The sequence below is a fragment of the Elephas maximus genome, chromosome 1 (assembly GCF_024166365.1).
Source record: "Elephas maximus indicus isolate mEleMax1 chromosome 1, mEleMax1 primary haplotype, whole genome shotgun sequence".
Lineage (NCBI taxonomy): Eukaryota > Metazoa > Chordata > Mammalia > Proboscidea > Elephantidae > Elephas > Elephas maximus.
Window position 1 is genome coordinate 152,320,666 of NC_064819.1, and position 529,846 is coordinate 152,850,511.

General features: G+C 38.3%; 3 protein-coding genes across 9 annotated transcripts; 1 reads left to right on the plus strand and 2 right to left on the minus strand.

Annotated features, from left to right (window-relative positions):
- Positions 1 to 39,192: 39,192 nt before the first annotated feature.
- RNGTT (RNA guanylyltransferase and 5'-phosphatase) lies at positions 39,193 to 395,367 on the minus strand. 7 transcript variants are annotated; one of them, XM_049897145.1, is made up of 17 exons: positions 390,818 to 391,581; positions 381,207 to 381,316; positions 372,301 to 372,404; positions 372,120 to 372,208; positions 362,106 to 362,181; positions 360,627 to 360,867; positions 351,771 to 351,880; positions 350,494 to 350,595; positions 348,727 to 348,768; positions 279,734 to 279,869; positions 256,477 to 256,548; positions 253,909 to 254,073; positions 208,335 to 208,403; positions 174,966 to 175,066; positions 106,256 to 106,322; positions 43,467 to 43,590; positions 39,193 to 42,013 (listed from the first exon to the last, which is right to left on the minus strand). In XM_049897145.1, the coding sequence occupies exons 2-17, from the start codon at positions 381,291 to 381,293 to the stop codon at positions 41,850 to 41,852; spliced, it is 1,749 nt and encodes a 582-aa protein (XP_049753102.1). In that variant the 5' UTR covers positions 381,294 to 381,316; positions 390,818 to 391,581; the 3' UTR covers positions 39,193 to 41,849. The 7 variants fall into 7 exon arrangements, 6 of the variants coding, with proteins under 6 accessions (XP_049753102.1, XP_049753081.1, XP_049753113.1 ...); XM_049897124.1 differs by lacking the exon at positions 390,818 to 391,581 and adding an exon at positions 395,089 to 395,367 and having other exon boundaries at positions 39,194 to 42,013; XM_049897134.1 differs by lacking the exons at positions 348,727 to 348,768; positions 390,818 to 391,581 and adding an exon at positions 395,089 to 395,367 and having other exon boundaries at positions 39,195 to 42,013.
- A 67,075-nt stretch (positions 395,368 to 462,442) lies between these two features.
- PNRC1 (proline rich nuclear receptor coactivator 1) lies at positions 462,443 to 466,184 on the plus strand. Its single transcript, XM_049897211.1, has 2 exons — positions 462,443 to 463,139; positions 465,267 to 466,184. Exons 1-2 carry the CDS (start codon positions 462,609 to 462,611, stop codon positions 465,708 to 465,710), a joined length of 975 nt encoding a protein of 324 aa, XP_049753168.1. The 5' UTR covers positions 462,443 to 462,608; the 3' UTR covers positions 465,711 to 466,184.
- Positions 466,185 to 478,983: 12,799 nt separating this feature from the next.
- On the minus strand, positions 478,984 to 496,769 carry SRSF12 (serine and arginine rich splicing factor 12). The gene is made up of 5 exons (XM_049897225.1): positions 496,608 to 496,769; positions 487,175 to 487,281; positions 485,722 to 485,823; positions 485,235 to 485,376; positions 478,984 to 480,464 (listed from the first exon to the last, which is right to left on the minus strand). The coding sequence occupies exons 1-5, from the start codon at positions 496,670 to 496,672 to the stop codon at positions 480,095 to 480,097; spliced, it is 786 nt and encodes a 261-aa protein (XP_049753182.1). The 5' UTR covers positions 496,673 to 496,769; the 3' UTR covers positions 478,984 to 480,094.
- Positions 496,770 to 529,846: the final 33,077 nt, after the last annotated feature.

Consider the following 529,846-nt stretch of genomic DNA (forward strand, 5'->3'; position numbering starts at 1 on the left):
AGTCATCTAGTGCTGCTCTAACAGAAATACCACAAGTGGATGGCTTTAACAAAGAGAAGTTTATTTCCTCACAGTAAAGTAGGTTAAAAGTCCAAATTCAGGGTGTCAGCTCCAGGGGAAGGCTTTCTCTGTCAGCCTTCTCATCAATCTTCTCCCAGACTAGGAGCTTCTTTGTACAGGAACCTTGGGTCCAAAGGACGCACTCTGCTCCGGGCACTGTTTTCTTGGTGGTATGAGCTCCCCTGTCTCTCTGCTTGCTTTTGTCTTTTATATCTCAAGAGATTGCCTCAAGACACAATCTAATCCTGTAGGTTGACTCCTGCCTCACTAACAACTACCGCCCATCCTCCTGCATTAACATCATAGAAGAAGGATTTACAATATATAGGAAAATCACACAATACCAGGAATCATGGCCCAGCCCAACTGATACACACATTTTTGGGGGGACATAATTCAATCCACAACATGGCCCATTTCATATAAGTTGTCAAATCTATGTGTGTAGAGTCATTTGTAGTATTCCCTTATTACCTGTGTAGTATTCCCTTATTATTGTCTGTAGTAATACTCTCCTTTTCATTCTCAATATTAGTAACTTTTGTCTTCTATCTTTTTTCACTGTCCGTCTTTTTCCGGAATTCCCAATCTTTGCAATATTTTGTTATGATCCACACAAGTTGAATGCCTTTTCATAGTCAATAAAACACAGTAAACATCCCGCTTTCAGCTAGGATCTATCTGACATCAGCAATGATATCCCTCATTCCAGATCTTCTTCTGAGTCCTTCTTGAGTTTCTGACAGTTCCCTGTTGATGTACTGCTTCAGCCGCTTTTGAATGATCTTCAGCAAAGTTTTACTTGCCTGTGATATGAATGATATTGTTCAATAATTTCTGCATTCAGTTGGGTCACCTTTCTCGGGAAAAAGCATAAATATGGATCTCCTCCAGTCAGTTGGCCAGGTAGCTATCTTCCAAATTTCTTGGCATAGACAGGTGAGGACTTCCAGCACTGCATCCATTTGTTGAAACAGCTCAGTTGGTATTCCATCAATTCCTGGAGCCTTGTTTTTTACCAGTGCATTCAGTGCAGCCTGGACCTCTTTCTTCAGTATCATCAGTTCCTGATCATTTACTACCTTCTGAAATGGTTGAATGTCGACCAGCTTTTTTTGGTACAGTGACTCTGTGTATTCCTTCCATCTCGTTTTGATGCTTCCTTCATCATTTAATACTTTTCCCCGTAGAATCCTTCAATGTTGCAACACGAGGTTTGAATTTTTCTTCAGTTGTTTCAGGTTGATAAACGCCGACCGTTTTCTTCCCTTTCGGTTTTCTAACTCCAGGTCTTTGCACATGTCATTTTAATACTTTACTTAGTCTTCTTGAGCCACCCTTTGAAATCTTCCACTCAGCTCTTTTACTTCATCATTTCTTCTGTTTGTTTTAGCTACTCAACATTCAAGAGCAAATTTCAGAGTCTCTTCTGATAGCCATTTTGGCCTTTTCTTTCTTTCCTGTCTCGTCAATGATCTCTTGCGTTCTTCATGTATGATGTCCTTGATGTCATTCCACAACTAGTCTGGTCTTTGTTCATTAGTGTTCAATGAGTCAAGTCCATTCTTGAGATGGTTTCCAAATCATATGGGATATACTCAAGGTCGTACTTTGGCTCTCATAGGCTTGTTCTAATTTTCTTCAGCTTCAATTTGAACTTAAATTAAGAGCAATTGACGATCTGTTCCACAGCTGGCCCCTGGCCTTGCTCTGACTGATAATATTGAGCTTTTCTATCGTCTCTTTCCAGAGATGTAGTTGACTTGATTCCTGTGTATTCATCTGGCAAGGTCCACGTGTATAGTCACTGTTTATGTTGTTAAAAAAAAAAAGTATTTGCAAAATACTATCATGTGATCTCCAGCATCATTTCTAATCGCCAAGGCCATATTTTCCAACTACCAATCCTTCTTCTTTGTTTCAAACTTTCTCATTCCAATCACACTAGCAATTATCAAACAGAATAAGTGGCTACTTCATGGTTTAAAGTCAAGAAAAGTGTGTGTCAGGGTTGTATCCTTTCACCGTACTTATTCAATCTGTATGCTGAGTAAACAATCCAAAAAGTTGGACTGTATGAAGAAGAACCGGGCGTCAGGACTGGAGGAAGACTCATTAACAACTTTTGTTATGCAGATGACACTACCTTGCTTGCTGAAAGTGAAGAGGGCTTGAAGCTCTTACTGATGAAGATCAAAGACCACAGCCTTCAGTATGGATTGCACCTCGACATAAAGAAAACAAAAATCCTCACAAATGGACCAATAAGGAATATCATGGTAAATGGAGAAAAGATTGATGTTGTCAAGGATTTCATTTTACTTGAATCCACAATTAACATCCATGGAAGCAGCAGTCAAGAAACCAAAAGACGCATTGCACTGGGCAAATCTGCTGCAAAAGACCTCCTTAAAGTGTTAAAAAGCAAAAATGTCACCTTGAAGACTAAGGCACACCTGACCCAAGTGAGGGTGTTTTCAATTGCTTCGTATGCATGCGAAAGCTGAACATGAATAAGAAAAGATGGAAGAAGAATTGATGCTTCTGAACTACAGTGTTGGTGAAGAATATTGAATATACCACGGACTGCCTAAAAAATGAACAAATTTGTCTTGGAAGAAGTATACCAGAACGCTCCTTAGAAGCAAGGATGGTGAGAGTACATCTCACATACTTTGGACATGCTATCAGGACTGATCATTCCCTGGAGAAGGACATCATGTGTGGTGTAAAGTAGAGGGTCAAGAAAAAAAAACAGGAAGACCCTCAACGAGATGGACTGACACAGTGGCTGCAATGATGGGCTCAAGCATAACGATTGTGAAGACAGCGCAGGACCAGGCAGTGTTTAGTTCTGTTGTACATAGTGTCGCTATGAGTTGGAACCAACTCTACGGCACCTAACAACAACAGTTTTGTTAGAGGTTAATCAATTTTATTGATCTTTTCAAAAAACCAGTTTTTAGTTCGAGAACCATTTAGTTTAGAGAACCCTAATTATGTTCTCTGTTGGTTTTCTGTTTTCAATTTCATTGATTTCTGCCCTTATTATTTCCTTCCTTCTGCTTACTTTGTTGTTGGTTTGTTTTATTGTTGTTGTTGTTGTTTCCTCTCTCTTGTTTTTCTAGTATCTTAAGATGGAAACTTAGATATTGATTTGAGTCCTTTCTTCTTTTCTAACATAAGTATTTAGTGATATAAATTTCCTTCTAAGCACTTCCTTAATTGTACCCAACAGATTTTTATATATTGTACTTTCATTTTCATTTAGTTCAATATATTTTTAAATTTCTCTTGAGACTTCCTCTCTGACTCATAGATTATTTTGAAATGTGTTGTTAATTTTTATGTGTTTGGAGATTTTTCTATTATTAATTTAATATTCAGAGAACATACTTTATATGGTTTCGATTTATTTAAGTGTGTTAAAGTTTGTTTTATGATCCAAGATATGGTCTACCTTGGTGAATATTCCATGTGTACTTGAAAAGAATGTATATTCTGCCATTGTAGGGTGGAGTGTTGTATAAATGTCAATGACATTCTGGTGGTTGATGGTGGTATTGAGTTCTTGGCTAATATTCTGTCTAGTAAGGTTCCTGGCTGACATGAACAGTTTGCACTCATCTACTAACAGAAAGGTTGGCAGTTCGACCCCACCCAGTGGTACAACAGAAGAAAGGACTGCCAACAGGCTCAATTACTGAGAGAGCAGTGTTGACGTCTCTGACTACCTGTCTATTTTCTCACTTCAGTTATATCAGTTCTTGCTTCAAATAATTGAAGTTCTGTTGTCTGATACATACACACTTAGAATTGTCATGTATTCTTGGTGAATTCACCCTTTTTTCATATGTAAGGATTTCCTGGGTGGTGCAAATCATTAAGTGCTGGGCTGTTAACTGAAAGGTTGGTGGTTCTGATTTACCCAAGGGCAGCTCATAAGAAAGGCCTGGTGATCTATTTCCAAAAAGTCACAGCCACGAAATCTCTATGAAGTGCAGTTTCTACTTCCAAAAAGTCACAGCCACGAAATCTCTATGAAGTGCAGTTCTCCTCTGAAACACATGGACTTGCTGTGAGTCACAATTGACTCAATGGCAACAGGTGGATCATATGTAATGTCCCTCTTTTTCCCTCATAATTTTCTTTACACCAAAGTCTACCTTGCCTGACAGGAATCTAGCCACTCCACCTTTCTTTTGATTCAGTTTTACACAGTGTATCTTTTTTCATTCTTTTACTTCTAGCCAACCAATATCACTATATTTGAAATGAGTTTCTCATAGACAGCATACAGTTGGATCATGTTTTTTTGCCCACTCTGCCAAAAGATAGATTTGTCTTTTAATTGGCATATTTAGACCATTTACATTTAAGGAAACTATTGATATTTCCGGATTTAAGCCTGTCACTTTACTATGTTTCCAGTTTGTTTCCCCTTTGTTTTTTGTTCCTTTGTTTCTCATTTCCTACCTTCTTTTAAGTTACTAGAATAATTTCTAGTATTGCATTTTAATTTACCTACAGTAATGTTTTTGGAGGAGCCCTGGTGAGGCAGTGGTTAAGCGCTGGCTGCTAACCAAAAGATCGACACTTCAAAAACAGCCACTCCTCAGGAGAAAGATGTGGGAATCTGCTTCCCTAAAGATTTACAGCCTTGAAAACCCTATGGGGCAGTTCTACTCTGTCCTGTAAAGTTGCTACTAGTCAGAATCAACTCGATGGCAATAGGATAAAGTTTTTTAGTGTATCTCTTTGTACTTTTTTTAAAATTACTGGTTTCTCTAGGGGTTACAACATATATACGTAACTCATTACAGTCTACTAGTATCAACTACTGTCTTAGTTATCTAGGGCTGCTATAACAGAAAAACCACAAGTGGATGGCTTTAACAAACAGAAATTTATTCTCTCACAGCCTAGTAGGATAGATGTCTGAATTGAGGGCACCAGCTCCAGAGGAAGGCTTTCACTCTCTCTCAGCTCTGGAGGAAGGTCCTTGTCATCAATCTTCCCCAGTCGAGGGGATTCTCAGCACAGGGACCACAGGTCCAAAGGACATGCCATCCTCCTGGCTCTTGTTTCTTGGTGGTATGAGGTCCCCATGTCTCTCTGCTCACATCTCTCTTTTATATCTCAAAAGAGATTGGCTTAAAACACAACCTAATCTTGGAGATTGAGTCCTGCTTCATTAACATAACTGCCTCTAATCCTGCCTCATTAACATCATAGAGGTAGGATTTACAACACATAGGAAAGTCACATCAGACGACAAAATGATGGACGATCACACAATATTGGAAATCATGGGCCAGCAGAGTTGACACACGATTTTGGGGGACACAATTCAATCCATGACAAGAATTCACTACTTCAAGTGGTATATTAAAATATTAAGACCACAATTTAGGTCTATTTACCACCACCACTTCCTTAATAATATAGTTGTCCTAAATATTACCTTTACATACATTGAGACCACATCAATGTTACAATTTTTTTCCTTTTAATATCAAAATAATTAAAAAACTCAAGAGAAGAATAGTCTTATCATATTTACCTAGGTATTTACTCTTGCTTTTGCTTCATTTCTGATAGCCCAAGTTTCCCTCGGTTATCATTTCCTTTCTGTTTGAAGAACTTCCTCTGGTAATTCCTTTACAGCAGATCCATTGACAACAAATTCTCTTAGATTTCTTTCATCTGAGAAGGTCTTACTTTCACCTTAATTCCTGAAGAAAATTTTTGCTAGCTATAGAACTCTAGATTGACAGTTCCTTCCTTTCAGCACTTGAAGGATGTTCTTGCTCTTCCTTCTGGCCTCCGTGTTTGCTGAAGAGAAATTCACTGTCATAGAACCATTGTTCTCCTACAGGTAATGCATCATTTATCTATGGCTGCTTTCAAGATGTTTTCTTTTTCTTTAATTTTCAAGGAATTTGATTCTGTGTCTGTCTATGAATTTCTCTGGATTTATCCTTTTTGGGATTTGCTTAGCTTCTTGAATCTGTAAGTTTATGTCTTTCACTAAGTTTGGGAAGTTTTCTGCCTTTTTTTTTAAAAATATGTTCAGCCTCTTACTCTCCTTTTCTCCTGAGGCTCTGGTGATATGAATGTTAAATCTTTTGTTATTGTCCCACAGATCCCTGAGACTCTACTCATTTTTTAAATCTATTTTCTTTCTAGTTGTTTTTTAGGTTGGATAATTTTTATTGACTTATCTTCAAGTTTCTGAGTCATTCCTTTATCGTCTCCATTCTGCTATTGAGCCCATTCTGTGACTATTTAAATCCTGGTTATTATATTTTTCAACACTAAAATTTCCACTTGGTTTTTCTTTATATCTTCTGTTTTGTTCTGAGAGTTTATTATTTTCTGTTTGTTTCCAGAATATTCATAACTGCTTGTTGAAGCATTTTTATAACAGCTAATTTAAAATCCTTGTCAGATCATTCTGTGACATCTCAGTGCTGGCATTTGTTGATTAAAGCTGGTTCTTGGTATGAAAAGGTATTTTGGGTTACACTGTGGACATTTTGAGTATTATGAGATCCGTTACCTATTTATATATAAAAAAAATAATTAAAATTTTAAAATTTAAGTAGACAGTTAACTTGTTTAGGTTCAGAACACACATCCTAGCCCATTTCTGTGGGCTGTGGTTTAAATGTTGATGTCATTTTGAAGGCCTTTGTAGTGCTATTCTGGTCTCCCCTATGAATGTGCTACCCAGAGGTCAACCTGAAACCTGCATAGTATTAGGTCCATTCTCAAACCTATTTTTTGTTGATTTTGGTCAGTTTTACTCATGGGCCACTTGAGAGTCTGCCCAGGACTTCATTTTCACAGACTTTAAAAATCGCTTTCTTTGACTCCATTTTCTCTATAACCCCCTACCCAGTCTTAAGTTGGAAGGGAAAAGGAGAGGGGCACCTCATCTTTGCAGGCATTCATTTAGTGCAGGAAGGTGATGGTTAAGAGGGTTCCACCCTACCCTCTTGTCTTAGGTTGGGTTCTCTAGAAAAGCAAAACCAGTGAAGTGTTTGTATAGAGAGAGAGAGAGAGAGAGGTTTATCTCAAGGAAATTGCTGATGCAGTTGTAGAGGCTGGAAAGTCCCAAGTCTGTGGATCAGGCATCAGGCTGGAGACTTCTCCTGACTCTCGTAGCTGTAGGGGCTGATGAACCCAAGACAGCAGGTCAGATGGCAGGCTGCCGGCTCAAGTTCCAAGCACTGGAGGTTAGATGATGACGAGCCAGATGCAGGAACCAGAGAAAACAAAGGTTGGCAGTTCAAACCCACCAGCTGTTCCACAGCAGAAAGATCTGACGATCAGCTTCTATAGAGATTACAGCCTTGGGAACCCTATGAGACAGTTCTACTCTGTCCTACAGGGTCACTATGAGTTAGAATTGACTCAACGGCTATGGGTTTTAGAAAGAAGGTATAGTCAGAAGAGCTCTGTCATGTAGGGCTACCCTTTTCTCTGTTGCTTGGCTAGAGGGGACAGGCTTTTCTTCTTTGTTTTGTTTGTTTTGGTCTGAGCCAGTTGGTGTTTCCAGATTTTTGGCTTCCCAGGATTTATAGGAAACAACCAATCAGTTGCCATTGAGTCAGTTCTTACTCATGGCAACCCCATGTATTACAGACTAGAACTGCTCCATAGGGTTTTCAAGCATGTGGCCTTTTGGAACCAGATCACCGAGCCTTTCTTTTGAGGCACTTCCGGGTGGGTTCAAACTGAAACCTTTAATAGTCTACTGCTTGACAATTTGTCCCACCAGTCTCCTTATTCTCAAACTGCAAGGTCCTAAGCCATCTGTCTTCTTTGATCCACCTTTCAGAGTCTTATGGTGGTTAATGCATTATGCGTTTTGTCCAGAGTTTTTAGTTGTAATCAGCAGGAAGAATAGGTAGAATGTATTTACTCCATTTTGTCTGGTATCAGAAGTCCTCGTCTGATTTTAATAGAAAGTCCTGTGCTCAGACATCAGGGTAAATTTAACCTTGTAAACAGGAGCTCAGTGAGGTAAGCATTGATCCATAGACCTTCTCTTTCACTGAGGATATCTCTGATGTCTGTGGGTGACTGTGATGCTTAATTTTATGTGCTCACTTGGCTAGGCTATGGTGCCCAGTTGTTTGGTCAAATACTGGTCTAGCTACTACTGTGAAGGTATTTAGATATGATTAATATTTACAATCAATTGACTTTAAGTGAAGTGGCTTGCCCTCCATAATATGGCTGGGCCTCAGACAATCAGTTGAAGGCCTGAAGAATAAAAACTGGGGTCTCCTGAGGGGAGGTTTCCTGCCCCAAGACTGTAACATAGATATCCTGCTAGAGTTTCCAACCTGTCTCCTGACCTATGGATTTTGGGCTTGCCAGCCCCTACAATCGCTGAGTAAATTTCTTAAAATAAATATATATATTCAAAGAGAGAAAAAGGACATATATATTTTGGTTCTGTTTCTCTGAAGAATTGTGACTAACAAAGTTACATTTTGGCAATACAACTGCATCAATTCTTACTTCTCTACCAAACACAGAAAATAATAACTATGTTTTGTTTTTCTTAATCTCACGAGGAAAATTAATTCCTGTTGCCAGACAGTATCAGGGTGCAGACCAGCATTTGGTGAGATTTGGGAGATGATTCAGTTAGCTAGACAAAGCAATAACAAGCCCACAGAGGCTTCAATGTGCTCAGAGGGTGCGTGAGAGAGGTGACAAGAAACGAGGCGAATGGAGCACGTTTGCAACTTCCCACTTGTAAACAGCAGTGCTGGGAAGGGGCTGAGAAGCAATGCCAGGCATTTTCCTTTGGTGGGAGAACTGCAGTTCTAGTTCATGCACAGTGCACTCCAGCCATCTCCAGAGAGGGGACGTGTGTGACAATGTCATAAATTGGATGCACACCTTCCAACTCCTTGCTGAGCAAAAGCAACTCAGCTCTGATTTTGAATACAAATTGGCTCCAGCAACTTGCAACAGGCAGAAGCAAAACCAAACAAACAAAAACAGAAAATCCTACAAAACTATTACGGATAGAATCGTGTCTCCAAAATATGTGTGTTGAATTCCTGGCCCTTGTACCTGCAGTTGTGATCCTGCTTAAAAACAGGGTATTTCTTTTGTTATGCTAATGTCATACCAGTGTAGGGTGGATCCTAAAACTAACCACTTCTGAGTTACAAAAGGACCAGAATACACACAGTTACATAACATACAGGAGAAGACAGATGGACACTAGGTAAGAATCATCTACAAGCCAAGGAATGCCTAGGAACCAAGGAACACCTGGGGCTACTGACAGTGAAGAATCAACATGGCTGAGACTCTGATTTGGACTTTAGACTCCAGAACTGTGAGAAAATAAATTTCTGTTCTTTAAAGCCACCCACTTGTATTTGTGTTACAGCTGCACTAGGTAGCTAGGAAGGTAGCAAGTCACTTCATCACTGCAGATTAGTAAAGTTGAGTGAGAATGGTGCAAACAACTGCAGCGTCACCCAAGAGTCTAATCATCACTCCAAAACCAGCCTTCAGGATGACGTTGGTTAAGGTGCCTAACCTTTATGACCTTGAGGAACACTACAAGATAGTGCTGGGAATAATTTAAAACGAAAACAAACAGTTGCCATCAAGTTGATTATGACTCATGGCGACCCCATGTGTGTCAGAGGAGAACTGTGTTCCACAGGGTTTTCAAGGCTGCAACCTTTTGGAAGTAGCTCTCCAGGCCTTTCTTCTGAGGCACGTCTGGGTGGGCTCAAACCGCCAACCTTTTAGTTAGAAGCAGAGCATGTAACCATTTGCGCCACCCAGGGGCTTCGCTGGGAATAGTGCCTCCTCCGAAAAGGCACGAGTAGCCTTTACTAAGCAACCATGGCAAACTCTGCTGGGGAAAATGCAAGACAGAAGCTGAGCTTTCTCGGCTTGTCACCCTAAGGAAATGCGGTTTCTCTTCTCCCAGCTTTAGCAAGTGAATTCACGTTTCTACTGTTTATGTGTCTTAAAAGCCAACATTTTCAGTGTGTTTTTGGAGTGGAAAATGATCATCCCACAATTGGCACTGAGATTATTTCTTAGGCGAGGCATTTCCTTTGAGACTCAACTGCCATTTGTAGAGTTTTGTTATTTAAGACAACACATTGCCTGGCTGCTCAAAGAAGAGAACATGAGTAAACTGACAAACTTCTTCAGGAATGTGAGAGCCAGCCTCAGCTCCTGATGAGACAGAAAGCTGGATCTGGGCGGGCACCAGGCAGAAAACACCCACCTGCTTCACTGTTCATCGGGCCCCATGCTCACCCAGCCCAGGGGATGCCCTCACGCACAGGCCTCCACACCCCCTGCCTTTTCCTAAAAATGGCTTCCTGCTCTGGCCACTGATAACAAAAACCACTCAGGGCAGAGGGACAAAAAATGGCCATTTTTTGAGCCAAATCCCAGGAATTTTATTTAAAATCTGTGCATTTTAAATGCAGATGGACATGCTTTCTCTCTTAATGACTCCAGGAGATCTCATGCACCTCACACACGTTCTTGATACCTGTTTTCTTCCCTTCTATGTTCTTCATGGCCTCAGAATGTTTTCCTGAGGAAGGTGGCTGGATTAGAGATTAATCTTAAAAGTACAGACACACACATCTGTGAAAGAAATGTAATTGGGGTATATAAGCTGCAAAATGAATTTCTTATGTGATGTTTGGTGATCATACCTCTAGTGGTGAAGGAGTTAATACAGGATATTGGAGAATTTCAGTTAAGGGCTTAAGGGTGATGAAAAAATTTGGAAACAAATAGTGAAAATGGTTGCACAATATGGGAATGTAATTAATGTCCTGAATTGTCCCATAAAAATGATTGAAATGGCAAACCTTTTGTTATATTACATATATATATATATATATATCTCAAACCCAGTAAATCTTCCACTGAATGGACAGCAGTGGCTGGACTGTGGCTCTGGCTCTTAATTTTTCCAATGGATCTTCCATGAAATTAGATTCCCTCCAAGACTAAAACTACACCTGAGATTTCCCCGTAGTAATGGCCAGCCACCTCATGGGAAAGCTGGGCCTGACTCTACGGCCCTTCACAGTAAACTGGACCATGTCATCCTTCGTCAGTCACCTCCTCCTTGGTGCTACTTCACTGTGCTGGACTTTCCTCCATTCACAAACATGCCACATTGCAATGCAATCTGCTGAAGAAGTCACCCCCTCTGGACCATGTGTCTACAAAAGCTTCCTAACAAGTAGTTACAGAATGGGTGGATGGATGGATGGATTGTTGCTGTTGTTGTTGCTGTTAGTTGCTGTTAAGTTGGCTCTGACTCATGGGAACCTTATATACCACAGAACAAAACATTGTCCAGTCAGTCCTGCACCATCTTTATGATCGTTAGTATGTTTGAGTCCATTGTTGCGACTATTGTGTCAACCCATCTCATGGAGGGTTTCCCTCGTTTTTGCCGATCCCCTACTTTCCCAAAGATGATGTCATTTTCTAGTGAATGGTCTTTCCTGATGATGTGCACAAAGCAAGCCTTGCCATCTTCACTTGTAAGGAGCATTCTGATTGCATTTCTTCTAAGAACTGATTTGTTCTGGCAGCCCGTGGCATATTCAATATTCCTGACTAACACCACAGTTCAGATGCACTGATTTTTCTTCTGCTTTTTTTTCATTGCCCAGCTTTTGCATGCAAATGAGGCAATTGAAAAGACCATGGCTCGTGTCAGGTGTGCCTTAGGCAGCAAAGTAACATCTTGGCTTTTTAAAACTTTAAAGAGATCTTTTGGATGGATGGATTTAGTAAAAGGGAGCAAGAGCAGACTCCAGGCCCCTTGAAGCACCTGTGTGGTGAGTGGCTGGGGAATCCACGAGCCTCCCTGTCTTCAGTGTCCCAGAGGAGAACCCAGCTCCTACCTGACCCAGCCCTGGCTGACCATGATGCCTAAAAAATGAGCACTCTCACCCACGTTGGCATCTATGTCTCTGCCTTGGCTAATGCAAGAACATGGTGTCTTTCAAGAAGGGAAGATGTTGTTAGTTGTTGTGGAGTCGATTTGACCCCATGTGTGCACAGTACATCTTGCTCTACAGGGTTTTCAAGGCTGTGACCTTTCAGAAGCAACCTCCAGGCCTGTCTTCCAAGGCACTTTTGGGTGGGTTCAAACCGCCAACATCTTGGCTAGTAGTCCAGCACTTAATCATTTGTGCCATCTAGGGACTCCTGAATCATAGGAAAAAGTCCTCGAGAACCAAGAAACACAGCTCTTCAATGTCAAGGCTAAAATCAACCAGCTACCACTGCTCTCTTCTTGTTTTAAAAGTGGTTCATCAGAACAGGGGGAAAAAAATCTGTGTTTTCTGACCCTCCATGGGCCCTCCCAATCCCAGCAGGAACTAGAACGCTCGGGTTAAAATGACCTGTCAGCCTCTTCCCAACAGTTGAGCAGCAGCATCTCTGCTCTCCCCTAGGCACCAGGTCCCTGTGGGGGCTCACAGAGAACAGCCCAGCCTCCGCGTGGGCAGGAGCTGGGCTGGCCCTGGGACCTGCTTCCATCTCAGAGCCTGGGTAAGTGACTCTGGGGGCGTTGGACAACAGGACCCCTCCCGGAGCAGTGCAGAGAAGAGGCTGGACAGCAGGGAGCGCTGAGCAGCTCCCGCTCCACTCTCCCCAGCTCACCCGGGAGCTCTGCGGGGGCAGGACCAGCTCTTCTCCCAGACTTCTTCCAGCGAATGTTCCCTCATTGTCACATGCCTTGAGGAACACACATCCTGGCTCTGAGCTGGCAGGTAAGGTGGGCGCGTGTACTGCAGGGGCGAAACCACGGAGTGCAGCCGGGGCCTTCTGGGGTGTGGCCTCCCACGAGACAGTTTTCTTTTTCTTCTCACTCTTTACATGACTTCTCCAACTTTATGCTCAGTCTATGTTCTGGTCTTGAGGTGCCTGCTAGATTGTGGAGGAGGGGGGAATCTTCCCGATTTATCTGCTCCCGCCTACCCCCTTCCCCTCCCAACCACATCACCAGAACCTGCTGGATCCAGCTTCCTCCTCTGTAAATTAGGGCTTGGACCAGATGCTGGCTAAGCTTCCTTGGAGCCCTGGCATTTTCTTTTAAAGGGTGGATAGTTCACTTCTTCCTTCGATCTCCAGAGCATAGGGAGCCTGCCACTTCCAGGCCTCAGGAAAACCCCAGAAGGAAAATAGAACAATCTGCTCAGGACAATCTCTACCAGTGCCATCCAATACCATGGTAGCCACTAGCCACAGATACGATTGAATTTAAGTTAAAATTACATAAACGTTAAAATTCAGTATGTCAGTCATACCAACAATTTTTCAAGTGCTCAGTAGCTGCCTGTGGCTACCATATGAGACCCACAGAAAAGCATTTCTATCATTGCATCCAGTTTTCTTGCTCCAGGGCTGAGTCACGCCCTGCCATGTGGAGTGGCAGGTACTGTCCCAATGACTCTGTCTCCTAAATTTCTCTGAAATTCCTCAGCTCCTCTCCATCCCTCCTGTCACGGATGTCGGGCCCCCATCAACTCCACTGGATCATGGCTGCCCTCCTTTCCCCCTTCCCAGTGGTCACTCAGGCCACCGTTTGAATGTACCTCAGATCATACTATAGCCCTTTATTCTCCTGATTAGGACCCTGAGTATCAGAGAAGTTAAGGAACTTGGCCAAAGTCACACAGCTAACTGGAGGCAGAGTCAGGGCTAGAACTCAGATCTTCTGGCCACTAGGGCTGGGCATCTTCCACCTTCATCACTGCCTCTGAGGGTAAATCTTGGTTGTTCTTGGGAGGACATTCTCCCACCAGACGCCTGGGATAGTCCATTCCAGGCCCCATATACAGTTTCTATGGCTGGATGTTGCAAAGAAATTGTGGCTCGAACAACAAAAAGCTATTTTATGATTTTCTTTAATCCAATCTAACATTTAAATAGGTATTTCCAGATTTCTGGGTGTCATTCTCTCATGAAGGAACTATTCTTGCTCTTAAGGAACTTCCATTCTAAAATTATACAAGACACAGGCAGAGGAGATAGACACACAGAGAGACACTATGCTTTTCTTTTTTTGGTAAGGGCTGGGGGAAGCGCAGAGAAGGGAGAGAAAATAGAAAGTGATAGAGAAAGATCAACACTGTTTGGTGGATGAAAATAGCAGGAGAAACAGCAAAGAACTTCATAGAATCTGTCCCCAAGAAGAAGGAATTTCTAAGCGGCACAACTATTTATTTATTTTTGCATATGGAATCAGCCATTTTGTGTGACTGATAAAATCAAGGACAATTACACCAAATTGAGCTTTAATTTTGGATTGAAAGTGTGATTCTTCTGCCGAGAACTCCCTCCCACAACAGCTGAAATTACTGACTAGCTTGGTAAGGCACCCAGAGCCATCAGCCCATATAAGTGTGAGCTTATTGCTTGTCAAACACATAGATGCTGATAAGACCTTCGTGCTCCTACAGGAGCGTTAGAAAGTCTAGACGAGATGCAGATGAAGGACACACATTATTTAAAGTGTTTGCTTGTTCACGGTTGGTTCAACTTTGGAACTGAGGGAGAAAAAGGGAGCCCGTGAGTTTCTGGGCTGCTGGTTGCCAGTTTGGGAGGTTCAAGGGGGCCTACCCTCCACTCGAGAGCTAGCTTCTTCCTTTATAATTTTCATTCCCGTCCATGTGCTAAGCTTCCCCTAACCTCTAAAAAGAAATTCTGTCCCTTCTTTTCTCTTCTCCACACCTCCCTGCTTTGCCAACCTGGCCTGCAGCAGTATATCAAAGTTAAAAGCTCAGACTCCTTTAAGGCCAGAGAGACCTAGGATGGAGTCGCTCCTCACTCGTCATCATTGTGTGACCAAGGTGGTTGATGGGATTAATGAGATGATGTAAATAAAGCATTTAGCCCCATGCCTGGCACAAAATCTGGGTTCAAAGCATGTTTGCCATCACCACTGTATTTTTACACAAATAACATGCACTATGTTTTTTTTTTTTTTTTGCCAACCTAGCCCTCCTCCACCTCAGGTATTTTGGTACGCACTATGCAAATTTTTTACAGCAACGTGTAAAAAAAACTAGCCCAGTGTGCTTACAAAAATAACTCGTGGAGGGAGGGCATGGCAGACCAAAAAAAGGTAGAATACTTGCATGGTATTTTTTTTTTTTTTAAGGAGCCCCTGGGTAGTGCAAGCCATTTGTTTAGCTATCTGAAAGATTGGCAATTCGAACCCACCCAAAGGTGTCCTGGATGAAAGAAAGGTCACAGCCTTGAAGACTTACGCAGTAGCTCTACTCTCCTACACAGGAGGTGGTCACGAGTCGGAATCGACTCGAAGGCAAACTGAAAAAAAACAAACATTGTTTTTATTACCATCATCAGGGACCCTGATACCTCTCAGCCCCTTTCCCCAGGTGCTTGCTAACTGTTGATGACTATTTCTCCCTCTCTTCTCTTGGCTGGGCATCCCTTTGGAAGGTTACGGCCCTGTAGGGAAGTTGGGGTGCCTAGTCATCTAGTGCTGCTATAAGAGAAATACCACAAGTGGCTAGCTTCAACAAAGAGAAATTTATTCTCTCACAGTCTAGTAGGCTAGAATTCCAAATTCAGGGTGTCAGCTGCAGGGCAAGGCTTTCTCTGTCAGCTCTGGAGGAAGGTCCTTGTCATCACTCTTCCCCTGGACTAGGAGTTTCCCCGTGCAGGAACCCTGGGTCCAAAACTGGTACAAAGTGCCCCCTCCCCCTTCATTTCCCTTTTGTTTTATCTCTTGTAAGATAAAAGGTGGTGTGGGCCACACCCCAGGGAAACTCCCTTTACATTGGATCAGGGATATGACCTTGATAAGAGTGTTACAATCCCACCCTAATCCTCTTTAACATAAAATTACAATCACAAAATGGATGACAACCACACAATACTAGGAATCAGAGCCTAACCAAGTTGACACATATTTTGGGGGGACACAATTCAATCCATTGCAGGTGTTTTTTACTGCAAGGTATGTGGGACTCTAGATGGCTCTCTTGCTTGGGACTCTTGGCCAGGCAGAGAGGAAGACAAAGCTCTTCATGTGTGCAGCAGAGATGGGTCCAGCTAAGACTGGGGTGAACAGCATTCCTCTATGGTCTTTATTCCCCAGTGTCTTAGTTATCTAGTGCTGCTATAATAGAAATATCACAAGTGGATGGCTTCAACAGTTTATTCTCTCACAGGTAGAAGTCCAAATTCAAGGCATCAGCTCCAGGGGAAGTCTTTCTCTGTTGGCTCTGGAGGAAGGTCCTTGTCATCAATCTTCCCCTGGTCTAAGAGCTTCTCCACGTAGGAACCCTGGGCCCAAAGGACGCACTCTGCTCCCAGTGCTGCTTTCTTGGGTATGATGTCCCCCTGTCTCTCTGCTCACTTCTCTCTTTTAAATCTCAAAAATAGATTGGCTTAAGACACAATTTAATCTTGTAGACCTCATCAACATAACTGCCACTAATCCATCTCATTAATGTCACAGTGAGAGGATTTACAACGCATGGGAAAATCACATCAGATGAGAAAATGGTGGACAATTATACAATATTGGAAATCATGGCCTAGCCAAACTGATATACACATTTTGGGGGACACAATTCAATCCATGACACCCAGGAAGCAAAGCGCGAGCTCACTGGCTAGGTGATGCTGGTGGATGAGATGTAAGGCTTCCCTCTTCCTGGAGCACCTGGGGGCTTTGGCTTAGGGCGCGTGAATGGGTAGTTTAACGGGAGACCACGTGGAGTAGGGGGAACATTGGCAGGCCTTCAATGTTTGCCATCTGCGCTGGAGGTTGGTGTCTGGGAGAAAGGAAAAAAGGAAGAGAGGGAGGGAGGAAGAAAGGAAGGAAAGATTAAAACCAAAACCAAACCCATTGGTCTCGAGTCAATTCTGACACATAGGACCCTATAGGACGGAGTAGAACTGCCCCGCAGGGCTTCCAAGGCTGTAATCTTTATGGAAGCAGACTGCCACACCTTTCTCCTGTTGAGCAACTGGTGGGTTCGTAACACCAACCTTTCAGTTAGTGGCCAAGCACTTTAATCACTATGCCACCAGGGCTCCCCTGTAAAGGTTACAGCCTTAGAAACCCTGTGGGGCAGTTCTACTCTGTCCTACAGAGTCACTATTAGTCAGAATCAACCTGACGGCAAAGGTTTGGTTTGGTTTAGGACACAAAGATGAGTAAGAATTAGGAGTTAGCCTAGTTACAGTGGAAGAGTAGTCTAGCCAGGAGGGCAAAGAACTGCATAGGGTGTCATGTGTGCGTGTGCGTGTGCATGTGTGTCCGTGTGTATGCACATGTGTGCATGTATGTGTGCGTGTGCTTCAGTGCTACAACCAGTGTGTTAAGTCAGTGCTACAATCAGTATGTGTGTGTACTTCAGTGACCCCTTGTGTATATGCTTTTCAGTGCTACCATGTGTGCGTGTGTGTACATTAGTACTACAGTGAGCATGTTTGTGTGTATGAATGTGTTTACTGCAGCGTACCATCAGTGTGTTACTTCAGTGCTATAGTGTGTGTATGTATTTCAGTGCTACAATTTGTGTGTGTGTGTACTTCAGGACTACAATCACTGTGTCTATGTGTGTGAATGTTTTTCAGTGCTACAATCAGTTTAGGGTAGCTGAAGTCAAAAGTGTGAGGAGGGCAATGATAAGAGAAGCAGCAGAGAGGTTGGTAGGGGCCATATCACAGAGGCCTGGGAGGCTGGTATTGAGGGACTTGGATTTTATCAGGAGGCAATGGGAGGCTCCTGAGGATATAGAGACAGGTGAGTGCCACATAAGGACTGCATTTTAGATCAGACAAGACTACCTTTGTCCTAGCACTTGTGCTTGGGGGATGTGTGGGTCTTGAATGGTAACGCACTCATCTGCTACATTTCTACTTTGGCAGACAAGAGGCATATTATTTGTGCCTTTGCTTAGCAATTGAAGCAAAAACAAACTGCTCTTCCAGGTCTTCAGAGGCCTTTTAAAATGTATTTTTATTTTTATTAAAGTAGTACATATACATAGGTTAAAAAATGAAGTATTACCATAAGGCATTTAATAAGAAAACTGCTGTCCTCAGCCCTGTTATCTTAGTCCCAATTCTAACTCTCCTGGTATTTACCTCTATATTTATAATGTGCTTTGAATGCTTTTTTCAGTTTTAGATTTATTATAAGGAGCCCTGGTGGCACAGCGGTTAAAGCGATGGACTGCTAATCAAAAGGTTGGCGATACACCAGCGTATCTGTGGGAGAAAGATGTGGCAATCTGCTTCCAGAGAGATTTACAACCTTAGAAACCCTATGGAGTCGCTATGAGTTGGAATTGACTCAACGGCAGTGGGTTAGATTTATTATGGAAGGCCATGTCTTCCCTCCTATATATACAGTTGTCCTCATCTCCATTTCCCGAAATAGTTGTGTCATTGCTTTTGGCCAACTCGGTGTCTTCAGTACAGCTGAGCCACCTAGTATACTAGAATGACATTTTTAGTTCAACTTTTGTTTTCTTCCAAGTTAGTAATTGTCAGTTTGCTTGGTTTTTTCAGGCAACTACCCCTGATTCACTCCCAAAATCTCCAGCTGAGCCAAAATGCTTCTCTCACTACCTTCAAGCACAGCAAGCCTTCCGTATTATTGTTGTTGGGTGCCGTCAAGCTGTTTTCCACTCATAGCAACCACGTTACAGAATAGAACTGCCCCATAGTACTTTCTTGGATGTAATCTTTATGGGAGCCGATCGCCAGGTCTTTCTCCCACACAGCCACTCCACAGAGTCCCACTTTGTTCTTGGAAACATCCCTGTGGGAGCCCTCCTTCTCCATCTTCAGGCTTTTCCTTTGCTCTTAACCGAGACATCCTCTTTGTCTTAGAGGCCCTTTTAGGGAACGTACCCACTTCCTCACTTAGAAGGAGCTATAAAAAGCTAAAAAGAAAGCTGGAATAATTTTGAATTTTCCTTTCAATCACACTTGAAACTACTCTTACCCACATGCATGTCTTAGACTGTGAGGGCAAAATTGAATATCCTGTTTGGTTTCAAATCCACTAAAACCTCTCTTTGCAAGTTGATTTATACAATGGCATACGAGAAATGGAGCTGTTATTACTTCCAGGTGCACACATAGTAATTTAACGAAATATCATCAAAGCCTTTCCAAGTAAAAAGGCCTCCTGGGCTTGCTTTAATGAATAGATAAGCCTAATTTGTAATTAGTACATTTTGTGGTTAATATGCAAATGAAGCCTGCTGTTATCTGTAATTAGCACCAAATTCTTGGTTGCTAAGGATGCAGCTGCTATCCATAAGGTTTTCAGAACGGGAATTCCAGAACTCTTAATTGCGCTCATGTGAAACCTGTACATAGACCAAGAGGTAGTCGTTTAAACAGAACAAGGGGATACTGCATGGTTTAAAATCAGGAAAAGGTGTGCATTAGGGCTGTATTCTTTGACTAAGTCTGTATGCTGAGCAAATAATCCAAGAAGCTGGACTATGTAGAAGAACTAAAAAAAGAACTAGGCATCGGGATTGGAGGAAGACTCATTAACAACCTGCGTTATGCAGGTGCCACAAGCTTGCCTGCTGAAAGTGAAGAGGACTTGAAGCACTTACTAATGAAGATCAAAGACCACAGTCTTCAGTATGGATTACACCTCATCATAAAGAAAACAAAAGTCCTCACAACTGGACCAATAAGCAACATCATGATAAATGGAGAAAAAATTGAAGTTGTCAAGGATTACATTTTACTTAGATCCACAAGCAGCAGTCAAGAAATCAAATGACATATTGCATTGGACAAATCTGATGCAAAAGACCTCTTTAAAGTGTTAAAAAAAACAAAGCTGTCACCTTGAGGACTAAGGTGTGCCTGACCCAAGCCATAGTATTTTCAATTGCCTCATATGCATGTGAAAACTGGACAATGAATAAGGAAAATCAAAGAAGAATTGATGCATTTGAATTATGGTGCTGGCAAAGAATATTGAGTACACCATGGACTGCCAGAAGAACGAACAAATCTGTCTTAGAAAAAGTACAGCCAGAATGCTGCCTAGAAGCAAGAATGGCAAGACTTTGCCTTATGTACTTTGGACACGTTATCAGGAGGGACCAGTCCCTGGAGAAGGACATCATGCTTGGTAAAGTAGAGGGTCAGCGAAAAAGAAGACAACCCTCAACAAGATGGACTGACATAGTGGCTGCAATAATGGCCTCAAACATAGCAATGATTTGGGGGATGGCACTGAAACAGGCAGTGTTTTGTTCTGTTGTACATGGGGTTGCTATGAGTTGGAACCAACTCAATGGCACCTAACAATGACAACAAGGATGCAGCTAAAATATTTATGAAAGTCTGTTATCCTCACTCAAGCCTCCAACTACCTGAGGCCCCTCTAGATCATACCTCCAGCCCAGATTCCCCTTCTGCCCCCTCCCAAGTGTCCAGCTGCCTGCTGGACCTCTCCAGCATGCCACAAGCACCTTGAACTGATCTAAACCTGAACTCATCAAGTTTTGTTCCCTCCCCACACGTGTACCCCCTTCCAAGAAGTCCATTCTCTGGCCACTACCATTGTCTTCCCCTCTTCCACCTTCTCCTCCAACAAGATCCCCATGTCAGTGAGCACACCACCATCCATCCATTCACTCAACCCAGAAACCTGCGTCTAAATGCAATTCAATTCAATTCTGACTGTAAGTGTGATACGACTCTTTCCCAGCACTGCTATCTGGAATTAGGTTGAATTTCACAGGCCACCAGATTGCCAAGTCTGTTCGAGACTTCAGACACCAGCCACAAGTTCAGGGGTTTCCAGGCCACCTGCACTTCTGACAGCTGTCTACAAATTCAGGGGATTCCCACTACAGCCATAAGCTCAGGGGTCCCCAGGACAACCAAACTTCTGACCTACTAGCTACAAATTTAGGGGATTCCCACTGTCCCCTCAAGTTTAATAATTCTCTAGAACAACTTACAGAACTCAAGAAAGCACTATACTTGTGATTGCAGTTTTATCACAAAGGATACAAATCAGGACCAGCATAAAGCTGAGAGGCATAGGGCAAGGTCTTGCAGGGCCTTAAATGTGGAACTTCTGTGTTCCCAGGAACATGTTACCCTCTGCTATACTGATGTCTGTCACCAGCCAGGAAACTTGCTTGAGCTTTGGTGCCCAGAGTTTTTGTTTGTTTCATTACGTAGTAATGGTTGATTGAATCATTGACTATGTGATTAAACTCAATCTCCTTGATCAATTGATCATGAATACTGAATTAGTAAGGCTTGAGTAAATCGTTGACTCTATTTTTATTGCTACTGCCAAGTAATTGCACAGTCCACTCTGGGAGGCAGGGTAGCATAGGGTCTAGAGCCATTGGTAGTCAAGTGGTCTGGGATCTTCCTATCTCCTGACTGTGACACCTTGGACCAACCAGCTTCCCTCTCCAGCCTTGATGGCTTCAGTGGTAAGGGCAGCAGGTAGACCAGATGAGCACGGAGACCCCACCAGCTCTGCCATCTTGTGTATGAGTTTCTTGCTTCTGATCACCCACATCTGCAGCCACCAACCCCAAATGCAGATTAAGTTCTTTGACAGCAGGTTCTAAAATCCAGAGGAAGATTTTCTCTTTGGGAGGAACATTCAAAATAACATCTTTTCATGTGTATCGAAGATCAGAATATGAATAGGCTGGGGGTGTGGTAGGAAAGGGCTGTGAAAGGAGGGGGATAGAGCCCACAGCTTGGACTATTCTGAAAAGGGTAATGGTGAAGCTTGCTTTCTTTTTCTACAAAAATAACAAAATCACTGTGGGGACATTTACAGCCAGAATCTCTTTGACGTTTTTAAAAATCTTTGAAATCATCAAAAATAAAACATTATGCCATGTGCACTGGCAAGGGAAATGGTTTATGTCGTGGGGTTGTTTAAAAGACACCAATGTACCCTGGTTAGTTTAGTTGAGATTGCTCTCTGCATTTTTGAACAATTGAAGTAGACATTGTAATTTCCTGAACACATTTATTTCATGTGGAAGGTGGGGTGAAGGGGATTCACTGCTTACTTACAATTCACTCTGCAGGCATGGTGAGCATGTCAGGTCCACATCTTCCCTCTTTTGGAATGGAGGGGAAGGGACAGCAATAAAAAATTCAAGGTGAATATGAGAATAATGTGCAGTCCAACCACCATTCACTGAATTAAACCAGCCTTCACAGTTGGGTGTTAAGAGGCCAGCCCTAGATCCATAACTTACCCTAGGAGTCCAGAAAATGAAGTCTTGGCTTTCCATTCGGAGGGGATAGAAACGGAGCCCAGTGATCCCTGGAGGGTTCTGGAGCCTTTGGTTCTCTTCCCTCATACCCTCTGCCCCTTGGGATGGTGACTTGTTGGACAAAACTCATTAACAAGCACTTGGTCCAGAGGTAGGGAAACAATAGACCTGAAGGTCCAGTGAAGGGGCAAGCTGGCTTTCACCCCAAAGCCATTTGGCCACCTATAAATCAATTAGCTACTTTCCCTGTTCTCCATCTAAGACTCCATGATGGTATCAGCCACAACATTTTTTTGCCCAGTTAATAGTGCTTTAGGAGCCAATGTGGTGCCAAAATCCAGCAACCCAGCAGCACTCAATGACAACTCCCAGGAAGGATGCTGACAACAGGGAAATCCTTCAGCGTTGCTGAATATGCTCTTCAGCAAGAAGCAGCAGAAAAGGGAAAGAGAAAAGGGATCCCAGCCTCGGAGGGTGGGCCAAGGTGGGAAGTGTAGCTGGAGCCTGAAACAGAGTCTTTAGTCCAGCTAGGACCCTAGATTGTGCCCTTCTGGGAAACCCAGGACATACTATGGGCTGCCTCTGGGGCACCCAAATCAGCAATGTATGATTTTGTATTGACAGAAGCTTGACTTTAACCTCCACATCCTAGAGGGCTTCTGAGTAAAGAGTGGGGGTTGGTCATTCCATTTGAAAATAGAAGACATGGTTAACTGTGTGCCTGGGATTCCTTCTCTGTTGTCTTTACAAATGCACAGAAAGAGGTTTGGTAACTTGTTAGGTGCCACAGAATAAGGGAGTCTCCCAACCAGAACTCTGGCCACAGCCCATGGCCTAATGCCACGGTAAGGGGCAGTTCCGCACTGCTTGGAACAGGTGTGCACCAATATTCCAGCTCCAAACTTGCCCCCAAAATTGCTTCCAGCTTCTTATATTTTTTGAATTAAAGAAACCTGGAGTATTAATTCGGCAGAAGCTCTCAACCCCCATTTCTGAAAAACTATGCATATACACAACTTTTGCCTATAATTTTTCTGGAAAGCAGGGACCCTCGGAACTCATTCACAGCCTCCGGGTTAAGACCCTGGTTTAGGAGAAGATGCTTCACTGTGATGTGTAGAATACATTATGAATTATTTGTCTTACCAAAATTCAAAGTATCTACAATTTCTCAGGACTGTCTCTGCTGATGAAGCAAGATACACCTGTAGTTGGAAGCAAAGCTTGTCTCCGAGGGAGACTAGAAGTAACTTTTTCCCCAGACTTTGCAGCCACTACAGTCCTGATGGCCTCGAGAGATTGTCTGATGAGTTGGAGTGCGTCACTGATGTTTTCTTAGGCATCTCGTCTGCTTCTAATAATTCATATGAGCAGTGTTTGTCTAGGGTGTGTTTAGTGACAATGTTAGTAATGAATTTTGCACAGGTTCCTTCACCCTGCTGTGATTTATTATTGCCAATGAGCTGAGCTGTGATTTTGTGCAGCTGAAGCATACATTCCCTCGCAGCTGAAACAAGGCTCCAGGGCTTGGGCTCCTGGTTCCCATCTATTTTGTTGCCATCTCTTTTTCCCCAACACCCTAAATGCACTGTCCGGAGTGGTCACCAGAACCACAGGTTTTAGGAATCACTGTCCAATCTAAATTCTTGGCTGGGATGATGCAGGGGCTAGGTTTTGTGAAGATGTTTCTCCCTGGGCAGTTGGAACAGAGTAAGATGCTCCACAGGGCCTTGGCTTGCTCCAGGAAGAGCTGAGAGGGAGGCCCAGTACCACCGCTTATGTTGTGTGGCTTGTGCCCTACCGAGGATACAGGAAGGGGCTGAGAGCCAGCTCACTTTTGGCTTGACCAGCTCTGCAGCCTGGTGCTGCAGCTGCCTCAAGAGGCGGCTTTTTCTAATTCCCACAGAGGCAAGTTGTGGGCTAGTAGGATGCTGAGGATGAGGCTCTTGCTGATGGGTGTGATGGACTCCAGGCAGGGTGGGGAGGAGGGTCCCAGGAATGTGTCCTTGTCTGACAACGGTCCAGACCTGAGGACAGGGTGCCCATCTTGTTCAGCATTAGTATCTGGAGCAGGCTTTAACTTTAGCACTAAAGGAAGTTGTCCTCTTAGGGGAAGACACTGCTCCCAGTCAGGAAAACTTTGAGTTGGTAACAGACATAATCAATATTCCTTCTGCTTACAAGTTGCTGCAAATCACTTTCCAGAGTCTTCACGGTGGACACCTTATCTTCTCAACCTTGGAGTAAGCTCCAGGAGAACTGTCTCTTCTGTTTTTCTAAAGTGCACCATGGCACCAAACCTGGCCCTGAACTTGCAGAATTTAGTGTCCCCGGGCTCATGCCTTTGTTCATGCAGTCGTAAAAAAAAAAAAAACTAAGCCCATTGCTGTCAATTCCAACCCATAGCGACCCTATAGGACAGAGTAGAACTGCCCCATAGGGTTTCCAACGAGTGGCTGGTAGATTCAAACTGTTACTTGTTAGGGGACAGCCCCAGCAAGGGAAGACCCTCACTGTGCGTCCTGGCAGATAATCTGAAGGACTGATTCATAGCCCTTTCCAGATTCAGGGAAACTTACACGGGCAAGCAGTTGCTTTCCTGTGGCGGCCAGCTGGAGCATTTTCCGCAACCACCTAGCCTTGACTCAAGCTTATATACCATTCCAGTTGGGACCAAGGTTCATTGTTTTCTCCCACACCCTGGGGCAGTCAGTGTTCCCAGGGACTTCATGTCCAGGCCCAGAAATGCTTTCTCTCTTGTTGCTAAGGCATTCTTCAGCCTTGGCCACTGGCCCAGTCATGCTCCTCCCGGCCTTGTACCTTAGCCCGAGTCCATCCTGAATTCATCCCCAGCATGCTTCAGGGAAGAGCAAAGATGACTCCATTAGGGAAAGGATGCATATAGCTGAATAGCATTACCCTGCACAATCTTTTGGTTAGCAGCCATAGCTCTTAACTTCTGCACCACCATCTGAGATGACTAGACTACTCTCCACCCTGAAGACCCATGTCCAGTGCCACTACAAGGCTATGTGGAGAAAGAAAATGAGGGGCCAACTCCCAGCTCCACCTCTTCCTGGCCATGTGACCTTGGGCAAGTCATCTAAACTCTCTGAGCCCCGCTCCACTCCCCTACACAATGGGAATAGTGATGATGACTTGCCAGAGAGGCTGTGAGGGTCTCGTCACAAAATGGATGTGGTTGGTGCACTAGAAAGCTTTGAATAGTGTTGATTTATGGTATGCCCCTTCCTCCAGGAAGTGTTCTCCCGAAACCAAAGATCATCCCTGCCTCAGTGGAACCTCTATAGCAATGTGCACCCTTCATCACTCACTCTCGTTCTACCTTGTATTTGTTATTATCATCTGTACAATATATATTTGCTGTCTATCGCCACCCGCCACCCTTGGCCCTAACACACATTCAAGTTTGTAAGCTATTGAAGGCAAAGTTGACAGCTAACTCAGCTTTACTTACACATGATAGAGCCTACAGCATATATAAAATCATTTGCCATTGAGTTGATTCCAACTCATGGCAACACTGTGCATCTCAGAGTAGAACTGTCCTCCATAGGGTTTTCATTGTTGTTATTTTCTTCTATTATTATTATTTTTTATTGTAGTTAAGTATATAGGTGTCTTAGTCATTTTGTGCTGCTATAACAGAAATACCACAAGTGGATGGGTTTAACAAAGAGAAGTTTATTCTTTCACAGTCCAGTAGGCTAGAAGTCTGAATTAAGGGTGCCAGCTCCAGGGGAAGGCTTTCTGTCTGTTGGCTCTGGAGGGAGGTTCTTGTCATCAGTCTTCCCTTGATCTGGGAGCATCTCAGTGCAGGAACCTCAGGTCCAAAGGATGCGTTCTGCTCCCGGTGCTGCTTTCTTGGTGGTATGAGGTTCCCATGTCTCTCTGATCGTTTCTTTCTTTTATATCTCAAAAGAGATTGGCTTAAGACACTACCTAATCTTGTAGACCTCATCAGTATACCTGCCGCTAATCCATCTTACTACATCGTAGTAATAGGATTTACAACATACAGGAAAATCACATAAAATGGTGGACAATCATACAAGGGAATCTTCACCCAGCCAAGCTGACAGATATTTTTGGGGCACACAATTCAACCCATGATAATAGGTAACAAAATATAGGGTTTTCAATGGCTGATTTTTCAGAAGTAGATCACCAGGCCTTTCCTCTGAGGTGACTCTAGATGGACTCCAACCTCCAACCTTTTGGTTAGCAGCCAAGCATTAAACATTTGCACCACCCAAGGATCCTTCCAGCACATATTAGGGTTAAATCAGTACTCTCCAAATTGCATCATTTACTGTTGTGGGATAAGTATATTCAAATTCTAAGAAGAAAAGCTGCGTAGATATACACAGTGGTGATTTTTCAGACTTGAAGATTTCCTCTGCAACAAAATGTTTTTTCTATCAACAGCAGGCTTAGCCAGACATGTGAATAATTTTAAACAGCCTGAAAAATTACCATTGATTTCGAAGCACTGATTTTCTGCATCACAGTAACACATTAAATCTCTTTTCTGAAAAAGACAAAAGAGAACTAAAAGAATAAACTTTCACTCCAAGGGGTGGGGAACAGGGAGTACTTACACAACTAAACAAATTTAATAAGTTGCCTATTTTTATACTGGGTGACCTGTTAAGGACATTTTGCTTTCATCCATAAAATCCTGTTATATAAGAAGTGAAAACTCAGATTGCCCCCAAAGAAGAGGGAGCTGAGGCCATCTCCTCTACAAGAGTAGATGACTGTGTGGTGCAGACACTAGGCCTGGGAGCCCCAGGGAGCTGGTTGTGGGGGGCTTGAGTCCCTAGCCCCTCGCTCTCACCCAAGCCAACTAGGTTTACATGCAAACATGAGTCCTCATGAAGGCAGATGCTTCCTCTCCAAATCTGTGTCCCATGAGTTGGGTCATCACTGGGTTTGACTTGTTTCGTTATTGGAACTACAGGTTTGAAAAAAAAAGAACATTGAGACTTTTGGAGCCCTGGTGGCATAGTGGTTAAGAGTTTGGCTGCTAACCAAAAGGTCGGCAGTTCAAATCTACCAGCTGCTCCTTGGAAACCCTATGGGGCAGTTCTACTCTGTCCTACAGGGTCACTATGAGTTGGAAATCGATGCAATGGGTTTGGGTTTTTTTGGTTGAGACTTTCATCGTGGTTTTCAATTCAGAAAAAGAAATCTCTTCAGGCATATGCTCAATGGTTTAAATTCATAACTACCATTCACAAAGTTTTTCTAAGCCAACTTTTTTTCTGTGACCTTTAATAATCTTGTTATTCCCAGTGGAAAATGCTCATAGCTAAAGCAGTAGTACCGTTATAACTTACAACTTTGTTTTTACATAGAAAATAAGTTTTCCCATGTCTCTTACCTCTCCAAACCCTTCCAGCCCCCCTCTCAAAAGAAATCCTAAAACTTTCTATACTTGGTTTCAGGCTCAAAGCAGATTTTATTTATTTATTTATTTTTAGACTGCGTCAGTTAAATCTGTTCATCTCTTCTGAGTTGAGGGACTGGAAGAAATCACACATCGTTTCTGATGTGATATACCCATGGGCGGTTTTGCATCCTTCCCAAAGATAGCTCAACTTCATTTTAAGACGTTTGCCTTCTATGGCAATCAAGATCGAACTTATGCAACTCTGAGCACACACCAGTGTTTGGAGTGGTCTTTAGTTCACTTTGGATAAACTTCTAAGCCTGGAGGCATGTGTGCAGATGCACTGGTGTTCTCCACGGGCAAACTAGTACCCCCGAGCTGCTCAAGTTTCAAGATGAGAAGAGGGTAAATAGCATATGGGTTTTGTCAAAGGTCAAACTGCCTGCCAAAGTGGAGTCATTTTTTTTTTCCCATCCCCATCTGTATTTCCACAGGGAACAATGCCAAGTGAGCAAGGAATCAGAGTTAGGAGACTAGCTGTGTGACCTTACATAAGTCACCTACCATTTCCAAGTCTCACTTTGCTCACCTATAAAATGGGACCAGATGCTTTGGAAAAATATTCCAGCTCAAATTCAGTCTCATGCTTTTCTTCTCTCTGGAAAGAGCCCATGAGGCAAGCAGGGTCCATGAAATAGCTCTGCCCTCCCCAGACCTGCTCAATCCATCCAGCCTCCTGCTTACTTTCTTCCTGGTTCTCACCCTGGGCCAGTGTCTTTTCCTCTGGGTTCCCTCCAGCCTTGGATACCCCATGAGCAGCCCCTTCCAATGGGCTCCATAAACAAGATATCTGGGGTAGCATATTCGTAATCAAGGTCTAACCTTGGTCACCATTGCTAACACACTTGATTCTAGTATGACAAACTTCCTTGTAGCCTTATCAGTTTCCTCAAACTCTCTGCTTACCTCCTCTGCGTAAGCAAAACCTGATCTTTTTTCTAACAGTAATAATTTCTTTGCAACTCTTTTAAGGCCATAGCTTTCATTCAGGACCTATTATTTGTTGAGCTCAAGAAATGCTTGTTAAGTGAATAACTGAATGGACAAATGTACCTTGTTAAGTACTATAGGAGATTCAGAAACAAACAAGAACTATGCTCAGCTTCAAGGAGCTATGTTTATCTGTGGAGGTGGAAAAGACTAAAAAAAAAAAAAAAACACATCCAAAAATAGCTAGAATATAAGTAGCTCCAATATTTGTAGTACAGCCACACTGGCTGGGAAATAGCCACTTCCCTAGCCATCCCCTGCAATTACCTCCCTCCTCCCAGCTGTCCTGAGCCTCCCCTGAAGCTCCTAGACCTCCCACAACCTAGCAATCACCTAGTTTAACACCAAGCTTGGCCAGGAACCTCCAGTACTCTGCTCCAAAGCTATAACTGTTCTGATAGCTCAATACCCATGCCTATCAGTTGGTAAGTATTTTGTTACTACTTAGTTATCCGGAACCCTGGTGGCACAGTGGTTAAGAGTTTGGTTGCTAACCAAAAGGTTGGCAGTTTGAATCCAACAGCCACTCCTTGGAAACCCTAAGGGGCAGTTCTACTCTGTCCTATAGGGATGCATGAGTCGGAATTGACTAGACGGCAACGGTTTTTGTTTTTTGCTTTTTTTAGTAATCTAATGCTGCTATGGAAACCCTGGTGGCATAGTGGTTAAGTGGTACGGCTGCTAACCAAAGGGTCGGCAGTTCAAATCTGCCAGGTGCTCCTTGGAAACTCTATGGGGCAGTTCTACTCTGTCCTATAGGGTCACTACAAGTTGGAATCAACTCGACAGCACTGGGTTTTTGGTTTAATGCTGCTATAACAGAAATACCACAAGCAGGTGGCTTTAACAAAGAGAAATTTATTCTCTCACAGTCTAGGAAACTAGAAGGCCAAATTCACGGTGCCAGCTCCAGAAGGCTTTCTCTCTCTGTCAGCTCTGGGGAAAGGCTCTTGTCCTCAATCTTCTTCTGTCCTAGGAGCTTCTCAGCACAGGGACCTCAGGTCCAAAGCACACACTACCCTCCTTGCTCTGCATTTTGGTGGTAGGAGGTCCCCATGTCTCTGCTTGCTTCTCTCTGTTATATCTCAAAAGAGGTTGATTTAAGATACAACCTAATCTTGTAGATTGAGTCCTCCCTCATTAACATAACTGCCTTTAATCCTGTTTCATTAACATCACAGAGGTAGGATTTACAACATATAGGAAAATCACAGCAGGTGACAAAATGGTGGGCAATCACATAATACTGGGAATCATGGTCTAGCCAAGTTGACACACATTTTCGGGGGATACAATTCAATCCATAACAACTACTAAATATAAGTGAAGCTCAGGTAGGTGTCAAGAGGAAATTACAAAAGAAATAAGTAGAGAAAGATCAGGAAAGTTGGTTCCAATCTCGGCTACAGGGATGCGCATCAGACATAAGCCTGGCCAACCAGAGAAGGCATTTCTTTCCTCTGGCCACAATGACTGGTTCAGGAATGGGCAATGAGATGCAGTGAAACTTTTGCTAGGACTGTTGGGAAAGAAATATTTATTTCTGCTGGATGTAAACTGAGATGTGACTCTTGATTTAGGAAATAATATTGGAGTCATTATTCCCTGTCCTTGAGCATGGAGAATGTGACCTAGCTGGAGCTGGGCTCACAAGGACTCACAAGGACACATCGACTGGGCCCTGAGATAAAGACAACAGATAGAATAATCTTGGTAAATATCTTTTAGGGAACGTTTCACATAAGCCAGAACACAAAATACCTTCCACTCTTATCTTTTTCTATTAACACTCAGTGAATAGAAATTTGTTGGACCAATGAAGACCCTCCTGTTGGTTACTGAAACCTGTACCAATGATTGTTAAGAAAGACAATTCAAAATGTAGGATCACAGTTTCTGCGAAAAGGTGAAGCTTTCAATGGTTCTGCCCATTTGTAATGCTGTAATATTCTCTAGACTTGGGCAGACATGGCTCTAGCAACATGCTTGTCCACTTCCCACTTTTGTCTTTTTGAATATACGCCAAATAAATCTTTCTTTTTGCTTTACTAAACATTGTGATTTTTTTTCCCCTACAACACTCTCAACACACTAGCTTCAAGCCATACCTACCTTCTGGACTATTCCGTTACCTAGGGTAGATGAGTTTTTCTGTCATTCGTAACAAAAAAGTCCTGATAACTAGAATAAGACAGCAAAGAAGAGAAATGGAAAACCATGCCCTGCCATTCTCATCTTCTTTCTCAGTCTTGTGGAGTCATCTCTACATTCTGATCTTGGGAATTGGTCCCTTTACTCTTTCCTATCCTGCCAGGTCATTATCCCCTTCCAACTTCACTTGATTTCTCACCCTGCCTAGACTACAGGATCCTAAAGTCCCTCATTTTTTCAAACTTCTGTTCCCACTTGCCATTCTCCATTCTTGGGACATCAGTATAACGCTTCCCAGCCCTTTTCACAACATAGGACACATAGAAAATGAAAATATTTGAATGGCACCCTGGGGCAAACTAAAGAATTAGGGTATCTAGATGGGTCTTGGTGGGAAAAAAAAATCCATTATATTTTCTTTATATTATAGAACTGTGATAAGAAAAAGTAAAATGCAAAGTACCAGGGGAGATATGGCTTTGTGTGAAACTATGAAATAAAATATTTTCAAAATGTTAAACGAGAAACTTGAACTTCCTTCCATGAACATGACTTTTTAAATAAGGTTTAATGCCTCAAACAGCTACCCTCAAATTCCAATCAAGGCTTTTTAATAATGGATCTCTTCAAATTCTCAGTAGTCACTACCAATGAGAAATTTTGCACATGTCGGTGACAAAATTAAAGCCATTTTTTAAAAAAACCTTTCAAAAATGTTGAAATTGTACTTAAAGAATCAAACATCTTTTTTCTTTTTCTTTTCTACATACAAATGTAATGCTCATACTTCTTGTGATAAAGTAAATGGACTTCCAATCCAACAGGATTATTTTTACAGTCAGTACACACTGTTAAAGCACTCCCTGTTCCGAAAGTGAATGCTACCAGAATGGTTCGCCAGCCACACTGGATAGAAGTTTCTAACATATGTGAAGCCGGAGACCTGGGGCCACACTCTAGAGCCCCCGCCAGCCTTCCAGACAGCCCCCTGAGCAGCCTCGGCAGCTCCGTCAGCCCCTTCCGGGGTGGGTATAGTATCATGCCCTGCCGCTGGCCTGGCCCAGTCATCACGGTGGAGCTGTGTGCACTTGATGTTGGTCATTGTACTTTCTGCGTGTGGGAACCATTGGATTTTCCCTTTCAGGAGCCCACAGGCGTCTCCTGGCTAGAGGCAATGGTCTAGGCCTCACTAGGTCCCCCTTAGTGGCCAAGAGCAACAAGTCCTGGCACACCTAGTGTCGTGAAACGCTGCTTGGGGAGCTCTGTATGGCTGGATGTATCACCACAAAGTGAACACGCACTGTGTAACAACTGTCCTTGGGGATATTAATTCATCTGTTGCCACAGAATAAACCCTAAGCAACACCACCTCCGTTTCCTTATATTTCCTCGTTTTCCCCTTGACCCCAGCCATCCTCATCATGCTTCTTCAACTCCTTCTGAGGTTCACCGAGAAGCCAAATTCCAGGCCTTTTTCTTAGTTCTTGAGTATTCTCAACTCTTTTATAGCAATCAGCACTATTTCCTTCCTCGTTTGTCAGGAAACATTTATTTCTCTTGGCCTCTGAACTGTGAACTGGCACCTTCTTGAACCTCTTCTTACTTCCTGACCTCATGTTACTTTCTTTACTGGTTATTTTTTCTTCCACTCATTGATGCTGGGGTCTCTGACCCGCTTTTGACTTCAGAGCTTTATCTAGCACTGTTGCATGGACGAATTTAAAATCTTGCCAGTAGGCCGTAGCCCTAACTACCTTGAGTGGCAATTCTTAAATTCTGCCTTCCCTTTGGACAGTTCCACTTGAATCTCTTGACAGCACCTCCAGGCTCATCATGCTCAGAAGCCCCTTCTTCCTTCTAGCCCCAAATCAGCTCTTCACCCCACTTGTGTTTCTGTGACGGCATCGTTTCCCCACCTAAATTTGAAACCTTGAAGGTAAGCTTTGCTTCTCAACTGACTGTTCAATCTTGATGATTCTCCCCCATGAGTGCATCTCTCATCCATCTTCTCTATTTCCGTAGATGTCACCCTACTCCAGGTTCTTTACGTCTCACCTAGATTATTACAATAGCCTCTCAACTGACCCTATCACCTTTTTTTTTCTTTTTGCTACCTTAAACAGACTACCAGATTACTCTCACAAAGAACTCCCTTGTTTAAAAGTTTTCACTAGCTTCTTATTGTTGACCAAATTTAGCCCAAACTTCTTAGCCATTCAAAGCTCTTCATCATCTGTCTCCAGCCTATCTATATAGCTTAACTTCATTCATAGATTCTAGAGTCTGGGTGGTGGAAATGGTTAATTCACTCACAGCTAACAGAATGGTTGGTGGTTTGAGTCTACCCAGAGGCACCTCAGAAGAAAGGCCTGGTGATCTACTTCCAAAAAATCAGCCATTTAAAACCCTATGACAGCCATTGTGGAAAACAGTGTGGTGGTTCCTCAAAAATCTAAAAATAGAACTACCATACTACCCGGCAATTCTCCTCGTAGGTATATACCCAAAGGCCTTGAAAGCAGAAACTCAAAAAGTGACTTGTACACCAATATTCATTGCAGTACTATTCACAATAGCCAAAAAGTGGAAATAATCTAAATGTCCATCAATAGGTAAATGGATAAACAAAATGTGGTACATACATACAATGGAATACTCCTCAGCCAGTAGAAGGAATGAAGTATTGACACATGCTATGGTATGGATGGAGCTTGAAGACATTATGCTGAGCAAAATAAGCCAATCACAAAAGGGCAAATATTGTAGGGCTTCACTTATATAAAAAGACAGGAAAAGGCAAATGTATAGAGACCAACATTTATTAGTGGTTACCAGGGGCAGGAGGGAGAGGGAAAGGGGGGTTAACAGAAATGGAAAAATCACATTGATTAAGGGTAGGGTTGCACAGCCAATTATTATAATTGCTGTCAATCAGTTATACACCTTTAAAAAGTTGAACTGGCAAAGATTGTATGATAGACATATTTACAATAAGGACCAAAAAAAAGGAGTAGCTGCTGAGGCTGCTTATATACAACCAAATACCTCATGGGATTTGGTTCCTCGGTTTGGAGGTTTAGGGTCATGGTTTCATGGAACATCACAGTTAATTGGCCTAATAACATGGTTAGTGCTTCTGTTCTGCCTCCTAGTTTGCTGCACAGTGCCTGGGGTCTTAAAAGCTTGCAAGTGGCCATCCAAGGCACAATTGGTCTCTATTCACCTGGAACAACAGAGGAATAAGAGTCAGGAATAGGAGGAGGATATGGAACTTGTGGCTAATTGCCTTCATGAACAACTGCCTCCTTTGTCATGAGACCAGAAGAACTGGATGGTCCCCAGCTACCACTGGTGAACATTTTGATCAAAGATTCCAAAAAAAACTATCCTGATCAAAAGGGAGAAAATGCAGAACAGAATTTCAAATTCTCATGGTCTCTAGACTTTCTGGAGCCACAGATGGTAGATGAATCCCTGACATTATTGCTCTGAGATAATCTTTAAACCTTAAACCAGAAATATCCCCTGAAGTCATCTTAAAACCAAACAACAGTTAACTAGTAAAAAAGGTCTGCCTTGCAAAAAAAAAGGGTGTTGGGGAAGGAAAAAAAAAAGTCTGCCTTGAGCATTATGCTCTTTTAAGAACTATCTATATGGGATCAAATTGACAACAGCAACTTAAAGATTAGATAGGAACATTAGGGGGCAGTGAGTTTATGTTAATGAGGAAGAACAACTCAGAAAAGTAAGGAAAGGTCAGATGACAAAACCTGGGTCACTACAATATGTGCAGTTTGGGAAGGTGAAGAGGGTTCCCATACTGAGAAGGAACAGCCAGTAGACAGAAGAAACCAAGAGGCTAAAGTGGCCTGGAAGCCAAGTGAAAAAGGGTTCCAAATGGAGAGAGCAGTGTGAGACTTGCTTTAAAATCGTCTTGTTTGTGTGCGTGTGTGTGTGTGTGTGTGCGTGTCTGTGAAGGAGGATGGGGGATTGGTTGGTATATAAATGAGCAGGAATGGACACAGATTGATCATTGCAACGTCTGGGTATATGGGGCACAAACCAAACCAACTGCATTGCCATGGAGTCGATTCCGACTTACAGTGACCCTACAGGACAAAGTAGAACTGCTCCATAGGGTTTCCAAAGAGCAGCTGGTGGATTCCAACTGCTGACCTTTTGGTTAGCAGCTGAGCTCTTGATATGGGCACAGGGCGTTCATTTTACTTTTGTATGTGTCTGAAATTTCCTATGAAAGAGTAAAACAGAGGGAGTGAGAGGCTGTGTCAAATGCTGCTGACTGGTAGATTAAGAGTTGACTTTACTGTGCAGGACACTTGCAGCACAGGTAGGAGCAGTCTTAGTGGAAATGAAAGCCTTTTGGCCGTGGGTTAAACAGAAAAGGGGAGGAAAGAATGTGAAGCGGACACATGCAATTAACTCCCTCAAGAAATCCTGAAGGAAAGAGGAAGAGAGAACGGATTCAGTAGTGGAGGGAGAAGAAGCAGCCAAGGGCAAATGGTTGGTTAGCTTAGGTGGAGTGATTACAACCACATTTCCTACTATCTTTCACACAAGCTCTAGAGAAACCACTCTAAGACTTCTGCAAAGAGCTCATAATACCTTCGCCACACTCCCTGATCACACCTCCCCTCATCCCACCCATTCATCAGGGTCTAAATCACCTCCCACCCCCTGCATCATGCCAATTACATGTGATGTTTCCAGGTATACGGTTTCTACCTATATGTAGGATTTTCAAGAATTTTTTATAACAGCATTTTTGTTCAGTTGGGGTGTCTGTAACCCTCATCTTCAGCGTGCATCAGAGCACGCTGTGTGTTTGCTTACACTGTAAATTACAACTATACAGTGTTCCCCTGACAGCTTTCAGAAGGGAGGCAGAGCTTCCACAGTTCTTTAGATGCTGGAAGATAGCATTCAATAGTAGCAACAAGAACAATATCTCTCACTTGTCTTTCCCACTCTAAAACACACGGCTAGAAGCACCGATTCACACTAAGGGATCACAGACTAGAGTTTATTTTGAAAATGAACTGAGAAGCCTTAGCAGTTACCAAAGGACTTCTCTTTGAAAACATCAAAAATTGGGTGGGGGTGGGTGGGTAGGGAGAAGTAGACTAAGATATGGCAAGCTCAGTAAAACTGAAATAAAAAATAACACTTGTGATTAAAAACACTACTTCTTCCCTCACACCTCCCTCAGAGCACATCCCAGCGAGGAGCCCAGGGCACTTTCTTAAGATCTTTCCTTCTGAGAAGTTCCCCTCAGAAGCATTCATTTTCAGTGCAAAAGGCAAGAACAGGCAAGACACTTCTAATCAGGATTAAGTAGGACATGTATTGGAGATGGCCTTTGAAAAGATTTTTAAGGAAAAAGAGATGTTATTAGTGCTTCTTGCTGAGTCGGAACGGACTCAATGGCAACAGGTTTGGGTTTTTGGTTTTATTATGGTGAGAAGGCTAGAGTGACAAAAATGATGTCTCATACGTAGCTAACTTGAGGAGGATAATCGCAAATACAACTTGTCTGAGTCTCCATAGCAAGTACAAAAGGGTGTTTGAACCTCCTGCCCTAATTACTGGGCACCCACACAGTCACTGAGTGGCTACTATTGCCTAACACTCTGCTTGGATCACAAAGATGTCACAATCCCTTCTCTCAAGCAGCCCCTGGTCTAGAAGGGAGACAAGCAAACAGACTATCGTACGTAATGGACTATCTGGGAGGCTATCTATCTAGGGGTCCCTGGGTAGTGCAAATGGTTGGCACTTGGACTACTAGCCAAAAGGTTGCTGGTTCAAACACACCCAGAGGTGCCTCAGAAGACAGGCCTGGCGATATACTTCCAAAAGTTCACAGCCATGAAAACCCTATGGGCCAATTCTACTCTGTGCACACGGGGTCACCATGAGTAGAAAATGACTTGCCAGCAACTAACAACAAGGAGGCTATCTCTAGGAAGGAATGCTCTTGATCCTGAGATCAAGGGAGGTTGGGGATTTTCTGGCAGAAGCAGTACCAGCACCATGTGCAAAGATACTGGGATTCTATTGGAGAGCATGAAGTTTTAGAAATAGCAAGGAGTCACATCACTCTGTCATAGGGCAGGGGTGAGATTCAAACCTGGACATTCAGACTGAGGCCAGATTATGAAGGGCCTTTTATGTCATGCACCAAGGCCCTCTTAACAGAAGGGAATAACAGGAGCAGGTTGGCAGTCTTGAAAGATCACTCTGGTGGCAATTATCTAAAGCAGGAACGTTCAATATTGACTTTGTGCCAACTTCAAAGTTACAAAAACATGACTGGTCACGTTCTGTCGGTTTGATCTGTTCGCAAAACCAAGTTCTGTCTTTCCATGTTGTACTTGGCCATGTTTATTTCTGCCCCTCAAACAGCCAAGGATTTCATTTTATTTGTGTATTTTTAAACATTTGGGTAATTGCATTTTCACTTATTCATCTTACACCACAAGGGCACATGGTTTATGTGGTCCTCTATAATCAGCCATTGCAAAGTAATTTTACTATAATCAACTGTGGTTATGAAAATGACCTTTAGCTCTGGAAGCGGGCTGCTGCTTCTCTGAGGGTTTCCTTGTCTTCCTCCCTGCTTACAAGCTCCTGCCTGCAACTTCACTTAACTGTACTGATTCCTAACACCAGTCCATGAAAAAATTTTCACCAGTTTGGGGTGAAATGCAGACACAAAAGACAACGTAGCAGATTCTTCATAAAACAAAATTTATTCTACAGAAAGGCCGGTTCTTTATTCTGAAATATGTCCTGTTTACTTAAGATTTCCTTTATGAAATTATGGAGCATTAATTTTTTTTAATGCTCTTTCATGGCAAAATAGATAGCAGGCAACCAAAGATCTGTACACTGTTTTTGAAATGTGGAATCTAAAAGATTGGTGGCCCCTGCTTTGAGTCCCCTCCCCATTCCCACCTCTTAATCATACACAGTGGTCACCTGACATTAGAGCCAAGGACAGTGGTGGGCAGGAGCACATCTGGATTAATCAAGGCTGACAAAGACCTGCCAAAGTGTCAGAGTTGACAGCTAACTATGTGCAATCAGGAAAATGCTGGCTTAGTATGTAATTTAATCACTTATTTTTCCCTAATTACATTTTTGGAACCCACAATCTTAATGAGAATATTAAACTCCCCTTCATGGCCTCTGCATCAGTCACATTATATGTTAAATAAGGCACTAAAAATGTATTTACTTCCCTGCTTTCAACTTCATCTCTTTGTATCGGACAGAGGTACTTGAAGCCAATTATGCTACTAGCACCAAAGAGACTGCAGTTCTACATGCAGGGGCCATTAACAGTTGGGGGAGGATTGTCCAGTCTTTTAGGTGCTAGAAAGATCTGCATCTGAGTCTCAGCTCCACAACTTACTAGCTATGTTACCTTGAGTAAGTTACTTGACCTCCCTGAGTCTCAGGCTCCTCATGGGGATAATAATGGTACCTACCTGCATGGGGTTGTTGTGCTTAGGACAGTATTGGTACTTGGTGAATATCCAGTAATGGTAATATTGTATTATATTGCGAATACAGAGTATTTACAAAGCACTGGCTTTTACACAAGAATCATGTTAGACCTGAAAATGTTCTATTTGATCACCTGGTCCAATCTTGGCATCTTACAGATGGGGGAAAAAAAAGTTCCAGAGAGATTATAGGACCAATGAGAGGAAGAGCTTAGACATGGTCTCTGGATCTAGACCAGGGCTTTCTCTACCACATCACTGTTGTCCCCTGTTAGGAATATTTCGTTCTTGACTTTCAAGGTTTTGTAGCTAGAAAGAACTATATATATAGTTGAAAATGGCAGTAGCATTTAAACTTTTAAAGATGGCAAATTCCATACTACAAAAATGTACAGTCAACCAAAAAATTTGATAGTTCATTATTTTATCACTTCAGAATATTTACTGCTGAATATTTCAAAAAGAATTAAACACATTAAAAAATAATATAACAATATGTACTCATACAGTAGACTGTTAAGATGAGATGGATGAACAGAAGTATTATAAACATCACAGAGATGTACTTCCCCCCCACTCCCCTACACTCCAAAAATAAAAGGTGCAAACTACACCCCGCCCCCCGCATCAATCAAACTTCTTCGTTTTTGAGGAAGAAATATAGAGGATTTTCCAAGTCTTTATGCTAATCTCTAGAGTGCAACAAAACCAGATGGATTATATTGGGCTGTAGTTGACAGCAGCAGGATCTGATGCCAGCAATAGAAGGGACAAAAAGACATTAGTTAATAAATGGTTAGCACAAAGGCATCACCAGTAAAACAAAGTAGATACATTTTCTGTTATTTTAAATCAGTAGTTTTATTACAATGCACACTGACACACAATTAGAGAAGGAATGTCCTGACATTTTCTGAGCATTTCATGGGAAGCAAATGTAACCATCCAGGCAGTAGGCATCCACACCTTTTCCAGATACAAACCAAAGACTTTTAACATGTGATAACTCAGGAAAGCAAAGTTTTCTTATTCTTGTCTATAAAATTTCAATCTCAGAAAATAGCTATTGTCAAGTGGGCTGGAAAGGGAAGTGTTTCCTTCATGATATTCCAAATCCTGTCTAGCTTTCCCACCTGACCTTCTAGATGACTTTTAATGAAGCTGCAGATGACAATGTGTTAAGGAGCTAACTGTGATCTAGTTATAGGGCTGACTATTATGCATCACTGTAATTGAAAGGAAAAGATAAATTAAGAAACTTAAGTTCTGCTAAAATGCACAAAGATGAGGAGAAAATATCTGGATGTACTCAGAATGAGATGCTCTTTTCACATAATTCATTTAAAAGGTTACAATTACCATAAACATTTTAACTCCATTAAAGATCACTGGCAAAGGATTGCTGGTATCTCTGCAAAAGGGCTCTGCCTTTACACAGGCTCAGAAGAAAGCAACATACTGTGTGGAAAGAGTCACTCACTATTCCAGGTGAAATAGACATCAGACTATTTGGAGTTGCATAGGATTTTTTTTTTTTTTTTTAATCTACTTTGTAAAATACACCATGAAACCTTGAAATTTTCCCTCTTATCAACAGTCACTGTAGCAGTCAGGTGTTTTAATCTCTTTAGCGCCCAAACACACAAAAGCACTCTAGGAAAGAAACACTAAATGGCATTTAGATAAATTCACCATACATTACGTAACTTGAGGACAACAAACAAAAAAAGCCCACGCATGACTCTAGTATTTCATGTAGAAAAGCACTGCAGGAGAAAACTTTCCTTAAAAACATTAAAACTCAGGTGAATATAAATACATTTTTGGTTAATCTGTGCTATCTCATATAGAAATCCTGTCAGATATTCAGTCTATCAGGTGACCCATTTAGATTTTCATGTCTGACTGTATTAGTAGAAGAATATACACTGTTGCATATACTCACATATATATGCATATACATATGTATACATATATAAAATTCAGATCATGAAAATTTGTTTTAAATACATATACTTAAAACCTGTACCTCTAAAAATAAATACATAAGCCTTTAACTGGCTAATTCTCAGAGTTCCTTCAAAAACCAGTCAAAACAGTTTCTCAAAACAATGGCAGGTGACCAATTAGCTGCTCTTTAAATCCAATACCTATTAGTCAATGTTTTAAAATCCAGGAATATAACAGAAATAACAGCCCCAGAACAGAATATAGATGCAATTCTGGCTTTGAAAATAAATGTCTTGGTTTCCTTGATGTTCAGTTCCTATAAATGTCTACTTCTTGCCTCTGCATTTATCTAGCAGTGGGAGACCATTTTCTAGTGACAGCATTCTATTCTATTGACATTCCCTTCTAATCAAAGTCAGTTGGCATTTCCTTTGCTGTTTTGTACGAGGGAACTAACACAACATCATTTGTATTTGATATCACTCCTATAGATCACAGTGAGTTGTGTGTTTTATTGTAATTTACAATGTGCTGATACCACTGAGGTACGGCAGAAGTAGCCTTGGCATTTAAAAAAAAGAAAACACTCCCAGAACAACACATAAAGGACTCGTGATGTATATCCAAGCTCTCTGAAGCAACTCAAAAGCATTGCCAGAATGTAGACAACGGGTATCTATGTTGTAGTTCAAACATAGAAACAGATGAAAATAATCAATATTCTTCCTCTAGAAAGGATGCAATTGACAAAAATGGAGCTTTACTTTCTACTTTTTCCCAAAAAAATTTTTTTTAATTCTTGATATAAACCAGACCAAGTTGTTTAATATAGTACAATACTTAACAACTTTGTCGTTTGTTTTGTAATACAGGAATCTCAAAATGTAAGAAATCCATGATAATGATAGCAGAATGTTTAACGCTGTTGCCTAAAATTTTTAAAAGGAAAATTGATCATAGTTGAAACGTTAACTTCTAAAAAATACAGTGTTCTATGCTCTCACAATTCCAGGTTACTAACTTTATAAATTAAAGGCGAAAGTTATCCATATATAAACAAGGCCTCTTTTTCATTGATTTCGATCTTGTTTAAACCTTTAGGTATTTCGATCTTCAGATCCCACAAGGTAAGGCTGAGCTTATCAGATATAAAGAAAATGTGTAAGTCCACGGTGTACTGTAGCACTGAGGAAACAAACACATCAAATATTTACAGGCTGGCTACAATACCTTTCTTAAAAAAAAAAAATTCAAATGTGTGTCAACATCAGCCACATTCTTTCTTCAATTTCTCTGGCTGCGAAAATGCGGTAATTACGTTTTTCTCTCATCTCTCCTCTCAACCCTGAAGTCAGGCTGGTCTTAGGTCAAAGGGTGCGGTCTTTTTGGAGGTGGTGGTGGCATAAGCTCTGTGTCAGGATCCAGGTGAGCCTTTCTCTTCTGCCCTTGAGAAGCTGCAGCACATCTGTCGATAAACTCAAAGAGCATCTCCTTGGTGACAGGGTTTGAGATGCTGTTGCACACAGCTGTGGACAAAGGGAGACGTCGCCTCACGTGAGGGTTAATTAAGCCAGCTGACTCATCCAAAACACACAAGAAAGAGGAAAGGCTTATCATTCCAATATGCTAAGCACTCCATTTTACAGATTTGGGTGACACGCTTCAGATTAAACTAGTCTCCTCTCTCCCTTGCCTCCCAAATGAGTGCTTTTCTAGGGGCTACTCTTTATTGTACTATTAATTGTAAAGCAAAACTTTCAGTATTTCGGTTATAAGCATGTCTTCACTATGGTTTCTGTATCCCTTCAAAACAGTTTTTATGGGGTTTTAATGTAACACAGTGCGTCACACATAGACCATGCTCAACCAAATTTCTACAGGACCTGTGTGCTGTAGTCCTTCACTCTCTTTCCTAAGGAAATCCACTCAGTGAGTCATCTAACAGGCGAGCACCATCCACCACTCCCTTTGAATTTGGAGGTTTCATTGTAGCTGGCTGACCGTATTTTTATAACTTATTTGGAGTACGATAACAAGATTACCTAATAAATAAAGCCTCTTCTCTTAAGTGATCAAAATTTAGTACCAGTCCTTTTAATTTTATTTACTTATTTGGTTTTGGAACAAAAGACATTGGCTTAATTATTCCTACTTTAAAAATTAACTCATCTTGTCTGAAAACGGATGCTAGTTCCAACAAGAACCCTTAAATGTACAGCAGTACCTTTTAAATTATAAAACCCATACTGGCAATTTCTGTATTTTCTCAGAAGCTTATCATATCATCGTCATCATCTACTGAGTACTCAAGAAGTACACAGTTCTATTAACCTTTAAGCTTGGCTTTTAGCTGTTTTTTCAACTCCACTACAAACGAATCCAGAGCAACAACAACTACTAGTAGTAGTTTATCATATCAACTTGAATCTGTGTTGATCCCCAGGAAAGATTTCACTACCCTGAATTCCCAAAGCACTCACATTGTACCCAAAGAACTCTGACAGCTACGACAGCATAGCAGGATTTTTTTTTGGATGATTTTCATTTACTTTGTTCTCCATTGTTTGTGAAGCTATTTTAGGAGCTGGAAATTACATTTTCCCCTGCTAATTTTGTCTTTTACCATCTGGCAAACAATGGTTTTTGTAGTTTTGAATAGATCTGAAATTATCATGGCTTTTGTTGTTGTTGTTCAACAAATTCAACTTGTATACAGCCCATTATCCTGCCCTTTAAACCTCTCTCTTGGGCGCACAAGGCCAAGCCCCCCAGTCTAGAGAGAACAACATACTAGTTGACTGGTCTCAAACAAGGTACAGCCCTGACAAAACACTATCCCATCAAACGAGTATGATGTCCTAGTGACTCTATGTCCCATCAAGCAGAACAACAAAGACAGCACAGTTTGGTTCTAACACCTTAACTCTTTTTTTTTTTTCTTCTTTAAGTGTAACAAAACTGATAGGTTGTCATACTTACCCATGGCAGTGTTGTAGGCATTAGGAAAACTTTTGTCTGTTCTCTGTCTCATGAAGACCCAGCTGTTATTCTCAAATTTGCATTCTATAATTTTATTGTCATATTGTTTTAGCTCTTTTGTCACCTGTTTTATAAGAGAATTGAGAAAAATATTTAAATCATTTGAAAGGCTTTGTGCTTCACTATGTGACAGACACATTAGGAAATGCCAAAAACAGCCCAGTAACTCTTCATGCAGCACTCTGTCATCTTACGTGTCTAATCAAGCCTAAGGATATGGTGTGCATTCCCTTGTACACACGCTCATTTATCCAACATTTTATAAATAGTCTTAAAAATGGCTGTCAATATATAGCAATTAAAAGCAGCTTAAGCAGAAACCAGCCACTTCTGGGCCAAATGCAAATATGTTACCATGGGGACCAACGCCTTCAATACTGCCGGTTGTCCCTATGGCTTTGGAAGACTGAGTATGCTGCTTAGGTTTCGTCAGCTTTCAGAAAGGTCTCACCACCTAAATTTCTATGTCAAACTCTGAGGAATTCCCTTTACTAGTTAAAATAAAAAGTCACACATAAAAAGTAAACACAAGGGTCAAATTCAGGCAATGTGTGTCCTAAATATTTTGCTTTTCAAGCAGTAATAACCAAATATCTATTCTTTAGGCTACTTACCCTTTCCATCTCCAAACTAGTATGAATTTAGAGATGAAGCTACTTTTGACTTTAATTGGTGGGTTTTTTGGCTACTTCATCTCAGATGATTGAATATGGATTACAACTTACTCTATCAAAGCTAGCAAGTATCCATGGTAACTATAAAAAAAACCTTCTAAAACATATTTCATCAGGCAGTGAGGATAGCTTTCATAAGTAGGAACCTAAGCTTATCTTTGCAGTTTTCAAATCAAATGCCAGTCATGGTAATATTTTAATTCTGTCCTCATCTTTCGCAGCTAACAACTTTTCCTCACAATATGGTAGATTGCAATCATTTAACTTCATTAGCATTATTTGAAATGCTCTCATTTTTCTACCCATATATTCACCACCACCTAGGAATATGAAGGGAAGCAAATTTTAAAAGATGTTTTCAATTCACAGATTAGGCAAGTATGTGTCTTCAAAACACTATCAGATTGTATTCCTACTCCCTTAATGAGTATTACACTTGATTGGAATATCTGCATGTTCACCAAATCCAACAGGCCCAATACATTCAGTGGCTCCGGAACTAGACCCGCCCCAAAAGGTGATGTTCCACTTAGTAAACTTGATAAATTTATTCTCAAATATTCATTATTTTAGTCTCAATTCCCTTTTCTTCCTTCCTAGGGATTCGTCTCCTTTTAGTTTTGATATGTTATCTAAATCCAAGTATTAGGCAACCAACACTTATGTTATATAGTATGTAGGGTCTAACAGAGACAAGTTTGTAAACCTTTCAGAGTATCTATTTCCTAATTTTTAAAATGGGCAAAGGAACTCCTAATTTATTGGGTCACTGGAAGAATTCTAAATGAAAGTGCCTGGCACACAGTAGACAACTAGTAAAACTGTTAATTAAGTATAAATTTAGAAAATAAAGGTTGCTTATTTAAAAACTTTGTAAGTAAATTCCAAAAACAGAACCATAATAACATGGAAAGGTATACTTTGAAAACAGTTGCCAAGAAAATTATGTCATATGCATTTTATAAGAATGGCTTGGTAGTCAACAATGTGCAGTTTGTACTTTTATGACTAGCAATTTCAGTAAGTCTTTATCAAATATTTTATCGTTCTTCTGTTCCCAGTTTCAGAATTGCTATAAATTATGTCTTGCCCAATCTGCTATAGCAATTAAGCAGTATTATAAACTATCTGTATATCTGCTTGGACATGCATTAGCAATCTGGGAGCCAGAGCTTTCCAGAAAAATGCATGCACCTGCCACTCTATTAACCTAAATGCATCTTCATGTTTTAAAACAGTATACCATTCTTCATTGATCACACCAGTTATATTTTGCAGATAGAAATACAGCAGGATACTCATTGGTTAGGTGGTACAATATATGTAACTGATAAAAATACCTCCCGTATGTGTGCAAACTAAAGACAGTTTTCACTAATGGTCAGATCAAGAGAATGACTGGCAGAGAGGGGAGGAGTTTAATTTTAATATCCAAATTCTAATTTGTTATGATGACAATAATCATCCTCAGCCAATTACATATTATTATTTACTAAAACAGGACCCTATTAGGCCTTCTAAATCAACTCTGTTATCTTTGCTAGAGCTAATGAGAGATTGAAAGTAGTAAGAATAAAATACTTATAAATCAGGATTTTACACCTGTACCTATAATTATATTGGATTAATGAGATATTACTGTTTTGGGGGAAAAAAAGAAAAGAGCAATACACAGTCTAATTCTATATTAGAAAAAAAATTTTTTTTTTTCTCTTATTAAGTACATTTTCATACTATTTGAATCCACCAATACTCTGTGGTCAAGAGACTATCAGATGAAAATGGGTCTAGCAGTGCTGAAGATTTTAAATGAGCAGTTCAAAGGTAATACCTGAATTGAACGGCCCGTAGCAGAGGCAACTAAAATCTCAATTGCTCCACTCTACCACTTTTTTTAAACAGAATACTTTTTTGTAACCTAATTGCTGAGTACAGTGCCAAGTCACAAAAGGCACACAATCAGTGTTGGCTGAACTGCCTGAACAAAGCAGGCAAAGATGCATTTCTGCTTCTAGCAGTGACCAGAAGCCTCTAGAATTACTGTCTCTGTTCCATGAGAGTACATATAAGAAAGAGCTCATCCTTCTGTTATAGAGACTGCACAAAGACTTTGGGAGGGGGATTTCTCTGAACTAATTTGCTCAGAAGACATTTTAAAATAACAAATACCTTAAGACTGAGAAAACTACCAGGGAGTTTGTTTGTTTTTAAACTTTTTTTTCTCCTTTCTCCTTCTCCCACCCCTGGTAGCCATTAAAGAATGTTTCTTTCTATGTATAAATCTTTTCTTGACTTTTTATAACAGTGGTCTCATACAATATTTGTCCTTTTGTGATTGACTGACTTCAGTCAGCATGATGCCCTCCAGATTCATCCATGTTGTGAGGTGTTTCTCCAGCTCGTTATTCTTTAATGTTGGGTAGTATTCCATTGTGTGTAGGTACCATAGTTTGTTTATCCATTCATCCGTTGATGGGCACTGCTATGGACTGAATTGTGTCCCTCCCAAAATGTGTGTCAACTTGACTAGGCCATGATTCCCAGCATTGTATGATTGTCCATCATTTTGTCATCTGATGTGCTTTTCCTATGTGTTGTAAATCCTACCTCCATGACGTTAATGAGGTAGGATTAGCAGCAGTTATATCAATGAGGCAGGACTCAATCTACAAGATTAGGTTGTGTCTTAGGCCAATCTCTTTGGAGATATACAAGAGAGAAGCGAGCAGAGAAACATGGGGACCTCATACCACCAAGAAAGAAGCAATTCCTTTTGAACCCGGGGTCCCTGTGCTGAGAAGCTCCTCAACCAGGGGAAGATTGATGACAAGGACTTTTCCTAGAGCTAACAGAGAGAGAGAGCCTTCCCCTGGAGCTGGCACCCTGAATTTGGACTTCTAGCCTCCTAGACTGGGAGACAATAAATTTCTCTTTGTTAAAGCCATCCACTTGTGGTATTTCTGTTATAGCAGTACTAGATGACTATGACAGGCACTTAGATTGTTTCCATCTTTTTGCTATTGTGGATGATGCTGTGATGAACATGGGTGTGCACGTATCTATTCGTGTCGTGCCTCTTATTTCTCTAGGATATATACCTAATATTGGGATTGCTGTATCATATGGTATTTCTATTTCTAACCTTTTAAGGAAGCACCATACCTTTTTCCATAGTGGTTGTACCATTTTACAATCCCACCAGCAGTATATCAGAGTTCCATTTTTTAAGCTTTTAATTTAAAAATAATTTTACATTTACAGAAAGTTGGGAGGACTACAGAGTTCCTATATACCCCTAATGTTAATATCTTACATATCATGGTACATTTATCAACTCTAAGATATTAACACTGGTACAACACTATTACTAAAGTACAGACTTTATTCAAACTTCATCAGGTTTTCCACTAATATCTATTAGTGGAAAATTACATTTTATTTAGTCATCATGTCTCTTTTAATCTGTGATCGTTTCTGTCTTTCCTTGACGTTTTCGAAGAGTACTGGTCAGATATTTTGGAGACCGATTCTCAATTTCTCATGAATAGGCTGATTTCGTGAATTTTTGGGAACATGCCGCACAGGTGAAGTGCTCTTCTCATTGTATCATATCTGAAAGGTATATGATCTCAACATGACTTAATATTGGTGATGTTAACCCTGGTCATTCGGTTAATTAAGGTTTCTCCACTGTAAAGTTACTCTTTTTTTCCTTGCCACTCTCTGTTGGTTAGTTGAGAGTCACTACACCCAGCCTCCCTCAGGAGAGGGAAATTAAGCTCCACTTCCTGGAAGGAAGAGTATCACCCAAACTGCAGACATTTATTAAAACCACCCAAAAAATTAATATATTTCTTCGGAGAGATGCTTTGAGGCTATACAAATATCCTAGTTCTCCTTAAAGTTTCACTCATTAATTTTGGCATTCATATGTGGATCCTGCCTGCAGTAATTATAACTGTAGTATTATAATGGAATTTTCTATTTCCTCCATTTCTTCTCTATTTATTATCTGGAACTTTTCTCTAAGGAAAATCTGTCCCTTCTCCCCATTTATTTATTTATTTGCTTATTTGTATCAGCTTGGACTCATGGATATTTATTTCTTTCTTTGGTTTATAATAAAATACTACCATCAATCATCTATTGCTCAAATTGTTCCAGTTTTGGCCAATGGGAGCCCTTTCAGGTTGGCTCCTTTGTCCTTTTGATTTACTCCCACTTTTTTTTTTTCTCTTTCAAGTCATTTTGTCTTTAATAACCCGACTGATTCACAATATTAAGATACAAATTTGTTCCCTTTAAAGAAGATGCTACCATGATTCCCTCACACAAGCATGATCAAAGGCTGGATTCCAAAGAGCAAGGGTGGTAAACAGGGCTTCAAGGCTCACAGACTACAGAGCTTGGTTACAGAAAGTCTCCAAGGGGTAGCAGGGAGCAGAAAAGACATGAAATAGGAGGGACCTTCAGTACACAGGGTGCGGTTGCTGGGTCATGAGCATCTTGAAGTGTTTCTTGATGGTAATTCAGTGTCACGAACACTTGTCGTCCGGGGAGGACAGAGCAGGATGGGCTGAACAGGTCTGTTGGCCCATATGGTCAAACTTCTTCAAGCATATAGACCTAGTCTCCCTCCTCGTTAATACTGGGGAAACATGACCAAACTTCTGGCAGATGTTCCAATTCCCTCTGCAATAGCATCTGCAGCTTTATCTCCTACTTTTTTTTTTAAAAGCATTTACTTTGTGACAATACAAGATACTCTAGGCTCATCTTGTATTTTCCCTACCCCAGCCCTAGAATCAGCTATTTCCCCACAGAGCCCTCTACCAGGGATTTTTAAAGAACAAGATTATCCTTCAACAATCAAGGCTATGCTAAAAAGTATCACCACCACTTGTTCTGGTCAGAATTTCATATTATTATTTAGAGGGAGGGAGGGATAAAGGAAGGAAGAGAAGAAAGGAGAGAAGGAAGAGGAGAATGAATAAATACGATTATATGTATGTTTATACACAGAGGTTTCCACACTATCCTTTTGAGTTGCTGTATGGAGTTAAGTTAGACTGGCCTTTTTCGTTTCTGAAGTTGTAATTCTACTTTTTGATAATTCAAACTCTGCCTCTGTAGTATGGCAGAAGGCCGATTTTAAAAACATATCTCAGGAGATAAACTCAAAAATCTTGCATTCATGTAAATAACTTCAGTTTCCTAGAATAAAAGGAGAAGCTCTGGTGGTACAATGGCTAAAGCTTGGCTACTCACCAAAACTTCAGCAGTTCAAACCCACCTAGCAGCTGTGTGGGAAAAAAGACCTGGCAATCAGCTCCCATGAAGATTAATTACAGCCTAGGAAACCATATGGGGCAGTTCTACTCTGTCATATAGGGTCTCTATGAGATGGAATCAACTCAACAGTGCACAACAATATGAATGAAGGTAAAGAAAATAAAACAAAAAATAAATCAGAAATGATATGGAGTTATAAAGGTTTTCCATGTGGTTTCCGAACAATAAATAGAACTTAAATCTGAATTATTAGATAAATAATCTTTTAGAACTATTGCATTACAGTAGGGCAATGACATATCACTTTTAGAAAGTGCATTCATCTACCAAAGTAAAACACTTGACAAGTGACCCTTTTTAAAAACATCCCAGACCTGACTTACCACTTTGAAAAAAGCTCCTCCACTAAAATCTATTGGTGTTTATACCTCTATAATGAAGAACTACTGTGTAAATAACACACCTTGCATTTGCTGGGTTAGAAACACAGCAGCAGGAAGTCTCCTTCATGAATGGTAGAGTCTTTAAGCCCTTCAGCTGGGCGTCTGATTAATGAAAGTAGCCAATTAAAAAGAAAGCAATTAGAACTCTCTTATTCATCTTATTACAGACAAGTTACACCTCCAAGGTGTATGAAATTCACACTAAAATACAGTTTATTTTCTACTAATAAAATCAGAGTTAGTCATAGTTATTATTCAAAATATAATAAATCTTCATATAAAATATCTGGACAAATAAACAACACGTTAAAGCCCGTTACTGTCGAGTCAATTCAGACTCATATCGACCCTATGGGACAGAGCAGAACTGCCCCATAGGGTTTCCAAGGCTTAAAAAAAAAAATTTTTTTTTTTTTTTTAATCTTTACAGAAGGAGACTGCCATATCTTTCTCCTACCGTTAGAAGCCAAGAGCTTAACCAATGTACCACCAGGGCTCTTTAAACAATAGTTTAGTATGGTGAAATTAGGAAAGACTTTTACTTTCTTCTTTGTGCTTTGTGCTTTGCTGTATTTTCCAAGTTTCCTACATTATACATGCTTAACTTTCACAGTTTTTTTAATAAAAAAAATTCTAAAATGTTTCATAAGTGATAAACATCAAGTTGGTTTTTAATGTAGAAGTAGAAAATGATAATAAGAAAGAAACATTGAAATGGAAATGGGAAACAAAAAATCTTGGGATAAGGCCTAAATCCACAATTCCCAAACTCCGATAATGTGCCCCAGGGTGCTACAGCAAACTCACAGGGGCACAGGGGGGTATTTTAAATTTGAGGGGAACACAGTGACAACTGTTGGACACCATGCAAACTACCAGTTAAAGGGAGTTGAAAATTGCAGTACTAGATTCCTTTAGATGACAGCATATCTTAGAAAAGCTGAATTTTCAGCAGTTACTCTGATAAAAACCAAGTACTGTGTGATAACTCAATGTGGAACAGGAATGGGTGTAGTGATGTCCAATCTGATTCTAAGGCTTGAGAAGTTATGCAGTCCTAACATGTGCTATGTTGTTAGGACTTAATTAGTTGTTTGGATCCACCTATTTAGTATATGGAATTGTTAGATACAAGTGGTCCCCGACTTACAAGGGGATTCCATTCTGATGACTGTAGTACATTAGTTCTGACATAAGTTGAATACCTTTTTTTTTTTTTAGTTCTCATAGCCTGTTATATGGCTGTGTTTTGAACAGTAAATTGTAACACTGACCTGCAAGTGGACACCTGAGAATAACATCAGCAAATTACATGCTGCAGCATTGTATGTAGTTACTAACCATAAAAAAAAAAAAACAAAAAAAACCATAAGATGTACAAAAAACTCAAAAAACAAAAAACAGACAGTCTTAAGTCCAGTTCGTCGTAACTTGAATTAAGTGGTAAGTCGGGGACTACCTGTATTTCTCTTGGCTTACAGGTGCTGTGAATGAGGTACATTGAACCAAGAAAATCTGGTAATCTCTACACTAAGTCTTTCTCATTCATCCTCCCCCAGACCCTAATCTCTAAGCCCACACATAAGTTTATATCTAGCACTTAGTGAAAACCAACCAGAATAGTGAAAAGCTTTGCTTGAGGTACAGAAACCAGGTCATGGCACAGAATGAGAATTTCCATTATGTTAGTTTAATTTTGTCTAGAGCATTAAAATATGTACTCCTCATTGATCTTCCCTCCCCATTGTCAGCATCACAGCCAGTGTAAAGTAAACTTCCAGGGAAGATGTGTACTGAATTTAAGAGAACCATGAACCTCAGCCTATTCAACCAGTTTCTGCTTTTTATGGTTGGTTATGTAAAGTAAGCCAGTACTATCTTAAGACTCTATGTCCCTCCCTCCCTTAATTTTTCTCCTCCAAAACACAAGGTTTCAATGCAAAATATCCTGTTTGTCACATGAACGAACATAATGCGTTTATACTTCCCATTTCCGGTTGCCTAACATGAAGGCAATGGCACTAGAAGTCTTTGCTATCATGGGATTAAAAGCCACATTTTCCCTTTTGACAGTGAAGAATGTGTACAGGAAAGGGAAAGATATGGAAAATTTCTTCATTATTTCCTCCCTTTTAAACTGGTCAGGCAATATCAACAATTTCTGGAACTGTCTGATTATGTTTATATAAATAAATATTTATAACTTACTTTCTGAGCACTTAGTATGTGTTAGGAGCCCTGGTGGCACAGTGGTTAAGTGTTTGGTTGCTAACTGAAAGGTCAGCGGTTTGAACCCACCAGCAGCCCGCTCCATGGGAGAAAGATACAGCAGTCTGCTTCCGTAAAGATTTACAGCCTTGGAAACCCTATGAGGCAGTTCTATTCTTTCCTATAGTATTACTATGAGTTAGAATCGACTCAATGGCAGTGGGTTTAATTTTTTTTTGGTTTTGGTTTAGTATGTGTTAAGTGTTAGTATGTGTTAAGCACATTAGTGACTTACATACATAATCTCAATTAATTTGAACTGCAAATTTATGAGGTAGGAATTACATCACTGCCCCTTTTACAGGCATGGTGACTGAGGCTTAGAATAGTTAAATAAGCCACCCAAAGTCACAGATCTAGAAAGTGGCACAGCTGAGTTTACAAATATAAAGTTTCAAATATATGTTTTCCTGTCCAATGCCACACTACCATTTCATATCCTACCACCTATTTACAGGGCCTGGAAGTTTATGAAACAAATGTAGAAGGAAAAAACAAAATGAAACAACAAAAAAGGTCATTTCCTGCTCAGATTTTCACTGAAATTGGGTACAGAAACCTCTGCACATATAAGCATAAAAAACCAGTCATGAAAACACAAAAACATCAGGCCTCACTCCGCCACGGCACTTGGCGTTCTTGCCGCAGGGAGTGTGTAGGCATACTTTGGTAACCTAATCCCTATATCTGTCTTAATATCTTAAGGCAACTCCAAGAACGGTGGAGGCAACAAAACAGGGCTCCAAAGTATTAATACACAAAACCTTTCTTGAGACAAGTTTTTTTTCTTTTTTTGCATCTGCTGTTATTTTAAGTTTTTAACAGCCTGTTCTACACTACAATCGAAAGAGAAGTAAATGTTTCTAGTTAAAAGTAAAGTTTATAAAATATTCTCAATGATTAAACATCTATATACCTAGTGGGCATATGAGTACTAGTTATTCTACAGAATTAAACCAAAGATAGCTTTGCTGGATGGTAAGCATCTTAGAGCCAAGTATCCAACCACTTTGTTATTTACTATGATCACTGGCATTCTCTAATCTACTCCAGTGTGGCTTCCTCTTTCTCTACCCCAGTGAAACTCTTGCGGAGGTCATCAATAACCTCTATGTTGCTAAATCTAATGGATATATTTTATTTGACCTCTCAGCATTACCTTACAGTTAATCACTGACTCCTTATAACATTTCTCTTTTCGAGGCCTCAGGATACACAATCTGGTTTTCCTCCTCTATCCTCTGCCATTCCTTCTCAGGCTTCTTTGCCAATCTCCTCTGAAGCTGGCAAGTCCCTCAGGGCTTGTTACTGGGCCCTTTTCTCTTCTCTCTCTACACATGTTCTCAAGGCAATCTCATTTACTTCTATAGCTTTAAATACCGTCTATTTTTTTTTATATGTAGATAACCTCCAAATTTTATCTCCTACCATCTTTTCTGAGCTCTAGACCCATTCTTCCTTCTAATCAACAAATATTATTTTGCAGCCATGTGCCAGGCACAGTGTTGTGGACTAGTGATTCAAGGGTAAACAAGACAGACACAACCCCTGCCCTCTGGAATGTATTGTCTGGTGGGAAAGGCAGATAATAGACATGTAAATAATTACAAATTGTGATAAAGGCTATGAAGAAAACAGTGTGTAACTGAGACTAATGAAGGAAGAAAGATATCTGGCTTTAGGCAAGGTAGTCTGAGGAGACATTTGGTTGAGACTTGAAAAATAAGAAGCCAGCTTATATAAGGAAGGAAGGGACAGAAAGAAAGAAGGAGAAAAGTAAGTAGCTGTGTATGTTTGGGGAGGGTGGGAATATACAAACTTCAAGCAACGATTAACAAGGTATCCAAAAACTTGATGTACAAAAGTTCTTAAGCTCTTAGCATGTTGACAATAAAGAATGTTCTCCACAAGCCTTTGGAGGGAGTTTCACGTATACCTGACCCATTCCCAAACTCTTCTTCTTATACTCCATATAGCATTTTGGCCAGCTGCTTATTTGATACCTTTGTTTGAATGCCCCAGATTTCTCAAACCCAACAGGTTCAAAACACAGCTTTGTATCTTCCCCAAAATCTATTCTTGTTTTCTTCATCTCAATAAACGACACCTCTATTCACGCAGTGTCCTCCCTGACCCCTTCCTTTTTCTTTTCCTGCATATTCAGTCCATTACTAAGGCCTACCAATTCTACCTAAAATATACTCTGAATATGTCTGTTTGTCCCCAAATCATAGCCCAAGCCAGCACGGACTCTCAGATTTCTCCAACAGGTTCCAAACTAGTCTCTTCTATTCCCTACCCCCCGCCCCCAATCCTTCAATTCTTTACACTGCAGCCAGGCTGATCTTTGAAAAAAAAAATGTAAATCCAATCAAGTCGCTCCCTGGACTAAAAGAAAAGGATTTAAAAGACATACAGATTGGAATGGGAAAAATAAAATGGTCTCTATTCACAGATAACATAACTGCTTACATAGGAAACATCCACAAGGAGGCTCCTGGAACTATTATTAAGTAAGTTTAGCAAGGTTACAGAATACAGAACTAATCATATTTCTATATATTAGCAACAAACAACTGGAAGTTTAAAATAAAAACATACTATTCACTATAGCACTGAAAACCATGAAATACTTAGGTATAAAAATCTAAAAAAAATATGTGCAGGATCAGTATGCTCACTACACAGTGAGAGAAATCAAAGAAGACTTAAATAAATAGAAAGATACACCATGTTTACAGGTTGAAGATTCAATATTGTTAAGATGTCACACTTTGCAAAGCGATAGAGATTCAATGTAATCACAATCAAAGTCCCAATGGAGTTTTTTCACAGGTATCAACAACCTCATTCTAAAATTTACATGAAAAGGCAAAGGAACTAAAATGGCCAAAACAGTTTTGAAAAAGAACAAAGTTGGAGAACTGACACTAACTGATTTCAAGACTTAAGTAACAGTAACCAAGACAGTGTGTCTTGGTGAAAGGAGAGCCGCACAGATCAATGGAACAGAACAGAACCAGATCCACAATAGAAGGTCAACTGATTTTTGGCAAAGGCTATGCAATGAAGAAAGAACAATGTTTTCAACAAACAGTGCTGGGACAATTTGAAATTCATATGTAAAATAAGGAACCTCAACCCGTATCTTTTACCTTACACAAAAATTAGTTCAAAATGGAAAAGAGACCTAAAACTATAAAACTTAGAAAAGAAGAAAATATCTGTGATCTAGGGGTAGGCAAGATTTCTTAGAAATAACACAATCCATAAAATTCAAAATCAATAAACTGGGCTGCATAAATATTAAACACGTATGCTCTGCTAAAGATATAGTTGAGAATGAAAAGACAAGACAGAGACTGGAATAAAATATCTGCAAATCACATATCTGACAAAGGACTTGTATCTAGAATATAAAAAGAACTCTCAAAACTCAACAATAAGAAAACAACTTAAATTTGGTAACAGCGGTGATGGTTGCACAACCAGGTGAAAGTAATTAATGTCACTGAATTGTACATGTAAAAAATGTTGAAATGGAAATCTTTTTGTTATATGTGTACTCACCATAATAAAAATAATTAATTTAAAAAAAGGGGGGGAATGGGCAAAAGATTTGAACAGACATTTCACCAAAGAAGATATATGGATGGCAAATAAACACATGAAAATATGCTTAACATCATATGCAAATTAAAATCATAAAGAGATACTACTATACACCTATTTAGAATAGCTAAAAAAAAAAAAAAATGACAACATCAAGTGCTGGTATGAATGCAAAACGGTGTAGCCACTTTGTGAACAGTTTGGCAGTTTCTTTGTAAACATACACTTACCATAAAATCCAACAATCCCTCTCTAGGTTATTAACCTAAGAGAAATAACTTATGTTCACATAAAAAACTGATACAAATGTTTCAGTGGTTTTATTCATAGTCACCCAAAACTAGAAGCAACCCAGAAGCCCTTCAATTGTTCAAAAGATAAACAAAATTGTGGTACAGCCATAAAATGTAATATTATCCAGCAATAAGGAAGAAATAACTATTGATAAATGCATAACATACATGAATTTCAAATGCAATATGCTATATTTAAAGAATTCAGACTCAAAAGGCTACAGGATATGTATGAGGATCAACTGCAATCTATTCCATTTCTCTAACACCAACTAAATTGAAACAATTCAATTCTACTTTAAAGCTATTCAATTCAATTCCAACCCAACTGCAGATGCAGTACTTCTTCCTTTGTTCCTAACCACAAGAGCCAGGTCAGAATTCACAAATAAAAAAGGCACAGTCCTCAAGACTACCAAGTCTGCCCAAGACCTTAGATGCCAGTTGCAAACTTGAGGGTCCCCACAATACCCTCACTTCTGTCCTGCTGGCTTCAAATGAGGAGTTCCCTCTACCACCTAGGATATCATCTGTAAGCTTGAGGGTTCCCAAAGCTCCTCTCACTTCTGACCTGCTGTCTCTCACTACTCTCTTGGGTTTGATAATTCACTAGAATAACTCACAGAAAGCACTGTACTTATGACTGCAGTTTTATTATAGCAAAAAGGATATAAATGAAGAAATGTATAGGGCAAGGTCTGGAAGGGTTCCCAACATGGAGCTTCCATGTCTCAAAAAGGGAGCACTACCTTCCCATGTGAATGTCATCACCAACCAGGAAGCCGAGGGAGCTTCCATGTCCAAAGCCTTTACTGGTGCCTCAATACATAGGCATGGCTGATTGAATCATGCCCTCTTCCCTAGGTCAGCTGATATCACTCGGTGGGCCTGTCTGGCATGGTCAGCCCCCACTTGAGCCATTCCCTTAGCATAATCTGTTAGGTAGGTACAATCTGGACCCCACCTCAAACGTTCTTCAGTCCCTGGGAGAAATTCGAACGTTTAGAGGTTTCTCTCTCCGGAACCAAGGACAGAGACCAAATTCTTGGGGTAAAGTTAACCCCACACTACAGAATTCCATTTACATGTCATTCTAGAAAAGGCAAAATTGTAGGAATAGAAAACAGATCAGTGCTGCAGGTGTTGGGCATGGAATGAATGGTTGATTACAAAGGGGTAGTGTCATAGTTATCTACCGCTACTATAACAGAAATACCACAAGTGGATGGCTTTAACAAATAGAAATTTATTCTCTTCCACAGTTTAGGAGGCTAGAAGTTGGAATTCAGGGTATCAGCTCCAGAGGAAGGCTTTCTCTCTCTATCGGCTCTAGGACAAGGCCCTTGCCATCAATATTTCCCTGATCCAGGAGTTTCTCAGCTCAGGGACCCTGGGTCTGTTAGAATTTGGTACTAGGAGAGTGGGGGTGTTGCTCTAACAGATACCTAAAATGTGGGCTCAGTTTTGAAATTGTGAACAGGTAGACGCTGGAAGAGTTTTAAAGTGCCTAACAGTAAAAACCTAGGTTGCCTTGAAGATACTGTTGGTGGAATTATGATATCAAAGACAATTCCGTTAAGGGCTCGGAAGGAAATGAGGAGAGCTATAACATCAGAGACGGTGCAGATGGCAGGCAGCAGCAGCAGAACCAGGAGACTGGGGAGACAGCACAGAGGCTGACTAATGGAGCAAGAGTGCTGAGTGCCTTCGGGTAGGAGGGTTCCTGGAGGAGTGGGATGCCTCTGGAGAGGAGAGGACCTCCTACACCAAGAGAAGAGAGTGGGGAGCAGAGCACCCTCCCTTGGGACCCAGCATGTCAGTGCTGGGAAGCTCCTAGACCAGTGACTGATGATAAAAACATTCCCTCAGAACTAACAGAGAGAGAAAGACTTCCCCTGGAGCTGGTGCCCTGAATTTGGACTTCTAGCCTCCTAAACTGTGAGAGAATAAATTTCTGTTTGTTAAAGCCATCTACTTGCGGTATTTCTGTTATAGCAGCACTAGATAACTAAGACAGGTAGCATATGGAATTTTTTTGAGGGATGATGGAATTGTTCTGAATCTTGATTCTAGTGGTAGCTATACACCCGTATGCATCTATCTAAACTTTATACCAAAAAGAGTGAATTTATCGTATGTAAATTTAAAAAGGCGTGTTAAAACAAAAAGGAAGTTTAAGAGACATGTGAATTATAAAAAGTAAACCCAATCATGCCATTCCCATGTCAATGGCTTCCCATTACAAGGTCCTAACTGACAAAGCCCCAGCTTATCTTTCCAGCTCTTATAAACTGTTGTAGAATGCCCTACACTTTTCCATTATATTATTTATTATGTATAAATTTTTTGTTGTTATTTAATATCTGACAACCAGAATCATTAATAATTACTGAACACTTACTAGATGTTGAGTACTGTTCTAAGTGCTTTACATGCAATTTACTCAATCCTTGCAACAAGCCTAGGAAGTAATTATTTGTTCCGCATTTTAGACACAGGGGAGTTGAGTAATTTGACCAGGGTCTCAAGCTAGTAAGTGGCAGAGAAACATACTGTAACTTTACTAGGTTCTCTAATTTAATCTTTATAACAATTCTAAGAAATGTCCAGATATAAAAACTGAAACCCAGAGAGCTTATCTAACTTGCAGAAGGATACAGAGCTAATTTGTTTTGGTATCAAGATTCAAATGCTAAGTCTTTGTGAATCAAAAACCTGTGGCCTTCTTTTCCATAGGAATCAAGGCTCTAGGTTGAAAAAGTATTAAAAGAGGCAAAGGTAGACTACACTTATGGAGAATTTTACTTCTTATGTAATAAGCTGTAATTTAAGTCCTTATTTCCAAGGGTTACTTTCTACTTGGGAGAGCATGAAGATGGAAGATGAAGTGGTGTGTGACTGCTTAAAGGTGGAAGGAAGGGTATAATATACTACCCTGAACCAAACACAATGTCTGTCAAGTTTCTTTTCCTTCACTCATCTTTCCAAATATACTTCATTCTGACCTGCATCATCTCTGCTGTTTGCTATTCTAGTTGCAGCACAAACCATGAATCATGCCAAATTGCAGAATTTCTCAAGCCATTAAGGATTTACAATAGGTCAATTGTTAAATGGGCTGCACTTCACAGCTGCAAAGCTTTTGTCTGATTTCTAGATCAAATGAGAAACCATTATTGGATTGAGTGACCTTTCCATGGGCATCACTAGCAAAAGGAAAAGGTCTTGTGGACAAAACAGGCAGCTTTGCCAGTTAAAGTAAGGTGATGGTAATGGCTACTAAAGGGACAGCCAAACTCTATGTCACAATTTATTGGCTCCTGTTTGTTTAATATCAAGCATGATGAGAATTATAAGCATATCATAGATTGATTGCATGTTTGGGATAATAAAAACAACACACAAGCAATGAAAGCTTTACAATCTAACATAAACATGGGAGGAGGCTAAAATTCAATATGCGTGCTTAACACTTTTTTTTCTTTCTAAATAATTATAAGTATGACAAGCTAATCTGATGTTGCTCGTTCTCTGAGATATCTGTCCCACAACCAATGCAAATAACTGATAAAGTATATTTATCATATTTAATTTGAAAAACAATCCATGTACTTTTGGTAACTTAAAATCATTTTAATGATTAAATATTCACTTTTAACAAAGTTCACAAATATACTGGGTGTAGTATTTGGGCAATTCATTAAAATGTATAGTTCAAATTTACTTCAATAAGTCCTTTGTTGACTTTCAAGGACTTACTAACAATTTGGACCTAATAATGCTCAGTTTTAATTTTTTAGCAATACTGCTGGTTACATATATCTTATCTCCTCTCTCTCATCTATTTTAAGCTCACCTACTCAACTTTGCTCTTCTTATAGAAACCTCAAGAGAACTGTCTTTCAGATAGATCTATGTGAGTGTATGGCAATAAGCCAACATGCTATAACAATAAATGAAGATTTCCTTCCTGCTCTGCCTACCACTTAGAATACCACCAATAATTCTGAGGTTCTTCCCTTCTGATCATCTTCTCAAGTCCATCTCCTTAAAATGACTCAGTTTGGTCTAGTGGCACAGGCACCAGGCTCACAAATCCACACACCTTGAAGCATTAGATGATGTGCACAGAGCTTCTTAGTTTAGTAATAATGTTTTTATTGTTAATAGGACTCATTTGGGCAAACAAAACTTCTAAGATTCCCAACTTGCAAGTCTACCTCAAGTCAGTGCAGACTCTCACTAGGACCTTCCTACCACAGCACCTGTCACTTGTCTTGTTATGTCCAATTAATTAGTCATTAAAAAAAAAAAAAAAGAGCCACTCTTTTACTTTTGCCATGGATGAACCATTCTATTTTTGTACATGCTTTCTCAACAACTATATTTTTTCTTCTTTGAGAAAGAAACCCTGGACTTACTGACAGAGGCGCTATGTACTAAATGAAGAGTGAAAGTTACACTGCTCAGAAACCAAGGGTTCCATTTTGTGTCTTTACGTACTCCTTGAAAGACATTAACGACATATTTATTTAAATCTGCTTAATCAGCTCCAGGTATTGGGGATTCAGAATATCAAAACCACACTAAAAAGATGTTGAAAGTTTGAAAATGATTACAAATAGATTATTTGTATCAGGTGTCACACTCCCTAAATATCTTCCTCAAAAAACTTTTTTTTTTTTTTTTTCAAAACAACCACAATGACCTCTCTCATAGAATCAAACATTTTGACGTTGATAGGAAACTTGGAGATAATCAAATTGAGCCCTTTTATTTTGAAATATCCAAGTACTATAGTGCCCCCTCCCCCTGCCATCTCTATTAATCAGTGTATATGTGTAAACACTCATGCATTGGGGTGGTGTAAAACCAAGCGGAAATGCAAATTCACTATTTTGGTAACTTAAAACTACTTTAAACTTTTCTAGTGATATTTACTTTCATCAAGATATTTACTTTTAAAATTACTGACTGAAGACAGAACAACCAGAACAGAAAAATTGACAATGTTCACACATTGTGAAGAATGTAAACAATGTCACTGAAACACTTGTGTAGAAATTGTTGAATAAGAACTTAAACTACTGTGTAAACCTTCACCAAAACCTCAACAAAATATTATTAAAAAATTTGACTAAGATAGTTTCCTTCACGGAGAAGGAAAGGAGAGGAAACTAACATTTATTAAATACTATGTACCTGGCACTGTGCAAAGCACTGTACATACATTATCCTTTTTGTAATAATGAGGAAATTAGGGGTAAGAGTATTTAAGTAATTCTTTTAAAACAAACAAAAAATACCCATGTACCTCACGTGTCTTGAGCTGGCTAGTCTGGGGAAAAGAGATCTGGAAAGAAGTTAGGATGTACAAAGTAGAAGAAATCTCAAAAGTGGGTAGGGAAAAAATGTGGAAGAGACAAAGAAGGTTCTACTTGTCCTAACCTAGGTCTGTGAAATGGAGATAAAGGGTTTTTCAGTTGGGTAATATACAACAACCCCCCTGTGCCTGGCAGTTTGTCGTACAGTGGGGGCTTGTGTGTTGCTGTGATGCTGGACGCTATGCCACCAGTATTTAAATACCAGGAGGGTCACCCATGGCAGATAAGTTTCAGCTGAGCTTCCAGACTAAGACAGACTAGGAAGAAGGAGCTGGCAGCCTACTTCTGAAAAGAATTAGCCAGTTCATGAAAACCTTGTGAATAGCAGCAGAACACTGTCTGATATAGTGCTAGTAAGATGAGCCCCTCAGGTTGGAAGGCACTCAAAAGAGACTGGGAAAAAGCTGCCTCCTCAAAGTAGACTCAACCATAATGATGTGGATGGAGTCAAGCTTTCTTTTTCTGAGGTAGCATGACTCAAAATGAGCAGCTACAAACATCCATTAACAATTGGAACCTGGAATGCACAAAGTATGAATCTAGGAAAATTGGCAATCATCAAAAATGAAATGGAATGCATAAACATCAATATCCTAGGCATTAGTGAGCTGAAATGGACTGGTACCACCCATTGTAAATCTGACAATCATGGTCTACTATGCCAGGAATGATAACTTAAAGAGCAACGGTGTTGCATTCATCGTAAAAAAGAACATTTCAAGATCTATCCTGAAGTACAATGTTGTCAGTGACAGGATGATAGTCATATGCCTACAAGGAAGATCAGTTAATATGACTATTATTCAAATTTATACACCAAACACTAAGGCCAAAGATGAAGAAATTGAAGATTTTTTTACCAACTTCTGCAGTCTGAAATTGATCAAACATGCAATCAGGGTGCATTGATAATTACTGGTGATTGGAATGTGAAAGTTGGAAACAAACAAGAAGAAGGATCAGTAGTTGGAAAATATGGCCTTGGTGATAGAAATGATGCCAGAGATCGCATGATAGAATTTTGCAAGACTAATGATTTCTTCATTGCAAATATCTTTGTCCACCAACATAAACAGCAACTATACATGTGGACCTCGCCAGACAGAATACATAGAAGTCAAACTGACTATATCTTTGGATAGAAATGATGGAAAAGCTCAATATCACCAGTCAGAACAAGGCCAGGGGCCGACTGTGGATCAGACCATCAATTACTTATATGCAAGTTCAAGCTGAAACTGAAGACAGTTAGAAGAAGTCAACTAGAACTAAAGTATGACCCTGAGTATATCCCACCTGAATTTAAAGACCATCTCAAGAACAAATTTGATGCACTGAACATTAATGACTGAAGACCAGACAAGTTGTGGAATGACATCATCCATGAAGAAAACAAGAGGTCATTAAAAAGCCAGGAAAGAATGAAACGACCAAAAAGGATGTCAGAAGAGACTCTGAAACTTGCTGTTGAACGTTGAGTACCTAAAGCAAAAGAAAAAAACGATGAAGTAAAAGAGCTGAACAGAAGATTTCAAAGGGCCGCTCGAGAAGACAAAGTAAAGTATTATGATGATGTGCAAAGAGCTGGAGATAGAAAACCAAAAGGCAAGAACACATTCAGCATTTCTCAAGCTGAAAGAACTGAAGAAAAAATTCAAACCTCGAATTGCAATAGTGAAGAATTCTACGGGGAAAATATTAAACATATGAAGTATCAAAAGAAGATGGAAGGAATACAGAGAGTCACTATTGATGTTCAACCATTTGAGGAAGTAACATATGATCAGGAATCTAAGGTATTGAAGGAAGAAGACCAAGCTGCACTGAAGGCACTGGCGAAAAACGAGGCTCCGGGAATTGACAGAATACCAATTGAGATGTTTCAACAAATGGATGCAGCACTGGAGGTACTCACTCATCTATGCCAAGAAATTTGGAAGGCGGCTACCTCGCCAACCATATTTATGCTTGTTCCCAAGAAAGGTGATCTAACTGAATGCAGAAATTATCGAACTGTATCATTCATATCACAGGTAGGCAAAATTTTGCTGAAGATAATTCAAAAGTGGCTGCAGCAGTATATCAACAGGGAGCTGCCAGAAATTCAAGCCAGATTCAGAAGAGGTCATGGACCCAAGGATATCACTGCTGATGTCAGATGATCCTGGGTGAAAGCAGAGAATACCAGAAAAAATGTTTACCTGTGTTTTATGGACTACGCTAAGGCATTCAACTGTGTGGGTCATAAAAAATTATGGATAGCATTGCAAAGAATGGGAATTCCGGAACACTGAATTGTGCTCCTGAGAAACCTATACATGGATCAAGAGGCAGCTGATTGAACAGAACAAGGGGGTACTGCATGGTTTAAAGTCAGGAAAGGTGTGTCAGGGTTTTATCTTTCACCATACCTATTCAATCTTGTACGCTGAGCAAATAATCTGAGAAGCTGGACTATACGAAAAAGCAAGAGGCATCGGGATTGGAGGAAGACTCATTAACAACCTGTGTTACGCAGATGACACAACCTTCCTTGCTGAAAGTGAAGAGGACTTGAAGCACTTACTGATGAAGATCAATGACCACAGCCTCCAGTATGTATTAACACCGCAACATAAAGAGAACAAAAATCCTTACAACTGGACCAATAAGCAACATCATGATAAATGGAGAAAAGACTGAGGTTTTCAAGGATTTCACTTTACTTGGATCCACAATCAACGCCTGTGGAAGCAGCAGCCAAGAAATCAAAAGACCCATTGAATTGGGCAAATCGGCTACAAGGGATCTCTTTAAAGTGTTAAAAAGCAAAGATGTCACCTTGAGGACTAAGGTGAGCCTGACCCAAGCCATGGTGTTTTTAGTGGCCTCATATGCATGCAAAAGCTGGACAATGAATAAGGAAAACCAAAGAACTGACACCTTTGAATTGTGGTACTGGTGAAGAATATTCAATGTACCATGGACTGCCAAAAGAATGAACAAATCTATCTTAGAAGAAGCGCAACCAGGGTGCTCCTTGGAGGCAAGGATGGTGAGAGTACATCTCACATACTTCGGACATGTTATCAGGAAGGATCAGTCCCTGGAGAAGGACATCATGCTTGGTAAAAAAAAAAAAAAAAAAAAATTGTCAGCAAAAAAGAGGAAGACCCTCAATGAGATGGACTGACACAGTGGCTGCAACAATGGGCTCAAGTATAGCAACGATTGTGAGGATGGCGCAGGACCGGGCAGTATTTCCTTCTGTTGTAGACAGAATCGGAACTGACTCGACAGCAACTAACAACAACAATATACAACAAAGTGAGATTTCACTGATGCTCAGTGCTGTTTTAATGTCTGGTAGGCTTCAGCAATTTAAAACAGTCTTTTTTCTCTCCTGGCAAACGGTTTATCTTATTTTCAAACTTGAAAAAGAAAAACAAATCTTGGCATAGGATTCTGCATGTATATAAAATGTACAAAAAACTTGCTGTTCTCTAAAGGTTTCTACATTTAGAAGTATCTGACTCCCTGATGTTTGAGAGACTAGAATTTAGCAATTCACAATCCTGAAGATTGCATTTGGAGCTAGATTAAATTTCTTATTTAGTTTCTCCTTCCTTTGCCCCCTCTTAGGTTTTTGCTCTAGTCTTGTCCCTGTGAGGACAATGGGAATGTTTCCTAGTGCGAATAAAGAACAAAAACCCAAATTACATGGGGTGGGGGGTGTGGGGAGAACCTCACATCCTTGGACTTTCATTATTCAACTTCTCTAATCAAGCCTACAGAGGGTCTATTCTGAATAAGGCAGCTATGGTTACCTAAAAAAAAAAAAAAACAAACCCACTGCTGTCAAGTTGGAGTAGGAAGGCAATTATTTTATGGGCTATACGCTATACTATTTGAAACTAAGTCTGAGAGTAAATAAGGTAGGTGGTTCTTCATCTTTCCTCTATAAAGTATCTAGCACAATCTTGATGCTTAGTAAAAATAATATATCATTTAAGTGGTGTGTTTTGGCATGAATGCTTTTAAATTGTCAGTGTTTTATAGAATATTCTCATGCTAATGTCCCTCCTTCTAAATTTGACTAAGTCAATTCAACTCCAGGACTATCTAAAATCAACATGAGCCTTAGAAGAAAATGCCATGCTGTGCCTTTGCCAACTTTTAGGCAAGTACATCTGCAACCCTGAGCTCCTGCTGCTTCCACTGTTGTAGACTGTTATGCCAATAGCACACTTGTAACTTGAAGGTTTGCAATAGTTAAATGACAACACGGGAAGGATGTTTGTTTTGGGGGTTTATTCAAAATTGGAGAACACTATGGAATGCTGGTAAGAAATATGCTGAGAAGACTACATCGTCTGCTTTTTTCTTTTTTGCCAGGTACCAGCTGCCACAGAAGACACGAGTGGATCACCTCCTGGTACCATTCTGTGCCCAGAGGCTCCAAATTATCACTGCTTTAACTGTCTTGCCACCAGAGTTCAGATGTTACCACTATCATTTCCATTTTTGCTTTCCGAATATTCCAAGGACAACAACCTTTCAAACCCTACCATCTAATTGGTGCTAAATTTACATACAGTCATGCTTCCTCCACTGTGGTGTAAGATGGATATTCTAGTCTTTTTCTGTCCTCAGCGGAGTTTTACTATCCTACATCCTGGAGTTTCACTAGGAGATGAATGCTGTGTAGCCCCACTTCAGAGCCTGCTTATGGTAGAGCAAACGGCTGAATTTAACCCCAATTAACCATGAAGTATGAACTCTGAGTTAAACAGGCAATGGTGAAGCAAGTCGGAAGAAGTCACAGAATGAACATCTGGGACTTTTTTTTTTTTTTCCAAATCTAATACGATAAAGGAAAAGTAGCACATTCTTAGTTATACTTCCTTTTGCTAGTTTGGTTTTTTAGCAACTTTTTTTTTTTCTTAAATAAGTTTTTAGAAATCAAAATCCAACAGTGAGGACAATTATGTTAATAATGCCAGGAAATTTGTTTGCTTTGTTAAATTGAGCTTCAAAAGCACTTCAATTGAACACACATTTGTGATTGCAAGTAATGCCTACTCTTATATCCATTTAAAATGTTTACTTTATTACAGCTTATTATAAATGTGAAGTCTGAAATGCTGCACCATGGCTGCTCAATTTCCAGGCCACAATTTTATGATAATCACATGAAATGTATTCATCTGTCAAGAGAACTGCCTAACAATGCCCCAAATGGGTTGTTAGAAGCTCTGTCTCTCTGATAACCACAGAGCTTTGTGCTTCATGACATTAAGAAACTGCTACAAGCAGAGAGCTCTTTGAGAATTTTGACTTACTTTATAAAATGTACTATTTTGCTACACTGGGCTCAGTTTTAATTACTACCATCTCAGAACACAGGTGAGTTCCTGCAAAACACAAACAACTGACCCTAGATACCCAAACATACTGACAGGATAAAACGAATTCTGCTACTTTATTATGTGGTTGAATTCTCTTTCAAGGAAGCCTTCAAGTACAGAGAGGGGCTAAGACTAAAGAATCCCCCATGTACTTGATATTTTCTACTGCATGCAGTTCTAGGAAGGTACCTGGAAGATACTGCCAATGCCTCTGTCACCCTGGCATCTCACAAAGGAGTAAAGGAGCCCTTATAATATATATACCTATGTGTATTATTTTATAGTATACATAGATCCAATAACCAGAAATGGGTAATGGCTCAAGGGTGTCCTCCTCTCCTAAGTGTTGGTTTCTCTGTAGCACTCATGGTCTCCCCACTTTTGTGACAAGTAGCACATATAACAGTGTCCAGTGTAGGGGCTGAGATCCTGAACAGTATTTTCTCAACTCAACATTTTTTTTGAGGCTCTACTAACTGGCTACATGCCAAGTGCCTATAGGCTCGTTATTTCATTCACAGGCTCTGTTTGTAGGGAGTGGACCGTCTACTTGTTTTGGTCGAGCATCTACTGTCAGGAACCAGGATCATATGGTAGTAAGCCATATATATATTTTGCTTGATGCTTTTTTTTAACTCCTAGGACCACCTCTCTAAATTGATAAAAGAGATCAATGAGGTTCACAGAAAGTCTATAAATTCTCTTTTGGGATAGAGCTAGAACCAACATCTAGACTTCTAGCATTGCAGTCCAGTGCACTGACAATCCCTCAGTAAGCCAAAGGAATAACTTCGCAGGCCAAATTTTTACTTGCAGTGAACAGTCATACAAGTTTCACCAAAGAGGAGAAAAAAGTTTGACTCAGTTTATATAATGTAAGAAAAAGAGTTTACATCCCAACTCACTACAGACAGACACACATACACATTGTATGTGAACCCTAAAACTGAGATGTTTGGGATGACTGAAATGGGTGAGTTCAGGCCTAAATTAAAACTCTAGTTTGTATCAAACTGCAATTTGGCCCACTGTCTTTGCTCCTGCTTTTCTACCAAGACAATTTAGCTTCTTATAAAAGTTTAACTGTTTGTAACACGAAAGGAGCATGAGTCATGACTTTTAGCTTGTGCTAGGAACTGTCTGTTAAAAGATGTTTGTCAAGAATGTTTGTGTACCTTATCCTAGGGAGAATACTTTTAGTCAACATGTTCCAGGAGGTTAGGAAATTGAATTCATAATGTTAAGTAAAGATGAAATCCTGTTAATTGTCTCATAACTCTGTAACCAAGATGAGTCTTAGTTTTAATTTCTGACTCCCTTCAAGTCAAACTTTATTTTATTCATACACTGAGACCTTCGCCCCATCTTTGCTGGCTCTTTGTAAATCTATCAAAGTATGGCTTATTACTTTAAGATAAGAAGGAGAGGCAAACACGCAGTTGATACAGAAAGTTGACTCAACTGGTCCCCAGGATGTTAACAGACTTACTGATGTTAAGAATGTTTGAGAAAGATTTTATTTTAACTACCTCCTTGTAACTTTTACCACGTATCCCCCGTGCCTGTGAGCACAACCCTTTATTTGCCTCACCTGATACAAACTTGTCTCTCTTCTTTCAATCTGGAATACTGTAGCATTATGCCTGGGTGCTTGTGGGTCTCCTGTTCTGTGAAACTTTTTCGACAATAAAACTCTCGTATTCACTTCTAATAGAATGTCAGGCTGGTGCTTCGCTATGACAACATGCACAGTTTTCATAAAACAACTTATTTCCTTACTTTGTGCAACACACTTTACTATTTTCTCTTTTATTTCCTCATGATGAACACAAACATGAAAACCAGCTAAGATCCACTAATATGATTTCAAAACCAACCGCCAAATTTGGAAAAATCCTTACAGAGTATACAAAGAGAACAATGGATCAATTTCAAGTAACTAGCAAATAAGTTGGGGGTAGAGGGAACCATTTTACCTTTTCAAGTCTTGAATTGTACACATATTAAAAAAAAAAAAAAAACGGAGGTGGGCAACTCTTAGGACGTGAGCAATCCTGCTCAGGATGCCAAGCTAGACCCTGCCTCGTAACTCCTGACCTTCCTTTCCTACATGTCGCCTCTGTTAAAGCTGTGACTGCACTGTGAAGAAGCTGCTCTTGCCTGGCAATCACTCTTATCCATCTATTCTGTAGTCTCTTTGGCACCACACTTGACTTTAATTTCGAATTTTCCAATGGTGTTTTTCTCCAGAGAACTGAGCCTGTTTGTCAGCAGCTGATAAGCCCCATGATATATTGTTTTTGAGTAAAATTCTTTCCTTCATTTACACTCTCCTCCATTAGATAGTAAGCTCCTTGAGGACAGGGCCCTTCTTTTTTCACCATTGGTTCTCCACTGCATAATCGGTGCTCAGTAAATGTGCCGGGGAAAAAAACTGTTGATGAACATTACACAAAGAAATTATAAAAATGACATCAGATTTCAAAACATTCCAGTCACTATGAAATGACTTTCAACCCTTCGACTGGCCAGGCTTTCTTGCTCCAGGTCTTTGTACTTGTTCTTGCCTCTGAATGGCATATTATCCTCTCCTCTCTGGCTAACCGTTTCTCTTTTACCAGGATCACACTCTCTGAGAAGCCTTCTCTGACCCCACAGGTTCTTGTGTCTCATTGATACGCCCCACAGTACCTTAGTCTTTCCTTATCTTAGAAAGACAGCTTGTTTGCATTCTCTAGATCTCCTACTTGACAATAAGTTCGATCAGGATGGAACTTTAACACAGTGCCTAGCACACAGTATGGGCTCCATTAACATTTTCGCATGCATGCATGAATGGAAGTTACACACTTCTGGGCAGAAAACAAAACCAGACCCAAACAGAATAAAACCAAAAAAACCAAAACCATTGCTATCTACTTGATTTTGACTAATAGGTCAGAGTAGAACCTACAGGATGGAGTAGAACTACCCCATAGAGCTTCCAAGGCTATAATCTTTTTAAGAACAGACTGCCACATCTTTTTCCCATGGAGCAGCTGATGGGTTCGAACCACCAACCTTTTGGTTAGCATTCGAGCACTTAACCACTGTGCCACCAGGGCTCCTTAGAACAGAATAAGCCCAACCTATCAGGCCTGGAAAAAAACTCATTAACAACCTGCGTTATGCAGATGATACAACCTTGCTTGCTGAAAGTGAAGGGGACTTGAAGCACTTATTTTTGAACATCAAAGACCACAGCCTTCTGCATGGATTGTGCCTCAACATAAAAAATATATATATCCTCACAACTGGACAAATAAGCAACATCATGATAAATGGAAAAGACTGAGGTTGTCAAGGATTTCATTTTATTTGGATCCACAATCAACGCCCATGGAAGCAGCAGTCAAGAAATCAAAAGACGCATTGCATTTGGCAAATCTGCTGCCAAAAAAACCCCAAACCCATTGCTGTCGAGTCAATTTCTATTCATAGCAATGCTATAGAACTGCCTCATAGAGTTTTCAAGGAGTGCCTGGCAGAATTGAACTGCTGACCTTTTGGTTACCAGCCATAGCTCTTAACCACTACACCACCAGGGTTTCCATTGAATATACCATGGACTGTCAAAAGAACGAACAAATCTGTCTTGGAAGATGTACAACCAGAATGCTCCTCAGAAGCAAGGGTGGCAAAACTACATCTCAAATACGTTGGACATGTTGTCAGGAGGGACCAGTCCCTGCAGAAGAACATGATGCTTGGTAAAGTTGAGTGTCAGCGAAAAAAAGGAAGGCCCTCAACGAGACGGATTGAGGCAGTGACTACAACAATAGGCTCAAGCATAACAATGATTATGAGGATGGTGCAGGACCAGGCAGTGTTTTGTTCTGTTGTACACATGGTTGCTGTGAGTCAGAACAGCTTCAATGGCACCTATCAACAAGAACAATGACCAAGTCATATAGGTAATTAGTAGTTAGACCAACCACACCTTTGTGAGTAAAATTCCTTTAAAACCTCACTGCCATGTAAAATTATGCTTCTCTCATCTCTGCTAGATTCCTAGGAAAAGAGGAAATATGATGTTAGGAAGGGGGGGACAGGGAGGAGAAAGCAAGCAAGTAAACTATCTACCATATTTTTTTTATCAGATGGAAAACAAACACACAAAAAAATAGTTAAGGCATCCTATTGCATCATATTCACTACATACCAGAATTTTCTTCTTCCAACCCAACATTAATCAGTATTATTCAGAGAAGGGAAAAAAGATAGTTGCGTTATTCTCTTTTGCATCAAGCATCCAATCAGGGAAACGGGGCCAAGATGGCAGAATAGACAGACACTTGAAGCGAGCCCTCTTCCAACAAAGACCCGAAAAAAACAAGTGAAACGAGTATATTTATGACAAGTTAGGAGCCCTGAACATCAAAGGCCAGGTTAGAAACAACAAATTAAGGGGCAGAGGGAGGAAGATACGGTTCAGAAGCGGAGAGGAGTTACAAGACCTGAAACGCCAGGAGCCCTCAGGCACCATTCCCGGAAGCAGCTGAAGCGGGCTGATGATAGCGTTTGGCCGCAGTTTCCTCAGGGAGAAGCAGCCAGCCACACAGCCTACTTGCGCCTCCGGAACCAGAGAAGCACGGGGCTCTCAGCAAAAGCTAAGTACCTGCGTATATTTTACCGCACCCCCACTCTCAAGCTGGCTTCAGCAGCTGTTGATTTCCCTGGGCCTAAGATAGGCCCTGTTGAGCACCTAGAGCTATCCTCCAGCCTGGAGAAGGAATAAATTTGCAATTGGGGGAAAAGATAATTTGCCAGCTCCACTAGCTGGGGTAGCTCAGAACAGATGCAGCTCCTGCCTAGGCATAAACAGTCCAGGGCCTTTGAGTACCTTTCCCCTCTGCATGGACCTGTGTGGGCCTGTTTCAGGAGAAAAGGCCCTTGTTGGCAGACTACAACTATTTCACCTGTGCAGTGGAGAGGTGCGTGTTTGATGTTTGACATGACTTTGCCTGTTAAACAGGGTTGTCACCTACCCACGTCAGGGGCCTAAGGACCAGTGGCTCCACTCAGGTCACCCAGCCGCCCGTGACACGGTCCAAAGGACAACTGGTACCTCTCAGTCCTTACAACCAAAAACATTGGGTGCCCATGGTCCGTCTGCAGAACCCACCCACCTGTATGCTCTAGGGAACAGAGACTTGTTTTCCTCAGAGACACCTGGGGGACAATTCTCAGCCCCCTGCCTTGTTCAGAGCGTGACCCCCTGCTGCAACCAGATACCCGTACCTACACCAATCACCCCTGCCCCTCTAAGACTGTAGGACAGAGCCTGTACCACACACTTGATGATCACCTACCTAGACACCTGAGCTAAATTCACACAAGAAAAGTGAATGGACTCCTAGACTGATATGACTGATAACAGCTCTAGCCATCTGGTGTCAGAGCTCCAAAGGTGAAAATAATCAAGCTAGCTCACTCAGGCAACCCATTTGGGCATATCAAAACCAAACAAAGCAAGAAGCTATGCTACAGTAAGCAAACATAAATTACTACAATAACTTATAGATGGCTTGGAGAAAACAGTCAATATCAAGTCACATAAAGAAACAGACCATGATCACCTCAACAAGCTCTTACAACAAAGAATCAAGGGGTGTTCTAGATGAAAGTGCCCTCCTGGAATTACCAGAGGCAGGATACAAAAGATTAATATACAGAACCCTCCAAGACATCAGAAAGGAAATCAGGCAATACACGGCACAAGCCAAGGAACACACAGATAAAGCAGTTGAAGAAATTAAAAAGGTTATTCAGGAACATAATGAAAATTTAATAACCTGAAAGAATCCATAGACAGACAACAATCAGAAATTCAGAAGATTAACAATAAAATTATAGAAGTAGACAACTCAACAGAAAGGCAGAGGAGCAGAATTTAGCAAGTGGAAGGCAGAATTCCTGAACTTGAAGATAAAGCACCTGGCACCAATATATTTGAAGAAAAATCAGGTAAAAGAATTAAAAAAAAAATGAAGAAACCTTAAGAATCACGTGGGACTTTATCAACAGAAATAACCTATGAGTGATTGGAGTACCAGAACAGGGAGGGATAACAGAAAATACAGAGAGAGAATTGTTGGCTGATATCGTGAAAGATGAGAAGATATCTATCCAAGATGCTCATCGAACTCCACATAAGGTAGATGTTAAAAGTTACCAAGACATAGTATAATCAAACTTGCCAAACTCAAAGATAAAGAGAGAATTTTAAGAGCAGCTAGGGATAAACGAAAAGTCACCTACAAAGGAGAGTCAATAAGAATAAGCTCACACTACGTAGCAGAAACTATGCAGGCAAAAAGGCAATGGGACAACTTATATAAAAAATTGAAGGAAAAAAATTGCCAACCAACAATCCTATATCCAGCAAAAATGTCTCTCAAATATGAAAGTGAAATCAGGACATTTCAAGATAAACAGAAGTTTAGGGAATTTGTAAAAACCCAAACCAAAACTACAAGAAATACTAAAGGGAGTTCTTTGGTTAGAAAATCAATAATATCAGGTATCGACCCAAGACTAGAACACTGGGCAGAGCAATCAGATGTCAACCTAGACAGGGAAATCACAAAAATAAATCAAGATAAAAAAAACGCACAAAACCTGGAAACAGCAATGTTATTATGTAAGAGAAGACAACATTAAAACAATAAACAGGGTCTAAGAAGTCATAGATCTTTCAGTATGGAGAGGAAGACAAGGCAATACAAAGATATAAAAGTTAGGTATACATTTAGAAAAACAGGGATAACTAATAAGGTAACCACAAAGGAGACAAACTATCCTACACATCAAAATAAAATACAAGAAAAAAAGAGAGACTCAGTAGAAACAAAATTAATGACAACAAATATTAGGAAATGACAATACATAATCTACTCAGCACAAAAAAAATTTAAGTGGGAATAAGAACTGTCAACAACCCACAAAAAACAGACATCAAAATGATAGCACTAAATTCATACCTATCCATAATTATGCTGAGTGTAAATGGACTAAATGCACCAATAAAGAGACAGAGACTGGCAGAATGGATTAAAAAACATGATCCATCTATATGCTGCCTACAAGAGATACACCTTAGACTTAGAGACACAAACAAACTACAACTCAAAGGATGGGGGAAAAAAAAAATATATATCAAGCAAACAACAATCATAAAAGAACAGGAGTGGCAATATTAATTTCTAACAAAATAGTTAAATCCATCAGAAAGGATAAGGAAGGACACTATATAATGATTAAAGGGACAATATACCAAGAAGATATAACTATATTAAATATTTATGCACCCAATAACAAGGCTGCAAGATACATAAAAACAAACTCTATCAGCATTGAAAACTGAGATAGACAGCTCCACAATAATAGTAGGAGACTTCAACACACCACTTTCAGTGAAGGACAGGACATCCAGAAAGAAGCTCAATAAAGACACGGAAGATCTAAATGCCAACAATCAACCAACTTGACCTCATAGACACATACAGAACACTCCATCCAACAGCAACCAAGTATACTTTTTTAGACCACATATTAGGTCATAAAGCAAACCTTAGCAGAATCCAAAACATTGGTGAAATGTTACAAAGCATCATTTCTGACCATAAGGCCATAGAAGTGGAAATCAATAACAGGAAAAGCAGGGGAAGGAAATCAAACACATGGAAACTGAACAATACCCTACTCAAAAAAGACTGGATTATAGAAGACATTAACGATTGAATAAAGAAATTCATAGAATCCAGTGAGAATAAAAACACTTCCTCTCGCTAACTCTGGGACACAGAGAAAGCAGTGCTCAGAGGTCAATTTATATCAATAAATGCACACATACAAAAAGAATAAAGGGCCAAAATCAGAGAATTATCCCTATAACTTGGACAAATAGAAAGAGAGCAACGAAAGAAACCCTCAGGGACCAGAAGAAAACACATAATAAAAATCAGAACAGAACTAAATGAAACAGAAAAACAATTGAAAGAATTAACAAGACCAAAAGCTGGTTCCTCGAAAAAAATCAACAAAATTGATAAACCATTGGCCAAACTGACAAAAGAAAAACAACAGAGGAAGCAAATAACCTGAATAAGAAATGAGATGGGTGATATTACAACAGACCCAACTGAAATTAAAAGAATCATGTCAGATTACTATGAAAAATTGTACTCTAACAAATTTGAAAGCCTAGAAGAAATGGACGAATTCCTAGAAACACATTACCTACCGAAACTTACACAAACAGAGGTAGAACAACTAAATAGACCCATAACAAAAGAAGAGGTTGAAAAGATAATCAAAAAACTCCCAACAACAAAAAAAAGCCCTGGTCCAGATGGCTTCACTGCAGAGTTCTACCAAACTTTCAGAGAAGAGCTAACACCACTACTACTAAAGGTATTTCAGAGCGCAGAAAAGGACAGAATACTCCCAAACCCATTCTATGAAGCCAGCATATCCCTGATACCAAAACCAGGTAAAGACACTACAAAAAAAAAAAAAAAACTTACAGACCTATATCCCTCATGAACTTAGACGTGAAAATCCTCTACAAAATTCTAGCCAATAGAATTCAACAACATGTTAAAAAAATAATTCACCATGACCAAGTGGGATTCATACCAGGTATGCAGGGATGGTGCAACATTAGAAAAACAATTAATGTAACCCCATCATAGAAATAAAACAAAAGACAACAATCGCAAGATTTTATCAATTGATGTAGAAAAGGCATTTGACAAAGTTCAACACCCATTCATGATAACAACTCTCAGCAAAATAGGAATAGAAGGAAAATTCCTCGACATAATAAACGGCATTTACACAAAGCCAACAGCCAACATCACCCTAAATGGAGACAGCCTGAAAGCATTCCCCTTTAGATCAAGAACCAGACAAGGATGCCATTTCTCACCATTCTTATTCAACACCGTGCTGGGGGTCCTAGCCAGAGCAATTAGGCTAGATAAAGAAATAAAGGGCATCCAGATTGGCAAGGAAGAAGTGAAAGTATCTTTATTTAGAGATGACATGATCTTATACACTGAAAATCCTAAAGAATCCTCAAGAAAATTACTGAAACTAATAGAAGAGTTCAGCAGAGTATCAGGAAATAAGATAAACATACAAAAATGAGTTGGATTCCTCTACACCAACAACAAGAACATCGATGAGGAAATCACCAAATTGATACCATTTATAGTGTCCCCAAGAAGATAAAATACTTAGGAATAAGCCTTACCAGAGATGTAAAAGACTTATACAAAGAAAACTACAAAACACTTCTGCAAGAAACCAAAAGAGGCCTACATAAGTGGAAAAACATGCCTTGCTCATCGATAGGAAAACTTAACATTGTAAAAATGTCTATTCTACCAAAAGCGATCTATAGATTTAATGCAATTCTGATCCAAATTCCAATGACATTTTTTATTGAGATGGACAAACAAATCACCAACTTCATATGGAAGGGAAAGAGGCCCCGGATAAGTAAAGCATTACTGAAAAAGAACATAGTGGGGGCGGAGGGTCTCAATCCGCCTGATTTTTGAACCTATTATACTGCCACAGTAGTCACAACAGTCTGGTACTGGTACAACAACAGATACACAGACCAATGGAACAGAATTGAAAATCCAGACATAAATCCATCCACATATGAGCAGTTGATATTTGACAAAGGCCCCAAATTAGTTAAATGGGGAAAAGACAGTCTTTTTAACAAATGGTGCTGGCATAACTGGATATCCAACTGCAAAAAATGAAACAAGACCCATACCTCACACCATGCCCAAAAACTAACTCAAAATGGATCAAAGACCTAAATATAAAATGATAAAGATCATGGAAGAAAAAACTGGGACAACGTTAGGAGCCCTAATACATGGCATAAACATTACTAACAATGCAGAAGAAAAACAAGATAACTGGGAGCTCCTAAAAAACAAACACCTATGCTCATCCAAAGACTTAACCAAAAGAGTAAAAAGATTACCCTACAGGCTGGGAAAACATTTTTAGCTATGACATTTCCAATCAGTGCCTGATCTCTAAGATCTACATGATACTGCAGAAACTCAACTACAAAAAGACAAATAACCCAATTAAAAAATGGGCAAAAGATATGAACAGATACCTCACTAAAGAAGACATTCGGGTAGCTAACAGATACATGAGGACATGCTCATGATCATTAGCCATTACAGAAATGCAAATCAAAACTAAAATGAGATTCCATTTCACACCAACAAGGCAGGCAGTAATCCAAAAAACACAAAATATTAAATGTTGGAGAGGTTGTGGAGAGACTGGAACACTTATACACTGCTGGTGGGAACGTCAAATGGTACAACCACTTTGGAAATTGATTTGGTACTTCCTTAAAAAGCTAGAAATAGAACTACCATAAGATCCAGCAACCCCACTCCTTGGACTATATCCTGGAGAAATAAGAGCCTTTACACGAACAGATATATGCACACCCATGTTCACTGCAGCACTGTTTACAATAGCAAAAAGGTGGAAGTGACCAAGGTGCCCATCAACAGATGAATGGATAAATAAATTATGGTATATTCACACAATGGAATACTACGCATCGATAAAGAACAGTGATGAATCTGTGAAACATTTCATAACATGGAGGAATCTCGAAGGCATTATGCTGAGTGAAATTAGTCAGTTGGGAAAGGACAAATATTTTAAGAACTCGAGAAATCGTTTAAACAGAGAAGAAAAGATTCTTTGATGGTTATGAGAGAGGAAGGGAGGGAGGGAGAGGGGTATTCACTAATTAGGTAGTATATAAGAACTACTTTAGGTGAAGGGAAAGACAACATACAATACAAGCGAGGTCAGCACAACTGGACTAAACCAAAAGCAGTTTCCTGAATAAACTGAATGCTTCAAAGTCCAGAGTAGCAGGGGCGGGGGTTTGGGGACCATAGTTTCAGGGACATCTAAGTCAACTGGCATAATAAAATCTATTAAGAAAACATTCTGCATCCCACTTTGGAAAGCGGCATCTGGGGTCTTAAACACTAGGAAGCGGCCATCTAAGATGCTTCAAGTGGTCTCAACGCACCTGGAGCTAAGGAGAATGAAGAACACCAAGGACACAAGGTAATCACGAGCCTAAGAGATGGAAAGGGCCATATAAACCAGAGACTACATCAGCCTGAGACCAGAAGAACTAGATGGTGCCCAGCTACCACCGATGACTGCCCTGACAGGGAACACAACAGAAAACCGCTAATGGAGCAGGAGAGCAGTGGGATGCAGACCCCAGATTCACGCAAAAAGACCAGACTTAATGGTCTGACTGAGACTAGAAGGACACCGGTGGTCATGGCCCCCAGACCTTCTATTAGCCCAGGACAAGAACCATTCCCAAACCCAATTCTTCAGACAGGGACTGGACTGGACAATGGGATAGAAAAAGATGCTGGTGAAGAACGAGCTACTTGGTCAAGTAGACACTTGAGACTACGTTAGTATCCCCTATCGGGAGGGCAGATGAGAGGGCAAAGGGAGTTAGAAGGTGGTGGAATGGACACGAAAAGAGAGATTGGAAGGAAGGAGCGGGCTGTCTCATTAGAGGAGAGCAATTAGGAGTATATAACAAGATGTATATAAAGTTTTGTATGAGAGACTGACTTGATTTGTAAACTTTCACTTAAAGCACAATAAAAATTAAAAAAAAAAAAAAGCATCCAATCAGGAGAGGGAGCACAATATAATACACACTGTAAATATACAAATTTTAACTAAGAAATACATTTACATAGCTCTACAGATAGGAACTCAAAGGCCTTTATAAACATTAACCCTTCACATTCTTATAAGATTCATAATTTAAACAGTGGACTCAAGACCCATGTAAAAGGGAAGAGTTTAAAACAGGTTTCTGCTTCCCTGTCTGCCACTCTAAACAAGCTGTCATTTTCTTCTTAAAATAATTTCCCACAACAAAAACTTAAGAACTTATCCATCATAATTTCCCATGAAACTTGCAGATAGAAGGATTGGCAAATTGTCTCAAGAAAAATGCCTTGTCGAATTATTTCAAATTGACCTGAATAAGAATATTCAGAAGGACTGCACAGGCTGAAAGGCTATAGACTAAGACAGAACTTATAATAAATCATTGAGAGTCTGTCTGGAGTGTAAAAGCAGTAGCCTCAAGTCCCTAATAATTTATCACTTTATTAATGATCCTACAGATGACTTAATGAATACCCTACTAAAAAAAAACCTACTAGTAGAATATAAATTCAAATTTGGAGGTTCTTTTGAATATCCATTAGAAAAACTAATACAATGGAAGAACCCTGGAGGAGGTATCTTAGGGAAAAAAAAAAAAAAAGGAAGAAAAAAGGGCAGGAAGTAAAATATTTCTTGGGAAAAAAATGTAAAGCATGAAGTCCTGGTAAATATTTAATATGTAAGTGAAAACGGAAAAGTTGTAACCACCGTGGAGAAATAATAATAGCAAATGAGAACAAGATTTAAAGTAAGATATTCCATTACCTATTTATATATTATTGCTAGAACCAATAGTTCTCTACCCTTTTAACATAGTTACTGTGATATGAGGAGGAAAGATTCTTGAAGGAAGAAAAAATATTCTATTAACAACTGTGGATGGCAAAGTAGGGTTAAGCTTGAAGAGTGGTTTGCTAGGTTCACTCTTTTTTCTATCCTTTTTTATATTCACCCAGAAAACTATAAAATGTCTAGACAAAGTAACAAGGAAGAGGTAAGCCCAAAAGTTATCATTCCTTTGTATTAGTTTTATGTGTTTAGGCTGTGTGTGTGTGTGTGTGATGTATATGTATACATATGGTATATATGTATATGTGTATGTACATACATATACATTTCTTTCCAGATTTTAAATACCAAATCCAGAGCTTTTAGAAAGCTGGTATCAGGATACAAAAAAAACCTAAAATGTAGACAAAGAAATCAAATCTTCCAAATGAGGCAGGCTAGAAACAGAAATCTTATCTTTCATTTTTGAATCTTCCAAGGCCTAGAAAGATGGACAAGTCCCTGTCCCTCAATGCACACATGCAGAACTGAAGCCCAGAGAGTACAAGTGCTTTGCCTGTACAGTCAGAAAATGGCAGATTCAAGAACAGAATCCTACATTCCTGATAATCCATCCAGTAGTCTTTCCTCCATACCACTCTGCCCAAGACGTACTTTAATTTCATCATGTGGTATATGTGATGATTTTTACTTCTATCCTCCAGATCTGCTGATTATGGGCTTGTAGTTTCTACTATTTATACCGATACCTGAAAATATACCATAGATTCAGCCTTCTGCTGCTCTTTGGTACAAAGGGCACATCCTCCTTTTCAACAGATATAGGTTATTTGCACAAGTATTTCCTTGAGTTCTCACTTCTAGGTAGTCATATCCTGATGAAATCAAAAGATCTCCCCCCCCGCCCCCGCCATTTCCACCTGGGGGAAGGTAAGTAGGAATGCATTTATACTAGAAAGAAACCGACTACTATTCTCTAGCACCTGCCCTGCTGAGTGGGGGAAGGCCTAGTCCAAGAACCTCATTTGAAAACTGTATCTGATAATGCACATACATTCTTGAATACTGTGGAGTTGATCCAGTTCTCTTAAAAACACCAGTTTGCCTGCAGCTACCTACAGATCCAGCTTCTTTTGAATGTCACTCTACAAGGACTGCTGTTTTAGAGTAATTTCAATTTATTATTGCTAACTAATACGTTATCCTTTGGTAAACTAGATCAAATCTATGAGAAGCAGAGATATGCTACCATGAGGTCACAGACAGTGTTTGCACAATTCAGACAGCTAGTCATGGAAGGTTTCCTGCTTTGTTTCTCCTAACTCCAAAGCCCTTAACCATATCACAAAAGAATTCTCAAAGAGTTTATTCTACTTGACTTCGAATGTTTTCACCTTTCTTTTACAAATTCTTAAAGTCAAATAGTCATAAATGACTGTATTTTGTTTTAGGTTTAAAAATAAAACACCTAGAAATGATCCTGGAGACGATTAAACATAACACACACACACATTTTTTAATAAAAGCAAAAAACTGTTTAAGATCAAGACAGAACTCCAATCTCCCACTCAATTCAGAGCACCTTCCCGATTCCCACATGCTTCCTTCTTTGCTTCTTCAGAGATAACTGCATAGCATGTGATTTAAGGATGATTCTGTATATTACTTTTCTCATCTTGCTAGATTATTGAGACAATTTAGGAAAGAAGACTACAATAGAATATACAGAACTTTGAAACAGGTAGAACTAGATTAAAATCCTGACTCAGAAGTTTTAATGAGTGTGTGTTGTGCTCCATGCTACACAATTCTTAGGCTCTACACTATGATGCTATATGCTATGAAATTTTTAAGCCATGTAACCTGAAGAACTCTGCTAAAATCTGCCAGATGGGTGCTGTTGGGACTGAACGAGTTAACCTACATAAACCACTCGGCAAACATCAGGGAACTCAACTCTTGTTAGTTTGCTTTCCTGTTATTTCGTGGGGTTATTCCGCATTCAATTTACGTAGAAAAATATAATGTATTACAAAAATAGAAGAATTTTTTTTCTTCCATTCTACTTTTTTCAAATTCCATTTTATACAAGAAAATAAAACTGAAGAAACTGAACCCCATATGGTTCACTTATTCAATATACGTACTAGCATAAAGCTATTAATGTTAGTAAATGAAGGCAAATGATAGACTATTTAGTTTATTTCTATTCTATTTTTTTTCAACATGAATTGAAAAAGGCTGGGTGTTCCATGAGGTTATTTATGATTTAAAACTGAAGTAAAGCCTAGCTCTGAAAGGGAATACCTTGAGCTCAAAAATATACCCTTAAGATGGAACTGTACCACAGAAATGAACCCGTGACCACAACATCCCATGTGCCTTACTTTTTTTAGGAGACTTATATCAAGTTCTAGTAAGCCAGAGTCTCTTACAACAATATTCAAAAACAAGCCCTGTGTGTTTTAGCTATTTATTTGCTGAGTTCCTCATGTCATAATTCTCATAGAAAAGAAAAATATAAATATAGAAAAACGAAGAAGAAATACACCCAGGGATCCCCATGATTTGGATCCCAAGGTAAGAGAAGAATAATATCCCTACCTGTACTGATTATAAACACCTGGAGGAAGACAGGTGATGATGGTGGAAAGGAACATTTTTCAAATGACTTTTATGAGCCTGGTATTGTGCTAAGAACTTATTTACACTATTCCATATGGTTATTACAATAATTATAACAAATAGATATTATCATTTTCACTTTATGGACAAAAACCAAGGTATAGCCACTACTAAGCTGGAGGAGAACCCGGCCAAGTTTGTCTAGTTCTGAAGTTCAGGGATTGTTTGCTTTTCAATGGGATGGCAAATCATTCTCATGCATTTTAACAGATTTATATAAAAATTTCCACAAAAATTTCTGTAAACTAATTATGAAAGTTAATCCTATACCCTAGAAAGGATATAAGCAGGTCTCACACATCACACTGCTGCCTTTCTCACATCTGAATCCAAGGAAAAAAGCACAAGAGCAAAAAACAAACTAAAAAACTGAAGGGTTTTATTCTTTTGGACAAGATATTCTTTTTCTCTAATCTGCCATATTTCTCTATTGGTTACAAAGTGTGAGCAAGTCTCTCACAGGAAATCTCTTGTATTTATTTATACCAAGCTAATTACTCTTTAGAAGTGACTGTCATATGTATCTGGATAGTTTCAGGATTCAATTTTGTCAAAACTGGAAAATGAATTGATGCCTCATCACATGCATGCCTATGTTTTAAGGGATTAAAAGCCATTGCAAAGACCAATAGATAAGCATGAAATTTCTGAAATCTCTCCTATTAGTCTACTCTTTACTGAGAGATTCATTAATATACTTTTAAAAACAATATCATCTACAGGACAGAGGTTGTATGTGCTGTAATAAGTTCAGTGTTCTACCTAACAGTAAAGGAAATAGCTCTTTTTTAGAAAGAATAGTTTTATATTTTAAACTTGGGACCCCCTCAGAAAAATGCTTGCATTTTAATCATGAAAGTATTGTATTATGACATAAAAACAAAAGAGTCCAACAAAGTATTCACTAATCTTCTTTAGTTTTAGTAAATCAGATACATAAACATTGGCTGCAAAAAGTTAGACGTTAAAACTGGGTCTCTTAGCAGTTAAACACAGGCATTTTCACATCTTTACAGATGTTTTTGATACATACCTCTCTAAAAAGCTACAATGTGTTATTTGCTACACAGTAACTGTTTTCTCTCAAGAAGGAAATGTAAGCAACATTTTGAAAACTTCAACTTGTTGAATATGCAACCTTCTGCTGAGCCTTTTATTTTGTATCAGCAAAAGTGAATTATGCCAGTTTTTCTGTCAAACAAAAATCATTGAAAATGATTACCAATTTTAACTCTTATTCTAAATTTTTTAGTTGAATATGATAATACATTTCAAAAATGATGTCAAAGATGCCACTTTACCACAGCAAAAGAGTAAAACAGACATTTGGTGGGATCAGCATATGGTGTATCCATGAAGCACAGGAGGAACTTCTTTGATCTATTTCTTAATCTCTTGTGAGTTCCTCCAAGCATGTGCTACTATGATAATAAAGATCTCTAGCAGTCATGCGTTTTTTTTTAAAGCAATGCTTAAAAGTTTAATAGGCTCTCAAAACTACTACTCATCAACACATACAGCAGTTATGACTCATACACTTCAGTTTGTGAGATGTACACATTCTCGTTTCAATCAACATACAGAGCACCTATGACTCATATACTTTAGCTTGTGAGATGTATACTTCCTCATTTCAAGCATAGAAAATTTCTGTGTCAGGTAAAGGTGTATACATAGATACGATCTTAAAAGGTAAAGAAGGGTACAGGAAAATATAAGATTTCACAGGCAGCATATGATCACTAGAACCCTGGTGGTGCAGTGGTTAAGAGCTTGGCTGCTAACCAAAAGGTCAGCAGTTTGAATTCAACTTGGAAACTATATGGGACAGTACTACATTGTCCTATAAGGTCGCTATGAGTCGGAATCGACTCGACAGCAATGCGTTTGGTTTTTTGTTTTTTGTGATTACTTGCCCAACCAAGTAATTGTGGCACAAATTACACAGAACTCCCAGAGACAAAGGACTGCTTCTACCCAGAAATTGGCTCTTACGGTTCTTTCTGTATTATTCTTTGCCTTTTTTTTTTTTTTTTTAAGCCATTTGTATATGTATCTTAAGTTCCTTGAGAGGACAGATTTTAATTTTCATTTCTTAATCTCATCACAATGCTGAAAAATACCTAGCCAAAAAAAAAAAAAAAAAACCACCAAACCTGTTGTTATCAAGTCGATTCCGACTCATAGCGACCCTAGAGGACAGAGTAGAACTGCCCCACAGAGTTTCCAAGGAGCACCTGGTGGATTCGAACTGCCAGCCTTTTAGTTAGCAGCTGTGGTACTTAGCCACTATGCCACCAGGGCTTCCATAGTAAATGCTCAATACACGTTTATTTGAATGACTGAAAAAATGAATGATTGATGAAGAAAACAGCAACAGCCCACATCCAGTGCCAGGCACTGCTCTAAGTGCTTCACACGCATTAAATAATTTACTATTAGTTTTCTTTTAGAATCTCCACTTTACATATGAGGTATAGGCCAAATAATTTACCTCCACTCATCTAACTCCTTCATACTCTTCAATTCTTAGCTTAAAGGTGACTTGATCAGGGAGGTCTTTTCTGACCCATTAAATAGCACCTGGAAACCCTGGTGGCTACAGCTGCTAACCAAAGGGTCAGCAGTTCGAATCCTCCAGGTGCTCCTTGGAAACTCTATGGGGCAGTTCTACTCTGTCCTATAGGGTCGCTATGAGTTGGATTTGACTCAACAGCCACGGGTTTTTGGTTTTATAATATTATTCATCAGTCTTTAAGTACTTGTTCAATTAGCAGTCCTGTCCATTAGATGGTAAGCTTCATGAAAGCAGGAACCATGTCTATCTTATTCATTAATCCCAATGCCTAGCAAACAAAACGAATACCCTAACTAGCTGCTGTTGAGTTGATCCTGACCCATACTGTGTTAAGAGTAGAACTGTGCTCCACTGGGTTTTTCAATGGCTGATTTTTAGAAGCAGATTGCTAGCTCTTTCTTCCAACTTGGCACATAATGGGTGCTTAATGAATATTAGTTAAATGAATAAATGATGTCTAAGATATGCTGGGTACTCATTAAATGTTGATTTAAAAAAACAAGTAACAAAAATCTATGAATTTGAGGCAATGTTGAAACATTCAATGTAATTGTCCAGTAGGCTGCTGAAGATTCAAAACTGAGGTTTCGGAGAAGAGTGAGGATTAGAGGTAAAGGTTTGAGAGGCATCTGCAGTTATTCCATAGTTATACATGACTATGACAAAACTGTGGCATTATGGCTGACACATTTCTGAGTACATATTACTTGTATACTCAGGAGAACTCAACATTATACATTTAAGTTTTAAGCCCCCAAAATAAAATTTAAGGGAGGGTTTCTATTCATTTTAAAATAGATGGAACCATTCTTTTAGAGGTTCCTTTGCATAGTATGGGTCATTTTCATACCTAATAATATACTGCTTCTATGAAAGTGCCTGGAATCTGTAATCAGCATGTTTCTAAAAAAAAAGTTTGTTTTTTTTTTTTTTTTAAAAAAGCTCCCAGCTTATATTAAGGCTGCTCTGTGTTTTCTTTAAGATGGCCATGGAAAAGTTGAAGTATACTCGTATACTCATGCCCATGATTACATATTATAAATATTCAGACAGCAGAGATGGGTTCTGTGTTGTAAAGACAACCAAAGTGTCTAAATCTACATACGGACTTAAAAGAGGAAAGTAGATATAAACCACACTGCTGCTACTGCTAAGTCAAAAGTGAAAATCCCAGTAAGGCAGTGACTGACAAGGGAATACAAAGCAGAACTGATTGTCATTTTGTCCCCTGAGACACTTGTCCAAGTTAAGTTGGAAAATATTTTTTCAAGTTTCAAACTTGTTTTACATCACTTGGTATGGCTGTGAGTAACAGTGACAGAGACATCAGCTGTTGCCACAGAGAAGAGGGGAGATTTTTTGAGTAAAGGCAGCAGGCTGATTAAAAGAACATTCTTTCTAAGTATAACTACTGCAGCTTTTTGTCTTCTTGGCTATATTTACACATTCACAGCCAGTAAGTAGCATCACCTTCAAATACATAGGATCACAAAAGCAGTATATATAATTAAAAGAAATAAAGGGTAAGGCCCTTTAAACATACAACACACTACCACTAATGTAGTATTGCCTTCAGGAAAACACAGAAGAATTACCTTCCCCCTTTCATTAAAAAAGAATACAGTGTCAGTGAATCAAAGTACTACACTTTTCACGGAGAGTGCAGAGACACCCTTAGGCCCGCTGGTCAATGCTTCTGAATATATAATTGGGACCAAATTAACGTTACTGAGTCAACAAGCTTAGTTACCTGATTTTCCCTGTAAACTTTGCCACTTAAATTACTGGCAAAAAAAAAAATCAAAAGCTGCAAGAAAGGAACTGTCAGAGCTGACCTTGAAAAGTGACAGCTGACAGCAAATCACCAACCACAAAAGCAAAGTGACTTGAGGCTACTTAAGCCAGTAACTGACAATCCCTGAGACCGCCACTTCATTAAAGTATAGGCTATAGTCTAAGTTTGTTAGGATGATAGCCCCCAAAATAAGCTATGTAAATTATGAACACTTTGTTTAAGAAGGTAACAATACTTTTTATACTTCTAATGTATAAAAAGTAGCATACACGCTTGCTTTAAAAAGCTACATGAAAAATATTTCATTAAATGATGACGATGTTGGATAATTGGAGCAAGTATTTCTATAGACCTTGTTCTTTTCAAAGCACACTTGTATGTGCTGGCTTCCTTGAAATACTTGATCAACATTATGGAACGAAAAGATTGAAGTCAGCAATATTTATACAAAACCAGTGTGGTCCTAACAAAGACAGTGGGCCTAAAGGATCAGAAAATCCGGGGTTCCAATCCCAGTTCCATTATTTACTGGTTGCAAGATCACAGGCAATTCACTTAATCTTTCTGTGCCTCCTTTTCTCATCTGTAAGCAGAAATAATATTTATAAGACTGCTAAATAGTAAAAGAGATAATATGTCCTGGGCACATAATATGTGCTCAATAAATATGATTTATTTTGCCTCTTTATAAAAATAACATATTTTCGTCTATACCTAGTACAATTAAAATCATATACTACACTTCTATTGATGCCAGAGCTAAGATTTTTAACATTATCTTTACTCTCAACAGAAATATTTAATCTTGAAAATAATGTCAAAGATTATTATTTTCAGAAGAAGTATACTTAGTGAACTAGAAATATTTAAATCCTATTATTGGGTAGTATGTCACTAGAGTATAGATTTCTGCTTCCAGGTTACCATGTAGAAACACTGAAAGAAGTGCTTAATGGATAAAGGAGCTATATTTCTAGATTTATGTATTATTTACAAATAACTATTATTTATTTCTAACTCAATAATAAACTAGATGTTCTGTTTTATAAAAGATACAATTTTGAAGATAAATAATTCTCTGAAGAAGCTGTCAATGCAATAACATAGGGTAATTATCACCTTCTATGGGAAAAGAGTGCAATGAACTGGTTCCTTTCACACAATAAAAATGAAAATTGAACACAATTGACCCAATCAATCTGTTGCCTTTTTCTACAATAAAATTCTGTGAAAAAAAAAATTTAACAAACGTTTAATACACTTAGGCTTAATCTTAACTTTTCAAGACACAAAACAAAGGTGAAAATAACAAAAATAACTATGGAAAGGCAGAATCTCCCATGACTTTAACTGCCGGATTCAGAAGTATAAGTAGCCATATTAAAAAAGACTCTCTAACTATTACACTCACTTCCTGTCACAAATAATAGCTTAATTTGAGCAGCAACAGAATACTGGAAACAACAGATAGAAACATTAACTTGAACCACTTTTCATATTAGTTCCACTTCTGTTTCTCTTAGAAACCAAGTTCCAAACATTGCAAGAAGATATTAAAATACGTCACTACCTAATAGTTAAGACTTCCACTACCTGTCTGTCAGTAAGTTGTACTGTGGTGGCTTGAGTGTTGCAACGCCGATAGAAGCAGCAGTCAAGAAATCAAACAATGTATTGCACTGGGCAAATCTGTTGCAAAAGATCTCTTTAAAGTGTTAAAAAGCGAAGATGTTGTTTTGAGGGCTAAGGTGCACCTGATCCAAGCCATGGTATTTTCAATTACCTCACATGCAATCGAAAGCTGGACAATGAATAAGGCAGGCTGAAGAAAAACTGATGCTTTTGAATTATGGTGTTGGTGAAGAATATTGAATATACCGGACTGCCAGAAGAACAAACAAATATTGTTTTGGAAGAAGTACAGCTATAATGCTCCTTAGAAGCAAGAATGGGGAGACTTCATCTCATTTACTTTGGACATGTTATCAGGAGGGACCAGTCCCTGGAGAAGGGCCATTATACTTGATAAAGCAGAGAGGCAGAAAAAGAGAGGAAGACCCTCAAAAAGACAGACTGACGCATGCAGAATGTGTCGATGTTCTGTTCTGTTGTATGTAGGGTTGCTACGATTTGGAACCAACTGGATGGCATCTAACAACAATAGTTAAGACTTAGGAATTCAGGAACCTTTTGTTATCTTCCACATCAGTGACCGTTTATTATCAGTTTATCTAGCTGGGGCTTAAAGAACCCATCTATTAATATGAATTAAGAAACAAAAAGTCAGTTCTTTATGCTAAGCCAGGTTCTTACCTAAAATTCTGATATTTCTCTAAAGAGGTATTAGGTCTCCCTACCCACCCCCCCCAACTTAGAAATTAGATTTCTAACAAATACATATACAGTAGAACTAATTTGTTCTTACAAATATCAGGCCTTCCTAATCCAGTTTCTCCTCTCCTCCAATTCACCATGTACCATTGGCAAATTAACATTCCAAAATGTCACTTCCTTCTTATCACTCCTCTGTGCAAAAATCCTCTCATAGCTCCCGGTATAAAAAACCCATTGCTGTCAAGCTGATTCTGACCCATGGCGACCCTATAGGACAGAGTAGAACTGTCCCATAGGGTTTCCAAGGAGTGGACTCGAACTGCCAATCTTTTGGTTAGCACCCAAACTCTTAACCACTATACCACCAGGGTTTCCAACTGCCTAGCGAATAAAGCCTACACTCCTGTGGTCTCCAGTCATTGATCCCAACTGACCTTTTAGCATTACCTTCCTCTAGGCCTCAAACTGGATTGCTTCTGTCTCTCCCACTCTGTGCCGTTGTCTCTGCCCACAGGGTCTCCCCTCACATCTCCCTCCGTTCAGTGCTGCTTCTCCAGAAGCTTTCCTCCACCATCTCTGCAGTATGAAGTGGTCTCTCCCATTTCATTTTCCTTTCTCAATTATATATATAAAATATCTTTTGTGGACCACAGTGAGTAAAAACAGAGTAGCAGAAACCAACATGTACTAAGCATTACTGTGTGTCAGGCATTATGCTGACTATTTTGCACACATTATAAGACAGGTACTATTACTAATCCACATTTTATAGATGAAAGTGAAGCTTACCTTAACCAAAGTTATAAACTGGTAAGTGCGGGATTAGGATTCAAATCCAGGTCTGTGACTGTAGAGCCCACGCTATGAACCACTACACTGTGCTGCCTCCCGCTATATATTTTGAATTTGAACTTAATCTTTCCTTTTAGAGGTTAAGGTTGTTAAAAATAGGGACCATATCTTATACAACTTCATATTTTCCATCAATCCAACTGAACAACTTTTCTAATCATGCAGGAAACCTGATTTATTTACTAAAGTAATCCAGGCACAAGTTCTCCTCATTCCTGTGTTCTAGAGATCAAATTAGTTCCACTGCATATATATTTGAAGACTACATTTTTTCTACTTTAAGGTATTTAAAATTTTTTCTTTTCATTTTTTCCACTTTAAGATGTTTAAATTAGTTCAGTGGTGGGTTGGCACTTATATCTGTAGATTTATTAGTGATGCTGTGAGGAAAGATCAACGCATGCAGAGTGCTGGACCCTTCATAGTAGATAATGAAATACTTGTTGACTAAATCTACTGACTAAATTATTATATATTCACATAACCAAAGTGCTTCTCCTGTTTTTCAAATTGCGTTAAAATGTCTTCTCAACAGTAAGAATAATATTTAACCCTATGATATAATTATTACTATCAACTTTATTAGTGCCACTGGTGAGTGGCAGAGAAGCTCTTTTCATCACAACAAAAATATCTTGCCATTTACCTATTTCCAGGTCACTCAAGGCCTGGAAATATCCTAGAATTCAGACTTCTACACTTTTGTAACGGGCAACTTTCTCTCTCATATCCCACCAATTTGTTACTGTGTATGTAAACAAAGAAAACCGAAAAAAAAAAAAAAAACACAAAACTTCTCAAGGACTCCACATGAGTTGCAATGTAAAAACTAAATACTTTGGTAGGATGTTGGGCAGCCTTCTCTGGCTGCAGCCAGGCCGGTCAAATTATTCCACATGGGCTCACCAAGAAAGGCTCTGCTGATACCTCAATTTTCTCAAGTCCAACTTTGATTAGCATTTTGTACTCATCCTTCACACATTTCAGACTTCTGGATATGCTGCTTTGTAAAGGTGGATTTTTCAGGTGCTATCATTAGCAGAGTGGCCTAAAGGAATATTCGTTTTATTTAAACAGAGATACATACTCTTTTGGTGGCTATGGTGTAACACTGCTGCTTTCATATTTTCCCCTCTGAAACTGTTCATTCATTCAATGAACACATAGTAAGCTCACCACAAGGACAGGCACTAGGTGTAAAAAAGATGAGCCAAATATAGTCTTTAATCCAAGAAGAAAACTAGGTATGTGAGCAGATAATTACAATAAAAAGTAATGGGGGGAGCTATACTTGTAGACATGGAATAGGATTATTTTAAATTTTTTAGGCAAACTGGTCTACGGGATTATTTTAAAGTTTTGGAGTAAATTGGTCTATATAGTCTTGCTTTTAGTATTTTTTTTTTCCAATTCGGTAACACCAATTTACTACTTCAACCATATCTTCTATTTCTTCCTTTCATAAACCTCTGCTCCTGCCCAACTACTGCCTCTTGCATCCAAGGCATGAGTATTCATAGCTCCACGCTTTGCTTTTTCCATTTTCCCTATACACCTGTTACCTGTCTACCCTTAAAGAAGGTAGACAAAGAAAGACAAAGACAAACATGCTCACAACCTGCCATCACCCAATTGTTAGGACAAAACTTATTTATTACTTCTTCTGTGAATTCTACCTCAACTGTTCCAATCCACATTTCTTCCACAGCCTTTGACATTTATAGCCAATTCCAAGCATTTGACGCATTACATCCTACCCTGTGTTAATTATATTTTTCCAAACACAGTCCTTCCATCTCACAGTCTATAAGCAAGTTGGGGCAAGATAAATTACCTTATTAATCTTTATATCTCTAGTCTCCACCAAAGTGCCTTGCATATATATATTTAATTGATGTTTGTTTTTAACTAGCAGGTAAGTTTTGAGATATATAATGGACCAGATAATACTACATTAGAAGAATAGGAAATTGTAAACATATGTCATTGATTAGAGAAGGGTGGGAGTTAGGGGAAAATAAGGATACAATTGGGTGGCGGGGGAGTGGGGGGAATCCTGATGGAAGGAACTTTCATTTGCTACAGTGGGCAACAGGAAGCTGCTGTTGGTTTTAATTTTTTTAAAGCATACTAAGGCAGGCTAAACTTATGAAAGGTTCTGAAAATCATAAACAAGAGACTGAATCTAAGCTATAAAGTGTCAGGAAGCCTAAAATAGAGAATGTCAAGCAGTGGAAGGTTTTGAGGAGGAAAGTGATGTGGACTAGCGTGTTCAGAAGAGGTGGATGTTAACTGTCCGGCTAATGGAACTGGCTGAAGGAGAGACCTGGCTTCAAGAAGAGTGGATCTATTAAAGATATTTAAGACTCCACCAAGAGGAAGTGGAATTCAAAAGAACAGAATTGTCTTTGCTTTTTTCTCCCAAAGAACCTGGGAGTCTATATCTTCTAATAGAAAATGATAGCATGGAATAGTTCATCACTAATCACAACAACCCCTTCCCGCAATACAATTTCTACCTTTTCCTTGTATGGCTCCATTGCACTCCAGAAATCTCCAGTCAGTGATATCTAGTGACCTATATCATGTGCCAGTGACTTTATTCCATTCATTCTTTTTGCTAAACCATAGCCTCTCTAAGACATCTCCTTGCTTATTCTCAGTCACTGCCTTTTACATCATCTAATTACCCTTGTGCTATGCAACCAACCTACTCATCTCGAAACTTAAAAAACATCTGTTCCTTCTCCCTACAATTCTGCTATAAATCTTTTTGCAGCTAAAATCAGCCCTGAGTCATCAAAATGCTTCCAAGATACTCTGAGCATGAAAACATTAAAATGTTTTAATTTCAGCCATGCTCACAAAGCGTACTCAACTTTGAGCTAGAAAATGAGGAACTATTTTTCACTGTATGTAGTCTACTTAACTCCCACACCTGCTTGAAAAAAATGCTTGCAAATGAGATAGTAACTTTTTTTCTTTCTAAGCTAATCAGAGTACTCAAAATGCACAGGTGATTTTATATACCTGATATCCTACCAGCTGGTTCTTTCTTAAAGAAGTAGACTCCTAGAGACTATTTCAAATTAACAACCATATAATGCTTTCATGTAAATCTCCTGGATATTAAGAAATAATAAAAGTAAAATGAAAAGTATTTAATACAGGAGAAAAACAATAATAAGTAGGGTTGACGCATTTAAATTTGATAGCTAAGAAGAAATATATGATACAGCAAATTTCAAAATGGGATGTCTTGGGAACAGAAAGGAAAATACTTCATAACTACCTCAGAAGGTATTTTAATTAGAAGGCTTTTAATATCTCAGAGGTTCACAAGCGGTCCCAACACAAGAACTCTCAGCTCTCACTATTAACACCTAACAAACATAAACTCTCAACAATGATTAAATAAGTAGCATAGGTGAGCTTATAACTTTGAGCTCTTTATATACTCCCACTTCTTTTTTCATAAACAAACTACAATGATTCTCTATTTGGAACCTTGTGGTCGTGCCACATTGCTTTGGTCAAGTCACTTAATCCAGTCAGTGTCTTATTAATATATAAGTTACAGGGATCATTTTGTTTCTGGGAGGGATCATTTTAGCCTACAGTATAAGCAAAACTCAGAAAGGCTTCAAGGACTATAATAATAGAATACTGAATATGATAATAATGCAACATAAACAATAACCAATTACTTCAAGATAGTACACACTGAACTAACACCCCATAGGAGGCAGCACAACGTAACTGTTAAAAGCATACATTCTGAAGTTAGACTGGATTTCAGTCCTGACTGCTGAGTATATTACTCCACCTTCTGTGTCTTCCTGATCTGTAAAACTAAAATGTTCAGCATACCTATACCTTATAGGTTGTTCGAGAATTAGAACAGTGCTTGGCATATAGAAAGTGCTCAGAGTGTTAGCTATAATATTTTTCTCTTTGATAACATAACTGTTCATGTTTTTATTTTAAACAAGTAAATTATCCTGCTTTTCTTTTTCATGTCATAAAGGTTTTTTCAAATACTAAGATGAGATTTCCAAAGATAATATGGTTGTAACATTTTATAAAATTAAAAAAATTATACATTAGAACGTTAAATTTAAATATTCTTTTACATTACTTGTTTTCCAAAGCCTCCGTTTCCTTTGACCCCCCCACAGTTTTATATGAAACAAATTTTCCACTAAAGAACTGTTTTTATTGGCTAACATTTACAACATCAAATCTGATTCCAAAATATTGCAATTTATTTTTAAAAATTCTGGATAAAGTCAAATGACCTAAAATGTCATTTTATGGGTCTATCTCTATGAATGTAGATAAAGGAATTGTTTTTTAAAGAATACATATATACACACATATATAATGTTTGTATGTTCACTATGAATATTTTGACAGTTATTAGACTTAAATCTTAACACAAAGCTGAAATAAATAAGTAAAGAATAGTGTGATACTATTTACTTTGTTGAGAACTTTTCAAAATTACAAAAAGAATCATTTATTCTTTTTGGCTCCAAACCACATTTAATAAGAACTCACCTTCATATGGTAGTCTAGTATTAAAGAAAATGCTAGAATATGCTAAAATAATGCCCAGTATTTTTCTATAAAGTGTCTAGCTTAGGAGTTACTGAAAGTCATTGGAATTTCCAGCTAAGAAAAATGACTTTCTTAGTCAGAAAACAATTTGAGGCCTATATTTAAAATCTTCTCAGAATAATGTAATCACAGTACCTATATTTCAAATAAAGCTACTGATGGTAATAATAATTTACAACCACAATCTTAAATTAGAAAATAAAATTAATTTATCTTTACATAAAGATTTTCCAATTCAAGACGTAATACAGATTACAAAATAAATGTTTTAGAGCAGCAAATATGTGTAATTAGAACCAGAGCTTTTAAATAGTTTGATGAACTATGTGGTAAATGCTTAATGGTAAAACAAACAAAAAACACCACTTGGTTTTCAAGGCATTCTTCAATAATAATGTTAACAAATATTTTAGTGTTTTTACATGCCAGGGACTGGGCTAGATGCTGAGTGCTGGGTGCATGGGTGTGCTATACTATAATTGCCTCCATAATAGCTATTAATGGACACAAAGTAAAGTATGTGCCTTGGGGGAGATGATTGGGCTCTGAAGAAACCCAGAACTCTGTTAAGCTACCTTAGTGGGGGTAAAGGAGGAAAGGCTGTTCTCTGACACCAGTTAAGTCTAGAACAGAATAGCTGGTCAGGAGATGGTCACTCACCCTAAACAGTGGCAATAAGTAATACTGATTGCCTATAGGGGGCCTTCCACTTTTATTACCCCTTTTACCTTTTATTATCTCTTCCGTCTACTTGCTCTCTGTACATGCTCTCTGGCACACAGATATAGCTTCTCGCTAGTATATCAGCCCCGGGAGAAAGGGACTTCAGTGTTCTTCCCCCGTGGTGTGAAATGGGGCGTGCACGGATGTGATGTAACATCACACCCTGGACAGGAGTCTAACCTTGGGGAACCTTGACTGATGATGACGTTTACTGTTTTACTCATCCCCGTTCTGTTTATTTTGTAGTAAACACTGGTTGGCCACAACATTAGAGCAATGTCTGGTCTGTGCTCTGTTCCAAATGGTCTTCACTAAGAATTTGTGACTACCATACATTACACTGAGAATACAGAAGTGATCAAGACACAGCCCCTGCCCTTACAGGCTTACAATCTTGTTAAGTTATCTAGGGACAAGAAAATAAGAATACTGATACTGAAATATACATGACTAGCAGCAGCTACAATGTCATTCACTTTTGGCAGATAACATTGCCAAAAGCAACTCAGTAAAATGGCAGGAGAACCACTGCTACTGTGAACTTTTAAGAATCCTAGTCTGCAATTACTGTGTGACTTGTTAGTAAACAATGCACAATGTTTTAACATCCACAAAATTACAGTGTGGGTTCACTTGAGAGCCCACCAGTGACCCTGAAGCACTCTGTCAGGAATTGTGCAGGATAATAAGTTGTCAGCAACTTAACAGCTATTGCATGGAGGTAGGGAGACTTTAGCTTCTATGAATATGAGTCTGTGCATCTAAGTTTTTTGCTATTGTTTTTAACTTTTTGATCTGTTTTCAACAAAAGGATAATCCTTCATCCCTTATTACTACAATAGGAGACACTGAAAGTTTGCCTTATCATTACCCTAACTCCTAACTATAGAAAATTTAGTCATTATTCAATGAGTGTGTGCACAGATCTAGATCTGATTCCATTGCTTTCCCTCAGTTTTTCACAACCTCCAAATTTATTCTCTTTTATCCTAATTTTTTCATCTAGGGACTATCTCATCTTTATTTTTTTCCTCTATCCTCAAATTACATGAATTTTCTTGGAAGACAGAGTAGGCATGCAAGGCTCCCTTCTGATCTTGAGAATTGGGATTTTTGAAACTGAAAATAGCTTTACCTGGCTCCAAAAATATCTTAATTCATTTCTTATTTATCTCTCCCTATACTTTCCTCCTCCACCTTCCTAGCATCCTAACATCTTATCTTTTTTCTTCCCTTCCAAAGCCTCTCTGAGGGCTATCATCAATTCAGGTAAGCCTCCTCACTGTCATCTGAAGAGCATAAATGTAGCACTCCCCTGCCAGAATACATATGGCAGCATTAGCTACACTAGTCTTACTCTGAAGCAGTGTGTGCCAAACTATGAGTTATAACCCATTTTCCCAAAAAAAGAAATTAATTTGTGGGACGAGACCAGCATTTAAAAAATCAAATCAAGAGAAGAAGAAATAGTGCATGACCTCTATTGTGAAACTTCACTTTACATGTGTGTAAATATATGTATATCTATGTATAGTGGATGTCAATGGAAATTCATTTCTACAGCTCACGATCAAGAGTTTGGAAGCATCTAATCTAGAGCATTCAGTCCTAGGGACTGTATCTTTATTTATCTGAGAAAATACTTCAGATATTTTATAGACTTAAAATATGGGTGTTAAAAAAAAAAAAAGTTGCTGTTGAGTCCATTTGACTCATGGCGACTCTACGTGCCAGAGCAGAACTGTACTCCATCGGGTTTTCAATGGCTGGCATTTCAGAAGTAGACTGCCAAGAGTTTCTTCTGATATGGTTGTTGGGTAGTTTCTTTTAGTGAAAAACAGTATTGATCTGTTTTGGTCAGTCTTCAGACACCAGGTTCTTACTCTGGGAAGCTCCTAGACCAGGGCAAGAGTGATGACAAGGACCTTTCCCAAGAACCGAGAGAGAAAGAGCCTTCCCCTAGAGCTGGCACCCTGAATTTGGACTCCTAAATCTACTCCATCCTATAGGGTCACTATGAGTCGGAATTGACTCGAGGACACTGGTTTTTTTTTCAAACTATGAGAGAATAAAGTTGTTAAAGCCATCCACTTGCGGTATTTCTGTTATAGCAGCACGAGATAACTAAGAGAGCATCTCAAAAATATTTTTAAAGTAATAACTAACAATCTGAGCTTGATAAACAAAGTAAAAACACGCTGTTGTTTTCTGTTTTGTTTTGTTTTGTTTTTGTTTTTTATTTGGTTTGGTTTGGTTTTATTTGAAATATGAAAAATGTATTTTGGATGGTTTAACAGATTTTCAAATATGATTTCAAAAACAGATAATAATTTATTTGCATCTACTGCATATGCTCATGAATACAAATACCAATCTTACATTTCCTTCATTATAAAGAAACTTTTAAAAATTCAAACTAAGAAAGCTTAGAGTACGTGACTGTAACTAACAGCACCCCAGTTATTCAGCCAGAAGGGAGCTAGGCTCTGAGGCAGGGAATAACTTAGCTGTACTGACTATAAGATAACTGGTTCAAAACAAGCAAACAAATAATGGTTATATTCCTTACTTTACACATATGGTTGCTGCATGAAACTTATACTCAAAATATAGAAGACATTTTTTAGGCTCTCTGCAGTGTCAAAGTGGAAACTTATGTGTGACTCATCCTCATGGCCTCCCGCACTTCTTGGCCTGTCAGAACTGGAAAAGGTAACTGATATCAAGCCCCGCGGGGAAGGACGGCCCTATGGCTTGGAGTCTTTCCAGAATAACCCTTGGATTGATTAAAGAGTGATGTTGACAGGTTTCAATCCTTCTTGGTTTAATGGATTCTGGCAGCTAAGTGGAGCCTCCAGGACTACAGACCTATGAAAATAGCATTAAGATCTTCACTTTACTACGAAATGCTCTAGAAAACAAAACTAACCTAGAATAACAGGTATAAAATGTTAAGTATTACTTAAAATTGAGTAAGTCTACAAAAATAAGGTATGATAATAGTATACATACACATACACACAATTAAGATAAAGGTATTGTGCAAAGGTATACAAAAATTACCAATTCAGCCAAAAGCAGGACACTTCTAAACAAATTCTAAAAGCCTAAAAGCATACAAACAAGAATAAACTAGAATTTTAATCAAACTTCCCTTTTACTTCAAAGATTGCATGTAAAGGTATAATGAACCAGATCACTTAACAAAATCCCAAGTTGTACACAGCCAGTAAATTTAGAAGCTTAACTTACATTAACTTATATTTCATAACAGAAGCCCTGGTGGCACAGCAGTTAAGCACTCGACTGCTGACTAGTAAGTAAGAGTTCAAATCCACCTACTAGTTTTGTGGGAGAAATAGCTGATGACCTGCTTCTGTAAAGATTTCAGCCTAGGAAACCCTGTGGGGCAGTTCTACTCTGTCACACAGAGAAGGTATGAGTGAGAATCGACTCAACGGCATACAACAACGTATCTCATAATTTTTTAAAACTCTCAATAAACTTGAAAGACATTACAGTCTTGAATAAGTTTGAATCAGCTTCATTTATGATTGTTTTTATAGTACAAAACAATAATAGTGGATACATGAGGCAATGCTTTCTTACTCTGTATTACAAATGATCTATCTTTTACTTCATCAACTGTATTTTGGGATAAAACGAGAATAATCATGCATGTTTAAAATAAAGTTCTTCACATGACAAATTTCTCCTAAAAACTTATACATGTATGTTTTCGTGTCCTACTGGTTGAGAGAAAAACTTGGGAAAACTCATTTTTATTCACTTTTTTAAACTGCTTTTTAGGTTCTTAATTTGGGGTACTTGAATGCACTTCAGTGTGGGTCTAAGTACCCTCTAAAATTATAAGGAAATTGTGTGCGTGTTTTTGTGTGTGTGTGTAGAAGGTCCATAGCTTTCATAAGATTCTCAAAGGGGTCATGATCTGTGGGAAGGGTCATTGCCTTGAATAAAAGTTATATACAAAAGAGTTGAGCTTATTTGAAAAAAGAACCTTCCCCATGACTTACAGAAGATATTAAGAAATCAAAAAGTAAGTTGGAATTAACTTCTGCTAAATATAATGAAGCCTGAAATTAGCATGAAGATGTACTAATCTAAGACTGTGATGAAGTCTCATGCTTGTATACATTTATGTCTTTACTTGTCTTTGATAGGAAAATAAAATTAAAAACCAAGCAATAACAGAAGCATGTGTGTGGATGTCTGGTTATAAGAATGGTTGAAATTACCTGTATTATATATTAATAATGCAGATATCTATTGGTATGCTATACTAAATTTCTGAACTCATTCAATGTTTGTCCAAATATCTATTATCCTTTTTATCTTTTTCCATTTCTGATCCTTATAAAGTAGAGCTCCATTTCTAGAAACACAATCAGAAAATATGTCTTTAACATACAGAGCTTCTAACACCAAGCCACCCATATTTAGGAACTATAATGTTAATGAATAAGAATTATTTTACAAATGTTATAATGTTAATGAGAATTACTTTATTCAATGGTTTCAAGTGAACAATTTCATATCCTGATGTTTAAAAAAATTCAACAACCAATATGGTCTTAAGAAAAGCAAAGCAGTCTCCTTTTTTTAAGGGCTACATTTAATATTTATTATTATAATCTCATATCTATCCTATACAACATACTATTATTACATTGTTATAAGGGAAGAAAAATGAACATAACCAATACTAGTATTTCATGCACACAAGTCATGTACAAGTTAAGAGAGAAGAAATCCTGTAATTTCTAACTTAATCTCAAATATTTAAACTATAATTTTTTATCATTATCCTATTAACTTGTAAGTATTCTAATCAGGTAGGGATCTATAGCAATTTTATAAGAGCCATAGGTATTACGAAAAAACTTCAATAATAAAACCAAAAACACCCACTGCTGTCAAGTCAATTCTGACTCACAGAGACTCTATACAACAGTGTAGAACTGCTCCATAGGGTTTCCAAAGCTGTAATTTTTATGGGCGCAAACTGCCACATCTTTCTCCCATGCAGTAGCTGATGGGTTTGAACTGCTGATCTTTCGGTTAGCAGCTGAGCGCTTTAACCACTGTGCTACCAGGGCTCCTTAAGAAATCGTTTTGTAGTAAATGAAACTTCACCCATAGCACCATCAACAGGGGGAAAAAAAAAGGCACTAAAATAATGGACTTTTTCTACTGAGTTGGTTATTCAGGCACAAAGGGCTGAGGAGGGATGGACCACTGTCACTCAGCTGGTTAGGAAAGGCAGTACACAGGCTCAGATAAGGACAATACCATGTTAACGAATCAGGTGAGTGATGGAGGAATTATTTCATACATACACTTAAGACTATGCTTTTGAGACACCATGGAACTCACACACACATACACAAAGTCTATCCTTCCCTAAATATACATCATATAAGCCTCTCACTTTTTAGTTATTTCAGTTCTAATAAGGAGAAACAGGATTTTCCAAACCACTGGACAGAAAAAAAAATTGGGCTTTCAGAAATGTTCCTGCTAGAAACCCATTAGGATTCCTGGCTTAACTGCTGAATTCAGTGAATGGGACAGTGAAGGAGGTTTATGAAAAAACACTTGCCAACTCCATTCACTTGCGTTCCAGGGATATTAAAGATGATTTTTTTTTTTTAATTACCTGAATTCCTGTCATTACTTAAGAACCAGAGAATTCTATGGTAAGTTCAAGAAACTCCAGAACTTAAGATCCTAATGATGGACTTTTGAGAATGTTTTAAGATAAATTAACGGAGGTATTTAAAAAGGAGTGGATGCTATGGTAACTAAGATAAAAATTTTCATTAAAAAATGTCAATATTGTGTGACTGAATGTCTTAAGTATTAAATATCTAGCATGTCCTGTAAAACTTCATGAAAAGGTTTACACACAAAAAGAAACAATCTTTGATGGTTATGAGGGAGGGGTAGGTGGGGATGGAAAAACACTAAATAGACAATAGGCAAGTGGTAACTTTGATGAAGGGTAAGACAGTACACAACACTGGGGAAGCCAGCACAACTTATACAAGGCAAGGCCATGGAAGCTCCACAGACACATCCAAACTCCCTGAGGAACCAAATTGCTGGGCTGAAGGCTGTGGGGACCATGGTCTTGGGGAATATCTGGTTCAACTGGCATAACATAGTTTATAAAGAAAAAGTTCTGCATTCTACTTTGGTGAGCAGCGCCTGCGGTCTTAAAAGCCTGTGAGCAGCCACCTAGGATATTGCACCAGTCTCACCCCTTCGGAAGCAAGGAAGAAGGAAAAAAACTAAACATACAAGGGAAAGATTAGTCCAAAGGACTAATGGACCACATCTACCATGGTCTCCACCAGACTGAGCCCAGTACAACTAGATGGTGCCCGGCTACCACCACTGACTGCTCTAACAGGGGTCACAATAGAGGGTCCCAGACAGAGTTGGAGAAAAAATATAGAACAAAATTCCAACTCAAAAAGAAAGAGCAGACTTGCTGGCCTGACAGAGTCTGGAGAAACCCCGAGAGTATGGCCCCTGGACACCCTTTCAGCTCAGTAGTGAAGTCACTCCGGAGGTTCACCCTTTAGCCAAAGAGTGCACAAGCCCATAAAACCAAACGTGACTAAAGGGGCACGCCAGCCTTGGGGCAAGGACTAGAAGGCAGGAGGGGAAAGGAAAGAAGGTAATAGGGAATCCAAGGTTTAGAAGGGAAAGTGTTGACGTGTCGTGGGGTTGTTAACCAATGTCATAAAACAATATGTGCACTGATCGTTTAATGAGAAACTAGTTCTGTAAACCTTCATCTAAAGTACAATAAAAAAAAAAACCTAAAAATAAATAAATATCTAGTAAGTCCTGTTCAGGCTCAGTCTACTCTGAAAAATCACTGTTTTTCAAAACAAAAATATATGTCACATGTGCAGGTGACAAGAAGTTTAAACTCATTCTCAAATGAATAGGAGAAAAATAACGCATGGAGTCAAAAAAAAAAGATGAGAAATCAGAAAAATAAACAAACGAAAACCAAAAAACACCGCAAACAAATTGGACAGGTCTGTTGGAAAACATTAATGGAAAAGAGTAAAAACAAAGAAAAATGGTGATCTCAAATCATCTTTTTCTTAACTGCCTTGAATGTTAATAACATTCTTGCATTTTTCAGAATAAAGCCAAGTTGGATTCAGTGAATCAACTCTAAACTAATGTTACCATAAAACCAATTTTTGAGGAAAGATTGAATGCTTTCCCTCTAGGATTAAGAAGAAGGCAAGGATGTCTATTCTCACTACTTCGATTCAATTCTGTACTGTAGGTTTTAGTCAAAGAAGGAAGGGAAGGGAGGAAGGGAGGAAGGGAGGAAGAAAAGGCACCCAGTTCAGAAAGGGAGAAGGAAAACTACCTTTATTGGGAGATGACATGATCACTATGACAGAAGCTTTATGTGTAAGCATCAGCATAAAGCCAACTCTCAGAAGGCAAAGATCAATCGTATCCCTGCCCTCCCACTTCTATATCATTTCTGACACTAGCTGCCCAATGGCTCTCTCTCTCTCCTCTCCTTCTTTCTCTCTCTTCTCTTTCCTCCCTCCCTTTCCCTTCACTTTCTTCCCTCTGTCTCTTTCTCTCCACTCCATCACCTCCTCTCTCTCTCTGTCTCCACCTGGGGCTAGGTCAGAACTTAAAAGTTAAGAGTACACCATCCTTAGGTTCAGTAATTAACTGGAATAACTCAAAGAACTCATGGAAGATATTATATTTATGACTACCAGTTTTATTATAGTAAAAGGATATAAATCAGGATCGTCATAAGGAAGAGATACACAGCTAGGTCTGGGAAGGTTCCCAATGTGAACCCGTTTCATCTCAGAGAAGGTACATCACCCACCCTTCACTGACCAAGACGCTCTCTGAGCCTTCGTGTTCTGGCCAGTCCTGCATGACAGGCTAAATCATGCCTCCTCAGGCTAGTTGATATCCTAAGGGGGTCTTTTCTGATTTGGCAAGCCCCTACTTGCCAGCACAAATCCTCATGGGTAGCCTGGAAGTTCCCGACCAAGGCACCTCAATTACTGCAAGGGTTATTTCCCCAGAGCCAAGGACAAAGGCCACTTTACGTAGGGTAAAACTAGGTCCTTTACCCCCACAACATTGACATAGATAATCCTATGAAATCCACAAAAAAGTTACTAGAACTAATCACTAAGTATAGTAATATTGGCAGGATTCCAATCAACACATAAAAAAGCCATCATATTTTTATATACTAGCAATGAACAATCATAAACTGAAATTTTAAATACTGTTAATAATAGCGTAAAAAATATAAATGACTTAGCGGGGGTCTTAAAAGCCTGTGAGTGGTCATCTAAGATACTCCACAGGTCTCACCCCTTCAGGAGCAAGGAAGAATGAAGAAAAATAAACACACAAGGGAAAGATTAGTCCAAAGGACTAATAGACCACCTCTACCACAGCCTCCACCGGACTGAGTCCAGTACAGCTAGATGGTGTCTGGCTACCACCACTGACTGCTCTGACAGGGATCACACACAACAGAGCATCCCAGACAGAGCTGGAGAAAAATGTAGAACAAAATTCTACCTCACAAAAAAAGACCAGGCTTACTAGCCTGACAGAGGCTGGAGAAACACTGAGAGTATGGCCCTCAGACTCCCTTTTAGCTCAGTAATGAAGTCACTCCTGAGGTTCACCTTTCAGCCAAAGATTAGACAAGCCTATAAAACAGAACGAGAGTAAATGGGCACACCAGCCCAGGGACAAGGACTAGAAGGCACGAGGGCCAGAAGCCCACAGGAAAGCTGGTAATAGGGAGCCCAAGGTCAAGAAGGGAGAGTTCTGACATGCCGTGGGGTTGTTAACCAATGTCATAAAACATTATGTGTACTAACATTCTAATGAGAAACTAGTTTGTTCTGTAAACCTTCATCTAAAGCACAATAAAAAAAAATACAGAAATGACTTAAGGAAGAATTTACCTAAAAAATTTTCAAGACCTGTACACTGAAAACAACAAAATATTGCTGAGAGACATTAAGGACACAAATAAATGGAGAAATACACTATCCTCATTAATTCTCCTCAAATTGATTTATAGATTCAATGTGATCCCAATCAAAATCCCACCAGGCATTTTTACAGGAATTGACAAGCCAATCCTAAAATTCACATAGAAATTAAAGGAATCTAGATTAACCATATCAACTTTGAAAAAGAACAAAGCTGCAGGACTTATACTACCTAATTTCATAATTTACTATAAAGCTACAGTAATCAAGAAAGTATGGTATTGATCAAGGGATGGACACACAGGTCAATGAAATAAAATAAGGAGTCCAGAAATAGACTCATATACACATGGTCAACTGACTTCCAACAAACATGTAAAGGCATCTCAGTGGGGCAAGGATCATTTTTTCAACAAATGATTTTAAAAAACTGGATATCCATGTACAAAAGAGGACATCAATCCATACCTTGAATCATATAAAGAATTAACTCAAAAGGGTAATAAATCTAAATGTAAAATCTAAACCTGTAAAGCCTCTATAAGAATACATAGAAGAAAAATACTTATGACTTCGGGTTATGCAAATATTTCTTAAATATAGGCTCAAAAGCATAAGCCATAAAAGAAAAATGAATAAATTAAACCTCATCAACATTAAGAACTCTATATTAAGGACACTATTTAGCAAATGAAAAGACATCATATCTGGAAGAAAATATCTACAAAGCATATATTTAATAAAGGCTTGTGTATACATAAAGTCACTATGAGCTGATGCCAACTAACAACAGTAACGACATGACAGAATATATATGTATATATGTATATATGTATATATGTATATATGTATATATGTATATATGTATATATGTATATATGTATATATGTATATATGTATATATGTATATATGTATATATGTATAAAGAACTCTTAAAACTCATTAATAAGAAAAAAATTTAAAAATAGCAAGTTTGAATACCTTTCACCAGGGAAGATATACAAATAGCAAATAAGCACATGAAAAGACATTCAACATTATTAGTCATTAGTCAAATGTGAATTAAAACCACAACAAAATACCACCATACACCTACTAGAACGGCTATCTCTTAAAAGTTTGGTGATATCAAATGTTGATGAGGATGTAGAAGAGCTGGCATTCTCACACACTGCTGGTGGCAATGTAAAATGGAACAACCACTTTTGAAAACAGTTCGGCAGTTTCTTAGAAAGTTAAACATACTACTACCATTTGACCCAGTCATTCCCCTCTTAGGTGTTTACTCAAAAGAAATGAAAATATATATTTATACAAAGACTTCTAAACAAATGTTCACAGCAGTTTCATTTGTAATAGCCCAAAACTAGACAACCCAAAAATCCATCAACAGGTGAAAGGATAAACAAATTGTGGTATATCCATTCAATGGAATACTACTCAGCAATAAAAAAGAATGAACTATTGATAAGTGCTACAACATCGATGAATCTTAAAGTAATTATGCTGAGCCAAAGGAAGCAAAAAAAAGCGTACATATTGTATGTATAAGTCCATTTATTTATATAAAATTTTAGAAAATGTGAATTAGTCTATAACGACACAAATCTGATCAGTGGTTGCCTGAGAACTAAAAGAGACAATGAAGGACAAGAGGTACAGATTTCAAAGGGGAACAAGGAAATCTTTAGGGATGATGGCAACACTCATTATCTTGATTTTGGTAAAGGTTTCATGAGTGTATGCATGTCAAAATTTATCATAACATATACTTTAAATATATAGTTTATTGTATATCAATTATGCCTCAATAAAGTCATTAAAAATTTTTAATAGCAAAAGGGGTGATATGAAAGATTAATCTGTGTAGCTCTAAATTCTACTCTTCTAAAGTAATCCCTGAATTGCTTTAGTCAAAGCTAATTCCAGTATGGGCTAGAAAATGGAAATAATCAATTTCTTTGAAAAGCTGAATGATTTCTTAAGCAGAAATGTGCAAAAGCAAATTAATACTTCACATTCACAATATTTTTGTCTGTTTTGATATTTCGATGGTTATTTGCAAGTTTTTGGTAGGTTCTGAACAAATGTACTACATGTATAAAAAGCACATCAAAAACGAATGATCATACCTTGATTTGTGCAAAGGGTCTTTCATAACCTCCAACATAGAGAAGGCCAACATTCTGAGGAAGTAACCTACCAAAATAAAAAAAACAAAAGACCATTTATAAAATATTTAAAAATTTAAAAATATCATTTATAAAGCATTCCTTAAATGTTAAAGTTATATAAAATATTAAAAATTTGCATAAAGGATAAAAAATCAGTTGCCATCAAGTAGATTTGGATTCATGGCGACCCCATGTGGACCATTCTGATCCACAGGGTTTTCACTGGCTGATTTTTCAGAAGTGGATCACCAGGCCTCTCTTCCAAGGTGCCTCTGGGTGGACTCGAAACTCCGACCTTCCAATTAGTGGCTAAGTGCATTAACTGCCTGTACCACCCAGAGGCTCCATATAAAGAATAGCTACTGTGAGAAAATTAATATCTATGCAATTATTCTTCTCTTTTGCATTATGGGATAGTAACAAGAAATACCTCTTATATTTCAGAAAATATTGGGTTAAAGAAAGCACTTGATGAGAGATGAGAATGAAAACTTAAATGTAGAACACTCTACATATTAGTAACATTAGTAATGTTATCAAAATAACTACATAGTCTCTCTAGAGGAGAATTAAAAGAAGTAATGCATATGTTTAAAATCTAGAAGGATTAAGTTCAAGAAACATTTTTTTTAAGTCTCTACTATGCAGAAAAGGAGACAAACCTAAATAATTCAGCTCAAAATCTAATAGGAGACTATGACATATAAATAATTAACCCTTACAAAGGTAGCCTTTGCTAAGTGTAATAGAGGGATTTACCACAGGGAAGTAGTAGAGTAAGAGGTACTTGCTATGGAAGGGTCTGGAAAACTCTGAATAGGTAGGATTTGGGCTTACAAGGACTAAGACAAAAAGAAAATTTTAAATAGAGGCCTGAGAATGCAGAGGATTTGAGACAAAGGGTAGACTAGGGCTAGAGTAAAAGATAACATGGTGGGGGATAAGGACCCAAAGGAAATTTGGAATAGAAGATGAATGTTCTCAAATGCCATATGCTTTATTCAGTAAGCACTATGCAGTCATATTTTAAAAGACTTGCTTATTACTTATAAAAACAATAAATGTACATAGAAGTAAAAATCAAACCATGTAGACACTAAAAAAAAAAAAAAAGGTTAGTTTCTCTGCATCATCTCTCCCTTCCTAGTCTCACTCCTAAGAGGTCCACCATTTTTTACTGTGCTGAAACATAGTGAATGAAGTAACATAATCATTAGAACTATGCTTGTGTAAAGACAGGGGATGGTAGTGGTGCTAAGTATAAGAAAACAAAATTTTTTTTTTTTCTTCTCTAAGTATAGGGAGGACATAATCACAGTAAACATTCTTGGGTCTAATTAATCTCAATATAGAAATATCTCATCCTTTTATCATAAGTATTTTCTTAGTAGATGTTGTGAGTAAATGGATAACTCTAGTCTTAACATTATAGTAGATGAAGAATAAGGAGGAAAAATGGCCTGTACTCCTTGCCATTAGGCCAGGATACTTCTCCTCAGAAACTACTTAATGAAGGTTAAGTCTTTATGCTAGGTAACAGAATTCTAATCTCTAATGGTGACTCTAAATCCAACTGCATGAATCTGAGAATGGAACACTGAATGGTATATAAAGAATCACAAATTCAATCAAGTGAAAAATCCTCAGTAAAAATTAGAACGTAAGATTATCATAACCATCTCTTTTAAATTTAGAGACTTCAAAACTCTCAACGGTTCCAGGATATACATTTATTCATAATTTAACAGCTTTGAAATTGGAATGCCTCTGATACTCTATGGTATCTTATAATCACTGCCACCTGGTGGCAGCTGTAAGGTGATTGACACCTTTTGGCCATCAGTGCAATGGATAACGCCTCAGACTACACAGGAGAAGACTGTTGGCTTGACTCCTGCCTGGCTCATGCTTTATGAGAGCCCTGGTGGCACACTGGTTAAGAGCCTGGCTGCTAAGCAAAAGGTCAGCAGTTTGAATCTACCACCTGCTCCTTTGGAAACCCTAAGGAACAGTTCTACTCCGTCCTATAGGGTCGTTATGGGTCGGAACTGACTCGACGACAATAGGTTTGTTTTTCTTTAGTAAGACTAGAAGGAGCCTTGGTGGTGCAGTGGTTAAAAGCTCAGCTGCTAACCAGAAGATGGGCAGTTCAAATCCACCAGTAACTCCTTAAAAATCCTATGCAGCAGGTCTAATCTGTCCTATAGGGCTGCTAGGAGTCAGAACCGACTGGACAGCAACAGGTTTGGGATTTTTTTAGTAAGATTAGAAGGAGCCTTGGTGCTGCAGTGGTTAAAAGCTTGGCTGCTAACCAAAAGGCTGGCAGTTCAAATCCACCAGCTGCTCCTTGGAAACTCTATGGGCCAGTTCTACTCTGTCCTATAGGGTCGCTATGAGTTGGAAACAACTTGATGGCAATGGGTTTGGTTTTGTTTGGGCTTAGAAAAAGCCCTGGTGGCGCAATTTTAAGCACTCAGCTGCTAACTGAAAGGCTGGTGCTTGGAACTCACCCTGCGGCTCCATAAGAGAAAGACCTGGCAATCTGCTCCTGTAAACATTACAGCCCAGAAAGCCCTATGTATGTCTGCTCTGTCACTTGGGGTCACTATGTGTCGTAATCAACTTGACAGCACCTAACGACAACAGTAATATTAAGGGTGGCAATGGTGATTCAGTGGTGGAATTCCGGCCTTCTATGCAGGAAACCTAAACAGATTCCTGACAATGCACCTGCTATGCAGCCCCATCTGCCATCTACCACAGACGGGTGCATGTCGCAGGTTGGAACAGAGAAAGATGGACTAGGAAGAAAGGCCTAGCAATCTACTTCTGAAAATCAGCCAATAAAAAAAGAAATCCTTTGGATCACAACACTCCACTTTGTGACCAAGCATGGGGATAACGCAGTACTAGGTAGCGTTTTGTTGTTCTGTTGTGCACGGGGTCTGCCATGAGTTGGGGGCTGACTCAATGGTGACAAAGAGCAGGATTAAGATCAAGAAAGCACATGCTGAAATCATCTTAGAATACATGAAATACAGTAGATCATTAAAGACCAGTAAAAGAACTTAAGTAGCTGAGGAACACATCCAGAATTAAACCAACTTAGCGAAAAGCTACTTACATTTGGGATTTAATTGACAGCGCGTAATAACGCATTTTAACATGATGTTGAAGGTTATAAACGTGATGAAAAGCACTGTTCACAGGATGTAAGTAAAAACTATAGGAAATGTCCTCAAATCCCAATAGTGAAACAGTGAAATGGAGAATTTCTTAGACATCTTATGACAAATAAGAAATTAATCCCAGCAACAAAACTTTAAATGTCTCACAAATCACTGCTAGTATCACAAATTTAATGTCAGTTATACACAGGAGTGGTAATTTATTTCCTATAACAAATGTTCACAGAAAGCTGAATTGCCCCTTTTAGAAATAGGAACAGTTACTGTTCATACAGATATACGCAAGAAAAGAAAGAGAATAAAAGCTGGCTAACCTTTAAAAATCAATTGCCTCTAATTACTATGCATACGCATTTCAGGCCGTTTTCCAATATACCATTTTGTGTGCCCCGCCCTCCAACCTGCCTACCTAATAACTACCTTTTTCTAACTCAGATATTTCTTAAATGTATCAGTTATGTAGCACACACCTAATTCGCTTTTTAAATACTGTTCCTTCTCATTCATGTGCCTATTATTCCTTACCATGTATTACATTACCACCTTCATTTGAGTGGGTTTTAACATGTATCATAATTTAAAGGTCTGTTATATACAAGATAATTAATGCTTTGAAAAAACAAGTTCCCACTTTTAAAATGGAATATTTCTTTAAATCTGTTTTTATCTCTCAAAAAAGTATTCTGCCAAATTGTATAGGCACCATTTTATTGTGGCAGGGTGTTTGTGTATATTACAGCAATCACACATTTTAAATCCCTGGAGTAAGACATTAAGTCAGCATTGATAAATACATTTTATATATATATTTCAAAATAGCAACCTTGACTCATTTAGTACCAAGTGATTGTTTTGCCCTTAAGTTATGTGAACATTAACATAATCTTTACATAGATGCCAAAACCCCTAAATTATATGCTTGCAACTAAAAGCATCACCAAAGAGGATACTTCTGGAAAGCAGTAACAACAAGGCACTGATGGGGAAAAAAGAGCTTTTGAAAAGGTAAAGACAGGCAAAACTAATGTTTCTGTGGATTTCAATTTCCCAAATACAAATATCTATCCTGGGGAAAAAAAAAAAAGCCCCAAAATTGTTTCCATAAAAGTTTCTTGCAAAAAGAAAAAAATTAAACTTGTTGGTAGTAGGATGAACATTACTTAAAAGAACCTCGCTCACCATATTCATGATACATTATACAGAAAAATTGTCTTAAAAGGAAAGTGAGTCTATAATTCTTATAAAATAAAAGTAAAAAAAAAAGAGGATCTTTCTAAAAAGAATAAATAATTTAAAATTCATTGTTGTGTCTACAGTAGTAACTACCAGGTATATTATGTTTTTAACCACAACAAAATACCTTGAAAAGACTTACAGTATCTTGAATACTGACTTAAATAAAATCATACTTTTTAGCCAGGCAGCAAGTTCTCCAAGACCAAATTATATCTAATAAATTCAGTACTAGAAAAAATAAAAAGCAAATACCCTTAAGATGGAGTCAATAGAGTCATTTTGAATTTCAGAAAACGCATATTATTGAGAAGGCCTAAGTTATTCTTTGAGACGTCTGCTCGGATGTACACAGAAGAGGCATATGCCCATAGGTCCATATAAAATTTAGATGATCAAATGAGTATATTTACTATTATCCTTAATGACTTTTCATAGCCTATACTCTTCTATTCTTTTCTATTCAGGTCTAACGAAATGCTCTAGACTTTCGTAGGACAGAAAAAAAAAAAAGCTTAAATAAAGAATTTGTGCGCCAGTAGAAATAAATTATTTGAAAAGACATTTGGCTAAGTGAAATAAATACTGACTGAAATCAATAACAGAAATAATGAATAAGACTAGGGAAGGGTAAATAAGATGCTGAAGTAAACAACAGAAAGTTTGGAATGATCTGTCAAAGGTATATAAGAAGAAATGTTCAGCAATCATTCATTCAGAGAATGAACAGTGACAACGTGCAACTACAGTATCATCAAAGAAAACATCATCTTAAAAGGTATTACTGAAGCAAAGGGAGATACCCCATAATAATAAAAGGTTCCATTCATCAAGCACTTTATATGCATCTAATAACATGGCTACCAAATATTTAAGGCAAAACAACTGATAAATCTACAAGATGAAAACAAAAAAATCCACAATCATAGCAGGAATTCTCAACTGTCCTTTCTCAGTAAATTATGGGGGAAAAAAAGACAATAAAGCAATACAAAAATATTAATGGAAGAATTCAACAACACCATTAACAAAGATGCAGAAAACACCATCTAACAGCTGCATAATATACGGACACAGAAAATGCACCACAGAACAATTACAAAAGTTGACCCATGCTGGGCCATAAATCAGATTTCAACAAATATCAAACAAATGACATAATTCAGATTATAGTCTCTGAACACAATAATTTAGCTAGAGATCAGGAACAAAAAGATAATCAGAAAATTCCCATGTCTGAAAAGAAAGAAATATATTTACAAATAACTCATAGGTCTGAGAGAAAATCACATTGGAAATTATTAAATATTTTGAACTGAATAACAAAAAAATAATATATTAAAACTTGTGAGATAGAGCTAAGTACAATTTAGAGTGGTATTTATGACCCAAAATGCATATACCAAAAAAGAACACTGAAAATCAATCAGTTAGGCATCTACCTCAAGAAATTAGAAAACCATAGTAAATTATATCCCCCAAGATAGAAGAAAATAACAATGAGCAGAAATTCATTAAATAGAAAACATATACTAGAAAGGATCCATAAGTCTAAAAACTGCTTCCTTTAAAATAATAATCAAGTAATAGATTCCTAAGATTCACAAAGCAAAAAGATAAGGCACAAATAGTCAGTATTAAGAATTAAAAAAGGGAGCACAGACTACAGACATTGAAAAAAAGAGGATATTATAAACACCTTTACACCAACAAGTTTGAAAATTTACAACAGACAACTTCTAAAATAATTAAATGCACTGAAACTGACACAAGGAAAAACAGAAAATCTCAGCTGTCCTACTACAAAAAATTTAAACTATTCCCACAAAGAAGGCAAAAGGTCCAGACAGGTTCATCATCAAATTTTACCAAACATTTAAGAAAAAAATAATTCAAAACACATACTTTTTTTTTCTAGAAAAAAAACGGGGAATATTTCCTAATTCATTTTACAAGGCCAGCATAACTCTGACACACAGGTATTCAAATGCAATGTTGGCAGTATAAAAATAAAATGTACAGGCTAATTTATCTCACAAGCATAACTACAAACAACAACAAAAAAAACCTGAAATAGAATCCAGCAAAATTGATCAAACTGGTTTTATTCCAAGAACACAGAGTGCTTTAACATTAATTAATCCATGATTGATAATTCACCCAATGAACAAAATAGAGGAAAATATCATATTATAGATGCAGAAAAAAGTATTGGAAAAATTTCAATATGCTTTTATAATTACTCTTAGAAAACAGGGAAGAAAAGCTAACCTTTAAAGTTTCATTTAAAGGGTATCAATCAATCAAACACCCTACAGGGAACACATTTACCAGTGAAATGTTGAAAATTTCCCATTAGAATGGGAAAAACTCAAAGTGCCCTCTATTACCACTTTTCATTAATGATCCATTAGAGATCTTAGCCAGTACAATAATGCAAGGGAAAAAAAAGATGTAAAAATTAGAAAGGAAGAAAGTTCTCATCATTTATGAATGTGTGTGTGTGTGTAGTCTCAAAGAATCTACAGAAATTAGTAGAATTAATAAGAAGTCTAAAATTAATAAATCTAAAGAAGTCCATAAGTCTAAAAGTATTTCAAAATAAAAAAAATTTAAAAAGACATCATTAAGAGACTGAAAGAGACAGCCATTGAGTAAAAAAATGTATGACATGTTTGTAATGTAAACTGAACATATGCATACCCTTTGTTTTTGTTGTTAGGTTCCACCGAGTCGGTTCTGACTCATAGCAACCCTACGTACAACTGAACGAAACACTGCCCGGTCCCACATCATCCTTATAATTGTTTTATGTTTGAGCCTATTGTTGCAGCCACCATGTCAATCTACCTCGTTGACAGTCTCCCTCTTTTTTGCTGATCTTCTACTGTACCAAGCATGACATCCTGATACGTGAAACAAAATCTCGCCATCCTCGCTTCTATGGAGCATCATGGCTGTGCTTCTTCCGAGACAGACTTATTTGTTCTTCTGGCAGTCGTGGTATATTTGCCAACACCATAATTTAAATGCATCAATTCTTCTTCAGTCTTCTGCATAACCTAGGACCTGGCAATTCTCATTTTAAGTATATACCCAACAGTTGTGTGTCCGAATGTCTCCTAAAATACATATACCAGTATGTTTGGCTATTAGTGGTAATCGCCTAGAACTGGTAACAATCAAAATGCCTACATATGACAGAATATTATATAGCAATGAAAAGGAATGAATGCCACACAACATTGTGGATGAACTTCAAAGTCACAATATCGCACAAAAGAAACCAGACATAAAAGAACATAAAATTGACATTTATGTAAAGTTCAAAACCAGGCAAATCCAAACCCCAGTGTTTAGAGATGCATACCCAAGTAGTAAAAGTATAAAGAAGAGCAAGGAAGTAAAAACTACAGAGGTAGGGCTAGTGATTACCTCTGGCAGAAGAGAGGAGGCTATGATTGGGAAAAAGCATGCTGAAGACTTCTGGGATGCTGGAAATCTTTTCTTTCTTGTTTTGAGTAGTCGTCAAATGGGTGCTGGTTATGTAATAGTTAATTAAGCTCTATACTTATATTTTATACACTTTTCTGTATGTGTACTATATTTCATAATATAGAAGAGCTTACTAAATACTACATAAATGCACAAAGAAAAAAAACATAAGCAATCAGTAAGAGAGCTAGAGTGACTTCTAAATGAGGGGTACAGTATTAATTGATCTATTAATATATTTTAACATCTCCACATAAACAGATGAATATTTTAAAAGTTGCTAGGAATCCTACATTCACACATCCTAGTACTGGAGTTACACATTTTATGGCATAAAAATGAAAACGTATCTAGTATTGAAGCTACATATTCTATGGCATAAATATGAAAACACAGAACTCACATATGTGAGCTTAATGATTTTAAATTCAAAGGCATTAAAATTGAAAAAGGAGCAGAAATGTATTAAAAATGTATAGAAAGATTTTCCACTTGCAACGAAGACAGAGTAACAGGGACAGGACTACCTGCTCCCGTTCCCCTTAAACAACTAAACACACACACATGTAATGCACAAAGACAACAGATTTCAGAAACTGGACTACAGGCAGCACAGATCAGTGGTCTCTGACGGAGGGCAAACAAAGTGGGTGAGTCCTATGGCTGCCACAGGTTACTGCCTGGGGAGGGTTTTCAGGCCACAGTGCAGGGAGGGAGAACCCAGGCCCACAAGCCTAAAATATTTACTAGCTGGTTCATTAAAGAAAAAGCTTGCCAGTCTTCTCTAAAGAAACAAAAGTATAAACCCAAACAAAGACTTGTACCCATGTTTCAGAGCAGCTTTATTCATTATAGCCGAAAACTGAAAACATTCCAAATGTCCATCAACAGGTGAACAGTAAATTATGATATAGCCATACAATAGACTACTACTCGGCATAAAAAGAAATAGACTGTTGATGCAGGCAACAACATGGATAAATCCAAAGTTGAAAGAAGCCAGACCAAACAAAAACAGCAGCTCCCATTTATATAAAATTCCAGAAAATAAATACTAATAAACGATGACAGCAGATCAGTGGTTGTCAAAGAAGGGAAGGAGGGAGAAGGGATTAGACAAGGGCAGGAGCAAACTTTGGGAGGTGACACATGTGTTAACCATTTTATCTTGAGCGTGGTGGTTTCACATGTAAAAGCTAATTAAATTGCACACTTAAACTATGTATATTATACTATACCTCAATAAAGTTGTAAAAGAGTAGACTGAAACTTCTAAACTTTGTTAAAAATTGAAAAGAAAAAAAAAAAAAACTACAGCAGCTCACAGACAATAGAGCGAATTGAGCTTATAAACAATTCTAAATTGACCCATCCAGATTAATGTAAGTGGGTAGCTGATTTATTATGTAAAAAACTGCTTGTGTAAACATGAAGCAGAATTATTTGGAAAATAGATTTTAACAGGGGAATCACTAAATACACACAGGTCCTTGCCTAGACGGTTATCTAATGATGCTAAGAAATATTCTATGTATTATTTTTACCTATAAAAGCGCAGGAGGTGTTATTTCTGTGGGGATTAACCTCAAATCTATAATTATCTGAATCACCATCATAACCATAAATTTTCATTACAGGTCATAATTCCCAGGCATGACAAAAAAAAGAAATGCTGTAATTACCTTATATACATATCCTGTCTTCCACATATACACACACACAATTTTAAAACATTATGTGTAAAGCACATTTTTCAAAAGCTTAAATGAAATAAAAATTTCATTCCCTGTGTTAGGAAATTCTGAATGTTATTTTTTCCTTCTATTTTTGTTGTGAAACATTTCCCTTGTATACTTCAGACAAGTAAGAATTTGACCATGAAGTCTTTTTTCCCCCAGGACGTGTAAGAACATTATGTCAAGCAGCCATTTCTGCAGAAAAAGATGTTTCAGAGACTGGAACAGAGAAATTTAAGTTGACTGGACAATTTTTCAGCCTAAATTATAGTACTACATCATATGTTACAAGCTATTTCAATAATAGCTATGATCGATCAAAAAGAAAAATGTTATTTTTTAAATCACAGACCCCAAAATGATTGAGATTTGTTATATTTCACATTAAAAAGAAATGTAGAATTACTGCAAATCTGAATTTCAAGGATAATTTCAGCTCCACAGAACTCCCCATAAGATGCTGACTGATACACCAGCTATAACCAAAATGCAGAAAACCACCTAAGTGTCCCATTGACAGAATATACATTCTATTGGTCTTCTCTCAGCAACTACTTTTATTCTGAATACTCCTTTAGTAAATATTGCATATAAATCCTTTGTGTTAAATTATGGAATATAGTAGGTGTTGAATTATGATTTTTCATTGCGAGGTATATACTTTCTTTACTTAAAAAGCAATTAATTGTTTATCATTTTTATGGCTCTATTTATAAATATGAATCAGCCTATTTTGAGTTAGCTCAACAGTTCCTACCCTTAACTCAATCAGTATATTCTTTTGAAACAGAATAATTTTTGGCTGGTTGTAGTTTGTAAAATCCATGAGGGAAATTTTTACCTAGCAGATTAGCTCAAATAAAAGAAACTGAACTATGACAATTCATTTTATTCTTTCTTTTGATATCAGTTCCAAAGAAATTTATTCCTGATGATATTGCTATCGTTAGTTACCACTGAGTCAGTTTCAACTTAGGCGGACCTCATGCGTGCTGAGTAGAACTACTCCATAGGGTCTTCAAGGCTGTGACCTTTCGGAAGCAGATCACCAGAGGCTTGTCTTCTAAGGGGCCTCTAGGTGGGTCTGAACCAACAACCTTTTGGCTAGTAGTTCAGTGCTTAACTCTCTGCGCCACCGGGGACTTAACTAATGATAAATACATTTATAACTAAGCATACCACAACTATTCCTTAATTACCTCAAATTTAAAATTAATTGACTAGAATGCTGAATTGTAGGTCTTAATTATTTTACTTATAAATTACTAGATTTATCCTTGATATATGCCTTGATCAAGTAACAACTGATGTAAGGTTTATATACAATGTAGGACAGCTAAATCTCAGTAATGTAACAACTATATTCTAAGTATTCAAGATGAAGTTCTAGAATCTCTTGCGCTGGACTGATAACAGAAATGGTGAGATGTCTACAAGAAAGACACTCTTACTGGACAATGCTAGCAATATTATACAGCATGTATAACTTTAAAATTTCTTAGAATCATGAAAATAAACTAAACATTACCTAGATAACTAGGAACATATTTTACAAATAACTTAAAGACCTTCTTATCTTCACAGTGATACTGATTTGATAATTTCCTCCCAAACAGTGAGATTGGAGTTATCTAATAATCACAACTTTTCCATTGATCTTTTCCATTCTGTTATGTGAATGATGTGCATTCAGGAAGCGGGTTCTCGTCATTACAATCTTAGAGAATGTTCAGCAAAAACACTAGGAGTAGTCATATAATATCTTTTCCTCATACAAAGTAACCAGGTTTTTTGAATGACTTAAACAGAGCGGAAGTACAATTAAATGAAAGTTATTTAATAAAAAAAAAAAAACTGTAGTCTTAAAATCCTCTCCTAAAGCACAAGTCTATCAGCAATTTCAAACATTTTTCTCTCCTTGATTCAGCACTGATATTCTCAGAGGTTGTTCCAGAGCTTCTCCTTTCCCAAATGTCAAGGACATTCCCCCTCTCTTTTCACTCCAAAAGGCACTTCTATTTCTCATTTAACTGAGACGATCCAGTCTTGAGCTATCGATCTGTTCTTCAACTCCCCAGCATTTCTAGGCATATACTCTTACATTTCCTCTATTCTCCCTGCTAAAGCTATCTGGTCTTCAATTTATTTAATATCTTCCCAACTTCTACAGATATTCTTTCTTTTATTAAGAATATGTAATCTCCTATTTTCGTCTACTCTGCAGGTTGAAAAGGAGGGCTGTAAGGTCAGGAAAAGGTTCTACTGTAGTTGTGTCAGTTAAAAATCACTACATGATGGGTAAAGTTTCCTCATGAGCACAATTAAGTGTTCTGGAATTCCCATTCTTCTCAGTGTTATCCATAGTATTATGATCCACACAGTTGAATGCCTTTGCATAGTCAATAAAACACAGGTCAACATCCTTCTCCTATTCTCTACTTTCAGCCAGGATACATCTGACATCAGCAATGATATCCCTGGTTCCACGTCCTCTTCTGAAACCGGCCTGAATTTCTGGCAGTTCCCTGTCGATATATTGCTGCAGCTGTTTTTGAATGGTCTTCAGCAAAATTTTGCTTGCATGTGATATTAATGATATTGTTCTATAATTTCCACATTCGGTTGGATCACCTTTCTTGGGAATTGGCATAAATATGGATCTCTTCCAGTCAGTTGGCCAGGAAGCTGTCTTCCATATTTCTTGGCATAGACAAGTGAGCACCTCCAGCACTGCATCTGTTTGTTGAAACATCTCAATTGATATTCCATCAATTCCTAAAGCCTTGTTTTTCGCCAATGCCTTCACAGCAGCTTGGACTTCTTCCTTCAGTACCATCAGTTCCTGATCATATGCCACCTCTTGAAATGGTTGAATATTGACTAATTCTTTTTGGTATAATGACTCTGTATTCCTTCCATCTTCTTTTGATGCTTCCTGCATCGTTTAATATTTTCCCCCATGGAACCCTTCACTATTGCAACTCGAGGCTTGAATTTTTTCTTCAGTTCTTTCAGCTTGAGAAACGCCGAGCATGTTCTTCCCTTTTGGTTCTCCATCTCCAGCTCTTTGCACGTCATTATAATACTTTGTCTTCTCAAGAGGCCCTTTGAAATCTTCTGTTCAGTTCTTTTACTTCATCAGTTCTTCCTTTGGCTTTAGCTGCTCGATGCTCAAGAGCAAGTTTCAGTGCCTCCTCTGACATCCATCTTGGTCTTTTCTTTCTTTCCTGTGTTTTCAGTGACCTCTTGCTTTCTTCATGGATGACGTCCTTGGTGTCATTCTACAACTCGTCTGGTCCTCTGTCACTAGTGTTCAATGCATCAAATCTATTCTTGAGATGGTCTCTAAATTCAGGTGGGATATACTCAAGGTCATATTTTGGCTCTCGTGGACTTGCTATGATTTTCCTCAGTTTCAGCTTGAACTTGCATATGAGCAATTGATGGCCTGTTCCACAGTCGGCCCCTGGCCTTGTTCTGACTGATGATATTGAGTTTTTACATCGTCTCTTTCCACAGATGTAGTCAATTTGATTTCTGTGTGTTTCATCTGGCGAGGTCCATGTGTATAGTCGCCATTTATGTTGGTGAAAGAAGGTATTTGCAATGAAGAAGTCGTTGGTCTTGCCAAAGTCTATCATTCGATCTCCGGCATTGTTTCTATCACCAAGGCCATATTTTCCTACTACTGATCCTTCTTCGTTTCCAACTTTCGCGTTCCATTCGCCAGTAATTATCAATGCATCTTGATTGCATGTTGGGTCAATTTCAGACTGCAGCAGCTGATAATAATATTCTATTTCTTCATCTTTGGCCCTAGTGGTTGGAGCGTAAATTTGAATAATAGTATTAACTGGTCTTCCTTGTAGGTGTATGGATATTATCCTATCACTGACAGTGTTGTACTTCAGGATAGATCTTGAAACGTTCTTTTTGACAATGAATGCAACAGCATTCCTCTTCGAGTTGTCATTCCCAGCATAGTAGACTATATGATTGTCTGATTTGAAATGGCCAATACCAGTCCATTTCAGTTCACCAATGCCTAGGATATGGATGTTTATGTGCTCCATTTCATTTTTCATGATTCCCAATTTTCTTAGATTCATACTTCATACATTCCAGGTTCCAATTATTAATGGATGTTTGCAGCTGTTTCTTCTCATAGATCAAGAGGCACTTGTTTGGACAGAATAAGGGGATACTGATTGGTTTAAAGTCAGGAAAGGTGTGCGGCAGGGTTGTATTCTTTCACCATACCTATTTAATCTGTATGCTGAACAGATAATACGAGAAGCTGGACTATATGAAGAAAACGGGGCATCAGGATTGGAGGAAGAGTCAGTAACAACCTGTGTTACGCAGATGACACAAACTTGGTTGCTGAAAGTGAAGAGGATTTGAAGCACTTACTAAATGAAGATCAAAGACCACAGCCTTCAGTATGGATTACACCTCAACGTAAAGAAAACAAAAGTCCTCACAACTGGACCAATGAGCAACATCATGATAAATGGAGAAAAGGTTAAAGTTGTCAAGGATTTCATTTTACTTGGATCGACAATCAACAGCCATGGAAGCGGCAGTCAAGAAATCAAGAGACGCATTGCATTGGGCAAATCTGCTACAAAGGACCTCTTCAAAGTGTTGAAGAGCAAAGATGTCACCCTGAAGACTAAGGTGCGCCTGACCCAAGCCACGGTATTTTCAATCACATCATATGCATGTGAAAGCTGGACAATGAATAAGGAAGACTGAAAAAGAGTTGACGCCTTTGAATTGTGGTGTTGGTGGAGAATATTGAATATACCACGGAGTGCCAAAAGAATTAACAAATCTGTCTTGGAAGAAGTACGGCCAGAATGCTCCTTAGAGGCAAGGATGGTAAGACTGCGTCTTACATACTTTGGACGTGTTGTCAGGAGGGATCAGTCCCTGAAGAAGGACATCATGCTTGGCAGAATATAGGGTCAGTGGAAAATAAGAAGACCCTCAACAAGGTGGACTGACACAGTGGCGGCAACAATGAGCTCAAGCATAACAACGATTGTAAGGATGGCACAGGACTGGGCAGTGTTTTGTTCTGTTGTGCATAGGGTCGCTACGAGTCAGAACCGACTCAACGTCACCTAACAACAACAACATGATGGGTAATATTTATGGAAGGAATCCACTCTAAGAGAGATGACTCATGTATGGGGAATTCTAGGGTTCTTGGATGTCTAAGTCATCTTTAAGTTTGGGCTGTTGTGATACTGTGGAAAGGGTGGTTTAAAATCATGTACCAAGTTTGATTCCTAATTGTGGCACTTATTAACGGTATAACTTTAGGCAACTCACTTAACTCTTTAATCTCAGTATTTTGTTGGGAAGTAGGGATAAGACTTACTTCACAGAAATGTTTTGAGGATGAAATGAAACCATATGCATGCTTAATTAACGCTTGTTCAACCTATTTAGTTGAATATATTAAAAGATCAAAGTATGTTCTCAAAATAGATGACATTAAAAAAAGAGAAATCAATTGCCTTGTACAAAATATTTTTTAAAATTTTAGATACATATATATGCCCTACGAGATCTGCCCCTACCTCAACCATTCTCTCTTGCTCGCTCTATCTACACTGGTGTGCTTATCTTTTGCACTTTCAATTCCCCCAGACGACACATGGCTTACTCCCTCACTTTCTTCGTATCTGTCTTAACTGTCACCTTATCAGTGTGGCCTGGCCTAGCAACTTTTTATGAAACTGCAACCCAACCCCTTAACACTTCCCCTATTCTCCCTTTACCTTGCTTCATTTTCTCCATGGAACTTAATCAAAATAGTTGATATACCATATGTTTACTTTATATTTCTTTAATGCCTTCTTCTTCCCCTAGATAATAAACTCCAAGAAGGTACAGGCTTTGTTTTATCCACTGCCTTATTTCCAGCATCCAGAATAGTCCCTGGCTTCAATAATTTTTTCATGAATAAACTAATGAATGGTTTAATTTTAAAATTGTAATACTTTATAACTGTATTAAATTACCTTAACGTGTCCATAGAATTAAATTACCCATTTAAAAATTCACTCAGAAGTGGTTTTAGACAGCTATTTTAAAAAACTAGGAAGTACCCACCAAAATCAATCAGAGGGTAACCCCAAATAATAACAAATTGGTATTTTTTTAGGTCTGCCAATTCTTCATCAAACAAAAAAAACATTAAAATACCTGTCATTAAAATGAGTATGGCTACACAAAGGTAGAGCAGTTAATTCTTTACAAGAGGAAGAAAGGCAATTTCAGTAAGTATAATAATACTGATGAATTAAGCTTAAAACAAACAAACAAAAAAAACCAAACCTGTTGCCGTCCAGTCAATTATGACTCATAGTGACCCTACAGGACAGAGTAGAACTGCCCCATAGTTTCCAAGGAGCACCTGGTGGATTCAAACTGCCAACCTTTGGTTAGCAGCTGTAGCACTTAAGCACCATGCCACCAGGGTTTCCAAATTAAGCTTAGCACTGATCACTTGAGAAATTTTAGCAACTCTTTTGAGATGGCAGCCAAAAATTAGTCAAGTAATTTACAATAAGCTAAACCCTAATAATTTATATTTTATTCCATCAGTTAACAAAATGAAAAGTAAATCTTAATCAAGTCTGACTTTAAATATAACAACTAATTTAAAAGATATTAGGCACTCAGAACCCATCTTACTAACCTATAGAAACAAGCAGTCCCAAAGTTTAACCATGTGAAGAAAAAAAATAATTACATCCTCTAGAGGAAGACTGTTAACTTAGGGCCCATTGATGAGTGTGATCATTAAAGTTGAGTGCCAACTTGGCTGGGCCCTGATTTTCAGTGGTTTGGCAGTTATGATGTAGTTTGGCAGTCATATGATAATGTGATCACTTCTACAATGAGATTTGGTGTAATGTGATCACCTCCATGATGGGATCTGCTATGAGCAGCCAAAGAGTTGAAAGAGAGTTTCCTTGGGGGTGTGGCCTACAACCAATACAGGTAGACTCTGACAAGGCTCACAGGCTCCGGATTCTGCAGCTGGCTCCAGTTCATCTGACCTCTGGTTCTTGGAAATTGAGCTAGCAGCTTACCTGCCATCTTGCTTGCCAATCCTGTGATTCATCGATCTTCATGGCCTGTGAGCAAGAGACCTGCTGTCTGACCTGATGATCCTGGGTTCGTCAGCCCCTGAGGCTGCGTGAATCAGGAGAAGCCTCTATGCTGACCCACAGAATTGGGATGTTCTAGCCTCTACAACCAGGTGAGCCATTTCCTTGATATAAATCTCTCTCTCAATATATATTAACACACTTTACTGGTTTTGCTTCTCTAGAGAACCCACCTTAAGAAAATGTGCTTCAGAGAATCTTGAACCACCTAAAATCGTATGCAATTTTGGGTATACGTTCTTTTTTGGGGGGGAGGGTGGAGGTCAAAGGGGTAGGTCATAAGCTTTTGTCTGAAAGGATATGCTATCCGGAGAAGATGTGAAAACTATCACACTTGCTTCTTTGTGCTTTCAGTCTAAGAAAAATGTCTTAAGTAAAGGGATAGAGAAAATAGAAAGTCTGACTATATACAGGCAATGCTTGAAACTCACTACGTTTCTGGAGTCCTTCCTGTCAGTGCCTCTCCTGTTACGTGGAACTCACAACCAAGTACCACACATTATCCGCACAGTAGCTTCAAATAGGGGAATTTGGTAATAATAAATATATTTCATAACATCCCTAACATTAGTAAAACACAGGTAAACTATACGGTAAGTACTATTCTCTTCCTAATTTTATTAAAATATCCATAAAGATGGAAATGACAGTGACATTGTAAAGATAATACTAACTGTCCTGTTTGTTAAGTTCACCACCCCTGCCTCCAGCAAAATTCAGAACTTGATCCTAATATTATTTAAAAAAAAAAAAAACCAAAGTTAAGAAGTTTAGCTGAAGTGTTTATTAGATGGAACAGTTTTTCTTCAGTCAGGAGAACAAAGGGTCAAGAGTGATAATTTGAAGATTCCTTTAAGGAAACGAAATATAATTACTTCAATAATATAATATGGTACATAATAAATATGTTATATATACCAAACCTATTGCCCTCGAGTCAATTCTGACTCATACCAACCCTACAGGACAGAGAAGAACTGCCCCACAGAGTTTCCAAGGCTGTAAATCTTTACAGGAGCAGACTACCACATCCTTCTCCCATGGAGCGGCTGGTTCTGACTGCTGGCCTTTAGGTTAGCAGCCAAGAATTTTAACCACTGTGCCATAAGGGCTCCTCCATAAGTTATATATACATATAATGATTTATAATGTAATAAACCATCTTTTCCAGATTTGATATTTAAAGGATCACTTTTTAAGGAAATATTCCAAATTCAACTTTTCTCTCCCTGAACACTCCAAAAAACTCATAAAACCAAACCCATTGCTGTCAAGTCGATTCTGACTTACAGCAACCCAATAGGACAGAGTAGAACTATCCCATAGAGTTTCCAAGGAGTGCCTGGTGGATTCGAACTACTGACCTTTTGATTAGCAGCCATAGCACTTAACCACTACACCACCAGGATAGCTAGTAATAAACTATAATACCATTTGCCATATCAAAAAACAAGACATTACACAGAAAATAATTACGAGCAGTGATTAAACAAAATAAAAATTTCTAACTCAAAAGCAATTACCACAGAAATGCTATCTGGAAACCCTTGAACAAGGCAGAAAGACTGTGACTGAACCCATACATCCAGATTCTATTTCCACTAATCATTTCACAATAGCTGTTACAAGAACAATGAAGGTAACAGAAGGTAGAAAAATATAATTGATTTCCTGGAATCTCATGGGATAGATAAATACATTTTACAATAAAGGCTTTTTTTCTTATGTAAGTTTGCAATTCTGCATCTGTAAACTGTTGGACCTAAGAGACAAATCTCCTGCCCTCCAAGATCAGAAGTACTGGAAGCGCCCACTCCTTCATGCTAAGAAATTTGGAAGACAGCCACGTGGCCAGTCAAATGGAAGAGATCCATATTTGCACCCATTCCAAAGAAAGGTGATCCAACAAAATACAGAAATTATAGAACAAAATCATTAATGTCACATGCAAATAAAACTTTGCTGAAGATAATTATAAAGTGGTTGCAGCAGTACATCAACGGGATTCAGAAATTCAAGCCGAATTCAGAAGAGGATGTGGAAAAAGGGATATCATTGCTGATGTCAGATGGATCTTGGCTGAAAGCAGAGAGTATCAAAAAGATGTTTACCTGTGTTTTATTGACTATACCAAGGTGTTCAACTGTGTGGATCATAACAAATTATGGGTAACATTTCAACGAATGGGATTTCCAGATAATTATGCTCATGCAGAACTTGTACATAGGCAAAGAGGTAGTTGTTCAAACAGAACAAGGTGATACTGAAATCAGGCAAGGTGTGTTTCAGGTGTGTAGCCTTTCACCATACTTATTCAATCTGTATGCTGAAGAAATAATCCAAGAAACTGGACTATATGAAGAAGAACAGGGCATCAGCATTGGAGGAAGGCTCATTGACAACCTGCATTCTGCGTTATGATATGCAAATGACACAACCTTGCTTGCTGAAAGTAAAGAGGAGTTGAAGAATTTACTGATCGATGAAGATCAAAGACTACAGCCTTCAGTATGGATTATACCTCAACATAAAGGAAACAAAAATCCTTACAACTGGACCAATAAGCAACATTACAAAAAAAGAAGAAAAGATTGAGGTTGTCAAGGATTTCATTTTACTTGGATCCACAATCAACGCCTGTGGAAGCAACAGTCAAGAAATCAAATGAAGTATTGCATTGGGTGAATCGCTGCAAAAGACCTCTTTGAAGGGCTAAAACACAAAGATGTCACTTTGAGGACTAAGGTACACCTGACCCAAGCCATGGTATTTTCAATAGCCTCATACGTGCGACACTTGGACAATGAATAAAGAAGACCAAAGAAGAATCGATGCCTTTGGATTATGGTACTGGCAAAGAATATCAAATACACCACAGACTGCCAGAAGAATGAACAAATCTGTCTCAGAGGAAGTATAGCCAGGATGCTCCTTAGAAGCAAGGACAGCACGACTTTTTCTCACATACTTTCGACATGTTATCAGGAGGGACAAGGCTCTGGAGAAGGGCATCATGCTTGGTAAAGTAAAGGGTCAGAGAAAGGAATGCCCTGAATGAGATGGCTTGACACAGTGGGTACAAGAATGGGCTCAAGCATATAACAACAATTGTGAGGATGGCACAGGACTTGAGCAGTGTTTCGTTCTGTTGTACATGGGCTCACTATGAGGTTCACCCTTCAGTCAAAGACTGGACAGGCCCATAAAACAAGGCAATATTAAGGGGGCACGCCAGCCCAGGTACAAGGACTGGAAGGTGGGAGGGGACAGGAAAGCTGGTGATAGGGAGCCCAAGGCCAAGAAGGGGAGAGTGTTGACGTGTTATGGGGTTGGCAACCAATATCACAAAGCAGTATGTGTACTACTGTTTGATGAGAAGCTAGTTTGTTCTGTCAAGCTCCGTTTGAAGTACAATAATTTAAAAGAATAAATTAAAAAAAAAAATTTAAGGAAGCAGCAGAAGGAAGAAAGCAGAAAGCAGCGGCAAAGGGACAGAGGAGGCAAAGAGCCTCCTAAAAGAGCTGTAACACTGGTCAAGGGCTGTTAACACTGAAAACAGTGAGAGACCTGGAACGGGCCCAGCAGCAGAGCTAGCAGAAACAGGCCCAGAAGGAGCCCACAGGCAGAGCCAGCAGTGACAGATGGTAGGGTGAAAGGGAGCCTGTTCTGAGGCGGCCCGAGAGGAGGCTGTCTTCAGGGGGTTGAGCAGAATCTTTCTTCAGGGGTGAGAAGGGCCTGTCCTCAGGGGGACTGAGAGGAGGCCTGCATGGTCAAGAAGAGCTGAGAGAGCTGTCCTGCACTAAAGAAGAAGACTCCGCTTACCTGCTTCCTGATCCTGATTCCTGAGTTGCAGCCTGTTGATCCTGATTCTAAGTTGTACCCTATTCGTTAATAAGTGACTTAATGGCAAGTATGGTCTGTGAGTTCTATGTGGTCATTACATTGGATTATTGAACGCAGAAGAGAAGTAGAGAGTGCTATGGGAGGGATGGCTAGTGTCGTAATTGGTAAAAAGGTTGGAGAGTGGAGATATGTCTGACCTCCACCTCATGGGAATCAGCTTTGGGCTGATCCTGGTCATTAGACAGGTTAGATAGGTTCTGATGGTGCTATTATTACTACTACTCCCATCATTTTACAACATAGTAGACAGTAAAAATACAGAGTAAGCAAAATGTATGTTCAGGGATGTGACCTGGACAAAAAAATCTCAAAGAACCCTACTGAACAAAGAATAAGCTTATGTGGCATATCTCAAAGTGGAATCTGTTGTACCCATTATAACCGTAAGTGGAAAGTAACGGCTGATACACTTTCTGCCCCTGTGAAAACTGCATAACAAACAAGGGTATGTGTGGGCCCTACGGCCAGTACCTATCATTAGACACCGTTGTCGAAAGTCAGAAGATTGAGATGGGGAAAACAGGCAGTAAGTAATCGTTTTGGGACTAACAGCTAAGCCTCCTCTGTAGAAAAAGATTCTATCCTAAAAAGATTCTGTTCTAATTTCATCTCTATCTGATTCAGATCAAACTGGAAATGATGTAATTTGGTTATCTTAAATTCTTATAATCTACAAGATACACAGATATACATATACACAACACATATCACTTAGTTTAGCTTACTTTCTAAAATCAGAAGTTGCAACTAGATTTTTAGTTAGCTTTATATTTATTATCTGTTTCATTCAGCCTTGTACTGCTATATAAATGAGCATATGCAAAGTAGAAGTCATGCTAGCAGCTGTAAATAGCATATTGTTTATATACAAATGAATGTGATTAAAATTGCTCAGTGATTTTTTGAAAATTTTTGTTTGTTTTTCTTAGTAAGGCTAAATATACTTTCTGAAATGAATTTATACTACCAATTTGTTAAGCAAGGTGCTTTACAAAGTCAATATGAAAGTGTATTTCTACTCAACTTGTGTTTAGACTACATCCAGATTTCTAAAAGACTCTGATCAAAAATAACAAGGTTTACCCATATGTATTTAAAAACACTACACGTGGTCTAAAGGCGAATACTATTGCCTTTTTCCATCTAAAATCATGAGAAGTAGGTTCTTAAAAGAAATCATGATCAATACATTTATTATGATAAAGACAGAAAAAAATATATTAAAAAGATGAAATTCGCATTAAATGGGTTAGTTATTAGATGCTGGGCTCTCATTTTCCTTCAGATGTTTTCAAGCATGATATTTAAAACTCGTCTTTTTTAAAAGCCTTCTTGCAACTACATCCATCTAAATAGTGAAGTACAATCTGTTCATCACGACTGGTAAACAGAGGTCTAGACAAGGAATAGGTCCCCAGGTGGTGCAAATGATATGCACTTGACTATTAACACAGTCGTTGACACACTGGCTGCAATAATGGGCTCAAACATAGCAATGACTGTGAGGATGTTGCAGGACTAGGTAGCATTTCATTCTGTTGTACATAGGGTGGCTGTGAGTTGGAACCAACTTGGCAGCATCTAAGAACAACACTCACCTAAAGGTTGGTGGTTTGAACCTGCCCCAGCAGCACCACAGAAGAAAAGCCTGGTTATCTGCTTTGGTTAAGATTACAGGCAAGACAACCCCATGAAGTAGTTCTATTCTGTAACACAGGAGGTCACCATGAGTCAGAATCAACTCAATGGCAAAGGTTAGACAGTAAATGATCTCTGAAAAGACATCTGTCCATTAACAATAAGTCCACAGCATTTATACTATTGTGACCTTAACACCTCGCAACATGTTTTGCCCTTTTCAAAATGGGTGATTGAGAGCTTGACGTAACTAACACCATAACGATACTCTAAGTAATCTATAAGCATTTTTTTTTTTAATTGCACCAGCTGCACTAGTCTCTTTCCAAAGGGGTGCAGAGCCCTCTCAGCTCCTGTGGTCTTGGTCTCTCTCCTCTTCTTTGTTCTCTTGAGAAACGGCCTTCATTCTGCAGGACAGCAACAAGGAAGGCTGCCTGGCACTTTTGGTCTGCAACTTTCTTTCTTGCTCCTTAGATAGAGTAGAGTTGGCAGGCCAGTTCCACTAGCCGAGAGATTCTTAATTTTTTTTTTTTTTTTTTTTTAGCCTGTTACAAACATACAGATTAGAGTTCAGAAGTCCGACATACGTATCTTTAGTTTAATAAAGAGTTTCTTATAGTTGTTTTGTGATGTATACAACCACCTGTGGGTTATGTGCTTAAAAACATTAGGTAATCCTTGCCAAATACATATAAATTCTGATGTAAAAATTGCTTTTGGGGGACTCCATAAAGTACAGCCTGCATTGCTGTCAGACTCCCACCCCTATTGGTGTCACCTCTTAATAAAACTTAGTCTCTCTCTTTCTGACTTGGAGTACATTGGTTGTACTGCTCCAGGGCACAGACCCTAATCGGGTAACACTATCCTATTTTATAAATGTAATACAGATAACATTTGTTATATAAATGTAATCCAGTAAACACAGAAAAAGGTATACTCTCTTTCCATGAGTTAAGAAAAAATTGTGTTTTCAGAGATTCAAAACTGTAATCTAAGAAACATATTTCATAGTGATTGTTTTATATGACACTAGTCTTTTAAATTGTTTTTGTCTTAAAATAAAAAAGCTAGCTATTATTAATGTGCTTAAATGTTTTCTTGAGTAGAACTAGGAATTCTTCCCAATGAAACAACAGATACAAGTAAGATATTTTACTTTATCCCTTCATTATTTCTAACTTTAAATAAACAGAAAATCTACTCATGTTCTTTACTACAGGCATACGTTGCTTAATGTCCACAATATGGTCTGTAAGATAAGACGTTATGTGATTTGGACGCTGTGCAAACACCGTATTAAAACCTTATGGGAACCCACTTCCAGTGTCCTCATCACCACTGCAACAGCTGCCACTGCTGCTAGAGACTGCGGGAATGGCAGCAGCAGCAGCTGGGAGGGCAGTGGTGGGAGCTAGTGGAAGTCAAGGAGGAGGAAGCCGAGCCTGCCCAGCCCACCCACCTGAGTAGCAGGAGCAGCCTGACCCCGCAGCCCCTGCTGCCACTGCTCGCCTCATAAGGCCTAAGGGCCGGCGCTCAGAGCCATGTCCTCTGCCTCACCTGCCTGTATCCCACCTGTGGTCCAGTGCTGCACACGGCTGGTTTTGAGGTCTTTAAAAACATTAAGGGGAAATAAAAGGAAAAAGCTGCTTTCTCTTTAAAAAAAAAACCTATGGGACCACAGACATATAAGCGGTTGGTAATGCATGCCTTAATCCCTAGAGACAAGTTTTAATCTTTCAATGCCCAGTCTTTCAATATTTTGTACAAATAAATCCAAATACTAATATTTCATCCAAAATGCTCTCCTAAAGCCTCACTTTTAAATACAGCATTAACATTAGGAAATGTTTTATAATAATCATTTATAAAGATTATACACTATATACTTAGTTACTAGTTCTTTATAATTTTCTCATAATCATTCTAATTATTTTAGGATAACCTAAAAACTATATCATCCAGTATAGATGTTCTAACACACATTCCATATTCTAAGACATATAGTTACACACAATAGTGATATTGCTTAATGTGTCCTATTGGTTCCAAATTAATAAGAAAGGTTTGCTCAATGAATGAACTAATCTTTGTGTAGTAGTTTACAGTTTAGAGAACTCTCTTCACATACATTTAATCTATATAATAATTCCATACATTATTGCTTAATGGGCCCCGACCTATCAATTTACTTTGGATAACTATTGACTTGGTAAGTCTTAATAGGCTTCATGTAGTAAATTCAAGCCTACTTGAAGAGATTCAGCCTTTACCACTAAGGAATTTAAATTAAAATTAAGAATTTTGACAAATACAAACACTCAGATATAACAAGCATCCCTATAAATAACTAAGTGGATAAACTATTATATGGACAGATGATACGTATCATTCATTAGTTCACTCATTCATCTACTTATTCATGATCTGAGCACATACTATGTGGCAGGCATTGTTCTGGCTCGAATGGCCATCTAAATGGCACTTATTAAAAAAGAATTTATACTTAAAAATAATTGAGCAATGATCATTTCATTTTCACCATGGAAAATTAGAAAGTTACCACGGGACAAAATCTCAATAATCTAACCAAATTAAGTAAACTATAAATAGATAATAACTGAAAAAAGGAACAGATACTGTGACAGCCAATAAGAAGCTGGAGTAGACACGAAACCAACATATTCATATTAAAAGACCAGATATCAGAAAGAGGTCACATGTAGGTCTTGTCTTCAGGGAACTGAAGTTAATTAAAAACAAGTATTTGAGAATAGGCAAAGTGTAAAGCACTCTAGTAGGTATTATGGAGGGAGGTCAAGTATACAACTCACTATAATACAAGGCAAAGTACAATGAACACTAAAGTAGGAAGAATTATTAACAGTTTGAACATGTGGAATAAAATTTATAATCGTTTCATTATACATTTCCTAATCTTAAAGAGGGAAACCCTGGTGGCATAGTGGCTAAGTGTTATGGCTGCTAATCAAATGGTGGGCAGTTCGAATCTGCCAGGCGCTCCTTGGAAACTCTGTGGGGCAGTTCTACTCTGTCCTATAGGGTTGCTTTGAGTCGGAATCCACTCGGCAGCAATGGGTTCATCTTAAAGAACTAGGATACGGGCTTTAATTTTCAACTTGTTTAGTATCACCTCAAATTGCATAATTTTAAAGAAAATAACCAATGTGAAAAACAGAAGCATTAAATGGGAAAAAAAATGCATTATTACTCTGACATTGACTAGAATTTTAACATGAGAGAAGTAGGAGAAAGTTTAGGAATAGGACAAAAGGTAAAAAGAAAAAAGGTGGCAGAAAAGGTGCAACAATATAAATGAACTGCTTGATCAGGATTCCAATTCTCAGAGATAACACCACAAATATGCTTTATGCTCTACATATTAAGCAGAATAAGCTCTAAACCTAGAACAAAAAAAACCTAGAACAGAGGTCCTTAATTTTGAGTGATGAATTCTTTCCAATATATCATAATAAACTACTCTAAAAAGAAAACATATCTATATTTTAGATAAATAATTCAAACTAACTGACAAAACACATATGGAATGAAATTTAATTTAAATAAACCAGTTTCCAAATTCCAACTTATTTTAACACAGTAGTATACTTTTACATGAGAGCATCAATAGTTTATAAACCTATCATAAACTTTCAGTGACTTTTAATATATAAAAATGTAGCTATGTAATAAATTTAATAGCAACTATAAGCATTATATTTATGTTTTAGATATATATACCAAATTTTTTGTTTTTCTGTTTTTCTTTAAATTATAGAAAAAATAATGGAACTGTTTGCTTTCAAATTATAACCATATTCCTAGTAAAGAGAAAAATACTTTTGGAAATTACTGTCTGGCATTATGGGCTTCTTATTATGCTGCATATGAGACAAGGGGTATGATAATGATGAAACATTCTTGATGCATCAGACTGAAAAATTAGATATTTACAGACCATGTCTGAAACTAAGGTTCTAATTGGATAACCTCTTCTTTCCCCCTTGTTCTTGTTTTGGTAGATATATAAATTTAATTTGGTTACTGGCATGGTCTATTGAACTAAGCACAAAATGGTGCAAAAAAATATTTAAAGTTCCAATCTTGGACTATTGTTCCAGTTCTAATCTCAATTCACTGAATGCTCTTGGATAAGTCATAAACTAAATGACATTTCTCAATTTCCTCATCTGTAAAATGGAGATAATTGTCCTGACTCATCAGGATACTATTTAGATTATTTAACAACTGGGTAAAATACTATGAAAATGATGAAAATGTTCAGTGAAGTTTAAAATTCCTAAATCATTACTTAAATTGAAATTTTTGAAAAGTACTTTTTAAAATCTAAACTTAACACTCTAATAGCATTTGTTGCAAGATAACTTGACTAATCTGAACCTTCATCTTTCAAGGGTGCAGTGTAGCCTCAAAGTAAGCAACAATTTATAATTTAGAATAGAATGTTTTGACCAGCCCACCAGCTCCAGGGGTGATATGTGATTTTGTAATAAAAGACTAGGCTCAGTACAAGAAAACAAAAGATAAATGATTAACTGAAATGAATTTAACCTAACAGAGTCACAGTTTTCAGTTAACAAAGGATAGAAAAAGACAAATTACTTACTGTTCAAAACAATACTTTCTATCCTTTCTCCCCTAAATCATGAATTATGTTTACTAAAAAGTGTAGAAATTGATATTTATATTACCTGCATTTTCCTTTCTTCGATTCACAAAGACCTTAGATGGAGACAGCCTTCTTAAAGAAATATGTACCACTTTTGACTAGTGAGCAACTACAGAGTAAACTGTTCTTAAAAGGCTATGCCTGATTAGATTTTTATAAACTATATCATATGTTCCTGGAACTTCTACTTCGAGAAACATGGAGTAGACAAACTTTTCCCTATTCCTACCACTAAGTACAGACTCAGAACATTATATATAAAACAAACACAAGAAGACTCTGAAAAGTGAAGACAAGAAAACAGATCAGCTAGGGAGCCAAGGACCAAGGAATGACTTCGTAGGAATTCCCTGGGGTTTCTTTTCGCCTCATCTATTTCAGAGTGAATACTGGAGAAGCTAGTAACACAAAAACACTAGCAGGCAGAGACAAACAAGAAAAGTTTTCTCTCTGTATCCTAGAAAGGGGCAGCCGAGCAAGTCAGAAAACCTTTAGATAATAACCGCTCTATTCTAGTCAAGCACCACAGAAAAAAAACTGCATCTCCACCCTCAACCCTGCCAAGCAAAGGCTTAGTGAGGAGCTTAGATTCCCATCCTCACCAGGCTATGAGGCACGCCGACCCTGATGGGATGGTGACAGAGAAGGCTGAGTGGGGAGCCAAGTGGTAATGAGATAACAATCCCACATACAATGTTAATGGAGACCGTGGGGGGCACCTAGACTTCCACCACCACCCTAGGGTAACAAAGTACCCCTCCATCTCCTGCTGGGGTGGTGACCAGGGAAACCTAAGGGAGTCATTACTTTCACCTCCACCCAGTGATAAGGACACTATCCTCTCCCAACCCCCACAATGTCACTGGAGGTCACACGCAAAGCCTGAACTTACACCTCCACCCAGCAGTAACAAAAATCCCTACCCAGCCCCTCTTTTCAAATGGAGGCCAATTGGAGACCTGGACTTCCAACAGCACCTGGCAGTAACCACGGTGTGCCTCCTTTCCCCTATCACAGTGGTGTCAGAGGAGACCTGCGAAAACGAAAGATTTAAACAAGATTCAGGATGCCATAGCATAATATCCAACATGTCCAGATTTCAATAGAAAATCACAAATAACACCAAGAACCAGGAAAACTCTCAACTTGAATGAGAATCTTAATTTGCTGTCTTTCATTACTTTTTAATGATTTTTAACTGAGTGCAGTTTTCAAGATTTTAGACTTAAATTTCTTGGATTTATACTTTTCCCGTCAAGTGTGCTAGGGACAAAAGTAATATAAAAACGCCTAAAGGATCCTGTAGTGGGTTGATGGTGGCCAAAAAATGGCATGTCCACATTTAAATCCCTGGAACCTGTGAATGTTATTTGGAAAAAGGGCTTTTGAAAATGTAATTAAGTTAAGGATCTTGAGATGGGATCAATCTGGATTGCCTAAGTGGGCTATAAATCCAATGACAAATGTCCTAGTAAGAGACAGAAGATACAGAGATGAAGGTGATGTATAGATGGTGCAGAGAGATGGGGCAACAAGCCAAGGATGCCAACAATCACCACAAACTAAGAGGCAAAGAATGGATTCTCCCCTAGAGCTCCAGGCATAGTACAAAAAAGCCCTGCTGATCCCTGTAAAAACCTTGATTTCAGGCTTCTGGACTCTAGAACTGTGAGAGAATAAATTTCTGTTGGTTTAAGCCTCTGAGTTTATGGTAATTTCTATGACAGCCCTACAACGCTAATACAGATAACTTTTATAATTTTCTATGAGACACAAATAATTACTTTCTGGGTCTACTGGCTTTATAAACGTGGTCAAATTTCTTAAAAATAAAGGAAATATCTATGTTATCCTTCCTAATGTTCCATTAACTTATATCCTGCCATTTGGAAAGGCTAGGGAAATGAAGATAGAAGAGGAAAAAGAAAACAATCTGAAGTGATTGCCAAAGAAATAAAATTGCCACCTCCCTGTGTAAAAATACAGTTATATGTGGTTATCAAGAAGGAAATAACTGGTGAAGTAGAGAGATTTTTAAAATGACTGAAACAACAATCCTTTCAGGTTTCTGTTTTAAGACTCAGGAAACCATTTACATTCTTAAAAACTATTGAGGACCCCAAAGAACTTATTTTTATGTGGGTTATATCTTTTGATATTTATCATATTAAAAATGAAAACTGGAAAAACAATTTAATTCCTTCAAAAATAACCAAATTCACTACATAATAACATAAATAACGCTATGAAAAATAAATATTTTCCAAAGGGAAAAAAATTAAATAAGAAGAATGGTTTTGTTTTACATTTTAAACAATCTGTTTAATGTCTGTCTCAACAGAAGACAGTCGGATTCTCATGATGAAGTACATGAGGAAAACTCAGCCTTACACAGATATGTGTTGTAAAAGGGAAAAAAACTATTTTAATAATCATTTCAGATAAGTGAGGCTACTCTTTTTTGATATTATGTCCAAACATGACAAATGGTAATCTTGTTTGTTTTTTACATTTAATTTTAAAATAATTATAGACACACAAGAAGCTGCAAAAATAGGAAGACAGGTTTACCCACCACCCAGTTTTCCCCAAAGGTGACATCTTACACAATAATAGTACATTATCAAACCAGGAAATTAATTATTAATTAATACAGTGCAATTAATCAGACTACAGATCTTGAACAGAATTTACCAGTATTTGCATACATTTTTCTCTCTCTTTTTTTTTTTAATGTCTTTGTGACTTTTTAAAGTCAGTTTCAGGAGCCAAGATGGCAGTTAGATGCTTCCAACGAACCCTCTTATGACAAAGACCCGAAAAAACAAGTGTAACGATTATATATACACATATACATATATGTATACATATACACGTACACATACGTATATGTATACATATACACACATGAGTCACGATGAGTAGGAATCGACTCCACAGCACTGGGTTTGGCTTTTTTGGTTTTTTTACACATATTTATGACAAGATAGGAGCCCTGAACATCCAAGGCAAAGTTAGAAAATGGACTGAGCAGCAGGGAGACAGAGAGAGAGCTCAGAAGCAAAGAGGAGTTGCCAGACCTGAACGGCTGGGAACCCTCAGGCTGTAGTGGGCTTCTGGTAGCATTCGGCTGCAGTGTCCTCAGGGAGAAACAGCCAGCCACGCAGCCTACTCACACCTCCGGAAACAGAGAAGAACAGCGCTCTCGGCAAAAAGCTAAGTACTTGTGTATATTTTACCACGCCTCCCAGCCCCCATGCCACCTTGAGTTGCTATCGATTTCCCTGAACCTGAGATAGGTCCTGCTATGAGCCCTGAGCCATTCTCTTGGCTTGGAGAAGGAATAAATTCACACCTGGGGAAAAGATAATCTGCCTGCTCCACTAACCTGGGGAGCTGAGGACAGAAGCGGCTCCTGTCCAGGCACAAACCATCTATGGACTTTGAATACCTTTCCGCCTACATGGACCTCTGTGGCCCTATTTCAGGCAAAAAAGGATCTTGTTGGTAGACCACAACTGTTTCAGCTGTGCGATAGACAGGTGGGTGGTTGATGTTCGACACCACTTTGTCTATTAAACAGGGTCTTCATCTACCCACATCAGGGCCCTAAGGACTGGTGGCTCTACTCAGGTCACCCAGCCACCAGCAACAGTGGTCCAAGTATAACTGGTACCTCCCAGTTCCTACAACCAAAAACATTGGGTGCCCATGGTCCATCTGCAGAACCCACCCACCTGTGCACTCCAGGGAACAGGGGTGCACTTTCTTCACAGACACTCGGGGGATGATTGTCAGCACCCCACCTTGTTCAGAGCATGACCCCCTGCTGCAACCAGATACCGGTAGGTACACCAATCACCCCTGCCCCTCAAAGACTGTAGGACAAAGCCTGTACCATACACTTGATGACCAACGACCTGGACATCTAAGCTGAATCCATACAAGAAAAGTGAAGGGATTCCTAGGCTCATATACCTGATCACAGCTCCAGCCATCTGATGACAGGATGTTAGAGTTTCAAAGGCAAAACCAATCGGGCTAGCTCACTCAAGCAACCTATTTGGGCATATTAAAATAAAGCAAGAAGCTAGGATACCGTAAGAAAACATAAAATACACTAATACGATAACCTATAGATGGTTTGGAGACAACAGTCGATATCAAATCACATAAAGAAGCATATCATGACAGCTTCAACAAGCTCTCAGAACAAAGAATCAATAGATCTTCTGGATGAAGGTGCCTTCCTGGAATTACTGGATACAAAATACAAAAGATTAATATACAGAACTCTTCAAGACGTCAGGAACAAGATCAGGCAATACGTGGAACAAGCCAAGAAACACACAGATAAAGCAGCTGAACAAATTAAAAAGCTTATTCAAGAACATAATAAAAAATTTAATAAGCTGCAAGAATCCAAAGAGAGATGGCCATGAGAAATTCAGAAGATTAACAATAAAATTACAGAATTAGACAACTCCGTAGAAAGTCAGAAGAGCACACTTGAGCAAGTGGAAGGCAGAATTGGTGAGACTGATGATAAAGCACTTGATACCAATAAGTTTCAAGAAAAATCAGATAAAAAACAAAAAAATGAAGAAACCCTAAGAGTCATGTGGGATTCTATCAAGAGAAATAACCTATGAGTGATTGGAGTACCAGAAAAGGGAGGGATAACAGAAAACGTAGAGAGAATTGTTGAAGATTTGTTGGCAGAAAACTTCCCTGATATCGTGAAAGATGAGAAGATATCTATCCAAGATGTTCATCCAATTCCACATAAGATAGATCTTAAAAGAAACTCACCAAGTCATATTATAATCAAACTTGCCAAAACCAAAAATGAAGAGAATTTTATGAGCAGCAAGGGATAAATGAAAAGTCACTTACAAAGGAGAGTCAATAAGAATAAACTCGGACTACTCCGCAGAAACCCTGCAGGCAAGAAAGCAACAGGATAACTTATATGAAACAATGAAGGAAAAAAAAAATGAGAGCCAAGAATCACATATCCAGCAAAACTGTCTCTCAAATATGAAGGCAAAATTAGGACAGTTCCAGATAAACAGAAGTTTAGGAAATTTGTAAAAACCAAACCAAAACTACAAGAAATACTAAAGGGAGTTCTCTGGTTGGAAAACCAATAATATCAGATATCAACCCAAGACTACAACACTTAGACAGAACAATCAGATATCGACCCAGAGAGGGAAATCACAAAAATAAATCAAGATAAAAAAATGCTCAAAACAGTAAAACAGCGATGTCATTATGTAAAAGACAACATTAAAACAATAAAAGGGGACTAAGAAATATACTCATAGATCTTTCAGATGGAGAGGAAGACAAGGCAATACAAAGAAATAAAATTTAGGTTTAAACATAGAAAAATAGGGGTAAATATTAAGGTAACCACTAAGGAGACTAATAATCATACTCATCAAAATAAAATACAATAAAAAAATAGAGACTCAGCAGAAACAAAATCAAATACAACGAATATAAGGAAAAGACAAAATATAAACTACTCAGCACAAAAAATTAAGTGGGAAAAAGAAACTGTCAACAAAACACACAAAAAAAAGACATCCAAATGACAGCAGTAAACTCATACTTCTCCATAATGACACTGAATGTAAATGGAATAAATGCAACCATAAAGAGGCAGAGGGTGGCAGAATGGATAAAAAAAACACAATCCGTCTATATGCTGCCTACAAGAGGCACACCTTAGACTTGGAGACACAAACTAAAACTCAAAGGATGGAAAAAATATATCAAGCAAACAACAATCAAAAAAAAAATGCAGGAGTGGCAATATTAATTTCTGATAAAATAGACTTTAAAGTTAATTTCATCATAAAGGATAAGTAAGGGCACTATATAATGATTAAAGAGACAACATACCAGGAGGATAGAGCCATATTAGATATTTCTGCACCCAATGACAGGGCTGCAAGATACATAAAACAAACGCTAACAGCATTGAAAAGTGAGATAGACAGTGACACAATTATAGTGGACTTCAACACACCACTTTCACTGAAGGACAGAACATCCAGAAAGAAGCTCAATAAAGACGCAGAAGATCTAAATGCCACAATCAACCAACTCGACCTCACAGATGTATACAGAACACTCCACCCACCAGCAGCCAAGTATACTTTCTTTTCCAATGCACATGGAACATTTTCTGGAATAGACCACATAATAGGTCACAAAGCAGGCCTTAACGCAATCCAAAACATCAAAATATTACAAAGCATCTTCTCTGACAATAAAGCCATAAAAGCAGAAATCAATAACGGAAAAAGGAGGGAAAAGAAATCAAACCTTGGAAACTGAACAATACCCTGCTCAAAAATGACTGGGTTATAGAAGACATCAAGGATGGAATAAAGAAATTCATATAATCCAATGAGAATGAAAACACTTCCTATCAGAACCTTGGGACACAGAGAAAGCAGTGCTCAGAGGTCAATTTATACCAATAAATGCATGATTACAAAAATATAAAGGGCCAAAATCAAAGAATTATCCCTACGACTTGAACAAATAGAAAGAGAGCAACAAAAGAAACTGTCAGGCACCAGAAGAAAGCAAATAATAAAAATAAGAGCAGAATTAAATGAAATAGAGAACAGAAAAACAATTCAAAGAGTTAACAAGACCAAAAGCTGGTTCTTTGAAAAAATTAACAAAATTGATAAACCATTGGCCAAACTGACAGAAGAAAAACAGAAGAGGAAGCAAATAACCCAAATAAGAAATGAGATGGGGGATATTACAACAGACACAACTGAAATTAAAGGAATCATATCAGATTATTGTGAAAAATAGTACTCTACCAAATTTGAGAACCTAGAAGAAATGGATGAATTTGTAGAAACACACAACCTACCTAAACCAATAGAAACAGAGGCAGAACAACTAAATAAACCCATAATAAAAGAAGAGATTGAAAAGGTAATTTAAAAACTCCCAACAAAAAAAAAAAGCTCTGGCCGATGGCTTCTCTGCAGAATTCTACCAAACTTTCAGAGGAGAGTTAAAACCACTACTACTAAAGGTATTTCAGAGCATAGAAAAGGACGTAATACTCCCAAACTCATTCTAGGAAGCCAGCGTATACCTGATACCAAAACCAGGTAAAGACACCATAAAAAAGGAAATTACAGACCTACGTCCCTCATGAACTTAGATGCAAAAATCTTCGACAAAATTCTAGCCAACAGAATTCAACAACATGAGTCGGAATCGACTTGACAGCACTGGGTTTGGGTTTTTTTTTTTTTTTAATCAAAAAAAAAAAAAAAAATTCACCATGACTAAGTAGGATTCATACCAGGTATGCAGGGATGGTTCAACATTATAAGAACAATTAATGTAATCCATTATATAAATAAAACAAAAGACAAGAGCCACATGATCTTATCAATTAATTCAGGAAAGGCATTTGACAAAGTTCAACACCCATTCATGATAAAAACTCTCAGCAAAATAGGAATTGAAGGAAAATTCCTCAACATAATAAGGGGCATTTATACAAAGCCAACAGCCAACATCATCCTAAATGGAGAGAGTCTGAAAGCATTCCCCTTGAGATCGGAAACCAGACAAGGATGCCCTTTACCATCGCTCTTATTCAACATTGTGCTGGAGGTCCTAGCTAGAGCAATTAGGCTAGATAAACAAATAAAGGGCATCCAGATTGGTAAGGAAGAAGTAAAATTACCTCTATTTGCAGATGACATGATCTTATACACAGAAAACCCTAAAGAATCCTCAAGAAAACTACTGAAACTAATAGAACAGTTCAGCAGAGTATCAGGATACAAGAAAAACATATAAGAATCAGTTGGATTCCTCTACATCAATTAAAAAAACATCGAAGAGGAAATCACCGAATCAATGCCATTTATAGTAGCCCCCAAGAAGATAAATAGTTAGGAATAAATCTTACCAGAGATGTAAAAGACTTATACAAAGAAAACTACAAAACACTTCTGCAAGAAACCAAAAGAGGCCTACATAAGTGGAAAAACATACCTTGCTCATTGATAGGAAAACTTAACATTGTAAAAATGTCTATTCTACCAAAAGCGATCTATAGATTTAATGCAATTCTGATCCAAATTCCAATGACATTTTTTAATGAGATGGACAAACAAATCACCAACTTCATATGGAAGGGACAGAGGCCCCGGATAAGTAAAGCATTACTGAAAAAGAACAACAAAGTGGGAGGCCTCACTCTACCGGATTTTAGAACCTATTATGCCATCACAGTAGTCAAAACACTCTAGTACTGGTACAACAACAGATACATAGACCAATGGAATAGAATTGAGAATCTAGGCATAAATCCATCCACATATGAGCAGCTGATATTTGACAAAGGCCCAAAGTCAGTTAAATGGGGAACACACAGTCTTTTTAACAAATGGTGCTGACATAACTGGATATCCAACTGCAAAAAAATGAAACAAGACCCATACATCACACCATGCACAAAAACTAACTCAAAATGGATCAAAGACCTAAATATAAAATGATAAAGATCATGGAAGAAAAAATTGGGACAACGTTAGGAGCCCTAATACATGGCATAAACATTACTAACAATGCAGAAGAAAAACAAGATAACTGGGAGCTCCTAAAAAACAAACACCTATGCTCATCCAAAGACCTCACCAAAAGAGTAAAAAGATTACCTGTGGACCGGGAAAAAGCTTTTAGGTATGAAATTTCTGATCAGCGGCTGATCTCCAAAATCTATATGATACTGCAAAAACTCAACTACAAAAAGACAAATAAGCCAATTAAAAAACAGACAAATCATATGGACAGGCACTTCACTAACGAAGACATTCACGTAGCTAACAGATACATGAGGAAATGCTCACGATCATTAGCCATTGAAGAAATGCCAATCAAAACTACAATGAGATTCCATCTTACTCCAACAAGGTTGGCATTAATCCAAAAAATACAAAATAATACATGTTGGAGAGGTTGTGGAGAGACTGGAACACTTACACACTGCTGATGGGAATGTAAAATGGTACAACCACTTTGGAAATCGATTTGGCACTTCCTTAAAAAGCTAGAAATAGAACTACCATAGGATCCAGCAATCCCACTCCTTGGAATATATCCTAGAGAAATAAGGGCCTTTACATGAACAGATATACACATACCCATGTTAATTGCAGCACTGTTTACAATAGCAAAAAGATGGAAGCAACCAAGGATTGCCCAGCTATGGATAAATAATGATATATTCACACAATGGAATACTATGCATCAGTAAAGAGCAATGATGAATCTGTGAAGCATTTCATAACATGGAGGAATCTAGAAGGCATTATGCTGAGTAAAATTAGTCAGTTGCCAAAGGACAAATAGTGTATGAAACCACTATTATAAGAACTGGAGAAATAGTTTAATCAGAGAAGAAAATATTCTTTGATGGTTACGAGAAGGGGTGGGAGGGAGAGAGAGGGGTTTTCACCAATTAGTACGTAAGAGCTATTTTAGGTAAAGAGAAAGACAACACACAATACAGCAGAGCTCAGCACAGCTGGACTAAACCAAAAGCAAAGAAGTTTGCTGAATAAACCGAAAGCTTGGAAGGCCAGCACAGCAGGGGTGGGGGCTTGGGGACCATGGTTTCAGGTGACATCTAAGTCAACTGGCATAATAAAATCTATTAACAAAATATTCTGTATCCCACTTTGGAGAGTGGTGTCTGGGGTCTTAAACCCTAGCACGCAGCCATCTAAGATGCATCAATTGTCTCAAACCACTTGGAGCAAATGAGAATGAAGAACACCAAAGACACAAGGTAATTATAAGCCCAAGAGACAGAAAGGGCCACATAAACCAGAGACTAAATCAGTCTGAGACCAGAAGAACTAGATGGTGCCGGGCTACAACTGATGACTGTCCTGACAGGGAACGTAACAGAGAACTCCAGAGGGAGCAGGAGAGCACTGAGATGCAGACCTCAAATTCTCATAAAAATACCAGATTTAATGGTCTGACTGAGACTAGAAGGACCACAGAGGTCATGGTCCCCAGACCTTCTGTTAGCCCAAGAGAGGAACCGTTTCCAAAGCCAACTCTTCAGACATGGGTTCGACTGGACTACGGGATAGAAAATGATACTGGTGAAGAGTGAGCTTCTTGGATCAAGTAGACACATGAGGCTATGTGGGCAGCTCTTGTCTGGAGAAGAGATGCGAGGGCAGAGGGGGTCAGATGCTAGGCAAAGGGACAGGAAAATAGAGAATGAAGGGAGGGAGTGAGCTGTCTCATTAGAAGGAGTGCAACTAGGAGTATATAACAAGGTGTATACAACTTTTTGCATGAGAGACTCACTTGGTTTGTAATCTTTCACTTAAAGCACAATAAAAATTAAAATAATAAAGTCAGTTGCAATGTCTAATCTGAAATTCTAACAACGAACTATGTGCACTCCTGAGACAATGACAATGAAAAAGACAAATAATGCTTCCATATTGGAAGAGTTTTGACCTTGTAGACCCCAGGGTTTTAGGGAGCCAAAGAGCTCCCAGATCACACTTTGAGAATCACTTCTCTAAGTCAGTGATTCTCAGCCAGAGCTGCCTAAGAATCATCTGAAGAGTTTTAAAAATACAGATACTTAGTATACTCCAGAGATTCTGATTTAATCAGTGTGGCTATGGCTCAGGGAATAGGTATTTTATAGTAGATTCCTTGGTGATTCTAATCATGCAGCTGGGATTGAGAACCAACGGTCTAGGCAAAAGGAATTAGTAAATATTCTAGCACCAGTTTCACATTTGTCTCTAAAAACCCAATACAGTGCGATTTTACACAATTATTCCAAAGTAACACCACTCAACCTTCTTAGTTAACCCACTTCAATGAAAGCTACTACTGTGTAGATTTGGTACCAGTAGTTAAAGAGGAGGGCAAGAGTGCAGCATAGGGCAGGAGCCCAGAAGAAAGTACTGACTCACCACTTAAGTAAAGTTTATAGAGCTTCTTTTATGTATGTGCAATAGGACAGAGCTGTTAATAGATGGTGGTTAGCAAAGATTAAAAAAAAAAAAAAAAGGGAAAAAATAAAACTATTGTTTGCCCTGATAGTGACAAACGAAACCAAACCAAACCTGAGCCATCAAGTTGATTCCAACTCATAGGGACCCTATAGGACAGAGTAGAACTACCCTATAGGGTTTCCAAAGAGCAGCTGGTAGGTTTGAACCGTCATCTTTTTGGTTAGCAACCTGAGCTCTTAGCCACTGTGCCCCCAGGGCTCCAATAGTGACAAAGAATATGATATATGAACATGAATTTTCATAAAAAGAAAAATAAGGTTACAATAAAAGGAAAGCACTTTAAAGAGGTTTGGGGCCTTCTGTACAGATTAACCCAACTGAAGTTGCTTAATTGCCTTATGTGATTAAAGTTCCCTAGATGTTTAAACGGCCAGCTGTAAATCCTATCTTCTAATAAGAAAAAAATTAACCAAACATGGTGAAGAGGCAGATTACATGAGGAAAACCTTTTAAAATGATAGGAAAGGAGACACAGAATGTATGAGAAAACAGAAGCTTAGCTGATTTTATAATAATTATTTTTAAATAATTAACTCACAAATCTCATCATATCAGTAAGCTTTCCCTTTGGGGGAAATTTTGGGGAGAAACAGGTAGTTTGGATAGACTGAAAGCATCTCCTGCACAGTATTTCTTAATTATAAAAAGGAAAAAAGTAACTTCACTGAGAAGAAACTCAACAGACACTACCTTAACCAAGTGATCAATGTTAATGTCACCAGTAGTAAGACATTTTTTTAATTTTTTTTTTATCATCTACTCTGACTCAGTGAGAAAGGTACATCAATTCTGTGGTACTCTTCAAAAAAAAAAAAACCTCAAACTCAAATTGAGGTATTGTATCAGGGTCCCCTAGACCACGCTTGACATATTCACAGTACTCAGAAGTTGTTATGCTCATGATTATGGTTTATTACAGCAACAGGATATACAGTAAAATCAGCAAAGGGAAAAGGCACATGGGATAAAGTCTGGAGGAAACCAAGTAGAAGCTTTCAAGTGTCCTGTCTTAGTGAAGTTGTACGAGATGTGTTTAATTCCCCCAGTAACAATGTGTGACAATATACGTGAAGTGTTGCTAACCAGGGAAGCTCACTGGTGTCTGTGTGGCCAAGGTTTTTTTAAGAAGGCAGACATGCCTCTGTGCTTTGGATACACAGTTCCCTCTCCTATTAAAGTCCTCCCTGGTCTTCACTTGGCAAATTATCTCCCAAGATTCATTTCAAACGTCACCTATGGTTAACTTCTTTAACTAGGTAACTCCTGTTCTCAAATATTATTTACTTAGTTATGTTAGATTAGAATACTTGATACAAAGTACTATAATTATTTGCCTATGTGTCTCTCTCATAACTAAAGTACATGTTCCTTGAGGGTAGAGATCCTCTCTTCTCCCTTTTGCATGCCCTATAACATAAATAGCACTACCCGGGGCACGAGAGGAAACCCTGGTGGCATAATGGTTAAGAGGTATGTCTGCTAACCAAAAGATCAGCAGTTTGAATCCACCAGGTCCTCCTTGTAAACTCTATGGGGCAGTTCTACTCTGTCCTATAGGCTCACTATAAGTTGGAATCAACTCGATAGCAATGGGTTTGGGTTTTTTTTTGTTTTTTTGCAGGGGCGGGGGAGGGGTGCAAAAGAAAGATGTAATAAATGCTTGCTGAATAAACTAAACAGGATGGGAGGGGAAATGAAATGCTTCCATTTGTTGAGTACGATCTCGGCACTGGGTAACACACTCTTTACATATATTATTTCACCAATTGAAATAATGACTGCATGAATGGAAAGAAGATTTAAAAATATATTTTAAATATTATTAATGACAACCACAGATAAATCATGAAAAGTTCATTATCCATGAACCTGCTAATACTTTTATACCTACTCCTCACTTACTTGTTGTTGTTGTTGTTGTTGTTGTTGTTGTTGTTGTTAGGTGCCCTCAAGTCAGTTCTAGCTCATAGAGACCCTATGTACCACAGAATGAAACACTGCCAGGTCCTGCGCCATGCTCACAATCGCATTTATGACAACTTTGAAAAGAATTCTCAGGCAGCGCCTCGGAAGATCTGGGCCCATGTGGGGCTGCTGCCCAGCCCAGGGAGCCTTCACCTGGCCACTCCAAACAATATACCGGAGAGTGCCAAAGGTGCTGGGGAGGTTGACGGGGGTAGGCAGGGAGCGGGATGGGGGGAAGAGGGCTGTGTGGGGCTACCGGGCCAGGGCAGGCAGAGGAGGAACGGGACCCCCGCCCAGGGAAGGCAGCGGGAGGCAACACCCAAACAGCCTCACCACCACCCCCAACCTCCTCAGGTTCCACGGAGGTGGGGAACATGTGGTGGTGAAGGGGGGACCGCCGCAACACAAGCATCCCCAGACACACTGGGGGCACCCAATGACCAGTGAGCAACAGGAGGTACACTGGTGCCGGAGACGGGGCACAGCCTCCAACTCTTGCATAATGCTGATTTCGTCTAAGTAGCTGGTCTTTAGAACCTAACCATGTCAATAAGTGAGGAGTAGGTGTATTTGCCATGCCCCGTATTAATTCTAACATAATTTTGCCTTCATAGTTAGCCTAGAGATGAAAAAGATATTTAGATGTCTATTGGAATATTTGATTCCAAGTATAGTTAATGGATAAAAATAAGAAAAGGTTAAAACCGCTAAAGTAAGTTAGTACTCAAGTTACATGTAATTTACTGAAGGAACAAGATATTTTAACGTATCCTTATGTTTTTGAAGTTCACACTGCATGAAAACTTAATATTAGGCAGGTTGTTCTATAATGTGACCCAAAATGCAATACTTTTGTTTTTATTTCATTTCCTAAAAGCTGCATTTCAGGAAGAACACAAGTTTTCCTCACAACACAAAATTAGTAAGTAAGAAATGGGTTTGACTAAAACAAAAAAACAACCATTATCTATAGGGTATTTTTCCAACAGTTTAACACCCCAGGAAAGATTCCGTGTCTCTAATGTTCTGTGAACAATAGTGAGCACATACCCAAAAACACACAATAATGTTTTGTTTAATAATGTTCCCTTGTGACACAATGAGTAAAATTGCAAAATCTAATAACATGCATGGAAACCAAGTTTATGAACCATATTGCATGCAAACACACACACACAAACAAAAAGTCCCTCGTTCAACCCCAAAGGTTTTGGCAATATAACTGTAAAAGGCTCATTATTTCTACTACTGAGGCAGAAAACTTGATGTAGCACATTAATCAAGAAACATCAGTTAGGCAAGTTTGTATGTCCTTACAGACCCGTGGTCAGAGAATCTTATTAAGGCAGTATCGACCTCAAGATGACTCTAAAATTACACATCATTATGAAAGTTTCATACCACCTGAGATATAATGTATTTGTTTACTCTGTCTTACTCCATTGTAACGTAAGATCTATGAGAGGAGGGATTTTATACACCTTGCCACTCCTAAAACAGCATCTGGCATATGGTTGTTGTTGTTGTTAGGTGCCGTCGAGTCAGTGCCGTCGAGTCAGTTCCGACTCATAGAGACCCTAAGTACGACAGAAGGAAACACTGCCAGGTCTGGCGCCACGCTCAAGTCATTATGCTTGAGCCCATTGTTGCAGCCACTGTGTCAATCCATCTTATTGGGGATGCCCTCTTTTCTGCTGACCCTGTACTTTGCCAAGCGTGATGTCCTTCTCCAGGGACTGATCCCTCCTGACAACATGTCCAAAGTATGTAAGACAGTCTCACCATCCTTGCTTCTAAAAAGCATTCTGGTTGTACTTCTTCCAAGACAGATTTATTTGTTCATTCTTCTGGCAGTTCACGGTATATTCAATTCAATATTCTTCACCAGCACCACAATTCAAAGCTGTCAATCCATCTCACTGAGGGTCTTCCTCTTTTTTGATGACCCTCTACCAAGCATGATGTCCTTCTCCAGGTATTGGACCCTCCTGATAACACGTCCGAAGTACATGAGGTAAAGTCTCTCCACTCTCGCTTCTACAGCATCCTGGCTGTACTTCTTCCAAGACAGATTTGTTCATTCTTCCAGCAGTCCATGGTACAGTAAAACCTGTGAAAGCCGGACCCTGTGTAAGGCAGAAACTTGACAGACACAGAAAGCTCAAATATGTCCACTAAAGCAAGCAATAGAAAAGTGGTTAAGACTGCACCCGCTCAAAGGCAGAAAACTTTCAGTGAAACCTGTGAGAGGTGCAACTCAGAAAAACAAGCCCAGGTGAGCTGAGGCTCTCACAGGTTTCACTAAATATTCAGTATTCTTTGCTAACACCATAATTCAAATGCACCAATTCTTCTTCAGTCTTCCTTATTCATCATCCAGCTTTCACAAGCATATGAGGCAATTGTGGAAACCCTGGTGGCATAGTGGTTAAAAGCTACAGCTGTTAACCAAAAGGTTGACAGCTCAAATCCACCAGGTGCTCCTTGGAAACCCTGTAGGGCAGTTCTACCTTGTCCTATAGGGTCTCTATGAATCGGAATCGACTTGGCAGCAATGGGTTTGGTTTTTGGGTCGGGGCACTTTAGTTCTCAAAGTGACATCTTTGCTTTTTAACACATTAAAGAGGTCTTTTGCAGCAGATTTACCCAATGCAACATGTTTGATTTCCCGACTGCTGCTTCCATGGGCATTGACTGTGGATCCAAGTAAAATGAAATCCTCGACAACGTCAATCTTGTCTCTGTTTATCATGATGTTGCTTATTGGCTCTGTTGTGAAGATTTTTGTTTTATTTATGTTGAGGTATAATCCATACTGAAGTCTGTAGTCTTTGATCTTCATCAATAAGTGCTTCAAGTCCTCCTCACTTTCAGCAAGCAAGGCTGTTTGTCATCTGCATATTGCAGGTTGTTAATGAGTCTTCCTCCAAAGCCGATGCCTCATTCTTCTTCAAGTAGTCCAGCTTCTTTTATCAATACGATCTTTAAATCTTCCTTGAAAGTATCACGTTTTATTGAATGCATGAGGCCACTGATTTTAAGAGCCACCAGTATTTTATGTACCACTAAAAAATAAAAAGCAGCTATGTGACACAGTATAGTAAACACTGTAGTGGGCCATGCAGATCTCTCCTCCCAGAAATGAAGCACTCGTTCCCCATGGCAGGAGAATTGTGTATCAACAGCTTACCCGTGAGTCACTCTCTAAGAACTAAAGACAGCCTCTTCTTCAAGGTAATGACCCCTTCCCTATAAGTTCTGGCATCTAACGATGTAGAAGTACAAGGATTAGCCCTTATGCCTCAATCAGGGACAACTGTGTGGAACAATTCTAGTTTCAGAGCTACCCACAGTAACAGCTGAGACCTATGTTGCAAGAGCACCACAATTCCAACTTTTCCTGCAACTAGTCTTGCTTCTGTTATTCTCTTTCAGGTGTTGTCCCTGCAAGTACTCACCAATAAACTGCATGCAAATCTCTGCCTCAGAATCTGTTTCCCAGGGAAATTGACTTAAGACTGACACGCTCATTGAAGGGCCATTCCAATTTCAGAGACGTTAAAATGTGAAGGAAAAAAAGTATACCTTAGAGTTGATGAAACAGTATAAATGGAACTAGAGGGTCAGAAATTTTAAGTTTTGAAATTTAATGAAGTACCACCACTAACCACTACTACTCTTACATGTGAGGAATGGGTTGACTTTCTCATGTAGGTCCATGCAAAGGTAAAGACATCAGGCTAAGGAGCAGAAGTCCAGGAAAAGATAACCATGAGAAGGTGAAAGTCTCCTAGGAATTACTGGTATCTTGGGCTCTGGGCTTTCACAAGTCACAAAACTGAGCAGTGGTGGTGGTAGAGGGTAGGTAGCAAACCATTCTCACCCAGGATGTAAGAGGTTGACAGGTCCTTGCTGACATCTAAATTGTATAAAATACCTATAAACCTACTAAAAAAAAAAAATCTCCAAAAGTAACACAGTAAATAAAGCGAAGAACTGGGGTGAATACTAGATCAAACCTTATCTAAAACAATTACCAAGTAAACTAATGGACCTACTCAATCACTTTAAGGTTCAGTTCTCCATATAAAATTAGGGTATTAATATTTCCTTATTCAGCAAGTAGAGTAAAAGAGTTACTCTCTGTCATGTTTGTGCACAAGAGATTCTTATACAAAATACCTTATTAATTGAAAGCTCATTCATGTAGCCCAGGTAATTTCCAAACTAAAATTTAAAGGTTAAATGAAAAGAGATGAACTATAGATAAAACACAAATTATAAAATGCCATTGTTGATAAAGGTCTATGAGAGCAGTGGTTAAGTGTTCGGCTGTTAACCAAAAGGTTGGCCCTCAAATCCACCAATTGCTCCTTGGAAATCCCATTAGTGCAGCTCTACTTTTTTACTCTGTCCTGTAGGGTCGCGATGAGTCAGAATTGACTCGATGGCAATGGGTTTGGTTTGGTTTATGAGAGCTCTACTTTCAGAATGACAAACAAGCCTCTAGCTATTCTGCCTAAGTGAAGCATACAGTCAGCAGTTAATACAGTTAATACCTATGCCTGTGCTAGGCTGAATGGTGGGGATCACAAATTTCCGGGTTTTAAAGCTTCTGATTAGCAGCAATTTATAATGTAACAAAACACCCGAGAATGTATAGTACAGGATATACATGGAAACTGGATTTAAAAGAAAAAAAAAAAAACAAATGACACTATATATTTTGTCAGGAAAAATTGTGAAGAACAGCTTATACATGTAAAAGCCATAGAAATTTTGGCAGGCAGACATAATTAACAAGGAATTTTGTCAGAATATTTCTAATGCCTACGGTTTTAAAAATATTTCCAGGACTTTCTGAAAACATAAGGATTCAGAATCTATGTTACCTTCAGTTTCATTGACTCACGACAGTATTCTGGGGGTAGATATAACCTTTTATCAATAACGTTTATATCTACATATATTTCCAAAACGCTGAAGAGGTCTAATCTAATTTCATCTCTCAAATATGACAAACTAAAAATCTAAAATGAAAGTTAGTAATATTCTAGTGCAGTATTTCTTATACACAAATATAAATCACTCTGCTAATTTGTCCAACAAAGATGGATAGATGGATAGAGAGATATAGATATTTAATTACAGTATATGTTGCCAATGGGCAGAATGGGAGGTCTAGAGAAACAATGAACAAGTTTATTATCCTCTGTCCTATAGGGTCACTATGAGTCGGAATCAACCCAACAGCAGTGGGTTTATTACAGCTGAACCTAATCCTACCTTATGTGAGTCCCTACCTTACAGGCTGGTTGTTACTACATAATAAGAAGTATTTAACTTGTCTGTTGCAGTGTCTGGTTCAATAAAATTGGAAAAGAGTTTATTATCCCAAAGGGCATAAGGACAGGATAAAAGAAAAAAAAAAAAGTATAAATAGCTAATCATAAAAATTTTGAGCAGAAAGTTACTTTATAGATCCTATCTCCAATGCTCTCATTTTCCAGATAAGAAAAGTAAGGGGTGGAAAAGTTGCATGATATAGGCCAGATTAGAATGCTAATTAATGAAGGTCCCAAAACCAAAAGCCCATGGCACATCACAAAGAATGTAGAATACCTGGATGGCTTAACTGACTTCTTTGCCTTAAATTAAAGCTTTCTTAAATTATAGTGACATGGTGTACTTCATTTTGGTGGCTAGTCTTACTTTCCACCATTCTCCTTCCTTTACATACTAGAAGGGCTGCTGTACCTCTGATGGAAGAAATACAGGAACTTCCTGGTTCTCTCCAGCTCCTTGCTGCAGCCAGAATCAGATTAAAGAACCTTACATCTTTCTGGCAGCCCAAATTTTAGGGGACACAGAAGGCACAGGAAAGAGAATATATCAAAGGAGAGACAGAGGTGAGAATAGTGGCAAATACTTTTCCTGCCCCTCAGAGGAAAACAAAAAGGTACGTGTATCCAGGAGGACAAGAGCCCCTGATTTTCCTGATAAGGAAAATCACTTTAGTCTACTCTTCAAAGTCCAGAAAGTCTCAGAATTGGCCTCCCAGGAGATATCCATCTGACCTTGTCCAAGTTAAGATGAAGGAAGGAAAACTAGTGGATCCAAAATGACAGCACTGGAGATATGATATATAAAGTAACTAAGTCTAGAAACAAAAATTTAAATTAAATGAAAAATATTTACTAAAATATGCCAAATATTTAATAACTTTGGGATATTAAAAGATTCTGCATATCAATGATAACGTTATATCCTAATAAGAAACAAAACATAAGAATGAGTACCATACTTTTACACAAATAACACATGCCTTCTGTGTTTGCTTGCCAATCATTTCCTCCTCCAGAGAGGTAATTCTATAAGTACACCATGCTCATTTTTTAACCTATAAAAAAATCAGTGTAGCAGAGCTTACAAAAATACCTTGTGGGAGGAGGGAGTGGTTGGCAAACAAACATAGATGACACGCGTTATTTGCGTAAATATATGATAATTGACAAAAGAAAAATAAATGACCAGTAAACACAGAAAATTGTTCAAGATATTAATATCCAAGCAAATTGTCATTAACAAGGTATCAATTTTTATAAACAAATTGAAAGCTTTTTAAAGTAATTATGCTCAAGTGTTGATGAGAGTGGAGTAAAATGGGCATTCTGTCAGGAGTACAACCTTTCTGGGAGGCAATTTGACGATATGCATCTAGTAGCCTAAATATATCCTTTATTCTACACCTTTGGATTCATAGGGCATATTCCTAAAATGTAGATCAGAAAGAACATAAAATTAAATATAGGGTTGTTCATAGCAATATTCTTATACAACAGCAAAAAGTAGAAACCTAAATTTCAAACCATTAAATAAATCGAAATGTAATGGAGTGTTCCCACTGCCGTAGAGTTGATTCCAATTCATAGTGACCCTACAGGACAGAGCAGAACTGCCCCGTAAGGTTCCAAGGCTGTAAATCTTTATGGAAGCAGGCTGCCACATCTTTCTCCTATGGAGTGGCTGGTGGGTTCAAACCGCCAACCTTTTGGTTAATAGCCAAGTGCTTTAACCACTGTGCCATCAGGGCTCCTAATGGAGCATTAAAAAGCAACAATAAAGAAGTGTCAAAAGAATATTCAATAACAAGGTAAATTTTGTATGTGATGTGCTAGCTAAAAAAATTATGCTGGAAACAAAAATGTATGTGTATGCTAAAATACCACAAAATACTAAAATTGACTGACTCCAGGCAGTGTTCTTGCAAGTGATTTCAACTTTGTTTTTTATACCATTCTTTATTTTCTAAATTTCCTACAATAGTTAAGGAGAAATGTTTTATTAATTAAATATACCTCAATAGAATATAGAAAAGAATTTGTCCTAAAATGGGAATTTATTTACCCTAAGCATTAATTAAGAAGAGCCAGAAATGTTATTTTTCCTTCAATGTGAAAGATACAATTACTGATCATGTGTCAAGACGAACCATATCAAATTTAGCACAAAAAATTATATCTATAAATGGAATATATCTGAAAATAAATGAGGGTATTATCATCTAAATCAGTTTAGGGCATAGAAGAGGAGGAGCTGTGGGAAAAAACCTTTACTGTACCTGATAACATACGTACCACAAATAAATCACCTTTGTTAGAAAGCATACATACCCTAACATAATCTGTTTATGGATCAGATTAATCCCTAAAATTTAAAAGATAATAAACTGAAAAAAGAAAGAAAAGTTAAAAAAAAAGATAATAAATATTCTCTGGACATCAGAAGTGTTAAAGCTGTACATATTAACCAGAGACAAAGTAAGATCTAATGCTCCTCTGAAAAGCAAATCAATATTGTAATGTAAACTGTCCTTGAAACAATCATTATCCTTTTTATACTTACAAGATTTTAAAGCAAACTTTCAATATAATTAGTTAAGTGCTGAAATCACTTATTTTAATAAAATAGATTTTGTATGCATGTGTGCCAAATCTTCCTCATTTAATGTCTAGGTATACTACTTTAATATAAGCAACTGTATTTGCTAGAAGTCTATTACTTATTCATAATATCATTTATCCAATGATGACTCAGTCTTAGCAGCTATTACAGCAGCAGAGTTTAGAATTTTTTTTTTGCCTCACCCCAGAAGCAAGTCTGGCTTGCCAAGAAAAGTAAAAATCTTAATCCCATACAATATTAGGGGCTTTTGTTTGGGATCTCCCCAGGATATTTTCCCCCCTTCTGCTAAAAGATCAGAAAGGGAAAGATGTTAGAAGAGATCCCAGCTTAGGTATCAGAAACTGAGAACAGAAGATTCCAGTGACAACTGCCAGGAATACTGAGTCTGTGTTACGTCATTCTCAGATGTGTTGATGAATAGGTAGGTAGGTAGGCAGGTGGGCAGGCAGGCAGGCAAGCAAACACACAAAACAAATAAATAAATTACCTGCTGGTGCCACTGCACTTTAATTTTTGTACTCTGTCTCTATCATTACTAGCACTAAGCCCACTAGAGGAAATGGAAAATTACAGACAGAGGCCATGGACGGACTACAAGTCTAAATGATGTTCTTGGCATGAAGCTTGATTCAAGCAATGGTGCTTTATGAAAAAAGAGTTATAAAAAAAAAAAGGGAGAGATGGCACTCTGCAGTATTCCAAAAGGAGACAAAAGAGTTGAGAATGAGGGTACCTTACTCTTAAGTAAGGTTTAATTTTCTAGATTAGATGAAAAACAATTTCATTAACAGAATGGCTATGTAAACGGGAGGGCTCTTTCAGAAATATAAAAGCCCAAAGAATTCATTCCAAAGGGCACAAAGTGTTTTGTGGTGTTTATCAATGTTCTTTAATTCCTCTATGTAAAAATGTAAATGTACAAGGCTTGATTTTACAAAAGAAGTAGGAGAAAGAAAAAAAATTAATGAGGAAAACAGATATCCCACGGGAATCCAAGAATAGGAATGATTATAGAACTGGGATTTAAGGCAGTTATACAAACCTCTACATCATGAGTTCATGCACACTCATCCTAACTTCCAACCCTTAAGAGAATTCAGTTACTCTCTACATGTTTGTATCTCTCAGAGCCTCTCCACATTACCAACTACTTTTCTTATCTTCTATTCAAATGATTTTTCTCTATCTCAAAGATTTTGACTGAAGTTTAATTCTTCATAACTTTGGCTTGTTTATGACCCTTCTTTATATACGTGTTCAGCTTTAGAGTTCAAAGATAATTGTTTGACACATTCCTTATTTTGTAACTGAAACATGTTAGGGCAAAACTTTAGCCTGGTTCCCTTTATTTCAGCACAGCTTCTCAAATCAGGCTACTTCAGAGGCTGCTCACTAATCTCTGTGGGGTACTCTTGGTCACGGTGGCCATCTCTGGACCAATGGGATGGAGCTGGACTTATAGTATAAAACATCTTTTAGTAGAAAAGGAGAACTTGGAGAAGAGGATTTAAAATCAACTAAGAACAAAACAACAAGAACAGTAACTTCCCCAGAGAAAGGGCACAAAGAAGAGAAGGAGCAGAAACAGGCACAAAATTTTTCCCTTGGGGGAAAGCGGTCAAAAAAGCACTGAAATGTGTTTTGATTAAGTGCTCTGAAGATATTATAACTTCTGGCTACATAGAGGGGTACACTTTTCCAGGGCTTAGTATATAAAGAATGAAAGGAAACAGAAAGGATCTCTCCTTCAATCTTTAGTCATAAATAATGGTAGGAAATGTTCAGAACTAATGAAAACAATATAACACATTTTCAAAAAGCCCAATAAAATCCACACCTAGACTCATCCTAGTCAATTTGCAGTACACCAAAGACAAAGACTAGATCTTAAAAACAAACAGAAAAGTTACCTTCAAAGGAGACAATTATACTGACAGCTGATTTCTCAACAGCAATAATAAAAGCCAAAAGATACTGGAATGAAATTATCTATATGCTGAAAGAAAAGTAACTTTTAACTTAGAATTCAATGCCCAATGAATAAGAATAACATAAAGACTGTAATAAAAATAAAAACTAAGTTTGCTACCAGCAGATCCTAAAAGAAATATTAAAGGATATAACTAGTGGCAAAAATTTAGTAATTATGCACAGAAAGTATGAGATAACAGAAGAAATGCATAGCAAAAGAAGTTGGAAATATGTAGGAAAAGCAATAAAATATCAATGGTATGCAACAAAAATGATACTGTATTGTGAGCATTAAAAAAGAGAAAAAGTCAGCAATAATATGTCAAGTGGAAAAGAACGATCAGAATTGTTCGGAAGGATAAAGATGTTAAGTTAATGAGTTATATATGCATAGTAAAATTTCTAGGGTAACCACCAAAGAATAAAATTTAAAAGTATAACTTTAAAATGAGTAAGGGAAAGATAAAAAAAAGTAGCAAAAGTAGGACAAATAACACAAAATAAGATCACAAAAATAAACTGATATATACCACCAATTATATTAAGTGTAAATAAACTAAATGTTCTATTTAAAAGATAAAAATTGTCAAAGTACAATAAAAAATGCTCTTTACAAGAGACAAATATAAATAAACCAACAGACTGAAAGGTAAAGGATAAAACAAGATATACCACGCAATTACTAACCAAAAGAAAGCTGACAGAATTCTAGTAATGTTAGATAATGTAGTGGGTGAGAGCAAGGGTAGTCTTTCAAGACCAGTCAGAGGTTACTGTAGTAGCCCAAGTAACATAATGCTAGTATGGATTAAGATCATGTCTATGGAACAGGAAATAAGTCAACATATTTAAGGAACACCTAGGAAGTAAAAGTGACAGGAATTAACAGGATAGCTAGGTAATGGAGCAAAGATGATTCACAGGTTTCTGGATTATAAAACCAGTTGAATTATGTTGTCAACCTCACTATCTTCTAGCCAGAGTTATTTTCTAAAATACAGAAAATATCGATTTATTTTTATAACCTTCACTAAATCTCCAAAAATAAGTCCTAATTCTTTACTAGGGCTTTCTTAGTAAATCATAATCTGGCCCTGGCCTACTTTTTTTCAAGTCTCCACTTCAAAAATTAGTCATTCAATAAACATTCTGTGTAGTTTCATGCCTTCTTCCAGATTATGTTTTTTGCCTTGAATACCATTCCTATTCATAAGGTCCTGCTCAAATGCACCATTTTCCATGCACCTTATCTGTGCTAGTGCTCACAATTAAAATATTTTTATATGTAATATAAGATTGCCTGGGCTCCTGTAGTACTTTATTCACACTGATAGTACAGCATCTTCCACACTGATAGTTATTTATATATCTGTCTCCTTGGCTAGAGTATTTACTCTTTCAGGATAGGACTTATCAATCTTTTTACTGCCAGCACTAATAGTGTGGTCTGCACAAAGATGGTTTTTAATAAATACTTAATGAATAGTGATAAATCAGTTATAACTAATACTGCTATTTACTATGCTAAAAGTTTAAAAAGTAAACAGAAAGACAACTAGGATAGTGAATTTTTTTCTTTTTCAAATATAAGATTCTGAAAAAAATGAATAAATGTCTTTGTTCCTTAATAATGAATTCATGTAATTTACAGTTAATTCATTCTAAACTCTCTTGAGACGATGTAATGTGGTCTATATCTTTGACAACAAACCCACATTTAAATGCCTTGCAATCTTCACAACTAAATACTACATATTCTCACTCTATTTATAGAAATTAGAATGGTACCCAAAATGGATAAATTTGGTAATTTGATGAAATCATGTAATTGCTTAACGGTCAGTAAAAAAATATTCTGGATACTAACAAGTTAACCCATATGTCATTTATATTATCAATTTCCAAGCAACTAAATGAAAATAAAATATTCTTAATAAAAAAAGATGCATAATGTAGAATTCTTTTGGTGATTACAAACATAGTTCTCAAACCTGCAATGGCTCTTGTTTACCAATATAAACATAAAGTATCTTTGGGCTGTAGATATAGAAAACCTTCAGCAAATAAGAATTTCTTAATAAAGGAACACAAGGTAATAATTTATTATAAAGAAAACTGCTAAATGTATAGCATTTATATTTGACAATGTTGATATATGGGCATTTAGAAATCTAAAGCTTAAATTATTAATATACAGTGAAATTATTTCCTATAATTAAGTATAATTTTTTAAACAGAGATCATAAATAACAAGTGCCAATAAATTAAGATAATTAAAAACCATCGCTAACACTACCACTACATGTGGCTTTGCGAAAATTTTGCATCATAATTGTTTCTACTACCCCATTGTTCAAGACTTGGAAGTCCAGTGTGCTAAGATAGTTTCCTGAGGTACACAAAGAACTAAATGAGCCCTTTCCATTCCCTTCCCCCATCTTCTCTCCCCTGAGATTCAAAGCTTAATATGAGTTCCATTTTCTAGAGATAAAAGGACTGCATTAACAATGATGTGCCCTAGCTGTCTTCTTTTTATAATAAATTACCATATTTATATTTTGAAGCTGTCATATACTACAGGATATTAAATATCATCTCATAATTAACTCTTTAAACCAAATGAAATGGCTTGGTTCAAAATAGACTGTGAAAGTTAAAGGAATATAATTCTATTACTAATTATTTCAATAATCAAAGCTATTTTATTCCATAATTGATTTCAATTGAGAAATGCAAAGTGGCTAAAAGCTCAAATCTTTCCTCCTTTCATCCTTAAGATATAAATGAAATTTGAACTTGGAGCTTTTAGCAATAAATGTGTAGTAAAGAAAAATCACACTGATTGAGGGTAGGGTTGCACAGGCAACTACTGTAATTGCTGTCAATAAGTTATACATCTTGTAAAATACTGAATTGGCAAAAGTTGTGGAATAGACATATTTACAACAATGATAAAAAAAAAAGGTAGCTGCTGCTAAGGCTGCTTATGCAAAACAAAACACCTCATGACACTTGGTTTCTAGGTTTGGAGGTTTAGGGTCATGGTTTCATGAGACATTTCAGCTAACTGGCTTAATAGCTTGTTTAGTGTCTCTGTACTACTTCCTAGTTTGTTGCACAGTGCCTGGGGTCTTAAAAGCTTACAAGTTGCCATCCAAGGCACAACAAGTGATCTTTATTCGCCAGAGCAACAGAGGAAAAATGAAAGGAATAAGAGGAGTAAATGGAATGTGTGTCTAACTGCCTCCATGAACAATTGCCTCCTTTGCCATGAGACCAGAAGAACTAGATGGTGTCCGACTACCATTACTGAAAATTCTGACCAAAGATTCCATAGAAGAATTCCGATCAAAATGGGGAAAATATAGAATAGAATTTCAAATTCTCACAGACTCTAGACTTTCTGGAGCCATGGTATGAATGAACCCCTGAAACTATTGCTCTGAGATAACCTTTAAACCTTAAACTAAAAATATTCCCTGAAGTCATCTTACAACTGAACAATAGTTTCCTTAACTAGTAAAAAAAAGTCTGCCTTGAGCATTATGCTCTTCTAAGAACTATCTATATTGAATCAAATTGACAATAGGAACTTGAAAGATTAGATAGGAGCCTCAGGGGACAGTGAGTTTATGTTAATGAGGAGGAACAACTCAGAAAAGGAGGATGAGAATGGTTGCACAACTGGATGAATGTAATCAATGTCTCTAAATAATTCATGTAGAAATTGCTGAATTGGTGTATGTTTTGCTGTGTATATTCTCAACAACAAAATTAATAAAATTTAGAAAAATATATATATAGTAACTTCATAAATACTTCAGACTAAATCCTAATATAACAAACTAGAACAAATTGCTCAGTTTTAAATTCTACCCATAGCTATATCAAACATAAGTCACTCACTGCCTGCAATACGTTTCATTTTATTAGGCTTAGTAACATTTTGGTTATGTTGTTGTTGTTGTTAGGTGCCGTTGAGTCAGTTCCAACTCATAGCGACCCTATGCACAACGGAACGAAACACTGCCCGGTCCTGAGCCATCCTTACAATCGTTGTTATGCTTGAGCCCATTGTTGCAGCCACTATGTCAATCCACCTCGTTGAGGGTCTTCCTCTTTTCTGCTGACTCTATACTCCGCCAAGCATGATGTCCTTCTCCAGGGACTGATCCCTCCTGATAACATGTCCAAAGTATGTAAAACGCAGTCTCACCACCCTTGCTTCTAAGGAACATTCTGGCTGTTCTTCTTCTAAGACAAATTTGTTCGTTCTTTTGACAATCCATGGTATCTTCAATATTCTTCTCCAACACTACAATTCAAAGGTGTCAATTCTTCTTTGGTCTTCCTTATTCATTGTCCAACTTTCACATGCATGTGATGCAACTGTAAATACCATGGCTTGGGTCAGGCGCATCTTAATCTTCAAGGTGACATCTTTGCTCTTCAACACTTTAAAGAGGTCCTTTGCAGCTGATTTACCCAATGCAATGTGTCTTTTGATTTCTTGACTGCTGTTTCCATGGCTGTTGATTGTGGATCCAAGTAAAATGAAATCCTTGAGAACAGAGAAAAGACTGAAGTTGTCAAGGATTTCATTTTGGTTATAAATACAACTATTTTTGCAGTAGACTGATATAATATCACGGAAAATACTCTTTTTTGAGGACATTTACAACACAAATTTAGCAAGACAAATATATTTTTAGGAGTAAATAGAAACTTTCTTCTCATCAAGGACAAACTAAGAACTTCTGATGATCCTGAACAGCATTATTAAGATTCTAAAAGCAAAAAATTCCTTTATATACCGTTTGAGAAAGAAATTTATTAGAAAAATCAATATAAATAATAGAATTGATATTTCGAACTAACTTTTAGAGTTCTGACAGAAATATGATTTAGGGAAAACTGGTTTTTGTTGTTGTGTTGTAACCTTTTATTTCCCCGAAAATTAATTTTTAATAAATTAGACCATAATAGAATCCTACTCATGAAGAAATAATAAATAAGCATATTTCTTGAAAACAGTATGTAAAAATGTATTTGAACTGAGAAAAAGTTCTGAAACGGAGACAAAGTCAAGATATGAAATGATTGTCAATGAGCAATGAAGCCAGTTAAAATAGTGATGAGTTCAAATATTGTTAAAAATAAGATATGGAACTGAAATATAAATGTCTAAAGATTTTTGTATAAAAAAATATATAAGGAAAAAATAAAAACATAATATACATGATTTGGATCTAAAATCACAGATTACACTAATAAAAATCAACAGAAGCAGAGAAGTAGGTAAAATGCATATTGAGCTTCTTATATTAAATATGGGAGTCTTGAGAGACAGGATTTCACTCTAGATTCAGATATTTAGAGAAACACAAGTTTAAAAAGACCTCTGACAAATTTAAGGGTAAGTACAAATAGTACTTAATATAGAATACATAGTATTAGACTATGAGGAAAAGTATCGCTCCTCCTAAACAAAAAAGTTGTTTAGGATTTTTATAATCATAATTTATAAAGGAAAGAAATAAAATAATAAAGCAAAACAAACAAAAACAGAAAAGACAGACCACTTGCAAATTAAAACACACAAATATATTAAGAATTCTAGGAAGATAATTTAAACATGTCTCACTTCCTCTTATACTCCACTCCAAACTATTAGCCTTTTAAAACCAAGGGTCTGCTGACCAAAAGTGAGGTATTGAATTTGAGAGCTTCCTGGCAGGGGAACCAATTTGTGGCTTTCCCTTTCAAAGTCTGAGAAAAAGCCCCAAGATGAAGATTGGAAATAAGCAAATTCTAGAATGAGCATAAGCCATAGGAATCTATGAAAACACCTCAGACAGAGTCAAGATTGGCCCCAGATAATGTGCCTAACCTCCCTAGCCCGCTAGGAGCTAAGCCTGAAAATGGCTAATGCCTGAGATGGGAAAATGTATAGAATTAAGGAAGCAGGAGGCTTTCCCCACTTATTTAGTGGAGGGGACTGGAAGCCCTCACTTTTACTACATCAATGATCCACAGGGATAAAGAACACATACTTTCCCTTATCGTGTAGACTGCTACCATTTTGAGCACTTCAACAACCACACTTGAGCCCCAGGTTAGCCAATAACAACAAAAAAGGAGAAAAAACAACGTAACCCACAAAAGAAGGGAAAAGAATCAAACTGACATTGGACTTCTCATCTTCAACACTAAAGTCAGAAGACAATGAAAAAGACAGACAATAACTATACCTCAAAAATTCTATACCCAGGTAAGATACGACTTACCTATCAGGAAAAAGAAAGAGATTTGCAGATAGGCAAGAATTCAGAGTAACTTATGTATCCCATCTAAGAAAAATACTTAAGAAATGACTATCCAGAGAATAAATGAATTTAAACAATAAAGGGAAGGGAAAAGTGGTAGGCAATGAATCTTGCAATATATAATCTGTGTTAAATTTAAATTGGGTAATGATAGATTGACTGGGAATACATAATACAAGACTCAAAAAAAGGATTCCTGAAATAAAAAAGAACATTCACGGAAATGAGAAAAACTCTAAAAATAGCCTAGAATCAAAACCACTAACATGTTCCAGTAATACCTATAAGGAACGGGAGGGGGAGAATGTTCCAGTAAATGATTCAGTAACACCTGGAGGGAGGGGATCATGAGAATAAAAACATTCCAAAAATTTCATCTGGGAAAGGAGAACACGTTGGAAATTATTCCAAAAATCTTATCTAATCAGAAGGGGTGAAGAGAGCATCTTGGTGGGAGATGCAGTTGGTATCTTACTTCCAAATAATAACAGAGAACTATATATCTGATTATGAACGCAAGAAAGGAAAGGAAGCCATTACTGCAATGGAAAAGTATCACAGAAATGACAAGTTACAAGGGGAGAAATACAATTGATACCAACGTGATCACACAGAAACAGTCTTTAACAACAACAACAAAAAAAAAACTAAGTACAATAAATATAAATTAAAGTAGGATGAATAAAACCATGCACCTCAGAACACTAATTTAGAATGGATTGAGTTCTCTAGTTAAAAGGCAAGAGGCTACATATTGAGTCAAATAGCAATACCAACTATGTTTCCCAAAAACACACTTAAAGTAATAAAGTTTGTCCATCGAAGGATTAATGTATGGAGAGAATGAATATACAGATTGTTTATAACTTATATATTATTACCACATTCATAAAAGATACATACAGTATTCAGAAAGATGACCTCAAATCAGGAAAACTGAGGGAACCAGGCTTTGGGGATTTCCTCCAGTTTCCTCATTTGGAGCTAAGTGCTAGCAATATGGGGGATACAACCTAGAGGGATTAAAAAAAAAAAAAAAACCTAGAGGGATAGTTGTGGAAAATCCGAATGGAGGTGGGGAGGGGGGCGCTTTTTATGATTCTGGTATCCCTGGAGAAATAACCTAATCTGACGGTAAAAAATTGTCTTTAGCAAGCCATCTAACACACAGGTTCCAGGTTCACCAACTACCATCCACCACTGCCACATCACTACATTATCAAACAGTTTCATTAAAAAAAAAAAAGCTATCAAACATGCGCAATCTTGCTGTAACTGATTGCCAGTTATTGGTTCCCAGGTGTATGTAATCATGTATTTGCTACGTCTCAAAGCCAAAAGGGTTTCGGCATAATAGTCTTAACCCATGACTTATCACAGTGAAACAAAAAAGTTGAAAATAAATCAATGGGCAAAAAGATACCCAAAAAATTCAAAAAAGAAGAAGGCAAAAAAAGGCAATATTAGTATCAGACAAGGAGGAATACTGAATATTGGCTAAGAATACTGAATATACCACGCACTTGCAGAAGAATGAACAAATCTGCCTTGGAAGAAGTACAGTCGGAATGATCAGCAGCAGCAAGGATGGTGAGACTTCCATACTTGGGCACTTTATCAGGAGGCATCAGTCCTTGGAGAAGGACATCATGCTTGGTAACGTAGAGGGTCAGCAAAAAAGAGAAAGACCCTCAATGAGATGGACTGACACAGTGGCTGCAACAATGGGCTCAAGCATAACAACGACTGTGAGGATGGTGGAGGACAGTGTTTCGTTCTGTTGTACAGAGTCACCATGAGTCGGAACTGACTTGACAGCACCTAACAACAGGAGGAATTTAGGGTTAAAGATGATAAAAAGTATAAAAAGTGCATGGTATGATGACAACTGGCATAATTTGTGAGGCAAAAGTATCAATTTTAAATCTGCACATACAGCACCTAAATATAAAGTAACAGTACTAAATATGCAGGGAGAACTTGATCATAATGTAAAGACTTCAAAACATCTCTTTTATATGGGGCAGAACTGGTAAAGGGAATAAAGGATTCAATTAATACAATCAAGAAATGCAATAGAGAAAATCTTATATTCCATAAACAGTAAAATACCTTTATTGTTCTTGTCAGAATGTCCAAGGAACATCTAGAAAAGTCAACATATGATGCTAAAGACAACAAAATTTCAAAAAGTTACAGATTTTATAGTCTAGATTTTCTGATTAAAATTAGGAATAAACAACAACAAAATTTTTTTTAACAAAAGCTATTTTAAAAAGATAAAAGCCATTTTTCAAAATTATATATAAGATTATATATTGGATTTTGATAATATTTAAACCCTGACAGACCAATCACAAAGCTAGGTATACCTTTCACAAATTAATCCTAAATTTTCAACCTCAGGCTCCAAGAAGCTATGTTTTCTCCTCTCTTTACATGTTTAAGTAACAGCCTTAGGCATATAATCATTCTTTTTTGTTAAGTTCCAGTATGCCATAATATCAGAAACATTATTTAAGTGATTCAAAAATGAATTTCAAATCTATTTATTAAATGAATTTCAAATCTGTTTTTTTCTGTTATGCCTAAACTTCTGTTATTCCATATTTTTCTTACTCACTTGTAATAAGACAGTCGTTCTCTTAATATTGCCTCATTTCCAAAGGTCAAGATGCTCCCTCCACATAAGGCTTAAGAAAATGAAAAGCTTTTAAGCAGTTCATGTGTGGCAGAAGTATTTGTGAATTGTTCCACCATAATTAAAAGCTTGGTTCTTAAGAAATTACCAAATTTAATTTTATAATAGATCATTGTAATTCAGAAATTTAACTTTAAAAATAGACACTGAATGTATTCCAGTGCCTGGCACACAGGAGGGAATGAACAAATGAATGCTCAACAAGGATGAGGCTAGCAACAAAGTACTGGAGGTTAAATTCTTAGCGATATTATACTTTGGTTGAAAGGTGTCTATTGCTCTAGATAATATTTGGCCACCTGAACTTGTATGCAACATTTCATGTATGTGTTCCTCAGCCTTTTCTTTATGCTTTACAACAATGACATATTTTTAAAATACAGATCCCCTTTAAAAGACATAGAATGGTCCTCACTGAAGGTTTGTATAATGCTTTCTCATGATTGATTCGGGTTATACATCGGCAGTCAGATCCTACAGAAGTGAGACACCTGATGTCCCACGTTCCCCTCACTAGTGATGTTAATTTTGGTAAGCCAATCAAAGGGTCGTTTAATTCTCAGATGCATAGTTACTTTTTTTCCCTTTGCAAGTTATAAGCAATCTGTAGGAAGACATTTTAAGACCATGCAAATATCCTGCTTCTCATAAAAATTCCCCTAGACTTAGCATCCATTGATTATTTTTGCCTGAGCAAATCATCACTATAACAGTAGCAAAATGATGATTCTCCAACTCCAGGACCCCTTCCACAATCAGTATTCTGCTAAAAGCAAGAGTTCTTCTTTTGTCCGATTTATTATCATTAGAGACTCATGGATTCCTATTTTCTTCAAGGTTTATTATTCATTACTGTTGTTGATTATTTTGGTGTTCAAATTATTCAAGGATTTGGCCAATGGGAGCCCCTTAAGTTGGCTCCTCTGTACTGTTGACATACTACCATCTTTTTTTTCTTTTAAAAGCACTTTGCTATTTTCTGGCATAAGATGTTCTAGTTTTGTCATGTATCTTCCCCTAGAGGAGGGCTCTGACAGTAGGGAATGATATCAGAAACCAATATATCAGTGTGAGATGTGCTCGTTATTCCTGGGTTGTCCTGCTTCTAAGTCCTTTCAGTATAGAGAGTTAGAAAATATATGTGTGTAAACGTATTACCCACACACATACACATACATACACAAATATAGATTATACATCTATATATACTCATATACATATACATCCACTTAGATCAAAAATTATAAATCATCTCAAAGGATTTCTCACTGCCTTTCTCCATTCCATATTTGTATCTCTTGTCTTCCTTAGTGAGAAATCTAACAACATTAATATCATTTGTTCAGTCCTACAGTATCCCTAAAATAGTTCAGAATTTTTATATCCAAAGCACTACAAAAAAGAAACCTAGTAAAAAAGAGTTCAAGATTTATTTGAAGTTCGTCCCATCCCATCTCAGAAGACGCAAGGTCTACAGACAAATACTGTGGCCTAAGTAACAAGCTTCTTATAACATAAGAGGCAACTCAGAGAAACTGCAATTAAGAAAAACATACATTACATGACAACAAATGAGATAAAGGTTCTCATTGCATAGTATTAAAATGGATAAATATAAAAATTTAACCTCAAAGAACTAAATGATGAAGCAAACTTGATACTAATTTCTGTTTAGCAAATTAGCAAGTGAAGATAAGTACTGTATTTTTACGCAAATAACGCACACATTATACTTTATCTGCGAACTGTGCAACTCCCCTCGCTATTTTCGTTATGTGAGCTATACCGTGTATTATATGCCTATGGGCATGTTATTTACAAGGATACTGTTAGTTGTGGGAAAAATATGGTAATTTGACTCCAGTGAGGTCATAAGCAGATGCTTTAAAACCATATATTCCTTTTCTCCTACTCGTTACTTGTAGGCATTTTGATTATGGTATTTGATTTTGGTAGATGGTCTGGGAACGATTTCCGTAGGAGGTAGGAAGGATGAAATGAAAAAGTTAACAGGAAATTACTAATACGTAAGAGATAGATAGCCAAAGGAACTGTAAAGAGGTCAATTACAGATTCTCCTTTCCTCTCCCAGCCTACACTGTAAACAAAACATAAACCAGAATGATGAGAACAGCAACAATTTAAAGGACTGAAATCCAAGGGAGCATTTGTCTTAAAGAATGTTCAGTTGATAAAGATATTCTGGAATTAAATTAACCAAAGTAGTTACTACAGGCCATTTGTTAGGAGATGAAAACTGCCATTGTTATATATTAAAAATATGATCCGCTATATGCCAAGTAGTTTAGTGATTAAGTGTTCTATGTAATATTGGTTATATCAGTGTTTTATCTCTAATTTCACTTCCTTAGAATTTTTTTTTTAACGAAGTAAAAATAAGAGTTAAGCAATTCATTTCAAAATAGAGGTGTGTATGTGTGGAGAGGGGAGGCTCTGGTCAGCAAAGTAATAGGACTTGTTTACCCACAGTTTATTAGCTATATTTTTGGTGACTTAATCTTTCTTAGATAAGAACATTTTTCAACATTCTGAATAATATTTTACCATTATAATTCTTTCTTAAAAATGAGAATACTAGCTCAAATAAGCATGAGAAATAGAATTAGTCATTCTATTTTTAAAATAAATCTGAGCAAAAGAAAAAAACATACACTCAAGTCAGCAGAGTAAGAGGATCTTTCATACATTTTCAATGGGAGGAAATGTAGAACCAGGTAGTAGATTCTACTTATTCCATTGTGCTTGCTATTAAGCTATCATTCCTCAACTTCAAATACACAGACTTAAGCTGGCTAACAGACCTGAAATCTTATATACAACTACTAACCTGGCAAACACTTTTACCTCTATACCAACCTAGAGAACTAGTAAAAGAAGTATGTCTTTGCCTGGTATGACCAACAATATACCTCAGGGCCATCAACTCTTTTGCTCTTTGCCATAATACACTCCACAGAGATAGTAGTCATTTTAACATTACACAGAGCATAACACTGATACACAATACTACCAATTTTGGACTTAATATGCTTACTTGAAGTAATGAGGAAGAAGGAGCAAGTTCTTTAGATACCTTCGTAAGATATGTATGGCAAAGGAGATGGGAGATAAAGTCCACAAAAATAAAGGGGCCCATCATCTAAGTAAGGTTTCTAGGGGTACAATGGTCTGAGGCCTGTCATGATAGCCTCTCCAAGGTGAAAGACAAATTACTGTACCTGCACTATCTACTACTAAAAAAAGGGACACAACACTTGACAAGCGTTTGTGGATTTTGAAGCAGTACTCCAACTCATTTACCAAGTAACCTGCCAGGCTATCATTTTTAGGTCGGGATCAGAGAAAGAGAAGGCTCTGGCAGCAAGTCTAGGCTGCCCTGTCACTTGGGCTTTATAACCCAGTATACCAATTGTCTGTAGTCTCTAGCAAGCCCTAACAGGAGAATCACAGCACAAATCTTTAGGGTTTTAGAGCAAAACCGTGTCATTTTCTAAAGATCATTATTCTTTTGAGAAACAGATCCTACCTTGCTACTAAAAAAAAAAAAAAAGGCCTTGCTACTAGGCCCTGATAAAGACTGAAGGCCTAATGATGGGAACCAAGAAACATGTGATGACCAAGCTGTCCATGAAGAACTAGATGTTGTTTGACACACTAAGCCATAAGGCGTAGGCATGGTAGGAACAAACTATCATTAAGTGGAAATGCTCTATAAGATATTGAATATGAGCAGGTTCAGAAGACACAGGTAGATGTACTACTATCTCTTCTAAATCACTGCCTTCTTTTCTTCAATCCATACCCAACATCATGGAAAACTCCTTATAACGATATGAATAAAGAAGAAACAGCTATAAAGAAACAGTTTACACAACCAGAAAGTATGCACTACGGCAGAGTAATAGCCTGAAGGATACCAGTGATGGGAATATTTCCTGGTGGGCTAAACTTGAAGCAGTACAGTCTGGACCGAGAGATGGCCACAAGAGCAGATCCACACTAATTTATCGGCAGCTGGCAGTAGTTCAGAAGGTCGACCAGGGATATGGAAACAGTAAGATTGAAAGATTAGTGACAACAAGGTCTGAGTACGTAGAAGGACCTCTCAGAATAGACAGATTATGAAAAAATCTGCACTCTAAGTGAATGTCCACTAAAGGGCACAGAGGAGACACTCAATAATCAGGCAGACGTGACAGCTCATTCGAATGTCCATCAGTTTCTTTCCCTAGCCTCCCAAGGCTCACTCATGTGAAAATGAGCCATAGAGGCAGAAGTGGAGGTTACGCATGGGCTCAACTACTTGGACTCATCTCTTACCAGGGATGACTGAGCCACAGCTAGCCCTGAGTGTTCAACCTACCAATAGCATGGACAAACACTGAGCCCCTGATACAGGTAGCCAGCTACTTGATGGCAGGTTGATTCCACAGAGGTCTATTATGGAGGGGGCAGCAAGGGATCCTCACTAGATTACATGTATATTCCAGATAATCTATTCCTTTCCTGTCCCTTAAGCTTCTGTCAACACAACCTTCTGTGAACTTTGGAATGTCTTATTCATTAACATGGTTTGCCACAAAACACTGCTTCTAATCAAGCAAAATAACACGTGTGACTCACTCCTCTTACCCCACCACCTAGAAGCAGCTGACTTAACAGAACAGTAGAATGGTCAATTAAAAGTAACATCATGTCACCAGTTAGTAGACCACATCTTAAAGGGATGGTGGTCTATCTTACAGGATGTAATAGATGCTCTGAATTTGTAACGAAATATATGGTACAGCTTCTCTCTTTGCCAAAATACATGGTTTGAGAAATCAACAGACGGAAATGGGAGTGGCTCTTCTCAGTTTTACACCTAATAATCTACCCAGAGAATTTTTGCTTCCCATCCCTGCAACTTTGTGCCAGATGGTTTGGAGATTTTGATTCACAAAACAGAAATGCTTCTACACTGCAGAACACAAGAATGGTTCCACTGAATCAGAAATTAAAACTGCTAACTGACCACTTTGTGCTCCTCATGTAACTGGACCAAAAGGCAAAAAAAGGAATTACTCTACTGGCTAAACGACTGATCCTACTACCCAAGAAAAATTGGGTTGCTGCTACACAACCCAACAGGAAGGACTATGTCTGGAACCCTGGGGATTCTTTGGGGTGCCTTTTAGCACTTTCATGTCCAGTAGTAAAATTTAATGGAATCATTACAGAAACCAAAATGGGCAGCATCAATGAGAATTCATGCTTTTTTGGAATAGAGATTGGAGTCACCCCAAGCAAAGAATCTTATCTAAAGTCCTGACTGAGAACAAAGGGAAAAACAAAATGGACGGTAGAAGAAAAAAGTTTCAACTTATGGTCTCATGACCAGCAACAGGATTGTTAATGTTTGCTAACTTCACAATTTAGTTATTAGGTAACGAAATATTCAGATGCAACTGTGATTGAATTTGAACATAATTAAAATTTCCCAAAAACAGTTATCATAAGCTGTCTCCCAGAAATGGATACATTATTGTTGGAATAATAAGTGTCCTCACTTTGAAGATATAGTGAGAGAATATCTGCATCTTGTTAAGTGAAAGAATAATGTTGTTTCTTCTGTTTTATGGACGTTCAACTATGTACAGAAGTATATGGATGCTAAATAACTAACAAAGTGGACTGTGCTATTATTAAGCTCCTGTCTCTTGACTTCAAACTCACTTGTCAATGCTGTTTTATTTGCTAGAACTCTGCCAACTACATTTCTCCTCTGCCAGCTGGCTCACTTGCTGCCCTGGTACATAGGTGCTGTTAGAAGGGGAACTAAAAGATTTAAGGAGATAGAAGAAGCCTGTTCTTCCCCGTTTGTAGCAATGTTTTCTACCCTAGTGGTGACAGATGATTCCAGGAGAAGCAGTTGGCTCCACTGTCTATAAAGCTCAACGCAAAGTAAACCACTAACATACAGAAAATCTATTTAAAACAAAACAAAACATTGCCATTGAGTCAATTCTGACTGATAGTGACCCTACAAGACAGAGCAGAACTGCCCCACAGGGTTTCCAAGGAGTGCCTGGTGGATCTGAACTGCCGACCTTTTGGTTAGCAGCCATACTTCTTAACCACTATGCCGCCAGGGTTTCAAAATCTATTTTAGGCCATGGTAAATCAATGTTCATAGAGTTCAAATTTTCAGAGGCAATAAGTACAAAGATCAGTTTTTACTGCCATCAATAGGGCATTCAATACAATAAAACAGATTTTTCTATTTGTATTAAATTTCAGTCTAACACGTCTATACTATAACCACTTTATTATAGCAGTGGGGTAAGACTCAAAACTATACTTTGAAAGCTTAAGGCTTCATAAGAAATTACTTCTAACATTTTTCAAAGATTGGTATGTATATTGTATCTTTCCAGATATTCATTCTATTCTAAGCTTTGTAGAAATATTTAGAAGCACAATTAAGAAAACAAATTAGCTTGTTTATGGTATTTTAATATATTTAGTCTCAGTTCACTGGTCACATGCTATGAGTTTTATGAGTTCATGACATGACTACTCTCCTTTTAAACTATTACATGTATGCTTCTTGTAATGCCTCTCTAACATACTGAGTTGCTATTAACTATTAGATATAAACTCATTTATTTAGTGGAAACTGCTACAATACATAACATTCTTTACATGAAAAAAGCATATTACTCTAACTGAATAAAGCATTTTACATAACAGTTACCAAGTAACTTCATATTAGATACACTATTTTTAAAAACTGATATCCATGTTGCATAAATAATGTACCTATGCCAATGTAATTTGTATATTCCTATCTGAAAAATCACCTTATATAATGACATTTTAGAATATTTCACAGATATGCAAGAATCAAAAGCAATTCATTGTTTTTTTAAGAGATATTTAAATAGGTAAAATTTTAAAAGAAGAAAACATATTAACAACATAGTGAGAATAAAGCAAAATTTGGATGACAAACTACTGAACTGAATTACATTTTCCTATGGCGCCCTGCTGACGCAGTGGTTAAGAACTATGGCTACTAACCAAAAGGTTGGCAGTTTGAATTTACCAACCACTCCTTGGAAACCCTATGTGGCAGTCCTACTCTGTCCTATAGCGTCACTACGAGTCAAAATCAACTCGACAGCAATAGGTGTTTTGGATATATGTAATTGCAGGAGTCCCTCTGTGGTGCAGTTACGCACTCAACTATTGGCTGAAAGGTTGGCAGTTTGAACCCACCTAGAGGCACCTTGGGAGACAGGTCTGACAAACTGCTTCCAAAAGGTCACAGGCTTGAAAACCCTATGGAGTAGTTTTACTTTGTACACGTGGGGTCGCCATGAGTTGGAATTCACTCAGTGGCAGGTAACAACAACAACATATGTAACTGCAATGGGCAATTACACAGAAAAAAAAGACTGCCATTTTTTTGCTACTTAGAGATACGGGCATTCTATGTTTAACTTCATATAGCTTTTAAATGCTGCTAAGAATTTTTTTTAAGAATTACTACCTGTAGAAAGGACAACTACATGATTTTTCAAAACTAAAAAAAAAAAAAAATCAATAAAAGCACACACAGGTCCATACTTAACTAAATATCATAAATACAGTATTAGGCAAAATAGAAGATTTAGTAATAAAGCAATTTAATAAAATTTACTGCATCTTTGCAAGTCTTAAATTTCCAAAGATCCATAGTCATCTGTCTTAAAAAAAAAAAAAAAAAGTACAGTCCCACCAGAATTAATCTCTCCATTTCCATTGTTTTAGAAATGAGGTGGTCTTCTATAAGATATTTTTAGAAGAGGTATCGAGCTTGCCTGACTATTTACTAACACATAGGTTCCTCCGTTAACTGAAACCCAGAATATCTGTACACCAGGTTCTTTGTCAGAAGAATAATCCTGAATTTAATGTTTATCAATATTTATCCAAAGTTAAGAGAAATAATATATTTGAAAACTGGAAAATACATATGTGTGTGTGCACATGTATGTATGTATGTGTGTGTGTGTGTGTGTGTGTGTGTGTAGACAGATAGATGTTCCATCTATAAATACCTAAACCACACTATTTAGGGGACCCAAATACTTGTTCTGATTAAACTGTACTTGGGCATTAAGTCGCAAGTCTTTATTTAAGGATATAAAATATTAAATACCGTATTTTTGAAACTGACACCTGTACAGCCTTATTAAACCCACTTTTTACCTAGGATGTAAACAGGATATAGTTCACTACATTACACAGCATCCTCTTTATGAGAAATCACAGTCTCTGAAGAGACTACTTTAATCTTATGGAGTCTGGACTCAGATAACTGATCACATATCCCTCTTTCCAACAGCTACAAAAAGGCAAACTTGCAATTTACGTTTGGCAAGTACAAAGGATTTCATGGCACGCACTGGTAAGCTTAAATCTCTCTGCTAGAGTTATCTTATTTGGTTTTCACTCTAATTTTCTCTTCATGATTTCCTTGACTAAGCATTTCTTATTTTGTTGTAATATATTCACTTACATAAGATGCCTTAAAAATTCCTGCCTTAAAAAAGGTGAAATAAAACAAAGCTTTGGAAAAACAATGGAAATATTCTTATATCATCTTTTATTCTAAAAAGGCAACCAATAAAGACAAAAAAGATTTAACAGTAAATGAAAAAATTACCACTTGCTGAACATTATGAAAAAGATTTTTTATTAAGATAAAATTCAACAATTAAATCTTTGCTGTAATAAAGTATGGATAAAATTTTGCTCTACAAATGCAAACATGAGCAGTAATCCTTCAAAATAAAAAATACTTATTTCAATATATTTAATTATAATGGCAATGATCATGTCTTATATTTGTAAGTCATTTGACAGGCTTATTTTTAGTAAAATCAATTTTTACTTTTACAATTTAAAAAAGTCTTTTTTTATATTAGAAATAACTGTTGTTAAAAAAGAGGATTTTAAGAATAAATTACCATTACCTGTTGTCGTCGAGTCGATTCCAACTCACAGTGACCCTATAGGACAAAGTAGAACTGCCCCATAGTTTCCAAGGAGAGCCTGGTGGATTTGAACTGTCGACCTTTTGGTTAGCAGCTGTAGCACTTAACCACTATGCCACCAGGGTTTCCAAGAACAAATTAGTGAAGTTTAAATGATAATACAGAATGTTAACTGTTACAGGTCAAAGAAGCAATCTGTGAAAATTAGATAGTATATGTAAAAAACCAAGCCAAACTCATTGCCATCAACTCATAGCAACCTTAAAGGACAGGGTTTCCAAGGCTGTAATCTTTACAGAAGCAGAGTGTCACATCTTTCTCCAGCGGAGTAGCTGATGGGTTTGAACCGGCAATCTTGTGGTTAACAACTGAGCACTTAATTACTGTGCTGCCAGGGCTCCTAGAGTACCCAGTAAACAGTGTGCAAACAGCATTATCTCATGTAAAAATGGGGGGAAGGGGGCGGGAGGTGAGTGTACACTTACCCTTCTCCTCCCATTCTTGTTATCTTTAGGCGAAAATCCACAGAATTCAAACTGGGAGGCTTCCATTTCAGAATATCATCACATCGGCCAGGCTTATATTTCTAAAGTGAGTTAAAATGACAATAATAATTAATAAGTAGCTTTTTTTAAAAGCCCTGAACACTCAATTTATTGAACAGTTACATCTATTTTTTATTAAGCAAAATTACTATTTCTTTTCTGAATATAATTTTTGTTATTGTCAACCAATGAGTGAGGCTGTTATCTATCCTTTTGTCAATGGCCTTTGTCCTTTTGCGCATGCCAAAGACATGTAGATTCTTGTCTGTGGAAGTTCAAAAAAAAAGAAAAATTCAGTTATTCTATCCAACCTTTCCATGACTCAAAGTCTGATGATAATATTTTTTCTTGTTCAACTTTACCAAGGCAAAATTTAAAATGAATAAAATCAGCCAATTTGAACTGTCTTATTTAATGAGCTTTGACAAATTGATACCTACATAACTATCACCAAAAGCATGATACAGAAATATTTCAATCACCCCTAAAAGTTCCCTCATGAGCAATTTGCAACCAATTCCTTCCTCCAGCCCTCTGGCAACAATTAATCTGCTTTCTATCACTCCATGTGTGCCTTTACTAGAATTCATAAAATATTCTTAACATAAAGATTTTGAGATTCAGCTATGCTGATTCATGTATTATTAGTTTGTTCCTTTTTACTGCAAAGTAGGATTCCATGTTATATATATACCACAAACTGTTTATGCATTGATAAGTTAATGGATATCTGGTTTGTTTCCAGTTTTTGGCTATCATGAATGATGCTGCTCTGAACATTCGTCAACAAGTTGTATGGACATATGTTTTCATTTCTCTTTTCTTTCCCCCTCACTCTTGATTTCATACCGAAAGTGGAATGGCTGGGTCACATGATTAATGTATGTTTAACTTCATAATAAACTGCCTATCTGTTTTCCAATGTGGCTGTACCATTTCCATTCCCACTAGCAATGCATGAGATGTCCAGTTGCTCCACATCCTCCCCAGAACTGGGCAATGTCAGTTTTTTAATTTTACCCATTCAGTGGGTATGCCTCCTAATTTTAATTTGCACTTTCCTACTGAACCAATAAACAACATCATGATAAATGGAGAAAAGACTGAAGTTTTCAAGGATTTCATTTACTTGGATCCACAATCAACACCTATGGAAGCAGCAGTCAAGAAATCAAACGCTGCACTGCATTAGGCAAATCTGCTGCAAAAGACCTCTTTAAAATGTTGAAAAGCAAAGATGTCACCTTGAAGACTAAGGAGCACCTGACCCAAGCCATAGAGTTTTCAATCGCCTTCATATACATGCAAAAGCAGGACAATGAATAAGAAAGACAGAAGAATAATTGATGCCTTTGAATTGTGGTGTTGGCAAAGAATATTCAATATACCAGGGACTGCCAAAAGAACAAACAAACCTGTCTTTAAAGAAGTACAACCGGAATGCTCCTTAGAAGCAAGGATGGCAAGGCTATGTCTCACATACTTTGGACATGTTATCAAGAGGGATCAATCCCTGGAGGACATCATGCTTGGTAGAGGGTCAGGAAAAAAAGAGGAGGACCCTCAACAAGATGGACTGACATAGTAGCTACAACAATGGCTCAAGCATAACAACTGTGAGGATGGTGCAGGACTGGGTAGGGTTTCATTTTGTTGTACATGGGGTCGCTATGGGTTGGAACTGACTTGACAGCACCTAACAACAATGACAAAATATGTTGAAAGTCTTTTCATGTGTTTATTTACCATCTGTTATGGGTTGACTTGTGCCAAAATGATATGTGCAAGTCCTAACCCCCAGTCCCTATGAATGAGACCTAATTTGGAAATAGCGTCTTTACAGAAGTAATTTGTTAAGTCAACGTGAAGTCATACTGGAGTAGAGTGGAGTAGGCCTTTATCCAAAATGATCTTAGAAGAGACACTGACAGAGGGAAGAACACCATATGAAGACACGGACACTTCCATGTGAAGACAGAAGCAGAGATGGGAGTTATCTGCCAAAAGCCAAGAATGCCTGTGAGAGAGTATCAGAAGATGAAAGAGACGAGGAAAAAATCTTTCCACACAGCCTTTAGAGAGAGCAAGGTTCTGAGGACATCCTGATTTCAGACTTCTAGCCTAAATTGTGAGAGAATAAATTACTGTTGTTTTAAGTTTGTGATACTTTGTTACAGCACTAATACATCATCTGTATACCTTCTTTGAGGGCAGTGGCGGTTCAGTTGTAGAATTCTCGCCTTCCGTGAAGGAAACCTGGGTTGGATTCCAAGCCAATGCACTTCAAGTGCGGCCACCAACCATCTATCAGTGAAGGCTTGTATGTTGCTGTGATGCAGAGCTTCCAGACTAAGGCAGACTAGGAAGAAAGTAGATCTGGAGATACACTTCCAAAAAAAAATCAACCAGTGAAAACCCTATGGATCACAACAGTCCAATCCCGTTATGCATAGGGTCTCCAAGAGTAAGAAGCTGACATGACAACAGCCAACAATATATCTTCTTTGGTGAAGTGTCTGTTGAAATATTTTGCCCCTGTTTTCACTGGGCTGTTCATATCCTTATTATTGAGTTGTAAGCTGTTTATATATTCTGGATAAAAGCCTTTATAGGACATAGGCACTGCAAATATTTTCTGTCTTAAATTTTCTTAATAATTTTCTTTTGAAAAGTGAAGTTTTTAACCTCTATGAAGTCAAAATTGTCTATTAAAAATGATTAAAAATTAGTCAATTTTTAAACTTTATAATTCATGCTTTTTGTGTTTTATTAAGGAATCTATCTATCCTGAAGCCACTATATTTTTCTACTATGTTTTCTTAGAGAAGTTTTACAGTTTTAGCTCTCATTTTAAGGTATATGATCCATTTCAAGTTAACTTATTTGTATGATATAAAGTAAAGGACTAGGTTCACTGTTTGGCGGGTACTAAAAAAGTCCCAGTTACTGTAGCTTTATTTTGTTAGGTCCCAGTGAACTGATTCCAACTCATAGCGACCCTATATACAACATAACGAAACACTGCCAAGTCTTGCAGTCTTGAGTCATCCTCACAACAGTTTCTACATTTAAGCCCACTGTTGCAGCTACTGGGTCAATTCACCTCACTGAAGATTTTTCTCTTTTCCACTGACCCTCAAAATCAGGTTGTGTAAGTCTTCAAACTTTGTTCTTTTTCAAAACTCTTAGCTAATGCTGTCTATTTGCATTTCTACCAAAAATTTTAAAATCAGTTTGTAAATTTCTATGATAAATAAAAGCCTAATGACATTTTAATTAGGATTACACTGAGTCAAGAAATGAATTAGGAGAGAACTGAAATCTCAACAATATTCAACGTTCTGATTCATGAATATATTGTAAATCTATTTATTTAGGTCTTCTTAAATTTCTCTCAGCAATGTTCTGTGGTTTTCAATACACAAGCTGTATACAACTTTTGTTAAATTAACTCCTAATAATTTCATATTTTTGGTACTATTATAAATCATACTTTTAAAAAAATTTCAAGTTCCCCATATTTCATTGCTAGTTTATAGAAATACAATTGATTTCTGAATACTGGCACTTGTACTGTGACTTTACTGAATTTCCTTACAAATTCTAGCGACGTTTTTGTAAATTTGGGGGAAATTTCTATAGACAATCATGTCATTTGAGAATAAAGGCAGTTTTACTTCTTCCTTTCTAATCTGTATCCCTTTTACTTCTTTTTCTTGCCTTCCAGCATTGGCAACGTCATATAATACAGTGTCATATATGAGTGAAAAGGGCAAGCACCTTCGTCTTTTTCATGATTGTAGGGAAAAAGAATTCAGACAGTTAACGTTAAATATTAAGTTAGCTATAGGTTTTAATATAGATGTCTTTTATGAGGTTAAGAGAATTTTCCTTCTATTCCTAGTTTGATAAGAGTTTTTTACTATAAAAGGATCTTAAATTTTGTAAAATGCTTTTTACATACATTGAGATATAACTCTGTTAATAAAGATCATTATACGCACTGACTTTTCAATATTATACCAATCTTGCATTTCAGATGAGCCACATATGGTCATAACGTATTACAGTTCTAATATAATGGTAAATTTTCTGTGAGGACTTGAATGTGGATTCTGCTATTGTTGGAGGGAGAGTTCTATAAATGTCATCTGGGACAAGTTGGTTAATAATGCTGTTCAAGCCTTCTAAATCTTTGTGGATTTCCTGTCTGTTGTACCAATTACTGAGAAATTTTAAGATCTTCAACTCAAATAACAAATTTGTCTATTCCTCTTTTCTACCAATTTTTGTTTCATGTACTTTGAAACTATTAGGTGCAGACAAACTTAATATTGTTATGTTCTCTTCAGAAATTGACTTATTTAATATAAAAAGACCCTCTTTATCTGTGGTAATATCCTTGCCCTTAAATATACTGATATTAACACAGGCATTCCAGGTTTCTCTTTATAACGTCAGCATGGTATATCTTTAGCTACACTTTATTTTAGCCAATATATCCCTTAAGCTTAAACTGGATTTCTTGCAGTCAGTATACAGCTAGGCCTTCACTCAGGCCTCTAATCTTTAATACATATTTTTACATTGGAGGCTTCAAAATTCAATTCAAATGAACTCAAAAATATTTGCAAAACATCTTCTTAAGTGTACAAACTTTGTATATTTGGCAGTGTCTGTCAAAGGTAAACAAACTTTGGTTCCTTCTCCACCAACCATATAATTTGTTAGAAGCAAACGGTTACAGAAGGAAAGTATGTTTTAAATGGGTTCAGAGAACACAGTGAAGACAGAAAATGTTTTACCTGGGTAACTTAAGTACTGAATACACAGGAACAAATATTGCAAGCCTTGAATGATGGATAATATTCATTCATCAGCTTTGAAACATAAATATGAGCAAAAACGCAAGGATAGAAAAATATAGGATCTACTGAAGGAGAGATAAGTATGCAAATTCAGTGAGGGCATTATAAAAGTGTGGCCATATTATGAGAAAGCACTTATTTAGAAAGGAGAAAATAAGTGTTCTCATTACCAATTTTATTTTTTTTAATATACAGCTCAAATCTTATTCTAACAGATTTTTATAAATTTGAGAAAAACGGCAAAAACCATAGTCAGAGGCTCATTTATTTCAAACAGAATTCCATATAATGACAATTTAGCATAATTTAGTATAACTTAAGTTTTACTAAGAAAGACAAATCACTGGAGTTGATACAAAAGACATTGTATCTGTAGCACATTTAAGAATACAATATATACTATTTCCGCCCCCACCCCGTTTTGTGTTTAAACATAAATGAATACAAAATCAAATGGGTAATATTTCAATGGAAGTTTCTGCCTATTTATTTGTACTGAAAGATTATTTAGGTAATATATATCCTTCAGGAGGATGACAGGTATCTTTAAAATAGACTTGCTTTGCATATAAATATTTTAGAAATGTTGAACTTCTAAGATTCCAGATTCGGACAAATTTAATCTGTTTTCCTAACAAAGCATATTTGAAAGAAAATGCCCTATGCCTCTTAGTAACAACGGCTCACTCTGGTAGTGGGTGATTTTAAAAAAAAGTGGAAGAAAAGAGTGTCAGCAAGGATGAATGGGCTGAAAAAGGAATAGTGAGCTTATATAGTTTGAAAAAGGTTATGTCCATCCTATGCCTACACCATTCACAACCTCTGCCAAGTGAATTTCATACTCCTAGACAAACCATCAGTTACTTCTGTTCCCTGTTTCTTTACTTAAGTGACAGTATGAGAGCACTGAGAAATCAACATCAATGTAAGTTATTAAATAATATTTATAAGAATGTACATTCTATATCAGCAAAAAGCATGTCTAATTTTGGGGCTACAAAACACCTAGTAAAAGGCTCAATAAATACTTGATGAAGGATAAAAATACAGAATTTCAAAACTTACTATAAACTTAAATCTCAGGTACATTTAATTACAAAAATAACAGATTATGAAACAATTTAAAATAGCAATATTCATGAAAGATTATGTATATAAATCATTGCCAAAAGGATTCCTTTTTTCATGATCCACAAAATAATAAATGCAAAGATATTATATAATATCTTAAGCCTTTTAAAAATATTTATGAGTTACCAAACCTGAAGTACAACCCTGCTGAACTATCAAGGATACAAAAACATCCTTTCAAGCTACATGTTCCAGTGTATAATTAGAGAGTAATGCATTTTAATTTCATTAAATTTACCAGCATATATCTAGACTGAAATAATTATCAAAGCTATATTTAACTAACACATTTAATACTTATTTCTATAGAAATAAATCTGATTTTACCAGGTGAGCTGTCAAATAAAAAAGTGGGAATACATTATATCTGGAGACAATTACCAATTTCACCTAAGATATCCACTGTCATCTTAAAAAAAAAAAAAAAGTAATAAATGCAAATGCCAGGCAACCAAGTGAAATGTTTAGCAAAGTGTTTATCAAATGAAAACAGAACCTGGCCTGGAGGTGGAAGATGTCCATGTGCAAAACAGAAGTCTCTAAAACTAAAATAGAGAAAACTAAATGAAGGCATAAGTGATATATTTGTTGTATAAAGCAATATTCTCAACTAGGGGCAATTTTATACCCTAGGTATATTTGGTAATGTCTGGAGACATTTTTGTTTGTCACACTGGGGATAGAGGGGGTGGACCTAGTAAGTAGAGGCCACGATGCTCTGCTAAACATGCTACAGTGCACAGGACAGTCACCTACCACAAAGAATTATCCAGCCCAAAATGTCAACTGTACCAAATTTAAGAAACCCTGCTGCAAAGAAAGCTAGTAGTAATAACAGTAAAGAAGGGTAAGATATTTTAGTCTTTCTCTGTCTCTACTAGTTGTTACTAACTTAATGATTTTAAGCAAGGTCAAACTGTGGGCCACATCTATTTAATTTGTAAAAATACAATAATAGCATTTTGTTTGTCTACATATCTAAAAATGCTTTGCAGCCCTATGCTACTGTATGATTTCCACTAGTAATGTGAGCAGGTATGTTATCAGAATATATATTCTAGGCTGTACGCTGAGACCTGAGGCTACAAACAAGACTTCTAAGACATAATGCCATCTCCTGGTTAGAACACCAGAACAACTCAAGACTTAACAACTTGTAAGATGCTTTGTCCATGTTTCACTGAGAAGCAAATAGGCATTCTATTGTATTTAATAAGACACGAATATCCGGTATAAAGGAAAAGTCATTCATTCAACACTAAGTACCTACTATGTACCCAGTACCATACTAGTTACTGGAGATATAAATGCTAACAAAACAGAGAGCTTGATCACAATGGGGCTTTCAGCGTAATCAGCAAGAGAGATTACAGAAAAGGGAAAGGTACTAAAATGAATCTGAACAAGAGTTGCTAAGGAAGTACAACAGAGAGACATTAAAACCAGAGTGAGGGGTAAAGGAAGGTATTCTGGTCGAGAAAAACGCATTAATTGAATTTTGAACAACAATTAGGTTAGAAGAATGTTCCAGGCAATGAGATCAGGACCATGTATGAGTTGAAGGGAAATTTGCTAGTTTCCTGAGATTGTTTGCTCACTGCTCTATTTTGTTCTTACTGATGTATAGAGAAAAGGGTAGTTCTCCAATAAAAATACATCAAGGCAATCGCCTGGTATTCCATTTTCTGAAAAATCACAAACTTGTTAGAGAGAGCAGGGAGAGGTCATCAGGCAACGAAGCAGAAGAGAATAGAGACTTCTCAGTTTTTAAAAGCTTGCCGACATTTCTCAGTTATTTTTAAAGTTTTTAATGTTACTTATGAAAACTGAAGTTCTGTAAAGTCATTAAGAGAACTGATGCAGTTTCTTGGTTTATTCAGGTTGGAAATTTTGCTCAAAAACACATTTAGATTATTACTTCTATTATCTTATTTACAAGTCTTAATTTCTTCTTGCTGTTGTTGTTTAATAAAAAACAACCTGTAGCTTACACCTCTAGGAAAACAATTTTTGAAAATATTATAACTATGCAAAGACTTCTGAAACCTCAGCTTTCTGTATCTGGGCAGTTCCACAGAACTGAAAGTGATTTGAAAATTTAACCAACACGGAAACTGGGGTAGAGACAGGTTAAAAGAAAAAAGCCAGTTAGTGTCAAAACCAGTACTGGACATAGGTAAAAATATTAGAAAAATGAGAGGGCCTGAAAAGCACACAATTAAACTTCCCCTCTTTATAGATAAGCAAACTAATAACCTGAGAGGTTATGACTTGTGCCTAAGATTCCTAAATCACAATAATACAGAAATTATCTTTCTATCATTAACAAAACAAAGAATATCATTTGTCCAAAGGCAAATGATAAAAAGACGAAAAGGTTGGGTTAGATACTCCCATGAGATGAAATTACAAAACTGTTCCAAACCCAACCCATTATATATCAATTGCTTCTAACTTAGTTTATTTTGTGTGGAATGGTGACTAAGAGAGGATGCAACTGGCAAGTATCTTGGCTAGCAGGCAGAGACCTCAAACCTACTAAACTTCCTCAGCACCTAAACCACTCAGTTAATTTCTGTCCCTTAAGTACCTGTGAAGGCCTACTAAACCAAGAACCTTGTTCTGTCTCTAGCACAGACCTGATCTCCCAATACACCCTGAAACTACTCTCTGGGCCCACCAAAGTGCCTCCCCTACTCTATCAATCTGCATTCTTCCACCTTACACACTGTAACGTAATTTCTTATGTCAGTTTCTTCATAGAATCTAAGCCCCATTAGGACAGAAACACCGTCTTTATCCATTTTTATATTTCCAAAATTCAGCAATGTGACTGACATATAGTAGACACTCAAAGTTTATTAGATGAAGGAAAGAGCTCAAGTATTCCACAACCCAGGATTAACTCTAAGTTAATATCCAAGGATACTGTCACCTTGTATGAAATTACATTAACTTTTAGAACTAGCTGAGTCTCACAAAGAGGTTTCTCCCATTCTATGGTAGAGACAAGTCTAAACAAAAGTGACCTACTGATAGCTGTCCAAATTCTAGATTACAAGTAACATCTGCAGCCTAGTTACCTTATATATTAAGTACTTTAACTTCCTTTTTGCTAAATTTTACTGCACTGTATCACTAAAACAATTTTCTATATGCCTAGTATTGCTATGATAACCCAGCTCATCCTCTCAGTTAGACAGAAAGGCGGGAAGATAATTTATTTTAAAATAAATTGAGAGTAACTTATTTTGTCCTCCTGTCAAAATTTCAGTTTAGCAGAACAATTTGATTTCCCTATAGATCAGTGATTTCACATATCTGATTTAAAAACAGCTTCAAGGGTCCCCAATTAGCTCAGGAAGCAAAGAAGTTCTGAAAAACTTGCTAACAAAAATAATTTTATGCTTCATAAATAGGATATGGCAGACAGGGAATGGAAAAACCAATAAATATTACTACATGGACTTACTCTGCTTCATTAAAAATCAACGAAAAAATATTAACATTGAACATTTATCAGCAGTTTTAAAAAAATAATGTCCACCCTGAAACTGTTGCCCTGAGATACCTTTAAACCTTAAACCAAAAATACCCCCTGAAGTCTTCTTAAAATGAAACAATAGTTTAGCTTAACCGTAAAAAATGTCTGCCTTAAGCATTATGCTCTTTTAAGGCTATATCCCATATCTATATGGGATCAAAGTGACAAGTACAGCTCAAAAAATTAGATAGGAACCTTAGGGGACAGTGAGTTTACGTTAACTGGGGAGGAACAATTCAGAAAAGGAGAGTGAGTATGATCGCACAACTCAAAGAATGTACTATGACCAATGTAACTGAATTGTACAAGTAGAAACTGTTGAACTGGTACGTGTTTTGCTGTGTATTTTCTCAACAACAATGAGTTTAAAAAAAAACCACATATATACTAAACAGTCATTTGGGGCAGAGTAAATTTCAACATCTGAACCCAGTCTGAACAATAAACACTCTTTAAAGCCCCTATTTTCTGCCTTCTTTTTACTGTTACTCACCGTAAAATCTATGCCTAAGACTCCAACTATACTCACAATGAGAATTACTCCCAAATCTTTATCTCTAATCCCAATTTTTCTCCCAAGAAGGTCCAGGTTCTCAATTTCAAACATAAAGTATGTTAAGCACAAGCCTCCTCATAAATACCCTGATGGTAACTTAAACTTTCCGATCTAAAGCTGAATCATCTATATGCTTAAAAAAAAAAACCACTGGTTCCTTCCCTTTCTGATTAACATGAAACTACTTTTTTTTTTTTTTACTTAACATGGCAGATTCCAATCTTCTGAATCATCTTTGATTCAATCTCTACTGCTTCCACATTTCATCGTCTTCATTACTTTTTCACACAAACCACTGTGATAACATTCTAATTGATATCCCTATTATCAACAGGCCCTATCAAATACAACTGATCCAAAATATACCTGGTTAGATGGCTTAATGAATAAAATAAAGCTTCTCAGCTTAAAAACCAAAGCCACCACCCACCACTCCCAGATGTAGCCTTATTTTTCATCTCTAGTTTCATCTTCTACTGGGAGTCCCTGGTTGGTGTAAACAGTTAACATGCTGAGCTGCTAAAGAAAAGGTTGGAAGTTTGAGCCCACCTACAGGTGCCTAGGAAAAAAGGACTGGTGATTTACTTCGGAAAAACCAGCCATTAAAAAAACTCTATAAATCACAGTTCTACTCTGACACACACGGAGTTGTTACGAATTGGAGTTAACTCAACAGCAACTGGTTTTATGTCCCTTACATGGAATAATACAGTAACAATTCCTAATCAATAGCATTTACTGAGTTTTTATTTTCCACCAGCCACTGCTTTGAGTGCTAGTAAATCATTTATTCTCAGAATACCATCGTGAAGTAGGATAACTTAACATAATCCCCCATTTCACTGATCAAAAAATTGAGACATAAAGAAGTTGAGTAATATGCCCAGACAGGGTTAAGTATTCGGACACAGGTTTTTACTCAGATCGCAAAATCCATACTAACTACTACATTATACCGAGGCAATGGAAAGAGAAAAGTTTTAAGATTGTCTGTTAAGGTGTATTCAAAAGGCATAATATAAAATGAGTCAGTAAGTCTAAGATAATAAGAAAGCAAAAGAATTACATTCAAAGTTTAAAGCAGAAACCGTTCTGAAACAGCAGGACTAACCAACATTTTGGACTAGATAATTCTTTGTTAAGGAGGGTGTTCTGTGCATTGCAGGATGCCACTAAGCCTCTACCCACTGAATCCAGTACCAATTCCTCCCACCCAGTTATAATGAAAAATGTCTCCAACAGAAAGGGCCACATACACTAGAGACTACATCAGCCTGAGACCAGAAGAACTAGATGGTGCCCAGCTACAACCAATGACTGCCCTGACAGGGAACACAACAGAGAACTTATGAGGGAACAGGAGAGCAGTGGGAAGCAGACTACAAATTCTCGTAAAATGACCAGACTTAATGGTCTGAGACTAGAAGGACCCCAGTGGTCATGGCCCCCAGACCTTCTGTTGGCCCAGGACAGGAACCATTCCCAAAGCCAACTCTTCAGACATGGATTGGACTGGACAATGGGTTGGAGAGGGATGCTGGTGAGAAGTGAGCTTCTTGGATCAGGTGGACACTTGAGACTATGTTGACATCTCCTGCCTGGAGGGGAGATGACAGGGTAGAGGGGGTTAGAAGCTGGCAAAATGGACATGAAAAGAGTGGAGGGAGAGAGCAGGCTGTTTCAGAGGGGGAGAGTAATTGGGAGTATGTAGCAAGGTGTATATAAGTTTTTGTTGGAGAGACTGACTTGATTTGTAAGCTTTCACTTAAAGCAGAATAAAAATTAAAAAAAAAAAAAAATCTCCAGACATTGTCATATGTCCCCTGGGTGAGAGGGGTATAAAATCACCCCAACTGAGAACCACTGGTTCCAAGTATGCATTTATTCCTCCCCCCCCGCCCCCGCCCAACAAATACAAACTGATCAATTACTAAGTCTGCATCAACCTCTGTGTTAAAGGTCAGAGAGATAAAAACAATGGAGGATTTCAGGCAAATAAACAATTATAATAAATTGTGGGAATTTTTACAACATATTAAGTACAGAGTGCTGTGACAGCATGAAATAGGTAGAGACCAGAGGAACTTAAGACATTCAGAATGCCTGCAGTATACACATAAAACACAGTACTCAATATTCATTTTCCTGAAAGTCTACTATGATAAGAAAAAAAAAAATGATACAGGTACCAAAAATATCACTGTGAATGAAACAGACATGGTTCCTGAGTTCATACTACTTACAGTCTAGTGAGGGAAATAAAATTTTTTTTAAATAACTAAAAGTTTTATTAAAATAACTAAAAGCTTTGTTAAAAGTTTTGACAGACTGACAAGAGAGCCTTGTAGGATCACAGAACAGAGTCACAACTCACCTTGTCAGACTGGGCTTCCCCAAGGAAATAACATCTTATTTGATAATTGAAGGATGAACTGGAGTAATACAAAAAAAAGGAGGAAAGCAGTTTGAGGTGGAATGAATAGCTTGTGTAAATATGTGCCCATTACAGACTATGGTTCTTAAAAAAACTGAATTGGTCTACGTAGAAAGAGCCACTACAGTTATCACTGAACAAGAGGAAAATCACAAAATCTGTGAATTGTAAAATGTGTGCTTTTAAACAGTTTCTTCTAAAATTCAGAATTGCTCTAAGCATTTGGGATAGCTAGATAACAAATAGAAAAGAAAGAACAGGCCAAAATAGATGTCAGAAGAGACTCTGAAACTTGCTCTTGAACGCAGAGTAGCTAAAGGGAATGGAAAAAAATGATGAACAAAAAGAACTGAAGTAAAGATTTCAGGAAGTGGCTGAAGGAGACAAAACAAAGTATTATAATGAAATATGCAAAGACCTGGACTTAGAAAACCAAATGGGAAGAACACGCTCAGTCTTTCTCAAGCTGAAAGAACTGAAGAAAAAATTCAAGCCTCAATTTGCAATACTGAAGGACTCTGGGCAAAACAGTGAACGACGAGGGAAGCATCAAAAGACGACAATACAAATATGGAGTCACTGTACCAAAAATAACTGGTCAACATTCGACCACTTCAGGAGGTAGCATATGATCAAGAACGGATGGTACTGAAGAAAAGAAGTTCAAGCTGCACTGAAGGCACTGGAGAAAAACAAGCCTCCAGGAATTGACAGAATACCAACTAAGATATTTCAACAAACGAACGCAAAGCTGGAGGTGCTCAGTCAACTATGCCAAGTAATTCTGAAGACAGCTGCCTGACCAACCAACTGGAAAACATCCATATTTGTGCCCATTTCAAAGAAAGGTGATCCAACAGAATGCAGAAATTATCAAACAATATTCTTAACATCACATACAAGTAAAATTTTGCTGAAGATAACTGAAAAACAGTTGCAGCGGTGTGTTAACAGGGAACTGCTAGTAATTTAAGCCGGATTCAGAAGAGGACACTGAATGAGAGGTATCACTGCTGATGTCAGATGGATCTTGACTGAAAGGAGAGAATACCAGAAAGATGTTTATCTGTGTTTTATTGACTATGAAAAGGCATTCAACCGTGTGGATCATAACAAATTACAGATAACACTGCAAAGAATGGAAATTCCTGAACACTTAATTGTGCTCATACAGAGCCTGTACTTAGACAAAGAGGCAGTCATTCAAACAGAACAAGGGGATACCACATAGTTTATCAGAAAAGGTGTGCATGAGAATCGCATCCTTCCCCGTGCATATTCAGTGTGTATGCTGTGCAAATAATCCAAGAAGCTGGACTATATGAAGAAGAATGTGGCATCAAGATGGCAGGAAGACTCATTAACAACCTGCGTTATGCAGATAACCTTGCTGAAAGTGAAGAGGAGTTGAACCATTTACTGAAAACCAAAGACTACACCCTTCAGTATAGATTACACCCCAACATAAAGAAAACAAAAATCCTCACAACTGGACCAATTAGCAACATCACAATAAATGGAGTAAAGATTGAAGTTGCCAAGGATTTAATTTTACTTGGTTCCACAATCAACGCCCATGGAAGCAGCAGTCGAGAAATGAAACAACATGCTGCACTGGGCAAATGTGCTGCAAAAGACCTCTTTAAAGTGTTAAAAAGCAAAAATGTCACTTTGAGGACTAAGGTGCACCTGACCCAAAAGCCATGGTATTTTTAATCATCTCATATACATGTGAAAGCTGGACAATGAATAAGGTAGATCTAAGATGAACTGATGCATTTGACTGATGGTGTTGGCAAAGAATATCGGATAAACCATGGCCTGTCAGAAGAACAAACCAATCTGTCTTGGAGGAAGTACAGCCAGAATGCTCCTTAGAAGCAATAATGGCAAGACTTAGTCTCACATAGTTTGGACATGTTATCAGTAGGGATCAGTTCCTGGAGAAGGACATCATGCTTGGTAAAGTAGAGGGTCAGGGAAACAGAAGAAGACCCTGAACAAGATGAACTGACACAGTGGTTGCAATGATGTGCTCAACTATAGCAGTAACTGTGAGGATAGCACAGGACCAGGCAGTGTTTCGTTCTGTTGTACTTAGGGTCGCTTTGAGTCGGAACCAATTGGACAGCACCTAACAACAACAGATAAAAGAAGTGTGGCCAAAAAAAGGAATAGACTCTATATTTATATTTTGTCTGTTTGTGAAAGTATGTCAATAATAAGTCCTCTTTTATTATTCCAATATGCCCAGATGTAAAAATTAGAGCACTAACAAAATACATATAGAAAAACATACTTAGAAATTTTTTTGAAAATCACAGCACAAATTAATATGGTAACTTTTTGAAAGGGGGGATGATAATATATTAACATATTTATACTTGCTTACAAATTCATAAAGAAAACTATGGAAAGATAAACTAACAGAGCACAGGAGAGCTGTGAGAAGCAGACTTTCTTCAATGTATTTTTTTTTTAATTAATTTTTATTGTGCTTAAAGTGAAAGTTTACAAATCAGGTCAGTCCTTCATACAAAAATTTACATACATCTTGCTATACACTCCTAATTGCTCTCCCTCTGATGAGCTAGCACAGTACCTCCCTCCACTCTCTCTCCTCACGTCCATTCGGGTAGCTTCTGGACCCCTCTGCCCTCTCATCTCCCCTCCAGATAGGAAATGCCAACATAGTCTCATGTGACCACTTGATCCAAGAAGCTCATTCTTCACCAGTATCATTTTCCATCCCCCATTCCAGTCCAATCCCTGTCTGAAGAGTTGCTTTGGGAATGGTTTCTGCCCTGGGCTAACAGAAGGTCTGGGGTCCATGACCTCCAGGTTCCCTCCAGTCCTAGTCTGACCATTAAGTCTGGTCTTTTTACGAGAATTTGGGGTCTGCATCCCACTGCTCTCTTGCTCCGTCAGGTTTCTCCGTTGAGTTCCCTGACAGGGCAGTCATCGGTTATGGCCAGGTACCACCTAGCTCTTCTGGTTTCATGATGATGTAGTCTCTGGTTTATGTGGTCCTTTCTGTCTCTTAGGCTCATAATTATTTTGTGTTTTTGGTGTTCTTCATTCTTCCTTGTTCCTGGCAGGTTGAAACCAATTGATGCATCTTAGACGGCCGCTCGCTAGCGTTTAAGACCCTAGACGCCACTCTCCAAAGTGGGATGCAGAATGTTTTCTTAATAGATTTTATTATGCCAATTGACTTAAATGTCCCCTGAAACCATGGTCCTCAAACCCCCGCCCCTGCTATGCTGGTCTTTGAAGTGTTCAGTTTATTAAGGAACTTCTTCGTTTTTGGTGTAGTCCATTTATGCTGACCTCTCCTGTATTGTGTATTGTCTTTCCCTTAACCTAAAATGAAACTTATCTACTATCTAATTAGTGAATCCCCTTCTCCCTCCCCCGCCGCCCTACCCCGCTCACGTAACCATCAAAGAGTATTTTCTTCTCTGCTTAAACTGTTTCTCCAGATCTTATAATAGTGGTCTTGTACAATATTTGTCCTTTTGCAATTGACTGATTTCACTCAGCATAATGTCTTCTAGATTTCTCCATGTTATGAAATGTTTCATAGATTCAACATTGTTCTTTATTGATGCTCAGTATTCTATCGTGTGAATGTACCATAGTTTATCTATCCATTCATCCATTTATGGGCACCTTGGTTGCTTCCAACTTTTCGCTATTGTAAATAGTGCTGCAAGGAACACGGGTGTGCATATATCTATTTCGTGTAAAGGCTCTTATTTCTCTAGGATATTTGAATGTATTTTTTAATGTATTTTAAAATTTCTGAACCATGTGAATATATTACCTAGTAAAAAAATTAAACTGAAAAAATACCGTTGTAATGCTTGATTTTAAAAATAATATCTACGTTAAACATAAATTATCAATAAAGAGGGATATCCCTAATTTGGAGCCCTGGTGGCACAGTAGTTAAGAGTTTGGCTGCTAACCAAAAGGTCAGCAGTTCAAAAATACCAGCTATCCTTGAAAATCCTATGGGGGCAGCTCTACTCTGTCCTATAAGGTCACTAAGAGTCAGAACTGACTCAACAGCAATGGGTAGTAGTAACCCCTGATTCATTAAGAGTTTAAAATGGATCACTTGTATGAGAACTGTGGTTTTATATTTCACACATTTACCCTCTGGGAATTGACTGATTCTTTCACTTTTGTAAAGTTCTTGTTCATATTTATTTTCTCTTTCTCCACAACCAATATATCATCATTAGCAGCCGCTTTTGGTTGTACAATATTACATATCTATATCCAACTGAGATTTATCACAAGTTTATTCATCTGTAGCTATTTGCTGTGTCAATGAAATTCTATTGAAAAACAAACATTTTATTAAGAAAACTAGAAAATGATGCTCTTCCCCCTTTTTCTTCCTTACAAAGCATGCTTAAGAACATTTTGCTGTGTTCCAAAAGTTGGAAAAATATTTAGCAGTAAACAAGGTGTATTTTCCTCTTGGCACTTTGCTATCACAATTCCTTGGTAATTATTATATTTTTGTAATAAAAAAAGAAACACATTTTGGGATAAGGTAGAATGACATTCCTCCAGTCTGCCAGGAAACAGAGCCCTTCTTCAACTGAAGACGTATCGAAATATGCAACCAAATGTCATGGAAACAGAAACTCTCACCATGGTAACATCATCCCTGCTACAAAGGAAAACAACTCTAATTCATCATGTACTTTAAGACAGGCATTAGACTAATTCTAATTTTCATTTTACAATCTATCCATGACATTCAATATACCTAGCAGTAGTAAAGATTTAATAAAAATATTAATATTTCACAAGAATACAATATTAAAAGCAGGGCTGACTTGAAATTTACATGCAAACTGATTGCCAGAGATATAAAATCAAACTGACCCACCTCAGAGAAAAGCAAGACAGTGAAGAAAACATGAAAAACAAGTGTATCACTATTGCTTGGGAATACTCTAAAATGAATAGAGAAACAATACATGTTTTACTATCTCTAGCATAGCTGGTGAATTAAAAAAAAAAAGGCCATTTTTCTTAAAACAAAACAAAAATACTTTCAAGATATTTATTATTGCCTCAATTTTGCAATCCACTATGTACAATTCTGTATTTATTTCATAGTAATGGATTACTACTGGCATAAAAATTCTTATCTAGAAACACAACTGTAACAAAAAAATAAAACTCAACTGATAAAAGTAAAATCAAATATTTAATAGGGTAAAAATTAATCAGTTGAGTTTCACCACAAGTAGAAATTAGCTATGCTACATAAAAAAATATTCTCTTGTAAAAGCTAATAAATTAGATTTAACTTTATTATTAACTTTGTAATGATATAATAGCTGTACAGTAAGAAATCTACTACCTTTTCCGTATTACAATGCGAAGTGGTCACTGAAAATATTCATTTGTAGGTGACAATGACAAAGGATTAGCAATTTGAAATGTTAATTTAAAAACTGAAAACCCTGTAAGATTCTAACAAAAACTAATTGGTTTATGATATAAACTGATAGCCAGATAGAAAATTCAATTTAAAAATGGTTGTTTTTAACAATGATCACCTCGGTTTGATGGAAATTTGAACCTTAAATCTTAGAAAGAATATAGATTTATATTGAAAATAAGCAGCTCTTTTGAAGAAATTACCACCAATTTTTCTCAAAATATTCTGTCAAGTATAGCTGACACTTAAAATTTTTTAAAACACTGTCAATAAAGTAACAAAATAAAGATACTTTTAAATTAAAAAAAATAAAAGTTATTTTTGTGTCAACAGCAAAACACATGGGAAAACCAAATGGCAGCATGTGATAACGAAAAAGTGTACATGGTTTCAAATCTAAGGGGCCCGGGTAGTGCAGTGGTTAAGCACTCAGCTGCTAACCAAATGGTTGGCAGTTAGAACCCACCAGCCACTCCTCCGGACAAAGATGTGGCAGGCTGCTCCTGTAAAGGTACAGCCTTGGAAATTCTATGGGACATCCCTACTCTGTCCTATAGAGTCGATAAAAGTCGGAATCAACTAGACAGCAGTGGTTGACTTCAAATCTAAACTGTCAATAAATCTCTCTGTACCTCAATTTCTTCATCTATAGGATTTGGGTCTTTAACATGAAAAACTGGTAAAAAGATTAAGGAATAATATCACTCTGGATATAGTATGGAGAAAAGACTTGTTGCAAGACCACTTAGAATGCTGTTATAGATGGAACTGTGTCCCCAAAAAGATATGACGCAAAAGTCTTAACCCCTGTACCTATGACCCTATTGGGAAATAGGGTTTTTCTTTTTTTTATGTTAATGAGGCCTTAACAGAGTAGGGTGGGTCCTAGACCTAACCCCTTCTGAGTGATGTCTTACAAAGGGGAGTACACACACAGAAAAACAACATATGAGGTTCTCTCTACAAGCCAAGGGATACTATGAAACACCCAGGGCTGCCAAAAGCTGAAGGAGACAAGGAATCACCTCCTAGAACAGACAGACCATATATCCCTGTTGACACCCTGAATTCAGACTGTTAGTCTCCAAAACTGTGAGACAATAAATTCTGTTCTTTAAAGCCACCCACTTGTGGTATTTTTGTTATGGCAGCACTAGCAAACGAAAAGATGCCACTGCAGTAGTCTAAGCAAGAGGCAATGACAAATCTGACTGGCGTTGTGGCAGTGGCAATGGAGAGAAAAGGTATAATTTAAGAGCTATTCAGGAAATACAACAAGACTGGAAGATGAATTAGAAGAATGAAAACGAAGATATCAAAGATGACATCTAGGTTTCTGATTTAACTGCTTGAATGATTCACTGAAGTAGGAAATGCTAAAAAAAAAAGATCAATTTTTATAGTTTGTATGCTCGTTTGCTTTGGGAGTAGAGATGGAGTCTGGCTTTAAAGATACATTAAGTTTCTGGTGTTTTTGAGAAATTCAAAAGGCAATATCAGAACAGACAATCAGATAAATCTGGAGCTTAAATAAAAATTAAAAGTATAAGTCAAAGTCTTACGAGAGATAATTAAATCCATGAGTGTGGATGACATTCCTAGGTAAACAGTAGGGCATGAGAAAGAATGAAGGTCCAGGGCACTGAGCCTTGAGGAACTCCAAACTTCAGTTGCTAGAAGAGGATGAAGAGCTTGAATGAGACAGAGAAGAAATGGCAAAAGATTAGAATGGAATCGGGAGCATAGGAGCCAGGGAAGAGTAGACAGCAGTATAGGCTATCACTAGGTGATCAAGTAAGAAAGGGGCTGAAAAACGTTCTTATTTTGCGATGAGGAGAGATCACTGGTGACCTTTCACAAGAACAGTTGATTCAAACATTATTGACTTAGCAGGAGAAGGCTTTCTGAAAACATAATCTTATCTAGAAGTACAATATATAAGAGAAATAAATCAGGGTTGCTGTGATGTAAGCAGAATGTTTACCCAGTAACCTATCCACCCATCTCGTCCCCTGACGCAGTTCACAGAAACCTAGAACTTTGGAGATTAACGTTTTGAAACAAATGATCTAGATAATTCTGTGGATACCTTTTCAGCTCTGATTTTCTATAATTCTGTAAATGTAATTTAATGTCCTTTGTTTAAATCAGGGCTCCTGTGATGATTAACGACTAGTCTGTGCTTTACTCAATATCAGATACTGGTACATTTCTTTATGAACACAAAGAACATCCTTAGTTTTATTTTCTTGAATAAATCATTGATTTACTTTGTTTTTTCTTCTCCTTATAAAAGATTACTGAACTATGTGCAATCCTGGGTATGTTACATGGTTATGTCTCTGAGAGAATAAAATACTAAATCAAAACCTAGACCAATTTATTTTTCTAAGCTGGTTTTTGAGAATCTTGCCCTCAATAGAATCATCACTTTAAAACAGTATATCACTATTCTTACATGTTTTGCTAGAATTAAAAACATTTTCTTTTTCTGCTGTAGTAGTATTTTCTTTCATTCAACTTCAACTCACTCACTATACTTAACGTAATGGTACAGAATTAACTTCTTGCTAGGTTTTAAGCAACTAGTACCAGCAATATTTCCAAAACTAGATGCGTGGAACTAGATGTGTGGAAATATTGCTGGTACTAGTTACTTAAAACCTAGCAAGAAGTTAATTCTGCACCATTACATTAATTATAGTGAGTGAATTGAAGTTGAATGAAGAAGATACTACTACAGCAGAAAAAGAAAATGTTTTTAATTCTAGCAAAACATGTCAGGGTCAGCAGTTCAAATCCGCCAGGCGCTCTTTGGAAACTCTATGGGGGCAGTTCTACTCTGTCCTGTAGGGTCGCTATGAGTCGGAATCGACTCGACGGCACTGGGTGTTTTTTTTTAGATGCGCCAAGGATTCTCTTCATCTTTCACCATTCATTTGTCTTTATAATACTCTGTCGTACCAGAGAATGAATGGCAGGTTAAAGTCAAACGTTGCTTAACCTTGATCATGCCATTTTCTCTACTTTAAGCTGACTTACCCTTTCTGATGACTAGGCTGGTCCTGAAAGCAGTCCCTTTCTTGATGTATTTGAATTGTTGGCTCAAGAGAATCAACAGCTACACCACCGCATTGTGGGGATTTGAGAGATTTTCTGGTAAATGTGGTGGGTTAAGTGTGTGCATTATATCCACTTTGATTTGAAACCTCACTAAAACGGGAGTTACAGGGAAAAAAAAGATATTAACAGAAAACAAAAACGAAACTAGGAAAGACAACAACAGCAGAAAAAGTATGTCGATACGTTTTTGAAAGTCACGAAGTAGAAGTTAATAGAACAAAGAGCAAAGAAGGATCCAATGCAAAATAATTCATGCTGTATGCTGCAGTACCCTAGAATAAGGAACAGATAACTGAGAATGTTGAAAGTGGAGAAAGACAAAGGACTGAAAACAAGGGAACTAGCTGAAAGTCTATGTAAAGAGCGTTTGAACCTCTAAGTTCCCTCCTTAGTTCCAGGCAAAAGGTAGGAAATATGTTGGTTCTATGGAAAACAGAAGGAGAGAAAGAAGCTCCAGTCCAGACTACTTAAGCATAACAGAAGAGGGTAAAGTACAAGTTTACCTACTGAAAAATGGGCTCTCGCCTCCTTAGCATCTCTGCTCCCACCCAAGAACTTTTAAAAACTCCCGCTGTTCTTTGTTCTATGAGACCGGGGTAAGCACTGGTCTAGGCCCTCCTCTTCTCCGCCTCTTCAATAAAGCTTTGCTCATGTGGAAAACTACGTGCCTTACCTGCTTATTCTTGACCAGTGAGAAGCAAGAACCTTATTCCAGTAACAGTATAAACAGAAAATGGTTCTCTCTCACTCTAAATAGTAAAAAAAAAAAAGGAAGTAGCCCTAAAATTTGATATTATGGAACTGAATAAATAATATTAAATTCCAGTAGATGTGTTGTTTATCATACCAACAATCATAAAGATGACATAGGACCAGGCAATATTTCACTCTGTTATGCATATGGTCACCATCAGCCAGAGTGACTCAAGAGCAACTAACAGTAACAACGTTGTCCACTGAATAGTCTGAAAGGTAGGCCCGCGCCACATTCTTTTTGTTGAAAAAGAAAAGATTATCAAGTCTTAGCAAAATATTAAAAACTAGAAATAAATAGACTTTCTCTTTATAATCGGAAAGACAAACACTGGAATGGGACTAAATTTCTTATTGTGTAATACAATCTCATTTAACGTCCTGTCCCTGAACTCATCAAAAATCACATCTTCTTTCACAGTGGAAGCTGTACCTCCTTATATACAGAAGACTCGAGCAACTGAAAAATAAAACTAAAGTCTTTCCTTTTGAATATGCAATAGCAATCATAAAAACACCATTTCACCTGGTAAAGAAAAGGAACTTGATGACAATGCATAAACACAATAGTTTCAATCCCCAAAAATTGGGATTTAAAGCCATAAACAGAAATCCTAAGAGTCATAATGAGAAAGTCATAAAGTCTGCTTTTTTTAGCCGATTACCATACAGTGTTTGATAATGTCACTCAAGTTTACCTGTTTCAATAGAAACTTTACATTTTCATTTTTCAAAGAAGGTATAAAAGTCATAAATTTCTGTGTAGAAGCTAAGTAGAGTCTCAGTTGGGGCTCTGGCAAATTAAAAGTCTGCAAATGGAATACACAGGACCTCTCCTGTAATTGTGATCTAAACCGAGGACGGAGTAAGAATAGAAAAGTAAAGTTTTGGGGGAGAATTTGAGGTTGAAATTGCAAAACCAAAATAATTAAAAAATAACAAAGGCTACACAGTTGAATATAATGAAATTTTGCATATGAGTGAGAAAATTGCCTTCTTACACTGAATGGATTTATGCTGAATTAGAGTCTATTCTGGATGGCATAGTTAATACATTTTATACTCAGAATACCCTTTAGAAAATGTAACACAATTGCGATAAGAACCACTGAATTAAATGGAAAGAACAGACATGTGGCTAAGTATTACATTCCTCATACAGCCAGTTGCCATTTTGCCAATTAATGGTGAAACCCCATTAAAGGGCACTGCAAACCCAACGAAAGGTACCTATTAGTGGTAAAAATTAAGGGAGTTAAGAGTTGCAATGTTTGCTTTTAAGAAATAAGAAACTAGGTGGAAAATGACCATGAGAAATTACAAGTACAAATGACATATATTAAGAAACAAAAAGACTGAAATCATTAAAATCTTATGGAAAATCAAAGAGATGAACCAGACATTAATAACTAGTACAGCGTAATACGGTACCATCAATTAACCCTTTACCAAAATAGACAGTTGTGAAATATTTTTTCTAATGGAACAAGTATTTCACATTCTTTCACAAAACTAACCTAAGAATCTAGCACGCTAAATATTTTGGAAAAAAACTGGCAATGTTCAATGACAAAATGTGACCATTCCTTATACTACATAATCTTAATAATTTAGAAGGTACCCTCCGATCCTCATTATTCATGGATTCCAAATACGCAAATTTGCCCACTGGCTAAAATTTATTTGTAACCCAAAAATCAATACTCATGGTCATTTGCAGTCATGCTGTAGGAGCAAATACAAATCAGAAGGAAAAAAAATAAGAGGCTTATGATAATTCTTGTTGAAAAAGAAAAAAAAAAAAAAAAAGAGACCTCCTCCACCCTCACCTTTCTTAGAGCATCTACTTTAGAAAACTTGTAAATTCTTTCTGTGCCTCTATGAAGCATATGTAAATCTTTTTAAAGGCCTCCGGTCAAGTTTAGCCCAGCCCAGCCTGGTGCCATGGAGTCGATTCCAACTCATAGCGACCCTACAGGACAGAGCAGAACTGCCCCATAGAGTTTCCAAGGATCACATGGCAGATTCGAACTGCAGACCTTTTGGTTAGCAGCCGTCAAGTTTACATCCAGGAATATTTCCTCAAGAACCTGCAAGCTATCTCTCTGAAATATAATCAATCAAGGAAGATAGCACCCTTTTTCCCAGTTTCCTGGGAGGATGGGAGCCTACCTTCAGCTGGCACCTATCTCCAGTCATAAAGATATAAGAAACTGTGTCTTGGATAAAGGCAATTAGTGTATACAGGTGGCTATCCCAATTACAAGGTGAATTTAGGGTAAACTATGCAAATGGTGCTGTTAAGTCTTCTTACTTTGAGGACTAGTTATCATTTATCTTTAAATCATGTGTGAAACGAGCTGCATATGCTGGCCTATATAAAAGGATAATATCCCCTTCTGTGTTTGCAATCTAGTGGATTGCCTGTGATGCATACTGTAACCCTAATATCTCGCAACATGTTTTCTCCTTTTCAAAATGAGCAACTGAGAGCTTGACATAACTAATACTATGATAATACTCTAAGTAACCTATAACATTTTTTATTGCACGAGCTGTACTGGTCTCTTTCCAAAGGGTGCGGGGCCTTGGGAGATGGCCTTCAGCCTGCAGGACAGCAGCTAGGAAGGCTGCCTGGCGCTTTTGGTCTGCAAGTTTCTTTCTTGCTCCTTAGAATGGACTTGGAAGGTCAGTTCCACTAGCCAAGAGATTTTTTTGGTAAGTTTTTTTTGCCTGTTACAAACATACAGATTAGAGTCCAGATGTCCGACATGTATATCTTTGGTTTAATAAAGAGTTTATTATAGTTGTTTTGTAATGCATATGACCATCTGTGGGCTATGTGCTTAAAAACATTAGGTAATCCTTGCGAAAATAAGCTCTGATGTAAAAATTGCTCTTAGGGATTCCATAAAGACAGCCTGCATTGCTGTCGGACTCCTTGTTGGTGTCACCTCCTAATAAACTTCCTCTCTCTCTCTTTCTAACTTGGAGTATGTTTCATTGGCTCAAGTGCTCCAGGGCATGGACTCTAATTGGGTAACACATATCACATTCTAGTTTAATGCTTATTCAATGTTAAAAAGATACAGAATCCCTTCCCTCTCCCCTCCCCCCAAAAAAACCTGTTTTCTTCGTCTTCTACTTTTGTGGAGAGTTTGTCTAAGTTGGCAGAAGATTTTGTTTTTAACTACGCTTCCCCAACAATGCACTGATTCGCAAAAACACCAAGTCACTAGATGCACACGTTCCCATCTGAGGTCAAAGACGGCAATGCTCTCGTCCTTCTTGTTTCAGCTCTCATACTGTAAACAAGTGTCGTTTTCACAGTCTAACTGGTGTCACTTGTTCACATTTTAGTACTTTTTCTTGGTGATATTACTTTTTAAAATGTCCCTCAAGCATAGTGCTAGTGTTCCTAAGTTCAATGTATCTATCTGTGATGTGCCTTAGAGAGAAAAAAAATACATGTTCTAGATAAACTTTGTTCAGGCATGAGTTCAATGTTAGTGTATCAACAATATATATTAAATAAGGTGTTTTTAAATAGAAACAAACATAACACAAGTTTATGCACTGGTAGGTTGATGAAAATGCTGTGACCAGAGGCCCATAGGAACCTGATCCCATACTTCCCCTAGAGCAACGGTTCCAAAACAAAACAAAACAAAAAACCCCTTGCTGTCCAGTTGATTCCAACTCACAGCGACCCTACAGGACAGAGTAGATACTGTCCCATAGCATTTCCAAGGAATGCCTGGTAGATTCAAACTGCTGACCTTTTTGGTTAGCACCCATAGCTCTTAACCACTATGACACCAGGGAGCATACAGTTCAGCATTCGCTAATTCATGTTCACAGCGACTTTACAGATCAAAACTACCATGAATAATGAGCACTGACTATATGTAAAAGTAAAAATTTTATTGAAATGATAGCAGAAAAAATTAATAAGAGCATAGTCATGTAGTATTAGTAATAACTTTCGTAAGAAGTCTATTTCATCTCTTTCAACAATCTAAATTACCATTTAAAAGGCATATTGTTTTTTGTTGTTGTTGGGTGCCATCAAGTCAATTCTGATTCATAGCAAACCCACGTGCCAGAGTAGAACTGTCCCATACAGTTTTCCAGGCTGTAATATTTATGAGAGCAGACTACCACATCTTTCTCCCACACAGACTACCACATCTTTCTCCCACAGGTAGGTTCAAACCACCAACCTTTTGGATAGCAGCTGAGCACTTAACCACTGTACCACTAGGGCTCCTTTGATTGCATTTAGGAAACTGAAATAAAGATTTCATTCCCTTTTATTAAAAATTCTTTACCTACCACATTTTCACCTAATACTGCCAGTAAGAACAAATTCTTGTGTTGATTTATATTCACATATATCCATCATTATATGATCATCCCAGAATTTCAGAGCTAAACTGTTATAGCCACTACATTTTATAGATGAAGAATTAGAGAACCAAAGAGACAGAGTGGCATATCTTAGCCAGAGACCACTTCTAACCCACTGGGAAGTCTCTGAGGAGTATGTGCAGAGAGTAAAACTCTTTTATTGTTTCAGAAACAAAGGGTATTTCATTCTGCAAGTCACTGAGTTTTTTTTTTTTTCCTTCCTTTTTTCTTTCTCAACCCCATGATGTGTCAACACTTCTCCCCTTCTCCACCCCAGGTTCCCTGTTTCCTTTCTTCCAGTTTTCCTGTTCCTTCCTGCCTTCTTGTCTTTGTTTTGGGGCTGGTGTGCCCATTAGTCTCGTATACATGATTGATCGATGAAGCACGACCCTCATGTGTGTTATTGTTGCCTCTACAGACCTGTCTAATCTTTGGCTGAAGGGTGAACTTCAGGAGTGACTTCAGTACTGAGTTAAAAGGGTGTCCAGGGGCCATACTCTTGAGGTTTCTTCAGTCTCTGTCAGACCAGCAAGCCTGGTCTTTTTTGTGTGTATATGAATTTCAGTTTTGTTCTACATTTTTGTTCTACAAAAGTTTCTTAAAAGAAAAAAGGATACAATATACATTATACATATGCATGTACAGCAAGGAAGATAAAATATAGAATTTACCAATATTTGCGTAAAATATAAGACCAGTCAAATCTGATAAGCTAGGAAAAACTGTTAAGAATGCATTTTTACTCCTTTAAATGAGCGTTTTATTTTCTAAGACCTACTGAGCCAAACACTACGGAGATTTAAAGAAACAATAATAAAGGAAAGGACTACTAACCTTAGAGAAGCTCACAGTTTATTGTATGAGACAAAAACACAACCAAAGTGTGAGGTGGCAGCTACTTCTTTATTTACCGTAAGAAACAGCACAGCATCTTGGAGATATTTTTTGCTTTGAGAATAATGGTTTCAGTGATCTGTTTCAGTTTTAAAGATGCATGGCAATTATGTTGCAACTGTTCAAGAGGAAAAGAGGAAAGAACATTCTTTATGACTTTATTGTAAATTCTTTGGAATGGAGAACAGGGAAAAGATTGAGTCAATATGCACAGGAATCCAAGATTTTATTCAGACCCAATTGCTTCTCTTTTCAGTCACAATGTATTACACCATCTCTCCTGAGCTAGTGGCCTCAGAATGAGATCAGCTGGCAGGTAAGAACATTAGAGAACCTGAGAAACTACATGTCAAGGAAGAGGAAAGGATGGGCTGGTGACCAGCACCTACACTGTCGTAGAAAGATATAATTCTAGACAATGGTGTGAATGAGGCTGCAAACCACTTCAGACCAAGCCAGTCTAAAATGATAAGAGGAATATTTTTGTGATGTGCATGTACATGTGTGTTTGTTATCTAAAAGCTATACGAGTAGGGTGATGTGGAAAAAAACCTAACAACTATCTTTTCACCTTCTCCTCTATACCCTGAAGTACTACCATCAGAGTAACAGTGGTGTCATAGGAATACCTATCTTTAACAACATCAACATGTAGTGCTAAAAGCAGCAAATGCTCATCAAATTTTCACCTTTCTAGAATCTGGAGACTGGAAAAAGGACCCCTTGAATGGAGTGAGTTTAAAATCTCAGGGAACTATTATAAAAAGGAAGCATCTAGGAAATGAAGGAGATTCTTGCAATATTGCAATGCACCATGATTTAGAAGGGAAAGGGGAACAAAGGATAGGGTATTTCTTTTGAATAATGAAGAAATATAATCTTATTTTGTTCTGCAAGCTAAGGAAGAAAAACCTATCATTACACAGAGAATTACAATTCAATTGAGGACCACAAGTGAATTAAGTACTAGGCCATAGGCACATAGAGGTTTCTAGGTTAGGCCATAGGCACATAGAGAAAGGAGGAAGCAGTAAAGCACTGTCCAATACACACGTAGCTGTGGAACACTTGAAAGGTGTCAAGTCCAAGATGTGCCACCCAGTAATCCAGTGCCGTCGAGTCAATTCCGACTCATAGCGACCCTATAGGACTGAGTAGAACTGCCCCATAGAGTTTGCAAGGAGCGCCTGGTGGATTTGAACTGCCAACCCTTTGGTTTGCAGCCCTAGTGCTTAACCACTACACCACCAGGGTTTCCATGTGCTGTAAGTGTAATATTCACACTGGATTTTGAATACCTAATACGAAAATAAGAACGTAAAATATCTCAATAACTGTCTTACATTGAGTAAATGTTGAAATGACAATATTTTAAAAATACTGAGTTAAAGCAAATACATTATTAAAATTAATTTAAACTGTTTCTTCTTACTTTCCTTAATGTGGCTTCCAGAAAATTTTCGATTCCATATGTGGCTCACATTTGTGATTTGTATGTATTTCTATCAGTCAGCACTGGTTTAACCCATTTAAGGTTTTCTTCCAGAACATTAGTTTATCAGGTAGAAAAAACAGCGGGGACTGGAGAGAAAGGACAATACAGGTAGCAAACAGAGGTTAAGAAGCTATTAAAATAGACTGAGTACAAAGCAATAAGGACCCAAACTGACATGATTAAAAAAAAGTAACAGCAAGGATGAGCCACTTAACAAACTTTACAGTGACCATTTAACAACAGGATGTCCCTCGTAAACATGTATAATAGGAAGCAGACAGAGTATCAGAGGTGAAATTAAATTCATGGGTGAAAGAGAGATTTGGGAGTCAGCAACAGCTATAGGCATAATAGTGAATGTGTCTCCTACAAAAAGGAAAGGAGAATAGAACTACTTTAGAAGAAATGTGAAAAGAAGAATGGTTATTGGAAGGAAGAGGCAGAGAAGGCCAATGCCTTAGAAGTCTTACTACAAATAGAGAGTTGGAGTAAAATTATATACCCTATCTTCTTTTCAGTTTAATTATCTAATATTGGTATCAAGTATGACTTATTAGATAAGTTTTCAATAATATAAACTAAGAGTAGATATAAAACTTTTGGGAATTTCTGACATTTAGATCAGTAGTATAGCTACAAAGTTTATTGTACCTTTTCTCTAACCCTTCACTACATATAATAAAGGAAGGATTACAATCAAGTTGCATAGAACTATGCAAACAGGTTAAACAATGTACAGCCAAGTGGAAGTAAACAGAACTATAGGAGGTAATAAGCATATTAGAGACTACTGAGAATAGCTTACTCAGTTTACAGCTGAAACAAAGGCCCCATAAGTATAAGGATCAAAGATTTTGTACAGCATCAGGTTTTAAAGAGCACTGAAGCCAAGAAACAGAAAACTTAAGGTCCAAGAAGTGGGGCTCCATCAGAGAAGAAAGGTAATTGAACTTGAGATAGTGAAGTGAAATTCCAAGAAGAAAGTTACGTACCAGAATTAAAAAATAATCAACCAAAACTGAACAAGAGAATGAGGGGTTTCAGAAGGAATGCCATTAAGTAAAAACTGATGGAATATATTACCTGATACATTTGACTAAAAAGGATTTAACAATTCTTTTGGAGAGCTTAAGGGAAGAATTAGTGGGTAATCTTAACAAATGAAAATCTGAGGCAATTCCAAACTCTAGGCAAAAGCAAAAAGTTTTATAAAAAATATATATATAATCGTGTAATACTGACTCACATGTGAACAATATTTGTCACCATAAAATGCTAATACTGAATATTCATTTAACCAGCATGTGATATAACAGCATGATAGGAGAAGGAAGGGGTGAGAGGACGTTAGTGAGATAAAAGGCTCCATTCTGTTTTCAACAGTAGAAAGTAGGCAGATCACGTTTAAAAAAAAAAAAAACACAAAAGCAGGGTAAAGAGATTTTGTAGAAATACGGAGGACAGCAGCAAAAGAAACAGCTAAAACAAATGAAAATGATTGCCCCCTAGGAATGGCACTTTAGAAAGGGGAAGAATGGCAAAAGAGACTGCTCTGTTATTCATGGTAAGCCATGCTATTTTAATTGACCTTTAAAATCATAAGCATCTACTATTAGATCTTTATTTTGAATTTATATAATTTTTCCCATAATAAAAAATATTACTTCACTTTGAATGCTCAAAAAGAAGACAGGGGAACTGTAAGAAGTGAGATGGCAGAAATTTTTGAGAAAATATTACACCCAGATCCAAAAGTATTTTTTAAAAAATTATATGTATATCATGACCAAGTAGTATTTATCCCAGGAATGCAAGAACACACCTCAACATGAGAAAAATTAATGTAATCTGTTACAGTAATGTCATAAAAAAAGGAAAGTCACATGACAATCTCAATAAATACAGAAAAGCCAATTGTTAAACTCACTCTCAAAACCTACTTATGGAAAGAAACAGAAATTTCTTAACATGATAAAGGGTACCTAACAGAAATCTACCATAAACATACATAACGAAGAGAATTTGGCTATGTTCTCTTTGAGGATGGGAACAAGACAAAAATGTCCCCCTCTTCCCCGTTCAATCAGAGTTTAAGGTTAAGGCAGTATTTAAAAGTTCTGGCCAACGTACTAAAATTAAACAACTACTAGAACTAAGAGTGCTCAACAAAGTAATAGTGCACCTAAGAAAAAACTAAGACACTAAAAAAAAAAACTAAGACACTACTTACTATAAAAACAGAAAATGACAAATATCTAAAAATTAATCTAACAACAATAAAAATCTTAAACTCTATTATAGAAAAGGGAGTTCCTGGGTGATAAAAATGATTATTGCACTTAGCTGCTAATCAAAGGTTGGTGTCCACACAGAGGCTCCTTGGAAAAAAGGCCTGGTGATCTACTTCCCAAAAATCAGCCATTGAAAACCCAATGGAGTACAGTTCTACTCTGACACACATGGAGTCCCCTTAAGTCAAAATCAACTTGACATCAACTGGTTTGATTTAACACTGTAAAAACAGCAATTTTCTCCAAAGAAACCTAAATTCAAAGCAATTCCAATTAAAATCTAACAAGAATTTTTGAGTAACCTGACAAAAGTGATTCTGAAACTTTTATATTAAACCAAATATCCACAAATATTTCAGAAAATCCTGGCAAAGAACAAGGAGACTTACTTTACAAGATACCAATTACAAGGCCATCATAATAAAAAGTATGATTATTAGAATGGGAACAAAGTAATAAGCCAATTGACTATACTAGAAATCCCAGAAAGAGACTCATTCAATTGTGAGGCCAATTCTCTTACATATATACCAAAATCTCATATATGCATGAGTCTGAACCATGAGTTTAAAATCGAAATTTACTGCAATTACTATTATATTTATACTGTATTTTTTTCAACCTTGGGAGACTGGGCCTAGAAAATAATAAAAAAAAAATAGGAACTCAAAAATCCAACTTTCATTTTCCTAAGACAGAGCTTTCTACAATGTCTGTCACCAGCCTCTAACTCTCCTCTTATCTTTAATCTCCTCCTCTTTCCACCACAGAAGATTAGATTTTTCCCTCTCCCTGTTTGGCAAGTGAGGTTGGAAGGAGGACAGAAGACAATCACAAATCATATATAAATCTGCATTTAGCAGAGATTTTACTATACATCTAAAGCATACATGAAGCCCTGGTGGCACAGTGGTTAAGAGTTACAGTTACAAACCAAAAGGTCAACAGTTTGAATCCACCAGCTGCTCCTTGGAAACCCTGTGGGCAGTTCTACTCTGTCCTATTGGGTCGCTAGGAGTAGGAATTGACTCAACGGCAACAAGTAAAGCATACATAATACAGTGTTTAATACACAGTGTCCAAAAATATTAGTTCCCTCCCCCTTCCTTCCGGTATCCAGTCTGATATCACTATGTCTGTACGAGGAGCCCTCATGGCTCAGTGGTTAAAGCAATTGACTGCTAACTGAAAAGTCAGCAGTTCGAACCCACCAGTGGTTCCACGGGAGAAAGATGTGGCAGTCTGTTTCTTTAGAGATTTACTACAGCCTCAGAAACCTCATGGGGTCGCAATGAGTTTGGACAGTAGGTTTTTTTGGGGGGTATATACCCTAATTTCTAAGGATAGAGTTAATGAAGGCAAAACGAAGCATCTGGTGAGGTGATAGCCTGTAAAAGCCAACTCTTTCTTATGGAGTATTGGCTCTCACACTTAAGTCTGCATCAGAATCACTTGAAGAGGTTGTTAAAATAGGAATTGCCAGGTCCCATCCCCAGGGTTTCTGATCAGCAGGTCTGAGGTGGGGCCCAAGAATTTGCATTTATAACAACTTCCTGGGTGGTGCTAATGCTCCTCCTCCACAGCCCACACTTTGAGAAACACTGCTCTATAGGGCAATGGTTCTCAACTGGGGCCAAATTCGCCCTTCAGGGGACATTTAGCAATGTCTGTGGTGACTGGCATCTAGTGAGCTGATAAACCTCCTACCATGCACAGGACAGTCCCACACAACAAAGAATTATCTGGCCCCAAATGTCAATGATGCTGAGCCTGGGAAATCCTGCTACAGAGTAAAACACAACTTCAAATAAATGGTTTGACCTTTAAGTTGGTGAAAATTTTTCAGTGAGTTTCAGAAATTCGACATGGAATAAATATTCAGGGTTCCATTATTCTTCAAGTATTGATAACTCTTTGAATCTTACTTACACTAAAACATTTTAAAACAAAGTTTTAGAAATATTAATACTTAAATACCACGCTACAGAAGGAAATAAGAATTTATGTAATTTGTAGCAGATTTCTATAGTAGATAAAAGAAACATAACATTCATTTCATATGAATTATAAGAAAACTAATATCAAAAGATAACTTCCTTGAAAAATAATGATCAACAATGTTTTATTTCTTAAGCTGAGTGAAAAACAGTTATTCATTTTAGTGTTATATATATTTACATGAAATACTTTATAATGAAAAATTTGTTTTAAGAAAAAGCAGAGATATCAGCAGTAATCAATCCTAAGTATACATGTGAGGAAAATATACTTCGCATACGCACACACAGACACATCCACATATACGAGTTTATGCGTATACACAGAGACAAATGAACTTACTCCAGGTGGCTGAAAAATGAGTCCATCCATCTCATGGCTGACTTCTTTGGCAAAACTTCCTTCAAGTAGCTATAAAACAAATATAAAAGTACTTTTTAGAAATACAACATTCATTGTTAAAGTATTTTAATTTATTCCTAAGCTTTATAAAAATTTCTTGGTGCATAAACTTTAAGAATTTAAAGTGAAGAGGGGAATCCTCAGGGATCTAGGTTAATGCACTACAGGAGTAAAAAAAAAAAAAAAAAAATGCATGAAGTTTTCCATTCCATCACAGACTAGATATTCTAAACCACAGTCCCAACATTAATAACCAAAATGATGAATAAAATACTAAAAACATATTTTTAATGCTTTGTTGAGCCAGCATAAAAAAAAAAAAAAAGGAAGATACATAGGCCAAAAATAAACTGAAAGTAGAAACCCTAGGAAGTAATAAATAAAAGAAATAAAAACAAACAAACAAATACAAAGAAGACAGCAATGAAACTTGCTGGGGATGGTTGGAAGGGGTGAAAATGGAAGCCTCCCCAGAGAATTTGTAACCACAAGCTGGCTCAATCATGGGAATTACAGTACAAAGACACATTATCTGTGCTTTCCCAAAACACTCAAGTAGAGAATTTTTTGAACTTTCTCTTTTCTCTAATTTTTGTTGCTTTGGTTTTTTGTCTTTTTTATATACATTTTTTCAAGCAGAGAATTCCATAATAGATATGCAATACAAAACAGTTTTTTCAATGCCATTTGTACTAAAGAGTCCCTGGGTGGTGCAAAGGGTTAGTGTGCTCAGCTGCTAACCAAAAGACTGAAGATTCAAGTCCACCAGAGGTGCCTTGGAAGAAAGGCCTAGTGATCTACTTCCCCCCAAAATCAGCCATTGTAAACCCTATGGAGCACAGTTCTATTCTGACACGTACGGGGTCACCATGAGCCCATGAGTTGGAATTAACTCAATGGCAATTGGTTTTGGTTTACACTCTAATCAGTTCTGATCAAGTAATTTTAAATGCTTATTTTTCCCAAATGTGTATTATTTTGAAGAACTCAACATGTGTATCACTGGTGGAGACCCTCAACTTTGATTTCTGCATTTCTGGGAAAAGACAAGACTATACTTTGACAGAGTCAGGTAACGTCATGTTATCCCAAGTCTGACCATCTGAGAGAAAATTCAGGATAGTTTTTGGGATTCATATATTTGTCTCCAAAATTGTAGATATGTTGTATGCTACAAATTCCTTTTATCACAATCACATCCTCTTGAAACCACTATATTACGGGGATATTTACATTCTAAAAGCAACAACCAAAATGTCAAATATGCTTCACATACAACAAAATCTGTGACTCTCCTACAAACTGTGACTTCATCTTTACCATTTTGTTCTTTAAAATCTGTAATTTTTCTAAACTCAGGGGAGTTAAGTAATGAAAAAATACAGGCAGTCCTAGTTTCCAGCTGCTTAATCCTATGACCAATTTGAGTTTGAATATATATATTTCCTCCAAATTGCAATGTTCTTAGTGTTTTCTTTTTTCTCCTTATCACAACAGTAAGAAAGGGAGACACTGGTAAATTAGGAATCACAGAGCCTATTATCCAGAGCTTGGCCAAATAGGCACAAATTTCAGGGTAGTTTTGAGGTTCATATATTTGCACACAAAACGTCTTTAACTGAGAAAACTGCTTCATAAAACTTGCTAAATTCATAGCACAAATTCTGCTGAGGAATGATGCAATGAAAATTAAACACCACAAACATATCTTTCAATGAGGAAAAAAAAAACTGAAAGAATCTTTATTCTTCTTTTATTGTAGGAACATCAGTTACGGCATGTAAACACAGCTTTCCCATTCTTAGACCAAACTTCTAAAATTCATATAATGGACTATCCCTGTATATTAAGTATAAAGCATATATTTCATATATACAAATACATATATTAACTGTATAAAGTATACAGTTGACCATAACATGTTACCTGTTGCAGAAATTAATTTTACTTTTCATTTTACTCTAACTTTTTATGAAGGAGAGAATTTAAGGGACTAAGAAACTTCTTAGAACAAAACAGGAGATGCTCTTATGCATTACCAAAAACAGTATTTCTTATTTAACACACCCCAACATTTACATTATTACTTTCATGTATTAAGGATTTACTATGAAATGTTGTTATGCTTGGTGCTTAACATACTAAAAAACCCAAAAAACCCACTGCTGTCAAGTCGTTTCCAACCCATAGCGACCCTATAGGACAGAGTAGAACTGCCCCATAAGGTTTCCAAGGAGCGCCTGGTGGATTTGAACTGCTGATCTTGTGGTTAGCAGCCGAGGCTCTTAAGCACTATCCCACCAGGGTTTCCACTTAACATATATCTTTCAAAAATACAACTCACCATGAAATATGTATTGTTGCATTTTGTATTATTATTCAATTTCCAGAAGTGAAAACTGAGGCCTTCAGAGATTTAGCAACTAGCCTCAATTCAGACAGCTTAAAAAGTAAAAACACTCAGAAGAGAATTCAATCAGACTTCAACTGGAAATGAGAAAAAAAAAAAGTCTTCTCTAATTCTCTGAAACAAACATCCCAAAGATTTCTGCAACTTACTACATATATAGGTCCTCCAATCACCACTGAAACTTACAGAGTTTAAATGTGTTGTAGCATATCAGACAAATACAGTAACTACAAATAAAAAACTACAAAGGGAGGTAAAATTCTTGGAGGGGAAACAAAAGGTTGTTTAAATCAGCTTTTAGGGATAGGGATAAAAATCTCAAAATTTCATTAATATTTTATAGTTTATTAGTTGATTTATTAGTTCGTATTTGAAATCATGTATTTAAAACAATGTATTAATTTAGAAAAATTGCTTTTTTTCCCATTCACAATACTTGGAACAAAATTTATCGAAACTTGCTATGGGCACATTCTACATATCCATGTCCTCATCATGAGAGCCCACATTTAAGTCAGTTAACACATTTCCATTATTTTCACTACTGTCTCTGAATTACAACATGCTTCAAATTATATGTGAGATTGTTACTGCAGATGTTATCTCAAGCTACAAGTATTGACTGAATAACATTAGGACAGTTTTTTCCTTCATTTTTTTCTACAGGTCTATACTCTTGTGTTTTGCGCTTTAAAGTTATCTTTAAAAGGTCGGTTTAAGAGAAAGTTCCGCTTTGATTTACAATGTAAAAAATAGCGAGAATACCATTTCCACACTAAAAATAAAAGGCAGATATTCAATAAAATCATAACTTTTTTAAAGGTCAGCAAAAAGCTGAGGTCTTAAGGCAACCAGGTGAACTGAATTTCAAGTTCCTCGAAAGAAGGATAAGACACATGAACTGATTCACCTTTGGGAAACCATACAAAGCAAGTGGCAGCCATAAAAGTTCGTATGAAGAAAACAACTAAAGGTCTAATCTATCCTTAAAAACCAAATGTGGACTAGCATAACTGTTTAGAATCCCTGGAAACAAAAACACAAGAGAAGCTCACAGCCACTCACTAGCTCCTTTCCCCAAGATTCTATCAGGACTCATACAAAAGACTGGGGGCCAGGCAGGAAACATAAGTGAGGCCCATCTTGGTTGCATACAGACATTAAATCTCACCTGCTTCCAGACCACTCCTGATAAGAAGCAAAAGCCATCTGAGAATAAAGTGATCTGCAGCTATACAAGAGGCACGAAAAAGTCTTGCGCCAAGGATATTAATTATATTCATAAAAAGCAGAAAAACTTGCTCCTGCCAAAACATCCTACCTACACAAAGTAAAGTTCAGCTGACAAGGAGAGGGCAGACACACTGAGAAAAATCCATCTCTGAGGCACAGTTGCTCAGAGCCTGCTTAAGACTAGAGGAGGAAAACTGAGAAAAACCACAGTCCCCACGAGTCTGGTGAAATGACAAGCATCAGATGTTTACATTTGGAGAAGCACAGAAGGGCAAAAAATAGACCACTCTGTGGTACAGGTGTGCAGAAAGCTAAAAGTGAAGCAGGAACACTGAGGAGAAACCCTTTTATACTCCAGACCTCACTCAGAATAAGCACAAGTAAGCACAGCCAACTGCTGAAGGAATTTGAAGCCTTTGGGGTGCTAAAGATAATTACAGCAATACAAACACATCTCAAATATAGAACAGATTGATTCAACCACCATCACCCCCAAATGAAGCCCACTAACAAAACGAAAGAAGAGGGGGTGTGCCCACTACTAGGTATAAAGACATTTGCCCCAGTCTACATTGTTCATACAGAAAAAATGAATGTGCGGCATCCAATAAAAAATTCTCTCCCCCTCCCCCCGTCTCTGTCTCTGTCTCTCTCTCACACACACACCAAGAATAAATGGTCTACCAAAAGGTCAACAATTACTCTAAAGCAAAGAAGAGACGATAAGAGGGCACGGAAACTAGAGCACTGGAAATGGAATGACCAGAACACAATTAAAGAGAACGGTGACACACTGTGAAAAATGTAACTAATGTTACTGAACAATTTGTGTAGAAAATTTCAAATGGGAACCTAAACTACTGTGTAAACTTTCACCAAAATCACAATATTATTTTTTAAAAAAAGAATAAATGGCCTACATTCAATAGATAAGCAACAAAACAAGACACAGAAATGACACATATTTTAGAATTACCAGATAAAGATTTTAAATAAATTTAACATTTTAAAGCATCCAGGGGAAAAGGTGGAAAACATGTATGAGCAGATACGGAATTTCAGCACAGAAATGGAAACTATAAAATGAGACAAATGAAAATACAAGAAATGAAAAAGCATAATATTAGAGAAAAAGAATATTAATCAATATGATTCAATGAGAATTGTAATGGGATTATCAGCAGACTGGGTACAGCAGAAGAATCAATGAATTTGAAGAAGACAGGTGTGTAGTGGCTTTCCCAACTGAAACACAAAAGGAAAAAAGGAGGAGGGGGAAGAGAATTGAGAATCAAAGAGCTGAATGAATACATCAAGAGATATAACACACATACAATTGGAGTGTGATAAAGAAAAAAGGGAGCAGAAAAAAACAAACCGAAGAAAAAATGTCTCAGATGACTGCAAAACTAAAAAAAAGAAAAAAAACTAAAGAGGGGAACAAAAGAAACACAGACCAATGGAAAACAAGAGAATCCGAAGAATGATTTAAGAAAAAAGTACACCTACACTCATCACAGTCAGACTCCTGAAAACCAAAAATAATGATTTATCAAAATTTAAAACTTTTGCTCAGCAAAAAATACTGTTAAGAGAATAAAAAGACACGTCTCAGGCTGGGAGAAAACATTTGTAAATTATATATCTTAGAAAGAACTTGTATCCAATACATATGAAACCTCTCAAAACGCAATGATAACAAATAAAAACATACAATAAAAAAATGGGCAAAAGATCTCAGCAAAAGTGCTCCAAAGAATGGATGCACATGAAAGATGCACAAAATTATTACTAATTATTACTCACTATGGAAATGCATACTAAAACCACAAAGAAATAACATTTAGAATAATATTAGGATATTCTTATTAGAATGTTAAGAAAATTTTAAATGATCATACTAAGTGCTGGTAAAGATGTGGAGCAACTGGAGCTCTTATACACTATGGGTATGACTGTAAAATACAACTGCTTTGGGAAACACACCTGCCACATGATCCAGCAATTCTATTCCTATATATTTTTCCAAGGGAAAATAAAGTATATGTCCATATAAAGACTTGTAATAAATGTTCATAGCAGCTATATTTGTAACAGTGAAAAAGGAATGAACTACTGATATACACAGTAACATGGATGAATCTCAAAATAATTATGCTGAATGAAAGAGTCAGACGAAAAGAGTGCATACTATATGACTCAGTTCATATAAAATTCTAGAAAACACAAACTAACGTATAGTGATAGAACATCAGTGGTTGCCTGGAGAGGAGGACGAGGGTATGAGGCAGAGAGGAAGCATAAACAGGGACTAGAGTGGGGTACAAAAAAGTTTTGGGGGCTGTGGATATGTTCACTATTTTGATTATGATGGTGGTTACAAGTGTATGAAAATGTCAAAATTTATCAAATTACACTTTAAACATGTGAAATTTACTGTCAATTTTACTTTTAAAAAGCTGTTTAATGAACAATGAACTCACAATTTTTAAATATCTCCTACCTCAGTCCACTGAAAGAATTTAGAAACAAAGCACAAATGAATACACGTAGTACCCAGATCACAGATTCTAACTACCACTTTCCGATAACGGTAACCGAAGTTCCTTGGAGAAATGGTTGATTTCAGGGAAAGTAAGAGATAAGCCTGAAACATCTTTCAAAGACTAACTGGGGCAGACTAAGAGGACAGAGCAGCCAGCCTGAAAAAGTTCCCACATGCCAAATTTGGGACAATTTGAACATCTAAATGAATAATGACAGAAACAAATTATAATGTATTAAATATTAAAATAATTTATGAGTCCATACTGCTTAGACAGATAGGCAGGTAGGCAAAGAGAAGGATGAGTCTCATTAAAGAATGGCAAGTAAAAATTAAAAATAAAAAATTAGAAATATTTTGCAACCACCATAGAAATAACTGATTCAGGTAAGAATTTTCAAAAGATGCTAAAAACAATGAGTTAAATAATACTGGGAAACAGTATGTCTCAGGGTATCATTCTACAGATTAATTGCTATCAAGGAAAGCTACCTTTCCAACGAAGACATCTAACAGGTATCACAGTACATAAATAATCAAATAAGAAATCACATCACCAATAACAGTACAAAATGATATCCTGTGCCTTCTGATATGATATATACTACTTTTTTTTTTTCACTCTGATAGTCACTGCCAATCACAAACATGCTGTTTTGGTTCACAGTCCAACTAAATGCAACGTAATTATTCTGAGTTATTTCATAGTGCTTTCCCACACACTTCAGAATTCCAACTTGTTCCAGAGTGCTAACAGTGTCAAACATTGCATAAATAATGTGTTCTGGTAAACTCAGTATGCCAATTTAAACCTTTAAATACATGCAAATTCAGCTAACAAAATATTGCTTTGTTATGAAAACATATGAACAGGCATTATAAAAATCTGCATCTTCCTTTTTTCCTCCTCAATTAACCAAAAAAATATAAATAAAATGGGAGGCATTTTTATAAAGTATGAAAAAAAAAGTATGAAAGACAGGTAAAATACCTCAGAATCCAATGTGAATGTTAAGGTTGCCAAAAGCTAAGAAAACCAGGCAAGTAGTGAGACGGGGAAATAGGATGGGCTATAGAGTGAAGGCTCAGAAGCAAGAAGAACAAGCAGTGGCAAATCTAAGAAAGTTACCAAAAAATATACATATATATATTCATTTCCAGAAAATGTGAGGGGCACATGCTGAAATGCAAAATGTGTATCTCTTATTTGCAATAACAGGAGCATACAGAGAAAAAAAAAACAAACCCATTGCGTTTGAGTCGATTCCAACTTATAGCAATCCTGTAGGACAGAGTAGAACTGCCCCACAGGGTTTCCAAGGAGTGGCAGGTGGATTCAAACTGCCCATCTTTTGGTTAGCAGCTGAGCTCTTAACCACTGTGCCACCCACATACCCAGTGCTGTCGAGTTGATTCCTTGGCAGACAAGCAGAGAAGATCTTAAACATAGTTTTCTTCAGGATCTCAGAGTAGAAAGGGCTAAATAAAGACTCAACATACATATGACATTTACGGTAACCACTCTGACTCTGGTGGCAGAGAATAGCCTTTGCATTACAAAATCTAGCTAGCCTGAACACCTCACCTCCCTCTCTCGCAGTGCACTGAAATGAAACTTGCGAACAGCCTGCTCAGGAAAATCTATGTAAAGCATCTATGTGAAGGTACTACTAAAAGAAACAAAAGATAGGGGAAGGGACAAAGAGAAAAAACAACAACAAAAACCCACAATAAGAATGTTGCCTCAAAACAGAAGAAAATTATAATCAAACAAGTTACCATCAATTAATAAAAAAAAAAGAAAACTTAATGAAACAATCTATAAAACAATGCCACAAAGCAGAAATGTTGGCGAGAAAACCAGAGGATATCAAATGTGAATTGCCAGAAAGCTAGCAGGAAATACGTGGAAGAAAAAAAAAATCACAGAAGACAAAATTAGAAAACTCATACACTCTGTTGCAGATGAAACACGAGAAGTGTGATCAAAAGGAAATGAAATAAATGTTCTTTTTTAATTAGCATGAAAATGTTATCAACATAAGATAGACAAAAGAAATTCATCATATGCATAATTGGAGTCACTACAGAGAAACAGTCACCATAGAAGAAAAACAAAATAATACAATATTTTAAAACATAGTCAAGAAAACTTTCCTGAAATAAAAAGCAGCATGACTCTACATATTACAAGAGAACATCATGTGCCAGGGAAAACTGACCTAGAACAGTAAACACCAGAAAACAGTAGAGCAAAACTTAAAAGTTGTCAAGGAAAAAAAAAAAATCATGACCCTAGAATTACATATTAGATAACCTAGTGAAATGGTCCCTCAAATATAAAACCAACAAACAGTTCTGAATATGCAAAAATTCAGGAAATATTTGTTTACTGTGAGGATAAACTTCAGCCAACCTAGAGAGTGAATAAACTATAGCCACAGGACTGGAGATAGGTAGTAAATGTATTTACATTTGCAACTCTAAACCTATCACAAAATGAATAAAGAAATAAGGGGACAAAAGAATATGTATATCCTCTAACAATATGAAATTGATTACCAAAACCTGGGAGAGAAAAAGAAAGCAGGAACAAAAATAAGAACATTAAATGCCTCATCTACAATAGCAGAGACCTAAGGATATCATTTTAAGCTGGCAAATTAAGTAACAAAAATATATGCATACTTAATAGCAAACAATCTTACAAAACAAAAACAAAAAAATGTTAACTAAAATAAGGTGGTAGAAGACAAGAAAGAGAAAAGAACACAGACATTGTCATTGCTGAACCATGGTAACAGAGGACTACGAACTTTGTATAATTATAAAGACAGCCACTAGAACAAAAATACAAATCCTCCCAAACGTGAGAGCATATACACATTGAAGCAAAGCAAACAGCCCGTGTAGTCAAAGCCTTGAAAATATGCCTTTGGCTACATGTAATTATATACTGGCTTAACCACTCTTTTAAAAAAACTTCATATAAGATCAAAAATTAAAACCCAACATTACTGATATAAAAGAGACACACCTAAAAGAAAAAAAAAAAAAAAAAAAGAAGAAAGAATACGATGAGTAAAGGTGTATCAGGAAAATTAAAAGAAAAAAAAAAAAAAACACAGAAATACCAATCTTAGTATTGTATTATCAAGGTCGAATTTCAGTCAAAAAGTATCAAATAAGACACAAGATTAATGTTAAAGGAGGCATTCCATGGGGAAGATATAATAGTTATAAATATAATATACCATATAACTGCTATCAACAATCATAAAGCAAAATCTATGGAAGCCATAAAATAAAAAGGCAGATGTGATCTAATAGCAAAACTCTTAAGTCCATTAAAGTGGACAAAAATAAGTAATGCCATAAAATACCTATACAACCAAATTAATAAAATGGATACAATTTATATCTATTAAACAGTATACCATATAGAGAAAATATGCCCTTTTTTAAAGAAACCACGGACTTTTTTAAAAAAGTATTTCTGTATTAGGTGACAAAGAAAAACTAAAAAAATACAGTAACAGAAACAATGAAGACAACATTCTTTAATAACCATGCAATGATACAAAAAAATTAAAAATAAGTAAAAAAGTCTCTCTTCTCTGGAAAATGAAAAACTATGCCTTAACTCCTCTATCAAAGAAGAGATATAAGTCAAAATCACAGATAACCTAAAAAAATAAACAAAAGCACTACATATAAAAAAGTTATGAGACAAAACCAAAGGAATACTCATGGTAAAATTCAGAGCCATAAAAATTTGCACGCCCAAAGGGGAAAATGAAAAATCTGGCTCCAAATGTTAGACAAAGAACAAAATTAAATTTAAAAATATCAAAAGGAAGTAATAGAAAATAAAGGATATTAATAAATTAAAAGACAGTAAGCAATGGATTTATTCAGAAAGAAAATCAACAACAATAAAATAATCTGCCAGTTACACCAATTACCAAAAGCAGGAAAAAAACACAAATTCACAAAATCAGAATGTGAAAATGACCATATATAAAGAAAAAATTAGAAGAACAAGAGGACCAAAAGAAAATTCAAGAAATTCACAAATATGTGAAACTAAACAACAAATTCCTAAATAATCAGTAGTTGAAATAAAAAATCACAAGGGACAACCATGAATAACGGCATAGCAACAAATTAGAAAACCTAGATAAAAACAGACAGATACCTGGAAAGACACACTCTACCAAACTCAACCAAAAAAGGAAATCTGAATAGGCCCAACAAGTAAAAGGACTGATTTAGTAATCAAAAAATTTCTCACAAAAAAAGAAAGCTCAGACCCAGATAGCTTCACTGGTAAATACCACCAAAGGAGCTCTTACAAAATGTAAAAACAGAACACTTCCCAACTTACTCTATGAGGCCAGCATTACTCTGATACCAAAACCAGACAAAGACATTACAAGAATAGAAAACTACAGATCAACATCCCTTATGAACATAGACATAAAAACCCTCAACGAACCTCAGCAAAACACTAGCAAATTGAATCCATCAACACATAAAAAGGATTATACACCATGACCAACTGGAATTTATCCCAGAGATTAAAGATTGGTTTAATATCTGAAATATCAATCATTGTAATACAACCTATTACAAGAATAAAAGGTAAAAACCACATGATCATCTGGATAAATGTAGAAAAAGCATCTGACAAAATTCAACACCCATTCATGATAAAAACACTCAACAAACTAGGAACAGAAGAAAACTTCCTCAACATGAAAAAGGGCACTTATGAAAAACCCACAGCTAACCTCATATGCAAGGTAAAAGACTGAATGCTTCCTCCCTAAGATCAGCAACACAAGGATGGTACTGCCTTGTTTTCTGAGTCTAGCAAGTTTTCCACCTTTGACAGGGTGCAGCCTTACCACTTTTCTATCGCTCCTTTTAGTGAAAAATGTTTTACTTTTCCTTCTCTAACAGGTTTCCGTCTTACACAGGTTCTGCCTTTGAAAGATTTTACTGTATAGTGTATTATTAATTATAAGGGGAAACTGAAGTAGTGAGGTCGGGCTAGCAAAAATTAAGAAGAACTCTAAAGAATTTAAGAATCCCCATGTATAAGAAAGAGCCACCTGGGCTGAAGAGTACACCCAACGAAGAGGACCTTCCCCCTAAGGCTAAGATATAGACCTCATTGAAAAGGGCATGACCACAGGTCCTGGGATGGAAGAGAAGTTAAAAACATGTCAGTGAAGTATATTTCCAGTTTTTAAAGTTAGATTGTAGTTAGAAAGCAGTAAATCTGAATTTAAAATTTAAGATTAGGAGTAAAAACCAGGGATAAATTGTCAAAGTGAAAGTAACTAAAGAAGAAAGTCACTGAGATGAAAATCTCAAAGAAATGGAGAGGCCAGGGCTTTGAATAGGTCAAGCCAAACAACAAACCAAAAAACCAAACCCACTGCTGTCAAGTCGATTTCGACTCATAGCGACCCTATAGGACAGAGTAGAACTGCCTCAGAGTTTCCAAAGAGCGCCTGGCAGATTCGAACTGCTGACTTTCTGGTTAGCAGCCGTAGCACTTAACCACTATGCCACCAGGGAAGTTGTATTCCTCAAGGATGATAGCAGCCCTTGAAAGAAGAGTTTAAGCCCGGCATGATATCCAAGGAAGGTGGAGTTACCAAGGTGTCAAAAGAAGTCTAATACAGAGTTTAAATACCCTGGCTTGAAAAGTAAAGTTCTATTTTAATAATTTAGATCAGGCATAATTTTAAAACTCACTTTGGTCTTTGATATTACATTCTAAAATAAAATGTCCTGCAATTTTAAACTTCTGTTTCCTTTTCTCCTGTTCTATACTCAAAGTCTTTTGCCGCAGATTTCCACAACGCAATATGTCATTGGATTTCTTGACTGCTGCTTCCCTGGGCATTGCTTGTGGATCTAAGTAAAACGATATCCTTGACTTCAATCTTTACTCCACTTATCATGATGTTGCTTACTGGTCCAGTTGTGGGGGTTTTGATTTTCTTTTTGTTCAGGTGTAATCTATACAGAGGGCTGTATGTAGTCTTTGATCTTCATTAGTAAGTGCTTCAAGTCCTGTTCGCTTTCAACAAGCAGGGTTGTGTAATCTGCATATCAAAAGTCGTTAATGAGTCTTCCTCCACTCCTGATGCCACATTCTTCTTCATATAGGAAGATCAAAGAATTGCTGCACTGGAATTATGGTGTTGGCAAAGAATATTGAATGTACCATGAGCTGCAAGAAGAACAAACAAATCTGTCTTGAAAGAAGTAAAGCCAGAATGCTCCTTAGAAGCAAGGATGGCAAGACTTTGTCTCATGTACTTTGGACATCTTATCAGGAGGGGTCAGTCCCTGAAGAACGACATCATGCTTGGTAAAGTACAGGGTCAGCAACAAGAGGAAAACTCTCAACAAGACAGACTGACACAGTGGCTGCAACAATGGGCTCAAACACAGCAACAACTGTGAAGATGGTGCGGACTAGGCAGTGTTTCAATTTGTTGTACACAGGGTTGCTGTGAGTCCGAACCAACTTGATGGCACCTAACAACAACATACTTAAAGTAAAACTTACTTATATTCTAATATAAGAAATGCTAAGCTAAAGTTTTTCTCAGATAATTTACTGGATGATAAACGCCCCAATAAAAATAAAATTTCATTCAGTCCTCATTAGACAGGTATTTAATGACTGCCTACCAAAACTAGAGGAGTCCCCTGGTGGCACAAATGGTTAAGGCCTTGACTACTAGCTGAAAGGCTGGCAGTTTGAACCCACATGGGGCTGCCTTGGAAGACAGGCCTGGCCATCTGCTTCCAGAAGATCACCACCTTGAAACCCCTATGGAGCAGCTCTACTCTGCATACGTGGGGTCGCCATAAGTCAGAATCGACTCTGCATCAACTACCACCACCACCAACAGAAACGGCTAGCTCTAGGAGTATCAGAGAACCAATGATAATATAGGCCTAGGCCAATATTCCTGATAGCTTCATCTTAATTTGACAGTGTCTAAAAATATTTAAATGCAATGATATAATTAGCCATTTCTCCCTGTCAATCTTTCTTCAGAAACACAGTTCTACTTAAATTACCCAAGATATTTTTAAAACACATCTAACAAATAAAAGAAACACATACCTTAATTTGGGAACATTTAATTGCAGAACCTAGTGAAATATGTGGTGAATTACCCTAAATTAAGATATATTCCTTTTCAGATTTATAATTTTCTTGATTTTTTTCTCTCCAGTTAAACTAAGAAGTCAATTGGGTAAAAGGTAAAACAGAAGACACAATATACCAAATAGTTTTAATAAAGCATGATAGTGTTTCATAAGGTTTTACCCATAAAATTTAAATTCATTTAGTTATGAAAATAATCTCATCATGTGAATAATCTGAAATATCCTACAGAAGGCATGTAACTTTTCATTGACCAAAGACTGGTGGAACTGACAAAGGTTACATTGACTCTGAGTTGATAATTTTACATGTTTATGAATCAGAAAGTAATTGGAAACCAAATCATTATAAATGCATGAGCAGAGAAAGATAACACAAAAGGGCTTGAAATTAGAAACATGAAGAAAAAAATGAAAAGCATAAAAATGAGTCTTTTAGAAATAACAAAATGATAGTCTAAGACTACAGTGGAGAAGAAAACCAATCTGCAATGTTATTGGAAATGCAAAGTGGTGATATCAACTCATTATAGTATGGAAAAATAAACCAAGAGAATAGTTAAATGAGAAAAGAATAAACTATACCTTTCTGTTCTGGTCTATTCTACTAGCATCAGATAATTTCTGAGCAGGTATTCCTGTACAGCCTCAACTAATAGCCTGAGAATACTCAATATAGTAGCTTACATCTTCTGACTTATTTGATATCCTCACCTAAGTCCCCTAAAATTCAGGATTTAGTTTTACCAATACACCAAAATGGAAATTAGCACTCACCTGGATATTACTTTTTATTATTTTTCATTCCCTAAATTCAACTTTTAATTCAATTTAGGATTACTTAATGCTTCTGTACCCTTAATATTTCTCTAATCAGTATAAAATCATTCTACACCACGAAGTCAACATCATTATCTTCTTAAAAAAAAAAGAATGATTTGATTTCTATTACTTACCAATTGTACCTAAACAGCTATGTCATGCTTGCCTTTTGGAATGTTACCATTGGCTCATTCACTAACCCAAATTACTGCAATTTAGATTAGCAATAATAATTCTGGGGATTCTCATCATAGACATTAGAAACATCTAAAAACAATTTCTCTAAGAAGTATAGTTTATTATTTTTGGTTGTTGTTATATTTTTTCAAATGTTCTGTTCAGCTCTTTTACTTCATCATTTCTTCCTTTTGCTTTAGCTATCAACATTCAAAAGCAAGTTTCAGAGTCTCTTCTGACATCCACTTTGGTCTTTTGTTTTTTTCCTGTCTTTTTAATGACCTCTTGCTTTCTTCATGTGTGATGTCTTTAGTGTCATTCCACAACTCATCTGGTCTTCAGTCATTAGTGTTCAATGTATCAAATCTATTCTTGAGATGATCTCTAAATACAGGTGGGATACACTCAAGATCGTACTTTGGCTCTTGTGGACTTATTCTAATTTTCTTCAACTTTAGCTTGAACGTGCATATGAGCAATTGACAGTCTGTTCTGCAGTCGGCTCCTGATCTCGTTCTGACTGATGATATTGAGCTTTTCCATCACCTCTTTCCACAGATGTAGTCGATTTGATTCCTGTGTGTTTCATCCGGTGAGAGCGACGTGTATAGTCACCATTTATGTTGGTGAAAAAAGTATTTGCAATGAAGAAGTTGTTGGTCTTCCAAAATTCTATCATGTGACCTCTGGCATCATTTCTATCATCAACGCTGTATTTTCCAAATACCGATCCTTCTTGTTTCCAACTTTCTCGTTCCAATCACTAGTAATTATTGATGTATCAGGGTTGTATCCTTTCCTCATACCTATTCAATCTGTATGTTGAGGAAATAATCCAAGAAGCTGGACCATATGAAGAAGAACATGACATCAGGATTGGAGGAGACTCATTAACAACTTGTGATATGCAGGTGACACAACCTTACTTGCTGAAAGTGAAGAGGACTTGAAGCACTTACTGATGAAGATCAAAGACCACAGTCTTCAATATGGATTATACCTGAACATAAAGAAAACAAAAATCCTCACCACTGAACCAATAAGCAACATCACGATAAATGGAAAAAAGATTGAAGTTGCCCAGGATTTCACTTTACGTGGATCCACAATCAACATTCATGGAAGCTGCAGTCAAAAAAATTAAAAAATCCATTGCATGGGGCAAACCTTCTGCACAAGACCTCTTTAGAGTGCTGAAAAGCAAAGATGCCATCTTGAAGACTAAGGTGAACCTGATCCAAGCCATGGTGTTCTCAACTGCTGGACAATGAATAAGGAAGACTGAAGAACTGATGCCTTTGAATTGTGGTGCTGGCAAAGAATATTGAATATACCACAGACTGCCAAATGAACAAAAAAAATCTGTCTTGGAAGAAGTACAATGGGAATGCTCCATAGAAGCAAGGATGATGAGACTACACTTCACCTACTTTGCACATGTTATTAGGAGGGATCAGTCCCTGGAGAAGGACATCATGCGTGGTAAAGTAGAGGGTCAGCAAAAAACAGGAAGACCCTCAACAAGATAGATTGACACAGTGGCTGCAACAATGGGCTCAAGCATAACAATGACTGTGAGGGTGGCGCAAGACTGTGCAAGTGTTTCATTCTCTTGTACATAGGGTCGCTGTAAGTTGGACCCAACTTGACAGCACCTAACAATAACAATTTTATATTTTTAATTCCCTCATGATTCCAGAAAGTAGTTTACTTACTCTAAAGGCACAATGAAAGTTCTTTTTATGAAATTTCCAATTCTTTTCTTTTTAATTTGACAATTTAGTCATCACTCATTCATTCAAGAAACATGCATTTAGTGTCAATAAGTGACAATCACTCTATTAAGTGTTTGATATTTAAAAGAGATCAGTCACAGTCTTCATCTTAGAAGAACTAGTGGCAGGGTCCAGTGTGCAGGCCCCAAATGCAAATGCCTATAGATGTCAGGCCATAAACCTGAACTGGATTGGGTATAAGTTAATAGGAATTACTGAGAACTCTGATGAACTAGAGAGGGCATCCTCATCTATAAGCAGTCAAATTCAGTATTTTTTTTTTTTAGTTATATTAGCTTAAACTTTATAGGGCCCTAACAGTTTATGATTTCTGGTTAACATGGACCTAAATACACATAAAATTGTCATTTTACAATAAGTGCTTTTAGTAGAGATGTTTAAGACTTCTAAGAGAATAGAAAAGTAATTACATTTTTATCTATTCATTCGTATATTAATTTAAATGTTTACTAAGCATTATAAACAAAAATAATGATGAGAACAATAGGAGGAAAAAGAAGAGGGAACACATATAACACTATATGCCAAACACTGTTCCAAACACTTTACTTACATTAAGTCATTTTAGTCTCATAACAATCATATGAAGTAGACTGTTACCATCTCCATTTCAAAGCTAAAGTTAAGAACTTGCTCAAGGTCACACAGCAAGAAACTAGTAATGCAAATTCATTCTAGTTCCAGAGCTCACGCCAATTACTATTCTAAACGAGGGTGTCATATTCCCAGCAATCTCCTAATCTCTAGTCTCGGTTATACGCTCCTTCAACATATTCTCACAGCACCATACTTCTCTCCATCAAAGGAATGTCTGGTTTAATTATCTGCCTGCCAAATTGAGCTGTCGGTTTTTTGAGGCCAGCAATCACATCTTATTGTCATTTTATCTTCAACATCTATTACAGTAATCTGGCACACAATGAACTCTCATTTCAAGATGTGTGTTAAATAAACACAAAGTGCATAACAACAGTAGGATCAATAAAAACAAACCAATACTTACAAGCTAGGTAGAAAACATATGGAGGCTATGTAAAATGAAAAAATAAAAAAGCCTAAGAGAAGTCATTAATTTGACTCAAGTACAGATCATGAAAGGTGTGTTGTTCCTGTTTGTTGTGGTTAAGTGATGTCCAGTCGGTTCTGACTCATAGCGACCTTATGTACAAAAGAACAAAACGCTGCCTGGTCCTGCGCCATCCTCACAATCTTTGTTATATTTGAGCCCAATGAAAGGTGTAACCTTTAAAAAAAAAAAAAAAACTAAAATCACCTCTCATAGTTAATAACTTTCTCACAAAAAAAAAAAAACCTCCTTACTACTACCTTCATTATCTCTAGTAGGGACAAAGTAATAATGTCCTAACTGGTCTCCTTCATTCTAGATTAACATCCTTTCTCCACAATATTATCTCATCAATGCTGCTAGAACTGACTTCCTCAACTTGTCATGTATCATGGCCACATCTAAAAATCTCTGAATGCTCCTCACAACCTATAGTTCAAGTTTCCTCAGCAAGGTATTAATGTCTTTTTATTTCAGGGCAATTCCTGAATGTGTCTATAACCTAACCACACTGGAACACTCATCTTTCCTAAAATGTTTATATACTTTGACATGATTAAATCTTTGTTCATGCTATACTCTCCATCCAGGTTACAGGTGGTTACTGATGAATATTTATTTCGTGGGTAGAACAGTATGACATCCAGTTTGGAAAAACATTAAGCATTTTTGGGAGGAATATAAGAATAGAATGAATACTCAGACATAAGCATGTAAGTAACACAGTAAAAATAAAACTAAACTACCTACATGATGGGTCTGAGTGTCAGAAGAAAGGGGATAAAAAGCAGAGAGAAAGTGAAACCACAGAAGAGGTTAAAAATTTGTAATTTGAGAATAAAGGGGAAATCATATTTATTTGTAAAATAAAATTTAAGATTTTCAGACAAGGAGAAACATAGGAAATTGTAAAACAATGTATCTCATTCAAAGACGCTTCCTTTGAATAGGTTTTTGTCATTCTATATTCCTCTAGTTGATACAATTTAGGATGTCCTCAAAGTCAAGCTCATCAGGAGGAAAGCTTATGACTTCCCCTGTGGGGCATTGCGGCCAAGAGGCTGTTCAGGAAGTGGCAGACTGTAGAATGATGCCATACTTGCCCTCTCAGTTAATGAGTAAAGTGACCCAGTTAGCCAATACAGACGAGACCTTTAGCTTAGCTTTAATAGACATGGTCTATCTCCGGAAGAAGACAACCCACACTGGGATAACAAATGGCATTTAGTTCTAAACCAAACATGTTCCACAGCCTAATAAAGTATCAGATAAAAACAAAACTTAGATATTAAGAAACAAACTTTGTTCTCCTCATATAAAAAGCAGATAACATTTCCCTTATTTTTGAATCAATTTTTAAGCCAGCACAAAAGTAGAAAATTTAAAATCACATCAAAATAGGACCAAAGATTTATATCTAGAATGTAGTATAAAATACTTCACGAACAAAATAGGAAAATATTTTACACCTCTTTTACAATGATTTTATTTACTGTATCTAAAGTAAAACATTTATTGACAATTTAATTACATGGTTCACTGGTTTTACTTATTACCTTTAAAGAATACTTGCTTTCACTAATTGTATTGCCATTAAACTTCTATGTCCACCTTCAAGTTATTTGTTCTCCTCCATAAATCTACCTATAATACATACTCTCCCAGAAAGGCCCCATACTACTTCAACCTAATGAGATACATTCTTCTTTTAATGGAGCACACGTGTATACAGTTGTTGCTTGATATGGTTAAGTGCCACTGAGTCAGTTCCAACTCATAGTGAACCTATGTACAACAGAATGAAACACAGCCTGATCCTGCACCATGCTCAATATCATTGCTGTGTTTGACCCTACTGTTGCAGCCATTATGTCAATCCACCTCATTGAGGATCTTTCTCTTTTTCGCTGACCCTCTGCCTCAGCAAGCATGATGCCCTTCTTCTGATAACAAGTCCAAAATAGTTCAGACGAAGTCTCACAAACCTCATTGCCAAGAGCACCCTGGCTGTTATTTCTTCCAAGACAGACTTGCTCCTTCTTATGGCAGGCCATGGTACATTCAATATTCAACAACACCATAATTCAAAGGTATCAATCCTCCTTCGCCTTTCCTTATTTATTGACGAGTTTTCATACACATAGGAGGCAATTAAAAACACAACAGCTTGGGTCAGGCACACCTTAGTCCACAAAGTCACATCTTTATTTTTCAACACTTTTCTAAATAGGTCTTTTGCAGCACATTTGTCCAATGCAATACGTCCTTTGATTTCTTGACTGCTGCTTCCATGGGTGTTGATTGTGGATTCAAGTAAAATGAAATCACTGACAGCTTCAATATTTTCTCCATTTATCATGATGTTGCTTATGGCTCCAGTTGCAAGGATTTTTTGTTTTCTTCATGTTGATGTGTAATCTATACTGAAGACCGTAGTCTGTGATCTTCATCAGTAAGTGCTTCAAGTCCTCTTCACTTTCAGCAAGCAAGGTTGAGTCATCTGCATATCGTAGATTGTTAATGAGTATTCCTCCAATCCTGGTGCTACATTCTTCTTCGCATAGCCCAGCCTCTCAGATTAATTGCTTAGGATACAAAATGAGTAATTATGGGGAAAAGATACAACCCTGATGCACACCTTTTCTGATCTTAAACTATGTGGTATTCCCTTACACTGTTTGAACGACTACCTCTTGGTCTATGTACAGGTTCTGCTTGAGCACAATTAAAATGTTCTATGATTCCCATTCTTCACAATGTCATCCATAATTCTTATGATCCACACAGTTGAATGCCTTTGCATAGTTAATATAACACAGGTAAACATCTTTCTGATATTCTCTGCTTTCAACCAAGATCTGACATCAGCAATGATATCCTGCATTCCACATCCTCTTCTGAATCCGCCTTGAATTTCTGGCTGTTCCCTGTCAATGTACTGCTGTAACCGTTTTTTAATAATATTCAGCAAAACTGCACTTGAGTGTGAAATTAGTGTTATTGTTTGATAATTGCTGCATTCTGTTGGATCACCTTTCTTTGGAATAGGCATAAATATGGATGTCTTCCAGTCAGCTGGCCAAGTAGCTATCTTCCAAATTTCTTGGTATAGATGAGTGAGTACCTCCAGCATTGCATCAATTTGCTGAAACATCTCAATTGGTATTCCATCGATCCCTGGAGACTTGTTTTTCACCAATGCCTTCAGAGCAGCTCGGACTTCTTCCTTCAGTACCGTTGGTTCGTGATCAAGTACTACCTCCTGAAATGGCTGAAAGTCAACCAATTCTTATTGGTACAGTGACTGGGTATTCCTTCTATTTCCTTTTGATGCTGCCTGCGTTGTTCAATATTTTGCCCATAGAATCCTTCAATATTGCAACTTGAGGCTTGAATTTTCTCTTCAGTTCTTTCAGCCTGAGAAATGCCAAGCGTGTTCTTTCCTTTTGGTTTTCTAACTCCAGGTCTTTGCACATTTCAATTTAACACTTTGTCTTCTCAAATTGCCCTTTGAAATGTTTTGTTCAGCTCTTTTACTTCACCATTTCAAAACTTGATTCAGCTATTCTACGTTCAAGAGCAAGTTTCAGGGTCCCTTCTGACAACCATTTTGGTCTTTTCTTTCTTTCCTATCCTTTTAATGACCTTTCACTTTCTTCATATATGATGTCCTTGATGTCATCCCACAACTTGCCTGGTCTTTGGTCATTAGTGTTCAGTGTATCAAATCTGTTCTTGAAATGGTCTCTAAATTTGGGAAAGATTTGCTCAAGGTTGTACTCTGGCTCCAGGTGACTTGTTTTAATTTTCCTCAACTTCAACGTGCATTTAAGTAACTGATAGTCTGTTCCACAGTCAACCCCCAACCTTGTTCTGACTGATGATACTGAGATTCTCCAGTGTCTGTTTCCACAGATGCAGTTAATTTGATGCCTGCATTTTTCATCCAGCTAGGTCCACGTGTATAGTAACCATTTACGTTGTTGAAAAAAGGTATTTGCAATACGTAAGTTATTGGTATTGTAAAATTCTATCATGCAATCCCTGGCATTGTTACTATCACCAAGGCCATATTTTCCACTACCGATCTGACCTCTTTGTTTCCAACCTTCAAGTTCCAATTACCAGTAATTATCAACGCATCTTGAATGCATGCTTGATCAATTTCACATTGCAGAAGTTGGTAAAAATCTTTAATTTCCTCATTTTTGGTACTAGTGGTTGGTGTGTAAATTTGAATAACAGTCGTATTAACTGGTCTTCCTTGTAGATACATGGATATTATCCTATCACTGACAGTGCCGTACTTCAGGACAGATCTTGAAATGTTCTTTTTGATGATGAATGTGATGGGCTCATAGTTCTTTGGTTAAGACTGGGAATTCTAAGGACACATGAAAAAAGAAAAACGAAAATCTTTGCAATGAGGAAAAGGAATGGCTAGAACCAGGGAAAGACATTCATAGCATATAATGGGATATTTGACACAAAATATTAGGTTTTAGAGCTAAGACTAAGGAAAGTGTATTTTAGGGATTAAAAAAGACATGCACTTAACCCAATAACAACATCATTCTGGGTTTTTAACTCTTCATAAATATATAAAACTATGAGTCATTCAAGTTTCTATTTGAATATTCAAAAAACTTTAGCCTCCTAAAATCATTAATAAAATTTATTCTAATTATATTCTGACAAAACCCTGAGTCATAATACATCAAGATTTAGAAAAAGGTCAGATATTATACAGTACAGTATTTCAAACTTTAGTGTCATTCTTTCCTGAAAAGAACAGAATCTAAAAGATGGGGACTGGGGAGAGCATGGGCCGTGGGAGACATCTCATTATGTTCATTAAAAAATATGGACATATGAAAATATTCATGAATGAGTAACCACTGGAACTTTGAACTCAGTCCTTAAAATCTGTCTAGTGAATACAGCCCTAGATCTAAACCACCAGTAGAGGAGTTTTAGCCTGTTGCAGCTCTACAGACACATTCAAAAACAAAGGTAACACCCTGAGCACTCTATAACAAATAACTCTGGTCTAATGTGCCTAAATCCCTTTCTTTTTAGCCAGCAGAAGTAATATACAAGGTATTCTGCACCTTCTTATAAAATACATCCAGAATAAGGAAATACAGTCATCTCACTTCATATATAGCAGGCAGACTGGACTAAAAGTTACATTCTTGTGTTTTAGTTTGATATTTTCTGATCATCCCATCAAAAACAAGGGGTGGCCGTACAGTTATGTTGTTGTTGTTAAGTGCTGTCGAGTCAGTTCAGACCCATAGACACCCTACGTACGACGGAATGAAACACTGCCCAGTCCTGCGCCATCCTCACAATTGTTGCTATGTTTGAACACATTGTTGCAGCCACTGTGTCAATCCATCTTGTTGAGGGCCCTCCTCTTTTTCACTAACCCTCTACCTTAACAAGCATGATGTCCTTCTCCAGGGACTGGTCCTTCCTGATAACATGTCTAAAGTAAGTGAGCCAAAGTCTAGTCATTCTATAGTTATAAGCTTCTCCAATTAAAAAAAAAAAAACTGCTCTGGACTATTATCATATCTCCTCAAACTAACCAACTACTTCAGGCCTTTTTCCTTCAGACACTATGCCAAACTCTGAACCTAAGCAACAACTGACTCATCTTACCCCTCCTCCTCCCTCATGACCCAAACCTATTTCACCTGTCCTTTTTTTTTAAATCATTCTGTCTATGTACATGTGAAAAGGTGTAACACTTATCACTTAATTTCCTCCATCCAACTATAATCTCCATGAGATCAAGTATCATATCTAATTGTTTCTGAGTATCTTTACCAGTTGCCGTGGAGTTAATTCTCACAGTGACACCATATGTGTCAGAGTAGAATTGAGCTACAAAGGGTTTTCAATAGCTGACTTCAAAATTCGATTGACAGGCCTTTCTTGCCAGGTGCCTCTGGGTGGGCTCAAACCACCAAGCTTTCAATTAGCAGCTAAGGACATTAACTATTTGCATTACCCAGGGTTATGCAGAGTTATTTTAGGTCTTAATACATACTGCCAAATACACTTTTTGTGACAGTATTTTACCTCTACCAGTGTGGTGGAAACAAAATTCTAAGATAACTCCCCGTGACCCTTCTATAATCCTTCCCCTTTGAGTGTGGGTGGAATATGTAATTTGCTTCTAGCCAATAGATAGAAAATGTGATAAAATGTTGTATCAATGATCAATTTTTTTGCCTCAGCTATAAATGCACCCTTAAGTATATGTTCTATGATAACCAGAGGAATTCTTTTAAATGTTTTTATTTGTTAAAAATTTTGGTATTTTGCAAGTATTTTTTCTCAATTTATTCTTTTTCTTTCATTTTTACTTACGTGTTTTTAAAAAACATACAGAAGCTTTCAACCTCTTGTATGACTTCTTTTGTTAGCATTATGTCTAAAGTGTGCGTATTTTCTTTGAAAGCAATACTGTCCAACTGAACTTTCTGTGATGATGCACCTTCCCCTATCCTGGCTATTAGCCGTAAGTGAATACTGAGTACTTGAACTGTAGCTAGCACAACTGAAATTTTTTCATCCTATTTAACTTTAAGGAGACACATGTGGCTGCTATACTGGACTGTTATTGCTAGCTGCCATCAAGTCAGCTCCGACTCATGGCGACCATATGCATAAAAGAACGAAACATTGCCATGTTCATGATCAATGGTACGTTTGAGTCCATTGTTACAGCTACTGTGTTAATCCATCTCACTGAAGGTTTCCCTCATTTTCTCTGACTTTACCAAATATGATTCTTTTTTTTTTAAACTTAAAATTCCATTTTTAGAGTTTTATCTTAAAGAAGTACTCAATAGTTTACACAAAGATAAGTTATCCACAAAGATATTGGTCAAAATATAATAAAAATTTTTGGAATCAACCTAAACACCCAAAAAGGGAATCATAATTTAAAGTCATAATTTTTATTTAAATGCTGCCTATTTTCTACTCCTCTGTGTTAGTTTTGTGGCTAAAACCACAGTTCATTACACAGTGGAAATAAGGTTTCTTCCATTACAAAGCACAGTGTCCTGTATTGGTCTCCTATTGTAACAGTTCACTCTTTTTTCCAGCAATCACTGGTTATACAATATTGCTCTAATTATGACCATTACTTTTAAATGTTTCCTCTGCACATCACTTATTGCTGCCATATCCCATCTGTTCATATGAACTTTGCTTAGATTTCCCACCCCCAAACCCAGTACACACGTTTTACTAAGTAGGGCAAGACTAATGGTACACACATTGAAAACAGGATTTAACAAATCTGTGCTATGGTCTCAGTCTAATCTATCCAGATATTTAGTTCATTTTAAGCTACAAGCTAGCATAGAGAAAACATACACCGTCAGAAAATATATACTTCCTTATTTCATATGCCACACTTTTTTATACTGTCACATCTCTGAAAACAGGACATATCATATAATCGATGACAGATCATACTTTAAGTGGCAGAGATCGCTCTTATCTAGCGGTACATACAGTAAGTACACCATCTTAAAAATGACAGTATCTTCAATTTGGTAAAACGAGGTACAGAAAACCAGGTTCTATGTGAACAGAATTCTTTCTCCATTACTTAAACTTCATGAACCAATAATGTAATAATCAAACCTGTGATTTGTAATTTATTCTCATGCACCTGTCTTCAGTCTTAAGCATCAGACAGGCTTCTTGAACCTAAAGTGATTCCTAACAGTATTTTCATGAATAAATACAAAACTGCATCCAATTAATCAGCTACAAGGTTATACCACACATCAGGGTAGTTCGTTTGATTTCAGTCGAACGAAGTTCTTCAGTGCTTCACACACCCTCAGTGAAGTTACCATCCTGAACTATACAGAGAGTCTATGACTAAATACACAACGTAAAATTTTTAAAATAATACTGCAAGAAGTAAAAAAGCACAGACTCACAAAATAAATTTTCATAAAAACTGAATAAATTATTTTAAAAGTTGCTGCAAATGTTCAATGATGACACACAAAGATTCTACGTTCCATGTTCGATAAGAATGGCTCTGTTTAGGGTGTAAAAGTTACTAGATCCATGTTCAATAATCAAGGTATACAATCATACTTAAAAAAATGTATGCCCTTGACTTCCCTCATCTACTCCAAAAGTTTACATTTTCTCAACTATGTCTCAAAGTTTGTACCGCTTATACATCAACTTTTTAGTTTTGAGGGAAAAGTAGAACCTAAATTGCAGATTTTAAGAAAGTCTGAGGTTCTCAAATATCTACTTTCCAGCAGTGTGCTGATGGTAATGATTTTTTTTTTTTTTTTTAGTTAAAAATATTAAGCCCTAGAAGCAGGGTCAAGATGGTGAAGTAGTCAGGCACTTCCAGTGATTCCTCTTACAACAAAGACCTGAAAACACAAGTGAATCTATCATTATGTATGACCAGCCAGGAACAATAAGCATCAAAGGACAAAGTTAAGGAATCAGACTGAGTGACGGGGGAGGGAGAGACGGTGCAGAAGCAGCGAGGACTTGCCGAGCCCACAGCAGCACCTCGGCTCCAATTCCTTGGCATGTTCCTTGTCATGACTGCAGAGGTGCTGACAGTAGTTTTCCAGGACCCAGCAGCTTCAGCAAAGAAAGCAAGTATAGTGGCGTACCCCTGACCCTGTAGCATCTCTACAGCAGGGCTGGCCATGCCGTTTAGGAAGCAGCTGCTTCACTGAAAGAAAGCAACCAAAGTGTTGGCACCCCTGACACCCTGGTGCGATAGATACAGGACTGGCGGTGGACTTTAGGACACAGCTGCTTCAGCGAAAGAACGTAAGCACTGGACGCACTCCTAACCCCCTGGGGCAATCTCAGTGGGCACCCAGCCAGTGCACACAGGCTACACACACCTCTACAATCTGAGATAAAATAGCACTCATGGCACTAGATAAGTGATTTTGTCTAATTTACCAAGTGGATCTAATAGCTCCTTCTTTTGAAAGAACCTTCTCCCATCTACCTGATCCCTCCTCCCTCTGCCCCAGCCAACTTCATTAACGCTTGATTTCCCAGGGCCTAAGATAGGTCTACTGCGCTCCCTTAGCCATTCTCCTGGTGTTGAGGAAGGAACAAACTAACAAACAGGGGAAAAATACTCTGCTGACTCCCCTAATCTCGAAGCTCAGAGCAGATGCGGCTCCAGTCCATGCCAAGAGCGATCCGCAGACTTTGTCTTTCACCCCCGCATGGATCCAGGTGGCTCCAGAACACCAGACAGAATCTGGTAATTATATTGCAAAGGTGAATCTGTTTGAGGCCTGATTGTAACTGTTTCAGCTATGTGGTGGAGAGGCAGGTTTTGGAAGTTTGATACTGCTCTGCCTATTAAACAGGGCTTTCACCGATCCCACAGCAGGGGCCTGAGGACTGGAGGCTCCATCCACACCACCTAGTCACCTGCAAAAGGGGTCCAAGAATAGCGGCGCCCACTAGTCCTTACAGGTATAAGCACTGGGTGCCTAAGGTACAGCTGCAGAGCCCACCCACCAGAGCGCTCTAGAGAACGGGGATGCACATTCCTCACTGAGACCTGGGGGAAGGCTGTCAGCCCCCTGCCTTCCTCAGAGTATGACCCCCTACTGCTACCAGAAATCTGTGCACACACCCATCACCACTGTGCCTCTAAAATAGGAGGTTAAGAGTCTACACCACACACTAGGTGAATGATTATCGGCACACCTCAGCTAAACATATACAAGAATAGTGAATGGACTCCTACGCACATATACCTGGTAACAGCTCTAACCATCTGGTACAGGAGACATTAGTACTTCAAAGGCTCCAATAATCAAGTTAGCTCACTATAGTAGCCTATTTGGGTATATCAAAACAAAACAAAGCAAGAAACTAGGACACAGTGAGCAAACAAAATAAATTAATACAATAACTTATAGGTGGCTCGGAGACAACAGTCAATATAAAATCACATAAAGCAGCAGACCATGGTTACTTTCACAAACTCCCGAGACAAAGACTCATGAACTCTCCCAGATGAAGATGTACTCCTGGAATTACCAGATGCATAATATAAAAGGTTAATATACACAACTCTTCAAGATATCAGGAACGAGATCTGGCAACACGCAGAAAAAGACAAGGAACACAGATAAGGCAGTTCAAGAAATGAAAAAGATTACTGAAAAACATATTGAAAAAATTAATAAACTGCAAGAATCCACAGAGAGACAGCAATCAGAAATTCAGGAAATTAACAATAAAATTACAAAATTACACAACACAATAGAAAGTCAGAGGAGCAGAACTGAGGAACTGGAAGGCAGAATTAGTGAGACTGAAGATAAAATACTTGACAATATAGTCGAAGAGAAATCAGATAAAAGAATTTTAAAAAAATGAAGATACCCTAACAATCACGTGGAACTCTATCAAGAAGGATAACTTGCGAGTGATTCGAATACTAGAACAGGGAGGGATGACAGAAAATACAGAGAGAACTGTTGAGGATTTCTTGGCAGAAAACTTTCCTGACACTTTCAGTGAAGGACAGAACATCCAAAAAAAGCTCAATACAGACCGGGAGAGCTAAATGCCACCATTAACCAACTTGACCTCACAGACATATAAGAACATTCCACCCAACACCATCTATTGTACTTTCTTTTCCAATGCACATGGAACATTCTCTAGAATACACCACACATTAGGTCATAAAGCAAGCCTTAACACAATCCAAAACATCGAAATATTACATAGAAACTTCTCTGACCATAAAGCCAAAAAACTACAAGTCAATAACAGAAAAACCAGGGGGAAAAAAATCAAACACATGGACACTCAACAACACTTTAATCAAAAACGACTGGATCACAGAACAAATTAAGGACAGAATAAAGAAATTCATAGAATCCAATGAGAATGAAAGCACTTCCTATCAGAACCTTTGGGACACAGCTAAAGCAGTGCTCAGAAGTCAATTTACCACAATAAGCACACACATACAAAAAAAAGGGCCAAAATCAAAGAACTGCCCCTACAACTTCAGGCACCAGAAGAAAGCAAATAATATAAATTAGAGCAAAATAAAATGAAATAAAGCAAATAATATAAATTAGAGCAAAATAAAATGAAATAGAGAACCGAAAAACAATTGAAAGAGTTAACAAGACGAAAATCTGGCTCTTTAAAAAGATTAAAAAATCGATAAACTACTGGCCAGACTAACAAAAGAAAAACCGGAGACAAAGCAAATAACCCAAACAAGAAATGAGATGGGCAATATCAAGACAGACACAACCAAAATTAAAAGAATCATAACAGAGTATTATGAAAAGTTGTACTGTAACAAATTTGAAAACCTAGAGGAAATGGATTAATTTCTAAAAACATACTACCTACCTAAACTAACACAAAGAGGGAGAACAACTAAACAGACCCATAACAAAAGAAGAGATTGAGAAAATAATGAAAAAACTCCCAACAAAGAAAAGCCCTGGCCCTGACACCTTCACTGAAGAATTCCACCAAATGTTCACAGAAGAGTTAACATCACTACTACTAATGGTATTTCAGAGCATAGAAAAGGATGGAATGCTCCCAAACTCATTCTATGAAGCCAGCATAACACTTATACCAAAACCAGGTAAAGACACCACAAAAAAAGAAAAATACAGACCAGTATCCCTCATGAACTTAGACGGAAAAATCCTCATCAAAATTCTAGCCAAAGGAATTCAACAATATAACAAAAAATTAATTCACCATGACCAAGTGGGATTCATACCAGGTATGCAGGGACGGTCCAACATTAGAAAAACAATCAATGTAATCCATCACATAAATAAAACGAAATGTAAGAACCACATGATCTTATCAGTTGGTGCAGAAAAGGCATTTAACAAAGTCCAACACACATTCGTGATTAAAAAAAAAATTCTCAGCCAAATAGGAATAGAAGGAAAATTCCAAAACATTATAAAGGGCATTTATACAAAGCCAACAGCCAACATCATCCCAAATAGAGACTGAAACCATTCTCACTGTGAACAGGAACCAGACAAGGATGCCCTTTATCACCACTCTTATTCAACACTGTGCTGGAGGTCCTAGCCAGAGCTCTTAGGCGAGACAGAGAAATGAAGGGCATCCAAATGGGCAAAAAGAAGAAGTAAAAGAATCTCTGCTTGCAGATGACATGATCTTATACACAGAAAAACCTAAAGAATCCTCAAGAAAACTACTGCAACTAAGAGAAGGGTTCAGCAGGGCATCAGGATACAAGATACTCCCCCCCTCCAAAAAAAAAAAAACCAAACCCCATCCGGATACAAGATAAACATAAATAAATCAGCTGGACTCCTCTACGCCAGCAAAGACAGTGACAAAGAAGAAATCACCAGATCAATATCATTTATAATAGCACCCAAGAAGATAAAATACTTAGGAATAAATCTAACCAGAGACGAAAAAGACCTATACAAGGAAACTATAAGACACTACTGGAAGAAACCAAAAGAGACCTACGTAAGTGGAAAAACGTACTTTGCTCATGCCTAGGAAGACTCAACGTTGTAAAAATATCTATTCTTTCTGGAATAAACTGAATGCTTCAAAGGCCAGCGTAGCAGTGGCAGGGTTTTGGGGACCATGCTTTCGGGACATCTAAGTCAACTGGCATAATAAAATCTATTAAGAAAACATTCTGCATCCCACCTTGGAGAGAGGCGCCTGGGGTCTTAAACGCTAGCAAGTGGCCATCTAAGATGCATCAACTGGTCTCGACCCACCTGGAGCAAAGGAGAATGAAGAACACCAAGGACACAAGGAAATTACAAGCCCAAGAGACAGAAAGGACCACATGAACCAGAGATTACATCATCCTGAGACCAGAAGAACTAGATGGTGCGCGGCTACAACAGATGACTGCCCTGACAGGGAACACAAGAGAGAACCCCTGAGGGAGCAGGGGAACAGTGGGATGCAGACGCCAAATTCTCATAAGAAGACCAGACTTAATGGTCTGACTGAGATTAGAAAGACCCAGGTGGTCATGGCCCGCAGACCTTCTGTTGGCCCAGGTCAGGAAACAGTCCCAAAGCCAACTCTTCGGATAGAGACTGGACTGGACAATGGGTTAGAGAGGGATGATGGTGAGGAGTGAGCTTCTTGGATCAGGTGGACACTTGAGACTATGCTGGCCTCTCCTCCCTGGAGGGCAGATGAGAGGGTAGAGGGGGTTAGAAGCTGGCGAAATGGACATGAGAAGAGGGAGTGGAGGGAGAGAGCGGCCTGTCTCATTAGGGGGAGAGCAATTGGGAGTATGTAGCAAGGTATATATAAGTTTTTGTGTGAGAGGATGACTTGATTTGTAAACTTTCACTAAAAGCACAATAAAAATTTTTTTTAAATGTCTATTCTGTCCAAAGCGATCTATAGATACAATGTAATCCCAATCCAAATTCCAATGACATTTTTTAATGAGATGGAGAAACAAATTACCAACTTCCTACGGAAGGGTAAGAGGGCCCAGATAAGTAAACCATTACCGAAAAAGAAAAACAAAGTGGGAGGCCTCACACTACCTGATTTTAGAACTTATTATACCGCCATGGTAGTCAAAAGAGGCTGGTATTATACGACAACAGATACATAGACCGATGGAACAGAATTGAGAATCCAGACATAAATCCATCCACGTATGAGCAACTGGTATTTGACAAAGGCCCAAAGTCTGTAAAATGGGGAAAAGACAGTCTCTTTAACAAATGGTGCTGGGATAACTGGATATTTATTTGCAAAAAAATGAAACGAGACCCATACCTCACACCATGCCCAAAAACTAACTCAAAATAGATCAAAGACCTAAACATAAAATCTAAAACAATAAAAATCATGGAAGAAAAAATAAGGATCACGCTAGGAGCCTAATACATGGCATAAACAGTATACAAAACATTACTAGAACTGTACAAACGCCAGAAAAAAAGTTAGACAACTGGGAGCTCCTAAAAGGCAAACACCTATGCTCATCCAAAGACTTCACCAAAAGAGTAAAAAGATTACTACAGACTGGGAAGTTTTTAGCTATGGCATTTCTGATCAGCGGCTGATCTCCAAAATCTACATGATACAGCAAAAACTCAACTACAAAAACAGAAATAACCCAATTAAAAAATGGACAAAGCATATGAACAGGCACTTCACTAAAGAAGACATTCAGGTAGCTAACACATATCTGAGAAATTATTCATGATTTTCAGCCATTAGAGAAATGCAAATCAAAACTACAATGAGATTCCATCTCACTCCAACGAGGCTGGCATTAATCCAAAAAACACAAAATAATCAATGTTGGAGAGGTTGCGCAGAGACTGGAACACTTATACACTGCTGGTGGGAATATAAAATGGTACAAGCACTTTGGAAATCAATCTGGCGCTTCCTTAAAAACCTAGAAATAGAACTACCATATGATCCAGCAATCCCACTCCTTGGAATATATCCTAGAGAAGTAAGAGCCGTCACACGAACAGATACATGCACGCCCATGTTCGTTGCAGCACTGTTTACAATAGCAAAAGGATGGAAGCAACTAAGGTGTCCATTAATGGATGAATGGATAAATAAATTATGGTATATTCACACAATGGAATACTACGCATCGATGAAGAGCGATGAATCTGTGAAACATTTCATAACATGAAGGAATCTGGAAGGCTTCATCCTGAGTAAAATTAGTCAGTTGCTAAAAGACAAATATTGTATGAGACCACTACCGTAAGAACTCAAGAAATAGTTTAAACAGAGAAGAAAATATTCTTCTTTGATGGCTAAAAGTGGGGGACGGAGGGAGAGAAGGAGGGAGGGAGAGGAGGATTCACTAATTAGATAGTAGACAAGAACTAATTTAGGTGAAGGGAAGGACAACACACAACACAGGAGAGGTCAGCACAACTGGACTAAACCAAAAGCAAAGAAGTTTCCTGAGTAAACTGAACGCTTCAAAGGCCAGCATAGCAGGGGCAGGGGTTTGAGGACCATGGTTTCAGGGGACATCTAAGTCAATTAGCATAATAAAATCTCTTGAGAAAACATTCTGCATCCCACTTTGAAGAGTGGCGCCTGGGGTCTTAAACGCTAACAAGTGGCCATCTAAGATGCATCAATTGGTCTCGATCCACCTGGAACAATGGAGAATGAAGAACACCAAAGACACAAGGTAAGTATGAGCCCAGGAGTCAGAATGAGCCACATAAATCAGAGACTACATCAGTCTGAGACCAGAAGAACTAGATAGTGCCCAGCTACAACCGAGGACTGCCATGACAGGGAACACAAAAGAGAATCCCTGAAGGAGCAGAACATTGGGGTGCAGACCTCAAATTCTCATAAGAAGAACAGAGTTAATGGTCTGACTGAGATTAGAAGGACCCCAGGGGTTATGGTCCCCAGACCGTCTGTTACCCCAAGACAGGAACCATTCCCAAAGCCAACTCTTCAGACAGGGATTGGACTGGACTATAAGACAGAAAATAATACTGGTGAGGAGTGAGCTTCTTGATCAAGTAGACACGAGACTGTGTGTGCAGCTCCTGTCTGAAGGGGACGTGTGAAGTCCAAGGGGAACAGAAGCTGGCTGGATGGACAAAGAAATATAGGGTGGAGAGGAGTATGCTGTCCCATTGGGGAGAGAGCAACTATGAGTATATAGACAGGTGTATATTAGGTTTTGTATGAAAGACTGACTTGATTTGTAAACTTTTACTTAAAGCACAATAAAAATAGTACACGCACATAAAGCCCTAGTGGCATAGTGGTTAAGAGCTCAGCCACTAACCAAAAGGTCGGCAATTCGAATCCACCAGTCGCTCCTTGGAAACCATATGGGGCAGCTCTGCTGTGGCCTATAAGGTCGCCATAAGTCGGAATCAACTTGACACCAATGGGTTCGTTTTTTTTGTTTTGTTTTGTTTTTAATAAAAACTACTTTTAAACTCATGTGCTAGAACTATGTCCCCTTCATTATTTCAACAATGACCAATACAAAGTTCACTTAATTTTCTATGCAACTGGAAAGGGTAGAAGCTATTACTTAACTGCAACCTTTCATTTAAAAAATTCTAACATTCTAGGTCAGACGTTAATACCAAAGTACTGGCTCACACTGTTAAGAATTACACACTTTTTTTAAAAAGTGTTCAGGTGAACCTGAGTATAGTCATATGATATGTCAATCTTATGTCTTTGTTAACCTGCCGTAAATTCACAACTACAGTTGTTTAGAACAATCCATCAATCAGATAATTTAGGAAAAGTAACTGCGTTCTTTCTAATCATTTAAGAGACTAATAATCATTTTTTTGTTTGTTTTTTGTTTTTCTTTTTTTGTTTCCTGAATCTACTAACACGTATGTCCTGAAGTTTAAGCGTAAGAAGAAAAAAAATTTAACTATTATGCTTATTAAAAAATATACAGAAATTTCTCCACATCCCAATTGTACATCTTTCATAGCAATTTTTAAAATATATTTGGCACCAGATATAACGATTTCTTCACGTTTCAGTGAACAAGTTTACTACAACAACCTTCCTCGGACAATAAATCTGGATGCTAACCACACAAAAGCAATTAAGAGTTCTCTTTATTATGCATTACTGTGATTTTCTTAAATTATTCTCTGAAATGGTAAATGAATGAGACTGAAAAGATCTATCAGGCAATATTCAATTTCAATAATGCATTACGTATTAATAGGCTAGATAATGCAAACTGAACACCAGAAATATGAGGATATGTAAAAATTATCCTCATTTTACCCTGCATCTGCCTTTAAACCAATATGCAGTTTCACCATTGTATCTTTAATTTATTTTTAAAAAGTCAGGCATAATCACTGAAACCCTATACTGTGTGAACAACCTTCGATCTTCACATTTAGGCAGAGTCTTTCTTCTGTTCAACCACGGGTGCAATAAACTCTCAAAGGCTTTTTTTTTTTTTTTTCATTTGTGTTACTGTGATAAAAAAAAATAAAATACTGATAAAGTCACAGATCATTTGTATATTAAATAACAAACCTATGGCTAGATTTTCTGTAAGAGCTACTGATCTTGGAAAAACATTCAAGCACTATAAATCTGTATCTTGTATAAAACAAGAAAAGAAAAGCAAGGCAATACTCAGGAAGTAAATATGAATGTCAGATGAAATACACAAAACCTACCTAGCAAAGTATGCAAATAAACATTTACAAAATTCTTGTTAAACTAGGTGTGTACACGCTCTTGAAATTTTTAGAGCAGTAAAAGAATAGCTTTTATAATTCTTTGTTTAATCCTTTCAACAGTTATTAGAAAAGAGCTCTTCATATTTATTACCCTTTCAATCCCAGATAGCAAACATTTACTTTCAAAAGGGCAACAGACCAATTACATAAAAATATTCTCTCCAGAATTTTTTCAAAGTAATCTAACTGAACATGAGAAAGTAAAATGACCTTGATGATTCAAGGTCACAGGCAAACATGCAATAACTCTGAGCATATTGCTCCCATGATCCCTTTCTAAAAAATCCGTTAATGTAGGAGCTTCAAATAACCTAAATGACTAAGCTCCCCCCCAAAAAAAACAACATTGCTGTCGAGTCGATCAACACTACAGGACACAGTAGAACTTCCCCACAGAGTTTCCAAGGAGCGCCTGGTGGGTTTGAACAGCCAGCTTTTCGGTTAGCAGCCACAGCACTTAACCACTACATCACCAGGGTGTCCACCTAAATGACTAAAAAAAAAGCCAAACCCAGTGCCGTAGAGTCAATTCGATTCCGACTCATAGCGACCCTATAGGACAGAGTAGAACTGCCCCATAGAGTTTCCAAGGAGCACCTGGTGGATTCGAACTGCCAACCCTTTGGTTAGCAGCCGAAGCACTTAACCACTACGCCACCAGGGTTCCCGTTGTTAGATACCATCAAACAGATTCCAACTCACAGCAACCCCATGTGACAGGGCAGAACTGCCCTATGGGGTTTACTAGGCTGTAATCTTTAAGAGAGCAGGTTGCCACGTCTTTTCGCACAGAACTGCTGGTGAGGTGAGTTCAAACTGCCAACCTTTTGATTAGCAACCAAGTGCTTAACCACTATACCACCAGGGCGCCTTTATTAATGTTTAATCCATTCAAATAATTATTTTTTAATTAATCTCACTACTAGAAATGCAAATAGAGTTGTATTTTGAGAGAAACTGCCACTTGTTATTGCTGTTTGGGATGCTGTATTGTAACTATGTATATTACAGTTAAAAACCAAACATTCATTATTCCTTCAATGTGTTTAACCGGTCGAATTAGATGAAATGAAGAGATTATCAACAGAGCTGTATTAAAAGTCTAAAATCAAACTTATCTTCAAAATTTTTACATATGTCCAGAAATTATTTTCTTTTAAAAAGTACGACTTTTTCATAGTTGCAATTTTTTTGTTTAAAACCATGTGAGAACTAGCATTGTTCATAGAAATGATACGTACTTCCCTGACAAATATCTTATCAATCATAAAATAGCTATTTTACCATTCCCATTAGCAAAGGTAGAGTAAGAATCTCTTCAGCAATAACCTGTCAACTGTAGCTACTATCCTATATCTTACATTTACTTAAATCTTACCCTTTAGACCAACTCTGCTGCAAAATGTGTATTCCTTTTGCATTCTACTACCAAAACATTTTGATAAGAGAAACAGAGGACAAAAACAATAGTAAGAACTAAAAGAGAAGGGAAGGCATAATTTCCAACTCCAAATATTAAAAATGCTTAAAAAAAAGAAAATTCTACGATGTTAAAAAGGAGACATATAAGCTTCATATAAAGAAAAAAAAAAAAAAAAACAATAACCACATCATGTCTTTCTAGTGAAAAACTACATGAAAAGGTATCCCACGTAACTATCAGGTCCCGTAACAATAGTTCTGATAGTTATCCACCGGCAAGTATTTCTGAGCAACACTGATTTTGAATGATGGAACTATACTATCTAAACACATTTTACTAAGTTGTAAACTTTGAATTATAACAGCACGAGTTGTCAAGTTAGTTTTTAAAAAACAAATGTGAGCTGAAGCGATCTGGCTTCTGCCCAACTTTTATACTGCATTTATAATTTAGAAAATACTTCTATAAGAGTACATGGTTCCAATTAGTAGATTTCCACCAAGACGTGGCCCATGTTAAGAGTTACCCTCTTCTTTAACCTACCTACTGGGCAAGGCACAGCAGTACACAGGGCTCCTATAATAAACCTGCTGCCAAAACAAACACAAAAGGTAAGCAGTAAACATCAGGAAGATCATGGAGGCAGAGGTCAACAGCACATTGTAAGCAGGTGTTACACAAAATATTAATAAAGCCAAAATAATAACGTTGTATTTCTTGAGATGAAAAGGACAGGTACCCAACACTTCTGGGATTACTGCTAATATTATATTCAAGGGCTAATACCAAATTAAGTCAACTTGGGCAGGAACAAATAAACTGCAACAAACATCATCTAGCATATGAGATACGCTAGAAAAGAGTTTAAAATATATAATTCAGTATGCTGTTATAATTCCTGTACAATTCTATCATAGCCACCCCTCCTTACCCCCCACCCCCAATAAATAATAACCCCACAGTTTACTGACCATTATTCCCTGGGCTGGTTATATAAAGATCAAAACTGTTCTTTGTGGTGTCAATTTTTTGAACAGCACAAAATGGTGGTATTATTAGTTTAGAAATTAAAATCCCACCAGAACGCAACTTTTTGGATGGCATGTGCAATATTAATGTAAGAGTACTGACAACACATTAAGTTGCTTGTTCTCTTCAAAGATGAACTATAAATTCAACACACACATATGATACTCCACTGGTCTCAGCCCATCTGCAGCAAGGGAGAATGAAGAAAACCAAAGACACAAGGGAAAGATCAGTCCAAAAGACTAGTGAATCACAGCTACCTCAGCCTCCACCAGACTGAGTCCAACACAACTAGACGGTGCCCGGCTACCACCACTGACTGCTCTGACAGGGATCACAATAGAGGGTCCAGGACAGACCTGGAGAAAACACACAGAACAAAATTCTAATTCACAAAAAAGACCAGACTGGGGCAACGCTGAGAATATGGCCCCCGGACACCCGTTTAACTCAGCAATGAAGTCACTTCTGAGGTTCACCATTCAGCCAAAGATCAGACAGGCCCACAAAACAAAAATAACTAAAGGGGCACACCAGCCGTGGGGCAAGGACTAGAAGGCTGCAGGGGATAAGAAAGCTGGTATTAGCGAACCTGAGGTCAAAAAGTGGACAGTGTTGACTTATGGTGGGGTTGGTAACCAATGTCACAAAACAGTATGTGTACTAGCTGTTTAATGAGAAGCTAGTTTGTTCTATAAACCTTCATCTAAAGTAAATAACTAAAAAAAGAAAAACTGCAAGATGCTAAACAGACAAAGGAAACAGAAGACAATTCTATGATGGAATGAAAGCAATTCTACAGCCAAATAATACCATCACCAACTAAAAATGATGAATGAATATTTAGCAAGCAAAGAACACTTAAAGTACTCTATGGCAGTGCTTTATTTACATCAAATTTTCGGCTTTTTTTCAGGGTTTAAAATACCTAACTACTAATACCAGGCATATTGCAACTACGCAACAACAACTTATACTTAATAGATGAACAAGGACTGATTGTTTTACCCTCCTCCTAAAATAAACTAAATTCCTGGAGGGCTTGAGTATTGTATCTCTCATAGCGTCTGTCATGGACTGAACTGTGTCCCCCCCAAAAAAATCTGTGTTATCAACTTTGTTTTGGCCATGATTCCCAGTATTGTGTGGTTGTCCTCCATTTTGTGATTGTAGTTTTATGTTAAGAGGATCAGGGTGGGATTGCAACACCACCCTTACTCAGGTCACCTCCCTGATCCAATGTAAAGGGAGTTTCCCCAGGGTGTGGCCTGCATGACCTTTTATCTTCGAAAGATAAAAGGAAATGGAAGTAAGCAGAGTTGGGGACCTCATACACCAAGAAAGCAGTCCCAGGAGCAGAGCGCATCCTTTGGACCTGGTGTTCCTGCGCTGAGATGCTCCTGGGCCAAGGGAAGACTGATGCATCACAAGGACCTTCCTCCAGAATCAATAGAGAGAGAAAGCCTTCCCCTGAAGCTGATACCCTGAATTTGGACTTGTAGCCTACTCAACTGTGAGAGAATAAACCTCTCTTTGTTAAAGTCATCCACTTGTGGTACTTCTGTTATAGCAGCACTAGATGACTATGACAGTGTCCTACAGCATAACACATTGAAACGATATTTGTAATCTGACTGCTCACCACAGAAAATGACACTTTATCCAAGTCACATAGTGCATACGGCAAATATGTAAGTGGCAGACTAATTTTCAAAAGGAAATAAAAATTATCTAGCCAAAAAATCGTTTTTTAAGGATGAGAATCACGTATTAGGCGCTACAATATGATGGTTCCTACCCACCTGATAACAGAAAACATCAAGTCAGAGCATGACTACAATATGAAACACTCCCTCAATAACTTTGATGTACTCTTCTATTTTACCTTTCTCGAGGCTTAGTTTAATTTGCTGTCTAAAATGACAGAACTTTAATATGAAGTACTAAACATGCAATTTCATGAATAAGAATCTGCACAAAACTGGTTCCTACAAGGCAGAGGTTAAATATATCCCATATTTCTAACTTCTCCAAGCTGCTGTGCCAGCCTATCATTTCTGACATCAGCCACTCCCCTGCCCTCAGCCACTCTTTATTTCCCCATTGGGTTCAGTAATTCACTGCAATGTCTCACAGAACTGTACTCTCAGTTAAGTGCTTTACTGGGATGCAACTCAGAAAACAACTCAAAATGGAAAGCAACTTGGAAGTAACAGGATAAACTTAGGATGCAATTTGCCAATTAGGCCAGCTTTCTCGAAGGATAACCCCTGGAGCAAAAATGATCCCTGCTGGTGCAGTTCTTGATAGAACCTTGGACAGTTGTCTGCCACCACTGCCTCTCCCCCATCAGCCTCTCCATTGCTAACTGGCACAGCTCATAGCCAGTATAGCAGCTTGCCCAGCTCTCTCACCAGCTACTCTCCTAACAACAGCTCTCTGCCATCAGGTATCTGTGCCATCAGGTCCCTCTACCGTCTGCTTCTCTGCCACCAACTGGCCTAGCTCACAGCCAGTGTAGCAACTCGTTTAGCTTTCTTAGCTGCTCTCCACTGTCAGGCTTCTCTGCCATACGGCCTCTCTGCTGCCAGCTTTCCACCAATGGTTTCTCATCAGTAACTTGCCTAGCTCTCTACCAGTGTAGCAGCTTGCTCAGCAATCTTAGCTACTCTCTGCCATCAGGCCTCTCTGCCATCAGCCACTCAGCCGCTAACTGGCCCAGCTTACAGCCAGTGTAGCAGGTTGTTCAACCCTCTTAGCTGCTCTCTGCCATCAGACCTCTCTGACTTCAGGCCTCTTTGTCACCAGCTTTCCACCACTGGCCTCTGTGCCACTAAGTGGCCCAGCTCATAGCCAGTGTAGCAGCTTCTGGACTACTCAGTTTCCACATGGTTCTGCTTCTCTGCCAGCCAAGCTTTTAGTGAGCATCCCTCTCGACCAAGAGGCCTCGAGAACCTCTGCGTTTCAGCTACGCATACACCCCGATCCGCATCAGTTACATGGCAGGGCCTCTCCGACCAGGCCAGAGTTCAACCTCCTCAATTACCCATGAGATGTCAATCAGCTCAGGTATTATTAATCACCAGCCCAGGCCAGATAAAACTATCAAACCATCAACTTGTTTACGATTTACCCAGGAAATGTCAATCAGCCTGGGGAATCCCCTGGGCAAAAGTTAACAAAACCTCTGTGGTAGAAAACAACCTGGGAGCCCTCCCCCAAGTTGCGTCTCCAAATAACTAGGGCAAAGGTAACTTCTCAGAGCTTAAAACCCAGCACCATGGAGTTTATTCCGACTCATAGTGACCCTACAGGACAGAGTAGAACTGCCCCCACAGGGTTTCTAAGGCTATAAATCTTTATGGAAGCAGGCTGCTGAGCGGCTGGTAGCTTCAAACCACTGACCTTTGGGTTAGCAGCCAAGTGCTTTAATCACTATGTAATGAGGGCTCCCCCAAGGGCTTACGGGGGAAAAAATCTTCCAAGTTGTTTTTTTCCAAAGAAGGAAGGCAAAACTCCACATAAAGGAACTCATTGTGCCACAAGTACTCTTATTGTTATCGTTTCCAAAGGTCTTTGAATTCAATTTTGAAACTAAGTAGACATTAACACAGTTTTCCAAATCTGAATTCCTATTTCCTCAAATCTGTTCCTTTAGCAGTCTTTTCTATCTCATAGTATGGTAACTCCCTCTTTGCAGCTGCTCAGGCCAAAGTCAACCATAATCCTCTCTCTCTCATACCGTATATACTATCAATCAACAAACCCTGTTAGCTCTACACTGCTATAATCCTAGTCCAAGCTTTCACTGTCTCTCACCAGGATTGCTCTTAATTAGTCTCCCTGCTCCTGCCCTTGCCCCTCCTACAGTCCATTCTCAACACGAGAGCCAGAATGGTCCTGTTAAAACCTAACTCAGATCTATTAAAAAATCTTTCAGCAGCACCTGACAAAGAGCATTTCAAAGCTAAAACCCTTGGTGAGACTGGGATTCCTTGCTAGGGTCTGAGCCCAATCCTTTCTTGTCCTAAGCAACTCCATCTTAGAGTTCTTCTCTGTCATATAACGCAGCTTGTCATTTCTGCCTCCCTACTCTGTTAGAAAGGAGACCCAACAGAATGCAAAAATTATCAAACAATATCATTAATATCACACACAAGTAAAATTTTGCTGAAAATCATTCAAAAGAGGTTACACAGCAGTACATCAACAGAGAACAGCCAGAAATTCAAGCCAGATTCAGAAGAGGATGTGGAACCAGGGATATCATTGCTGATGTCAGATGGATCCTAGCTGAAAGCAGAGAATACCAGAAAGATGTTTACCTGTGTTTTACTGACTACGCAAAGGCATTCGACTGTATGCATCATAACAAATTATGGATAACACTGTGAAGAATGGCAATTCCAGAACACTTAACTGTGCCCATGAGGAACCTGTACTTAGGCAAAAGAGGCAGTCATTCGAACAGAACGAGGGGATATTGCACAGTTTAAAGTCAGTCAATCCATATGATTAGCAAATAATCTGAGAAGTTGGACTACATGAAGAAGAACAAGGCATCAGGATTGGAGGAAGGCTTATCAATGACCTGTGATATGCAGAAGACACAACCTTTCTTGCTGAAAGTGAAGAAGACTTGAAGCACTTATTGATGAAGATCAAAGACCACAGCCTTCAGTATGGATTACACCTCAATAAAAAGAAAAAAGTCTTCATAACTGGACAATAAGCAACATCATGATAAATGGAGAAACCAGTGAAGTTGTCAAGGATTTCATTTAACTTGGAACCACAATCAACATCCAAGGAAGCGGCAGTCAAGAAATCAAACAATGTACTGCATTGGGCAAATCTGCTGCAGAAGATCTCTTTAAAGTGTTGAGAAAAAAAAAGCAAAGATGTCACTTTAAGGACCCAAGCCATGGTGTTTTCAATCACCTCGTACGCATGTGAAAGCTGGACAATGAATAAGAAAGACCAAAGAATTGATGTCTTTGAATTATGGTGTTGTCGAAGAATACTGAACATACCACGGACTGCCAGAAGAACGAACAAATCTGTCTTGGAAGAAGTACAGCCAGAATACCCATTAGAAGCAAGGATAGCAAAATTTCATCTCACATACTACTTTAAACATGTTATCAGGAGAGACCAGTCCCTGGAAAAGGACATCATGCTTGGTAAAGTAGAGGGTCAGCAAAAAAGAGGACGATCTCAATGAGACGGACTGACATAGAAGGTACTACAATGGGCTCAAACATAGCAACGATTATGAGGATGGCACAGGACCAGTATTTTGTTCTGTTGTACACAGGATGGCAGAGTCAGAACTGACTCGGTGGCACCTAACAACAACAACTCTGCTAGAGGAAGCGTTTTGCAGTAAGAAAACGGCTGGTGCTAAAAAGAGATAACTCAAGACCATGCAGGTGTTAGCAGCAGCCTATTATGCCAAACCTGTTGCTGTTGAGTCGATTCCAACTCATAGAGACCCTACAGGACAGAGCAGAACTGCCCCATACAGTTTCCAGGAAGCAGCTGGTGAATTCAAATTGCCAACGTTTTGGTTAGCAGCCATAGCTCTTAACCACTGTGCCACCAGGGCTTCACACTTCTGAGCTAGTTCTCAGAAAATGCCCCCTTCACCTTCTCTCAAAAGGTATTTTTCTAACCTATCCTTGGGTCCTCTCATTTCCTTTACAACTTTGTTCAGCCTAACCCCTCTTAAAACTTATAATTAAAATAAACTATATTTTTTTATATTACAAAGTTATAGCTTTTCTGTAACAAAAACCATTTTCCCTCCTTAAGCTTCAGATATAACCATCCTAGAACATTTTTGTTTTCTATTTCAAAGCATCCTCCATCTTAGTGCTTAAGTAACTCAATTTAGCATAGACTACAGATGTCTAGATGCCAGAAAACATGTGGTTTTAGCAGCCAGAATCCTATTATCTGGAGCCATCCTTGCAAAAGATGTCAACACCTGCCAGGATGGTCAACCAAGGCACTCCCACCTTCAGCTTTGTATATATTAACCAATCAAAACTGTTTTAGTTGTAACCTGCTGCTTGCGATTTTGTTCTTCGTAAGTCTTTGTATTACTGTAGCTCCCCCCTCCCTGCGCCGAACACACTGTTGGATTTCTCTCAGCACTGTCTCTCCGTTTTGCAGAACACTTTCTTTGCCAGAATAAACCTCTTTGTTTTTAAACTTAAACAGACATGTGGTGTTTCCACCACAACACCCCATTCCCAGGAAAAAAATGGCCACCTCCCCCAGAATAAGAGCCAAAATGCTTACAATGGCCTACAAGACTCTATATGATCTGGTAATTTCTCAGCCTTTATCTCCTTCTCAAATTATACTCCCCCTTGCTTACTCCATTTCTATTCCTGGCTTCTTTTCTGTTCCTCAAGCACTCACATACCTCCCATCTTGGAGCCTTTGTACTTATTCTTCCCTTTGCCAAGAACACTCTTCGCCCAAATATCAACATTCTCCCTCTTCAAGTCTTCACTCAAATGTCATTCTCAGTAAGTCCTAACTTGATCATTATTTTAAAATTGCACCATCACTATCATCACCCAGCACAGCCTAGCTCCATCTTCTGCTTTATGTTTCTGCAGATCACTTATCACTGTCTCACATACTATATCATTTACTTATTTTGTCTGCTATTCTTTCCCCACTACAATGTTAAGTTCCTCAAGGGCAGGGTTTTGTTTTGTTTTTTTTTCTGGTTTAACTGCATTATCCCCAGTACCTACAAGAGTACATAGCGTATAAGAGGCATTCAATAAATATTTGTTAGATAAATTAATTATATTTCCTCAACTTTAAAATAAGTGTGTTACAAGAGTGTTTCTGAATTTCTAAGTAGAAAGGCATAATATATATTATAACATTATAAAATGCTCTTTACCCCTTACTTAATCTGTTCATTCCAGAGAGAAGTATTATCTTTCTTATGGTTGTGGATTTCTCAATTTATCCTATTATTTCAAGAAAAAAATTTTAAATAGAGCATCTAAATATATTTACAAACAAAACCATGACAGTATTAGAAAATAATATAAGAAAACATTTTGGAAATACAGGGCTTATTAAGCAAGCAAGAAAACCCAGAAGATATAAGGAAGACAGTATAATGTTTGACCACATTAAAATTGAACTCTTCTCTTATGGAAAACACTATATTCAAAACAAAAAAAGTATAGCGAGAGATTGGAAGAAAGTATTTATAACTTGTATAATAAAATTGCTTCATTACATTGTTATAACCTTACTATGAGGGATATACTACTATAACCCCAATTTACAAAAAGAGTCAACTTTGGCAGGAAAGGTTAAGTATCTTAGAAAAGATACCAAAGCCAGTAAGGAAACAACCACAGTGTTCCGCTCTAGACCTCATGCTAATTTTCACATTAGAGTACACTGTCTTCCCCACAGGTCAGGAAGAAAGAGAGTGCTAGGAATGGCATGAGGAAATGAGATCTCTCATCTGCTGGAGATAAAACTGTTTTATTTGGAAGGCAATTTGGAATAGTACCAACATCAACCATAATTTTTAAACCAAAAATTCCACTTCTAGGTATTTACCCTGAAGAAATACCTACCCATATAGGCAAATATGTTTACGGACACACTGTAATCGCAAAACACTAGAAATAATCTAACTCCATCAATAAGAAAATAAATAATTATGGTGCATCTTTACTGTCAAATACTATGCAGCAGTTAAAAAATAATGTGGCACATCTCTGGGCAATAATACAGAAATGTCTCTAAACTATATCGTTAAGTGGGAAAAAAAAAAGTCCCAGACATTTAGTATGATCCATTTTAAGTGACAAAACAACAAAAATAAAAGAAAACCTTCAATGTGTGTAAGTTTGTGTATATACATACATATGTAAATGATTTTTTTTAATCAGAAAGAATATGTACCAAACACTGTTCACCTTCAGAAAGAGGAGAAGACCAAAAAGTCATTTTCACTCTCTATAATCCTATACTATTTATAGCTTTTTAAAAATCATATGGACTAATGGCCATGAATCAAAAACTACATGAGAAACAGGAAAGCAACCTAGCTTAAGTTTCCACCATTTAGAACCAAACTGAAGAGGGGGAGGCCTAGGACTTATATACGTCAAGAAGCCCTGGTGGAGCAGTGGTTAAAGTGCTCAGCTGCTAACCAAAAGGTTGGCTATTTGAATCCACCAGCTGCTCCACCGAAGGAAGATGTAGCAGTCCGCTTCCGTAAAGATTATAGCCATGGAAACCCTACTGTAGCTCTACTCTGTCCCACAGGGCCATTATGAGCCGGAATCAACTCTACGGCAATGGGTGGGTGGCCAGAATAGTCCCATATCAATTTAAGTAAAGACAACTGGGCAGTAAAATGTCATTCATATTCCTATGACAAGCTCAGTTATGATACACTGTAAGAACTAATTAGAAAACAAAACAGTAAACTTTACCTTTCTTGAAGTACAGATGTCAAAAAATGGCTTATTTCTGACACTAAATGGTTCTTGTGTTTTGTCAATGAGACCAGTCTTCATTTTTTCATGTCGAGGATTTATTATCTCTCGTTCTATACACTGCAGACGAGTATTAAAATCACAATCTCCAACTGGCTGTGCCTGAATTAAATGAGACAATACTGGATCTGTAATTATTTCTCTTATTAAAAAATGGGGCAAAAATATGTTAAGATCTGACAAATATGGGTAGATAGTATGTGAGTATTCCTTATATTAATCTCTATACTTTTATATATGCTTAAATTTTTTTATCTTTTTTTAAGTATTAGAAGTCTGTTGTCTAAGACAGGCTAAGAAGTGAATCTGCACATTAAAGTTGGAGCTCAATACCAAGAGGCAAGGGAGGCAACAGTCCCCCATTCACAAAGAAAGTCGCCTCCACCCCTTATTTCTCTTTGTGAGCCAATGAACATTATTCTAAGATCTGTGATAAGATTAAGCCAATTCTGGAAAGCATTATTTTTGAGAAATGCAGTAGTCACAAACAGAATTTTTTTTTTTTAATTATCTTTTCTGCCTTGAGGTTCTTAAGTTTAAAGCTCTATGCTTCAAATATAGGAATGCAATCCAAAAAATGATATATGTACTACACTGAAACTTTACAGGGGAAAAAAAAAAAAAAAAGCCTTTAAGTAGCCTGGACTAAGGCAATCTTGAATCTTAATACAGAAATTTATTAAAATAAAATATGGCCCAAGAAAACAGCTTTTAAATTTTTTCTTAAAAGTCTTCAAAACCTTAAAACTTCAAAAAAGAAAAAAAACTTTTAATTCTTACTGCTTTTCAATCTGACTTCAAAACTAAATAATTATGCAGTTTGAATAATATATATCTAAAGGAATGATTAAGGAGCCTTAGTGGCACAGTGGTTAAGCACTCGACTGCCAACCTAAAGGTCAGTGGTTCGCACCCACCAGCCGTTCCACAGGAGAAAGATGTGGCTATCTGCTTCTGTAAATATTACAGCATTGGAAACCCTACTGGACAGTTCTGTGCTGTCCCGTAGGGTTGCTATGAGTTGGAATCAACTCAACAGCAATGGGTTTTTTGGGGGTAGAGGGATAATTATACCTTTTCATACATAAACACTATTGAAAGAGCTTCTTGCATTTACAGGCGTCATCTTGTACTGCCTAAATAATTTATACGTTCATGCTATAATTAAACATGAACAGATTCATGGCTAGTATAAAGCTATAGGAAATGGGTAGAGAATATAAATCCTATTTTTTCATATCGATTTACAACAACGAGTTTTGGATTTTGATTTTAAGTTTCCTACTTGTATTCATATTTTTGCCTTCAAGTTACACACTCAACACTTCACAGTCACTTTCTCTTTTTTAAGTGATAGACTAATAAAATGTTGGGATTTTTTATTTAAATCAAGTACAGGAAAACTAAAACCAAGACAAGTCTAATTTTACAAAATCCTGTTTTATTTTATCAGCGTTAAGCTGGTTTTCTTCGCTAACCTGAAAGTATAGAAACCTAAAAGCAAAGACGCGCAAAATATCAGGCAACAGGAGAAAGAAAAGGAGATGTTAAAACGTTAATAAGAAGATGGCAACTTCATATGTGTCAGAATAAAGCTGTGCTCAACAGGGTTTTAAAGTTGCTGATTTTTTTCAGAAGTAGATCGTCAGGCCTTTCCTGAGAGGTACCTCTGGGTGGACTGAAACCTCCAACATTTTGGTTAGCAGTCAAGTACGGTAAGGGTTTGCACCACCCAGGGAGTTCAGGTCACCATAAATAAGAATTGACACCACAGCAACTGTTTTAATAAGAAGCTATCAATTGAGTAACCTGAGAGGGTCACAATTTTTCTTTCCTACTACCTCTAACACAGTAACAAATTTTTTTTTTAATTTGTTAAAAATTTTATCTATTATTTTACAGACAATCTTGCACATAACAGTTTTTAAATCGTAGTAATTCTACAACATCCATAAAAACAGTCAGATGGTATTTTTACTCCCATTTTATATAGGATGAAATCACAGATGTTAAGTTTTTGGTGAAAGAGCACAGATACCCTCACCATAATACAAAATAACATAATGTGAATTGCTAGAAATTAATCAGAGTCCTGGTGGTGCGGTGAGTAAAGCGATTGACTGCTAACTGAAAGGTGAGCAGTTCAAAACCACCAGCAGCTCCGTGGGAGAAGGTTGTGGCAGTCTCTTCTGTAAAGATTCACGGTCTTGGGAACCCTATGGGGTCACTATGTATCAGAATTGACTCAGTGGCAGTGAGTTTGGTTTTTTTTTTTTTTTAAGGGGGGGTGTTTAGAAATTAAAGTAAAAATTGTAGATTGCTTTGTTGTCAGTTTTTTTGTTTTGTTTTGTTTGTTTTTTGAGGAACAAGAGTAATTTCTAAATCAATGTTTTTAGATATCTCAGTATGGTAATCACAGGTTTTTATTTGTTCTATTTCAAATATATTTATATTGTTAGAACAATTTAAACTAAAAGCATTTCATAATTTATAAAAGGTACTTACATTGAATTTAATTATGTCATATATCAAATATCTAGGAACAGCTTGTCCATTTACTTTGTCAATTATCATTTCCTTGAAAGAGAAAAGATGGTAAGTTTCTTCATACTTTAATAGCAATCTCTTTAATTTTATTGAAATAGAACACACACAGAGAAAGCACACAAATTGTTAAGTATATAATTGGATGAAATTTCACAAAGTGAACACACCTGTACCCAGATTAAATCAACAGAATGTCAGCAACCCAAAAGTCTTTATCATGCATTTATTCTGTACCAGAATAAAACCATATGACAATATCTCCTTGTTATACTGCTTTATATTTGAATTACTATGCTCCTTTTTATTATTTGAATTACTAAGCAACTAATAATACTGACAGGGTAAAGAGTTTATAAATTTTAAATTGCAAAAATCAGTTACTTTTTACTCATAATTTTAATTATTGCATTAAATTTTGTCTTTTGTCAATTATTTTAGTTGTAAAATCTACAGATATATAATGGTCTTATTAAATTGGAGCCCTGATGGTGCAGTAGTTAAGCGCTCTGCTGTTAACCAAAAGGTTGGCAGTTCAAATCCACCAGCCACTCCTTGGAAACCCTACGGGGCAGTTCTACTCTGTCCTATAAGGTCACTATGAGTCAGTATTGATGCCACAGCAACAGAGTTTTTTGGGGGTTTTATTACAGACTTAATCCCTATGTGATCCACATGGTCGTTCTTGGTTCCATGGCCCTCTACTGGACTTTGATAAAAAGTAACAGAAAGAGTGTGAATAGATCAATGCAAACCTATTACAGCCACTAAGAAGTCAAACGAAATAATCTATGCTCTGGTGGAAAAGAGATAAAGAACAATAAAGGGTGACTGTAAGTATGTATGCCGTATTTTATAATCTTTTTGTTTGTAACAATAGGTTTTGACTAAAAATATTTTCCTTTCCTCATACTCTTTCTAGGAAACTAGACAGGTTTATTGTTACCTAATTTCATCACAGGAAATTCACACACAACCACCCAGAGTGACAAAGAACACACTGAAATAGGAAAATATATTTTGTTGCTGTAAGAAACCATTACCAGTTAATTTCTTTCCTCAACATGTATTTCTTAATTCACTTGACATAAATTAAATCACTTCCCTTACTTCAAACTTTTTTAATATATCGGTTTTATTTAAACACTTGTGTCTGAGCATTTTACCAAGCCAACATGGGTGTGGTACAAATAACAGTTTTCAATTAAGTATTCTTTTCAAAAACGTATGCTTAGAAGTGGACTTCCAGGGTCAGATAGCAGACATCATAGAATTTCCTTTCCAAATTACCTAACAAAATGAAGAAAAACCTTTCTTCTTATTTAAATCTTTTTAAAAAGAAGAAAAATTATAAACAACAAACAAAACAAATAATCGAAAAATAAACTTTAAAAACTGACATTCAAGGAAACTGCCAAACATTCTGGTAAAACAAAAAGGTGCTGTTCCAAGCTCAGTTCCAAGCTCACTAAATCCCTAGAACCCCTACTGGGAAAACCGACAAATTGCTAATAATTTTCACTATTACACTCAAATATAGATAGACGCAAACTCCATAATTATCTTTGTCTCCGCCCCCCCCCCCACCCCTTTGACTGAGGAGTAATAAAAATAGCTCAATACTCTTTCTGCCTGAAGTGAAGACTCCAGGACAAACAGTGAACTGGAAAAACAATCAGAAGCATTACTAGAACAAAATACATCCCCCAACTAGCTGAAAAAGACATTTAGCAAAAATTGTTCAGAGAGAACAGCATCCAGAGATTCTAACAATGACCCAAGACTTCAGCTGAGCTCTTCCCAATGACCCTCCCACCACAATGTCCCCTTCCCTACAGCTGTCACCACTGACAAAAACCAAACAAAACCAAAACCAACCCCATTGCAGACTAGTAGATTTCATCTCACAGTGACCCTATAGGACAGAGTAGAACCACCCCATAGGGTTTCCAAGGCTGTAATCTTTACAGAAGCAGATTGCCACATCTTTCTCCCATTCAGTGGCTGGCAGATTCAAACCGCCGCTGACCAGTGCACCACCAGGGCTTCTTACCATTGCCCTGGGCTACAAAAAAGCTGGTAAACATAAAATATCTAACCTTAAAATACAGGTAAGAAAAGAAAATAGACTTCCGCTTCTGACCAAAATAGAGTAATAGGGACTGAATTTACCCTCCTGCATGAAACAATCAAAGAAGTGGACAATACATGAAGCGATGATTTTTAAGACACTGGTGATTAGGCAACAACAGTGATACCTAGGAGGCAGGAAACAAACTAGATGAGCTCTCCAATGTCTCTGCTTATTGCCTGAAGAGAGTTTCCAGACTGCAGCATAGGCAGGGCAGGTCCCAGGCAGAGACCAGCAGTCTCCCTGAGTTGAGAAAATGGAACAGGTTATCTAAGGACACCAAGTTGGCTACAGTTCTCAGGGCAGAGTAAAAATCAGAAACAAACCTGTTGCCTTTGAGTCAATTCCAACTCACAGCGACCTGTATATGATAAAGGAGAATTGCCCCAAAGGATTTCCAAGGAGCAGCTGGTGGATTCGAACTGCCGACCTTTTGGTTAGTAGCCAAGCTCTTAACCACTGCACCACCAGGGGTCCCCAGGGCAGAGTACCAGAGAGAAAAGTTCTGCACAGAGAAAGGGCAGAAACCTGCAGATGAACCCCCTTGAGTATTCAGCAGAGTACCAATTAGAGAACGTATATGTGTGAGGAAACTATTCAAGGGCAGGCAAAAAAAACACCAAAAGTCTTAGAGGGAACAGGACCTTGCACTGACACAGGGTTGGGAATAATGCCTATTGCCATCAGCAGAATTATAAAACCTCACAATTCTCAAGAGAACCGGGTAGAGTATGCAGAAAGATTATGCCTCCATATTGCCTAATAATTATCCCTAAAGACTGCTCTGGTCCACATAACAAATCTTAAAAGCAAAATCCAAAAGGATCATACCAAATTAAATTAACTGCATCCCAGGATAAAATCTAAGAATATTTATGGTAATATGAAAATATACAGTTCCCAACATGGTAAAATTCAAAACATTTGGCATCCAATCAAAAATTACCAGGTATGTAAAAAGGCAAGAAAATATGACCCATAATGAGGAGAAACACCAATAAAAACTAGCCCAGAAGTGACAAAGATATTAGCTATAGCACACAAAAATATTAAGACAGTTTTTTATAATAGTATTCCATATACAAGTAGTCTGGACTTACGACATATTCAAGTTACGATGAATTGCACCTTAAGACTGTCTTTTTTTTTTTCCTTTGTACACCTTATCATCAGTCATATGTACTACATACAATGCTGTAGCATGTAATCTGCTGATATCATCATTCTCAGACGTTCACTCGCAAATGTGTAATGTTATGATTTATTAAATAAAAGGTAATAATAATGAAAAGTTTAAAAAAAAAAAAGGCATTCGACTTAGAACTGACTTAAAACAGAGTTGTTGGAACAGAACCCCGTCATAAGTCGGGGACTACCTGTATTCAAAAAGTTAAGTAGAGAGATCAAAGACATAAGAAAAATCCAAAATTAATTTCCAGAGATGAGAACTATAATGTCTGAGACGAAAAAATACAGTGGTTAGGATTAATAGCAGTTTAGACATCAGAGAAGAAAAGATTAGTAAACTTGAAGATATAGCAATAGAAACTATCTAAAATGAAACGCAGAGAGAATAAAGTTTTGTTCTTGTTTTTAACGAAAAAAGCTTTAGTAATTGAGTCTTCAACAAGGAAAAGGACAGAAATAATGGCAAGATATTTTCCACTTTTGATGAAAACTTTAAATATAGAGATACAAAAAGCTCAACAAACTCCAGTCACAAGAAACATGAAGAAAACTACACCAAGGCACATCACACTTCACATTCCTCAAGAACCTGGTAAAAACTGTTTCATTGTTTTTTGATATTGAATATTGCTGTAGAGAAACCTTAAGGACTCAATCCGCCATTACGGCCCCCTTCCTCTCCCCCCACCAAAAAAAAAAATCATTCCTGCATCATTACCTTTTTCTATATTCCATCCCCTTTAGCTGGAGTTCCTAGGAATATATCCTTCTGCCTATATATCCAACATTTTACTAAGGTCAAACTATTTATTTGAATTATCTCTAAGCGCTACAGAAGAGAAACATACAGTCCTTATCTTAGCCACTCATGTTTCTTTCTTTCTGAGACTCTCTAGTCCGTTGAAGGTAGGAGACTCCAATTAAAGAAAGTATTATGAAGGGTAGCTATGAGTTGGAATCAACTCAACGGCAGTGGTTGGGTTTATTATGAAGGCATCAAAAATACGATTTTTGGTAAATTATGCAAAGCTCAGAATAGGCGGGACTTGTGGTTCAAGGGAAGGAACCAAAATCAAAGATGAGACTAAAGACACAGGCACAGCCCAGATAGTAACAAATATTATGTTACAGTTTGGCTTTAATGCTATGGACAGTGGAAAATCATTTTTAAAATATCCCTCCTCTCATTAACTGTTCTTTGGAAAATCTGTGAGCCTTCAAAGCTCATCTCAAAAATAACCCATTCCTTGAAACCTTTTCAGACAAGGCCTGCTTGGTTCTAATTATCATAGTCCAGTAGGTGATGAAAATATTCTGGAATTAGATAGAGGTGATAATTGCACAAACCTTATGAATACGCTAAAAACCACTCAATTGTACACTTCAGTATATGAATTATTTCAATGGGGGAAAAAAAACTAAAAACAAAAAAAAGAAATGAAACCTAAGAGCAGTTCTTCAGACCGAAGAAAAATAAACAAACCCCAGGTACACAGAAATTACAACCATCAGAAAGGGTGAATATCCAGAGAAATAAAAAATGTATGTGGGGGTGGGGGGGGGTGGTTTCTGTACTTCTTTAATACACATATTTTTTAATTTCTTTTAAAAACTATTGCCTTTTAAAAGATAAAATATTAACATAATGTGGAGCTTACATCACATAAGATAGCCAGAACACAAATAGCAAGGGGGAGATAAATACAATTAACCTTTGAAAAGTTCTTAAACAACACGTAACACTATCTGAAAGCAGACTGTGATAACTTAAAGATTGATAATGTAATTTCTAATGCAGACAATAAAAATGTATATATAAACAAATAGAACTAAAATGTCACACACACACAAATGACAAAATGGAACATAAAAGTCTTCCAAAAGAAAGTAGGAAAGGTGGAACATAAGTACAAAGAACAAATGGAAAAAATAGCAAACATATACTCAGATAACAGACTTATCTGTTACACTTATCTGTAAACACTTCCCAAATCATTTTATGATGTCAACATAGCCCTGTTAACAAAACCCAACGCAGACATAACGAGAAAAGAAAACTACAGACCAATACCTATCAGGAGCACAGACCACAGATACACACAAAAACAAGGACGAATCTCAAAAGCATCAAGCAGACACAAAAAACACCATGGAAGTTTCTAGAGTGAGAAAAATGTTTCATATATTGTTTTGAGTGGTAGTTACATAGTATTCACATTTTTTTAAACTGTTGGTTTTTTCTGGAAAGGTATAAGCAAAAGGACCAAAAAACATTGCAAGTCTCTATAGTAGTTGTACTTTTAACCCCACTGACTGAGAAAACACTTACTGGCAAAAACTACCATAAAATCTTTAACATAATCTGTATTTTATTCATCATAACACTCTTCACGACCTATACAAATAATTCTGTAGACTACCAGGAGTCTGTGACCCACAGAATGAGAATCACAGTCCTAGAGCACAGCCCATGTATGGGCAGGAATATCAGAAGACAAAAATGGGGAAAAAAAGTCTAGAGTCAAATTGTGAAAAGCCTGACAGTTGTGCTAAAGAGCTCAGGTTTAGCCTAAAAACAACCCCCTATATACATACAGATTTTTAAAACCCTCTGTTATGGATTGAATTGCATCCCCAAAAAATACATGGTATAAGTCCTAACCCCTGGTGGTGCAATGCTTAAGCGCTCAGATGCTAACCGAGGATTGACGGTTCAAACCCACCCGTCGCTTGGAGGGAAAAAAGACCTGGCTATCTGCTCCCATAAAGACTACAACATTCCTGTGCATATAACCCCATGTGGGGATAGGGTCTCTTTGTAATACTAACGAGGCCATATCAGTGTGAGAATGTCTTCAATCACTTTTGAGACACAAAAGAACAGATTAGACACACAAGCTCAGCCAGGGAAGACAGATGACATGCCACATGAAGACTGCTAAGGAACACAGTAACAAAAGCTGAAAAGACACAAGGACCTTTCTCGCAAAGCAGAGAGAGAAAGCCTTCCTCTAGAGCCAATGCCCTGAACTTGGACTTCTAGCTACTAAACTGTGAGAAAATAAATTTCTGTTTATTAAAGCCATCCAGTAGCAGCACTAAGAAACTAAGACACCCTCCAATTGAACACTTCCAAAATGGTGGTTTGAGAGGCTTCATGGAACCCTCTTTCCAGTGAAAGAATCATAAATTATAAAAAGATCACTTAAGGTCTCTAGAAACTGTCCTAAGGGCATACTGTAAATGGAGAAACATTTAAGTTAATGTCTATTAAATCTCAGCAAAAATAGCAAAAGTTTATGTCATTTGAACCACAACCTGTTCTTTCACTGCTCCCCACTCCCAGCTTAGCAGGATTAAAGCTCTACTCTTAGCATGTGCAGCCAAGACAGGGCTCCCTCTCCTACCAATTCCCAGTCTAGGAATGCAGTATACCCCAGCCTGCAAGCATTTGTCAACAGTCCCAGCTCCTATTTAAAAGCACTATTCTAGGCAAGAGCAGCCATGAACACTGGGTCTACTGTTAACCACCCTGTCCCAACTCACAAAGCTGAAGCTCTACCCCAGGCAGAACACCGGGCACTATCTAACTTATACCGGTTCACTCCTAAGAAAAAAGTTCCATGATGAGAGAGGCAAACTGAGAAGACCAGAACCTACTGTCCCTGATCAGCACCCCATTCAAAAAGTAAGGGTGTCACTCCAGCACAAGTGGACCAACGTCCCCAACCCGAGCTCTAGAACAGTGGTACAGAGGTTTTGCCAATAGGAAGGGCACGGTATAAGAACAAAGCACTCAAAAACTATCCCTATGGTGACTAACTATATTTGAACTAGAGCTCAGGGAAGTTCAAGCCTAAGGGTGTTGTCAAAAACTGTGGAGATTTTAGTGGTAAGCAATTAGAGGAGGCTGGCAGCTCTGTCCTGGTAGTACAATGGTTAAGACCTCGGCAGCTAACCAAAATGTCAGCAGTTCAAATCCACCAGCTGTTTCCTGGAAACCCTATTAGGCAGTTCTACTGTCCTATAGGGTCACTATGAGTCAGAATCAACTCGATGACAATGGGCTTGTTTTTATTTTGTTTTTTTGTTTTTTTTTTTTTTTTGGAGGGGGAGGAGCTCTGTGTTGGCAACAACCTAGATGGTAGACCAGCTAGAAGTTTAATAGAGAATACAATGAAGAGAAACAGCTAACAAGCAATCTCCCCGGAGTAGGAACAAGCCTCAAAGACAAGCTGCAAAACTATTCACATAAAGGGGTCTGAATTTAATTGGAACAAACTTTACATCCAAGGGCACTGTTGAAAACAACAGAGCAATCAATGGAGGCTAATAAAAACCTCTCATAATAAAATACTCAACAAACTAGGAATATAAAAGAACTTCCTCAACCTGATAAAGAGCATTTACAAACAAAACAAAAGCCATGGTTAACATCATACTTAACAGTGAAAGACGGAATACTTTCCCCCTAAGGTAAGGAACAGAAACCCTGGTTACATAGTGGTTAAGAGCTACGGCTGCTAACCAAAAGGCTGGCAGTTTGAATCCACCAGGTTCTCTATGGGGCAGTTCTACTCTGTCCTATAGAGCCACTATTAGTAGGAATCAACTCAAGAGCAGTTGTTTTTTTTTTGTTTTTTTTTAATTAAGGTAAGGAACAAGACTGCTCTCACCACTTCTATTCAACATTGTACTAAAGGTTCTAGCCAGAGGAGGCAGGATGAGGGAAGCAGGGAGGGAGGTGGAGGGAGAGAAGGAGAGAGAAATGGTGGTGGAGCAGGAGGGAAATGAGCTGATCCTAACATTCTTACAGATATGGAAGGGCCAAGAATAGCCAGAATGATCTTGAAAAAGAAGAATAATGTTGGAGAACTCCTACTTCCTGAATTCAAAACTTACTACAAAACTACAGCAATCCAGACAATACAGTACTGGCATTAGAATGACATATAGATCAATGGAACAGAATTGAAAGTCCAGAAATAAATCTTTACATTTATGAACTGATTTTTGACTAGAGTGCCAAGACAATAGGGAAAGAATAGTTTTTTCAACAAATGATGCTGGGACAACTGTATATTCACATGCAAAAGAATGAAGTTGAATCCCAACCACAAACCATACACAAAAATATAATGGAAAGTACATCACAGATCTAAATGTAAAAGCTAAAACTATAAAACTTAGCAGAAAAATAAGCACAAATCTTCATGATCTTAGATTACGGAGTGGTTTCTTAAATATGAAACTAAAAGCATAAATGACAACAGAAATAAATTAGACTTAATAAAAATAAAATAAAATCTTTTGTGCTTCAGAGGACACCATAAAGTGAAAAGACAACTCAGAAAGAATGAGGGGAAAATATCTGCAAATCAAAATCTAACAAGGCACTTGTATCAAGAATATATAAAGAACTCCTATAACTCAAAGGAGTAGAGGGTCGGCAAAAAAGAGGAAGACCCTCAACGAGATGGACTCACACAGTGGGTGCAACAATGGGCTCAAACATAGCAATGATTCTGAGGATGGCCCAAGACCAGGCAGTGCTTCATTCTGTTGTACAAAGGATCGCTGCGAGTTGGAAGCAACTGGACGGCACCTAACAACAACAGCATAACTCAAAGGGAGCCCTGGTGGCACAGTGGTTAAAGTGCTTGGCTGCTAACCGAAAGGTCGGTGGTTTGAACCCACTGGGGCTTCATAGAAGAAAGATGTGTTAATCTGCTTCTGTAAAGATCACAGCCTTGGAAACTCTATGGGGCAGTTTTACTCTGTCCCACAGGGTCACTATGAGTGGGAACCAACTGCACCACCGTTCAATGAGTTTTTTGGTTTTTTCCTATAACTCACAATCTAAAAAACTCAATTTAAAAATGGGCAAAGGATTTGAATAGACATTTCTCCAAGATATATAAATATCCAATAAGAACATGAAAAGATGCTCAACATCATTATCCTTTAAGGAAATGAAAATCAAAACCATAATAAGATACCACTTCACACCTGCTAGAATGGCTATAATGAAAAAGAAAGAAAATAACAAGTGTTGACAAGGTTGTGGAGAAATTATAGGCCTCACACATTGCTGGTAGGGAAGTAAAATGGTGCCTCTACTTAGGAAAATATCACAGCAATTCTTCAAAATACCCAACATGGAATTACCATATGACCCACCATTTCCACTTGTAGGTATATTCCCAAGAGAAATGAAAACACAGCCCATACAAAAACTGATACATCAATATTCATAGCAGCATTAGTCACAACAGCTAAAAAGTATGAACAACCCAAATGTTCGTCAACTGATGAATGGATAAATAAAATGTTGTCTATCCATACAATAAAGCCATATACAATTAAGCCATAAAGAAAAATGAAGTACTGATACATGCTATAACACGAATGAACCTTAAAAACATTATGCCAAGTCAAAGAAGCCAGTCACAAAAGACCACATACTATATGATTCCATTCACAAAAAATGTCCATAATAGGCAAATCTATACAGACAGAAAGTTGATTGGATCCCGGGGGTAAGGGAAGGAGGGAGGGTTGGTGAGTGTAAAATAGAGGAAGTAATAACAGTAGCATCAGAACCTGTCTAACTTCAGGGGAGATAATGTGAATCAAATCAGCCCGAGGCTGATCCCTATGAGGTAGAGGTCAGACAGGCTTCCACTATCCAACCTTTTTTTACAAATTCTGACATCAGACGTCCCCTTCGATGGCACTCTTTACTTTTCTTCTGGGTTCGATAATCCATTGCAATGGCCATACAGAAGTCACAGACCGTACTTACAGTTCAGTGGTTTATTAAGGAACAGGGTACAACTCAGGACCAGGACCAACAGGCTACAACTCAGGATCAGGATCAGGAAGCATGTAGGCAATGTGTCCCTCCTTCAGTGTAGGACTGCTCTCTTCACTCCTCTCAACCATGAAGGTCTCTTCTAGGCCCCCTCAAGACAGGCTCCTCTTGGCCCTGCCATCTGTCACCATCAACTCTGCCACAGGGCCCCTTCCAGGCCTGTCACCAACTTCAGTGTCAGAGCCCTTGACCTGTGTTACAGCTCTTTTAGGTGGTTCTTTGCCTCCTCTCTCTCTCTGTTTCTTCTCTCTTCTTTCTACTTCTTCCTGCTGCTTCTCTTTTGGCTTCTGCTTCCCTAAACCTCTGTGGGGGTGCTTCTTAAATGCACAAACTGCTTGTCAATTTCAAGGCATGGCACTCCCACCAAAGCCATGAACTGACCAATCCCCTCTCAGTAGGCCACAAATACTTCATTTGCATAGTAGGCTACAACTTACCTCATTTGCATAGTCTATTGACCAATTCCTGCAGGGTGCATACCAATCACAAGGAAGGCTGCAGTACAGGGCCAGATAAAAAGTATCAAAGCAAGTTGCTTACAGCTTGCCCAGGAGATGTCAACTAACCTGGAAAAAGTTTAACAAATCTGCTGGGGTAGAAAACTAGGGCAGAGGCAATTCCTCATAGCTTAAGGGGAAAATCTTGTGAACTTTATTCCAAAGAACTAAGGCAAAGGCCACATAAAGGAATTCATTTCACCACAGTGGGAAATAAAGAATGACTGCTAAGGATATGGAGTTTCTTTTGGGAGAGATGAAAATGCTCTAAAATTCATTTTGTTGTTGTTGTGTACCTTGAATCAATTCTGACTCCTGGTGACCCAAAATGACAAAGTAGAACTGCCCCATAAGGTTTCGTAGGATGTTAATCATTACGGGAGCAGATTGCCAGGCCTTTTCTCCCCCAGAGTGGCTGGCAAGTTCAAACCACCAGCCTTTTGGTTAGCAGTCAAACGCTTAACCACTACACTACCAGGGCTCCTTAAAATTGATTTTAGTGATGCACAACTCCGTGGATGTACTAAAAACCACTGAATTACACACTTTAAATGAGTGAACCCTATGGTATGTAAATTATACCTCAATAAAGCTGTTTTTTAAAAACACTCCAATATTCACATAATCTCTGGTTGAAATGATCTTAATTATTAGAAAGATTTTTCATTTATTGAGATAAAATATGTATCCCAGTAATTTCTACCCACTAGTAAATTTCTGCCCTTTTCTTTTCCTCTGAAAAATAGCATTTTTATTAAGAGGGTGTGCCTAGGTTTGAATCCAGGCTCCATCATTAACTAGCTCTATGACCTTGAGCAAGATATTTAACTTAAGTCCTTGCTTTGTTGATCCCAAAAAATGGAAAGGTAATAAAAATGCTGTGTGGATTAAATCTGAATAATGCAGATAAAGTACACAGCACAGTATTTGGAAAATGTAGGTAATTAATATAAAGATTTGAAGAAAAGGAAGGGAAGGAAGGAAGGAAGCCTAGCTGAGCTCCAAAAAACTGCTAGGAAGGCTACAGTTTCAAAAAATTGTAAATTAACCCTTCAGTGGTGAAATTCTTATTTTTTATCTTCTGTGTGAGCAAAATTTTCCACATGATTATTAAAATCAGAAAAGAGAGTAACTATTATAGTAAAGACATGTATTTCAGTGCTTGTCAGGCTATTCCAAAAAAATCTCCTTTCTACTCACATTCCCCTCCTGAAGAAAGCTCCAGGCTGGCCCTTAGTAAAATGGACCCTGATTGAATCCAGGTTGGGCATCTGTCCCAATGGCAGACTAGCCATGTATCTGTAGGAAATTTAATAAGGCATCCTGGCATCAAGAGCTCTGCCTAAATAGGGGTAATGGTGATCAGCTAGGCTGATACTCTTTCCCACTGAAAACTTCAATCAACTGCCCAAAAAACTTCAATCAAGTAGCAAGAGAAACAAACAGACCTAGAGAAGATAAATAAATAATAAGAAAGTAGCATAATCACTTTTAATGAGCTAGAGATATCTAACCAGAGAACTCAGGATGCTGAATGACAAATATTTCTTCATACTAATAGCACAATGCAGCTTTATAATAAGTCTAGTTGTACAAGCCCTCCAACTTCATTCTTCTTTCTCAAAATTGTTCTCCCTGTTCTAGGTCTTTTGCATTTCCATATGAATTTTAGATTCAGTTTGTCAGTTTCTACAGCCTGCTGGAATTGCATTGACTCTATACATTAATTTAAGGACAATTAACATCCTAACAATATTGTCTTTCAACCCATGAACACCACATATTTCTCCATATATTTAGGTCTTCAATTTGTTTTAGCAATGCTTTTTAGTTTTCAGTGTACAGGTCTTTCACATATTTTGTCAGATTTATCCCTAAATATTTAATATTTTTGAGGCCATTATAAATGCTGTTTTTTAATTACAATGTCTGACTATTCCTTATTAGTATATACAAATACAACCTGGCTAATCTCACTTAGTTCTAGCAGCTTTTTTGCAGATTACATGGAATTTTCTAGAGGGATGATATTGTCGTCTGAGAAGAAAGACAGTTTTACTTCTTCTGTTCTGATCTTAATGCTTTCTATTTCTTTTTCTTGCCTTACTGCATTGGATCTTGCTTTTAAGCTTTGTTGGGCAGGACCAAAGCAAAGTTTAATCGAGGAGTAATTATTCTTTACTACTGAGGCAAAATCTACTGTACCCAATGTCCTACACTGCCTGATTAAAAAAGGAACTATTTCCAGCCCTTTGTATGCTCCAAAGAGTGTTCCCTCTAATCCTGTCATCAGAGGGTTTTCTCTCTGGCCTCAGGTAGCTTCCTCACAAGCATGCACTGAACAGTAAGCAGAAGACTTTTAAGATGTGAAGGGACCCTTTGCAGATCTTAAGAGTTCTCTTTCTGCACAGTAACCTCCTGTTCCAGCACACTGTCCTGCCAATTCCAGCTGCCCCTGCCTCCCTAGACAACCAGTTCCATATTCTCAATTCTGGGAGACTGCCAGGCTCCACCTAGAATCCCCCTCCTTAGGCCACAGCCTGCAAACTGTCTTCAGGGAGCAAGTTGGAGCAATCATAGAGTTCACCTCATTTGTTTCCCAACTCTCAGGGATAATTTTCCATACTTTAACAACCATGGTTTCATATATTTTGTTCATTTTGTTGTGACTGTTTTAGGCAGGAGGGTAAATATAATCCCTGTTACCTCATACTGTCCATTAACAAAAGTTTTAGGACTTTTTAAAATGACAATGCTTAACATTAACAAGGATGTAGTAAGACAATACTGTCAAATACTCTGGCACATTCTAATCTATTCAATGACTACTAATTGAAACAAACTAGGTAATAAACACAATCTTGAAATACGTATAGTGAAATATTTGGGAATCTGATCCACATAAATAATTTTAAGTTCTAAATAAATGTATCTATCAATAAATAGGATTATTTACAATAGCAAAAAAAATTATGTACAACTTCAATACCCAACAGTAGGAAAGTAGGGTAAATAAGGTAGCTATACTCTTGCTACGCAAAGTGTGGGCCATTACAAATAGTATCACAGAATGCAGAATCTCAAATCCCACACCTCAGGCATACAGAATAAGAATGTGCACTTATAACAAGTGATTCCTAAGTGCATTAAAGTTTAAGAGTCATTGCGTGCTACAATATTTACAATAAATGTCTGATGACATAGGGAAATACTCCTAATTCAAAATTAAATGAAGAAAATCAATAGGCAACATATATTCAATCTCAGCTATGTACATAACGGTTATACATGTTATACAGACACATCAAAATAACTAAAAGGAAATACACCAAACTATCAAAATATCTCTTTTTGATAACTGAATTTTTTTCTATTTTATAGCTTACAAACGTATAAAAATTTCAACAATGAGCATACATATTCCTTTCTTAGAAATTAACACTTGAAAAGATACGTAATTCTTCCAAGATTCTATTAGCTTCAATGATTAATTGCTATATCCTCCTCTTAGTCCCAAAATTAAATTGATTAAATTTCACTGATTTATTTCAAGTGACTTTCCACATTTTGTGGGGTCAAGGAACATAATTTAACACAGCAAAACAAAAGCTTCAATGCTCACATCTGACAGCCAGACAATTAGGTGGTTTGAGATATTCTTGGATTTGAAATTTAAAAAAAAAAAAAATTGCAATTGAAAATGTAGAAGAAACAGGAAATTACAGAAGACTGTTTTATTAACTGGAAAAACAGATATGGCAACTATAATTCTGGCCCAAGTAAACTGACATCATGAATCATATGCTATTTTAAAACCTCACAAGAGTATTATGCAGCTTTCAGTTATCCAAGTTTGGGGTGAAAATAAAAAGTAATGCTACGTTAAATCTGCAGATAGTATACACATCTAATATTTCAGTATTATTCCTTACCATGGAAACCTGGTTTTTATTCCCTACCTGGAATGTCCTCATCTTATGTCTAACAAATATCTCTTTCTATAGAAAGCTTTCCATATCTAATGCCAACTCTTCCATAAAACATCTTTAGTTACTGACAAACTAGATGTGATCTACTTCTCCTTTGAGCCACCATGGGACTTGTTTTAAATACCTCTCTTCAGGTCATTGCTTTATTTAAAGGACTCCTCCATCATAACCAATTATCCTCCACCCTCAACCAAATAAAATGTCTCCAGGGTGTAGCCTTCTCCTCAACCTTCTAAGCAATTATCTATACACCTGGGACGGCAACTTGAACATACTAGTTTAAATTAAGTATAAACTATACTAAACCTTGGTAAATGCTGTTACTAACATCTTTTTCTTCCTTTCGTTTTTTTTTTTTTTTTCCAATTACAGTGCTAAAAAAAACTGTTACATAAATAAAATGAAGGTAACAAAAACTAAAATGCCAGAGGTGGTCCAAAATGGCAGCATAGTCATATGCCTCATAACGTCCCCCTTAAAACAAGGACTTGAGGAAACAAGTGAATAGAATACAGATGACAACTTTGGAACCCTGAGCACCAAAAGCAAGGCTGAAGAATCAGACTGAGTATCAAGTGGAAGGAGAAACTGTACAAAAACAGTGGACATGGAGAAATACAAATTGTCAACACTCTGCCATTCAAACCTGCCCAGCACCGTTCCCAGCCGAAGCCGCTATCACCTGGTGCGAAAGAGCAGGAACAACTCTGCACACGTGTCCAGAGCCAGGCAGGAGCGCTCCCCGCCCTGTGAAAGTTAAGTGTACTAACCTCACTCACCACACCCCCAAACCCTGTGCCAAGGCCCATAGACCTGCGGAGGCCACCCACCCACTCATATACCACCACAAAACAAGGGCCAGGAGAACTGCACATCCTTTGGACCTGGGGTCCCTGTGCTGAGAAGGTCTTCAACCGGGACAACACTTGCCCAAAAGCAAAGATATTAAGCAGGAAAAGGGCAGGGAAAATGGACAAATGGAAACAGGAGGCTCAGGGTAGAAATGGAGAGAGTGCTGATACATTGCAGAGGTTGCAAGCAATGTCCCAAAACAACTGGTGTATGAACTACTGAATGGGAAACTAATTTACTACGCAAACTTTCACCTAAAGCACAAGATGTTCAAAATAAAACCTAAAAGTTTCAGCTGTTTCCATAAACACACTATCGGGATTACCACAAATGAGTATGCAAATCCAGGGATGTTATTCACATCCACAATGCGGAGAATGGCACACCCTAGAGATGTGCAATGAACAATTCTTCCAATCTTATGTAATGGCCTTACCAAACACAGGGGTGAGGTGTGTGTATGTGTGTGCATACATGGTTTTTAGTTAGAAAATAAGTAGTGTCATGTAGTTGTTGTTAGGTGCTGTCGAGTCGGTTCCAACTCATAGCGACCCTAAGCACAACAGAATGAAACACTGCCCGGTCCTGCGCCATCCTTACAATCGTTGTTATGCTTGAGCTCATTGTTCAAGCCATTGTGTCAATCCACCTCATTGAGGGTCTTCTCTTTTCCACTGACCTTGTACACTGCCAAGCATGATGTCCTTCTCATGTCCAAAGTATGTAAGACACAGTCTCGCCATCCTTGCTTTTAAGGAGCATTCTGGCCGCACTTCTTCCAAGACAGATTTGTTCGTTCTTTGGCAGTCCATGGTAAATTCAATATTCTTCGCCAAAGCCACAATTCAAAAGCGTCAACTCTTCTTCGGTCTTCCTTATTCATTGTCCAGCTTTCACATGCATATGATGTGACTGAAAATATCGTGGCTTGGGTCAAGTGCACCTTAGTCTTCAGGGTGACATCTTTGCTCTTCAACACTTTGAAGAGGATCTTTGCAGCAGATTTGCCCAATGCAATGCGTCTTTTGATTTCTTGACTGCTGCTTCCATGGCTGGTGATTGTGGATCCAAGTAAAATGAAATCCTTGACAACTTCAATCTTTTCTGTTTATCATGATGTTGCTCATTGGTCCAGTTGTGAGGATTTTTGTTTTCTTTATGTTGAGGTGTAATCGATACTGAAGGCTGTGGTCTTTGATCTTCATTAGTAAGTGCTTCAAGTCTTCTTCACTTTCAGCAAGCAAGGTTGTGCCATCTGCATAACGCAGGTTGTTAATGAGTCTTCCTCCAATCCTGATGCCCTGTTCTTCTTCGTATAGTCCAGCTTCTCGTATTATTTGTTCAGCATACAGATCAAATAGGTATGGTGAAAGAATACAACCCTGACGCACACCTTTCCTGACTTTAAACCAATCAGTATCCCCTTGTTCTGTCCGAACAACTGCCCTTGATCTATGTAATGGTTCCTCATGAGCACAATCAAGTGTTCCGGAATTCCCATTCTTCACAATGTTACCCATAGTTTGTTATGACCCACACAGTCGAGTGCCTTTGCATAGTCAATAAAACACAGGAAAACATCCTTCTGGTATTCTCTGCTTTCAGCCAGGATCCATCTGACAGCAGCAATGATATCCCTGGTTCCACGTCCTCTTCTGAAACCGGCTTGAATTTCTGGCAGTTCCTTGTCGATATATTGCTGCAGCAGTTTCTGAATGGTCTTCATCAAAATTTTGCTTGCATGTGATATTAATGATATTGTTCTATAATTTCCACATTCAGTTGGATCCCCTGTCTTGGGAATAGGCATAAATATGGATCTCTTCCAGTCAGTTGGCCAGGAAGCTGTCTTCCATATTTCTTGGCATAGACGAGTGAGCACCTCCAGTGCTGCATCTGTTTGTTGAAACACCTCAATTGATATTCCATCAATTCCTGAAGCCTTGTTTTTCGCCAATGCCTTCAGAGCAGCTTGGACTTCTTCCTTCAGTACCATCAGTTCCTGATCATATGCCACCTCTTGAAATGGTTGAATATCGACTAATTCTTTTTGGTATGATGACTCTGTATTCCTTCCATCTTCTTTTGATGCTTCCTGCGTCATTTAATATTTTCCCCATGGAATCCATCCTTCACTATTGCAAGGTTTGAATTTTTTCTTCAGTTCCTTCAGCTTGACAAATGCCAAGTGTGTTCTTCCCTTTTGGTTTTCCATCTCCAGCTCTTTGCACGTCATTATAATACTCTACTTTGTCTTCTTGAGAGGCCCTTTGAAATCTTCTGTTCAGTTCTTTTACTTCATCAATTCTTCCTTTTGCTTTAGCTGGTCAATGCTCAAGAGCAAGCTTCAGAGTCTCCTCTGACATCCATCTTGGTCTTTTCTTTCTTTCCTGTCTTTTCAGTGCCCTCTTGCTTTCTTCATGGATGATGTCTTTGATGTCATTCCACAACTCGTCTGGTCTTGGGTCACTAGTGTTCAATGCGTCAAATCTTTCTTCAGATGGTCTCTAAATTCAGGTGGGATATACTCAAGGTCATATTTTGGCTCTCGTGGACTTGCTCTGATTTTCTTCAGTTTCAGCTTGAACTTGCACATAAGCAATTAATGGTCTGTTCCACAGTCGGCCCCTGCCTTGTTCTGACTGATGATATTGAGCTTTTCCAGAATACTGTCACAGGAATGAAAATTTACTAGTAATCCCACAGAGTACACAGTATAGATAATTCTTTTAATTTTGTGGCACTAACTACTCTTTGTCAGTCTCTATTTGCTACTCAATCTCCATCAAATTACACAATCTTCTTCCTCTCCTTTCTAATCTTTAGTATCTAGCTCATAGTCATCCTTGCTATCTGTATTCCTGTTATCACTCATCATGACCCATTCAATACTTTCCTTGAACTCCCTTCCAATGGTCTTCCTCACACCACCTCAGCCCCTCACTCTGTCTGGGTCACATTCTCAACTTTTAAACATCCAAAACTTAGACATGACTACCTCAAACCTCCCATTTTTCCAATCACAGTCTCACATCTTCTGGTTTGCATGCTGTAATTTTTTAGCTAGTAAGAAAATAAACCACATGGGATAGGAAAACAAGCACTTGGGAAGTATTATTCCCTCTGCTAAACAAATAAATATACATTTTTATGCATGTGATTTTCATTAAAATAATTCTATCACTGAGAGTTTAAGTGAACATTTACACAAGCCATTCCCCAATGCCTTAATATCCATTGATATAAGCCAGAGCTAGAAGTGCAAATTTCATGTGGATTAAAACAGGAACCATGTTCATACAAATTCCAGAAAATATTAGCCAGATATAATCTAACTGGGCTCATAAAAAAGGGTTCAATGTTGATAAAAGTGAAGAAATTGTGAAGAACCTGAGCAGTATCCCTGAGAAAGGGAAATTTTAAGAAGAGTCCCTTTTCCCTCCAAAGGAGCCCTGGTAGAGCAGCGGTTAAGAGCTCAGCTGCTAACCAAGAAGTCAGTGGTTTGAACCCACCAGCTACTCCATGGCAGTCTGCTTCAGTAAAGGTTTACAGCACTGGAAACCCTACGGGGCAGTTGTATTCTGTCCTATAGCGGCATTATGAGTTGGAATTAACTCGACACAATGGATTCAGCAATGGGTTCTCCCTCCCCCAAAAGGGCAGTGAAGACATGGTAGGCAGAGAGCAACCAGAATGGAAATGGTCTGGAGACAAAACTACAAAAAATTATTCTGCAGAAAAAACATGAGTTTAATTATTGTTGTGTAAATCAGCACACAAGGTTTAACATACTACTCTAACCTAACTTCTCAGTCAAATAGCTCTTGACTTAAAAGATAAAATAAAAAAAATTAAAGCTAGAGGAGGGTAAAGTCTAAGTGGCAAATTTCAGAATAGCAAGGAGACTAGGTGGAATTGAACTATCAGACATTAAATGGCATGCTAAGTCAGTATTTAAAGTAATCTGAAAGCACCATGGAACACCAAAACGTTAACGCAATAGGAGAAAGAGTTAAGAAAGAAACAATGATATGTAAAGGGAGTCTAGTATATGATGAAGATGGCACAGAACTGGGCAACATTTCATTCTGTGATACGTAAGGTTGCCATTAGTTGCAGCCAACTCAACGACAACAGTATACGATAAAAATGGTATTTCCAATCAAGAAGGAAAAACAGAATGGTGGTAAGATAAAAGCCTAGACATTTGGAAATAAACAAAACTTTACCCCATCTTACTCCTTTTATCAAATGTTATTTCAGATGAATCAAATGTTTAAATACACAAATAAAACCATAAAAGTACTAGAAAGAAATATAGCTGAGTACTATGGTAATTCAGAGGTAAAAAACAGTACTTTCTTAAAATGACAGAAGGGGCAAATATTAAAAACCAGGGCATTTATAATTTTACCTACTTAAATTTAAACTTTTGTGCCATAGGAAACACCAGAAAAAGTAAAAATATGTTTTTCAAAATATGTGACATAGATCAATACCCCTAACAGACAAAAAGATGTCATAAATCAATAAGAAAGATGAACACCCAAGAGAAAAATGTAGAAAGGATTTGAACAAGCCACTCATAGAAGAAATATAATAGCTTATAAAGTGAAAAAAAGTTAAGTCTCATTAACAATTCACACAAATGCAAATGAAAACAAGTAAGCATCTATTTTACTATGTGCCAGACACTATCATCAGCACTTTACAAACTATCCAACTTAATCTTCACAACAGCACCAAAAATTTTAAGTGCTGTTATTAGCTTCATTTCACTACAGATGAGGAAATTGAGTAAACTGTAAAAGGTCCCTCGGGTAATAATTGATGGAGCCAGTAAGGCACCCATGCAATCTGATCCCAGAGTCAGAGGTCTTAACCACCACGCATGCTATATCATCCGTTAAAATAGAAAAGCTACTCTTTCCCTCAACAAATTAGAAAATATTAAATTAAAAAAAGAAAAAGACTAACAGTGCTTAAGACAACGTGCAGATCCTATATATATGGTTGGCAGAACTACACATTTGTTCAATCTTTAGAAAGTAAGGTGGCAATGATACATAAAAATATTTAAAATGGCCATCTTTGAACCCAGCATGATGAACATGTTCTCATTGCCTGCTACCATTCCTTCTTCGGGAGAACTGCTCCTCTTGCACTCCACATGGTACTGCTACCAGTAAGTTCCTGGCCCCCACTGCCATCTCCCAGAGAGTCTTCCCTGCGAATAATATATGGATTTTGAGAGAAAATCTCATTTTCTGCCTGGGCTGCAGTGTATCCTTCCTCCCACATGGAAGCAGCCTTAATGTAGAATGAAACCAAGCAAACAAGAAGAGCAAAGAGATGGAAAGCAAGACAGAACCTGGCTAATATCATTTAAGCCCCCAGATTCAGCCATGCCTGAAGCAAGCCTAGCCTATATGTAATTATTGGAGCCAATATAGTTCTTTTTTTCTGCACCTACTTTATGTTGAATTTCAGTTACTTCCATTCAAAAAATTCTTAATAGACATCACAATCTCACCTCTAAGAACCCTCTCAAATATAAAATTACCCAATAGTGAAAGGAAGACTGCATAAGGATGTGCACTCAAATGTGTCTTGTAATTAAAAAAAAAAAAAACTGTGAAAAAAATGAAAACATCTACCAAAAGAGAATTGGTTAAGTAAATTCCAGAACTGTTTCTCAACCTTACCTGATTAAAACTACCTGGGCATTCGTTAACAAGTATGTATATGTAGGCCACTGGAAAATTCCAATTCATTAGGTCTGGGACAGGCTGTTGGGAGGGATTATACTTTTAACAAGTATCCCCTAGAATTATCACAATCAGATAGTTTGGAAACACCAAATTATGGGGAGGGGGGTGTATTCAGACATTTATCTAAGAAAGAAGTTCAAAACAAATTGCTTAGTGAAAAAAAAGATAAGTGACAGAACATTTTTTCTTTTATATAAAACTATGTAACATTCCATATGTGTACATATTTGACCCCAGCACTAATTTTCAGTCAGGGCCAAACCAAAAACCAAATCCACTGCCATCGAGTCAATTCCGACTCAACCCATATGATAGAGTAGAACTGCCCCACAGGGTTTCCAAGGAGCAGCTGGGGGATCCGAACTGCTGACCTTTTGGTTAGCAGACAAGTTCTTAAGCACTGGGCCACCAGGGCTCCTCAGTCAAGGCAGAGGTACCATAAAAGAGCTACTGAGAATCTTGATGGGAATGGAGGAGGTATCAACTCCCCTGAAGATCCTGACACACTTTGTTTAAGACTCTATTCTCTGAGCTACTATTACTAATATGAATGTGTTATATCCCTCAGGCATATTGGAGCAGACATAAGATTGAACACTCTGACACAGAGAAAAGTCTGGAGTGATGTTCATCCAACTGTAACAGAAGTCATTCCAGTGGTAGGAGTTCAGGTGATTTTTATCTGCTTCTTTGTAATATTGTGCTAATACATGAATTTTTATTTACCATGGACCAATATATTTAGAATTTGAGGAGGGGCTGTTTACAAGGGAGAAAGTTAAAAGGTTTTTTTTTTTTTTTTCCTGGTTAAATACCTTTTTTTCTTTAATTGTGATTTAGATGAAGGTTTACAGAGCAAATTAGTTTCTTCTTAAACAATTAATACACATAGTGGTTTGTGACATTGGTTGCCAAGCCCATGACGCATCAACACTCTCCCCTTCTTAACCTTGGGTTCCCTATTTCCATTCGTCCAGCTTTCCTGTCCCCTCCTGCCTTCTTGTCCTTGCCCCTGGACTGGTGTGCCCATTTAGTCTCCTATACATGGTTGAGCTACGTGTGTTATTGTTTGTTTTATGGGCCTGTTTAATGTTTGGCTGAAGGGTGAACCTCAGGAGTGATATCAGTGCTAAATTAAAAGGGTGTCCGGGACCATATTCTCGGGGTTTCTCCAGTCTCTGTCAGTCTGGTAAGTCTGGTCTTTTTTTGTGAGTTAGAATTTTGTTCTACATTTTTCTCTAGCTCTGTCTGGGACCCTCTATTGTGACCACTGTCAGAGCAGTCAGTCAGTGGTGGTAGAAGGGCACCATCTAGTTGGAAAGTTAAAACATTTTTAATCAAGTAATTTTATCATTCTATAAATACAGATATTCTGAAACGGGAAAATTCTTAATGGCTTAAAAATTCAAATGTAAAAGTGTTGCTTTCAAAAGCACAGTTCTCTTTAAACAAAGACTATTAGTCCATATAGCTAAAGAGCCAAGGAAAATGTGTTGTATCACTGAATTAAAATTCACCTGACAAGTAAAATAACACAGTGAAATTAGTCTTCTTCAGTAAGAATTACTTTTTCAATCACAAAGAAAACAAAAGCAATTAAGATTTAATTTTGTTCATTTACTCTCATATGGGATAACAATGACCAATACTAAACTCATTTAACTTCCTTTCTATAGCTTTAACAACTTTCTTACTAAAGAAAACATCCCAAAATACATATTTAGATTTAAAGATTAAGCTGTCAAATCCCTATTAATAAGGATATTAATTCAATGTAAGTACAGGTAAGTAATAGATAAAACTTAGCACTCTAGTAAAAACTGGTTCCATCTCTAAATTCCCTATTTAACTAATAAAAATATGCAGGACAAAGAAAAATGGCATTAATTTTTTTTAAAACATAAAATATGACTTACCCCATCCAAGAGAGTATTTGATAAATGTATACGAAGATCTTTACGAAATGGAAATTCCAGATTTGAAACATGAAACACTGAATTATCTCTATCAATCATAAAAACTTCATTTGTGCCATCAATCAACATCATATAACTGTAAATGAAATATTAAAAGTGCAATATTAACCATATAATACCAAGAATAGTCATAAGAAGTAACAGTTAAACTGTTTTTCCTTAGACCTACAACAGTTTTGTAGAATAACAATCACTAGAGTCCTTCTATCATTCAGCTTAATGTACCACAGATAATAAAAGTTTTTAAAAAATTGTTTCCCATACAAAAACGGCAGTGGGTTTTTGGTGGGTACACAAAACAGAGTATAAGGAAACCTAAGTTTTTATGGAGACAATGTGATGGTTCAAGAGCAAACTTATGACCCATCTTCAAAGCAAGTGATTCTCTGATTTTTATTAGATCTTAAACATCAAAGTCCTTCAACGTTTATAAAACACACAAACATATATTTTATGGTCTCAACAACTACGGTATTTTTACACAAATGCGTCCCGTGTGTTTGCTAGCTGCTCCCTACCCCCGCGAAGAATTTTCATAAGAGCTGCTATACCAATTTTTTTTACATGTTGCTGAAAAAAATTAGCACAGTGTGCTTATACACTATATGCATTAGGAATTACCCTCTCCACTTTGTAATTTAAAAAAAACAGAAAAAGAAATAATTTACAAACGAGAGAGCCAGGACTCAATCTAGCCAATGCTCTTTCCACTATACCACAGTAGCATAACAGCTTTGTAAAGATGCAAGACCCCTCTCTTTGAATCAATATCATGATATAGCCAGATATCACAACTTCAGGAGTGACTCTCCTCATTCATTACTATAAAATGTTTTAAACACAAACTCATAAGAATTTTTATTAGTCCTTATCTTCTTAATCCCAATCAATATATAAGGAAATTTATATACTTTACAATCTGTCATTCCTCAAAAGGTTGTTACCACTACCGATTCTCTATCGGCAGGTCATTAAGAATGCAGCTCTACTTCACACCACATATAAAAATTAAGTCCAGAGAGATTCAGTTGAGGGGATCACAGACTGAGAAGCTATACTACCAAATGAATAATGGCAACACTTGGAGTGAAAATGGAGACTATATATATACCTAGGTACCAACATTTTCAAAGAATAGGAGAAAGTGGACATCAATGAGGAGGTTTATATGGTTAAAAGGCATGAGCATCTAAGGAGCAGAATCATTTTAAGTTGTTTTTGCTTGGTTTTAAATAAAAGAGTGGAGGAATAATGATCTGATGTACCATTGAGAATGAGAGAGAATGCTGACCACCCTCTCCAACCTCCTACACATGAAGTATATAAGATGTGTCAGAAAAAAGCAGCTACAATTAAAAGATGGGGCTGATTCAAGTCAAGACCTGAGATAGAAGAGTCAATGAAAAGATGAAGGCTAACAGTATATGATGGCTAATAAAGAATAATTTGCTTACCATAAAACAAGTATTCTAAAGAGCAAAGTTTAGAAGAGGCAAGGAGAAATGGGAGGCAAGTTAAGATTAAGGTACCTGACTAATTCAAGTAAGATTAATACCTCATTAAGGTAAAAGAAGTGGGCCCCGAATGACACAAACAGCTAAGTACTCCACTGTTAACCAAAAGGTTGGCAGTTTGAACCCACCCAGAAGTTCTGTGGGAGAAAGGCCTGGCAATCTGCTTCCATAAAGATTACAACCAAGAAAACCCTATGTGGTAGTTCTTACTCTGTGGTCGCTATGAGTCAAAATCAACTCGATGGCACCTAGCAAACAACAAGGATAAAAGAAAAATGCAACAGCAGGGTGAAGAGCAGCAAGAAGCACCAAAGGGGGACAGGATGGTGAAGCACATTGTTCCTAGCTGTTTCCAAAATACTTAGTCCCAGCAGGTCCCTGAAAAGGTGATGGAGAAGGAGCTCAGGCCCTTACTACATACTGAAACAACTGTAGCCCTGGTAAATAAGGAACATGGAGCTGTCACTAAGGGAAAAAATCACTGTCAATCTGGACTGACTGTGCATCTGAAAAGACTCCTGGACCAACTGCCAGGACAACAGACAGGTAAGCAACAGGAAGACTTAGTTCCCAAGGCTCTCCTGCACATGCTTTTCAAAAGCAGCAATTCCTGGTAGATGGGGAGAATTTAGGCTTCTTAGAAGAAGTCAGGCTTGCCCTAGATTGTGTTTCAGCAAGTATCTGAATCAATAAGAAAAAAGGTCATATAAAAGCAACTATGCCATCTTCTGCAAAAGCAGTATTGAAGACATAATCCACCATGTTGTTTAAGGACCTAGGCCAGTATTTTGCAAAGTGTGGTATTCATTAAAAAGGTATTTCATGGCAAAAAAAGTTAGAGAAACACTGCATCCTTCTCTTAGAAAGTCAAGATACATATTAGGATATTTAAGGTACGAGAAAACATGTTTAAAAAAAGTCTGTTTATCTTATTTACCCATTGTTCCTAAACATAATTCTAGTATCTGTTAATATCTGGTAGAACTGTTATTCTATATTCACAATTTGGGAAAAGCTAAGTTATGCTAATAAATTTTTTAAAAATTCAGAAAAAATTTTGTCTCTTCTGATCATATGATGATGATGACAGAAATTATATTTTTCTTTTTCACTGGCTCCTCAGAAACTAAGAATTATATTTACTGTTCAAACAGAATAAATATTAAACCCCAGGGCACTGGTACATTTGCTGTCTCTGTCTTAATCATTTATTCAATATAGATGCGCCTTGCTATAAAAGACAAGCAAGGAAGAAAAAGGATTAGCGAATAGAATCCACCACAAAGGGCTGCTCATGGGCAACACCAGCTCACATTTCCAAAGATACCAGAGAAATTATTTAGCAATTGGTATTCAGGGATTCTTCCACATATATAAATTTTCAGACTTTGAAACAAAAGTTCCAGGGCTATAACTTTTGGCTTAACTCCAGTCATCCCAAATCATTTATTCTTTTATTATATAATACTTATAAAAGCTAATAAGTTATTTCATGTTAGGGTAGGAAAAGAAGGAAGTGAAAATATTTCTGCATTACTCAAGTCTCTGAAAACAGAGTCTTTCAAAAGGAGGCAACTATCCCACGTATTGCCAGATATTGGCTTAGTATAAAACTATGGTTCTACCCTCAGTGGACATCAATTACTAGTATGATATAACTTATTAATTAGAAAATTCTCTCAATTGTAAATTTAATAGTCAGAATAATTAATAATTATTTATATTCTATCTATTCTCATTAAAAAACCGATTGCTGTCAAGTCAATTCTGACTCCTAGCAACCCTCCAGGAGAGGGTAGAGCTGTCCCATAGGGTTATCAAGGCTGTAATCTTCACAGAAGCAGACTATCGAATCTTTCTCCTGCAAAGCCGTGGTGGGTGTGAACTACTGGCCTTTTGGTTAGCAGCTGAGTGCTTAACCACCGCACCACCAGGGCTCCATATACTCATTAAATGACAATTAATTCATTCAAATTTTCACTAAATTAGAAAATGTTCATTCACTTTTTACATAAAAGTACACATACCAAAGACGGATTACAGAAAAGCCAAATTTACAAACTACCTTACTTTAAATGTAGGTTATCCAGATTGAACAGAAACAATCTTTCAGGACAGTCACTTATAAGTGAGATATATAATCAAGTAAAACCACCAAATATACTTTAATAAAATTTAGGAAGTATATAATTGAAGCAAAGGAAAAGTGATAGAAAATATTGGTAACTAATAGCACTTTAGAGTCCTAATTCATATTCCCATTAGCAGTCTGAAATTAAAACGGTCTTCAAACATCTTATAATTTAAATATTTTCAGACCAAACTTTGACCGTCAATTACACTTGCAGGAATTAATCTTACACTCTACGAAAGCAGAGCTCATTTCTATTTTGTTCTTCCCCGTAGACCACGTACCTTGCACAGTCTATCTGAATACATGTAGAAGACACTCAATAAACACTTGGTAAATTAATTGTCATAACAGTGGGCAGGACTACATGTAGAAGGATGTTCATCATAGTATTTTCTAACAGTAAAAATGTGAAAACCCAAATGTCTATTACTCAGCAGATAAGTTAAATAAATATTGCATATCCATGTAACAGCATAGTACACAGACATTTTTAAATGATGGTAAAAACAGTCATTAATATGGAAGGAAATTCACTTCACAATATGAAAAACCAAAACCAACCCCAGTGCCATCGAGCTGATTCCGACTCATAGTGACCCTATAGGACAGAGTAGAACTGCCCCATAGTTTCCAAGGAGTGCCTGGCAGATTCGAACTGCCAACCCTTTGGTTAGCAGCTGTAGCCTATTAAGTGGAAAAAGCAATTTAAAAATCAGAATGCATAATATGATTACTGGGAGACAAAACCATGGGTACATAGTTAATGACAGACAAGAAAGCCTACACCAAAATATTAAAGAGTTGTCATCTCCATGTGGTGAGCTTATCAATGATATATGCTCTCCTTGTTACAATCTTCTGTATTGTCAGAAATTTTATAAACAAGCACAAATTGCCTTACAAGCACAAAAAAAAAAAAATTTAAAGCTACAAAAATAAAATACAACAGAAATGTAGTCTAATCAGACCTTGAGAAACATTTTCCCTTTGGAAAGTGGTAAAGGGAAGTAAGATGGAATGCTATTGAATGCTAAATAAACCTTGTTCTTCTCCCACAGCAACTTCAAAGTCAGCAGGTATTCCTCCTCTCCTACCACAGAGCCTCTACAATAGAGTTTTTTAGTGGATGATAAGAAACAGAAAAGTTTATCATTTAAGTTGACTTATTTTGCTTAACATCTCTCTCCATTATTACTAATCCCAGTGAGTTTCATCAAACTCACTATGATTTTTCTCTTAGAACGATGAATCAAATAATAAAAACTGTATTTCGTAAAGGGCCTACTGAGTGCCACACACAGTGTCAGATGCTAGAAACGTTAACAGTGAACACCACAGACTCTCAACTTCTTATCATTTATACCGTAGCAAGGAAATAAGACATTAAGCAAATAATCACAAACATAATAAGCACTGGAGAGGTGAAGTACAAGGTGCTACAGGAGCAAACAAAAGGTAGAGCCTGTCAGAGTTTGGAGGTCAAGGAAGGCATCCCAGGGGAATTCACACGTAGCTGGTAAAACAAGTTACACTTACCGAGCAATCACTATGTGCTAGGCAGTGTTCCAAGTAGTGATTAAATTCATTTAATCCTTAAAACAACCTTACCAAGTAAGTAGTATTATTATCCACATTTTCCAGATGAGGAAATTGAGACACATGTAAGTAACTTGCCCAGATCATAAAGCTGGCTGAATAGCAGGGTTGAGATTAAAACTCAGACAATATTATACTGCCTCTGACCTACATTGTGTAGGAGTTAACCAAGAGTTAGCCAAGCAAACTGTTGTGGGGTGGGAGGGTGAAGGGAAATTGGGACAGGGAGTAGATAACTGGTAGTTGGCAGACTAGCAGGTGCAATGTCCTTGAGACAAGAACAGAATGTGGCAAGTTCTGGCAACTAAAAAAAAGGTCAGAATACTGAAACACAAAGAGAAAGGGGGGAAATGACACAGCATGACACTAGAGAAATAGTCAGAAGCTTTGGAATTATGAAAAAAAAAGTTTTGCTTTACCTTAGAAAATTGAAAACCATGTGTATGAGACAAATAGCAACCATAATGACCAATTCAAGCAGGGAAGATTAATACAGGAAATTTATTAGACAAATACTCGACGTTGAAAAGGTAAAAGGGGAAGGCTAAGGTAATCCAGAGATTAAAATTTGTGGGAAGCACTACCACCCACAGGGTTAGGGAAACAAAATGAAAGAGACGTGCTGACAGAGGCTAGGAGCTTGGATCAAGGGCATTATAGGGCTGTGCCTGGAAGAGGGCAGGGCCATGCAGCTTGGGTGCTCAAACTTCTAAGGAGGTGGCACTGTATGGCTGGTACCTGGACCTCTAAGGACAGGAGCCCTGCAGCTTGAGTTTGAATCTCTACAGAGGAGACACAGCATACAGGATGCTCAAACCACTAAGGGGACACAGACTGGTATGTGAGAAAGTGTGAGGCAAGTGGTACTCTTTCTACCTAGGGTGCACTGTCCAGAAGTTGGTACTGCTGAAAGCGGCAAGGCTGGTGCTAGCAGTGCCAAAAGAACATGGAGGTATACTAACAGAAGCTGAAAACAAGAGAAGTTCCTTCTTCCACCTTTCAAATTCCTGTCCGTGCTTCCTATATCAAAACTTAACACGAAGCCAGCTGGCAAGAGAGTCCAGGAAATGTAGTTTGCAGACGCCAAGCCCCCCATCACAGTATAAAAGGGTAGATTCGAGCTGAGAAACAATAGGTAAATAAACAGCAGACCACTAAAAGGTTTTAAGCAAACTAATGGCACAATTTCATCTGCATTTTTAAAAACTAAGCACATATAAAGCATAGAAAACTGACTGAGTAGGAGCCAATCTGTAGACTAAAGAAAATCATGAGGCTTTTGTCATAGACCAACTGAGAAATCACAGTGCCTTGGACTATAGTGGTAGTGATAATTTAGAGGTAGGTACATAAATTCAAGATGTATTTAAGAGGTAGACTATCAGGACGATATGCTATTGACTGAATAGGGGGCTGATGGAATAGGAGAAGCCAAGGATTACTTCCAAGCTTCTAGCCTGAGGAATTGGATGGACTTTACTTACTGAGCTATGGAACATTTAAGGAAGAAGGGGGAGGGATTGTTTTGTGTGGGATAAGTGACAGGCGCTATGAGTTCATCATCGGATAAAGACAAGCTCATTTTTACTGCAAACTAGAAGTCTCAGATTTTCTCTCTCCCTGCCCCTAGCAGGTTGGAAGCAGGCTCAGAATCTACGCCAGAGAATCAAACTCCCCTTTCTCAAGACTTTTAATTCTGAGTGAGTAAGAGAGATATAAGATAGCTGAAAAATTATTCATAGAAACAGCAGAGGCACTGTCAGCAAGTGTCCAGGGAAGGCAGTGCCAAATAGTGGCTTACTACTTAAAGTGTTCCTGTGCCCTGACCTTAGCTCTGGCCTTTGCTGCCTGGCTCCCTGATTTCTGTTTTCTAAGACTGGTCCTCTTGAGAGCCTCCCAATATATTTCTTTGCTTAAATTAACCAAAGCTGATTTCTACTGCTTACAGTCACGAATGCTAACAGATATACCAGTTTGGGCTTTTTTGTTTTTTGTTTTTTCTTTTTGCCCACTATTAAAACTGAATACAAGTATGTTAAATGTGCATATGACTTAACCCCACTGTTATGTCTCTAAGATATCCTCAGTACCAAGAGTTACATAAGAATTACTAGCTTCTTATATATTAACTTCACGCCAAGAGATATACCATCCATTTCACATCCTTCAATAGACAAGTGTATAATATTAAGCCCAGGGTTTATCTTCTCTGTGCTTCTTTTCTTTCACAAGGATTCACTGCTAAAACCTCTAGTTCTATACCAGCTATATTTCCTCTCATTTCTATTCTCATTCCCCAATTCCCAACAGAATTTGCATACAATGCCTTGAAATCTAATTCTCAAGACTGTATGAGTATACAGAAATAAATTTCCTACAAAGAAAATTCACACTATAGAGCCACTTCCCTAAATACAATTTATAAACCTTTCTGACAAAAGAGCAGTTGGCCAGACCCTGCCCCCTACCCATGAACACCTGTCATACCGTATTCGAAAAATAATACAAAAACAGCTGACTTGCCAAACTCCAGCTTTCTTCCTTCCCCATGCGAGCTTATGCACACTTTGCCTTTTTCTCTGCTCAGGAAATTTTATCTCTGGTAATCTCTTTTTCAAAGTATATCCACGTTATCTGTAAATCTTTTCTTCCTTTTCTTTCAACTCTTAAAAAAAGAAAAAACGATTTTCCTCTTCCTTCTTGATCCTTTACTTAGTTCCATTCATGAGCCTAAGAAAACTCTGATCGAGGTTAGTGACACATCTTTATCAAGCAAAATTATAAGTAATAAGTTTTTTATTCTACCTACACAAAATAAGAATCAGTGTCACTGTTCAGGAGTCTCCTTCACAACCTCCATAAACAGTCTACGTCTACATCCACCATATCTTATAAAATCAAATCTATTTTCCCTAATGGATTTTTTTAGCTGATAAAAATAAAGTCGTTATAAACTTCTTCCATTGTGTTACATGACAGTTTATTAAACTACCAGTATTAAAAGTATGTTTTGTCATTTCTCCCAACAGATAAACACAGTAATTCACTACCTTTAGAATTAAATAAGATTTATAAGCTTGTGAACATAACTACCATTTACACTATAATTCTATGAAAATACACTGAAACCTGTGACAGCCAGAACTTGATGAGGCTGCCTTGCGTTTCCATGTCTTTAAAGTTTTCCGCCTTTGACAGGGTGCATGCAGTCTTACTGCTTTTCTATTGCTCCTTTTAGTGGAAAATATTTTAGTTCCTTCTCTGACAGGTTTATACCTTACATAGGTTCTGGCTTTTGCAGGTTTTACTGTACAAACTAAAGCCTACCAACATAAATTAAGGAATCTCAGAAAATGACTTTGGATAATTTAAAACATCATCATTTGCATCACTTCCATAAAAGGACCAAGATTAGATGATAGAACAAATATAGCCTTACCTCTCAGTCAGAACTGACTCGACCGCACCTAACAACAACATGAGTTTTAGTTATAAACTAATTGATATTATCTGTTTTTCTGATACAAAATAACATCTCAATCCCTTGAAAAGAAAAACTATTTGAAGGAGAAATACAGATATACTTTATTTCATCTTTCAGGAATTCAAAGAACACACTTTAATGTCATTCTTATTTTTACGTTAACAAATAAAGAGAGAACACATATACATACAATAACATCACCACCAACTAAGCTTTTTTTAAATTTTTTATTGCTGTTGTTCAAAAATGACTGCAATAAAGACACAGTTCTGTGGGCCAAGATGGCAGAGTAGCCAGATGTTTCTGGTGGTCCCCCTTACAACAAAGACCCGAAAAAACAAGTGAATTGATTACATATACAACAAGCTTCAAACCTTGTGCATCAAAGGCAAAGTTAAGAATCCGACTTAGTAACAGGGAGGGAGAGACAATGCAGAAGCAAGGAGGAGGTGCCAAGCACACAGCAACGTCTCAGCCCCATTCCCCTGCAGCGAGGCTGGCGGTAGCATTCTGGGTCACCACTGCTTCAGCGAAAGAAGGAAAGCGAAGTGGCGCACCCCTCACCCCCTGGTGTCACTGCCACAGGGCTGGCGGTGGCATTTGGGACATAGCTGCTTCAGAGAACAAAGGCAAGCAAGGTGCCGCAGCCCCACCCCGTGGTGCAACCGTGGAGCCAGCACACACAATCTACACACGTCTCTGGAATCTGCGATGAAACAGAGCTCTCAGCACAAGATAAATGATTTTGTCTAATTTACCAAGCGAATCTAATAGCTCCTCCTTTTAAAAGAACTCTCTCCTATCTATCTGATCCTTCCTCCCTTTGCCCCAGCCAGCTTCATTAACAGTTGATTTCCCTGGGCCTGACATAGGTCCTGCTGTACTCTCTGAGCCATTCCCCTGGCCTTGGAGAAGGAACAAACTAACAAACGGGGGAAAAAATACTCCGCTGGCTCCCCTAATCTGGAAACTCAGAGCAGAAGCAGCTCCGGTCCAGAGAATTTGTCTTCACCCTGCATAGATCCATGTGACCCCATTACAGCAGACAGTATCTTGCAGTTATATTGCAAGGGTGAATCTGTTTGAGGTCTCACTGTAACTGTTTCACCTGTGCAGTGGAGAGGCAGGCTTTTGAAGTTTGATACCACTCTTCGTATTAAACAGGGCCCTCACCAACCCACATCAGGGAGGAGCCTGAGGATTGGATGTCACCTAGCTACCTGCAACAGGGCTCCAAGGATAAGTGGTGCCTACCAGTCCTTACAGTTAAAAGCATTGGATGTCTATGGTACAGCTGCAGAGCCCATCCAACAGAGCGCTCTAGAGAACAGGGACGTGCCTTCCTCACAGACATTCGGAGGAAGGTTATCAGCCCTCTACCTTCCTCACACTGTGACCCTCTGCTGCTACCAGAAACCTGTGCATATACCAATCACCACTGCTCCTCTAGGATCATAGGTGAGAACCTGCACCATACACTAGGTGACCGACTACTGGGACACCTGAGCTCGATCTATACAAAAACAGTGAATGGACTCCTAGACTCGTATACCTGGTAACAGCTCTAGCCATCTGATACAAGGACATTAGTGCTTCACAGGCTCCAATAATCACGTTAGCTCACTCTACTAGCCTATTTGGCTATATCAAAACAAAACAAGAGGCTAGGATATAGTGAGCCAACATAAAATAACACAATAACTTATAAATGGTTCGGAGACAATAGTCAATATCAAAATCACATAAAGAAGCAGACTATGATTGCTGCAACAAACTCCCAAAACAAAGTACCAGGGATCTTCTGGATAAAGATGTATTCCTGGAATTACCAGATGTAGAATACAAAAGATTAACGTACAGGACTCTGCAAGAGATCAGGCAAAATGCAGAACAAGCCAAAGAACACAAAGGTAAAGAAGTCGAGGAAATTAAGAAGATTATCTAAGAACATCATGAAAAATTTATTAGGCTGCAAGAAACCATAGAGAGACAGCAATCAGAAATTTAGAAGATTAACAACAAAATTTCAGAATTAGACAACTCAGTAGAAAGTCAGCGGAACAGAATTGAGGAGATGAAAGTCAGAATTAGTGAGATTGAAGATAAAACACTTGGCAACAATATATTCAAAGAAAAATGACATAGAAGAATTTAAAAAAAATGAAGAAACCCTAAGAATCATGTGGGAGTCTAACAAGAAGAATAACCTACGAGTGGCTGGAGTACCAGAACAGGGAGGGATAACAGAAACTAAAGAGAGAACTGTTGAAGATTTCTTGGCAGAAAACTTCCCTAACATCATAAAAGATGAAAGGATATCTATCCAAGATGCTCACTTAACCCCATAGAAGGTAGATCCCAAAAGAAAGTCACTAAGACGTATTATAATCAAACTTGTCAAAACCAAAGATAAAGAGAAAATTTTAAGAGCAGTCAGGGATAAGCAAAAAGTTACGTACAAAGGAGAATCAATAAGAATAAACTTGAACTACTCAGCAGAAACCAGTCAGGCAAGAAGGCAATTGGATGACATATATAAAGCACTGGAGGAGAAAAACTACCAGCCAAGGATCATATATCCAGCAAAACTGTCTCTCAAATATGAAGGTGAAATTAGGACATTTCTAGAGAAACAGAAGCTTAGGGAATTTGCAAAAACCAAACCCAAACTATAAGAAATAGTAAAGGGAATTCTCTGGAAAGAAAATCAATAATATCAGATATCATCACAACACTGGAACTCAGGAAAGAGCAAACAGATACCAACCCAGATAAGGAAATCACAAAAATAAATCAAGATAGAAAAACACTCAAAGTGGGGTATCAGCGATGTCCTTATGTAAAAGATGACAACATTAAATCAATAAAGAGGGACTAAGAAAAGCAGTCATAGATACGCCAGATGAAGAGCAAATCAAGGCAATATAGGGAGATACAAGGCAGATTTAAATTTAGAAATATAGGGTAAATATTAAGGTAACCACTAAGGAGACTAACAATCCTACACATCAAAATAAAACACAAGAAGAACATAAAGACTCAGCAAAAAAAAAAAAATCAACAAGAACAAAAAAGAGGAACACACAATTTACAAAGAAAAACTACCCAGCACTAAAAAATAAGGGGGGAAAAAACTGTCAACAACTCACAAAAAAAGACATCAAAATGACACCACTAAATCCATGCCTATCTATAATCACGCTGAATATAAATGGACTAAATGCACCAATAAAGAGACAGAGAGTGGCAGAATGGATTAAAAAAAACACAACCCATCTATATGCTGCCTACAAGAGACACACTTTAGATCTGATGACACAAAAACTCAAAGGATGGAAAAAAATATATCAACCAAACACCAACAAAAAACAGGAGTGGCTATACTAATTTCTGACAAAACAGACTTCAAACTTAAATCTACCACAAACAATAAGGAGGAACACTATATAATGATTAAAGGGACAATATACGAGGAGGATATTACTATATTAAATATGTATGCACCCAATAACAGGGCTTCAAGGTATATAAAACAAACTCTAACAGAACTGAAAAGGGAGATAGACAGCTCCATGATAATAGTAGGAGACTCCAACACACCATTTTCAGTGAAAGAACGTCCAGAAAGAAGCTCAAAAAAGACATGGAAGAGCTAAATGCCACAATCAACCAACTTGACCTCACAGACATACACACACAACACTCCACCCAACAGTATCCAAGTATACTTTCTTTTCCAGTGCACATGGAACATTCTCTAGAACAGACCACATATTAGCCATAAAACAAGACTTAACAGAATCCAAAACATCAAAATATTACAAAGCATATTCTCTGACCATGAAGCCATAAAACCAGAATAACAGAAAAATTACAGAAAAGAAATCAAACACATGGAAACTGAATGACACTTGGCTCAAAAATGACTAGATTATAGAACAAATTAAGGATGGAATAAAGAAATTCATAGAATCCAATGAGAATGAAAACATGTCCTATCAGAACCTTTGGGACACAGCAAAAGCAGTGCTCAGAGGTCAATTTATAACAATAAATGCATACATACAAAAAAAGGGCCAAAATCAAAGAATTATCACTGCAACTTGAACAAATAGAAAGAGAGCAACAAAAGAAACACTCAGGCACTAGAAGAAAGCAAATAATAAAAATTAGAGCAGAGTTAAATGAAATGGAGAACAGAAAAATAATTGGCCAGACTAACAAAAGAAAAGCAGGAGACAAAGCAAATAACCCAAATACGAAATGAGATGGACAATATCACAACAGACCCAACCAAAATTAAAAGAATCATAACAGAATACTATGAAAAACTGTACTCTAACAAATTTGAAAACCTACAGGAAATGGAAAAAAAATCTAGAAACACATTACCTACCTAAACTAAGGCAGAGACGGAACAGCTAAATAAACCCATAATAAAAGAAGAGATTGAAAAAGTAATCAAAAAACTCCCAACAAAGAAAAGCCTTGGCCCTGACAGTTTCACTGGAGAACTCTACAAAATGTTCAGAGAAGAGTTAACACCACTACTACTAAAGGTGTTTCACAGCATAGGAAGGGATGGAGTACTCCCAAACTCATTCTGCGAAGCCAGCGTAACACTGATACCAAAAACAGGTAAAGACACCACAAAAAAAAGAAAATTACAGACCAATGTTCCTCATGAACTTAGATGCAAAAATCCTTAACAAAATTCTAGCCAATAGAATTCAACAACATATCCAAAAAATAATTCATCACGACCAAGTAGGATCCATACCAGGTATGTAGGGATGGTTCAACACTAGAAAAACAATCAATGTAATCCATCACATAAATAAAACAAAATACAAGAACCACAAGGTCTTATTAATTGATGCAGAAAAGGCATTTGACAAAGTCCAACACCCATTCATGATAAAAACTCTCAGCAAAATAGGAAAAGAAGGAAAATTCCTAAACATTATAAAGGGCATTCATACAAAGCCAAGGGCCAACATCATCCTAAATGGAGAGAGACTGAAAGCATTCCCCTTGAGAACAGGAACCAGACATGGATGCCCTTTATCACCATTCTTATTCAACACTGTGCTGGAGGTCCTGGCCAGATATACTAGGCTATACTAGGCTAGACAGAGAAATAAAGGGCATTCAAATTGACAAAGGAGTAAAAGTATCTCTGTTTGCAGATGACGTGATCTTATACACAGAAAAACCTAAATAATCCTCAAGAAAACTACTAAAACTAATAGAAGAGTTTAGTAGAGTTATCAGGATACAAGATAAACATACATAAATCGGTTGGATTCCTCTACACCAACAAGAGAACGTCAAAGAGGAAATCACCAAATCGATACCATTTACAATAGCCCCTAAGAAGACAAAATGCTTAAGAATAAATCTAACCAGAGACATAAAAGAGCTATACAAAGAAAACTATGAGACACTACTGCAAGAAACCAAAAGGGAAAACATACCTTGCTCGTGGATAGGAAGATTCAACATTGTAAAAATGTCCATTTTACCCAAAGCGATCTATACATACAATGCAATCCCGATCCAAATACCAGTGACTTTTTTTAATGAGTTGGAAGAACAAATCACCAACTTCATATGAAGGGAAAGAGGCCCCAGGTAAGTAAAGCACTACTGAAAAACAAGAACAAAGTGGGAGGCCTCGCTCTTATTTTAGAACCTGTTATACCGCCACAGTAGTCAAAACAGCCTGGTACTGGTACAACAACAGATAGATACATGGGCCAAGGTAACAGAATTGAGAATCCAAACATAAATCCATCCACATATGAGCAACTGATATTTGACAAAGGCCCAAAGTCTGTTAAATGGGGAAAAGACAGTCTCTTCAACAAACAGTGCTGGCATAACTGGATATCCACCTGCAAAAAAATGAAACAAGACCCATACCTCACGCCACAGATAAAAAGCAACTCAAAATGGATCAAAGGCCTAAATATAAAATCTAAAACAATAAACATCATGGAAGAAAAAATAGGGACAACGATAGGAGCCCTAATACATGGCATAAACAATATACAAAACATTACTTAAAACATTACTAACATCGTACAAACACCAGAAGAGAAATTAGATAACTGGGAGCTCCTAAAAGTCAAATGTCTGTGCTCACCCAAAGACTTCACCAAAGAGTAAAAAGATTACCTACAGACTGGGAAAAAGTTTTTAGCTATGACATTTCCGATCAGTGTCTAATCTCTAAAATCTACCTGATACTGCAAAAAATCAACAACAAAAAGACAAATAACCCAATTGAAAAATGGACAAAGGATATGAACAGGCAGTTTACCAAAGACATTCAGGCTGCTAACAGATACATGAGGAAATGTTCACGATCATTAGCCATTAAGAGAAATGCAAATCAAAACTACAATGAGATTCCACCTCGCCCAAGTAAGGCTGGCATTAATCCAAAACACACAAAACAATAAATGTTGGAAAGGTTGTGGAGAGACTGGAACACTTATATACTGCTGGTAGGAACATAAAATGGTACAGCCACTTTGGAAGTCAATTTGGTGCTTCCTTAAAAAGCTAGAAATAGAACTACCATACGACCCAGCAATTCCACTCCTTGGAATATACCCTAACGAAATAAGAGCCTTCACACAAACAGATATATGCACACCCATGTTCATTGCAGCACTGTTTACAATAGCAAAAAGTTGGAAGCAACCAAGGCGCCCATCAACAGATGAATGGATAAATTAACTGTGGTATATTCACACAATGGAATACTACGCAATGATTAAGAACAATAATGAATCTGTGAAACATTTCATAACGTGGATGAATCTGGTAGGCATTATGCTGAGTGACATTAGTCAATTGTAAAAGGACAAATATTTTATGAGACCGCTATTTTAAGAACGCCAGATAAAGTTTAAACACAGAAGAAAATATTCTTTGATGGTTATGAGAGTGGAGGGAGGGAGAGGGATACTCACTAAATAGATAGTACACAAAAAAAATTTTTAGGTGAAGGGAAGGGCAACCCACAGGGATAGTCAGTACAACTGTACTAAACCAAAAGCAAAGAAATTTCCTCAATACAACCAAAAGTTTCAAAGGCCAGAGTAGCAGGGACAGGGGTCTAGGGACCATGGCATCAGGGGACATGTAGGTCAATTGGCCTAACAAAACGTATTAAGAAAACGGTCTGCATTCCACTTTGGTGAGAGGCGTCTGAGGTCTTAAACACTATAAAGCAGCCATCTAAGATGCATAAATTGGTCTCAATCCACTTGGAGCAAGGCAGAATGAAGAACACCAAAGAAACAAGGTAAATATGAGTCCAAGAGACAGAAAGGGCCACATAAACCAGGGACTCCATCAGCCTGAGACCTGAAGAACTAGATGGTGCCCAGCTACCACAGATTACTGCCCTGACAGGGAACACAACAGAAAATCCCTGATGGAGCAGAATAGTAGGATGCAGATCTTAAATTCTCATAAAAAGACCAGGCTTAATGGTTCGACTGAGACCGGAGGGACCCTGAGGATCACAGTCCCCGGACCCTTTGAAAGCCCGAGATTGGAACCATTCCTGAAACCATCTCTACAGACAGGGATTGGCCTGGACTATAACATAGACAGTGATGCTGGTGAAGAGTGAACTTCCTGGCTCAAGTAGACACATGAGACTGTGCAGGCGACTCCTGGCTGGTGGCGAGGTGAAAAGGAAGAGGGGGACGGGAGCTGGCTGAATGGACACGGGGAATACAGGGTGGAGAGAAGGAATGTGCTGTCTCTTTAAGGGGAGAGCAGCTGGGAGTGCACAGCAGGGTGTGTATGGCTTTTTGTATGAGAGACTGACTTGATTTGTAAACTTTCACCTAAAGCACAATACATAAATTAAAAAAAAAAAACAGTTCTAACACATTCTCTTTATCAAAAACTATCAAAATCTTCATTCAGCATTATAAAAGATTTCAATACTATAGGTTTTTTTATTTTGATTTACTGCTTCTATAAACACAGCAGGCTTCTTCAAAGAGATTAGCTCTTCTTTAATCCTCACATCACATCAATTTAAAGTACTCAAACAGATGTGATTAAGGTTTTATGGTCTTAAATTCACTTTAAGCTCACAACTTCATTCTATTATGTGATCACTTACATACACACAACAGTAATTGAACAGATAACATGCATTATTTAATGTTAAATTGCAAAGCCCATTCACTTCCCTACCAATTTAATTGTCAAGTTTGTCTAACCAGCCTGTGATACTGGAATGTTAATTGTATACTAAATAGCAAACCCGCAGCATGTCACTGAACACTTGGACAATCTGCCAACATTTAAATGTCTTCTACCTAAGTATGCTATTGTTGTTGATAGGTGCCTTCAAGTCGGTTCCAACTCACAGTAGCCCTGTGTACAACAGAATGAAACGTTGCCTGGTCCTGAGCCATCCTTGCAATCATTGCTATGTTTGAGCTCATTGTTGCAGCCACATTGTCGATCCATTTCGTTGAGGGTCTTCCTCTTTTTCTGTGACCTTCTACTTTACCAAGCATGATGTCCTTCTCCAGGGACTGATCCCTCCTGATAACATCTCCAAATAGCCACCTTTATTTCATAACTTACTTAAAGAGCACTATTTGTAATATGCTCTGTTACCCTGTTTTGTTTAAACTTAATAGTACTTGGTAAACTCTGTCTACGGAAAAGTCATCAAGACAAAGACTATAACTTTCATTTCAATTTTAGATAATTCATCACAAGTAAATCTTGAAGACCTAGGGGTACCCACTTTAAAAAAATGCAAATTCTCCAAAATTGGCCATTAAAGTATCACATGTGCTTACTGCTATTAATACTATATTTTTTCACAAATAATGTGTCCACATAAATAAAGCACCCACACAAATAACGTGTGGAAATGATGAAATTAAGCAAAACAGTTCTGGCATAGCACATCCATGCATATTTCATGCATGTCTCCTGACATTTCTAGAAATGAATTTCAGCCTCATTCACCTATCCTCCCATATCACATGAAAATCTAGCCTCCTAAACTGTGAGAGAATATATTTGTTTGTGAAACCCATCTACCTATAGTACTTCTGTTATAGTAGCACTAGATAACTAAGACACCACCCAGCAATTAAAAAACAATTTAAAATTTGTTTAATTTGTTTACATAAAGTGGCAATGGTAGGACTGCTATGTTTATGGGCTTCAGGGAGAAAATTCCACTCCGGAGCCTGTATTTCTATACTCAACAGTGTTTGCCATCAAGTCATGGCAACCCCACGTATGTCAGAATAAAACTGTGCTCCATAGGGTTTTCAATGGCTGATTTTTCTGAAGTAGGTAGACAGGCCTTTTTTCCAAAGTATCCCTGGGTGAACTCAAACCTCCAACCTTTCAGTCAGCCGATGAGCACTTTAACCATTTATACCTCCCAGGCGCTGCTTGCTATCTAAAAAAAAAAAACTAGACCCCTAAAAAACAGGCCAGCAGACAGGAACTGAAAATCTCATCAAATATTTTGAAATGATTCTAACTGCCCAACTCCTAAGTTCAATGAACCCTGTGAGAGGTGGAACTCAACAGGACTGCCTTGTTTTTCTGGGTCTCACAAGTTTTCCGCCATGGACAGATGCAGCTTACCACCTTTCTATCACTTTCTATTAGTGGAAAATATTTGAGTTTTCCTTCTCTGACAGGTTTCTGCCTCACACAGTTTCCATCTTTCACAGGTTCACTGTATATGCTTTAACTTCAGAATTGTAACTTCCTTATCCCTTTCCCATTTCCATTAATTTTATAATAATAAATAATGGTAAAGATATTTATAGGCAAAAGAAAAGAAACCAATACAAAGATATATGGGAGTCCACAGTAATGGTTAAGAACATGCATCCACAACATGTTCTTAACCACCAGACATGTCTCTTCCTAACTGTGATTTTGTACATGTTATTTAACCGCCTTAAGCCTTAGTTTCCTCATAAAAGGTCCTCACCTCCTAGAGTGGTTATAAAAATTAAATGAGTTAATATTTGAAGAGTAAAAACTAAAACTATAAAGTTCCTGGAAGATAAGACAGGGACAGAGCTAGGGATCCTAATTTTTGACATAAAAACACTATCCAGCACAACTAAAAACACATGAACAATAGAAGATAAACTAGGTAACTGGGACCTCCTAAAAATTAAATACTTCGGTTCATCGAAAGACTTTATCAAAAGAGTAAAAAGAGAACCTACAGACTGGGAAAAAATATTTGGTAACAACATAAAGAAAACTTCAACAACAAAAAGACAAACAGTGCTATAAAAAAAATGGGCAATGGACATGAACAGACACTTCACCAAAGAGGACATTCAGGTGGCTAACAAACAAGATGCTTGCGATCACTAGCTATTAGAAAGATGGAGATCAAAACTACTGTGAGATATCACCTCACCTCTGCAAAAATGGCACTGATCAAAAAAGCAAAATAACAAATGCTGGGAAGGTTGTGGGGAGAATGGAACCCTTATACACGGCTGGTGGGATTATAAAATGATATAACCACTATAGAAAACAGTATGGCACATCCTCAAAAAGCTCGAAACAGAAATACCTTATGATCCAGCAATCCCCCTCCTAGGAATACATCCTAGAGATATAAGCGCAGTGACACATTTAGACATATGCGCACTCACGTTCATTGCAGTATTATTCCCAATAGCAAAAAGACAAACAATCTAAGTTCCCATCAACGAATGAATGGATAAACAAATTGTGGTATACACATATAATGGAATAGTACACAACGATAAAGAAAAATGATGAGTCTGCAAAACATCTTATAACATGAATGAATCTGGAGGACATTATGCTGAGTGAAATAAGTCAAACACAGAAGGACAAATATTGCGTGATACCACTTGTATAAAATCAAGAATAGGTATACACACAGAAAGCAACATTCTTTGATGACTACCAGGGATGGGAGGGGGAGGAAGGGAGAATCACTTACTAGATAGTAGACACATGGTAAATCTGGTGATGGGAAAGGCAACATACAATATGGGAAAAGTCAACATAACTTAACCAAGTCTTAGTTATCTAGTGCTGCTATAACAGAAATACCACAAGTGGATGGGTTTAAGAAACAGAAATTTATTTTCTCACAGTTTAAGAAGCTAGAAGTCCAAATTTTAGAGTGCCATCTCAAGGGGAAGACTTCTCTCTGTCGGCTCTGGAGTAAGGTCCTTGTCTCTTCAACCTCTGCTTCCTGGTTCCTTGGAGATCACCGTGTGTCTTGGCATCTATCTTACTCCATCTCTGTCTCTGCTCACTTGTTTAATCTTTTTGTGTCTCAAAAGAGACTGACTCAAGATACATCCTACACTAATCCTGCCTCATTACCATAACAAAGACAACCCATTCCCAAATGGGATTATAACTACAGATATAGAGGTTAGGATTTAGAACACATATTTTATGGGGACATAATTCAATCCATACCACCAAGGTAAATAAAGACACTGAGAGGTACATAAGAATAAAGGACAACTACAGTAAATGCCATAATATGTATAATTTAGCAACAAAAGTAATAACAAACAAGAAATATGTGAGTGGCTACATAGGTAGATATGTATGCTATCTGAGTGTGGGGAGCTGTATGGGAGTATATTCGCATATGTATATAGGTATATTTGTGTGCATATGTATATACATGTTTGTGTGTATGCTGCATATATATTCACATATATAATAAAGCACATAGGGGACTGATTTACTGGGTTTGAAGGCTCATGACCATAGTCCCATGTGACAACTAGGTCAACTGGCAAAACTTAGTTCATAATGATAATGTTCTACATCCTAATTTGGCGTCTGGGGTCTTAAAAGCTTACAAGCAGCCGTCTAAGATACAACTATTGGTCTCTTCCCAACTAGAGCAAAGGAGAGTGAAAGAAAGCAAAGACTCAAGGAAGAAATCAGTCCACAGGACTAATGGTCCATGCAAACCACAGCCTCTTCTAGCCTGGAATCATTAGAACTAGATGGTGCCCAGCTACCACTACTGACTGTTCTGACCAGGGACACAATGGAAGGTCCCAGTTAGAATGGGAGAAAAAAATATAGAATAAAACTCAAATTCATAAAAAAAGACCAGACTTACTGGACTGATAGAGACTAGAGGAACCCCCGAGGCTACTGCCCTAAGATACCCTTTTAACCTGGAAGTAAAGCTACTCCCAGAGGTCACCTTTCAGCCAAATAATAGATTTGCCTATAAAATAAACAATAACACCCATGAAAAATGTGCTCCTATGAACAATCAACTCTATAAGACCAAACAGTTAACATTTACACAAATGCAAAGATGAGAAGGCAAGAAGGGTGCTATGGATTGAATTGTGTCCCCCAAAAATGTGTGTCAACTTGGCTAGGCTATGATTCCCAGTATTGTGCGGCTGTCTTCCATTTCGTGATCTCATGTAATTACCAAGGAGTTATAAATCCTAACCTCTATGATGTTAATGAGGCAAGATTAGAGGCAGTTATGTTAATAAGGCAGGACACAGTCTACAGATTAGGTTGTATCTTGAGTCAATCTCTTTTGAGATATAAAAGGCAGAAGTGAGCAGAGAGGAGGGGGGCCTCATTACCAAAAAGTAAGAAGAGTCAGGAGTAGAACTCATCCTTTGGACTTAGGGTCCCTGCACAGAGAAGCTCCTAGACCCAGGAGAAGAGTGATGACAAGGACCTTCTACCCAGAGCTGACAGAGGGAGAAAGCCGTCCCCTGTAGCACATGCCCTGAATTCAGACTTCTAGCTTTCTAAACTGTGAGAGAATAAATTTGTTTCTTGAAGCCATCCGCTTGTGGTATTTGTTAAAGCAGCACTAGATAACTAAGACAGAGGCGCAGGGAAACTGGACAGATGGAAACAAGGCAGGTGGAGCAGAAATGGTCAGACTGCTGACACATTACAGGGATAGTAATGTCACAGAACAATCTGTGTATGAATTGTTGAATTGGACTCTAATTTGCTGTGTATACTTTCACCTAAAACACAATAAAATATTGCAAAAATATAAATATATCTGAAGAGTACTTAGAATAGTACCTGGCACATGGTAATAAAATATCAGCTATTACTATATTATATTCAATACACATAAATACTTAATTATGGTTGAATATCATTATTATTACTACTACTACTACTTTACACAATCCAACAAAGAGTTTCAGTTATTGACAAAAACAAAACCCTGGATAAGACAGAAGGGATTAACTTAAGAATCCAGGAGGCAGGAAAGAAGAAGACATTCCTTCTGAACAGAAAAGGAGAAAGAGATAACTGAACACTGAGATTTTGAAACACAGAGAAATAAAACATAGGTACAAACCCACAGCCCACAAACCCAAGCTTATAAGCCTATTTACACAGTCAAAGGCAGACAACAACTATAATAAACAGTTACTTGACTCATTTTTCCATAAATAAGTATAACCAAAGTAAATTCTGTAAAATCAGAAGCTACACTACTTGAGTGAGCAACAACTAAAAACAGAGTGCTCAAATAAAAGAACTTGAATCAGGTGTGTCTCTCAATCTGTCTAGGAGCTTATTTTCTAAATGCTAGGATGCTAAAAACAAACTCAGAGCCTAAAATACTCTAATGTATTGAAACAGCTTCTTAAGATTTACTAACAATAATAGTATATATAAATATACTATAAATCCAAAAGCTACTGTACATAATGGAAAATTATCATGTTCTTATCCCACAACTTATCTCATTAAAATAAAAATTAGTAAAAGGAAAAATTAAATAAAATTAGAATTAAATCTACATGGGTTTATGTTCCCCTTAAAACAAAAAACCTAACCAAACTCATTGCCATGGAGTCGATTCCAACTCATAGGAACCCTAAAGGAGAGAGCAGAACTGCCCAACAGTGTTTCCAAGGCTATAATCTTCATGGGAGTAGGCTGCCACATCTTTCTCCCACAGACCAGCTGGTAGGTTTGAACTGCCGACCTTTCAGTTGGCAGTTAAGCGCTTAACCACTGTGCCACCAGGGCTCTTTCCGTGTTCCCCTTACTCATCCAAAAATGAAGGCATAATAATTATCATAGTAAGAGGTGACTCAAAGTCTCTCTTTTACCTACAAGTTTATAGAATCAAGTAATTAACAGAGGTTGGAGGAACGAAACAAACAAGTAGAATATCAAACCACACCTCTCACCTAGTGAAAAAAAACTGGCAAATCAGGACTGAATTTATTTGCTACCAGGAGCATGTATCTTGCTAATTGCCACTTTTGTGGGTTAGAGTATACACCCTCGTTCTTTCAACCAATCTACAAAGAATTAGAGAATTATTGAATCTTACAGTGCTGGAAGAGCTCTCATGTAGTCACACCTCACTTGGGTGAGTGTGCATGCATGGGCGCACTTACACACACACACAAAACCAATCCCAACCATGCAACAATCCTAACAGCACTTAAAACACTCAAAAAATCAGCTAAGTTCAAATGCAAGTTAGAGCAAAACATATTCATACAGGCACTAGCAAAGACACAAAAACTGCCTAGCTATATTAACCTCTCCAGTTAGTAACCATCTGAAAACAGAGTATACAACTAATAGCCACTTGCATGTATAAAAAACACGACTCACCTAAGGAGTTTCTATCACAAAAACTAGGTTTGAATACAAGTATTTTAATATCTCCTAGGGTCACTATGAGTCAGAAAAGACTCAACAGCAATGGGTTTTAAGATCATTTAAATTTGTTTCTCAGTGGTTGCCTAAGTTCAGAATGTAAGCACAATGCTAAGAATTAAACTGTGTCACCCAAAAAATATGTGTTGGAATCCTAACACCTGCACCTGAGGATGTAATCCCATTTGAAATAGGGTTTTCTTTGTATAAGCAGTCAGCCTCACAGAGGTTTTTAAAGACAGAAAGAAGCAAGAAGAGAAATAGTAGGAAGAAGCTGAAAGAAGAAAGGAGAGAGAAGAAGCCAAGAGAGGTGGCAAGGAACTTCCTAAAACAGCTGTTAACATGGTCAAGGGCTTTAACACTGAAGACAGTGAGAGGCCAGGAAGGGGCCTGGGCCCAGCAGCAGCGCCAGACTGGGCCAAGAGGAGCCTGTCCTCAGGGTGCAGTGACGAGCCTGTCCTCAGGGGGAACCAAAAAGACCCTGACCTGAGAGGGGTGAGAGGAGCCTGTCCTGAGGGGGCAGAGAGGAAGCCTGCATGGTCAAGAAGAGCTGAGAGAGCTGTCCTGTACTGAAGGGAGACTTTGCCTACATGCTTCCTGATTTAGATCCTTAGTTGTAGCCTGTTGATTCTGATTCTCAGTTGCACCCTGTTCCTTAATAAACCACTTAACTGTAAGTATAGTTTGTGAGTTCTATGAGCCATCGCAATGGATTATCGAACCCAGAAGAGAAGTAGCAACTGTTGTGGGAGGGACCACTGGTGTCAGAATTGGTAAAAAGGTTGGAGAGTGCTGATATGTCTGACTTCCACCTCACGGGAATCAGCTTTGTGTTGATGGTGACTCTCATTACCCACCATAAAGTCAGACAGGTTCTGATGCTACTATTACTACTACTACTAGTTCCCTTTTATAATGACACGCTAAAAGAATAACTGGATTCAGACACAGTCAAATAAATCAATACATCCACTTATTTACATTTCTTCAAATCCTCAAAATTGGTAATGGATAGAAGACAAAGTCTTAAGATACACCTTAAAGATTCAAACTGAATAAACATGGCTTAAATTACTTGCCATTTAATTAGCGGAGAAGGGGACTTCTCTTGCTTTTTAAATATTTCATTATGCTGAGAAACACGACATTTTTTAATCACATTAAAAAATTAAAATCTACCGCTACTAATTAGGCATAGGACCTTGGACACATCACTTGGTCTCTCCAGCTTTAACTTGAGAAAGATCTTTGCTATTTAAACAGTAGTCACTGGACCAACTATGTTGGCACCACCTGAGAACTTGTTAAAAATAAAGAATCTTGGGCCCCACCATAGGCTTACTGAAATCAGAATCTGTATTTTAGCAAGACTCCCAAGTGATTAGTATGTACATTAAATTCTATGAAGCACTGTACTAACCAAAAGGTTGGCAGTTCTAAACCAACCAGAGGCACGTTGGAAGATGATCTACTTCCAGATCCCAGCCACTGAAAATCCGACAGAGTACAATTCTACTCTGAAACACAGGGGGTCACCATGAGTAGTAATCGAATGAATCGTCAACTGGTTTGGTTATTGTTTTTGTTTTTGTTTTTGTTTAACCACCCTTAGCATTCAAATTTCCAAAGAAAATAGGAAAGCTAAACAACAGAAGTGAAAATAAGCAAAACAAATTAAAATTAAATAAAAATGTGATTAAAAGAAAGAGCTTCCACTAAAGCACCTTCCCAAAAATTGTATTTAATATATTTTTCCTCTATTTTTAGGTATAGAATTTTGTTGTTGTTGTTTTGAACCTAACTAGGATAAAGGAAACAAAAACGAGCAAAAAGAGAAGACCTGGAAAGCACTTAACTCTAAGTACAGTTGCATAGTACAGAAAACTATCCAAGGTCATAAGGTAGTTCCAATCACTGTCTTCTAAGTTTCACATTTTATATTACACAATTTTTGAAACTCACTGTTGGCTAGACTGAATGAATGCTAATGTAATCTACTTTCAATAAAGCTTTCATTGTGAAAATGAAACAATTTAGTAAGTGCCAAAAAGGTTCACCTAATAGCCCTTGAGTTATAACTGAAAATGGAAAATAAAGTGTTGAGAGGGATGACTAGGGGAGAATTATAAGGGTCTCCTGTGCCCCCGCCAGGATAACCCCTTGGGCATGTCTCAGTAGGGCTGGCTTTCTATGACATCACCCCTTTCTTTCTTTCTCCAGTCACAGAAATGGGGAAAAATGCCTCCCCTTCCCACTGCCATAGCAACTATTCTTCAAAGGGTTGATTTCCCTGCTTTCTGTATCACTATGGAAAATACTCTTACCATAGTCTATACTCTATTTCAAAAAAAAAAAGCTTTTTAAAGTGCCTCAAAAGGTCACTGGGCTAACCACCCAACTTAGCAATTCCAGGTGGCCCTAAGCTTCCATAGAATTGAGATAAAGCATTTTTTATCTTAAAACCTAAGAACAATCCAAGAAGTGGACGTTGATACAAGAGTCAAAACGTAAATCAGAGACTCATGGCTCAGTAAACCCTAAAACTCTTTTATGTTTAAAAACAAAAATGGCAGGTTCAATGAGCCACCAGTGTAACAACTTTCTTCCTTTTGCCTAAGCTCCTAACTGCCCAGTGGCCAGAACTTACACAGATTCTAGATTTATACCAATTATTAGTCAGGTCAGTCCACCTTAGGCTGGTGTTTCTACCTCATGACTTCCTTCATGTTGCTCCTCTTGCCCATGTTACTCACCCTTCACTTACCAATCTCCTCTTAGAATTCCTACATTTTTAGAGTCCATGTCATGTCATTTAAACTCAATCATACTTTATACTGTTCCTCATGTATTCCCATTTTAATATTGCCATTAGATTTTGACCCATTTAAAGGCAAGATACATGTATTAAAGTTTATTTTTTTAAACATGTACAAACTCATTTTCCACTCCAAACTCTATCACTATTAAAATTCATCACCCATCAAAATATTTTATTTGGTGGCCCTGAGTACATGATCAGAACAGCTACCATTTAAAACTTCTGTCAGAAATTAGAAATTTTCTTTAAAGTAAACAAGATCTTTTTGATATTCTCATGTTATTTCTACCAGAATAATGAATATTTTTAAAAATTATTTCAGCTAAAGGGAAAGACCTAATCTTTAAGAAACTTGAAATAATTTTACTTTTAATAAAGATATTATATATCACCATAAATATTTGACTCTAAAGATCCTCAACTATTTTAAATAGAAATGAGCTAATTGCACAATTAAGGTATTTTTAATAAGGATAATTAAAAACACATGTGCAAGATGCACAACACAATGGTGCTTGATTTTAGTATTGCTTCATGCACACAGGGAAAATGTAACCAAATAAAATTATATCTAAGTACACCAAATGTTTTAGATGAGTTTTTATTTCTCCAATATTGAATGATTCTATGGGCAAAAACTTGAACAACACAGGAAGCATCGAAAGAAGACGGGCCCACCTGCAGATATAGGTCTGGTTGTGGATATCTCTACATACACATACGTAGATGCTGCATGTATACTAATATAGACAATAAATATACAAAGAACACTATCACAGAAACTTCTAAGCCACAACCAAATACCCTTGGGAAGAAGATACTAGGCTTGAAGGTGAAGGACCACAGACTTGGGGTACATCTACATCAATTAGCATAACATAGTACATAAAATCAGTGTTCTACATCCTACTTTGCTGAGTAGCATATAGAGTCTTAAAAGCTTGCAAGTGGCCATCTAAGATACAACTAGTGGTCTCTTTCAGTCCAGGCTAAAGAGTGAAGAAAACCAAAGACTCAAGGGAGCAATTAGTCCAAAGATCTAATGGATCACAAGCACCACAGCCCACAGGACTTCTAGACTAAAAGAACTAGATGGTGCCCAGCTACCACTACCAACCGCTCTGACCGGAATAACAGTTGAGGGTCCCAGACAGAGCTGGAGAAAAATGTATAACAAAAAATCAAATTCATTAAAAAAAAAAAAAAAAAAAGACCAGACTTACTGACCTGATAGAGAATAGAGGAACCCCCAAGACTATGGCCCTAAGACATCCCTCTGACTTGGAATTGGAGTCATTCCCAGAAGACATCTTTCAGCCAAGCAATAGACAGGCCTATAAAATAAACACTAACACCCAAAAGGAACGTACTCTGTAGAACAAACAATTATACGAGACCAAAAGGGCAACATCTGCCCAAAAGTAAAGACGAGAAGGAAAGAAGGGGTAGGAAAACCAGATGAAAGGAAAAGGGAAACCCAGGGTAGAAATGGAAGAGTGCTGAAACAGTGTGGGGACTGCAAACAATGTCATGGAACACTTTGTGTACAGTTTGTTGAACGGGAAACTAATTTGCTCTGTAAACTTTCACCTAAAACACAGTATTTTTTTAAAAGGTGGAAGGAATACAGAGGCACTATACCAAAAAGGGAAACCCTGGTGGTGTAGTGCTAACCAAAGGGTCGGCAGTTCAAATCCACCAGGTGCTCCTTGGAAACTCTACGGGGCAGTTCTACTCTGTCCTGTAGGGTCACTATGAGTCGGAATCGACTCGACGGCACTGAGTTTAGTTTATACCAAAAAGAATTGGCTGATGTTCAACCATTTCAGGAGGTACCATATGATCAAGAACTAACGTGACTGAAGAATTTCAAGCTGCACTAAAGACTCATGGAAGACAATGCTCCAGGAGCCAACGGAATACCAATAAAGATGTTTCAACAAACGGACACAGTGCTGGAAGCACTCACTCTTCTATGCCAAGAAATTTGGAAGATAGCTACCTGGGCAACCGAATGGAGGAGATCCATATACGTGCCTATTCCAAAGAAAGGTGATCCCACAGAATGCAGAAGTTATCCAAAATTATCACTAACATGCAAGTAAAATGATGTTGAAGATAATTCAAAAATGGTTAGAGCAGTACATTTACAGGAAACTGCCAGAAATTCAAGCTGGATTCAGAAGAAGATGTAGAATGAAGGGTATCATTGTTGATGTCAGATGGATCTTGGCTGAAAACAGAATACTAGAAAGATGTTTACCTGTGTTTTACTGAGTATGCAAAGGCATTCAACTGTGCAGATAACAAATTATGGATAAAGTTGCGAATTCCAGAACACTTAATCATACTCATGCAGAACCTTCACATAGACCAAAAGGCATTTGTTAAAACAGAACGAGGAATACTGCATGGTTTAAAATCAGGAAAGCTGTGTGTCGGGGCTGTATCCTTTCACTATACTTATTCAATCTGTATGCTGGGCAAATAATCCGAGAAGACGGACTATATGAAGAAGAACATGGCATCAGGATTAGAGGAAGACTCAGTAACAACCTGTGATATGTAGATGACACAAGCTTGCCTGCTGCAAGTGAAGAGGACTTGAAGCACTTAAGGATAAAGATCAAAGTCTACAGCCTTCAGTATAAATTATACCTCAGCATAAACAAAACAAAAATCCTCACAGCCAGACCAATAAGCAGCACCATGATAAATGAAGAAAATATTGAAGTTGTCAAGGATTTCATCATACTTGGATCCACAATCCATGTCCATGGACGCAGCAGTCAAGAAATCAAATGACGTGTTACACTGGGCAAATGTGCTGCAAAAGGCCTCTTTAAACTGTTAAAAAGCAAAGATGTCACCTTTTAGAATTAATGTGTGACTGACCCAAGCCATGGCATTTTCAATCGCTACCCTGGTGGCATAGTCGTTAAGTGCTACAGCTGTTAACCAAGAGATTGGCAGTTCAAATCCACCAGGCGCTCCTTGGAAACTCTATAGGACAGTTCTACTCTGTCCCATAGGGTCACTATGAGTCGCAATCGACTAGACGGCAGTGGGGTTTTTTTTTACATATATATGCGAAAGCTGGACAGTGAATAAGGAAGACTAAAGAAGAATAGATGCATTTGAATTAAAGTATGAGTAAAGAATACTGAATATACCTTGGACTGCCAGAACAAACAAATCTGTCTTCAAAGTACAACCAGAATGCTCCTCAGAAGCGAGGATGGCAAGACTTGGTCACACATACTTTGGATATGTCATCAAGAAGGATCAGTCCCTAAAGAAGGACATCATGCTTGGTACAGTAGAGGGTCAGCGAAAAATAGGAAGACCCTCAATCAGATGAAATGACACTGTGGCTGCCCCAGTGGGTTCAAACGTAACAATGATTTTGAGTATGACACAGGACTGCGCAGCGTTTCATTCTGTTTTATAGATGGTCACCATGAGTCAGAACCCACTCGGTAGCACCTAACAACAACAATAACACTTACTAGTAATTAATGCTTAATGGATTAGACTACTAGATATTACCTGGCTCCTACTAGTCTTTCTTCGTTTTCACATTTAAATACCAGGAGAAAGTATAGGTATACCAACCTCAACAGAAAAATACTAAATACAACTAGTAAATACTATTCACACTACAAAAATAAATATGATATGGACACATAATATTAAGGCAGTTACAAAGGCCAGATCACAGAGTAGTCTCAATGTGCAGTTTCATGGAGTTTGTAATTATGTAGCAATTTTATTTGTCCTAATTATACACCGTATTCTGTAACTCTAGCCAGTAGTTTATATTAGATTAACATAACACATAAAAGGCTTAAATCTAACTCTAAATAATTCATGAGGAGGCAAAACTTAGTTCTCTACCCATGTAAAGTTATTTAAAATATTAAATTTTCTAGATTCCAAAATGTTACTAAAATAAAATTTGTCCAAGGAAGCTCACCTGCCAGCAAAAATATCAGCATCGCCAGCAACATCAGAACTGGGCTGAAAGCCAGAGATGTGTTGTACTACAATGAGCGAGCGGCCTATAAAATCATCAAATCAAAACTCACAATTCAAAAAAGAGCTGTCAGAATTACCGGTTTTCAGTTTACATAGTTCATAGATACTAACGCCTTTGGGATCCAAATTACCATCAAACATGCATGATAAAAAAATGCATGGTTATAAGTATTTCTTCCCCCAAAAAGAACTGTAACGCATATATAAAAATCACTATTCTTCATATACCACAGACAAGTCAAATAACTTTTCTTCCTTATGAACATAAATTTCATTTTTAAAATAGAAAAGCTACATTCCAACATCTACTTTTTCCATTTGACTCCTTTGCTCCCAACACAGACAACTGTGAGCAAAAAAACTCACATGGGATAAAGAGAACCCTCACATTCTTTCACTGTCTGAAATTCTAACATAAGAATGTCTCAGTTCCCTGAGGCAAACAAAATACTGTTAGGGACTTTAATGTGGCTAAATTGTTTTTACAAAGACAATTCCAAAATGACACTACAAAGTCATCTACAAACACAATAATTCAAATACAAGGCACAAAAGAAAGTGTCAACATTGTCAAAACTGCTATGCTTTCAAAGCTGTTACATACAAGATCCCACTAATCCTTACTAAAGTCTTAATAATCCAAAACTAATATTTTGGGATGTATTAAATGTATTGCACTTGGGAGCACTAGAATTCTACTGCTTCACAAAGGCAGCCTGAATTAAAGCTGGTCCTCTGCTGCCATCTAGTGAAGTCATACAATGTCAGAACTAAACCAAAAGTAACTGGGAAATAATTACTCTGTGATGATTCTGTTTCATAAATCATTAAAATATACTACTTCAGAACATGCTCCTTAAAATATCACAAAAAAATGCTACAATAATAAATGCACTGGGTTTTTTTTACTTAAAAAAATTATGTGTGTGTGTGTGTGTATTCCCACAAACGTATTCTGAAGCATACCAAATACATCAATAAATGATTATAATTATCAGATGAAAAATTATTCATATGAAGAAATGTTTACCTAGAAGAATTTTGCCACAGCACTGTTGTAAAAGCAAAAATTTCAAAACATTCTAAATTTACAACTACACACGATTTGTCAAATAAACTGTGCTATATTCATACTACAGAATAATGACCAGGATGACTCCTCTTCCTTCCAAAACTCCATCAAAATTATAGAAAGTTTTTTTTTTTTTTTAAAGCATAAAACCATCCAGAAACTCTTTGACACTCCCTTCCTTCAAGAGGTGGAGTTTAATTTCCCTCTCTCTGAGTGCACACTGGATTTAGCATCTCACTTCCAACAAACAGAATATTGTAGGAGGGATAGAGATTAGAAGACGTTAGATTATAAAAAGACTATTACTTCCACCTTGGAGGTTCTCTTTCTCGGCTCCCTTCTTATGGAGGAAGCCTGCTACCATATGGTGAGAACAATCAGGCGGCCTATGGATAGGCCCACATGACAAGGAATAGATGCCTCCAGCCAATAGCCAGGCAGGAACTGAAGCCTGTCATCAACCACCAAGCAAGCTTGAAGTGGAGCCTTAAGATGACTGTCCTGGCCCTGGCTGAGAGATGGACTGAAAAAAAGAAAACCAGAGGGCTCTTCTCTTAAGAAACTAAGCCATATCCTGGAGAGAGAGGTAGGGCAACTACATGGGCAATGGCGCCAAAAGCAAAGAACTCTTCTATGTAGTAGGATTTAAGGGTCCTCCAGCACAGCCGCTTATTATAAAGTAAAGGCAACTAGTTAACAAACCCAGTCCACATTCACAGAGCTAGCTCCCAAGTGGCTTTTCTGCTTCATTTTCTAATGCAAACAGGCAACCAAGGACCACCATATATTTGAAGAAAACCAGAAATGTGAAACAGAAAATATAATTCAAGGAAGAGAAAACAACTTTTGTTGGCAAAGAATGCTGAATATGCTATGGACTGCCCGAAGTACGAACAGATATCTCTTGGAAGAAGTAAGGTCAGAACACTTCTTAGAAGCAAGGTTGGTGAGACTTCATCTCTCATATTTTGGACACATTAACAGGAGGGACCAGTCCCTGGATAAGGACATCATGCTTGGTGAAGTCAGCAAAAAGAGGAAGACTCTCAACAAGATGGACTGAAACAGTGGCTACAACAATGGACTCAAACACAGCAACAACTGTGAAGATGGCACAGGACTAGACAGTGTTTCCTTCTGTTATACATAGAGTCACTATGAGTTAGAACCGATTCTAGAGCACCTAACAACAATGAGTACTCTCACAGTGGTTCAAGAAACTATTACATACTTAAATCAACACGTTGTCATGAAATGATATAAGCAAACAAATTCTAAGAAGATGGCAATGTAAACACACCATCACTCCAACCCTCGCCCACAAATGCAACCAGTAATACAAGGAAAGAGTGCTCAGCTTTGAGAGACTGAATCACGGACCAGTAGGAACATGGTGGGGAACTGCAAACAAGCAACAATCAAAGCAGCAAAGAGTCACATACAGTAAGTAGGGAACTTGCTTCTCCCACCATTCCTGCTGCTCCCCCCAGCCACATAGGCCAGTGGCTGCTGTCAACTGGGGAAATGGGCCCAGAAAAGGAGCCTGCTTCCCTAAACACCACAGCCCCCGCCTGTACAAAGAGACAGGACCCCAAGCTTCTGCCCTAAAATTAACAAAGCAGTTCTCCCTGGGGGTCCATTATAAGCGTGCCAGCACCTCCCCCACCCAAACACTGTCAGCTGCAAGCCTACTGTGAATTCCTACAGAAAGCCCGTACAGTGGAGTCTGCTCTCACAGTCAACACGCTACTTGCCTCCCTGCACACCCTACAGCTCCACCCTCTGAAACCAACAGTACAGACCTCCCAGGAAGTCAGTTCAAGTCTGTCTGCTCCTCTTTTTGGTCAGTGCTGAGGACCGCTGACTGAGGCTGCTGTGTGCTAGAAGGCAGGCATGTTGAGTGCAGGCTATGCCTACAGTCAACATACTACAGAGGGGCGGGGGGCTCTGAGAGTAACAAGGCAGACCTCCCTGGGGTTCCGTGTTGAACATGACAACCCCTTCCCCACTCAGATAATGTCACCTGCAAGCTGGCCATGAATTGCTACAGAAGGCTCCTGCAAGGAAGTCTGTTCCCATAGTCAGCACTCTACCTGCCTCCCTGTGTACCCCATAGCTAAGGCCTCTAAAACCAACAGGACAAACCTCCCTGGGGGTCAATTAGGGTTAGTCTGCCCCCACCCCTAGTTGGCACTGAGGACTGCTGACTGAGGCTGCTGTGTGCTAGGAAGCAGAAGTCTTGAGTGGAGGATGCGCTCACAACCAACGATCTAAGGGACCACAACAAGGCAGGTCTTCATGGGGATCTGATCAGAGTGTGACACCCCAACCCTCACCTGGTAATTACTGGTTGCCAGGCTGTTGCAAACTGCTACAGAAAGCCCCCAAGGTGGAGTCTGCTCCCATAGTTCACACTCTACCTGCGTTCCTCTGCACCCCATAGCTCAGGCCTCTGAAACCAACTAGACAGATCCCCCTGGGGATCAGTTTGTGTCTGTTAACTCCCTCCCCCTTCCAGTCAGCACTGAGGACTACTGACTGAGGCTGCTGTGTGCTAGGAAGCAGACAACCTCAGTGGAGGCTATACCCACAGCCAACACACTACATACTCTGGGCGGGGGGTGGGGGGGGTGCTCTGATAGCAACAAGGCAGACCTCCCTGGGGATCCATTCGAAGTATGACAAACTCTCCCCCAAATGACTGGCTGCTGGACTAATATGAACTCCTACAGAAGGTTCCCTACAGTGGAGTCAGCAGGTAGGTCACGTAAGTGGAGGCTGTTCCCCCAACCACCACACTGCAGCTCTGAAACCAACAACATATATCTCTCAGTGGTCCTTCTGAGGAGTGTCAGCCCCTCCTCCTCCTGAAATGGAAAAAAGCATGCCTCTGAATGCCAGCTCAGATATAAGCAGCCCCCACAGAGCAAGGAAGGACGCCTGGGCAAAACAGGAGGACAACACCCAGCCCCAAAGGGGGCTCACTGGTATGGGTTTTCCAACATAGTGCGATGATCACTCTTACATGGCCTTTCTCACCATGGTCCTGTAACTCCCACCCAAGTGATCGAGTGGGAATATACAAATAAGGCAACTGTGGCCCACCAAGGGGACTAGATAGCTTGCTCAAAACACAAAAAAAAGTTCCTGGCATCCGTGTGGGGGCAGGACCATGCAAATAAGGTCTATGGAACCCTAATGAATGGCTTGGTCAGTTTTGCCATCCCACTAGGCTTAAAATGAGCCATCCCAGAGACAGAAAGGAGAGGATCTCACCACCAACAACAAAGAAAGACCAGTTGCAAATTATGTCCTTTGGACCCAGTATTCCTGCACTGAGAAGTTCCTGGAATGGAAGACTGACAGAGAGACAGCTATAACACTGAAGACAGCAAGAAGCGGTGGCAGAGAAATGGCAGCAGGAGAGACCGGTAGGAGACTGTGCAGTGGTATTCCCAGCCCACAGAGCAAGAAAGTTGAGTGAATAGGGGCAGAAAGGTTGCTGGAGGAATGGGGTGCCTCCAGGTACTTCATGGAGCTAGGTTTACCAACCCACAGAGCCAGAGTGTAGTGCCTTTAGGCCAAGGCTTCCTGGCAGAGTGAAGTACCTTGGGGCACTTATTGGCAGATAACACTTTCCTGAGCAGGGCAGAGGCCAAGGGTCCAGAGAGCGGCATGTCTGCAGGCATGGCTGACAAAAGACTGTCCTGATGGAAGAACTGTATCCTGAGCATTCATGATCCTGAGTTGTAACCTGTTACCACCTTAATAAACCCCACAATCCTGACTATTGTCTGTTAGTTCTGTGGCCACTGCAATGACTTATTGAACTTAGCAGAGAAGTAGAGAGTGCCATGTGAGGGACAGTTGGTGTTAGAGTTGGTAAAGGTGGCAGAGAAAGAAGGCATGTCTGACCTCTGCCTCATAGGAATCAGCCCTGGGCTGTTGATCTTGATTTTCCTTCCCCCTCATTAAGTTAGACAAGGTCGGACACCACCTCTGCCACACCATTTTCACACAGACTAAAAACATGGTTGCAGAAATAGAGAAGGGAAGGGAGTAATAATCAAAGAAAGAGAACTGAGCCCCCTAGTGGACAGACTGATTAGTACATGATATCTCAGCTGAATGGCAGTGCCTGCTGGTGGACAGACTGACCACAGCATGTTCTCTGGTGTTTGGGAGAGATTGAAAGTTGGAAACTGAGATCTGGAACTTTCAAATCCTAATTAAAAAAGGAAGGGAGTAGGAGCCATTACAGAGAGGGAGAAGAAATGGTAAGCAAAGGCCAACAGCTCCACCCAACTAAGAGTTTTTTGCAGAAAGTAGTATGGGCTAAAGCACCAAATGCTGGGGAAAACTGAGAAAACGAACAACTTCGAAAATTCCAATGCTTAAACAAAGAAAAAAATCACAAGACACACAAAGAACAGAGAAATAATGGACCACTCAAATGAACATGACAAAGGGATGAAAGCACATCCAGCATGACCAAATCATGAAAAAATGGAAGAATATAACTACATTAAACATAATTAAAGAACTAGGGGAGAACATATACAAAGAGCTAAAAGAAATAAGGCAAATAATACATGAACAAATGAAGATCTAAAAAAAGAGATACTGCAAATGAAAGGGACAATAGCTGAAATAAGAAACACAATACAAAGACTTACTGACAGATCTAATCAGGCAGAAGAAGGACTCATAGAATTACAGGGTAAGGGAGTTAAAATTACAGACACTGAAGAGCAATAAAAACAAAGACTCATGAAGGCTGAGCACAGTTTAATGGAATTATGGGACAACAAGAGACCTAGTACATACCTCATGGAAATTTCAAAAGGAGATGATAAAAGAAAGGGACAGAAAAAAATATTTGAAGAAATAATGACAAAGTTTCTCCAATCTAACAAAGGACATGAATCTACAAATCCAAGAAGCTCAAAGACCCCCACGTACGATAAATCCAACGAAATCTACACCAAGACACATCATAGCTAGGCTCTCAAAAAGTAAAGATAAAGAATCCTGAAAGCAGTGAGAGAGCAGCGAATAATCACATACAAAGATTTTCAGTAAGATTAAGTGCCAATTTCTCCTCAGACACACAGGAGGCCAGAAGGCAATGGAATGACATATTTACAGTGCTGGCTGGGGGTAGGGGAGGTGGGACGGGACTGTCAGCCAAGAATACTATATGCAGCAAAAACTATCCTTCAAGAATGAGGGTGAAATTAAAACATTCCCAGACAAACAGAAGCTGGGAGAGTTTCTATCAGCCAGATCAGCCCTATAAAAAATACTAATGGAAGTGCAAAGATGTCAGCTTGAGGACTAACGTGCACGTGACCCAAGCCATGGTATTTTCAATTGCCTTGTATACATCAAAAGCTGGACAATGAATAAGGAAAACCAAAGAAGAACTGATGCATTTAAATTATCGTGTTAGCGAAGAATACTGATGTACAACCAGAATACTCCATAGGAGCAAGGATGGCAAGACTACAACTCACATACTTTGGACATGAGAGAGCAGTCCCTGGAGAAGGACACCATGTTTGGTAGAGGGTCAGTGATAAAGAGCAAGACCCTCAACGAGACGGACTGACATAGTGACTGTAACAATGGGCTCAAGCATAGCAACAATTGTGAGGATGGCGCAGGACTGGGCAGTGTTTCATTCTGTTGTGCATAGGGTCGCTATGAGTCAGAAGCAACTTGACAGCACCTAACAATGACAACAAATGTTGAAACTGAATTGAAAGTCCATTATAGTAGGGACCACTGTAATCTTCAGCACCTAGAACAGTACCTGATATATGCCACCAGGGTTTCCTGATTTATAATAGACACTAAAAAAATTGTGGAATGAATACATTTTCAAGTAACTAAAATAAATATATATACATACACACAGAAGGGAAGGTCTGAAAGCATACATACCAAAATGTAAGCAGCAACTATTTCTAACTGGTTAAGATTATGAATGCTTTCAATTTTTAGATTGCTTCACTTTCTAAAACTTCTACAATGAGTACAGATTACTTCTACAATGAGGAAAAGTATTTTTAAAACACTATCATTCTTTCATTATCACAACACCAGAATTATAAGACAAAAAAACAAATTTTTATTGAAGTGCATACCAAGTCCAAGTTAGAAAAAGTCACAACTACAAATAATGAAATAGGCTTAGTATAGACATACATTCATTGATTTTGGCCTAATTAAGAGGATATGAAAAGCTTCCAAAATAATGGTATACTGCAAAATTATTATTCAGAGCACAATCAGTTAATTAGTTCTTGCTATAAACAAATCCCATAAATAATAGCCTTTCTTGGTTACTTACTTTTAGATTAAGTAGCTCTGTTCATAAGGAGAATATATAGCATCTTTATCAGACTTCAAAGTGTAAAATCAAATTATACATTCATTTGTACTAATTACTATGAATGTTACAGGTTATGTTTCTTAGAATGTCACAGTCATACAAATTAACTAGGTAAAATACAGCCATCTTTTAAGTGGTCTTCCATCAGATAGTAACACTACATCAACTACTCAGATTCATCTTGTTCTGGAATAAAACTTAAAGGCCACTTAAAATGTATAAGGTAGCATTATATATCAAGAGGCAGAAAGATGGGAAAAATATTTTGATTTTTATGAAACAGTCTGCATGAGAAGAAAAGTTCAAAAGAAATATCCCAAAGGCTTAGTTTTATTTTGAATTTGTCCTTGACATGGCTTATTATTTTCAATTTTCTTTTCTATGAATGATGCATTCTGGAAAAATCAACTACAATCATTCTCTCAAACATTTTTTCACTAATTTACACAGATGAACAGATATTTTTCCCCTTTTTTACCCATCATAGTACTCGCCATTTCTATAATCAAACACAATGGACTAGAGCATTTGGGCAAATAACCCAAATCTTAACAAAGTACCATGGAACTGTTAAAATATAATCACGAAAACCAGTTAACATCTCATCCAACAAGTAGCTCCATAGCTAAGGTAGAGGTAAGGAGTAAATGTTCTTTATCTGATCAGTGACACTAATTTAATACTAAATATCAGGTGTTTGCCTGTCTATTTCACTATCGACTTTTAAAAACCTTTCTATGAACACTCAATATTATACTCCAAACATCAAAATGAGTACTCACATTTCATATGGAATATCAAGTAATGCTCCTTAGTGGTTTTCTGGTACCTCTCCTTGTTCATTCTGCATTGTACTACTTAGTTTTACAACATCTCTTAATATATCTTAAAGCTGCTTGATGGCAGGAATTTATTTTGTTTTCCTACAGTGTTTTGTCTTGTCTTTTAGTCCTTTAAAGCCAATAATAGCTTAATAGCTACCTGTTAAAGCAATAAATATTATTTCTGCAAAGATATTGATTCTCCCATTAAGTAAATGGCATATGCAATTCTAATTACCCTCACCAAGGGATTTAAGAAAAACTGACAGTTTTTCTACAGTCTGTTTATAATAGAACAGTATGTATCATATCCCATTTATATGAAGGATCAGGAAACAAGGGAAGACAGCTATGCAGGCAGATGGAGGCATAATGTTTGAAAGAACCAACTTTAAACTTTTTTTTTTCTTTTAAATATTTTACTGTGTTTTGGGTGAAAGTTTACATAGCAAATTAGGTTCCTATTTAACAATTTCTACACATACTGTTCAGTGACACTGATTACATTTTTCACAATGTATCAGCATTCTCATTATTTCCATTCTGCTTGTTCTATTTCCATTAATCTAGCTTCTCTGCCCCTTCACCCCTTAACTTCTCATATTTGCTTCAGGGTAAATGTTGACAATGTCTCATACAGATTATTTAAAGAAGCACAGTACTCAAGGGTGATACTGTTCCATTTTACGAGTCAAGTTTAAATAGCATCTCCGGGCAATATTCTCGGGGATTCCTCTCGTCTCTACTGGTCCAGTAAGTCTGGTCTTTTTTAGGAATTTGAACTTTGTTCTACATTTTTCTCCTGTTCTCTCCAGGGCCATCTATTCTGCCCCTGGTCACAGTGGTCAGTAGTGGTAGCCATACACCATCTAGTTCTATAGATGAGGCTGTAGTTCATGTGTGCTATTAGTCATGCAGGCTAGTTTCTTCTTTCCGTCTTTGGTTTCCTTCTCTTTTGCTCCAGATGAATACAGACCAATAGTTGTGCCTTAGATGGCCACTCACAAGCTTTTAAGACCCCAGACGCTACTCATCAAACTAAAACCTCAAACTCTTAACATTAATTATCCGAGGAGGTGGGAGCAAAGGAAGGACTTTTAATTTCCCTATATTCTATAAGACATTACCAGAATAAATTTATTTTAAGATATAAAAGGTCCTCTATAAGAACAAAGGAACCCTGGTGGCATGGTGGTTAAGAGCTCAGCTGTTAATCAAAAGGTCAGCCATTCAAATCCAACAGCAGCTCCTTGGAAACCCTGTGCGACAGTTCTAATTCTGTCCTATAGGGTCACTAATGAGTTGGAATCAACTCAACAGCAACAGATTTAACTTGGTTTTGTGAAAATAAAGAAATATTTAAAAAAAAGAATAATGAGGGACATCACCTGGCAATATAGTAAAAAAGAAATACATTTGTATTAAAGTATAGTGGCAACGATCCTGGATCTGGAGACAAACCACATACATTCAACTTCCGGTTCTATTATAATAATATGGCTTGGAAAGGTTACTCACCTTTAAGTGCCCCATTTTTTCTAATCTAGAAAATGGAGTCGATAATAGCACCTACCTCACAGGGCTGTGTGGGGATTAAACAAACTACTCTGTGTAAAGTACTCAAAGCAATGCCTAATTCTACAAATGTTACTTATTGTAATTGTTGCTACAGCCAAAACACATAATTTGTGTAACTACCCTGTTATTTAAAAAGTGCTAAATAACTGCAAGATTTTATTTTCCAGTTGTCAATGTGGTTACATTATTATTTATACTGAATGAAACCACTCTAAGCTACCAAGGATATAGTGAAACAGGAACTCACGGGCAATGGTAAAGGAGCTATGGCGGTGCAATGATTACGCACTAGGCTGCTAACTTGAAAGGGCAGCGATTTAATCCCACCGGCAGCATCACAGGAGAAAAGACCTGGTGAGCTGCTCACATAAAGATCACAGCCTAGGAAACCCAATGGATCAGTTCTACTCTGTCCTATAGGAATCAATGTGACAGCACACAACGTTAGGCAGTGCTGTTACAGGTGTATCACCACAACCTTAATAGAAAATAACTTGGCAAGATGTATCAAGGACTTTAAATCTTTCCATAATCTTTATCTGAGTAGTACTATTTCTGTCATAACCGACACAAAGATTTGGGTATAAGAATATCTTCACAGTTAATTATAACATCAACAAAAAATGGAAAAAGCCCAAATGACTCAATAGCAGAAATTAAACTATTTTATCTTGCCAGCAATTAACTCATATTTTTAAAAAGTATGTTCCAACGATTAAAAAAAAAAAACACATGCAAAGATAAAGAGCAGAATAAAAAAAAAAATCATACTGTTTAGTTCTAATTATCTTCTATGTCCAACACCTAGTACAATCTCTGGCATGTGGTAGATGTTCAGTAAACATTTGTTGATTATGAGAATTAACAAAAAAAAATTCAATCTCTTTAATGTATATTATCTGCTTGTCACATATTTAGCTCGAGTAGCCTAGCTCTAGCTATCCATAAAGTTTTCTTCACTGGCCATTTTTTTCAGAAGTAGATCACCAGTCTGTCTTAGTCTGGACACTTCCCTGAAATCTGTCCCCCGTGGGTGACTCAACTTGTATATGAACTAATGGTGAATAGCTTCCAGAATCATGGCAACATGCAAGCCACCCCAGAGTACAACAAATTGACAGGCAGGTACCAGAAAGAATTGGTCAACGTTCAACCATCTGAGTAGATAGCATATGATCAAGAACTAATGGTACTGAAAGAAGGAATTCAAGATACACTAAAGCAATTGGCAAAATTCAAGGCTCCAGGAATTTACAGAATACCAAATGAAATCTTCCAACAAATGAATTTAACCCTAAAAGCACTCACTAGTCTATGCCAAGAAATTTGGAAAACAGCTACCTGGCCAACTACTAGAAAGATCCATTTTCATGCCCACTCCAAACAAAGATGATCCAACAGAATATGGAAATTATCAAGCAATATCACTAATATCACATGCAAGTAAAATTATGCTGGAGAAAATAAAAAATGATTGCAACAGTACATCAACAAGGAATGCCAGATTTTCAAGCCAGATTCAAAACAGGACGTGGAACAAGGGATATCACTGCTGATGTCAGACGGATCTTGGCTGAAAGCCAAAAATGCCAGAAAGATGTTTACCTATGCTTTACTGACTATGTAAAGGCATTTTATTCTGTGAAACATAACAAATTATGGGTAACATTGCAAAGAACGGGAACTCCAGAATTCTTAACTGTGCTCATGCAGAACCTGTACACAGACCAAGTGGTAGTCCTTTGAACACAACGAGAGGACACCACGTGGCTTAAAATTAGAAATGGTATGCATCAGGGTTGTATCCCTTCACCACCATACTTATTCAGTCTGTATGCTGAGCAAATAATCTGAAAAGCTGGATTATATGAAGAACATGGCATCAGGATTAGAGGAAGACTCATTTACAACCTGCCATAAGCAAATGACACAACCTTGGTTGCTGGAAGTGAAGAGGACTTGCAGAATTCACTAATGAAGATCAAAGACTACAGCTTTCAGTATGGATTACACCTTAACGTAAAGAAAAAATCCTCACAACTAGACCAATAAACAACATCATGAAAATAAAGAAAATACTGCACTTCTCAAGGATTTCATTTTACCTGGATCCACGGTGTCCTTGGAAGCAGCACTCAAGAAATCAAACAACATATTTGTTATCAGAGAAATCTGCTGCAAAAGACCTCATTAAAGTGTTAAAAAGCAAAGATATCATCTTTAGGACTAAGGTGCACCTGTCCCAAGCCACGGTATTTTCTATTACCTTATATGCATGCGAAAGCTGGGCAATGAATAAGGAAAATCAAAGAACTGATGATGTTGAATTACAGTGCGGGAGAAGAATATTGAATATACATGGACTGCCAGAAGAACGCACAAATCTGTCTTAGAAGTAGTATTGCCAGAATGCTCCTCAGAAGGGAGGATGGTGAGACTTTGTCTCGTGTACTTTGGACGTGTTATCAGGAGGGACCCATCTCTGGAGAAGGATATCATGCTTGGTAGAGAATCAGCTACAAAGAAGACCCTCAACGAAATGGATTGACAGTGAGTGGCTGCAACAATAGTCTCAAACATAGCAACGATTTGTGAAGATGGTGCAAGCCCGGGGCAGTGTTAGGCCTGTTGTGCATGGGGTCTCTATGAGTCAAAACCAACTTGAAGGCACCTAACACACACACACACGCACACACGCACGCACACGGAGCCTAGCTCTAAGAAGCCCTGGAGGCACGGTGGTAAAGCAGCTCAGCTACTAACAGAAAAAGAGGAGGATTCAAACGAGCTCTCCTCAGGAGACAGATGTGGTAGTCTGCTTCCATAAAGATTCACAGCCTTGGAAACCCTATGAGGCAGTTCTACTTTGTCCTTTAGGGCCACCATGAGTCAGAATTGACTCAACAGCAATGGGTAGCCTAGCTCTACTTTGAAAAAATGTTCTAAAATATTAACAAAAATGGATTTTTAATCTTTCAAAGCCACAGATATTTGTTACCCCTAGAATATAGATGACTACAGATTCTAACTTTGGGCACATGTATGTTTCCAACAGTGATTTTATCGTCACCTATTTAGCTCTTGGTATTCTCTAGCCAGGGTTTGGTAAGATTTAACAAATATGGTTCATTTTTCAAGTATCATTTCAGACAGTATCTCTGTTAATTAGTAGTAGCTTTCATACTAAGGCTATAATTAAAGGAATTACTGTTTAAAGAAACTTTCTACCCCTTAGTAAACCCTAAAGATGTGAGTAGCCAATATCTATTTCAAAAGTTTGATTTTAAAATATTAGATTGGATAGCCCAAGATCGGAACCATTGTCAAAACCAACTCTACAGACAGGGATTGGCCTGTACTACAAGGTAGACAATGATGCTGGTAAGGTATGAACTTCGTGGCTCAAGTAGACACATGAGACCACACTGGCGACCCCTGTCCGGTGGCAAGAGAACGAAGAGAGGTACAGGAGCTGGATGAATGGACATGGGGAATACAGGATGGAGAGGAGGAATGTGCTGTCTCATCAAGGGGAGAGAAGGGGGGAGTATGTGGCAGGGTGTGTATGGCTTTTTGTATGAGAGACTGACTTGATTTGTAAACTTTCACCTAAAGCAAAATAAATGAATTAAAAAATATATATGATTGCCTTGGCCTATATGCGCTTATAACTACAACACACCCTAAGGGAATCCTGAACGGACTCTGGGAAACCAAACGTTGGTTCCCATGTAATAAAGGATCCTAAACGAGTCTTCGGCTGTGACAACAGCATTTACTGACCACTGTATAAAGCATTTTATATGATTTCCTTTAATCAATTAATGGAACAATTCTTAGGAATGTATTTAATTCAATGTTGCTGTTGTTAGGTGCCATCAAGTCGGTTCTGACTCATAGCAACCCTATGCGTAACAGAACGAAACGCTGCCAGTCCTGCGCCATCCTCACAATTGTTATGTTTGAGCCCACTGTTGCAGTCACTGTGTCAACCCATCTCGTTGAGGGTCTTCCTCTTTTTTGCTAAGCCTCTATTTTACCAAGCATGATGTCCTCTTCTAGGGACTGATACCTCCTGATAACATGTCCAAAACATGTGAGACACAATCTTGCCATCCTTCCTTCTAAGGAGCATTCTGGTTGCACATCTCCTAAGACAGATTTTTTCGTTCCTTTGGCAGTCCATGGTATATTCAATATTCTTGAATATACCAACACCACAATTTAAAGGCATCAATTCTTCAGTCTTCCTTATTCATTGTCCAGCTTTCGCATGCACATGAGGTGACTGAAAACACCAGGGCCTGAGTCAGGTGCACCTTAGTCTTCAAGGTGACATCTTTGCTTTTCAACACTTTAAAGAGGTCTTTTGCAGCTGATGTACCGAATGCAGTCGGTCTTTTGATTCTTGACTGCTGCTTCCATGGATGTTGATCGTGGATCCAAGTAAAATGAAATCCTTGACAACTTTGATCTTTTCTTCATTTATTACGATATTGCTTATTTTTTTTTTTTTTTTTTTTGCTTATTGGTCCAGTTGTGAGGATTTCTGTTTTCTTTATGTTGAGGTGTAATCTATACCGAAGACTGGGATCTTTGATCTTCACCAGTAAGTGCTTCAAGTCCTCTTCACTTTCAGCAAGCAAGGTTGTGTCTTCTGCATAAAGCAGGCTGTTAATAAATCTTCCTCCAATCCTTCTGTCTCTTTCTTCTTCATACAGTCCAGCTTCTCGGATTATTTGCTCGGCACACAGATTGAATAGGTATGGTGAGAGGATACAACCCTGACACACACCTTTCCTTACTTTAAACCATGCAGTATCCCTTTGTTCCGTTCAAACGACTATCTCTTGGGTCTTACTACAGATTCCTCATGAGCACAATTAAGTGTTCCAGAATTCCTGTTCTCTGAAACTTTATCCATAATTTGTTATGATCCACACAGTCCAATGCCTTAGCACAGTTGGTAAAACACAGGTGAACATCTTTCTAGTATTCTCTGCTTTCAGCCAGGATCTATCTGACATCAGCAATATCCCTGGTTCCATGTCCTCTTCTAAATCCAGCTTGAATTTCTGGCAGTTTCCTGTTGATATACTGCTGCAGCCACCTTTGAATGATCTTCAGCAAAATTTTGCTTGCATGTCATATAAATGACATTGTTCGATAATTTCTGCATTCAGTTGGATCACCTTTCCTGGAAATAGGCATAAATATGAACCTCTTCCAGTTGGTTACCTAGGTATCTGTCTTTTAAATTTCTTGGCATAGATAAGTGAGTACGTCCAGCGCTCCATCTATTTGTTGAAACATTTCAATTGGTATTCCATCAATTCCCGGAGTCTTGTTTTTTGCCAATGTCTTCAGCGCAGATTGAACTTCTTCCTTCAGTACCATCAGTTCCTGATCATACGTTACCTCCTGAAATGCTTGAACATCAACCAATTCTTTTTGGTATAGTTACTCTGTGTATTCCTTCCATCTTCTTTTCATGCTTCCTGCGTCATTTATCATTTTCCTGATAGAATTCTTCAGTGTTGCAAACTCAAGGCTTGAATTTTTTCTTCAGTTCTTTCAGCTTGAGAAATGCTGAGCATGTTCTTCTTTCTTGGTTTTCTATCTCCAGCTCTTTGCACATGCCATAATACTTTACTCTGTCTTCTGTTCCATTCTTTTACTTCATCATTTTTTCCTTTTGCTTTAGCAACTCGATGTTCAAGAGCAAATTTCAGAGTCTCTTCTGACATCCATTCAGGTCTCTTCTTTCTCTCCTGTCTTTTTAATGACCTCCTGCTTTCTTCATGTGTGATGTCCTTGAAGTCATTCCACAACTCATCTGGTCTTTGGTCATTGGTGTTCAGTGCATCAAATCTGTTCTTGAGATGGTTTCTAAATTCAGGTGGGATATGCTCAAGGTCACACTTTGGCTCTCATGGACTCGTTCCAATTTTCTTCAGTTTCAACTTGAATTTGCATATGAGTAATTGACGGCCTGATCCGCAGTCGGCCCCTGGCCTTGTTCTGACCGATGATATTGAGCTTTTCCATCGTGTGTAGTCCACATATGAAGTCGATTTGATTCCTGTGCATTCCATCTGGCGAGGTCTATGTGTACAGTCACCATTTATGTTGATGAATAAAGGTACTTGCAATGAAGAGGTCACTGGTCTTGCAAAATTCTATCATGTGATCTCTAGCATTGCTTCTATCACCAAGGCCTTATTTTCCAACTACTCATCCTTCTTCTTTGTTCCCAACTTTTGCATTCCAATCGCCAGTAATTATCAGTGCATCCCGATTGTATGTTCAATCAATTTCAGACTGCAGAAGTTGGTAAAAATCTTCAATTTCTTCATCTTTGGCCTTAGTGGCTAGTGCATAAATTTGAATAACAGTCATATTAACTGGACTCCCTTGTGGATGTATGGATAGTATCCTATCACTGACAGCACTTGTACTTCAGGATAGATCTTGAAATATTCTTTTTTATGATTAATGCAACACCATTCCTCTTCAAGCTGTCATTCCTGGCATAGCAGACCATATGATTGGCCAATTCACTAGAACCAATACCAGTCCATTTCAGCTCACTAATGCCTAGGATATCCATCTTTATGCATTCCATTTCATTTATAATGATTTCCAATATTCCCAGATTCATACTTCGTACATTCCAGCTTCCAATTATTAATGAATGTTTGCAGCTGTTTCTTCTCATTTTGAGTCGTGCCACATCAGCAAATGAAGGTCCTGAAAGCTTGACTCCAACCACATCATTAAGGTCAACTCTACTTTGTGGAGGCAGCTCTTCCCCAGTTGTATTTTGAATACCTTCCAACCTAGGAGGCTCACCTTCCAGCACTATATCAGACAATGTTCCACTGCTATTCAGAAGGTTTTCACTGGCTAATTCTTTTCAGAAGTAGACCGCCGGGTCCTTCTTCCTAGTCGTAGTCTGTTAGCTCAACTGAAACCGGTCCACCATGGGCAACCCTGCTGGTATTTGAATATCGGTGGCATAACTTCCACTATCACAGCGATACACAAGTTCCCACAGTAGGACAAACTGACAGACATGTGGGGGCTAGTTCTAAGTTTGGTTTAAAAACCCATCACCATCGAGTCGATTCCGACTCATAGCAACCCTAGAGACCCTAGAGGACAGAGCAGAACTGCCCCATAGAGTTTCCAAGGAGCGCATGGCGAATTTGAACTGCCGGCCTCTTGGTTAGCAGCCGTAGCATTTAACCACTACGCCACCAGGGTTTCCAAGTTTGGTTTAGAGCAATGATTTTTAAACTTGTTACACAAAGCCCTAAACGCAGTGGTTTTCATCAGAATCAACTGAAGTGCTTTCCAAAAAATGCATATTCTCAGGGCCGATCCCAGCTTTCTAAATTTGAATCTTTGTATTATTTTAATAAAAGCTTCCTATGATGATAATTGAAGCTCCGGTGGCCTAACGGTTAAAGTGATCAACTGCTAAGTTCAGCGGTTAAAATACACCAGCAGCTCCAAGGGAGAAAGATGTGGCAGTCTGCTTCCACTGAGATTTATAGCCTTGGAAGCCCTATGGAGTTGCTTTGAGTTAGAATTGACTCGAAAGCAGTGAGTTTTTTTAATGATGATAATTGTAATGAGTATCTTTGTTTTCTTCCCTCTCTTATCTCATTATTATCTTATAACATAAAATGTATTAACTTTGTTGTTGTTGTTATTAGGTGCCATTGAGTCAACTTCAACTCATAGCAACCCTATATAAAACAGAACAAAACGTTGCCCAGTCCTGTGCCATCCACACAATCATTGCGAAGTTTGAGCCCATCGCTGCAGCCACTGTGTCAATCCATCTAATTGAGGGTCTTCCTCATTTTTGGTGACCCTTTACTTTACCAAGAATAATGTCTCTCTCCCTGGCTGTACTTCTTCCAAGACAGATTTGTTCGTTCTTCTGGCAGTCCACGGTATGTTCAGTATTCTTTACCCACACCATAATTCAAACACATCAGCATCAATTCTTCTTCGGTCTTCCTTATTCATTGTCCAGCTTTCCCATGCATATGAGGCGAGATAAAATACCATGGCTTGGGTCAGGCACACCTTAGTTCTTAAAGCGGTATTATTGCTTTTTAACACTTTAAAAGAGGTCTTTCACAGCACATTTGCACAGTGCAGTAGGTCATTTGATTTCTTGACCACAGCTTCCATGGACACTGACTGCAGATCTAAGTAAAATGAAATTCTTGACAACTGCAGTATTTTCTCCATTTATTATGATGTTGCTTATTGGTCTAGTTATGGGGATTTTTGTTTTCTTTACATTAAGGTGTAATCCATACTAAAGGCTGTAGTCTTAGCTCTTCATCAGTAAGTGCTTCAAGTTCTCTTCACTTTCAGTAAGCAAGGTTGTGTCACTTGCTTGTGGCAGGTTGTAAATGAGTCTTCTTCGAATCCTGAAGCCACGTAATTCTTCATATAATCTAGTTTCTCAGATTATTTCCTCAGCATACAGACTGAATAAGACTGAGTAAGTATGGTGAAAGGATACAACCCTGATGCATACCTTTTCTAATGTTAAACCATGCAGTACCTTCTTTTGTGTTCAAAGGACTGCCACTTGGTCTATGTACAGGTTCCACATGAGCACAAGAATTCTGGAATTCCCATTCTTTGCAATGTTATCCATAATTTGTTATGTTCCACACAGTCAAATGTCTTTGCATAGTCAATAAAACACAGGTAAACATCATTCTGGTATTCTCTGCTTTCAGCCAAGGTCCCTCTGACATCAGCAATGATATCCCTTGTTCCTCGTCCTCTTCTGAATTCAACTAGAATTTCTGGCAGTTCCCTGTCGATGTACTGCTGCAATCATTTTTGAATTATCTTCAGCAAAATTGTTTAGAGTTCGGTATTAGTAATACTGCCTAATAATTTCCACATTCCATTGGATCGCCTTTGTTTGTAACGGGCACGTATATGGATCTCTTCTATTCCATTGACCAGGCAGCTGTTTTCGAAATTTCTTGGCATAGGCGAATGAGAGCCTATAGCATTGCATTCGTTGGTTCAAACATTACGGCTGTTATTCCATCAATTCCTGGAGCCTTGTTTTTTGCCGATGCCTTCAGTGCAGCTTGGATTTCTTCCTTCAGTACCACCAGTTCTTAATCATATGCCACGCCTCCTGAAATGGCTGAACGTTGACCAAATCTTTTTTGTACAAAGACCTCTTCGTATTCTTTTACCTTCTTTGATGTTTCCAGAGTCACTCAATATTTTGCCCCCAGAATCCTTCAATGTTACAACTTGAGGCTTGAATGTTTTCTTCAGTTCTTTCAGCTTAAGAAATGCCAAACGTGTTCTTCCCTTTTGATTGTCTAACTCCAGGTCTCTGCACATTTCAATTTAATACTCTACTTCATCTTCACAAACTGTGCTTTGCAATCTTTTGTTCAGCTTTTACTTCGTTATTTCTTTCGCGTGCTTTAGCTACTCTACATTCAAGAGCATGTTTCGGTCCCTTCTTACATCCATTTTGGAATTTTCTTTCTTTCCTGTCTTTTTAATGACCTTTTGCTTTCTTCATGTATGATGTCCTTGATGTTATCTCACAATTCACGTGGTCTTTGCTCATTCGTATTCAGTGTATCAAATCTATTCTTGAGATGGTCTCTAAATTTGGAAGGGATATACTCAACGGCGTACTTCAGCTTTCATGGATTTGTTTTAATTTTCTTCAGCTTTAAGTCTAATTTGCATATGAGCAATTGATGGTTTATTTAGCAGTTGACCCATGGCCTTATTCTGACTGATGACATTAAGCGTCTCCATTGTCTCTTTCCACAGATGTAGCCAATTTGATTCTTGTGTATTCTATCCAGCAAGGTCCACGTGTACAGATGCCATTTATGTTGTTGACAAAAGCTATTTCAGATGAATAAGTCATTAACTTTATATCATAGTATTTAAGTTACAGGATATTAAGGAGAAGAGTGAGCATCACTCAAGGACTTTGTATCTTCTCTGCAGAAGGGGTTAGTGTGTTTCTGATTGTATGCAGGTAAGTTATATCATGTTAGGTGGAAGTATTACTTTTTATTGTCTTTACCTGAAGATTAAGTATGGTTTAAGGAGATGTATACGGGTGCCAAGTTGAAAAGGGTGGACTGAGACTGTTAACTTTATGTGCCCACTTACCCAGGCTAAGGTACTCATTTGTTTGTTCAAACACTAGCCTAGCTATTACTAGGAGGACACTTACTTGTGATTAGCATTTAAATCAGTTGACCTTATGTAAAGCAAATTACCCTCCATAATGTGAGTGGGCTTCATTCAACCAGCTGAAGGATAAAGAAAAAACAGGTTTCCTGAGGGAGAAAGATTTTGCCTCAAAATCCTCCCCATCACCACCTGGCAAATCCATTTAAGGACACATGATTGCTGGAAATTCCAACCTGTCACCTAACCTACAGATTCTGGACTTGCCAGCCCCCACAGTAAAAAAAAAAAACCACTGCCCTTGAGTCAATTCCGACTCATAGTGACTCTATAGGACAGAGTAGAACTGCCCTGTAGAGTTTCCAAGGAACGCCTGGTGGATTTCAACTGCCGGCCTGTTGGTTAGCAGCCATAGCACTTAACCACTATGCCACCAGGGTTTCCAGCCCCCACAACAGCATAAGCCAATTCCTTCCATAAATATCTCTCTCTCCCCGCTCCCTCGATCTCTCTCTCTCTCAATATCTGTTTCCCTCTCTGTATACACACACAAATATCAACTGTAGCTTCAGATCAGTAACATGTATCAGTGTTTCTAGTTGACCTCTAATCATTATTCTTTAGTCTCCCTCCCCCACAATACAAATAGACACAGAAGTCACTGCTTTACTGTGTCCCTCCCAGATGCAAGAAAATTGGCCTGGATTCTTCAGGTTACTTCTAAGGAAACTATTAAAAACCAGTGCCACAGACTATACATGATATAATCTGGTCGGGCCTATATTCTCTCTAAAGGTTTTTGATTAACATCCGAAAAATAACACTAGACATTTAGTAAGTTCCCAAATCAGTCAACCACATAATGAAGAGGTTTGGGGAAAACTACCTTAAACATAATTTTAAAAACCCAAGTACCAGAATACAGAACGCAGCGATGAAAAAAGCTGGAGAGCAGAAGACCAGAGTCCTATTGCTGATTTTGCCACAGTCTACTTATATGATTTGAAGTAAATATTTTACTTTTCTAATTTCTAGCCCCTCAGACACCTCTACAAAAACTGTAAGTTGAAAAACTAAAAATCCTTTCCAGGTGTAACTTCATTTACTAGTCAATTTCTAAATATTAGATATGATAATATGGCTGTAAATAATGCTTATGAGTAAAACAGAAACAAAACAGGAGATAAAAATCCTATTGAATGCCAATATTTACCTAGTCTGAAGTTCCTTCGTTATATATCATAAAGAATGTCTTGCTTTGCAATGAAAATAAAGTAAAATAACAGTAGAGCCCAATATAAATTTATATTTGGTCTGGTTTCTTCCCTCAAACGGAAAAGAAAAATAGCTAACACAACGTCTAAATGAAAGTAGTATGCACATCAATTAACTGATTATAATTTTTTTGTTCTGTCCCTAATAGCATAAAATACAGTTTGTATTTTTTTTGTTTGTAGTTCACTGAGAATTATTTCAGAAATATCTGAAACCTCTTTAATATTCCTCTCAGTATGTAAGACTTTTCAAGTCTGGCTTCTCATTACCTTATTCACACTATTCCTGTCTGAACATTCAGCTTCAGTCAGTAGAATAAACATCTGCTACAAACATTATTAATGAGATACATATCAAGAGAGCCAAGCAAACTACTACCACCTGGGGTAACGGCACTGTTTTATACAAAAACCATTACAAACAGAGAAGCTGCCTGACATGTTACAATTAGTTTATTCATACAACAGCTATCTCTACAACACAACTATTCACAAGTCACTAAGTATATTTGTTAGGGCACATACAGCATGAACATACTGAGTACCCTGTTACAACAAAGCCATCAGGCATCATTTTTATAATGAGAGAACTCAATTTGCCTTTTGAACTTATTCATTTAATGAATTACTTACATAAAAAATATTTTCAAAGTACCTGAGGCTTAGTAATAACTTACCATTAATGGAGGGGAAGGAGACTATTTCAACCTTTAGATTTCACTGAAGTAAATTTTAAAACAAAAATATCTTTATATTAAACTTAAGTTTTCCTACCTTAAGTTCACTTTTTACACTTTCTTATAAAGAAAAGAAAGAACATTTGAGATCTAAAGATTGTTTTAAGGAAGAATGTATTTTGATCATGGGTCAGCAAACTGGCCCAAGGGCCAAATCTGGCCTACTGCCTATTTTAATAAATAAAGTTTTACTGGAACACAGCCACATTCATTTGTTTATATACAGAATATCGGTTTTTGAACTACAATGGCAGAGCTGAGTAGTTAAGACAGAGACCACATGGCCCACAATACCTAAAATATTTATGATCTGGGCTTTTACAGAAAGTTTCCCAAATCCTAGATTAGATGAAGAACATAAAGCTAGGGTTCTATCTTAAACACCTCAGATCCATGCAGCACCCGGGAGGTTAACAGGTTTTCAATATAATTTCTGAATGAATCAAAGAAAGGGATTCCAGAGCAAGTTTGGGGGAATAAATCTGTCTATAATTTCCTCCAAGAAGTATTATACAAATGTATCTCACATTCTTAAACACAGGTGTTTTAAAAGTTGTATATAAATTTCCATAAATGCCTAAGAGGCTTTTTTTTTTTAATTCCCACAGCAATTTTCCTTGTAAAGTCCCATATTTACCCGTCTATTCATCTTTTTTTTAATTCATCTTGTAAATATTTTTCTTAAAGCAGAGTATCTGTGTGTGAATATTATATGTATACATGTCAAAAATATAGGCATGTATAAATCATTAGCTATCTTTTATTAAGCACTTACTGCATGCTAACTGCTTTAATTATTTCATTTAATCATTTTACAACTCCCCCAGGATAAGAGATATCTCTATCTTATATAAACACAAGCAAAAGAGGTGTTTTCTCAAGTACATTCAGGTTTATTGCTTCCTTGAAACATGCATTTTTTTTTTTTTTGCTAAATGGTTTCTATTTTTGCTCAGAAATTAAACTGGCACACAGAGTTGTGGTTTTGTAAATCTAAAAAATTTCATGACTAGGTGATTTCCCTATCTTTAATGTGAGTAATTAATTATCAACTTTTTACTGACTAATTCATTCAACGAAATATTTATTGCATGCTGACTATGTGCTGGGCACTATTCCAGGCATGGGGGATACAGTGCTTAAAAGACAAACACACTAGCCCTTGTGGAGCTTTTTCACTGTGATTATCAATTCATTACAAGGCTTTTGCTTTCCTATTACATGTTATTCCCACATTACGCATAGCCTTACATTTTTCCCTATGTCAAATGTGGTGGTTTTGGTTGTTGTGGTTATTGTTGTTGTGTTCCATCGAGTCAATTTCGACTCAAAACTACCCTGTATGAGAGAGGAGAACTGCCCCACAGGGTTTCCTAGGCTATAACCTCTACTGAAACAGATAACCAGATGTTTTCTCCCAAAGAGTCACTGGTGGGTTTGAAACACCAACCTTTGGGCTAGTTATTTATCTTTCACTTTTCTATTTCCATTACAAAAAAATGTTGATTTGGTTTTTACCTAGATAATGACTGTGGAAAAGCTAAAATTAAATTTATTACAGTATTTACTCTCTCAGCACAAAGGATTAAAATAAATTGTGAGATTAATACTAAAATTTTTATATACTTTTAAGTTTCTGCACTTTCACATGGATATTGAATTAACTTACTCTGAAGACTTACAGCTTTTTATTGTATTATAAATTCTACAAATAAACTAAGTACACAGATAAATTCTATCATAAAAGTTCCAATTAGTTTTTCCAGAATATTCTGCAGAATCTATGAAAAAGCAGTATTTCACAATTATAAGGCAGTTAAATTCCAATTATACCTTCCATACTCTTACGTAAGTTCTACTGCTACTGTATTTCCATCCAAGTAGAGCTGACCCTTCTCCCCTAGGCATTTCTACTATGTCCAGTGCAGAATGATGATATCTCCCACCTTCATGCTTGGTCCCACTCAGGACGTGAATCATCCCTTAGTCTAGCATATCTACGCTGTATATGCTACCTGCCCGTTAGTCATAGTCACTTAGTACACATCTCGGTTACCAGGTCAACTATCGTGGTATCACAGTGCTTGTGTTCAAATAACACTTATTTACTTAATAACTGTTCTATTTTATTATTATTTACTATTGTTAATCTCTTACTGTGCCCAATTGATAAATTCAACTTTATTACCACTATGTACATATAGGAAAAAACACAGGACATATAGGATTTGGTATTATCTAGTCCCCCTGGGGAAGGACCTCATGCTTAGTAAAATATAGGGTCAGCGAAAAAGCGGAACACCCTTAACGAGATGGACTGACACAGTGGCTGCAACGGGCTCAAGCATAAAGATGACTGTGAGAATGGCACAGGACCCGGCAGTGTTTCCTTCTGTTGTACAAAGGGTCACTATGAGTCGGAATTGACTCTATGGCACCTAACATCAACAACAAACATCCACGGTTTCAAGCATTCACTGGGGTCTTAGAACGTATTCTCTGCAGATAAGGGGGGGCTGCTGTACCACTTTTTCTATCTATTAAGTGAGAGGACAATCTTTCTGTAATTTTATCCCCTTTGCTTATCTTTTCACTAACCAAAATTGCTTATTTTAGTCTACATGGTTGTTAGGTACCATTGAGGCGATTCCAACTCACAGAAACCCCATGTGACAGAGTAGAACAGTCCAATAGGGTTTTCTTGGCTGTAATCTTTATGGAAGCAGACTACCAGGTCCTTCTCCCACAAAACCTCTGAGTGGGTTCAAACTGCCCATCTTTCAATTAGCAGCTGAGCACTTAACTGCTGCCCCACCAGGGCTCATTTTGGTCATATGTACTGGTAAATAAAATGCTCTTCTCATCTCAAGCTGCTCAAAAATTAAAGAATTATATATTTTTAAAATTTACCACAAGAAAAAGAAACAAATGAAAAAAGACATTAAAAAAAAAAAAGATAAGATATTTGGTACCTTGCTTTTTTCAGTTTAAATTTACTATCTAATGCAAACGTCACTGGATTAAAATTTGACTATTTCCTTTTGAGACTATCAAGTATGTTTAGCTTAAGAAAAAATATCCAATGACTCAAACAATTGGATAATATAACTACATTTTAGAGTTACTAATTTTTCATTATCATGATAAACAGAGAAAAGACTGAAGTTGACAAGGATTTCATTTTACTTGGATCCACAATCAACACCCACGGAAGCAGCAGTCAAGAAATCAAACGACACATTGCATTGCGCCCATCTGCTACAAAAGACCTCTTTAAAGTGTTAAAAAGAAAAGATGTCACCTTGAAGACTAAGGTGTGCCTGACCCAAGCCATAGTGTTTTCAATCACCTCATATGCATGCAAAAGCTAGACGGTGAATAAGAAAGATCGAAGAATAGACTCCTTTGAATTGTGGTACTGGTGAAGAATACTGAATATACCATGGACTGCCAGAAGAAAAGAACAAATCTATCTTGGAAGAAGTACAACCAGAATGCTCCATAGAAGCAAGGATGGTGGGACTACATCTCACATAATTTGGATGTGCGTATCAGAAGGGATCAGTCCCAGGAGAAAGACACCATGCTTGGTAGAGTGTCAGCGAAAAAGAGGAAGACCCTCAATGAGATGGACTGACACAGTGGCCACAACAATGGGCTCAAGCACAACAACAGTTCTGAGAATGGTGCAGGACCAGGCTGTGTTTCATTCTGCTGCACACAGGGTTGCTATGAGTCAGAACCTGAGTTGGTTGTTGTCAGAACCTGACAACAACAACAAGAAGAATTTTTCATTGGATGACAACATACAAGTTTTTAAATGGATTCCCAAATTTTAATTTATCATTCTTATTTTACAGATAAGGAAACTGAGGCATAGTAATATTAAAATGACAAAAAGGAAAGTCTTAATTCAGAAACAGTGTTACTTATCTTCCCACTGAATTATTCAGTAATTGTGACTACTCAACCCAAAAACTAAGATGTCAGTGTCTCTTCCCTAGTCCCCTCCTACCTCCCTATTTTTCTCTCCTCTCTCTCTCAACAAGTCCTAATTTCTTTCTTGTAGCAAATGTAAAGCAAACAAATCAACGGCAATTTCATGGTTAGTTAAACTTGTCATGTGATTTAGCTAATGCTAACTATAATTTGTAAATATGTAAGGGTTTGAAATTAGAGGTTTATTTAATCAGCTAAAAGAGAATTAAACACCTCCTTTTTTTCATGCTAGGCACCATGCTGGATGTTTTATATATATTGCCTCACTTAATACTCAAAAGAAACCTATGGGCTCATTATTATTAACTTCATTGCACAGATAAGGAAATTAGGTTAAAAAAAAAAAGGTTATGAAATTCTGTCCAACATTTCACATCAAGAAAATTGCAACGGTATTACATGAACACATTTTTGTGATCTTTCTGATACCACACTGCATCAAAGACATCCATATGCTGGACAACAAAATCACTAAGTAATAGTCAATCTTAAAGGGTTCTTTTTTTTTTTTTTTTTAATTCTTTGACAACAGACAAAATGTCATTTTTGGCTTTTCAACTAAATCTCTTTCTTAAAATTTCACTGTAATTATCAGTTTATTAGTTTTAAAAATAAACAAATGTGTATTTTAAACTACATGAGAATGTGATTTCAAAACTCTTCAGAATACTAGCAACCGTAAGCAGCACACAAAAACAAGTTCTGCCTTTGATTCATAAGAGGCTGGATATGCTCTCTTTATCTGATTGATTCATCATTAAAACTTCCTCTCCTACTCTAGTGCACACTGCCATTCAAAGTTGCTTTTTATGTAACATGACCAGTCAAGCTAGTATGCCTCTTGCCTCTCTTAAATCTAATCTCATTTTAACTTACCAGACAAATACTAGCCTCTTCCTACATCTAGCGCACCACTGTCCAATAGAAGTATAATGTGAGTCACACGTGTAATTTAAAATTTTCTAGTAGCCATGTAAAAATAAGTAAAATTAATTTTTAAAATATTTTGTTTAACTCAATATATCTGACATGTAATCAATATAAAAAACTGAGATATTTTACATTCTTGTTTTCACATTAAGTCTTTAAAATCTGGTGTGTATTTTACACTTAAGCCAGAATTAAGAATACCTCATTTCAACTGTTCAATAGCCACATGTAGCTTAGTGGATAGCATACTGGACAGTATACTGGACAGGCTTTACAGGACACATACACTCTTTATCACATGTTCTTCTTTTTTACAATGCTTTTAAAATATAAAAACCATTTTAGCTCATAGTCCTACAAAAACAAGCCACAGACCAGATTTAGCCTGCAGGCCATATAGTTGGCCAGCCACTGGTATAGACAAATCCAACAGAGCTACCTACCAAGAAAGAAAGCAGAAATTTGTGTGTGCTGAGGTATATATTAAAAAAAAAAATTTTTTTAATACATATGTGTGTGCACATTATTTCACGTGATAACATTATTGCAGATAGTCCAGAATTAAAGCTAATCTTTTAAAGATTATTAACTAAGTACAAAATACAGTACAAACAGGATAATATGATATGCACTATGAACAGATTTTGAAATCAATTAATAAAGCACAGAAGCAGACAATCCATGCTAGAAAAGACTGTGTCATACAAATAAGAGGAACCCATATATTTATTTGCTCCTATACCTAAATGGAAGGAGCCCTGGTGGTGAAGTGGTTAAAGTGATCGACTGCTAGCCGAAAGGCTGGCAGTTCAAAATCACCAGTGGCTCTGAGGGAGATGTGGCAGTCGGCCTCCATGGAGGTTTAGAGCCTTGGAAGCCCTACAGGGTTGCTATGAGTTAGAATCTACTTGCCAGCATAGGGGTGAACAAACACCTAAATGGACCAATAATGTTTAATATCTGGAAACTGACACTACATTTCATTATATAGCACTGTGCAATTTAAAAGCTATTTTTGTATACACTATCTCATTTAGTTTTAAATTAACCCTATGAAGTAGAAAAAGGCATATATTATTACTATGGCAATTTAACAAACTATGTGCCTTATCCAAACCAGTAAAAGACAGAGAAAGAACAGAAACTAGGTTTCTTTCTACTACTCAGTATAGCTTTTCTAGTACATAAAAGAAAGAAACAAAGCTTTCCTTCTTCTCTTCTCAATCCATCCAATGAACCAGAAGATTATACAGTATCTTTGACACGGAAAAGCACAGAATGTGAAGGTTTAAATATGAAGGTTTCAATCTACAGAAGCTGTAGATTTCTAAAGAACCTAAAACACTGCCATATCTTTCATCCATTCATTCAATAGTAATCCCCCCATTCTATCCTTGGCTTTGCTTTACGAGGTTTCAGTTATCCACGGTCAACCACAGTCCAAAATGTTAAATGGGTACGTAGCATGATGAAATCTTGCACCATTCCACTTCGTCATTCACATAACCTTACAGTATATTGTTATGACTGTTCTATTATTAGTTATTATTGTTAATCTCGTACTGTGCCTAATTTATAAATTAAACTTTATCACAGATACATATGTATAGGACAAAATATAGTATATATAGGGATCGGTATTACCTGCGGTTTCAAGCATCCACAGGGGTCTTGGAACATATCCCCCACAGATGAGGGCAGACTACTGTTTATCTACCAAGCATGAGCACTTGCTGAGCACTGGTGATACAAAAGTATGTAAGACAGATTTGAGCTCTGTTCTTATGATGCTCACAAGGTAGTGGAAAAGACAGAAACAAAATAATTACAAAGATAAAATAACTTCAGATAATGAAAAGTGCTATGAAGGAAACAATATGCTCTAATAGAGAAAGGAGAAGAGTGCAACACTACCTAAAATAGCATGATCAGTGTCTTAGTCATCCACAAGCGGATGGCTCTAACAAACAGAAGCTTATTCTCTCAGAGGATAGGATGCTAGAAGTCCAAATTCAGGGTGCCAGCTCCAGGGTAAGGCTTTATCTCTCTCTATTGGCTCTGGGGGTAGGTCCTTACCGTCAATCTTCCCCTGATCTAGGAGCTTCTCAGCACAGGAACGCCGGGTCCAAAACAAGCACTGTCCTCCAGGTGCTGCTTTCTTGATGGTATGAGGTCCCCATGTCTCTCTGCTGGCTTCTCTCTTTTACATCTCCAAAGAGATTGATTTAAAACACAGTCTAATCTTACAGATAGAGACCTGCCCCATTAACATAACTTTCACTAACCCCACTTCATTTAGATCACAGAGGTAGGATTTTACAACACAAAGGAAAACCGTATCAGATGATTAAGTGGTGGACGATCACACTATACTGGGAATCATGTCCTAGCCAAGTTGGCACACATTTTTGGGGGACACAATCCAATCCATGACAATCAGGGAAGGCTTTTCTAATCAGCTGACACTTAAGCAGTAGTCCATCTGATGGATGTCAAGGAGCCAGCCATCAAAAGAGTGAAGTAAGAGTATTTAAACAAAAGAAACAGCAAGTAACAACGTGTGGTGCATTTTAGGAACTGTCAGAAGGCCGATGAGCTCCTTTCAAATAGCCTGTCCAGTTTGTCTGCTAGGCAGCTTTCAACAGAATTGAAGGACAATCTAATCAAGAGGTCTTTAGTAAGACATAACAAGTGATTCAATTATACCTGTTAGTCTTTCACCTAGTGGAATCTTATTTAACTCAAGAAGTGTGGAAGAACAGAAGCACTATTAATTTCAACGTCCTTTCATTAACATTATAGTCTGATGAAATGTTTTTATATTATCACATGAACAAAATATACTATCATCAAAACGATAGAAGCTGCAGTTTGAGGCTACTTAATTTACAGGAAAAGTTTGCTATAAAACCCATGTGGGTAGTTCTCAGTATTAAAGCAGTCAAAATCAATCAGTCCTACCATCTGATAGGAAAATATTTCAAATTAACAAGTTAAAAACATTCTTGTGCCAGTAATCGCACAATAAGGCAGATAGAAAGACACTGACAGACCAAAGCCCTGCCATATCCGCGCTTGGATGAAATAAGGTGTTATCACTACCATTTACCACTGCCCTTGTGGGAATCGCCCTTAGAAGGGGCACATTCTTTGATAATAGCCACAAGATGAAAGAGAGGAAGTCTTCAAAGGAAAAATGTCATCACTTTCAACTTTCTTCCATTGCCCAATCCTACCCAAACGAAAAAAGCCGTTGCCGATTCCAACTCACTGCAACCCTATAGGAGAGAGTAGAACTGCCCCAGAGGGTTTCCAAGGAGCGCCTGGTGGATTCGAACTGCTGATCTTTTGGTTAGCAGCCGCAGCTCTTAACCACTACACCACCAGAGTTTCCTCCCAACTCTACAGTATATGTACATTCATAGCATCCCAACTCAAGCCAAAATACCTTGCTGCTAAATCCAACAGACGCTATTTTTCACTCCTTATTTTACTTATTCTCTATAATTGACGTTGCTGACCTTTCTCCTCTTTGTTGAAATTTTACCTTCCCTCAGCTTGAATGGAAGATCTGTCTCCTGTTTTTCTCCTACATCCCTTACCCCCAGTCCCCACTACCTCCTCTACCTAGCAATCTGTCCACAACTCTGTTATTAACTCTATATTCTTTCCCTGGGTAATCTTATATACTCCCATAGCCTTAATTACCACATATCTGCTATTGTATCTTAATCTGTATTTTCAACCCAGATTTTCTCTTAGGCCCAAGATCTAAATGCTCAAATATCTGATTTAGAAAATAATACTGGAATCATTATTCCCTGTCCTTGTGCATAGAGAATGTGACCCAGCTGGGGCTGGACTCACAAGGACTCACAAGGATGCATCAATTGGGCCCTGAGGTATAAAGACAATAGCTAAAATAATCCTGGAAAATATCTTTTAGGGAACCTTTACGCATAAACCATTCAAACAGAACACAAAAGACTCTCCACTCTTATCTTTTTCTACTAGCATTCAGTGAAGAAAAAATTTGTTGGACCAATGAAGACTCTCCTGACTGTTGTTACTGAAACCTGTACCAATGATTGTTAAGAAGGGCAATTCAAAATGTAGGATCAGAGTTTCTAGCCAATCTGTGAAAGGGTGAAGCTTTCAATGGTTCTGCCCATTTTGTAATGTTAATATATACTGAAGATTCTGTAACATTCTTTGGACTCAGGCAGACATGGCTGTGGTGGCATGCTTCCCCGTTTTCTCAGTCTTGCTTATTCTGTAGTTCCAGTGGACTCAAGCAGACATGGCTGTGGCAGCATGCTTGTCTGTTTTTCCCTTTCTTGCCTATTCTATAACATTTCCTTGGATTTCAGCAGACATTAGCTCTGGCAGCATGCCTGTCCGCTTCCAACTTTTGCCTTTTTGAACATATGCCGAATAAAACTTTCTTTCTGCTATACTAAACTTTGTGATGTCTTTACCCTACAACATAGCCAAAGGATGCTAAGGGAATGTATGCAGGAGAGATACCTGACCTACTTTATTCTGTTTGTATCTTGTTTTTGTTTTCTTTCAGAAACTGGTTTGTATTTATACTTACTTAACCAATTGGGAATTTATTTTGCTACGAGATATGTTGAAGCTCTGAATTAAATTTGTGCCAAACTGTTAACCAATTATCCCCAAACCATTTACTATTAATTAAATACTAATCTACAAGCTCCATGAAAAAGAGAGTGTCCATCTTGTTCACTACTAGTTCCTCAGGACATAGCACAGTACCTGACACATAGTAAAAAAACACAATGCTGTCGAGTCAATTCCAACTCATAGCGACCTTATAGGACAGAGTAGAACTGTCCCATAGGGTTTCCAAAGAGTGGCTGGTGGATTCGAGCTGCCGACTTTTTGGTTAGCAGCCAAGCTCTTAACCACTGCACCATCAGGGCTCCTGACAGACAATAAAGCCAAAAACCAAGCCCAATGCCATCAAGTTGATTGCAACTCATAGCGACCTGAAAGGAAGAGTAGAACTGCCCCATAGAGTTTCCAAGGAGTGGCTGAAATTAGTCAGTCACAAAAGGACAAATATTGTATGAGACCACTAGTGTAAGAACTCAAGAAAAGTTTAAACACAGAAGAAAACTTTTTTGATGGTTATGAGGGTAGGGAGGGAGGGAGAGGGGTATTCACTAATTAGACAGTAGACAAGAATTATTTTAGGTGAAGGGAAGGAAAACACACAATACAGGGGAAGTCAGCACAGCTGGACTAAACCAAAACCTAAGACGTTTCCTGAATACAGCCAAACTATTCAAGGGGCTGAGTAATAGGGTTGGGGGTCTGGGGACCATGGTTTCAGGGGACATCTAGGTCAACTGGCATAACAAAGTGTATTAAGAAAATGCTCTGCATCCCACTTTTGTGAGTGGTGTCAGGGTCTTAAAAGCTAGCAAGTGGCCATCTAAGATGCATCAATTGGTCCCAAGCCACCTGGAGCAAAGGAGAATGAAGAATACCAAAGACACAAGGAAAACATGAGGCCAAGAAACAGAAAGAGCCACATAAACCAGAGACTCCATCAGCCTAAGACCAGAAAAACTACATGGTGCCCAGCTACCACCAATGAGTGCCCTGACAGGGAACACAACAGAGAGTCCCTGACGGAGCAGGAGAAAAGTGGGGTGCAGAACTCAAATTCTACTAAAACTGCCAGACTTAATGGTCTAATTGAGACTAGAGGGACCCCAGAAGACATGGCTCCCAGACTCTCTGTTAGCCTGAAACTAAAACCATTCCCGAAGCCAACTCTCCAGACAAAGATTAGACTGAACTACATGACAAAATGATACTGGTTGAGTACTGTGCTTCTTAGCTCAAGCAGATACATGAGACTAAGTGGGCTGCTTCTGTCCAGAGGCGAGATGAGATGGCAGAGGGGGAAAGGAGCTAGTTGAATGGACACAGGAAATACAGGGTGAAGATGAGGAGTAGGCTGTCACATTACAGGGAAAGTAACTAGGGTCACATAACAATGCCTGTATACGTTTTTATATGAGAAACTGACTTGAATTGTAAACTTTCACATAAAGCACAATTTAAAAGAAAAAAAAAAGGCAACACCTCCTGATGAGATGCACTAAGGACAGATTACTTCTCTAGTGTCCTTGCCAACAATGTGTAGCCTGAATCAAGAAGAAACTGCAAACTAAACCTAATTTGAGGGACAGTCGAAAAAATAACTGGCCAATACCATCAAAAACTGTCAAGATCAGAAAAGAAAGGCTAAGAATTTGTCCCAGAATAAAGGGAATTAAGAGACATGACAACCTAATGCAACATGAGATCGATTCTGGGATGACATTATTGAAACTTCTGGTAAAATTTTAGTAAGGTCTGTATAATACCATTTATTATGTACAATGTTAGATTCTTGATTTTGATCACTGTACTGTAGGTATGAAAGATGTTACATCTGAGGAACTTGGGTGAAGGGCACATGGGAATTCTTTGTACTCTTTTTGGAACTTTTATGTAAGTCTGAGATTATTCTAAAATTAAAAGTTAAAAAAATTAAGTCTTACAAATAAAAAATGCAACCACAAATAGAGCTACAAAAACTGAAAATATTTTTAAAAGTATGATTTTCCTGAAATTCAAGAACTACAATAATTCTTCTACCAAATAAACTTTGATTTCACCTGTTTCTAAGATAACAGTGGGTTAAACCCAGTGAAAACCACACTCACTGCCATAGAGTCAATTCCAACTCATAGTGACCCTATAGGACAGAGTAGAACTACCCCACAGAGTTTCCAAGGAGCGCCTGGCGGATTCAAACTGCTGACCCTTTGGTTAGCAGCCGTAGCACTTAGCCACTATGCCATCAAGGTTTCCTAACAGTGGGTTAGCGTTTAATAATTTACCAATATCGTACCTATACCTATATCATTTTTAAGAACGTCTGCATTTCTATCTGTCTTAGCCATCTAGTGCTGCTACAGCAGAAATACCACAAGTGGATGGCTTTAACAAAGAGAAATTAATTTTATCATAGTCTAGCTAGAAGTCCAAATTTAGGGCACTAACTTCAGGGAAAGGCTTTCTCTGTCTGCTCTTTAGGAAGGTCCTTGTCGCCAATCTTCCCCTGGACTAGGAGCTTCTCAACACAGGAACCCCAGGTCCAAAGGACTCACTCTGCTCCTGGTGCTGCTTTCCTGGTGGTATGCGTTTCCCTCTCTGCTTACTTCCCTTTCATCTCTTGTAAGATAAAAGATGGTGCAAGCCACTCCCCAGGGAAACTCCCTTTACATGGGATCAGGGTGTGACCTTAGTAAGGGTGTTACAATCCCAACCTAATCCTCTTTAACATAAAATTACAATCACAAAATGGAGGACAACTACGCAATACTGAGAATCATGGCCTAACCAAGTTGACACATATTTTTTGGGGGGGGGGGCACAATTCAATCCATGATACTATCTATATCATTTGGCTTTACACTTAGGAAATATTTCCTATCCTACAATGTTTTAGAATATGCTAGAAATTAAACTATCAATCAACTCACAGTTACCTCCAGGCTAATGCAAAATTCCTAGGCAATATCTTTTATTGCTTACTATACCCAGGCCACATACTCACCCTCAATTTCGAGCTTCTTAGGTCTAAAAATATTGTTGCAAGATACCACAAATGGCCAATAAACTATGAAATAAGAATAATAAAAAGAAGTCCTACACTCTCTCCTCATGTGGCATTAAAGAAAATGGAGTCTAGGTTGTTAACATAGCTGTTAATCAGCTGTTCTAATTCCAGGGCCTCCAAGACCATTCTACAGCACCCCTAAGCTCTTTTCACTCTAGAAATTACAGAAAGTCCCATGCCTTTGGCCCTAAATCCTACTACCTGAAAGAGAGGTTTTACACTGGTCCAGAAAGTCTTGCATACAACTTTTTCTCCCAAAATAAAGTATCCTAAGACAGAGTTGCCCCACATGTCTTTTAGTTTGTCCTACTGTGGGGGTTTGTGTGTTACTGTGATGCTGGAAGCTATGTCACTGGTATTCAAATACCAGCAAGGTCACCCAAGGCAGACAGGTTTCAGTTCAGTTTCCAGACTAAGACTAGGAAGAAGGACTTGGCAGTCTACTTCTGAAAAGGATTAGCCAGTGAAAACCTTATGAATAGCAGTAGAACACTGTCTGATATAGTGGTGGAAGATGAGCCCCCCAGGTTGGAAGGCGCTCAAAATACAACTGAGGAAGAGCTGCCTCCCCAAAGTAGAGTCAACCGCAATGACGCTGATAGAGTCAAGCTTTCTGGACCTTCATTTCCTGAAGCGGCACAACTCAAAATGAGAAGAAACAGTTGCAAACATCCATTAATAACTGGAACCTGGAATGTATGAAGTATGAATCTAGGAAAACTGGAAATTGTCAAAAATGAAATGGAATGCATAAAGATCAATATCCTAGGCATTAGTGGGCTGAAATGGACTGATACTGGTCCTTCTGAATCAGGCAATCATATGGTCTACCATGCCGGGAACAACAACTTGAAGAGGAATGGCATTGCATTCAAAGTCAAAAAGAATATTTCAGATCTATCTGAAGTGCAATGCTGTCAGTGACAGGATAATATCCAAACACCTATAAGAAAGACCAGTTCATACAACTATTATTAAAATTTACACACCAGCAACTAAGGCCAAAGGTGAAGACTTTGAAGATTTTTACCAACTTCCACAGTCTGAGATTGATCAAACATGCAATCAGGATGCACTGATAATTACTGGTGATTGGAATGCAAAAGTTGGACACAAAGAAGAAGGATGATCGGTAGTTGGAAAATATGGCCATGCTGATAGAAACGATGCCGGATATCGCATGACTGAACTTTGCAACACCAACAACTTCTTTATCGCAAACACCTTTTTCACCAACATAAATGTCAACTGCACACGTGGATCTCGCCAGATGGAATACACAGGAATCAAACGGACCTGTATGTGGAAAGAGACGATGGAAAAGCTTAATATCATCGGTCAGAACAAGGCCAGGGGCCGACTACGGATCACACCATCAATTACTCATATCCAAGTTCAAGTTGAAACTGAAGAAAATTAGAACAAGTCCATGAGAGCCAAAGTGTGACCTTCAGCATATCCCACCTGAATTCAGAGACCATCTCAAGAACAGATTTGATGCACTGAACACCAGCTACCAAAGACCAGATGAGTTGTGGAATGACTTCAAGGACGTCACACATGAAGAAAGCAAGAGGTCATTTAAAAGACAGGGAGAAAGAAAAGACCTAAATGGATGTCAGAAGAGACTCTGAAACTTGCTCTTGAACATCAAGTTACTAAAGCAAAAGGAAAAAACAACGAAGTAAAAGAGCTAAACAGAAGATTTCAAAGGGCAGCTTGAGAAAACAAAGTAAAGTATTACGACAACACGTGCAAAGACCTGGAGATAGAAAACCAAAAGTGAAGAACATGCTCAGCATTTCTCAAGCTGAAAGAACTGAAGAAAAACTTCAAGCCTCGGGTCGCAATGCTGAAGGATTCTACAGGGAAAACGTTAAACGACACAGAAAGCATCAAAAGAAGATGGAAGGAATACACAGAGTCTCTAACCAAAACAAGTGGTCAACATTCAACTACTTCAGATGGTAATATATGATCAGGAACCAATAGTGCTGTAAGGAAGAAGTCCAAGCTGCACTGAAGGCATTGGCAAAAAACAAGACTCTGGGAATTGATGGAATACCAATTGAAATGTTTCAACAAATGGATACAGCGCTGGAAGTGCTCACTCATCTATACCAAGAAAGTTGGGAGACAGTTACCGAGCCAGCCAACTGGAAGAGATCCATATTTGTGCCTATTCCCAAGAAATGTGATCCCACCGAATTCAGAAATTATCAAAGAATATCATTAATATTGTATGCAAGCAAAATTTTGCTGAAGAGCATTCAAAAGCGGCTGCAGCAGTACATCAACAGGGAACTGCCAGAAATTCAAGCTGGATTTAGAAGAGGACCTAGAACCAGGGATATCATTGCTGATGTCAGATGGACCCTGGCTGAAAGCAGAGAATACCTGTGTTTTACTAGCCATGCTAACGCATTCGACTATGTGGACCACAACAAATCATGGAAAAAGTTGCAGAGGATGGGAATTCTGGAATGCTTAATTGTGCTCATGAGGAATCTGTACATAATCAAGAGACAGTCATTGGAACAGAACAAGGGGATACCGCATGACTTAAAGTCAGGAAAGGTGTGCGTCAGGGTTATATCCTTTCACCATACCTATTCAATCTGTATGCTCAGCAAATAATCTGAGAAGCTGGACTATATCAAGAAGAATGAGGCAGCAGGATTGCAGGAAGACTCATTAACAACTTGTGATACACAGATGACACAACCTTGCTTGCTGAAAGTGAAGAGGACTTGACACACTTACCGATGAAGATCAAAGACCACCCAGCCTTCAGTATGGATTTCACCTCAACATAAAGGAAACAAAAATCCTCACAAATGGACCAATAAGCAACATCATGATAAATGGAGAAAAGATTGAGGTTGTCAAGGATTTCATTTTACTTGGATCCACAATAAATACCCATGCGGGCAGCAGTCAAGAAATCAAAAGATGCACTGCATTCGGAAAATCTGCTGCAGAAAACCTCTTTAAAGTGTTGAAAAGCAAAGATGTCACCTTCAGGACGAAGGTGCACCTGCCAAAGCCACAGGGGTTTTCAATTGCCTCACAAGCATGTGAAAGCTGGGCAATGAATAATGACAACCGAAGAAGAATTGATATCTTTGAATTATGGTGTTGGCAAAGAATACTGAATATACCATGGACTGCCAGAAGAACAAACAAATCCGTCTTGCAGAAGTACAGCCAGAATGCTCCTTAGAAGCAAGGATGGCGAGACTTGGTCTCATGTACTTTGGACTGTTATCAGGAGGGACCAGTCCTTGGAGAAGAACATTATGCTTGGTAAAGTAGAGGAGCAGCAAAAAAGAGGAAGACCCTCAACAAGATGGACTGACACAGTGGCTGTAACAATGGGCTCAACTATAACAATTGTGAGGATGGTACAGGACTGGCAGTGTTTCATTCTGTTATACATAGGGTCGCTGTGAGTCAGGGCAGACTCGACAGCACCTAACAACAACAAGACAGAGTAGGTATTCAGTAAATACTTAGGGATTTTCCTTTTGTTTTTGGTGAAGCATGGTTCAATGAGAAATGAGATATTTCCATTATCAATAAAAACATCTTAATTCAAATTACTCTAGCCAGTCATCCAAAGTCTGACAGTACTGTACTGAGACACAGAGAAAGGAGTATACAATCACAGAAGAGGGAAAATAAACAAAAGTAGGATGGCCTAATACGAGTGACTAATTTCACAGACTGTAATTTTACCCAAGGATTCCCATGATAACAGGCTGGATATAGTGGAGATGGCAATGTAGAAAATAATTACCCAAAATATGAAACTCATCAGAGATGAAGTCTGTGTCTCAACTTGAAATCCCCTAAAGCCTAGAAAATAGGCACCTTGATCCTCACCTTTTCACTCTTTCTTCACTCAAAGAAGATAATAAACCCCATCTGTTAAGACATTGTTATGGATCTATTAAAAATATATGGCACAAAAACATTCTTAACTTCTGCTAATTCTTACTACCAATTCAATAAATAGATTCCAAACTTATTCTAATCCAAAAATAAATAATAGGTATAATACTAGGATTCTGCAAATAAGTAACAATGTTAACTTTTATTTATTCCTTCAAAAAAAAATCCACTCTGAGAAAAAAAAGGCACAGAAGAGGCAAATAATGTATCCATCCTTGTACACTCCTGGAAGTAGACAAGGCAGACTTATCTTTTCATTTTATCTTTCTATACTGTTTGAATTTTTAATCATGTATTAGTAGTAATTTTTAAAACTAATTCATTTTTTAGTAAATTCAAAATAATATGAATAAATGAACATGTATATGTAAAATACATCTGTTACCTATTTTTAGTATACCAAGTATTAATATTAAAAACAATAACTGATATATAACTAATAGCAAAAGGTCAATACTAAAATAATGACAGTGCTTATCTCTAGGTAATAAAATCACTATTTATTTTTTATTTTCCTCTTGTATTTGTTATTTTCCAAACTATGTTTAATGAACCCTGTCTTATCCATAAAATACTAAAAACAGGACAGAAAAGGCTAAATTGAGAAATTGTTTGCAACAAATGAAAACTGAAAGAAAATGCTCTGTTACAGCCTCAAATAATTAAAATAAAATTTAATAAAATACTTAGATATCCTAGAGAGCATATCATGTTGAAATATCATTATATTTACCTAATATTGAAATCAAGTAGTCTCTGCCCCACTCATGTCTCCATATGTATCTTTTAAGATCACCACAAGTTACATATAGATATCATGATACACAGGGTACACGTGCCACTCTAAGACATTTGAGGCATTTAAGGCCACATTTGAGGAAAACTTTCCATAGAAAATTAAAGGCAACATACATCATCTTCAAGATAGTATTTAAGAAACTAATATACATATTATGCATTCCTAATTATTCTAAAATGTTTTCTTCATTACAAAAGTTAATAGGACTTCTATATTAATAACTGTTAAAATAATGATTTCAGTTACTATAAAATTTGCTCAGTTAATAAATACATAGAGTAAAAGTATAAAAATTATAGATTCCAAAAGAAAAACAAAATGGTATTAAGGAAGAGTAAAACATTAATGAGTATTAAAAAACTTAGGAATATGAAATTTGAAATGACACTTTGCTGTAAGGATACAACTACCCTAAGGATGTTGTAAGGATACAACTACTTTTTGTTAATACAAAAAGTATTAGCAAAGGATTAAGACAAAAAGGATAACTACTACTCAAAGGAACAAAAAATTGAATAAATTAGGGATTTGGTAATTTTTTGATTATAAACTAACAACACATCTGTTAACTTCGGAAGTGCCCAACAACCATTAAAGACATGTGGTGGACAGCAGACATGAAAAACACAATATTCTCAAGAGAAGAGGCTTTCAAACTTAGCATCTGATAGAGATTTATGTCTCTGAAACCAAAAATTTAACAGAATGAAAGATAACTGCACTACATGGCCAAAAATACTATGCCTGACAAAAACTACGTTATTTTTGAAACAGGGTTTTTTGCTGATCGTGTCAGAAATCCACACTCCCAACAGTGTGAACCTTCCCTAACAACAAAGTAATATACTTCAAGCATTAGGGTTATTTATATACTTTTTTTTTTTAGAAATCTAACTTACCGAGTACCATCTGCTTTCCAGCTTACTTTATATGGCTTCTGTTCTAAAAGTTTAATATTTTGCTTGTCCATGGAAACAGGCTGTGCTCCAGGGAATCCAGACCTGAAATGAAGAACATTTTATTACTATTATCACTGGTATCCATACAAAGCAATACATTCCTTACATCAATCTCATATGAGTCACGTATTTATCACAATGTTCTCCCTATCACAAGATTAGTATATCAACTGGAATAACAGCAGCTTTCACAAGAATGCTAACAAAAGGTTATCATTTCCTTGACATTTTAGAATACAGGTTAACTAGGTTCTAAATTGTCCCTGTTATACTATAAATATTGAGTTAATACTTAAATATTAATATACATGATCTAAACAATAAACCAGGTATGTTTACAAGTCTTTTATGTCAGGGAGAAATTTAAATCTTGACTTAACTACCTTATATTATTCTAAATCCAACATGACACAGCCAACTTGGCATGGCAAATTTCTGTTCAAAAGATGCCCAGAGGTGACAAAACAGGAGAAATATAGGTCAAGTTTAAGGTACGCTGGCAAGGACTGAGCATAATAAAACCAATATTATTTCTTCATCGTTTTTTATCTTTTATTTAAAATTATTTCTAGATGATATGTCTGATCTGTATGGACCAGTCACAGAAGTCCTTTATATAAGGCATTGACATTATAAATTTTTAACAATACTCCTATTTCATCGTGTTTAAGCTATATTACAATTTTCTGCCATAGATAGCAACAACCAATAGACATGACCACAGACCAAGTCCTGTGAGCAGCAGACAAGCACAGTGAACTTTCTCCTGGAGTCCTATCCCATGAAATATTATCAAGTCATAGTGAGGAGCAGAACATATTTAAAGCTGATTATCCCAGACTTCTGATTAAAGAAAAACTGGAAAATGAGCCAAATTCAAGTTTCACCTCTTCTCCCTTAATAAATTGGTAAAACCAGCCCAAACACGAATCAGCAGCAGTAGAATCAAAGACACAAAACAAATACCAGATAGTGACAAGAGTAATTTTCTATTCTTTTAGAAAGACATGTGAGTCATCTACTTTTGACTCAACTGTCTGATTACTGCACTGTTTGTCTAGAGAAAAAGCTGATAAACTCTTGTTTGGTATCTTTTCAAGCGCTCTCTTTAAATATACAAACTTCAAGGAGCAAAGAAGGTATGCCATTGGTTGTATTAATTTTAAGTGTTATAGAGTAAGAACAAATCGTTGTTAAAGCATTAAAATGTTAATTACCCTTCCCAGGCACAGAACTGATGACACTTCTGCTGTACCTCTCCCAACTTTGGCTGAGTCGTTACTTGAGTTACACCTTTAACAGTTACACCTTCCAAGAAAATAGCACCCTTAAAATAAAAGGAAAAGAAAAATATTTTTATTACAGTTCAAATCCATTTGCCAAGAAAAGGCTGAGAGAGAGATTAGTTTATTTTCACAAATTTGAACAAGTCAATTTATGGAACAGAAATGGTTTACTCCAGGGGGTTCTCTAAACTCTCCTGGGATTGTATACTAGTTTTCCTTAATCCAGCATGTGATTTTTAATGTGCATATATAGCCCAGTGTCTATGTCATACTGTCTAAGAAGTCTACGGGCACTACTTAGTAATCTTAACAGTAATAATAATGTATCTATCCTTTCTTGAGAGCCAGGAAGAGTATCTCACATTTTACATACATTCTCTCTAATCGATAACTCTGCAAAGTAGCTTGTATTGCATTTATTTCACAGATGAGTACCTGAGGCATAAAGATCTTAGATAATTTATTCAAGTGGTAGAAATAAAATCTGAACCCAGGCCTACACTGTATTATACCATTCATCAATAATTCTCACCTGGGGAGGGGGAGAAAAGTTACATCATTGGTAGGGCACAGACTTTAAGAGGATAAACACCCAAAATCTGTAACTCCATAAACTAGAATAAGGGTAACAGCAGGGTAAGCCACAGTGATTGGATGTATCAACACGAAAACTAAATATTACTCATCATTGAATTTTTAATCTAAATTCTTTAGCTTAGAACTATATAAAGTGTCTTATTGTATCTCATAACAAACATTTTTTTGAAATGTGACAGAGAAGTGAAGCAGATGGAAAATTTATACATCAAATAGAGAAAAATCCTGAAAATTTTAAAGTCAAAAAAAAAAAGTCTAGATTTATGCTATAATTATTCTCAGACACATAAGAGAGCTGGCATCAGTCTCAAGCAAACTCTATAAAACAACTCTAGCTGTTAACGTAATTAGGGGATAAAAAATATGGTCTACAAGCTGCAATGATCAACCTTCTGGCAAAAACTTGGCAACTCAAGCCACTTAGGAAGGGAAAAAAAGAACACTTAATAGTTGGTCCACGTACATCTTTTTCAAAGCTAGAAGAGTCCTGAGTCCTTCCATCATACACTGGTCCTGCTTTTTGCCCCAATTCTCAATCCCTTTTTATAGTTATCTAATCTGTCTCCATGTCCCTGGATGGCGCAAACAATTTGCACTCAACTGCTAACCTAAAGGTTTGCAGTTCGAACTCACCCAGTTGTATTGCAGAAGAAAAGGCCTGGCAATCTGCTTCCAGTAAGAATACAGGCCAGGCCATAAACGCACTATGGACTAGATCTACTCTGTAACACATTGGGTTGCCATGAGTTGGAATCAACCTGACAGCAACTACAACAACAATCTGTCTCTTACTTTCCTTAAACAAGCATACTTCAGGACTTCATGCTCCAAAGGATCAAAGAGCAGCATCCCTCTCGTATTAAACCATCACCTCTCTACCAGAGGAGCCCCAGTGCTGCAGTGGGTAGGCACCTGGCTGCTAACCAAAAAGTCTGTGGTTCAAGCCCACCAGCCGCTCTACAGAAGAAAGATGTGACAGTCTGCTTCCTAAACATTACAGCCTTGGAAACTCTATGGGGCAGTTCTACTCTGTCCTATAGGGTCGCTATTTTTAAAGGAAAGTTCAACAAAGTGGATATCATATACACTAACGAAAAAGAGAAAGCATTCAGAGAGTTCACTACTCAGCACCTTTGTTCTGAAGGTGCTAGTATGGTAGCACAGGAGATTTTTCAAGTTTTGCATGAAGAAGGTATCTAGCTTCACTTATGAACATGTGTTTTCTAAGCAAAGTTAAGAAATTAATAATTTCTGAAGCTGGCAAAATAAAAGCAAAGGTCAAATTAGCGTAGATTAGTCCTAAAAGGACAAATATTATCTCCTTTTTTAACAAATAATAAAAAGGACCAATACATAGAAAATACGATCACAGTTTAACAAAGTGTTTTCCGACAATATTAATATAGAAATATTTTGTCTATAAATTGAATAAGCTAGATATTTTAATAGGTAAATATATTTTAACTTAAGAGAGCCAATAAATATTGAACATCAATACAGATCTAATAAATACTGAGTTTGTTTATAAAAGACATCTAATCATCTAGCAAATGTCTATCATCTATTTATTTCTTCCTTAATCTTTCCTATAATGGATAAATCTATTACTTTTTTTTAGCTTCCACTATTTTCTTCAGAGCATATATTATTAAATAAAAAGAAAAGTACAAATAAGTCTAATAAAAACAACTTTATGGTATCTTAATTGGCTATTTACTGTCATTACAATAGCTTCCTTTGACAAAATATCAGTTTTATATTATTCAAAATTATGCAACATTTCCAAGAAAGACCACCAATTCTAAATATAAACAGCAACGTCGTTAAGTCTAGAACTATTTTCAAACATACTATAATTAAATTTTAAAGCCAATGACATTTTCACTTTTGAGCAAATTACTATTCCAGTTTGCAGAACAAAGAAAAATCAAAAGTTAAAAGAAAACATATGCTTAAAATGGAAGAAGTGTATTTTATAAACAGAATCCGCCAGTCCTTAAAATGTAATTTTGTATGGCTTCTACTCTGTCCTATAGGGTCACTATGAGTTGGAATCAACTTGACAGCAATGGGTTTTTTGGTTTTACCACAAACTGGAGAAAAAGGAATGAGTGACTCATTAAAGGGAAATTTAGAAAATTATTACAAAAGATGGGGGAGGGGCAATTCATACGTGAGAGAGGGTTGTGTGTGTATGGAGAGAGTATATTCAAGTATGTATCTATAATAGACACATTCCAGAAATGAAGAAAATGTATCAATAGTTTTATTCAAAGCAATGATCCCAGACATCAATTCAAAAGTGCAAGCAACATAACTATACGTCATATTCTTCCAACTTAGTGATGGCATCTGCTCAAAACATGAATAAAGAAGGTGTCTTAGGAATGTCAGAGGCCAAGCATAAGATGTGTGCCTCTGTTATAAACCCAAACAGGACTATCAGAATTCACTATACGGACTCCATTGTTTCAAATAATGATTATATCAATATAAAAGTCAGGAAAGAGGACTTTATTTAACAAAAATAAACTCTCAAACCAAAATAACTTCATTTTGCCAAGAGATGTGAGCCACAAAAAATTAATCACTCTTGGATTGTCTTTCACTATCTTCATATCTAAGAGAGGGAGATAACGACAAAACTGAATATATGTATGTAAATGCACAGAAAAATTACCATCTAGACGGATAATCAAAAAGTAGACAGCAGCTAGAGATAGGCTGAAGAAATACCTTCCCTTTGTACTCTACACACTCCCCAATGTTTGCATTTTTATTTTTCAAAGAAAGCCAATCTTTACGGCATTTGTGGAAAGTTTAAAATTAAGTAACGATGGCAGTGGGTTAGTGGGTAAGTAAATGGGGCAAATAATTTTCCAAGAAGACAAAATGCAAGTGCTCGTGAGAAAGTTGAAGATTATTAAGTAACCTCTTTAGTTTTCAAACTTTAATGTAATTATATTACTTTTATAAGTAAAAAATATATTTACTAATTCATATTTACTAATTATGATTTGGAGCCCCTGTGTCACCGTGGTTAAGAGCTCAGCTGCTAACCAAAAGATGAGCAGTTCGAATCCACCAGCTGCTCCTTGGAAACCCTATGGGCCAATTTTACTCTGTCCCATAGAGTCATAATGAGTCAGAATCAACCCAATAGCAATGGTTTTAACTATGATTTGAATAAAGAAAACTACTACTACAGGCTTTCTAATTTTTTTTTATAACATTGGCTTTGGAATTAGAAGCATAAATATTCCCAAATTTTACCGTTTCAGAAATCAAACCTAATTACTTTAGCCAAAAAGGAGGAAGGGAGGATTTCTGCTTTCAGTAATGGCAGACTAGCTTATTTAGAGCAATACTGCAGCCAAGAGAAAAACCTAGACAAAATTTAAAAGCACCTATTTGAAGACATCAGAGAATGAGAAGGACAGTATGGACCTGAACAGCCATGAACTCAGAAGAGAAGGGAAGCACTGTTTCAAAAATGGTAGCCGAGAGGCTAAGACACAGAAAGAGCTTTAAACAATCTCACAGGCCTGGGAAAACAAACACTGCCGTTCCAGGTTACCAAGGAGGAAAGGTCCTGTTTAACACTCCGTACTTTCAGTTAGGATCCCCAAAGGGCTATACCCTAGGAGTAAGAGTGAGCCAAAAACAAACCAGCCCCCAAAAGCTAAAGCCCAAGATCTGCTCCTAATGCAGTCTAGGGAAAAAAAATACTCTCTGAAAGAAGATAACATTACATGTGTTTTCATATATAATGTCCAGTATTCGATCACAAATAACCAGGTGTGCAAAAAAACTACAACTGACTAGAAATCAAAAGGACATGAACAGAAGAAGAAAAAAAAAAAGACCCACAAGAGATAAACATGTAAGAGTTATCTGACACAACTTTAAAATAACTGGAATTGGTATGTTCAAAAACTTAAATGACAAGATGAAAAATTCCAGTAGAAAACTATTTTAAAAAATAAAATGGAACTTCTAAAAGTGAAAATAAATTAAAAACTCAATGGATGAATTTAACAAAAGCATAAACAAAGGCTAAAAAGAAAATTAGTAAACTGGAAGATAGGTCAGAAAAAATATCCAAACCAAAATATGAAGAAACAAGTATGGAAAATACAGAAAAAGACATTAGAGAGAATTTTTCTAAAAATTGTGCAAATGGAGTCACAAAAGGAGAGCAAAGAGAGAATGGGTCAGAAATAATACCTGAAGAAATAATGGCCAAGAATTGTCTAAAACTCACATGAGACTATGTTGGCATCTCCTGTCTGAAACGGAGATGAGAGGGTAAAGGGGGTCAGAAGCTGGCCGAATGGACACAAAAAGAGAGAGTGGAGGGACGGATTGTGCTGTCTCATTAGGGGGAGAACAACTAGCATATAGCAAGATGTTTATAAATTTTTGTATGAGACCCCAACTTGATCTGTAAACTTTCACTTAACACACAATAAAAACAGAGATTGACTTAAAACACACACACACACACAAAAAAGAATTGTCTAAAACAAGACATCTAGCCATAGATTCAAGAATCACTACAAACAGCAAGCAGAATAAAGACCAAAAAATACACAATGGCATCAAGATAAAATTGCTGAAAATCAAAAACAAAAAGAAATTACTTTCAGAAAAGCAAGAAAAAGACAGTTGACTTCTCAACAGAGTGGATTATGGAATATCTTCAAACTGCTGAAGGAAAATAACTGCCAACCTAGAATTCTATATTCAGAAGAAACATTCTTCAAAAATGATGGCAAAAATGAAAAACTTTTTTACACAAATGCCAAAAGAATATGTCACAGCAGACCCACACTAAAAAACATACTAAAAGGAGCTCTTCAGGTAGAAAGAAAAACTATTCCAAATGGAAGCACAAAAATCCATCAAAGAAGGGAGAGCACCAGAAAGGCTAAATACGTGAGTAATCTAATGAATATTATCTTTATAAAAAAATAATGTCTTGTTGCTGTTGCTGCTGTTCTGTGCCATCAAGTAGATTCTGACTCATAGCAACCCTATAAGACAGAATAGAACTGCCCCATAGGGTTTCCAAGGAGCAGCTGGTGGATTCGAACTGCTGACCTTTTGGTTAGCAGCCTGAGCTCTTAACCACCTCACCATCGGGGCTCCAATAACATCTCAGGAGGTTTACAACACTCATCAGAATTCAAATACACAATTCCAGAGAAGGCAGGAAGACATAAATGAAATTCAAGGGTTCTAAGAGTCCTGCATTGTCTAAAAAGTGGTAAAAGTACTAATATTCATCAGACTTTAACAAGTCAAAGATGCATACTGAAATCTTGGATAACCACTAAAATAATAGTAAGGAAACATATAACTAACAAGCAATGGGTTCAGGGGATGGAATAATAAAAACTAATGAATTAACCATAAGGAAGACAAAAAGGAACTGTAAGTATACGGTAATTTATGTAGTGACTATAATTTATACACTGAGTATAAATTATATTAGTACACTAAATGTACATGGACTAATCCTCCAATATGGCAAAAATTGATGACTGGATAAATAAAAACAACAGCATGATGCTCCTAAGAGACAAACCTTAAGAATAAAAAGGTTGAAAGCAAAAGAAAAGAAAAAGATATTTCATGCAAACACTATCCAAAAGCTTGTTCAACCATACTAATATCAGGTATTTCACAATGATGAACATTAAGACACTGTACAGATAAAACAATTTCTTACACACATTTACACGTACGAAATATCATCTCAAAGTACATAAAACAAAACGTGACAGAATGACAGAAGAAACAGGTAAATCCACAGTCATAATGGGGAATTTTTATACTCCTTGTCTTAGTCATCTCGTGCTGCTGTAACAGAAATACCACAGGTGGGTGGCTTTAACAAAGAGAAATTTGTTTTCCCACAGTCTAGGTGGCTAGAAGTCCTTATCCAGGGTGCCAGCTCCAGGGGAAGGCTTTTTCTCTCTGTCAGCTCTAGGGGAAGGTCCTTGTCATCAATCTTCCAGGAGCTTCTCAGTGCAGAGACTCCCGGTCCAAAAGAAGCATCATTTTCCTGGCTCTTATTTCTTGGTGGTATGAGGTCCCCGTCTCTCTGCTCGCTTCTCTCTTTTACATCTCAAAAGAGACTGACTTAAGGCACAACCTACTCTTGTACATTGAGTTCTGCCTCATTAACATAACAGCCACTGATTTCACCTCATTAGCATCATAGAGGTAGGATTTGCAACACATAGGAAAATCAAGTCAGATGACAGAATAATGAACAATCACACAACACTGGGGATCACGGACTAGCCAAGTTGACACAAACTTTGGGGGGCGACACAACTCAATCCATAACATTTGACCCTTTGGCCACAAAAAAATCCGTGTCCTTACCACAGGTAAAACACATTTACTGTGTCATATCATAGCAAAAGTTTTAAATCAACTCCATGTCCAAATCTCAACTCCTGCAAAATTCTTCTTCATCTGTGAAAGCTAGAATACAAATTATCTACTTCCAAAGTACAACGGTGGAACAGGCGAAGGTAGACATTTCCATTACAAATGGGAGAAACTGGAGGGAAAGAAGGGAAAACAGGCACCAAGCAAGTCAGCAGAACACATTACATTAGCTTTCAAGGCTTGAAAATAATCTTCCGTTCCCTAAGACCATTTAGGCAATGGCCTTGCCCTCCAGACTCTGGGTGTTAGCCTTCCCCCAGAGCTGAAAGAAAGAGAACGCCTTCCCCTGGAGCTGGCACTCTGAATTCGGACTTCTAGCCTCCTAGACCGTGACAGGATAAATTTCTCTCTGTTGAAGCCATCCACTTGTGGTATTTCTGTTATAGCAGCGTTAGATAACTAAGACACTCTCTTAGTATTTGACAAAATAAAACAGAAGAAAGTCGGTTTGGGATTTTATTTTAAATGTCATATTTATTTTCCCAAATGAAATATGTCCATCTGAGCTGGAGTTCATTCGCAACTATAGGGATTTAATGGTATTTCTAATATAAAATAGATGTTATCCTTAAGACCCTATAAACTCGCCCAAAAAAAAAAAACCCCACCAAAAAGCCTGCAAAATTTATCCTGTTTTGCAAAATAATAAAAAGTCTGTTTTAAACTCTTTTACATAACCAAATATCAAACCATAATTCAAAAACACATTAAGGTCATGATTAATGTTATTCTAATAGAGCTGAATTCCCTTACAAAAATGTCATAAGACAAGGTAATCAATCTGTATTTTGTGCTATGCTATTTATTAGACTTTCTTTAGAAAATGATTATTTTTCTTGGTATGTGATTCAGTAATCTGAGACATTTAAAGCCAGGAAATAATGAATTAAACTAAAAATACAAGTTTTTTTTTTTTCCCCATGTTTCAAAGTAATTTATACTTTTCAGTGGCCTTATCCACAGCTAACAACAAACAACATAGTCTTGAAGTTTAAAATGTATAAATACACTGTTAAACCAAAGTTTCTCAAACAGGGGTTTTAAATAAAGTAAGTCCAAAATAATCAAGCTATTGCCTTCCTGGCCTATGAACCATCATCTACTAATACATGAGCTATAGTGTTTACAGTTCATCCATACACCTTAATTTTAAGCTTCATTAACACTTAATTATTCCCACACTTCCCTAACTTTACCCTTTGGCCTATACCATATACTTGTGTTATGTACAAGTACGACCAGTACTTTTCCTCTTAATGCTTCCTCTATACCTCCAAGAAAAGGGGATAACTCCAATATTTTTTGTTAGGCCTTTTATTCCTAGATTAATGGGGCTTGGACAGAGAAGAAGTGAGAGTCTTCTCAATTCAGCTTTACGGAAAGTATGAAAACATAGTGTGGGGGAATCGTATGTGAAGTCATAGTACACTCTCACCAGCTTTTTGCTGGAATCTTATCATACTTTGTAAATAAACAGTAAATTCTCAATCTAATATCTAAGAGTTCCTCGGTTTACCTAAGAAACAAAAACAGGATGAATTCACATAACTGTAACTTTTCTTCTAGAAAAAAGACTCATTGCTATAGAGAGTCTTTAGAAATAGATAGAATAAAACCGTCTTACAAATCTAGCTAAAGAAACATAACCAACATTTCATTTTCACAAATCTCAATAAACTTGTAGAAGAAAAAGGTGAATAATATTACAATATTTTTTAACATTACCAGTTTTAACCGTTCTTTTCTCCTTTTGCCAAAGGAAGCACTTGACCCAGGTTCTGATTCCTTTTTTCCATCTTCATCCTCATCTTCATCCTCATCATCCTCAAAACACCAATCTGGCAATAGAGGCGGGGGTGGTGCTTCTTCTATATCACCATAGCGTCGAAAAAGTTCTTTCAAATAATCACCTTTATAGATTCCTGGTGGTCTGGCTTGGGCAAAAGTAGCAACCGCTGCTTCAATACTATGGGAAACAAACACCACGTAATTTCTTCACTACTCTCCAATTACACAGACTTTTCAAAGCTTACTTATTATATTCAAGTACCATATGAAGTTTAATAGAGGCTTATAAAACGGACAAACCACAGTCCTCATCTTTCAAGGTGCTCACTTTATTAAGGGACAAATTCATTATAAAGCAGTTTTAACATAAGGCAGATAAATAATTCCTAAACTCTAGCGGTAAATTCTTATGAGTGTACAAAGAGCCAAAGAGACCTGGGTACAGTCTGTGAAGAAGGAATAATTTGAATAATGCCTTGAAAGGCTGAGGTCTGATCTAAAGGAAAACAGCAATCAAGGCAATGTGAATAGCAGTGTGACCAAAGTAAATGCACACTGGTTTTAAATGACCCTTTAACAGATGCAGACAAAAAGAGAAAGAGGAGTTAAGCATTGGCTGAATCTGACAAAGGAGGTCACCTGAATGGCCAGACCTGCAAATACAAGCAGTAGAGAATAACGGATGATGTGTGAGTAGGAAATGTACAATCAGATACGTATTTCAGTTGATTATATTCAGAGAATGGCCTATTGTGTAAATGGCTTTGTAAACATACGCAATGACCTATCTCTCAATAATCAATGAGAAAATTCAGTTAACAAGTCAATATCCCATTCTCTTAGGAATTTCAGGTAACTAATAAAGTTCTAATCTCTCAGGGCTTAAAAAGGTACTTCACAAATACAGGCGTTCAATAAAAGCATGCTAGCTGATTTAAATGAGGTAACTTGTCCTTAAAATACTCCTATAGCATTATAATATTTTCCTGGTACTCAACTGCTATTTAAAAAAAAAAAAAAACTATTATTAAAATGGATAAGAACAACGATAGTGACTTCCAAAGTTGAATACAAACACAAAATATTGGACAAACCTGTCTCTGATAATTCTGTAAGAAGTGTAAAAAAAAATTTGAAACATAAATACATAGTATATGGGACTCATGAGCACCCAATTCAAATACTACTAAATACAAAACATTAGGTGACAATATTCTAAAGATTAACCTTATCTAAAAAAAAAAAAAAAAAAAAAAATTTTTTTTTTTTTTTTTAATATGAAAACCACTTCAAATTACCTTAAGCATGACTTCACCAAAAACTTGGCAATATAAATGCTAAAACCAAAAGATCAATACAAATTTTTTTTACCAATTACTAAATATTTCTTCTTCCATTATAATAAGAAACAAATACCTCCAATCCATTTTCTCCACCAAAAAGGCACATATGAGGAAACCAGTGCGATTGAAGCCATGGGTACAATGAACGCCTAGAAAATAAAGTAGCCTTTGTTTAAAATTAATAAACCACTTCAGATGCATAGTTCACTTTAAAATTCCAACCTGCAATCAAACATTTAAATAGCTTTATAAAATAACTACATTAAAAAAAAAAGTGGAACATCATCTTATAACTATTAATAACTTGCCAGTTTAAGTTGCTCAGAATCTAACTTATAACACTAGATACAAGTTTAAATGTGATATATTGGTTAAAAATGTCTCTATTGTCTAAAGACGTGTCTTAACTAAAACATTGTAAGTGTTTTAATAAGAAGTATTTTCATCAAAACACAACTCTAAAGGTCAGTGAAAAGGAGGAAGACCCTCAACGAGATGGACTGACACGGTGGCTGCAACAATGGGCTCAAACAAAGCAGCAATTATGAGGACGGTGCAGGATCAGGCAGTATTCGTTCTGTTATACGTGTGGTCGCTATGAGTTGGAACCAACTCGACAGCACCTAGCAACAACAACATCGATAATAAAATGATAACTGATATGTAGTATAAAAAGTCTTACTCAATGAATGACCCTCAATAAATAAGGATACAAAGGAACTGCAGACAGTAGGAATAATTTGTACAAAGGTAAAGGTATGAATCAAAACTACACAGCAAACTATAAATAAATCAGAATAGCTACAGCATGAGGTATAAGATGGTAATGCCTTATGCAGTTAGAGACTGAAATGATTAAGATTCGGAAGAAATTTGTGCATCATACTAAAGGGACTATAAAGACAATAGGGAACTATTAAAGAAGACAATAGGGAACTATTAAAGAAGTCGAAGTATAAAAATTTATGGTGCTGGAGAAGAATATTGAATATACCATGGACTGCCAGATGAACAAACAAATCTGTCTTGGAAGTAGTCAGAATGCTCAATAGAAGCAAGGATGGCAAGACTTCATCTCACATACTTTGGACATGCTATCAGGAGGGACCAGGCCCTGGAGAAGGACATCACACCTGATAAAGAGTCAGTGAAAAAGAGGAAGACACTCAGCAAGATGGACTGACACAGTGGCTGCAACAATGGGCTCAAGCATAACAACAACTGTGACGATGGCGCAGGACCAGGCAGCGTCTCATTGTACATGGGATCGCTATGGGTCAGAACCAACTTGACAGTATCTAACAACGCCAACAAAGTATAACAATAAAATTATCATGTTTCAATGGCAGCTCAAGAGAATAATGGAAGGGAACAAAATAAAGGCAAGAAAACCACTAATGATGCCATGCGAACAGCTTACGTGTGAGATGACAAGAGTATGAGTGATGCAATGAGATGGAGATTAAGAAGGGCAGACTGGAGTGAAATTTAAGAGGTAGAATCTGCAATCTGAGGGACAAATGGTTGTCAAGATTGAGAGAAAGGAGCCTTTGGCTTCCAACTTTGGTTGAATATTTGGGAATAATGATAAAGAGCTTCAAAGAGAAGTCCGGCTAGAGCAGTATGTTCAACTATAATCAACATAAGAGTTCAACTGTGGAAAAGGGCTATTGCGTTGGATAAGATCACCAAGAATGGTTTTGTAAAATAAGAGAGAAAAATTTAGACTGGAATCTGAAGAAAACAAACCTTTCAAGAATAAGTGGGAAAAGAGAACCCATAAAAAAAAAAGAAAAGACCGACGACTATTCCATGAGGTCTTCTTTTAGCTAAAAAACAGATTGGCTCATAAAATAAACAATATCACCCCTGAGTACCGTGTGCCTTTTAAAAAAGCATCTACATGAGACCAAATGTTCAGCACTTACTCTAAAGCAAAGACAAGAAGGCAAAGAGGCAGGGACTCTAGATTACTGGAAATGAAACAAGAGAATAAAGAGAAAGTTGACACACTGTGTAAAAATGTACCAATGTCACTGAACAAACTGTAGAAACTGTAAAATGGGAACCTAATTTGCCATGTAGAAACCCTGGTGGTGTAGTGGTTAAGTGCTACAGCTACTAACCAAAAGGTCAGCAGTTCAAATACACTAGGCGCTCCTTGGAAACTCTATGGGGCAGTTCTACTCTGTCTTAAAGGGTCACTATGAGTCGGAATCAACTCGACAGCAATGGGTTGAGTTTTTGGTTTTCATTTGCTGTGTAATTTTTCACTGAAAACACAATAAAATATTATTTTTTAAAAAAAAAGAACAGAAGCTATAAACCTGATATGTGCTAAAGATGGCAAATAGACCAATTTCCATGGCACAATGGGACATGCTAGCACCACCTTAGCCACTGAAGTTGCCCACCAGCCAACTCCAAGACTAAATGACAGGCTCATGCTTCCTCTACTCCTGCCATGTGCTTTTACGTCATTATACTTATAAACAGATGGGAGTAAAAAGTTATCATTTCCTTGGCATATGTTTTGTTACGTGTATTTTCACCCCAATAAAATTTTTAAAAATTAAAAAATTTTAAAAGACTGATAATGAACTGTCAAGAGATTAAGAAAAAAAAAGAACATGGAGTCACATGTATCAAGAAAAAAGAAGTTCCAAGGTATGAATGTTCAACTGTTTAAATGTCACATAATGATTAGAACTGAAAGTCACTATTTGATTAAGAGTACTGAAAGAAGACTCCACATTGCAATGAAGTGTATGGGAATAAACATACTCCAAATTAGATTTCAAAAAGTCAGACTGAGAAGGGACAGGGAATGTAAAACAGAAAGAAAAGCGTGAGGCTTTTTTTTCCCCAGGGTGACTGTTTAACAAGAGGCTTAGAAATGTTTATAGACCAAGAAAACAGACCTAGTTACAGAAGTCAACAAAAACAGAGAAAGAGTATAACTAAAACATAGTTTTTTAAGAGAAGAGATAAAGAATAGAGGAAGATGATCAGCCTTGAAGGGAAAGTCATCCCTTAAAAATAAATAGCTATGCAAAGAAGTTTCCGGGATAAAATGAATGCTTCAAAGGTCAGCGGAATTTTCAGCTATGACATCTCCGACCAGCGCCTGATCTCTAAAATCTACATGATTCTGTCAAAACTCAACCACAAAAAGACAAACAACCCAATCAAGAAGTGGGCAAAGGATATGAACACACATTTCTCTAAAGAAGATATTCAGGCAGCCAACAGATACATGAGAAAATGCTCTCGATCATTAGCCATTAGAGAAATGCAAATTAAAACTACGATGAGATTCCATCTCACACCAGCAAGGCTGGCATTAATCCAAAAAACACAAAATAATAAATGTTGGAGAGGCTGCGGAGAGATTGGAACTCTCATACACTGCTGGTGGGAATGTAAAATGGTACAACCACTTTGGAAATCTATCTGGCGTTATCTTAAACAGTTAGAAATAGAACTACCATACAACCCAGAAATCCCACTCCTCGGAATATACCCTAGAGATACAAGAGCCTTCATACAAACAGATATATGCACACCCATGTTTATTGCAGCTCTGTTTACAATAGCAAAAAGTTGGAAGCAACCAAGGTGTCCATCAACGGATGAATGGGTAAATAAATTGTGGTATATTCACACAATGGAATACTACGCATCGATAAAGAACAGTGACGAATCTCTGAAACATTTCATAACATGGAGGAACCTGGAAGGCATTATGCTGAGCGAAATGAGTCAGAGGCAAAAGGACAAATATTGTATAAGACCACTATTATAAGATCTTGAGAAATAGTAAACCTGAGAAGAACACATACTTTTGTGGTTACGAGGGGGGGAGGGAGGGAGGGTGGGAGAGGGTTTTTTTATTGATTAATCAGTAGATAAGAACTGCTTTAGGTGAAGGGAAAGACAACACTCAATACATGGAAGGTCAGCTCAATTGGACTGGACCAAAAGCAAAGAAGTTTCCGGGATAAAATGAATGCTTCAAAGCTCAGCGGAGCAAGCGCGGGGGTCTGGGGAACATGGTTTGCGGGGACTTCTAAGTCAATTGGCAAAATAATTCTATTATGAAATCATTCTGCATCCCACTTTGAAATGTGGCGTCTGGGGTCTTAAATGCTAACAAGCAGCCATCTAAGATGCAGCAATTGGTCTCAACCCACCTGGAGCAAAGGAAAATGAAGAACACCAAGCCCACATGACAACTAAGAGCCCAAGAGACAGAAAGGGCCACATGAACCAGAGACCTACATCATCCTGAGACCAGAAGAACTAGTTGGTGCCCGGCCACAATCGATGACTGCCCTGACAGGGAGCTCAGCAGAGGACCCCTGAGGGAGCAGGAGATCAGTGGGATGCAGACCCCAAATTCTCATAAGAAGACCAAACTTAATGGTCTGACTGAGACTAGAGGAATCCCGGCGGTCATGCTCTCCAGACCTTCTGTTGACACAAGACAGGAACCATCCCTGAAGACAACTCATCAGACATGAAAGGGACTGGTCAGCGGGTGGGAGAGAGACGCTGATGAAGAGTGAGCTAATTATATCAGGTGTACACTTGAGATTGTGTTGGCAACTCTTGTCTGGAGGGGGGATGGGAGGATAGAGAGAGAGGGAAGCCGGCAAAATTGTCAAGAAAGGAGAGACTGAAAGGGCTGACTCAAGACGGGGAGAGTAAATGGGAGTAGGGAGTGAGATGTATGTAAACTTATATGTGACAGACTGATTGGATTTGTAAACGTTCACTTGAAGCTTAATAAAAGTTATTATAAAAAAAAAAAAAAAAAAAAGGTCAGCGGAGCAAGGGCAGGGGTTTGGGGACTATGGCTTAAGGGGACTTCTAAGTCAATTGGCAAAATAATTCTATTATGAAAACATTCTGCATCCCACTTTGAAATGTGGCATCTGGGGTCTTAAATGCTAACAGGCGGCCATCTAAGATGCATCAATTGGTCTCAACCCACCTGGATCAAAAGAGAACGAAGAACACCAAGGTCACACGATAACTATGAGCCCAAGAGACAGAAAGGGCCACGTGAACCAGAGACTTACATCATCCTGAGACCAGAAGAACTAGATGGTGCCCAGCCACAACCAATGACTGCCCTGACAGGGAGCACAACAGAGAACCCCTGAGGGAGCAGGAGAATGGTGGGATGCAGACCCCAAATTCTCATAAAAAGACCACTCTTAATGGTCTGACTGAGACTAGAGGAATCCCGGCGGTCATGGTCCCCAAACCTTCTGTTGGCTCAGGACAGGAACCATTCCCGAAGACAACTCATCAGACATGGAAGGGACTGGACAATGGGTTGGAGAGAGATGCTGATGAAGAGTGAGCTACTTGTATCAGGTGGACACTTGAGACTGTGTTGGCATCTCCTGTCTGGAGGGGAGATAGGAGAATAGAGAGGGTTAAAAAAAAAAAAAAAAAAAACTGGTAAAATCGTCACGAAAGGAGAGACTGGATGGAGGGAGCAGGCTGACTCATTAGGGGGAGAGTAAGTGGGAGTATGGAGTAAGGTGTATATAAGCTTATGTGACAGACTGACTTGATTTGTAAACATTCACTTAAAGCATAATAGAAATTATTTTAAAAAAATAGCTATGATCATCAAATTCTATCAATTCCATCATTTCCACTACTTTGTAAGAAAAGGTGCTTCAGAAGTCACAAAAACATGCTAGCTATAAAAACAATTTTTATCTAATATATAGCTTAATCCAACATGTGAACTTTCTTTCCACCTTATCTTTCAGACCAATTCAAGCAACAAATATTTCATCTTTAGATATTTCTTAAATAAACCACTGTTTTTGCATCCAATTTTTACTCTAACAAGATTAGCTAAATATTTTTATGACTAGGAAATATAAGAAGAATAATAAATTGCCAAGTAAGTGATTAATGCACGTAAGGATATATAACTGAAAAAAGTACCATTTCTCTTTTAATATTCTTTGCTACGAAAATACATAGAATTTTAGTCTTATTGTTCTATACCTTTCAAAACATCAATAGATGACATAATTTTAAAAGTAAGCTAAACACTATTATTACAAAACCTGCATCAAAACAAGTATCTGCAGAAAAATCTGGAAGATTATGTTTCTCATGTAAAAAAATACCATTAACAAATATACTACAAGCTTAGTTTGATACGATTATTCTTCTATGTCAAAAAAAAAGTTTGTTTGTTTTTTTCATTATAAAAATGGGTCCAAAAAAAAAAAAAAAAAAAAGAATGGGTCCATCTAGGGGCAATTAAACCATAAATTATAACCAAAGATAGACCATTAGCTATTTCAAGTCAACTTCTTACTCAAATTTGTCTTCATTTTCTAGGTATGATCTAGGTACGCTAATTTAATGTAATAAATTTACATGACATTTCAAGAAATGTCAACATTAACCTATGAACTAAGGGAAAACTATAGTTGTTTTAAAATCAAGAGAAGAAACAAGCTCCCCCCACAAAAAGAGAAGAACTACAGCTAAATATATAAATATAAATCAGAAAGGGTAGCTTAGAGAGGCCTGGTAGTAACATATTTTTTTTAAAGTCTAATCTCAATATTTAGAAAAATAAAAATGCAAACAGACCACGAGCATCCCTTAAAAATGATTATGAATTCTGCCTTTGGTAAACACTTGGAATAGCCTTCATTACTCCAGAATTAAATAAATACTAACCTTTTTTCTCCTATATTCTTATAGCTTTTTTCAAATATTTAATCCATCTAAAATGCATTTTATTATATGGCTAATTGCCACAACACCATTTTCTGAACAATCAGACCTTTCCCATCCGATTTCAAAAACATCTCCTTTACCATCAGGAGACCACTACTGTAGTTTCCATTGCTTTATCATATGTTTTAATACCTGATAAGGAAAATCCCCTCATTGCTTTTGTTTTTCAGAGTTTTCTTGATCATAATCCTACCTGTTCAATTTGTCAAACAATTTTTTTCTGTGTTCAGTAAATATTCATTGACTTAAAGGAAGCAATGGATTTTACAAATGCAAATTAACTTCAAAGTAATTCTGTCAAAGTCTCTATCAGATTTTGCTTGGAATTACATTAAAAATTTGAAACTAATATGGAAACAAGTAATGTCTCTCCATTTCTTCAAATTTTTAATATTTAGATACACTTTCTTCATAAACAGCTCCTGTTTCTTACAACTTCATTCTCTGTTGTTTCGTACTTCTGTTATAGGAGTTTTGCACATGAACTCGCAACTTAGACTGCTTAAAATCTGATCCAAGCTCTAACCCTTCCAAGCTGTATGAATTACCTCATGCAAGTCACTCAGCCTTTCCAAGCTTCAGTTTCTTATCATAAAATGAGAGTGACAATCATATCTACCTAATAAGACTGTTGTTACAACTATAATATACATAAAGTGGTTTACACAGTGACTAGCACAGAAGAAATGTTAGATAAATGTTAGCTAATATTATTAACATTGAGATAAATAAGATCTTTCTCCTTTTTCTCTACTGACATCTTCTAACTAGTTATTGCTTGTTCACAAGTCATCAGGAGAGAAAATTACTCAGTAAACTGTGCTGAAACAAATGGCTGGCTATGTAGAAAATATTTAAATTAGACACTCAGCTCAAACCATGCTCCAATATATATACCAAAAAGAACGAAGAATCAAAGTTAAAATCAAACCCAAAATCGAACAAATAGAAAGAGAGCTGCAAAAGAAGCCCTTGGGCACCAGAAGAAAGGAAATAATAAAAATTAGAGCAGAAATAAATGAAATAGAGAATAGAAAAACAATTGAAAGAGTCAACAAAACCAAAAGCTGGTTCTGTGAAAAGATCAACAAAATCAAGAAACCACTGGCCAAACTGACAGAAGAAAAACACGAGAGGAAGCAAATAACCCAAATAAGAAACAAGATGGGTGATATCACAACAGACTCAACTGAAATGGAAGTTAAAGTCAAACTCAAGAATTCTAAAAGGCCATTCCTAGCAGCATTGTTTCTAATAGCAAAAAAAACAAGAACCTGCAAATATGCCAAATGTCATTTGAAGTAACTTTTTTGTAAAAATTTGCATATTTATTATATGTATTATTTACTGTCTGCGCCTTCCCCCCCACCACCACCCACTACAATGTAAGGTCCAGAGGGCAGGAAATTATTTTTCTGTTTTCTTCACTGACATATTTCAAAAGCCTAACACAGTGCCTAGCAGAGAGTAGCAATCAATATTTCCTAAATGAAGTATCCATCAACAAGAGAATGGATGGTAGAGTTTTCAACAGCACACCTGAAAATGCTGAGGCCCTCAGCCCTCAGGGAGCTGGACTGGGTCTGGAGTGGCAGCAGCCCCAGAGCAATCAAAGCCAGCCATAAGAACCCTGGCCAGGATTTCAAATCCCCTCCAATATACATACAGTTTCATTTTCTATATATGCGACAGTACAAAAAAGTTGGAGAAATACTGGTCTAGGGACAAAACTACAAAGAAATAAGGGAATGATAAACAACAAAACTCAAAACAGCTGTTACCCCTCCAAGGAAGAGAGAATGTGACCAGAGAAGGACACAAAGGATATTTCGAAGATATAATATTCTATTTCTTAAACCAGACAAATGTGGTGTTCACAGGTGGTCATTTCATTATTATTCTCTATAACTTACATAAGTAAGAAAATGGCTCTTTTGACAGTACCAAATATTTCTTAATAAAAACTTAAGAAAAAATAAAATACTATAAGAAAATATAAAGTAATATCAATTGAATCTCTGCTCTGTCATTTTAAGCCCTTTTTCTTGAATTGTCCTACAGATCTCAGCTTAAACATATTCATTTATCCTACACATATACGCATACACTTTTTATATATTTATTGTATACAATGTATATTATATGTCTAAGGTGTTTATCCCTGATTCCCCAAAACTGCCATAGGATGGGCTCCATACAACCCTTACCTACCTCTCCTGTATAACACTGGACTGTAACTGTCAGATTAGTTATCTATTTTACCATTAGACTTCTAATCCCCCTAAAAATGAGGCCATATCCACTGCATCAAGACCATGCTAGCACACACTAAATGTTCCATCAGTATTTCTGAACAAACAGGTAACTATGATTCCCTTCCCTTTCTTGTTCTAACTAAAGCCTGGCTCTCACCTCCTGGACACTGCCTCCTATGCAGTCTGATCTCACGTTTTAAAACTTCAGTGATGCAAAAATACATACACAGTAAAACAGCTAGAAAGAAATACTCTAAAACGTTTTAAAAGAAGATCTGTCTGAGAGGAAAGCTTAAAGGTGATTGTTATTTTCCTAGGATTTGACACTGTTTTTGATGTTACTAGCACTGTATTAAAAAATAAAAGCTATGTTATGAGAGAAAGGAAGCACGGTTTAAAGCCTGAGCTCTGGGGTCAAACATGTCTTGGTTTAAATCCTGGCTCCACAGCTTCCTAACCATATGACCTAAAACCAAACCAAACCCATTGCCCTTGAGTCAATTTTGAGTCATAGCTTTTTTTTTTTTTTCTACCCTATAGGACACTGTAGAACTGCCCGAAAGGGTTTCCAAGGAGCGGCTGGTGGATTTGAACGGTCAACCTTTTGGTTCTTAAACCAAGCTCTTAACCACTGCACCACCAGGGCTCCATATGATCTAAGACAACTTATTTAACCTCTGTAAGCCACAATTTTCCCATCTCCAAAAGAAGTCACAGTAATTCCAAAAAGAATTGGTTCTTGAGAAAGGCCACTGAAGTGAATCCACTGAAAATACAGACCAAAATATTTATTAAGGCAGAGACAGGGTATAAGAGCAATTAGGGCTTTACCTTGAAAAACACGAAAATTATGAAAATACATGTATTTTATACTTCACAAAAATTAATCTATTATTACAATAAACAATACATAGTGATTATTTAAAAAGTGGGAGGGGGAAAATTCTCCATATCAAAAGCATGTCAACTCATTTGCAAAAAAGTGAATGGAACCCCAACTACAAAATAAAATGTTCAAAATGTTGGTAAGATAGAGCCAAGCATACCTATAAGTTCAGGTGGGTTTCTCTCATTAAACCGCTCACACAGACGAATAAATGTCTCAGTGTTCTCAGCTGTAGGACACTCACCATGTCTGGTAATATGGAAAAAAATTTTTTGAAAAAAAAGAGATTACAAATTTCAATGAAAATTTTCAATATTAAAGAGTTTTAATACATGACTTACCCTTTACACTGAAGTTTTATATATTTGATTCCTTCTTTTTCTATGTCATTTCTGTCATAGAACCTTGATGTATTTGTCAGGTCCACCAATAAGCCCATTTTAACCTTAAAAAAAAGGAGGGGGGGTGCAGATTGACTAGTAACTAAATTTATTCCAAAATAAATTGGCTGTAAGGGAATGCTACAGTTCATCCATCTACACTGAGGAAGATTTTATGCTCACTCTCCTACTGAACTATTAACAGCAAAAGTACCACTTATCCAACGCACTAGAACTTGACAGGCACTCAAAAATAAGTTAACGCCAAACTAATGAAGGGACAGGCTCAAAAGCAAAATAAGCTATACTCTCAACATCACAAAAATCTACCTAGCACTGAGTGCACCTGGAGTTAAGAGAGAACACTGCTGTAGTTTTCTACATTTGCCTCTCCAGCTATGATTTTTTAGGTAAGAGGTTAGACCAGGAATGGCATCTATCTGGCACACTCACGAACCCAGGCTCTAGGAAGCCACCACCAATCACTCTGTGAAAACCTATTTGTCCTTCTCAGACTACATCATGCTACATCCCTGGCTTAAAAGATGAGACCAGCCATTTATGTCATAAGTAGATAAATATTTCCCTCTTTCCATTTGATTAATAACACTTCTTTGTATTTTCTGAAAATATGCTGAAGCTTAAAGTTATATTCCTTGAGAAGAGAGGTTAAAAATGAAGAGAGACTCTTAGTATGAAGAACACAGTGTGAGACAGCAATTTCCCTCTTCTCTTCCTGGATATCATACAAAAACAGGATAAATGGGGGAAGAAACAAAACTCAAATCCCATTTCTCAATGAAACCAGAGGCATATAAAATTCATACATTCAAAAAAAAAAAAAAATGACTAGGGACTGCCAAAAGGAATTAATATCACTGCAGAAGCTGTGTGGGAAGGAAGATAACAGAAACAGGTCCAGGTATAGCAGATTTTCTGCTCTGACATACATGGGGTCCCCGAAGTCCGAACTGATTTGGTGGCAACTGGTTCCTGGTTAGCAAATTATACAAAGGTAAAGGTGTAAACCATGGGGATGTAGTGGTTAAAGTGCTACAGCTGCTAATCAGGAGTTTGAATCTGCCTAGGTGCTCCTTGGAAACTCTATATATAGGGCAGTTCTACTCTGTCCTATAGGGTCACTATGAGTCAGAATCGACTCGACGGCAATAGGTTTGGTTTTTTTTTTTTGGTTAAAGGTATAAAAGCTGACGTCAATTTATTAATCAGGCAGTCACTGACCTCCTGCAAACTATTCACACATTATCCTAGATGCCAACATTTGCTGCTTAGGTGGCTCTATCTGGCTGCACCGTCTTAGGCAAATGGCATAGCCTTGTATAACAGGGGCTTGGGGGAAGAGGCGTGGGAGGTTACTGCTTTAAGGGGTACTGAGTTTCTGTCTCGGGTAATGAAAAGCTTTTGGAACCAGATACTAGTGATGGCTGTACAACACAGTGAATGTAAGTACTGATGCTGAATCATATACTTAAAATGGTTAAAATGGTAAGTTTTTTGTTATATGTATTTTACCACAACGAAAAAAATTTTTTTAAAGTGAGGAGACTTCTCACTATTTCAACTTTTGGATTTTTAATCAAGTGCATATACTGTGTATTTTGTGCGTGTGTGTGTGTGTGTGTGTGTGTGTATTTTTTTTTTCAAACTACAAATCCATATTGATACCTCCAACTTGAATAGTACCACAAGGTTTCTTCTAGTCCTCTCCCTTTTATTTTTAACTTCTTTCTCCAACAGGGAGAAACTTGTCTCAGGTGTATTTTTAACATTTTTTATCAGTATCAATATAAGTCTATGAAAAAAAATTATGTATGAATTCTCTGTGTACTATAGGTGGTTTCTTTTAGCCATATATACTCAGATTTTGCATAGTCATAATCATAAAGTTGTACTGTTTCATTTCACATTATTTTACATATAAAAAAAAAAAAAACCTGTTGCTGTCAAGTCAATTCCAATTCATAACAACCCTACAGGACAGAGTAGAACTGCCCCATAGTACACATACTTCCCAATATATTCAAAAATTTTCATGTTTAGCAACCTTCTAAAGGTATAAATACCTTACACATTTGTAAGCTATCATTCACCAACTCATCAGAACCTCTTGAGAAATCAGTTAGACTTTTACTTTGGGAAAACAGGACATCTTTCATTTGTTCTTTTCTTTTCAATAATTTATTTTATTTTTGTTGTTGTTGAGAATATACACAAAACATACACCAATTCAACAATTTTACATATACAATTCAGTGACACTGATTACATTCTTCGAGGTGTGCAACCACTGTCACCCTTCTTTTCAGAGTTATTCCTCCATTAACATAAACTCACTGTCCCCTACATTTTCTATCTAAACTTTCAAGTTGCTGTTGTCCATTTGATCCCATATACACAGACCTTAAAAGAGCACAATGCTCAAGGCAGACATTCCTTACTAGTTTAGCTAAACTATTGTTTGGTTTTAATATTGTCTATCTTTTTAATCAAAAGATAAAAGTCATTAAGGTAGAATCACTTCTCAGGCAGAGTTAAATTCTAATGCAAGTATATACAGTAAAAAAGTGTGTATACTACTGGACTAAACCATAAGCAAAGAAGTTTCCTGAATAAACTGAATGCTTTGAAGGCCAGTGTACCAGGGACAGGGGTTTGGGAACCACGGTTTCAGGCGACATCTAGGTCAACTGGCATAACAAAATCAATTAAGAAAAGATTCTGCTTCCCACCTTGGAGAATGGTGCCTGGGGTCTTAAACGCTAGCAAGCAGCCATCTAAGATGGATTAATTGGTCTCAACCCACCTAGAGCAAAGGAGAATGAAGAATACCAAAGACATAAAGTAATTATGAGCCCAAGAGACAGAAAGAGCCACATAAACCAGAGACTACATCAGCCTGAGACCAGAAGAACTACATGTTGTTATGGCTACAACCAATGACGGCCCTCACAGGGAACACAACAGAGAACCCCTGAGGGAGCGGGAGAGCAGTGGGATGCAGACCTCAAATTCTTGTAAAAAAGACCAGACTTAATGGTCTGACTGAGACTAGAAAGACACCTTCTGTTAGCCCAAGACAGGAATCATTCCCAAAGCCAACTCTTAAGACACAGATTGGACTGGACTATGAAATAGAAAATGGTACGTGAGGAGTGAGCTTCTTGGATCAAGTAGTCACAAGAGACTATGTGGACAGCTCCTGTCTGGAGGGGAGATGAGAGGGAAGAGGGGGTCAGAAGCTGCCTGAATGAACACGAAAATGGACAGTGGAGGTAACAAGTATGCTGTCTCATTAGTGGGAAGGCAATTAGGAGTATACAGCAAGGTGTTTGTGGAAACCCTGGTGGCGTAGTGGTTAAGCTCTATGGCTCCTAACCGAAGGGTCGGCAGTTCAAATCTGCCAGGCGCTCCTTGGAAACTCTACGGGGCAGTTCTACCCTGTCCTATAGGGTCGCTATGAGTCGGAATCGACTCAACAGCACTCGGTTTGGGTTTTTTGGTTTAGCAAGGTCTTCATAAATTTTTGTACGAGAGACTGACTTGTCAATTTTCACTGAAAGAATAACCTTTTTTTTTTTTTAAAGTGTGTATAGTTGAAATTCTCTTGTAAATCCCTTGAATAACTAGTAAGGAACAGCACACATGGTTATATTTGCACATCTCATTGGAGACTTAATACCATCTCTCAATAAGTCCATCACAGCCAGTTTTTCTTTCTGGGTTGGAACAAAAATTATTATTTCTTCAGCTGATCACTAACTAAGGCAGTTCAGGGGCCACGTGATATGAAAAATCTTAAAGACCAGAATTATATTCAATCTGGCAACAAAAATACATTCCTAGACTACACCATACTTAGTCAATTAAGAAGTACAAAAAGTCAAACCTGGGAAAGCCTGCTGGAGGCTAAGCGATCACACGGAACAAAGACAAACCATCCCAGCTAATGTCCCTTTGATCAGGCCTGACCAACCAGCGAGCTAGCCAAAGATGCAGAGTAATTGCAGCTAAGGCCAGCTGAAGGACCTTCTAGCTGATTCCAGACCAAAATACAGATCCACAAAATTACGAGCTAAATATATGGCTGTTGTTTCAAGCCACTATGTTTATGATGGCTTTTTAAGCAATAAAAGCTAACTGAATAAAGATTTTTTAAGGGAAAAAAAAAAAAAAGAAGAAGCTGAGTCTAAGCAAGGAACAGTTAATGTACATATCTTCCTCCTCATCCTGAAGCATGTACTCTCTGGGAAGAAAGGCAAGGAAAATGATTTATACTTTCTATACTTGTTATTTTTCTCTTTGTTGTTTTTGTTTTACTGAATAAATATATTGGGCTGAATAATTATTACGGTCAACATAACGATTAGACTCTACTGTTACAAAAAAATGGCAAAAACACTTCAATTTCACACATTACAAAATAGACAAAAATGTAAATTTCTGAAATGTAACTGGTGTCATACTGTGCTCTACTGATTTCTTCAAAGAATATGTATTGAGAAACATAAAGATTTAGACACCACAATACAGCTTCTCAGTGAGCTAGAGTTAGAAGCCATGTTTTTCATCTCCAGGTCCAAAGAAGGGAATGAAAAGTGATCATAAGCAGGAAAAAGTGAATTTTCTTAACATATAAGAATATTTTAGCCAAGGAAACAACAACTATATTGTGCAAAGTGCCCTGTCCCCACACAGATATGAATTTATGGGTTTATTTTTCATAACAGATAATCCCAATCCATGAAATAAGAGTAATAATAGCATCTCCTCAAAAGGCTATTGTGAGGTAAAAATGAAACCCTTAATCTGTGCTGAGCACTGTTCTACGTGCTTCCCATGCACAAATTTTTTATAGATGAGGAAGGGGAAACAAAAAGATTATGTAACTTGCCCACAAAACTTTAAGTGGAAAATTGGGATTCAAGTCCAGGCTATCTGGCTTCTAAGTCCAAGCTTTTAGCATACTGCCAATAACATATTTGATTACTGATAGTGACAATTAGAAGGTCGATTTAAAAAAAAAACCACTGCTGTCAAGTCGTTTCCAATTCATAGTGGCCCTATAGGAAGGAGTAAAACTGCCCCACAGGGTGTCCAAGGAGCGGCTGGTGGATTAGAACTGCTGACCTTTTGGTTAGCAGCCAAATGCTTAACCACTATGCCACCAGGGCTCCAAAAGGTAAGTAAGCAAAAATGAAAGCTATACATAAAATAAAAGACTCAAATAAAGCTACACTGAGTAGAGATGAGTGACAGGTTTTTTAAATCTAAGTGGTTACTTTTCTATCCCATGATATGAATCTTGCACATAACAGGTACTAATATTTGTTCAATATAGTAATATAGCACACCATGATAGATTAGCAGGAGTATAAAATAGTAACAATAGTACAACAGCAAAATTGACCAGTGTTATAAATTCAGTTGTGTGCCCTAAAAAGATATGTTCAAAACAATAACACACATGAGAAAGCTGCTTCTTAGTTCAATCCAGCATACAAGGTCAAATGGGCAACATCTGTCCAAAAGCAAAGACAAGAAGGCAGGAAGGGACCAGAAACCTAGATGAATGGACACGTGGAACTCGGGGCTCAGATGGAAAGGGGGAGAGTGCTAATTCATTGTAGGGATTGCAACCAATATCATAGAACAATTTTATGTACAAATTTTTGAATGAGCAAGTAATATGCGCTGTAAATTTTCACCTAAACCACTAAAATTTAAAATATATATATATATATACACTCAAATCTTAAACTTCCATACCTGTCAATTTGACCCTATTTGGAAATAGGGGTTTTGCACGTGTAATCAAGTTAAAATGAGGTCATATTTGATTAGGCCCTCATTCAATGACTAAGCATCCTTAATAAGAAGAAGGAAATTTACACAACCACAGGGGGAATGACACATGAAGACAGAGGAGAGACTGGAATAACGCGGCTGCAAGCCAAGGTACACCAACGACTGATGGCAACCACCTGAAGCTACGAAAGAGACAGGGAACAGATTCTTTCTTAGAGCCTGTAGAAGGAACCAACCTTGCTAACACCTTGATTTCAAATTTCTAGCCTCCAGAATTATGAGAGCATCAACTTCTGTTGTTTTAGGCCACCCAGATTATACTAATTTGTTACAGCAGCCCTAGGAAACTAATACATACAATATTTTGTTAGAATAATGTGAAAAATACAGTCTCATTTAAAAGTTACCTGATGGGAATATGAAATGGTATAGCCAAACTGGAAAACACTTAAAGTAGTTTCTTGTAAAACTAAATGTGTACTTACCATGTGACCCAGCAATCACACTCTTGGGCATTAATCCCAGAAAAATTAAAATTTATGTTCACATGAAAACCTGTACATGAATGTTCACAGCATCTTTACTCAATATTTGCCAAAACTGGAAGCAACCCAAATGTCATTCAATGGAAAAATGTTTAAACAAAATCTGGTATGTCCATGCAACTGAATACTATTCAGTAATAAAAAGGAATGAACTACTGATACGTGCCACAACTTGGATGGATCTCAAGGGCATTATGCTTAGTGAAAAAGTCCCAAAAGGTCACATGCTATATGATTCTATTTATGTAACATTCTTGGAATAATAAAACTATAGACATCCAAAGACTTCATCAAAAGAGTAAAAAGATTACCTAGAGACTGGGAAAAAGTTTTTAGCTATGACATTTCTGATCAGCGTCTGATCTCTAAGATCTACATGTTACTGCAAAAACTCAAATGCAAAAAGACAAATAACCCAATTAAAAAATGGGCAAAAGATATGAATGGACACTTCACTAAAGAAGACATTCAGGTAGCTAACAGATATATGAGGAAATGTTCACGATCATTAGCCATTAGAGAAATGCAGATCAAAACTACAACGAGATTTCATCTCACTCCAACAAGATTGGCATTAATCCAAAACACACAAAATAATAAATGTTGGAGAGGCTGTGGAGAGACTGGAACACTCATACACTGCTGTTGGGAATGTAAAATGGAACAACCACTTTGGAAATCGATTTGGCACTTCCTTAAAAAGATAGAAATAGAACTACCATAGGATCCAGCAATCCCACTCCTTGGAATATATCTAGGGAAATAAGAGCCTTTAGACGAACAGATATACGCACACCCATGTTTACTGCAGCACTGTTTACAATAGCAAAAAGATGGAAGCAACCAAGGTGCCCATCAATGGATGAATGGATAAATAAATTATGGCATATTCACACAACGGAATACTATGCATCGATAAAGAACAGTGAGGAATCTGTGAAACATAACATGGAGGAACTTGGAAGGCATTATGCTGAGTGAAATTAGTCATTTGCAAAAGGACAAATATTGTATAAGACCACTATTATAAGAACTTGAGAAATAGTTTAAACTGAGAAGAAAACATTCTTTTGTAGTTAGGAGAGGGGGGAGGGAGGATGGGGGAGGGAGGGAGGGTGGGGAGGGAGGGAGGGTGGGGGAGGGGCATTCACTGATTAGACAGTAGATAAGAACTACTTTAGGTGAAGGGAAAGACAGCACACGATACAGAAGAGGTCAGCATAATTGGACTAAACCAAAAGCAAAGAAGTTTCCTGAATAAACTGAACGCTTTGAAGGCCAGCATTGCAGGGGCAGGGGTCTGGGGTCCATGGTTTCAGGGGACATCTAAGTCAACTGGCATAACAAAACCTATTAAGAAAGCATTCTGCAACCCACTTTGAAATGTGGCATCTGGGGTCTTAAACGTCAGCAAGCAGCCATCTAAGATGCATCTCTTGGTCTCAACCCACCTGGATCAAAGGAGAATGAAGAACACCAAGGACACAAGGCAATTACGAGCCCAAGAGACAGAAAGGGCCACATGAACCAGTGACTACATCATCCTGAGACCAGAAGAACTAGTTGGTGCCCGGCTACAACCGATGACAGGGAACACAATAGAGAACCCCTGAGGGAGCAGGAGAGCAGTGGGATGCAGACCCCAAATTCTCATAAGACCAGACTTAATGGTCTGACTGAGACTAGAAGGACCCCGGTGGTCACAGCCCCAAGACCTTCTGTTGCCCCAGGACAGGAACCATCCCTGAAGCCAACTCTTCAGACATGGATTGGACTGGACAATGGGTTGGAGAGGGATGCTGGTGAGGAGTGAGCTTCTTGGATCAGGTGGACACTTTAGACTATGTTGGCATCTCCTGCCTGGAAGGGAGATGAGAGGGTGGAGGGGGTTAGAAGCTGGCGAAATGGATACGAAAAGAGAGAGGAAAGGGAGAGAACGGGCTGTCTCATTAGGGGGAGAGTAATTGGGAGTGTGTAGCAAGCAAGGTGTATATGGGTTTTTGTGTGAGAGACTGACGATTTGTAATCTTTCACTTAGAGCACAATAAAAATTATAAAAAAAAAAAACTATAGAGATGGAGAACGGATTAGCAGTTTCCAGGAGACAGATGTGAGGAGAGGGCCTGACTATAAAAGGGCAGGCAGGAGGGAGATCCTTTATGGGGATGGAACAGTTCTGTAACCACAAGCATGGATCTATACAAGGGACTAAACTGCACAGAAGGATACACATACACATACACAAACACACATACGTAAAAACTGGTAAAAACTAAATAAGGTATATAATCTAGTTAACAGTACTGTACCAACATCAATTTACTGGTTTTGATATTGTACTACAGTTATATGTCACCAATGGAGTAACTACTTTTGTAATTTCCTGTAAACCTACTAATTCTTCCAAAATTAAATTTTTAGACAAAAAGTTACCTGAAGAACAAAAGAAGGATACGATATATTGAATCTGTACCAGAAGAGTGTTTTGTTTCTTACCTTTAGACTCTTTAGATAATTTGAGAGCATACTGGGATGGAAGCGATTTTCTTCTGCAACTTGACTATCATATCTTGGTCCTAACATTGTCTTCAGAGGTAAGAATTTTCCTAAACAACATTAAGATGGATAATAATTTTCATTAAAGATAATGTTCCAGGTGAAAACCTTATAATTAACTATTATTAAAATCAACTTCTTAAAATGTTTTAAATGGAAAAGTTATCTGTAAATGCAACTGTTCATGAAGTACTCTCAATCTAAAAATATTTTTAAAAGGTACTGCCTGGGAATTTTTAAGAACAACATAAATTCTAGAAATTGACAATCAAAGATAACAGCAAAATAAAAATTAACAGTGAATGGAACTTCTCTAACGAATCTAAATGTTAAACCACTGCACTAAAAAGTTATTGCCTTAGGCTTTTAAAGATATTGTACTAGAAAACTAACAATGAAGTAAATTATTACTTTAAAATCCCTAATTATATGAAACTGAAACTTTCTCCATCTTATGAACTTTATCCTACATTTCAGGTTTTAGGATATGCTACAATGCTAAGAGGATGCTAACCAAAAATCGCTACTCCGACTACTATCAATAATTACAATAACACCAAAAAAGAATGACCTTTTTTGAACTTTTCTTTTTCTGAATCAGAGTATGAGCATAGGGGAAGTCACTTTTTTTAATCAATTTTAAAATGACCTATTTTAATTGATTTATACTTTAATACACAACAAAATCGATAATAATGTCTACCTAAAATACCTACCTCAGTCAGTGGACCTCATTTCTATCTACATTCACTCCCTTGATGTCTCATCTAGTCTCACGGTTTTAAAAACCATCAATATGCTTATGACTCAAAATTTATATCTCCTATCCATATCTCTTCCTTAACTCTAGACTTGCCTATCAAATGCCCCTCTCAGTCTCTTTCCTTCCCCAGTTAATGACAACGCCATTCTTCGTGTAACTCAGGCCAAAAACTTTGGAGTTATCCTTGACTCCTCTCTTTCTCTCACCCGCGCCCCATATCTAATCTATCAGCAAATTCTGTCAGATCTACCTTCAAAATACTACTTCTCACCAGCTCCACCTCATCTTGTCTAGATTATTATACTTCATTTAACAGATATTTAACAAACACCTACTATGTATCAAAGGAGTCCTGGGTGGTACAAACAGTTAAATGTTCTACTACTAGCCGAAAGGATGGTGGCTTAAACTCACCAAGAGGGCCCTGGAAGACAGGCCTGGAGATCTGCTTCCGAGGTCAGAGCCTTGAAACCCCATGGAGAGTTCTGCTCTGCACACGAGGTTGCCATTAGTCTGAATTGACTCAATGGCAACTAACGACAACTACATACCAGGCGGTATTGTAGAAGCATGGAATATAGCAATGAAAAACACACACATAAACACACAGAGATAAAAATCCGTGCCCTCATAAATCTTACATTTTACTGGGAGAAAACATACCAAAAACAATAAACATAATAAATAAGTAAATAATACAGTATGTTAGAACTTGAAAGATTAGATAGGAACCTTATGGGGCAGTGAGTTTATGTTACGGAGGAAAGAACAACTCAGAAAGGGAAGGTGAGAATAGCTGCACAACTTGAAGAATGTAATCAACGTCACTGAATTGTATACGTAGAAACTGTTGAATTGGTGTTATGTTTTGCTGTGTATATTCTCAGCAACAAAAATATTTTTTAAAATACAATACGTTAGAAGGTAATCTACTGTAAGATTTACCCCATTAGACCTCTCCTTCTCACTACTGTCTCGGAGGGCCAACCCTGTTTCCATCAGCTCCTGTACTCTTCACGTTACTTCTATTCAACACCAGAGTGCAAAACTCATCACCCCTGTAAATACCTTTAACATCCTGCCTCGCTCATCTCCATTACTCAGTCACACCTGAGAAAAACTCAGACCTCACAGACCCAACCACCTGAACTCTTTGTACCTACACCCATGCAAGTGAGGGCTCCTAGAGAAAATCACACAGCCAGACGGATGCATGACACTATAAATCATAAGCATCAATCTCAAAGGCAATCTTACCACATACGTCACTATCCCCTACAATAAATAACTATGCCACATCTTATCCTCATTCCTAAAATATATCAAGCTCCCCGGCCCCTTTTTCAACTGACAGCTTTATGTTATACCCTGGGCTTCATACCAGTTCAGACAGGTTCAGTCACGGCCAAGACAAAGCCGGAACAGAACCCAAATTTTTAAAATGTGGGTGATCCAGAACCATAACCAGACCAAGAGAAATTATAGTCGAAGCCCTGGAATGGTAGCTTCAGAAGAGGCATAGTGAGCCTTTTCAGGAACCTGATGTGTGAGACTGGATTAATGACAGGACTGAGGACAGCCACACAGTAAATTATTGTCCTTTTGTCTTTACTGACCTCCAGCAAACTGAACCCACTGCACTGAGTCTTTGGGCATTATTACATTAGTTTTATCCTAGCAGCATCTGCTTAGATGACTAAAGTCCATCCATGGCCTTGGTGGACGGGTCCATTCAGGTTATTCTACTTCATCCACGTTCCAATCCCAGCCTCCTCTTCAGGTCAGCTGGCCACACTCAAGTCACTTCTGATCATCCCTTTGGATCCACTGTGATTTTTGGCTACTCTCTCCCCACCCCAAACATGGAAAATAGACTCTAAGGCTGGCCCCTTGGCAATCCACTATAACTCTCTAAGAGACCTGCAATCAAGTAATTCTTCAATCAATTCCCATCTGGCTTCTGATCCCACATTCTCACTGAAAGTACCAACAACTTCCATGTTGTTACCAACTTGTCAGGTATCTTACCCAATATCTCAGCACCATTTCACGTATCTGACATTTTCTTCTTTCTTGAAGACTCTCTTGGCTACCAGGCCTAGCCATAAAACATCTGAGAAATAACCCACTCCTGCCCTTCCCTGTCAACTTCAGATGTCATATGTTTAAGACGACAGCATCACAACATGGAGAGAGCCTAGAGAGTCACCACTTGGAGAAGAGTTGCCCATCCTAACAAACACTGCACTGTGATATAGGGAAGAAATTAACATGTGTTGATTTGAACTACTGAGTTGTGGGAGTTGTTTGTTAGGGAAACTAGCATTACTTATCCTGACTAGTCAACTATTATATCTTCAAATATTGTCTTTATGCTGATGATTCTCAAATGTACATGTCCAACTCAAACCTCTCTGAATTCCAAATCATATATCCAACTGTCTACTCAACATCTCTACTTAAGCAACCAGGATCTTGAGAATATCTCCTCCAACCTGCTTTTCCCCAACACCTGATTCTCCCTCAATAAGCCCTAATGATACCCATCATCCTGTTGCATAAACCAGAAACTTAAGACTCGATTTTTACCCTCTTTCCCTCATTCTGAATCCAACACCAAGTCTGTCCATTTTCCTTCCTTAATGTCTGTCAGATCAGTCTACTACTCTTCATCTCCACTTCTACTGCAGCAAGTTCCTAGTCTCCCCACTTCCACTCTTGTCTCCTCAACTCATTCAACATATAGCACTTAAAGTAGTGTTTTTAAAATTGAAGGTAGATCATATATCATCCCCACGCTTACAAACCTGCAAAGGTTTACAAGAGCACTTTAAAAATAAATGAAAGGAGTATATTGGAATTCTCAGTACTTCTTGCACAATTTTTCTGTGAACATGCAACTTGCTCTAAAAAATAAAGTCTACTTAAAAAATACAAATATATGTATATTAACTTATATGTGACAGACTGACTTGATTTGTAAACGTTCACTTGAAGCTCAATAAGTTAATTAAAAAAAATAATACAAATATACACACACGTGTGTATGTGTGTGTGTGTATGTGTGTGTATATATATACACACACACACATATACATGCATACATGTATGAGTATGGAGTCCTGGTGGCACAGTGGTTAAGAGCTACGGCTACTAACCAAAAGGTCAGCAGTTCAAATCCACCAGCTGCTTCTTGGAAACCCTATGGGGCAGTTCCACTCTGTCCTATAAAGTTGCTATGAGTTGGAATCTCAATGGCAATGAGTTTTTTGCTTTATCTGTGTGTACACACACACACTAAATACCTTATCATGCCTTACTAGCCTATATGATCGGGACCTTACCTAACTCTTCAACTTCATATCCTAACTTACACACTCCAGAACAGACATCTTTTTCAATCCAAGGTCTCTGCCCTCATCATCCTACCCCAACCTAGGGTCTTTCCAAAAACTAATCTCCAATTATCCATCTAGCAGATTTCTATTCATTCAAGATAATTCATGTATTAACTCCTCTAGGAAGCCTCTCTTAATCACCTTCTTCCTCCTCATCTCCTCCCGCCAATCTCAGGAAAGAATTAGGTTTATTGCCTCTAGTATGGCTTCATATTCTATGACAGAGCCATTACTGCATTTTTTTTTTTTTGTAGGATCTTTTCATTTGGTGTTTTTTTTTTTATTAAATTTTATTGAGCTTCAAGTGAACGTTTACAGATCAAGTCAGACTGTCACATATAAGTTTATATACATCTTACTCCGTACTCTCACTTGCTCTCCCCCTAATGAGTCAGCCCTTCCAGTCTCTCCTTTTGTGACAATTTTGCCAGCTTCCAACCCTCTCTACTCTCCCATCCCCCCTCCAGACAGGAGATGCCAACACAGTCTCAAGTGTCCACCTGATACAAGTAGCTCACTCTTCATCAGCATCTCTCTCCTACCCACTGTCCAGTCCCTTTCATGTCTGATGAGTTGTCTTCGGGGATGGTTCCTGTCCTGTGCCAACAGAAGGTTTGGGGACCATGACTGCCGGGATTCCTCTAGTCTCAGTCAGACCATTAAGTATGGTCTTTTTGTGAGAATTTGGGGTCTGCATCCCACTGATCTCCTGCTCCCTCAGGGGTTCTCTGCTGTGCTCCCTGTCAGGGCAGTCATCGATTGTGGCCGGGCACCAACTAGTTCTTCTGGTCTCAGGATGATGTAGGTCTCTGGTTCATGTGGCCCTTTCTGTCTCTTGGGCTCTTAGTTGTCGTGTGACCTTGGTGTTCTTCATTCTCCTTTGCTCCAGGTGGGTTGAGACCAATTGATGCATCTTAGATGGCCGCTTGTTAGCATTTAAGATCCCAGATGCCACATTTCAAAGTGGGATGCAGAATGTTTTCATAATAGAATTATTTTGCCAATTGACTTAGAAGTCCCCTTAAACCATGGTCCCCAAACCCCCGCCCTTGCTCCGCTGACCTTTGAAGCATTCATTTTATCCCGGAAACTTCTTTGCTTTTGGTCCAGTCCAATTAAGCTGAAGTTCCATGTATTGAGTGTTGTCCTTCCCTTCACCTAAAGCGGTTCTTATCTACTAACTAATGAGTAAAAAACCCTCTCCCTCCTTCCCTCCCTCCCCCCCTTGTAACCACAAAAGTATGTGTTCTTCTCAGTTTATACTATTTCTCAAGATCTTATAATAGTGGTCTTATACAATATTTGTCCTTTTGCTTCTGACTAATTTCGCTCAGCATAATGCCTTCGAGGTTCCTCCATGTTATGAAATGTTTCACAGATTCGTCACTGTTCTTTATCGATGCGTAGTATTCCATTGTGTGAATATACCACAATTTATTTAACCATTCATCCGTTGATGGACACCTTGGTTGCTTCCAGCTTTTTGCTATTGTAAACAGAGCTGCAATAAACATGGGTGTGCATGTATCTGTTTGTGTGAAGGCTCTTGTTTCTCTAGGGTATATTCCGAGGAGTGGGATTTCTGGGTTGTATGGTAGTTCTATTTCTAACTGTTTAAGATAACGCCAGATAGATTTCCAAAGTAGTTGTACCATTTTACATTCCCACCAGCAGTGTGTAAGAGTTCCAATCTCTCCGCAGCCTCTCCAACATTTATTATGTTTTTTGGATTAATGCCAGCCTTGCTGGAGTGAGATGGAATCTCATCGTAGTTTTAATTTGCATTTCTCTAATGGCTAATGATTGAGAGTATTTTCTCATGTATCTGTTAGCTGCCTGAATATCTTCTTTAGTGAAGTGTGTGTTCATATCCTTTGCCCACTTCTTGATTGGGTTGTTTGTCTTTCTGTGGTTGAGTTTTGACAGAATCATATAGATTTTAGAGATCAGGCGCTGGTCGGAGATGTCATAGCCGAAAATTCTTTCCCAGTCTGTAGGTGGTCTTTTTACTCTTTTGGTGAAGTCTTTAGATGAGCATAGGTGTTTGATTTTTAGGAGCTTCCAGTTATCTGGTTTCTCTTCGTCATTTTTGGTAATGTTTTGTATTCTGTTTATGCCTTGTATTAGGGCTCCTAAGGTTGTCCCTATTTTTTCTTCCATGATCTTTATGGTTTTAGCCTTTATGTTTAGGTCTTTGATCCACTTGGAGTTAGTTTTTGTGCATGGTGTGAGGTATGGGTCCTGTTTCATTTTTTTGCAAATGGCTATCCAGTTATGCCGGCACCATTTGTTAAAAAGACTATCTTTTCCCCAATTAACTGACACTGTGCCTTTGTCAAATATCAGCTGCTCATATGTGGATGGATTTATACCTGGGTTCTCAATTCTGTTCCACTGGTCTATGTGACTGTTGTTGTACCAATACCAGGCTGTTTTGACTACTGTGGCTGTATAATAGGTTCTGAAATCAGGTAGAGTGAGGCCTCCCACTTTCTTCTTCTTTTTCAGTAATGCTTTGCTTATCCAAGGCTTCTTTCCCTTCCATATGAAGTTGGTGATTTGTTTCTCTATCTCCTTAAAAAATGACATTGGAATTTGGATACTGCATTTTTTGAATAACAGATGATTTGCTACTCCCATGACACTCTGCTCTTGAAGATGAGGGACTACATCTTAAGTCATCTCCCTACCCCAAGAACTAACACGAAGTAGACACTCAAATATTTGCTGAATAAAATGATGTCCCCATCACTATCACAGGACTGTGTTTCATATTTGTATACCTACGGTTAGTTGCTAGTAAGTTCTTTATGCGTATTAGAAGCTAAATAATTCTATACTGAGTGACCTACCTTTAAGAGGTTAGAAGTTTGTTTTCTTCAAAGTGTTCACCTGAAATCTATCACTCAGGAGGAGGAAAAAAGAATTTTTCAGAAATAAAGTCTGGCCCTATTCCCAGAAGCTCTCCCTCATTAGAAGTCTGCTTTAATTAGAGATGGTGACTTCTTATTGAAACAGATTACATATAATTGGTACCATCTTTGTTCTGATTCAGGATAATTATGACCTTCTAGCACTAACACGAAACCTAATGTTTACAATAAGAAAATGTAAGCAGCCATAATGCACATTCCCCAATATACAAAATATCAAGGAAATTCTATAATCATGAATTACTTTTAAATCAGGAAAAAAACTTAGGAGGAAGAAAACAGAAGGTAGAAAATGGAAATTTGATTATTTCTCACTTAAACTTGCAAGAATATAGCTAGTACTTCTTGCCCTGCTACTATAAAATACTGCTAACCTTGCATTTCCATAGTTCACAACATAGCATCAAGAATTCTACACTGTATTATAAAAAAGACCAGACATACTGGACTGACAGAGACTGGAGAAACCCCGAGACTACGGCCCCCAGAAGCTCCCTTAGCTCAGTAATGAAGTCACTCCTGAAGTTCACCCTTTATCCAAAGATTAGACAGGCCCATGAAACAGGAACCAGTGGTGCTGAGGGAGGAAGTCCAAGCTGCACTGAAGGCACTGGCGAAGAACAAGGCTCCAGGAATTGACAAAATATCAATTGAGATGTTTCAACAAACGGATGCAGCGCTAGAAGTGCTCACTTGTCTATGCCAAGAAATCTGAAAGACAGCTACCTGGCCATCCTACTGGAAGAGATCCATATTTATGCCTATTACCAAGAAAGGCAATCCAACCAAATGCAGAAATTATCAAACAATATCATTAATATCACAAGCAAGCAAAATTCTGCTGAAGATCATTCAAAAGCGGCTGCAGCAGTATATTGACAGGGAACTGCCAGAAATTCAGGCTGGATTCAGAAGAGGATGTGGAAATACGGATAACATTGCTGATGCCAGATGGATCCTGGCTGAAAGCAGAGAATACCAAAAGGATGTTTACCTGTGTTTTATTGACTATGCAAAGGCATATAACTGTGGGTCATAACAAATTATGGAAAATATTGCAAAGAATGGCAATTCCAGAACACTTAATTGTGCTCATAAGGAACCTGTACATAGATCAAGAGGCAGCTGTTCAGACAGAATACGGGGATACTGAGTACTTTAAAGTCAGGAAAGGTGTGTGTCAGGGTTGTCTCCCTTAATCATACCTATTCAATCTGTATGCTGAGCAAATAATCCGAGAAGCTGGACTATATGAAGAAGAATGGGGCATCAGGATTGGAGGAAGACTCATTAACAATCTGTATTATGCAGATGACATAACTCTGCTTGCTGAAAGTGAAGAAGACTTGAAGCACTTACTGATGAAGATCAAAGACCACAGCCCTCAGTATGGATTACACCTCAAGATAAAGAAAACAAAAATCCTCACAACTGGACCAGTAAGCCAGATCATGATAAATGGAGAAAAGATTGAAGTTGTCAAGGACTTCATTTTACTTGGATCCACCATCAACACTCACGGAAGCAGCAGTCAACACATCAAGACGCACTGCATTGGACAAATCTGCTGCAAAGGACCACTTTAAAATGTTGAAAAGCAAAGACATCACCTTGAAGACTCAGGTGCATCTGACCCAAGCCATGGTATTTTCAATCGCATCACATTCATGTAAAAGCTGGACAATGAATAACGAAGACCAAAGAAAAACTGACATCTTTGAATTGTGGTGCTGGAGAAGAATATTGAATATACCATGGACTGCCAAAAGAACAAACAAATCTGTCTTGGAGGAAGTACAACCAGAATGCTCCTTAGAACCAAGGATGGCAAGACTGCCTCTTACATACTTTGGACATGTTGTCAGGAGGGATCGGTCCTTGGAGCAGGACATCATGCCTGGTAAAGTACAGGGTCAGTGGAAAAGAGGAAGACTCTCAATGAGATGGACTGACACAGTAGCTGCAACAATGAGCTCAAGAATAACAACGATTGTAAGGACACCGCAGGACTGGGCAGTGTTTCGTTTTGTGGTACTTAGGGTCGCAATGAGTTGGAACTGACTAGAAGGCACCTAACAGCAGCAACAACATGAAACAAAACGAAACTAAAGGGGCACACCAGCCCAGCGGCAAGGACTAGAAGGCAAGATGGGACAGGAAAGCTGGTAATAGGAAACCCAAGGTTGCGAAGTAAAAGTGCTGACATGTCATGGGGTTATTAACAAATGTCATAAAACAATATATATACTGTTTAATGAGAAGCTAATTTGTTCTATAAGCTTCACCTGAAGTGCAATTTGAAAAAAAAAATTCTGTGTTGTATTAACTTTCCTTTCTAATAAGCATCACAATCTGAAGCAGTATTGATTACTAGTAAAGATCCAGTTTGGGGGTCAGGAGACATGGGGTTCTATCCAGGCACCACAATTAATCAAGCAGGTGAGCTTGATTACTTACCTTTGTTGTTGCTAGGTGCCCTCCAGTCATTCTGGACTCATAGCCACCCATGTGAAAGAGCAGAATTGCCCCACAGGATTTTGTAGACGACTGTAATCTTTATGGATGCAGATCTCTCGCAGAGCCACTAGGGTGGGTTCGAATGCCAAACTTTCAGTTAGCAGCCAGGTCCTTAAACATCTGCGCCACCAAGGCCACTTAACCACAATAATTCAGTCTAGCTTTTTGGGGCTAAAATATTCCAACACAATAAAAAGGAGGTACTTTTTATTCCTAAACCTTCCTTCCTTACAGGGGGGAGGGAAAGGCACACAATTCCATTTCTCAGAAAGGTGTAAGGTTGCCTGGAGCTTAGCACCTTACTTGCTGCTATCTGCCCCCTTTTAGGGCCATATTTGTTCCATGTATCAGTATTTCGAAATTTGTTATTGCCATCTTGCACATTTTATATTGAAGTTCTGATTTTAAAAAGTTTTTTCTAATTCCAAATAAAAAATGTTCACTTTAACAAGAACTTCTGTTTAATTTTATTTTCCTCACAATCAGTGCAGCAGGTAACTCTCATCAAGAGATCCAGGAATCATGCTCCAGGCTAGAACAGAAACTAGACATCTAGGTTTGGAGGTTTCTTCCTAATTCCACAGAGTAAACCACATGTAAGAAGAAAGGATTAGATAGTAAGAAATGGTTCAGGGAAAAAAAATTCAAAATGACTAGGGAATAAGACCTATAAACAAAAATGTAAAGAATTATGATAAACTTGTTTGAAGAACGTACAATGATTACCAAGTAGAACTGTTCTCATTACAATTGAAAATGCATACAAAAATGGAAAGAACATAAAGGAAACTTAGCTGTTGATTAAAGAAAAACATTTACTCACACTAAGGCTTGCTTAGATTCTTTCGTTTTATCCACAGTGTATATGGCTTTATTAGCCGAGGATTTTATATGTAAATGTGAAGAACAGCTAACAAACTAGAAGAATCGGAAAACCGAACTGAAAAGTGACTACAGAATCTCCTCTTCCAATAATTTTAAATAATTAGGTAGACATACTACAGATATGTATATAATTAATAAGTTCTCCTAGCTCACTATGAAATTTTGTAATTTTTGTTTCAAAACACGTTCGAGAAAAATGTTCAGCATCCCATTTTGGTGAGTGGCATCTGGGGTTTTAAAACTTTGCAAGCTGCCATCTAAGATGCATCAATTGGTCCCAACCCACCTGGAGCAAAGGAGAATTAAGAACACCAAAGACACAGGGAAAATATGAGACTAAGAGACAAAAAGGCCACATAAACCAGAGATTCCATCAGCCTGAGACAGTATCCAGCTACTACCAATGACTGCCCTGACAGGGAACGGAACAGAGTCCCTGACAGAGCAGGAGAAAAGTGTGGAGCACAACTTAAATTCACATAAAAAGACCAGACTTAATGGACTGAGACTGGAGGAACCCCCAAAACTCTGTTAACCAGGAACTAAAACTATTCCTGAAGCCCACTCTTCAGACAGAGATTAGAGTGGACTATAAAACATAAAATAATACTCCTTAAGAGTGTGCTTCTTAGTTCAAGCAGACACGCAAGACCAAATGGGCTGCTCCTGTCTGAAGGCAGGATGAGAAGGCACGAAGGGGCAGGAGCTCATTGGATGCCCACGGGAAACCACGTGCAAAGGGGGAATGTGCTGTCACATTTCAGGGACTGTAACTAGAGTCACATAACACTATGTGTATAAATTTTAGTATGAGAAATTAACTTCAGCACAATTAAAAAAATAAAGAAAAAAAAGAAACAGTGGAGACCTGGGGAACGAATGGACCCACTAATTGGCCATTTTGTTTCTTATGTATTTTCATTAGCAAGAGAAAATAACAACTAATCATGTAAATGTTTCCTCATTTGGGAAATAAATGCTGGTTAACCACCAAAAAAAAAAAAAAAAAAACTTCTAGAAAATTCAGTAAATTGGAGTTCATTAAAATTTTAAACTTTGGTCTGCAAAAGAAACACTTAAGAGAAGGAAAAGGCAAGCCACAGACAGGAGAAAAGATTTGCAAAACATATATCCAAAGGACTTGTATTTAATTATATGAAAATCTCCTGTAATTCAATAATACGATTAACAACCTAATTAACAAATTGGCAAAAGATTTGGCCACTTCACAAAAGAAATTAAACGAATAGCCGAGAAGCACATAAAAAGATGTTCAACATCATTATTCAAACCACAATAAGATACTACTACACACCTATTAAGACAGCTAAAATTAAAAAGACTGATCATAACAAGTGCTGCAAATGATGTGAAGTAAATGGAGCTCTCATACACTGATCGTGGGAATATAAAATGTTAAACTTTCAAAGAGTTTGGCAGTTTCTTAACATACGTCTACCACACAAGGCACTCTTCAAGAAATTTAATAAAGAGAAATTAAAATATATGTGCATACATAACAAGCGGCCATCTAAGATGCATCAATTGGTCTCAACCAACCTGGAGCAAAGGAGAATGACGAACACCAAGGTCACACGATAACTATGAGCCCAAGAGACAGAAAGGGCCACGTGAACCAGAGACTTACATCATCCTGAGACCAGAAGAACTAGATGGTGCCCAGCCACAACCGATGACTGCCCTGACGGGGAGCACAACAGAGAACCCCTGAGGGAGCAGGAGAATGGTGGGATGCAGACCCCAAATTCTCATAAAAAGACCAGACTTAATGGTCTGACTCAAACTAGAAGAATCCCGGCGGTCATGGTCCCCAAACCTTCCGTTGGCCCAGGACAGGAACCATACCCGAAGACAACGCATCAGACAAGGAAGGGACTGGACAATGGGTTGGAAAGAGATGCTGATGAAGAGTGAGCTACTTGTGTCAGGTGGACGCTTGAGGCTGTGTTGGCATCTCCTGTCTGGAGGGGAGATGGGAGGGTAGAGAGGGTTAGAAACTGGCACAACCGTCACAGAAGGAGAGACTGGAAGGAGGGAGCGGGCTGACTCTTTAAGGGAAGAGTAAGTGGGAGTACGGAGTAAGATGTACATAAAACTTATATGTGACAGACTGACTTGATTTGTAAACTTTCACTTAAAGCACAATAAAAATTATTTTTAAAAATATACATATGTGCATACAAAAACTTAAACATGAATGTTCACAGAATCTTGATTTGTAATAATCAGAAACTGGAAACCCAAACGTCCAGGTGAGTGGATAAACAAATTGTGGCATACCCATACAATGGAATACTATTCGGCAATAAAAGAGAAACGACCACTGATACATGCAATAACATGAATGAATCTCAAAATAGTTATGCTGAGTCAAAAAGCCAGAACACTCCCCCGCAAAAAAGTATGCACTATATGCTTCATTTTATTTAAATTCTAGAAAATGCAAACAAATCTATAGTGACAGAAAACAGATCAGTGGTTGCCTGAGAAAGGCTTACAGACCACAGGAGGAAACTGAGCAGTGATGCTTTTATGGAACATAAAGTCAAAAAAACCAAACCCGTTGCCTTCAAGCTGGGCCCTGTGTGCTACAGGGTAGAACTGCTCCATAGAGTTTTCTTGACTATAATCTTTACAGAAGCAGACCGCCAGGCCTTTCTTCTCTGACGTTGCTGGGTGGGTTCAAACCACCAACCTCTAGGTGAGTTGTTGAGTGCGAACAGCTTGTGCCATCCAGGGAACATACACACAAACATATACACATACATATAATCAAAATTTATCAAACTGTACACTTTAAATTTAAATCTTATTGTATGTCAAATTTAATAATGGTGAAAAAAATCTACAATAGCAGTAATTTAAAAAACAAAGAAAAAAGAAACTCCAGGTTTCTAGTCTCGGTCTCGGCCCATCTTACCGCTGGGAACCGGCCCTCCATCTCCTTAGTCCTCCCGCAACCCAAGACCGACACTTGTTCCTTCCCCTTCTGAGAACTCTGAAAGATTCACAAACTTCTACTGAGCTTCAAAGTATACTCCTATATCCCTAGGTCCTCAGCTCCTGCGACACAGGAGCTTCCACCTTCGCGTTCGCAATACTCAGTCTTATGGGCTAGTGACAAGCGTCCCTACTCACCGACCCACTCCCATCCACGTTCCCATTTATCCACGAAGCTTCGGCCGACGGAGTACATCTCGATCCTGAAATACCACTAATGGGCTCAGAACCACCGAAAACTGCGCCCCTCATACGCCCCACTGCCGAGCCATCCAGGTGACTCAGACACCCTCTGCGCGGATTACCTGCTACCGGCTGGCCGCGCCGCGGACAGTTCAGCCACCGCGGCGGGATCTTGTTATGAGCCATGTCTTGGGGCCGCGAAGAGCCGCCCCCCTCCACCAACGCTCGCCGTGCCTCTGCCGCCGCCTTCTCGCGGTCCGCTCGGACCCGGAGGCCCGAGGCACCAGAATCCCGGCCGGGGTCGAGATCCTAGCCGCTACTACCCGGGTAACGTCAGGGTTAGCGCGCCACTTCCATTCAGACTCAACTCCACGGCTCCAGGCGAGCCCACAATGCACCGCAACTTCCGCCCCAAAGGCCCCGCCCCCTTCTTTCCGAGGTCATAGGGGAAGAAGCTCCGCGGAGGAGCAGGAAAGAGTTAAGGCCACGGCGAATGGGAGGAGGGAGCCTTGCCCCGCCCCGCCTCGCCCGGCCTAGATGCCGACGAGCTCTTAGGACGCTTTTGTGCTTATGCTCACGCCTTCGAGCTAGCGGAAATAGTACGTTTTTTTCCATCCCTACCGCGGGGAAAAAAAAAAAAAATTTTTTTTTTTTTTTTTACCGCGGAGGGAAACTGCCAAATGTGGAAGGAAACCAGAGCTCTTTCCACGCGTAGACTTTCTGCCGTTTTCATGAGGGCGTTCGTTCTAGCGATGAAAGGAAATTACCACCGCTACTACTCAAGACTCTTGGCGTCCCTTTTTCGGCCAAGGTTGGCGTCATGGCTGGATCTGAATTTGATTGGATATTGGGAAAGTTCTCCCTGACATAGATGGGGGAAGCAAGTTTTAAAGAAATTCCGAGGGCGAGGAATTGGAATACCAGAAATGAGTAATTTCTTTTCGGGGGTACTTCATAGGATTTATGCATGAAGCGGCTGAAATTATATTTCAAAACATTTTAAGAGTTTTGTTTGTACATTTCTGGATCAAAGTTTCAAAGCATACTTGGGAGTCTCAGAGGGCTCGTGTCTCAAAAAAAGTTACTAACTAATGTGTCTAACTAGCAAAGGCAGAAATTGCAGGATGGAGAACCACCTAGTGGGGGTGTTTTCCTTTGCCTACCAAGTAAGTGATCTTTCCCTTCCAGTTAAGCAGGGGTGCTTGGAAGCATTTCATAAATACTATCCTGTAATAAGACCTTCTTTAGTTACCACATTAAATTAGTTAAAGTATCAAATATAAAGTGGGATAAGCATATTAATTATAAGGTAATGGTTTGAATTTAAGCACCAGTGCTACATTGAAACTGCAAGAACGTGAGGCTTTGGGGAATATATTTTCAAAGGGTGGGTCGGGTACTTGGCAGCTCAGTCCATGAAAGCCTCTTGTTGAGAGTCGGGATTCGCCCATAAAGAGGGCCCAAAGCCTATCTCTCTGAAGCAACCAGAAAAACGGGTCACACTCCTGGTCTGTCCTGATGTTGGAGATGCTAAGATCTTTTAATGAAAGTGTCGGGGGCAAGGCTTCCCAGCTAGGAGCTAAGCCCTGCCTAGGTTCTTGATTTCTACTGACCAAGAATGACCAGGAGAGGCTCAGAGGTTCCACACCAACAAAGGTTTATTAGCAACAGGAAGAAGAGTAAAGGCTTGTGAGGGAAAGACAGAGAGGGGCTTCCACTTACACTATCCTCCAGTCTCTCCCCAAACAAAGGATTTTCTAGGTAAGTTTTTAGGTGGGGAAAAGGCATTTACCTTATTCATTAAATAGATGGAGATTTCCAGGAGAAGGGGAGGGATTATGAAAATCAAATGCACACTCAGTTGGAATTCAAGATGGATTTCCTTGCAGAGGTTGTCGGAACTAAGATGGAGTCTGTCACAAAGGGTGCCGGGATGTTGAACAGGACTTATTCTGGGATGTCGTGCATGCGTGATGCCTCTGGACCTTGGTTCAAGTTCCAGCGAGGGGTCCCTGCTCATGTTTGTCTCATGTGGAAGGTCGTTCATAGGCCACGTTGATCTTTACTGCCTACGCTCTGCACCTGGTGGGGCCTTGAAAAACAACTCAGGAGGATTATCAGTAATTTATAGGTGGTCAAGCACACATGGCTTTGAAATGGTGCCCCTTATCTTCTCTAAGCACCTAGTTTGTTAATCACAAGTAGTTATCAGGTGCCAGCAGCAAAAGTTATATGGTGGTCTGCACTTAGGTTTAGAGTCCAAGAATACTGAGTCAGAGGCTATTTAATTCAGCCAGCCCAATCTGTTGCCTGTCTCAAAAGCGCCACTGCACCCCTGACAGAATAACAGTCCTTACAGTCTGCCCAAATGATGCCCAATTCCCCTCTCTGCTGGCAAAGTAGAGTGGATATCATGCCCAGAGTGGTGAAATATCTGCTCCCCAATTCTCCTCCACGGATGGGAAACGTGAGCCTGGCCCTAGAAGAATATCTTACATTCTCCTTCAGGGGATAACACCTTGGAGACTGTTCTCTCCACACAGATGGTGTCCACGCAGGGAGCTCAATCCTAGGCATGCAGAGCTTCCCAGAGGCTTTGTACCACTGGACAGTGAGTTATTGGCTGTTACACAGCAGTGCATGCTTAATTTTTACTCCACTATCCATTGGGAGGGTCCCCTGGTTCCCCTTTGCCCACAGTAGAGGGTAGAGTAGAAGAGTAGCATCCAAGTGAGTGGAGAGTTTTTCTCTCCATACCAGTAATCCTTCACCAGATGGATATTTCTGCCTATATCACTCTTAGTCCCAGATCTCTGCTATGTGGTAAGAGAGAAAATAGTTGTCCACAAAGGGACCAATGTGGCCAGGGGCAGCAGAGAATGAAATCTCATGAGCAAACTCAAATTCACTCTCTCTTCTTTCTGCCAACCACTCTGAGCCTACCTGAGTTTAAAGTCTTCTGTAGTACTCTTTCCATCTGGTCTCCTCAGAGGCTCCAGGTATTCCTTCAGTGATCGGTGACTTCTAAAGGCCCACATTCATGTCTACACATCAGGGTCTCAAAATGAAATAACTCCAGTTCTAGGGGTATAGATATGCACCCAACCCTGGCTCCTATATATACACGTCTGATTCACCAGCCACAAATCTGTGTGCAAGAATATTGAATCTCTTGGCTGCTAACTGAAAGGTTGGAAGTTCAAGTTCACCCAGAGGCCCCTTGGAAGAAAGGCCTGGAGATCTACTTTCAACAAATCAGCCATTGAAACTGTGCATCCTATGGCACACAGTTCTACTCTAACACACATGAATAGCCATGAGTCAGAGCTGACTTGGCAACTGGTTTTTGGTTTGGCTTTATTTTGTATAAATCAGCTAAATCTTGATTCTGAGTTCTCTTCCTGCTAACCAGGTATGAAATTCCAGATCTGTCATTCTTGGGATTTCCTGCCCCACTTCTATTCCTAGAATTACATCTTGGTTTTAGGGGCTCAGACAACACATTTCGAGGCATGGGGCAAAGGGCAAGAGGGAAAGTTTCATACAGTTTACACTAGTCCTTGGCATGGCCCTATCAGGTCCAGCAGCTCTCTACTGCTTCTCAGTCACGTTGAGGGGATAGTCCATCTTTTGTGAGGTTTGAAACTCTGCTCCTCATGCCTTCTTTCTCTGAGAGCACCTACAGCCATTCCTCTCCAAAGCACTACAAGGGAGCAGGGCCTGGATCTGGAAACTAGAGCCTGCAGTAATGGACAATACCTTCCTTCACTAAGCAGACAATCCCAAAGCAAGGATTAATAAGCGCATGCGGCTGGATAATGTTTTGAGAAATTAATTTTTTTAGGGCTTGATGACAGAATGGACATACCAAATGAGGGAAGCATCAAAGATGACTCCAATCTTTCTGTGCCAAATACGAAGGTCTCTAGCTATCTGAACAGCTCCAAAAATCCTGAGACTATTATTTGAAGTATAACAAACAGCATTCAAATGTATATATTGGATTATTTCTCCTGAATAGTGAAGAGTTGGATGTATTTGTATTAAAAGACTAGAATTCCCCATAATTTCTCTGCCAATGAAAACTGAACCATGTACGGACACTGGATAGCACTAAAAAAAGGTAATCCAACATCTCACACTAGATGGCGCTGAAAAACTAGGTAATCCAACCTCTCATTGCCTTTCGGTCGCCAGAAATGTAGGTCAGTGAGTCAGATTCTCTATTTACACATGTGTGTCCCTCTTCCAAAGGTTGAATTTGGCCCCGGTTCACCAATTTCATAATAATAGAGGTCAGCTCGACTTACCAGATGATTAAATAATAGTATGACTAGCAGGCCACCTCTGCTATGCAGGGTATATAAATTTCTTCACTGGAAAGTATTAAAGATTGAAAGGAAAACAAATAACTGCTTTCTAAACATTGCTGCCAAGGCATGAAGATTTTCAGAGATATAAATAACTATGCCTCTGTGTGCTGTTAAAAAAAACACACACACTCAAACTACTGTTTAAATGATGCGGGACATTGCCTTTTCACTTGAGAATAACAAAATTTTACCGGTGAATTATGCCTTACCACGCACAATGTTTATACAAAGATTATGTCATTTGAGCTAATCCTCACAACAATTCTGTGAGGTGGACATTGCTAGCATCTCCATTTTATGGATAAGGAAACAGGCTCAGAAAGGTTCATAAACCTCCCCAAAGACTTGTAGCCAGAAAGCTGAGGAACCAGGCTATAAGGTGATGATGTGAGACACTGGAGAGAGCCAGCAGAGACAGAAAACGTTTGTTCTAATGCAAGCTCTGCCACTCATGCGTATTAGGCCTTAAGAAAAAAAATCATCCTTAGGGGCCTGGATTTTTTTTCCATTTGAAAAAGGATTGGATGACCCCTAAGGCCTCCTTGGAAACCCTATGGGGCAGATCTACTCTGTCCTGTAGAGTCTCTATGAGTCAGAATAGACCCCAAGGCAGTGGGTAAGGCCAAAAGGGAGCCCTGGTGGCACAGTGGTTAAGAGCTTGGCTGCTAACCGTAAGGTCAGCAGTTCAAATCCACCAGCTGCGCCTTGGAAACCTTACCAAGGCCAAAAACAAACAAACCTGTTGCTGTGGAGTAGATTCTGGCAGTGTGTCTCCAATTTAAAGGCATACAATCCCGGGATCTTCTAACAGTCCATATTCTGATCCAGTAGGTCTAGGGTGGGCCTGAAATTCTGTGTTTCTAACAAAAACCAAAAACCAAACCTGTTGCTACTGAGTGGATTCCAACACATAGCAATCCTACAGGACAGAGTAGAACTGCCCCGTAAGGTTTCCAAGGAGCAGCTGGTGGATTTGAACTGCCAACCTTTTGGCTAGCAGCCTAACGCCTAAACACAGCGCCACTAGGGCTCCAACAAGCTCCCAGACGATGCCAGTGCTACTTGTTGGAGGATCAGTGGCCTTCCTATTGTGAGAAGCTAAAGACTAACGTCACGAAGGGATAATATTGACCCAAAACTAAAAAACAGGCATACTGTATCTGCATCAGTGCTTAGAGTTTGAAACATTCACTCGTAGCTGCCTATTTGAAAGCAGAACTTTCTCGCTTGGTATTATATTTGGCATCATTTTATGTTTCTAGATTAATTGGAGCCTATCAGATCCTATTTGGGAATGAAACTTTGTTATTTCAGTTATCAGTCACTAATATATCCTTATCATTTGCTTCTTAGACGAATTGCTTTTTATTCTTTTTCTTTAATTGTGCTTTAAGTGAAAGTTTACAAATCAAATTAGATTCCCATACAAAAATTTATATGCACCTTGCTATATACTCCTAGTTGCTCTCCCCCTAATGACATAGTACACTCCTTCTCTCCACTCTCTATTTTCGTGTTCATTTGGCCAGCTTCTGACCCCCCTCTGCCATCTCATCTCGCCTCCAGACAGGAGCTGCCCACATAGTCTCAAGAGTCTACTTGATCCAAGAAGCTCACTCCTCACCAATATCGTTTTCTATCCCATAGTCCAGTCCAATCTGTGTCTGAAGAGTTGGCTTTGGGAATGGTTCCTGTTTTCGGCTAACAGAAGGTCTGGGTACCATAACCTCTGGGGTCCTTGTAGTCTCAGACCATTAAGTCTGGTGTTTTTACGAGAATTTGAGGTCTACATCCCACTGCTCTCCTGCTCCTGCAGGAGTTCTCTGTTGTGTTCCCTGTCAGGATAGTCATCAGTTGTAGTTGGACACCATCTAGTTCTTCTAGTCTCAGGCTGTTGTAGTCTCTGGTTTAAGTGGCCCTTTCTGTCTCTGATCCATAATTACCTTGTGTCTTTGGTGTTCTTCATTCTCCTTTTCTCCAGGTGGATTGAGACCAATTGATGCATTTAGATGGCCGCTTGCTAGCATTTAAGACCCAAGACAGCACTCTCCAAAGTGGGATGCAGAATGTTCTCTTAATAGATTTTCTTATGCCAGTTGACCTAGCTGTCCCCTGAAACCATGGTTCCCAAGCCCCTTCCCCTGCTATGCTGGCCTCCGAAGCATTCATTTTATTCAGGAAACTGCTTTGCTTTTGGTTTAGTCCAGTTGCGCTGACCTCGCCTGTATTGTGTGCTGTCTTTCCCTTCACCTAAAGCAGTTCTTATCTACTATCTAATTAGTGAATACTCCTCTCCCTCCCCACTCTCATAACCATCAAAGAATATTTTCTTCTGTTTAAACTATTTCTTGAGTTCTTATAATAGTGGTTTCACACAATATTTGTCCTTTTGCAGCTGACTGATTTCACTCAGCATAATGACTTCCAGGTTCCTCCATGTTATAAAATGTTTCATGGATCCATCATTGTTCTTTATTGATGCATAGCATTCCATTGTGTGAATGTACCATAATTTATTTATCCAGTCATCCACTGATGGGCAACTTGGTTGCTTCCGTCGTTTTGCTATTGTAAACAGTGCTGCAATGAACATGGGTTTGCATATATCTGTTCATGTAAAGGCTCTTATTTCTCTAGGATATATTCCAAAGAGTGGGATTGCTGGATCGTATAGTAGTTCTATTTCTAGCTTTTTAAGGAAGCACCAAATCGATTTCCAAAGTGGTTGTACCATTTTACGTTCCCACCAGCAGTGTGTAAGTGTTCCAGTCTCTCTACAACCTCTCCAAAATTTATTATTTTGTGTTTTTTGGATTAATGCCAACTTTGTTGGAGTGAGATGGAATCTCTTTTGTAGTTTTGATTTGCATTTCTCTAATGGCTAATGATCGTGAGCATTTCCTCATGTTTCTGTTAGCTACCTGAATGTCTTCTTTAGTGAAGTGTCTGTTCATATCCTTTGCCCATTTTTTAATTGGGTTGTCTTTTTGTCGTTAAGTGTTTGCAGTATCACGTAGATTTTAGAGATCAGACGCTGATCAGAAATGTCATAGCTAAAAACTTTTTCCCAGTCTGTAGGTAATCTTTTTACTCTTTTGGTGAGGTCTTTGGATGCGCATAGGTGTTTGATCTTTAGAAGCTCCCAGTTATCTGGTTTCTCTTCTGCATCTTTAGTAATGTTGTATATACTGTTTATGCCATGTGTTAGGGCTCCTAGCATTGTCCCTATTTTTTTCCATGATCTTTATCATTTTAGATTTTATATCTATGTCTTTGATCCATTTGAGTTAGTTTTTGTGCCTGGTATGAGGTATGGGTCTTGTTTCATTTTTTTTCAGATGGATATCCAGTTATGCCAGCACCATTTGTTTAAAAGGCTGTCTTTTCCCCACTTAACAGACTTTGGGCCTTTGTCAAATATCAGCTGCTCATATGTGGATGGATTTATGTCTGCATTCTCAATTCTGTTCCATTGGTCTATGTATCTGTTGTTGTACCAGTACCAGGCTGTTTTGACTACTGTGGCAGTATAATAGGTTCTAAAATCAGGTAGAGTGAGGCCTCCCACTTTGTTCTTCTTTTTCAGTAATGCTTTATTTATTTGGGGTCTCTTGCCCTTCCACATGAAGTTGGTGATTTGTTTCTCCATCTCATTAAAAAATGTAGTTGGAATTTGGATCAGAATTGCATTGTATCTAGAGATAGCTTTTGGTAGAATAGACGTTTTTACAGTGTTATGTCTTCGTATCTATGAGCAAGGTATGTTTTTCCACTTATGTAGGTCCCTTTTGGTTTCTTGCAGTAGTGTCTTAGTAGTTTTCTTTGTATAGGTCTTTTATGTCTCTGGTAAGATTTATTTGCTTTTTATTCTTGATTGATAGCACACCTGGCATCTCAGACGGAACAACCCCAGATATCCTACGTAACATATGATATGAGCCTGATGCTTTATGTCTTTGCAGCATAAAACAATAATCTTTACCTGATTATATACTTATGTAAGCATCATATTTTCCAAATATTTAATCCCTAGATTTCTCTACTCTTTACATACTGGAACACTCTTTTGTCTCTACAGAGTCTACTTGCTTAAGGTGAATTTCTCTGAGAAATTTTGCGCTCACTCTATGTAGTGGTATTTTACAATTTACAAAGGCACTTTTATCTACATTAACTCGCTTGATGCTTAGAAAAGCTTAGTGAATTGGATAAAAAAAAATTTTTTTTTTTATTTTCCCCAATATAAACCAAGGCTCCAGAAATGTTGTGCCATACAGCAACACAGCCAGGGTCTCCTGACTCTAAATCCCAAGCTCTTTTCACTGTACACCACTGCTTCCCTACTCTCTCTCATGGTTCAACCTGCATGTGACTGTGAGCAGAGAGCGTCCATGCTGTTTATCAAGAAAGAGCAAAGAGGGAAGTGGGATAAGTTTCAGGGACACTTTAGAAAATAAAAGTGCTGAGTAAATTGAGGCAGGTTTATGGCCAGGGAAAACCTTGCATTTGTACTGACGTATTTCAATACTCCAGGTTTTGGTTTTATAGGACCATAACCTCAAAGGTCATTACTCATTTCTAGAATGGATATTTTAAATTGGGCCCCAGTTTTAGGCTCAGATAAAGGGCAATCAAATGCATTCATTCTATTTAAATTTCTACTGAGCACTCACTGTGTATAAGGAATTCCAGGGGATATAAAGATTAAAACACATTCTTGAACCATAAAATACTTATTATCTAATTGGGAGGGCAGTTGTTTCAGTTACTCATGTATTCATTCGTTGAAAAATATGATTTAGCATCTTGCTATGTGCTAAACCCTATGCCAGGTGGAGAGCAACAACAATGAACAAGACAAGCCCCCTCACCTCGAGGCGTTTACTGGCCAGTACAGGATACGGATGACAGAGCACACTAAGTAGGGGGCTGCTCAAGCTATCATAGAATCACAGAGAAGTGTGTCTATCCCAATCTTGAAGAATCGAGAAAAGCTTCCAGGAGGAGGTGATGTTTAAGCCACACCAAGCTGGAGTAGGGGGAGCCAAGAGGGGCCATATGTGCAAAGACCTAGAAGCAATGGTGTGTACTGGTAAATGTTTAACAGCCAGCTGCCTAGGGGTAGGAGGAAGGAGAGAAATCTCATAATTTGTAGATTCTGCCAATTTCCTTGATAAAAATACTCCACCATAATGGATTCTAAGCTACCAGTATGACGTCACTGAACATAGAATTGAGAAGACACGTACACCATAGGCTCTCACAAGCCAATACAAATCAGCTCTAGTGGCACCACTGCTTTTGGGGAACCACAGCAGTTCTGCAGAGGGGGGCAGGCAGGGCAGTGGGCAGTGGGCAGTGGGGAGGAGAGTGGGGGGAGGGATGGAGGGAGAGAAGGGAGTGGTGAGAGGGGAGGCTGGAAAATGGCTGTCTGTGAATTTGGACTTTATCCTGAAGTATATATGGAGTCAGTGCATGGTTTCAGGAAGAGAGTGACATTGTCAGATTTGCATTTTAGAAAGATAATTCTGGCTATAATATGGAAAGCATGCAAGAGTAAAAGCAAGGATTGAGAGAATGTGTGTGTGTGTGTGTGTGTGTGTGTGTATTGTGTGGGTAAGGTCAGAGGAAGCAATTACAAGGCTATTGTAGGTAGTCCTGCTTCTTGTTAAGATGTAAACCATGACAGAACCTCACTCCCGCCATAACAATTAGAAAATAAAATGAGTAAAGTAAAATTCATGTGCTTGAAGATATCACAAACTGCAGACACAAAGGTCTAAAAGACCTAAATTCCAGAGAGAGACAAGCCCTTCCTAGGTGAGCTTGAATCAGCAGCCGCTTAGGGTTACTGCTAAGTCTAAGAATGGAGGGGAATGGGCCTGCCATGGGCAGACAGACTCTGTTAGATTAAGAAGAAACCACTGAGGCTTTTAATGATCATATGGGCTGGCATGACAGCTTGAAATCTATAGAAACTCCAAACAGAGCTAGTTCCCCATGTCAACCATTCCCCCCTTCCCCCTACAGGAATTTTTCTGCAAGTGTTAACAGCCCAAGAGACTGCAGGCTGGGCAAAAAAAAAAACAAGAGAGAGATCTCAATGACTTTGTGATAAAGCTTCTAGATGAAGTAAAAATTGAAAATACTTGAAAAATGAGAAGGAAAGCTTTTGGTTCTTTGCCTCAACAGAGTAGATGTCTAACTGAGGGAAGAGAGACAGAATAGCATAGCATTTAAGCAGGCAGCCTATGGAGCTATACTGTCTGGGTTCAAGTCCCAGCTCTAATGCCCCCTGACTGTGTGACCTTCAGCAAGTTACTTAACCTCTCAGTGCACTGGTTTCCCCTCCTGTAAAATGGGGATTATGATACTACCTATTTCATAGCGTTGTTAAATGGGTTAATGCATATAAAGCAGTTGGAACACGGAGATATTCTCTGTCAGCCATGGCTGTTATTGCCTGTCTGTCCCTACTAGGCAAAGAGGATTCTCTCTGTTTTCTTCCCAGCTATATCCTCAGCCCTAAGAACAGAGCCTAACACAATGAGTGCTTCTCATAAATGCTTAACATCATTGTTATTTTTGAAATGAGAAAATTATATAAAATGAGTGCCCAGCATATATACGTATGTATGTATGTGTGTGTGTGTGTGTGTATATATATATATATATATATACATAAACGATTACCATTGAGGAGTTCGACTCATAGCGACCCTATAGGACAGAGTAGAACTGGCCCATAGGGTTTCCAAGGAGCGGCTGGTGGATTTGAACTGCTGACCTTTTGGTTAACAGCCAGCCTCTTCACCATTGAGCCACCAGGGCTCCATATATATAGATCAATAGATCGATCAATCAATCGATCGATCGATAGATATACATACCACTCAAAATATTTCTTGAATCTGACACTAAAAATATAAAATTGCTTATAAATCACATAATTTCATCAAACTTTTAAAGGAACTTGGCATGCCACTGTAAAATAAAGAAGCTGATAATACCTTTTCAAACAGTTGAACCTTAAATTTTAATGTCATCGGATAAATTTGAAGAAAAATTTGCAAAAATGAAAATCAATAAATATTTACATTATAGGATTGCACTAATTTTCCCCCTTTTTCTCCGTTTTCTTTAACTATTATTACACCATTATTTTTACACCATCTTCTCTCCCTCTAATGTTGAACCTGAGAGCAGGTTCATCTGCTCTTCGAGAAAGAAAAAGAAAAGACAGGAAGTAGTCCAGCAGTTGCGTTGCATTGAATAACTCAATGCTACCGTTTTAAGAGCTGGAAGATTTTTACAGAGTAGCTCTGGCCACTCCTTAACTTGTGAAAAAAGTCATTTAGCAATCTTCTGCCTTATGAGCAATTCATAACCCTTAGGGAAGACGAAACAAAGAAATGTACAACACACCTATGAGTCATCCTTAAAACACTGGTATTTTCTTCAATAAGTTTTTGTAATGGAGAAAAATTATAATTCCATACAAGCTCTGAGGCCTGTTATCACTTCGTAGATTGAGTAACCCTAGGAGACCAGGCAATCTACTAGCTAGACAGCCTGGAAACAGCTCCCAGACCAATCAACTCCCTGGAAACAATTCCTGGGCCAATGGACGACCTAGAAACAGTGCCCCGACCAATCAGCTGTTTTCTAAGAACTATTGCTCCTACGATCTCCCCCTGCTGCCTTGCAAACCAAAACAAGAGAAAGAAAAGGTACCTGAATTACTTCTATACCTCCCTGACGTGTCCCAGCCCATCCATGGCCCATTTGGCAAGCACCTCGAACTCTGTGACCCTTGATGGAATTCATTCTGTATCAAATAATTTTTTAACCACGTCGTATCCTTTGTGGAATAAGGTAAGGAATATATTTAAATATGTATCCTTTCATGCGTTGCAATTGCTCTGATTTTGTTTTATGTAAGGATATTTTCTTTTTCTAACTTGGTGGTCCTCAACCTTGGCTGCACATTAGAATCACCTGGGGACTTTTTAAAAATTCCGATGCCCAGGCCACCCAAGACCAATTAAATAAGATTTTCAGTCATCAGTATTTCTTAAAGCTCCACAGATGATTCTAGTGTGCAGCTAAAGTTGAAAAATCATTGCTTAACTAGATTTTTAAAAAGCTCACCAAAGACAAGGCAATTTCTTGTATTTTTCTTATCTCACCCCGTGCTGCCTAGTAGAATTTTTCTGCCCAGACTAGGCAACCAAATGATCGTCAGTACACAGGCAGTTACAGGAAGGTGCCTAGGATTTGGGGTAACGTCAGGATTATGTCATCCTCTGAAATCAGTAAGGGAATATCGAGCAGTGGTAAGATCTTTTTCTAGGGGACTCAGATCTGCATTTGAGATCCAATTTTATCACCATCTAACTCTCTGTCCTAAAATAACTTAATTGTAAAATGGAGGAATAGAAGTATCTATTTGAGAGGGTATCATAAGGATTAAATCAAATAATGCTGGTAAAGCACTTAGCCTGACCCTTGGTACATGCTTCATAAGCAGCAAATTGTTATTAATAATAAGAATCGACACAAAACGGTTAAAATGACCCACTTGCAAAAGCAATCTTTCCTAGGAGATGATTCGTAAACAAGTAGTGGGGGGCTTAGAAAATAATCTGCAATGACAATGTTCAAAGTACATCCTCAGGCCTGTTATTTAACTACAGAGACTTATAATCTAATCAATCTTCCTGTCACCTGAACATTTCAAGTAACATTATAGTAATAGAAGTGTCACTGCTTGCACAGTCCGGGGAGGGGAAAAAAAGACACTGTAAATACAGGGAGAAAAAGGGGAAGAGTTTTAGTATATATCTAGCACTGTGTGGAAGAGAGAACATATCTTCTGTGGTGTAAGCTTTTTGTCCCAGCATTGGGAAACTTTCCTGAATTGTTGGAATGATCAGAAAGAAACCATGCTGCTATTCCACCTGCAACTTGACCCTCTGGGCTCAGTGGGCCCTTTCCAAGGCAGCAACTCCTTCAGGAATGTCAAGCCTTACCCAATTATAAAGCCTCCTGGACCTGAGAGTTAGAACCATGTAGCCTGATCTTTCATCCTCAAGAAACCCCTCTCAAAACCCAATGTGTGATAGGAAAAGTTGTCAAAGCTGATCAAAGATTCCACAGAAGAATCCTGATCAAAAGGGGGAAAATGCAGAGCAGTATTTCAGATTCTCACAGACTCTAGACTTTCTGTAGCCATGGAGGGTAGATAAAGCCCTGAACCTGTTGCTCTGCAATAATCTTTAAACCTTAAACCGAGAATATCCCCTGAAGTTATCTTAAAACCAAACAATAGCTCAGCTTAACTAATAAAAAAAATGGTCTGTCTTGAGCATTATGCTCTTTTAAGAATTATCTATATGGGATCAAACCGACAACAGCAACTTAAAAGATTAGATAGAAACCTTAGGGAGCAGTGAGATGATGTCAATGAGGGAGGGACAATCCAGAAAAGGAGGGTGAGAACGGTTACACAACTTGAAGAGTGTAATCAGTGTCGCTAAATTACACATCTAGAGACTGTTGAATTGGTGTATGTTTTGCTGTGTATTTTCTCAACAACAAAATAAATAAAATTTAGAAAAAATTATTACTGCATGTACATTACGTGCTTTTGGTCTTTTATGAAATAAAATTAGCTACTTTAGCATTGAAAAAAACTTAATTACCTTTACATTTTAGTTTCTCAGTGCAGGACTTTTAGTTAGCCTTAATTAGTCACAATAGTAATACCAAATACCATATGCAAAAGGAATACTCAGTGAATCAGATTCTTTGAGTATCTAAGACACTTAAGAAATAAATGAATAATAGACACATTAGCTCTTTCAAGCAACTCAGCTATTGGCTTAAGACATTTCATTTTGGGCACACACATAGCATCTGTCCCTCCATCCCCAGCTAGAAGTCTCACAAATATATGTCATTTGTCACATATTTGGAATTAGAAATTTCTCCTACTATGAATACAAGGGGAGAGACTAAATGTACTCTGAAAACAAAAGAGCATTTTTATTATATCATACAGAATATGTTGTTTGTTTTTAGGTGCCTTCGAGTCAGTTTTGACTCATAGCAACCCTGTGTACAGCAGAACAAAACACTCCCTGGTCCTGTGCCATCCTCACTATTGTTGTTATGCTTTAGTGCATTGTTGCAGCCACAGTGTCAGTCCATCTCGTGGAGGGTCTTCCTCTTTTTTGCTGACCCTCTACTTTACCAAGCATGATATTCTTCTCCAGGAACTGGTCCCTCTTCCAAGACATATTTGTTCATTCTTCTGGCAGTCCATGATATATTCAATATTCTTCATCAACACCATAATTCAAAAGCACCAATTCTTCTACAGTCTTCTTTCAATAAGGAAGATACAGAATATAAAGCATTATTTAATGAATCCAAACATTTACTAAATGATACACTGGTGTCCTCAATGTTATTGCAGCCCTTTTAATATGTTTTACTTAATAAATAATATTCTTGTGGTTTGAGAAAGCTAGTATAGCAGTCACAGATGTATAATTTATTTCCCAGAACATGGATAACAAAGGTTCAAAAGCTCCAAATAATGTAAACATATATTGTAATTTGCCACAAATATATGCTACACATGTAATATACAATGTCAGTTTTTTCATATAGATATCCGGTTGTTTTGGTCCCATTTACTGACATGACTATTCTTTTCCCTATTGAATTTCCCTGGCACCTAAGTTAAAAACCAATTAACTATATATGTGTGGGTCTATTTCTCAATTCTATTCTGTTCCATTGATCTATTTACACCAATACCACACTATCTTGATGACTGTAGCTTTGTAGCAATTCTTGAAATCAGGTAGTGAAGTCCTCCAACTTTATCTTTTTGAAAGTTATTTCAACTATTCTAAATTCTTTGAAATTTCATATAAAATTACCATCAGCCGGTCAGTTTCTATTTTGAAAAAAAGCATGCTAGAATTCTGATTGGGATGGCTTTGAATCTATAGATCAATTTGTGGAGAAATGACATCTTAATAACATTGAGGCTTTCAATCCATACACATGGTGTATCACTTCGTTAATTTAGGCTTTAACTCCCCTCTGTAATATTTTGCATTTTTCAGTGCCTTTTTAGATTTATTCCTAAGTATTTGAGGTTTTTGATGCATTTGTAAATGGTATTATTTTTTAATTTCGTATATGGTCCAGCACCATAAAGTATATTTTGGTGAATGGTCGATGTACATTTGTAAAGAATGTGTGCTCTGCAATTGTTGGATCAAGGGTTCTAAATATGCCAATTAGATCAAGTTGGTAAGACTGTTGCTTAAGTCTTCTATACCCATATACCCGTTGCCATCAAGTCGATTCTGACTCATAGCGATCCTATAGGACAGAGTAGAGCTGCCCCATAGAGTTTCCAAGGAGCACCTGGTGGATTCAAACTGCCGACCTTTTGGTTAGCAGCCATAATGTTTAACCCTATGCCACCAGGGTTTCCGAGTCTTCTATATCCTTATTGATATTTTGTCTATTCTTTCCATCACATACTGAAAAAAGAGTATTAAAATCTCCAAGTATGATTGTAAAAAAAAAAAAAAAAAAAAATGATTGTAGACCTAACTAATTCTCTATTTAGTTCTGTCAGTTTTTGCTTTCATGTACTTTGAAGCTCTGTTGTTAGATGCATGCACATTTGGGATTGTCTTCTTGATGAATTTCCCTTTTTAATCATTACAAAATGATCTTTATCTCTGGAAATACGCCTTGTCTTTAAATCTACTTTGTTTGAGATACAGGAAGACTGTCTTCCTTATGCTTAGGTATTGATTGATTTTTTTCCACTCTTTTACTTTCAACTTGTCTTTATATTTATAGTGTATCTCTTGTAAACAGCATATAATTGGGTCTTGCTTTTTATCCAGGCCAATAACTCTGCCTTTTAGTTGGAGAGCTCAGTTCATTTACATTTAGTATAATTATGTTATGGTTGGGTGAAGTATACTTAGGTCTCCAATTTATTTTGAAATGCATCAAAAAATTAGATGGATAGAGGAATGGGTAGATGGATAAACCAAGCCAAACCCATTGCCATTTAGTTAATTCAGACTCATAGTGACCCTATAGGACAGAGTAGAACTGCTCCAAAGGATTTCCAAGACTGTAATCTTTCCAGAAGCAGACTGCCACGTCTTTCTCCTGTGGAGTGGCCGGTGCGTTCAAGGCGTCTACCTTTTGGTTAGCAACCAGGTGCTCCTTGCTATATGGATAGATACGTGATAAACCAAGTTGTCATGGATTGAATTATGTCCCCCAAAAATGTGTGCATCAACCTGACTGGGCCATGATTCCTAGTACTGTGTGGTTATCCTCCATTTTGTGATTGTAATTTTATGTTAAAGAGGATTAGGGTGGGATTGTAACACCCTTACTAAGGTCAGATCCCTGATTCTGCACCACCTTTTATCCCTCAAGAGATAAAAAGGAAGGGAATCAAGCAGAGAGTTCAGGGACCTCATACCACCAAGAAGGCAGTGCTGGGAGCAGAGAGCTTCCTTTGGACCCAGGGTCCCTGCACTGAGAAGCGCCTAGTTTGGGGGAAGATTGATGAGAAGCCCGACAGAGAGGGAAAGCCTTCCTCTGGAGCTGACACCCTGAATTTGGGCTTCTAACCTACTAGACTGTGAGAAAATAAATTTCTCTTTGTTAAAGCCATCCACTTGTGGTATTTCTGTTGTGTTATAGTACCACTAGATGACTAAGACACAAGTATAGCAAAATTCCTTTTTTAATTGTAGTATCTAGGTGATTCTTTCAATTTTTGTCTTTGTAAACTTTCATATAAAATGGGAGAAAAAGCTAATCTTCTAATTTGACATGAAAAGTAAAATTCAATCTATTTTGTAACATCAGTTGTACCACATCAATAGCCATTGAGTCGATTTTGACTCCTGAAGACCCGTATGTCACAGTAGAACTCTGCTTCATAGGGTTTTCAATGGCTGTGACCTTTCAGAGGTAGATCACCAGGACTTTCTTCCAAGGTGGCTCTTGGTGGATTCAAACCACCAACCTTTCAGTTAGTAGCTGAACACTTAGCTGCTTGCGCCATTCAGGGACTTCCCAATGTCAATTACTATAATAAAACTTGAAGGACAGAAAAAAAATATTCACATATGCTGTTCTGTTGGTGGCCATACAGCTCTATCTCAGTGACTCCCTGACCTTCTTAGTTCCAAACCTGGTCTAAATCCCAAGACCCTGGTGGTATAGTGGTTAACAGCTATGGCTGCTACCCAAATGGTTGGCAGTTTGAATCCACCAGGTGCTCCTTGGAAACCCCATGGGGCAGTTCTACTCTGTCCGATAGGGTCACTATGAGTTGAAATTGACTTGATGGCAATGGTTTTGGTTTTGGTCTGAATCCTACATTCACAATACTACCTACAAGGCTGTACAAAATCTCACTCTTGCCTACATTTCCAGTCTCATCTACTGTCCCCTCATCCTCATTCTCTGCACATCAGGCATATGAGACTTTTAGCTACCTGAATGTCCCCGACTCATGCTTGCCTGAGTAAACTATTTCCTTGTCTGTAATGCTCCCTTCCCCAACCCTCCTTCCTTTTGGATAAATCGTACTCATCATTTAGGTCTCAACTGAAATGTCATTTTCCCAGAGGAGCAATTCCTCACTTCCCAGACTAGGTTAGGCTCCTATCCTGGGAAAACACCTCGCAGGGCCTGAAATGCCCTGAAGCCACCACAGAGCCATAGAATTTCTTTCTTAAAACAAGCAGATGTCATTAATAGCCTGTCAGTCCCATTGTAAATTGTTGTTAAGCAAGGCATGTTCCTTCACTGAAATAAGGAGTAGTATTTTTTTTTATGTGTAACATCTAAAAATCCCCTATTAAAATTCTTTTTTGGTTTGGAAATCATGCTTGCTTGCTTTTTATATTGCTATAATATAATGAGAGAAATATGTCCTGTCAGCGTCCTAAATGAGTTTAAGAGTGTTGTGACTGGATATTACATGGACTCACAACTTCTGCCCTAAGTAAGAAATAAAAAGGGGTTAGAATAGAGTTCCTAGGTGGCACAAATGGTTAAGGGCTCAACTACTAGCCAAAAGGTTGGTGGTTCAAACTCATCCAGAGGCACCTTGGAAGACCGGCTTGACAATCTCCTTTGGAAAGATCACAGCCATTGAAAACCCTATGAAGCAATTCAACTCTGCACACACGGGGTCACCATGAGTTGGAATGTACTCCATGGTAACTAATGACAACAGAATAACACAGGTGCGTGCACACATGCATAGTAGTAAGGCGGGCTCATCAGCAGGCTATGGGCAAAAACTCATTGCTGCCTGCCCACCACAGTCCCCACAATCTGTCCACAGTCTGCCTCCTCTCGCATGTAGAACCATCTGAGCAGCTGCAGAGCTCCACCTTCAGAGGTCTAGAAGCTAGATATCTGCATATGGATAAAACGTGTTAACCAGGAACAAAGAACAGATGGAAACCTTGGCTTGGTCTCTACCTTTGTAAGCAAAAAATTTAGAGTAAGATCTGATTCTGATCAAGAGAAGGGAAAAAAAAAAAAAAGAGAGAGAAGGGAAGCAGCTCCAAATTTGATAAAGTTCAGAACAACCCTGCACTACAAGTGTCCATAACTCTTGGCGCTTCTTTTTATAAAACTGACTCACTGTCTTTTACTCAATGTTTATCTTCCCCATCAGAATGTAAGGTCTGTAAAGGCAGAAATCCATCTGCCTTGTTCCCTGTGGTATGTTAAAATTGCACAGGAGCAGAAGCTCAAAGAGACAAGGACCTTCCTCCAGAGCCGACAGAGAGAAACCCTTCCCCTAGAACTGGCACCCTGAATTTAGACTTCTAACCTCCTAAACTGTGAGAAAATAAATTTCTGCTTCTTAAAGCCACCCAGTTGTGGTATTTCTGTAATAGCAGCACTAGATAATTAAGACATCATGGAATTCAGTCTTTCTGGAGCCATGGAAGCTGGATGAACCCCCAAAACTATTGCCCTGAGATAATCTTTAAACCTTAAACCTTCAACCAAAAAAACCCTGAAATCTCTTAAAAACAAACGATAGTTTAGCTTAAAGAATGTCTACCTTGAGCACCGTGCTATTTTTAGGTCTATCTATATGGGAAACTTAGGGGGGCAATGAGTTTATGTTAATGGAGGAGGAGCAACAGAAAAGGAGGGTGAGAATGGGTGCACAACTTGAAGAATGTAATCAATGTCACTAAATTGTACATGTAGAAACTGTTGAATTGGTATATGTTGTGCCCTGTATACTCTCAAAAACAACAACAACAACAAATAAATTATTTTTTAAAAATGTTCAAAGGCCAAATAATGGGACCTGAACGAAAGCATTGTCAGTGGAAAAGGAGAGAGGAGGTTGCAGATTGGAGAGCTACTTAGAAGGCAGAATATGCTAATCTTTGTGACTAGCTATGTGGGGAGTCAAGGAGCCCTGGGGGTGCAGTGGTTAAGTGCTCAGCCACTAACTGAAAGGTTGGCAGTTTGAACCCACCAGCCACTTCACAGAAGAAAGATGTGGTAGTCTGCTTTTGTAAAGATTTACATCCTAGGAAACCCTATGGGGCAGTTCTACTCTGTCCTATAGGGTTGCTATGAGTCAGAATCAACTCTACGGGATTGTTGTTTTGTTGTACGGAGGGCAGAGAACCTGAGGGAGTGAATGGGAGTTAGAAGTCCTTCTTTAGCCTTACTTAACCATGGTTGACGCTTTGGGCTGCGAGGAGAGTAAGTTCTAAGCTGCACAACATTTAGGTCTTTACCATGCCATCTCCCTACAAGTATAGCAACCTGATTTATAATATTAAACACTAAAAAATAACACAGAATAAATTTATAAATAGTTACGGTCCTCTGGGAGTATCCTCCATAATAAATCTCCTGTGTCAGCTTTATTTTTTTTTAAAAGACTAGAAACAATTTCCCAGAAAGCACCATTTATATTACAATGGAAATCTATTCTTTTGATAATGTTAGTTGAAGTAGCCACCTAGAAACAATCAATTTTAAAAAGAACATAGAGTACTTCTACAAAGATTTATTACTGATGTGGATTTCCTTTTTTAACTTAATGACTCACCAGCAAAATCCTTTAGAATTGGAAGACTCTGTACTTTTCGAGATTGCAAAAGTTAGTCACTGAATAATTTCCCTAAGTATAATTTGAAAGAACCTGCTGTGTATATCTGAATACTTATATAAACCCGTAAACCATGAATCTTTTAAAACCTAGTTTTCCTATTAAAAAAAAATTTTTTTTATTGTTTTAATGCCTTGGGAGTGGGATCAGGAATAGAGGGGAGGAAATGTGGGACCTTTACTTTTTACTTAATAATGTTTGTTTTTTATAATAAGCATGAACTACTTTTAAAATCAATATTTTACATGTATGAATAAATTCTACATACTGGAATTCATGCTTTGTACTTAGAAAGGAAATGGCCCTGTGGTGAGTAGCAGACTTGAGGATGAAGACATCATTACCTGTGTTTGCACTAGATTAGACCAGGGTTTCTCAACTTCCACCCTGTTACATTAGGGGCTGGATAATTTTTTGTCGTGGAGGGCTGTCCTGTGCACTGTAAGATATTTGGGAGTATCCTTGGCCTTTACCTACTAGATGCTTGTAGCACCCCACCCCACCCATGTGACAACCAGAAATGCCTCCACACATTATCACATGGCCTCTGGGAGGCAAAATCACTCGCAGTTATGAACCCCTGGATTAGACTTTTCAATGGCACAAATGTGAGCATAATTACTTAATTATTCTTGAAGAGGGCAGGGAGAGAGTCAGTCACTTTAAATCTGAATGAAGATGCTAGAGGCAGTGTGTTCTGTTCTGTTACATTTTTGTTTAGAAATGTAAATGGATTTTCTGTACCAAAAGCATGCCCTTAAAGAATAAAGAGTATAGAAAGGAATGGTTTCTAGAGAGGGAGATTTAGATAGAATTATCTCTGCAGGAAGTTAAGATTAAATGATCAATTTAGGCAGGTATGCCACGGACTATTGTGAATTCCATCTGTGAACCATAGCACCTGGTCTGGTTTGTGCTAAAAATTCTACCGAACCTACATTCAGACAATCTGAAGCAGGTTCATCAGGAATGGAAGCAGAGATCTGTGTCCTTGGGTGGGCAGATCCAACTGTACCTGTTATCATTTAGTTGATTCTAACTCATGGCAACCCCATGTATTACAGAGTAGAACTGCCCAGTGGGGTTTTCTTGGCTTTATGGAAGCAGATGGCCAGATCTTTCTTCCATTGTACCACTGGGTGGGTTCAAACCGCCAACTTTAAGTTAGGAGATGAGCACAAACCATTTGCACCACCCAGGGACCTGATTCAACTTTACAAGCAAGATAACAAGGACTGATGCCTTTGTTCAAGAACTCCCAGAGTTCTTGAATTTTGCAGGAAAGGAATCCTGAAAAGGAAAGTCATCCTTGAGTTAAGTGTATACTTAAAGGCTGTAATAAGTGCTATAAAGGAAATATTGTCTAATAATGGGATTGGCCTGGTCTGGGAGGATTGGAGGAGTTCTCTTGAGAATGTGACTCTTTCAATTATATATTGCTGCATAACAATCTGTCCCAAAATGTAAAGGCTCAAAACAACAACCTTGAAGAAGAGGAAGGGATAGAGAGATGAGCCATTTTATTTGCTCACAGTTCCACAATTTGGGCTAGGTTCAGCTGGTCCATTCTACTGCTGGTCTCGGAGGTGGTCACTCACATGGCTGCATTCAGCTGGCACAAAGGCTGGGGCACAGCTGGGATTCTCTTTCCATGTAATTTCCACATTTGGTCTCTCCAGCAGAATAATCACTTTTTATATGTTGGCTCAAGGCTTGTGTCTTAGTTATTTGGTACTGCTATAACAGAAATACCACAAGTGGATGGCTTTAACAAAGAAATGTTAGGAGGCTAGAAGTCCGAATTCAGGGTGCCAGCACCAGGGGAAGGCTTTCTTTCTCTGTTGGCTCTGGGGGAAGGTCCCTGTCATCAGTCTTCCCTGATCGAGGAGCTTCTCAGCACAGGGACCCCAAGTCCAAAGGATGCGCTATTCTCTGGCTCTTGTTTCTTGGTGGTATGAGGTTCCCCCGTCTCTCTGCTTGCTTCTCTCTTTCGTATCTCAAAAGGGATTGATTTAAGACACAAGCTAATCTTGTAGATTGAGTTCTGCCTCATTTAACACAACTGCCTCTAATCCTGCCTCATTAACATCATAGAAACAGGATTTACAACACATGTGAAAATCACATCAGATGACAAAATGGTGGACAATTACACAATACTGGGAATCGTGGGCTAGCCAAGTTGACACATTTTTGGGGGGGAACACAATGCAATCTATGACAGCTCCCAGGAGCACAAAAGCGGAAGCTGCCAGCCCTTCTTAAGGCTTAGGCTTGGAACTGGCACAGCATCGTAGCTCCTAGATTCTATTGGTTAAAGCAGTCCCAGGGCCAGCCCAGAGTCAAGGGAAGGGCATGAATACTGGAGGTATAATTCATCAAAAGTCACAATGTAACAGACTGCCAGAGTGACATTAGGCAAAGATCTGAAAGATGAGTTGGAGTCAACTGAGCAAAGAGAGAAGAAAACTGTTCCAGACAAAGGCTATAGTATACACAAAGCTATAATGTCAGAGGGGCGCAAGTTTCCTCTGAGCAACTGAAAGAAGCCAGGTTGGCTGGAGTGCAGAAATCAAGAGAAGAAGTGGTTACAGCAGGAGAGGGCTAGACCATGCAGTGCCTTTGTATCCCTTAGGACTCTTCTGGGTGCAAGTGGTAGAATCCAAAGCAAACCAACTTAAGCAGAAACAAAAGAGATAGATTGAATGTATAGTTCCTGTACCTGCAAAGTCCAGGGCACAGTTCACTTCAAGCATGGCTATATCCAAGTAAAATGACATCACCAGGAATTTGTCTGTCTCTGTCTCTTAGCTCTCCTTCCTCTCTGGTGGCTTTTTTTCAGACATTGCTGAAGCTCTAGGTTTACATCCTCCCAGATTTAAGTCCTATAGAAAAGAGAATTCCTTTCTCTCAGCAGTCAGCCAAAGTCCCAGGATTGTATCAGCGTCAGCCTGAGACCCAACAGGAATAAGATGGTACTGTCAAAGTAGGATAATTCCTAACACAATTTATTTACAAAAGGACTATTTCAGTAGTGTACTGGAGCTGGCTCATGACAACTTGCAGGAGTTGATTGTTAACATTTCCTCCCAACGCTGTCTTTAGTGACTTGATATTGATAGCTTAAAATGGGCCTTGGTGGGAGTGTTTATACCACAGCAATTGGCAGATGCTACAAATTAGGGGTTCCCTTGCTTCTTCCAAAGCCATTTACCAGCACATCACTGGACTCTTTGCAAAGATAGGGTAGAAATGTAGGAATCCTGCAAGGGCCCAACACTAATAGCAGCAGAGGTCCAAAGGAAAAAGGGAGAGAAGGGTTACCAGAATCCAGAAGAAGAGAGGAGCAATGACCTTCATTTGAGGGATTCAGGCAGTCTGAGGGGTGTCATAGGGAGGGATTTGAAAGGTAAATATTCTGACCTCACTCTTTCCACTCTCCATTCTCCTACCAGGGCTGTCTATTGGCCAAACCAAACCAGAAGCCAGAAGGTACAAGAGCCCCGTTGATATAGTTCAAGTAAGTCGGCCTTCCTGGGTAGAGAGCAGAGTGGAGAGGGATGGAGAGTGGACCTGAAGGGACAGAAGAAAGGTATCCAGCATAGCATCTCACTGGCTGTAACTGGATGACATACCCATACCTGAATCAGCTACTCTGGCTAGTGAGATGCATGCAGAGCTGATGGTGTAGGCCGAGGTCACATGCCCTCCATGAGGTTGAGAATACAGTTAGCTCTATCCAAACCACATGGATTGAGTGGAGCAAAGTCAGAGTGCCTTTTATGAGGAAGGAGAAAGAGGCCAATCAGCAGGTGTCTACTGCATGTAGCATTTTAGGCCATGTTAAGAATTTGAGCAATAGTAATCTACTGAATGATTTAAATCACAGGCTGAGTGATGGAATGAGTGGACAGATTGGCATGTTGAAAAAAAAGTCATTCTGACTGTGACATGGAGGATGAATTGAAAAGGAGAAATTAAACTCTAGATTCTTAAAATCACATTTTGTAGCAGCCCTGCTTCATTGGTACAGGCGTATAATTGACATATAGCTGATTCTATATGGTATATGATATAATTTCACCATAATTTTCTACACCAGGAGGTGGAGGGGTGTGACATTCTTTTATAGATCTTGGGGAAGAAAACTAAAATAACATGATCAGTCATTAAAGAAAGTAATATTGCTAGGATGTGGAGTTGTTAAACTGCCAATTTATTTCCCTAATGCTAAAAAGCGCACTGTTAGCTTTAGAAAGTCCCCATTCTTTCCTTTGCTGGAAACTCCCATTGCTGGATAGTTCAGTGGTCAACCTTGGTTCTCTTGTCATGTACTTCCTCCTTCCCGTGGTTTCAGATTCACTTCTATATATAAACTTAAGAATTGCCACTTACATGAGAGTTTACTATATGGAAAAAGGAATTTCAATCAATAGTATTGGGACAATTGTCTAGTCATTCAGAAAATAAAATAAAACAAAACTAGATCCCTACCTCACACCAAGATCATATGTTTATGATTTGAGGGGTAGAGAAAGTCTTAAATAAGACACAAAAGCCAAAAAACATTAAATAATCAATAGGCAGGACATATTTGTACATGTAGGTAGATATGGATATAGACATCTACATATGTATTTATCATACAAAAATACATATAAACTACTGTTGTTGTTGTCGGGTGACGTCAAATCGATTCCAACTCATAGCGACCCTATGTGATAGAGTAAACTGCTCCACAGGGTTTTCTTGGCTATAATCTTTATGGAAGCAGATCATCAGGTCTTTCTCCTGCAGAGCCACTGGGTAGGTTTGAAGCAACACCCTTTCAGTTAGCAGCCGAACATTTAATCGTTGTGCCACCAGGGGTCCTTATATAAAGAGCTACTAAATATCAAAAAATAAAAAGGGAAACCCTCCAATAGAAAAAAGGGAAAAAGACAATGAAAAGGTGATCCTATGAAACGATGTTCAATTCCTATCAAAAGATGAAATAAGAATCCATTTTTCACCAATTTGCTTGGCAACATTTAAACTCTAGGTTTAAACATTCATGACATCAAGTGTTCATGAAGATGTAGGGAAATAGGTACTATCATTCACTGCTAAAGGTGTTATAACAGTTACAGCCACTTCAGCAGCAACTTGGCAGTGCTTTTAAAATTAAAATGTACATACCTTATAACCCAGTTATCCTACTTTTCGGTATTTGCTCTGGAGAAATGTTCAGACATCTGCACAAAGGGACATATACAAGAATGCTTATCCCTACATTTGTTGCAAAATGAAAACCTGGAAACAACTTAAATGTCCATCAATAAGGGAATGTTAAAAAAACTAGGGTCTTTCCATGCTATGAAATACTATATGGCAATTAAAAAGAGTGAGGCATACCTATATGGACTAGCATGGAAAGCTCTCAAGAGTAAAACAAGGAAGATAACGGAATAAAATATACTATGATACAATAAGGAGTACCTGGATGGTGCAAACGGTTAAGTGTTCCACTACTAGCCAAAAGGTTGGCAGTTCAAACCCACTCAGAGGCACCTCAGAAGATAGGCCTGATTCTGCTTCCAAAAGAAGACAGCCTTGAAAACCATATATTTATATATAAACCCATTGCCATCAAGTCAATTCCAATGCATAGCGGCCCTATAGAACAGGATAGAACTGCCTGCCCCATAGAGTTTCCAAAGAGTGACTGGTGGATTCGAACTGCCAACGTTTTGGTTAGTAGCCATAGTGCTTAACCACTATGCCACCAGGGTTTCTGTATATTTGCGTGTGTGTGTGTGTGTGTATCTGTAGTGGCACAGTGATTAAGAGCTACGGATGCTAAACAAAACCTTGGCAGTTTAAATCCACCAACCACTCCTTGGAAGCCCTATAGGGCAGTTCTACCCTGTCCTATAGGGTTGCTATGAGTCAGAATTGACTCAACGGCAACGGGTTTGGTTTTTTTGCTATATATATATAAATATGTATGTATGTATGTGTTTGGTGTGTATATGTATTCCTATAAGGAAAAGGCCTGAAAGAATGAGTATTTGTTCATCTCCTGAGAGGGTAAGAGGATCAGAGTTGTTTATGAAGGGAAAATTTAACTTTATCTGTAATGTTTTTATTTTTTATAGTTAAAATGAATTATTTCTTGTATAATTAAAACTTTATTAAAGCAATATTTTTTTACAGCTATGCTTTCCTTGTTAAAAAAAATGGCTTTATTGAGATATAATTTGCATGCCATACAATTCACTCATACAAAGTCTACAATTCAGTAGTTTCTAGTATGTTCATAGAGGTGTACAACCATCACCACAATTAATTTTAGAACATTTTCACCATCTCTAAAAGAAACAGTCATCCCTATTCCCCACTCACCCCCTAACCCTAGGCAACCACTAATCAACTTTCTGTCTTTGTAGACTTCCCTTTTCTGGACATTTCATATAAATGGAATCCTGCAATATATAGTCCTTTGTGACTGGTTTCTTAGCATGTTTTCAAGATTAATTCATACTGTAACATGTATTAACACTACATTCCTTTTTATTGCTGAATCATATTTCACTGTATGTATATACCATATTTTATTCATTCATCATTTGATGGACATTTGAGTTATTTCCACTTTTTGGCTATTATGAGTAATACTGCTGTGAACATTTGTATGTAAGTTGTATGGACATCTGTCTTAGGCTGAGTTTTCTAGAAATGCAAAACGAGGGAAGCGTACATATGTATAGAGAGAGAGATTTATCTCCAGGAATGGCTCACACTGTTGTGGAGGCTGGCAAGTTACAAAGTCTGCAGGTCAGGCATTGGCTGGAGGCTTCTCCTGACTTGCATGGCTGCAGGGGCTGATGAACCCAGAATTGGCAGGTCAGGTAGTAGGCTTCTGGCTCACAGGGCTGTGGAAGCTATTGAATCCCCAAGTCGGCAGATCAGATGACAGGCTGCTGGCTCATAGACCTGCAGAGTTGGCAAATCCCTAAGTCACCAGATCAGGCAACAGGCTGCTGGCTCAAGTCTCAAGAACTGGAGGTCAGATGATGATGAGCCAGAAACAAGATCCAGACCTAGCAAGTGAGCTTTGCCAGAACACCCACATGTGTATTGGGTACAGGCCAGGCCCCCAGGGAAACTTCCCTTGCAAACTGATTGGCTGATCACATCACATCACATCATGGAGGTGATTACATTATATCACAAAATGGAGGATAAATATGCCAGATCCCAAAATGGAGGATGATTACATAATACTGAGAAACATGTTCTAGCCAAGTTGACACATTAACTGTCACAGCATCTGCTTTCAGTTCTCTTGGGTATTTACATAAGTGTGGCATTACTGGGCCATATGGTAACTCTGGAGCCCTGGTGGCACAGTGGTTAAGAGCAATGGCTGCTAACCAAAAGGTCAGCCGTTCGAGTCCACCAGCCGCTCCTTAGAAACCATATGGGACAATTTTACTCTGTCCTATAGGGTCACTATGAGTCAGAATCAACTCAACAGCAATGGGTTTGGTTTTTTTTGTTTGCTTTGTTTTTTGTTTTGTTTTATGGTAACTCTGTGTTTAACGGAAACTCTGGTGGCGTAGCGCTTAAGTGCTACTATGGCTGCTAACCAAAGGGTCGTTGGCAGTTCGAATCCGCCAGGTGCTCCTTGGAAACTCTATGGGGCAGTTCTACTCTGTCCTATAGGGTCGCTATGAATCGGAATCCACTCGACCGCACTGGGTTTGGTTTTTTTGGTTGCCGCGTTTAACATTTTGAGGAACTGCCTGTTTTCCAAAGCTGCTGAGCCATTTTATAGCCCTACCACATGCTCCATCTTTTGAAAATTGTGCTGTGGAGTATGTTATGAGAAGCAGTGGTTGTCTGCCTTCATTAAACTACTTCAAAAAGTTTCTTTATAAATAAGCAACCAAATAAAAATTATATTACATTACTTAATATATAATTAATTTATAGTAAAAGGTAAAACCCTGGATGAGTACCACGTTGGGAAGTCCTCCTGGGCTGAGGAGGGGAGGAGAGGCCTGTGGCATAGACAGTGGCTAGGGCAGTCTGACAGGGCAAAGGGGATGACCCAAGGCAACTCAAGCCAATTTCAAATAGGTATCTGTATCTGGGGCATTACTTGGAGTCAGGAATCCTGTTCCTCTGCTTTGTTTGGGACTCCACAAGGTATTGAATCAGGAAGGCCTGCGGTATAAATAAAAGGAATTACCAGAAATAGGATCGAGTTTCAGGGGAAGGGACCTGGTAAGGATCCGAACCAGGTGAAAGGGTTGGAGAAGTCAGTTTTGTCAGCCTGTCAGCCTGAATTCAAGGCTAGGGTCCAGTCCCTTCATCCTGGGGCTGCTGAACACTGTGGACTTACCCTTATGGTGAGTTGGGCAGGATGGGGGCTGGGCAGCTCCCAAATACCAGGCATGTGGGCACTAGGGACAATTTCCTGACTGCCTAGTGGGGAGGGTCATTTAATAGAACAGCCCACAGATTTTCTGTATCTAGAGATGGACAGCATGACAGTCATCATCACACTGCTAGGGTAGGAAGGCTGGAGCAGGCAGGAGCCAACAGGATAGCAATGACAGTTTCAAAGAGTACACTGGCTCACAACCTGGTGGGGGTGGGGTGGGGGGGAGGGTTGCCTAAGGATTGTTACTATCCCAAAATATCTCAAAGCATTTCTAACTTTCCACTTATAACTCAGTGTGAATTTTTGCAAATCATCCCTAAGTTAAGATGGAATTTAGAAAGTCCACTCCCCAGAATGGGAGCCCCTCAAAATAATATTCTTTAAATAGTTGTTCAACATCTCTACATGCAACGTGTATTAGATGATATTTTTATCTGTTGCCCTGAGATAATCTCTAAACCTTAAACCAAAAATATCCCCTGGGGGAAAAAAAAATCCCCTGAAGACATCTTAAAAACCAAACGATAGTTTAGCTTAACTAGTAGAAGAAAAAGGTCTGCCTTGAGCATTATGCTCTTTTAAGAACTGTCTAGGGTTGCTATGAGTCGGAATCGACTCGACGGCACTGGGTTTGGTTTTTTGGTTCTTTATACAGGATCAAAATAACAACAGCAACTTGAAAGACTAGATAGGAACCTTAGGGGAGACAGTGAGTTGATGTTAATGAGGCAGGAACAACCCAGAAAAGGAGGGTGAGAACGTTTGCACAACTCAAAGGATGTAATCAATGTCACTTAAATTGTTCATGTAGAAACTTGAATTGGTGTATGTTTCGCTGTGTATATTATCAACAACAACAAAATAAGTAAATAAAATTTGAAAAAGGTATTTTATCAATGAAAATTATTCACTTAAGATTAATTTTCTCTTTTACTTCCACTAGCAATGTGCAGTAAACGTCCTGAAAAAAGTCAACACAATAGTTCCCACTTTTCTGTGGTTCTTGTTCTTTCTGTAGTTCCCTTTTGTGATTTTTTTTTTAAACCAGGTAACTTCTTGTAAAGTATATTAAAGAAATTAAAATGTACATAAAAAATAAATTTCTTCCTGCAAACACCTCTAAGCCCATTTATTCATCACAGTAAGTCCCCAGGTTACCAACGTTGTCGGATTTATGGACAACTCTGACAACTCATACTTGCTCTTTAATGTTATGTAATTTTGCCCTCACTTTGAAAGATTGAACCAACCCCTACTCTCAACAAATTCTTCATCACAATCACCTTTACTTGCTGCACATGCAGCTTTTAAATCATTGAAAACGCTTCAAGCCTTTTCTTGCACTGAAGTAAAGTTAAATAAGAACCATATGCACCTATTTCAACTTACCTACAGATTTGACTTAAAGACACACTTAAGAACAAATCCTCCTCTTGACCAGGGACTGCCTGTACTTGATCAAGAAGTTTAGCTGATGAGGTCGTTTATACGTGCAGTTGGAAAACATTCAAAGGATGTGTATCTACATAATGAGAAGATTTTTATTACTCTCTTTAAATACCACTTAAGGGCACTGTTTGTTTGGACACTGTTTATTTCAATGTTGTTGTTGTTGGAAGCTGTTGAATCTATTTTCGACTCATAGGGACCCCATGTGACAAAGCAGAACTGCCCCATAAGGTTTTCTACGCTGTAATCTTTATGCGAGCAGATGGTGAGGTCTTTTTCCCGTGGAGCCATTGGGTGGGTTTGAATCACCAACCTTTCAGGTAGTAGTGGAGCACTTAACTGTTGCACCACCAAGGCTCCTTGGTTATTTCAATAGGGCCAGGCAAATTTTTATAGATACAAAATTTTAAGAAAGATGTTCCCTGGATGGTGCAAACGGTTAACTGCTCCACCACTAGCTGAAAGGTTGGAGGTTTGAGCGCACCCACCCAAAGGCACCTCAGAACACAGAGCAGTCTACTTCCGAAAGGTCACAGCCCAGCCTTGAAAATCCTGTGGAGCCTACTCTGCACACACGAGGTCACCATGAATCAGAATTGACCAGTTGGCGACTAACGACAACAACAGAAATTGTAAGGTGTATGTGGAAACCTGAGTTAACATAATATATTCTAATTTATTCATCAATGATTTCTGCCTCTTAGAGGCACTTTGGAAACCCTGGTGGCATAGGTCGGCAGTTCAAAGCCACCAGGTGCTCCTTGGAAACTCTGTGGGGCAGTTCTACTCTGTCCTATAGGATCGCTGTAAGTCGGAATCGACTTGACGGCACTGGGTTTTTTTTTAGAGGCACTTTGGGCAGCAGCCTGGCTGGTTTGACTCTTAATCCAGCTCTGTCTGCAGTATTTACATTTTTCGTAGGCACAGCCGCTTGGAGTAATGGATTCTGTATTTTTGCACATGCTACATGAAGAGATATTTCTTTTTATTTTTGTTGGAGAGATCATCAGGCTTCAAGGAATGCTGCCTATATTTTTTTCAGGATTTGGGAAAATAATCCATGATTGTTCTACATGAGTTTAAGACTTAACAAATATTCACTCTCAACTTTTTTGCAAATGGAATCTTTTTATTTTACCACCATATATAATTCTCTCACCCTTGACCATTTTTAGTGTCCTTCTCTGGATCTTTTCTAGCACTTGTGTCTTTGAGAAGCAGAGACTAGAACCCTATAAAATATTCACAGTATAAAATATTCTAGGGCCAGGCACTCCTTCAATTACAGTCAGTCTCTCTTTTCTACAGTGATCCCCAGACATGTTTTCAATCATTTTTCCTGACGTATCTACCAGACCGGTGCTTGCCAGAGACTGGAACTTTATTGAGAATCGACAGCTGGTTCCTTCACTTTGACATGAACCAAATCCAACCAAAACAAAAAATCAATTGACCATAGTCATTCCTTCAGCAAATGTTTATTGGACTTTGAGAATGTGCCAGACATTGTACTAGGTATGTGAGGGTGGGGATATGGGTGGTTTCAAATATGAATAAGAGGCAGCAGCCCTCAAGAAACACACGGTCTAATGGAGGAGACAAGAAATAAAAATTACGTATCTATATGTGGTACAAGTGGTTTACACTCAGCTAACTGAAATGTGGATGGTTTGAGTCCACCCAGCAGCACCACAGAAGAAAGGCTTGACAATCTACTTCCACAAGATTACAGCCATTGAAAACCCTGTAGGATACAGCCTACTCCGACACGCATGGGGTCACCATGAGTTGGAATCAACTCAAAGGCAATGGGTTTATGAGTTATCTGTATGTAAATGTTATGGGGTTCAAGTCAATCCATCTCTAAGAAGTTGTATTGTTTATAACAAATTACCACCAACCTGGTGGCATAAAACAACACAAATTTATTCGCTTACAGTTTTGGAGGCCAGAAGTCTGAAATGAGCCTTACAGGGCTAAAATCCAGGTATCAGCAGGGCTCATTCCTTTTGGAAGGTCCAGGGTAGAATCTGTTCCTTGCCTCTTCCAGCTTCTAGAGGCTGCTGGCATTCACCAGCTTGTGACCACATCACTCTAATCTCTGCTTCTATCGTCCTATCACCCTCTCCTCTCTCTGACCTTCTGCTTCCCTCTTATAAGGATTTGTAATTATGTTGGGACCACCCAGATAATCCAGGATAATCTCCCATCTCAGAATCCTTAACTTAATCACATCAGCATAGTTCCTTTTTCTGTGTAAGGTAATGTTCACGGGTTCCAGGGATTAGGATGTGAACATCTTTGGGGGGGGGGCCATCATTCAGCCTGCCACGGAAGTAGAGGAAGAAATAACTTGAAATAGCACTTGAATTTTATTTTAGCAATAGCTAACATTTTTTTGGGCCTTTGTTCTGTGCCAGACACTCTGCTAAGTAGTATGCATGTAATTTCTCATTCAGTCTTTACACTAGCCCTCAGAGGTGGTGGTTGTTATTATCTCCATTTTGCAGACAAGGAAAGTGAAAGTCAAAAACTTAAATAGCTTGCCTAACATCCCAGTTAACAAGCAGAGGAGTCAGGGTTCAAATGAAGGCACCTGACCCAGAGTCTTTGCCCCAAAGTGCCATGTTTACTGATAGAAAGAGAAATGAAGGAAAAAGGCATTCCAGGATGAGGGCACAGCGTGTAAAAAGGCCCAGAAGCTTGAAAGACAACAGAGCCTTCAAATTGTAACTAGAATGAGGATATAAGTGGAAGTATGGTGGAAGGTAAAGGTGGGAAGGGAGAGAAGAATTAGATTGTGATGGATTCCATGAGATACTGGGATTTTTTTCCCCTGTAAATGATGATGACACTTAGAAAGATAAGTAAAATGATTAGATAGTTGTTTTAGAAAGATAACTGGCAGCATTTTGGAAGTAAATTATAGAGTGAATTTACTGACAGGGAGACCTACTGTGAGGTTATTATAAAGATCCAGATAAGAGATGATAGAAGTTTGACTAAACCCTAAAAGATGGGAGTGGAGAAGAGGGCCAGACCGAAGAGACAGAGAAGCATAGAATCTACTGGAATTGTTGACCGTATCAATATGGGTGTTGAGGGAGGTAAAGAGGGAAGAATTAAGGACAGTTCAAGTTTCTGGCATGGGTAACCTGGTGTCAGTAACCAAAATGAGTAATATAAATTTCACATACTTGTTGTTGTTGTTAGGTGCCGTCGAGTTGGTTCCGACTCACAGCGACCCCATGCAAAACAGAATGAAACACTGCTCAGTCCTGCGCCATCCTTACAATCGTTATGCTTGAGCTCGTTGTTGCAGCCACTGTGTCAATCCCCCTCATTGAGGGTCTTCTTCTTTTCCGCTGACCCTGTACTCTGCCAAGCATGATGTCTTTCTCCAGGGACTGATCCCTCTTGACAACATGTCCAAAGTATGTAAGACACAGTCTCACCATACTTGCCTCTAAGGAGCATTCTGACTGCGCTTCTTCCAAGACAGATTTGTTTGTTCTTTTGGCAGTCCATGGTATATTCTTCGCTAACACGACAATTCAAGGGCGTCAACTCTTCTTTGGTCTTTCTTATTCATTGTCCAGCTTTCACATGCATATGATGTGATTGAAAATACCATGGCTTGGGTCAGGCGCACCTTAGTCTTCAGTCTTTGCTCTTCAACACTTTGAAGAGGTCCTTTGCAGCAGATTTGCCCAATGCAATGTGTCTTTTGATTTGACTGCTGCTTCCATGGCTGTTGATTGTGGATGCAAGTAAAATGAAATCCTTGACACCTTCAATCGTTTCTCCACTTGTCGTGATGTTGATTATTGGTCCAGTTGTGAGGATTTTTGTTTTCTTTATGTTGAGGTGTAATCCATACTGAAGGCTGTGGTCTTAGGTCTTCCTTAGTAAGTGCTTCAAGTCCTCTTCACTTTCAGTAAGCAAGGTTGTGTCATCTGCATAACGCAGGTTGTTAATGAGTCTTCCTGCAATCCTGATGCCCCGTTCTTCATATTATTTGTTCTGCATACAGATTAAATAGGTATGGTGAAAGAATACAACCCTGACGGACACCTTTCCTGACTTTAAACCAATCAATATCCCCTTGTTCTGTCCAAACAACTGCCTCTTTATCTATGTAAAGGTTCCTCATGAGCACAATTAAGTGTTCTGGAATTCCCATTCTTCTCAGTGTTATCCATAGTTTGTTATGATCCACACAGTCGAATGCCTTTGCATAGTCAATAAAAAACAGGTAAACATCCTTCTGGTATTCTTTGCTTTCAGCCAGGATTCATCTGACATCAGCAATGATATCCCTGGTTCCACGTCCTCTTCTGAAACTGGCCTGAATTTCTGGCAGTTCTCTGTCAATATACTGCTACAGCCATTTTTGAATGATCTTCATCAAAACTTTGCTTGCGTGTGATATTAATGATATTGTTCTATAATTTCCACATTCGGTTGGATCACCTTTCTTGGGAATTGGCATAAATATGGATCTCTTCCAGTCAGTTGGCCAGGAACCTGTCTTCCATATTTCTTGGCATAGACGAGTGAGCATCTCCAGCACTGCATCTGTTTGTTGAAACATCTCAATTGATATTCCATCAATTCCTGGAGCTTTGTTTTTCACCAATGCCTTCAGAGAAGCTTGGACTTCTTCCTTCAGTACCATCGGTTCCTAATCATATGCCACCCCTTGAAACGGTTGAATATCGACTAATTCTTTTTGGTATAATGACTCTGTGTATTCTTTCCATCTTCTTTTGATGCTTCCTGCATCGTTTAATATTTTCCCTGTGGAATCCTTCACTATTGCAACTCGAGGCTTGAATTTTTTCTTCAGTTCTTTCAGCTTGAGAAACGCTGAGCGTGTTCTTCCCTTTTGGTTTTCCATCTCCAGCTCTTTGCATATATCATTATAATACTTTATTTTGTCTTCTCGAGAGGCCCTTTGAAATCTTCTGTTCAGTTCTTTTACTTCATCAATTCTTCCTTTTGCTTTAGCTGCTCGACGTTTGAGAGCAAGTTTCAGAGTCTCCTCTGACATCCATCTTGGTCTTTTCTTTCTTTCCTGTCTTTTCAGTGACCTCTTGATTTCTTCATGGATGATGTCCTTGATGTCATTCCACAACTCATCTGGCCTTCGGTCACTAGTGTTCAATGGGTCAAATCTATTCTTGAGATGGTCTCTAAATTCAGGTAGGATATACTCAAGGTCATATTTTAGCTCTCCTGGACTTACTCTGATTTTCTTCAGTTTCAGCTTGAACTTGCATATGAACAATTGATGGTCTGTTCCATAGTTGGCCCCTGGCCTTGTTCTGACTGATGATATTAAGCTTTTCCATCGTCTCTTTCCACAGATGTAGTCAATTTGATTTCTGTGTGTTCCATCTGTAGAGGTCCATGTGTATAGTCGCCGTTTATGTTGGTGAAAGAAGGTATTTGCAATGAAGAAGGCATTGGTCTTGCAAAATTCTGTCATTCAATCTCCGGCATTGTTTCTATCACCAAGGCCATATTTTCCAACTACTGATCCTTCTTCTTTGTTTCCAACTTTCGCATTCCAATCGTCAGTAATTATCAATGCATCTTGATTGCATGTTCAGTCAATTTCAGACTGCAGCAGCTGATAAAAACCTTCTGTTTCTTCATCTTTGGCCCTAGTGCTTGGTGCGTAAATTTGAATAATAGTGGTATTAACTGGCCTTCCTTGTAGGCATATGGATATTATCCTATCACTGACAGCGTTGTACTTCAGGATAGATCTTGAAATGTTCTTTTTGACGATGAATGCAACACCATTCCTCTTCAAGTTGTCATTCCCAGCATAGTAGACTATGTGATTGTCTGATTCAAAATGGCCAGTGCCACTCCGTTTCAGCTCACTTATGCCTAGGATATCGATGTGTATGCGTTCCGTTTCATTTATGCATTCCATTGCCATATCAGACAATGTTCCACCACTATTCATAAGGTTTTCACTGGCTAATGCTTTTCAGAAGTTGACTGCCAGGTCCTTCTTCCTAGTCTGTCTTAGTCTGGAAGCTCAGCTGAAACCTGTCCTCCATGGGTGACCCTGCTGGTATCTGAATACCAGTGGCATAGCTTCCAGCATCACAGCAACACACAAGCCCCCACAGTATGACAAATGGACAGACAGGTGGGGGTATGAATGAATTCACATACTAGACTATATAAAAAGACCTCTGCTTTAATTGGTAAAGTAATTGAGGCTTTCCAATGCCTAAAACCACCACTCATCTGTCAGCAGAGATGTCACTTGAGGACTAAGGTATACCTGACTAAAACCATGGTATTTTCAATCACCTCATATGCATGTGAAAGCTGGACAAAGAAGAAGGAAAATAGAAGAAGAATTGATACCTTTGAATTACAGTGTTTGCGAAAAGTATTGAATATACCATGGACTGCCAGAAGGACAAACAAATCTGTCTTGGAAGGAGTACAGCCAGGATGCTCCTTAGAAGCAAGTATGGCGAGACTTTGTCTTATGTACTTTGGACATCAGAATGGACCGGTCCCTGGAGGAGGACATCATGCTTGGTAAAGTAGAGGGTGAGTGAAAAAGAGGAAGACTCTCAATGAGATGGAATGACACAGTGGCTGCAACAATGGGCTGAAACATAGCAACAATTGTGAGGATGGTGCAGGACCGGGCAGTGTTTCGTTCACTATGAGTTGAAACTAACTCGACGACACCTAACAACAACAATGTCTGAAAAACGGAACTCTTATGATGTGATGAAAATAGAGGTCTGTGGGACAACCCCCACCAAGTAATCAGTCCCAGTTACTCAAGTCCAAAAGCCTAGTCACAGTGCCCTACATCCCAGCCGCCTGGTCTGATCCTATAAACACACCCTAATGGAGCTGGCTATAGAATCGGAAAACAGTGGTGTCAACAAACTAGCCATAACATTCAAAACCTGTGTGATCCTCTAAAACTCACTGCCGTCGAGTAGATTCCAACTCATAGCGACCCTATAGGACAGAGTAAAACTGCCCCGTAGGGTTTCTAAGGAGTGGCTGGTGGATTCAAACTGCTGACCTCTTGGTTAGCAGCTGAGCTCTTAACCACTGTACTACCAGGGCTCCCATTATCCTCTAAGAGGACTCAAAAAAGAACAAAGCCTTTTCTTTCTCCCCAACAACATTTTAGGCTAACTGAGGAGGTAAGACAAAAACCATATGAAATAATTAGCAAAATACAAGAAAGTTTATAATTAAGTGCTAAATTATGAAGTAATTTCCATTCAGAGGAAAGCGATGTTCTTGGTACTCTCCAAGAAGAGCCATGGAAGACATTAATTTTTATTGAGTATCTATTGCTTACCCACCTCCCTGAAAAGTATTGTCCGATTTCCCTAAGACACGGTTGCTAAGTGGCAGAGCCAGGAGTTGAACTCAGGAGTGACTGTCTCAGAGCTCCAGGAAGGCACAGTAGAGCTGACTGGAAGGTGCCTGGTGTCTAGGAGGTGCAGCAGGGAGCAGGCAGGATCTTTTAGGAAAAGCAGGGAGGCACAAGTTGTTAATTATTCTGGAAAAGAGACATCCTGCCTCAAACTGTCTCGCCTACCCACTGCTGGGTTTTTTAAGCATTTCAGTATGGCAATAAACATAAAGAGTTTAGTAACACAGGCATACGCCTGGAATATTCGGTGACTGCTCACTGTCATGAATAATTACTGTAAAATAACTGCCGTGAAGAGATCATGACTCAATGTGCCCCACCCCGGTACACTCCAAGATGTCCAACCTGAGGGCTTTCCAATGTCCATAGAAACCAGGCCAGCTGAACATTCAAATTGCTGCTCAAATAACACTCCAGATCGTAGTTTTTTTGGTGACAACGATTACTAGCAGACTGATTTACACGCAAGTTCTTACTTGGCCTTTTTCCTATCAGCAATATTTACTACTACCTTCTAGCTGTCTTCCTACTTCAGTATTAAAAATTGTTACGCTCCCAGCTGTAAAGCACATCCAGCCAGCTGACAGGCAAAGAAAGCTTAAGAAGTATGCGTCAGTGTGGGCTGGACTTTACCAGGAAGAGCAAGGGCAAATAGTGGCTGAGCAATGTTGTAAGTGAGGAATTTCCTGGAGCCTTACGCAAACTCCAGTAATCTTGGGCAATGTTGCAGCTTCATTTCTGGTTTATATTAACTAGTTCTAGAAACACATAATGAGTGACCTAGCTCTTTTACAGTGAATTTTCCTTTTATTAAAGTTATGTTCTGGTAGGGTGCTTAAATTAATAACTTAAAACATCAGCACTGAGTATTTCATTGAGCTTGACCCTGACTTTAAATTTCAAATACATCATTTCATTATTTCATAAATACAAATTCAGCTTTTTAAAACAGCTTTTTGAGGTATATTTTACATTCCATTAAATTCAGCCATTTTAAGCATACAATTCAATGATTTTTTTTAATGTATTTACAGAGTTGTGCAACCATACCACAATATGAATTCATTACTGAGCTTATTTTTATTTGAATTTTTCAATAGATGATTTTCAAGAGGAAATGACATGTACCCAAAAAGTCTGTAATCTATGTTTATTAACTAAACTTTTGCTGAGTGATCTCCCACACTGCTCTTTCAGACCCTCGTGTTTGGAGAAACTCACTGTGTTGGATAATGTGGTTTATTGTTGTGCTTATGCTGTGGTTTGACTATTACTTGATGTCCCTCTGAAGTAAGTGGCCACTGAGGAGGGAGGGGCTTTTACCCTCTGCTTAACTGGGCCCCATCACACATGGCAGCCATGACGAAGCAGCCCCTGATGTAGTAAGTGCTTTCAGAGAACCATAAAATCAGTTGTTTTTGGTGATTCTTGATAGCACCTGTGAGAAGTCCCCTCATGGACCAACAACATTAGGTATTTATGTTTTTGCTCTTCAGCCCTGAGTCCAATTGCCTTCACCCACCTACGTCACTCACTATGACCTTGAAGTATAGTACAAATCTCTTTCCAGTTTTTTCCTTTTTCACATGGATCTCTGTGACCTTGATTTTAGCTTTTTTAAAATTTGGTTTGCTCTTTCTTCATGCTGAAGTGATTCTTAATCCACCTCCTTCTTCTGTCAAAGCCATCTTTATTACTTCCTCCTTTCTCCCTCTGCACAAACTATGTCCACAGATATAACAAAAACTATACTTATGAAAGCCTTATTCACAAAATTTAACTCAGCCTGAAGAGCTTCTAAACTCTAGGGTTCTATAGTTACCTCTTTAGGAAGTTGTATTCAGAATCTCAAGCATCCCACCCTCTGACCACCACCTCCCACCTTTGCAGCTCTAACTTTGATAATGATTTCTCCTTAGAAGTGAGAATTAAAGTCAGGAAAGGTATGAATCTGGGTTGTAGCCATTCACCATACTTATTCAATCTGTATGCTGAGCAAATAACCTGAGAAACTGGACTATACGAAGAAGGATGAGGCATCAGGATTGGAGGAAGACTCATTAACAACCTTTAGCATTCGGATGACACAACCTTACTTGCTGAAAGCAAAGAGGACTTGAAGCACTTACTGATGAAGATCAAAGACTACAGCCTTCAATATGATTACACCTTAATATAAAGAAAACAAAAATCCTCACAACTAGACCAATAAGCAACATCATGATAAATGGAGAAAATATTAAAGTTATCAAGAATTTCATTTCATTTGGATCCGCAATCAACACCTATGGAAACAGCAGTCAAGAAATCAAAAGACGCGTTGCATTGGTCAAATTTGTTGCAAAAGACCTCTTTAAAGTGTTAAAAAGCAAAGATGTCACTTTAAGGACTAAGGTGCACCTGACCATGGTGTTTTCAGTCACCTCATATGCATGCGAAAGCTGGACAATGAATAAAGAAGGTGAAGAAGAATTGATGCCTTAGAATTATGGTGTTGGCAAAGAATATTGAATATACCATGGACTGCCAGAAAAACGAACAAATCTGGCTTGGAAGAAGTACAGCTACAATGCTCTTTAGAAGCAAGCATGGTGAGACTTCATCTCACATACTTTGGACATGGTATCCGGAGGAACCAGTCCTTGCAGAAGGACATCATGCTTAGTAAAGTAGAAAAACCAAACCTGTTGCCGTTGAGTCAATTCTGACTTATAGTGACCCTTTAGGACACAGTAGAACTCCCCCATAGGGTTTCCAAGCAGCGGCTGGTGGATTCAAACTGCTCACCTTTTGGATAGAAGCCTGAGCTCTTAACCACTGTGCCACCAGGATGATGAGACTATGTCTCATATACTTTGGACATGTTACCAGAAGGGATCAGTCCCTGGAGAACATCATGCTTGGTAAAGTAGAGGGTCAGGGAAAAAGAGGAAGACCCTCAAAGAGATGGATTGACACAGTGGCTGCAACAATGGTCTCAAGCGTAACAACGATTGTGAGGATGGCACAGGACCAGGCAGCGTTTGGTTCTGCTGTACATGGGTTGCTATGAGTCAGAGCCAATGCGATGGCACCTAACAACAGCATTAGTCCAAATATAAACACGCTAAGGTTTTGTCACCTTTTCTTTAAAAAGATAAAATCCAATATAAAAAGACCAAACAAAAATAACAAAGGAAATGTCTCATTTAATTTTCTTTATGTGATCTTCAGCAATTCCCTTTTACTATTATTGAAATAATCAGTGTTCAAAATCTTTCTAAAGAGGATTTATGTATGACTGCTATTCCTGTTAGAGAAAGTAAACACCCACTTAGTAACATTTTTAGATAACGCGACCTTGTGGGTTTTTTCCTCCAGAAAAAAAAAAAAATAGGGTTTTTTCAAAGACATGTTAACCAATCTAGCTGTGTACACACACTACCCTGGTATCAACTCATACAAGTTGTACCCTTGCTTATGTGTTCCTGTAGGTTTTGGTCCTGTTATCTTGTAACAGTTTTCTAATAAAAGTCCTTGAGCATTTTCTGCTTCCTCAGCCTTCTTTCCTTGCTTTTTCTGAGAAGGCGAGACCCACCCACCAGCCTGAAGCGGATGTCCCTCCCAAAACCACCTCAAGGTTAGAGGTGGTTTATTTTTAAAGAACAGGCTTCTCTCACACAAACCCAGGAGATAAGCTGCCCTGAACCAGGAAGGGGGTTTCCACCAACAAGAGAGATATAAAAACCATTGTCTGTTGTGAACTTTTGAATGTGTACTTTTGAGCACAAATAGTAAACCTTCTCTGCCTGCTTCTGAATTTATCTTTTCCTTGACCAAAGCTCTTTCATAGCTTGGCCTCCCCTTTTCCTTAGAGCAACCTTCTTGGATAGGGTGGTCGTAGAGGTGGGAAATCAGACTAGCTGAGAGCAGATTGCCCTGAGTACAGTCTTGGATAGCTGCCCAGAGTGGTGGAAAGAATAATGCTTGGACACCAAGTGATCAAATTTCTAATCCCAGCTCCACTGTGAAACCCTCAGCACATCACATATTCTTTCTGGGCATTAGTGTCCCCATGTGAAAAACATGAACCAGATGGAAAGTTCCCACTGTCCCTCTGAGGCTGTGTCAGAGTAGAAAAGATTGGGGATAATTCATTGTTTGATTTCTCTTGGCAAAGAAAATTATACTTGTGACTGAAAGTCTATCTACTCGTGTACGAATTCATACTAAGGCAGTCTAGGTAAGAGAAATAGAATCATGGTACAAATGAGACTTCTCTTTCCATAAAACCAAATAATCACAGTTTCACACAGTTCTTAGAAATGCTAGTAAATAGATTTCTTGCGAGTCATTTTTAAAGTGGTTATATTTCTTGGGCCTGGGATTAATAGATCATTTCTATTTCCTTTTTATCTTTTTATGTCTTCTCTGAATCTTTTACTAATATGTAGTTAATTGTGTAATTAGAAAAGATACTGTCTTAGTTATCTAGTGCTGCTATAACAGAAATACCACAAGTAGGTGCCTTTAACGAACAGAAATTTATTTTCTCACAGTTTAGGAGACTAGCACAGGTTCACAGGGAAGGCTTTCTCTCTCTCTGTTGGCTCTGAAGGAAGGTCCGTGTTGCTCGGGACAGCCTTTTCTCAGCCATCTCCACAGGCAGGCCTCTCTCTGGCCCTCGGCCCCTCAGCCTTGCCTCTGCCCTACTCGGGCAAGTGTTTTCTGCCAATAAGTGCTCAGAGGCACCAACCTCACCCTGCCAGGAAGCGTCCTGGTCAGAACAGTAGGTGGTGGTAGGTGAGCACCATCTAGTTCTTCTAGTCTCAAGGTAGATGAGGCCATTGTTCATGCAGACTGTTAGTCCTGTAGGAGGCTAATTTCTTCTTGGAGTCTGGTTTCCTTCTTTGTCTTTTGCTCCAGACGAGTACAAACCAGTAGTTGTATCTTAGATAGCTGCTTACAAGCTTTCAAGACCCCAAACACTACTCACCAGACTAGGATGTAGAATATAAACTTTATGAACTATGTTATGCCAGTCGACCTAGTTGCCCCACAAGATTATGGTCCTAATTGGCTGTAATCTTTATGGAAGCAGATAGCCAGGCCTTTCCTCCATGGTGCCACCGGGTGGGTTCAAACCATCAACTCTTCGGTTAGCAGACAAGCGCAAACCATTTGTGCCACCCAGGGAGGCTTAACTAACATTTACTGAATGTTTATTATCTGCTGGGCAGTAACTGGCTCATTTACTTCCTCCCAGCAACTCTAGCAAAGAGGCTATTTACTATTATTTTCATTTTACATGTAAGGTCACAGAGCTGGTAAGTGCAGTACCTGGTACTTCACCTAGATGGTCTAACTTCAAGGTCCTCACTGTTTATCACTGTGCCTTACTGATTCCTAAGTTATCTAGAAATTAGGCATTTTGGGCTTAGAAAACGTTGTATGATTTTAGAGAAGAGATTTATCATACAAATTACCTTTTATTTAGGTTAATAGTTCCAGAACCTCCTTTAACAGAAGGCTAGAGGAAAGTTGTTTGAAACTGTGATAGGCCTGTGATTTCAATTTTGCCATGGATAAACCAGAGTGGCTAAACCAACTCTGTACTAGGGTTAACTATATAGACAGACATTGGTCCATGCTGACATCTGAGCCTCTTTTATGCAGGCACCGCAGAGGAGGTTTAAAGAAGGTGATTAGAATTGCTTAGAAAGAACTCAAGACTATCAGGAACTGCTAAGCGGTCTTTAAAAATGATTTTAAAAAAAAGGTACATCTATCCATGGAACAAGATTCTATCAGCACAGAAAACAAGATTCTATCACCGCAGAAAACCCTCAGGGAGAAATGATGCACACATGTACACATGCAGCCCCAAAGAAAGACCTTCTTGCCACCATCCTATCTGGTGTTAACAACCCAGTCCCTGTTCAACCCTCAACTGGGAATTTCAACTGCTTTAGGGCTTTTGAATGTTAGTCTTCTTTCACCTCTCATCTTACACTTCAGGAAATTGTGATTTCACGGCCCAGAATTGAAGACAGGCCTCATGCTCAGTAAAGATTTGCTAGATGAATAATTGCTATAGGTGTGGTCCTTCTGGACAAGCAATTTCACCTAATGTCCCCAAGTAGGGAAAGACACTGCACCACAAGATGCAAGAGAGACTACCTACACTGACCAAATTAGGACCTGATTGTGGGGCTAAGGGGCTGAGGTTGGGAAAGTAGCAGCATTGTTCAGTGGGAGCTGATTATACTTTGCAACCACAAAAATCTGGGTTCAAAAATCTGGTGCTGCCCCTTACTTAGCATATGGTTTCATTTTCTTAACCTTGAGTCTTAGTTTCCACATTTAAAAAATGCCTAACTTTCAGGGCTGCTGAAAGTGATAGTTTTAAAAGTGGGACTTTCAGTGCCTCTTAAATTTGGGCAAGAGCTGAGGGGCTTTTATTCGGGTTGTCTTCGATCCTTATTTTCATTCCCACCCCAAGGAGGAGACCCTAATCTGATGAGTCATTCCAGGACACTGATTGGGCCACATGAGGCTCTCTTTCTTTATCTTGTCAGAGTGCCAAAACATTTCCAGCATGGAAAGAGAACCACCCATTGTTTTTCTCTCTAGCCTTCTCTATTCTCCCTTGCATTCATGCTGCGAGTGGTAAGTGGCCAGCTCACTCTTCCGCTTTTTCCTCCTAGGTGGCCCAAATGTAAAGAAGATGAAACCATTGCCTTCAGGAGAAAAGACCTGTCCATCCATCCTGTTCTCTTCACCTTCTAGTGTCCCTTCTCTTCAGTTTCCTGTCTCCCGTGTGACCAACCAACTGATAGTAATATTTGGGTTTAGATTTAAGGAGAGGGCCTAATCCAGTCATTCTTGCCAAAGTTCCCTACCTCGGTGTTTCAGACACAAGCCCAGCAGTCGTAAATGTTAATGTAGCCAGACTGAAATTTTACCACACCACGTCTCAGATGTGCAAAGAAAATGTTGGAGATGGGACTTTGAATTACTAAGTATCTCACTCTTCTGATTTAACATAGTCTCATTTCAGGTAATGACTCTCCATTATTGCTATTTTTCTCTTCCTCCTCAAGATGTTGTCAGGAGGTGGTATTTAGGTGACCTCATGGTGGCTCGTAGCCCATGCTCTTCTCCTCTGGATCCACGCCAGCCTGTGCTGCACGGATGCTGGTCTGGTCTTGTCCCTGAGCTGCCAAACCCGTCTGCTCTCCTGGCTCTCCTCCTTTCCCCACTTCCATGAGCTGGAAGGGACTTTACCTATGTCATATCTGCCTCCTTACAAAGATGAAATTTGTAAACACCCCCTTCCCAGGGGCCTACTGGCAGAATGACTACTGGGAAACACAATTTATGGAAGAAATAAAACACACAGGCACACACACACATTATCTTTGTCACAATACTTTTCTTTCCTTTATCGTTGTCTCTTATCTGTACATTACCTGTGGGAACCTTGTAGGAAGGGGAACTTGGAATTTGGAGTGATCCCAAATATTTCATAAAGTTAAGGTTTTACAGATTTCTTGAATTATCCGTACAGATGTCTTTATTTCCCATTACACTCTTTTTTATACTTTCCCAATATACACCAGTAGGACATGCAGGGATTTTGTCTATTTCGTTTACTGCTCATAACCCCAGTGCCTAGAAAAGTACATGGTACAAAGTATGTGCTCAAATATTTGGTGACTGGGTGAATGGTTGATCACATTGCTGTGTGTGGATTTATCCAGTTCAGTTCTCAAGGGCAATCTTGTTTCCCTAACCAACCTCAGGTCCCTCCTGATAACATGTCCTAAGTATGTGAGACGAAGTCTCACCATCCTTGCTTCCAGGGAGCACTCTGGCTGTATTTCTTCCAAGACAGACTTGTCTGTTCTTCTAGCAGTCCATGGTATTCAATATTCTTTACCAACACCATAATTCAAAGGCATTAATTTTTCTACGGTCTTCCTTCCTCATTTTCTAGCTTTCACATGCATGTGAGGCAATTGAAAATATCATGGATTGGGTCAGGAAAAACAAAAGTTTTAAAAATATTTATTAATTTGTTTAAACTTAACAACAAAAACACATTACATATTGGCATAGGTAACATTTTTATTAATAATTGCTATATTTTCCAAAAGGAAAATCAGTGAGAACAGTGTGACTTACTTTTTTGCAAATTTCTTTTATGACTGGCTTAAGAGAAAACAGCTGGATTCTCGTATGTGCTCTGCCTTCAATCTGTTGTGATATGTTTTGGTTGAAATCTGGCCTCACACAGATACATAGTTGGAAAGGGGTGGATTTCAAGAACCCCGTGGGTTCTCTCACCACATTCTGAAAACTGGTGCCCTCAGTAGCTGCAGCGATAATAATGATCTTTCTGTTACAGAGCCCCCAGCCCTCCGGAGACCCCAGATCCTGATATTAGAACAGAACCCCAGCGTTGTCATCCTCCCTGCCCCCAGCCTTTTTGCTTAAGATTGCACAATTCTTCAGTAATGCATAAAACAGCTAGTAGCCTTGAGCAGGAAAATAAGGTAAGATCTATGTCCCTGAGAAGAGGGAGTGTGTTGGTCTTGGGTAGAAGGAGTAGCCCTGACATTCTATAAAAGGGATAAGGAAAAGAAAACACATCATGCATTTTCAGTAAGGAGAGATAGCAAGTTATGAAGTTTAGGTACATTTGTGTGTGTGCAAGGGGCTGCTTGTCAGAGTGGGAGGAGCTGGTGTACATAATTATACAACATCTGCATCTTCTTGGACCTAGCTGGCAGGGCTACAGCTTTGTCCCCATTAGTGAGAGGAACTGATGGAAGTACAGCAGACTCTTAACAGGTGCACATAGGAGCAGACTTGCTATCAAAGGGCTACCATGGGTGGAAAGGCTTCAGGTAACACCTTCTGGTTTATAAACCCTTCCCCATGGGCCAGGACCACCACCAACACCTTCACTGAGTATCTTACTTGCCAGCTTTATAGAGGAAAGGTACAGGCAGCCAGCTGTCAACAGCCCTAGCAGGGCCCCAGTACCACATATCTTCCTCCCATCACAAGTGGCCCAGTGCCTCCAGGGAGAATGAGCATATGTGTGTACCTGGTGACCCAGTGATGATGCAACTAGAGGCAAAAACCACACCCTGGAATATTTTAGTAAACAGGTGACAAGTCCAACCTTTGTACTTGAGAGCCTCCAAGGCTTTTTCTTAAATACTAAAAAATAAACTAAGGAGCCCTGGTCATGCAGTGGTTAAGCACTCAGCTGCTAACTGAAAGGTCAGAGGTTCAAACCCACTAGCTGCTTCACAAGAGAAAGATGGGGCAGTCTGTTTTCATAAAAATCACAGCGTTGGAAACCTTATGGGGCAGTTCTACGCTGGCCTATAGGGTCACTGTGAGTCAGAATCAATGGCAATGGGTTAAGGAATAAACTTACTATCTCTACTGCACTTAATCTTAGTGTCTTACAACATCTTTTGCATTATTGCTCTACATTACTGTTTAAATGGCCTGGAACCATGACTGCCTTGCTTTTTGCACTGCAGTCCTCAAGTCAAATATAGTGTGGCCATAGAAAACACTTAATTAGTTTTTAGTGAAAGTTTCCCATCCCCCCAAACAGAAATTTAGTACCCTTTCCACAATAACTCCGATTTCCTTCTCCCTCTAGCTTCCAGTAATCACGAATAAACTTCTTCATTTTATAAAAAATTATTTTATCTGATTTTTCCTCAGATAAGTTGGTATCAAGTGCTTTATCTTCAGTCTCACTCATTCTGACTTCCACTGCCTCAATTCTGTTCCTATGATTTTCTATTGAGTTGCCTAATTCTGCTATTTTATTATTAATCTTCTGGATTTCTATTTGCTGTTTCTCTGTGGATTCTTGCAGCCTGTTAAATTTGTCATTGTGCTCTTCTATAATCTTCTTAGATTCCTCTATTTCTTTGTCTGTGTGTCCCTTGGCTTGTTCTGCATTTTGCCTGATCTCCTTCCCAATCTCTTGAAGAGTTCTGTGTATTGATCATTTGTATTCTGCCTCCAGTAATTCCAAGAAATTATCTTCCTCTGGAAGATTTCTTGATTCTTTGTTTTGGGAGCTTGCTGAAGCCATCATGGTCTGCCTCTTTATGTGATTTGATATTGACTGTTGTCTCTGAGCCATCAATAAGTAGTTATTGTATTTATTTAGTGTTTGCTTACTGTGTCCTGGCTTTTTGTTTTGATATGCCCAAATAGGCTGCTCGTGTGAGCTAGTTTGATTATTTGAACCTTTGAAGCTCTAACGTCCTTTCACCAGGTGGTTAGAGCTGTTACGAGGTATGTGAGTCCAGGAGTCCATTTACTTTTCTTGTATGAATTCAGCTCAGGTATCCAGGTAGTTGGTCACCAAGTGTGTGGTACAGGCTCTCACCTAAAGTCCTAGATGGGCTGGGGTAATTGAAGTAGCCACAGGTATCAGGCTCCAGTAGCGGGCCACTCGCTGAGCAAGGCAGGGGGCTGACGGCTGCCCCTAAGTGTCTGGGAGGAAGGCGTGTCCCTGTTTCCTAGAGTGTGTAGGCGGGTGGGTTTTACAGCCAGACTATGGACACACAGTGCTGATGATTGTAAGGACTGGGAGGCACCACTTATTCTTGGACCCCTGTTGCAGGTGGGTAGGTGGCATGGGTGGAGCCACCAGTCCTTAGGCCCCTAGTGTGGGTAGGTGAGGACCCTGCTTAATGGGCAGCCCAAGCCCGTTGCCATAGAGTCAATTAAGACTCTTAGCGACCCTATAGGACAGAGTAGAACTGCCCCATAGAGTTTCCAAGGAGTGCCTGGTGGATTTGAACTGCCAGCCTTTTGGTTAGCAGCTATAGCAGTTAACCGCTACACCACCAGAGTTTCCTTAATGAGCAGAATGGTGTCAAATGTCACGAACCTGCCACTCCACCATATAGCTCATACAGTGAAGTTAGGCTTTGGGTATATACCCTGTCTTACAGTGCTAATGAGGGCCTACGCTGTTGAAATGGGCCCACACAGGTCTATGCAGGGGTGAAAGACATTCAAAGTCTGTGGACCCCTTATGCTTGTGCCTAGGCTAAGGAGCTGTGCCTGTCCTGAGTCCCCAGTTCAGGGGAGCTGGCAGATTATTTTTCCCTGTTTGTTAATTTGTTCCCTCCCCAAGGCCGGAAGAGTAGCTCAGGACACGTGACAGGTCCTACTTCTGGCCCAGGGGACATGGGAATAGCTGAAGCTGGCCCAGGACCTGTGCAGAGCAGGGAAGGAGCAGGTAAATGGGACAGAGGTTCTTCCCAAACCGGATGTTTTTTGATCTGCATGGTAGGCGTCTAAGTCATGTTAGTGCTGCCACCACAGAAATACCACAAGTGGATGGCTTTAACAAAGAGAAGTTTTATTTTCTCACAGTAAAGTAGGCAAAAAGTCCAAATTCAGGGTGTCAGCTCCAGGGGAAGGCTTGCTTTCTTTGTCAGCTCTGGAGGAAGGTCCTTGTCCTCAATCTTCCCCTGGTAGAGGAGCTTCTCAGGGACAGGGACCCCGGGTCCAAAAGACGTGCTCTGCTCCTGGTGCTGCATTCTTGGTGGTACGAGGTCCCCAACTCTCTGCTTGCTTCCCTTTCATCTCTTGAGAGATAAAAGATGGTGCAGGCCACACCCCAGGGAAACTCCCTTTACACTGGATCAGGGAGGTGAGCTGAGTAAGAGTGGTGTTACAATCTCACCCTAATCCTCTTAACATAAAATTACAATCACAAAATGGAGGACAACCACACAATACTGGGTATCATGGCCTAACAAAGTTGACACATTTTTGGGGGGACACAGTTTAATCCGTGACAGTAGGTTAGATGCATGTACTTATCTTTTATTGGTTCAACGCTGCTTTTCACTGGTTCTGGAGGCTTGAGTAGACTTTCCACTGCTTGGTCTCTCCCGAAATGGAAAACCGTCCCAAGTGCCACTGCTTGCCTCACCGTGCATGCCAGACAAACCAGCCTGCACGGTGCTGGTTCCCGCCGCATCAGGTCTGCCAACACCTTGCTGCTTCTGAACTGTCTCTCCCTCTCCCTGCCACTCAGATTCCTTAACTTTGCTTTTGATATTCAGGGCTCCTAGATTGTCATGTATACTTGATTTACTTGTTATTTTGGGCTTTTGTTGTAAGAGGGACCACAGGAAGCGTCTGACTACTCCACCATCTTGGCCCCGCCTCTAAACTCCTTTTCTCTATGCATTTGCCTAATTTAGATATTTCATATAAGTGCGATCATATAATATTTGTCCTTATTTCACTCAGCGTAATTCTTTCAGGTCCATTCATCTCATAGCATATATCAGAATTTCATTTCTCTTTATGGCTAAATAATGTCTCATTGTATGCATATACCACATTTTGTTTATCCACTTATATGTTGATGGACACTTGGGCTGTTTCCACATTTTGGCTATTGTGAATAATGCTGCAATGAACATTGGTGTACACGTGTCTTTCCAGTCTCTTGTGTGTGGGGGTGTGTGTGTATATATATATACACACACACACTTAGGAGTGAAATTGCTGGGTCACATGGTAATTCTATGTTTAACATTTTGAGGAACAGGCCGAACTGTTTTCCATAGCAGCTGCACCATTTCACATTCCCACCAGTAATGCATGAGGGTTCCAATTTCTCCACATTTTTGCTAGCATTTGTTACATTCTGCTTTTCTGATAATAGTCATCCTAGTGGGTGTGAGATGGATCTGTAGGTTTTTACCTAAGCAGGACAGCAGTGCCTTGGAAAGGAAGATGTGGCATTTCAATGAAAAACATGACAACATTACAATAATAAATAATATGGAGAGGCCAGGCAGAAGGAATTTCTACCTGGGACCAGAAGGTTTCTGTGTCTAAGAATTCACTTTACCTATTAGCTTAATAAGTAAAAAAAGCATTGGGTTCTAGCTTTCAAAATATTTATCAACAACTGTGTTGAGATATAATACACATAACATAAAATTCACCCTTTTAAAATTTACAGTTCTGTGGTTTTTAGTATAGTTGTAGAGTTGTGCAACCACCACCACTGTCTAATTTTAGAATATTTTCATAGAACCCAAAAGACACAGCACTCTTTAGTATTCATTCCCCATTTCCCTCTCTCCCCAGCCCCTGGCAACCATTAAATCTACTTTCTGTCTCTATGGATTTGCTTTTTCTGGACATTTTATATAAATGGAATCATAAAATATGTGGTCTTTTGCAACTAGCTCCTCTCACTTAGCATAATGTTTTCAAGGCTCATCCATGCCATGGTATGTATCTGTACTTCATTTCTTTTTATGGTTAAATAATATTCATTGTAAGGCTATACTACTTTTGTTTATCCATTCATCAGTTGATGGACATTTGGGTTGTTTCCACTTTTCAGCTCTTATGAATAATGTTGCTCTGAATATTCATGTACAGGTGGATATATGTGGACATATGTTGTTAATTATCTTGGGTGTATACCTAGGAGTGGAAGTGTTGGGAAGTATTACTAAACATAGTAACTTCTTGTTTAACATTTTGAGGAAATGACAAACGGTTTTCCAAAGCAACCGTATCATTTTAAAATTCACTAGCAATGTATGTGGGTTCTAATTTCTCCATATCCTTGTCAACACTTGTTACTGTCTTTTTTATTTTAGCCACCCTAAAATTAAGACCCTATGCAATGCCCCATAGGGTTTCCGAGGAGTGCCTGGCAGACTTGAACTGCCGACCATTTGGTTGGCAGCCATAGCACTTAGCCGCTACGCCACCAGGGTAAAATTAAGAAAATAAAAAACACTTGCCTTTGAGTCAATTCCAGCTCATAGTGACCCTACAGTACAGAGTAGAACCACCCCATAGAGTTTCAAAGAAGCAGCTGGTTGATTCGAACTGCTGACCTTTTGGTTAGCAGCTGTGTTCTTAACCACTACACCACCAGGGCTCCTTAGCCATCCTAGTGGGTATGGAAGGAGCCCTGGTGGTGCAATGGTTAAGCACTCAACTGCTAACTGAAAGGTCGGTGGTTTGAACCCACCAGTGGCTCTGTGGGAGAAAAGATCTGGTGATCTGCTCCTGTAAAGATTACAACCTAGGAAACCCTACGGGGTAGTTCTACTCTGTCATATAGGGGCACTATGAGTTGAAACTGACTTGACAGCACATAACAGCAGTGGGTATAAAGTAGTGTCTCATCATAGTTCTGATTTGCATTGCCCTAGAGACTAATGATATTGAGCATCTTTTATTTTTTGGAGAAACGTCTATTCAGATCCTTTGTCCACTTTTAAATTGGGTTATTTGTCTTTTCATTGTTGAATTGTAAGAGTCCTCTATATATTCTGGATACAAGTCCTTTATCAGACATGATTAGTGAATGGTTTCTCCCGCTTTGTGCATTGAGTTCTACCCTTAACTCTAAAGCTTGAGAGAATTATTTTACTTTCCTCACTTATGGAAAATGAGTGGGACCAGTGGACTCCAGTATTTACATATAAGGGTGCATGTATACTAGAGCAGATGTCAGTGACCCAGCAGTCCAAGACATCAAGGGATAATTGTAGCTCATCTTCTAGATTGTCAATATTATTGAAAGATTTGGGGGAAACTGAATTCCACTTTTCCACCTGTAAAAGTTTGGAAAACTATATGTGCTGAGCAAATGGAAAACTCAACACTTTTGAAAACCTGGTAGCAATAGGACTGCAGTTGTGTCTAGGTCATCAGGGTGAGTAGACTTTGGAGAGATCAAATTATGCCTGAATACTAGAACCTGGTGAGGTGACCATGTAGCAAGCCTTCAGAAGCTAATTTTTTACAAAACAAGCAAGTCAACTTTACAAACCAGTGTTTGTTTTATGGCTTTTAACTTTTGATCATTCAAGTCAGCTCACTTACCTGCTGTTATTATTTTGTTCACTATATGTAGTTCTGCTTCCCACCTTGGTCAGTTCCTTAAAAACACAAAAATATCAAAGATTCTGGTTTTCCTGATTGTGTAATAATTTTGAAAATCTGAATTATTCTACACAGGATGAATTTCAGAAAGCACCAATGATAAATAACATGTCTAAAGCTGCAGCTTTATGAGTAGGAATTGACTCAACGGCAACGGGTTTTAAATCTGCAGCCACTATGTCAGTAGTGAGGAGCACGGGATATTCTTAGATGCTTATTTAAATGTGGGTTTTAACCTGTGGTGAATGCATACACACTGAAGCTTTGGTTTCTTCTGTTTGAGAATGCCTTGACCAAAGGCGGGAGCGGGGGGAGGCAATAAATTTTGTCCCTGCAATCATATGCGGTCACATTTAAAACCCAGTGATTCAAAATGTTAAAGGGAAAGCACATTAATTTTTTGAAACTTAAAAGAATAAAGCTTTAGCAGGGAGCGATTAGTAGAAAGCACAAATGGATTAAAAATTGCTTGAAGCTCCTGACAACCATCTGGACCAGGGGTGGATACCAAATTCAAACTGAACCAATCGGAGTCCTTTCTTGGAAATTTGGAAGAGGAACTTCTCATGGCTGATTTAGTTGTCAGCAGGAAAGACTCAGTCTTCTGAGAGTCGCTAGGTCAGGTTGATGGCCCAGAGCTCCTATCCAGTCTTGGTTAGCTTTTCATGGATTCCTCAGACTTCGCGTTTTCACAATAATTCCCATCTTGCTTGAGTTAGCTTGTATGGTCTCCTTTCCTTGAAACTGAACATCTAATCCCCGAATAAGACATTTTGGTTATTTAAGACATTTAGGTAATGAAATAGTGCCAATATACAATAGAGAATGATATAATAAAATAATATTGTGATGAAAGATATGCCATTTTGAAGGCTGCTAATACATCAGTATGTATCAATGTTCAATGTTGTTGACATTGCTCAAAATCTTTTTTAAATTTTCCATTTGGCATTGCCCTCAGAATCTGAGTCACATTCTTTAGAAAACAGTAATAGCCATGACAGAATCACCTGTGTTTGTACAATGTAACAAGCATTTTCACACCCTTGGGAACTCATAATGACCCTGAAGTGATGTAGTTAGATTCTACCAGTGGTACATTTTTATTTTCTTCTGAGCAACTTTGGTGCCTGTATTTTCTTCTGGGCCAAATATCATCAGGATCCAACTCTGGGAAATGGAAGAGAATCATCAAAATTGGGCAAAATAAATTTTGACATCAGAATTCCCCAAACATGGTTGGAAAAATCCAATCATCTTGAACTCTCTTCTCCTTCACTCCCACATCCTATTAGTAACCAAATCCTCTCAATTCTACCTGGAATATTTCTCATATCCCCTTCACTCCACTGAGTGCCTTAGTTCAAACCTTAGTTCCCTTGGCTCTTAGCTGAACAATTCAAATACTTTCTGCACTAGTTTCTTGCCTTTCAGTTTTGGTTGTCTTGCCCCTTCCTTTCTATCTCCTCCCAAATCCACTCACCTTCTAGGGTTATCCACAGAGAGTGAATCATAAATTCCTTAGAAGAGCCCCAAGCCCCCCTCTCAGTGTGCCCCCATCGAATTTCCCCACTTTTCTGCACTATTTTGTCTCCTAAACAGGCCAGCCCTGTACACTCATGGCTTTGTGCCTTTGCTTTAACTTTGAAATCCTGTCAGTGTGCATTGTAAAAAATCATGTTTTTTTTAAAAAAAAGTGAAATAAGGACTACAAGGCCTAAAACAAAACCATAGGTTTCCGGGACCTCCCCTGCCCACCCTTGCTTCCTGCCCACTCCCTCCTCCCCTGGAGTTTCTTTTAAATAAAATATTTATAGTACTCCTTTTTTTTCTTTTTTCAGTTTTGATATAAACTAAAAACTTTGACTATGAAGATGAGGTTTTGAGATCTATTATTACCCAGAATTCCATCCCCTAAATATACATGTGTATTTATATACATATACACACATACATATATATATATTCTCCTCCCCACCCTCAATATAGTTATAGTGTGAATTTGGATTCTAATGATCTTTGGTGTCTACATGTAATCAGTTGTACTATGAATACATCCTCTTGTACATTTTCTCTTCCTGGGAATTAATTGCTGTGCTTTCTCCTTTGACTTCATTTTCTGTTTTCCCGGCACTTACTCATCTCCGAGCCCTTTGCCAGAAATATGACTCTCCTCTCAATCCCTTCAAACATACTGAGGATATCAATTCCATCTTTTTCTTTGGAGTTCCTTTTCTCCTCCAGAATCATCCATCCTCCTACTGTGGTCTAGGCTACCTGCTCTCTAGGCCACCTGTACAGCTGTTGTCCTGAGATCACCTTGCCCCCTTATCTGGAAACACCTCTCATTCGTCTCCCCTGTGGGATCTTGTTTCCTAGATCCCATGTCTTACTCTTTGTTGGCTTCCTCTTTAATGAAGCACCTCTTCTGGTAGCTTTCTGAAAAAGACTGCACAGGTAGTAAATTTTTTGAGATCTTACATGCTTGAAAATACCTTTGTATTTTTGCTTGATTCATAGTTTCGGAGGAAACAGACTTCTAGACTGGAATTCACTTACCCTTGGAATTCTGAAGTCATTGTTACATTGTCCCCTAGTTTCAAGCTAATAAGTCAGATGCTATTCTGATTCTGATGCTTTGTATATGACCTGTTTTCCCTTTGAGAGATCTTAATGTGATTTCTTAACATCATACGTAGGCCTATTTTTACCCATTGTGCTGAGCACTTAGTGGGCCATTTCAATCTGTAGAGTCCTGTCTTTCAGTTCTGAAAAATTGCCTTGAATTATTTCTTTGTTAATTTCTTCTCTTCCATTTATTCTGTTCCTTCTGGAATTCCTACCCAGAATATTTGCCCTCCTGGACAAATCCTCTAATTCTCTTTTCTTCCTATTTTTCAAAGTCTTCATCTTTAAATTTTACTTCTTGGGAGACTGCCTTAAATGAACCTTTTGTTTTTTTTTTCTACTGGAATTTGTATTTTTGCCATGTATTTTTAATTTTGAATAGCCCTTTTTTATAGTTTTGTTTTTATAGTATCCTGTTTTTGTTTCATGGATATACTATAACTCCTCTAACACTCAGGCTATTAAGAAGCGGGGATTTATAAAACTTCTTCTCTCTGTCTCTATGTCCTCCGAGTTCCTTTTTTTTTTCTGTTTGTTTGATTTGATCCTTAGAAATCTGGTATCCTTATATGACTGCTTACACTTTAGGGTATAGCAATAAGAAGGTCACTGTAAGCTCTGTGTGCATGGTATGGGTTATTGGCTAGTCATTGTGGGCTGATCTGGCTGGGCTGTAATTTTTTAAAATCCTGGTGTCAGTATTTAAACTAATTACACTATATACACTTGCTGTACATGTTAAGAATAAATGTAATATGATAACTTATTAGTTAGGCCAAAATATCACCCACTTCTTTTCCTGCAATTCAAAAAGCTAATGACATCATTTTAGATCTAGCATTTATAGCAATGAGTCATATTTGGCTATGATTCATAATCAATATCTCAAATCAAACTTGGCAAAATATCAACATCACAGTTTCATTCTGAGCTTCTTTATGCAGGTGGTTGTGCTTGTTCTTCAGCTCTGCAATCCAAACATTCTTTTGGTTTTTCTTTATGTGTTCAGGAATTTTTATAAATGATATATCTCAGGGAATGCCGGTTTTATTTTCTTGTGCAAATCCTAACTTTTCAAGAATGAAATAAAGACATACATACTAAAGATAACTCAGGTAATGTCAGTTTGATTGTTTTGTATAAATTGTTAATTTTTCTGGATATAATAAGGACATAGAAATGTTCTTTTCTTAGGAAGAATTACCAGAAAATCATTGGCCAAATCTCATTTTTTTTTTTTTTTTTTTCTGTTTCTGTTTTGTAGATACAAACTAAAAGAAAAAAACTCTCTACATAGTCTCACTTAGGCTTGAAAAATCATAAGCATTTCTCCAAAACAAGTGTTCCTGTTGTAACTTTGTATTATAACATAGTTGAAGAGCCCTAGACTCTGAAATTCTATTTTATTATATCACCCTGAATTCAAACCCTGTGAAAATTGAGGGCCTGCAGTATTTGGTAAAAATGTAATATGCTGTTTTCCTAATGGAATTTTAGCTGACTAGAAGGATGGAATTGAACAGACTGTTCTGAGACCTGAAAAATAAATGAGATTTGAGAGGGTATGTTTCAAACCATTTTCCTAATTTAAACTTCTTGGAGGTAACTTTAACCCTTACTTTTCTGGAGATGTAAAGCTGAATAACCAGAATAATTAAATAAATGATTTCCATTTTTTGAACTGAACAAGAGTCAGAAAACTTTTTCTATCAAGGGTTCATATGCAAGTAAAATGCAGTGTAATTAGTTTGGGATTTTCTGTTTCTGAGAGACAAAACCTACGAATTTCAATTTATTTGTCTAAAATGAACAACTTCAAAAATAAAGCCTTATTAAACCAAGGCAATCATATTTTCTCCCATGCGGGGAGAAATGCCCCATCTGAATTTTCATATTTCTGTTAAGACTATCATTACTCTCCAAGTCAACCAGATTTGGAAATTTGGGAGCCTTTTCTTTACTCTTTCTCCCTTTTCTTCTCTTCTCCTCTCCTGACCGTCATACTTCTCACCCTATCTGGTCTTCCTGTTGGACCCATGTTGTCAGTTACCACATCTTTGGCTTTTATTCCCATGTCCACCTTTCCATTTCCTCTGAACTGCCTTAGCCTGAGTCCTCAGGTGCCCCACAGCTGAGTTCTTTCCACTTGTCTCACTGCCACCAATTTATTTTTATAAGAGATTCAAATTTAGTTGCCTATATGGGTCAGGCAGGTAAAGGAGTGAAATGAGCTGGATAAGCATAGCCATATTTTAAAAGGGCAGCCTCTATTCAGCCCTAGCCAATTGTTGCCTCACCAGGGATGATGGGAGAATGTGACCAGAAATCCAGATTTCCAAAAGAAGCCTGATAACCCCAGATTTTCCTTAGGTTCCCTCACTTTCTTGGAGCCCTAGAAGACAGGCTGTGCAATGTACTGAGCTGGCCAGCCCTACCAAAGTATCCCATGTCCACAGTCCCTGAAGTGACTGCCTTAGTCTGTTCTCTAGAAAAACAGAACTAGTGAGACAGAGGAAGAGAGGCAGTTTTATGTCCCAAAATCTGTAGGTCAAGCAGTGGGAAGGGTGAAGAGTGAGGGAGTTCTGGCAAAGTGTTTATTTATAGCCTGGAGGCAGAATACACCTAGGAAAACTCCCTTTTTGCTCTTAAAGCCTTCAACTAATTGGATAAGGGCCTCCCACATTGTGGAGGGAAATCTGTGTTACTTAAGGCCAAATGATTTAATCACCTGCAATTACTTTTACAATAGAATGTAGACTAGCGCTTGACTAGCGCTTGACCAAACAATTGGGTACCATAGCCTAGCCAAGTTGACAGATAAAACTAACCATCACAGCTGTCCTCTGTAGTTCCCTATAGATAGGTGTATGTTTGGTTTCACGTCCTCACCATCCTGACCAGGAGCCACCCAAAGGAGGTCTATCGAGAAAGTTCTGCCCAGCAAGGATGACGATCATTAAGGGAACCCATCAGTTCCTTTCTCTGGAATTTAAAGTCTAGTAAAGTAAGTTAACTGGTAGTGATGGTAGAAGTGGAAATACAGAAAAAGAACAGGCAGGAAACAATGGGTGAGTCATGAGAATGCCAAAGCATTAGGGTAAGGGTCAATAAACATCTACTGAGGAGTGACAAAATAACCAGTTACTAAGGGTGCGCTTGCACTGGATCCTTAAAACAAATACCTCATTAAAGTAACCAGAGTGAATCTTTGCAATGAAAAAAACCTAACAATGCACAGTGCTTAAAAAAAAAAAAAAAAAGAGGTAATTTTACTCAAATCTTGACAGATTGTAAAATGTTTGCCCCAGCTGCTTCTTTTGTGGTCCTCTGCTCTTCTCTATTAGTTTTGGTGTAGAAATTTATTCTGGAATATTTATTAAGAGCATTAGTTGCTGGAGTGCACCAGCCCTGGGGCAGGGACCGGAAGTCGGGGGGGGGGGAAGGAAAGCTGGTAATAGGGAACCCAGGGTTGAGAAGGGAGGGTATTGACAAGTCATGGGGTTGTGAACCAATGTCATAGAACAACGTGTGTACTGTTTGATGAGAAACTACTTTATTCTGTAAGCCTTCATCTAAAGTACAATAAAAATAAAAACAACAAAAAAAAGAGCATTAGTTACTTAAACAAAAGTATAGCACAACTCAAAAAAAAAGTGCCAATATTCTAGAGTGCATTCTGTCATATACACAAAAAAATGGTATTAAGTTTTGTTGACTTGATCTAGGGTGGCTGCAAGTAGTGAAGAGTTTTACAAAGAACTTAAATCATGAGAAAAGATAACTCTCCAGAGTACTACAAAGCAGTCTGGAGCGGGAATTATGCTTCAGATCCACCTAAGGGAGGAAGGTAAAAGAAATATGATGATGATGGCAGAAAAGAATGAAACAGTAAAAAGGGAGACAAAGTAGATGGAAAAATTGCATTGATTAAGGATAGGGTTGCACAGCCAATTATTTTAAGTGCTGCCAATAAGTTGTACACCTGTAAAAAGTTGAATTGGCAAAAGTTGTGTGATAGGCATACTTACAACAGCAACAACAACAACAGCAAAAAAGAGTAGCCGCTGAGGCTGCTTATGTACAACCAAATACCTCGTGGGATTTAGTTCCTTGGTTTGAAAGTTTAGGGGCATGGTTTCATGGGACATCCCAGTTAAGCATTTAGTGCTTCTGTTCTACCTCCTGGTTTGTTGCATAGTGCCCGAGGTCTTAAAAGCTTGCAGGCAGCCATCAAAGGCGCAACAACTGGTGTCTATACGCCTGGAGCAACAGAGGAAGAAGGAGAGTCAGGACTAGGAAGTAGAAATGGAATGTGTGGCTAACTGCCTCCATGAACAACTGCCTCCTTTTCCATGAGACCAGAAGTGGATGGTGCCAGGCTACAAATACTGAACATTTCGATCAAAGATTCTATAGAAGAATCCTGATCAAAAGGGAAAAATGCAGAACAGAATTTCAAATTATCATGGACTCCAGACTTTCTGGAGCCATGGAGGTTGGATGAACCCTTGAAACTACTGGCCTGAGATAATATTAAACCTTCAACCAAAAATATCCCCTGAAGTCTTCTTAAAACCAAATGGTAGTTTAGCTTAATTAGTAAAAAAAAAAAATGTCTGCCATGACAACGTTCAATCTGTGAAATATCTCACAACATGGAGGAATCTAGAAGGCATTATGCTGAGTGAAATTAGTTGCAAAAGGACAAATATTTCATGAGACCACTATTATAAGAACTCAAGAAAAGGTTTAAACACAGAAGAAAACATTCTTTGATGGTTATGAGGGTGAGGAGGGAGGGAGGGAAAGGGGTATTCACTAATTAGATAGTAGACAAGAAATCATTTTAGGTGAAGGGAAGGACAACACACAGTACAGGGGAAATCAGCACAACTGGACTAATCCACAAGCTAAGAAGTTTCCTGAATAGAACCAAACACTTAGAGGGACAAAGTAGCAGGGGCGGGGGTCTGGGGACCATGGTTTCAGGAGATCTCTAGGTCAGTTGGCCTAGCAAAGCATATTAAGAAAATGTTCTGCATCCCACTTTGGTGAGTGGCATCTGAGGTCTTAAACACTAGCAAGCAGCCATCTAAGATGCATCGATTGGTCTCAACCCACCTGGAGCAGAGAATGAAGAACACCAAAGACACAAGGAAATTAATAAGCCCAAAAGAAAGAAAGGGCCACATAAACCAGAGACTCCATCAACCTGAGACAGAAGAACTAGATGGTGCCCGGCTACCACCAATGACTGCCCTGACCGGGAACACAACAGAGAATACCTGATGGAGCAGAAGAAAAATAGGATGCAGAGCTCAAATTCTAGTAAAAAGAACAGACTTAATGGTCTCTGACTGGAGGGACCCCAGAGGTCATGGCCCTCAGACTATTAACCCAAAACTAAAACCATTCCTGAAGAGAAAGATTAGACTGGACTGTGAGACATAAAATGATATTGGTGAGGAGTGTGCTTCTTAGCTCAAGTAGACACATAAGACTATGTGTGCAGCTCCTGTCTGGAGGTGAGATGAGAAGGTAGAGGGGGACAGGAGCTGGTTGAATGGACATGGGAAATACAGGGTAGAGAGAAGGAGTGTGCGGTCACATTGTAGGGAGAGCAGCTAAGGTCACATAACAATGTGTATATAAGGTTTTGTATGAGACACTCATTTGAATTGTAAACTTGCACTTTAAGCACAGTAAAACATAATTAAAATGAAAAAAAAGACTCTGCCATGAAATTAGCCTCTTTTAAGAACTATATGGGATCAAACTGACAACAGCAACTTGAAAGATTAGATAGGAACCTTAGAGGGGCAGCGGGTTTATGAACAATGCAGAAAAGGAGGGTGAGAATGGTTGCACTACTCAGAGAATGTAATCAGTGTCACTGAATTGTATATGCAGTAACTGTTGAGATGGTGTATGTTTTGCTGTGTATAGTCTCAACAACAATAAAAAAATAAAGAGAGCGAGACGAAGTGGAAGGGCTAAGAAGTTGTAGTCAATGAAGTGATTACAGAATTGATAGCTAATCAAACAGGGATTATACATGAAGGCTCAGTTGCAGTGTGGTTGAGGGATTAAAAATTTAAGATTACGCTGGGAAAAAATTAATTTTTTTTACAAAGGAATGTTTTAAGTAATTTTGTAATGTTAGAATTGCAATTTTTTTAAAAAATTGATGCAAATGGTTAACACACTTGTCTGCTAACCAAAAGGTTGGAGGTTAGAGTGCACCCAGGAGGTGCCTCAGAAGTAAAGCCTGTCAAGCTACTTCCAAATAATCAGACATAGAAAACCCTATGGGACACAATTCTACCACAACATATACGGGGCTGCCATGAGTTGTTGACCTGACAGCAATCTTTTTTTCTTCCTTTTCTTATTAATTATAATAAGTGAATGAGGCAGTATCAGTTTGCAAAAATGCTAACAGTGCAAGTCAATATATAATAAGAAACTGGATTCTATAAGGCTGGCCAAGTGATACTTTAAAAATATACCATTTCAGTTTAAGTTTCAGGTTGTAAGAAACTAAAACTTTCATGAATAGTAAGGATTTAAAACATTTTATCAACGTATGTATCTTAGTCATCTAGTGCTGCTGTAACAGAAATACAAGTGGATAGCCTCATCAAGAGAAATTTATTTTCTCACAGTCTAGTAGGCTAGAAGTCCAAATTCAGGGCGTTGGTTCCAGGCAAAGGCTTTCTCTGTTGGCTCTGGAGGAAGGTCTTTCTTGTCAGTCTTCCCCTGGACTAGGAGGATCTCTGTGCAGGAACCCCAGGTCTAAAAGACACACTCTGCTCCCATGCTTCTTTCTTGGTGGTATGAAGTCCCCAACTCTCTGCTTGCTTCCCTTTCATCTCTTGAGAGATAAAAGGTGGTACAGGCCACACCCCAGGGAAACTCCCTTTACACTGGATTAGGGTTGTGACCTGGGTAAGGGTGGTGTTACAATCCCACCCTAATCCTCTTTAACATAAAATTACAATCACAAAATGGAGGACAACCACGCAATACTGGAAATCGAATCGTTGTGTCGACATTTTTTTGGGGGGGGACACAATTCAATCCATGACAGTAATGGAATGACAGCCTAGCCAGAAGGCTCAGGTATGAAAGGCACAAGCAGGCCTATGACCCAGCTAAGACTCAACTGGTTGAAATGTCAGCTGGTCAACTGATAGGCTTTTTCTTTTGGTTTTATAGCTAGGATGAAATAGAATTAAGTATTCATAATATTATTGTACTGGGGCTGCCACTAGTTTTTGTTTTTTTTTTAATGCCTTTATACCAATAAGAAAAATGCACTTCTTACTCCAGGTGACTCCAAACCCTGCAAGATGGCTTCAAGAACAGAATACAGCTCACTGTATTTCAGCTCCCACTTGCCACTTTGGCCAGGTGTCCTTGTGCAAAGCTCAGCCTGCATGGGCCCTACTGGACCCTTCAGGAAGGTGTAACAAATAGGCCCATGGTAAAATTACTACAACTCCAGGAAGGTATAAGTATTAAAAAAAAATTAATTAATTTAGATCACAGTAATACTTTTATAAGCAATTTATCAGTATAAATTTTGTCATCCTTGTGAAAATCTGGGCAAACTTTGTTTTTTAAATATAAACCATATAAATTTTAATTAAACTTTTCAGAATTAGTTGACAAAATAAGGTTTGTGACCAAAGCTTTACTGTTTGGGGAAATTTTATTTGTTAAATGTTGTTGTTGTTGTTGTTAGGTGCAGTCGAGTTGGTTCTGACTCATAGTGACTTTATGTACAACAGAATAAAACACTGCCCTGTCCTATGCCATCCTCGCAGTCCTTGCTATGTTTGGGCCCACTGTTGCAGCCACTGTATCAATCTATCTCATTGAAGGTCTTCTTCTTCTTTGCTGACCCTCTACTTTGCCAAGCATGATGCCTTTTTCCAGGGATTGGTTCCTCCTGATAACATGTCCAAAGTACATAAGATGAAGTCTCGCCATCCTCCCTTCTAAGGAAAGTTCTGGCTGTAGACTTCCAAGACAGATTTGTTCATTCTTCTGGGAGTCCATGGTATATTCAATATTCCTTGCCGACACTGTAATTCAAAGGCATCAATTCTTCTTTTTTATTCATTGCCCATCTTTCGCATGCATATGAAGCAACTGAAAATACCATGGCATGTGTCAGGTGCACCTCAGTCCTCAAAGCAACATCTTTGCTTTTTAACACTTTAAAGAGTTCTTTTACAGCAGATCTGCCCAAAGCAATATGCTTCTTGATCCCTTGAGGGCTGTTTCCTTGGGCATTGTTTGGATCCAAGTAAAATGAAACCCATGACAACAGTCTTTTCTCTCTTTAGCATGATGTTGCTTATTGGCCCAGCTGTGAGAATTTTTGTTTTCTTTATGTTAAGATGTAATCCATACTGAAGGCTGTGGTCTTTGATCTTCATCTGTAAGTGGTTCAAGTCCTCTTCACTTTCAGCAAGCAAGGTTGTGTCATCTGCATAACGCAGGCTGTTAATGAGTCTTTCTCCAATCCTGATGCCTTGTTTCTCTTCATATAATCCAGCTGCTTGGATTATTTGCTCAGCATACAGATTGAATAAATATGGTCAAAGGATATAACCCTGACACATACCTTTCCTGATTTTAAACACTCAGTATCCCCTTGGTCTGTTTGAATGACTGCCTCTTGGTCTATGCCCAGGTTCCACATGAGCACAATTGTTTTTTGTGAAATGTAAACATATCGATTTCCTGGCTGTGTTCAATGTTTAGAGGAATATTACTTAATAGATTTGAAAAATTAATAATTTGAACACCAAACAAAGTATAAATTGGGGTGTTCCTCTTTTCACACAGGTAACCCTGTCTTAATTATCTAGCGCTGCTGTAACAGAAATACCACAAGTCAGTGCCTTTAACAAATTTATTTCCTCACTAGAAGTCTGAATTCAGGGCGCCGGCTCTAGGGGAAAGCTTTCTCTTTTGGCTCTGCGGGAAGATCCTTAGCTCTTTCAGCTTCTGTTCCTTAGTAGTTTCTTGGCGATTTTCATGGGGCGTGGCAACTATCTTCCCCCATGTCTGCTAGCTTCCGCGTGCCTAATCTGCTCATTTTAAATCCCAAAAGTGATTGATGTAAAACACACCCTACACTGACATTGCCTCATTAACATCCTTAAGAAAACTCTATTCTCAAATGGGATTACATCCACAAGTATGGAAAATCCCACTGCCTTCGAGTTGATTCAGACTCACAGGAAGAGTAGAACTGCCCCATAGGGTTTCCAAGGAGCGGCTGGTGGATTCGAACTGCCAACCTTTTGGTTAGCAGCCAAATGCTTAACCACTGTGCCACCAAGGGCTCCTCCACAAGTATAGGGATTAGAATTCACAACACCTATTTGTAAGGGACACAATCCAATACATAACAGTCCCTTAGGCACTAAAGATCCAAGCAATAATAGGTACAGGCAATGAAATCCAGTCACAGTGAGGAGGGAAAAAAAAAGACACTTAAAGGGGGAAGAAAGATGATATCCTAGGTACGGAGAAGAAAAGAGAATAGAAGTGTCTCTCACAAAGACAGAAGAAAGGAAAGAGAAATCTGGAGAGCTCTGAAATGTCAATGCAGGTAGATTGCTTTTTTTCCACACATGGGTGTTACCTCTTTTCCCCGCTCTTTAAAACCTGATTTACTTTTCAATCCTTTATTAAAAAAAAAAAAAAAAAACTCCTCTAAAGAGATTGTTGCTTTAACAAAAACACAGTCAAGACCTGCCCTGGAACAAAAATCTTCAAAAGCCCTGAGAGTCCCTCTAAGATTTACTTTATGCTTGTAATGTCTTGCTATCTCCAGGCCCTTTGGGCCCAAGCAAGAGCATCTGACCTTTTCCATAGCACAGCTGAGGCCAGGTTTGAACATTAAAATTAGACTACTAAAGACTGAGAGTCTTTAGGGACCATACACAAGGATTAACATGAAATCCAATAATCTGGATTATAAAACGTGGATTGCTTTCTTCTGGTGGCCCATCCTACCTCCCAATCTGTTTTTTAGTGATGGGCACCATCTTTGTAGCCATTACCCAGGTGGCCACAGCTGGAAAGCTACCTTTCTTAAAGTACAGACTCCAAGGTCTAACATGAGGCCTACGCTACAAGCCTCAAAAGGATAAATTACATATCACGCAATAACTCCAACATTCACCCAAGAGATACAGACAATAATAGGTGTTCTTGATCAAGGACCACAGTGAACTGGCTACAAACTATTAGTCCCCTGGAGGATAAATTATTTTCCAGGACGGTGTGATCATACCCCCAGATGAAGACAAACCCAAGGCCTACGGATATAGTGAAAAGAGCACTGGACTAGGCATCAAATCAAGTGATTTAGTTCCTGACTCTGTGTGTGACCTCTGGTCAAGTTACTTTAGCTTCAGAAGCTTTTTTTATGTCAAATATAAAATAGTACTTGTCTCTCTACCTTAAAGGGTTAGAGTAAGAATAAAATGAGACAATAGATGGGTAAGTGCTTTGAAAAAGTAGAGACTGTTACAAAAACAAATTACCTTCACTCCAGAGATTCCACAGTCTCTGCTATCTCTTCACCAACTCTAACCAGGCCATTGAACCCAACTTCAGTTCAAAGACGTGAGAATTTGAATTAACGCTAAGATCTTTTGCAGCTCTGGAAGTATGCGATTACCATTCAAAGAATACTTACTATGTATGAGGTGCTGGAGATACAAAAATGAGTACAATCCAGCAAAAATGATAAAACATGGCAATCATGCTGCAATATAGTATTAAATTACACCTATTATATAATTCTATTGGGAAGCATTATTCTGGATATTCTCCCTTCCTCTCCATTGTTCCCTCTGTCCACCTTTGCCATCAATCATAAAATACTTATCAAGCACTAATTGCTTACCACTACAAAGCTGAAAAATACTGGTTGGAGGCTGTGAGGGAAGAGAAGTGTTAAGATTACTGTGGTCTTCTAAAAACCTACAATGTGTGGCAGGCAGTATAAGTGATGTTAAAATTTCGGTCTTGCTAGGCCTGCCTTGGGGTTCAAATGCTGCTGTTAAGTTACTGTATAATCTTTGACAAGTTCTTTAGCTTCTCCTGTATAATCAGATAGTTTTCTTACTGAGGTTCAAATAAGATAAGTGTGAGCACAGTGCAAGGACATAGTTGAGGGTGAAATGTCCACCAACACACTTAACAAAAATCACGTTGCAGAGCTGTTTCACTCTTCCTCCCTTTGAGATGCAAGTCTATTCAGTATCAGGCTCAGTGTTGGGATCTCAAAGTCTCATAGTCCTTCGAATACAAAGACAATGGAAAACTTTTTATGTATTTCCAACCCACTTTCAATCATTTCTCTGATTACGAGGGCTAATGTGCAGCGCTGCCGACCAAGTGAAGAAAAAAAAAAGTGAGCCACACTTCATCAAATTTACATGTAGACTCATTTTCCTAGCGATTTCTAGGAAAGAAATTCTTATAATGTACTTCGAAATTTTTTTTAAATCAGAATAATACTGTTGGGCTTGAAATGAAACAAATACTTCCCCAAGGTCAGTGGCCGAGAGGCAACGATGCTCCTGATTCCTTCTCTCCTCCCGCTATCCCATCACCAAGTGCACCCTAGATCAGACGACTACCTAGACGGCCTAGGTGAGGCAGCAACCCAGGGAGATGGGAGGAAGTGGAGCGGAAACGGAACTTCATTGTTCGCGGGACCATCTCTTCCCGAAAGAACCCGTTGGTAGCGCCTGCGCAGTGCGCGCCCTTTGTGCCGGGCTGCAGCAAGCTAGTTGTTTGTATGTGTTTCTCCAAAGCCGTGGAGGCGGAGCCGGAGGGGCGTGGCCTGTCCTGTAGAAACCTGACTGGGCTTGCCGAGGGAGATGGGCGGGCGTAGGGCGGAGCTTCCGATAACAACACTCGGAGCTGGGGTTGGTGGTATTTGTTGCTGCGCCGCCACCGCCCGAACCATGGTCCGCTCTCCTCTCGGGCTCTCTTAGTAGCAGCAGCCGCCGCCACCCTGTGATCACTGGCTTCACTTTCTCCTCTTCTTCCTTCTGTGCCACTTGCTTCCCGGCGCTATGACCGTCGTTTCCGTCCCGCAACGGGAGCCGCTTGTCCTGGGCGGCCGCCTTGCACCCCTGGGCTTTTCCGCCCGTGGTTACTTCGGGGCCCTGCCGATGGTGACCACGGCCCCGCCGCCTTTACCCCGGATCCCGGACCCCCGGGCACTGCCGCCGACCCTCTTTTTCCCTCACTTCCTCGGGGGAGATGGTCCCTGTCTGACTCCTCAGCGTCGCGCTACAGCTCCTTTGACTAACTGCAGCCTCGCTACGGCGGGGGGCACTCCTCGGGCAGCGCCAAAGAAGCGGAGAAAGAAGAAGGTGCGGGCCAGCCCGGCGGGGCAGCTTCCCAGCCGCTTCCACCAGTACCAGCAGCACCGGCCGAGTCTGGGGGGCGGTCGGAGCCCCCCGATCGGCCAGAGCGGAGCGCATGAGGTCCCGGGCCAGGCCGCCGCCTCGGCCCCGGCCCCTGCGGCCGCAGCCCGAACTGAGGAAACGAGTCCTGTCCTTGGCCCGCTGCCGCCCGGTCAACCCTCGCTCAGGAATGAGGTGAGAACTACGAGAGGGAACTGGGGGCTGTAGGGGAGTTCGGCCCTCAGATGGCCACAGCCCAGTCTCGGGTTGGAGCCCCGCACTGAGGCTCTGGAGGGTGGGGGGGGGGGGGTGAGGGGCGGCTGTTTACTCGGGAGGGAAGTTTCCGTGACGCCCGCTTAGTTCTTGCTGGGGGGAAAAGGGGGAGGGGGCGGCATGCGCTGGCGCTGCTGATTGGCTCCCGGGAACCAGCCAATGGGAGGAGTGGCTGCGCCCCAGCAACAGCCCTGATTTAGAAGCCTGGCAGCGTTCCAGGGGGTTTCGGCGTTCGGGGCGCGCGGTGGGGTGGGGGGAGGGAAGGGGCCCGCGGGGTGACGTCATCGCGCGCTACGTGCGGAGCGCTCTGGCGCTCATGAAGGAGGCGAGGCCGGGGCGGGGTGGAAGGGGCAGGGGCAGGGGACTGTTTTCGGTTTTCCAACCGTTGGTAGCTCCGAGCCTGGTCGGTGAAGCGCTTGGACCAGCTCCTACCGCCCTGGCTTGAGATTTTCAGTGGGCTGTAAGCGGCTCAGATGGGAGATGCCCCGTGTGGGGCGTCTAGTTCCCTTAGGACTCTGCCCTTCGCGGGTCCGACCTACTTAGCCGTGCTTTTAAGTTGCAAAGTTGGTACGAGCGGCGGTAGAGTTAGCTGATGTACTTGTCTGCTTGAAGGGATGTGTGAAGCAATATTTTTTGCCAGTCTTCATGAGATAGTTTATTGTTCAATCATTCCCACTGTATACTGTACTGGACTTTATTACTTTTGTCTAGAATAATGAAGTTTTCGAAGGAAAAATTACCAGTTGAGTTGATATTTTGACGCCCGATTGCCATGCTATTGGAATACGATTGACATTGGTTAAAGTTTAAATGAGATTAAATTGCTAAAATTTTGGAAATTAAGGTAACCATGGTCAAAATAAAACTTTTTACTGACTTTTGGTTTTTACATGTTCTTCCGTGATAAAGGAAAAGTTAGTGCCATTTGTTCGGCTTATTATGTAGCAGACTTTTGGAGAAAAAATTGTTAAATACACCCTTAATGGCTCCTTAAAGTATCACAGATTTCTTACAAGTTTCTAAAATCCCATAGCTATTTTGAAATCAGTGATAGTTTAAAAAGTGAGCTTTTCTGTTTGTTTTCTAACCAGTAAGAGTCCTTTGTTTACTAGAACTACTACTAAAACCAGGGTGCTGTTTGCAATTGACTTTGACATGACATATGCTGCCTTGTATTGTGGGTTTCTATTTTTATGTCCTTTCTCTACCATGTTACAGATGTTGGAAAGGCAGTGATCTGATGGATTGATTAAACTTTGCCATCCTATCATGGCGTCTTACGAGGACCACGTCAGTTAGAAAAGTGATAGAGCAACGAAGCTCATGAAGCATTTGGTAAACCAGAAAGGAGACAGGCAGGAAGCACTTTTTTTCTGGTTATGTATTTGTATAAGTATGTATAACTGGAAAGGGTGATAAAAATTGTAAATTTGTATTTTAGTGTTAAAATTTCTGAAATATTTTGTTTTCAGAAGCTGGAAACTTTGTTTCTGTGCATACATGGTAACCATTATCAAAACACTTCCTCACTTAAAATCTTTCCTGGTAATCAAATTTTTATTTGCTCTGAAGTAATTTTAAAAGTACCTCCTTATAAAAAAAACATATTTATTAACACACTTTTTAAGTATTTAACCAGACTCTCAGACAACGAAAATGAAAGTATTTGAAAATTTCCCTTGGCACCATTCTATTCTAAAAACACTGGCCTTTGTCAGAAAGAGGTTGGCACACATATATAGAAGATAGATAATTAGTCGCCTTGCAGTTATAAAAAGGGGTTTGGAGTTGCTTTGGGTTTTGTAGTTTTGATATTTTAGAACTGGCTCTTGCATACTGTAAACAGTGGAAATTATGACTATTTTCTAGTGCTAAACAAAATGAGAGGTATGCGTATATTTGGGCATCCAGTGATATATGCAGCAAGCAAATAAGTATTTAGTGAACTGAAGTCTGGAAGAACTTTTTGAAAGAAAATATGTAGTATAAGGTTCATGACTGATTTTTCTCTTGAGAGTGTATTTACTTTTATGTTCCTTGTTTTTATAGGTTTTAAAATCAAAGATGGGAAAATCGGAGAAAATTGCCATTCCCCACGGCCAGCTTGTTCATGGTATACACTTGTATGAACAACCAAAGATAAACAGACAGAAAAACAAATATAATTTGCCACTAACCAAGATCACCTCTGCAAAAAGAAATGAAAATAACTTTTGGCAGGATTCTTTTTCATCTGATATAATTCAGAAGCAGGAAAAAAAGCCTTTTAAAAATACTGAGAACATTAAAAGTATGCATTTGAAGAAATCAGCATTTCTAACTGAAGTGAGCCAAAAGGAAAATTATGCAGGAGCAAAGTTTAGTGATCCACCTTCACCTAGCGTTCTTCCAAAGCCACCTAGTCACTGGATGGGAAGCACTGTTGAAAATTCCAACCAAAATAGGGAGCTGATGGCAGTACACTTAAAAACTCTCCTAAAAGTTCCAACTTAATAGTTCAGATTTGAGTATGTATGTAAAACATAGTTTTTCCAAAATCCTTGGACACTTTAAAAGAAAAATGGGTGCAGAAATGGAAGTTTGCCTTGTTGCCATATACAAGTGCAAAAGATGAGTTTAAAAATTTACGTACAGCTTGTATTATATTTTATACTTTGTAAATACTGTACACCATGTATTATGTGTATATTGTTCATACTTGAGAGGTACATTATAGTTTTGTTATGAAAGTATGTATTTTGCCCTGCCCAAATGGGTAGATGTTTTGTATATATCAAATGGAGAAATTTTAAGTGTGTGTCAAGGCACATGGAAGATCATTTTATTTGCACAAGGTACTGAGATTTTTTTCAACAAACAGCTATCTAATCTCAAAGTGAATATCTAAATGTGAACTAATGCACTACTGAAATTTTAAATTTGTGGCACAATCATTGTGAACATGGGATTTGTGTTTCTCTAAATTGATTTCTGCCTTCTAATCTGTAATTACTAGAAAACTCCTGTTCCCATTTTTACCAAACTTAATTTGTTTTTATTTATATCCATTATTCAAATTTAAAATACTTTTAATTTTAATGCCAACAAAATCGGTTGTAATCAAATTTTAAAATAATAATAATTTGGCCCCCCCTCTTAAACTAGTCGTGACTTTTTGTGTGTGACTGCTTTTCATGTTTGAATGTGTGACCAGGAGATGGTATTGTGTGATTGGATTTTTAACTTCCCGTTTTACTGGCTGTGAATATCAGAGTTGATACTAATTGTCCATCCTTCCTCTGTTATTTCATTAAAGGATCAAATAACCACTATCACTACCTCCCAGGACAGGAATTCCCATCTCAAAGTGCAAATGATTGTAGATAAAAGTAGAATTGATTAGCTTTTAACTTAGAATGTATTTTTATATATAAACTGTTCGATAAAGTACCGTTAGGCTTACACATTTTTCAGTGAAAGAAAACACTTGATTTACTAAATTTATATTGATCTTGAATGCTGGTACTTGAACCAAAGCAAGAATAACCAAAAACCCAATGCCACTGAGTCAACTGACAGCAACCCTATGGGGCAGTAGAACTGCCCCATAGGGTTTCCATGGCTGTGAATCTTAACAGAAGCCACATTTTCTTCCCTCAGAGCAGCTGGTGGGTTTGAACCACTGACCTTTTTTGGTTAGCGGCTGAGTGCTTTAACCACTGCACCATTAGGGCTCCTCTAAAGCAAGCATAACTGACGTTAAAACAGGAGGTGAAGATTTTGGATTCTGAAGCTTGCTTCAAGATGAATATGGCAGTTCATGTATTTTTTACTTTGATTCAGACTTTGTTATTCTAGTCAACAGTATATGCAAAGTCTATTCCAACTCAAATTCTAAAATATAACTTTCTCTATTTTTAATTAAAGCAGCTAAAATTTACTCAAGAGGTTTTCTACATAATTGGGCATTATGTAGACATGTGAAAAACAGAACTTTAAGAGGGTATATACATGATTCTCCTAAGGTGGGAATAGGTGAGAAAGGTGTTACCATCCTCCCAAGAAAAATGGAAGGTATCTTAGTTTTCTAAAGTTGCCACAACAAAATACTACAAAATGGGTGGCTCTAAAGAACAAATTTTCTCAGGCTAGAGGTTGGAATCAGGGTGTTGGCCATGTCCTTTTGAGGACTTTGAGAGGAACTGTTCCCATGCCTCAAAGTTGCTGGTGGCTTTTAGGATTATAAATGGCACCTGCCTCCATGGACACGGTATCTTCCCTGTATGTGCGACTCTTTTCATATCTGTTCTTCCTTTTTATAAAACACCACTCAGAAGGGATTATGACTAGGATTCCTGCTACCCTGGTAGGACCTTGTTTAACTGATAACAGGGAAAACTTTCTGAAAACGTCAAATTCACAGGTGCAATGGTTAGGACTTAAAACATTTTTGGTAAAACAGTTGATAAGAAAAGGGTCTTAATTCTTAACACCATTTGGTTCATGGAGAGGTGGGAGGGCAGGAGGAGAGACGCTTTCTGGCTATTCAAAGTTGGGTGTGATACAGGTGCCTTAGATTCACTTATTGACGTGACAAGCAGTGCTATAAGGTGTTACATAGAAAAAAAAACCAAACCCATTGTTGATGAGTTGATTGACTCATAGCAGTACTATAAAACACAGTAGAACTGCCCCATAGGGTTTCTAACACCATGGCTGGTGGATTCAAACCCCTGACCTTTGGTTAGCAGCCAAGCACTTAACCACCATGCCATCAGGGCTCCAGGGGTGTTATATAGACATCACAAAACCTGAGAAATAGTATTAGATGTACTACTTGTATATGCAGCCCTAGAGCTCAACTATTAGTGAAAAGTTGGTGGTTTGAATACACCCAGAGGCACCTCGGAAGACAGGCCTGGTGACCTGCTTCCAAAACTTCACAGCCTTGAAAACCCTATGGAGCAATTCTACTCTGTACACACAGGGTTGCCATGAGTTGGAATGGACTCAATGGCAACTAACAACTATGTAATCACACTTTTCCTTCCCAATATTTTAACATAAAACCAGTATCCATGGAAATGGTAGGATTTGAATGGGATCCAGTCATGATACAGAGGTAAAACCGCATCTGTTTTTTTGCCTAATAGGTGATGTTCACACTACCTTAAAAAAAATACTTGCCTTTTTTCCTTTCTTGCTCTTTGTTGAAAAGCTTTAACAACCTGTACTGTTGGGAGGGAACAAAACAGAGGCCCCCATCTCATTGCTTCTGCCCCTCAGCAGCATGTCCCAGAATGGACCTGGAGAGGACACAGCTGGCAGCTACCCAGAGACAGGAACTAGGATTGTGAGATGCTGTGGCTTTGTGGATTGGCTAGATTCCTCTACTGCCACCTCTGCTCCTGCCTACCTCCCAGAATGTTCTCAAAATCATTGAGATGTCTGGGGAAAAGTGTGCAGGTTGTCTGAGCTCAGTCACACACCCCTGCCTTGCTCCTGGTTACTCTAGGAGCAGTGCTGGAGAGAGAACAATGATTAAATGGTTAGAGATTTTTTAAAAAAGGACTGGTTTTGAGGTTAAGAAGGCCAAGAGGTAGCAATAAGAACAGATGAATTTTGAGTGGGGATATTAAGCAATCAGGTCTAAGAAGTAAGGCAAGAGTTTGGAAGATGCAAAAAAAAAAATCTGCCGTCACATCAATTCCAACTCAGTAAATCTTTACCAAAGCAGACTGCCACCTTTCTCCCAAGGAGCCACTAGTAGTTTTGAACCACAAACCTTTGGGGTAGCAGTCAAATGCTTTAGCTACCGTACCATCAGGGCTCCTAAGAAATAAATGACCACGAAGGAACTTGAACCCTCAATTTTCTGATCCAGAATCAGACGTGTCATCCGTTAGGCCACAGAACTTTTTATTTGATGTTGGTGTTTTAAGTTACCATTCCTGCTCACACAGATGCAAATACCCTTCTCACAAATAGTTGGGAAAACACATTTTAGAAGTTCAAACCATATTCTGAAAATTCTCTCAATTTGTAGTCATTCACTAAATTTAACTTTAATAATGTGTTGTAAATATTAACGGGTTGGCTTAGATGAGTTCTGACATCTCCCAAATCTAACAGTAAATGATTCTAGAATACGACACATTCACAGGTTTAATAACATTTTGCGTATGATTGTAAAAATCCTGACAATGAAGTTATCTTAGATATTTATATTAATATCTTAGTGGTCTTGCCTCTTGGGTAATAAAACTACCTCAGCCACCCCTCCTACTCTGACTTTTGACTCCTCTTGACTTTTCTCAGTTCTTTTGTGTAATATTTTAGTAACATGTCTACAATTCATTGCATGAGGCCTTGTGTGTAAGGTTTGTTCAGGAGATAAAAGGCTACATGGCAGAGCTGAATGTTAACTATAGGTGGTATGGGGAAGACATAACCACAACTAAGATACAAGCTGCATTTCCCTCAACAATCCCACAACAAATGCTGGACGAAGTAAAAACAAAAGTGAAATCATGGTCTCCCAGAGGGTAGTGACCAATTCTGGTAAATAAAGATTGTCCAGTGGGAATCTGACACCTTAGAAGTAGCATTAACCTAGGCCTTAAAGGGAACAGTATTTGGCAAAGAGGAAAATAACTAAGGCAAAAGCATGAGCAAGACGGTGATGTGAAAAGATGTGGAATGTCCAGTAGCTTAAGATAAGGATACAAGGAAGAAGGAAGATTCAATGCGTTGAACGTTGTATTGGGGTTAGAACATAGAGAAAGGGCTTTGAATGTCATGCTGAAGTTTCAATACCCTGTAAGTACAGCAGAGCTACGAGAGATTTAGGAGCAGGGGAATGAGATTCCTGCTTCAAAAAGAAAAAAAGGGAATGTGGAGAACAGTTTGGAAAGGGGAAAGCTTGAGACAGGAGGACCACTTAAAGGAGGTATTTCACTAGTTCAAGAGAAAAAGTCCTAAAGGACATTATCAAATGGCATAAGAAGGCATGGTCATATTGGGGGGATATTTTGGAGGCAGAATTGTTAAGACTTGAGCATCTGAATTTAGGATGAGAAAAGATTTTTAACTTGAGCAAGAGGGTAAGACGCAATTATGGAACTCTGGAGGACTGAAATTTTAGAGGAAGATAATTTGACACATTGAATTTTAAGGTGCCTAAAAAAAAAAAAAATTTTTTTTTTTTATAGGGCATCTGGAAACCCTGGTGGTGTAGTGGCTAAGTGCTACAGCTGCTAACCAAGAGGTCAGCAGTTCGAATCCAGCAGGTGCTCCTTGGAAACTCTACGGGGCGGTTCTACTCTGTTCTGTAGGGTCGCTATGAATCGGAATCAACTCGACGGCAGTGGGTTATAGGGCATCTATGTTGAAAAGTGCAAGTTGAAAGAAGATAGGTCAGGCCTAGATTAACAGCTTTGGTAACTGTGTACAGAAACAAAACACAAAAATGGAACTGAAATATTTTTTCCTATATTCTCTCCTTTCCTCATAAGGATTTTTTTTTTTTTTTTACCAGTACTCTTGACCTTATACTTTCTGCCTCCAATGGACTCAACTTCATCTATGATAATAAACTAGTTGTTGAGTTAGAACATACTTCCCCACTGAAAGTTTTAAATGATGGATGGGTTCTCTTGCTGCCCGTAAAAGTCTTTTTAGCTGACAGTACTAAATTAAGTTCTGAATTCTGATGCAGTGTCCCAACTGCTAAGAAGGTAGAGAAAAATTTCTCAATTTCCTTTCCTTTTCTTAGTCCATGATTTTAAATTCAGTGAAACAGATTTTTTTATATTATTATTTTTTATTTATCTTTTTGTACCTCTCGTATCTCAGAATGACCTTCCCCAACATGTTGCTGAATACATTATCCTTTATTTTAGAGGGAGGAAGGCCCCTAGCCCTCATGCCCTCCATACACCTCCTTCAGGTTGAGGGAATCAAGGACATTTATGTACACTTGGATATACGAACACACTTCCTGCAATATTTAAATTTTTGAAGGAGATGGTTAATCTACATTTGTTTATCACACCCATCTTGCTGAACATTTGATTCCTGAGCTAACTCCTCCAAGTTGTTTTTGCTTATTTGTATTTCATTCCTTTCTCTTCTGAATCCAGATCATTTAAAAACTCTCAAAAATTGTTCCACAATAGTTTTCAACGGGGGAAAAGGCTTACGTGTTATGAGATGGCGAAGGATGCAGTCTTGTAAACACAAATAATGTGTAATTCGGAAACTACTTATATTGAAATCTGAAAGGATATTTAACTTACATCTTATAGAATGCTATTTGTAAAAAAAAAAAAAAACACAAAATTTTAATCTTGAAAGGAATTTTCTTGATAGTTTTACATAGAATTCTCTGAAGGTATGGGGTGGAGTTTTTTGTTTTTATAATCTCATATACTTGATCTAAACCTTTTCCTTTTTTTTATTAGAGTTCTTGGGTTAATCTGACAGTTGTCAGATTGTTACACTTCTCATATTCTTTTGCAATTTTCTTGAGGTTCTAAATTACATATGCTAAAATGAGTACTGTTTACGACACCCAGGAATTGTATTACCAAACTTCAGACTTTAATTACAAAAAACCCAAACTGAATTACAATTTAAAAGAGGTGTTCCATTTACCGAGGGTTCATTTTTGAGATTTTAGAATTCATTTTCTACAGCAGAATTTACAGTAATATTTCCTGAGTATAGAAGTAGCCATACAAATTTAAAGTTCCCCCTATTAGAGGAATAGCTTATCACAGGTCATGTGACATTAATTACAGTATCCAAATTAACTAAGAAAGGGACAAAATGAGAAGACTGGTAGAAGTAACCTACATGGATAAACTGAAAATCAGAAGCAGATTTGTTAAAGGAGGCTACCAGTTCTGTTCAAGCTCCATTTAATTAGAATTCATGGATCTTAGAAGTTTAACAGCTTATAAGAAAAAATAACATCTTTAAATACGAAGAAAATTTTCAGTTCTCTAGCCATTCTCACAAGTACACGTTTATTAACATGGAAGAAAGGATTCAGTAATTTTTCCTAGTCTAATAGTTTAATACGTAAGTGGTAGAGAACAAGTTAGAACTCAGAAAAATGTATGGATTTTAATATATGGTTGTAAAGATGCTAGATACTAATCAAACTCCTCCAAAGCTGGTTATATATACATAAAAAACTAGTTGCCATGAAGTCAATTCCAACTCATGGTGACCCCATATATGTCAGAATAGAACTGTGCTCCAAAGAGTTTTCAATGGCTGATTTTCTGGATGTAGATGACCAGGCCTATATTTTGAGGTGTTTCTGGGTACAGCTGAACCTCCAACCTTTCAATTAGCAGCTGAGCTTGTTAACCATTGGCACAACCCTACTCCTCAATTATTACTGACAGTTTACTTATTAGAAATTGTTAACCTGACTAGTTATCAAACTCAAACATGTCATTTGTAGACTAGAATTTTGGGGAGGGAATGGCAGAAGATATTTTGGATACTCTGGGTTATTTGCAACATGCAAACAGCCTGTTTGGAGTATGGAATTAATGACCAGTCACCTGAGTTAACAAAAATCTACTTAACATTTAGGGTAACTTAAACATACCTTTGCAGTAGAAAATACTTTAAAATAGAAGACCAGATTCAGTTTTGAGGCTAGTAATTAATCAAAACAGGGACAATAAATCAAAAGTACTTCTCCTGAATACCAGTAAAAATTGAACTCAAAATTGTCTATTAACGGTAAAATCGTTACATCTTTACTATTGTATTTTAACTAGCATCATAAAAGGTGTTTATAAGGCTTTGGTTCTGGTCCTATCAAAGGTGAACAAAATCAACCTTATTCTTCAAATGATCATGGTTTTACTGTTCATAACTTTTAGAAGGGACTAAGATCAAGGATTGGAAATGCCCTCCTCTACCAATCTTCCAAGGCAGCTCCTTGAGTCACTGTGCATTCAGTCCAATCTCCTTAATACTGCATCTTTTTCTTATGTTTCTGTTAACCACCTGATGCTTGAGACCAGATCCTGAATTTCAGAACTAAAACAATTATGTTTATGAAAGATATTCAATCAAGGTTTTCTGATCGCTCTTTAGCCAATTAGAATACCCACTTATGAACATTCCAGTTTTTTCCAAAATTTTACTGTTAAATTACAGAGAATTGAAGGATAGATGAATATACACATGATAAAGCAAATTTACTGTTAATTGTAGAATCTAGGTAGTAGGCATATGGGTGTGCACTGTAAAATTATTCTTATTGAAAGCTTTTATAATAAAATGTTTTAAAAAACTAGGAAAAACAGACTGTTTTACTGGTTGGTTTACTTAAACATACATAAGCTGAATATTTACGAATAATTGTAAAAGCTCACTCACATGTAATATACAGCACAAATAATTAAGTTCATCTTTTCAGGTTATACATTTTTTCTTCGCACTTTTTTCAAATACATTGGTTGGTTTTAAAACTTCTAAAATAGAAGACCTCAAACTAATGATTGATACACCAAAACCACCAAAAATAAGAACTGAAAGATAAAGGATGTTGTATTTAAGCATTGGCTTATTTGGGAAATGTGACAGTTGACATTAAATAAATTTATGAAAGCAAAGGTCAAAAGTGGAGATACTGGTAGTTTCTAAATTAGTTGGATTTTGTTTGAAAAGCCTGTTTCAAGTATGGAATCAATGAGTATAGAGTCACTTTGAAGTTAACAAGTATCTAGCTCTTACAGTAACTAAAATATACCTTTGCAGTAGAAAATATTTTAAAATAGAAGGCCAAATTCTGTTTTAAGGCTAGTAGTCAATCAAAACAGGAAAAATCAGAAACATTTTATTTACCCTGAATAAATATTACCCTGAAGAAAGGGGAGGATAAAAGGGTTGGCAGAGATTTTATTAAAGACTGAAAACGGTTTATAATTACTGTGCGTACTTTGAAAGTTACAGAAATTATGTGAAGTGGAATTACCTGAATTTCCAGCAGTAAAAAAAGATTCATGACTCCCAAAACAGAAGAAAGGGGATGTCTGAAGTGCTAGTTAGCAATGAAGTGACTAGGGAGCAAAAGGGCAAAGCAGTGTGCAACTCAATGCTTGGTTAGTTCCTACCCTCACAAAGCTTTTAATGCTGAATTAGCAGCAGTGGAGCCAATGGAATCCAAGTGTTGTTTGAAAGCAGCCTTTAGGTGATGCAGCTCCACTTTCCAACATGGACATTCACATAAAAGCACCCCCCAAAATTATTAAAGAGTGTCAGTTATATTTGACCACTGGCAGCTCAGAGCTCTTTATCAGGTACCATTCATAAATGAGATATTTTAGAAAATAAATTTTTCATCCATTATTTTTAAATGGTATTTTTTTTAAATCTCATTTAGTAGATTATATGGTAACAGTAGAGAATTATGAAGTGTAAAATACCAAAATTGTTAGATATATATATTAAAAATTATAATAAATATACCAACAAAACTAAAACATTTTAGTATTTATAATTCAACTACATTGAAAATTAAGGCTGAAATGTTATCACTTGCAATGATGTTAAAGAATTTTTTCCCTGAAGTCCTTATGAAATTACATAAATATTTCATAATGCCTTGAAATTTAAATAATGTTCCTTTTCATTTTTCAAATATAAGATTACCAGAAGAGGCTGACTTTTTATAGCTATGTCAATTCTGAAGAGGTTTTCAACAGAATACTTTTTCTTAAGGTGTAAAGTATTACTACAAATTAGATACTGCCTCAAGGGCTTAATAGGAATGGTTCTTAATTCCCACACCTCACCCTTCCCACACTCACATACGCCCCCACACCAAAAACCATTAAAACGTTCTTACTATTAAAATAAGTAGTCTATCAGTTGGGGCTTTGAAGACTATACTGAGATTGGTGTTGAAATTAAAGTCAATTTAAATCCATACTATTAGGAGTAAGAAAACCAGAATGTAGTTTTCTTTAGTACAACAGGTACTCATAGGCAAAGTTTTTATTGTTTTCCTCAGTCTACCTCTATAGTCCTCTATGAAGCTATTTCTAAAAAGCACGCAGTACTTAGACGTTTTGTCAGTAGACTTACACTCCTAGACTAGAGAGGTTGTATTTTTGCATGTTTCAATTACACTATTTGAGGAACTACTCATCTTACGCAAGCTGAAATACACAAAAGATAAAACAGCAGTCAACATGCAGTCGACTCATTTCTAGGGCTAAATACTGATTACTGATTAGGAATTTCCTCACCTTAAGTGACTGACTCTTTAAATTTTCTACTGGCATTCTGAAATAACCTAAAAATTCAGTTATTTTCCTAATATACAGTCAGGATATTCTCCATGGCTTTAATTTGTAATCTATTTACTAGTTTATAAAACAACAAATCTTGGTTGATTATGGATTTCTGCTTTACGCAGACATATACTTAATAATCACATAATACTTTTAAAAATGGTAACCAACAACTCACTGAGTATCCATCTACCTCCTCAAGTTGATACTACTTCTTTCCACAAGTTCAGAGTTAAGGTACATTCCTAGAATGAGTCAAGAAAGACTAATCATATAATCATTTCCCTGAAAACGGAACAAAAACACTTATGAAAATACTAAACTACTACTATTGGACATGATCCAAAAAACCAAACCTGTTGCCATTGAGTCAATTCTGACTCATAGAGATCCTATTGGACAGAACAGAATTCCCCATGGTTTACAAGAAGCGGTTTGTGGATTTGAATTGCTGGCCTTCTGGTTAGCAGTTGAACTCATAACCGCTGCGCCACAAGGGCATGTTCATCTATACTTATTTTTTATTCAACTTTTCTTTGTGTGTTTCCTTTAGATAAAATGGTACTTGTCATATTTTAAGTACTGTTTTAAGTTGAATCAACTTGGACTATGTAACATTTCTGTGAGGGACTACTACATTTCTAAACGGGTTATTTTACTTGACTCAACTATCTTTGTATTGAATTGGCCTAATTTTATGAACATCTTTTTAAAGGTGTACACGATGTAAATTTTCCAGGGTGCCTAATTCAGAACCTGACAGGCCAATGCCAGAATTAATACTATGATACTAAGTATCCTATTTTCATCAAGGGAATGATGCTAAAATGCATAATCCCCATTAAAAACTTGTAACTTTTCTAATCAATTACGTACCTAAATTAAAGAAAAAAAGTTTAATGCCTACTCCATACTTGGTACTGTGCTGGGCATCTTTTAACACTGAACAACTCCACGGGACAGATACATCCCCATTTTAGAGATTACGAAGCTGAGTCTCAAATTTGCTAAATAATTTGCTCAAGGCTGCATAGCTAGTAAATGGATGTGTGGAATTAAAACTGAGTTCTGACTCCAAACCCATACATGTATCACTGAACCACGTGTCTTGAAACCGATGGGAGTTGTGGGCTTGTTTCAAAGTACAATAAAACTACGTACCTATCTTTTGACAACTGCAGACAGCAGTATGGCATTTAATTTCACAGGGCCCAGACCTCCTGAGGCTCTGAGTCCATGATACCAGGTTAAGATTCCCCTGCACCCAACCATGCTGCATATGTAGCATGTATTTATCTACACAGGTAACCTTAATATTCTGTCACTCTATTTGGAGAAAAAAAAATTTTAAACTACAAATAATTACAATTTTAATGTAGTTTAGAAGAACTATAAAAGTATTTCTAAATCCATCTTCTTAAATGTTGACTAGTTTTGCCTACTGCAATGGAATTAGAATAAAGGCAGCAATTCTTAGCCATTTATTTGTAATGCACCATGTCACCTGAACAGTTGTATCTCAAACATTACAAATAATATTTAAAGTCCCAAAACTAGTAACTTGCATTTTAATATATAAATTAGAGCAAATTAAAAGTTATCTCTTTAAAACAGCATCATTCTCAACTGCATGTAACCTCAAATGCTACCTTGGGTGTTAGAGAAAGAGGTAGACGCCTCAGTTTTGGCACTGAGGGTATCCACGGAAATGCTCCTATTGATCACCATTCCTTTCTTAATTTAAAAGAAAAAAAAAAAAAAGGTAGGAACCACTGGTTTGCAATATAAATAATAAGAATCCCCCACCACCACCACATCCCCACATAAGTTAGCCCAGCAACACAAGACTAAATCCTAGGCTCCAAATAAAGTTTTGGGCAAACTCCCTCCCCCATTATGTGTTATGAGCCACAAAATAGAACTCCAGCCTTTCTGCTAAACAAATTTGTGCATCATTCATGGGGAGAAAGAAAACAGAAGCAGCTGATAGTGGCCATCTTTATTTTCTTTGATATTAATTTATCCCCTATAATCTTGAACAAATGGAGGTAGGTAGTATCTCCACATTAAACTTTGGAAGTACCTAATACATATTCTTTAATAACAGATGTCTGAAATAAAAACATTTGCTTTATTAACAATCTTAGCCTAAGTATCCTTTCTTAAATCATCCAAGAAACAAAAGAGAACCCTAGAATACAGATATTCCCCGAAGACAACTTTCCAAGGTACCCAGCACAGCTGCCAATCCATTTTCTCCCAGAATCATAGAACCCATTTTCACTGAAGCCTACAGTCAATTCTTTTTCAAATTCTATTCTCCCCTTCCCCTATACAAATTTTCTTACCCACTGCCATTAAGTTGATTCTAACTCACAGCAACCCTGTAGGACAGAGAACTACCCTAAAGGGTTTCCAAGGCTGTAATCTTTACAGAAGCAGACTGCCACATCTTTCTCCCGTGGAGTAGCTGGTGGGTTCCAACTGCCAACCTTTTGGTTAGCAGCCAAGCACTTAACCACTGTGCCACCAGGGCTCCTTAAAATTAATTAAGCACATATCTGTCCAAGATTTCTTTCTTCCTATAAGACACATCATAGTAGTTAGGGAGGGGCACACTGCAGATCAGCTCCCCACAGCTCCAAAACTTAATGGCTATGTAACCTCGTACATGTAACTTATAGTTCCCTCATCTGCAATAGCATTCATAAGGTTGTTGTGATGAAATAAATGAGTAAATAACATAAAACCTACAGAGCAACACCAAGCACAAAGTAAAGGCTCAAAAAAGTTTGAGTTATTATTCCAGATTTTCCATCAAACCAAATTATTACCCTCCTAAGCAGCCTTGGGATACAACAGAAAATCAAATCAGAGGTAAATCAAAGGATTAAACATATTCAGAAACATTGACTTGTTAACTTTTTACTAAGAGATGCTAACTTGTTAATGCAGAATAAAGACACTATAATCAATTCCTAGTTATTATAGAAAATTACTGCATATACATGTGTGAACCCAAACATTAATATGTCTTATTCTTTCTTCTGGCTATCCTTGAAATTTTCAATAGTGCCACATAATTTTATAATTAAATTGTATTAGAGCTAAACATTTCAGAGACTTGTAGTTTTGAAATAAATTTTGCTATGATTAAACAGAGAAATCTATTCAGAAAGTATAGTCTACACAAATTTATGGTACTTGTCCAAATATTACCAGTGTACAAATTATTTTAAAAAGTTGTTTCTTACACACAGCATCATCTAAAATGCAAAGAAAAAAGGAACTTGCATTCAAAACAAATAGAAGCAATACTTGCTTCCATATGCTAAAAAATGTAAAAGTTTTTCTTAAGCATTCTAGATATAAATATTAACTGTGTAAGCTGAGAACTTTTAATAATATAATTCAACAAGGTACACAAGGAGAGTTCTATAAATATATCTCCTACAATAATCATATGCAAAAACCATTTTATCACAAGTACTACCAAAACCCTCTCTGTAAAACATAAACTACAAACACATTTTTAAAGAAAAGTTCTCAGTTATAACACCTAGAAAAGCAATAAATATCAACAAAGTTATTTCATTTAAAAAAAATTAAGGGAAGTGTAACATAAAATCCAAATTCTGCAAGGTGTTTTTTGAGGATGTAGTCGAGTTTCATAATACAAGGTACTAACACTGTTTCAAAAATAATAATGAGACTTATTCTGTACAATTTCAAGTCTTAACCTAGAGCTCTAAAACAAAAAAAATTAACAGATGAAAAGTAGGTATGTAGAAATAATGGTATAAAATATGATTTTATATAAAATGTACCACTTTGCAAATATGTAAGGCTTAATATGAATATTTCTGGATTGTGAGAGTTGTGCACTGTAATTTTTTGAAAAGCAGTCTTAAACCATTCAAAATTCAGTATTTCTAAAAGGCTCTGACATTTCTAATATGGGCATGGTACAGAATGCAATTTAATATGAATTTTTCTATGTTGTTCCACCCAATAAAATTAAAACTTTCTGTGAGCTCAGAAGAAAACGGATCTTTGAATGCCTGGTTATCTACATTAATTCTATTTTGATATTAGTATTTTGTATTTTAAACTAATATTCAACAGAAATTGGCCCAAGTTGAAACAGAAGACAAAAAATAGACACAAGGTATCAAACAGTTTGTCTGCTCTATGCAATTATATAGTCACAGTTAACTTTTTACAGGAAAGTAGAAGTGCTTTAAAGTAAAAAATATTTTTGTAAAAGGTATTACTAATACTTAATATCCAACTAGAATTTTCTAAAATGGTTCCATTTTATCCATTTCCTGTTTAAGTACCTTCTGCCACAACATAAAAAAAAAAAAAAGTCCACGAAATAGGTGACATCAGACACATAATTTATGGCAAAGGGCCTTTAAGTTGAAACCAAATCTACAGAGATTTTATTTCTTGCATATGCACAAACTAGTTATCAACTCACAATTTCTGTAAGCCTTGAAGAATTTTTATTTAACATAGTAAGAGGCTTAGTAACATATTAAAGACTATATAGTGCTCTTCTGCTGCTGTTCACCAACTGTTTTTATGACGATAACTCCGAGATCTGGAATGTGATCGAAAATGAGAGTGTTTTGCTGTTTGTGCTTTAGTTTCAGAATTGGTGTACCCTTTGGGAGATTTACATGGGGATCTTGCTATGGAGTCAGAATGTCTTCCATGTGATCTTGATTTTGTTCCTAAGCTAGTCTGCTTTTGAGGTGAACTTGATTGTGATTTTCCTATTGACTTGGACCTTTTTTGTAAGGACTTGGACCGTGACCGTCCTCTAGAACCAGAATTTCTTCTTGGAGTTCTTGATTGCCTTGCTGAGGTAGACCGCCTTGGTAGTGATTTGGAACGAGATTTAGACTGACTGTAAGAAAATCGCCTGTGTCGAGACCTGCAAACATTCATAATGTTAGGGCATATATTTCACACAAGAACAGTTTATAGGTTATGCAACAACATTTTCAGGAACTTATACAAATATATAACAGTAGTTATATTTTTATTACATACAGAAAAATTAATTATTCTAATTTTATTATGCATGCTTTTGGTTCAAACATAAGTAATAAGCCTGTAATTTTATACTCAAATACATAACCAAAAGATTTTTACTTTGCTAAACATATCTTAAGATATGGATCAATTCTAAAAAATATTGTACACATTTAGTCTGGGTTACATAACTCTTAAGAGAAATGAAAATCTGAAAAGAAAATAATTTAAAGTTTATAAAATAATGTTTAAAAAAAAGCAGAAACCTGGATATAAGACATCTGGATTCAGCTGATAGAGTAGCTTATACTGGACTAACCTTCCCATAGAAAACAGCTAGAAAAAAAGAGCTAGACAAAATTTATCAACAGTTTTAAGGTACTGGAGAACAACCAACAAAAGCAGAACTTCAGCAGTTACAAGCCTTGGCTTTTTTACTAAGACCATTTTCCAAGTGACAGCATGAGGGAACAGACCAAGCAAAAATGGCTGGGACTCGAGGGGCAAAATACCAGATAACGAGGGAACTACAGAGAAAAAAATCCTAAAATTCTCAAGTCATGGGCCATATTCTCAGCTATGCATCATGTGAAGAAACTCCAAGAGGCCAAAAGAGAACAGCAGCTAAGGGATTCAAGAACTGAGCTGAAATTTTATCAGCCACAGTGCTGAAGAAAGTGGCTGGAGTTCAAGTCCCCAAAAGGTAGAAGCCTTGAGCAACAACCCGGAAGGGTCACATCCTAGGTATAAGGGCCATGCCCTAGAATTAATACAAAACCAGTAAGACCAGCCATAACAATGCCTAAAACTAAGCCTCGACAGGATCAAGGTGATCTGTCAGTATGCTGCCTATTAGAAGAAAACTACTTTCTTTGGAGGATTATAACAACACCCAGAGCCTCTAAAATTTCTTATTCACAATGGTCAACATCCAAAAAAAAAAAAAAGGAAACGAGGCATGTGAAAAAACAGGTAAAAATGACTAAAAACCAAGAAACAAAAAGACAAAAGAAACAGACCCAAAATGATGTCGATACTGTAGTTATCAGACAGGAGTTTTTGAAATTACTTATCAATATGTTTAATAATATAAGAGGAAAAGATGGACAAAACAGATGAAAAGGTGGAGAACTTCAACAGAAGATTAGAATCTACAAAAAGAACAGAACTGAAAATATACAATATCTGAAATTAAGAATTCATTGGAAGGATTTAACAGCAGCCTGGATATGGCAAAAAGCAGAAATTGTAAATAGAGACAAAGATCATTACAAAAACATCCTACTGAAACACAATGAGAGAAAAAGAATTTTAGGAAATCCAGAACTGAGAAAACTGAGCATAACAGATATGTGGGAGATAGCCACAAGGTCACGAGGAAAGATTGAATGGGACAGAAGCGATACTTGAAGGGACAATAACCTGGAATTTTCCAAAACTAATGAAAGGCATCAACTCAGTTTCAAGAAGCTCAGCAAATCCCAGGTAGAATAAATACAAAGAAAACTACATGCAGCACATCATATTTAAACTGCTGAAAATTTAAATTGAATTTGAACACCTTGGAAGCTAGCAAAGAATAAAGGACATATTTACCTTCAAAGGAGCAACAATTAAGGCTGACAGCTGACTATGGATGTCACAAAAAAATAGAACATTATTAAAGAAGGAAAGAAAATCCCTGATAACCAAGAATTCTATCCCCAGCAAAAATATCTTTCAAAAAATGAATGTAAAACAAAGATGTTTTCAAGCAAACAAAAGCTGAGAGAATTCACTGCCAGCAGATCTGTACCATAAGAAATACTGAAGAGAATTATTTAGGCTGAAGAAAAATGATCCCAAATATATGTATTAAAAAAAAAAAAAAAATATATGTATAGAACAATAAAATAAAAATATATGTATAGAACAATAAAAAAAGAATGAAGAAGGCTGGAAAAGAATAAATACAGTGAGTCAATTGAGAATCCACTTGGAAGAAGTTTGAGTAACAAATTTTGTATTTAATCAAATAATACCTTTCCTTCTACATCAAGTGAAGCAGAGTCAGCTAAGCTACCTTGAGTAGTTTTGCTCTCCAGCTATTTTCTTGTAAAAGGAGTTAATCCCATTCCAAGAAAGAGAGAATTTTGCTTCTCTATTAATCAGATCTATTCTGGAATTTTTAAAAAGTCATTTAGAAATTACTAAATTTCATCCATGTTATAGACAGTTGTAAAAAACAAAATGGGAAAATTGCCTCTGAAATAAAAATTTAACATAGAAAAAAACTGGATGTTATATTTGAACTAAAAAAGGCTGAGGGACAATTTTAACATTGTTCATGAACATTTACGGTTCTAATATATATATTAATTGACATAAACTCAACAAAGATTTATGGAATACCTATATAAGCCAAGGACTATTGCTAAGTGAGGGGAATATAAGCATGACCCTAACAAAAATCACTGCCCCTCAAAGAGCTCATAGTCAAGTGACAGCAACAAACTAGCTTTTTTCTACATACACTGAAGGCAAAATAGGAGACTTCCTTTTAGTCCAAGGTAATACCACATATAGTGTATTTATTTATATATAAATATTGGTATATAAAATATACATATATACAAAACCTGATCCTTATGAATACCTTGTGAAGTAGGTTTTATTATACAGTTTTACAAATTAGAAAAACTGAGGTCAGGGAGATTAAATAATTTGCAACGGTCTTACAACTAGGACAGTGCAGAGTTCTGCAAGATGTGGTCCTTACTATTCTGATACTCCACAATGATAAGAACAAGTCACTTTGTTTTTCTCCAGCCAAGTATTATACTTTACTTCCACTAGAAGGCAGAAAATGATGTGAACATCTACCTCTTCTAGATCATTCAGGAGAAAAAGTCATCAACTAAGACCCTAATGGATTTGGCAACAACTTAAATTCTTAATGAATCAAAATGACAATTTCTTTTTTCTGCAAACTAAATCTTTTTCACCAAGTCCAGTGGATATTATTCAGTAAGTTAGGAAAGTGTTACTTAGGCCCAAGAATACACCTACTTTGATATACAGATTAAAATCATTCATTTTCTATGAAACAATCGTATCACTAAACTTATATTAAACTAGATTATGCATAGACACATATAGTATTTATTGTATATTAACAGTAATCTGAACTGTCAAACTTCACTCCCTTACAATATCTATGTCCTCTGTGAAGCCAGAGTATTGTAATTGGTACTGGTGCTATTTCCCTGTTTCAGGGCATGTAAATTAAAAAAAAAAATTTTTTTTTGTTTTGTTCCTGCCACAGCTTAAGTTCTATAAATGTTATTTTGTATTTGAGTATAGAAACTGAAATAACACAGTCTAAATCTAAAAGAGCCAATCAATGGAAAAATAGCTCACCCTTAGCAATGGGACAAACTGGACTATTTTCCATAAGGTACCAGCGAGTTTTATATTTTTACACTACCAAAGAAAGTATAATAAAAAGGATCATGTCCCAGAATATGCTATGGCTGTTTCTAAATATTTCTTCTTGACTTGAATTCTCTGGGCTTCTAACAGGAGTTTAAGTCTTCTACCCACCTTCGTGCCTCCCCAAGGACAGGCCAAAATCAAAGCATTTTGATTCGTACCGGAGGGTTACCAATCTGATACATAAGACTGCAGGCTCTGAGAGGCTACATTTTCTAGCCATCAGGTTTTTTGAATATTAAAAAGTCACAGAACATGGATGTGGTTCTCTCTTTCTACCTCCCTCCCACTTGGCTGGAGTGGTGGGAGTCAGGCCACTTCACTGTCTTGTTTTCAGAGTTAGGGACTTGGGGCAAAGACTCTTTACTATATTGGATTTTTTTGTGTCGAGTGCCTGGGAGTTGAGCAATGGAGGGGTGGAAAATGAAAGAGAGTAGCCCTCGTCATCAACTTTGATATAAGCTATATGGACCTATCTAGCTTAGGTATACTACATGTAGTCTAGGACAGCTCAGCCTTTTACTCAGAACTAGGATACTGGTATAAATGCTCATTATTCTTTACGAACAGAATTCACCTTCAAATTCTAGATGCCTATGAAAAATTACAGCACTAAAACTCAATAGGATAAATGTTTAAGATTTTAGGCAATAATTTTAGTTACTATTCCAATAACTTCAATAAGTAATTAATATTGCAATTTACTATTATTCTAATAGAAACAAACTCCTGGTTAGCAAAATATTTGGTAACTTGCAGTATCTTTTCACAAGAAATTTACAGTTTTTTAATGTCTTCTTTCAACAAAACGGTCATACTTGGAATTTTTGATATTTACCTTTTATCCGTAAATTTACAATAACTTTAGCCAACCTCCTATCACAATTGACTGTATTATATTTCTTATAAGTTTAGCCATTATCAGAACTCAAGAGTCTGAATTATTAGGTTCATTTAGGTAAAATTTTATTTATCTAAAATTCCACTTTATTTGTCCAGTATGTATTTTTTCTTCAGCAAATATTACCTTTTGATTAAATCTATCATGAAATAAAAAAAAACTGAAAGGTATTCAATGAACCCAAGTTAAATAACAATACATGATAGAGTAAAATGACTCAGGTAGCCTGTCTTTAAACACTCTTTAAAATGTTCTATGAAAAAAAAAGTTTGCAATCGGGTTGTATTTTGTACTCACTCTTTAAGGCTATCAGACCGCCTCCTGTTTCTTCCCCAGGAAGAACTTCTACTTCGAGTTCTCCTTTGGCTGGGACTTCTGGATCTCCTATGATCACTTGGAGAACAAGGGTGACGTTCTTTTGATTTCATTTGGCCTGGTGCTAGAATATGAAAAACAATACTTATAACAAAGTTCATCACCTGAAAACCTCAACAGTAGTTACTCAACTATTATATTCTGTCATTAAAAAAAATTTTTTTAATTAAAAAAATCTGCCACTGCTGAAACTTTCTGCTGAATAAACAAAATGTAATGTTTAGCTGGAAACCCTGGTGGCATAGTGGTTAAGTGCTACGGCTGCTAACCAAAGGGTCGGCAGTTCGAATCCACCAGGCGCTCCTTAGAAGCTCTATGGGGCAGTTCTACTGTCCTACAGGGTCGCTATGAGTTGGAGTCAACTCGACGGCACTGGGTTTGGTTTGGTTTAATGTTCAATTACACTTACTTTTGCGATCACCTTGTGCAAACTGTATTTCGATTTGACGGCCACATACCCACTTTCTATTGAGGTTATAAAGAGCATCTTCAGCATCACGAACATCTTCAAATATGATTAGCTGTTAAGGACACTCTGAACATCAGATATCAAGTAAAAATATCATTTTAAAACTATTATTCATATGTCCAATGAAATTAACAGGAAAAACAGTTTATATCTCTAGTATAATATGAATAACCAGAAAAAAATCTTCCACTTTTTATTATGAAAGCATGCCCCACTATGACTTAAAAGAGTGAATCTAAAAATAAAAAGAACAGAAACAAATGTGTGACTGTACTTTTAATGCATACATTAGCGTAGGTGCGGGCTGCATGTATAATTTGAAACACTGTAAGAACTAATTCCAACATTCGCTAGCATTATAAAATAAACTGTTTAGGACTCACTCCCTTCTTTCAGATAAAGGATCCATCAGGTTTTTCACTGAAAAATCTGCATGCAGAAGCCTTTATTCTGATATTAAAATTACTCTTTCATTAAAAGGCTTTAATTATGACATTTAGGAGAAATTATTTATTATAAACAAAACTACACACACACAGCTAAGCTAAAACATATTTTCAAAATTGGTTTAGTTCTTTAAAAATGATATTTACCTTTGAACTTACCACTTTAAAAATACCTTAATCTTTTTTACTATTTTAAGCATAAAAAAAACAAAAGTAATCTGCAAACATCTGGAATTATATAAACCGGTTTAAAGTACCTCATTAAGCTCCCTTATCTACATAAATTATATATTAAACCTTCTAACTAATGTAAATTAGCTATATAAAAAATATATTTTTATATTAAATTATACAATAAATATACGCATTAAAAAAATTTAAAATATAACTATTTCAGGAGGCTGTTCACTGGTTTAAGTTTTTCAAAAAACAGAAAACAGAAAAAGCTCAAGAAATAAAAAATGAGACTGGCAATTACCTCAATGTCACTTGATCTTGAACCTTGACCTTTACTTTTTAAGGCTTGCAAAATAGACTTTATAAGAGATGCAGAAACAGCAAAATCAGACTTGGCTTTGACTTTGGAACTCTGTGTATATGTAGGAAAGTCAAAGTCTCAACCTGGTGTTGGTTTTGTCCCTTGCTTGACAAAAGACTCCCCCTTCTTCCAGGTCTTTATATCTGTGTCCACCCTCTGTCTTTACTTCTCTATGCTTGAACTTTAGGTGCCTTTCGTCTTGCCTGCTCAGTTTATGCTCGGATTCTAGCTAACAGGATGGTTCAAACTGGGGGGTGGCTTGCCAGCTACTGTGGCCTGCTTTAAATTTTCTGAGGTAAAGAAATAAACACATTGAATCAGGCAATATTAATTTCATATGCTCCTAAATACATACAAGTATATGCACATGTATGTAGCATATTCACATGCATACATTAAAGTAAAGGATATTGAACGTAAGCAAATCCTCTTGGGCGGCGAGTGTAGAAGTCAAGTGGAATGTAAACGTCTACTATAGGGCCGTATCGACCAAACTCACGTCGCAAGTCCTCAGGCCTGAAGTGTTTTAGAAATAAGGCAAAGAAATATGAATAGCTAGATTAAAATATTTTGCCTGCAGAAATCTAGCTGACACTTCCAAAAGAAAGAACATTATGTAGACCAGCATTAACTAAAATTGTCTCTCATAAGAATCACCTAGGTTTTGAAAGGAAGAAAGAAAGAAAAATGAACAAAAAACCCCCAGATTCTCAGGGTTCTCTGTTAGAGATCTGATTCAGGAGGGCTCAATTAGGAACTGGAAATGTCTATGTTTCTAAGGACTCCAGGTGACTGCTGTGTTTAGTCAAGTTCAGGAAACACTGAACCAGCACTTCCACCTTTGAAAGTTATTCCTATCACCAGCCTTTACAATTGTCAGTATAAAGAGTTCCAGTCATTAATTGTTTCATTAAGAACGCATTCATTTGCCTGACTATAATTTCACATTTATGCTAATTTTGCTCTCAGATAACAAAAATTAAATTCAGCCAATAAAATAAGCTTCTACCAAGGTCACTGAACAATTTGCGTATGAATTACTGAATGGGAAACTAATTTACTATGTAAACTTTCACCTAAAGCACAATAAAATGTTAAAAGAGGTGGGCTTGGCAGAGTGAGGAACAGACCATGAAAAGCCTAGAAGCACACAGGGCTCACAGTCTAGAATAGCAGCCCCCAGTGCAGAGATCATCTCCTGCCACTAGGTGCCCCCATACAGAACTCACCCACTGGAATCCAACTGGGCCTTGCATGGAACTCAAACAGTAGGAGGTCTTCATCAAGGGGCATAATATATTCAACCAACCAACCAACAGCCATCTAGTCTATTCCAACTCACTGAGAACCTGTGTGTGTCAGAATACAACCATGCTCCATAGGGTTTTTGATGGCTGATTTTCAGAAGTAGATCTCCAAGCCTTTCTTCCAAGGCACCTCTGGGTAGACTCCAACCTTTCAGTTGTCAGCTGAGCACATTAACCTTTTGCACCACGCAAGGTCTCCAAATTATATCCAGGCCACTATTTATTCATTTGGAGGACCTAAGTTTCTTCTTTCTTCTGGGAGACAGGATAGGAAAACTACAACAAGAACTGACCAGTTACCTAGGAACTCAGCTACAACCCCCAATAGCTTCGGGGGTCTCTGTGTGCCTTAGCACACAGCACTATGTAAAAAGCACTGGACCTGGAGTCAGACACACCTGACCTTGCATCCAGCTCTAATGACAATTTTTTTTCTAATTTTTCTAAGCTCAGTGATAATGCCTATTTCATGGGGGGGGGGGGCAGACTGAATGATATGGCATGTGAAAGTATCTAAAGCAGCATCTGGCTATTTTTCTCTATATCAGCAACCCACTGTTCTGGCATTACACTACTGCAATTTGTAATTATTTTATTAGTTTGTATTTTTATTATTATTGCTGTTGTTTGTGTCCTTCACCAGACTATAAAATCCATGACAGCACAGGCCATAGCTGTCTTGCTCACATGTCCCTAGAATCTTACAAACAGCAGGTACTCAATAACGGTATTTTCAAAAAAATTTAATTCATGCAAACAAAAAGGGCTTCTAAAGAAGTCCTAAAACTATTTCTCAGGTTTAAAAAAAAAAAAAAATGGATCCTAAAACTGCCCCAAAGCAAAGAAGGCAGGAACGGACAGAGAAACTGGACAAATGGACACAGGGAACCTGGGGGTGGAAAGGGGTAGAGCTGACACATTGCGGGGATTGCAACCAATGTCACAAAAACAATGTGTGTATAAATTTTTGAATGAGAAACTAATTGGCACTGTAAACTTTTGCCTAAAGCACAATTTAAAAGAAAAAATGGATCCTTTACTACTAAACATGAAGCAAAATAACCACTATATTCCTAAATTTTACAAGGATCTTTGAGCCTATGTGCCTTCTTGTCAAATTTAGGAATACAGTCGTTATCCTGCTTCATGTTTAATAGTAAAGGATCTAGTGGTTAAGTGCTACAGCTGCTAAACAAGAGGTCAGCAGTTCAAATCCGCCAGGCGCTCCTTGGAAACTCTATTGGGCAGTTCAACTCTGTCCTATAGTGTCTCTATGAGTCGGAATTGACTTGACAGCAGTGGATTTTTGGTTTTGTGCCTTCTACTGTGATAGGTACTGAAGAGGAGATACCAAAGATATACATGACACGGTATTTGTCTTCATGGAGCTACAATTTAACTGAAGAAATAAAATACGTACAACAATAGCTGACAATTATATTGCACTCACATGCCAGGAACTGTTCTACAATCAGTTCTCACAACAACCCTACAACTGTTTATAGATGAGGACACAGACAGATCAACTCATGTCAGGTCACTGAGTCAGGAAGTGACACCACTGGAATCAAATCCGCTAGGCTGACTAGTCTGTGATCTTAGCTACTATATACCACTGCCTTACAGCGATCTCAGGGTTTCAGCATCCTTATAAGCATCAAACGTGGCTCAAAAGAAAAATGAACATTTCATAACATACTCTACACAGAAAAGGCTCAAAGATAACTACAAAGAAAGAAGCCAGATACAAATCTACAGTAAAAAAAAAAAAAATCAGAGCAGTGGTTGCCTCATTTATTTTTTTTAACCACAGATTAGTATTGCCTCCTTTAGAACTTCATGTAAATGGAAAAATACAGCATATACTGTTTTGTATCTGACTTCTTTCACTTAGTAGAATTTTTTTAAACATATATATATTAACTTTATTGTGGTAAATTATATATAACAAAGCATTTGCAATTTTAACCATTTTTAAGTGTTGTTATGGATTGAATTGTATCCTCCAGAATTACACATTGTAAATCCTCACCCTTTTACCCTTGGACGTAACCCCATTTGGGAACAGGGATATCTTTGTTATACTAGTAAGGTCGTGTCAGCGTAGGGTGTGTCTGCCTAATATTTTTGAGTCATCGTGCTGTTGCAAGTGTTAATAGTTCAAGTTCATTTCTTTTTATTGTTGAGTAGTATTCCTGTCTTATTTATCCAGTGTTGCTATAACAAATACCACAAGTGGGTGGCTTTCACAAACAGAAATTTATTTTCTCACCGTTTAGGAGGCTGCAAGTCTGAAATCAGGGTGTCCGCTCTATGGGAAGGCTCTGTTGGCTCTGGTGGAGGGTCCGTATCTGTTCTGAGCTTCTGCTCCTGGGTGATCTTCATGCAGCTTGACATCTCTCTTTACGTCCCCAACCCTAACCACCACCACTCCCTCCCCCCGCCTCTGCTTGCTAACTTGCTTTTAATCTCTTTTATGTCTCAAGAGATTCACTCAAGATATACCCTACACTAGCCCTGTCTCGGGAAGCCCTGGTGGTGTAGTGGTTAAGTGCTATGGCTGCTAACCAAAGGGTCAGCAGTTCGAATCCACCAGACACTCCTTGGAAACTCTACGGGGCAGTTCTACTCTGCCCTATAGGGTCGCTATGAGTTGGAATTGACTCCATGGCACAGGGTTTGGTTTTTTTTTTTTTGAACCCTGTCTCATTGACATAAAAAAGACAACCCATTCCCAAATAAGATTAAAACCACAGGCAAAGAGATTAGGATTTACAACACATATTTTTGGGGGACATAATTCAATCCATAACAATTCCATTATATGAATATACCACAGTTTGTTTATCCATTCTCTGTTGATGGACATTTAGGTGGTTTCCAATTTTTGACTATTATAAATAAAGGCGCTATGAACATTTTTATATATATGTTCATGTAGATACATACCGCTATTTTTTTGTTGTTGTTGAATACCTAGAAACAGAATTGCAGGGTCAAAGGGTATATATAAGTTTAACTTTCATGAAAATGCCAAACAGTTCTGCAAAGTGGTTGTACCATTTTACACTTCTACCAGCAATATATGAATTCCAGTCTTGCCAATCATTGTCAACACTTGGTGATGTCAGTAAATTTTCACTACTTATTGTTTGCTGTTTACAGAAATATAATTTTTGTAAATTTATCTCATATTCTGATAACTTGGTAAACTCATTGTTAGTTATAGTAGTTTTGTTAATTCCTTGGTCTTTTCTTTGTAAACAACCATGTTGCTCAAGCACTGGATCCGGTTTCACTACTATTCAACTTTTATGTCTTTTTCTTGCCTTGTTGCCCTGGCTAGGTCCTGCAATAAAACGCTGAACCTAAAACAGAGGTTCCCATGCTGTGGAAAATTCCACTGCCTTAAGCAACTTGCTTGGCATGCCCCGTAGCTTCACATTAGAATCCTGGTTCCTTTACTTGGCATGCCCTGTAGCTTTACATTAAAATCCCAGTTCCCCTCTCCTTAACTGCTGCCCAAAACTAGAGGAAACTGGCAGAAACTAGTTTAGGCACCATGCTGACATTCAGGATAACCTTTTATAAAGACCTCATACACAGTAACTTCCCCACCTCTGGGTGGATTTTCTGAACACGTGACACATGAAGTTATATGTAAAACCCATTGTGCCTGCATAGTACGATTAAGAATGTTGCCAATATAACTTGTATGAACTTCCTATTTCTAAACCCTTAAAAGTAACCTTCCCCTCACCCTCACTGAACAGTCTTGGTGGCAGCAGCTCTGACTGTTTCCTTTCCTTGCGCAATGAAATAAGGGCACCTTTCCACTTTCCCACCTCGGTCTCTCATTTACTGGGTGAGGTGAGTCACACTGAGCAGAACCTGGGGTATCCACCAGGCAACAAATTGATGTGGTAAGAGTGGACATTCCTGACCTTAGGGGGAAAGCACACAGTCTTGCACCATTAACTACGATTTTAGCTACAGGTTTTTGATAGATGCCTTTTATTAGGCTGAGGAAGTTCTCTTCTATTCCCAGGTTGATAAGACTTTTTTATTATGTTATTGAACTTTTTCAAATGCTTTTTCTACATCAACATCAAACATACAGCCTCAAATACATAAACACAGAATGCTACTAGATATGTCCAAGAGAAGTATTTGATTGCTGTTCTCCAACCTAACATGATGTTATGTATCAAGATGGGAATGCTGCACTTTAGATTTGGACATTACTTTATTCCATTAGCAAACCATATTTGGCAACTTTTAAAAATTACAAGGCAAAAATATTAAAAAATTATTTTTCCTGATCCAACTTGTTTCACTGATAAAAAGAAAACAGAAACTATAAAAATTTAAAGCTTATTTATAAATCTTTCTTTAGTTCTTGTGATCAACTTCCATTCCTATCAAATTTTCTTGTCTTGTACTTTATATATATTTTAAATAGCTACCACAAAGAAACATTTTTTAATAAACCTGTTGTTGTTATAAAACATTCTTATTAAATAAAATTTGAATATCTGAAAATAGAAAAAAGCAGCCAAGTCCCACACCCAACTGGATTTCTTTCATCTCATCTTCCTATATGTAGTTTTTTTCTTCATTTTTATAACTGAAATCATATTGTACACACTATTTTTATGTCCCTATTTATTTTAACATTTTTATCCCAATGTTTCTCTTATAAACAAAGTCTTAAAGCCAATTTTAAATGTGTCTAGGTGTCATACTGCCAGCTAACTTGCACCACGGTACAAAAAGGCTGTTAATAAAGGTTCGGTGTGATGATTCTACTTTTATAACACCACTCATCAGCTGTGCAATCCTGGAAGATACTTAATCTAAGCCTCAGTTTCTTGTCTGTGAAATGGGGACAATAAAGAACAGAGATTATAAGATTACTGTGATAATGTAATAAGACTACCTACATAAAGCTTTTAATATCGTGTCTGGCACATGGTGAGTACTCAGTTAAATGTTAGTTATTTTTATTTCATTAATACAAATTAACCTCTTCAATTTTGCTTGCCCTCCAGTGGCAGCACTAAAAAGTGGTGATTAAAAGGAAAAGCAAATCAGTGAATCTCAATCATTGTCTCACTCACTCAATGGAAGATTAACTGCATTAGAGGTTAGGTGTCACCCACAGATGTGTTTTATTTGGCTTATCCATGTTTATACATTAAAAAAAAGCGTTGAACCATATAAAATTGCAAATATTTTATTTAAAGTTTTTAAATCTACAAAAATGAGAATTTCATACCGTCATGGATTGCATTATGTCCCCCAAAAACATGTATATCAATTATGCTAGGTCATTATTCCCAGTATTGTGTGATTGTCCACCATTTGTCATCTGATGTGATCTCTCTATGTGTTGTAAATCCTATCACTAAGATGTTAATGAGATGGATTAGCCAGTTACATTGATGAGATCTACAAGACTACAGTGTTTGAAGCCAACCTCTTTTGAGATATGTAAGACAGAAGTGTGCAGAGAGACATTGGGGAACTCATACTACCAAGAAAGCAAGGCTGGAAACAGAGCACATCTTTTGGACCTGGCGTTCCTGTGCAGAGAAGCTCTTAGTCCAGGGGAAGATTAACAACAGGGACCTTCCTCCAGAGCTGACAGAGAAAGCCTTCCCCTGGAGCTGACGCCCTAAATTTGGACTTCTAGCCTACTAGACTGTGAGAGAATAAACTTCTGTTCGTGAAAGCCAACTACTTGTTGTATTTCTGTTACAGCAGTACTAGATGACTGAGACACGTGTGATTCAACTTAATGCCCATATTTGGAGACCCAGATTTCTGACTTCTCCTAGTTGGAATCTGCATTTCTAACAAGCTCCCAGGACGTCATACATAAGAATCACCTGGGGAACTTGTTAAAATGTAGTTTCTGATTCAGCATATCTGGCGTTGAAATCCAAATTCTCAACAGGGAACTTGTTCAAAAGGCAAATTCTCACCAAGGGTTCGGACTCCAAAGAACAAGTTCAAAGCCCTACTTATAACCTGACAGCTTCACTCATGGTATATTACCCTGGCTGGCCTCTGTGACCATTCAAATTGGAAGCTTCTCATTTTTTGGTACATACACTGGAGACGCTTAATGTTTATTCAGTTTTCAAGTGGTCTGTTTAACTGTGAGTTTTTTTTTTTTTTATCCTGGCCAAATTATAAATTTTGCTTTCTTTTCCCCATGTAATGTATGGAAACCCTAATGGTGTAGTGGTTAAGTGCTACAGCTACTAACCAAAAGATCGGCAGTTCCAATCTACCAGGCACTCCTTGGAAACTCCATGGAGCATTTCTACTCTGTCCTATAGGGTCGCTGTGAGTCAAAATCGACTCAATGGCAAGAGGTTTTTTATGTAATATATTGATAAACAGGTTGAGAGAAGAAATGCAAATACTAGCATAATCTTTTAAATGTTAACTAAGGTTCTCTGGGGTCCTGGTGACACAGTGGTTAAGTGTTTGGCTACTAACCAAAAGGACAGCAGTTCAAATCCAGCTGCTCCCTGGAAATTGTATGGGGTAGTTCTACCCTGTCCTGTAGGGTAGCTCTGAGTCGGAATTGACTTGAAGGCAATGGGTTTGTTTTTTGTTTGTTTGTTTGTTTAATTACCCAATTCAGTCTATAGTTGTGAAATACTTATTTGTATGGATCAGATAAAAACTTAACATTTACCCCTCATAGGCAAATCATGATGATTACTAAAGTCCCTGGGTGACACAAACTGTGTTCAACTAACCTAAGAGTTGGGGGTTCAAACCCACCCAGCAGCACCACGGAAGAAAGGCTTGGCGATCTGCTTCCATAAAGACTGTTGTTGTTAGCTGCCTTCCCGTCAATTCCGACTCATGGCAAACCCCATGTGTTACAGAAGAACTCTGCCATAGGACTTTCTCAACTGTAATCTTTACAAGAAAACCCAAAAACCAAACCCACTGCCATCAAGTCGATTCTGATTCATAACGACCCTACTGGACAGAGCAGAACTGCCCCATACGGTTTCCAAGGAGCGCCTGGTGGATTTGAACTGCCGACCTTTTGGTTAGCAGCTGCAGCTCTTAACCACTATGCCACCAGTGTTTCCAATCTTTATAAGAAGCAAATCACAAATCTACCTTCTCTCTGTCTTTCATGTCATACAAGAACACTTATCACTGGAGCCCTGGTGGTGCAGTAGTTAAGAGCTACGACTGCTAACCAAAAAGTTGGCAGTTCGAATCCACCGCTCCCTGGGAACCCTATCAGACAGTTCTACTTTGTCCTACAGAGTTGCTATGAGTGGGAATTGACTTGATGACAATGGGTGCAGTATCATTGGATTTAGGGCCCACCTGGTTAATCCAAGCCTCCTCTTCAACAGAGCTGCTGGGTGAATTGAACTGCCAATGTTTAGGTTAGCAGCCCATCTGCACTTAGCTTGCATCATCCATTCCAGGCAAGAAAATCCTTTGGGGCCATGAGTCGGAATAGACTAGACACCAACTGGATAAGCAAAGGGAGGGTTGAAATGCAGGCTCCATGTATTGGTAGCTGTGTAATCTCAAGTAAATCATTTAAACTGAGCTTCTTTCAACCTTCCCTTACCTGTTGTAAGATACTACTCCATACCTAGAAAGGTTGCGGGGGGCAGGAGTAAATTGAGTGAAGCAGTGAAAATGGCTACTAATGCGCCCCCTTCTCCCTGTACCTATTAAGGGAAAAAGTGCTGTACGAAGTCATTCCTTAGGGCCTCTGCTTAGGCACTATGTAGACAGAATTCTCAAAGAGAAACGGAGGGGACTGAGAGCATCAGAATCAACCAAGGAAGTCTATCCAAACCACATTATAATGGGTGTTTATACAGTACTCAGAACTTTAAAACGCATAAATCTCACTCACTTATTTCTTTATATACGGAATAAAATCGTGTAAAGACTAAAATTTAACCAGCACCACCTGTAAATCGACCAGAACCGGGAGAAAGGAAATAGTAAGGCCCAAGGTACGCATTATTTTATAGTACGTTCTCATCATCCCCAATTCCTTTTCACCTGGAGGAGTAAATCGCGCGACTTTATCGAGGTCCTCGGCAGGGCACGGCGACAAAGGGGCTGAAACGTGGACACCCACCCGAGCGGAAACACTCACTGCTGGAGAAGGGGAGGGACCTCGGCCACCGCAAAATGTGCATTCTGCGCTCCACGGACGCGCGAGGAGAGGATGGGCCCGGGCCCGGCGTGTGCGGTGCTGAGGACGCGCAAAGCGCCGCGGGGACGGGCCGCTGCTCTGAGCCGCGCCGAGGCTGAACGCCAGCCGGCAGGGCGGAGGCGCGAGTCCCGCCCAGGCCCTGGAGTAGCCCGAGGACTCGCACATCCCCCGGGAAAGGCGCCTCGTCCACAGCACGCGCAGGCCCCGCGGGAAGGCGGCGGGCTGACCCGCCGGGCCTCAAGTGGGCTCCGCAGCGCGACCGTTACCCCGCCCCTCCCCCGCACCCCCAACCTGCAGCCGCCGCTGCTCACCTGGTGGCGTCCGCGACGTTCCTGACAAACAGGGAGGTGTTGGGGGGCCTCGTGTAGCGAGACATGACCGCTTCCTTCGCTCCCTCCGGGTCTGCCCGCGGCCGCCGGGCTCGCTACGTCTCCCGCTGCCGCCAAGCAGCTCCTCCGGCCCCCCGCGCGCCCCCCTCCCCTCGGCCTCGGCCCCGCCAGCGCGCAGCCGCAGAGGCCGGCGCCGAGGGGGCGCTGTGCGGCGCGAGCGGGTCCGCGCGGCTGGCTGGGGGCGGAGCCGGCGCGAGGAGCCCAGTCCGGGGGGCTTCGGGGAGGGGGCTGCAGAGGTCGGGGGTGTCAGGAGGGCGGAGGCCGGAGGAGGCGTAGGCGCTGAGGCAGGGGATCCGGGGGTCCAAGGAGACCCGGGGAAGGGGACGCGGAGGGAGGCTGTGTCGGGTGGGGGGCGGGCGGGATGAAGGAGGTAGACCGGATTCACGAGGGTCTGCGGACTGAGAGGGCAGAAGGCGTTAAACCGCCAGATGGCCTGGCCGCCTTAGGAGCCTCTTCGTCACTGTATCTTCAGCCGAAGACGTTGACAATTGTTAAGCCTCCTGCACCACTAGTCTTGAGCCTTACGCATACTAATTTAGGTCTCTCTCTTTTTTGGTGTTTTGATTGTTCACTTATTCCCACTCATACTTAGGGCATAGCATTCAAATGTGAGTACTTTCATTCAGATACTTATTGAGCACCTGCTGTATGCCAGGCACAGTTCTAGGTGTGGGACACAGCAGTCAGTGAACGAAACAGGCTAAATTCCAACCCTTATGGAGCTTACATTTTAGAGCGGGCATAGACAATGCACGGATGAGTACATGATATAGAAGAAAGCCATTAAAATGCTGTGGCAATTAAGCAAATGATTTCTGCCCCCTCCAAATGTTGTAGCCTAGACCCTTCTAGTTATGTTTCTGCCTTAAGATTTGCACAAGTGGTTGGCAGAGCCCTTGACTTAGGGTTGGTACAGTAACCAGGTAACTCAAGTATTAATAGCACCCCCCTTGGCAGCAGTCAAGAAATCAAAAGACCCATTCCATTGGGTAAATCAGCAAAAGTCCTCTTCAAGGTGGTGAAGAGCAAAGATGCCACCTTGAAGAGTAAGGTGTGCCTGACCCAAGCCATGGTATTTCCAATTGGATCATATGCATCTGAAAGCTGGCCAATGAATAAGGAAGACCGAAGTAGAATTGACGCCTTTGAATTGTGTCAGCGAAGAATATTGAATATACCATGGACTGTCAAAAGAACGAACAGATCTGTCTTGGAAGAAGTACAGCGAGAATGCTCCTTAGAGGCAAGGATGGCGAAACTGCGTCTTACATACTTTGGACATGTTGTCGGGAGGGATCAGTCGCTGGAAAAGGACATCATGCTTGGCAGAGTACAGGGTCAGCAGAAAAGAGGAAGACCCTCAATGAAGTGGATTGACACAGTGTCTGCAACAATGAGCTCAAGCATGACAACCATTGTAAGGATGGCTCAGGACCGGGCAGTGTTTCGTTTTGTCGCACATAGGGTCACTATGAGTCGGAACCAACTTGACAGCACCTAACAACAACCCTTGCACTCTCAGAAGTGGTCTGGTTTGGAGGATAAATGATATGGTGACCCTACCTAGCCCACAGCCCTCTCAAAAACTGTAAGATGGTCCCAAAGTCTTCTGGAACAGTGGTCATTTATTCATTCAAAAACAAAATTGCTACAGCACCCATGAAAGCAGCAGTCAAGAAATCAAAAGACGCATGGCATTGGGCAAATGGACTGTGAAAGACCTCTTTAAAGTGTTGAAAAGCAAAAATGTCACCTTGAGGACTAAGGTGCACCTAACCCAAGCCATGATGTTTTCACTTGCCTCATATGCATGCGAAAGCTGAAGAATAACGCCTTTGAAGTGTGGTGTTAGCAAAGAATATCGACTATACCATGGACTGGCAAAAGAACCAACAAAGCTGCCTTGGAAGACATATAAACAGAATGCTCCTTGGAAGCAAGGATGACGAGACTCATATCAGGAGGGGTCAGTCCCTGGAGAAGGACATCATGATCGGTAAAGAAGAGGGTCGGCGAAAAAGAGGAAGACCCTCAACAGGATGTATTGACATAGTGGCAGCAACAATGGGCTCAAGCATAGCAACGATTGTGAGGATGGCACAAGACTTGGCATTGTTTCATTCTGCTGTGAATAGGGTCGCTATGAGTCAGAACAGACTTGACCACACCTAACAACAAAAACAACAGCACAGCAGGCACAGAGCTAGGCTGGAAATACCATGACTGAGGGGGAAAAACTAGGATTCCTGTTTTCATGGAGCTTACAATGTGGTAGGGAATTAGAATCTAATAATCAGACTAATGAAGATACAAACTGTTAAGGGCTCTGAAAAGAACCATATGATGTTGAGACAGGACCTTATGGATGTGCAGAGCAGAGTTAGAAGGTCAGTGAACTTTTCCCTGAAGATGTTTTGGAGAGAGATTTGAAGAATAAAGAAGAAGCAATTTGTGCAGTGGAACAGAATGCGCAAAGGCCTTGAGACAATGGGGGAAATGAAAAAGCAGAAGCACAAAGCTGGAGAATAGGAGAGTGAGACTGGAAGAGCAGACAGGGGCTTATCATAAAATTTTGGAACGCTAAGTTACTAGTTTCCTAGGGCTGCTGTAACAGATTACCACAAATTTAGTGGCTAAAAAAGAAATTTACTCTTTCTCAGTTCTGGAGGCCAGAAGTCTGAAATCAAGGTATCAGCAGGACCAAGCTCCCTCTCGAAGATCCTAGGGGAAAATTCTTCCTTGCCTCTTCCAGCTTCTGATTGCTGTAGCTGTTCCTTGGCTTGTGGCTCTAATATCTGTCTTTGTCTTCATATGGCCTTCTCTGTGTTTTGTCTTCTGTCTCATAAGGACACTTGTCATTGGATTTAGGGCCCACCTATTTACTCCACATGATTTCATGTTGAGATCCTTAATTATATCTGCAAAGACCCTTTTTTCAAATAAAGTCACTGGTACTGGGGGTTAGGACTTGGACATACCCTTTGGGAAACAACCATTCTACCCACTACACTGATGTTGAGAAAAGAGGACAAGGCAACCTGGTAGGTGGCAAAAGTCATTAATAAATCTGTTCTCTGACATATTGTTAAGGGGGAAAAGCAGGTTACTAGAAACTATGTCTGTTGTTAGCTGCCATTGAGTCAGCCCCCAACTCATGGTGACCCCCCATGCACAAGGGAATGAAATGCTACATCATAGCAACACAGAAGCCTCCACTGACAAGTGGATGCTGACTGCACACATTGGCCAGGAATCAAACCCATGTCTCTCACATGGAAGGCGATAATTCTACCACTGAACCACCACTGTCCCCCAAGACACTAGTATGAGCCTATTTAGTTAAAAAAAAAAAAAAATTTACATGTATATGATACATGTATTGGGGTTTTTTTTATACGTATATATACATATACACATGTAATAATTTTTTTCTGAGTAGAGGCATTACATTCTGATTTTTACTTTCTTCCTACCTTTTAGTACTGTCAGGTTTTTTTTTTGTTTCGTAAGTGCTTGATAGAGTCCTTTACAGTTTGAAAAACAGCTGTAGTATGAGTATGTGAAAGATTTAGTGTTGTCTCCAACTTGCCAGAGGATTCCTAAGGAATATACAACTGGCAAAATTTGACAGTTGTTTCATAACTCTACCCCCTTTTTACATCAAAGTTTAATGTTTTGTACTTTGCAGCAACTACTACTTAACTTTCCATTTTTTAGACTTTTCACTTTTTAAATGACAGTCTATTTAATGTGACTTAATTTTTCCCCTAAGAGAGATAGACTTTGATATGACAGTGGTGTTACTGGAAAATAGCCTCGGTTCTTGTCTTCGGCGTAGGAAAGAATTCAAACACTGAGACAAATAGTGTCAAGCAAGCAGAGGTTTATTAGCTAGCAGAAGGTTAGTAGCAAAAGTATACTTGACTAGGGAGCATCAAGCAGGCTACTCAAATAGAGAGTCCGTCCGAGTGCCCCATAGTCGTTTTCTTAGTGTTTTATACCCTTTTTCTCTTATCACGCTCCCTGTTAACGTTTAACAGCCAAGTCAGGGACCCCTGTAGAGACTATTTCCTTGGCTTACCATTTAATTACCAAGTTAGGGACCAATTCCTTGGCTCAACATTTAACTACGTAGGGACCATCTTGCTGCGGAACGTCACCATCCCATCTCTTCCTTCTCCCGAGTGAAAGCTGTCCTCCTCCCCCGTGCAAAAGTAGTTTAGGAAAATGGGTGTATGGGACAAAAAACTGATTTGGCCTTTTGTCTCTGGTTTCTGAAAATAGCATTTGGAATCCCCCAGCAATCCAAAGTGTGTTTGTTTTTCTACCATAGCCAGGCAACACTTAAATGTTTGCAAATGAAGTGGATGCCCAAGTACTACACCTGGTAAAATAACTTCAGGAAAAAAGATGGGCATGATGGAATCAGTTATGCATATCCAGTGATTCAGTCAATCATTGAGTACGTATTAAGGCCCCAGGCATATATATTTACAAAGGAGCCCTGGTGGCCCAGTTAAGTAAGTGCTCAACTGTTAACCTAAAGATTGGAGGTTCAAACTCAACCAGCAGCTCTGAGGTCTTTCTATGGGCACCTAACAACAAAATGCAAATACATTGTGGCCCAAATAACTATTATAAAGTGATAGCCAACACAGCCGGGAGCTACTTGGCTCCTCATGTCCATTAGCAAACAAATCTTTAGGTGATGGTGATGGGTGTGGCTCAATTGGGAGCTGCTCAGACCTAGCCCAACTTGCTCCCTCCTGTCCATTGTCCTCAAAGCTCTGGGTGTAGCTTAAGCCAGTCAAACCCAGTTTACTAGCCTCTGTGTCAAAGAAAAAAAATGCAACTTGTCTTACTGCGCCTGTGCACCGTGGTAACCAATGTAGTCCATAAAGTTTGTGTGTACGTCCTTGTGAGAGACCGTACAAAAGGTTCTGCTTCCCTTTGTTTCAAAGCTTCTCCTTGCTACTTGCCTGTGGGCTTGCAATAAACACTCTTCCTCACTCCTCACCTGGGTGTTCCTTCTTTGAGGAAGCTGCACTGAGCAGAACCTGCCTTAGGTAACAAAAGGACCTTGAACTTTGAGCTTCTGGATTGATGATGTGTGTAGAAGGACCTGCACATCTCTGGGGGACGTGAAGGTCCTTGCTGAAAGTTTCCAGACCTCACCTGGCATCTCTTCGTGTATATTCTTTTGTGGCTATATTAAAAAGGTTATACATTATGCTCTTTTAAGAACTATACGGGATCAAAGTGGGAACAGCAACTTGAAAGATTAGATAGGAACCTTAGAGGGCAGTGAGTTTACGTTAATGAATAGGAACAAGTCAGAAAAGGAAGGCGAAAAGGGTGCACAACTTGAATGTAATCAATGTCACTGAATTGCACATGTAGAAACTGTTGAATTGGTGCATGTTTTGCTGCGTATATTCTCAACAACAAAAGTTTATAGTGAGTATAGCTCTTTCTGTGAGTTCTGTGAGTCTTCCTAGCAAATTATCCAAACTACCAGGGACCATGAGGACCAGCAGGGCCTGGCATCCGCCTATTTGACAGTTGATTACGATGACAGAATCTTAACTTGTGAAGACCCCACCCTTGGGTGGCTGGTGGACAGAAGAAAGCTGTGAAGCAGTCATTTCGTAAAGACCTAACTCTGGGTGGTTAAGATTAGTGAGAAAATGCCAGTTCGGTGGCTGGTGTCAGAGAAGTAGAAAGCAGGGATGTGGATTATCTGCACATTTTGGGGACTGGCCTTGTGTCAGTTATTATTAAAATGTTACCCAAAACAGGTCCTGCTCAGTGCAGCTTCTCATCAATAAAGGCACACCGAGGCAAAAAGGGAGGAAGAGCGTTTATTGCAAGCACACACGCAAGGAGCAGGAAACCCTGGTGGTGTAGTGGTTAAAAGCTATGGCTGCTAACCAAAAGGCTCGCAGTTCAAATCCATTAGGCACTCCTTGTGTTACTGGGATAAGTTTCTTGCCTCTCACTAGTCAAGAATGAGCAGGTAAGGCCATAGTTTTCCACACGAGCAACGCTTACCATCATCTCACAGAACAAAAGACAGCCCGAATTTTTAAAAAGTTCTTGGGCAAGAAAAGATTCATGTTTATTCATAGGCACGGGCAGGGATATGTTAACTAAGTTGCACATGCAGCAGCTTTCCAAGATGGCTTCTGTCCCAGAGGCCTCTTGGATTTGTAGCAGGACTTATTATGGGGTGTCGCGCCCATGCAGTCTCTTGCTCCCAGGGTTCGATTCCCTGGCTGGGGCTGTAGCCCCTCAGTGCCTCTAGTGGAAGGTTGCTCAGCGGTCACAGGTGGATGTTCTGCTCATGTTCCTGGGCCTGGTTTTCTCCAGCTGCTTCTGAAAGGCAACTTTAAACAAGTTTGCGGGCTATTTGTAGACACCTGCCCCATTGACCCGGGGAATGGCTTTGTTTCTGTGCCCTGACCCATTTCTTGTTACTTTGTTTGCAGATTTGGGGGCCTCTCTGTTCTCTGTCTTACTAAGTCTCTATGTTCCACACTCAACCCTCTATTACCTCCCTGATCCAAAACCCACTGCCATGGAGTTGATTCCGACTCATAGCGACCATATAGCACAGAGTAAAACTGCCCCATAAAGTTTCCAAGGAGCGCCTGGTGGATTTGAACTGACAACCTCTTGGTTAACAGCTGTAGCACTTAACTACTACGCCACCGGGGTTTCCGCCTCCCTGATAAAAAACCCAAAACCAAACCCAGTGCAGTCGAGTCAATTCCGACTCATAGCAACCCTATAGTATAGTCTATTTCTCTTTTACTTGCTTCTCCTCTAACCACACCAGTCTCTTCACTGTTTCTCAAACAGGCACCCTCCGATCTCAGGGACTTTGCTCCCTGTCTTACTTAGAAACACAATAGGGCAGCTCTACCCTGTCCTATGGGTTGCTATCAACTTGACAGCAACGTTTTTGGTTTTAGTTTAGGCAAGGAGCAAGGAGGTATATACCTCAAATCAAGCTCCCCTGACAATGGGAGGCAGAATCTTTTATACTATCTGTCATGGATTGAGTTATGTCCCCCCCAAAAATGTGTGTATCAATTTGGCTGGGCCATGATTCTGGTATTATATGATTTTCCTGTATGTTGTAAATTCTGCCCCTATGATGTTAAGGAGGGAGGATGAGTGGCAATTGTGTTAGTGAGGTAGGACTTAGTCTACAGGACTGGATTGTGTCTTGAGGCTATCTCTTGGGATATAAAAGAGAGAAGCAGCAGAGAGATGTGGGGACTTCATACCACCAAGAAAGCAGTGCCTGGTGCAGTGTGCGTCCTTTGAACCCAGGGTTCCTGAGCAGAGAAGCTTCTAGTTTGGGGAAAGATTGATGAGAAGGCTGACAGAGAGAAAGCCTTCCTCTGGAGCTGACACCCTGAATTTGAACTTTTAGCTTACTTTACCGTGAGGAAATAAATTTCTCTTGTGAAAGCTATCCACTGGTGGTATTTCTGTTACAGCAGCACTGGATAACTGAGACACTGTCTTTCACAAGGGAGTACATACAAACATTATGGACTACGCAGGTTATCATGGTGCACAGGCGCAGTAAGACATACTGCATTTTTTTTCTTTGGCATGTAGGCTAGTAAAATGGGTTTGACTGGCTTGAGCCACACTCAGTGCTTTGAAGACAATGGACAGGAGGGAGCGAGTTGGGCTAGGTCTGAGCAGCTCCCAGTTGAGCCACACCCATCACCATCACCTAAGCTTTTGTTTGCTAATGGACAAGAGGAACAGGTCACAAACTCCTTTAACACAATGAGGAAGGTCATTCTTCATTTAGATATCAACATTACTTTATTTCACTTGAAAAAAGTAAACATTTTAAACTTTTCATTGAAATCACAGTTCCATGAATAATACGGCAAGAAAAATTCAGAATATTTTTTCAACGTCTTAAAACTTGTCTCAGTGGAGAAGACTTTAAACTCAGTAGTCTACAAATTACGTTTAAAATAGAGATGCGTATGAACTTATTTCTAATGCTTTGAGTGTTTACTCCTAAGCCAGTCTCTGGGAAAGTTGCTAGTAGCCAACTCGATGTCATTTAGAATCTAAGCACTTATACCCATTTTCCCTTCATTCCCCACCAGCCCACCCCAGGCTGTCTCTTTTTGGAAATCTCTTTGTCACTCTGGAGCATCTGTTACAAATGGTAGACAGGAGAAACACAACCCTCTCAATTTCATCAGTAGAATTTGGAGAGAGGAGTTTGAAGGCAGAAAATTACTCTTTCTGGGTTATTAGTAAAATTCAGAATTCAATGCTGCCCCTATTTCTATTTATCGTTTTTTCCTATTTCTATTTACCACAAATAACCAAGTTGCCAAGGCTAGTTTAGAATACCATGGAATATATATTTGTTATTCTAAATCATTCTATAGAATATAACTTTTCTGTTATCTTGCCAAGTACTCTGGTGGTGCAGTAGTTAAAAACTTGGCCGCTAACCGAAAAATCAGAGGTTTGAACCCACCAGCCACTCCCTGGTATAGTCTGCTTCCGTAAGGATTTACAGCCTTGGAAACCCTATGGGTCAGTTCTACCCTGTCCTGCAGGGTCTCTATGAGTCAGAATCAGCTCCAAGGCACACAACATCAGGTCTGTAACCAAGAAGTCAAATCGTAACAGACTAGTATATTTTAATCAGATCAATCAACTACTTTTGTTTTTGATTCTGTCGTAGTGAAGAACTAGAACTGATTGAAAATTAAATTCTATTTGGATACGTATGAAGAACGTCTTGAAATCTTGTGATGAAAACTGCGTTGAAGAAAAAAATATCAGAATTAATGAAGTTATGAAATAGAGAACGTCTTCTGCTATAAACTCACTCCCCAATAGATGGTGCTATCTTCTCTAGTGAGTGCTACCCTGGTCCACCTTCTCTTAAAACGTAGGCAACAGGGAATGTAAGAGTGATGTGAAGTTTTGTATAGAATAATTTCATTGTAAACATTCTTCTATTACCCATACACTCTGGCTTGTAAGACATCATTCCACACCATCCAGTTTGAAAATCTGCGACTGATTCCTCTTAGGTATTTGATCTTTTCTGCTGTAGCTGTAGGAAATAATTTAAAAGATCATTTGGATCGTAATAATGTTACTAGGAGGGATCAAGCTAGTATAACTCTTTCAGAAGAGTTATCTCTGGAAAAGACCTGTCGCTTTCCCTATATATTCCCCAAAAATGACATCAGGCCTTAACAATATTGTTGAAGGAGGTACTACTTCCTCAATTGATAAATGTTTAATGATGATCTACATAGTGCTAAGAACTGGGAATGAAAACAGAAGTTAAGCTTCTTAATACTGAAGGACCTAGCCTAATGTTTCCCAGACTTATCATTTTCATACATCCTACTAGATTTTGCTGCAATGATACACTTCTTTACCATAGTAGGCTGACTACTTTTCTTTAAAGTAGCTCTCTTTCATTTTAAAAGGAAACCCTATCACTAATATTAATAAAAAAAAAAGTTGCATAGGCAGAAGGTAGTCATTAAAAAATATCACAACAACAAAACTATATTATAAATTCCAGCAAATTACTTTTCCCTACAGAGGTTGCTGAGACCTGCTTTCATAAAAAGGAAAACAGTCACACGATAGAGAGATGTTAAAGACATACTGGCACCAAACTAAAACTTTCTCTCTAACGTAATCAAAGATATACTCTGCAATTCACTACTTAATGCCAAAACAGTGCGACACATAAAACCTTCTATAGTACCACCACTGATGAGTGTCCTACATTTTGGGAAATACCCTAGCCAGGAACCAGTCATTATAATACAGTTTCACCAGTGCTACATAAAGGCATTGTGGTGTGTTTTGCAAGATACAATGGAAGCAGATTTGTCTCTATGGAGGAGGAAGACTGGGAGTTATTTTAGAGGAAATAGTCATTTGAGCTGTTTATTGAAAGATGAGTACAAATTCACTGAGCAACGGAAGAGAAGACAGGGTATGTCAGGTAGAATGAAATAGATGGGCAAAGGGACAATTGCGGTGGTGGGAGTGGTCTGGTATGCTGTTGGGGTGGAGCCCAGCAGAGCTCTGTGGTCTCCCAGAGCTGAGGAGGCATTGATCAAGTTCAGGCTGCTGAAGTAGCCAGAATTTGCAAGACAGGGGACGGAAGGGGAAGAAGCTGTACATATACAGGGTTACACAGGACAGCACTCCACAAGGCCTAGCAGAGGAGAGTGCTGCTGGCTGAAAGCTGAAAAAAGATACTAAACATGGCCCCAGAGCTGGAAGAAGTTGGAGCTCCGGTCCAGCCAGAATGGGGGGACCACACTGAGCACTTCTGATAATCAGATGAAATCCCAGAAAGTCAATGCCTTAGAAGTATGGTCACGCCCTAGAATAGAGGCCACACCGTAAGAACTAGGAGTAATCAAGGATTTCTTAGAACACAAATAGCACTAACAATAGAAGAAAAATATATGATGAATTTATCTTCATCAAAATTAAAGACATTTTTAAAGAAAAGGAAAATGTTAGCCACGGATTAAGAGTACATGTTTTCCAGTTCATGTCTGACAAGGGGCTAGCATCCATAATGTGCAAAAACCAAATCCACTGCCGTCGAGTTGATTCCTACTCATGGCTACCCAATAAGTGAGAGTAGAACTGTCCCATAGAGTTTTGTGATATGCAAAGAACTATAAATCAATAAGAAAAGCAAACCATTTTTTTTTTTAATGAGAAAAGACATTTTTATACCAGAGATAAAGAATGGCCGATATGCATATGAAAGGGCATTCAACAGTATTAGTCATCAGGGAGATGCAAATTAAAACTGCAAGGACATAACAATTCACACCCACTAGGGTGGCTGGGAAACAATAAAGTACTGATACAATATGAGCGAGGATACTGAGCAAATGCAACTCTCATACATTACAGATGGGAATGAAAAACCATTGGCACTTTCTTAGACAGTGAAACATGTTGTTACCCTGTGACCCATCATTTCACTTTAGATATTTACACAAGTGAAATGGTAGCATATATCCATGGAAACAATCATACAATAAGATTTAAAACAGGTTTATTTATAATTATCCCAAATTGGAAACAGTCTAAATATCCATCAATTGTTGTGGTAAGTTTCTATCGAGTTAGCTCCAACTCATGACAACCTTATGTATAACTATGAAACATTGCCTGGTGTTGTGCCATCTTCATAATCTTTGGTATATTGGAGTCCAATCCATAAATAGAGAGAAAGAATAAACCCGGTGTGTATGTTTGCACAATGGCATTCTACTTAGAAATGAAAGATAAGAGCAGACCAACATGGATGAATTCCAAAAACATTACGTTGAACACAAGAAGCCAGACATAAAAGTATATATTCTGTATGATTCCATTTATATGAGATTCAAGAAGAGTCAAAATTAGTGCATACTGATAGGAATAAAAATGGTAGTTTGTTTGGGGCATAGAGGTTAACTAGAAGGGGCGATAAGGGAATTTTCTGGGGTGATGGAACTGTTCTATATCTAGATTACAGTGTTGGTTACGGTGTTGGTACTTGTCAAAAGCAAAACATATATACATTTAAGGCATGTGAATTCATGGTATATTCATCTGTCCTAGTCATCTAGCACTGCTTTAACAGAAATACCACAAGAAATTTATTTCTTCACAGTAATGTAGGCTAAAAGTCTAAATTCAGAGCATTAGCTCTCTTTCTTTCCCTGTTGGCCTTCACATTAACTTCCCCGTGCAGGGACCAGCTCTGCTTTTAGCACTGTTTTCTTGGTATGAGGTTCCCCCCGCTTTGATTCCCTTTGCTTTTTATCTCTTGAGAGATAAAAGGTAGGGCAGGCCACACCCCAGAGAAGCTCCCTTTACATTGAATCAGGGCTATGACCTGGATAAGCGTGTTACAATCCCACTGTAATCCTCTTTAACATAAAATTACAATCACAAAATGGAGGACAACCACACAATACCGGAAATCGTGGCCTAACCAAGCTGACACACATTTTTGGGGACACAATTCAATCTGTGACAAAATCTAATCTTTGGAGTCCTGGTGGTTCAGTGGTTAAGAACAACTGTTGCTAACCAAAAGGTCAGCTGTTAGAATCCATCAGCCCCTCCTTGGAAACCATATGTGGCAGCTCTACTCTGTCATGTAGGGTCACTATGAGTCGGAATTGACTCAACTGCAGTGGGTTTTATGTCTCACCTTAATAAAAATGTTGTATCATTTTAAATTGTTAACTTAAAAATAAATTCATAATTATGAAAATGTTTCACCACTTTAAAAAATTAAGCGTTTCTTCCATCTTCATATATTTAAAAATGAATTTCTGCAAGGTTAATTCAAACTTCAAATGAACCAACTATTGGAACCAAAATCGAGAAACTTTTTAAATCCTTTCTCTTCAACAGGAATTTTAATCTTGTTCCTTGGCATTTTAAAAACTGTTGCTCCTTTAGACACTACACTCTTTTATTTTATTGTGCTTTAGATGAAGGTTTACAGAGCAAATTAGTTTCTCATTAAACAATTAATACATATATTGTTTTGTGACTTTGGCTACCAACCCCACAACATGTCAACACTCTCCCTTCTTGACCTTGGGTTCCTCATCACCAGCTTTCCTGTCCCCTCCTGCCTTCTTATTCTTGCCTCTGGGCGTGTGCCCGTTTAGTCTGGCTTTGTTTTATGGGCCTGTCTAATCTCTGGCTGAAGGGTGAACCTCAGGAGTGATTCAGGACTGAACTAAAAGGGAGTCCAGGGGCCATTCTCTCAGGATTTCTCCAGTCTCTGTCAGACCAGTAAGTCTGGCCTTTTTTTGTGAGTTGGAATTTTATTCTACATATTTCTCCACCTCTGTCTGGGACCCTCTATTGTGATCCCTGTCAGAGCAGCCAGTGGTGGTTGGCAGGCACTGTCTAGCTGTGCTGGACTCAGTCTGGTGAAGGCTGTGGTAGTTGTGGTCCATTAGTCATTTGGACTAATCTTTCCTTTGTGTCTTTGGTTTTCTTCATTGTCACCTGTTCCAGAAGGGGTGAGACCAGTCGAGTATCTTACACGGCTGTTCACAGGCTTTTAAGACCCCGGATGCTACTCAGCAAAGTAGGATGTATGTAGAACACTTTCTTTATAAACTATATTATGGCAATTGAGGTATATGTCCCTCAAGACTGTGGTCCCAGGCCCTCAGGGAGTTTGGATGTGTAGAGACCATACTTGTTTTCAAATTAACATTCAATAGAACTTTAGTTCTCGGGTTAAACAAACAAACAAAAAAACCAAACTTGTTGCCATCAAATCAGTTCTGAATCTTGGCAATCCCATGTGTTACACAGTAGTGCTGCCCCATAGGCATGTCCCAAGAACTGGAGATCAGAGGATGATTAGATGAATGCATGAGCTTTGCCAGAACATTCTTTTATATCATGAATGCAGGCCACACCCCCAAGGAAACTGCTCTTTCAACTGATTGCCTGCTCACATTAGATCACAAAATGGGAGTTGGTAACACAGTGTTTGCCAAACCACCGAGAATTATAGCCTAGCCAAGTTGACACATAATATTAGCCATCACACTACCCATACTCCACCAAACCCATGTAAGCCCTAGCCTTGCTTCCCCTTTTGAGTCAGCCTTTTGGAGAGGCTTAGTTCCCTGCTGGCTCCTTTTGCTTGACTCAAGCAAAATAAAGCTTGCCGAAGATAGTTTGTCTTTTGCTGGTATTCTTACTCAGGAAAAGACAAGGACCCTTTGTGTCAGATTGGCGATTGGTAACACTACTGCCTGCAATGTGGACATGATGGCTGGAATGCCAGCAGTTATCATGGACTCATGTAGTAACCTTGACGGAAGAAGCCACATACTGAGGATAACAGAGCAGAATTATAGGAGTTTTGGTCCCTGATAGCTGTGAAGTTGCACTGAACTAACATCAAACTTCTTTCATATAAGAGACAAAAAAAATTCTATCTTAAGTTACACGATATTTTGGGTTAAATGCTGCTAAATATAATCTTAGCTGAGTCGTGAGTTATCATTTATCCTACCCCTTCAACCCAGTCTTTGGAGGTGACAAAGCACAGGTCAATTACAGAATTTGCCAAAATCGCAACCCAACCCTATTCCTGAAACCTCTTGAATGAGTTCCCCATGTTCCTACTCTGTGTTTCCTCTGTATAGTGATACCAATAAGTTATTGTTGTTAGGTGCTGTCGAGTTGTTCCAACTAGTAGTGACTGTATTTACATACAACAGAATGAAACACTGCCCAGTCCTGCACCACCCTCCCAGTTGTTGCTATGTTTTAACCCATTGTTGCAGCGACTGTGTCAATCTATCTCATTGAGGGTCTTCCTCTTTTTCACTGACCGTCTTTCTCCAGGGACTGGTCCCTCCTGATAACATACCGAAGTACGTGAGACAGTCTCTCAGTCCTTGATTTTAAGGAATGTTCTGGCTGTAATTCTTTCAAGATAGATTTGTTTGTTCTTCTGGCAGTCCATCGTATTCAGTATTCTTCGCCAACACCGTAATTCAAAGGCATCAATTCTTCAGTCTTCCTTATTCATTGTCCAGCTTTCACATGCATATGAGGTGATTGCAAATACCACGGCTTGAGTCAAGCACCACTTAGTTCTCAAAGTGACATCTTTGCTTTTTAATAATATATAGAACCAGAAATAGATCCAGAATTTGAGGAAGTTAAAGCTTCTATAGTTCGGGGGGTTTATTTAAAAAAAAAAAAAAAAAATTAGGTACCGTGTTAGGCATGGTTCATTCCTTAGAAGCAGAGTCTAAGACGAGGATTCTTGTATAAGTGATTTATTGAGGGCAGGCTCTCAGGAAATTTTAGTTAGTGAGGGAATGCAAGATAGGGCAGGGGAGCTAGGTGAAGGTGTGGATTCAGAAGATACTAGCCTGAGCCTGATCCCATGGGGGGCTCTAGAGTATGAATTACCCCACCATGAGGCAAGAACTTTTATACTAAGCATCAGCCTGTCATTGGGGATGGCCCAACCTCCAAGGCATCTCCAGGCAAGGTGGCTCTCCTAGGCCAAGGACAATTCATCATCTGCAGAAGGGAACAGCTATGAGACCTTAGCAGTAAACACCTGGAGCCGTTGGGAGCTGGATGCACTGGCTTGCTGAAGGGAATCAAGGCAGGAACCAACAGCTATTGCTGCAGGTATGAAAATGAAAACGAAGAGAAAGTGAAGAAGAAAAAATGAGTCATTTTAAATTTAAAAAAATTGATAAACACTGCAAATACCACAAAATCCAGAAAGTTACATAATTGAGATGCTTGGCATCTCTCTAATATAGCACTTCTATTTTTTTACTGTATGATCTTTGATCATTTCTTCCTGTGACAATGGTGTGCTATTATTTTCTATAGTCAGTATAGAAAGATAATTTAACTGTCTAGCATGGCTGATGGAAATTTATTTTACATTATTGATTGCTTAAAAAGTTTCCTTTACCTTTACAACTTATTATTAGTAAGGTCACGTACATTTTTAGGATTGTTGTCAAATTTGGGAAAGGCTTTATCAATTTTTTTCCATATACGAGCTATAAGATTTAAAGACATTGCAAGTTTTCTTGAGCAGTGATGAATCCTACATTCTCTCTGAATTGACCACACTCGATGATCAGTTTGTCTTCAATATACTGTCACAGTAATGTATAATGAGTTTTATGTTATCTTTATTGATGTTAGTATTTTGTGTCTAATCAACAGGAAATTTAAGCCTTCTAATAAGTGACATGTCATCCGACTTCGTCAAGATCAGATGCATGAAATACACGATCCTATACTTAGCAATGTGTAATATAACACATTCCTCCACAGACAGATGTAATCTACAAACACAGTAATATTACTATGTTACTAGGCCCTTCCAGGGCCTTGGAAGGGGCCTGTGTATGTGAGGGGCCCTGACGCTTAAACTCTACTAACTCCACAATATATCTGCCTCCAGGTAGGATGGGTGGAATACCATCTATCCAGGAACACTTAGTTTATTTATGCTATTGTAACCACACTTCCAGGAGAAGCAACAGTCGCCATGCCTAAGAAGTCCTTGAGTTCAATGAGGCTTGGGAATACCATTTTATCCACAAATCAAACTCTTTTCCTTGATTTCAATCTTTGGCTTCTGCGTAGATTCCTCCCAAATCTCAGCTATGTTTCTTCCTCTTTCTTATGGTTGCAGGAATGTCAAACTGAGATCTCTATCTCTTTATTAGGCTTGTATCTCCACATATCTTATTGACCGAGACATATTCTCACTAACGGAGTCATGTTCACATAAGCTGCTAATTCTGTGCAATTAATTTCTAGTATATTAATACACAAAATATTTTCAAATATATATATCCATGTGATACATTAATCCTTTATAACATTTCTAACTAGATACATTATATCTTTTAAAGTTTTATATTTTGTATTCTGAAAAGTTCTATGTTTTAGAAACACTTGTAATTTAATCTTATTAATTTCCTCAGAATATATCTCTTTTGAGCAACTCTACACACTGCAAGTTTAAAACAAAATGTGGCAAGGTAGCAAAAGGATGGTGAACAAATTCTCTAGTATGAGTGTTGTTAGCTGTCATCGAGTTCGCCCCTGACTCATGGAGACCCCACGCACAATAGAATGAAATGTTGCCTAGTCCTGTGCCATCCCACAAACGGTTGCAAATCAGACCATTGTGATCCGTAGGGTTATCAATGGCTGATTTTTGGAAGTAGATTGCCAGGCCTATCTTCATTGTCCATCTTAATTTGACAGCTCTGCTGAAACCTGTTCAGCATCCTAGCAACACACAAGCCTCCAATGATAGATAAGCGGTTGCTGTGCTAGAGGTTCACTGGCCAGGAATTGAACCCGGGTCTCCTGCATGGAAAGTAAGAATTCTACCACTGAACTGTCACTGCCCACCTGGTATAAGTAATAGTGGCTAAAAGTGGAATCTATTACTACAGTATTGTCACCTCACAGATTGGTTGATATTTAGCACTTCTCCTCTAGATTTGTCTGTTGGCTTTTAAGGTTTTCAACTTCCAGAGGCTTGTTCTCCTGGGCAGAATCATGGGTTGGTTAAGCTGATTCTCTGTATTCCATTGCTGTCAAGTCAATTCTGCCTCACGGTGACCCTATAGGACACAGTACAACTGCACACAGGGTTTCCAAGGGTATAGTCTTTACGCCTTGGTGATAGAAATGACTTTGGAGATAGCATGATAGAACTTGGTAAGACCAACGATTTAATCATTGCAGATATCTTTTTTTACAACGTAAACAGCAACTACATATATGGACCTCGGTAGATGCAATACACAGGATTCAAATCAGTTATATCTGCGGAAAGAGCCTATGGAGAGTTCATTATTATCAGTCAGAACAAGGCCAGGGTCCGACTGTGGAACAGGCCATTAATTGCTCGTATACAAATTCAAGTCGAAGCTGAAGAAAATTAAAACAAGTCCACGAGAGCCAAAATACAACCCTGAGCATATCCCACCTGAATTTAGAGACCATCTCAAAAATAGATTTGACGCCATTAAACATTAATGACTGAAGACCAGACAAGTTGTGTGATGACATTAAAGACATCATACCTGGAGAAAGCAAAGGTCATTAAAGAGACAGGAAAGAAAGAAAAGATCAAAATGGCTGTCAGAAGAGACTCTGAAACTTGCTGTTGAATATAGAGCAGCTAAAGCAAATGGAAGAAATGCTGAAGCAAAAGAGCTGAAAAGAAGATTTCTAAGGGTTGCTCCAGAAGACAAAGTATTATAATGATATGCACAAAGACCTGGAGTTAGAAAACCAGAAGGGAAGAACACGCTCAGCATTTGTCAAGCTTTGTGTTACACTAAATATTTATGGTGAAAAGAGAGGAAGATCTTCAATGAGATGGATTGATTGACACAGTGACTACAATTATTACCGCAATTTCGCAAGTTAGAGCCACCTGCTGCAAACAGCCAATTCTAGAGATGGGGTGAGGAGGGTAGCAAGAGCTTTACTATATATATCGATATATTGAGACAGAGGGAAATGATCTCCTCCTAAACCTGCCTGTCTAGAGAAACTGGAGGCCAGCTGGGGTTTTATAGGGAAAAACGGACATGGGTTTTAGGAACTTGTGGAAGGTCCATTCTCTTTCTGTGTGGCTTCAGTGGTAATGTCTCAAACATGTTGATCTTTTCCTGTCATTATCCAATCAGCCCAGGGGGTGACTGGTGCCATCCTGGTAAGCATCATCCTGTTTGACAGGTTTAGATCGATACCACTTGTTTTTCCACGGTCCTAGAGGAAACATTGACATTGGTTAACTTTTAGAGGAGCTAACAGCAAAATCATACTTGGAGACAGAGACAGGCTGGGAAGGGGAAAAAAATGGTGCAGGTGCTGTTCAAGATTTGGCTGAGCAGCCTGTTCCACAATGATGGGCTCAAGCATAGCAACTATTATAAAGATGGCATAGGACAGGACAGTGTTTTGTTCTGTTGTGCACGGGGTTGTTATGAGTCAGAACCGACTAGATGGCACCTAACAACAACAATCTTTACAGAAGCTGACGCCACATATTTCTCCCACGGTACAACTGGTGGGTTCGAATTGCTGACCTTTTGGTTAGCAGCCAAGTGCTCAACCACTGTGCCATTAGGGCCCTTTGATTCTCCGTATAGTGATGTAATTTCCTTGCATACACGGGTCTCACTTCTACTAAAGCTTTATTAATAATCACTGTTTCAGATGTCAGGTCAACCAAAGTTAACTAACAAGCACTTACTGAGTTTTTACATTGATTTAAAAATATGCAATGAAGCTAGTGGAAATATTGTTGTTGCTGTTATACATCATTGAGTCTGTTCCAACCCACAGCAACCCTATAGGACAGAGTAGAACTGCCTCATAGGGTTTCCAATGAGCAGCTGGTGAATTCGAACTGGCGACCTTTTGGTTAGCAGCCAAGCTCTTCAAACAATTGAGCCAGAAGGGCTCCAGTGGAAATATTAGTACTTAAAAATCAAAAAGGACACAAGAAACAATTTATAAAAAGAATTTTAGGGTTTGAAATTGGAACCTAGGTTAAAGTGTGCAGAGTTTGTTGATTTCATAGCCTTAGGTATTTGAAGATCAAATTCTCTTGGATTAGCAGCTACGATCCTATTGTGCAAAGTAGAAACTCAAGCTTAATGTAATCTTACACAAAAATTATTTTGTCATTCATTGAAAAGAGAAAAATAGGCTGGTCAAGAATTGGCAATTTTGGCCTTTCTAGTTATTTATTTAGCTTAGCTTGCTTTGTTAAACTTCACCTTTAATGTATAGTGCCTGAGCTAAAAGTGCATATTATATTTTTCATGTATTATTATGTTTATTGCAGGCTTGATTTTAGGAACAAAAATATTTAGACAAATTACAACAATCGAAAAAATTTGACAGGTGATACTGTTTTCTCATACCCTTTCTTTTCTCTTTCTCCTTTATATACATTTTTAGGTTTTTTTTTTATAATTTATAATTTATCTGACATAGGATTTGTTTCTTTTAATGGTGAATGTAAACCACTGGTCATTCCAGTTTAATAAATTTGACTTTAAGTCTTTTATTCCCACTTTAAATATAATTTTGGTTCATTTCCACTCAATTGTGTATATACACTGGTCCACAATTAACTTTGTCCTGTGCTAAACTCCTACTATGGCCAAATTTGGGCTTTCAAGACTTTAAAGCAACATGATAGAGCCATATTACATGTCCTCAACTTAGATCTGCTGCGAGGTCAAGCGTTCCTGGGGAAAGAAATGAGCTGCTTGGCAACAACAACACCTGGGTAAAATTATAAACTAATTTTAGACAAGAAAAAAATGAGATCATCAATTGTTGTCATGGGGTGTTAGTTAGACAGAGATTGGAGTACTTACTTTTCTGAAATAATAACGAAAAGAACATTATAGTTTTTTTTTTAATTGGCCAGCTATTACATTTAACTGAAAAAAGGAAATGCATCAAATTAAATTTTTCTTCTCTATGAACTTTTCTCCTAAGCTAAATTAATTTATAACAAAGGAAGCTAGTTTTAGTGAAAACCAGAAAACCAAACCCTTTGCCGTCAAGTCGATTCCGAATCTCTCCCAGTTGCCATTGCATAAATTCCGACTCATGGCAACCCTGTGTATGTCAGAGTAGAACTGTGCTCATAGGGTTTTCAGTGGCTAATTTTTTCTGAAGTAGTGAGGGAGGCCAAAGGCATCTAGAATGGTGGTGGAGGAGATGGTTGGACAGGAGGGGGGGCGATAAGGCAACTGGTGACTTGCGGAAAAAGAGAAATGTTTTAAATGTTGTTAGGAAATTTTACAGGGCAAGATGTGATCTAATCCCCTCTTTATCTCCCTTCAAAGCATTCAGTAAAATCTACTATATTCATAAGGGGTTTGGATTTGCATCAAGTCTGGCCTAAAGGAGAAAATGGGGCTGCAAAAGGGGCATACCCACAAACAGATTACATTTATAACACACATGTGAGTATGTGTACATACATTCATAAAGAAAAAGACAGAAATCTGGAAGTACTGTACGTGCACCAAAATCCTACATTCATTATTTCACAGTAATAGTCATATGGATGGGATCATAAATATTGTTAGTTTTTTTCTTTGTACTTTACTGGATTTTCCAATTTTTATGGTGAACATGCAAAAAAAAAAAAAGCTGATAGTTTTAATAACAAAAGGAATGTAATAACTGTATTTTTCTAATTGGTTTTATTGGAATTTTCTAGTTTGCTCCCTGCTTTTTTTTTTTTTCATCTTCTATCATGCCTCTAATAGATAGATGTTTATTTATTAATTTGTAGACCACACAAGTTTTTATTTATTAATGACTCTTAGTTACCACATCTTTTATAAAAATATCGTTCCATGGACCATTTTGAGGATCTTAAATACCCTGTGACCACCTATAGGGACTCTGGGTGGTGCAAATGGTTTGCCCTCACCTACTAATGTATAGATTGGTGGTTCGAACTCAACAAGCAGTGGCATGGAAGAAAGCCCTGGTAAGCTGCTTCTGTAAAGATTATAGCCAAGAAAATCCCATGGAGCAGTTCTACTTTGTAACACATGGGGTAACCATGAATCAGAAGCAACTCAACGGCAATGAGTTTGGTTTTTTGGTTGTGACCACCTATATTATCCATTCCTGCTAGTGACTTTAAAATGTGTAGCACCAAAATGATCAGGAAGTTTGAGAAGCGAATCTTTAGTAAAGGTCTTAAGGTATATACATGGTCAAGGTGTATACATTGCTTGACAGATCAGTTCAGGAATCTCTTGAATGACCCTCAAGCACTGCAATGGGTCCAAGCTCTAAATCAATGTTGTATCCAATGGGCTGGGGGAGCAATAAAGATTCCCCATTCATTATCCTGAACCATAACCTTAGGAGAGGAATTTCCTTATCTACCGCAAGTTGGGCTCTGTCTTTGCACTGTTATTGTGTACAGGCCCTAGGGAATCAGAGCAACAAAGACTCTCTTCTCAGAGAACCTTGCTGTCCTCATTTCCAGAAACAGCTATGGAAGCAGAGCAGCTAATCTCACTGACAGGGAAGGAGGGAAGCCAAAGGTAGCCTCAAGTAACAGAGTCTCAGGACATTTCGGGCTTTAAAATAGCTGCCTTTGCCTCATGGGCCATTTGAAAAAATCTGTACAGTACTTGAAGAAGTTGTGTTAAAACCTTATTCAATAGAAGTGAGGTTCTGCCAGGGGCATCAACAGGGGGCTGCAGGGGATGTGGACCTCACTGAGTGACCCTGTCGGAGGGAATGACACCAAAATGACTGTCTATAAAATTTTTGTGGAGTGTGTCAGCAGAAATCTATTATTTTTTATAAAAATATCTCTGTAATGAACACAACAGAGAATCCCTGGTGCAGCAGAACAGTGGGATCTCAAATTCTCATAAAAAGACCAGAATTAAGGGTCTGACTGAGACTGGAGGGACCCCAGAGGTCATGACCCCCGGACTCTTTGTTAGCCCAAAACTGGAACCATTCCTGAAGCCAACTCTTCAGACAGGGATTGGACTGGACTATAAGACAGAAAGTGATACTGGTGAGGAGTGAGCTTCTTGGCTCAAGTAGACACATGAGACTATGTGTGTGGGTAGCTCCTGTTGGAAGCGAGATACAAAGGCAGAGGGGGACAGCAGCTGACTGAATGGACACGGGGAACACAGGGTGGAGAGGAGGAGTGCGCTCTCACATTAGGGGGAGAGCAGCTAGGTGTGTATAAGTTTTTGTATAAGAGACTGACATAAATTGTAACTTTCACTTAAAACACAATAAATTTTTTAAAAATCCGTGTAATTAATTATAACAACAAAATTTTTTTTTAGTAAGCCCACCCTGCATGTATCAATATATGCACAAGGCTAAAAGTCGATGGAAATTTACTTTTTGGTTTTTTAATGCACTCCAGTCACAGCTGTCATTATCACCTAATTACAATTGATACACTTCAAATCTTGTGGTTCTGTCTGCATGTACTACAACCATGTGCTGTTGTTCTTGTCGCTGCTGGTGTTTTTGTAGTAACTGATTTTGTCAAATTTTCTCATGTTTTAGGCACAGTATTGTGGTAGTTAGCATGGGGGAGGGATGACACCATGAGTTACCACACTGGGTGACATCAACCCTAGTGACACCACTGGGTCTGCCCGACATTTTTCATCATTCTCTCTGTTTTTGTTTCCTGGGTTTCCTCTCAGCTTATATTTTCTCCTCTTTTTACTCTCTAAGTGATTTAATTCTTCTCTGGGTATATGTAAAACTGCACTTTCCTTAGCTCCTTCATTTTCCTTAGTGTTGCCAGTTGAAAACCCCAGGTTTTGCTCAACGTGACTTGTTACAATCAATAAACAAGAAGCCAAGGTGGGAGATCCAAAAGATGCCTTTATTTTGTTGTACAAGGAAAGGACCAATGGGGCTGCTTCCTCCAAGACTGCTCACAGGCAACTTGGGGAGGTGGGCTTTTACAGAGAGCAGACAAGGAAATGCAAATTCATCATGAATATTCAGGATTGACCTTTATGCAGGTGCTCAGAGGTTGGGGATGACTATGCATTTTCTTTAGACAGGGGTTTGATCCCCCAGGATGGAGGAAGGGGTGAATTTTTCTTCATTAGGATGTTAAGTCTCTAAGCAGAGGTGGGCTGAGGCCATCTGTGGCCTGTTCTGTGGTTATCTTGTCAAGGAGAATTTCAGAAGAAAGGGCAGCTTATTTTGCTCAGTGTAGGAGGATAAGTCAGAGCTGGTATCTCTTAGAAGGGTTGGGCTCTAAGGCTGCCTGCCTCATTAGTACCACTGCTAGTCTCCTTGTGGATGGCTATGTCTTCCTCCTCTCAACATGTCAAAAGTACACTCATCGACTTACCCCTCACACTCCCATTGCATCTATTTTAATGACTTTACCGTCTACCCAGTTGTTCACACTAAAAAACTCTGTCTTCTTTCCTCCCTTTTTCCACTGCGTTCCCCCTTCTCAAAATGCAGACATTAAGTCAGGCATCAATTCTGGTTTCTTCTACCTGTGGAATGTTTCTGGAATCCTTGGACTTTGTAGAACCCTTTAATTTGTCTCAATCCAAAATCTGCTTCCAATTCATCCTCCGCACAACTATCAGCGACTTTTCTAGAACAAAAATCTGATTTTCTCCGCCACTTAACACCATTTAATAGTTACCCATTGTCTGGATAAGTTTCAAATCCTTAGTAATGTATGCAATACTACGTGTTCTTTCAGTCCCCGGTTTACCTTTCTGCTGACCTACTCTCTTAATTCTCTGCCTGCTGCCCTATGACAGCAAGCTTTTCCCCCACGTTAGCCCAGACTGATGCTTAATGTGCTATGTAGTACGGGTTACGGGTTACGTGGTTATTTTAGCTAGAGAGCTTTCTGGAGAAAAACTATAAATATTTGGGGGTCTAAGGGAACCCCAGTATCTTAGAGTGGTAATATATTTTGTTTATTTTGTATTCTGGCAGCCCCCAAAATCATGCAATGGGCAGGGCTTGGTTCTGGAGGAAATTGTTCAGGTTCCAAATATTGCTAAAATGAAAAGATAGTAGGCAAGATTCAAATGCGCTTTTGGAAGTATTTTCTTTATGTTATATTTTTGAAGGTTCTACAGTAAATTTTATTTATCTTTTGGTAAAATATCTGCACTCTCTCCATGGATCAAGTCATTTTATCATCTTTTATCCCCCGGCTCCAAAACCTCTATCTGCCTTTGCTCTACCCTTAACTTTCTTCATTTTATTTTGCATTCCATTTCTTTATGCGTGTTCTCAAAATATCTTCTCATTTAGGTCCTGATTTGCTAGTCTGTGTTGGGGATTTTATTATTTTATTTTACTCTAAAGAATATAAACCATTCTAAAGCAGGTTGTCTTGCCAAAAGGAGTTCTGAATCTGAAGTCAAAATAATATCCAATATAGTCAGGTACACTTCGCTTAGTATTTCAGTCTTGAATAGTGTTACTTTTCCAGGGTGAAGGAAATCTTTGATCTACGCTTTCCACCAAGCATTCGTTTGTCATAGATTTCTTGCTCTGAAAGTTACTGGGTCAATTGTGATGGTGGTTGATTTTTTGAGCAGCAAGGAAAGGAGATGCATCTGTGTACTTTAAAACCAGCCCTGAGTGAGTACTATTTCCCTGTCCCCTCCACCCGCTGAAAAAAAAAAAAATAAATAACACTTTTTTTTTTTATTGTACTTTAGATGAAGGTTTACAGAACAAACTAGCTTCTCATTAAGCAGTTAGTACACATATTATTTTGTCGCATTGGTTACCAACCCGACGACATGTTAACACTCTCCCTTCTCAACCTTGGGTTCCCTATTGCCAGCTTTCCTGTCTGCTCCTGCCCCTGGGCTGGTGTGCCCATTTAGTCTCGTTTTGTTTTACGTGCCTGTCTAATCTTTGGCTGAAGGGTGAACTTCACGAGTGACTTCATTACTGAGCTAAAAGGGTGTCCAGGGGCCATACCCTCAGGGTTTTTCCAGTCTCTGTCAGGCTAGTAAGTCTGGTCTTTTTTTTGAGTTAGGATTTTGTTCTACATTTTTCTCCAGCTCTGTCCAGGACCCTCTATTGTGATCCCTGTCAGAGCAGTCTGTGGTGGTAGCAGGGTACCATCTAGTTGTGCTGGACTCAGTCTGGCAGAGGCTGTGGTAGTTGTGGTCCGTTAGTCCTTTGGACTAATCTTTCCCTTGTGTCTGTTTTTCTTCATTCTCCCTTGCTCCCAAAGAGGTGAGACCAGTGGATTATCTTAGATGGCCGCTCACAAGCTTTTAAGACCTCAGATGCTACTCACCAAAGTAGAACGTAGAACATTTTCTTTATAAAATATGATATTATCACCTTTTTCTAATTGTGTTTTAAATGAAAGTTTACAGTTCAAGTTATTTCTCATACAAAAATTTATACACGGATTGTTATGTGGCCCTAGTTGCTCTCCCTATAATGTGACAGAACACTCCTCCTTTCTACCCCAGATTTCCCGAGTCCATTCAACCAGCTCCTGTCCCTCTCTACCTTCTCCTTTCACCTCCAGAAAGGAGCTGCCCATTCAGTCTCATAGATTTACTTGAGCTAAGAAGCACACTCTTCACAAGTATCATTTTATGTCTTATAGTCCAGCCTAATCTTTGTCTGGAGAGTTGACTTCGGGAATGGTTTTAGTTTTGGGCTAACAGAGAGTCCAGGGGCTGTGTCTCCTGGGGTCCCTTCAGACTCAGTAAGACCATTAAATCTGGTATTCCTACTAGAATTTGAGTTCTGCATCCCACTCTTCTCTTTCTCCGTCAGGGACTCTGTTGTGTTCCCTTTCAGGGCAGTCATTGGTGGGAGCCGGGCACCATCGAATTCTTCTGGTCTCAGACTGATGGAGTCTCTGGTTTACGCGGCCCTTTCTGTCTCTTGGGCTCATATTTTCCTTGGGTCTTTGGCGTTCTTCATTCTCCTTTGCTACAAGTGGGTTGGGACAAATTGATGCATCTTAGATGGCCGCTTGCAAGCTTTTAAGACCCCAGATGTCACTCACCAAAATGGGATGCTGAACATTTTCTTAATACACTTTGTTATGACAATTGACCTAGAAGTCCCCTGAAACTATGGTCCCCAGACCCCTGCCCCTGCTACTCTGTCTCTCAAAGTGTTTGGTTGTATTCAGGAGACTTCTTAGCTTTTGATTTAGTCCAGTTGTGCTGACTTCCCCTCTATTCTGTGTTGTCATTCCCTTTACCTAAGATAGTTCTTGTCTACCATCTAGCAAATACCCCTCTCTCTCTTTCCCTACCCTCGTAACCATCAAAGAATGTTTTCTTCTGTGTTTAAACTCTTTCTTGAGCTCTTGTAGTAGTGGTCTCATACAATATTTGTCCTTTTGGAACTGGCTAATTTCACTCAGCAGAATGCCTTCCAGACTCATCCATGTTATATTTCACAGATTCCTCATTGGTCTTTATGGTTGCGTAGTATCCCACTGTGTAAATATACTATAATTTGTTTATCTATTCATGCAATGATGGGCATCTAGGTTGTTTCCATCTTTTTGTTATTGTAAACATTGCTGCAATGTACATAGGTATGCATATATCTATTCATGTGAGGGCTTTTATTTCTCTAGGATATATTCCAAGGAGTGGGATTGCTGGATTGTATGGCACTTCTATTTCTAGCTTTTCAAGGAGGCACCAAATCGATTTCTAAAGTGGTTGTACCATTTTATGTTCCTATCAGCAGTGTATAAGTGTTCCAGTCTCTCTACAATCTCTTCAACATTTATTATTTTGTGTTTTTTGGATTAATGCCAGCCTCGTTGGTGAGATGGTATCTCCTTGTAGTTTTGATTTGCGTTTCCCTAATGGCTAATGATAGTGAGCATTTCCTCATGTATCTGTTAGCCACCTGAATGTCTTCTTTGGTAAGGTGCGTGTTCATATCCTTTGACCATTTTTTAATTGGGTTATTTGTCTTTTTGTTGTTGAGGTTTTACAGTATCATGCAGATTTTAGAGATTAGACGCTGATAGGATTTTTCTAGTGAAAATGTTTCCCCCCTCTGTAGGTTGTCTTTTTACTCTTTTGGTGAAGTCTTTTGACTGACCATAAGTGTTTGATTTTTAGGAGCTCCCAGTTATCTAGTTTCTCTTCTGGTGTTTGTGCATTGTTAGTAATGTTTTGTGTTCTGTTTATGCCATGTATTAGGGCTCCTATCATTGTCCCTATTTTTTTCTTCCATGATCTTTATCGTTTTAGATTTTGTATTTAGGTCTTTGATCCATTTTGAGTTAGTTTTTGTGCATGGTGTGAGATATGGGTCTTGTTTCATTTGTTTGCAGATGGATATCCAGTTATGCCAGCACTATTTGTTAAAGAGACTGTCTTTCCCTAATTAATGGACTTTGGGCCTTTGTCAAATATTAGCTGCTCATAGGTGGATGAATTTACGTCTAGATTCTCAATTCTGTTCCACTGGTCTATGTATCTGGTGGTGTAGTGGTTAAGTGCTACGGCTGCTAACCAAAGGGTCGGCAGATGGAATCTGCCAGGCACTCCTTGGAAACTCTATGGGGCAGTTCTACTCTGTCCTATAGGGTCACTGTGAGTCGCAATCAGCTTGACGGCACTGGGTTTGGTTTTTTTGGTTTGAAATATCTGTTGTAGTACCAGTACCAGGCTGTTTTGACTACCATCATGGTATAAAAAAAAAAAAAAAAAAACCATCATGGTATAACAGGTTCTAAAATCAGATGGTGTGAGGCCTCCTACTTTGTTTTTCTTCTTCATTAATGCTTTACTTATCCAGAGCCTCTTTCCTTTCCATAGAAGTTGGTGATTTGTTACTCAATCCCATTAAAAAAAAAGTCACTGGAGTTTGGATCAGGATTGCATTGTATCTGTAGATCGCTTTGGGTAGAATAGACATTTTCACAATGTTGAGTCTTCCTATCCATGCGCAAGGTATAGTTAACACCTTTTTATTACTAAATTCTGGGTATTGTATTGTTTCCTAAGATCCAGTACCAGCTAAAGGGAGTTATTTAAATTTTTCAATGTTTCTAGTAAAAAATAATTACAGCCTCCTTAGCTGCACATTAGGTAGAATTAGACAGTTGTATGAATATGTGGGTAGAAATGAAAGCAGCTGTAAGAATTACTGAGCTGACCAGATTCAAGAAAGCCACAGGTCCAACTCCAGCAGCTTCCAGAAGCCATTCTTTTTGCCCTCCAGCTCCCACAGGGAAAGGACAAGTCTAGAAAGAAGCACAACATTGACACACACACCATCTGTAGGTAGGTAGTGTAGTTTAGTCGTAATCGCTACTATTACTCATCTTACAAAAGAATCAAGAAGCATAATCAGTGAACAAGTATTTGTTGATACAGGAAAAGAACTGTGTCCTGACCATGTGATGTCAGGTTCTGGGGAATTAATTATCACAATTAATTAAATAAATGGATTCAAGGGTACAAAACACCAAGGGCAAGAAATATATGGTACCAACAATGGGAACCCAACACACATACACACATATTGAAGAAAATCGTGAGTGCAAAAGGGGAGGACAAAGGCTGCTGGGAGTGGGGCAGGATCAGAGTGTGAAATGCATCTATCTTTTTTCCACCTCCAAGTGACCAACCAAAAAAAAAAAAAAAAAGGATCGATTCTGACTCATAGCTACCCTATAGGACAGAGTAGAACTGCCCCACAGAGTTTCAAAGGAGCACCTGGTGGATTTAAACTGCTAACCTTTTGGTTAGCAGCCAAGCTCTTAACTACTACATCACTAGGGTTCCACTCCAAGCCACAGCTTTGTAATTCCTAACAAACAATAGGAATAGCAGTTTCTACATAGATTTTACATATACCACCTTTCTATTGCTGTTTGTTGCTGCCTATTAGAAGCAAATAAACCAGGGTTTTACTGATGTCAAGAGGCAAAATTGCCACAGTAAAATGTATTCAAAATGAGCGATTGTCGTGGGGGTGAATTGATGAGTTGTAGACAAATTTATGAATTTGGATGTCTGTCTACATAAGCAATAGGGTATGGTGGCTAAAAGCATGGCCACAGGAGCCAGATGCTGACTTCTATTATATACTGGATTCACTGCCAACTAGCTAGCTGTGTAATCTTGGACACCTTATCTGTAAAGTGGTGATAAATAATCACAGTAACTATCTTACGTAAGGCACGTAGAACACTGCCTGGCACATAGTAAGTGCACTACAAATATTACCTAGTATTTTGGCTCACACAGGGCCTTTGCTTCCTTAGCGGAGGGGAGATTTTTGTCAGAAGCAGACCAGAGTAAGGTTTATTAAATATAGCCCAGTGGGTCCAGGAATTTAATACTATATTTGTTGTCTTTAGGGCTGTGTTTCAGGAAGGGTCTTAAATGAGAAAGACGCTGTTTTCAGATTTAGAAAGTGACAGTTACCATGGTATCGTTAGCACATACACCGAACCAAACCAAGCCATTGTCGAATCGATTCCAACTCATAGAGGCCCAACAGGGTTCCCAAAGCTTTAAATTTTTACAAAAGCAGACTGCCACATCTTTCTCACCTGGAGTAGCTGGTGGATTTGAACCACTTACCTTTTGGTTAGCAGGCAAGTGCTTAACCACTGTGCCACCAGGGCTCCTTGTTAGCACACATAAAAAAAAAAGTGGTAATAAAATCAGTAGTAGGTACTTTTCATGTATGTCAGCTTCCTTAAGACTTAATTCTTTAAAAAAAAATTTTTTTTGTTTATTATATGAATATATTGTGTCCCATTTAACCTAGTTGTGGTAAGGAAAGAGACTGTCGAATATGAAAAACTGATGGAAGCTTTTAATATGTGGTACATCTCAGAATATAAACCTCTACAGTGCTATTAATAGGCATATTATCAACAAGTTTTTCAGACTTTGTGTTTAGCTCTGGAGAAAAACAAGATTACAGCACCTTGTATTTCTTCACTGGGTAATTTAAAACCAGCTGCACAGGTCATGTGCCGGGGGCCTGCCTCAGCAATGAACAGGGTTACCAGAAGAGGGGTAGAGTTCGGCGAAAAAGAATGAGAGGTAGTGTGTCTTATATTTTCATTTTGCAGAAAAAGAAAGCCTGCTCTTTATTTTTTACATGGTCTTTTATATCATAAGCTTACAAAAGCATAACATCGCATGATCAGTGAAGGGGCAGTACAAGATATAATCATAAACATCATTTCCCAGAGACATAATTTTCCAAGTGACACATAGTACAGTTCCGCATATGCACACAAGTACAATGAGTTTTTGTTTAATTGAAGAGAATATTTTGTTGATTTTTACACAAAGTAACAATTGACTTCATACTGCTTTACACTTATGCTTAATCTTGCAATACCTTCCACAGTTTTTATAATAATTAATCTTTTTGCAAAACCATTGCCACATAGGCTTTGTCCATTTTGTCCAGGGTGGCCAAATTCTTGTAGTCCAGCCACTTTAGGTTACGTCATATTGTCCGCGATTATGCCAAGGACAATTAGCCCAATCTCTACACCCAAAGACCAGTCAAGCGCAGCAGTGAGCGGGGTAGACGAGAAGGTTGATCTGTAATTGGCTGAGAAATTGGCTGAGAGAACTCACTGCCTTTTGTTTTTCCACTTTTATGGGGTCATGTGTGGGTGGTGGTTTAATCACAAAAAGGGCCTTGGTAAATACCAGGATTCCACCATCCTGTTTTTGTTTTCCATAGTTGAGCTATTTGTTTTTTCCCCTAAGACAACTTCATGTTGATCCCCAAGTAATACACGGGCTGTCCCTACCCGGGATTTCACCAGGGGATTATGAGTAGGACGCCCCCCTCCAAAGGTCCCTAAATCTATAATGGAATTTTATGCTTATACATTCTGCTATACACAGGCTGAAAATGAAACAGAAACATAACACAGATGACAGAGATAGTCCTGACTTTTCAGGAATTCTTCGATGTTTATGCTGGGGGCAGTGGGTGCAGAGGGGCCGCCCTTGCAGCCTGGCTCCTCCTGACTTTTCAGGGATTCTTTGATGTTTATGCTGGGGGCAGTGGGTGCAGAGAGGCTGCCCTTGCAGCCTGGCTCCTCCTGACTTTTCAGGGATTCTTCGATGTTTATGCTGGGGGCAGTGGGTGCAGAGAGGCCGCCCTTGCAGCCTGGCTCCCAGCATCTCCCCCTTTTTTATTTTTTAATTTCGCTAGATGAAGATCTGAAGCCACCTTTTGGATAGCTTGATTTAAGATTCGGAAGATGACTGGAAGAAAGAACAACAAAATCAAAAATAAACATAAAGAAATACCCGTGTTTAACAGAATGTTTTTAAGACTATGTTTTTGAATAAAGGAATTTAAGGAATCAATAAATTGTTTGGCTGTTTGAGAAGAGGAAAAATCTTTTTCTGCTTTTGTAATATCTTGTATTTCCATATGTAATTTGTCAATATTAAAACTCAAATCGGAATGATTCCATATGCCCTGGATATGATTTTTGATTTTTTCCCAATTATGTATGGTAGTATTTACAGGCAGTGGAGTAACACAAATCCATCTGAAACTTACATGGCATCTCAAAGTAAGTCGCACTTTGAGATTAGTGATTTCTTGTCCTATATATAGAATTGCTTCTTCAAGGGCATTAACTTCTTGTTGTAATTTTCTATCAATGGCTTCTTGTGTGGCTAAGGCTAAAGTAATATTTTTTCTTAAATTATTTACATAGTTTGCAGTATGAATCTGTTGTGTTAACGCCATAGCAGAAAGTGAAAGAGAAGTTGCTAAAGCTATGAGAGCGGAAATCCCCAGTATTAAAGCTGCTACAAACCGTTTGGCTCGAGATAAAATAGCAGAAGCTTGTTTTAAGGCTTCTAGGCCTGAATCATCATACCAATCTTCTTGTAAATGTACAGGAATCATAATATATTTTGGCTGTTGTAAAATCATCATACTTTCGACAGGAATTGCAGGATTTATACAACTGGTCAGTATACAATTTTCACAAGAACTAACATAATGTGTTTTCTTGTTTTCTATAACAATACTAGAGTGATTGTTGCGGCTAATTAATAACACATATGGAGCAGGTACACAAGCTTGAATATCAAAACTCTCATTATTAAAAGGACGGGACAAAGTGACATTGCCGGCAGCAGTTGCCAGTCTCCACAAAGATGGATGTATGTTACCCGTGAAGGTAGAAAGAATAGGGGGAACCCATCCATTTATATGCCAACGATTAACTTTTTGTGGGAGAGGGACTAAGGCATCTTGCCAATTAAAACGATATCCAGCTGATTTTAAATATTGATGATAATCACATTCAGGATCTAAAATGCTACAATCAATAAGACGTGCAGACATTTCAGGCAGAGCATATACAACTTGTGAATTATACATACAATTTCTCCAAATAGGAAATCCTTTTGAAGGGTCAATCATAGCCCAATCTTGATTGCTCCTAGAATCCTCAGGAGGCGACTTATCACAGGTAGGAAAAAGAGGAGTGTGTACTTTTGGGATACCTTTAAGAAAGTCATTTTTTTCTGGAAGGATGAGGCGTAGAGCCCATAATAATCTGTAAGGCTGTTGGTTTTGATTTCCATTAGGTGAGTCAGTAATCATTGATTTGAAGCCAAAAGGAATACAGCCAGGGATAGTTTTTTGCAAATTTCTTAATTGAATACAAATAGGAGGATTATCTGACACACCAGAATAGGAATAATTAGAATTAAAGCCCTGAGGGTTCCAAAATATGGTTTCGCCCCCCAGTAATGCAGAATTATTAGTAAATACAGAGGGGGAAGGATCTTCCCAGGTGACGGGATGAAATATAGGAGGTTTTGGGACATAAGCCCAATGTATATCAGCCGTAACAACACATACCTGGCAGGAAATGATAGCGAGCATAGCCACAAAAAGAGTACCCGCATTTACGGGAATATGTTGATCCACGGTTAAGGTGTGAGCCAGATGAGTAAGTTTTTTGAGTTGGCCCCAAGTTGGGGGCTCAGCCGCAA

What these genes read in the sequence shown, in the direction of transcription:
- RNGTT (XM_049897124.1), bottom strand. Translation starts at nt 395,152, where the DNA reads ATGGCTCATAACAAGATCCCGCCGCGGTGGCTGAACTGTCCGCGGCGC. An exon ending in AGTGAAGAAAGAGTGAAAAG is followed by an intron (nt 279,870 to 348,726) that starts GTGAGGATCAAG and finishes TTTCATTTACAG; the next exon opens with TTATATGATGTTGATTGATG. An exon ending in CAAATACTCTCTTGGATGGG is followed by an intron (nt 256,549 to 279,733) that starts GTAAGTCATATT and finishes TTCTCTTTCAAG; the next exon opens with GAAATGATAATTGACAAAGT.
- PNRC1 (XM_049897211.1), top strand. Translation starts at nt 462,609, where the DNA reads ATGACCGTCGTTTCCGTCCCGCAACGGGAGCCGCTTGTCCTGGGCGGC. An exon ending in AACCCTCGCTCAGGAATGAG is followed by an intron (nt 463,140 to 465,266) that starts GTGAGAACTACG and finishes TTGTTTTTATAG; the next exon opens with GTTTTAAAATCAAAGATGGG.
- SRSF12 (XM_049897225.1), bottom strand. Translation starts at nt 496,672, where the DNA reads ATGTCTCGCTACACGAGGCCCCCCAACACCTCCCTGTTTGTCAGGAAC. An exon ending in TGCACAAGGTGATCGCAAAA is followed by an intron (nt 485,377 to 485,721) that starts GTAAGTGTAATT and finishes TTCATATTCTAG; the next exon opens with CACCAGGCCAAATGAAATCA. An exon ending in CGGTCTGATAGCCTTAAAGA is followed by an intron (nt 480,465 to 485,234) that starts GTGAGTACAAAA and finishes GAATGTTTGCAG; the next exon opens with GTCTCGACACAGGCGATTTT.